General features: G+C 46.2%; 1 protein-coding gene across 1 annotated transcript; it reads left to right on the top strand.

Moving 5' to 3' along the window:
* Window positions 1-128086: 128086 nt before the first annotated feature.
* On the top strand, window positions 128087-410823 carry LZTFL1 (leucine zipper transcription factor like 1). The gene is made up of 10 exons (XM_069216332.1): window positions 128087-128222; window positions 140104-140228; window positions 142722-142916; window positions 191185-191245; window positions 210115-210186; window positions 276310-276375; window positions 279340-279417; window positions 315706-315882; window positions 352031-352134; window positions 406995-410823. Exons 1-10 carry the CDS (start codon window positions 128220-128222, stop codon window positions 407011-407013), a joined length of 900 nt encoding a protein of 299 aa, XP_069072433.1. The 5' UTR covers window positions 128087-128219; the 3' UTR covers window positions 407014-410823.
* Window positions 410824-576716: the final 165893 nt, after the last annotated feature.

The raw sequence follows: 576716 nt of genomic DNA, 5'->3' as shown, positions 1-576716 counted from the left end.
TGGTGTAGTGAAACTTAAAGGGACCCCCTGCAAAGTGCCTGTAGGTGGGCCCTCTCCGTCCTGGACCCACTCAGGGGCCTGCCACCCTTGCACTGTGTACTGTGCTGAGGGGGTCCCATGGAGCTCGGGGCCCCCCTGCACCACAGGGGCTGAGGGGGCCCTTATTATGCCACTGTCCACAGCAAATACATCCGGAAGCATGATACAACAGCTTCTGGCAGGGTGGGAGACATAGACTTAACAGGTTTGAGGTGTGGTCAGCTAGCAATGAACGTTGGGGGACTGGGGGGAGAGGGGCCGGGTATTTTAGATGGAGAACAGGGTATGGGGTAGTAGGTGGGGCAAGATTGTTTTTCTTACAACACCGCATAACTTATATTATATACCAATGCGGTCCGGATCAGCAGGCCTCAAATGGGCGTGCAATGCATATTTTGAAAATTTCAATAGAAATGTATTTGAACTTAAATTGTATGTCAAGTATTCCTGAAGAACCATATCTTATTTTAATGTGAAGGAATAGTTTGATCCACATGGCGTCTTTTCTCCCAGAACCAAATCAATAGGACAATCATAAGGAAGATGAGGTGGCAATTGATCAGCTCCTTTTTTGCTAAAGATATTGTGGAAAACCTTAAAGGTTTTGAGTATCTGTGACTGTTCCTTCTTTTTTTGAGTAGCACAACATATTAAGGGAAGCAGACCATCTAATAAGTCACTGGGCAAACCATTCTGATCGTAGTCTTGGGATGAAAAAGTGATTGTCTGTTCCTTCAAAGCAATAGCAGGATTGTGTTTTCTGAGCCCAAGGAGTACCAAATACAATGGCAAAAGAAGGAGGTACAATATCCCCTTAATGGCTTCAGGGTTCTCTTTGGGTTGCTTAGGTAAAGTTGTTGTTCATGAACTCTGAACAATAAACAACCCAGTAGCACTACAGTTAATTAGGGGTATAACTGGTAATGATTTGACAAAGAAGCTGGAGATGCTTTGCCAAACTCTTCACTTGAAGAGGCAAACCTGTGAAGAGATTGGGGACTCAACTGGGGTTTGCCATGTGAGTCCGGTTGTTTCCTGCCAGGCTTTGGCATTCCTTGACAAAATGGTTTGTCTTCCCACAATAGGTATCCAGGTTTTCTTTTCTTCTCTGATTTTTCTCTTCTATAGTTCCCACCTTGTGAATGTTCCCTAATCACACTTGAACGGTCACAGGACTCACATCATCTTTGGTCATCTCATCAGGGACCAGCACTGATATCTTTACAGGAATCCACCTTCTTTCCTCTTGCCTTCGACCCTGTTGGGTGCCAAGTTGTCTTTAAATGCAATAGTGGTAGTTGGTCTATTGACCATTAAAGAGAGCATCTCTTTTAATCCTTCATGAAGGCTGGTGCTGCAGACTCATATGCCCATGCCACGTCATAAATTAATTGCTGAACGCTGCTAGTGTAGGACATCAGGTCTTCATTCCCGTGATGATTGGTAGCCAGAGTTGCATGTGAGGTGGTTGAAGACTGCTTGTCTTTTAACAAAAATGGATGTAAACTGCTGTACAAAGATCCTATAAATGTGACAACTGAAAAAGCATAACTTTGGCTGTGTCATTATGCCCAGCAGGAGTGACATAAAAAGTGTAATCAACAACATATATCACATGCTTTAATGTTACTAATGTCAAGTGGTGCATCAAAATCATATTATTCAAGGAGCACTCATGTTTTAATAATGACTTTAATCGGCTGCAATGTAGCACATGTATGCATTTATATTCATGTATCTGGACTATGGTATTGTAATTGAAAGGTGTATCACAGTTATTCATATGTTTGTTACATCTATGAAGGGAAAGGTATACATAATTATGTGCCCTGAATGTGCATTAAATCGTCTACTAAGTCAAAAAATAATAAATAATAGAAAAGGGCAATCTAGCATAACCTTGTGGGCTTGGGTACGAAAATTGTAACAGGTAAGAGTGCCAATAAGGGATGTTATTTAGGAGTTATTATATGATTTGTGATTATTTGCTGATATATCATTTACATTCAAATTGAATTCATTACAGAAAACATAAGATGAACATATTTATAATCAATAGAACAAATCATTACAGCAGGCATATCCAAATATGTATGGATACACCTGCTCTTATGATTTGTTCTCTTGATTATAAATAGGTTATGTTTATTTTCTTCTGCAATGAATGTAAAGATGTACATCAGCAAATAATCACAAATCATATAATAACTCCTTAATAATATCCCGTGCATACTAGGTTAACTCAACTATAGGGCTGGAATATTGTTGTTCCATGTTTAATCTTCAATATGGCGTATGTATGCAACAGCATCTGGGAGATATCCAAGGATGTTCTGATGTTTGTTTAGTGGGATCAAAGTCTGATGGGAGTTGCCAATTCCAATTGCACACAGAAGATAGAAATCTACTGGTGTTGATGATGTGGATTCCTGAAGGTTCTACAAGGTATAAATTGGATTTCATTTACTTAGACAAGAGCAGACCTTTTACCCTTTGACTAGTATGGATTCCCCTGAGACTTAAAGAGGTATAGACCTCTCTATTCTTAATCTGGTTGAGTGGATTTATGCTATACACACTTCTCTATCAGAACTTCCACTAAGGTTTCTGTAAAGCTGACACTTTCTTATCATTTCCATGTTCCTACATCTAAGAGATAATTAGGATTTCCCATTTAGCTTAGTGACAAAATTTAGATTAAATTAGTTTTCAAATAATTAGACAAGGGACCCAAAACTTGTATACTGACCATCAGATTCTGTTTCTCATCTTTTGTATTGCTGCAACTAAGATTTTTGTATGCCTTGTGCTTGTACAATTTAATCTGATTCGATGCTTTACTTCACCTTTGGTGATTCAGTCAAAACCTTTGAACTTTACCCTCTGACTCTGAGATTTAATGTGTGACCAAATAGGTTACACTGTTAATTGATTAGACATGGTGACTTTGACTCCTTTTACCTCTCAGAACATCTAAAAAGGTCAATCGAAAGAAGAGAAATGTGCCTGAAGCATTCTCAGATTGTAGCAGAGGGATGATGGTTAGGATTCCAAAGTAAGGGTAGCTAGAACTCTTATTGTAAATTAGTTAGTCCCAAGAGCCCAGTCCCCAGTGTCCCGGTCCAGACTTTGGAGGATCAGCAGAATTTTGGAGAATTAAGAGAGAGTTGTATCAGCAGTGGAGGAATGAGTATCAATACAGTTGCAAATTGTTGTGCTTCATGTTTAGTTTGCAGTGTTTGTGAAGTCTGGATGATGTTTTGCAGAGATATTTTGAATGTTGTGTCAATGTGATGGTTAGTAAAAGAAGTTGAAGTTGTTATGGGGTCTCATGTGACCTGAGATCCCAGGATAGTATAGAAAGGTGTAGAAAACACCATATTCTAATTGTCTACTAAGTTTGGTGGTGCTTGCTGTGAGACACCGTCGGCACCACAACTGAGATAGGGACTTTTTTTTGTGTGAATGTGAGGCGATTGGTATAGTGGATCTTAATATGCAGGCTGAACCTATACTAATCTGGATGATACTCAGCAGGTCGAAGTTTCATTTAAAGTGTTTGATACTCTTGTGTGACTGAATATTGTCAACTCTTTAGTGTAGCAGACAAAGGTTATTGTATTATATTTTGTTATATGTATGATGTTGAGGAGTGTGATTGCGTACAGATTGTAAAGGAGGTGAGCCGATGCATGGACTGAGATTGACATAGCAGAGTGCTGCCCTATTATTAGTCGGGTGGTGTGGTGCCAGGATGGTATTGATTGTGGATATCACAAGGGAAGGCGCTGTGATGGGTTGTTGCTGTTGAACAGGAAATTGTGAATAAAAGTTATTGCCTGGTCCAGAACAAATTTACTGTTTGTGAATATTGATATTTGGTTGAAAAAAAAATGTTTTAAGGCCATACACAGTTTTTTTTAGAGGAAATGTGCCTATACCTAGTAGAGAGGGAATAGAGGCACCTCCCCAAGATACCCCAGGTCATTATATGGCAATAAATATAGGGCTCCGTACATGCGTTTGGCATGAAAAAGAAGGTGTATTGATGTTCCCACAATATGCCACATTCAATTTGAGAATTATTGAAAACTGAGGAGAGTGTTGTACGAGATTAAACCACCTCCTTGACTTGCACAATATGAGGCGCTTAATGCTTGAGAATGTGCTTCTCATGCTAGAGAGAAAGAGAAATACGAGGGTAGTGCTCGAAGAGCCATGCACACCCAGGCAAATGCTAGATGGGATGCTGAACAGAATAGATGGAGAACTGATATGATAAAGGGAGCTAGATTGTATCTAACTTTGATGAGCGAAGCATTCGAGGGAGAGAAGGAAAAGAAAAGAGACAATAAACAAAAGAAGTGAAAGTGAAAAAAAACAAATAATATGAGTGAGGTTAGTGACAGTGACTATGCCTTCTAGATGTATTATTGTCAGAACATCCACACTCATACAATCAGATTCCGGAGGAGGGTGGAAATGGCAACATTATTGGTGGAAAGGTTTTGTTAGCTACTGGTCCGGTGAATGCAACTACCGGTCCTGTGGGGGTTACTCCGGCAAATGTACAGCTGATTTTGTCATTCTAAATACTGTTGTTGCTATTACTGTTCCAGTACTATCAGTCCTGTGTTCCCTATGTACAAGCCTAATGGCACAGGAAAAACAACTTAGAATTTGACTGTTCCAGATGCATAAGTGGATCAGATAGTGTTGCACCGAATCCTGATGCAAGAGAGGGGTTGTTCTTTTAGTTCCAGCACATATAAGTGCTCCATGTGTGGCAAGTGCTGATTTGACTTTGACATTTTCAGGGTGCGGTTCAATAGGTACCTACAGAATGCTAAACTCATATAGGAGCAGCCTTTAAATTCTTCCCATGTAGATGGAAATATGACTAAAGTCACTGTGGTGACACAGTCTTAGCGCTAATGAAATAGATGAGTGGGTGAAAGTTTTTGATGCTGCTACTCTATCAAGAGAAAGTGTGACTGTAGAGGTGAGTCAGAGAACAACTCGGTCACCGAAGAGAGAGAACCTGGTGGATGTGGTCAAATTAAAATTAGAATTACACAAAATGATTAGCGGGAACCGTGCAATCACTCATTTAGATACTTATCATGAAAATGAACTTGTGTTCATGTGTAAGGATGTTACAAGATGTGCAAGACAGTTTTATGCCGAATTATCAGAGTTAGCTCAAAGATACAAGGTAGACTAGAATAAGACCAAAGCTTCGCAGAGACGCTACTATATATGCTTCAATGATGAAGACATACCTTGTTTGAGAAATTCAGGGATAAAAATACAAATTAAAGAATTGATCCGTTGGCAGAATAAGTCAGTTGTCAAGATCTTGAGGTATGCAAACTATGGCACTGATGAAACTGTGATGAAACAGAAGAAATTGAAGGAGAAGTTGATGCTTGCCCAGATGAAGGCTGCTCAGAGAAGCAGTCAGGTTCTGCCATTTATTGGAAATGTTGGTTCTATGCAAAGAGTGTATCAACAGGGAGCAGATCCAATGCAGGATAGATGTCGAGGTGTTCCTATTGACCACAGTACAGGGATGGATGTAAATAGCTTGAAGACAACAATTCCTTGTGAGTTTTTTTCACAAGTTGGGACATTGATTAGGGAATGCCATCTTAACCCAGCCAATCAGCGCCAGATTTCAGGATTTGTACAACCCCACATCTGTACATATGCAAAATGTGCAGAAGCAGAGAGTGGGGAATTTTACCACAAGCTCCAGTGATGCAGGTTCCACAACTTTGATGCCATAGTAAAATGCAAATGGTCACAGACTAAATTATAACCTGGTCCCAAACTTGAATTTGTTTCAAGACAATAATCCCTTCCAACAGTTTTCTGTGTTTGAGACAGTCGAGTCTGACGGTACCTCAGGGGGGCAGGAAGATTGTGTACTTGGCACAGTCTTGGAGGTAGACAAGAGTGGTTAATTCATAGAAGTGAATGCCCACTCCGTGCCATTTTTGGTTGACACTCCAAATCTAGCCCTCTCGGGAAAAATGATCCAAGTTCTAGGAGTAGCGAATAAACAAATAAGAACCCAAAAAGCAGCAGAAGTGCCTGTGAAAATAGGGTCCTTTGAAGAGAGTCACTGAATTTTGGTTTGTGATTCCAGCCCGGTGAGTCTTCTAGGGAGGGATCTCCTTTGCAAGTTGAACTGCGTTATCTATTGCACGCCAATAAGCATAGAGCTACAAACCCATGACGAGGATGTCTCCTTTAAGTTGACAAACAATGGATCCTACACCACATTGTTTACCCTATTAACAATTGATGATTTGCCACCAGACCTTAAAGCAACAGTCAGATCCAAGGTGTGGGATTTTTCAGGAAAGGAAATTGGGTTGCTCAAAGGTGTTGAACAAGTTCGAATCATAGTGAAACCAAAAGCTCAGTACCTGAGAACACCCCAATACAATTTCACATCTGAAACGGTTGCTGGGATAACTCCTATAACTCCAATAATCGAGTCCATGATTTAACAGAGAATTTTGAATGGTAATATAAAAAGCCCTTGAAATTCATCCATTATGGGCTTACAGAAGACAAATGGGAAGTACTGCATTGTGCAGGACCTGCAAAAGGTGAACATTGTTGATCCTTGTTTCCCCATGGTAAGGAATCAAGCTGTGATATTGTTTCAGATTCGATGTGAGGCAGAATGGCTCACAGTCATTGATTTGTGCCAGGCTTTCTTTATGATACCATTGCATGAGAACAGTCAGTTCCTCTTCACATTTCCGTTTAGAAATCATGCCTTGGCCTGGTGCAGAAGCCCACAGGGGTACACTGAGAGCCCATCCATTTTCAACCAGATTCCTAAAATGAATTTGGAGTCCCTGGTCATGTTTGTAATTCAGTCCTAATCCAGTACATCGATGACCTATTGGTGGTGTTGAACATTCAAGAAGCCTACAAGCAAGATACTACTGCATTGTTGAACCACCTGGCTGAGAATGGACATAAAGGCATTTATTCTGACCCTGGCGGTCTTCTGACCGCCAGGGCAAAGGTGGCAGTTTCACCACCAACATCCTTGCAGTGAAGACCGCCACATCATGAGTATTGTGGGTTGGCCTCTGACAACCTGCCACATCCCCACTCATACCACCAGGGCGGTCGGACCCGCTGGGCAGGAGATGAGCATCTCTGGCCTGGCAGTCCACAGAAGACCGCCGGCGGTATTAGGACCCACCTTTCCACCAGGGTTTCCCGCCACAGAAACCCTGGCGGAAGGGTCACCAGCAGATGACTCCCCCACCCCTCTAGCAAGCACAATACCCCCTCAGCCCCCCAAGCCACCTCCATGTACAGCACCCCCACCCCCTGCATACATGCACACGCACACAGACACCCACATGCACCCCGCATAAACTAATTCACCAACACTGACATGTACTCATTCACTCACATGCATCCATACACACATTCACCACAACACTCACACTCGTATTCACCACAACACTCATACACACATTCACCACAACACGCATACACACATGCATACACACACATATACACCCTTACATTCATACACACACTCACTTCTACAGTCATACACGCCCACAACCACATATACACACGTATATACACAGACACAGACAACACCCACTCACACATGCACACACAACACCCCTCACTCTTCCACCCCCCTCCCCTGTTGGGCGATCGACTTACCTGGTCCAGGGAGGAGGTCATCCGACAGGGAACGGGCGCTTCCACCTCCAGCAGCGGCCTGCCATCAGGACACGGCCATGCCATATTATTGCACATAATACGGCAGGCGGAGTCCTTGTGGTGGCGCGAGGCAGGTGATGGAACCACCCCAGCACCTCCGCCCGTCAGCACGACTACTACTGGATTTCCAGCCGTACTCGTGATATGGTGGTTGGAAGACTGCTAACACTGGCAGTCTTCTGGTGCCCGTGGCTTTGGCGGTCTTGCAATAAGACTGCCAAATTCATAATGGGGGTCCCTAGGAAAGCTGCAATAGGGTGTAATGTCGCAGTCGGACTGCCACTTAGGTGGCGGTCCGACCGCGACCTTGGTGATCTAGTCACCGCCAGGGTCATAATGAGGCCCATTGTGTTTGAATTTTATTTTGAGGTTCCTATACTGTTGGATAGATTAAGTCATTCCATTTAGGATGTTTTATCAGTGAATTTGAACTGTACATATTTAGAGACTTTGTGCTGACTTTGTTAGGGAATTAAGAAGATAACTGAGGTATAGATGAAGGAGCGTAAGGTTGTCCTTTAGAAGATCATGGAGTAGGTCTGAGGAGGACTCACAAACACTTTGCTGTTGTTCATCGCTCGAAATTTAGAATGTTGTCTATTTGAGATAGTGGGGTACAAGAGGATTTGTTGGCAAGGACAAGGAGTGCTAATGAAATGAAGAAGAAAAGGACTCCCCTGTATGCAACAGGATCTGGGAGATACCCAAGGGTGTCCTGATGTTTGTTTGGTGGGATGAAAGTCTGATGGGAGTTTCCAATTCCAACTGCACATGGAAGATTGAAATCTACTGGTGTTGATGACGTGGATTCTCAAAGGTGCTGCAAGGTCTAAATTGATATTCATTTATTTAGACAAGAGCAGAGCCTTTCACCATTTTACTAGTGCAGATTCCCCTGAGACTTAGAGAGACCTTTCCATTCTCAATCTGGTTGAGTGGCTTTATGCTACAGAGAGGTGTCTATCAGAACTTCTACTGAGTTTTCTGTTATGCTGACACTTTTCCAATTCTTTCTATGGTCCTACATTTCCTGAGAGATAATTAGGATTTCCCCTATAGGTTAGTTAGAATATATTGAATAAATTAGTTTTCAAATGATTATACAAGAGGACTGAAACTTGTATAATGGCCATCAGATTCTGTTTCCCATCCTTTGTATTGCTGCAACCAAGATTCTTGTATGCCTTACACTTGTATGATTTAATCGGATTCAACACTTTACTTCACCTTTGTTGATTCTGTATGATATAGCATGTTCTGCAGACTCATTTACATAAGGTTGGCCTTAAAATTCTAATAAACCCTCGTACTTTAATCTCTAACTCTGAGATTGAATGTGTGACCAAAAAGACTATGTTAATTGATTAGAAGTGTTGACTTTGACTCCCTTTACCCATAGGAACTTCTAAAAAGGTCTGTTGAAAACAGAGAAATCAGAAAATTGGCCTTAAGTGTTCTCACTACCACAGGCTTTGGTTTGATATTCGTGGAGTTGTCCAGGCTAATACTAAAGTAGAACAACACAAACGTTACTTTAGCTTGATCAGAAGCAAAATGTTAAGGCTTTCCTATGAAGTGCAAACTGCACTGAGCCATGAAGTCCTGGAAACAATGAGGGTCTCTGGAAAACTTTTCAGGTGGTGCCAGCACTCCCTTCCATTTCAGAGTCAATTGGATGAGTAATGGGATTCGTTCCTGCTCCTCTGAATGTACTGGGAAGGTTAATCACCTGATTCATATTTTAATAGGAAACAGTGCTTTAACCGAGAGACTTCAAGATCATCTTGGATCTTACTTAATGCTTAACCTCTGACCTCTGACTTTTTTGGGCTGGAGAATATGTAGCGATGACAGTACGGTGAACATAAGGATGTATCTATCTACTGGTGAAAGAACATGAACTAATAAACATTTAAACGGTCTAGGGGGAATGTGATACCGAATGAAAGGAATTCGGGACTGATCAGTGGCAAGCAGATGAGATGCTGTACTTGTGCCCCAGGCGTACCGTGCGTCCCATTTAGGAACTGAAATAAGATGGAAAGTCACTGCAACTCCGAGAAGGAGAAAACCTGGGGAAAATGGAGCCAAACTGACACGAGGGTAATAAGGTAGGTAGCAGGTTAACAAAATGACAAAAAAAAACAACAAAGGTAAAGAAATGGAGGAAGTCGAGTGCGAACTGTAACGAGGAGTGAGGAGGCAAAATATAATATTGAGAAGTCACAACGGCTGATTTTGCTAAACAAGGGGGTTCTATACCAGTTGCTTCGATGTCTGCCCTTCTTGAAGGGAAAGAGAGCCTGAAGATAGTGGCCCTAAAGTGGCAGAGGCGGCACACCTGACTCCGGGAAATGTAATTGTATTGATGCAATTCTGTATCTTCCACTGTCCCATGAGTCATCTCCTCCAGCTTTCCATTCCTCTTGTGCCTTAACCTGTCCTGTGATCTGACTCGTGTCTGGCCACCAGCACAGGGATGGGCACAGGGCCTGGCCAGAGATGAGTCTCAGTAGCCAACACACATTGCTTATGGCCAAAGGATTTGGGTAGCAGTTGTTTGTGCCCATAGAGGGTTGTGAGCACGGCCTGGCTAGATGCTAGGCCCTGGCACCATCTCCACCTATGAATGGATGCCATGCGCAGAAGGGGTCGGCTGCCTGTGGCCGGTTGGGCGCATGGCCTGGCCATTGGCAATAATTGGTGAACATAATTTGTTTCAAAACCATAACCAATCAAGTTTTTAGAAGAGTTTCATTAAAACCTGTTTCGTATATAAAAGATTACAGATGAACTGATGGATACTGCAGATTTTGTAAGGAGGTATTTTATGTATGCAAACATGTTTGACGTTCTTCTGAGTGTACGGCGAGGTGACATTTTTCAGACTTTTTTTACAGGCTCCTTAAATATGAGTGTGTGATATTACTTTGGGTATTGAATCATAAGGGCTGGTGCTGTTGACCTCTAAAATTTGGATTACATTAAAGTGCATGTTTTACAGATGTAATTCATCATACTGTATATTGTGCACAGTATTAATTTGTGGTCAAATGAGTTTCATGTTCATTAGGATGTATGATGGAGGTGAGATTTAAAGTTGCGGTAGTACGGCAGGCGGTAAACCACATTAAGGGAGCACCCTAATTTGGGAATTTCTGGTCATGTTAGGTTTGTATGCTCTAATTACTATAGCCTTCACTCTCAAGCTTAACTTCACTGCAACTTTAGTGTTATTATAGTTGATTTAAAACGTTATCTATTTATGTATATCTATATCAATAAACGCAATGAAAAATAATCCACAACGCTCTCTCGAGTTAGTGAAAACACACATTTTTACTGCTTACATGATGCGTTTCGCCCGACAGATGGGCTTGTTCACATAACACCACCATATTGGCAAACCCATTTAAACCCTAGTGATATCACATAGAAACATAAACATGGGACTAACTAGTCCCACTTGTGGTAGCAGACATCTTTGAATAGGTTATTGTCCTAATGTGTTTACCTCACAATCATTCATCATATTAATCAATTTATTCAGTGCAGTAGACAATTATATATATATATATATATATATATATATATATATATATATAAAAGAGACATATTATGAGTGCGTGTGCACTTGACAGTGGGTCTTGGGGTATCTGATGAGAGGAATGTGGGCATCTGATTGTTGGAGTGTGAATGTGGTGTAATGTTTGATGGCGGGTGTGTGGGTATTTGATGATCTGATGGCATAGGGGAATATCTGCTGGGGTTTGTGATTGCAATTTTTTTTATTTATATCTCTCAGTGTGTGAGATCCCTGCTTCGTTATATACAACGTAATGTGTGTCATCTCTTGCACAAGAAGGGATAGGACAGGGCCAGCTTTAGGGCAATGCAACTGGTGCCACCACACTGGGTGCCGAGCTACACGAGTGATGCCTTTTGAAATGTCCTATGGAGATAAAAACACCTGTTGCTGAGTTTGTTGATGCCCCCATCATTTTCAGGCAATAGTAAAAATGTCAAGATAATTCTGGTTTTAGAGCCGAGACAATCTGTGAAGCAGCTGTCATGCTACATATGTCCTCGAACCATTCATGTATTCTGCTGACTGATGTGCCTGCTGGGCATAAATAGTGTTTTGTCTAGTCACAGTTTTGGCTCAGCATAAAGTAGTGAGAGGGTCCATGTGCTTGATGCGAAGCATTTCTACCATGCAAATGCCAGAATTGTATTTTATGTAGATAGGTCAGTGGGTTACTGCTTTTATCACAGAGATGCTTTTGTTACTTGTACATTTATAAGGCACAATCCTAATATAGCCCAGTGATGTATCAACTGACATCGAAGAGCTGCATGCAAACTGCAAGACATAGGTTAAAAACAGTTTTTTCCCCAAACTTTTATTATCCTAGGCTTTCTTTGGGTAGAAATACACTCTTATTAGTAAAACCAACACCAACCACGGTGTTATATTTTAAGTTTTGGGTTTGTGCTTCTCCAGGCTAAGCACTCATAAAATGTATTGCCTGCCAGTATGGATGATATGTCTCCTACACCTTCTAGTCCTTGTTGTCTTATGTAACACATCTGTAACATTGATTTACACACCATGATTCATTGTCTCTGTTTGAAATGTGTAATGTAAAGGGCTCTGACACCCTACATTGGTATGAGTAGCACTATAAAAGAAAATGAATACCTGCGATAGAGGGGCCGTGAAAATATAAGGAGCACTGTTTGAGGGTGGTAGTGAAGAAATTAGTGGAGAAGGACTTTATGGGGGCGTCAACAAAGATTGTTGTACTGCACATCACCAGGACTAAAGCCATCACTGGGAGAGGGGATCTTCCCACTGATGTACCCCACAGTACCTAGGATTAGGATAGGTTATATTTCTCCTCTCAAGGCCAGGGGGTGAACTCTTTGACATTGATACCTTGCCCATGAGAGGAGCTGGGTTGTACTCCTCCCACACTATTTGCAAGAGTGCGTGGGGCTATAACATGCCCCACATCTAGTTGAAAGTTGGGGGAGTATATTCACTCTCACCTTGGCCAATGGGAGAGGAGAAAATAAGACCTTCTCCATGCCCTCTTGCCACAGGCGGGGCAGTGTGTATTTTAACCCAAACAATGTCAACCCCCTTTGTCTTGCTCACAGGTAAGACAGGCTTAAAGCCTCCCACACCTGGCCCAAGGGTGTGGGTCTCCTTTTGTTTTCATTTTTGTTGTTTTGGGTAGAAGGCAGTTTTGTTTGCTCATCTATGCCCTACCAATCATCTTGCACATTGGTGCGGGCAGCATTATGAGCATAAAGCCACTCATCTTTCCCAAGTATGAGAAGATTGTTTTCCTTTTATTAATTTCTTTTATGTTTTGTCTTCTGCCTTGCCCACTAGGGTGCTTACACCTGGAGTTGGGTTATGAATCTTTTATAGCTTCTGTCTTATTCAAGGGCCAGCTGTGTATGTTTGTTAGGAAGGATAGTGCAATGTGTCTCTCCTGATGTTGGTTAATATCAGGAGAGATTAAGGAAAATCAGTGAGTGGCCACATGATGCTGACATTTTTACCAAAATTTCTGTTTCAGTATGAAAACCTAGCTTTTGTTGTACTTACAATGTCTGCAAGAATAAAAGGTCCACTGCCTAACCTTAGGATAGAGGCTTTTTGTTACCCCCTCCAAAGGGAAAAGACTTATTTTTAATCTCTCGCAAAGTTTGTGACCATTGGGAGAAAATGTTTGCCATGAGGTTGTTTGGACACCCACAACATGTCTACGTGGGCTGGATGTACTTGGCTGGGCAGAGATTTAGGGCAGTATGCCCCCACTTCATCCAAGTGTGGAGTACTTCTTCAATTCTTTCTACATTTAATGACTGCACTGCTTTGTCCAGTGGTGGAGCGGGCATTAATATCCTTATGCCATCTCTGCCTTAATCACCTCTGCCTTCTCAAAATCAAAAGGGATAATTTAATAGGCATATGTGCATCTGATTGCTTGGGAAGACAGGACAGATGCAATTTGCCTTGTTAATATATGGCTTATAAAAATGTTGGCCACGGAGAATCGGAGCAGCTTGCATCTCTTCCAGTGTTTTGTTCCCATTAGTGAGCAGATGAACTTCCCACCTTGTCCAGGGGGGGAAGGGAGATGTAAAACAAAATTAAAACAAGCATTGTCAAAGCCAATGAGTTTCGCCTATACAAGAGTTATTGGCTTAGGCAATGTGTTTTACCATGTTGTACACCAGTGTGGCTGCTGTTCAGCACAGCTAAAAGTTAGAGGCATGGAGTGTCAGAGTTGAGTGGTGGAGTAGAGCATCATAGAGTTTAGTGGCAGAGTGTGTGACAGAGTGGGTGGAGTGGGGTGGAACAGGGTGGAGTGGGTTGGAGAGGACTGAGGTAGTGGGGATTGGATTAGATTACAGTGGGGTGGGGTGGACTGGATTGGGGTAGGGTGAAGTGGGGTGCATTGGTATGTGGTGGTTTAGATTGGAGTAGCACAGATTAGAATGGAGTGAGGTGGATTGGTTTGAGTGGATTAGATTGGATTGGGGTGGGTAGTTTGGACTGGAGTGATAAGGCTGGGTGTGGTGGATTGGATTGGGGTAGACTGGAGTGGAGTGGAGTTGATTAGATTAGACTGGAGTGGGGTGGATTGGATTCACTGATTGGATCGGGTGGATTGGAATGGAGTGGGGTGGGAAGAAATGGACTGGAGTCGGGTGGATTAGTTTGGAGTGGGTGGGCTGGATGGACTGCAGTGGGGTGGACTGAACTGGGATGGACTGGATTGGGAAAGAATGGGATGGACTGGAGTAGAAAGAGGTGGATTTAAGTGAGTGGGGTGGATTGGAGTGGGGTGTGGTACAGTGGGGTCGATTGTATTGGAGTGCAGTGGATTTTAATGAGGTGATTGGATTGGGGTGTGGTGGGCTGCAGTGGAATGGATTGGATTGGAGTGGGCTGTGTTGAACTGGATTCAGATGGATTGGCGTGGGGTGGATTGGAGTGGGGTGGATTGGACTAGGGTAAATTGCAGGGAGGTGGGGGATTGGAGTGGGATGGGGTGATGGATCGGATTGGTGTGGGGTGGGGTGGGGTGGACTGAACTGGAATAGTGTGGGGTGGATTGGAATGTAGTGTAGTCGAATGGCGTGGGGTAGATTGGATTGGCATGGGGGTGAATTGGAGTGGGGTAAAATAGATGGATTGGATTTAGGTGTGGTGAACTCAACTGGGAAAGGGCGGATTGGACTGGAGTACAGTGGGGTGGTTTGGAGTAGAATAGGGTGGATTGGAGTGGGGTGGAGGAGATTGAAATGGGGTGGGGTGGACCTGGGTGGGGTGGGTTGGACTGGGGTCGGGTAGATTTAGAGTGGCGTGGATTGGAGTTGGTGGATTGCATTGAGGTGAGGTGGATTGGATTGGCATGGGGTGAACCAGAGTGGGGTGGACTAGAGTGCAGTGAACTTTACTGGGGTAAACCAGACTGGGGTGGATCAGATTGGGGTGGATCGGATTGGGGTAGATCGGACTGGAGTGGAGTGGATTGGACTGAGTGATGCGGATTTGATTGAAAGGGGTGGATTAGGATGGGGTGGGTTGAATTCAGTGTGGTGGATGGGATTGGGGTGAGTGGGGTGGGGTGGAATGTGGTGGATTGGACTTGAGTGGGGTGGTTTGGATTGGAGTGGGTTGGATTGGATTTAAGTGCGGTGGATTGGATTGGAGTGGGTTGGATTAGTTTGGTGTGGGGTGGATTGGGTTGTGTCAAGTGGATTAATTGGAGAGTGGTGGACTGGTTGGACTTGGGTAGATTAGGGTGGTTTGGAATGGGGTAGATTGGACTAGAGTAGAGTGGATTAATGTGGACTGGATTGGACTGGAGTGGAGTGGATTAAAGTGGATTGAATTTGAGAGGGATGGATTGAGGTAGTGTGGGTGAAGTGGACTGGAGTGAGGTGGACTTGGTAGCAGTGGACCTGACTGGCGAGAGGCGGACTGGAGTGGGTGGATGAGGTTGGACTTAATTGAAGTGGAATGGGTTGAATTGGGGTAGGGTAGGTTGGATTGGAGTGTAGTGGGTTGGAATGGATTAGGGTGGGGTGGGGTGGATTGGACTAGAGTGGAGTGGATTGGATTGTACTGGAGTGGACTGGGGTGGAGTGGATTGGTATGGGGTGGACTGGATTGTAGTGGGATGAATTGTCATGAATTGGAGTGGACTGGTGTGGGGTGAATTGGGATGAAGGGTGATTGTATTGGGGTGAGGTGGATTGTATTGGAGAGGGGAAAATTGGAGTGTGGCAGATTGTTTTGGGTTGGAGTGGGGCAGGGTAGAGTTGGGCAGGTTGGAGTGGCAATTTGAAATGGATTGGAGAGGGGCAGATTGATATGGAAGGAGTGGGGCAGATGGGAATGGGGGTAGATTGTTTTAGATTGGGGTGGTTACTCTTTAACAAGGGAAAAAACGTCATGGGAATAGAAGGACCCAGGGTAGCTCAAAATGTTTTGATAAAACACAACAGTCCTTCATCTAGTACGTAAAGTAAAGCAGTTATAAATAGGAATCCAATTAGACCTATTAGTTTAATCAACAGTCATTGGTAAATGCATTACGTTTCGCATATGTGATTGATATATATTTTTTTTTGTTGTAAGATTTAGCTGTATGAGCAGTTGTGCAATATAAGTTGCTGAAACTTCATAAAAGTGTTATGACTTGTTTATTGAGAAAGCCAATATATTGTGCATTAACTGGTGGTAATATAATGTGGAGAGATTAGGTAAAAAGCGGAGGACAAAGAAAAAAAACATGCAGCAGCTAAGCATTTTTTGACAAGCGTGCCACACTTGAGCACGCTCATGAACTAAATTTGCAAAAAGCTGTAAAATGCTCTCACCTACCACACAGCAGCATAACCAGGAGAGAGAAATAGCTTTCTTTCTCCTTGTTACTTCCTCTTTCAAGGTATGATGCATTTTGCGTCACATATTGAAAGAAGAAATAGTTTTTGTATAGAAAGGTAACCCTTCCTGCACAAAAACAATCCTGCCTTAGTGTTTGCGCTGGGCAGCACCCAGTGCACCAGCCCTAGGAGTGAGCAGAAGTGCACCATATGATATTAGATATAGCAGTCTCTTCTCTCCCTTTCCTATTGTGTGGAATTTGCCCCCAAGAGTTGACAGGCATGTGATTGCCCCAAAAGCAGAAAATGTGATCCAACTGCCATGTTACCGGGGTGAAAAACAACATTGTATGAGTGACCCTGATAATTTATTAAAATATATAAAAATATATAAATAACGCATTCAGGAACTGGGTACAGGCGTTCTTGCCTGGTAAGTCTGTCTCTTGTTTACTGCACCTGAACTCCATAATGGCAGTTTTCATACATACGTTTTTTACTTATTTTTTCTTGTTCAGGTTATGTCCAGGTCCTTTGAGCCGTATTATTTATTCAGTTTTTTCTCCTTGATTCAGAACTAGTTTGACTGGGTTGGTCATTTACCTTTTATACATGTACATCACTATCTTATCTTGTTTATTGGCACCATGGGGTGGCAGACATTTCTTGCATGGACACGTGTGATGGATAATGGGCTTCACACTCATTGTGTCGGTGAATTGGTCAATCGCATGCCTGTGTTTGCTTACACTAGTATTGTTCAATTACTTCAGTAAAATAGGTTATCTGTATACACGTGTCTCCTGGCTCCTGCGCACATGCATGTATTCCGTGTAAATCCTCTGCGCCTGATTATTTATGAAAGACAATCTCTTGTGTAATTAATTTGTCTTATTTTTTCTCTTTCTTATTTTTTCCCCTCATTTATTCTCTTTTTGTTTGTTCAATTTTCTTTCTAGATTTCGCCGGCACTTGCAGAATTAATTTGAAATGTTCTTACTCTCAGACCAATCCTTGTCTCCTGATGATGATCTTTGTATTGTCTTAAGGATTGAAACGTAGTCGACTAAAGTACAAAGACTCTATAAAACATTGTGATATGCACATGAGCTTTGCTACTATACACAGTGAGGATAATTAATTTGATATGAGTTTGTCACGTATCTGAGCCAGAGCCACTGTGATCAAAATATGATTGCTATTCACTGGATAAGAATGACTATGGTTTCCAGTCTTCTTTTTGCTTTGATGTTTTTTCATTTTTGATTCTATGGCCCCTTCTTTGGATTTCTACCAAATAAATACGGATGTGTGTCTATTTGATGAAACTGACAGGTCTGACTGGATTATTATTCATATTTGTTTTACTTTATGTACTAGTTGAGGGACCGTTGGATTGGAGTGGGGCAAATTGCACTAGGGTGGATTGGAGTGGTGTGGATTGGAGAGGGGTGGATTGCGTTGGTGTGGGGTAGATTGGATGCAGTGGGGTGGATTGGATTGGAGTGTGGCGTATTGTTTTGGATTAGAGTGGGGCAGATTAGAGTGGGACAGTTTATTTTGGATTGGAGTGGGAAGGATTGTTTTGGATTGGAGTGGGGCAGACAAGAGTGGGGCAGATTGTGTTGGACTGGAGTGGAGCAGATTGGAGTGGGGCAGATTTCATTACAGTGGATTGGAGTGGGGTGTATTGGGATGTTGATGGGAGTGGACTTCATGGGATGGGAGTGGGGTGGTTTGAAGTGGTGTGAATTGGGATGGAGTGGGGTGGGTTGGATTGGAGTGGTGTGTTTTGTTTTGGATTAGAGTGTGGCAGACTGAAGTGGGAGAAACTGTTGGAGTGGAGTGGGGCAGATTGTTTTGGATTGATTGTGGAAGATTGGAGTGGGCAGATTGTTTTGGATTGGAGTGCAACAGATTGCAGTGGGGCAGATTGTTTTGGATTGGGGAAGACTCTAGTGGGGCAGATTGGTTTGGATTGGAGTGCAACAGATTGCAGTGGGGCAGATTATTTTGGATTGGGGCAGATTGGAGTGGGACAGATTGTTTTGGATTGGAGTGGGCTAGGTTGGAGTAGGACAAATTGTTTTGGATTGGCGTGCAGCATATTGCAGTGGGGCAGATTCTTTTGGAATGGGACAGACTGGAGTGGGAATATTTATTTGGATTGTAGTGGAGCAGAGTGGAGTGTGCAGATCATTTTGGAATGTAGTGGGACAGATTGTTTTGGGTGGGCATGAGGTAGATTGGAGTGGGGCATATTGTTTTGGCCTGGAGTGTGGAGAACTCGAGTGGGGTATATTAGATTGGGGTGGGTTGGGAGGATTGAAGTGGGGTAGGTTGGAGTGGATTCAGGTGAGTGGTTTAGATTGGAGCGGGGTGGATTGGTGTGGGGTGAGATAGGGCGGATTTGGGTGGATTATAGTAGGCAGAATGGGGTAGGGTTGTGTACGAGGATGGCAGATTTATGACTCGAGACGGCAGTGTTTTCGGTTTCAAAGAACTGTCTTTTATTGTTCTTGAAACAGTATAAACGGTAAGTATTGGAGACAAAGTTGTTGAGAATAGGTAGATTATGGGGTTATTTTCTTGGTTGACTTCTTAGCTCGTCTTCTTCTCTTCTTTCTTCCAGTACCTCGCGGGGAGCGTGGAAAAACAAAAGAGAATAGGTACGGTAAGTGGGGAAGAGGTTTTAGGCTTACTCTCTCTTCTTTTTCCCTTCTCTTTCCCTCTCCTTCCTTGTCCCTGTCTCGGTTGTCTTCTTTACTCCTTTATTTCTTTCCCTTGGTTTTTTCCTCTCTTCTGATTCTCCTGAGCTGCTTTTTTTTTTTTCCTGCCTTTTCCCTCTTTTGCGTCCTGAGTAGGTCTTCTTTTCTCTTGTATGTTTTTTTCCGTCTCTCTCTCTCTCTCTCTCTTAGTTGTTTTGATAATAACTCAAGTGGACTTTTCCGCTGTCTTCATTCCCTTTTCTCTTTCCTGCGTAAGCTCTATCTTCTTGGTGCCTTATTTTCTGTCTCTCTTTCCTCTTTACTCTATATACCTGAGTTTAGTGATGCTTTCTTACTCCGTTCCTGTTACCATAAACTTCCAAATCAGTGCTCCCCGTCCCCAAAGTGCCCGTTTTCCTTTTTTTTTCCCCCTCCCTTCCCCGCTCTTCTCCACCTCCCTCCTCCCTTCCCCGCTCCTTTCCCTGTTCGCGTATCCGTACCTGGGAAGGCCACGCTTCTCCTGAAGCGTGGCGGCTCAAGAGCAGGCTCCCCGGGGCCAGCGGTCTTCCGTTCCCGCTGTGGTCCTTCTGCTCCAGACTGCCCCGTAAACACACTCGTCCGGCCGGTGGTCTCCGTGATACCGGGTTCCTCGTCCTCCTGCTCCTTCCACTCCTTCCGCTCCTCCGTTGCTACCGGTTCCGGGATGTTTTGGCTCCAGCTCACGACACCCACTAACATAAGAGAAAATCCACTTTTAACCTGCGGCCGTTCCCGCGATTGCTGTAACCAACCAACCAAAGCGTCGGAGTCTCCATTCGTCTCCAGGTCATTTGTGGCAGAGTCAGCACAAGCAATGGAATTGTGTGGGTCGGGTCGGAGCGACCCATCACAGGTTGATTGGGGTGTACTGCATGATTTTGTGTTAAAGCATCATTTCAGAAATTACACATAATAAAGAAACAATGATGCTGTGCAATATTTAGAACACCATAATCGTCATCTTTTGAGAACAGGGCCCACAAGCAAAAAACAAAAGAAAACATGAGTTCAAAGTGAGAAAAGACTTGGCAAAATGAAGAAAGTTATCTATAAAAATAAAACTTTGCAATTTTGTTTGTCTTGGTGGGTGCGCACATTTTTGCCCATCCCACGTCTTGTGTTTGCAGGGCACTAGAAGTTAAAAAGAACAAAATAGTACCTCAAACACGTCGGGAGCAGCAGACTGACACTGATTATTTTGAATCAATCAGTGCTTGGTCCCTGCTAAACACAGCGGAACAAAAATGATGCTTGGCCTTCTAGGATGAATTACAAGGCTGTATAGAAAAGTGCCACACAAGTCAACACATGGTAAGTGACAGGCGGGCTCCAAGCCCTTCACTGTGCACAACAGAGTCTCACAAGCGAGACGTATGCACTCACAGGCCATGGATGATTGGGGTAGCTGCCAGCTTCCTCTATGCCATCTTCTCAACTGCAGAGTGCAGGACTGGCTGCCATCTGCCCAGCTCCTCTGCACCCCTGAGCATTTTGTGGGGCACAGAGAAGTAGGGCATGCATATTAACAAATGCCTTGTCCTGTTTTTTGCTTATTAATTGTTTTTAAAGTATTTGCTAATGTTCACCAAATGCTTTTTTGTATTTTGTGTAAAGCTCCCCTCCCCGGTCTTAATGAAGTAAGCGGTGGGGGGAATTATGGATCCCTCCCACCAACATTTCCTCTGGCAAGAAGTGTTAAGAGCCCTTAGCTCCCTCACCACCTAAGAGCCAGCTGGATTATACCAATTTAATCCTCCCAGATCAATTTAGGAAACCCCACCCACCCCAGGGGAGGGGCGCCTCAAGTTTGAAGATCACTGGTGTACAGGTATCTTTATATCTTCCAACTCCATTTTGCTCTTAAGAGCAACCCATAACTTGATCACACACCCGTAGGTACTGGAAGTAGTGGTGAAGAAGGTGCTGCATCACCCCCAAAACAATCTTGCTGCAGATCAGAAGTTGAATGTGCAATAAAAAGGCCTCTACATTTTGTTTTCGTTTTCTCACACTTACTTTATGTTCCATGTTGGAAGACAGAGGTCAAACGTCAGACAATGTCTTCTGGCAAATTGCTGCTTGTTCTTTTCATCTGGAGAATGGTTTTTACTTTTCTTTACTTTCTCTGACTGCAAAGTGAAAGGGCTTTGTAATGTGAATTATGTGATAATGTTGCTGTGTAACAAGGACTGTGAAAAGAAAGATGTAGGATATCCCATTTATTTATTTCTAACACAGCAAAATAGTAATACTTATAATAAAGCTGTTCAAATATTTCAAAATATATCACCATCAAGGAAAGCAGAAACGGGATACACTTTTATTTCATAATTCTAAAGTGTGACAGAAACAGGGATTTTGATAGGATCAAACAAATCAAGATACTTGTGTGCTAAGCAACTTATAAATGTTCGCTGAAACCTGATTTCCACACATTATTGTTTGTGCACCATTTAAGGTTTATCACTAGAACTGCTTGTCTGTTGCAAACTTAGTGACCATTTCAAGAGGTAATTTCAATAGAAATTGTGCTCTTGTAAATGACGACGAGCATATGACACCAAGCTTTAGTCATATTTTTGCAAAAATGTGGTCCGAATTTGACCACCTGCTTTATACTACACTCTTACTATTCTACTAAATGGGTGTGGCTAATTTATTTCACTTGTTTTTTGCATGACGCTTGGTTTTCACAATCACTTTGAATCCAATGATGATATTGATAGCAGCGTCGACACTGTGAAAATGTTTCCAGCACAAATGCACCCAACGAGCACCATTGTGGAAGTGCAATATTTTACCACCCCTTTCTTGCCAAATGATGGAGTAAATGTTCAAGTTTTCCCTGGGCTTTCGAATTTTGTTCAGCTTTCACCTTGCTCAAGCATGGAGAAGCGTTTCTGCCTGTCCCTTTTCCTTGTCCAAGTGAAAACAGCACTATTATTTTAACCCATAACCTATAATCCCATGAAATATACCAGTTATAGATAGATGTACAGTCATTCTTATCTCCAACGCACTGCTCATTACATCACCCCTGATGACATAGATGATATTGATGTAATAAGCCGTTCAGGTCTTGGCGGCGTAACTGTTGTTTATTTCTTGCAGCCAGTGCTTTAAATGGGCCGGTACTCTCCGGTACTGAGTACCGGCACTTTTTTATTTTGAGAGGGAGAGTACCGGCACATCTCAAGAAAAACGTAATACTTTTAATTGGAGAGTACCGGCACTTCTCAGAAACAAGCAGGTACTCTGGTACAGAGTACCTGCACTTCTATTTTTCCATTTAAAGCACTGCTTGCAGCCGGATATGCACTTTCTACATCCTACAGCCAAGCATGGCCAGAGGCAATAAATAAATGGGGGAAAGACTGCACGTGGTCTTCCACCCGAACTGCATACTGGTGTGTGTGTGTGTGCATGACTGCTGCAGCGTATTCTATGCCACAGTGCAGACCAGCCTGATCAATGGCCATGCTGATTGGGACATTACATTAGTGACGAGGATCCCCAGACCGCGCTCCTCATCTTGGAGGTGGTCAGCACCGCGGTGCATCGCCTGCGCCAAGCTGTGCAGAAGCTGCATGCCCAAGGCTCAGCTCCCCTTGCCCTAACTCCAGCGCACAACCCCGGGTGCTTCAATGCTGGGGTACCCTTCAGCTTCCCAGGCCTGCCTATGACTCTTCCCCCTCCTGCATCATGTGGCCGGCATGGCGCTCCAACAGCAAAATACAGGGCCTACCTCCAGCGCGGACTCCTGCCTACCTCCATGGACAGCCCAGTTGGCCTGCCCATGCAGATTGTCAGAATTGCGGCAGGCCCAAGGGGAGACACGCAACCCAAACCTCTGCCATCTGCCCCTATCCGGACACCCTTTTCAGTGCATTGGCTGTGATGAATGCCCCGCTGGGCCAGAGACATCTGATGTGCGCACCACTCAAGACATTTTGACTTAAGTGAATGCTTCACAGCGCACTACGTCCAGGCCATTCTGCACACCAAACCCAGTATATCAGTGTGCACATCACTGACTACACCTGCACCTCATTGAGGCATGTTTCCTGCCCGGGACCGCCCTCTGAACAGCCTGGTACCATTCCATGTGCTGTCCCACGTGCTCACTGCCACTTATGACCCAGGTTTTTGATCTGCACATGATGCCACAGCAGCCCCTCGCTGGAAGATATGGTAGGGAGACTTGAAAATTACTTCATCGCCACTCGTGAACATGACAGAGCGTGAACAAACTCTTCAGACACCTCTAGAACACTGGCACAATTGACGACTATTACGCTGCAGTGAAGGCACTCGATGCCCAATAAGACACACAACTAAATCCTGATTTTGAACCATGTAAACTTCACCAAGCGCACAAGAGAGAGGGTGAATCGAGTGATCATTTGCATGCTTGACTGAGAGAGCACACCAGCACTTGCACCACAGACAACCAACCCAAGGAGGTAAGGGTATAGATCATCCAGGGCTGCTGGAAGAAAACACTCAGGGGCCTCATCCTGAAGCAGCTGAATATCAGCCTGGATGTCATGCTGATAATGGCATGTTCTCACAACCTGTCAGCTGCCAGGGCCTCTGAGATGGACATGGCATTAACATAAGCGCCTGACAAAACCCCTAACATCAAGGTGGAACATGCCCAAGCACTACAAATGTGAAGCACAAATGGGAAGCCTAAGATACATGCCCCTGTGAAGCAAGGGGCACACTGCACGTATTGTGGGTGAGAAGAGCATGTGCCAAAAGACTACCCTGCACAAGGGCGTTATCAGACCTGGCATCCTTGGCGTGGTTTCCCCTGTCTCTTTGCCTCTACTTCCTGTGTTTTGACTGTGTGCTGGACTTTGTTTTTGCTGGTTTTGTTACTCTGGGCACTATACCCCTGCTGACCAGTGCTGAAGTGCAAGTGCTCTCCATGTAAACTGCATGTGTAATTGGCTTTTCCATGATTGGCATATTTGATTTACTAGTAAGCCCCCAGTAAAGTGCACCAGGGCCTGTAAATCAAATGCCACTAGTAGGCCTGCAGCTCTGACTGTGCCACCCACATGAGCAGCCCTGTAAACATGTCTCAGACCTGTCACTGCAGTCTTGCACTTCCAATTCGACCAGGCCAGTGTGCCAACTTGCCAGGCCCAAACCTTCCCCTTTTGTACATGTAAGGCAACCTTACGGTAGGCCCTAGGTAGCCCCAAGGGCAGGGTGCAGTGTATGTTAAAGGTAGAACATGTACTGATGTGTTTTACATGTCCTGACAGTGAAGTAGTGCCAAATTTGTTTTTCACTGTTGCAAGGCCTATGTCTCTCATAGTTTAACATGGGGAGTGCCTTTAAGTATCTTTTAAGTGCAGTTTCTCATTCATTGGGAGCAAATAGAGATATGGAGTTTTGAGTCTCAGAACTCACAATTTAAAAATACATATTTTGGTAAAGTTGGTTTTTAGATTGTCAGTTTGAAAATACCACTTTTAGAAAGTGGGCATTGTCTTGCTTAACCGTTCTGTGCCTCTGCCTACTTGTGATTTCCACGTCTGGGACAGACTGATAGTTGGGCTGTTGTGAATACCCTCCAGACAGTGACACAAAGGGAGCTGGGGTGTAGCCTGCATCCTGCATATCCTGATGAGTCTCCTTGGCTAGAGTAGAGAGGGAGGAGCTGACACTTACACCTGAAAGACTGTGCCTGTCCTAACACAATGCAGTCTCCAACCCCCTGGTGTGTGTCTGGTGCCATGCCTGGGCAAGGCAGGATCTTGTGAACAACAGATACTTTCCTTTGAAGTTTGCCTACTTCAAAGGCAGAACTGGGTAAAAGGAGTGGATTCAAAACCCCAGACTTTCTTATCACTTCTAGATCAACAGGAACCTCTGCCAAGGAGAAGAAGTGAAGAGCTGGACGAGGAATACTGCCACTTTGCCTGTGAGTGTGCTTTTGCTGGGTTGGCCTGCAGTTGCTACTTCTGCCTTTGAGAGAACAAAGACTGGACTTTGCTGTGTTTTCCTGCTTGTGAAGTGTCTCCAATGGCTTGGACTGAGCTTGCCCCTTGTTCTGAAGTCTCAGGGCCATCAAAGACTTCCTCTAAGAAAAATCAACGCAGCACCTGCTTTGTGGCTGAAATATCGATGCACCACCTGCATCACTGCTGGGAAATCAATGTAACACACATGTGTTGCTGCCAAATTCAATGCATCACCCACGCAGTGTGGCTCTTCACCACCATGCGTCGGGATTTTGCACACATCTTCACTGGGTGTCAAAACCACAGTGAACCTGTGTAGACCTGAAGTTGCCCGTCCAGAAATCAACGCATCGCTCTTAAGCGGGAGAGAAAAAATTACACATCGCCTACCCGACCGGAGAAGAAACAACGCATGGCCTCACTTACAAGTCAGGAATCAACGCATTGCTTACATTTCCGATGCACGCTCACCTGTGCAGTTTTATTTTTGATGCAACCAGGTACTGTGTGTAAAAACAACATATCCATTGATTTCTATGGATTAAGACTCTTTTTACTTTAAATATTCATAACTTTGCTTTGCTTGTGTATGTTGGATTTTTGTTGTTTTGGTCTCGTTTGATGTATAGAAATATTGGCTATTTTTCTAAACTGGTGTTGTGTCACTTTTGTGGTGTTTTCACTGTGTTGCTTTGTCTGTTGGTACAAATACTTTACACATTGCCTCTAAGATAATCCTGACTGCTTGTGCCAAGCTACAAAGGGGGTGAGCAGAGGTTATCTGAGCTGTGTATCTCCCCTACTCTGAGTAGAGTGAGTGTCCCTACTAGGACAGGGTGTACACTGACTGCCAACTAGAGACCCCATTTCTATTAGGTGGACATGCCCCAACTGCCGGAAGTTGAATCACTTCACAACAGTCTGTAAAGGAAGTCCCAGAAGGGAGACGGGCGAGAGGAAGATGCACCCCCATGAAAGCAATTAAGCAACTGTCACTGGAAGAGCCACCTTGCATCAAAGTACAGCCCTGGAGACTCATCACCTGACGAAGAAGTCTTCCTCATCTCGTTCACAAATTACCTGAAACACCAGCAGAGGCCTCAGCCGACCAGTGTGAAGTAGCAGAATCCCAAGTCCAGGCTCTTATAGACAGTGGTGCCTCAGTCAATGTGATGGGCGTGCAGCAGTACTGACGTCTACAGCCACGTCCGACACTAGTACTGTCCAACAGAAAAATCTTCAGACACGGAACCCTTACTCCCTTGCCCTTAAATGGGCGCATGACTGTCAGGGTCAATTCTGAACACAAAGAGATCCAGACCACATTCCACACTGCTGATAAGGAAGTGGACACTCTTCACGGCAGCCATTCAGCGGAGGACTTAGGACTAGTACCATTTACCAAAAGATTAAGGTGGTCATTCCAACCCTGGCGGTCGGTGTTAAAGCGGCGGCCAACCCGCCAACAGGCAGGCGGTAAAAAAAATGGAATTCTGACCCTGGCGGGAACCGCCATCACAGCCCGCCCACTTTAACACTCCGACCGCCATGGCGGGGCAAACAAACAGTGCGGCGGTCACCGCCAACAGACAGGCGGCAGACAATGTACCGCCCACCCTATCACGACCCACCAATCCGCCACCTTTTCCGGGGCGGGAGCCCCGCCGATAAAAACACGGCGGAAACAGACTACGAACGGGAAAACGCTCACCTCTATACACTCCACGAGGAATCTGGACAGCATGGAACCCGAATTAAACATCCTGCCAGCCATTGTCTACCTGCTCCTCTACCAGGAGCACGAACGTCGCCGCAGGAGACAATGGTGAGTACTGCACCTACGACACAGGGGAGGGGGAGGAGAAAAGAGTACGGGCACACACATACGCGACACCCCGCCCCCCGCCCCCAAATCGCCACACACCAATGCAGAACAACAAGTCAGATTTACACCCCCCAAACCTCTGGAATAATTCAAAGACAAAATAAAATGATCATTAAAATCGAAGTATATTAAAGCATACTTGAACTTAAGTGAAATATGAGATTTTTAAAACAAATAAATCACAACATGAACAATGTATACATAGTCCAAAAGTCCGGCACATATTGGCTACATGCCATTGTTCGTGGGCCAATGTGCATTAACACATGGGCAAAGTCCACACACGAGACCCGATTCCATTGGAGAAAACACTGCTGGGGCATCAGATAGTAAAACTACAGGCAACTCAGGGGGAAGGGAAGGAGGGACACCTCAGCCACATGAGTCCACGACGCCAGATCCACGAGGGGCCGCCATGCCCACTGTACCATCCTGGGGAGTGCTAAGCCACAGTCTCTCAAGTCTCTACAGTGGGTGGGGTGCCCACTGTACCATCCTGGGGAGTGCAAAGCCACAGTCTCTCAAGTCTCTACAGTGGGTGGGGTGCCCACTGTACCATCCTGGGGAGTGCAAAGCCACAGTCTCTCAAGTCTCTACAGTGGGTGGATTGCCCACTGTACCATCCTGGGGAGTGCAAAGCCACAGTCCATCTGGTGGATTTCAGACTCCACTGGTTATGGAGGAGGCATGGTGCCCAGAGTGCTCCGTGAAGCCCTGCCCGACACAGATCCGGCCCTGCCAATGGGCCAGCGGTGCTTGACATGAAGGGCCCAGCGGAGCGGTGCAGAGACGGCGGGGCCCAGCGGAGCGGTGCTTGAGATGAAAGGCCCAGCGGAGCGGTGCTTGAGATGAAGGGCCCAGCGGAGCGGTGCTTGACAGGAAGGGCCCAGCGGAGCGGTGCAGAGACGGCGGGGCCCAGCAGAGCGGTGCTTGAGATGAAGGGCCCAGCGGAGCGGTGCTTGAGATGAAGGGCCCAGCGGAGCGGTGCTTGAGATGAAGGGCCCAGCGGAGCGGTGCTTGAGATGAAGGGCCCAGCGGAGCTGTGCTTGAGATGAAGGGCCCAGCGGATCGGTGCTTGAGATGAAGGGCCCAGCGGAGCGGTGCAGAGACGGCGGGGCCTAGCGGAGCGGTGCTTGAGATGAAGGGCCCAGCGGAGCGGTGCGTGACAGGAAGGGCCCAGCGGAGCGGTGCTTGACAGGAAGGGCCCAGCGGAGCGGTGCAGAGACGGCGGGGCCCAGCGGAGCGGTGCTTGAGATGAAGGGCCCAGCGGAGCGGTGCTTGACAGGAAGGGCCCAGCGGAGCGGTGCTTGACAGGAAGGGCCCAGCGGAGAGGTGCAGAGACGGCGGGGCCCAGCGGAGCGGTGCTTGAGATGAAGGGCCCAGCGGAGCGGTGCTTGACAGGAAGGGCCCAGCGGAGCGGTGCAGAGACGGCGGGGCCCAGCGGAGCGGTGCTTGAGATGAAGGGCCCAGCGGAGCAGTGCGTGAAAGGAAGGGCCCAGCGGACCGGTACAGAGACGGCGGGGCCCAGCAGAGCGGTGCTTGAGATGAAGGACCCAGCGGAGCGGTGCTTGACAGGAAGGGCCCAGCGGAGCGGTGCTTGACAGGACGGGCCCAGCGGAGCGGTGCAGAGACGGCGGGGCCCAGCGGAGCGGTGCTTGAAAAGAAGGGCCCAGCAGAGCGGTGCGTGACAGGAAGGGCCCAGCGGAGCGGTGCTTGACAGGAAGGGCCCAGCGGAGCGGTGCTTGACAGGAAGGGCCCAGCAGAGCGGTGCAGAGACGGCGGGGCCCAGCGGAGCGGTGCTTGAGATGAAGGGCCCAGCGGAGCGGTGCGTGACAGGAAGGGCCCAGCGGAGCGGTGCTTGACAGGAAGGGCCCAGCGGAGCGGAGCTTGACAGGAAGGGCCCACCGGAGCGGTGCAGAGACGGCGGGGCCCAGCGGAGCGGTGCTTGAGATGAAGGGCCCAGCGGAGCGGTGCTTGACAGGAAGGGCCCAGCGGAGCGGTGCTTGACAGGAAGGGCCCAGCGGAGCGGTGCAGAGACGGCGGGGCCCAGCGGAGCGGTGCTTGAGATGAAGGGCCCAGCGGAGCGGTGCGTGACAGGAAGGGCCCAGCGGAGCGGTGCTTGACAGGAAGGGCCCAGCGGAGCGGTGCTTGACAGAAAGGGCCCAGCGGAGCGGTGCAGAGACGGCGGGGCCAAGCGGAGCGGTGCTTGAGATGAAGGGCCCAGCGGAGCGGTGCTTGACAGGAAGGGCCCAGCGGAGCGGTGCAGAGACGGCGGGGCCCAGGGGAGCGGTGCTTGAGATGAAGGGCCCAGCGGAGCGGTGCGTGACAGGAAGGGCCCAGCGGAGCGGTGCTTGACAGGAAGGGCCCAGCGGAGCGGTGTTTCTCACGGCGGGGCCCTGTTCAGCGGTGCTTCTCTTGTGTTCCTAGGGAACCAGATCTGGGCAATCATTCCCGCTCAGTCGCCATCCGACCTATCGCTTGCAGGGCCCTCCTGTGCTGGACTCCTGGGCCCGTGGGTGTCCTCCGTCACACCCCAAATGGGGCTGGTGGGGCCCTCCTGGGCAGCTCGCCTGCTGCCGGACTTCTTCGCCTTGCTGCCCTTGCCCTCCTTGGAAGAATCTCTGGGGTCCTTGCCCTCCTTGGAAGAATCTCTGGGGCCCTTGCCTCCCTTGGTGGATGGGCCAGGTGACAGTGCAAGGCTGGTGTCCTTGGGGGCAGCCGTCTCAGGCCTGTGGCACCGGCCCTTCCCTTTCTTGCTTCTTTTCCCAGGGGGTGGGCTGGCTGTCCCCTTGGTGCTGGCCGATGTTCCTGCACTAGGAGCTGGTGGACTCCAATAGCCCTGAACGATGGTCCGAGTAGGTGCAGGGCTTGTGGTGGCTGAGGTGCTGGTTGGAGTCTTACGAGATGGAGGGGGTGGGTCAGTTATTTGAAAGAGGTCAAGGTTGGAAAGGAAAATCAATTTAGAAAGACAGGGATGGGTAGTTGTAGTGGGTATGGGAGTGGAGGAAGAGGATGTGGTTGTAGGAGAGTCAAGTGTGCTGTCTTTGGGTGCAGGTGCTTGTGACGGAGGCTGTCGTGAGGTGGATGGCTGCTGGGTGGGTGGCTGCCTGCGTTTGTGTGGTTTGGAAGAGGGGGTGACAGACACACTGGGAAAGGACACAGGGGACGTGTAAATGGTAGTGGGGGTGGTGACTGCACGTGTGCAGACTGTTCTGGTGGGTGTGGTGGTGATGGACGTACTGGCTGATGGTGGTGTGCATGCAGGTGTGAGTGGAGATGTCACAGGGAGGGAGGAGGGAGACGAGGAGGAGGGGGACACAGTGGAGGCAGTGGGTGTTGCTGTGTCTGCATGTGGATGTTGCTTGGGTGAATGCTTGTGTGATCTGTGGTGCTTATGTCTGGATGAGCTGCCCTTGGGTGTTGATGTGTGTTCAGGCTGGTCTGTAGGTGTGTCTGGGATAGGCAGAGGAACTGGGGAGTGGGACTGGCTGGAGGCAGTTGGAGAGGGGAGGCTAGAGACAGGGACAATTGCTGCCGTCAGTGCTGAGGCCAGAGCGTTGAACGATCGCTGATGGGCAGCCTGACCCGAATGAATGCCCTCCAGGTATGCATTGTCCGATGCACCTCCCTTTCTACCCCCTGGATGGCATTCAAAAGGGTAGACTGCCCAACAATGAGCGTCTGGAGGAGGTCAATGATCTCCGCACTGAGGGCAGCAGGGGTAACTGGGGCAGGACCTGAGGTGCCAGGGGCGAAGGAGATGGCCGGCTTCCTGGCCGAGCGGGCACGGGGCGAAAGCTGAGGGGCTGCTGGGAGGGCGGAGCTGGTGCGCTGGGTGGCGGCTGTACCTGTTGTTGCGGTGGGCACGGATGTTGCCGCCACCACAAGGGAGCTCCCTTCCGAGGATGTGTCGGTGTCGCTGACGTCTCCACGGGTCCCCGTTGTGGAGCCCCCCTCGCCCTCCGTCTCACTGGTTAACTCGGAGTCGGTTGCAGGGCCCTCCGGGGCCATGTGAGATGCAGCTCCCTCGTGCGCCAATGCCACTTCTCCTCCGCCTGATGATGCTAATGCACACATGAACAGGAAAACCAAAAAAAGGGGGGGGAGAAGAAAGGAAGACATGTTGAGTGCATGCATTGGCGGCACCGTTGGCGGAGAGCACAGACACAGAAGCCCCCTGCACTACGCCGCGCACTCGGGGTACACTACTCAATGATAGTGACTTGGCCTACAAGTCTATGGACGACAAATGCACACATAGGTGAGCCCGAGCCATGGATAGCTGTACTTAGCACCCTACAGAGGTGGGGGGCGGGGGCACAGGGCCATGTCTAAAGGAGGGGCCTAGCCTACAGAAACCGCCCTGGCCTAGAGATAGCCACAGCCCTCCTCCCCCACTCAGACGCCTCCACTGTGTGCTAATATAGCGGAATGTGCTGGTACTCACCCCCTTGTGTCTGCTGTGATGTCCTCACGCACCCATCCAAATCGGGGTAGGCCACCGCCAGGATCCGGGACATCAGGGGGGTCAATTGACGACTGGCACCCCTCCTACGTTGGGAGGCCATCCCCAGCAGCGCCTCGGCGGTCTTTCTGCTCCCGCGGCGGATGTCCTCCCACCTCTTGCGGCAGTGGGTGCCCCGTCTGTTGTGGACCCCCAGGGCCCGGACGTCCTTGGCGATGGCACGCCAAATGTCGATCTTCTGATGGGCGCTGACCTATGTGACATGGGCAGGGTTGAAAAATAAATATCATCACTTTTCTGCATGGTCGATGTGCGCGGCCCCCCCTCCCCAACCTTGCCATGTGGCACATGCTCTCATCTGTCGTGCGTTGCACTCCTCATTCGCTCCCCTCCCCACCATCTTACATCCACCCCACTCAACACAGGCATAGCCCATACAACGTGCTCCCAGTGTACTTACCTGTTGGTCTGGAGGACCGTAGAGTAGCGCATACTGGGGGAGGACCCCATCAACAAGTTTCTCCAATTCCTCAGATGTGAAGGCAGGGGCCCTTTCCCCAGTCGCAGCAGCCATTGTCTCTTCCAGACCGAGTTCACAGCAGCACTTGCAGTATAGGTCCTCTCCTGTGGATGATCAGGTCTCGAGTGATTAAGCAAGTAGAAAATGGCGGTCACGCCCGCGGCGGTGCGTACCGCGGCGGTGCATACCGCGACCGCCGGCGCACATCGTCATTGGCTCCTGAGACCCATAGGGTTCAATGTTAACCAATGCTGCTTCGCGCCGCGGTCTTCGACCGCCTACCGCCACGGTGTGCCACGCCAGCGCATTGACCTCACATCCCATTGTCACACTTCACAGGTCAGGCAGCTGCCATTTCAAGGGACCACATGGCTTAATTTATACTGCGTCACACAGGCCTAGGCCTTGCATCGACACTCATACAAGCCATTCAATGCATAGCGAATCGTGTACTGTGCAAGCTGTGGTTACGTACCTGTGGGGTGCTTGACTCTGTGCTCCATGTTGTCCTTCCTAGGCACCGTCCGCTGGGACTTGTGAGGAGATGGAGGAATCTTCCCGTGTACAGACCGCTGGTGGACCTGTCGACAATGGAAGAACGACATGTCATACTGACATACAGACTTGACCGAGCCACTATACATGAACTGTGTGCCCAGCTGGAGCCAGACCTGATGTCCCCCATTCGCCAACCCACAGGGATTCCCCCTCTGGTGCAGGTGCTGTCAGTACTCCATTTTCTGGCAAGTGGATCATTCCAAACAACAGTGGCCATATCATCAGGGATGTCTCAGCCTATGTTTTCTAAGGTTTTGTCCAGAGTGTTGTCTGCCCTGATGAAATACATGCGGAGCTACATTGTTTTCCCTGAGGTGGGAGATTTGGCTACAGTGAAGGGTGATTTCTATGCCCTTGGACATATTCCCAACATCATTGGTGCCATTGATGGGACCCATGTGGCTTTGGTTCCCCCCAGAGAAAGTGAACAGGTGTACAGGAACCGAAAAAGTTATCATTCTATGAATGACCAGGTGGTCTGTTTGGCTGACCAGTACATCACCCATGTAAATGCCAAGTTCCCTGGGTCAGTGCATGACGCGTACATCATGCGAAATAGCAGCATCCCTTATGTGATGGAACAGCTACAGAGACACCGTGTGTGGTTAATAGGTGACTCTGGTTACCCCAACCTGTCGTGGCTACTGACCCCAGTGAGGAATCCCAGGACAAGGGCAGAGGAACGTTACAATGAGGCCCATGGGCGAACTAGGAGGATTATAGAAAGAACCTTCGGCCTCCAGAAGGCCAGGTTTAGGTGCCTGCATATGACAGGGGGATCCCTAATGTACTCACCAAAGAAGGTGTGCCATATCATCGTGGCCTGCTGTATGCTTCACAACCTGGCTTTGCGACGCCAGGTGCCTTTCCTGCAGGAGGATGGTCCAGATGGTGGTGTTGTAGCAGCTGTGGAGCCTGTGGAGAGTGAAGAGGAAGAGGACGACGGGGACGACACAGACAACAGGGACACAGTGATACAACAGTATTTTCAGTAGCACACAGGTACGAATCAACCACGGCATTTTACATTTACTTAAAGTCTCCTGCCTCTCTACTGTCTGAGTTCCCCCCCCAGTTCCTGTTAACTGAGTTGTGACTTTCCCTTCCGTTTTCAGAGCTGTGGGCCTCACTGCGTGACCTCTGCTTTGTTTGGCCATGGACTACAGCTGTGTGACAGTGGTACGTTGTCATCACAATGTAACTGAACATTTTGGCACCGTTATGTCTAATACATTTGTTAAAAATACAAGCAGACTCCAGATTTTTTTAGTGCAAGAAGTGATTTAATTCAAGTGCTAAATTTAAGGGACATGATTGTAAAAGGGGGATGGGTGATGGTGGAGTAATGTCCATGGCAGAGTCCAGTTCTCAGTCGCACAGGTGCATTGTCCATATGCCTGTGGAAGGATGGAGCAGGGGCAGTTCAAGGTTGGACAGGGTGACAATGTGGGACAGTGGGATGACATCAGGGGGTATTGTTTGCTGGCGGGGGTCTTGCAATCCTACTCTGTCTTCTTGTGAGATCTCAGGTTCCGCTTGCGAGGTGGTTATTCTTCTGCAGGAGGTGGGGTTCTGGTGGCCTGTCGTTGTGTGGGGGCCTCCTGTCCACTAGCGCCGGCGGAGGTGGTAGGCTGTTCCTGGTCCAGGCTAGTGACAGAGGCCCTTTGTGGTGTCACATGGTCCCGCAATGTGGTGACTATCTGGGTTAGGGCCAGGACAATGGGCCCCATCGCGGAACTAATTATCCTCAGTTCCTCTCTGAACCCCATGTACTGTTGCTCCTGCATGACCTGGATCTCCTGGAACCTGGCCAGTACCGTCACCATCGTCTCCTGGGAGTGGTGGTATGCTCCCATGATGGAGGAGAGGGCCTCTTGGAGAGTCGGTTCCCTGGGCCTGTCCCCCCCCGTCGCACAGCAGCCCTCCCAGTTCCCCTGTTTCCCTGGGCCTCTGTCCCCTGGACGGTGTGCCCACTACCACTGCCCCCAGGTCCCTGTTGTTGTTGGGGTGGTGGGTCAACCTGGGTGCCCTGTAGTGGTGGACACACCGCTGATTAACGTGTCCTGGAGACAGAGGCATGGGCCCGCTGGGTGGGAGCTGTGTTGGTGTTCCCAGAGGGGGTTAGGTCTGGTGTAGCCTGTGGCTGTCTGTGGGGAACCGACTGTCCCGAGGTCCCCGATGGGCCGGGCTGGTCATCAGGGTCCAGGGAGACAGAGCTGCTGTCGTCACTGGGGGCCTCTTCTGGGGGTGGGATGGACATCTCTGGACCCTCTGTGGCGGTGTGGTGGCGTTCGGGTCCTGCAGGGGTATAAGAGTATGGTTATTGCTTCTGTGTGAGGCATTTCGTGTAATGGGTGGGTGGCTGTGTCCCCCAGTGCTGGCATTCCCTTGTGGGGGCTTTTGTGACGGTGGCTTGTGGGGGTGATGGGTGTGTGCAGTGGGCATGCTTTGGGGATGGGTGTCCATGCTTTGGGGACGCACGCAGGGCTAGGTTTTGGGATGGGTGGGATGTGATGGTGAGCCATTTGCAAGGGGTTGGTGTGATGGGGGTGGGGGTGAGGGTATGATTTGGCATGCAGGTGGGGTGGGGGGAATGGAGTAGTGAAGATTTGCCTTACCAGAGTCCATTCCTCCGCCTACTCCTGCGAGGCGCTCAGGATGCAGGATGTGCAAGACTTCCTCCTCCCATGCTGTGAATTCTGGGGGAGTAGGTGGGGGTCTGCCGCCAGTCCGCTGTACCGCGATGTTGTGCCTTGATACCATGGAACGCACCTTCCCCCGTAGGTCGTTCCACCGCTTCCTGATGTCGTCCCGATTGCGTGGATGCTGTCCCACAGCGTTGACCCTGTCCACTATTCTGCTCCATAGCTCCATCTTCCTGGCAATGGTGGTGTGCTGCACCTGTGCCCCGAAGAGCTGGGGCTCTACACAAACTATTTCCTCCACCATGAGTTCTGCGTCAGAGAACCTGGGGTGTCTTTGGGGTGCCATGGGGTGGTGTGGATGAGGTGAGGGGTGGCGTATGTGTTGTAGAGTGTGGTGAGTGTGGTGGTGTATGGTGTTTTGTGCGTGGATGTGGTGTGGGTGATGTTGTGATTTGCCTCTGTGTGATGGTGTACTCTATGCTGTGCTCTCTCTCTCTGTGCTTCTTTCTCAATTGTGGTCGTAGGGGTTTGTGGGTGATGTGGGTGTGTGTTTTATATTGTATTGGGTGTGTGGGAGTGGTGTGTGTATGTGTCTCAGGTGTGTGTATTTTGAATTATCCAATGTGGTAGTGTTTTGTAAAGGTGTGTGTATTTTGAGCGAGCGGTGTGTACCGCCAATGGAATACCGCGGTTGAAAGACCGCTGTGGGGATTTGTGGGTCGGAATGGCATGGGCGTATTTCTGTTGGCGTGACGGTGGAGGTTTGGTCATCGCCGGTTTCCCGCTGACCTTTGGTGTGGCGGACTTTTGTGGATGTCGGGTTTTTGGTGGTTTGCCAGTTGCTGGTCAGAATGACCGTGGAAGTTTACCGCGGCCGCGGCGGTGTTATGGCGGACTTCTGGCCGGCGGTAAGCGACTTTTACCGCTGAGGTCAGAATGACCCCCTAAATAACTACTGAGCCAATTCCCAGAACTGTTTGTTGGCTTAGGGTGCCCAAAGGCCCCGCGGATCAAATTGCACATTGACAAATCAGTAAAATCTACCGCTCTATGGCACCGGTGCATCGCTTTCAGCCTCCGTTCCCTGGTGACACAAGAACTAGACAAGCTAGAGAGCCAGGAGGTGATAGAAAAGGAGTCAGGCCAACCCTGCGGGTGTCCCCCATAGTGACGCAGAAACAGCCAAGAAAGATACGACTGTGCACCAATATGTGTCTCGCCAATAAAATGATAAAGTGAGACACACATATAACACCTGCTATTGACAACATAATCACTGACCTAAATGGATCTCACTGGTTTTCGAAGTTAGAACTAAATTCCGGATACCATCTGTTGTGCCTGTCTGAGGAAAGCAAATACATAACTACCTTCTCAACACACCTAGGACTAAAGCGATACAAGTGTATCAGCTTTGGCATCTCCACTGCAGCGGAGGTATTTCAGGACGCCATCAGAGAGACTCTGTCAGGACTCCAAGGTGCCATGAACGTGAGTGACGACATCCTAATCCACTCAACCACTGCAGAAGAGCACCACCAATACCTGAGACCACCCTCAAGCATCTGTCACAACACAGCCTAACTTTTCATAATGAAAAGAGTTCATTTTTCCAGACATCCATCAAATTTGATACGTCTTCTGCCAAGAAGTAGTGCAAGTCGATCCGCGGAAATCCCAGGCAATGAAGCAAGCCCCAGCACTGAAGACTGTAACTGAAGCATGAAGTTTCCTAGAAATGACCACCTACTGCAGCCGATTCATACACAATCAAGCCATGCTAGCCGAGCTGTTCTGAGCTCTCACCAAAGCTGACGCACCGAGAAGAGGCCTTCCAATCCCTAAAAGAAGTGCTGCTAGGTAAGACAACAATGGCATACTTTGACCCCAAAAAGAAGACAGAGCGCATCGTAGATGCCAGCTCAGTAGGCTGGGAGCTGTACTGACACAAAAAGTGAAACCTGGCAATTGGGCACCGTTTACTTTTGCAAGCAAAGTGCTCATGCAGACAGAAAAATGCTATGCGCAAATTGAACATGAGGACCTTTCAATAAAATGGGCCTGTGGCCATTTTTGCCTCTATCTATGTGGTAGACCTTTCACAGCGGTTACCGACCACCAACCACTTGTTACGTTGTTCAGGGGCACTGCTCCGCATCCTCCACCATGCTGGGCATTCCAACTCCAACACTACCACATGGAGGTCACCTACTTTACCGGTGCCAGAAATCTGGCAGATTTCTTATCCCGACATCCACCACAACCTACTGATGAAAGCACAGTTGTTGATGAAGCAGTTGAAGAATATATGTAAGTGGTAGTACAAGGTGCCTGCCCCTGGACACTCATCCTGAAAGAGATCTCGGATGCCTCCACTGATGATGTTGTGTTGGCAAAAGGGAAGCATGCAGTAACCAGGGGTTCCTTGGCAAGACTTCCTCAAAGAAGCCAATGACGGAGAGATACCGGATAGAGAAAGACTGACTAAATTGTGGAGAGTCCGAAATGAACTCAGTGCGACTCACAATGGCCTGATTCTGAGGGGCCATCAGTTGGTGATCCCCAACAGCCAACAACCACGAGTGATGGCGCTGGCCCACGGAGGACATCAAGGCACTGCAAAGATGAAAGCACGAATGTGTGAAAAGGTATGGTTCCCCAGTATTGAAGTCACCATGGATGATTTTGTAAGATAGTGCCCTCACTTTCAGTAGACCAGTACCAGCACCATTCATGACAGAGGAACCATGCACCACGCCCTCTTCCAAATTTAGTCTTGATTTTGGGAGCTTCCTAGGTGAGAGAACTACCCTAGTCCTGATAGATGAGTACTCCAAGTATCCAATTGTGGAATTCAATGATTCTGCCACGTTCTCGAATGTCACTACCATCCTGAAAAAGGTCTTTGCAATGTTCGGACTCCCTGAAGAGATTAAGACTGACAATGGGCAGCCCTTTCAAGGGACTGAGTTCCACGACTTTCTTAAGCATCTGGGCATACAACATCGACAAATCACCCCACAGTGGCCTCAGGTGAATGGTGAGGTTGAGCGCTTCATGCGCACGCTGAACAAGGCTCTCTGGATCACCACACTGGAGGCAGCTGACCTAGAATTTTGTCTCCAGCGTTTTCTAAGGGAGCACTGTGGGACTGCACACTGTCAACCTACTGTCCGACCTATCCAGGGTGCCGGCCTCCCCCCGTACCACCCTGATAATGCCCTCGCAAGGAGACAAGAAACAAACGCTCAACCTAGCAAAGAGAGAGGTGCAACAACGAGGCATTTGAGCTCCAGTGACCAGGTGATCATCAGGGACAGGAGACCTGGGTGGAAGTTCTGATCACCTTTTGAGCCCTGACTTTCGACAGTCAGCAGTACGGCTGGTACAATGATCATTGCAAGAAAAGGAGTCGACAAGTGACAGAGAATTTTTAATAGTTCGCAAGGCAACTTTCAATGAGCCATCCGAAGACACTTCAGACCTTGATGGCACCACTTGGGAGCTGCCACAGGAGGTAATTGAACTGAGGTAACCAACACCCTGTGACTCCCCCTTCTAGACAAGCCATACAAGGACACCAGTCTGATGGCCATTCTAAGGCCTCAGAAGATGTCAGCCACTCTCGCCCTCAGTGGTGTGGCCTCCTGCCCAATTCTCCACAACGGATGAGACTAAGAGACTTTGGCCCTCATTCTGACCCTGGCGGTCGGCGGAGAGACGGCGGTCGGACCGCGAACAGACCGGCGGTATTAAAAATGGCATTCTGACCGCGGCGGTCCCCGCCGCGACCGACCGCCACTTCTCCACTCCGACCGCCGCGGCGGTCATGACCGCGGGGCTGGAGTTTGCGCACTCCGGCCCGGCGGTCGTCCCAAGACCGCCAAGGGTATTATGACCCTGCCTACCGCCGCGGTTTCTTGCGGGCGGGAACCGCCGTGCGAACCATGGCGGTAAGCACTATCGGGGCCAGGGAATTCCTTCCCTGGCACTGATAGGGGTCTCCCCCACCCCCCACTACCCACCCGAGTCCTCCCCCCACACCCTCCACCCCCCTGCCACCCCCCAGAGGTGGTACGAACCCCCTCCCCACCCCCACCCCGACATGCACATACATGCACCCCGACATGCACACACCCCCAACATGCACATATACACACCCCCTACACACACATACACAACGGGGACACATACCCGCACACATACATGCCGACATGCACACCCGCCGAACTAAACACATTGCCCATAGGCACAGCAGCACTCCCCGCCCGCATGCACGCACTCACACACCCCCTCTACACACCCCCATGCACGCACACATCACACAACACCCCCCCACCCCCTCCCCTCACGGACGATCAACTTACCTTGTGCGTTGGTCCTCCGGGAGGCGACGGGAGCCATAGGGACGTGACCGCCAACAGAAGACCGCCAACAGAAGACCGCCACACAGAAATGTGGGTCGTAATTCTGGGGGCGGTGTTCTGCTGGCGTGGCGGTGGAGGTTGACCAGTCTCCACTTTCCCGCCGACCGCCAGTGTGGCTGCTGGCGGTATTCCGGCGGAACGCTCCCAGCGGTCGGAATACGCGCAGCGGCATACCGCCGCGGTCGGCGGTCTTTACCGCGGCGGTAACTCGGCGGTCTTGCGAAAAGACCGCCAAGGTCAGAATGAGGGCCTATGTGTGTCGCAACTCCAAGTTGGGGAGGGATGTAATGAGCCCCACAGCTCTTGGCAGCATAACCCATTGTTTATATCTTGCTGCTGGATAGGCATTTTCGACATTCTCTGGCCAGGCATGACCAGAGGCTGTAAATAAATGGGGGAAAGGATGCACGTGGTCTTCCACCTGAACTGCATACTAGTGTGTGTGTGTGTGTGTGTGTGTGTATATGATTTCAGAAGCGTGTCCTATGCTGCAATGCAGCCGGCCTGATCAAAAGAAGTTATTTTGTCATGCAGACTACAGACAAGGAAGACTACAAAATTAAAACAACGCAGTCTTGAGCAATTTCAACCTTTTGATGTGATCAGTACACAAGCGAATATGGAGTGGTAATGCATTCCAATAAAGAGGGTCTAAGTAAGAAGAAGACCTGGCCCCTGATTGAGATCTTTTGATCTGTGTGGATGAGTAAGCAAAGCTTTATCACTAGATCCTAGAGATCTAACCGGATGATAGTGAGTGAACTTCAAAGTTAGATAGATGGGCCCTTTCCCGATCAGTGAGTTGTGTGTCAGAGAGATAATTTTTAAAATAATTTTCTTCTGGATTGGCAGCCAATGAAGGGTGCGTAGGAGGGGAGAAGATGCAGCCCCAGCAGGAAGATTGCAGATGAGACACACAGCAGTATTCTGAACAACTTGTAATTTAGATAATAGTGTCTCATTAGCAGAAGCCAGTAGGGCATTACCATAATCCAATCAGCCTTTAACCAGGGTTTGAACCAGAGTTTTTCTCACTGAGAGTGGAGGAATATTCATCGATAATCACCATCAGGTGATATTGTTTGTCAAGAGAACCAAAGAAATCAACAGCAATGCTCTATCATATGCTTTGGTAAATCTGAAATGCTTAAGATATCTTGAGTTATTTTGGGAGATAAGCAATCGTATAACTGATAGGCCTTCAACTTTTTTTCAACTCTCTCATCAACTCGGTCTCGGAGAGCTCGTTTAGTGGCAACAATTCCATGATGTCGTTCATGGGCTACTTCAATGACTTGTTGAAGATTCTCTGATATGACATTTCTCGAACCTTGTAAGACAATTCCTTCTTCAGTAATGGGCAGTTCGTCTTTTACATTTTTGAACTTCTGATATTTGCTGTCACATTTGAGAGGTCGAGTGTGCTGCTTCCAGGACTGATGTGCAATAATGGCTTACAGTATCAACATGTCACTGTCTTTGCTCATTGCAGTAATATAATAATTTGTTCCAAAGAAAAGAGCAGCAGGGGTGTTTGACTTTACCATAAAGTTAAAGTAGGGTTCAGACGCTTTGGAAGGGGTACCATGACAATGTACTGGCACACGTGAAAAGTAGTCAGCAGGGTTTTGATCTTTCCCTGATGGGTGCCCAATAGTTAGTCATATCCTTATAGTCGCAAATGACAACATTAAATTCTGGTAGGTATCCTGGCTTTTGGATTGACAAAGATGGTAAGCAACACTTGGTGATTGGATACAACAGTGAAAGATTCTCCATATTGGAATACATGGAAAGCCCACAAGCCCACACCACTGCTAAACTTTCTTTCTCAGATTGTGAATAGGTACGTTCAGTTTGTGCCAAACTTCTCCTTCCATATGCCACAATATACCTTCCAGCATTTGGGTGTCCATTGTGCTAGGCAAGGATCTCACCCAAGCCAAACGGACTTGCGTCAACAACCACAGCAAAGCAGGCCATTTCAGTGGCATTCTCAATCATGCTTGATTTTCCTAAAACTTTGTTCACTTTGTGTGACCAGTAAAATGGTACATTTCTTTTTGTTAAGTCTCTTAAGGGAATACTTACTGTGGCAAAGTCTCATATGCATCTAGGACAGTAACTGGCCATGTGGGAATTGGTGACTGACAAGGCTTGAACTTTCGCTGGATCTGGCGTCATACCCCCAACAGACAATATATGGCCAAAGAATTTGAGTTTTGTTTTGTGGAACTCACATTTCTCTGCATCCAAGGTTAGACCTACATGAGCAAGTAGTCGACACACTGGTGTAAGAGCTTTATCATGTTCTCTTCGTTTGGCTCCAAAAACTAATCTCATCACTGTAAATAAAAGCATTTTGGAAAGACTGTATTATACATCAAATGACATCTTGAAAAAGATCTGCAGCTGATGACACATCAAAACTCAGTCTTTTATATCAGAACAAAGTAAAGGTGAGTAGAAAAGGTAGTGATGTACCTCCAACTTTCTTCAAGTTCAGCTAAAGGTGAAAGAAGGCTTTGGCACCATTTAACTGTGTGATCATGTTGGCAATGTGCAGACCAGGATGCCTTTCTCTTTCAATTACCTTTTTTTACTTCACACATATCAACACAGATGTGTAAAACTCCTTCACTGTCTTTTTTGGGTACAACCATTATGTGAGAAACTCATGAAGTGGACCAGTAGATCGTTCAACGATATCATGCTTTAGTATTGTCTCAACCTCTTTATCAACAGCATTTTGAAAATGAAATGCAATTCATCTATGTCTTTAGCAGCATGACAAACTTTCATGGTCTTAAGTTTTCCAAATCTATGAAACAACAAAGGAAACTGACTTACTATTTTGAGATAAGAATTCATGTTGTACTTTGCAGATATCAGTCCCATTTCAGCAGCAATATTAAAATTAAGTAAACAGAGACTTGACACAGTACCTTGAAGCATGTGAATGAGTACTTTTGTTTTTTTTTGTTTCATGGTTGCTTCAAATGAACAATTACTCTTTAATGGCATCAATGCAGCATATGTATATACTCTAGTCTTCAACGGTGTTAGGCGGGGCAATGAAGATAGCTCACTGTATTTCTCATCAGGCATAATGTTTATCGCTGCACCACTATCAATAATAAAAGGGTTGGAGCAGCTGTTTATCTTTAGTGTAATTTTCAGACAATGTTTAAATGACTTTTGTGATTTGTCCTGTCAACTTTTCATTAACTCATATTTTGCTTTGAATGTGGCCAGTCCGACATGCGCATGTGTTTTTGAAGTAAACATTGACATCGCCCATCCACCGTCCTCATTGTCACTTGACAATGAAAATGAAGAACCTTTGGACCAGATGTAGTGCTTCTTTTAATTGACAGTAAGTGATTTCAGCAGCATGGGGTATTTTCTTAGCACTTTTTTTTACTCCGTCACCAATAAGATTCTTGAGGTATGTGACATTCTTTCTGTTATCTGTTTCTTCCAGTCTATTGGCAAAATCATCAAAAGTTACACAATGGTGACTCCGAACCTAGGCATGTTTGGTATCAAACATGTTGGAATCATACCTCAAAAATGTTGCCAGTATTGGAAATAAGATTTCATGCACTCTGGGGACTCTTTAGAGGACCCCCATTGTTGGTCCTACTAGCCTTCCGGGGTTTTCTAGACAGGCCAAGCTGCTGCCACTCCTCAGACAGGTTTCTGTCCTCCTGCTGCTTGAACAGCTTACGCCCAGGAAGGCAGAACAAAGGATTCCCTTTGAGAGAGGTGGGTAACACCCTCTCCTTTTGGAAATAGGTGAAACATGGTTTGGGAGGGGTAGCCTCCCCAAGCAACTGGTATGCTTTGAAGAGCACATTTGGCGCCCTCTGTGCATAAACCAGTCTCTCTCTCATGGGTGGGTCTTTATATTCGGCTTGCAGGATTCCAACAGGACTCCTCTGAAACCTCTATCTGACTTCTAGCCACTGGAACTGCGATTCGACCCTCCAGGAACTGACAATCTGCATCCACGATGAAGACTCTGCTTGCAACATTGTTTCCACAGCTCCTTCCAGCTTCTGCAACATATCCCCAGCTGTGCATCCTCTGACGGTGGCATGCCTTCAGTCTGCACAAGAAGGAAGAAGGAATCTCCCTTGGAGTGAAGGAGTCACTCCCCCGCATCTACAGGCACCAACTGCAACGATGACGGGCTGCGTGGATCTCCTCTCATCCTGAGCTGCGTGGATCCTGCATCATGGATGATGGTCCGGAGTAGTCCTCTTGGTCCTCTCTGATGGTTGTCCACAATTGGTGGAGGTAAGCCCTTGCCTTCCCACGCAGGGCAGTAGTCCTGAGCACTGCGGTTCTTGCAGTACCAAGGCTTGTTTGCATCCCTTCCAAGGGATCTTCAGGCACCATATAGTCCCAGCCCCCAGCACTCCTTTCTGTGATGCACAGCCCTCTGCGTGCTTCTCCTGCGGCATGGGACCCTTCTCCAGTTGTGCTGATTGGGCTCCTCTGTGACTCGTGGTTCCTCGTCTAGCGAGTCTCCTGTGGGGGCTGCCTCTTCTTATGTGGACTGTCTGCCTTGCTGAGGGTCCCACTTGGACTCCCGCCATGGGAGGAGTCCTTCTGAAACTTGCTGGTCCCCGGCACCTCCACTTTTGTGTCACTGCGACTTCTGCCTTTGCCAAGGCTCGTTGGTGGCTTTTCCATGTCACTGACCGACTGCAACCATCCATCCAGTATGGGACGTTGACTTCATCCTCCAGGAACTATTCACCTGCTCCAAGGCTGCATTCCTGACCTCCTTTGTCCTACAGTTGACCAACTCCTGTAACCACAGCTAGGTAGGTAGTAGCTCCGGCTCCCCCTGGAGTCTTCTGGACTTGGTTCCCTTCTTCCACAGGTCTTCCTCTTCAGGAATCCAATCCTGGTTTCTTGCAGTCTTGTCTGGGTGTTGCATTTTCTTAATTTTCCTCCTTTTGGGTGATTTGGGGAAAATCTAGTAATTTACTCCTTTCCTCCTGTTCGCTAGGGGGCACTGTGGTACTTACCTTTGTGGTATCCTAGTACCCCCAGCTTCCCTCTACACATTCCACTTACCTAGGTGGAGGTCCTGTCTTCGCATTCCATGTTTTTTAGTATATGGTTTGGGCTCCCTCTATGGTGAATATTGTCTTTTTGCATTTGCACTTTTTTGTATCACTTTTATGCCTATTACGGATCACTAGTGTACATGTTTAGTTTATTTACTTACCTCCTATTGGAGGGTTGCACAGCTAGTGTTTTGGTAATGTGTTACTGTAATAAAGACCCTTTATTTTTGTAACACTGAGTGCTTTCTTTCATTTGTGTAAGTGGTGGGTGACGACAGTGGTATTGCACGAGCTTTGCATTTCTTATAGATAAGCCTTGGCGGCTCATCCACAGCTACCTCTAGAGAGACTGGCTTATAGACACTGCCTACACTGCACTAATAGGGGATGCCAGGACCTGGTATAAGGTGTAAGTACCTTAGGTACCCATCACACACCAGGCCAGCTTCCTACACAAACCCTGTGCTTTCAATTGGGTTGTGTCACGTGGTGCTGAGGTTGGGTGGCTCTCTTTACTCAGGTTCTCAGGTTCTGGTACGCATGATTGTATTCTCCATATATCTGATTATCACCATCTCTAATGTTTCTCTGCATTTATCTTTTTCTGCTCACAGTGTTCTCTTGCACCTGTTTCACCTATCTGTTACTGCTCATTATGTTTTCTGTATCTGGTTATTGCTTCCTTTAACATTTCTTTGCACTCAACTATTGCTGCTGCCTCTAGCACTTCTCTGCACTTGGTAATTGCAGCCCTTAGCATTGTTGTTCCGTATGTCTTATAGCTCTGTGTTGTGTTGTGTTGTGACGCAGTACATCTTTCACAGCTTCACCAGCAGGTTCCTGGCCAATGATACACAAATTTATCTGAAAGACTTTTGTCTTTTTCAAAAGCTTGGCATTGACTGGAGTGGCGCTTTGACTCCAAATAGCCAAACGCCGATCTTCACTTCTAATGAGGTATGTGTGGCACACACAAGCAGTTTGCTGGACCACCGTAAACTCTATAGGAGAGCATTGCCGGGTATTCAGGTTACCTATCCCCTATCTAGTCACTAGTTGTAGTGTCCTCCCAAACCTGGGTACTTAAAAAAAAAATACACCACACACATCTTACCTGTCTTTATTCATCTGCATGCATGTGTAGGAAAGTAGCCTCTTTCTAGCATGGTTACCCCCACTTTTGGCCTGTTTATCAGTGTGTTTGACTGTGTCCACTGGGATCCTGCTAATCAGGACTCCAGTAGTTATGCTCTCTCCCTTAAATTATGATAATCCAGTATTTCACCCACAATTGGCATACTGGTACCCCCTTATAAGTCCCTAGTATATGGTACATAGGTACCCAGGGCATTGGGGTTCCAGGGGATCCCTAAGGGCTGCAGCATTTCTTTTGCCACCCATAGGTAGTGCATGCAAAGACTTCGACAGGACTGCCATTGCAGCCTGTGTTGCAGCCTGTGTTAAAAGGTGCATGCACCCTTTCAATGCCATTTATACTGCACAAGTCACTTATAAGTCACCCCTACAGTAGGCCCTCCAGCCCTGAGGGCAGGGTGCGGAGTACCTATGTGTGAGGGCAACCCTGCACTAGCAGAGGTGGCCCCACGGCCTCCAGGACCATTTTCCCGGACTTCGTGAGTGTGAGGACGCCATTTTACGCGTGTACTGGACATAGGTCACTACCTATGTCCAGCTACATAATGGTAACTCTGAACATAGGCATGTTTAGTATCAAGCATGCTGGAATCATACCCCAAAGCTTTTGCAGGCATTGGTTGTATGATCCCATGCACTCTTATGGGCTCCTTAGAGGGCCCCCAGTATTGCTATTCCAGCCTTCTGGGGTTTTCCAGGCAGCCCCATCTGCTGTCACCTCTCAGAAAGGTTTCTGCTCTCCCATTGCTTGGGCAGAGCAGCTCAAGCACAGGAAGGCAGAACAAAGGATTTCCTTTGGGAGAGCAATGTTACACCCTCCCGCTTTGGAAATAGGTGTTGCAGGCTTGGAAGCGATAACCTCCCAAAGCCACTGGCAATGCTTTGAAGGGCACAGATGGTGCCCTCCTTGCATAATCCAGCATACACCATTTCAGGGACCCCCAGTCCCTGCTCTGGCACGAAACTGAACAAAGGAAAGAGGAGTGACCACTCCCCTGTCCATCGCTACCCCAGGGGTGGTGCTCAGAGCTCCTCCAGAGGGTCCCTTGGCTTTGCCATCTTGGATTCCAAGTTGGCAGGGAACCCTGGGAGCATGTGAATGGCCTGTGCCAGCAGGTGACATCAGAGCCCTCCTCTAATAGGTGCTTACCTGTGTAGCTGACCAACCCTCCTTTCAGGGCTATTTAGGGTCTCTCTCTTGGGTGGTTCTTCAGATTCGGATTGCAAGACTCCAGCAGGAATCCTCTGCATCCTTTACTTCACCTTCTTACTGAAGAAACTGCATCTGGACCCTCCAGGAACTCTACAAACTGCAACAAAGAAGCAAAGATGACTTCTGCAACATTGTATCTGGAGCTCCTGCCAGCAACTGCAACTGTTTCCCAGTTGTGCATCCTCCGAGGACAGCCTGTCTTCAGCCTGCACCAGAAAAACGAAGGAATCTCCCTTAGAGTGAAGGAGTCACTCCCCTGCTTCAGCAGGCACCCCTCTGCAGCAACGACTGGTGGTGTGGGTCTCCTCTCTTGATGAGTTCGTGGATCCAGCATCTCGGGTGGTGGACTGAAGTGGTCCTGATGGTCCTGATGTCCTACTGTCCAACTTTGGTGGAGGTAACAGCTTGCCTCCCCACGCAAGACAGTACCCCCATGCACCACATGTTTTGCAGTTGCCACGGCTTGTTGGCATCCTTCCACAAAGTTCTTCCTGCACCGTGCAGCTCCGGCCCCCAGCACACTATCCTGTGATGCATAGCTTCCTGCGTGGTTCTCCAGCAGCGTGGAACCATTTGTTGTAGTGTTGCATGGGCTCCTTTTGCACCTCCTTTGTCCCCGTGTTGTGGGACTCCTGTGCACGCTACCTGATCTTCTGAGGGCTCTCTGAGTTGCTGAGAGCCCCCTCGGACTCCCACTCCTGGGTAGAATCTAGCAGGTCCCTCCTGGTTCCGAGCAGTGCCATTTTCTGCTAACTGCGAGCTTTGCATGTGCCAAGGCTTGTTGGTGGAATCCAGCGATTTCTTGTAACATCAAAGCCCTCAGTATGACTTCGGCGGTCTTCCGGCCAGACTGACATGCGAAATGCCGCCACCATACCGCCAGTGGTGGCGGAACAGCGACCGCCATATTACGAGTCATCAGGAACAAACCACCAAAATACGGCTACAAAGCCAACACCGCCAGGCCATCTGAGGGCGGAATGGTGACTGACCTACCACCGGGCCCTACCACCGGGCCCGCCATGCCGACCCCATTCTGACTGCCCTATTATGAGTCAGTTTTCAGCACCGCGGAACATGCACAGCGGTAAACCAATGGTGGTCTGCACAGTTGCGGTACAAAAAGGCACCGCCAATAGTAGCAAACACCACATTGGACAGTTCAAATTCCCCACACCTGAAACACACCTGAAACACATACACACATCACACACCTGCTCACACCTGCTCACAGTACCATATAACAACCAACCCCACAATCCCTTGCGACTACCATGACCAGCCACAGAGACATAAGCCACGAAGCACACCCCATACCCGACAAACACCTGCACATTGCACACTTTCCACAACCCACCAGCACCCACATTCAAACACCCCCACACCACCAATCACCCCGCACTGCACCCTACCCGCACAGGACTCCTTACCCCCCACAATATGTCACACCAGAAACACCTGCATTGCGCAGAGAATGAGTTGCGTGTCATGGTGGACGACGAGATTGTCAGAGTAGACCTACAACTGATAGGAGTCCAGGTCCAGCAAACATCCTTGTCCAGGAGAACGGACTTATGACAGAGGATCTTTGTTCATTATGCGGCCGGCAGGGTGCCGAGAGGCTGGCGGTCAGTTAAATGACCGCCAGCCTGAACACGGCGGTAACCACTGCCTTGTTCATAATGAGGCCCTAAATCTGGGTCATTCAGATGTCCAGCCGGTGTTTCTGATTGTATACAGTCATATGTTTCCCCCACAATGAGGCGGGGTTTGAGTTTCTAGCTGGCTGTAGTTGCTTCGGCTGCGCTTTCTAGTATGGCTACCACCCATACCCTTTTTTCTGAACTCCCTTCTGTGAAGCATCCTACTTCCTTGCAGCTACTCTTTTCTTTTGCAAAGGCTGTTTCAGTGGTCACAATCCTCAACCAGTCCCTCTTCCCTACTGATAGGTCTGTCCCCTGGGGGAGAAGAGGCACCTTTGCTTGACTGTGATTTCTTATCCCCACGATCAGTTAAAGAATAAGAATAACACTCATCAGAGGACTGATACCCCTCTGGAGCTCTTATTTCCATCCTATCTCTTACGTTACAACCTCCCTGTTTCTTGTCTTAGACTAAAAGTGTAGTTTCTTTTTAAGTCTGCCACATAAGCCCCCCTCACTTCTCAGGATAGTGTGGTGCAGCTTTCTTTCCTTCAGAAGATTTCATTTCTAAACCCAGTAATTAACTGGGGTGTTTGTGCTTTCAACCTTAGGGTATCTCTCCCCTCAAAGGCATAAACTTAAGAAACTCTTTTGGACAGCCCTACTTTTTTCTGATCTTGTAGAGTTGCAGCACATTTTTTTTGCATGGCCAATTGAGCTGCATCATTTTTAATACTACCCAGAAGTATCTAAATTACCATATCTATGTGTCCTTTAAGCTACACTCCCAAATCTACTGCAGGTGAAGTGCCATGTTCCTACTGTGTCTGTTTCAATATTTCCGGCAATATTGCAATAGAAAGCAAGCCATGTGTATTCAAATATAGGGTAGCAAAGACACTGGGGTGTGCCACAAACAAGAGAGAAAGAGGTAATCAACTATCATGCATCCTCCTTCGCATACATAAACCACACAAAAGAGTATGATAGCCGTTAAACGATGTCACAGACTGTAAGCTAATTAACAGATCATTGGGAAAGCTTCATAAAAGATCCAGGACTTAAAAGCCTCACTCAGACTTTTGTGGCATGCTTCTTCATAGGCTTTTTTGTTCCACCCTGGTAAGATACTACTATGAGGGTGGCCTCGACCTCAGTGGGAGGGAGCTCGAGATAAATGATGCTGGATAACTAAGATCCAGAATAGTATTAAAACTACCTCAGTGTAAATCCCAAAGAATTATTAAGGCAGGATTAAAATAATAAAGAAGTGGATGAGATTCAAGAGGTTATGTCTCAGTCATCCTATCAGATGGCAACATATTTCAGCCCTTGTAAAAGCTGTTATCAGGTCTCTGGTCTTCCTCGGGATGGATGGGATCGCTGTTAAAAATGTCTTGTGGATTGCGTGCAAAATTATGATGAGAGCAAGGCTTGCAATAGGAATATTAGTTTCTTCTACTACCTAAGGAAAAAGGGGATGAGAAGGTTAGGTACAAGGCACAGTGTCCCAACACTGTTACCATTTTCACTGGCCTTATACATACTGTAATTATGATTCATAGGCCCTTTTAAATAAAGACATGTGGAGACATGTATATGGTATAAAACAAGGTGGATAGCAGAAATATCTAAACAATTTTACATCACATAGTCCTACTCCCTTCATTACATTAGTCTAGGAGTACCTAATTTCTACATATATGTTATCAGCCTTATGGTCATTACACTGGCTGAATAGATATTATAATTCCCTATCTAATTATATGCCAAACTATGTAAGTATCCCTGCTACCTCAGAAAGCCATTGGGTCTGTAGTTGGCTACAATACTTATCGAAAACACAAATGGTCCTGAAGGGGGAAGTAGTACCATAGACTTCCAAGGCAATATTTTTAACAAATCTTCGATAGATAGGTTGCGCTTAGACAATTCTATTGATTACAAAAATGTGTTTAAAAAAAATTATTTTGCAAACTCTCTTAAACACATCAGGAACTTATATTGGTCATGAAAAGCAAACATATTTCATGTGCTCCTAAAGGTGTAATGGTGCAGCACAAGTGATCAGGTGAATAAATAGTGCATAAGTGTTATACAAAATACAAATATATACATGTGGCTGATAAGAACATTTGGCTAGACTAAACAACATCTGACTTGCGCGTGTGTAAATCCTCAATCAAATTTTAAAATCAGTCCACTGCAAAGCAGTTGTCGACGTTTCAACCAACATAACACGATGGCTTAGACAAGGGTCATCACCAGTATGACATTTATTGTAGGATAATTAGCAATGCAGGGCGAAGGCGGGAATTATAGTTACCTTATGGCATGAGTTAAAGCTTTTTGAGATAAGTATAACTATAACTGCTGAATTTCTTTGGTTTTGTGTGTGTAAAATCTAAACCTGTTAAAGTGTATTATCTCTGATCTCAGCAATTTTGGATTGCAGAAAATAATAAAATAATGCAACAGGATCTATATATTTTAAAGAAAGAGAAATAATGAGAGAAACCAGGGAAGACCTTACATCTAGAGCATGGGTACTCACAAACATTTTCCCAGGGGAGCCATCTGTGCTCGGAGGGAGGGGAAGAGTGGTCACTGACACCTGAAAGGGCTGTGCCTGCTGTCACACAATGCAGTCTCCAACCCCCTGGTGTGTGTCTGGGGCCTGGCCTGGGCAAGGCAGGACCTCACAATCAAGAGAGACTTTTATTTCAAGTAAGCCTACTTCAAAGGGCAAAATGGGTATAAGAAGGGCACCCAAAACCACAGACTTTAGATCACTTCTGGAAACCAACATGAACATCTGCCTAAAGAAGAGCTGAAGAGCTGAGGAAGAAGTGCTGCCCTGCCTGTGACTGTGCTTTGTGGAGCTATCCTGCAGTTGCTGCTTCTGCCTGTGCAAGACGACAAAGACTGGACTTTGTGTGCCTTCCTGCTTGTGAAGAACTCTCCAAGGGCTTGAAACTGAGCTTGACTCCTGTTGTTGAAGTCTCAGGGACTTCTCTCTGCCAGCACCTGGAGCCTCTGCTGAGACTTCTGCCCTGCCAAGTGGTGCCCTATCCAGTACCTGGGGCCTTGACAGGTAAAGCTGGTGGACCAAGGTTGGAAATCCACGCAACCTCTGAAAGCGGCTAAAGAAACGACGCGCTGCCAGCTCTGTGGCTGGAATCAATGCAGCGCTTGCAGCGTGGCTGTGAAATTGACGCACACGGCTGGAGAAACGACGCTCGGCATCACTGATGGAGCGTGCACATCCCTCTGTAGCTCTTGCAGCATCAAGTGCTGAAGGTGGTAATCGAGAGGGATTTTATACATCACCTTCATCAGATTCCTCTCTTGCAGGGTCAATTGAAGGTCTCTCACGCATAGCTAAATTAGGCAACATAACAAGGGTCACTTTGATTTTACAGCACATTACAGAATCATACTCTAGAGCACCCCCCTTTTGGTCCTTTTCACTTCCAGTTAAAAACCTACAGCCCCAATAACATGTCTATTTTATCCATCTGGGGCTCTTGGCTTACGAGCCTGGGAAGATATTATAAACCTTCTCTGAATAGACCAGATGGCTTTCTAAGATCAAGGTCTACTATACTCATGAGACCTTGATGTTTACCTACATACATGTATTCCTTGGCTCTCAAATATGCCATCTTCTTAGAAGTCTGGGGAAGGTATCCATGTTCGAGGTATATACCACTGAATTGAGCCACTCAGTAATAGTAGGAGAATTTCTTGATACCCTCTTCTTACAGATCCCCCTCCTCACCAGCCAAATCAAATAGAACACCTGCTTGCTATCCCTTTTATTTAGTTTCACCGCATCTTCTGCTGTCCCAAAAATTGTCAATCTAAGGATTGCCTTGAGCATCTGACTTATGCTCCTACCTATGTCATCCCAGAATTGTTGTATCTTTGGGCACTCCAGAAAAAGATGAATGTTGGCTGCCTTTTCCAGGTCACACTTCGTGCAGCATGCTAGGACCCTTTTCCCCAGTTTCAAAATCTTATTTGGGGACCAAAAGGCTCTATGGAGGAAAAAGAAATGATTCCTTCTCAGATATTCAGGTTTTACAGTAGTGTAAGGTAAGTGCATTAATACTTGCCATAAGTCTTGAGTATGTAGCTACGGCAAGCTTCTCCCCCATAGGTCTTCTGGAAGAGCGAAGTTATCATCCATAATGTCTAAAATCATCCAATACCGACATGAGACCTCTCTCTTCCTCATTTTGCGCTTCATTAGTTGTTTTTTGAGCTAATTTGAGTTGCCATTCCTGGCCCTCCGTACTTAGGCCCAACGTTTTAATTGCAAGAACTCGAACAATGTTTTTACCCTGAGGTACCCTTTCTAGCTCCTCCCCCAGGATTAACTCCTCATCCTGCAGTAACTGCCCCCAATACTGTAACTCCGTCTTGCTGATGGGAATTGCCAATTTGTCCCTCAAACACTCAGGTATACTGGAGGACTCCGAAACTGGGGCGCATCTGCTATAATATACAAACTCTGTTGCCCTCTGTATCTGTGACCAAAGGTAAACGATTGCTTGCAACGCTTTCAATCTTACTTTTTTATAAACTTTTACATCCCCGAACGTGTACAGGAAGTGGGATTTGCCCCCTCTTACATCCTTCAGCATAGCTTTAAATAGGCTCCCCGCGGTGCAGTTTCCGTAAGTAAACACTTACAGTTCTTTAACTGAAATGCCCAAGTATAAACCTGGAAGTCTGGCAATGCAATCCCTCCCTTTTCCTGTCTTCTATGAAGCTTCTTCGATGAGATTTGAGGGCCTTACGATGACCAAATAAATCAGCTTATGACACCCTACAACCTCCCCGAGCATTTTTGTAAAGTACAAAGGGATAGAATTAAAAAGGAACGTAAATTTGGGTAGAATGGTCATTTTTATCAGGTTAGCCCTACCAAAGGTGGTTAACAGTAGATGAGACCAGGTGGACAAAAGACAATGCACCTCTTTCATCACACTTTTAAAGTTGGATTCTGTGATTTTAGCTATATCCTGTGTAATTCTAATTCCAAGGTTTTTATCTCTCTCTTAGCTCCCTGATATGGCCCCTCCATGTTCCAGACCATTACCTCCGTCTTTGAGCAGTTCACAACGTATGACAATACCTTACCAAAGTCCCTCACTAGTTGCTTCAGTGCTGGTAACGATGATTGTAGATTTGCTGCATATCTAATCAAATCATCCACGTACAAGGAGATCTTCTTTTCCCATGTAACATACTTAAAAGGAGTTATCCTCTTCTCCCCCCTCAACTTACTTGTCAGTGGTTCAATATATAAGTTGCAAAGCAATGGGGAGAGAGAGCATCCCTGCCTCGTCCTTCTTGTGATTGAAAACTCTGTTGCTAGTCTACCATTTATAAGACTTTTGGCCAAAGAGCTTAAATAAATGCACTGGATCACATTCCGAAAGTTCTCTCCTAAGTTGGTAAGTTTCAGAACTAAAGTCAGTTCGTGGAGATATCTACCCTTCATAAATCCCTTCCAGTCTTTGTGCACCAAGGCCCCTGGTTCCCTCTGTGGTGCCTAACTGTATCACTGAGGCTCTGCTAACCAGAACCTCAGTGTTTATGCTCTCTCTGTTTTTAAAATTGTCACTGCAGGCTAGTGACTAATTTTACCAATTATGATTGGCACACTGGAACACCCTTGTAATCCCCTAGTATATGGTACCTAGGTACCCAGGGTATTGGGGTTCCAGGAGATCCCTATGGGCTGCAGCATTTATTTTGCCACCCATAGGGAGCTCAGACAATTCTTACACAGGACTGCCACTGCAGCCTGAGTGAAATAACGTCCATGTTATTTCACAGCCATTTTACACTGCACTTAAGTAACTTATAAGTCACCTATATGTCTAACCCTCACTTACTGAAGGTTAGGTGCAAAGTTACTTAGTGTGAGGGCACCCTGGCACTAGCCAAGGTTCCCCCACATTTTTCAGGGCGAATTCCCCGGACTTTGTGAATGCGGGGACACCATTACAGGCGTGAACTACATATAGGTCAATACCTATATGTAGCGTCCAGCATAGAGCCCGGGTACTGCCAAACTAACTCTCTGGGGTTTTCTCTCCAGCTCTTGCTGCTGCCAACCCTCAGACAGGTTTCTGCCCCCATGGGGCCTGGGCAGCCCAGTCCCAGGAAGGCAGAACAAAGGATTTCCTCTGAGAGAGGGTGTTACACCCTCTCCCTTTGGAAATAGGTGTTAAGGGCCTGAGAGGAGTAGCCTCTCCTGGCCTCTGGAAATGCTTTGAAGGGCACAGATGGTGACCTCCTTGCATAAGCCAGTCTACACCGGTTCAGGGATCCCCAGCCCTGCTCTGGTGCAAAACTGGACAAAGGTAAGGGAAGTGAACACTCCCCTGACCAGCACCTCCCAAGGGGAGGTGCCCAGAGCTCCTCCAGTGTGTCCCAGACCTCTGCCATCTTGGATGCAGAGGTGTGAGGGCACAATGGAGACCTCTGAAGTGGCCAGTGCCAGCAGGTGACGTCAGCGACCCCTCCCGATAGGTGCTTACCTCTCTCTGTAGCCAATCCTCCTCTGAGGGCTATTTAGGGTCTCTCCTTTGAGTTTCTCATCAGATAACGAATGCAAGAGCTCACCAGAGTTCCTCTGCACTTTTTCTGTTAGACTTCTGCTAAGTATTTACCGCTGACTGCTCCAGGATGCCTGCAAAACCACAACAAAGTAGCAAGAATACTACTAGCAACATTGTAGCGCCTCATCCTGCCGTCTTTCTTGACTGTTTCCTGGTTGTGCATGCTCTGAGGGCTGTCTGCCTTCACCCTGCACTGGAAGCCAAGAAGAAATCTCCTGTGGGTCGACGGAATCTTCCCCCTGCCAACGCAGGAACCAACCTTCTGCATCACCGGTCCTCTGGGCCCCCTCTGATCCTGACGAGCGTGGCCCCTGGAACACAGTCGCTGGATCCAAGTGTCCCCAACAGTCCAGTGGCCCTTCTGTCCAAATTTGGTGGAGGTAAGTCCTTGCCTCTCCACGCCAGACAGTAATCCTGTGTGCTGTGTGAACTGCAGCTGCTAGGGCTTCTGTGCACTTTTGCAAGACTTCCTTTGTGCACAGCACAGCCCAGGTCCCCAGCACTCCAACCTGCATTGCCCAACTTGCTGAGTTGGACTTCGACTTCGTGGGACCCTCTTTTGTTGTGCTGAGATGACCGCCATGCTCAGATCTTCTGAACGCCTGTTCAGGTGCTTCTGCGGGTGCTGCCTGCTTCTGTGTGGGCTCTCTGTGTTGCCGAGCGCTCGCTCTGTCTCCTCCTCCAAGGGGCGACCTCCTGGTCCTTCCTGGGCCCTGGCAGCACCCAAAACCTTCAACCGCGACTCTTGCAGCTAGCAAGGCTTGTTTGCAGTCTTTCGAAGTATTTGCGAAGAAAGAACTTTGCATCCTCCAGCACGCCGAGGGACATCTTCTGACCAAAGGAGAAATTCCTGGCACCTTCCGTTGTTGCAGAATCTTTGGCTTCTTCCACCCAGAGGCAGCACTTTTGCACCTTCATCTGGGGTTTAGTGGGCTCCTGCACCCACTGGACACTTGCGTGACTCTTGGACTTGGTCCCCTTCCTTTGCAGGTCCTCAGGTCCAGGAATCCGTCCTTAGTGCTTTGTAGTCAGTTGTTGCCTTTGCAGAATCCCCTAGCTCAACTTTACTGTCTTTCTGGGGTAGTAGGGTAACTTTACTCCTACTTTTCAGGGTCTTGGGGTGGGGTATCTTGGACACCCTTAGTGTTTTCTTACACTCCCAGAGACCCTCTACACACTACACTAGGTCTGGGGTCCATTTGTGGTTTGCATTCCACTTTTGGAGTATATGGCTTGTGTTGCCCCTAAGCCTATTGTCTCCTATTACATTCTATTGTGTTCTACAATATTTGCACTACTTTGCTAACTGTTTACTTACCTGATTTTGGTCTGTGTGTATATTTTGTGTATTTTACTTACCTCCTCAGGGAGCATATCCTCTGAGATACTTTTGGCACATTGTCACTAAAATAAAGTACCTTTATTTTTAGTAACTCTGAGTATTGTGTTTCTTATGATATAGTGCTAAGTGATATACGTGGTATAGTAGGAGCTTTGCATGTCTCCTAGCAGCCTAAGCTGCTCTGCTATAGCTACCTCTATCAGCCTAAGCTTCTAGAACACCTCTAATCTACTAATAAGGGATAACTGGACCTGGCACAAGGTGTAAGTACCACAAGCCAGGCCAGCTTCCTCATCTCTCAGTTACGTTAGTCTCACATACACAATGACAAACAGAGGCAGTATACAGGGAGTGCAGAATTATTAGGCAAATGAGTATTTTGACCACATCATCCTCTTTATGCATGTTGTCTGACTCCAAGCTGTATAGGCTCGAAAGCCTACTACCAATTAAGCATATTAGGTGATGTGCATCTCTGTAATGAGAAGGGGTGTGGTCTAATGACATCAACACCCTATATCAGGTGTGCATAATTATTAGGCAACTTCCTTTCCTTTGGCAAAATGGGTCAAAAGAAGGACTTGACAGGCTCAGAAAAGTCAAAAATAGTGAGATATCTTGCAGAGGGATGCAGCACTCTTAAAATTGCAAAGCTTCTGAAGCGTGATCATCGAACAATCAAGCGTTTCATTCAAAATAGTCAACAGGGTCGCAAGAAGCGTGTGGAAAAACCAAGGCGCAAAATAACTGCCCATGAACTGAGAAAAGTCAAGCGTGCAGCTGCCACGATGCCACTTGCCACCAGTTTGGCCATATTTCAGAGCTGCAACATCACTGGAGTGCCCAAAAGCACAAGGTGTGCAATACTCAGAGACATGGCCAAGGTAAGAAAGGCTGAAAGACGACCACCACTGAACAAGACACACAAGCTGAAACGTCAAGACTGGGCCAAGAAATATCTCAAGACTGATTTTTCTAAGGTTTTATGGACTGATGAAATGAGAGTGAGTCTTGATGGGCCAGATGGATGGGCCCGTGGCTGGATTGGTAAAGGGCAGAGAGCTCCAGTCCGACTCAGACGCCAGCAAGGTGGAGGTGGAGTACTGGTTTGGGCTGGTATCATCAAAGATGAGCTTGTGGGGCCTTTTCGGGTTGAGGATGGAGTCAAGCTCAACTCCCAGTCCTACTGCCAGTTCCTGGAAGACACCTTCTTCAAGCAGTGGTACAGGAAGAAGTCTGCATCCTTCAAGAAAAACATGATTTTCATGCAGGACAATGCTCCATCACACGCGTCCAAGTACTCCACAGCGTGGCTGGCAAGAAAGGGTATAAAAGAAGGAAATCTAATGACATGGCCTCCTTGTTCACCTGATCTGAACCCCATTGAGAACCTGTGGTCCATCATCAAATGTGAGATTTACAAGGAGGGAAAACAGTACACCTCTCTGAACAGTGTCTGGGAGGCTGTGGTTGCTGCTGCACGCAATGTTGATGGTGAACAGATCAAAACACTGACAGAATCCATGGATGGCAGGCTTTTGAGTGTCCTTGCAAAGAAAGGTGGCTATATTGGTCACTGATTTGTTTTTGTTTTGTTTTTGAATGTCAGAAATGTATATTTGTGAATGTTGAGATGTTATATTGGTTTCACTGGTAATAATAAATAATTGAAATGGGTATATATTTTTTTTTGTTAAGTTGCCTAATAATTATGCACAGTAATAGTCACCTGCACACACAGATATCCCCCTAACATAGCTAAAACTAAAAACAAACTAAAAACTACTTCCAAAAATATTCAGCTTTGATATTTATGAGTTTTTTGGGTTCATTGAGAACATGGTTGTTGTTCAATAATAAAATTAATCCTCAAAAATACAACTTGCCTAATAATTCTGCACTCCCTGTATGTTTCAATAAGGTTTTAATGAAGCGACTGCATCTTAGATAGCAAAACATGTACTGCAATAACCAGGACGATACAGCATGACAGAATTAGAATGGTGACAGGGAGAGTGAAGCATAGAAATAACGCTACGATATTGTCACTAAAGTCAATGGACTAATTCCTACCTAGGCTATGATAGAGCACAGTATGCAAAAGCTCTAGTTATGCCCTTCAGGTTCCCCTGGGAAGACATCATCCCCCATACCTGAGCACAGGCCTGAAGTCTGCATAAGCAGCTGTAGCAAAGCGTTCAGCAATCAGCATACAGTTGTGGTCCTCTGGCTGTAATCTCCCTCTAACGTGTAAGGGACAAGGACGTGTTTTTATAATAAAACAGCTGATGTTTTGAGAAAACATCCTTACATCAGGATGTGTGTTTTTCTATGAATGCCAGAGACAAAACTTTTACCACGTTCACCGGCAACCTATGTTACTACAGCCTTGAAAGAAACACAGAGTGAACAATAATGTCTTGTTTGAGAACATTGGCCCTCATTCCAACCCTGGCGGTCGGTGTTAAAGCCGCGACCATACCGCCGACAGGCTGGCGGTCCAAAAAATGGAATTCTGACCCTGGCGGTTACCGCCAACAGAGACCGCCGCTTCAACACTCCGACCGACACGGCGGTACAAACAAACAGCCTGGCGGTCACCGCCAACAGCCCGGCGGGAGACAATGTACCGCCTACCCGATAACGACCCACCAATCCGCCACCTTTTCCGGGGCGGGAGCCCCGCCGATAAAAACACGGCGGAAACAGACTACGAACGGGAAAACGCTCACCTCCACATACTCCACGCGAGATTCCGGCAGTATGGAACCCGAGTTACAGGTCATCCCCGCACTCCTATACCTGCTCCTGTACCAGGAGCACGCCCGGCGGCGCGGAAGACATCGGTGAGTACTGCACCTACGACACAGGGGAGGGAAAAGATTACCGGCACACACCCACCCACCCACACCCACTACAACACACACATCAATGCATTCCCACAGATCACTGTCACAACCCACAACCCCCCCCTCCGAAATAATGCAAAGACCAAAAGAAGAGATCTTAAACGGGCAGATATATTGAAAAATGGACAGCAGTAATCCAAATAAATAAATAAACTATGTACAAAATATATACATCTACTATATGTAGTCCAACCACTGTCCGTGGACCACAGGGGTCCTGAGCAAAGGGGCAAGGCCCAGTCCCACGACAAGAACTCCACGGAGAGAACACTGCAGGGGCATCAGAAAGAAAAAAGGACAGGCACCTCAGGGGGAAGGGAAGGGGGGGCACCTCAGCCACTTGAGTACACGACGCCAGATCCACGAGGGGACTCCATGACCACTGGCCCATCCTGGGGAGAGCAAAGCCACAGTCCATACAGTCCATACAGTGGATGGCCTGCCCACTGTGCCATCCTGGGGAGTGCAAAGCCACAGTCCATACAGTCCATACAGTGGGTGGCCTGCCCACTGGGCCATCCTGGGGAGAGCAAAGCCACAGTCCATACAGTCCATACAGTGGGTGGCCTGCCCACTGGGCCATCCTGGGGAGAGCAAAGCCACAGTCCATACAGTCCATACAGTGGGTGGCCTGCCCACTGGGCCATCCTGGGGAGTGCAAAGCCACAGTCCAAACAGTCCATAACAGACTCCACTGCCACTGGAGGAGGCATGTTGGCCAGAGGACATCCTGCAGCCCTGCCCGAGACAGATCCTGCCCTGCCACGTCTGCCAAAGGGCCAGCGGTTCTTGCCTGGAAGGGCCCAGTTCAACGGTTCTTGCCTTGAAGGGCCCAGTTCAGCGGTTCTTGCCTTGAAGGGCCCAGTTCAGCGGTTCTTGCCTGGAAGGGCCCAGTTCAGCGGTTCTTGCCTTGAAGGGCCCAGTCCAGCGGTTCTTGCCTTGAAGGGCCCAGTTCAGCGGTTCTTGCCTTGAAGGGCCCAGTTCAGCGGCTCTTGCCTTGAAGGGCCCAGTTCAGCGGTTCTTGCCTTGAATGGCCCAGTTCAGCGGTTCTTGAGACGGCGGTCCCCAGCGGAGCGGTGCTGGAGACGGCGGCCATTCTATGGCCAACTGCTCATTGCCTGGTGGTGCCCTCCTGGGCAGCGGGGATGGTGCTCCTTCAATGCCCACCTGGGCTGTGGGTTGTGGGGCCCTCCTGGCCAGCTGGGCTGGGTCCTCCCTGGGCAGCGGCTATGGGGGTGGTGGGCTCTCCCTGGGCAGCTGTGACGGTTCCTCCCTGAGCAGCGGCTATGGGGGTGGTGGGCTCTCCCTGGGCAGCTGTGACGGTTCCTCCCTGGGCAGCGGCTATGGGGGTTGTGGGCTCCTCCTGGGCAGCTGTGACGGGTCCTCCATGGGCAGCGGCTATGGGGGTGGTGGGCTCTCCCTGGGCAGCTGTGACGGTTCCTCCCTGGGCAGCGGCTATGGGGGTTGTGGGCTCCTCCTGGGCAGCTGTGACGGGTCCTCCATGGGCAGCAGGCCTGCTGCCTGACTTCTCCGCCTTGCTGCCCTTGCCCTCCTTAGTCGGGAGTCTGTGGCCCTTTCCTCCCTTTGGAGCTGTGGCTGTTGACGGTGGCTGGCTAGTGTCCTGGGGGGATATAGAACCCGGGCTCCTGCGGCGGCCCTTCCGCCTTCTGCTCCTCTTCCCAGGGAGTGGGCTGCCTGTCCCCTTGCTGCTGGGCGAAGATCCAGACATGCGGGCTGGTGGGCTCCAATACCCCTGCACCCTTGTCAAGGGGGCTGCAGGGCTGGTGGCGGCTGAGGTGCTCTTCTTACCCCGACGAGAAGGAGGGGGGGGCTCAGGGTCAGGAAAGAAGTTAGCAGTAGCGAGAAAGATTTTCTTGGGACAATGGAGAGTGGTAGGTACAGTGGGAATGGGAGTGGAGGGAGAGGATGTGGTTGTAGGTGAGTCACGTTTGCTGTCTTTGGGTGCAGGTGCAGGAGGGATAGGCTGTCGTGAGGTGGATGGCTGTTGGGTGGGTGGGTGGCTGCGTTTGTGTGGTGTGGAAGAGGGGGTGACAGACACAGTGGGAGAGGACACAGGGGACGTGTAAATGGCAGTGGGGGTGGTGACTGCACGTGTGCGGACTGTACTGGAGGGTGTGCTGGTGATGGAAACACTGGCTGATGGTGAGGTGAATGAAGGTGTGAGTGTAGACGTCACAGGGAGGGAGACGAGGAGGTGGGGGTCACAGAGGTGGTAGTGACTGTTGGCATGTCTGCATCGGAATGTTGCTTGTGTGAATGTCTGCGTGATCTGTGGTGCTTATGTTTGGATGAGCTGCTCTTGGGTGTTGAGGTGTGTGCAGGCTGGTCTGATGGTGTGGGTGGGACAGGCAGAGGAACAGGAGACTGGGAGGAGGGAGTTAGTAGAGGGAGGCAGGAGACAGGGACAATGGCTGCCGTCAGTGCTGAGGCCAGAGCCTGGAACGATCGCTGATGGGCAGCCTGACCCGAATGAATGCCCTCCAGGTACGCATTGCTGCGATGAACCTCCCTCTCCACCCCCTGGATGGCATTCAAAAGGGTAGACTGCCCAACAATGAGCGTTCGGAGGAGGTCAATGACCTCCTCACTGAGGGCAGCGGGGTAACAGGGGCAGGGCCTGAGGTGCCTGGGGCGAAGGAGATGCCCGGCTTCCTGGCAGAGCGGGCACGGGGCGAACGCTGAGGGGCTGCTGGGAGGGCGGAGATGGTGCGCTGGGTGGCGGCTGTACCTGTAATGGCGGGGGCACGGATGTTGCCACCACCGCAAGGGAGCTCCCTTCCGAGGACGTGTCCGTGTCGCTGCAGGCTCCAGTCGTCCCCGTTGTGGAGCTCCCCTCGCCCTCCGTCTCACTGGTCCAGTCAGACTCTGTGGCATGGCCCTCCTGGGCCATGTGAGATGCAGCTCCCTCCTGCCCCGATGCCACTTCTCCTCCGCCTGATGATGCTGATGCACACAAGCACAGAAAGACAAACAAAAAGGGGGGGGGGGAGAGAAATAAAGAGATTTTGAGTACATGGATCACCGGTACAGTTAGCGGACATGACAGACACAGATGCCCCCTGCACTAAGTTGTGCACTTGGGGTCCGCTACGCATTCCGTGGAACATGCCCTACACGCCTAGAGTTGACAACTGCACCCATGGATGACACGGCCCAGGGATGGCTGTACTGGCACACTACTGAGGGTGGTGGCTGGGGACACAGGGGCTTACGGGGGTGCCCAGCCTACAGATATCGCCCTGGCCTAGGGGGACCCACAGCCCTCCTCCCCACCCAGACACCTCCACTGCGCGACAACAGAGTAGATTATGCTTGTATTCACCCCCTTGTGTCTGCTGTGCTGCCCTCACGCGCCCATCCAAATCAGGGTAGGCCACCGCCAGGATCCGGAACATCAGGGGGGTCAGTTGACGGCAGGCACCCCGCCTACGTTGGGAGGCCATCCCCAGCAGAGACTCGGCGGTCTTCTTGGTCCCGCGGCGGATGTCCTCCCACCTCTTGCGGCAGTGGGTGCCCCGTCGATGGTGGACCCCCAGGGTCCGGACTTCCTTGGCGATGGCACGCCAAATCCCGATCTTCTCATGGGCGCGGACCTATGTGACACGTACAGGGAGGGAGAAATACCACGTTCAAGTTTGTCTGCATTTTCGTTGCCAGTGGCCCAACGCCCCCCATCCCCGCCAGGCCCCCCGCCAGGCCCCCCGCCAGGCCCAACATGCGCCCCATCCCCGCCAGGCCCCCCGCCATGCCCCCCCACCATGCCCAACATGCCCCCCATCCCCGCCATGCCCCCCGCCAGGCCCAACATGCCCCCCATCCCCGCCATGCCCCCCGCCAGGCCCCCCGCCAGGCCCAACATGCCCCCCATCCCCGCCAGGCCCCCCGTCATGCCCCCCCGCCAGGCCCAACATGCCCCCCATCCCCGCCATGCCCCCCGCCAGGCCCAACATGCCCCCCATCCCCGCCAGGCCCCCCGCCAGGCCCAACATGCCCCCCATCCCCGCCATGCCCCCCCCGCCAGGCCCAACATGCCCCCCATCCCCGCCATGCCCCCCGCCAGGCCCAACATGCCCCCCATCCCCGCCATGCCCCCCGCCAGGCCCCCCGCCAGGCCCAACATGCCCCCCATCCCCGCCAGGCCCCCCGCCATGCCCCCCCGCCAGGCCCAACATGCCCCCCATCCCCACCATGCCCCCCGCCAGGCCCAACATGCCCCCCATCCCCGCCAGGCCCCCCGCCAGGCCCAACATGCCCCCCATCCCCACCATGCCCCCCGCCAGGCCCCCCGCCAGGCCCAACATGCCCCCCATCCCCGCCAGGCCCCCCGCCAGGCCCAACATGCCCCCCGCCAGGCCCCCAAGCCAGCCAGTGGCCCCAAATCCATATTGAATTAAACTCACTTGTTGGTCTGGAGGACCGTAGAGTAGCGCATACTGGGGGAGGACCCCATCCACAAGTTTCTCCAACTCTTCTCCAGTGAAGGCAGGGGCCCTTTCCCCAGTCGCAGCAGCCATTGTCCCTTCCAGACCGAGGTCACAGCAACACTTGCAGTATAGGTCCTCTCCTGTGAAAGTTCAAGTCGCGAGTGAATAAGTAGATAGAAAATGGCGGTCACGCCCGCGGCGGTGCGTACCGCGGCGGGGCGTACCGCCACCGCCGCCGCACTTCGCCATTGGCTCCTGATACCCATAGGCTTCAATGTTATCCAATGCGGCTTCGCGCCGCGTTCTTCGACCGCCTACCGCCACGGTGTGCCACGCCAGCGCATTGACCTCACATCCCATTGTCACACTTCACAGGTCAGGCAGCCGCCATTTCGAGGGTCCACATGGCTCAATTTCAACTGCGTCACACAGGCCTAGGCCTTGAATAGCCACTCATACACGCCATTCACTGCATAGAGAATCGTTTACTGTGCAAGCTGTGAGTACGTACCTGTGGGTTGCTTGACTGTGTGCTCCATGTTGTCCTTCCTAGGCACCGTCCGCTGGGTTTGGCGAGGAGAAGGAGGAATCCTCCCGTGTACAGACCGCTGGTGGACCTGTCGACAATGGAAGCACGCCACATTATCCTGACCTACCGGCTTGACCGTGCCACTATACATGAACTGTGTGCCCAGCTGGAGCCCGACCTGATGTCCCCCATCCGCCAACCCACAGGGATTCCCCCTCTGGTGCAGGTCCTGTCAGTACTCCATTTCTTGGCAAGTGGGTCATTTCAGACAACAGTGGGAATTGCTTCTGGGATGTCTCAGCCCATGTTTTCGAAGGTGTTATCCAGAGTGTTGTCTGCCCTGATGAAATACATGAGGAGCTACATCCTTTTCCCTGAGGTGGGCGAATTGGCTACAGTGAAGGGTGATTTCTATGCCCTTGGACATATTCCCAACGTCATTGGTGCCATTGATGGGACCCATGTGGCTTTGGTTCCCCCCCAAGAAAGTGAGCAGGTGTACAGGAACAGGAAAAGTTACCATTCTATGAACATCCAGGTGGTGTGTTTGGCTGACCAGTACATCTCCCATGTCAATGCCAAATTCCCTGGGTCAGTGCATGACGCCTACATCCTAAGGAATAGCAGCATCCCTTACGTGATGGAACAGCTAGAGAGACACCGTGTATGGCTATTGGGGGACTCTGGGTACCCCAACCTGTCGTGGCTACTGACCCCAGTAAGGAATCCCCGGACCAGGGCAGAGGAACGGTACAATGAGGCCCATGGGCGTACTAGGAGGGTGATCGAACGCACCTTCGGCCTCCTAAAGGCCAGGTTTCGGTGCCTGCATATGACAGGTGGATCCCTAATGTACTCACCTAAGAAGGTGTGTCACATCATCGTGGCCTGCTGCATGCTTCACAACCTGGCTTTGCGCCGCCAGGTGCCTTTCCTGCAGGAGGATGGTCGAGACGGTGGTGTTGTGGCAGCTGTGGAACCTGTGGAGAGTGACGAGGAGGAAGACGACGGGGCTGAAACAGACAACAGGGACAGAATCATTGCACAGTACTTCCAATAGGACACAGGTAACAATTCAAACATAATTTAGTAAATGTAAACTACTTTCCTGCATCTCTGCTGCCTGTCTATATGCCCCAGTGTATGATGACTGAGTTGTGGCTTTTCCCTCCCTATTTCAGATCTGGGGTCCCCACTACGAGTCCTGTGCTTCGTTTCCCCATGGACTACAGCTTTGTGGCAGCGGTTTGTTGACTTCACTATGTACAAGGACATATTTGCACTGTCATGTCAATTACAATATTTTGAAATCACAGCCAGACTCCAGATAGTTTTGTGCAAAATAGGTGTTTATTTCAGTGCTCAAAATGGGATGGGTGGTTTCAAGTGGGTGGGGGCTATGGTGAAGGAATGTCCATGGCAGAGTCCAGAGTAACAGTCACACAGGTGCATTGTCCATAGGCCTGTGGAGAGATGGAGCATGGGCAGTTCAAGGATGGACAGGGTGACAATGTGGGACAGTGGGATGACATCAGGTGGTATCCTTTGCTGGCGGGGGTCTTGACATCCTACTCTGTCTTTTTGCGAGATCTCAGGGCCCTCTTGCGGGGTGGTTCTTCTCCTGCAGGAGGTGGGGGTCTGGTGGGCTGCTGTTGTGCGGGGGCCTCCTGTCCACTAGCGCCGGCGGAGGTGGTTGGCTGTTCTTGGTCCAGGCTAGTGGCAGGGGCCCTTTGTTGTTGTTGAGTGTCCGTCCTGGTGTTGATGAGTTCCTGCAGCAGCCCTACCATGGTAACCAGGGTGGAGGTGAGGGCTCTGATGTCCTCCCTGTACCCCCGATAGTGTTCCTCCTGCAGTACCTGGATCTCCTGGAACCTGGCCAGTACCGTCGCCATCGTCTCCTGGGAGCGGTTGTATGCTCCCATGATGGTGGTGAGGGCCTCGTGGAGAGTGGGTTCCCTGGGCCCGTCCCCCCCCTGTCGCACAGCTGCCCTCCCAGTTCCCCTGTTTCCCTGGGCCTCTGCCCCCTGGCCGGTGTGCCCATTACCACTGCCCCCAGGTCCCTGTTGTTGTTGGGGTGGTGGGTTATCCTGGGTGCCCTGTAGTGGTAGACACACCGCTGATTGACGCGCCCTGGAGACAGAGGCATGGGCCCGCTGGGTGGGAGCTGTGCTGGTGTTCCCAGAGGGGTTTGGGTCTGTAGTGGCCTGTGGCTGTCTGAGGGGAACCGACTGTCCAGAGGTCCCCGATGGTCCGGGCTGGTCATCAGTGTCCAGGTCGACAGAGCTGCTGTCATCGCTGACGGCCTCTTGGGTGGGGGGTGTGGAGAATTCTGGGCCCTCCGTGGCGGTGTGTTGGCGGTCGGGTCCTGCAGGGGTATAGAGGTATGGTTATAGTTTCAATGTGTGCCATATGGGTGTATCTGTGGGTTCCCGTGTCCCCAAGTGCTGGCATTCGTGTGTGGGGGCTTTGGTGAGGGTGGCTTGTGGGGGGGATGTGTATATGCATTGGGCATGCTTTGGTGATGGGTGTCCATGCTTAGTGGACGCATGCAGGCCTAGGTTTTGGGATGTGTGGGTTGTGATGGTGAGACATTGGCAGGGAATAGGTGTGCTGGGGGTGGGGGTGAGGATGGTGGTGGGGGTGAGGATGGTGGTGGGGGTGAGGATGGGGGTGGGGGTGAGGGTGGGGTTCGAGGATGGGGGTGAGGGTTGGGGTATGATTTGGCATGCAGGTGGGGGGGAAGCAGTATTGAAGCTTCAACTTACCAGAATCCATTCCTCCGCCGACTCCTGCGAGGCCGTCAGGATGCAGGATGTTCAAGACTTCCTCCTCCCATGTTGTAAATTGTGGGGGTTGAGGTGGGGGTCCTCCGCCAGTCTTCTGCACGGCGATGTTGTGCCTGGATACCATGGAACGCACCTTCCCCCGTAGGTCGTTCCATCGCTTCCTGATGTATTCCCGATTTCTGGGGTGCTGTCCCACAGCGTTGACCCTGTCGACAATCCTCTGCCATAGCTCCGTCCTCCGGGCAATGCTGGTGTATTGGACCTGTGTGCCGAAGAGCTGGGGCTCTACCCGAACGATTTCCTCCACCATGACCCTGAGTTCTTCGTCTGAGAAGCGGGGGTGTCTTTGGGTTGCCATGGAGTGGTGTGTATGATGTGTGGGGTGGAGTATGTGTAGTTAAGTGTGTTGAGTGTGGTGGTGTGTGTTGTTTTGTGTGTGGATATTGTGTGGGTGATGGTGTAGTGTGCCTCTGTGTGATGGTGTTCTATGATCGCTGCTGTGTCTCTCAGTGCTTCTTTTTGGATTTTTGTCGAAGGGGTTTGTGGGTGATGTGGGTGTGTGTTTTATATTGTATTGTGTGTGTGGGAGTGGTGTGTGTATGTGTATCAGGTGTGTGGAATTCAAATCGTCCAATGTTGCAGAGTTTTGTTCGTTTGTGTGTATTCTGACCGCGGCGGTGTGTACCGCCAATGGAAAACCGCGTTTGAAAGACCGCCGCGTGGATTCGTGGGTCAGAATGGCATGGGCGTATTTCTGTTGGCGTGACAGTGGAGGTTTGGTCACCTCCACTTTTCCGCCGACCGCTGGTCTGGCGGTCTGTTGTGGCTGTCGGATTTTCGGCGGTTTGGCTGCTGCGGGTCAGAATGACCGTGGCGGATTACCGCGACCGCGGCGGAATTATGGAGGATTTCTGACCGGCGGTAAGCGCCTTTTACCGCCGAGGTCAGAATGACCACCATAGTGCTGACCAGAAACAGCTAGATAGAGAGAAATAAAACAAGACCGCAAAAGTGACTATTGTTAAAATAATAAACGAGGCTGAATAAAATATATCTAGGTTAAAGTGCACAGCCGCAGGCCTACTGTGCTAAAATAACGTGCATGGAGCTATAATTAAAATGGCTACACAAAACCCTCCCCTTGTCGGTTGAAGATGTTTCAATGCCTAAGCATTTATAAAAGCTACTAAACTCAACCTAAGAAATATATATATAAAAACGTCAATAATTACATGTTAAAAGGACACATGAGCACATTTAAAAGGACAATTTAAAATGTGAACATGTGGCAGAAAAAAAGGGCCGAATTCCAAGAGTCAACGTCATTTTGGAGGTTGCTAATTGAGTCCAGAATAATTGAAGACAGATCTTCCACTTCGGCAGGTGTTAAAGTTGGGAATGCATTGTCAAGAAGGACCAAGGAGCATTCGTGTTCCATAGCCTGAGCCTCAGCCAAGGCAGCAGCATTTCGTGGTGTGCCCAGAAAAGAGTTCAGAGCCGCATCCTCCAGGAAGGGCAACTCATAAAAAGCTTCTCGTAGCAAACACACCCTCAACGCATATGTCCGGTAATGAACCCTCAGCGTGAACATCAAAAGATCAGCGTCCAATGAAAGCAAGTGCTGCGTAGAAAGGCAAACTTTCAGTGCATGTTCGAACGAGCACCAGAGGCACCGAAACACAGGCTGCACACAGTGCAAAACCAGTCTGAATGACAGAGACCAGTCACACTCCAATTCCTCCATGAGTGTTGCTCCAAAGTACTGCATCATGCGTTCCCGACACAGCTGCGCCTGTGGGAGCGCTATCTTTCCTTCTTGTTGTGGCGGGACAGCCATTGCACATGAAAAGTAGCAACAGCAAAATGCCACCAATTATAGCCAAAGTTATTGGAAATCCCCCCAAAATATTGGAGAATATTGAGTGGATGGCTGATGGAATTAAACCGAATATGGAGGAGACGGTGTGAACAAAAACAGAACCAACAGCCTTAAAGAAATTTGTGACTCCAGTAGTACTGGATGCATTAAATATTAGTCCCATGAGTTCACCAAAGTGTCTTGGAAAGTTGGTATTTAAAAGGGACCTTATCTCTGGTGATGACCTTGCCACCTGAATTGCATAGGTCTTGCGTGCAGATGTGAGAGCCACGTTTTTGAAACAGTAAAGCTTTGAGTCTGCTCAACTTGTCAAAATTGACCTTAGAAGTAGCAATATGGGGCCAGATGTCAGCTACCTCTTTCTGTCTTGTGGGAGTAAAAAGTAAGTTCCTGCAGCTTGTAACAATCTTAGAGACCGAAACACCAAAAACTATTCCGGCTCGCAACCCACAACAGTCTTCACTATTGAGGAGAGCATAGCTGCCGTTTGAAAACATCTGGAATGTAGGTCTAATCAAGGGGACTGGAACTCCCTTCAGATAACAAGCCAAGTTCGCTGCAGACGCGTTACACACCCCGTGCAAAGACAGCTGTTTACAAACCATTGAATGGCTGACAGAAGTCTCGCATTCACTACTGCTAAGAAAGACAGTTCATGCCACTGAGACATTTGTATGAGAAGGGCAGCTCCCACACCTCATGGACGTAACTATCTCCCAGCCTTTCATATCTGCTTACTGGAATGTGTTTCAAACAGGACGTGAATTGTAGTGTGGAAATAGGCAGATTAATGACCCCCTGTATTAACCACTCAGCAGATGGTATTTCAGCCGCAGTAAAAGGCAACTTTTCTTCGATGTTTAGAATGACAAGAGTCGCTTCTTTCTTAGCCATTAGTTGTTGTTGTCACATTAAGTTAAATGTAGAGAACATATCCCTTGCGCTAACGTGTTGCCAGTGAATGCGACCTGCCTTCAGTGTTTGAAGTGTCCAACCCAACTGCATAGTGGACCTAAGCTGACTCTGTCCATGGTGTAAGGAAGACATATCAGTTTGTATAATGTCTATAGCAAAAGAGACGATGTTATTTAAGGTGTATATCCGGTCGGAGAGGGTATTAATCCCATTACCTACAACAGCTAATGCCTTCTGTAAATTTTCCTAGTCTATTTGCCTTAACCAGGCAGCAGCTTCTTGTTGGGATAGCTTCCAAATTTAATTATCTACTTCATATAAGAAGCGCTTTCTGCATTGTTTTCTGGGGCCTAACAGAAAGTTCTGTAAATCCGTATTATTAGACAGGAGACTGAGGTGTCCTCTAACCACTCTTCAACCATTGCTGGCATAGCTTCTCTACACTGTATGTTGTTACTATACCCGCATGTTCGGATGGTATAGAGTGAGGGTCCGGCCTACTAATTCTAAAAACCCCTGTGGAGTTTATTAAACGTTGATAACACCCATTGGTATCTATTGGCCACAATAACCACCCGCCAGGACGTGACAGTGAAGCATTAAATGTGCCATCCTAGACCCATTCATCGAGCTGATCTTCAGTTGCATTGATATATTTTTGCCATTTATGAAATTTTGCAAGGGCAGGAATACTGGGCCCATTCAATTCCTTAATCTAAGCTTAGCCTAAACAACTTGTTTGTTGTACAGTTTCATTTAAAAATATTATTTGAACAGGTATCAGGCATGCTCTAAATTAAGCTTCCTTTCCTCACATTTTCCAATGTTTAGTTCCCCACACACTTTTTAAGTCAATCGACTTCAGCCAATATTCATAGCCCTCTATAGTCAACCGGGAAACAAAGGAATCCGAATAAATAAACTTCGTATTTGTCAATAATATGAGTACATTTTCTATCAATGTCAATTTAAAATATTATGACTCAGCATTTTCAACAATGTGCCCAGAAAAATATGTAAACTTTTCAGAGTATGTTTTAGAACTCCCTTGTGGTGGAGTTGGACAATGTTCCCATTGTGTGTAATGAAAAACAGTCTTTGGGGTACTTGCTCTGTGGATGAAATGGTGCCCATAACAATTATAGCAAAACATATCACCATAATTGTCTTTAGATTGGTAAACATCTTTGTTTTCAAATACAGTGTAATACTGCAATTCAGTCATCATAGAATCAACTGTTTTCATATCCCAATCATCAGAGACAACGCCGGGTATTATTACATTCTTCATTGAAAGTTTAAACATATATGGTATTTGAAATGTTACTTTATCCCAAACAATCACATCAGGAATTGGTATAGAGGAAATGTTAAAAAAAGACAAGTCTCTGCGGACCTTGTGAGAAGAAAAATGTGGTTTTAGGACCTCATCCACCAGTTGCACGGTTGATTTTTCAGGAAGAAAATGACCATTTATTAATAAAAAGAATGTTATAACAAACCCAATCCAAAGTAGGAAAGCTAGTACAGTCAAAGAAAGCCACAGATAGTTCCATGTAAGAATAAAGTAAGTTGCTTTAAGCCAATTTATCAGCGTATATGTTTTTGACAGTTCAGGTGTAGAAGGGGCTAATGAGTCCGAAACCTTGTCATTGATGTTGGCAAAGTATCCAGAAGCAGTTCATGCAAAAGCTGGAGGCGTGCTGGTAGGTGGAGAACCGGTGGGTGTTTCCCACGGTGGTTCAGAATAAATGACGCCATCCGTCTGTGTTGAAGTTGTGTCAAATTGATCGTTGGTTTCTCTATTATTTGTTGAAACAGATGTTAGTGGAACTAATGCAAGATCATTTTCAACCCTCCCCAAGCTTGGAGAGGTGTCAGAGTTGCTGCTTACAACTTGTAGAGGAACTTCTTGACCAGTAATGAGAGGGATTCGGGAACTACTGGCTGTTCCTTTTGGTCTGCTGTGCAGGATAGACCACATGGTGTAACTTGACATCGTCAATAGATACAAAGTGGTGTTCTTTAGCACCATCCAACGGTGGTAGAATGACAGTCCTGGTACCTTGTATTCCCAAGACTGGGACCGGTGCACCATAGGAAGGACCAAATCCTTTTTTCACAGCAACATTTTCAAGTACTAGATCCCCAACTTTAGGAATCCAGCCTGTAGGCGTTACTGGCACATACTTAATTCCTGTGGAGGCACCACAGGCAGAAGCGTTGTCATCACGGAACTGTTGCAATTCCTGTAAGACAGAGACACGTTCATTTATGTCAAGGGGTGTTTCTGCCACCTCCATGCCAGGACCATCAAGATCTGGAACATACATTTGAGATCCGAACAGGCACTCATATGAAGTACGACCCCCCAGGGACCTTATAGGCAGATTGTTAAGTGCTCTCTGGACTCCATACAGTTGTTTAAGCCAACTACGACCCTTACCTAAGACTCTGGCTGTTAAGGACTGCTTTAAATCACAGTTTAGTCACTTCACGACACTATTTCCCTCGGGATGAAATGGAGACGAGTACTGGAGTTGGACCCCTAACAAAGCCATGGCGTCCCTGGTCCGAGTGGAAAGCCGCAACTGCATATGTACTGCTAAAGACTTGCACATCTTTAATAACAGTCCGAGCCTCAGCCGAGTGTTGTGGCCACACCCATAGAAATCTGGAGCAACAGCGACTAAGATGTATTTGTATGCACTGTCTGGTGTTAGGGGACCACAATGGTCCAAGTACACACATTGTAATGGATTGTTTAAAATAAGGAGGGGTGTCTGCGATGGGCGTTTAGCAGAGGAAATTTAAATTTGTTGGCAGATGTCACTACAAAGGACATATTGCTTGGCCTTTTTGTATACACCTGGCCATCAAAAACGGGCTTGTAACAAAGATATTGTAGCTGCCACACCAGCATGGGCAGATGCTGCCCCTTCATGCGCTGGTTTAATCAACTCCGGTCTTATGTCTTTGTTGAGAATTTATCGAACCCGTACGCCTGGTAACTTAACCTCAGCATTTAGGCGGCCTCATACTCGGTGGAATATTTAGCAGGAAATGCTTTTGGATACGGCGTACCTTCAACAGTAGCTTTCACGGCAGCCCATATGTCCTCGCCCGGTTTGGCACCTAAGTGGGTTACTGCAGCAACATAGGCTGAATTTGCGGCTTCATCAGCCAGTGTATTTCCAGCAACCTGTATCCCAACACACTGGTGACCAAGTGTATGTACAACATGGACATTTGGTAGCGTTTCCTTCCGATCGGCTACTTTCCCCCACAGAAGTCTGTGTTTAATAGTGTTGCCTTTAGAATCTCTGAACCCATTCTGGTGCCAGTAATGCAGGTATTCATTGAAGGACTGGACACAATAGTACGAATCACAAACAATAAGTGTTAGCTGTGCAGATCCGTATGTTCCAGTGCCATCACCAGAGCCTTCAGCTCTGCTAGTTGTGCTGTGCAACCCGCTAGGGTTAGCGTGAATGTAATGTGGGGACAAAATGTATTATGTATGTAGCCACTTACGACTGCGCAAGCAGCGGAGTATTGATACTTTGTGCCAATTGCAGGTTGCGCTGAGCCATCGGTGTACATGACTGTAGGAAGTTGGCTCTGTATATACTATTTCAAAGTGAGAAATAGTGTGCACAGAGTCCAAGTGCTCCCCTTTGAGGTAAGATAGTGGCAAAAGTAGATCATTCTAATGCTCTATTTTGTGGTAGTGTGGTCGACCAGTAGGCTTATCAGAGGGTAGTGTTAAGCATTTGTTGTACACACACAGGCAATAAATGAGGAACACACACTCAAAGACTTACTCCAGGCCAATAAGTTTTTATATAGAAAAATATATTTTCTTAGTTTATTTTAAGAACCACAGGTTCAAGATTTACAGTAAACACTTTAAATGTAAGGTATTTCACTTAGATACTTTAGGAACATTGAATAAAAGCAATATCATATACAGTCTTTGTAAAAATGGCAATACGCTATTTTCAAAGTGGACACAGTGCAAAAATCAACAGTTCCTGGGGGAGGTAAGTAAAGGTTAGATTAGGAGGTAAGTAAAACACTTACAAGTCTCAGTCCTGGGGCATAAGCAGCCCACCGTTGGGGGTTCATGGCAACCCCAAACTTACCACACCAGCAGCTCAGGGCAGGTCAGGTGCAGAGGTCAAAGAGGTGCCCAAAACACGTAGGCGCCTATGGAGAACAGGGGTGCTCCGGTTGCAGTCTGCCAGCAGGTAAGTACCTGTGTCCTCGGGGGACAGACCAGGGGGGTTTTGTAGAGCACTGGGGGGACACAAGTATGCACATGAAACACACCCTCAGCAGTACAGGGGTGGCCGGGTGCAGTGTGCAAAGCAGGCGTCAGATTTAGTATTGATTTCAATAGAGGGACCCGGGGGGTCACTCTAGCGGTGCAGGCAGGCACAGGGGGGGGCTTCTCGGGACAGCCACCACCTGGGCAAAGCAAAGGGTCGCATTGGGGTCACTCCTGCGCTGAAGTTCGGTTCCTTCAGGTCCTGGGGGCTGCGGGTGCAGTGCTGGTTCCAGGCTTCGGGTCCCTTGTTATAGGCAGTCACGGTCAGGGGGAGCCTCTGGATTCTCTCTGCAGGTGTCTCTGTGGGGCTTTAGGGGGTCGTCTCTGGCTACTCACGGGCTTGCAGTCGCCGGGGAGTCCTCCCTGTGGTGTTTGTTCTCTGGATCTCGAGCCGGGGGCGTTGGGTGCAGAGTGTGAAGTGTCACGCTTCCGGCGGGAAACGTGCAGTCTTTGGAAGTTGCTTCTTTGTTGCAAAGAAGTAGCTGGTTATGAGCAGAGCCGCTGCTCACAGGAGTTTATTGGTCCTTTAGTCAAGGGCAGTCCTCTGAGGCTTCAGAGGTCGCTGGTCCCTGTCGGATGCGTCACTGGTTGCAGGTTTTCGAAGTTGGAGACAGGCCGGTAGGGATGGGGCCAAAGCAGTTGTTGTCGTCCATCTTCCCTGCAGGCTTGTAGGTCAGCAGTCCTCCTTGTTTCTTCAGGTTGCAGGAATCTGATTTCCTAGGATTTGGTGATCCCCTAAATACTGAATTTAGGGGTGTCTTTAGGTCTGGGTGGGCAGTAGCCAATGGCTACTGTCCTTGAGGGTGGCTACACCCTCTTTGTGCCTTCTTCCTGTGGGGAGGGGGGCTCATCCCTAATCCTATTGGGGGAATCCTCCAAACTCAAGATTGCGGATTTCTCAAGGCAGGGGTCACCTTAGCTCAGGACACCTTAGGGGCTGTCCTGACTGGTGGGTGACTGCTCCTTGTTTTTCTCATTATCTCCTCCAGCCTTGCCGCCAAAAGTGGGGGCAGTGGCCGGAGGGGCGGGCATCTTCACTAGCTGGGATGCCCTGGGGCACTGTAACAAAAGGGGTGAGCCTTTGAGGCTCACCGCCAGGTGTTACAGTTCCTGCAGGGGGACGTGAGAAGCACCTACACCGGGTACAGGCTTTGTTCCTGGCCACAGAGTGACAGAGGCACTCTCCCCATGTGGCCAGCAACATGTCTGGTGTGTGGCAGGCTGGCAGAAACTGGTCAGCCTACACTAGAAGTTGGGTTGGCATTCAGGGGGCATCTCTAAGATGCCCTCTAGGTGTATGTTACAATAAATTGCACACTGGCATCAGTGTGCATTTATTGTGCTGAGAAGTTTGATACCAAACTTCCCAGTTTTCAGTGTAGCCATTATGGAACAGTGGAGTTCATGTTTGACAAACTCCCAGACCATATACTCTTATGGCTACCCTGCACTTACAATGTCTAAGGATTTGCTTAGACACTGTAGGGGCATAGTGCTCATGCACATTTGCCCTCACCTGTGGTATGGTGCACCCTGCCTTAGGGCTGTAAGGCCTGCTAGAGGGGTGACTTACCTATGCCACAGGCAGTGTGAGGTTGGCATGGCACTCTGAGGGGAGTGCCATGTCGACTTAGTCATTTTTCCCCACCAGCACACACAAGCTGTGAGGCAGTGTACATGTGCTGAGTGAGGGGTCCCCAGGGTGGCATAAGACATGCTGCAGCCCTTAGAGACCTTCCCTGGCATCAGGGCCCTTGGTACCAGGGGAACCAGTTACAAGGGACTTACCTGAGTGCCAGGGCTGTGCCAATTGTGGAGACAAAGGTACAGTTTAGGGAAAGAATACTGGTGCTGGGGCCTGGTTAGCAGGGTCCCAGCACACTTTCAAATCATAACTTAGCATGAGCAAAGGCAAAAAAGCAGGGGGTAACCATGCCAAGGAGGCATTTCCTTACAATGACTCTTTGATACAGATCAATACGTAGTGTGTTTGCTGGAACTGGGTATTCTAGTTCATATTGCAAAAATTCTTGAATTTGTAATTTTGGGTCAAAAACGTAATCTACATCAGTGGCTGTCAAAGACGTTGCACATTGAATCCAACGTGGATGTAATGCTTTAGCGTTTGAAACGCTGGCTTTGGTGACAGCCTCAAGGGCTGGAATTGGAGAGACGACAATAATCCGTTTGCCTTGGGCTAGTGGTCTTTCTTTAATGACAGCCATCTGAACAGCAGTGAGAATTTTCTCAGTGGGAGCAAAGCATTGTTCTGCTGCCGACTACAAATGTGATTTATATGCAATTGGGACTGTCACCCTCATTGAAAGTTACATAGGTGAAACCAATGGCACCAGCAATTACTCTGATGACCCAATGTGTTTTGTTGTTCCTCGTGTGTAAGTTTTGTGCTACAAGCATGTCTGTTTGCAAAGCTTTGAGTATGCATGTATGTTCGACTGTCCAAAATTTACTTCAAAAGTCAGGACATATTAAGTCATATAATGGGTTTATGCGTGATGCCTAATCAGGAATGTAAGTTCTGCCAACATTCTGTAAACCCAATAGAGACTGGATTTTTTTAATGGTATTTGGACGTTGTAATTGTGTGCATTTTTTCAAGAATTGTGGCGCTAGGCTCTATCCTTCACTCAATAGCTCATATCCCAAAAACAGGACGCTAAGGAAGGCTATTTTTTTTTTTTATTTTATTAAATTTTTTGCCAAACTTGGCAAATCCCACAACAATGCGGGCTACCCATCTTAAATGTTGCAGTAATTCATCATCCATGAGATAGATATCATCTACGTAGGACAATGCTTCAGGGTCAATGTCGTGCAATATTGAAGTCACACGACCTGCGAACAATCCTGGACTGTTCTTGTACCCCTGGGGTAGATGACAGAATTTTACTGGGAGCCTAGTGCGCTGAAACTTGTTAAGTCTCTACTCTCAGGCGCTATATTTTGGCAGAAGAAACCATTGGAAATGTCTTGTGTTGTTTTGTATTTTTTGCGCACTATGTTGTTCATGAGTGCTGTGCTATGTGAGTTTTGTATAGCATATGGCGTGTATGACTGTTTAAGTGTCTGTAGTCTAAGACTATTCTGTATGAATGGTCCAGTTTAGCTACTGGGAATAAAGGATTATTCACTGGGGAGACGCAAGGTTCGATTATACCCTGGTACTCCAGTTGTGTGAGGATTTCCCTCTCTAGTGCTTTATCACCATGTTTAATAGGATGTTGGCGTTGTGGTTGGGGGTTGATTTTTAGTAGGAATTACGTGGTAGAGGGAATCTTTGTCACATCCTACGTGGTTGCGATATAACGCGGGTGCCTGCACCAATGCCCAATCAATGGCGTAGGATTCTGCGAGCTGCTGAGGAACAAGGGGCATGTACAGACAAACTCAGGTAGCCAATTTGTTCATCCAACAAAATATCGTATATGTTTACCATGCGAGCCCAAAAGAAAGCATCTATTGTGCGTTCAATGTCTCCTTCTAATTGTAACGTTACTTTGTACACCCTATCAGGCCTAAAGGCACGCATGGCCGCAGTTTCTACTTGTAGGAAGTCATCAGTTGCTTTCACCTCCAGATGCTCTAGAAGACTCCGGCGAACTATTGTGACCTCTGCTGCGCTGTCTAGTAGTGCTAGTGTCCACTCCTTGTTCTTCAAGAGAGCCCTCTTCTTGAGTCGCATGTCGAACTGCAACTCCTGCCACCGTTTTCTTTTGAAATTGGGGTTTTTGTTGAGGAGGTTTCTCTTCCTTTTCAACAGAAACCACTGTTGAGCATTGTAATTCCTGTCTCGGTTTCACGTACTCAATTCTTGGCTATGACCAGCCACCACATTCACTGCGTTTTTCCGATGAGTTCTGAAAGGAACAAGATTGGCATGTGTCAGTCTATTGATATCTATCAGGCGTTTTTATACTATCCCTATTTCTAAGATTATTTCTATTCTGCGGGGTCACCGTGCACAGAGATTCTGCCCTTTCTTTTTTAGGAGTTTGTTGTTTTTTATCCCAGAGTTTCTTATTACCCTCAGGAGCTTGCTTGGTAAAATCTTTATTAGATTTACCTGCTAGTGCTACTGCTTTCCCTTTAAGGTTACTTAAAATAATTGAGGATACTGTGGCAGAGTTGGCCATTAATTGCATCCCCAAGTCCAGGGCCGGCGCAGCCCCATATTCATCTTGAATTTATTTCAACACGTCCGGAAAATTGGCAAGTGTCGGTGTACCATGTGCGGTTGTATAGAGCATGGCAAATACCGTGCCCCATGTATTGTAGTTATCTATTGTGGGAACCATTCCAAATGGCAAGCACATTGTTAATATTCTGTGTTTATCCTGAGGTCCCATATGGGGAAATACTGCTTCCAGCGCATTTATTTTTTTAGCTAACCAAAATGGAATTTCTTCTTGTTTGGCGGATACTTTATCCATGATCGGATGTACAGTCGTAGGATTAATGCCTTGCGTTACTACATGTGGTTGCGCCGGAGCAGCACGTGCTGGGTTTGTGTTTAATGTTTGCATTACAAACTGTACTAACCGTCTGTATATTGCTGTCAGCTCAGCATATAAGCGACGGACTTCTGCTACTGTTAGGTTTGCTACAGCCTAGTTAGGTGTATAAGTGCCCAACAAAGGCCAGGTAGGACCATCATTACTTAGTGGACCTAACCTAACAGGTACAATTGTGTGGGGTAGGGCGCCATCAAGCCAATTATTATGTTCTTGATAAGATAATGGTATTTCTAAATATGCATAAGCTCAATACTGTGCAGGTACGTTTTCAAGTGTATAGTGATAAAATGTATTTGTGTTCCCATCAACTGCTAGAAATGTGACCCAAGAATAAAAGAGTTCTGTTCTGTTAGCTGTGTGTGCATCAACAACAAATGTGACTGGACCCCCCTGGGCCGTTAGGCCATGTGCCAGTAAATGTGCAGTAAGGGGTGGTCTCATATTGACTGTAATTGCTACCTGTTGCAGATTCGCCATATTAAGTGGTAAATTTGTTCAGAGATAAACACACCAACTGAGGATTATCCTTTTAGAGTTCAAGCTTGAACAACCTCCAGCATCAGATAGGTGTTCCCTACTTAGCTGAGGAGGAAATCCTCAATACCACAGACGTCTCCGTATATAATACTGAGGTGTCTTTGTATATAGTGAGACAGAGATACTCTGGAGGACCTGAAAATTAGAGCCTGACCAAACGATGGTGGCGCCATGTCGCGTAGACTCTCATTATTCTAATGATACTACTGGATTTGAGCGGCAGAATCGCCTGCGGTGTGGGAGACTGTGTCTTGACCCACTACAGGTGACACCTGTCGCCCCAATCCGGGTTTTGCTCCGGCTGACTAGCAGTGCCTCATCTCTACCCAAGAGCAGGGATGATTGGGCAGCCGAGCGCATGACACAATTGACTTCTCAAGGAAATCGTGGTGACTCAGGTCCCATCCGTTTCTCTCAGTTACGTTACTCTCACATACACAATGAAAAACAGAGGCAGTATATGTTTCAATAAGGTGTTAATGAAGCAACTGCATCTTAGAGAGCAAAACTTGTACTGCAATAACCAGGACGATACAGCATGACACAATTAGAATGGTGACAAGGAGAGTGAAGAATAGAAATAACGATACCATATTGTCACTAAAGTCAATGGACTAATTCCTACCTAGGCTATGATAGAGCACAGCATGTTAAGCTCTAGTTCTGCCCTTCAGGTTCACCTGGGAAGACATCATCCCCTATACCTTAGCAAAGGCCTGAAGTCTCCATAATGAAAATGTCCCTACAAAAGCATGTGTGTTTTTCTATGAATGCCAGAGACAAATCTTTTACCACGTTCACCGGCAACCTATCTTACTACAGCCTTGAAAGAAGCACAGAATGAACAAGAATGTCTTGTTTGAGAACAGCTAGATAGAGAGAAATAAAACAAGACCGCAAAAGTGGCTATTGTTAAAATAATAAAGCTGAATAAAATATATCTAGGTTAAAGTGCACAGCGGCAGGCCTAGTGTGCTAGGGCTATAACTAAAATGGCTACACAACAGTATAAAGTCTATTATGGAAGAATTACCATATTTTTGTTGTGAAAGGTATATCCTCTGTCCTTTCCAGATCTTACCCTCCATATAGCACACAAACCTAAGCAAATCCTCATGTTTTTAAAGTATACCTGCATTTTAGGATATGTTTTGGCTCTATTATTATTAGACCTATCCCGACTGTTATCCATGATAGTGTTAAAGTCGCTGGCCATAATAACTGGGGCAGAGAAAGACAATAATTTCTGAAATACCACCTTGAGGGGTTCAATATCCTCCATATTAGGCCCACAGTATCCCACAAGAATTTATTTTTACAATGCAATTGTGGGCTAGCAATAACCCTTTTGTCCAACTTGTCTATCTCAGTCTCTACTATAGTTGCATCAAGTTGCTATTTTACCAGAATTGCTGCCGCTTTGACATTGCAGTTCTGGTCAGTGCATACCATTTGTAGTACCCACTTCTGCTTACAAAATAGCTCTAGGCACTCTTTACTAGTAAAACGAGTCTCCTGCAAGATTATAATTTGAGCAACTTAATCCTATAGCTATTGTAACAATCTAGCTCTTCACCTATCCGTCCTAAGCCCATTGACATTCCATGAAAGAACATGAATGGTTGCTACCATACTCTCAGTACTAAGGTTTGCAAATTAACATTCTTTGATAAACCAGGCTGTACCTTGGAAAAGTATCATAAGAAATGTTTCTGAGGATTCTTTTATCATTTTGTTTGCTTTTTTCCTCTAAACTCCCCTCCCAGTGCTATCCCTACTGCACACCCCTCACTGAGAACCCTCCCTTGCCTTCTCATGGCTTATGCAAACCCTTTGAGTGCTTGTTATGGGATTTTAAAGAAAAATACATTTCAAAAATATAGTGAAAAAAGAAAAGGAGAAATATCAAGAAGGCTAACTTCTAATGACTTGCTCCATCTACCTTATGCTTTCTGAGATGTATTCCCTCCCCCTTATTGCTACAATCAATCTGTCCGCTTCATTGTGATCCCTCAAATTTTGCACTTGATTATTATACATTGCCTTCAGAAATGCGGGGAATTTCAGTTGGGCCTTAGCGCCTAGCTTAATGAACTCCTCAATTTGTTTCCCTAATTCCCATTGCTTGTTCAGGGTGGTAAGTGAGATATATGACTTGATCTCAAAGGTAAGCCCACTCCGTTTTAGGAGTTCTGTTTCAGTGCATTGTCCAAACCCTGCACTTTTATAGAGTATGTTAGAAAATTTACCAGGACCTTCCTTGGTTTGCTTCTACTGGGATGTCTGCTAAATGGGTCCCTATGTTCCCGTTGAATATCCCATGCAAGGGCACCTTCTGAGATTTCTGACAAACACACTGCTCTAAATAAAGCTGCAATGAACCTCTTAATGTCCTTGCCTTCTGCCTTGCACATTCAAGACTTATATTATTTCTCCTGGCACTATTTTCCAGTGATTCTAGTAGGGTTACTCCGTCACAAATGTGGAGAACATGACGGCCAGCTAGGTAGCCGATCATGTGAGTGCTTGTGTTGGGGAGCTAAAGGAGAGTGCAGCAGGTGGATTTAGCAGGTCTTGAACAGTGGTGGGTTCTTGGCATCAGGCTAGATGGGGTGGGGAGCCACAACTCCTGCTAATCCCCCCCACCCGCAAACAAACACAGAAAAGCTAGTGGTGCCAGGAGAGGCTGAAGCAGAGTTTTGGCAGTGGGCAGCACAGGAAGTCAGAAAGAGGCATCGGGCTGCTTTGCAGATTCCCCTCCGGGGGAAAAGAGGAAGCAGCCACACAGGTCAGCTGCCTGCACACCGGGTCGCAACAAAGAGGCAAGACGCCAATATCGGGAGCATTACGGCAGTGGCCAGAGCAAGTGAAATTAGCCCCCCAGAGTGGAAGACAGCTGCAGAGGAGGTTACAAGTTACAGTAGGGGTGTGGGGATCAGGCAGAGGAATAGATATGTATTGAGCAGTGCTTAATTTGTAAATAAAGAGGTGCCGGTGCTCAAAGCCCTTCTCTTAAACACGAGGCTGCTGTAATTAAATCTGCCAGCACTGAATACTGAGGCAACATAATCCTGAAGCCATCTCGGGCCTCTTCAATCCATTTACGGCCACTCCTGCCCCTTCAGCTCATCACGCACCTTTCTACTTTCTCCCTTTATGACGCTTTTTAGTTTTTCCTTCTTCCGTCTTTCACATATGTGTTTTTTGCTCGCAGCAAATGCTTGAAGCATAAGAATAAGCCCCGGCCCTCACAAATAAGTGCCGGTGCTCAGCACCGGAAACAACAAGCACAAATTAGGCACTGGTATTGAGGAGTACAACGAAACTCCAAGCCAGGACACCACAGGGTAATATTAAACAGTTAAAAAGTTAACTTGAAAAAATAACCAAGATCAAGTCAAGCAGTGGTGGAGGGAAAGGAGTAAGTTAGGTGAGCCAGGATAACACTCCCCTACGTATGGTCAAAACGGAGGATGGTTCATCAGTAGCTCCCAAGAACAAGGGAGACCCACTGAAAAATCAGCCAGTGAGAGTAACCCCTTCTCTGAAGATATTTTTTAAAGTTTTCCCCAGACCTACTATTGGGGGAGACTTGGAGGGACAGGAGGATGATGGTAGGGTTGGAAGGAGTGAACCTATTAGTATAAAAAGCAGTACATTCAGTGCCCCTCTCTTACATTAGCCAGAGGGGTATGATCACAATAACACCACATTTAGGAATTTAAGGATGGATGAGATGGAGCAAGAGAATAGATATCAAGTACTGGATGAGGTGATGCCCAACGAGGGGGGAAGCCTTGGAGAGTTGGCAAAAAAGGTTGGAATATGGAGTTAAGGAGGGGACTGCACACTGGTAATGGATGAGGCTGCACAGCCTATCTCCTAGGAAACTGCAAATTTAGAGCAACACTCTCTGGGAGGGGACTCATTGTAAAGAATGTTATAAACTTTAGCAGTAGAGGTCAGAAATGGATTTACCACCTCTGCAGAGAACCAGAGAAAGATTCAGGGTATGTGTGAAAGTTTGGCAGATAAACCTGATTCTCTGGCCCTGAGAACGCAGACTTTGGAGGATACTGTGGCAGAATTGAAAGTGCCAGCTACAAATGATAGAGAGATGAGAGCAATAAAACTCAGAGAGAGATAGAGAGCTTCAAGATAAACTGGAATCACTAGAAAATAGTGCAAGGAGAAATAATACAAAGGCACTCCCACTTTTGTGCAGACATGACATTCTGCCTTAAGTAAACCAAATGTCTGCTCTATAATGCACCTTCTTTGTTTATAGGCAGAAAGGTGTTTGAGAATTAAAATATGGAATCGTGATCGATGGTCTTAATGCACATGCACCGATCACCTGAAATTTAACAAACTTGTTTTACAACTATTTAAAAAAAAACTTGTCCACCAAATCTATATTAAAATAATAATTCCCTAACCACCACCCACCTCCAAACTCTAATTTTGTATGCTGCTCATATAGTTCACAGTAAATAAAGCTTCAAGAGTGCTCTCCTGGTATCGAGCAATTAGGTCTGTGATCAGGAAAGTGGCATTGCAAACTACTTGGATATTTAATGATACCCTACCAATTTTAGATGACGAATATACGAGAACATGTGTGCTATCTACACATCTAATCACTTTGGGAAAACAAGTTATTGCATACAATTGGATTTTTGGAGCTTCCTACTCGGCAGGGGTACTTGAAAATGCAATATGTGAATTCATTATAGCCAACATTGCATCAAGACAAATCCTAAAATCCTGCATAACACACTCAGGTACATCCTTCTTTCAAATGCAACAATACATTGGTAGTTACCGGATGATAAAAGATATATGCTACAAAAAACCTAAATGTGCATAGGAATAGCACCATAATACATTGTGGGCCTGCATTATACAGGGCCAAATTCATTAATAAAACTAACAATGATCTTTTCTCTAACCCTGTACCTAGAATAACCCTCTCCTTATCTGTTTGGTCAAATAGAGTCACCCTCTGTCTCAGAATCCTTTCTTTCCTCGTCCTCTGTTGAGCTCCAAGAGTCTGCAGCCTCCTCACTACATCATAGAGTGAAGCCATTCTGAAAGACTGCAATGCTTTTTGGGCCTCCTTTTTCCAAATTCCTAATCGAAATGCTTAGTACATCAAAGTAGTGATTTGCTATTTAGCAATTACAATTTGCTGGTTCAGTATTTTCTATTGCTAAAATAAGAAACCACTAATTATTCAGTGCAGTGTTCAACTATAAGAAATATACTGTTTGTAATTGTTTGCAGATCAACACCACCCATTTAGCTGCTGTGTACTAGTTTGCGACTGGCAATGTTTTCGTACATCAGACCCATGGTTCCTTGTTTAGATCTGCACATTCTGTGAAGCAAAATATTTCTATTTTAAAATATTATACATCATAGTTGGATCTGCTATTCTCTGATACTCCCAGATCCTCCTTTGGGCCAGGAGATGCTCTCTGTTCCAATAAGGCCAGCAATATTTTTTCTTTGCAGGATGGAATTTAAGACCAGTCAACTAGGTCACTCAGATTTATGAATCCACTCTAGATTCAGAAATAGGAAAAGACCAAAGGGAAAAATGACTCCTTCGTTCAATCAATTTGAATACTTTTCACAGATTTTACCTTCAGATCTCAATCCAGACATAATTAAGGATTAACACTTCAAGTATAAATAATAATAACCCTACAGAGTTCATCCTACACCTGTCTGTAATCAAGTAGCCCAAAAGCTACTTAACGCATTTACTTCAAAATTCAAAAAGGGAAAAGGGCCTAGGCTGAGTAAAGCTCTACCTTCATGTCAAATGTGTTTAATTTTGTTCAGTAGCTTTTACTGCATGGGAGATCAAAAATTCTTATTAGGCTTGAAACGGGAAGTTCTACTGTTGAATCATGCCAAATACCTTTGTCCACACTTGATTGATCTTCACAAAATGTTAAATGTAGAAATTAGGCTGGACACATCAAGCGGCTCCCAAATTGAATTCCATTTCGTCAAATGACACAAAAGTTATGAGCACATAAAAAAATACTCTTGCTTCATGGGCTGCCATTGCCAAACAAGACAGAGAGCAGCAGTTGCTTCCAAACAGTGAGTGCTTTTCTGTACTGATCACTATCCTGTGAGCTACTAGTAATGAAAAAGGTGGCTGCAAGTGACTCAGAGGGGAAACACAGATTAGAGCTGGTGGACACTGGCAAGGTTAGTGCTTGGGCTGGTGATGATCAACTCATATTTGAACAGCACCAGCTATACAACTGTATCACAGTTCCCATACTGACTCCCCGCAAATGTTTGAACTATGGTTATGTGTATCCTTTTTGTTTAGACTGGTATCAGAGTTCTGATGAAGAAAGTGCTTCTATGGAATCCATCTGTTCCTGAGGAAATAAAGCTTTGAAATACAGCCGATTCTGAGCTCCTGGATTTACCAGGTTGAGCTGCTGGGAAAGAAGATTATTGAACGTCTTCAATAATCTTTCTTTGTCTTAGGGTTAATATACTCACTGTTCAAAATGGGCTTGCCACTATGTTAGTGGCTTTTTTGTCAGGTGGCAGGTGTGGGCCCATTGCTAATTTTGGCTAGTGGTTTTTATCCCTCCCTTATACCTCTTGTTTTGGTGTTGGTTATTGTAGTGGCTATGTACTTTCCTCGTTCCTTCTTCCCTCCCATTCCCCTTTCCAAACCTATAGCATGATTGTCAATTAGAGTCTGGTTGTTATCTTTGACTTGTACTGGTTTTGCCTGCTTCAAGACGCTCCAAAGGGGCTGTACTTCCATGCTAGCTTGTATGTGAGGCATATCAAGAAAACAATGGTATTCGTATAAATGAGGTAAACTCTCCATATTTAAATAACTAGGATAATTTGCTCCATTTAATTGTTTTTATTTTCATTCTATTTATTTACTTATTAACAATGGCATGTGTACCAAATAGAACATCATCTTTTTAAAATACATTTGGGGCAACAAGTAAACTCATTCTATTGTTACAATTGTTTATTGTGCCTAAAGACCTCTATTCTTACATTTGGGGAAATCAATCGACATCACAAATAACTCAAAGATCAGGATCACAACTTTTCATTTTCAGCTATCCATTCAAACAAGCATGTACTAGGTGATTCTTGTAACCATGTATCATTTTACGTCCCTTGTGTTTTTTAAATGGACATCTGTAGATTTTCCCTTAACTGAAGCTAAAATGTTAGGTCAGCTCTGTTTCGATTATAGCCACACATTAAAATGCCAAGTTAATTGAATGTGAGCCCCATGTTTGGATTTCTGTAATCCTGTTATATTAATACCGGGAGATCTATACATTAGTCAGTAATTTATTTTTTCGTGTCTCAATGTATCGTTTCAACATCACCAATTACCATTACATTTCATTTATCCACATCTGCCCTACTTTCCTCTTCTTTTTTAACCCCTTAGCTGCTGGGCCTTTTCCCCCCCAGTGCTGAGCCCTTTTTTGGCTATTTGGGGTAGTTCGCGCTTAGGGCTTCATAACTTTTTGTCCACATAAGCTAACCACGCCAAATTTGCGTCCTTTTTTTCCAACATCCTAGGGATTCTAATGGTACCCAGAGTTGGTGGTTTCCCCTGGAGGAGACCAAGAAAATAGCCAAAATACAGTGAAAATTGTGTTTTTTCCAAACAAATGGGAAAAAAGGGCTGCCGAAGAAGGCTTGTGGTTTTTTCCCTGAAAATGCCATCAACAAAGGGTTTCTGGTGCTGAAATCACTATCTTCCCACCTTTCAGGAACGGGCAGACTTGAATCAGAAAACCAAATTTTTCAACACAAATTTGGCATTTTACTGGGACATACCCCATTTCTACTATATTTGGTGCTTTCAGCCTCCTTCCAGTTAGTGACAGGAATGGGTGTGAAACCAATGCTGGATCCCGGAATGCTAAACATTTCTGAAAACTAGACAAAATTCTGAATTCATCAAGGGGTCATTTGTGTAGATCCTACAAGGTTTTCCTACAGAAAATAACAGCTGAAATAAAAAAATATTGAAATTGAGCTGAAAACAACAGCCATTTTTCTTTATGTTTTACTCTGTAACTTTTTCCTGCGATGTCAGATTTCTGAAAGCAATATACCGTTTTGTCTGCTGGACTCTTCTGGTTGCGGGGATATAAAGGGCTTGTAGGTTCATCAAGAACCCTAGGTACCCAGAGCCAATAAATGAGCTGCACCCTGCAGTTGGTTTTCATTCTATACTGGGTATACAGCAATTCATTTGCTGAAATATGAAGAGTGAAAAAGAGGTATCAAGAAAACCTTTGCATTTCCAAAATGGGATCAAGATAAGGTTTTGAGGAGCAGTGGTTATTTGCACATCGCTGAATTCCGAGGTGCCCATACTAGCATGTGAATTGCAGGGCATTTCTCAAATAGACGTCTTTTTACACACTCTCTTATATTTGGAAGGAAAAAATGTAGAGAAAGATAAGGGGCAATAACACTTGTTTTGCTATTCTATGTTCCCCCAAGTCTCCCGATAAAAATGATACCTCACTTGTGTGGGTAGGCCTAGTGCCCGCGGCAGGAAATGCCCCAAAACACAACATGGACACATCCTATTTTTTTTATAGAAAACACAGCTGTTTTTTCCAAAGTGCCTACCTGTAGATTTTGGCCTCTAGCTCAGCCGGCACATAGGGAAACCTACCAAACCTGTGCATTTCTGAAAACTAGAGACCTAGGGGAATCCAAGGAGGGGTGACTTGCGGGGCTCGGACCAGGTTCTGTTACCCAGAATCCTGTGCAAACCTCAAAAAGTGGCTAAAAAAACAAGTTTTCCTAACATTTCGGTGACAGAAAGTTCTCGAATCTGAGAGGATCCTCAAATTTCCTTCCACCCAGCGTTCCCCCAAGTCTCCCGATAAAAATGATACCTCACTTGTGTGGGTAGGCCTAGCGCCCGCGACAGGAAACGCCCCAAAGCGCAACTTTGACACATCCAAATTTTTTGAAGAAAACAGAGGTGTTTTTTGCGAAGTGCCTACCTGTAGATTTTGGCCTCTAGCTCAGCCGGCACCTAGGGAAACCTACCAAACCTGTGCATTTCTGAAAACTAGAGACCTAGGGGAATCCAAGGAGGGGTGACTTGCGGGGCTCGGATCAGGTTCTGTTACCCAGAATCCTTTGCAAACCTCAAAAAGTGGCTAAAAAAACAAGTTTTCCTCACATTTCGGTGACAGAAAGTTCTGGAATCTGAGAGGAGCCACAAATTTCCTTCCACCCGGCGTTCCCCCAAGTCTCCCGATAAAAATGATACCTCACTTGTGTGGGTAGGCCTAGCGCCTGCGACAGGAAATGCCCCAAAACAGAACGTGGACACATCACATTTTTTCATAGAAAACAGTGCCTACCTGTGGATTTTGGCCTCTAGCTCAGCCGGCACCTGGGGAAACCTAGCAAACCAGCACATTTTTGTAAACTAGGAACCCAGGGGAATCCAAGATGAGGTGACTTGTGGGGCTCGAACCAGGTTCTGTTACCCAGAATCCTTTGCAAACCTCAAAATGTGGCTAAAATAACACGTTTTCCTCACATTTCGGTGACAGAAAGTTCTGGAATCTGAGAGGAGCCACAAATTTCCTTCCACCCAGCGTTCCCCCAAGTCTCCCGATAAATATGATACCTCACTTGTGTGGTTAGGCCTGGTGCCTGCGACAGGAATAGATCACACAACGGTCAATGTTGGTCCTTACGTGAGGCAGCTGTTGACCCTGGGGTGATCCATTCCTGACACAGGCACTAGGTGTAGGCACTCAAGTGGGGTAGTGTTTTTATCAGGACAGGTGAGGAGTCACTGGGTGGTAGGAATGTTGTGGATCCCAGCATACTCCTGTAGTTTGTGTGACAGAAATGCGAGAAAAATAGAGGTTTTTTTCAACATTTCAGCTTTGCAGGATATTCTGGGTAAGAAAACTTTGGGGAATCCACACAAGTCTCACCTCTGTGGACTCCCCCGAATGTCTAGTTTCCAGAAATGTTTGGGTTTAGTGTGTTTCTCTATATGGCCGCCGAATCCAGGACCAAAAACCAGTTTGTTTTGCCATAGACAATTTTGATGTCTCCACAATATGATTTGGGTGGTGGAATTTGGGGCTGAACTAAATTGGTGAGCTCCCAAGAGAGCACTCTCTCTCTGCTTGCCGCCGCATTCACCTGCTCTCTGGGTTGGCCTAACCCACTATTACCCAGTTGCACGAACAGCTTGCGAAGGGACAGCAGGACTGTCCTCATCACCTCCCTCATAATGTACTGGAAGAGGAGTTTTCGAATGGGACTCCTCTGACTGAAAAATCACTCCCAGAGTCTGCGCCATTATCCTATCCCTCAGATGCTGTCTCAGTATCTGATGTCTCAGTCTCTGATCCTATGTCAGAGCGGTCCTCTATAACCCGAGTGCAGGCAGCAGTCATCCATCAAGATGCCATCTCTGCTATTGGCTAAACTGTTGCTCTAAAACACTAGCCTACGTAGACAGTCACAAAATCGATGGTGTGTGTGAGATACGTGCAACAGTAGAGGCCACCTTACCTGCGCTTCTTCCCTCAATCAGCACGTACTTTCAAGACACTCAAAAAACACCTTGTCACATACCATTCGTCACAGTCTTTAGCACCTCCTGCGCCCAGTCCAACAATCATTATTGGTGCTCCCACTCCCTCCTCCTCGGATTCTCTCATTACCACCCAGCAAAAGTGCCCTTCATCTCTCCATAGACTTTACTAATGTACTCAGCTATTTACATAAAATACAGACGTGCTCTTTGCAGTAGGCATATAAACCTTCTGCGCTTCTTTATGGCACTAAAACTGCCACTAGACAAGTCGGACCCTTTTCCCCCCAGGGAAACCACACACATATTGACAAAAGTGATATATATATGACAGCCAACCACCTGAAACTCAACTCAAGCAAAACCGAAATAATCCTCTTTGGCCCACACAAAAACACCTGGGACCCCCCATGGTGGCCCACCATGCTAGGCCCAGCACCCACCCCCGCCAACCACGCACGCAACCTCAGCATCATCCTAGACTCCTCCCTCTCGATGACCCAACAAATCAACGCTCTTACCTCCTCATGCTTCAACAAACTCCGTATACTGAAAAACATTCAAATGGATCCCCACAGAGACCAGAAAAACTGTCACTCACGCACTCATCAGCAGCAGGCTTGATTACGGAAACGCCCTCTACGCCGGCACCACTCTAAAACTCAAGCGCAAACTACACGCATCCAGAACTCAGCAGCACGACTCATCCTCGACCTCCGCCGACACGAACACATCTCTCCACACCTCAAATCCCTCCACTGGCTCCCCATTGACAAAAGGATCACCTTCAAGATCCTCATCCTCGCACACAAATCACTCCACAACACAGGCCCTGCCTACCTCAACCAGAGTCACCTTCCACACCCCCACACGAAACGTCCGCTCAGCTGACCTCTCTCTCGCCTCTGTCCCCCGCATCAAACACACCACCACCGGGGGCAGATCCTACCTTGCACCCAAAACCTGGAACGCACTCACAACCCACCTTCGCAAGACCCAAAACCTACTTCTTTTCAGGAAGGGCCTCAAAACCTGGCTTTTTGAACAGTGAACCTCCCAGCCCCTTTCCCTCCCCCCGCCCCCCACCCCCCCCCAGCGCCTTGAGACCCTCACAGGTGAGTAGCGCGCTTTATAAATCTCTTTGATACAGATCTACCTCTATATATATATATATATATATCTACATAGATATATCTATAGATATATCCATGTACCTAGATATATCTATCTACATAGATATATATAGATATATACATATATTTTTTTGTAGTTGTTGTATGGTTTCCTTGGGGGCCAAAATGGCACCCGAGGATTTATTAATGCCCTTCCTGGTGTCGGCCACTGGTCGTGACCCGCACCAGGGAGGGTGTGTGGGCCAGTGGCCGACGCCCGCACCAAAGCGGTTAATTGCACATATTATGTTGTTTGAACTTAATAATTTCCTCTACATTAATTAACCAGAAAGTTTCTCTTCTTATTTCAAATCTCAATATTCTTTGGAGTCATGTACTTGTATAAGATAATTCCATATATTTTGAAAAAATGTAATTGGTGGTGTAATAGGTAACAGTGGACACACAGTGCTTATTTTTACTTCTTCCGTGAAATAATAGGCCACGTTTCCCATGAGGACAAATTTCATGGTGAGCAAGCTAAAAGACACAACAAGAATCTAGCCAGTTTAACAACTACTGAACATGCTGAGCCTTATTAGTCAGAGGTGATCCAGACCTTGAGGATGTTACAATTACCGATTCCCCCTGTAAATGACAAGAGGTTACTGAACGATGATAACTGGATTACAGAAAGTGAACTGAACACTGAAATTGGGCACAACACCTTTCTCTGAAAACATCCCTGTAAATGTCAACAAAATATGTGCTTCTAAACTGGGCTCTCCCTTGACACACTTTTTTAAATAGGTGAAAGAGGAGGGCTGTCCTTTCGTGATCCCACCACTGATATGATCCCCTGTAAGTTCACAGCTAACCATCGACCAATCCTCTTGATAAATAAGTACTGCCAAAACTTTGCTGGACTCCTGTGAGGAACCGGGAGAAAATGTCGCTGATTCTCTCTCAGCGGTGGAGGGACACCCTAAGTCCTCAGGGTATATAGTCATACATTACACAAACCAGACGGAGTCACCAACTGTAGGAGAAAAGATAAGTTTTATTAGATGGTTTACTAGCCCGAGCCAGTACAGAATCCCAGGACAGTCAAGTGACTATCCTACGGAGGCTGCCCCTTCACTCTGGGACACCTAACCTTATATACACACAAAACTGCTTAGTCAGAGGACAACTCCACCCCTAGTGTATTCAAGGTCCTCTGCGGCCTTCAGAATATTTCAGGGATACGCGTGTGGTGGGAGAAGGTACAGATGCAGCTGGCAGGAGGTGGCAACGACCTGTACGAACCTGTTCTGGCAGTTACTGATTAAGCACAAACATTCTCGGAACTACGGTTAGAACAAGTAAATTACAGCGATAAGTAGATTGCAGCCCAAGGCTGTGAACACAAGGTCAATCATAAAAGTTCAGGAGGTTTGTCGAGTACATGGCAACATAATAAAGATAAACAGATGCCTAGCAGCTATGGTGTATGATTAACTTTATGTACATTTTCTCAATCCCTCCTTTTGCCATTGTGAGGCAAGTTTGAACGTCATTCAGTGTCTATGTTAATGGACATAAGGTATTTTATTTCCTGCTCAAGGGACAGCATAGCCTTGTGTTGAGGAGGGCGAACAGGCCAGGAGGCAAGGGATGCCATACAGCAACCGCACAAAGCAGGTAGGCACTGTACACAACAGGTGAGGAATACAGCAGCGAGTACAAAAAGGAATATTAGTATCTTCCAGCCCCATTGGGAAATCAAACCCCAAAACCAGTTGGTTAAGGACCATGCTCCTTCGTCTTGGTGTATTGTGGAAGCTATCATATGCAACCTTTGAATAGCTTTATACACTGAAGGGGTATTGTCTGGTATATAAACGCAGCAGCTCGATCCGATCAAAGTACAGACTCCACCACGGTCTGCTAGTATGATGTCATGTACCATTCTGTTTTGAAGAGTAACAAGGCGGTCAGCAGCGAGTTCTGCAGTGATGTTGCTCAGGGCCCCAGCAGTCTTGTTAATTGTTGCCTCCACAACTCGTGTGAGATATCTGATATCCCTACTGTTCGTCATAGGGCCCCAAAATGGAAGGACTCCTTTAAAGTAGTCCAATGCTTCTTGTGCTGAGGTATCTTCTGCAGATATTAACCCTCTCAGAGTCCTGTGGTGTTGAGGGCCAGCTGTGTAAGTTGGTGGTAGTAACCAAGCAATGTAACACGTACCGGTCCAGGTGGGTACCAAGGAGGTGTAGGCATTATTACCACAAACAAAATACGTGTTTCGTGACGGTATCATGGTAGGCCAATCAGTTCCATTCAATATTATTGTAGCATTACAGTTGCTGGCACCTACACTTCTATTACCATTTTTCTGAAAACAAAGTGGAGCCTTGACCTGTATTACAAAAAATCTTCGGCCAATCCGGGGTGTGGTATTAAAGGATAAAAAATATATGTCAGTAGACCTATTTCGTCGGTCAGCATACTCTGACTTTTCTTCCTTTGTTCCATAGACTCTCTTTCCAGTAGGCCAACATAACCGGTATAGGTGGGTGACCAATAGTCCAGAATTAGTAGCATCCATTGAGGTAGCCCAGATGGCTGATAGTTCATACCAGGCACTGCAGGAGCCATCGAAAGAAAAAGGAAACTAAATATATGGCAACCCTTTTTGCACGGAACTTGGTAGCAAGCCACATACCCAACAATTTGTTCTATTTACAGCCAGCTGATGTTGATGTAACATAGATATGAAGGTATTTTATTTCATATTCCTTGCATCGTCCTTCCTCATTGGGTGGTAAGGAAACATGGCTGTGTTCTGGAGGCGGTGACAGAGTTGGAGAGACCTTTGAGTCAGAATCATGTATCAACCATCCAATGCAGGACAGAAGTACCAGACATAGCACTGTTATGGTGAGGCAAGCGATACGCGGACCCAATAGTCTTTTCCGATATTTTATTTTCTGCATTTTCCTCTTGTCTTCCTGTATAACGCCCATTTCTGTTTATTGCTTGTCCCACAAGCAGTTCAGTCCAACCTAGGGCTGCCCGTAACTGTTGGTTTCTTCACTGAGGGGTGATTCCAGCAGTCCTATTGACACACTCTGGTCCGCCCCAACAGACAAAATCACGGCCCTGCAGCTATTGTCAGACTTAGTACAGGGGACAAGCAATTAGTTCATGTTCTTATTTTCTAATTTTTCATAGGCGAAAATTGTATCTGGTGGAATTCGGTACGGTATGGTCAGGAAACAACTGTTCAGTGGGACCAGGATCTGGAGAGGCCCCCTGCAGGGCACTGTTGTTCTGTTCTTTATTTCTTACTGTATTTCTATTGGAACTGTCCTTCCTTGTTGGGCAGTCACCACCTTTTATGCCTTCACAGGATACAAACAGAGGTATTTTCTTGCAGTGTGAAGCATGTATCCAATTCTTGGCTCCCTCGAGTTTAACTGCTGTTCGAGTAGCAAGAAGGACCTGTCGCGGACCTTTTCAGCGGGGCTCAAGACTCTTTTTCCGTTGAAAATTCTTCGTGTGGACCCAATCACCAGGTTGCAAGTTGTGGCCTGGATCGGTGGGCACTGAGGGTAGTGCTTTGTGTACCTGCTGACGAATCAGACGTAAAGAATTAATAAATTCAGCGAGATTATCCAGCAAGACAGGATGCTCAATGTCAGAGTATTTACGAGGACGTGGAACACCCCAAACGTTCGCCGGCCTCCCCATCACTATCTCGTGTGGTGACAACCCTGACCTAGAATGGGGTGTCATCCTAACAGATAATAATTGTAGGGGCAGTGCGTCTGGCCATGTAATACCGCGATCAGCACATATTTTTTATATTTTCAACTTGAGTGTACCATTATAATTCTCTACTAAGCCTGCTGATTGGGGGTGATTGGCTGTGTGAAACTTATGGTGGAGACCTAGACCTTCGCAGACCTTCCTCATGACCTGTCCAGTAAAGTGACTTCCGTTGTCTGACCATACACATCGAGGGATCCCGAATCGGGGAAATAATTCTTTCAAGAGTATTTTAGCTGTAGTAATAGCAGTGTTGTCTTTAGTTGGGTAGGCCTCCACCCATTTACTAAACATACAAACCACGACCAGGACGTATCTCAAATTGTTAAACCTTTCCATTTCAATATAATTCATTTGTAACACTTCAAAAGGATAATCTGGGGGGCCAAAATGTCCTGGTGGGACTGGTGTACCTTTTCCTGGGTTATGTTGTAAACATATCATACATGTTCGAACCAGATGGTCTGCTGTCTCCCTGATACTATAATTAGCCCAAACAGGGTCAAGTATGTCACAGATACTTTTGGCACTTATATAGGCTGGACCAGGGGCCATCGTTACTACTGGTAAGATAAATGCATCAGGGAGCATCCATCTTTTGTTTTGCGACAGATTTGTCCAACACTGCATGTCCTCGTCAAACTCGGCCTTTCCTCCCTTCCATGAAATTAGCTCTTGTTCAGTAGCCTCTGCCTGAATCCTTTGTACACTTTTCAATGTGTTCCCAAATATCTCATGCTCAGAGACCTCCTTTCTATTTTCCACTATGTACATACATCCTATCTTTTCACGTGCTGTTTCTTTCGCTATCTGGTCAGCAAAGGCATTGCCTCGGCCGACATCATTGGTCACCTTTTTGTGTGCGCTACACTTGATGATGCCCATGGTCTGCGGAAGTGCAAGAGCGGACAAGAGGTTCAATATCAGTATCCCATGTTGAATATGGGTACTGTGTGAGGTCAGAAAACCTCTTTCTGCCCATGATCGACCAAAATTATGTACCACCCCGAATGCATACTGGCTATCTGTGTAGATGTTGACATTCAGTCCCTTACTCAGCTCACAAGTTCGCGTCAGAGCTATCAATTCTGCAGTTTGAGCCAAATTCTGTGGTATCCTAGCAGCCTCTATTATCTTTTCTATTGTGGTTACAGCATAGGCTGCAGAGGTGGTACCGTCGGGAAATTTAAGGCATAAACCATCCACATATAGTGTTCCATCAGGATCATGTAATGGAGTATCTTGCATGTCTACTCTGCCTTTTGTCTCATTTTCTGTACGAAGGATGCAGTCATGTAGATCAGTGTGGGTATCCTCAAGCTCCTCCGTGAGGGGCAGCAGGGTGGCAGGGTTGAGTGTGTTACACCTCTGAAGTGTGATATGGCTAGCCAGAAGTGTCAATTCATACGTGGTCAAACGGGCATTTGTGAGATGTTGCGTTTTTGTCTTATTCAGTAATGCATCAACAGTATGTGGAACCAGTAACATGAGCGGGGAGTCCATTACTATCCCAGCAGACTGGCGCACCGCAACTGCAGCCGCAGCTACTGCGCGCAAACATCCCGGGAGAGCACGGGCCACAGGATCTAACAGGGCCCGAAAAATAGGCACACGGGTGCTGTTTGCCCCCCATGTTCCTGGGTCAATACTGACAGGGAACATCCTTCCTTCTCACAGACATACAACTGGAAGGGCTTACGATATTCAGGTGTGCCTAGCACAGGTGCTGTACAGAGTGCGTGCTTAAGGTCATCAAAACTGGATTGGAAATCATCATTCCACTCAATGTTCTCAGAACAATCCTTACGTATGAGAGACAAAAATGGTTTGATGCGAAGGGAATATGTTGGAATCCACTGATGACAAAAGGCTCTCACATCTCTCTGAGTCCGTGGGACAGGTATGTTTCGAATGGCTTGTACTTGTTCAGCAGTCAAGGTGCGTCCCTCCTTAGACAGGAGGTGACCGAGATAGGTGACCTGCTGTCTACAATACTGCAATTTAGGGAGAGAAAGCTTGTGAATATGGTGAGCAAGGTGCTGTAGTAGGGCCACTGTGTCCACTAGAAAATTACGAGGAGTACCGTTGACTTGTACTTCAACGTGAGGGCCATTCTGTTTAACGGGGATAGAGACCGGTACCACCCCCTCTGTCCTACGCTGTCCTAATCAAAAGAGGAACCATGTCCCTCCATTGGGTCATAGTCATCATTAAAAAAATTGGCGCTGCGGAATTTTGGAGGAGGGATTGTCAAAATAGTTCTGTCGCGTTTATGTCAGGTAACAGGTTAGCAACAAATTTGTCCACAAACAATCGGAGTCCACCTTCGGTGGCCATATCTGCCCACTAAAGTCAGAGAATGTATTCTCAAACCTAGTGAAAAAGTCTGAAACACTCTCACCCTTTTTCTGCTTACAAGCTGACAACTTATCCCAATTTATTCTATGCGGCATTAACATTGTTTTCATGAAATCTACAATGCGATCTGGGAGAGCTAATATTATTGGTTCAGGTTTTGCTCCCCCTGTTCATGCACGCTCAGCTCCTTCAAATGCTGCCCGGGTACCCCCGAGTTCAGCAACATGGTCAGCACGGCGTATACGTGTCCAAATGTCGGGGGAACTACTGCAGCCATCAACATGTCAATATCGGACAATGTCATTACATAGGAGTCTAACGTCTGTTTCAACTCCTTATAATAACCTGCTGGATTCTTTCGGGGGTCGGGTAACGCTGCTTTGAATGCATAAGTTTCGGTCCTCTTCCATGGGGTATGGACCCATATTTGTTGGAAGTGGCCAGGTACTGCTGCGTTGTTCCCAACCGCCGGTACTGGTGCGTGCCAGACGGGTGGGACCTCCCTCATTGGGAACATTCTGGTGTCGGGACTGGAGTCGCATAAATACAGACGGTCCCAAAACATAAGAAGGGTGACCACATAAGAAAAAACGGTCTGTCCCGAAGGGGACTCCGCCGGAGACGCGGTTTCGGAGGGCGACCAGGCCCTCCGGGGTCGGTATTCCCGTATCTTCGTATTCAGTGATGACTAATTCACACATAAGAGAGGCCGCGTGAAATTGTACTTGGGTCCTTCACTGCCTTATGGTATGGTAAATATCCCATTTCCCCATACTCATTCCAGTTAGTCATCCATCGGCGAGTCAGCTCGTCCACCACATCCTCCTCATGAAGACTGGAGAACAACTGACTCCGTAAAGTACTCTTTCGTGGAGTGGTGGGACGCGGGGTGTCTCGAAGGAATGGAGAAACTATTGACCCAGAAGTCGTAGGGTGTTCGCGGACCATGAGACGGGTAATCTATTCAGAGGGGGAAGAATAGTAGCAGGAGGAGCAGTGGGACCCTGGGGACCATATTCCTGAGGCGTCTGTATCACGGGAGTGGTAAGGGGCTGTAGGGTGGGTGTATTAGACCCAACGGGAGGTGTGACAATAGGCGTGCCTGGCACCGGTGGTTAATTAGGTAAAACGGGGTATAACGGGGGCGTGTATATTGGTGGCTTATCTAACAACTCATTCATAAGTGGGTCTTCTTCCGTCGTTTTTTCCTGAAGTATCTGGGAAGGGTAACATTTATTAGTATTCAAGCGGTGTGTCCTGTCAAACGCCATAATGCCTTGATCACGTTCTGTCCTGTCTAATTCACCTGCTTTATCAGTCAGTGTCCTAGTCATATGTCTTTTAGCGCCCTTTTCCGCCTTTTTGCGTTTCTGGTCTGCTTCTTTCTGCCAGATCCGCAAAGAGTCGAACATGCCTGATCTACTTTTAGTTGCAAATAATTGTTCCTGTAAATAATTAAGTTTACTTTCTTCAAAGGTGCCATGAATAGGCCATTGTAGGTCTGAACTAGTTCTCGTTCTTTTCCTCCATATGTCAGACCAGACAATAGGGCCTATCCCATATTTAACATACATGTCATGATTTGGAGTCCCGGCCAGAGGAGCAGGACACGTTTCCTCCAGACGGGAGTCCTTGTTACAACAACAACAACACCATTTTCTAAAACGACTCAGTACCGGCATTATGTATATAGTACGATAAATATTGCAGAAATAAACCGTTCAATTACTTACATCAGTGGTATTCAAAACAACTCAAATGCAAATATGCTTTCTCCTACTATATCATAATATATATCAGACAACTTAGGTCCATTTTACCACCGACGTCGATTTTTGCAAAAGCGATTTTACCTTTTTAAAAGAAACAGATACAGACAGTTTTAGACAGGAATTTCAAATTCCTGTCCTTACCTGACACTCTATTTTCTCCGTCAGTCAGGGAATCCAATTATTCACAGAAGACAAAGACACCAGTCCAGACAGCGCCAGGAGGTGTCTCAGGCGGCCGAAAGACCCAGTAGTCGAAGTCCGCAGGTCCACAACACAGAACGGTGCTCAGGATCAGATGTGGGGCGCCTCTCTTGGAAATTCGTCAATGAGTCCTCCGTCACCAGGACAACCCCCTGGATGCCTGGATGGTGTCCCTGTTCGGGCGCCAACTGAGGAACCGGGAGAAAATGTTGCTGATTCTCTCTCAGCGGTGGAGGGACACCCTAAGTCCTCAGGGTATATAGTCATACATTACACAAACCAGACGGAGTCACCAACTGTAGGAGAAAAGATAAGATTTATTAGATGGTTTACTAGCCCGAGCCAGTACAGAGTCCCAGGACAGTCAATTGACTATCCTATGGAGGCTGCCCCTTCACTCTGGGGCACCCAACCTTATATACACACAAAACTGCTTAGTCAGAGGACAACTCCACCCCTAGTGTATTCAAGGTCCTCTGCGGCCTTCAGGATATTTCAGGGATACACGTGTGGTGGGAGAAGGTACAGATGCAGCTGGCAGGAGGTGGCAACGACCTGTACGAACTTGTTCTGGCAGTTACTGATTAAGCACAAACATTCTCAGAACTACGGTTAGAACAAGTAAATTACAGCGATAAGTAGATTGCAGCCCAAGGCTGTGAACACAAGGTCAATCATCAAAGTTCAGGAGGTTTGTCGAGCACATGGCAACATAATAAAGATAAACAGAAGCCTAGCAGCTATGGTGTATGATTAACCTTATGTAAATTTTCTCACCTGGTCAATCATCTTGCTACTGTCATCACTGGTTCGTTACACTGACCAAATTGGGTGTGTCCAGACCATGTCAGCTATGACCTTTGGAGTACATTACAGAGGTATTGCTCAAGCTCTGTAAAAGTAAATTAAAGCTCCATATTTCTCAAACTGATTTCCACCACTCCTTTTCAACACTTTCATGGCACGTGATATGGCTGTTCCCTGGTTTTGTTTTCTCTGTAATTATATTTGAGCCAGTACTTGTTGCCCATAAAGCATGTTATAGATTGCTAGCATTTAGATTGGCAGATATGCCACGTAGCTCTCAGTTTCTGCAGGTGATAAACTGCTGTATTTTGCAAACATCGTGCCCCCAATTCGTAGACCCGTGTGCACCATGCAGCGTATTTCAGAGTTTCTGTGTCTCTTTTAATTCGGCAAAACAGTTAATCCCCTAAAAAATCCCATATGATGGCACCATATACTGAGAGTGAGCGAAATGCAATGGGCAACGCATCCAATAAAATACTTGGACATTAGCTCAACTAACACTGCAAAAGGAACTTATTTTGTAACACCGACCGAACAATTTATCAATTTGATAAAGTGTGAAATGTGTCATAGTTCCCTTTTTCGTGTCATGGTGAGACAACAAGAAGCTTAAAAAATTGTCACTACTCCGGGGTTCTTTTGCCAATATTTCTTCCTCTACATTTTTGTTCTCCACACTTGATTTTAATAATGACCATATTTCTTTGGTAAATATCTATGGATTACATTAAATACATTTCAGGCTTCTGGGAACAGAGGTGGATGAACTGTTCTTGATTATCCATCTTATCATGTTTCATATTTGTCAAGGAGTCAAATGGCTCCAAAAATATTCTTTGAGGAGGACATGGTTGCACCATTTAATCTAGCTAGTTTAGTCACACGGGACAAAGCCCCAGATATTACGGCCTTCCTAAAGTGACTGCACACATCGACAATGAACTGGAGGGCCACAGTTTCTGTATTGTAAAATCATCCTTACAGGAAACAGGGCACCACGCTCCAACGCACCAAGCTCCGCAACCGTCTGCCGTCGAACTTCAGTGTCTCCGAACACGGAATTCCCTTATGTCATTACGATGACATAAGCATGACATAATAAACACTAAAACACATCCCTCCCTTTAATTAACAAAACCACCTAAAAACACAAAAAGAACCTTCATTACAATGACATAGTTAAATACTATAAACACTATTACTGTAACAATTACTAGACTGGACCATGAAGTACCGATGTACAACCCACAACAAAATCTTTCAACCAATTTGGGGGTACCACCCTCCGTTTACTGCCACCCAAATCCTCCTCAATAAATTCCTGTCTATTTTCACTTATACACTCTTTTCCCACACTGTCTGCACAATTACTGCTAGTTGACTCACACCTCTCATTACTGCTTGATGACTCACACCTCTCACTCCCTTCCTCGCCATCACAACTTGATGACTCACACCTCTCACTCCTTTCCACCACTTCATCTTCCTCATCCAACCAATCAGACGTCTTCCTAACGTTTATAGGCTCCTTCGTTGTACCCAGAGAACCTTCTTTTCAATGGTCATTTGAATGCAAAGCTATGCGTTTCAGATTCCATACCTTATCATTTCCAAGTTTAACTGCAGTATGCAAAACTTCTATTACCTGTTCAGGGTCAAAATATTGTCTCTCCCCTTTTCTTACCTTATAAGGTTTCTTAACCCAAACCCAATCACCTGCTTCAATACTAACCGGTTTAACACCATGTACTCTATCATAATATGCTTTAATCTTCACTTGTGATTTCTCCAAACTACCCCCACACAAGTTCTGATGACCACTGTTCCACACAGGTTTCCATCAGCCATGCAGGACAAAATTTACAACTTGGTTTCCTTCCCCTCATAATCACAAATGGGCTTGATGCTGTGGTATTGTTCTCTGCAATTATATATGCCCAAACTGCCTTCAGTACAGCTATATGCCAATCATTACATTGGGGGTTATTCCAACTTTGGAGGAGGTGGTAATCCGTCCCAAATGTGACGGATTTACCACCAGACGTATTACGAGTTCCATAGGATATAATAGACTCGTAATACGGCTGGTGGTATATCCGTCACTTTACCGTCACTTTTGGGACGGATTACCACTTCCTCCAAAGTTGGAATAACCCCCATTGTGTCATTGCACCCTGAATATCCCCTTTAATAACCCTGTTGAACCTTTCCACTGCACCATTTCCACTGGGATTATATAAGGAAGTAGTTTTATGCTTAATGCCAATCCTCTCAAAGTACGTTTTAGCTGCACTGGAAGTAAATTGAACACCATTATCACTCAGCAATGACGCAGGAAATTCCTTCCGACAAAAACATTCTATCCAAAAATTCCAGAACAGCTTCTGTATTCGCCTTCTCCATTACTTCAACAACTGGCCACTTAGAGAACAAAGCCATCTAAACTATCACGTATTCCTCTAATTCTCCAACTGGACCAAACAAATGCACAGCAACGCATTCCCAAGGTTGCTTGGGTAACATTTTCTGATCCATTGGTGGTCCAACAGTACGTAAACTCTTATCTGCCGCAGAACATACTTCACAAACTCAAACAAATCTTTCCGTAGCCTTACCAATCCCAGGCCACCAAAACAAATCCTTCACAACTGACTTTGTTCTAGTTATACCAAAATGCCCTTCATGGCAGCGTTCTAATATTGCGTTCCGCAAACCACATGGAGGAATAATCTTTCTACCTCTAACTACAACATTCTGCTCTACCGAAAGTCCAGATCTAACTTCCCAAAAATGTCTACACAATTCAGATAACTGATCCTTTTTAGGCCAAGCATTTACAACATATTGTAAAACCAATTGTAACACCATGTCCTTTTGCATTTTCCCTCATCTAACATTCCCCTTTGATGGCTAAACTACCAGAATCATGTATTAAGACCACTTTACAATCATTCCATTTGTCCTCCTCACAGCACTCTAGTAAACAAGGCAATCTGGAAAGACAATCAGCAACACAATTCTTTTTTCCAGGAACAAACACCATGCAGTACATATAGGGCCTCATTACGACCCTGGCGACCGGCGGTAAGATGGCAGTAACAAGCAAGCACTGCTGCCCTGGGGATTATGAGTCCCTGACCACCAGCCTGGCCACAGCGGTAATCACTGCCATGGAAAAGCTGGCAGTAAGGGGGGACTTGGGGTGCTCCTTGGGCCCCTGCACTGCCCATGCACTTGGCATGGGCAGTGCAGGGGCCCCCAGGCATAGCCCCATGCGCAAAATGCGTGACGGGTGCTACTGCACCCGCTGCACATCAGCATTGCCGCCGGCTCTATTACAAACCAGCAGCAATGTTGATGTGACTTTTCTGCTGGGCCAGCGGACGGTAACACTGTTACCGTCCCTGGGCCAGCGGAAAAGTCCAAATAGGGAGCCAGAAATACCACCAGCAGTGTTGTAATGAGGGCCATAGTCCTTCATTCTCAAAGACAATCTCACAATTCTCGCTGAAGCTGACACACTTCCTTTACTCGTAAGTAATTTGATTAGAGGTTTGTGATCACACTGGATGGTAACAGTTTTCCCACACACAAATGTACAAAAATGCTCTAACGCCCATGCACAGGGCAAAGCCTCCTTTTCTGTGATAGGGTACTTCTCCTCCGACAGTGACAAAGATCTAGATGCAAATACAATAATAATTTCTTTACCCTCATCATCTTTTTGCAAAAGAACGGCCCCTGGACCCTTTTTGCTAGCATCAGTTGTCAAAAAACAGTCCAACTTAGGATCAAAACTTCCTAAATGAGCAACTTTACCTAGTTCACTCTTAATTCTCACAAACTTCTCCTCACATTCTGAAGACCAAACAAATCTCACATTCTTTTTGAGCAACAAGCATATGTTATAAACCTTTTCAGCAAAACGTTTTATGAATTTCGCGCAGGACTCAGCCAGACCCAGGAATGACCTAACATCATCTTTATTGACAGGCAATGGTGCGCCAATAACGGCATCAATCAAAGACGATTTAGGTTTCACTCCTTGATCCGAGATTTCATGTCTGAGATAATTCACACACCTTTCTGCAAACTTACACTTGCTTAGTTCCACAGTTAAACCTTTATCCTCTAGCACGCTTAGCACCTTAAATAATTTCTCATCCTGTACTTTCCTGTTTTCCTCAAACACCAATACATTATCCTGAAAGAACATCACCCCCTTCTCCTTCCCAAAAAGTTGCTGCATCAAATGCTGGAACACAGCCACGGCCGATGCTAGGCCAAACGGCATCCTTCTAAATTGGAAACACCCAAATGGTGTTATGAAGGCTGTGAATTTCCTATACCTAGGGGAGAGTATAATTTGATGATATGCTGCAGATAAGTCAATGGTTGAGAACCATTTTGCTCCCTGAAGACTTGAGACCATTTCCGTGATCTTAGGTAAGGGAAAGTGATCTACCACAATTTTATTATTTAAATGGCGTAAGTCTATACATAGACACATTTTTCCATTGCTGCGTTGAGCCACCACCATAGGCGAAATCCATTCAGAACTCTCTATGGGTTTGATGACACTCATTTGGACTAGTTTGTCTAGTTCCATAGAGACTTCGGGGGTCATTCTGACCTCGGCGGTAAAAGGCGCTTACCGCTGGTCAGAAGACCGCCATAACACCGCCGCGGCCGCGGAAAGCCGCCACGGTCATTCTGACCCACAACGGCCAAACCTCCAAAAATCCGAACTCCAATGCAGGCCGCCACATCAGCGGGCAGCGATAAACTGGAGATGACCAAACCTCCACCGTCACGCCAACAGAAAAACGCCCAGGCCATTACGACCCACGAATCAACGCGGCGGGCTTTCCAACGCGGTATTCCATTGGCGGTACACACCGCCGCGGTCAAAATACACACACAGCACCAAAACACAGGCACATTGGACAATTACAAATACACACACCTGATACACATACACAACCCACTCCCACACAATCAATCAACTATAAAACACACCCCCACATCACCCACAAACCCCTACGACCACAATTACTGAGAGGAGAGAGAGACACAGCAGACAATCCATAGCAATACACACTGAGGCACACTACACCATCACACACACCACATAGTAGCACAAAGCACCACACACCAACATACTCATCATCACATACACCACCCCACACCTCACCCACACCACCCCATGGCACCCCAAAGGCACCCACGCTTTTCGGGCCAAGAACTCCGGGTCATGGTGGAGGAAATCCTAAGAGTGGAACCCCAGCTCTTCGGCTCACAGGTGCAGCACACCAGTATAGCTAGGAAGGCGGAGCTATGGCAGCGGATCGTGGACAGGGTCAACGCGGTGGGACAGCATCCCAGGAATAGGGAGGACATCCGCAAACGATGGAACGACCTACGGGGGAAGGTCCGATCGATGGTCTCCAGGCACAACATCGCGGTCCAGAAGACTGGCGGCGGACCCCCACCCACCCCTCCCGAATTTACATCATGGGAGCAAGAGGTCTTCAACATCCTGCATCCTCAGGGCCTCGCAGGAGTAGCCGGAGGAACGGACTCTGGTAAGTCCAATCTCAACTACTAGATCCCCCGCACCCCACCAGCATGCCAACCCACACCCCCACCCTCACCCCCAACCCCCCAGCACACATCCTCCCTGACAATGTCTCACCAGCACAACCCACCCATCCCAACACCAACTCCTGCATGCCAACACAATCCATGGACACCCATCACCCAAGCATGACCACCGCACTTACCCCCCCCCCCCACTAACTACCCTCACAACACCTCCCTCAAGGGAATGCCTGCACTGGGGGACGAGGGCACCCATAACACGCACGCTATTGCACACACAGAAACAATAACCAAACTCTCTTACCCCATGCAGGACCCGAACGCCAAAACACCAGCCAGGAGGGTCCAGAAATGTCCATCCCACCCCCGGAACAGGCCCACAGTGAGGACAGCAGCTCTGTCGACACTGAACCTGATGACCAGCCCGGACCATCGGGGACCTCTGGGCAGTCGGTTCCCCTCACCCAGACACAGGCCACACCAGACCCGACCCCCTCTGCCAACACCAGCACAGCTCCCACCCAGCGGGCCCATGCCTCTGTCTCTAGGACACGTCAATCAGCGGTGTGTCTGCCACTACAGGGCACCCAGGCTAACCCAACACCCCAACAACAACAGGGACCTGGGGGCAGTGGGAGCGGGCACACCGTCCAGGAGACAGAGGCCGGGGGAAACCGGGCAGCTCGGAGGGCTGCTGTGCGACAGGGGGGGGAGGAGAGGCCCAGGGAACCCACTCTCCAAGAGGCCCTCACCACCATCATGGGGGCCTACCACCACTCCCAAGAGACGATGTAGACGGTACTGGCCAGGTTCACGGAGATCCAGGCACAGCAGGAGGAACGCTACATGGGGTTCAGGGAGGAGCTGAGAATCATCGGGACCGCAATGGGGACCATCGTCCTGGCCCTCAACAGGATAGAAGACGCGTTGCGGGACCATGTGGCACCACACAGGGCCCCGGTCACTAGCCCGGACCAGGAACAGCCTACCACCTCCGCCGGCGCTAGTGGACAGGAGGCCCCAACACCACGGCAGGCCACCAGAACCCCACCTCCTGCTGAAGAACAACCACCCCGTAAGAGGAGCCTGAGATCCAAAAAAAAGACAGAGTAGGATGTCAAGACCCCCGCCAGCAGGACATACCCCCTGAACTCTTCCCACTGTCCCACATTGCCACCCTGTCCAACCATGAACTGCCTCTGCTCCATCCTTCCACAGGCAAAAGGACAATGCACCTGTGAGACTGAGAACTGGACTCTGCCATGGACATTACTCCACCCCCACCCATCACCCTTATAATCACATGTACCAATATCTAGCCCTGTAAATAAATCACATATTGCACACAAATCAGTTTGGAGTCATGCTGTATTATTAGCAAATGTATTACATATTACTGTTCAATATCTGTTCTGTCAATTAGTGATGACAACATACCAATGTCAATACGCTGTAGTTCATGGGCAAACCAAGCAGAAGTCAGGCACTGCGTCATACAGCACTGAGAAGGGAAGGGAAAATCAAAAATTACCCAAAAATATCTGGTGGGAACTACAGAAAGTACAGATGCAGGAGGCTAGAAGCAATTGTGAAATGGCGTGGGTGATTCTTACCTGGGTGTTACTGGAAATACTGTTGTATCACTCTGTCCCTATTGTCTGTGTCGTCCTCTGAGTCTTCCTCCTCTTCACTCTCCACAGGCTCCACGGCTTCTACAACACCACCATCTGGACCATCCTCCTGCAGGAAAGGCACCTGGCGTCGCAAAGCCAGGTTGTGAAGCATACAGCACGCCACGATGATATGGCACACCTTCTTTGGTGAGTACATTAGGGATCCACCTGTCATATGCAGGCACCTAAACCTGGCCTTCAGGAGGCCAAAGGTTCGCTCAATCACCCTCCTAGTACGCCCATGGGCCTCATTGTAGCGTTCCTCTGCCCTTGTCCGGGGATTCCTCACTGGGGTCAGTAGCCACGGCAGGTTGGGGTAACCAGAGTCACCTATTAGCCACACACGTTGTCTCTGTAGCTGCTCCATCACATAGGGGATGCTGCTATTTCGCATCACATACGCGTCATACACTGACCCTGGGAACTTGGCATTTACATGGGAGATGTACTGGTCAGCCAAACAGACCACCTGGACATTCATCGAATGATAATTCTTTCTGTTTCGGTACACCTGCTCATCGTCTTTTGGGGGTACCAAAGCCACATGGGTCCCATCAATGGCACCAATGATGTTGGGGATATGTCCAAGGGCATAGAAATCACCCTTCACTGTAGGCAAGTCACCCTCCTCTGGGAAAATGATGTAGCTCCGCATGAGTTTCATCAGGGCAGACAACACTCTGCTCAAAATCTTAGAAAACATAGGCTGAGACATTCCAGATGACATGGCCACTGTGGTCTGGAATGACCCACTGGCCAAAAAATGGAGGACTGACAAAACCTGCACCAGAGGGGGAATCCCTGTGGGTTGGCGGATGGGGGACATCAGGGCTGGCTCCAGCTGGGCACACAGTTCATGGATAGTGGCACGGTCAAGTCTGTATCGAAGTATTATATGGCGTTCTTCCATTGTCGACAGGTCCACCAGCGGTCGGTACACGCGAGGATTCCTCCTTCTCATCGCAAGTCCCAGCGGACGGTGCCTAGGAAGGACAACATGGAGCACAGAGTCAGCCAAACCACAGGTACGTACAGACAGCTTGCACAGTTAAAGAATGGCAATGGGTTGAAAGGCGTGTATGTGTGGCAATGCAAGGCCTAGGCCTGTGTGTTGCAGTCAAAATTAAGCCATGTAGGCCCTTGAAATGGCGGCTGCCTGACCTGTGAAGTGGGACAATGGGATGTGAGGTCAATGCGCTGGCGGGGCACACCGTGGCGGTAGGCGGTCGAAGACCGCGGCGCAAAGCCGCATTGGTTAACATTGAAGCCTATGGGTTTCAGGAGCCAATGACGAAGTGCGCCGGCGGTCGCGGTACGCACCGCCGCGGTACGCACCGCCGCGGGCGTGACCGCCATTTTCTATCTGCTTAATCACTCGAGACCTGATCATCCACAGGAGAGGACCTATACTGCAAGTGCTGCTGTGACCTCGGTCTAGAAGATACAATGGCTGCTGCGACTGGGGAAAGGGCCCCTGCCTTCACGTCTGAAGAGTTGGAGAAGCTCGTGGATGGGGTCCTCCCCCAGTATGCGCTACTCTACGGTCCTCCAGACCAACAAGTGAGTACACCGGGTGCACATGGAATGGGCTATGCCTGTGTGGATTGGGGTGGATGTAAGTTGGTGGGGTGGGGGGCGAATGAGGAGTGCAACGCCCGACAGATGAGAGCATGTGCCATATGGCAAAGTTGGTGGGGGGGGCCAATCACATCTAACATGCAGGTCATTCATGATTTCCTCCTTTCCACCCTGTACATGTCAAATAGGTCAGCGCCCATCAGAAGATCGAGATTTGGCGTGCCATCGCCAAGGAAGTCCGGAACTTGGGGGTCCACAACAGACGGGGCACCCACTGCCGCAGGAGGTGGGAGGACATCCGCCGCGGAACAAGGAAGACCGCAGAAACACTGCTGGGGATGGCCTCCCAACCTAGGAGGGGTGCCAGTCGCACCATGACCCCCCTGATGTCCCGGATCCTGGCGGTGGCCTACCCTGAATTGGATGGGCGCTTTAAGACATCACAGCAGACACAAGGGGGTGAGTATCAGCACATTCTCCTAACTTTCTGCGCAGTGGAGGCGTCTGGGTGGGGGAGGAGGGCTGTGGGTGACATTAGGCCAGGGCGCTTTCTGTAGTGTAGTCCTCTCCCTTAGGCATGGCCCTGTGCCCCCGGCCCCCACCTCGGTAGGGTGACAAGTACAGCCATTGAAGGTCCAGCATCTCCCATGTGCGCGTTTGACGTCTCTTGGCCTGTTGTCTTAGTCAGTAGTACTGAGTAGTGTACCCCGAATGCGCGGCTTAGTGCATTAGGCACCTGTGTCTGTCCTCTCCGCCAACGGTGTTGACATTGCATGCACTCAACCTGGTCTTCTTTTTTCTCCCCCCACCCTTTCTCTTCATCTTCTTGTGCATGTGTGCATTAGCATCATCAGGCGGAGGAGATTTGGCATCGGAGCACGAGGGAGCTGCAGGACACAAGGCCCCGGTGGGCCCAGGAACAGACACCAAGGGCACCAGTGATCCGGAGGGCGAGGGGAGCACCACGACGGGGACCGCTGGTGAGAGCAGCAAAAGCGACACGTCCTCGGATGGGAGCTCCCTAGGGGTGGCGGCAACATCCGTGCCCCCGCCTCTACAGGTACAGCCGCCACCCAGCGCACCAGCCCCGCCCTCCCAGCAGCCCCTCAGTCTTCGCTCCGTGCCGGTTCGCCCAGGAAGGCGCGCGTCTCCTTCGCCCCAGGCACCTCAGCCCCTGCCCCTGTTGCCCCTGCTGCCCTCAGTGCGGAGCTCATTGACCTGGTAAGGACGCTCATTGTTGGGCAGACGACCCTTTTGAATGCCATCCAGGGTGTGCAAAGGGAGGTGCAACAGAGCAATGCGTACCTGGAGGGCATTCATTCGGGTCAGGCTGCCCATCAACGAGCGTTCACTGCTCTGGCCTAAGCACTGACGGCAGCCATTGTCCCTGTTTCCAGCCTCCCTCTTCTTACTGCCTCCAGCCTTTCTCTGTCTCCTGTTCCTCAGCCTATCCCATCCACACCATCAGACCAGCCTGCACACACCTCAACACCCAAGAGCAGCTCATCCAAACACAAGCACCACAGATCCCACAAACACTCACCCAAGCAACACCCAGATGCAGACATGCCAACAGCCACTGCCACCCCTGTGTCCCCCTCCTCCTCGTCTCCCTCCTCCCTCCCTGTGACGTCTACACTCACACCTGCATGCACCCCAACATCAGCCAGTGCTTCCATCACCACCTCACCCTCCAGGACAGTCCACACTCGTGCAGTCACCACCCCCACTGCCATTTACACGTCCCCTGTGTCCTCTCCCACTGTGTCTGTCACCCCCTCTTCCAAGACACACAAACGCAGGCAGACACCCACCCAACAGCCATCCACCTCACGACAGCCTACAGCCTACAGCACCAGCACCTTCACCCAATGACAGCACACCTGACTCTCCTACAACCACCTCCTCTACCTCCACTTCCATCTCCACTTCTCCTACCCTTTACCTTGGCCCTAAAAAACTTTTCCTGGCTAACCTTAACCTCTTTCCCCCCGATGAGCTCCCCCATCCATCTTCAAAGAGTCCCAAGAGCACCGCAGCCACCACCAGCCCAGCTTCGGGTGTCACTGTTGTGCCTGGGTTCTGGAGCCCACCCTTTGCCAGCAGTGACACATCGATCAGCAGCAAGGACACGTCCAGCCCCCCCCCCCGGCAAGAGGACCCGCAAAAACAAGGGCCGCCGTGCGAGGACCGACAGGGCTGCCCCCAAGGAGCAATGTGCGGCCACTTCACCACCCACACCATCTAGGGGAGGCAAGGGCCCGAGAGCCCCATCAAAGGAGCGGAAGGGCAGCAGGAGCGCGGAGAAGGTGGACCCCACATGCCACATCCCAGCTGGGAAGGAGGACACTAAGGAGGCCAGGAGTCCGTCCCCGAAGGGTCCAGAAACGTCACGGTCCGAGGGCGACTGAGCAGGGAGTCCAGGCCAGGTCTGGCTCCCTTGACCTGCTGGATGAGCACCGCTGAACAGGGCCGCGGTGCTGAAGAGCACCGCTGAACAGGGCCCGCCGTGGAGTAGAGCACCGCTGAACAGGGCCCGCGGTGCAGAAGAGCACCACTGAACAGGGCCCGCCGTGGAGATAGGCACCGCTGAACAGGGCCCCGCCGTGGAGAAGAGCACCGCTGAACAGGGCCCGCGGTGCAGAAGAGCACCGCTGAACAGGGCCCGCCGTGGAGATAGGCACCGCTGAACAGGGCCCGCCGTGGAGTAGAGCACCGCTGAACAGGGCCCGCGGTGCAGAAGAGCACTGCTGAACAGGGCCCGCCGTGGAGATAGGCACCGCTGAACAGGGCCCGCGGTGCAGAAGAGCACCGCTGAACAGGGCCCGCCGTGGAGAAGAGCACCGCTGAACAGGGCCCCGCCGTGGAGAAGAGCACCACTGAACAGGGCCCCGCCATCTCAAGCACCGCTCCGCTGGGCCCTTCCTCTCAAGCACCGCTCCGCTGGGCCCTTCATCTCAAGCACCGCTACGCTGGGCACCGCCGTCTCAAGCACCGCTCCGCTGAGCACCGCCGTCTCAAGCACCGCTCGGCTGGGCCCTTCCTCTCAAGCACCGCTACGCTGGGCACCGCCGTCTCAAGCACCGCTCCGCTGGGCACCGCCGTCTCAAGCACCGCTCCGCTGGGCCCTTCCTCTCAAGCACCGCTACGCTGGGCACCGCCGTCTCAAGCACCGCTCCGCTGGGCCCTTCCTGTCAAGCACCGCTCCGCTGGGCCCTTCCTCTCAAGCACCGCTCCGCTGGGCCCTTCCTCTCAAGCACCGCTCCGCTGGGCACCGCCGTCTCAAGCACCGCTCCGCTGGGCACCGCCGTCTCAAGCATCGCTCCGCTGGGCCCTTCCTCTCAAGCACCGCTACGCTGGGCACCGCCGTCTCAAGCACCGCTCCGCTGGGCCCCGCCGTCTCAAGCACCGCTCCGCTGGGCCCCGCCGTCTCAAGCACCGCTCCGCTGGGCCCTTCCTCTCAAGCACCGCTCCGCTGGGCCCTTCCTGTCAAGCACCGCTCCGCTGGGCCCTTCCTCTCAAGCACCGCTACGCTGGGCACCGCCGTCTCAAGCACCGCTCCGCTGGGCACCGCCGTCTCAAGCACCGCTCCGCTGGGCCCTTCCTCTCAAGCACCGCTACGCTGGGCACCGCCATCTCAAGCACCGCTCCGCTGGGCCCTTCCTCTCAAGCACCGCTCCGCTGGGCCCTTCCTCTCAAGCACCGCTACGCTGGGCACCGCCGTCTCAAGCACCGCTCCGCTGGGCCCTTCCTCTCAAGCACCGCTCCGCTGGGCACCGCCATCTCAAGCACCGCTCCGCTGGGCACCGCCGTCTCAAGCACCGTTTATGGTTCACTGTGCCCACCATGCCTCCTCCTTGACCAGTGGAGACTGTCATCCACCTGATGGACTGTGGCTTTGCACTCCCCAGGATGGTCCAGTGGGCAGCCCACCCACTGTAGAGACATTGAGAGACTGTGGCTTTGCACTCCCCAGGATGGTCCAGTGGGCAGCCCACCCACTGTAGAGACATTGAGAGACTGTGGCTTTGCACTCCCCAGGATGGTCCAGTGGGCATGGTGGCTCCTCGTGGATCTGGCGTCGTGGACTCATGTGGCTGTGGTGCCCCCCCCCTTCCCTTCCCCCTGAGGTGCCTGTAGTTTTTACATCTGATGCCCCTGCAGTGTTCTCTCCAAAGGACTCAGGTCTCCTGTGTGGGCTTTGCCCTTATTTCTCAAGACTTTGGCCCACGGACATGCTGAATTCGTAGGATGTGCAGGACTTGGTACTTCAGTTATACACTGATGTGTATGTCATTAGTTTTGTTGTGAATATCTTTCATGGTTGTACGATAATTTTCTGGAGCTTTTTGGTACATAAATATTTATTCCAAATATGATTATGTCCTAGCATTTTTTAGGGGTGTTTGGGTGGTGTCACTGTGACTTGGTGCTCTGCATTGGTGAGTACATAGTTGGGGGGGGGGGGGGTCGCATATGTGTGTGCCCGTAACCTTTCGTCCTCCCCCTCCCGTGTGTCGTAGGTGCAGTACTCACCGTTGTCGTCTGCGCCGGACTTCGTACTCGTGGTAGATGAGAAGGTAGACGAGAGCAGGTAGGATGTTTAATTCGGGTTCCATGCTGTCCTCCTTCCTCCTGGAGTGCGTAGTGGTGAGCGTTTTCCCGTCCGTAGTCTGTTTCCGCCGTGTTTTTATCGGCGGTGCTCCCGCCCCGGAAAAGGTGGCGTATTGGTGAGTTGGAATAGTGTGGGCGGTACATTGTCTGCCGCCTGTCTGTTGGCGGTGACCGCCGCGCTGTTTGTTTGTACCGCCGTGGCGGTCGGAGTGTTAAGGTGGCTGTCTGTGTTGGCGGTTCCCGCCAGGCTCAGAATCCCATTTTTTTTACCGCCAGCCTGTTGGCGGGTTGGCCGCCACTTTAACACCGACCGCCAGGGTTAGAATCACCCCCTTCATCTCTTATCAGTATCGGAACCGTTCTCAATTTGTGTATTTTCGGAACAGCATCACCCTTTAATACAATGGCGTGTACAGATTCACTCAAGTTGCCCAATTGTTTACTGAACACTTTTGGAAACTTTTCCTCAATTTCTTTGTACAACGCAGTACCATCATTTACCACCAAAACTTTCTCATCAGTATTAGGGTCCAAAACCATATGCAAGTTCCCTTGGTCTTTCCATCCAAGAATCGATGGTCCACCCTTCACAACATACAGTTATCCTCTGGCATTCCTGTTTTTAAACGAAAATAGTAACCACCTGAAACCCAACAGGTTAATTTTCTCGCTGGTATAACTCTCCGGTTCCAACAATTGTACGCCAATTTTTTCAACGAAATCCTTCCTCCATACCTCTTCATTAATTATAGTGATAGGTGATACTGAATCAGCGTATATCAATATAGGTACACCACCAATTTCCATTTCACAAACTGGTTTGTCTTTTGCACTTTTATCATTTACATTTAACACAAACTTTCCTTTAATATTACCAGCATATTCCGAGTAGAATTGTTTTGTACTATCATGCATGTACTTGCCAGTTTTATTCTTTCTTCTGCACACTCTAGCGAAATGCCCACTGAGTCCACAATTGATACATTTTTATTTTTCAATGCTGGCACATTTTTCCTAAGCTAAATGTTCCTTGCTGTCGCACCTATAACATCTTTTCTCCGTAGAGTTGTTCCTTTCATTGTGACTTGTTCTCTGCTCCTTCATTTGTTTCTGATTTGTCACATTGTAAACAGTTTCACCTCCTTTACCTGATTGTTTTAGTTCCAAGGCACACCTTCCGGACATTTCTGCCTTCCGTACCATCACTAGGACATCCTCCAGAGGCGAATCTCCGTTAATCCACAACCTTTCTTGTATGGTTGTATTGTATGTGTGCATAACCAGTTGGTCCCTTATCAATTCTTCCTGAATTGCACCGAACGTACGATCAATAGCAAGCCTTTTCAAATCAGCCACATAGTCATCTACGGATTCCTCCTTAAATTGTTCCTGTTGAAAAAATGCATATCTGATTATACAGATGCATACCTTAAGTGCAAAATATTTATCAAGTTCTTGTAAGGAAGCACTGACCTGACTTTTTGGCATTTTGTTGTATGTTTTTAGACCAAGGGGACCCAATGAATGCAGCAGAATCCTTTTTTTTTGTTCAGAACTCATTTTATTCTCCTCATCAATTGCATGGATGCAATTTAAGAAGTAGTCTTTCCATTCCAACCATTTTAAAATTGGTTCACTTCCAGCAGACCAAAATGCTTGTCGCGGATTGATAGAGAAATTCTGTTGAGCCATGTTGCAAAAATGCTGTACACAACGTATGTATATATTCGTTCTCCAATACTACAAAAAGTATTTTCCTTAATTGTTTTTCTTACTTGGCTTTATTAACTGTAGTTAACCCTGTTTTCTGTAAGCGCTAAGATGCCTAACGTGCAGTTACACAGGCGTCTGTTTATTTACGATATTTTGCACATGAACGCGGTGTAAAAGCGTCTTCGTTGTCTTGGTAACCAGGAAAAAATAATTAATTGTGACGGCGTAACGTGAGCACGACAACACGTCTCCGTGGCCTTAGCAACCAACGCTCGATGCAACAAGATGTTGTTTTGCATGCACGCACACTCCTTCGCGCTCAGGAGATATAACGATTAAATATTGAAAAGGTGTAAAACACCTTCACTCACATCGCCACTGTCAATCTCCTTGAAGGACGACCACCACTGCTGATAACTTCCTCCAAAAACCACCAAACTCTTCGTGTGAATGAAGGAATTAAAGGAAGCTGATCTGCAGCTCTGCAGCCCGTTCTCCAGCTCGTCGCCAAAGTGAAGTGACTGCACACAACGACACTGAACTGTAGGTCCAAAATGTCTTTATTGTAAAATCATCCTTACAGGAAACAGGGCACCACGCTCCAACGCACCAAGCTCCGTAACCATCTGCCGTCGAACTTCGGTGTCTCGGAACGTGGAATTCCCTTATTTCATTACGATGACATAAGCATGACATAATAAACACAACAACAACTCCCCATTCAGATACCTGCCAGACGAGCCACAAGCAAACTGACTTACCCCAGGATGTGCAATCCACGCACTGCAGCTTCTATCTGATTCAGGGCCCAGGCTTAAAGGCAGTTAACTGGCATAGGCTAAGAAATGTATTTATACGGTCACTAGCATGGTGAGATAAGTGAGGGCTTGCCTTTCCACCTAGCTACTTTACAGAATAGGCTTGACATAGGAGGTTAGGTGTTCCTTTGCCATCATTGAAATGTCAGCTGCTTTACACCTCTTCTCTTAGATCCTCTCTGACAGGTCTCTGTTGCACTAATCCTAAACTTTAATACGGCGCCCATGTAGTCTTCAAGCACCACAAGAGCCTGGAAAAGTGCTGATTCAAAGATGTTGGTGTCCCCCTTCAGATAATTTGGATCTTGGCCACCATAGGAAAAAGGTGATCCAAACTGGGGTACTTTGTATACTGCAACCAGTATAGGTTCTTCTGTAGCTATTGTTCTGCAAACCACGGTGATGCTCCTGCACCATGGATTCAGGTCTCCTTAAAACATGCATTGGGAAAAAAAGGCTGTGTTTTAAGTGTGCTCGCGTTATGGTTATGAGGTGGTTACCCATTGTGTACTGTTGAATGACTGCCTTCTTTATGTGCCAGGTAGGAGACAAGATTATTCAGCTAACCCATTTTAACTGCTCAGTTTTCTTACACTTTTTCCTATTTAAGTAACTGAGAACATGCTACTCTTCTCACTGATGACAGAAACCTACATGATGTTTGAATAGGTTCAGTCAGCTTAGAAAAATACATTGTCTACAAGCTTACATGAGTGGTGAGAGGTCACCTGTGTCACGCGATGGACAGCCTATTTCGAAAGACATGGGTCTAATGATGGCGACCAGTCATGGAGATAGTGGCCCCTCCTGGGTGCGTTTGTGGAGAGTTCAAAACCTTACATGGCCTATATAAGTGGCTGCAAACCCACTCTGGACACGTTTTGAAGGTTCCGGCAGTTGTTTAAAAAACATGTTTTTATTTCCATTTCCACAGTTCCTCCTTTCTGGATGCATCAGTTCAGCTCTAAACAGTTACAATGTCATCATTAGATACCAAATCTCTTATGCTTATCTATCACTATAGTTAGCTGGATTTCTGATGTGCATAGAGCATCTGTATTTGAATGTAGAATGATATTGGATATTGGGATTAATTTGGGGATATTGCAAACCCAATTCAAGTGGGCGAGTGCCCCTAAACTAGAACAGTGTTACTGGTCTCCTCCTGAATAATGTTTGCTTCTAAAATATGTTTTTTTATTGGAACCCACAGATAATGCAATACCTCTTACTTTGCTGTATAAAGCAGTTGGGTCTTTGTCTTTTGATTATTTGCATTATGCTCTCTGTTCCTGATTTGCCCTTTTTTCAATAACAATATTTGAAAAACAAAATTATATACAACACTATTTACAATGCATATTTTCCTGTTCTTTTTTTTTAAGTAATATAAAAAGCATAGCAAGTAACAAGTTGTGGGTTATTGTTACACTTACTAATCATTTTACCTTTTAATTCTATTGAATTCACCAAATCTCCTCTAATAAGTTCCAACAGATAAAATGTAGACTAACTAGTATACATTTAGCTCAATAAAGTACAAATTGGGTTTGCAAATGTTAAAGTTCACCAAAGAAAGTAGATTCAGAACAAGGAAGTTGTATTTGTAGAGTATCTAATTTAAGATGTTCAATTGAGCAGACTGTGAAAGAAGTCATATTCATTCAAGAAAAATATAATGCAGCTAACAAGTGAAATTCACAGCGTAAATTTGTAAAGTAAACACAATTTGAGCGATTACCTGCTGCAGGGATCAAAACAGATAGGTAATAACTAACTCCTGCTTAGGCCTTTCACTGTTGTGAGCATTCAGTCACAAAACTCTTGGAGTGATATGAAGAAGTTAGGTTTACATCTGTTTTAGGTACATTCTCAACATACGTGGAATTGACAAAGAATTCCAGGAGTGCTCCCAGGGCCTGTCACTGTCACAAACTCCCAGAAATACTAAAATGTGGGGATGGAAGAAGACTGACACGATAGCCACTTTACATCCTGTTCATTTTCTAATTCTAAATGGCCCAATTTGTTTTCCTGTTTAGGGGATTTGTGTCATGAGTTATGTGCCCAGTGCTCTACATGTTTCTGTAACAGAATACTAGACTATCTTTAGTGACAAGGGTACACCCAATATGGTACGCTTTTTGCCATGGATAACTACCATCCCTGTGACAAAGCTATGACATGACCAAGAGTTTGGGCAGCTGATTAACAGTTGGCAGGTGCAGGCCTTTTACCTGCACCCTACTCCTGAGAGTGCCTACTGGCTCCTCAGTTAAATCTAAGTCGTCTTTCATGACTCGGCCCCTTGATTATAAGTGTTGTGAGTAGCGCTTATGCAGATAAAAAGAGGTGTACCTTAGGTCACTCAACCCATATTAGAATGTAGCCCTGAAGTTTGTAAGGTGCTCCATAAGTCTATGCCCTTGTGCTTTTCCTTCTACCCTACTCCCTGTAGAAACACTATAACAGTAAATGTAACAGGTATATGTGTCTGACTGGAAATTTCATGAACTTGAATGGACAGGAAAAATCCTAAGTGTTCACCTTACCCAGACCAAGCAAATTCCAGTCAGTCTGTGTTCTGAGAGAAGCAACACCTGTCCAAAATGATGTGGCCAATGGCATGGTCCTAACTGCATACTTACACAAGACGTAGACGCAAGCCTATACCGCACACCCTGTGCTTTGCTCTCTAAATACGCCGGGAACATCTCCTGCTTTGACAGATGTTGCTGGGCTCCAATGTACAAAATTATTGTGACAGTTAACTTGGTATCTAACTTACAGTGGAGCTGCATGACTCTCTAGGAAAATGCATTTTTTTTAATTGGCTCACTCCAGTGACTTAGAGCCAACTCTGAATCTGAGAAACCAGTTGAATTGAGCCAAAATGCTACTATTTCTGGCATAAGGTAGCCACTTTGGGTTAACCAGACTTCACCTTCTTAACATATTTGAAAATGGAGACAAGAGTGAAGCAAGGCTGAGACTAGAAGCCGGACACTAACTGTCTCCCCTGAAGGAATAGGGAACGCACTCCATCATTAAAGAAAATATGTTTGTGCAATTTGAAGCAAGGAAAAGAAGTAACTGCCTGGCCTGAGTCAGTTGTCTGATGTGATGCTCTCAGAAGTGTTTTTAACAAAACTCTCACAATTGAAGGCCTACCCTCACTGACCAACTTGGCCAAGATGGTGACACCAAGTGAGCTGTGTGACATGCAAAGAATGAGTATGCCTCTGGGTTGCACGCTTGTGAAAAGTATAATGCACCCAGTTTCTCTCCAGGTATATAAAATTAATCAGATTTTGAGCACCGGGGACTTTATTTGGCTCGTGTTACAAACAACAAAATACAGGTATAGGTTGCTTCTGACCCCTGTTTGCACAGAAGCTGAATTCATATTGTGGGAATGTTTTAATCAAAGATCTAGAGATGTGAAGACGTGGAAATATATCAGTGGTTAATCTGATTTAAATAGGTCAATGCTGAGAACACAAACATCAATGGAAACACAATGCCGCCTATCAGGATGCATTTTCTTTGTTAACTAAGTATTTTGACCATTACGGTTGGGGGAGAGGCGTAGGCTACAAATTAACCACAAGCTTTAAACGTGACTGACTCAGCCACACTGGCGTTCCAACAGGACTGGCTTACAAGTAACTACATTGAATTATGTACGCAGCTTGTCCGCCCTAAGGCCCTGAAGAGAGGTGCGTACATCTGACAAGACTAAGACACTGCAGCTGCATCCCCAAAACTCAGGCTACTGATCTGCAAAAACAGGTAAACAAATGCTGCAGATTTGTCAAGGTCAGGAATATCCGTTTATCATCTCTTGAAGGAGCTCGAGTTCAGCTTCTGTGCAAACAGGAGTGCGAGCCAAACTATACCAATAAAGCTTGGTGGGTCACTAAAGTTTGTCATTCTAAATATTGGGTTGTGGTTGTAAAGGGTCTGGGAAGCACAGTACTATTAGTTTGCAGCTCTATATATATTTAAAAATATTTCAAGGAAAATCATATGCCTTTTCAATATACACAAGCCGCAATGATGCCTGTGACAGTTTGGAAACTGTTCGCCGGAGCTGTCCCGCACTCTTTATCAAAGGGGGACCAACGGATGAGGAATAAATACAAAAGATGAAATACAGACAGGTAGAGCAAGCAATAACAAACTAAAAGGAAAGAGAACGACTGGGTGCTGAGAGACCACTGGGGAACCAGAAAAGAGAGGTATAAAGAAGCTGAACAGCAGTAAAATATATCTATCTAGGAGAGGAAGTAGCATTACGTTTTGAAACTAGGGATCCAGGTTTGAGTCTGCATCTGCTCAACAACCTGTCATTCTGGGCTAGTGGCCGAAGTGGGTGGTATCTGAGGGGTATAATGTACCCATAACTTTTTAATTCAAGAAAAACAGTTCCCCTTATTTTATTTTTTTTAATGCCCCAGGACAGTTACATCCAACATTTGAAACGAGTCAGCTGAACTTTGAGGCAGGGAGTCTCCTGTGCTGTGAAACAGAGGTGTGGTACAGACAGCTAAACACGTCTTCTTGCCATGGTGCCTGCTTGCCTGAAATTTTTTTAAATCTGGACAACTGGTTACTCTGTAAACGTAAAGGATGCTTGTAACCCGATATTGGCAATAATAAATGGAATCACTTGAAGATTCCTGATAAGACAGATTTATTATTTTTGAGTTTTATTGAAAGGGAGTTACCAGCTGAGCTGTAAAATTGCACTATTGCAGTGGGTATTACTAAAATCTATATGTTGGAAGTACATTTTATCTTAAACATTTTTGCGCATTTTGTAGGAGGCCAGCTTATACCGTGTGCAATACAAGTTTAAAGTAACAGCTTGCATATTCAGTGTTTTCTGTCACAGACAGGGACCTTGTAGCACTAAACATACACAAGTCACTATTTTTTCACTGCAATAACCAGGGATCAATTCTGTGGCTCTATGGTTACAGATGCAGACTTCTGCTGTGCATTAATTAATTGAGGTTGCTTAACGCATGATTGCGCATTTCCCACTGACTAATTTAACTTGCATTTATTTTTCATTTAAGCTGTGCCTTATTTTATATGTAGTTACCTGAAGGTGTGTTGGACCTACCATCCTTGGTGTGGTTTCCCCTTTTTGCCCCCTGACATCCTGTTTTTCTGACTCATATTTTCTGGCTTTGAGGATTCTGTGCACTTTACCACTGTTACCCAGTGCTAAAGTGCGGGCACTCTGTACTTTAATCATGGTAACACTGGCTAATCCACAACTGGAATATTTAATCTACTTGTAAATTTGTAGTAAAGTGTACAGAGTGTGCCCAGGACCAGTAAATGAAACAATGAAACGCTACTAGGGGGTCTGTAGCACTAATTGTGCCACCCACCACAGTAGCCTGTCAAACCTGTCTCAGGTCTACTGCGACAGAGCCTGTAGGTGCAGTTTTAAACAACCATTTTGCCCTGGCAAATGTATACACTTGCCAGACTCAAACTTTCCTTTTTACTACATTTAAGTCACCCTTAAGGTGGGCACGAGTTGCTCCAAGAAAAGGGTGCAGTGTATTTGAAAAGTTGGACTTGCACTTTTTACTTTAACTTGTCCAGTTAGTGAAAAACCCTTAAATTTGTTTTGCACTGCTGCAAAAGCCTCTCTCTCCCTTAGGTTAACATTGTGATTGCCTTAAACATATTCTAAGTGTAACCTCCAAATGGTAAGAGATAGAAATATGGAGTTAGGTGTCTCTGGACTCACAATCTAAAATCACACATTATGGTGCAATCGGATTCTAATTGTATGTAGTGTGTCTGGAGCCAGGGAAGGAAGGGAAGAGTCCTTATGATCTTCAAAGGCGTCTTTTGAAGTCCCCCCACTTCAAAGACACATTCTGGTTTAAGTACTGGACATCAAACCACTCCAAATCAGTTCACTTTTGGGTCCTGAGGAGACTCTGCCAAGAAGAGGAGCTGTGCTGCCAGGGGTGACTGCCACTTTGCTACTTGGCCTGCTGTGTTGGCCTACTGCCTGCTGATTTCAGTGCTGCTAGGAGGCACTGCCACTTTGCTACTTGCTCTGCTGTGTTGGCCTACTTCCTGCTTTGCTGCTAGGAGGGAATCCCATTTTGCAACCTGCTCTGCTGTGTTGGCCTGCTGCCTCTTGCAGTGAGGTCTACTTCTGCCCTACAACCTCACAGAATACCTCAAGTAACTCCAAGGGCTTGTTTGGCTTGCCCCCTGTTGGAAATCTCAGGGCCATCAAATATTTCAAATGTGCAGTACTACCAGGGGACTTTATCACCCATGAGTCCGGTAGCAGTGCACCTCTATGAGGAACCGTGTGTATGATTGCTCCGAGTGTGCAACTCGCTCCCTCTAACAAGTGAGTGTCTAACAACTCTACGTTCACTAAAGTCAGCATTTGTTCAGTGCTTCCTCATTTACCAAAGGTCAGCGCGTGTCAAGCACTTCTTCATTCACCAAATTCAGCATGTGTTGAGTGCAACTTCATTCACCAAGTCAGCATAGGTAGAGCTTCTTCATTAGCCAAGCCAGCATCTGTAGGGTGGCTCCCCTGGGGGGCAAATTGTATTTAAGGCATTTTTGCCTCCCTTGGGCAGATCGGCCTATTTTTATTAGGCCAATCTGCCCCTAATGGGGCAGAAACCTCTAAACATCAGGGATTATTTTGTTAGGTCTGTTTCACGTGAGGGGAGTGATCCCTTAGGCAAGGGTTGCTCCCCTGGGGGGGCAAAATTGTTGTAGGCCTTTTCTGCCCCCCTTGGGGGCAGATCAAAAAACCCTAGACACCAGGGATTTTTTTTGTTTATTTTAATTTTTTTATATGTAGGGAGCGATCCCTTAGGCAAGGGTTGCTCATCTGGGGGGCAAATTGTCTTTAGGCCATTTCTGCCCTCTTTAGAGGCAGATCGGCCTATTTTTATTAGGCCAGTCTGCCCTAAGGGGGGGCAGAAACCACTAGACACCAGGGATTTTTATTTTTTGCATCAATTTCAAGCAAGTGGAGCGGTCCCTTAGGCAAGGGTCGCTCCCGGGGGGGGGGGGCAAATCTATTTTAGACAATTTCTGCTCCCTTTGGGGGCAGATTGTCCCATTTTTATTAGGCCAATCTGCCCCGTGGGGGCAGAAACCACTTAGGCACCAGGGATTGGTGTGGGCAAGGGTCGCTCCCCATGTGGGCAGAAAGCCCACAAGAGACCAGGGAAGACATTTGTTTTCAAAATAAGAGGGTGGGGTATGGACATACCCCCACCCCAAATAAACGGGGCCGAGGTTGTTCTGCTCGCCAGTGGGCAGATGGGACAATTACCCCTGATCCACACCGCGGGGGGAGGCAGAAAGTCTACTAGATGCCAGGGAATTTAAAAAAAAAACTAGTGGGGTGGTGGCTACCAACTGGTATGGGTATGGTTATGCCCCCATCCCAATTGAAGGGGGTAACAGTCTTTCAGCTCTCCCCCCACACACTAAAACATCTTATCCCATAGCAAGCAAGAGGACATTTAATTATTTTGGGTTTTGGTTTTACATTTGGGCCATGAGAGCTTGGCTAACTCTCAAAATCGTCCCACTTGGAATGGTGAGGGCTGTACTTTTTGGACTTTGGGACTTTGCCATGTAGAAAAATCCACAAGACCTAGACACATCTGAAAACTAAACATGTGGGTCATTCCAGGGTGGTGTGCTTAACATGCACCCCACACCATTTTCTTACCCACAAGGCCCTGCAAACTTCCAACTTTGCAGGAAATCACACATTTTTCCCACATTTTTGTGATAGAACCTTCCGGAATCTGCAGGAATCCGCGTGCACTCTCTGCTTTTAACATTGTCAATGCAGGTTAGTGACCATTTTTACCAATTCTAATTAGCACACTGGAACACCCTTATAATTCCCTAGTATGTGGTACCTAGGTACCCAGGGTATTGGGGTTCCAGGAGATCCCTATGGGCTGCAACATTTCTTTTGTCACCCATAGGGAGCTCAGACAATTCTTACACAGGACTGCCACTGCAGCCCAAGTGAAATAACGTCCACGTTATTTCACAGCCATTTTACACTGCACTTAAGTAACTTATAACTCACCTATATGTCTAACCCTCACTTAGTGTTACTAAATGTGAGGGTACCCTGGCACTAGCCAAGGTGCCCCCACATTGTTCAGGGCAATTTTCCCGGACTTTGTGAGTGCAGGGACACCATTACATGCGTGCACTACATCGGTACCTATGTGTAGCTTCACAGTGGTGGCTCCGAATATGGCCATGTAACATGTCTAAGATCATGGAATTGTACCCCATGCCAAATCTGGTATTGCGGTGCCAATCCCATGCATCCCCGGGGCTCCAGCATGGACCCCGGGTACTGCCAAACTAGCTCTCTGGGGTTTTCACTGCAGCTACTGCCAACCCACAGACAGGCTTCTGCCCTCCTGGGGTCTGGGCAGTCAGTCCCAGGAAGGCAAAACAAAGGATTTCCTCTGAGAGAGGGTGTTACACCCTCTCCCTTTGGAAATAGGTGTTATGGGCCTGAGAGGAGTAGCCTCTCCTGGCCTCTGGAAATGCTTTGAAGGGCACAGACGGTGCCCTCCTTACATAAACCAGTCTACACCAGTTCAGGGATCCCCCAGCCCCTGCTCTGGTGCGAAACTAGACAAAGGAAAGGGGAGTGACCACTCCCCTGTCCATCACCACCCTAGGGGTGGTGCCCAGAGCTCCTCCAGTGTGTCCCAGACCTCTGCCACCTTGAATCCAGAGGTGTGAGGGCACAATGGAGGCCTCTGAGTGTCCAGTGCCAGCAGGTGACGTCAGAGACCCCTCCTGATAGGTGCTCTCCTGATTGGGTGGCCAATCCTCCTCTGAGGGCTATTTAGGGTCTCTCCTGTGGGTTTCTGTTCAGATAATGAATGCAAGAGCTCACCAGAGTTCCTCTGCATCTCCCTCTTTGACTTCTGCCAAGGATCGACCGCTGACTGCTCCAGGACACCTGCAAAACCGCAACAAAGTAGCATAGACGACTACCAGCAACATTGTAGCGCCTAATCCTGCCGGCTTTCTCAACTGTTTCTTGGGGGTGCATGCTCTGAGGGCTGTCTGCCTTCACCCTACACTGGAAGCCAAGAAGAAATCTCCTGTGGATCAACAGAATCTTCCCCTTGCCAACGCAGGCACCAAACTTCTGCATCACTGGTCCTCTGGGTCCCCTCTCATCTTGACGAGCGTGGTCTCTGGGACACAGGAGATGGATCCAAGTGACCCCGACAGTCCAGTGGTCCTTCTGTCCAAATTTGGTGGAGGTAAGTCCTTGCCTCCCCACCCCACAGAGTAATCCTGTGTACTGCGTGATCTGCAGCTGCTAGGGCTTCTGTGCACTTTTGCAAGGAATCCTTAGTGCACAGCTTAGCCCAGGTCCCCTGCACTCCGTCCTGCATTGCTCAACTCGATGAGTTGACCACCAACTTCGTGGGACCCTCTTTTGTAATGTTGAGACGACAGCCGTGCTCAGATTTCTTGAACGTGTGTTCAAGTGCTTCTGGGTGTGCTGCCTGCTTCTGTGTGGACTCCCTGTGTTGCCTCACGCCCCCTCTGTCTCCTCCTCCATGGGGCGACTTCCGGGTCCTTCCTGGGCCTGGGCAGCACCCATTTTCTTCAACTGTGACTTTTGCAGCTAGCAAGGCTTGTTTGCGGTCTTTCTGCGTGGAAACAACTCTGCATCCTCCAGCACGCCATGGGACATCTTCTGTGCAAAGGAAAAGTTCCTGGCATCTTCCGTTGTTGCAGAATTTTCAGCTTCTTCCACCCGGAGGCAGCCCTTTTGCACTTTCATCTGGGGTTTAGTGGGCTCCTGCTCCCCCGGACACTTGCGTGACTCTTGAACTTGGTCCCTTTCCTTTACAGGTCCTCAGATCCAGGAATCCGACTTCAGTGCTTGGCAGAAAGTTGTTGCCTTTGCAGAATCTCCTATCACGCCTTTAGTGTGTTTTTTGGGGTAGTAGGGTAACTTTACTCTGACTTTTCAGGGTCTTGGGGAGGGGTATCTTGGACACCCTTAGTGTTTTCTTACACTCCCAGCGACCCTCTACACACTACACTAGGCCTGGGGTCCATTCGTGGTTTGCATTCCACTTTTAGAGAATATGGTTTGTGTTGCCCCTAGGCCTATTGCATCCTATTGTATTCTACAGTGTTTGCACTACTTTTCTAACTGTTTACTTACCTGATTTTGGTTTGTGTGTATATTTTGTGTATCTTACTTATCTCCTAAGGGAGTATATCCTCTGAGATATTTCTGACACATTGTCACTAAAATAAATTACCTTTATTTTCAGTAACTATGAGTATTGTGATTCTTATGATATAGTACTATATGATATAAGTGGTATAGTAGGAGCTTTGCATGCCTCCTAGTTCAGCCTAAACTGCTCTGCTATAGCTACCTCTATCAGCCTAAGCTTCTAGAACACTACTAATCTAGTAATAAGGGATAACTGTACCTGGCACAAGGTGTAATTACCATCAGGTACCCATTATAAGCCAGGCCAGCCTTCTACAGTAGCTTATGTGGACAAAAAGTTATGATGGCCTAAGCGCGAACTGCCCCAAATAGACAAAAAAAGGCCTGGCACCTGCGGTGGGAAAAGGCCTGGCAGCGAAGGGGTTAAACACTGTGCATTTCAATACCACGCTTCAACAGTAATAACCTATTCAAATTTAATTGGATTTTTGTTGTTTGGGTCTAAGTTTAGTCAGATTCCTTATTTTTCTAAACTTGTGTGGTCTTTCTGTGGTGTTGCCATTGTATTAATGTAATGCAAGTGCAGAACAAATACTTACACATTGCCTCTTTGGTTCAGCCTGACTGGTCTGTGACAAGCTACCAGGGGGTGAGCACAGGTTAATTTAGGAAGTGTAACTGGCTTACCCTGACTAGGATTGAGGTCCCTGCTTGGACAGGGTGCATATCGCTGCCAACTAGAGACCCAATTGCTAACGAGGTGAGAGACCTAAAACAAATTAAATAACATTTTGTATTTTTTAGCCACGCCTGTGTCTCCACTTCGTTTGCACACAGCATCACAGTTTCCATTATTTTTTTAATGCGCTTCGACCACTGCTGTGGGCAAACCACTTCATATCCTCGTGCCTAAAAATAAATGACCTTGTGTAATGTGCTCATTTAAAGCGGTCCAGTATCTTGGGGTGGATTTCGCGCTCTATAAGACTTTAAAAATAAATACATAAATTGTGGTCCCACTGTTCCCGTACAGGCACGTTCATCCCTCCAGCTGCTGCTCTATTCAGCAAAATCGGCTGAGTTCTAGCGGACTACTACTCGCCTGACCCTTGTCTAGACTGCTGCGCCGGCAGAAGACACAAAAACAGCAAAAGAACACACAGATTGGAGAAGGATAGTGTATCCCCTTGGAAACCCGACGCACCTATCGCGTCATTAGAAAGCGGCTGTAACCCAACTCCGTCACTTCCGCGTGCAGGGTGGCTATGTACCAATGAAAACTCAGGAGAAGAAATCGCGAGTCTTATTCACCATGGCAACCGCAAATCTGTAATCAACCGTCTCCGCTGAGAGTCCGTGGTCTTGCTTGTCTTCGACCATGGTAAGTCTCATGGCTTCCCCACTTAGGAGGCGCGATCTAATGCACCCCTCCTTGTATAACGGGGTCGTGCTTCATTCCTCGAGCATAGAGGATTTGGCTAGGTGGTCTCAGCTAGGAGCCCTTCTTGCTGCTTATAGTTTTGTACAGTAGAGTTGGACGCGGGTTGCCGTTTCTGTACAGGGGAATTATGTCTGTGGCGTCAACCGTCACACCCGGCTGCTGCAGACGGCTCAATATCCGTGTACTAGAGATATTGCGTCGCACGCCTCTGAAATGTGTGTTTTAAACTCAAAGCGCTCTGGGAAATAGCCGAATCTGCCAGTGAAACGGGTGTCAACATTAATGAGTTCTACCTCATCTGAGAGCAGTGATTTGTGCTGTTGGTTTCATAGTCCTCCCCTAGTTTTGCTTGAGAAATCGCGACGAGGAACAGCAAAGTAACACAAACTACGACGAAGCGTGGTGCAGAAGCCCCCCCACCCCCAACCTTCCAACCCCTTTCCATCTCTTAGAGCTCGCTCTAATCGCTGACCCATCTCTACTTCAGCTGAGCTTTCAAGGGCCCCTCAGAACATTTAGGAAAGAGTGGAGTATCATTTTTAGATATTGCCTGAGACAGCGCGTGCATTGTCGCTAGCGAGACACTTTGTTAACCTGGAGAGGTTTAGTGTCCGCCGGTTGCTTACAGTTGCTTGGTTTCATTGTCACTCTTACTTTCATATTTTTGCTTGGTTAGCACGTGCTGGTTTTATTATTTTCTCGTTGTGTGTTTGTCCCTTCCATGGTGCATGACCAATGTACTGCTTCTGTTCCCACTGGGTGTCTTTCTGCTGCTCCCGCTCGATTACTGTTTTTTCCTTTTGACAGAGGCACACCATAATACTGCATCTGTATGCAGGCCACCTGTTTCTGTCCCTCTCCTGCTTCAGAGAGCCTTTACTGGGGCAGAGAAAGTTTATCTTTGGACTGCACATTTTTATTATATTTTTCTAAATGTTGTATGACAGACGTATCCTTCCGTTTTGCTTTTGCACCTTTCCTTCCACCTTTATTTCATCTGTCTGTGTTGCTTTTGCCTCCTCCTGTCCACCATGTGACTTTTGACCCCTCCTGTCCGCCATGTGACTTTTGACCCCTCTCTTCCTATCTCCGTCGTTGTCAGTGCTCCAAACAGGCTTCACCATAGTTGAGAATGTTTGTGTTGCAGACGTGATATTCCTTCTTGTTGCTTTCTCTCCATCCGTCCATGTTGCTATTAACCACTACCTCCCTCTCACCCTCCATCAGTGTCCCTTTGGCTTTCTCTTACCCACATTCCATACATCCGTGTTGTCTTTACCCCCCCCCCCCCCGTCCCACCCTTTGTCTGTGGCTTTTGACCTCTCTTTACAGATCTCTCCTTGTCAGTTCTTCAAACATGCTAGACCGTAGTTGAGGAAATGTATTTTAAGAGTGCATGTGTCACATTTTTCTGTCTCTTGTTATATTTATATTGCAGACATGTTCCTTTGTGTTGTACTCTTTCTCCCCCTGTTTGTCCGTGTTGCCTTTACCTGTTCCCTTCCTCCCACTCACCTATTTGCGTTCTTTGACTCCCTCCCTCAATCCCTCCATCCGTGTTGCCGTCCGCCGACAACCTAATCTCTGTCCCTCTGCCTTTTGAACCCCCTTGTATCTGTCTTTCTTACCGCTTCAAGCATCCTACACAAAAGTTGTGATGTTATATTTTTTCGGAGCGTGTGTGCCACTTATATTTTTCAAATTTTTGTCGTTTTAGTTGTATTGAAGACCAGCTACTCCTTTGTGTTGTCCTCTGCCTCTGTCCATGTTGCTTTTACCTGCTTACTCCCACCCACTTTCTGTCCCTGGTCCTTTGCCCCCTCCTTTCCACATTCTGTACCTGTCGCTTTTCACCCCTCTCGCCGTTACCATACCGTGCCATATAATAACAGGCCATACCATACCATACCATACAATGGCAGGTAATATCATACCATACAATGATAAGCCATACCATACTGCACGGTGACAGTACATACCATACTATGCAATGACATGTCACACCATACCATACAGTACAATGCGCTGTTGTACAACATGGCTAACATTTTTTACAGGGCAGTAGGCCTTGCATAGCCGAGGCCTTGTGGCGTTACCATTGCCTGTTTGTTTTTTTTTTTTTTTCTTCATTGTTCACAACATAAAAAATTACAATGTACCAGCCATTGCAAGAATAGGTGAATGTGGGTGGTGAATTTACTAGTCCTAATATAAATATAAGGGTTTTAGGTATCTGCTGTTTTCCATGGGAAGTAATGCAGACTGTATGTAATCTGTAGCTCAGTGCCCCAGTTATACGGCTATAAATGAAGGAACAAGTATGGAACACAGATAAAACTACTAAGATCATACAAAAAGTGTATGCATGTATTAGCGTGAGTGTATACATAATAAATTAGTTCTTTAACAATATCGATTTGTCCTTTATATGACTCAAAAGAAAAAGTTATTTTTAATGGATCACCCTGATTACTTACCAGTAGTCATTAATCATTCAGTAGTCTTTACTCTTAGTCCAACTCGTCCTTGTCACAGTCATTACTAATGAGATTGGAACTGGTAACGCGTCCTTCTATGATAATTTATTACACATCAGGACTCGTTTCAGGCCAATGAATCTTTTGACCCAGTTGAGAGACACCTTAGGACGAGATAGCTAATAAATATGTCAATCAATGTGTCAATAATGTCATCAATATTTATTACAATACATTTCACTTTAGTCAAACACATTAGCCAACTCAAGACACCACCATGACCTTGCAGTCATGAATAACCACACCAGTTTAGTAGAATTTTATGAATTTTATTCCCTATTAATTACAATTCTAAAAGCAGGTGTGTCAATCTCAAAAGCAAAACACTCAATAACATTGTCATGATTTGGCAAGTCAAATAAGACTTAATCAAAGCAACGAACGCAATTATTGGAACATAACACAGCGTCAACCTAGATCAACTTTAGCAGAGTGTCATTAACGCGTCCGTTCAACAAAGCATAGATTCAGTCATTTGTCTATTTGCGTCGGTTTAGTGAACCCCTGTCCTAACCACTGATTAGCATTAGCATGTTGGGCTTCATGCAAAACAATTTAGAACACCAATTTGGAAAACATCTAGTTATGGTCTCTGTCAAAAGTAAGCAGTTGGTACCTAGAAAGGAAAAGCAAACCGACAAATCACAATTTCATTGTCATAGTTACCCTCCAAGGTTTGGGTCAGCACTCAGGTTCGGTCTTCGTCTTCAGGACATCAGTTGATTCGCCATCAGTCAAAACTCAGCTCTGGGGCAAAAGGGGCACTTTCCTCATAAGGAGGTAAAGTGTAAAATGGGCAATCTAAGGAAAATGATGGTTTAAGTAAAACCAATAAGTCACCAAACAGAGTGACAAAGTTTCTGGATCAAATCAATAGCATTTCCCTAATCAATCTCTCCTGCTCCCTAATTCCCTCTAGTCTAATCTATTTCCTGGTGACAGGGGTTTTTATCCCCTTTTCGTTGTACATTCCCTTAAAATTTGATTGGGCAAATGTTGCACCTCACTATCTTTAGCCAATTAAAAAATAGATTATGTCATTAATCTTTCACCCCACATTAATTCTCAGATAGTTTATTGGTCCCTTTGATTGACGTCTTCAGAGGAAGCACGTCCGGTATGATTTAATCCTTCTGTAATTTCTTTGCACATCTTCGGTCAGTAGCTCCATTGTCTGTACTGGTTCGGATGACCTTGTACATTATACTAATCTACACTGTTGCATTTTGGTAATACATTTCTACAAGCAATAAGAATTTCATGAGAATGGATCTACTATAGTTACATTCAGCTTCTAGTTTGAAGAAAACAAGAGTTCATGTCCTTTTGCGAGTCAGCACACTGCACGTTTGAAAAAACACATTTAATATGAGAGCCAGGCAGCTAGGCCTCGACTCATGCTAACTAAGGCCTACAAAATTTATTTAGCAAACTTTAATAACATAATCAATAATAATTAGTATAAAACCATTCTTTAATACAAGAATTCATAAGCATTAGTCATTTTCATTAGTCCCCGTATACATTGGCGGCCACTTCCTGTGGTCACAATTCAAGCGCGCGTTTTAGCAAAATTCACTAATACAGTTTCTATGCAGCATTATTATACATTAGTTCATAAACATTTTATGTTAATATAGATTATATAAACTACGCTCTCTCACTACCAATACCAAAGGCACAACAGAAATGTTTTAATTGAACCCACCCGCCTTCAGATGGATGCTATAATTCCACCAGAACTTTCTGTAGTCCTATCAAAGGCCAGGACCTAAGGAGGGTGGGAGGGTCGTAATGACTGGGGCAAAGGTGAGTTGTTCTAAGAGTAATGAAGATTACGGGTAAGTCACCAGGGCATTGCCTCTACAGCAGATATACATATCATGTTTAACAGCTAACGTGTAGCAACCTTTCTTCATCCAAAGAGGGTTAAGTAAAGGAAGAAGAGACAATAATCTACTGAGAGGTGTGAAACTTGGAATATACTTGAGATAACAAAGAAGGGTCAGGTTTCAATAGAACATCATCCCAACATTTTTAAAAAGAGGACGGCAGAGCAGAACCATGAGCTCACTAAACCTTTGAGCAGAAGTGATTGCCATAAAAAAACATATTTGAAAAAATATTAAATTGGCAAAGTCCAGAGGTTAAAAAGGAAATAAATTCAAATCCTCGCCCTCTTTCACAGTATCATCACAATCACAAAAGGTCTGGATCACAAACCGTTGAAACTTAAGAGTAGAGATGGAAAGATTCTTATTAAACTATCCATAAAAATTGTAGTACAGCAGAAATAGCACAGACTACGGAGAATATTATGACTCAAACTCAGGTCAATTCTCAGAATAAGATTAGAATGTCTTCTGCAATCCTGAGCCACTTCAGTGAAATATGGAGATACCCCTGCTTCAAGAGATTTAATTTTTAAATCACCAGAACTGTAGAGTGGGACAAACAGCCAGAACAGGGCTACTCGTCTTTAGATGGAAAGGAAAGTAAGGGAGAACCAAAGGTTGTTGAAGCACCATCTGTTCGAGAAGAAGAAACAGAGTTCTTCTGGGCCTATTAGGAGGAAGTAAAATTATGTGAGGGCTATCCTTACAAATTCTTAACAGTAATCTCAGAATCATGAGAAATAGGGGAAAAACAAACAATAGGCTCTATGGCCATTCCAGAATCAGAGCATCCTCCCCAAGCTCCTTGCTTCAGGAAACTTGAACAGCACCCCAGAAGAAGGACATAGATTTTGGGAAGATTCATTTTGAAATGAGTCCCAAACCTTCTGCAGATTTTGAGGAAGGTTGCTTTAACCATTGTTAATTCCTGTGAGGATTCTGCAGCTATTGAGAGAAGATGACTTTTTACCCAAAGGTTCAGGAAGCATGCTGTCTGGTTCAGGGATGCAAAGTGTATGCTGACCTGATGATTGGTGCAAGCCACTGCAATAGTACTGCTGGACCATACGAACAGACTGGAGAAGAAAAGTTGTGATTTGAAATGGAGGATGGCTCTGAACACTGCTGTTAACTCTTGCTCGATGACCTCAATACTTCTGTTGGCTTTTTCCCCTTGCCGGAACTGAAAGAGATCCCAGTTTTGCACTCATCCAACAGTGGTGTGATTTGTCACTATCACCGAGGCGACTCATGTTGTACTGGAACTCCCCTGCTTACATTGCCCGAATTCGACCATCACAGGGGAGTCATTCTGATTTCTTGTGTCACCAAAATCATTGGCTTCAGATTCTGAGATGCTGGTGACCAATACTGTTAAGTTGCCAGGAAAGTGGCCTCCAGTAAAGTCTTACTCATTGCACTATGAAAACACATTCTGTGCTCCTGCACCTCTATACACTTATAGTTGATGTTTGTTTAAGAGAAATTAGAGATTCCAGCAGGTTCAGCAAATGGACAGCCCTTCCCAGAGGAAAGAAGACTATTCCCAAATAAGTGTTTTCGCAAAGATCTGTTGATGGAACCAGTTGGCATTTGGGTACATTCAGGAGAACACCATGCTGTTTTTTTATAGTAATTATGGTAGTTCTCAACCGTAGCATTCCGGTTTTATTTCCTGTCTTCAGGAACGGTAGCAACCCTCACTAGTAATGATTAGTGAAATACTACTGATCTTTAATCATGTTAGAAGCATGCTGTGGGATACTGTATTGAAAACAGCACATAAATGCTATAGGATAACGGCTGCCCAACTGCACCAGTTCACAACATAGCATAATGACTCTGTGACTAGTAACAAAGCAGATTCCTGCTCAGCAAAACTACCTGATTGTGACGAGTGAAATAAATAATTGGCTTCAATAAATTGTGTCAGTTGTCCATTCATGTCTCTTCCAATTAGTTTTGCAAGTAAAAGTAGTATGGATAAAGGCCTAAAGTTACTCAGCACTGAGGAAAATGCATCAGGTTTTTTCGGTAAAATAGTAGCCTTGCTTGTTTCTTTCCTTACTGCACTACGACTGCAGCTGAAGAGGAATTGCATATGTTGGACAACATGATTACAATTGTATTTTGCTAGAGAGTGAAGAATGAAAGCCAAGGGTCCTAGCAGGATTCAGAGTTGCTCTGCATGCAGCAGAATATTTTATTACAGAACTGTTGTACTGTATATGCATGTTTGTATGTATATATTTATATCTATTACCTAGTGGCGGTCTCCAATAATAACTTTGGCACCGCTGAGTGAATCTTCACAAAATATTTTAACACTTATACTTTGGTCAGTTCAGCTGCGTTCTAGAATGTTTCAGGGTGATCTGTCAAGCGGGGGCTGAGAAAAAAAGGGGGGGGGGGACAAAAAACATTTCCCCATTCTGTGTCAATTGGATTTTTCAACATTGTGTACACGACTACAGCCTGAACATCAGAACGGAATATCACCAAATTTGGCAGAAAGTTAGATCTGTGTCCCGAAAGCATGTTTTTTGTGATTTGGTGTTCCTGAGATATTAGAGTTTAAAAAATGTATATATATAGGGCAGTGGATTCAGATTTGGGGGAAAAGCAAGGCCCTAATTGGGTAGCCACAGTCTGACAGAAAAGTTGTGGCCACCATTTTCTTTTGTCGCATCGGCTCGGGGGTGGTAAAGGATCAGTAAAAAAAAACACAAGGGTTCAGGATACAGGTATCCTGACCCCATCAGACACATAGATGGGTCCCTTAGGAACTCTTCATGGGCAAATTATTGCCCAATTATTATATTTTTTCGCCCGCATGAAGGAGGGTTGGCCGCCGGGCCTGGCCATGTGCCAGGTCTATCGGCCAACCCCTGTGGCGTATGCCCAAAGGCTGTGCGCAGCGTGGGGTTGGGTGGTTATAGGGGTTGACCACACAGACCTTGCTGCAGGCAAGGCCCTAAAGCCAACTCCTTCTGCGCACTGCCCAAGGCCATGTGCAGCGTCTGGTTGGGGTATCTGGGTTGGCAGCAGGGCCGTGCGCAGCGGTAGTTGGATTAATTTATAGCATTGAAAATTACTTTACGTTAAAAAAAGCATAGAAATTCTCTGAAACAACCAAAGTTTACAGGGACATTATAGTTAGGAAATACAATTTTAAAAAATAACGTAGAAATTCACTTAGAAAGCCAAAGGTTACAGGGACATTATTATAGTTAGGTTCACATTTTAAACGTACAAAACCATAGAAATTCACCTGTTCTAGAGTTTTCCCAAGTAACTATGACTCGTACCCTAAGGTAACTGTAACACATGCCCCCGACATGCACAGTTATATGATCAATCATTTTACTGCAGATATTAGAGTGACATTATCACTTATGTTATCAAAGACGTGCAGTAATTTGTGGGGTAATTAGCAGTGCATGGAAGGGTGCCGAGTTATAGTTACCGTATTGGACGAATTATTGTTAAATTCAGATTCTGAAATGGGTTCTGATGAGAGATTATGAAGTTTAAAGTCTGGTAAATTGATTACATTTTTAGTTTGGAACACTGTTTTTTCCTGGTTCAATTACATCTTTCTGGATTTCAGAAGGAGCCATGGACTGCCTTTTTTATAAAAGCATCACAGCCTAAGGTCCAAATAATGGATCTGAAATGTAGCTATGTATGTATGTCTGTATGTATGTAGGTACATGTAATCTCTGTGTCTCGGCAATCTCCTCCACTCACTCCTTTTCTATGCTGCTTCTTTTACCCTTTGACACTCTTTTGTGGCTCGAAAAAGGTGTATACCACATGGTAAATTGAGAAAAAAAAATCCAATATTCTTAGCAGTGTAAGCTTCATGTAGATGTGGAAACATTGTTAGCAGAACTATGATTAAAAATGAAATCTTCTCTGTCAATCCAATTTCGCAGTGGTTAAACTGTATGCACAATTTAAGCTAGCCATAGGGTAAACATAAATCTCTTCTTGTTGGCATTTTTGCTCTATGCATATGGTCTTCCTTCCAAATACCAATCAGTAATCAGGATTCTTATTGCTAACTAGAATTGTCTCCCTAACTTACTGGGAATGACATAGTAGAGAACCTTTAAAAGTATTTTTAGATGTTAAGACAAACTAACCCGAAGTAAAAAAAATCTTGGTCTTAAACATGTGGACCAAACCAGGGGGTTGTTTTCATCTAAAGTTAAGTACATATTGTGAACCAAAACACATAGGCATAAGATGAAAAATAACTAGTCAGAGGGGGAAAGTTTTTATCATTTCTTTTTTTCAGTCTTTTCACGAAGCTAGAAATTACAGACACATTACAGAGAAGACATGTCTGTATTTGGTGTGGGGGAGAGAGAAACTGGAGGATGTCTTTATGATAAATACATTTCTTTGACCCTACCAACGACACCAGTCGGAACCTGTTGTTTTTCCTACTTTGCGCCATGATCGATGTGGTTACTATTGTGGTTTTGTTAAATGTAATATTCACAAATAAGATATTACACACCGTGTATCTCAAAAGCAGTTCTTCATTGCTATGTATTTCAGAAATTAGTAGATTTTAAACTGCCTTAATACCATTGTGCATGCATGTGATTAGTTTGTGGGGCAAGGAAAGAAAGAAAATGAGTTACGTGGGTGTGTGAAGCAACTACATTTTTATAAAAGATCGATTAGCATTTTATTGCAACTAGTAGATGACGTGCAGTCATCATTTGAAATAGGAATCTCATACTAGCCACACACTGGTTCCAGAAAAACGTTTTTCTGACTGGAGAGGAGATGAAAGGTTATTGAGAAGGCCCCCTCTAAATCTGTTTCGCTTTTGCGCTGCAAATGGGTTGATGGATTGAGATTTCCAATCGATACTTAAAGCTATTTTGTTTTACTGTACATTAATGACACAAAAAGAAAACCCTTTCAGATGTGTTATGCTTTGAGAAGGTACTCATCTGATACTCTTTTAATTCCTTTACCCTTTTCAGCAATTTATTGTGGTTTGCTCCCAGAAGTTATCTTTTTGGTTGAAAATCATTTTAGAGTATTTTTGAACGATGCATTCTTATTCAGGACCTGTTGTTTTGGGTACTGTTTTCACAGATTACACCTGATTGTGACATAATTTCAGAAAAAAATCTTTTATGGGATATTCTTCTGAAGGCGCTCAATGACAAAACTACTTTAAGAGATTGGGTGTTATGCGGTTCTGCTTTTAGAGACTGTTTCTGTTGGTGTGTCTTTGCTGAGCCTGAGTTCGGTGGAGATCTCTTTATTTCTGGTGCGGGTCTCCTTTCATGCATTGGTCCTTGTGGGGATCTCATAAGAGAATGTGTCCAATTAAGAACACTTTGTATTTGTACCTTCTGTCAAATTTATCTCTGTATTTATGTTAAACCAATAATTTAGTAATACCTTTGAGTGTCGTTAGTAATGTGGGTCGATGTCATTAAATTTACAATGTGGTGAATGGCTACATATAAATGCTACATGTTGTTTTTGGGATATAATCTCATCGCATACTATCTGGTTGTGGTGTCATTTCACAGGCTGTTTGCTTATATGTTTTTACAGTTTTCATAGTTATGAGCTTGTTTCAAACACTGTTATATAATTGTGCTAAATTATTTAAAAGCTATGCTTGGTTATGAACCGTCTTCAGGGATTGTGTCAGTTTGTTTTCAGAGCTTGTGGGCTTCAGTGTCCTTTTGCATGTTTTCTGGGTGTGATCACATTTCGTTTGACATCCTTTAATAGATCTGTGAGAGAAATATTATTGAAGGATTTTGGAGAAGCTTTTTCTGGAAGTGCCCAAGATGTAACTGTGGTCAGGTTAGAAAGCTTTTCTTATAGGGTTTTCGCTGGCAATGGAATAACAATGCAGTAATACATTAGGAAAACCCCTTTTGAGGAATATGAGAATGGGAAAACATCACTTCAATCTCCAAACACAGTTATATATGATAACACTGTATTAACATTTATTTTCTATAAATATATGTGTAGACAGAGCGCCCTTAGAAAGCCAGTTGGATGTGTCATTTGAAACGAAAAGGTAAATGTGCAAGAAGCAAAGCAGCTTTTAGAAAAACTAATCTTTAGCAGAACATCAAGTGCTGTGAAGTTCTAATTTTATCCATTATACACTGCAAGACACCTAGAAACCTAATTACATTTTTTTTATAGAATGTGCTTACCTGTAGTAATGTTCATTCACTAAGGGTAGTAGAATGTCTGCATTAACTGGTTGTTAAGTTAGCTGTCGGAAAGATGGCATACACGTCCTCTGTTACAGATGGTAGTGAGAAAAAAATTAAAGATGAACACTAGGACTAGTCATAAATTCTCTAAAGATGTCATGTTGGAGTATGGCTGGTTGCTACAGGACATGCTGACCGACTCCTGACTTGAATGGTATCTAGTCATTGTGTTTTGTTTATCTTTTTGAAGGAGCTATTTACAAAGCATGGTATTGTAAAGGAAGGTGCTATGTTGGAATATGCCCTGTTGGCGTGTATTAGATTGCTGTAGTGTTCATTAAAAATGTGTCTCTGGATGGGCACCATCGGGTAGATGAATATTCTGTCAAATTGATCTCTGCACTTCTGTTAAACCAATAATTTAGGAATAGCTTTGATCGTTAAATAGTAATACAGGTCCATGTCAGCAAATAAACAATGTGGTGAAACGTTAGCACATGGTAGATTGAGAGAGAAAAAATGTGTGCCCATCGCCAAGTCAGTAAATTCTTAGTCAGCAACAATGTGGCGATTGGGAGCTGAATGTCCAATTCAAGTTGGTTCTAATACTAGTCAATGTGGAAAAGGATAACTATTTGTCAGTAGTCTGTTTGATACAATTGCCCCTTTAACGAGATGCTTTAATGTTTAGGGTAGTTGTTGAGGCCCAGATCAACATATCTCAGTTTTGTGATCTAATAGATCTTTTTTCCAACAGCCCCCCAATTCCCTTTTTTCCCACAACCCCCCAATTCCCTGTTTCCAGATCTTGAAAGTATGTGCCGTTGTGCTTAGATGTATTTGAATGAAGTGATGTTGCAACCAAGATTATGTCATTTCTTATGTAGTGTTTCTTCTTTATGGTGGTGGACATCAGAGAAAGTGGTAATGAAACTCCTTTGGTCATTGTGTTAATTTTCCGTCCTCTTCAAAAAGTGATGTTTGGACGATGTACTACTGTTCAAGTCCATTTTTTTCTCTATGATGGTGGATTGCTTCCTGTATTATGTATGTGTGCGTTTTTTTAGTACCTTTTTTATTTTTTCCTTTAAAAAAAAATCACTTTTTTAACCTTTTTTTTTTCTTTCTTTTTTTTTTTTTAATCCATTTTCTATTTTTCTATTCCGTACAGGCTGAATTTGGTCTAAATGAGCACCACCAGAATGAAGTTGTCAGCTACATGCGCTTTGCACGTTCAAAAAGAGCTTTGCGGCTAAAAACTGTGGACTCGTGCTTCCAGGACTTGAAGGATAGCAGGTAGAGTGCTCACTTTCTCTCCTAGCGGCAAGATAAACGTTATGTTCACACTCCAGCCCTATTTTGTGGATAGCTGTTCGTTATGCCTCCTTTTTCCTTTTTAAAGTATCAGTAAGTACTTAACTTTCAACATGGCTAACCTATTTTAAACGCCGGATATGTGAATTATGGACACAATAAGACAACTTTATTGACAATATCTTAAATGCTGTCCTTAATCGAGACTAATTTAATGTTGCTGTATGATAAATGGAATAGTGCAGTTTTTTAAAAATTACCTTGACACTACCCCTTTCAAACTTGTCTAAACTGCGGTTTTTGACTACTTTGCAGTGCATCTATATTTATGCTTGCTGCTGTAAAGCCTAGTGAATTACTGCGTATTTGGACCATTGCTTTCATGGGTATAACCATTTTCTTTTTAAGAGTTAACTTTAGAGAACGCCCGAAAAGGCAATTGCCATAGCTGAATAATCACATGTAAACAGTCCAATATTCTGATGTGAATTCTTGCGGTAATCTGTGAGTAGGGACGTAGCCTAGTCAGTAATATTGGAGGGGTGTGAGCTTCAGATTTCCCAGCAATCACCCTGGCTTATAATGTTGAAATATGACAGGCAGAGCACGCAAGTGGGGCTTAAGAGATTTGGAAATGGAAATTAATGCAGATTGGTAGGTGTACTGAGTGAGAGAAAACACATTATTTTGTGAAATAACCAACATTTTTGAAGTCTTTCCAAATAGAGGGAGGGAGAGAGTGTGTGTGTGTACAAGATTTCCTGGTGAAATCCGATAGACACCTCACATACCAGTCTGAAAGCACCTGTACCCAGCTATTTATCACAAAATACATTTACTGGGTGGGGTGTAACACCCTAACCCCTCCCCACCCCCAAAGCTACGTCCCTGTCTACGGCCACGTGCAGCTATGTTCAGATGAGAGCCCCAGCCTTGGCACAAGATGCTGATGTATCACTAGTGGATCAAAAACTTTGACTTAAAAAATAAAAATGTATTCAAAACACTGTAAAGTAGAAAAATGTTCTAAAACTAAAGAATATTATCAATATATGTTTTTTTAAGTCCCCAAAGAAGAAAACAAATTGTGGGCTGAGAAATGTCAGTGCAGCAGAGAATGCTAATTTAGGTGAGTGCTGCCATGGCTGTGATCATAGTATAGGGTAGTGGAAAGAGAAAAACAGATGGGATGGTGGGAAAGGGAACTGGTGATTTGCTTCTTTTTGGGCAGGAGGAAGATGGGGTCTGTAAGTGGGTGAATTGGTAAGTGGAGCCTATTTGGAATGAAGGAAAGGTATTCTGACTAGGACATGGTGGGTGTGCATGGATATTACAGTAAGCAAGCAGATGTAGAACGATAAATAATGAGGACCACTGACCGGGGAGGAAGGAATGGGTGCTGGAATTGGAAAGAGTGAAGGAATGAAACTTACCAACAGGACTGCATCAGATATTAGAATTGTAAAATAATGTTTGCACTGCGACCTCGAACTCTTGTGGATTATCACAAGGAGGCATATTAAAGATTGTTAATACTGGAGTGAGAACGGGGCAGAGTCATTGTTAATGTTTGAAGTATTACCTGTTTTAAACTTTGCACAGCACAGTTCTAGGGAGCATCAGAGATTTCAGTGTTACATTTGTTCTACTGAATTGAGTAAATCATGAATGCTATTTTCAGCCAGATTTTAATCCAAAACTATGATCAGCATGTGAATGTTCAGTGTTGTAAACCATATAATTTATCAGTACTCCTCTGAGCTAGTATTGTGTGAAGGTGGATGTTGCCATGTTCTCAAAAACAAAGTTTATAAAAAATGTAGAGGCTAAGAAGTGCCAATACATTGTTTACCAGACTTCAAATCAAAAATGTTTGTGTGTGCTAACGTATGTAAATACCGATGCAAATTGCACAAAAGCTGAATTCACAAACATACTTGTAGGTTTTCATTTGATGATGTGCATTTACAGCTTCCCGAGTTCACTTCTGGTATCCTAAGGCAAAGAGGGCACTGTTGTGGGGTTCTACGCCTTAATCGCAGCACACCACTGCAGGGCTATTGATTATAGATGAGGCTAAGCTATTTTATAGACTCACCTTCTTAGAAGTACTACCTTTAGTGTTGGCCATCCATGTCTCAGTCCCCTCCTCTGAAGACAGTTGTGGGACCAATGCATTGGTTAGCCATCCCCTCGTTATCTTAGGATGCAAGCATTAAGATGTCCAAAAAGGCTTAAAGTAGGCAAAATGTAAATCCTCGTTGCCAGTTTGTTTATGACTACTTTTTAATCTGTAATGCTGAGTATTTCTATTGCATCTCAATAAACCTAAGTGCCATTCTGGATAATGTTTTATTCCTAAAGTCAAGGATGTTAGCAAACTCAAGCCATACTGTACTTTTCCACAGTCCCATTTTCTTTATTTGAAGGTGTTTTAAAATACTATTTCATTGCACCCTTGTCGCTTCTCCCTAGGCTTGTGGATGAGACCTTCACAGTTGACGAAGTTACCGAGATGTTGGAAGGTTTACAGGTTGTGGTTCATGGTGAAGTGGAATCAGAACTCATTAATACCACACATACCAATGTCCTTCTGCTACGTCAGCTCTTTTTCCAAGCTGAGAAATGGCACCTGAAGTTACAGACCGATATCTCGGAGCTAGAAAACCGGTAACAACTTTAATGTTTTCTTTGAAAATGTGTTATCTTACATAATTTCACTGGTGAAATTGTGTTAATGTTATTAAATACACGAAGGTCTGTGTGGCATCTGCCTTGACACTCCATTACATTAAAGTACACTTTTGAAGACATAGCCTCATTCACAAAACCTTTAAGTGTGTGCAAGTATTGTTGAATTTGTCAATATATTCTCGTGAGACATGACAACATATTTCAGCTGCCAGACATGGACTCTGGTGTCATTTTGGGGGACGCTATACCCAGCTAAATGTGAAGTTTATCAGACCCATTCCGATATGTGGAGAACAGAATGGTGAGGATTCTGTGACATACTTCTCGCTACATTATTACTCTGCCAGATAATACATAAATTGAGCCAGGCAGAAGTTAACTTTCTTCGAAATGAAATGTGTTGACTGTGACTGTTTTTATGGAACGGAAGAAATTCAAATAAAGAAGACTTCATAAGATTGGGGATTTTTGACTCTTTTGTGACTGGGTGCACCTTTCCTTACTGTTTTCTTTGATATGTCTCTACCTGGCAGCAATATCACTCAATAGATAGTATTGGGTGAGAGTGCACTGAATTTCAGTTGATGGAACATTGTGGGAGATGTGGTTACAGATGTCCGCCATTGGTTTGTGCTTACTAGTATACTGTTGAATTTGCTGTTGTAAAATTAAAGCCAATATCAATATCAATCCATCACTCTTCCAAGTTTCCTTTTATAATTCATATCCCCTCTGTCAAATTTTCCATCAAATTAGCAGAATGTCAGAAAACCCTTTCCTGGGGGGCTGCTCTAGCTATACCCAAGATTGAAGCTTGTCCCCATAGCCAGTGTTTGTAGAGCCTCCACTTGGAGATCAATACATGACTTGGCAAAGCGTACCTGTCCGAACTCTTTCTCGATTGCTCATGAATGCCTTTCTTCTGCCACTGAACTGTGTTCTAGTTTCAGCCCAACTGCCTTCAAATAAGACTCTCATTTTTGTTTTGTGTGAGAATGTGCTGGCTGCCAACCTTCCCAGTTTCTTTCAATATTTACCTTTTTATGGATTTATTGAAAAAGATATTCAGATATTTAACTGAATCAGATACCCAGGTGAAGACGACTATTGTTCAGAACCAACATTATAAGTCAGTAACGTGTTATCTACCCCCATTTCTTTAGGCAATAAAGCCTTCAATTCTTTTTTACTGTATTCCTTTGTGCATCCTTTCTCTTCATGTGCAGCTCCATCTTCGCCATAGTGGTTTCTTTCCTTCAGTTGTAATTTAATTAAAATGAAAGTTATTTAGGTGCCTGGCCCTTTGTATTCATTGTATCACTGTTATTTTCTCCGATCTCAACATTTCTAGAACTCCTCTTCGACATTCAGCTCAATAACTCACACTCCAAAGGCAGATAAATTGCACAATCGTCACAAAAACACAGATATTCATAAAATCTTTCAGGGACAGTTTCAGCGACACAAGTATGGTTTCTTGATTGACTAAGGGTCACATAACTAATGGCCAAATTTACTTCCTCTAAAAATGTATGTTTTAGGAACAAAAGTAGGTAAGCAATATCTTTATTGTTTTAGGTCACCCCGTAGCAAACTACAAATAAAATGAAAACGTTTCTCAAACAAGCATATCTCTAGAATCAAGTGCATTAACAAAGTGCCCACATTCATTGTAATATAAACAGCCATCTTAAACGACTTTTGAAATTAGTTAACTCGCATTCTTATATTAAAAAAATAGGTATTATTAAAAAAAAAAAAAAAAGATCATCCCAGTATAAATGAAGTAAAAACCCTGTTCATTGTAAATCCCAAATGTTCTACTCATTTAGGATACCCTAACTACAATTTTTATTCTGCTCTGTTTCTAGCATACCGTGCAACCAGTAATGGAAGGTTACTCCTTGCATTTTTTTGGTAGTCAGCCGTCCTACATTACAAATGTATCCCAACTGAATGGAGTGTTCTATCAAATAATTTGTTGCTTGTTGTTACTTGTGCCTTGACACTGCATTGTACCTGTAATACTATCAACTATTTTAAAGATGTAAAGACCATTTATTAGAGACGTAGTACCCACTCAGAAAGACAATTGGGTACATTGTTGGTGCATTCTCAAGCCTGTTGGACCAAAACGTTGGTAAAACATGAAAGATTTTAAACTTCACTTCATGGAAGGGATGAGATACGGGTTCTCTCTGAGACATTTACAGCCGGCCTGAAACCTCTTGATGTGAAAACGATCTCTGGTTATTTGCAACTGCAGTGCCTCATTGTTTCCATCAGGATTACATTTGTGCCTCAGAAATGAGGCTGACAGTAGAAGATAAATCAAGGGCACCAGGCCACCTGACAGCCACATTCTATTTATTTTTGTTTACATGTGTCAGTTGACTGCTGTGTGCACTCTGTGTCATGTGCTCAACAAATTGATTAGATAGTCCACTTTGTATGTTGATGCAACAAGCAAGCTACCACGTCTGATGTGAATTGTGCTGTTCCCCCACCCAGCTAAAAACTGTTACAAGGTAATGCAAAATGTTATACTTTGATAGTCCATTTTGTACCTTCGATCCCAGTGTGATCAAGGGGTGCATTTAGTGCAGTTATCACACATTGGAAGCTTTTTATGTGCACTGACCATTGGGTGTACAGTACTCTTATGCAGCTCCATTGTGCAACAAGGACATTTGCACAGTTTATTTAGGCCCTTATTCCGACCCTGGCGGTTTCAAACCGCCAGGGTGGAGGGCAGAGGAAGCACCGCCAACAGGCTGGCAGTGCTTCCGGGCCATTCTGACCGTGGCGGTAAAGCCGCGGTCAGAAAAGGGGAACCGGCGGTTTCCCGCCGGTTTTCCCCTGGCCCAGGGAATCCTCCATGCCATGGGGATTCCGACCACCTTCCCGCCAGCCTGTTCCTGGTGGTTTACACCGCCAGGAAGAGGCTGGCGGGAACGGGTGTCGTGGGGCCCCTGGCGGCCCCTGCACTGCCCATGCCACTGGCATGGGCAGTGCAGGGGCCCCCTAACAGGGCCCCATGAAGATTTTCAGTGCCTGCTTTGCAGACACTGAAAATCGCGACGGGTGCCACTGCACCCGTCGCACCCCTGCAAATCCGCCGGCTCCATTCGGAGCCGGCTTCCTCTTTGCAGGGGCTTTTCCGCTGGGCCGGCGGGCGATCTTTTGGAGATCGCCCGCCGGCCCAGCGGGAAAGTTGTAATGACCCCCGCAGTCATTTGACCGCAGTGCGGTCTTTTGGCGGTTGGCGCCCGCCGGGGTCAGAATGACCCCCTTAGTCATCACAGTCGCCCATTATTTAATTATTTAAATTCTGCCTTACACTATTGTCCTCTGCCTATACTTACAGTGTCTGTGTTGATTTAGTGTCACCTTCAGTAAGCTAGCTAGAAATGAGTACACCGGTGCCAAGTGCGGTAAATAAGTGAGAACTATTCAGTCTTTTGAAAAACTTACGTGCGATCATTGAGGCAAAGTCTAGTGGATTCCTGCGCACCTGCTTATGTATGAAAGTTAATTCTTAAATAAAAGCCCCATTCTAGCTGGAGGGCTGCATCAGATATTGTGTCTCGCCTGCCGAGTACATACTAAAGACCTGCGTTCTAGAATTTGAAGATCACTGGCTCTCACCAAACCTGCTAATTTTACTGAAAACATTCCCTTAACAGTTTGTTTGGCTTTCTCATTGGCTACGATGAAAGTACTGCCTTCAAACCTGATGGAAAGCCCCTTTATATATATATAAAGTCTAATGTCAAAGTTTGGCATGAAATCCAAACGCCACACTCCCCTATTGCTAATAGTCAATGCTTTCACTGTTCTGGTAGCTGTCCCCTCAATGCTAAAAAAAAAAAAAAAAAACACTTGAAATTGCCATGTGATAATGTATTACCCATCATGTTGTTTCGTTAGTGGATTGTTGACAACAGAAAATTGCAGAACCATCGGTCCATTATTCCTTTAAATGTCGCTTTTTAGGTTAAACAGCTGTAAGTTAACACTTGGTGCTATCATAAAGTGACAATGTATCATTTACCTCTTTTTCTCCGGAAGTGTGTCAAATAATAAATAGCAAGGAAGTTAAAATATGAAAGCTGTCAAGTTTTAACTTTCTGCCATTAAAATTAGAAAAAAAGTGATAGATGTTATATTGGACTTTGTACTGTGGCCATGAATCTCTCAATCGGAGGTCTTCACCAAAACCTACATTATTAAATGACCCTCACCACCCGTAATTAGATCATCTGCTTGTTTTTCTGTTTAAATGGAGAGTCAGTGAATCTACTGAAATTTAGTTGTGGAGAAGCCAGTATCTCCACCTTGTGTGTGTCACTAATTAAGTTCTGACCTTTGCCCAGTGACATCACCTCTGACCCAACGAGCAGATGATTTCAGGATATGCATCTGCAGAACAATGAAAAAGGACATTGATAGGCAAAGTGTGAATTCTAGAGTCTGCTGGACAAAACTGAGGAATGGTGATGGAGGCTTGCCCCCAACCACCCTACCATCATTTCGAATCCAAGCTTTGATATTATTGTTTTTTGTCAACATTTCTTTGAGATTTTCAAGGCACAGTAGCAGTTATATACATTGCAAGTGTCAGAAGTCAATAGTAGAAATAGTATATGGCTAATGAGTTCTACACTTTTTACATATTTAGGACTTCACCAACGGAATAAGCAAAGTAGTTAGACCATAATCAACGTTGTATATTCAAGTTATGAATAGTGCTGTTTCAGACCCCTCCTCGCCCAAAGGAAACTGAGACTAAAGAGAACAAAAGAAAATAAACACTGAACATATCTATCATGTGTGGGGGAAACATGCCTACCATCTGAATTTGGGGTGTAGGACTGAGCTCGAGGGGTCGCACCAACGGGGCGTGGGAGGTCAGAACGATAGCCTGTTTAAAAGTGAAAGAGATAAAGAGCTCTTGTATGGGTGGGGCAAGTGGTAAGGGGGAGACCTTCGGACAGATAATTAGCGAGCTCTCCCCAGTGATATTCAAAATTCTTATTCGTATCTCGCAAGAGCTCCCCAGTGGTATTCAAAATTCTTATTTGTGTCTTGGTGGATATCTGTCATTCTTTCCATTGTTAAACTCTGCCAGAGTCTAGCTTACCATTGCCATAACGAAGAGGCTAGAGCTTTTTTTCCAGTTGGCTGCTATTGCCTTCTTTGCTGCTCCCAGACATAGCCACATGATGGGGCGATCACTTGTGGTTTGATGTCGTCTCGTACTCCCAGAAGCATGAAGCTCAAGGTGGAAACGACGGGATAGCGCAAAATTGTTTTGGTTTGTGCTGAAATTTCAGTCCAAAATGGTCCGATAGTTGGACAATCCTACCAGAAATGTTAAAAGTCGCAGAGTAGACCATATCTCCTCCAACATATATCTGACATGCTAGGGAAGATCTTCTTCAATTCAGTGGGGTAGAGATACCACTCATACAATATTTTACAGTGTGCCTATCTGAGTCCTAAGGAGTGATTAAATCTTGGAATTTCATTCCACAATTTCTGCCTGTGTTAGTCCGCAATTGTGGTATGTTCAAGACCGTTCCAGAAGTGAACATGGCGTGGAGTGGTTGGGGGGGGAGAGTTTGAAGTAGGTAGGCATAGAAAAAGGAAATGGAGCTTTTAGTGCCCCACGTCTGCTTTTCAAATTTCTCAATAGGTGTGAGGTCTCTTGTGGCCATGAAACACATTTTGGGTGTAATGCCTGATGTTTCAGTTGGTTGTAATGTTACCTTTCAGTATCTGGCAGCCTGAAATTCCATTGACAGTTTTCAAAGGTCAATAAGTCCCAACCATGACAGAGATCTGAAATCATGAGGCATTCCCCCCCCACCTCTATTTATCAAAAGAGCCCAGTCTCAAAGCCAGGGAGAAGTGTATGGGAGCGTAAGAGGAAGGGAAAATGGTCCAACTCGGGATCTTTGTAACAGTGTTACATACTGTAAACTACTGTAAGCGTAGTGCAAGTTGGTGTGCTAAGATGTGTTGGGGGTGGGGCCTGTCAGCTTTTGGTTTCTACAGGATAGCCCACATAAATTTGCCACTTATAGGCTGCTCCCTAGGAAGCCAATGCTTATTGGATTCTCACAGTGCCCATTCCCTAATTATCTGTAGTTGTGCGTCTCTGTATTATAAATGGAAGTCCGGGAGTGCCAGTCCCCTGTCCCTTTTCAGCAGTCCTAGTTGTATGTGGGGAAGACCAGCTTTATTGCCCTACCACAGAAAGCAGAGCACCAACACATGAAGTTCTGCAAAAAAAACTCCTTGGGTACCTCCATCGGGAGGCCTTGAAATAGGTATAGTACCTGTGGTAGGACCATCATTTTATTCACATTAATCCTTCCTAGCCAAGAAAGACACATTGGTGCCCAGTGTTTAAGGTCCACCCTAATTTGCTGAAGCAAGGGGGGAAATTAGCGCGATATTGGTCATATTTGATGGGTGATATTGATCCCAAGGTACGTGATGTCTTTTTTCACCCATTTGAGGGATGTCAAGGGTGCTAGAGTACATCTCTGGTGGGGGCAGGTTGAGATTAAAAAAGAAGGATTTATGGAGATTAATTTGGTAATCCGATATAGTCTCGTTTTTTTATAATTCATGTTGTAAGGCTTCCATAGAGGTTGTAGGGGACGAAAGAGACAGCAGTAAATCGTCTGCAGAGAGAGATATTTTGTGGTTGCTGGAGCCAAAGGGGATGTCTCTGGTGTCTCTCTTATCATAGCTGCCAGGGGTTCAATGCTGATAGCAAACAGAAGTGGTGAAAGCACGTAGCCCTGACGAGTGCCCTGTTGTAATGAGAAGTAATTAGCGCCCACTCCATTGACCACTACTGGCGATCGTAGTTCGCTTGTATCATGTTTATGAATCGTTTGTAGAGGCTAAATCTACGAAGGGTATGTAACAGGAAGGACCAGTACACCTGCCCAAAGTCTTTCTGAGCATCTGGAGCCACCAGAATTGCGGGAATCTGTTTTTTTAGCTGCTTTCTGGACCAGGTGGACCAACCACCTGAGGTTGTCGTGTGTCTGCCTCCCCTGAATAAATCCCGACTGATCGGGGTGTATCAAATCGAGAAGAACTCCCTTGATTCGGATGGCTAGTATTTTAGTATAGAGTTTGGCATCTAAGGCGATAGGTCTGTAGGAGGCACAAGTTTAGGAATAACTGAAATGAGTGATTCATTCATAGTGGGGGTGGCTTGTTTAATGGTGGCCATATGTTTAAAGAGGGTTGTGAGGTGCTGAACTAATTAGTCCCTAAAGGTTTTATAGAACTGTGCTGTAATTCCATCGTGACCTGTGGTTTTGCGCAGCGGAACAGAGGAAATGGTCTCTCGAACCTCATCCTCATCTGTCCGGCTGCTTGGGTCCTCATTCTGGTCTGTGGTGACCTGAGGTAGGGTCACCCGTTCCAAATAGTCTATTTGAGCCTTCACATCTAAAGGTTGTGAGCAGTATAGGGCTTTATAGAAATCTCAGAAAGTTTGTGTTTTGTCTTGCTTGTTTGTGAGAAGCTCCCCTGAGCCTTTATGAATAAGTATGATGTAATCTTTTTCATGTTTTAGGAGCAGTTGACTTGCCAAATGGGTGCCCTCCTTATTTCCCCTGTCATATGTCAGATTTTTCAGCCTCTGCAGGGTGACTTGTGCCCTGTTGGTGTAGATCACGCCCAATTTTCATTGTAAGGCGTTAACTTTCATTTGGAGGCTGAGCTCGGACTCCATTGCTAATCAATCTATCCTGTGTTTTTTGAAGCGCGGATACAAGAGAGATACTTTTACCCTGAATCAGTGATTTGAAGGCATCCCAGGGAGTCGATACGTTAGTGTCTTGAGGTTTGTTTTCTAGGAAAAAGACTCTGATAGTTTTAAGTAGCTCATCTCTAAACAGCCGATCTCTAATGAGAGACCCTGGGAATAACTAGCAGTGTAATTTGGAGACAGGGGCCCCCATTCCAGTATGAGGTGTACTGAATCACAATTGAGCAAAATTCAGAGGCTATAATGTTATGTCCTGGGTATTGGCTGATAAATATGTGGTCCAGGTGGGAATATGTGCAATGGACGTGGGAGGAGAAAGTGTAGTGCTGATGGGTGGGGTGGAGTGTATGCAAAGCAACAAGCAGGCCCTGGGAGCGAATCGCATGTTTGAGCACTTTTGTAAAGTTTCCTGTGTCTGCTGTCTGGGGTGTGTACTGTCTTACTGCGGATTCTAGATAAGATAAAAATCTCACATGAGTGTAATATCACTGTAGGAAAGTAGGATCTTTCTGACATAGTAACCCCCACATTATGTTTGGTGTCAGTGTGTTTTGACTGTAGTACACTGGGATCCTGCTAACCAGGACCCCAGTGTCAGTGTTCTCTCCTCTAAATTTAGCTTTTACCTTCCACAGTGGGCATACTGGTGTATCCCTGTAAGTTCCTAGAATATGGTAATTAGATACCCAGGTCATTGGTACACGAAGGGTCCCCCATGGGCTGCAGCATGTATTGGGAGCCCATGCAAATGTTGACTACAGGCCTGCCATTGCAGCCTGTGTGAAATGTTGCATGCATCTTTAACTCACAATATAAGGTTAACCTTATATCATGGTGTAGGGAAATGCCTCCCTTGGCATGGTTACTCCCTAACTTTTTGCCTTTTGTTAATGCTAGTTCTGATTGAAAATGTGCTGGGACCCTGCTAACCAGGCCCCAGCACCAGTGTTATTTCCCTAAACTGTACCTTTGTTCCCACAATTGGCACAGCCCTGGCACACAGATAAGTCCCTTGTAACTGGTACCCCTAGTACCAAAGGCCCTGTGGCCAGAGAAGGCCTCTAAGGGCTGCAGCATGTATTGTGCCACCCTGGGGACCCCCTCATCCAGCACATGCACACTGCCTCACAGCTTGTGTGTGCTGGTGGAGAGAAAATGACTAAGTGTATATGGCACTCACCTCAGAGTGCCATGCCTACAAACCACTGCCTGTGGCACAGGTAAGTCACCCTTCTAGCAGGACTTACAGCCCTAAGGCAGGGTGCACTATACCACAGGTGAGGGCATAGTTGCATGAGCACTATGCCCCTACAGTGTCTAAGCCAAACCTTAGGCATTGTAAGTGCAGGGTAGCCATAAAGAGTTTATGGTCTGGGAGTTTGTCAAACATGAACTCCACAGTTCCATAATGGCTACACTGAAATCTGGGAGGTTTGTTATCAAACTTCTCAGTACAATAAATCCACACTGATGCCAGTGTGGGAATTATGGAAAAATGCACACGGAGGGCATCTTAGAGATGCCCCCTGTATAGCAGTCCAAACACCAGTGTTAGGCTGACCAGTTCCTGCCAGCCTGCCACAACCAGACGGGTTTCTGACCACATGGGGTGAGTTCCTTTGTCACTATGTGGCCAGGAACAAAGCCTGCACTGGGTGGAGGTGCTTTTCAACTCCTCCTGTACGAACTGTAACACCTGGCAGTGAGCCTCAATGGCTCATGCCTGTTGTTACAGCACCCCAGAGCATGCCAGCTAGTGGAGATGCCCGCCCCTCCGGACACAGCCCCCACTTTTGGTGGCAAGTCCGGTTGAGATAATGAGAAAAACAAGGAGTCACCCACCAGTCAGGACAGCGCCTAAGGTGCCCTGAGCTGAGGTGACCCGTGCCATAAGAAATCCTCTATCCAATAGGAATAGGGATGTGCCCCCCTCCCCTCGGGGAGGAGGCACAAAGAGGATGTAGCCACCCTCCAGGACAGTAGCCATTGGCTACTGCCCCCAGACCTAGACACACCCTTGAATTGAGTTTCTGATGGATACACCTACCTGTGGATTCCTCAAATAAAGAATTCTCCCCTCGCGCCAGCTTCGACGGAAATTTATTTTAGCTCTACACGTCAACGATGACGTCACAATAGCCCGACTCCACGCGACGCCGTATGATTTCATCTAGGCAATAAGAAGCACTCGTCAACGTGCAGACGTCAGTTTCCTTTTTTCCGTGCCTTCGAATAACGTTTTTTCTTTGAGGCTAACAGGGAGCTACAGTTGCGCATCTGTAGTTACTATGTCGCAGCCAGGAAAATCTGGGGGTCATAACAACCTCGGCGGTCTTTTTACAAGACCGCCAAGGGAGCGCCGTGCTGAAGACCGCAAGTGGTGGCGGTTTTCCGCTCGGCGTATTATGACTGTTGGCAGCTCTACGTCGTTTTTCCGACGGAGAGCCGCCAACAGCCATAGTGACGGGCTGCGGGGAAGTGGAGGTTGCTCCACCTCCACCGCCACGCCAACAGAACACCGCCCACCGAATCACGTCCTGTGATTCGGCGCGGCGGTGTTCTGTTGGCGGTGTGGTGTCGGCGGAGCTGCCCCCATGGCTCCCGTCCCCTCCCGGAGGATCGACGGAACAGGTAAGTCGATCGTCTGTTAGGGGAGGGGGGTGTTGTGTGGGTGTATGTAGAGGGGATGTGTGAGTGTGTGAGTGCGTGTATGCTTGCGGGGGTGTTGTGTGATTGGGGATGAGTGTGTGTATGTCTGTAGGTATGTCTGTATAGATGTGCGCGTGTATGTTTGAATGTGGGTGTGCGTGTCTGACTGTATGTGTGGATGTTGGCATGTATGTCGGTGTGTGTGCGTGTTGGTGGTGCCTGTGTGCGTGTCGGGTGTGTATGTGTAAGGTATTGTCGCGGTTCGGGTGTGGTGGGGGGTCCTGCCACCTTTGGCGGCAGGAGTGGTGGGGGGTGTGGGAGACCGCTATCAGTGGAATTCCCTGGCACTGATAGTGCTTACCGCCATGGATTTCATGGCGGTTTCTACCACTGGAAATCCACGGCGGTAAGCCGGGTCAAAATACCGTCAGCGGTATTGTCACGGCCGCCATGGTCATAATCCTCAAAAAAAGACCGCCAGCCTGTTGGCGGTCTTACCGCCGCTTTAACACCGTCCGCCAGGGTTGTAATGACCCCCTCTGGCTTTAAACCTTGTAACCAGTGTGGGGGTCGGATGTCGGTCACTGACCCGCATGAAAATTGATTACGCCGCCTTAGTTCCGACCATGAGTTCGAGTTATGCGGTTCCTGCCAGCGCATGAACCCAAAGGCGCTTAAAGAAAGAGAGGCTAAATTGTTCCTAGCCTGTTCCAAAAAGAGGAAGGAAAGGCGGCATCGTAGAGAGTCTTCTTCGAGGACTCATCATCACCATGGAGACTCTCGGCGTCGTCACAACTCTCCGACGTGGGAGATTAGCCCGACCATCACTCCTCCGCTTCCTACGACTCCGGCTTCTCCGTCTTCACCTTTGTCGGTGTTTGAAGTCCACCCTCTTCAAGAACCAGCGGCTTCTCCGGAGCAGGAGATGCCTGGTCCATCATCGGCTTCTATGCCGACACCGCAAGCATATCCAGCTTTCCCGGCGCCGGGTACGGATCCTGCGGCATTTTTTAATGCTATGTTCAATATCTTTTCCACCATGGCGCCTGGTGGAGGGCATGCGGGTCCGTCAGGCCCTTTGGCTTTTAATTTGGGTGCTCCAGCTCCTTACAAGCCGACACCCTTCATGCCATTTTTGCCTTCTGGAGCCGCTGCGGCGCCGATGCCCTTGGCGTCGCCCAGGAGACCTGTGACGCCTACAACGTCTGCTACTCCGGCGCCGGTGGATTCTCCACGGATCCAGTCCACAGTCAAGGTGCCTGTGGCGCCGGGGGGTCCGGCGTCGGATGGATCCGAAGAGCGGCGCCAGCGAAGATCTTCGGCGTCGGCCGATGCCTTATCGACGCTGGGACTCAAATCCAGGCTCCGGTCCAGAAGACTAGCTTTGCGCCTCCTGGAGGAGAAGGAATATAGCAGACAACATCTGGAGGAAGGCGAAATCTTGGAGCCTTCAGGTGACTTTCAGGGCCTGGAAACTGCAAGTGGTATTGCCACTTCCCCTGAATGGGATTTGGCTTCCCCTGGGGAGTATACCAATGAGGCTGCATCTTTTCATGCAGTAATAAGGAATGCTGTACACTTTTTAGATCGTCCTCTTCCGGCTGCTGAGGTGAAAAGGAAACTTCTGATGGATACAACTACCTGTGGATTCCTCACCTAATGAATACTCCCATGGCGCCAGCATTCGACGGAAATCTTCTTCCTAGTCTCTGCACGTCGACGAGGACGTCACTCTAGCCCACGCGACGCCGTCTGACGTCATACAGGCAATAGGAGGTCCTCGACGACGTGCCGACGTCAGTTCCCTTTTTTCCGTGCATTCGAAACGGTTATCTTCGAGGGAGCAACTGTTACTTTCGTGGTTACAGTGTATTTTTTGCTGCGTAGTCCTTCGCTGCAGTAATAATGTTGCCGAGAAAGTCGGGTTTTAAGCCTTGTCGTGAGTGTGGGGGCAAGATGTCAGTTACGGATCCTCACTCCGACTGTCTTTGGTGTTTAAGCTCCGACCACGACGTCTCGACTTGCGATTCATGCCAGCACATGAATCCAAAGGCCCTCAAGGAACGTGAGGCGAAGTTGTTTATGGCGAAGTCGAAGAAAGAAAAACATCATAAGAAGTCTTCTTCGCCAAGGCATCGGCGTCATCGAGACTCCCGGCGCCGTAGAGAATCACGGCGCCATTCGAGCAAGGAGACTCGTTCCAGGTCTTCGGATCGGCACCGGAGGACTTGGGAGGTCAGTCCCACGGTCACGCCGCATCCATCGACGCCGTTGCCCTCTCCGGCGTCACCGACTTCACCTGGACAGGCGTCGGTGATTGAAGTGGTGCAGCCTCTGGTGTTGTCCCCGGCGTCGCAAACGTCGAGGCCGGCGTCGGGGTCGCCTTCGATACAGGCACCCCAGTATCCGGCTTTTCCCACCCCTGGAGCCGATAGTACCGCATTCCTAAATGCGATGTATACCATCTTCCAACAGATGGCTCCAGGGGGTGCTCCGGCTGGCCCTTTGGCCTTTTCATTGGGTGATCCTGCGCCTCTACGGCCGGCACCCTTTATGCCCTTTCTCCCTTTTGGGAACGTGGGCTCGGCGCCGGTGTCGGCGCCGGTGGCCGCTCCGGTGGCTTCGGAGGGATTGGCCCTGGAGATTTCCATCCCGTCGACGTCGGGATTTCGTCCTGTGACTCCGGTGGGTCCATCCGCTCCGAGTGCTCTTTCATCGGCGCCGAAGTTACCTGTGGCGCCGGACGCGGCGTCGGTGGCTTCTGAAGATCGGCGCCGATCTTCGGCTTCGGCGGAGGCATTGTCGACTCCGCGTATCGAGCAGAGGCTTCATTCGAGGAGACGTGCTCTCCGTTTATTAGAGGAGCAGGAGTACCAACGAGTCCTGGAAGAAGGAGAACTAGAGGACTCGGTTGATGGACTGCATGGTCTAGATACAGCCAGTGGGCTGGACACTTCCCCTGAGTGGGATCTTTCGTCTCCAGGGGAATACACGGAGGAGGCTGCTTCCTTTCACGCAGTGGTACGGAAGGCAGCTAGTTTTCTGGACCTGCCTTTGCCAGTGGCAGAGACAAAACAGAACCTTCTGACAGAGGTGCTTCATCCGGCCTCAGCTGCGGCAGAGCCTCTATTGCCCTTTAATGACGCTTTGCTGGATCCGGTGCTAGAGGTGTGGAAGAGACCAGTATCTTCCCCAGCGGTTCATAGAGCCGTAGCCAGGAGGTATCGAGCTGCACCAACTGACCCTGGCTTTCTTTCTAGGCACCCTACACCGGAGAGCTTGGTGGTGCAGGCCTCCTGTTCATCCAAATCAGCGCCAGGTTCTTTCCCGACGGTGCCTGGGGACAGAGACTCGAAGAAACTGGATGCGCAGTCCAAGAAAATCTTTTCGTCCTGCAGTCTGGCGTTGAAGGCCACCAACGCAACTTGTATCCTGGGGAGATCTGTTCATGCTCTTATGGATGACATTTCCTCATCATTTACGGAGCTTCCCCAGGGTCTTTTGGATGTTGTTTCAGATGCCCAGGCTGCTGCGACCCAGATTATTCAGGCTGGGCTGGATACGACCGACTCGGTGGCCAGAGCAATGGGCACGACTGTGGTGGCAAGGAGACAGGCCTGGCTCCGTAATTCGGGGTTTTCTGCAGATGTGCAGTCAACCCTATTGGATCTCCCTTTTGATGGGGACAAGCTGTTTGGCGCCAAGGCAGATTCGGCCTTGGAACGTTTTAAGGAGGTGCAGGGCCACAGCCAAATCGCTAGGACTCCAAGCTCCTTCTTCCTCTGCCTCTTCCAGGATTTTCAGGAGGTTTCGGGGATTTGGGCGTGGCTCTTCCTCCTCTTCCTTTCGGGGGAGATTTCAGCAACCTGCCTCTTCCCATCCCTATAGATCTTTTAGAGGGAGAGGGAGGGCCCGCACCAGAGGAGCCTCTCAGCAGCACTCTGCCTCTTCCTCGTCCTCTGGAGGGGTGCAGCAGGGAAAGCAGCCTTAGGCTTCCACCATTTCCCACTCACTCCTCTCCTGTAGGGGGAAGATTACAGCATTTTCTCCGCAAGTGGAAGACTATTACAACGGACACTTGGGTTCTCAGTATTGTGGGAAAAGGCTACACCCTTCCCTTTCGGGAGTTCCCGCCCCTCATCCCGCCCCGCCCATCTTATTGTTCAGAAGAACACCTCCTGTTGCAAGAACAGGAGGTACAAGTCCTCCTTTCAAAGGGCGCAGTAGAGTTGGTCCCAGAGCAGGAAAGGGGTCGAGGTTGTTACTCAAGGTATTTCCTGATTCCCAAGAAGGATGGTCGGTTGAGACCAATCCTGGACCTGAGGATCTTGAATTGGTTCCTCAAACAGGAAAAGTTCAAGATGCTGACCCTAGCTCAGGTGCTTTGGGCGTTGAACAAGGAAGATTGGATGGTGTCTGTCGACTTGCAGGATGCTTACTTTCATATCCTGATACTCAAGTCACACAGGAAGTATCTCCGGTTTATGGTGGGATCGCAGCACTATCAGTTTGCGGTCCTTCCGTTTGGTCTTACTTCAGCACCTCGAGTCTTCACGAAGGTGATGTCGGTGGTTGCGGCAGAGCTCAGAAGGAAGGGGATAGCAGTATTCCCTTATTTGGACGACTGGTTGATCAAAGCCAAGTCGCCGGAGCTTGTGTCGCATCATCTGCAGTCAACGACTCAGTTGTTGTTCGACCTGGGTTTTTCGGTGAACGAGCCCAAATCTCACCTGGAGCCCTCTCAGCGCCTCCTGTTCATAGGGGCAGTACTGGATACAACATTGAGTCGAGCCTTTCCTCCGCCTCAGCGGATTCAAGATATTCAGGAATTGGTTCCAATGTTTCGAAATGGAGCAGTAGTTCCAGTCCTCAAGGTCCTTCGTCTGCTCGGTCTGTTTGCCTCCTGCATTCTGTTGGTCACGCATGCTCGCTGGCACATGAGGGCTCTTCAGTGGTGCCTCCGAAGGCAGTGGTCTCAACACAAAGGAGATCTAGAAGGTGCTGTCAAGATCTCCAGAGATGCTGCTGTGGACTTGAAGTGGTGGATTGCGAGCAACAATCTTTCACAAGGAAAGCCGTTCGCGCAGTCGCCACCAGTGGCCACGGTCATAACGGATGCTTCCACTCTAGGGTGGGGAGCTCATCTGGGGGATCTGGAGATCAAAGGCCTTTGGTCTCCAGAGGAGCAGATGTTTCATATCAATCTGTTAGAGTTACGGGCTGTACGTCTGGCTCTCAAGGCCTTCCTCCCTTCCCTTCGTGGTCAGTCGGTACAGGTCCTGACGGACAATACTACCACGATGTGGTACATAAACAAACAGGGAGGAGTAGGGTCGTACCTTCTCTGCAGAGAAGCTCTTCGACTATGGTCCTGGGCAAAGGACCATCAGATTTGCTTGGTAGCAAATCATCTGGCCGGGGTCTTGAATGTACGTGCGGACGGTCTCAGTCGCCAATTCTCGGCGGACCACGAGTGGCGTCTCCATCCAGATCAAGCCTGTTTGATCTTCCAAAGGTGGGGGTTTCCTCGGGTAGATCTGTTTGCCACTCTGGAGAACGCGCATTGTCTGTTATTCTGCAGCCTTCAGTATCCGATGCAGGGAGCGTTAGGGGACGCGTTTCAAATAACCTGGTGCGGCCAGTTGCTTTACGCGTTTCCTCCCATACCCTTGATTCCTCGAGTATTGAAGATTCGCCAAGACCGGGCGCTAGTCATCTTAATAGCTCCGGATTGGCCAAGGAGGGTGTGGTACTCCGACCTTCTCCAACTCTCAATGTGCCCTCCGCTCCGTCTCCCTTTCAGGGCAGACCTCCTCTCGCAGTTGCAGGGGCAGGTTTTACACCCCAACCTCCAGAGTCTGCACCTACATGCCTGGAGATTGAGCGGGCAACCTGAGTTCCTTCTCTCTCCCGCCTGATGTAGTGGATGTTATATTAGCGGCCAGGCGACACTCCACTAAATCTATCTACGCTAATAGGTGGTCTAAATTTGTTGCGTGGTGTGGAGAGAGGCAGATTGATCCCTTACATGCTCATCTATCGGACGTTTTGTCTTTTGCTCTCTCTCTAGCGCAGAAAGGTTGTGCAGTGGCTACCATTAAGGGTTATTTGTCGGCCTTGTCAGCCTTCATTTGTCTTCCAGACCAACCATCGTTATTTAAATCCCCTATTGTTATCAGATTCTTGAAAGGTTTTCTAAATAAATATCCTCCAAAACCATTCGTTATGCCGCAATGGGATTTGTCCTTGGTCCTGACTTTCCTTATGGGGTCCCCTTTTGAGCCTATGCATTCTTGCCCCTTAAGGTATTTGGTTATAAAAACAGTTTTCCTGGTAGCTATAACATCTGCAAGGAGAGTGAGTGAGTTGCAGGCCTTATCGGTAAAGCCCCCTTATACAACTTTTTATGGGGATAAGGTGGTGTTGAGGACCAAGGCTGCTTTCCTCCCGAAGGTTGTTTCACCCTTCCATTTGGCTCAGACAATTACTTTGTCCACGTTCTATCCTCCGCCTCATCCTTCTAAAGAGGAAGAAAGACTGCACCGTCTGGACCCAAAGAGGGTGTTGAGCTTCTTTATTGATAGAACAAAGGATTTCAGGCTGGAGGATCAGCTGTTCATCGGGTACGTGGGCAAGAGGAGAGGAAAGGCAGTCCACAAGAGAACACTCTCCAGGTGGGTGGTTCTTTGCATTAAAATCTGTTACTCTTTGGCAAAGAAGGACCCTCCTGAGGGCATTAGAGCTCATTCCACCAGAGCTAAGTCGGCCACTTCGGCCTTGGCCAGGGGTGTTCCTGTGGTTGACATCTGCAAGGCCGCAACTTGGTCGTCCCTTCACACTTTTGCAAAACATTACTGTTTGGACTCTGAGGTCAGAAGGGACGGCCATTTTGCACGGTCAGTGCTGCAGGATTTCTTGGTTTGACCATTTAGGCACCCGCCACTGGGCGTGGTACTGCTTTGGGACTCTATTCATTAGGTGAGGAATCCACAGGTAGTTGTATCCATCAGAAGAACGAGTTACTTACCTTCGGTAACGACTTTTCTGGTGGATACATTAGCTACCTGTGGATTCCTCACGGTCCCACCCGCCTCCCCGTTGCCTTTCTGGTCTTACCAAGTAATCCTTGAGTGCGCTCCTCTTGGTCTTCAAGGTTGCAATAGACGTTGTATATATGGATACGTGTGTATATTATCTGTATATATATATGTATATATCTTTGTGTACATACATGATTTGCATATATTTGTTCGTTATATTAAATTTACAGCTATTCATTGCAATATTGTGTATTTTACAAGGTTATGGGATGTTGCCTTGCTCTTTCATTGCATTGGGTGGTTGTTCTCATGCCCGTAAAAAATTTTGGTACTGACGTCGGCACGTCGTCGAGGACCTCTTATTGCCTGTATGACGTCAGACGGCGTCGCGTGGGCTAGAGTGACGTCCTCGTCGACGTGCAGAGACTAGGAAGAAGATTTCCGTCGAATGCTGGCGCCATGGGAGTATTCATTAGGTGAGGAATCCACAGGTAGCTAATGTATCCACCAGAAAAGTCGTTACCGAAAGTAAGTAACTCGTTCTTTTGACTGAAGTGCTGCATCCGGCTTCAGTGGTGGCGGAGCCTCTCTTGCCCTTCAATGAGGCTCTCCTGGACCCCATCAAGGACATTTGGAGAAAGCCTGTGACTTCTGCAGCTGTCAACAGGGCTGTAGCAAGGCGCAATCGTGCGGCTCCAGGTGACCCGGACTTCCTCTCCAAACATCCAACTCCGGAGAGTTTGGTTGTTCAGGCATCGTGCTCCTCCCGGTCATCCCCTGGTTCCTGCCCCGGGACCCCTGCCGACAGGAGTCAAAGAAAATGGACCACGCAGCAAAGAAGGCCTTTTCGTCATGCAGTATGGCCTTGAAGTCGACCAATGCAACCTGCATTTTGGGAAGTTATATTCATGCCCTTATGGAGGAAGCAAAAGGTCATCCTAACTTGCCACAAGAGGTGTTGCATTTGCTCACGGACGCTCAGGCAGCGGCGACCAAGGGCTATGGGTACATCCATAGTGTTGAGGCGTCGGGCTTGGCTGCGCTCATCAGGCTTCTCTTCGGATGTACAGGCAACTCTTCTGGACCTGCCTTTTGATGGGGGGAAAAACTCTTTGGGACAAAGGCAGATTCTGCTCTTGAACGTTTCGAAAAGAGCAGAACCACAGCGAGGTTGTTAGGACTTCAGGCAGCCACTTCCTCTACCTTTAGGTCATATAGGAAGTTTAGGGGTTTTGGACATGGCTCCTCCTTTCGTGGCAGGTTCCAGACACCCCAACAATCTGCAAGCTCCCTGCCTTGCAGATCCTTCAGGGGCAGGGGCAGGGGCAGAGTACGTACAAGAGGAGCCACCCAGCAGCACTCTGCCTCTTCCTCAGGAGGGGTGCAGCAGGGAAAGCAGCCTTAGTCCTCCACCACTCCCTGTTCACTTGTCTCCGGTAGGGGGGAGACTTGCCCAATTTCTTCCAATGTGGGGGTTTATAACATCAGACTCTTAGGTCATCGACATTGTGATGAGGGGGTACGCTCTTCCCTTTCGGGAGTTCCCTCCTCCCTTCCCTCCCCGCCCATACTTCTGTTCAGAAGACCATCTTCTGTTACTGCACCAGGAGGTGTTATCCCTATTGTCAAAAGGCGCAGTAGAGTTGGTTCCCGAGCAGGAGGGGGGTCAGGGCTGTTATTCAAGATACTTCCTGATCCCCAAAAAGGATGGTTGGTTGAGACCAATTCTGGACTTGAGGATTTTGAATTGGTACCTCAGGCAGGAAAAGTTCAAAATGCTGACCTTTTCAGAGGGTCTTTTGGTGTTGAACGAAGGAGATTGGATGGTGTCTGTCGATTTGCAGGATGCGTACTTCCATATTCCGATCCTCAAATTGCACAGGAAGTATCTCCGGTTTGTGGTGGGGTCGCAGCATTATCAGTTTGCGGTCCTCCCGTTTGGTCTTACTTCAGCACCTCGAGTCTTCACAAAGGTGATGGCGGTGGTAGGTGCAGAGCTCAGAAGAAGAGGGATAGCGGTGTTTCCCTATCTGGACGATTGGTTGATCAAAGCCAAGACTCCAGAGCTCGTGCGGCGTCACCTGCAGTCAACAACTCAGTTATTGTTCGACCTGGGTTTTTCAGTCAATGTGCCCAAATCTCACCTGGAGCCCTCTCAACGCCTCCTGTTCATAGGGGCAGTACTGGACACAACATTGAATCGGGCCTTTCCTCCGCCCCAGCGGGTTCAGGACATTCAGGCGTTGATTCTGATGTTTCGAAATGGAGCGGTAGTTCCAGTCCTCAAGGTCCTTCGTCTGCTCGGTCTGTTTGCTTCTTGCATACTGCTGGTCACTCATGCACGCTGGCACATGAGAGCTCTTCAGTGGTGCGTCCACAGGCAGTGGTTTCAGCTCAAAGGGGATCTCAAAGATTCGATCACGATCACCAGAGACACTGCGTGGATCTTCAGTGTTGGGCTGCGATCGGCAACCTGTCGCAAGGAAGGCCGTTCTCGCTGCCTCCGCCAGTGGCCACAGTTGTAACGGATGCTTCCACTCTAGGGTGGGGAGCTCTTCTGGGGGACCTGGAGGTCAAAGGCCTTTGGTCTCCAGTGGAACAGAGGTTTCACATCAATCTGTTGGAATTGCGGGCAGTACGTCTGGCTCTCAAGGCCTTTCTCCCTTCATTTGCGGTCAGCCAGTCCAGGTCCTGACGGACAACACTACTGCGATGTGGTTTATAAACAAGCAGGGAGGAGTGGGGTTGTACCTTCTTTGCAGAGAAGCTCTTCGACTCTGGTCCTGGCTTCAGGACCACAAGATTTGCTTGGTAGCAAATCATTTGCCCGGAGTTCTGAATGTATGTGCGGATGTTCTCAGTCGACGCAGTTCGGTCGACCACGAGTGGCGTCTTCATCCGGATCTGGTTCTTTACATCTTCCAGATGTGGGGGTGTCTGCAGATAGATCTGTTTGCTACTCAGGAGAACACGCAGTGCCCGTTATTTTGCAGCCTCCAGTATCCAATGCAAGGAGCTTTGGGGGATGCGTTTCAGATGTCCTGGAAGGGTCAGTTGCTTTACGCGTTTCCTCCCATACCCCTGATTCCTCGAGTTCTGAGGAAGATCCGCCAAGACCAGGCCCAGGTCCTCTTGATAGCCCCAGACTGGCCAAGAAGGGTGTGGTACACAGACCTCCTCCAACTCTCTCTGTGCCCTCTGCTCCGTCTTCCTTACAGGGTGGACCTCCTCTCGCAGTCGCAGGGGCAGATTCTACACCCCCACCTCCAGAGTCTGCACCTTCATGCCCAGTGATTGAACGGGGCGATCTGAGTGCTTTCTCTCTCCCATCGGAATTGGTGGATGTTATTTTATCGGCCAGGCGACACTCCACAAAATCGATCTATACAAGTCTATGGGCTAAATTTGTACGTTGGTGTGGAGAGAACCGAATTGATCCCTTAAAGGCTCACTTGTCTGATATATTATTATTTGCTCTTTCCTTGGCACAGAAGGGTTGTGCAGTTGCCACAGTTAAGGGATATTTATCAGCACTGTCGGCTTTTCTGTGGCTCCCAGATCAACCTTCCTTATTTAAATCTCCACTTGTTTTGAGGTTCGTTAAGGGGCTCACTAATAAGTTCACGCCCACACCATTTGTTATGTCTCAGTGGGACCTTAACTTGGTATAAGCATTTCTAATGGGATCGCCATTTGAACCAATGTATTCTTGTGCTTTGCGTTTGCTGGTTCTTAAGACTGTATTTCTGGTAGCCATAACATCAGCCAGAAGAGTCAGTGAGCTTCAGGCTCTTAGTATAGAATCTCCATACCTTTCCTTCTTTAGAGACAAAGTGGTGTTAAGGACCAAGGCGGCTTTCCTCCTGAAGGTTGTTACACTCTTTCACTTGGGGCAGTCTATTACTCTCTCTTCCTTTTACCCTCCGCCTCGTCCATCCAAGGAGGAAGAGAGGCTCCACCGACTGGATCCACGAAGAGCATTGAGCTTCTTTGTCGACAGGACGAGGGAGTTCAGGCAAGATGATCAGCTCTTCGTTGGATACGTGGGGAAGAGAAAAGGCCGAGCAGTCCACAAGAGAACGCTATCCAGGTGGGTCATTCTCTGTATTAAGCTTTGTTATTCCTTAGCTAAGAAAGAACCACCTGTGGGGCTTTGTGCTCATTCCACCAGAGCTAAGGCTGCTTCTTCGGCTTTATCTAGGGGTGTTCCTGTGGTTGACATCTGCAAAGCGGCAACTTGGGCTTCCCTCCATACTTTTGTCAAACATTATTGTTTGGATTCTGAGGTTAGGAGGTATGGCCATTTTGCTCGCTCAGTGCTGCAGGATTTCTTGGTTTGAACATTCAGGTACCCACCTCCGGAGGTAGTACTGCTTTGGGACTCTATTCTTTAGGTGAGGAATCCACAGGTAGGTGTATCCATCAGAAGAATAAGTTACTTACCTTCGGTAATGCTTTTTCTGGTGGATACTATAACTACCTAGGTCCTTTTTGTCCGGAATCCATCCACTGACCTGGTCCACAGGTCACAACAGCAGCTGGACAACCAAGGTCCTTATTACCTTCATCAGAAGGTTCAGACACATCTCCTCCCCTATGCAGCTGGGCTCCCTAGTGTAGGTACTCCACTTCTCTGGGTACCAACAGGTGGGGCCACTCTTGAACCTTCCTTTTCCTAATGGGTTTCTTGGGATCCTTTGGGAAGGGTCCTAAAACAATCACAAAAAAAACAACCCCAACTTTCCTGACCTGACCCAGGGTAACAACTCTGCACACAGGCACCTGGGGAATCCTAGCTACTTTACTTTGGTGTTTTAGTGCTTCCCCAGTCCTGAAGGTCCTTGGGTTGGTTTAGTATATTGTTTGCCCCCCCCTCCCCAATAGGGGCCCATGTTATTTTGTGCCTTTACTTACCTGTTTCTAAGTATATTTTTGTGTGTAGATATAATCAGTTAGGAGATATACCAAAGTTAGTTTAGTACCTGTGTTGTAATAAATCATACATTATTTTTCTAACACTGCTGTGGTTCTTTCTTGTGAGTACATCACTGACTGACGTGGTATTTGCAATTGCTTTACATCCTCCCCGATAAGCCTTAGCTGCTCTCCACAGCTACCCTTTGAGAGCTGTGGTTAGCTGGAACCACTTGCACTTTCACTAAGGGTTGCCTGTACTCAGTACAGGGTGCCTCACGTATATGTGTGCACCATATAGTGAGCCAGCCTCCTACAATCACCCTCAGCGAAGCATCCTAATAGAGTGAAGAAAGATTTAAAAAAAAAAAAAAAAAAGTGCTTTTGTGCTGAGTTTGGGGCACTTAATGTTGGCGTAGTATTCATACGGCCTTGCAATAGACATTGACTAGTTGGACCCTACCCTCCCGGTCAGATTTATGGGATTGGGGCCGAAACTGAACAAAATTGTGTAAAAGTAGCGAAATGTCATCAGGTATGCTTTGTGCTTCAGTCTGTAGTCTTCTGTGCATTTGAGATGTGTCTCCTGCAGTGCCACTATTGTGTTGTTGGGCCAAGAGGTATTTCCAACGTTTATGCCTCTTAGCGGTTGAGTTGAGGCCCTTAACGTTCCATGTTAGGATTGTTAAAATCAAGGTGTTGGTTAGGGATCAAGTATTACGTGAATCAGGGCACCACAAAGTGTTTCATTAGTTAGGTCAAGGTACCTGTTAGCTATCTCCCGCATTTCCAAGTCCTCCCTCCATCTCCAAATTACCGATTCTCTACACATGAAACAAAAAAAATTAACAAAAAGAATAACATAACCAATTATTAGCGGAAACTGGTTTCCAAGCTCCCTAGGAACATGTTGACAAGGTGTGGTGAAGTGTGTGAAAATGTTCCTATCCCACTGAAGATAATAAGTATAGGTGAGGTACCTTAAGTACTAGCTGAGTGTAAACTTCACTTCTAAGCTTTGTATAGAGTACAAGTGTCAATAGCAACATTCTGAAGAAGAAATCAGAAATATCTGTCCTCCAAGTGGGGCCTACCATACTGACTCTCGACTTGTAGTGTGGGGCCATCCAGTCAAAATAAGGAGGCAGGTAAGACTGCAATAAGAGTTACAATATTAGATAAAGCAAGGCAAGTCACCCAGTCATTTCTTGCTTCCCCCTTTTCCGGGGACACTGTTGTGACAGCCACTTGTTGCCATCTGCATCGAAGCTAGAGTTAGTGGTAGACTTCTCTATTTGGCGCATGCTATTGTTGGGTTCCTCGATTAGGAGGCCTCTCCAAGCTCAGTACAGTGACAAGATTTATGATCTGTAAATAATTCAAATGACAGTATTTAATGTTGTCATGCCTCAGTTTTTCAGTGTTTGGTTTAAGTTGGAGTCTCCAGGCTAGGGTGGCTGGCAATGTCTTGGAATATCAAACATGATACTCTCTGGAAGGTTACTTCTCTCACTTTGCGTGCGGCCTACAAAATAGCCTCTTTCGTCTTGAACGAATATGCCTTTGCCAGGACATCCCTAGGTCATTTATCTTCACCTTGATTTGGGGGACCAACTCGGTGTACTCGCTCCAACTTGACTTTAGGACCGGCGGCGTCTAGTAGTTTTAATAACAGCCCCACTACATAGGCTTCAAGATCAGGCCCCTCTACGCCTTCCTCCAGATTGCAGAGCGTTATGTTATTTTGGCAGGACCGGTTTGCCAGGACCTCGCATTTAAGGATTGTGACTTGCAGTTGGTCTTTGAGTTATATGGAGAATTGGATCAGAGCATCTACATGTTGTGCTAGTGTCTGGCAGGTATTTTCAAGATCCAGTGCTCTGGCCTGACAGAATCCAAATTTTGCTGGGAGAAGGACAGCCAAGGCATAAGGTCAGCGCCGAGCGTCTCCAGTGAGACATCCAGATTTGAGCCTCTCATTGAGCTCTTTCTTGAAGTCAATGAGCGACGACAGAAGATCTTCTTTAGTTAGTGCCTTATGGTTGTCAGGGGTTGGGGGGAGGTGCTGACTCCGTGTGTTGAAAGTAGTTCAAGACTCTGTTGGGGTGAGTCTTTTTAGGAGGCATGAAGAGGAGATTCGCCACCGCTCTGGGTGCCAAAAGGGGAACAGCATGGTGCCGGGAGACTGTATTAGAGAATTAATAGAGAGTTGGCCGACGAGGCAACTCAGGAACGTCAACATTCCAGACATGGTTCCGCAGAACGGATGCCAGGGCAGACTCACACCCTCCTCCCTTTCCGTAAGCCGGAACGACCCCTGCTCATCTTAAGTTTGATGATGCCATGCGCCTCATGTTTAAGCAGGCTGGCCCTGCCAGAAAGCACCCTCTGGCCCCATGGGTTCAGAAGAGGCCCCATCAGGTTCCACACCAGCAGTTTCAGCCTCAGCTTCGATGGAGCTTCGTGGATCCCATTCTGGATCCGGAAAGGCGCCAGCCTCACTCAGTCGACCTTCTCCACTGCCGCTCCTGATGACAGTGCTCCCTGTCTGAACATTGTCTTAAAGAGTCAGACACTGGTGGAGATTGGGAGGGGTCTTTGAACCCCCTAGATATCCCCATAGAACCATTGGACGGGTATGAGGAACTAGGAGAAGGCAGTGGACTGGACACCTCTTCAGATACTGGCATGCTCTCTCTTCCTACAGTGGCTACGGAGGAGAGTGCTTCATACACAATGGTGGTGTGTAGGAAAGCTGAAGGCCTGTACCAAGATTTGTTTATGGTGCCGGTCAGGACTAACATCCTGACAGAGGTGCTTCAGCCAGGGGTTTCCACATCGGAACAGATGTTGCCCTTTAGTGAGGCCCTCACTGATGTCCTGCTGGGGACATGATCCACACCCAACACAAGGGCTCTGTAAATAAGACAATCAGCTGCTGCCATCGCCCAGCTCTGGATGACCCTAGTTTCCTCACCCAACACCCTACCACCGAGCGCTTGGTAGCCCAGGCATCTACATACCATGGCGCCTTCCCTTCCGCACCCCTGGATATGGAATCCAAGAGGCTGGATCAGCTTGGGAAAAAGATGTTTTCTTCCAACAACCTGGCATTGAGGTTGGTAAACACCTCATGCCTACTGCGCTGATTCTCTCAGACTTTAAGGGATTTGGTGGCGCAGGTGCTGCCTCAGGTCCTGGAGGACGCATAGGACATTCTTTCCCACGTGGTTAAGGACAGGAGAGGTGCGGCAAAGTTTACCAGTAGGTGTGCTTTGGACATGGCTGACTCGCTGGGTAAAGTGATTTCGTCGACGGTGGCCCTTCCACACCACATCTGGCTTTGTACATCTGGCTTTTCAGGTAAGGTCCAGACAAACCTCATGGACATGCCCTTCGATGGGTCCTGCCTATTTGGTGAAAAGGCAGACTCGCCAAAGGAGCGCTTTAAGGTATCCCAGGCTACGGCCAAGTCCTTGGGCCTCTTGGTGACCCTTTGCCAACAGACTGTCTATCACCCCTTTTGAGGCTTTGGAAGTGGTGTGGCACCACGCCATTCACAGATCAGCCATTGTGTTCCGACAGGCCAACATCTTCTGCGGGGATGGAGTCCTGGTGCCTTCGGACTCTGAGGGTCTGGCCAGAAGTCATCAGCCACCCAGCCACCAACCTCTACAGCGTCCAAGCCCTCCTAGTGTGATTCTGCAAGATCATTTACATCCAGTTGGAGGGAGGATTCAGTTGCATCTCTCTCTGGCGCGCCATAATATTGGACAAATGGGTCTTGCAGATCATATAGAAGGGCTATTACCTCACATTCCAGCCTTTCCCTTCCCTAATGCCTCCCTCAAAAGAACAACTAATGGAGGATCACTTGGTTTTTCTCCACAAGGAAGTTACAACTCTCTTGGACAAGGTTTGCCATAGAAAGGTCCCAATGTCAGAAGTAGGCGATGTTTGTTATGCCCGCTACTTTCTGATACCCAGATAGAACAAGGGCCTTCGCCCTATTCTGGATTTGAGGGACGTCCATCTCTTCCTCAAAAAGGAGAAATTCAAGATGCTTACTCTGGCTCAGGTCTTGGTTGTCTTAGACCAAGGTGACTGGATGGTAACGTTGGACTTGCAGGATCCATATTTCAACATCCCCACCCTGCCAGCTATTCAAGGTAGGCCACGAGCACTTTCAGTTTACCGTGCTACCCTTTGGTCTTACCATTGCCCCTCGGGTGTTCACCAAGGTAATGGAGGTGGTCGCAGCTCATCTGCGCAGGTTAGGGGTTTCAGTCTTCCGCTAACTCAACAACTGGCTGTTGAACGCTACTTCACCTCAGGGAGTCATCATACACCTTCAGACTATGGCGAACCTCCCGCATTTGCTGAGGTTCACTATAAGCGTACCAAAGTCACATCTGATTCCCTCTTAGGTGCTCCCTTTTATAGGAGCTGTTCTGGACACAGTGCAGTTTCGGGCCTATCCTCCCGAGCAATGAGTCCAGGATATTCAGATTATAATGCCGATGTTTCTGCCTCTATCCTGGATTTCGGTGAGACTGATTCTGAGGATGCTGGGCCTCGTGCAGCCTGTTAGTAAAACATGCCAGATGGCATATGAGGACTCTGCAGTTGGGACCTGAAGTTCCAGTGGGCACAGCATCAGAAAAATCTCACTGACAAAGTTCAGATCTAGGAGGGAGCTGCAAAAGATCTGCAGTGGTGGTTAGTGAACTGTGATTGGGTCAGAGGCAGACTACTTTCCTTTCCCCAACCAGAGGTTACAGTAGTGACAGCAGCCACCTGGGAGAGGTGAAGATCAGAGGCCTTTGGTCTCCGGCAGAATCCAGTCTCCATATCAACTTACTGGAGCTCCGGGCGATCCGACTTACATTGAAGGCGTTTCTTCCTGTTGTCAAAGGGAAGATAGTGCAGGTGTTCACGGACAACACCACTGCAATATGGTACTGCAACAAACAGGGCGGTGTGGGGTCGTGGATCCTTTTTCAAGAGGCCTGGCATCTCTAGACACTGCTGGAACAGCAGGACATAACCCTAGTGGTTCAACACCTAGCAGGTTCTCTGAATGCCATGGCAGACAAACTCAGCTATCGATGCCTAGCAGATCACACGTGGCGTCTTCATCTGAAGGTGGCACAATGACTCTTTCAGCAGTGGGGAGAGCCTTGGTTAGATCTTTTCACCTCCTAAGAGAACGCACAGTATCAGCAGTATTGCACGTTGGAGTTTCCCACGCAGCACTCGCTTGGAGACGCTTTTCTGCGCAAGTGGGGCTCAGGCCTCCTGTACGCCTTTCCGCCCATATCACTTCTGCCCAGAGTTCTCAAGAAGATCAAGAACGACTGGGCCCAAGTAACCCGGGTGGCTCCGGACTGGGCATGGAGAGTCTGGTAGACAGAGCTTCTGAAAATGAGCATCGATCCTCCGACCAAGCTGCCCTTTTGGGAAGATCTTCTGTTACAGCAGCAGGGGAAGGTTCTCCACCCAAACCTGTCAACTCTGTGCCTTCTTATTGGAGATTGAGCGGCAACAGTTGACAGCCTTCAACCTTCCTCCCGCAGTCTGTAAAGTTATTCCAGCAGCTAGGCGTCCCTCCACCAAGACGGTACACGCCTGCCATTGGAGGCACTTTGTAAATTATGGTACAGAAAGATCTATTGATCCTCTTTCTGCTTCTGTCTCTGACATTCTTCTCTTTATCTTGTCCCTTGTCCAGCAGGGCTCTGCTTTGGGCACTTCTAAATATTACCTTTCTGCCTTATCAGTTTTTCTTCAGCTGCGCGATCAGCCTTCATTATTTAAATCTCCTATTGTAAATAGAATCCTTAAAGGGCTTGTACATATTTTTCCTCCTTCACCCTTTGTCATACCTCAGTCGGATTTAAATCTAGTTCTCACCTATCCTATGTGAGCACCCTTTGAGCCTTTACACAATTGTCCCCTCCGGCTGCTCACCATCAAGACAGCCTTCTTATTGGCTATAACATCTGCCAGGAGGATGAGTGAGATGCAGGCTCTCTCGTCAAAACCTCTGTATCTCACTATATTTTCAGACAGGGTACTGCTTCGCACTTGTGTCTCTTTCCTCCCTAAGGTGGTGACATAATTTCACCTGGGTCATAACATCACCCTGCCCACCTTCTTTGCTCTACTGCATCCCACTAAGGAAGAGGAGTGACTCCATTGACTGGACCAAAAAAGAGCATTGTTGTTCAGTCTTAACCGCACAAAAGCATTCCGGGTGTTTGACCAGCTCTTTGTGGGGTACGTGGGATCAAAGAAAGGTTGGGCAGTGCAGAAGTGAACCATTTTGCGCTGGGTCGTTCTCTGCGTAAAAATCTGCTACGCTGTGGCCAAGAAGCAACCTCCTGAGGGCTTGAGGGCTCATGCCACCAGGGGCAGTGCTGCTATCACTGCGTTAGCAAGAGATGTGGCATCTGTCAGACTGCAATGGGGGCTTCTTTGCACACCTTTGCCAAACACTACTGTCTGGACACTCAGGTCCACAGAGATGGGCATTTTGCCTGTTCGGTCCTACAGGACTTTTTAGTTTAAGGACAATTTGTCCGCAGCCCAGCACCGGAAGGTTATGGCTTTGGTATCTATTCTAAAGGTAAGGAATCTGCAGCTAGAAGTATCTATTAGATGAACAAGTTACTTAACTTCGGTAACGCATTATCTGGTAGAGAATCTAATCTAGCTGCAGATTCCTTACACCCACCCACGCCTCCCAACTCTGCGGACTCATTTCTTAGGGTAAGCGATTGTCCCTTTTAGGGCCCTAGTTTTTTTTCGCTGGACAAAACTGTTTGTTCTTTCCATGGCTCTGCGCTTCTGGCGTAGATGTTTATGGAAAAGTACTGACATCCACACGCCTGGGTGGTGCCTTTATAGGTGACCATGACATCACAGATGGCTCAAATGATGCTGCCATGTGGATCCAAACAATGCCACTGGACGGCGCGCGCAAGGGTATTTGTAGTATGTAGTATCTGTTTTAGTATGTGTTTCTTTATGCTGTGCCTTTAAATAGTTTGTTGTCACCATGTTCCAAATGTGTCATAAGTTTCCACGGAATCTTATGACGGGCAGTTGGTCACCAAGTGCTGGAAGGGATGGGAGACTTACTGTCAGCTGGTGCTTCATGTCGTGGGTTCATCTACTCTGAGAAATAAAAGACACAAACAGTCTTTAACCTTTTTACTGTCTTGTGTCTCACTGTGATCATCGCTACATTTTTGGTACCAGGAGTGGGGTTAAGTTTTTCCTGAACCCACCAACGAAAGAATACTTCCTGTTTTGAGGAAAGAAACCGGCCCTGGGAAGCATTGGCTATCGGTGAGGCTAGTTTTGTCTAAAATAGCAACGCAGCTGTGTTGTTTCCTTTTTGAAAGAAAAAAAAAGGCCTAAAAAATGCTATTGCTTATCTCTGAATAAGCCTCTGAAGGATTCCACGTTGCCTAGTATCCCACTATTGTTTCTGTCCGAGTAAGCCTCTGAAGGATTCCAGAGTTTCCTTAGCAACAAGTGACAGCAGTCTTCTTGCTGGCAAGCTTCCCTAGCAACTATTGACAGCAGCCTTACCTAACAACTACTGATGGCAGTCTTCTCATTGGAACAAAGCCTTTGAAGGGTTGTTGGAGGCTTCGTGGCAACCATTGTCAGATTGTGAAGATCCTTATTTTACACTCTGTGCTTTCACTCAATGGCTACAGTACAAGGAGCTGTACAACCACCTCCCTTTTTGCAGCAAGCTGGCAAACCTGAGATTAAATGGAAGGAATGGCTCTGGATTTTTTAGAACTATCTAGCAGCCATTGGTGCCACTAATTATTCACCTGCTAGGAAAATGGCGTTATTATTCAACCATTTAGGTGTTGCTGGACAAAGAGTATTTGACAATCTGCCAATTATCCCTAGGCCAGATGGTGATGAGGCTGCTTGGAATGTTTATTTGGAGGCAAAAACTTGTATGGGCAAACAATATACAGAAGAACCTAGTGTTCTCTTGGAAAGACACAATTTTTTCAAAGCCAAGCAAGCCAGCGATGAGTCGGTGGAGGAGTTCATTGCTACATTGAGGGTATTAGCGTCCAGATTTGAATTTGAAAATAATGTGGATATCTACATCAGGGACCAATTTGCCTTCAACTGTTATTCGAAGAAAGTCCAAGAACGTCTTTTGACCTGCAGAAACCCTACCTTATCAGAAACAATAGACATTGCTAGAGCCATAGAGCGATCTATCCTAACAACACAAGTACTTTCTGACCTGAGTGCACATGGCAGCGGTAAGCAGGAAGGTCTTTCTCCAGTCAACCTAGTGTTTGATGACTCCTCTATTTGTGCAATCAACAAAGTTTTTAAAGGGAAGAGGGGTTCTGGTTCTGTGTGCTACAGATGTGGCTCAAGGAATCATTTAGGAAATTTTCCCTCATGTCTTGCACTAGGTAAAAAAATGTTTACGATGTCGGAAAATTGGTCACTTCCAGGTAGTTTGTAAGAGTTCTTCAGGTAATGGTAATAAGATGAAGATTAGTAACGTGAATGTTAATGACAATGATGATCATCTCCAAGACTGCCTTAATAGATTTTCTAATGTCTTGTTAACCATTGACATTCATGATTTGAATCATGTCAATTTGGCTCCTGACAAAATCAAAGGGCCTTTTTGTCAAGCAAATATTGATGGGAAATCTATTACTGTTATGGCAGATTCTGGGGCCCCTGTAACGATTTTAGGTGATGTGACTTTTCGTAAGTATTGGCCTTCTGATACGTGTCTTATTTCACCTGACATAAATCCAAAAGCTTTTGGTGAACAAGATGTGGACTTATTAGGGTTTTTCATTTCAACTTTGGAATGTTTAGGGAGGAATGTCGTAACAAAAATTTACATTGCAGTTAAAGGTCGTGACATTGTTGGCTGGAAAGATTTAGCAAGACTTGGCATTCATCTGCGTCCTGAACACATTGAACCTTTTGTTCTTGGTGATATGCCTGTTTGCTATTTATCCTCAGACAGTGACATAGTGGATTCGTTATTGGGGACATTTCCAGCTGTTTTCAATGATAACATTGGCAATGTAAAGGGGTTTGAGCATGTGATTAAGTTAAAAAAAGATGCCGTACCCATCACACATAAAGTGAGGCCTGTTCCTTCAAGTGCCAGAGCTGATTTAAGAAAACTTTTAGACAAACTGGTTCAGGAGAAGGTTATTGCCCCTACTGATTCTTCGGAATGGGTTTCTCCAATTGTTTTGACCAAGAAACATTCTGGGGGTTTAAGGTTATGCGTTGACCTCAGGTCGTTGAATCAAAATATAATTGTAGACTGCCATCCATTGGCACATATACAGAAGATGGTGGCTAATGTGGGTAATGCAAAATACTTTTCCACAATAGATTTGCACTCTGCCTATCACCAGGTACCTTTGAGTGAAGAGCCTCAGGCTTTGACTATGTTTGTGACACCATTTGGTGCCTATAAGTATTTAAGGTTGCCTTTTGGTCTGGCATCTGCTGCCAGTCTGTTTCAAAGACGTATGGATTCTTTGTTTGGCCATGTGACACAAATCCAGGCTTTCCAGGATGACATTCTGGTATTCACAGAAACTATTGAGGAACATGTTGCTAAGTTAGAAAAAGTTTTTAGTACTCTGATGAAGTGCGGCATGACAGTAAAGTTGAATAAATGCAAGTTTATGCTACAGGAAGTTGAGTATTTAGGCCATACTATCACTAGTGAGGGCATCAAGCCTAAGGCCTGCAATGTGACGGCTATTAAGTTGGCACCTCCGCCCACAGACAAAGACTCTCTCAAATCATTTCTTGGGTTGTGTGACTATTATGCACGTTTTGTGACGGGTTATGCCATGTTAGTACAACCTTTGAGATCTTTGCTCAAAAAAGGGGTTACATTTGAATGGTCCACACAAATTAACAAAGCTTTCGAAGAAATAAAGGAGTTAGTTATTAATGCACCCATGTTGCAGCCTTATCATTCTCAGTATAAATCATTCATATCCGTTGATGCTTGTTTGAAGGGTCTGGGGGCTGTTTTTGGACAGTGGTTTCATAATAAAGAGAACACAGTTGCATTTGCTTCTAGGTCCCTCAGTGAAGCAGAGATGAAATACAGTACCATTGACCGAGAGGCTCTTGCATGTTCTTGTGCGGTGGAGAAATTCAAAATTTACGTTTGGGGTACATCATTTGAATTATTTACAGATCATAAGCCTCTTGTTTTTCTTTTAAGTGGTAGTGGTTTGGGAAAAGCTTCTGCGAGGTTAGTTAGACTTCTGTTCAAATTACAAGAGTACAATTTTAAGAACAAATATATACAAAGTGGAAAGAACTTCAGGGCAGACTGTTTATCCCGCTTACCTCTCAGGGAAGCTCACAGTGAGATTTGCGAAGAAAAATAATGTGTTGTAGCTGTTGTTGATGTAATATCAAGCTGTGAAGGTATTATTTCTGAACAAGAGTGGTTGGAGGCTATGGATAAGGATGAAGTATTAAAAAAGTATTACATTTCATAAATGTGGGTTGGCTTCAAGATAAGTCACTTTCAGGTGATCTCAAATGTTTTGCACAAGTGGCATCTGAATTGTGTGAAAATCAAATATGTGTACGCAAAGATTTAATTGTACCACCTACTGCAATAAGGAAACGTTTGTGTTCGATGGCACATGAGGGACACTTAGGAATTTCAGCCACTGTTAAAAAATGTAAACAACATTTTTGGTGGCCAGGTATAGACAAAGCAGTTTCTCAATTTATTGAACTTTGTCCTCAGTGTATTGCTTCGGACAAACATTGGAGAACTACACACAAACCTTTATTTCCTGTGGAGATGCCTGAATCTCCTTGGGTGAAGGTGGCTAGACTACTCTGGTCCTTTCCTTATTCTTCCTAGACAACGTTACCTTATTGTGCTAGTAGATTATTTTTCGAAATGGATCTATTACGATTTTGTTGAATCACCTAGTACGAAACAGCTATTGATTTTTTTAAAGAAGACTTTTCAAATTGACGGTTCTCCACGCTATATTGTCACAGACAATGGTATGTATTTTGTCTCAAAAGAAATGAATGAGTTTTTGACAGGTCTAGATATTTCACACATAAAAGTGGCTCTATATAGTCCATCTTCTAATGGCTTAGTAGAGCGGGCTAATTGTATACTGAAAGAAGGTATTCAGACTGCCGTTTCATTGAACATTGACGTGGAAACTTTTCTAATAGAAAAAATCTCGGCTTATGTAACAATTCCTCATTCCACAACAAATCTTTCTCGTTTCAGAGTGCTTCGAGGCAGAGATCCTAAATCTAAACTTATTCCTCAGTGGTTGAGATTAGCCCCTAATAGTAATGACATTGCTATAGATTGTGAGACTATTATGAAGAATGCACTAGTTAAACAGATCAAACAGAAGGACTATTATGATAAAAAGAATAATGTTCGCGAAGTTAAAATAGAAGTAGGTAATTGGGTTTTAATTAAAAAACCCAACAAATGTTTAAAGGGGGAAACAAAGTTCATGTCCCCTGTGAAAGTACAAAAAGTTACAAAAACTTAACTTTTGTTACAAGGGAAAGGGTGGTGGAACAGAGATAGTGTGGTTCCTATTTCTGATTTGCAGGCTCACATTTTTCAAAATGTTTGTAAAGCAAAACATCCAGAAGATTCTATGCGTTCCACTGATCTTTGTCAGGATTTTAAATGTGTTGATGATAATTCTGTTCTCTCACAACAAAATAATCAGCATCTCGCCAGTAGAGGTATTGCATGTAATCAAATGGCAGGAAAGTTACATGACACTCTGTGTTCAAGTACAAGATCCATGGGTGTCCGTTAAGTAAAGGTGCCAAACAAATTTAAAGACTTTGAATTGTATTAGCAAATTCTAAAGTTTTTGTATTACTATGTTTTAAGATTTGAATTGTGTTTTATTTTGTATTTTATCATTTTATTTTTTGGTTAGCTTTTAAAGGGGGAAGTTGATGTAGTATGTAGTATCTGTTTTAGTATGTGTTTCTTTATGCTGTGCCTTTAAATAGTTTGTTGTCACCATGTTCCAAATGTGTCATAAGATTCTATGGTCATTTTACCGAACATGGCAAACCCAGATGGTTAAATCAATAAATTTGCTTTATGTTCCAAACTCCTAATTTGGATGCTGATATTTTGGGGTCAAACCAATTTTTTTCAGTGATATTTAATCGGGGTATATAGCAGTAGGCGTTAGCTAAGTAGTACATGGCGGAAGTGGGATCTTTGTCGTTAAAGTGCTAGGTGTTGCTGGGCAGATGGTAACTGACCATACTAAATAAGAAGCGTGCAAAGTATAGCGATTCATATGCTGTTGGGCATTTGGAAATGGACATTGCCTGCAGTTGGGCAAGTTTATGCTTATGCAGTATATCGCTGGGAATCTAGGAGCTGGGCCTGTGGAGGCATGCATTGTTCACCTCTGGATTCTTGCATTAACAAGTGTATTTTTTTTTTTTTTTTTTTTTTTTTAGCCAAGAGGAAATCTTGAAAATTATATCTGGAAAAAAGAAAATCCAAACCCTGTTAAGGAGTTATTGAATTGTAACGCATCTCAGCTAATTTTACAGGAACGATTTACCAAAGGAGTGAGCATAGCAAAGCCAGTTGAGGTTCAACGTCTTGGGAGGGGGGGGAAGGAGCGGATAGTGCTTTTTTACAGGACTGTTTTCTTAATCTGCTGCTTAAAAATCTGTTTTTACAGGTAAACTGTGATGTATGAAAGCTCAGACAAAAAAGTGAGTTTCATCTGACTTCACGAAAGCACCATCAGCAATAACTGCCTCTATTTAACATGAATTGACAGTCTTCCAAGTACTAAGTAGGAATCACTGCACCATATCCATAATTTGAGGAGTTCATCAACTACACAGGCAATTTCTTTTACACTTTTTAGTAATTATAAATGGATATTTAGCAGAAAAAACCCTCCGGGAAGAGTATATAGCATAAACAGAGACCTAATTCTACGTTTATATTTGTACCTCAGGCAGCTCTTCTTCTTTATACAATTGGTGTTAGTAATTTGTAATTCTATTTCTTAAAGACAATCTGATGTGCTGTGTCATAAACTGAACGTAAAATAACAATCCATTAAGCCATATGAATCTATTCCTGTAGTTCTGCGAATACCACATGCTGATATTCTCCAGCATCTTGGCTCTTACAAACAATGTACTGTCCTTTGTCTCATCCCTTCACTTAAAAGAAACAATGACCTAGACTGCTTGTGTTCAAAAGAAGCACTGACAATCAATGAAAATGTTTTTGTTTGCCGTTGTAAAAACCATATGACCTCTACCACCTTGAAGCACACACATCTCATAGACCCAGCCCTCTAACAACATTTAGATTGTAAATGTCCATCATCGACTCATTCTGCTGCTCTGATATGTGAAGCTTTAGCTTGTCAGTGTGTGTTTGTTTTATAAGTTGTATGCCATAGCTGTGTTGTGGGGGATGCCTGAAACTTTAAAATTGAAACGAGCACCACGTGTTCTGGGAAATGTTGCATGAGGGCTGCTGTCTGCTAGGCAGCCTTACAATGGAAAGAGGGTCTTTGTAGTAGCAGTGGGTGAGGTTGCTCTGGTGACATCCCTGCTCTGAATATTGAGTGGTTCGGTAGCAGTGTCTTGTAGGTGGCTGGGTGCTCCATAGTAAGTAATCTTGTCTGTCAGTGAAAGCCACAATAGCAGTGGTGGGGTGGCTGGGTCCAGTGAAAATAGGGTGCTATATTCAGAGACGGCGCAAAGGGAAGAAATGACGGAGGCTCTGCGTGGGAACTAATCAAACACTTAGCAATAGTAGGTGCTCTGAAAATCCTCCCTTTGCAGATTCTTTTTACTACTTCATCTTTGAAATGTCGCTATGCTGGTAAAGTGGTGAAAAGCCATGCTACATGCATAACCGCTTCAACGTCTGATGATTGTGGACGGTTCATAATGTAAATAACGCAACAACCAGTGACTGAGAGGGGTTGATTTTCTGCCCCTCTATTTGTAAAGATCTTATTGTGTCTCCTGTATTATATGCTGGACAGAATATATCCTTTCTCAAAAACCAATACCTTAAATTGGGTTCGCCTTTTTTTAATGGTTATTTTTGAGGTATAGCTCTGGCCTAGACACTGCCTTAGCTGGCTCGCCATCCGTGTGTAATACATTTTTTTTAAAAATCATGAATAAAAAATACATCAGTACATGCATACGTACGTACATACATACATCTGTCCATACAAATTGGGCCATCTATCTCTTAATTGATTGGTATCTTAAGCTGTTGAAGCATTTTTCTTCTGCCCACCCCGCATACAGCCAGGGGCGCTGGGTATCCCACTTCAACTGTTGACTCTCTTACACTTTGAGTGATGCCACTTCACCTGATCACATGTACATAGTTACCTAAAAAAATGTGTACTCCAGCATCGGTGCTGGTGGGCCAATAATTTACTTTGCCAATGCGTCTTTGCCTTCCAATCTCTTATAATTAGTATATTTTTTTTAAATCACTGTGTGTTTAAACTGTTACTTCACCTTACAGTAAGTTAAAGCCAATAGTACATTTTCTTTGTACCTGTAAAAATAATTTTCCTGTGATGTGCGTTAAAACTAAAAATGGTTTCGATTCCTGTTTTAAGTGCTCCTGCCTGCTACTCCTCTATTGAAATGGTGTGATTATTATTTTTTTAGTTGTACATTTTTAGGGGCGAGCGCAAAGCGCTCTGTCCCTCTTCTGATGTCTCTTTAGGGGGACTTTAACCACACCCATGTTATGTCAGTTACTTTCATTGGTTCGTGGGCTTGCCTTTTAAAATTCGCTTGTTTCATTTGTGAAAGGCATACATAAGTCATGCCTTTTACGGTGTTGAGCCCTCCTCGAGAGTACCGGTAAAGTACTGGAAACATATGAGGCTCCATGTTTTCCGTATGGTTTCTTGACTACTTTTTCTCTTTATTCCGTGTTTTTTTTTCTTCATTTTTTTTCATTTAATGTGGCAAGAAAAGTCCGGTCAGGAATTTACAACGCTAATAGCTCTAACTCAACATAATGCGAGGCCCCTTTGCATTGCAAATGCTTGTTATTTTAAGCATAAGACCCCATATAGGCAGTAGGATGTGTTTTTTTAAAAATTATTTTTGATTATTTTTGTGGTTTATGCTTGCAAAAAAAAAAAATACATTAATAATCATCTCATCTGCTTGCCATGGGCTTGCTTTTTGGTTTTGACAGTTCTTGTTTTACTTTATCAAGAGAAATCTTGCTCTTTTGATATAACAAAAGCAATCAAGAGTGTAAAACATCTAGTACTTTTCAACCCCAATTTAGGTTTTACCATGGGTTTTGGAACACCGAATCAAAATTAAATTATTTTGCCCCATAATTTCTGGACATGTTTCCGATCTATTGGTAAACCACTGGGTAATGATGGAAAGCGAAAACCCAAATCAGACCCCTGCCTCCAATGCAACTCGTGGAACTAGGTGGAAAATGTATTTTCCCCCAAGCTGTTGAGAGTCCAACACATACCATGCCAAGTGTGCAATGAAAAAGGCCTGTAACACCGTAACATCTAGCAGTTCGACATTGCATATATGTAAGAGGACTGATCACCTTAGTGTCATTGTTGGTCGCCAGTGTTCTGTATTTTGGTGTTAGTACATGTTTTGTGCATTGGTCCTGCAAGGCATATGTGCCCTGATGGAGCTGAACAGCAGGGTGTTTTTTCGCTGATGTGGCTCAGAATGTGAGACAAAAAGGTAAAGTGAGTTAGATAGGGAGCCTGCAGGCGCTGCATTTTTGCTGTCTTAGATGACATTGACGGCAGGTGCAGTTTTTTCAGCTTGTTAAAGATCCTTTACTAAAAGAGCGACATTATTGTATTTCTAAGATGATGCTGGCCTGCTCCAACGTGCCCTTTATGTTTCGCCCTCACGCTGGTTTTCAGCAGTAGCGCTATTTTTTGCCTGTGGGTCTGTTGAAACAGATTTGCCCCAAGACAAAGTTAATCTTAATGTTAGCGTTGAGATCACCTTGAGTTGTGATTGTTATCCGCTGCAGCCTTAATCTTATTCAAGCTTGCTGACGTGGCCCTACAAACATATCTTCACATTTGAAATACAATTACACTTTGACCTTGGTTGGCACATTTTAGCGATAGTTCCTCGTGGCTGCTTGGATTGGACATTATGGACCTCGAACACAAGCACAATACGTGGTTTAATAAAGAGCCTTATTTAAAAACGTTAAATACACCGTAGAGTGTTTAATTTAATCAGGTTTTCTGTGACTTATCTTTATTAGAAGGCAGGGAATGAAAATAGCCTTTATAAACCAACACATTGCAAATGGATAATAGGCTATACATTAAGCATAGGCACTCCATGATTTTGAAAGCGTGAACTGATGAATTCTCCTGAGAATGGGAATTCACTCTGGTACACGAGTGTGCAGGAAAATATTCTACACTAACCTTAATTTATGATGAGCCACAGGGTAGTGGCCACATTCAGTCCTAAAAATGTACTACATAGTATTAACAACCTACATCCATTAAAATGTTTTTACTGAAGCTCTAGTATTTAAAGTAATGTATATATTTTTTAAACCTAGTGCCTGATTTAGAAGAAGGAGATAAGTGAATGAGGGACATAAAATTGCTGCAGTTTAACTTCCCTATATTGTGACAACCAGTGGCAGACAAGTTATACCCCGGTTACTTATGGGTAATCTTCATAAGCCTTAGTCCAAATTCTCCTCATCCTAATCATTACTTTTGAGGTATACCAAAGCTTCGTGAGACCTTGAAGAGAATTACAAAGGCTTAATGCTTTAATTCAAACTTAATATTGCACTGAGAGCATTGTGACCAAAAGAACTCACACAGACACCCGTAACTCTGTAGTGTTTACCAAAAGTATGAAAGAGAACCAAGTAGCAGCACTACGTATTTCATTCAAGGAGATCCCCTCTGAATCTCATGACGAAGAGATACTCGTTGTTGACCTCCAAATTTCCTCCTGTACAGGTATGTTAGGTAATGAATAGGCCATAGAAGTAATAGCGCAAATCCATCTGCTAACAGAAATTTAAAAGGCTTGTGTTCTTCTCCATTTAGAAACATCACAAACAAATTATCTGATTCTCTATAAGTGTTAGAGCTTTTTAGGTAAACCGAAACTTCTATTGTTACCTCTCATAAATGTCACAGTACCTTTTCTGTAGAAGACAGGCTACAAAAAAAAGTAGGTGACATGAGATCCCGTTTTCCATGAAATGTATTAGAAACTTTGGGATTTTGGGGAGGCTAAGACTTCAGTGCAGTTCCTTCTTGTACCATCTTTAAAAACAGATATTTCTACTGCAAAGCACCAAGTCTTCCAGTGCTCCTGGTAGATGTGATTTCCACAAAGAATATCACCTTCGTAGGTAAATATTTCAAATGCATAAAACTTAGAAGTTGAATGGGAACACCTTGCAACATTTTCAGTACCAAAAGTAAATTCTGGACATGCATTATAGTTTTCACAGCATCCTTAGAAATAGAAAAACTTTTTTCAAACCAATCCTCCTTTCTGGTTTGTGTCGCCACAAGGATTCCGTAAGGCTTTGACAACAGACCATTGTGCCTCCAGTGTACATACTTTTAGATTATTTTCGAATCCATCATGCAGAAGTTGAAGTATAAAAGAAATATTACAGTGCATTGAATATAACTTTAGAGCACGGCATAGGGGGCTATACCGGTCATTAATGACCCACTCCAGCGTTAAAGGCCTGAGCCAAAGGCGAGGGCTGCTAACAAGGGAGCGGGCCTTGAATTCCTGGGATAGCCCGCTACGGCAGGCTCTAACACTATTAGAACATTGTGTTCCTAAAGGGCAGAATGTTCTAATTACTAAAACAAAGGCCTCCCGGAGCTTGAGGGGGTGAAAATCCCCTCGGGCTCAGTGAGGCCTTTGTTCACAGCAACAGCTGTGAACAACATTGGAATGTTGGAGCTCTGGGCTTTTACTGGCTATTAGAAGTCCAGCGAACTCCATTGTTTTCAATGGAGCTCCCAACATTCCAATCTTCTAATAGGAATTCAAAGTTGAGGAATGGCGAATTTCTGCCAACTGTGCAAGATTTCTCCCACGTTGTAGTCCTTTCCTCTTGATTTTCAAACTGGCTGTGAGAGAGGACGAAAACAGCCCAGTGCTCAAAGAAGATAGAGATGCCATTAGAACTTTCCAGGGAGTACCCAGAGCCATGGTTTCAATCAGAGGCAACCATGACCTGAAAGGCCAAAACAGTACCACCACTATCACCTTGGCTGCTTCCTGCTGAATCTTTAAAAGCTGTTATGAGTTTGGGGGAGGAAATGCAAGGAGCAGACAACGACGTAAAGATACTGATAAAGCATCCGCCTCCCAAGCCACTGAGCAGGAAACCGAAAATCGAATCCGTTCAATTGTCTGTCCTCTGAGGAGGCAAATAGATCCAAGTACAAAGTTCTACAGTTGTGACATTCCTTCACAAATGGGTGATTAGGCAGATCCCAAGAGGGCAGAAACGTTCTGTTCAGGTGACCTGCTTCCTGGTTGTCCTTCCCCTGATGTATTTCCTATACAGATAGATGATGCTCTTCTTAAAAACCAATACTTAGAGACATCAAATTTAGAGCTATTTATTGGATCCTTCCTTGTCTGTACACATTTGATATGGCCACCATATTGTCTGTTCTTACTATTGTATGTTGTTGAAGGATTTGATCTTGAAATGTAATTGTGCATGATGACCACTGACAACTCCCTCCAGGTTGAAGACTTCCACTTCTCCTGTGTCTAGGAGCTTACCAGTTGTCGAAATGAGGAACAGTATTTCTTCTCCTTTAAAAGGTTAATGCAACTTCTTGTCAAATTCCATTCCAAATAACTTCACCCCCTTAAGAGGCATGCGTAATGCTGCTGACTTTAGTGAAATATTGGTATGACGTTCCTTCACAAACTTGTCCTGTCCTGCTGCAATATAAAGCCTACAGCCAGTACAGATCTATGAACTATATTGAAGGAACATTAGAAATATATATATTTTTTTTGTCATCTTTTGCTTCCAACAGGATAGAACATTCAGGTTATTCCATGAACTTCTCTGACTGAAACTTATACATCTGAAATTAATGATTGGCTGGTGAAGGTTCCATTAATTCCTTCTCTCATTGCTAATTGTGTGCTAGCATAACTTTTCTTCAAGGCAGACCCTATCTTCTTGTCAGTCTGGTCCCTGAGGATACTTTTCCTTACTAGACTGGCGACCAGGGAATCTACTACCAAGGAATCAGATTTTTTTTTTTCTTTCAATGTCATCCAAAAGGTACAATTTAGACATAAATCTCTGAACACTTATTTTTGAGCGTCCTTCCATTCACACATTAAGACATCCACAACATTTTGATGAATGGGTAAACCAGAACAAGGTGCTTCTAAGTATTGTTTCATAACAGGCTCTGAACATGTTGAAGGAACTTCCTCCTCTGGAAAACAGTATTTTGGCACATTCTTAATAATAATTCAGGTAGAAGCTCTTTATATATTTTCTCCCTTGATTAGGAGTAGGTACATCCAGCCCATGTTCATTAAAGTCTGACCCATATGCAGATTTATCTTGCAGTCCCTGAAGACTTGTATGAGATTGTATTATAGGCTTTGGCTAACATAAAATCATCTTGATCCTTGACTCAAAATCCCCCCGTCACCTACTGATCTTCTTAGGAGGTGGGGGTGAGTTGGAATAAGAGACATTGTAAACAGAGTTCCTCTTTTTAAGCATGTTTCCCCATTACAGCCAGAAGAACAAACACCAGCTTTATCTGGCACAACTACCCTGTGTCTGGCTACAGTGCATCCAAGCCCTGCCAGTATCTGTCTGTTTTTACAAGAAAAAGCACACGTTCAATTAGGGAGTGTACACATTTGTGCAACACCCGCTATAGTGAAGCTTCAGAATTCGACCTTCTACAAGCTATGCATCTATGCTTGTGAGAAGATAAAACATGCCTTACAGTATGTAAAAGAGAAATAGTCTTGCTATATTTCTAAGGGAATGGGAACACACAGCCCCCTGCTGCAGTTGTACTGATTCCCATCTTTTTTTTTTTTTTTAGCACTGAAGACAGCCATGTGTGCCGCTGCAGTGACATGCCCAAGCTAAGTGGGGATGCACTTTCCTTCTATTTCCACAATTGCTGTAGCACAGCCCTGGCTGTCCATGCCGGTAACAGAAAGGACTAGGTGTGACCGTTGGGAATCTATGCCCTACCGGGATCCCTACTTTCAATACTAGTCTCAGTCATGAGACATTAGTAAAAACAGGAAGTTTCTATAGGTAACTTTAGTTTTATAAAGCAGATTGGGTCAGCATAGATTAACGTTTTACTTCCTGTTCTTTCTCATGTAAGAGGTGAGTCTGCCTCCAAAATCATGAACAAGAATGTAGGGATAATTTGTTGAAAGACATAATGTGGCAGAGAGTGTTTCGACTCCTGCAAGATTTGGACTTAATTGCCCCATATGGTGACAGATAAGCCACCAATATAGGGTCCCCAGCCCTCTACCAGAGTAACATTTTAAGATACCACTATGGCTACTGCAGCAAATTTCATTAAAAAGCAAGTGGGGGATCCATAACACAATTAGAACCTCCATGTCCCATCCTGTTACGGAGATCCAGTACGCTGGCACTGTCGAGGTACCCACATGTTTTAGCTACATTTCTAGTATACAAATTTGGTAGTCTAGATTCGTCTAGGAGTGAAAGGCTTTGGGTGGTTGGTGCAGAGGGGTTTTCTTCCAAAAGTGACTCATCCAATGGCAATTACACCCACCATGGTGGTGAAAATTTTACCTCAGTGCAATACTCTAGGTATGGCATATTTTCCACCGCTTCCTTATCAGAAGTTTTAAGTCTCTTAAGCTAGGCTGACAGATATAAAGTTCACTAATAATCTTTTAGCTCCTCATGTTTCTGTCTGGCAGACCTTTGCAACTGTTTTCGGCATAGGGAAGGCAAAGGAAGATGGTGTGAAGGAGGGGAGTAGGAAGGCAAGGCGAAAGATAGTTATCGAACAAGACAAGAACAAAACATGTTGCACTCCCCTTTTCCTGGCTCTTTCTGTCTCTACACCAATTACATCTTGGTATCCCTATTCTTGTTTGCAGCTAATGTGCACATGTGGGAATGAAGAGTTAAGAGTTGGGTGAATTTCAGTAGCATATTGTGCCTTGATTTTTTTTTTTTTTTTTTTTTTTAAAGAATAACTCGTCTTAAAACGAATGGAACACTTCTTCACTGCCGTTGTAGACTTTTAAATGTTACCTGTGAGTAGACGGAATCACACAATTACCATTGGGGTCTGAGTAAACAGAAACACATCTTTATTAAATATATGATACATTAATAGCCTTGCTCTTCCCAGTTTCCATCAAGGGTTACCTAGAAGTAGGGTTATATTGCTTTCCAAAACAGTTTATTCCTGGGCCAGCTGACATGACAGATGCATTTCCCTGCATATCCAGTCATTTTGTGGTGCCCTTTCACCAATGAGTTTGCTCACCCCTAACAAATTTCCTTTTTTTCCTGATTGCTGTAGGCTGAATCTGCTTCACTTAGAGTTCATTCTAAAGGACTGCTGTTCCGTACACTTATTTCTATTATTTCTTCTTTGTATCCTTCTATGCAGCAATGCTGTTTGGGAAGTCTATCATCTGAACTGTTTTTGAATAACGTTGCAATAAAAAAATTTTAAAAATCCAGAAGTTTTCAGCCTCCCCATAAAACACTTCAGAGACAGAAAGGCAGTCATGTTTTTTCTGGTTTGTCATTTTTTTTTTCTTCTCATGCTTCTTTTGACTTTTTTCCATTTTTTTTTTTTTTTTGTGCATTTAGTGCCTTGTCTTCTTGTTTCTGGGGAATGTTAGTGTGATCATTGCCTTATGGGCTATTTGCCAGCTCTTTGACAGGAGTTATTGTATGGCGATAGGAAGTGCTGGAAGAATAAACATGATGTTTGTGTTATCTACGGTGTAAAATCTGCCTGAAAATGCGAAATAGGAAGCTCCCCCAGGAGGATGTTGGCCACTTTGCCTCATGGTCCTCCAGCCCTAAGAGTGCAGTCACCATCCTCTACTGCACTACGCATGAGCAATTCTGTTCAGACTCCATCAGTGTTCCCTATCCTGGTCCACCTTGAAGCATTTAAAATCTAGCTATTTTCGATGTAGATACTATTCATCATTATAATATGGAGTTTGGAATGCTTTGGCTCCCTTTATGAACCTGCTGCCTGCGGACGATAGAAATGACTTTGAGAACATGGTGAAGAAAGGAATGATCACCTCGGATCAAATGATCAGTGCTGCTAATGAGTGGGTTGACATGGCCACTAGAGGTCTTTTGACACGGTCTTTCAGTGTGACACCTCTCTTGGCTGAGGCTCACTTCTGCCACCTCTGACACAAAGCAGAAAACCTTTGACATTCTCTTTTCGGGATCCTATCTTTGTGACTTGTATCATTATGAAGAGATCCAACCCCTGAGGACTGGATCAAAAATGTTGAAATCCGTTGGTGTGGAGAAACAGACTCCTCTAAAGTACAGTTTAATGGTTCTGAGAGGGTTCCTGCTTTTAAAAGAGGCAACAGCACCACCTGCCACAAGATCCATGGCCACTGCAAAAAACACAAGAACCACTTTGCAAGCTTCATCAACAGCTTTCCAAACAATGACGTTTTTACTCTGTCACCATCAACCAGCTCCATGTGGGGAAGAACGTTTCCAACCATTTTCCTTCACAATATTGAATGACATAAGACAGCTGGGTGCTCAGAATTGTCAGGAATAGACACAGGGAACATTTCCAATCATTTTCCCTCATCACTGAGGGTGACTAAAGACATTTGGATGTGTGATTTTCATAATTGCCCATCTTCCACATCTGAGTGTTACATCGAAAACAGTTGGTAGCAGAAGTTAAAGTTCTCCTTCACAAGGAGACATTATAGGAGATGCCTAAGTCTCACAAAAGCAAAGGTATTTTCCTGTTACTTCTTAGTAAAGAAGAGTCCGTGCTTGGGCTATTGTCCCATCCTGAATCTAAGGTGTGCCAACAGTTTAAGTGAAGTGAGAGAAGTTTCACATGTTAGCTCTGCATCAGACTTTCATCTTCTTTGTCAAGGAGACTGGATGGCATCCATAGATCTGCAGGACACTTTTTTCTAAATTCCCATTTCCAAGAACAGTTGGAAATTCCCCAAGTTCCAGATAGTGATTTCTAACTACCAGTGCAGTGTCCTCCACTTGACCTCGAGACTGCACCAAGAGTGTTCTCCAAGTATTTGAGATGGAAGTACCTTTTCACCTACTCATACGTGGATGACTGGCCTGTGAAAACCATTTCTGCACTACAACTTCAACAGGATCTAGAGATGACTTGCATTTTTTTTCTCAGAACTCGGACTGTAAATCAGTACATTGTGTTCCTTAATCGAACTGATTCAATGAAGTCACATTCCATGGGAGCCATTTCAACCAAAAACGTGTCTGCTTTGGAAGAAAGACTGCCATCTATACTTTTGAAGATTATCTTGAGCACCATTGATCAGGAAGGTCTCTCCACTTCTGGTCAGCATGGCATCATGCATTTTTCTGGACCGGATGCCAGGAATGCGCATCAGTCATATTGTTAAGATTATTTGTTGCAGAAGATGTCAGATTTCAAAAGAAGATTTGCATGCCAGTTTTACATGCCCAGCAATGTGTCCCTCCCGTGGTGGTACATGAGAACCAACATGCTACGAAGGGTTCATTTCTAGAAACCTCCAGCTTCAATTATTTAACATGTGCCTGGTTTCTCTTGCTCCCACTTCTTCCGCTTCCTCAGCCTAAGTATGTAAAATAGGCTCATGAAATGTGGACGAGGAAAACAGATACAAGTCCTACTTTTAAATGTTTACAACAGCTACTGTCAATATTTGAGCAGCTTTTGTTGAGTAGACGAGCTCTTATTCCATTATACTGTCTCCCGAATTTTCTGGCAGAGGTAGAGCACCCAATATTGTTATGAACTTCAGAACCAGTCTCTCCACTTATTTCAGTAAGAAAAAAAGAGCTAGATTTCTCCCCACCCTGAATCTGTAAAATCTAAAACAGTTTTGTGCCATTGAGAAGGCCAACATGGTACTGGTGGCATAGATTCCAATAACTGTTAAGCCAGTCTGTGTAGAGGACTATATTTACATGTTCCCGTGAGTAAGGGCTAGAGCCAACTCTTATTTATGGGTTGGTGTAGGAGACCAATACTTCCCTAAAGATAAAAAATGTGTACCCTAATATCTTAACACAACTGCATTGGTTTGCAACAACCTGTTTGTACCTTCAAGATATTCACTATTATATTGTCTGGATAATCAGATGGAAAGGACTCCATCTTCAGTGTTGTTTGGACTTGCAATGCCCTTCCTTCCATAAGCGATACTTACTGCAATCGAGTCTGCCTACCAATAACTTCTCTAACACATTTCGATCTTAGCCATGTGGGCCAGATGCTTTTGAACATTGAAGTATCTAGAATTTGAGTCCGCCCTAATGCCAGGATGAGCATGTTTTATGCACACTTCCACCTGGTGGAGAACTGAGACTAGTTTCTGGTCTGCCAATCCTAATATTTGCAGCACTTAAGATAATGGCCTGATGTATAGGCTTTTTTACTCTTTAACTTTAATCTACCTGACCCCTACACCCCTCTCTCCTGCAACATCCCCAGCCTTCAGATACTTCAGATTTCTACTAATACCCACTGTAGAAGTATCAGCGCTATTAGGACAGATAAAATATACCCCCTCCACAGCATGCTGACGTTATAAGCAGTTTCCTTGGCCCTACAACCTTCCAGTTATCCGGCCTACGTTTGTTATTATTTACATGTACCACACATAGTGCAATTAAATCATCAAGATGGATGGTAGTCATTCCCCTCCAAGTTACCTGCAGACATTGGAGACTTGGCAGTAGGAGAGTTCTCATATGTCTTCTTTCTGGCGTTCCAGATTGCAGTGTTCTAAATGCTTCTCCAAACCCCACACATTCATTATCTGGCTGTTTGTTTGTCCTCTTTCATTGATCGCATGAGGTGTTGGATGAGTAAAATAAAGACTGAAATTCAGGAGACTTCGTTTTAAACGAATACTGACTAATTAAGAGCTTTGAAACAGCCTAGAACTTAAGCTTCTGTTGCCTCCTCTATTAAAGGTTACAAGATGAGAAGCATTATCCCTTGTGTAATTATGAATGTATTAATGTATTTAGTAGTTTTGTACAGCATCACATTAAGCCTCCTAGAAATATCCAGTGTACTTAATAATCCAGAAGTTATTGCAGAGGAAAACTTGTATTGGTAGTTGGAATCAAACTGAGTTATTCCATTCCATTCCCGAATCCAGAGTGCGACTATGGCTGTGCGCTGTACATTTGGGACTATGCATCAGGAATGACGGAGTGCAGGGTGACTGGTTGTGCACGATTAAAAAATCGGTGGCTGGCTCAAGCTGACATTTTCAGATCCAAAATATTGTTCATGCATAATGACTGATATTGAGACCTTAGCCCAGTGTTTTACTAGCAAAAACATCCAACATTGTATAGCGATTTTCTACATTACAAGAGCCTATGCTTTTCAGATCTGTCCATTAAAACCTGATGATGTGCTAACATCGTTTTCCTCTCTTCTTTCTCCTCAAGGGAATTATTAGAACAAGTTGCAGAATTTGAAAAGTCTGAGTTTAAATCGTCAGGCAAAAAGGTAGAGATATGTATTATTCTGGTTTTCAAATTTTGCTTTTTTGATTGGGGGGGGGGGGGAACTACTACAAATGTTTGTTTCTCATGTACACCATTATATGTGTGGCCTTTCTTGAGGGTGGCTACTTGATGGGTGGTATGAGTCGGGAAAATATTTCTCAAGCCTTGGACCTATTGACTAATCCGCGTACAATGTTGATCAGTGTCCTGCCAAAAATATATGGAAAGATTTTCTTTACCTTTTGTTGCTAATGAGAGGCATCAGTGAAAACTAGAAGGAAATTGAATATGTTTGTAAACCGCTTTCCTTGTAGTAAATATTAATAGGTATTGACAAAGCCAAAATACATATTTTTATAACCCGTGTGCACAGAGAATAGCCATGCATACGTTGACATAGATCACTCATAAATGCAGATATACAGACAAATTAGCACACCTACAGATGTGTATCTTGTTAAGTAAAAGCCTAGAATCAAAGCTTAGGATCTGATGTTTGTAGAACAGTCTGGTAACCTTCTTGCACATCACTTGCTTTCATTAAGTTTACCTTCTTAGTTTTCTACCCAAGCTATTCATTTAGTGTTTAAGCTGCTTTAAAACTGACTAAATGATTCCACATATTCCAAGGCTCCTCAGCCATGAACGTCCTGCTGTGGTGTAGGCTTTATCACATGTCAGCCCTGGGGGGACCTTCCAGGCCGGCCATCAAGGAAGGGCCAGAACAAACGCAGCTTTCTCTGGCTCTATTAGGTCTTTCTTCAATGGGGTAAATAGCATTTTGTACCAGGCGGTGTGGTCTATCCATCAGGACTATTGATTTCGGCCTCCTGGCCTCTAACGTTTTGATTACTTTCTGGAACTGATTTGTTTTCACTGCTATCTCGCTGATAAGGGAGAACTCTGGGGCCTGCCCTGCTGCCATTTAGTTCCTTGCAGACTGCCTGCAGGCTTTCCCTGTTGTTCCAGAACATCTCAGAAAGGCCTTTGCCGGGTCAAGCACCTGCTCCTCTCTCTGGACTTCTGGTACTTATTCTCAGGCAGTGTCGTCCTCAGCAGCACACTGGAGTCGCAAGGCAGAGTACCCTCGCTGTGCACTTCCCGGGTTCACCATCCTCTGGACACTTTCAGGGCACCTTTGTGCCCCTTAGGATGCGGAGGCTTACCTTTGCAGGTTGCCCCCACCCACAGGATTAGTCCACAGAAGCCCCAGGTCCTCCCTTTCCTCCAAAACTTCAAATGTGTTTCCAGGAGAGACTGGAGACAGTGGGTGTGGCTACTCCCTATTGTTTAACTGGGAGGGGCATGTCCAGGCTTTTCAGGCAGTGTGAATGTATTTAACATATGCAGACTTTGCGCGCTCCCTCTTCCTCTCCCAGGAACAGGCTTAATGAGCTCTGCATGTTCTTATGGTATTGGGTGAGGTATTGCTTTATATGCTGGCCAGCGGAGTAAGCAACTTGGCCCAGCAGGATAGTTGAAGCCTAACTCTAATGAATAGGTGACTCTGAGAAATATGACCTAATTAAAGCCCATGAAGAAATGCATATATATCTAAAGTAATGTCGTATTGAACTCTGGACCCTTGTTTACCTAGGGAAGTACACATTGATCTCTGTAGACCCAGCCAATCCAAAATTATAGTTTGGTGTAGCTTTCACCTTCAGTGTAAATACTATCTGATAGAAACTTCTAGTCACAGATTTTATATCTTAGAGTTATCTCCACTAAGATCCGTGCTGGTATGGAAGTGACATACGCAGAACTGATGAAGGTGCCACCTCGCCACACTGACCTCATTTCTTACCTTTCCGCGCCTGATAGCGCAGATCCGTGAAGAGCTACAATTCAGTCACTTTTTGACTAGCTTCTTTCAGCTTTTTGTTGACCGCTTTTTTCGGACATTTTCTCCTGGTGTGATAGGATGTCTCCCAAGCAACCAACTGGTTTTAGACCATGTGGTGCTTGCAGAAGTCTTAGACAAAGTAGAGGTCTGTTAGTCTGTGGCACCTTGAGAAAGACCATGACTTTAAGGCTTGCGAGGATTGTAGCGCCATACACCTGAAGGTGCTGAGTGAATGCTCCCGCAAGCTCTTCGTCACCCAATGATGGACGACCTTGTAATGATCAAGATTCCAGTTGCGTAGAAGGTCCCAGGACCGCTAGCAGAGCCTCACCAGATGGTTGTTGTCCTGGTCCAAGTCGTCATCTGGTGAGCCACACAAAAAAAAAAAATCAAAGAGGTCTTGAACTTATCTGCATTCAGCCAAATCCTTGGATGAGACGAGGGAGTGTTGGCACTCCAGGCCCTGCACCTCTGCTGAGCCCCATCCAGGGTCGACTCCACTCTTCTCAGATTTTCCCAGAGTGACCCCCATCCAATTTAGAGAATTCTCTGAGGCCCTGAATCTAATTTTTTGGCTACCCAACCTCTCTGGAGTGCCTTCAGGCCCCGTGGGTTCAGGAGGGACCCCTACTGGATTGACACCGGTGGGTACACCCTCGATGCCAGTTGGGCCCCTTTGATCCGAGCAGAGCAATCAGTAAGACGGAGACCTTTTTTGGAGCCTGCTCCTGTACTGACGCCCATGAAGCCATCCCCATCGTCCTCAACTCTGATACTGAGCAGGACCGGAGTGACACTGTGCTAGTCCTGATTCCCACTGGATCCATGCCTTCTGGGTTGGATCCGGAGTCTTTTGTCTTTGACAGGCCTGGTACAGGGGATGAATGGGAGGGTGTGGTGACCATGATGAATATTGCCTCCAATTGAATAATACTGAAAACACCTGGTATGAGGATCTTATAGATGCTAGAGGGTTAAACACTTCACCTGACACTGGCCTGGTCTCCCCTCCTATTGTGGCTGCAGACGAGAGGCCCTCTTTCGCTATGGTGGGGCATAGAGCAGCTGTGGTCTTGTATCTTCAGCTGCCCTCAGTAGCAGTCAAGACTTGCGTCTTGACAGAGGTGCTTCAGCCGGGGACTTCCCCCTCCGAACCTCTGCTATCCTTTACTGAAGCCCTCACTGACCTCCTTCTCGAGACCTGGTCCAGGCCCCTCATAGGGGCCTCTGTGCACAGGATGATTGTCCACTGCAACCACCCCACTCCAGTTGACCCTAATTTCCTCACCAACCATCCCACTCTAGAGAGCTTGGTAGACCAGGTCTCCACTTCCGGAATCATATCTAGTGTATTTGTTTCCACTCCTCCAGATAGGGAATTCAAGGGGCTGGGATACCTTTTGAATAGAATGTTCTCTTCTGCCAACCTAGCACTGCGGGTCATTATTCCCACACGATCTGAGACATGTTTGCATAAGTGCAGCTAATGTTCTCGTACAAGGCCCTAGCCATACTCTCTCAGGCTATTGCCGATGCGAGGAGTGCATCAAAGTTTGCCAATATTTGTGGTCTGGACACAAACGACTCACTGGGCAGAGGGATTTCTTTGTCGGTGGCCCTTTGTCGCCATGCCTGGCTGAGAACTACTGGTTTATCTGAGGATGTCCATGCATTGCTTATGGGCATGCCCTTTGATGGCTCTCGTCTCTTCAGAGAGAAGGCAAACTCAGGGCTAGAACGCTTTAAGGACTCCAGAGCTAAAGCCAGGTCATTGGGTCTCTCTCTGTGGCCCTTTGGCACCCCAGCCCACCTTTCCCCCCTTTTGTGGCTACAGGAGGGTTTCCAGCTACGCCAATACCCTCCCAGCCGCCACAGCCAGCAAGGTTCTGCACCTTTTCGCAGCCAAGGACATGGTTCCAACAGATCAAATGTGACAGTAAGCCAGAGTTCGGACCAGTCTACCACTCCCAACACAGCCGTAGCCTCCAAGCCCTTTAAGTTTGCCCTCCTACATACCATTGGGTACTTCCAATAGTAAAAAGGGGCTACTCCATCCCCTTTTGTGCAGTCCCTCTAACCATGCCACTCACTTATGAACGGTTGACTGAGGACCATCTTTCCTTACTCTGCAAGGAAGTGTCGGCTCGCTCGGCCACTGGAGCTATAGCAAGGGAGCTGACATCAGAAGTATGTCATGGTTGCTATTCCTGCTATTTTCTGGTGACCAAGAAGGACGGAGGGTTTCCTCCTATACTCATCCTGCACCTTCTTTATCTCTTCCTCAAACAGGAGAAATTCAAAATGCTCGCTCAAGTTCTGTCTGCCCTGGATCCAGGAGACTGGATGGTGGCATTAGACTTGAAGGGCACATATTTTCATTTACACTTCCTGCTCGCCCAAAGATGTTATCTGCAGTTCACAGAGGGCCAGGAGCATTTTTTCAATTCACTGTGCTCCTCTCTGCCCTCCCCAGCTCCCATCTGGTGTTCATTAAGGTGATGGTTATGGGTGCAGCGCACTTACAGGGGTCTGGGGATCCAGTCTTCCTGGATTGGCTGTTGAAGGCGGGCTCGCCCCAGGCAATCATCTCCGACCTCCAGACTACGGCGAACCTCCTACACTAGCTGGCATTCATTATCAATGTGCTGAAATCACACCTGACTCCCTCTCACATGCTCCCTTTTATCTGAGGTGTTCTAGACGTAATGCAGTTTCGGGCTTATCCTCCAGAACGGTTAGTCCAGGATATTCAGGCTATGATACTGATGTTCCAGTCTCTCTCCTGGGTTTTGGTGAGAGAGACTGTCAGGCCGTTGGGCCCCATAGCCTCCTGCATTCTTCTGTGAAACATGCCCACTGGAATATGTGGGCTCTGTAAGTAGGACTTGAAATTCCAGTAAGCGCAGGGTCCAATTCTCCAACAGGGTCCAATTCTCAGGTGGAACTGCAACAGATTTGCAGTGGTAGCTGATGACCTGCGATTGGGTCAGCGTTGGACCCCTTTTTTTTCCCCAGCCATAACTATATGTAGTGACAGATGTGTCACTCCTGGGTTAGGGCGGCCATCTGGGGGAAGTGGAGATGAGAGGACTCTGGTCTCTGGCAGAGTCCAGACTTCACATAAACATGTTGGAGCTTTGTGGGATCTGTTTGGTATTGAAGGCCTTTCTTTCTTTCATCAGAGGAAGGCTACTGCAGGTGATCACAGACAACACAACCACCAGCAAACGGGCGGGGTGGGGTTGTGGACCCTTTGTCAGGAGGCTTTGTATCTTTGGACACCACTACAACACCAGTGCTTCTCCCTGGTGGTTTAACACCTGACAGGCTCTCTGAATGCCACTACAGACAAACTTAGTCATCAATGCCTACTGGATTAAAAATGCTGTCTCCATCCAGAGGTGGTGCAAGATATCTTCTAGAGTAGTGAGATCCTTGGTTAGATCTGTTCGCCACCACCATGAACACGTAATGTCAGCAATTCTGTGTACTAGCATTTTCAAGTGTGTTTGCGCTCAAAGGCGATTTTAGTCTTAAGTGGAGCTCTGGCCTCCTGTAAGCATTTCTGCCAATACTGCTCCTTCCCAGAGTTCTCAGGGAAGATCAGGAACGACTTGGTTGGACTGGGGAAGGTGAGTCTGATATCACAAGCTGTTGAGCTTCGTTCTTCTGGTCAACCTGCCTCTTCAGGAGGATCTTCTGCCGCAGCAACAGGGGAGGGTCTTGCACCCAAGCCTGCACACCCTCCACCTTCATGCATAGAAATTAAGTGGCAATAGTTGACAAACTTCAACCTTCCTCCTTAAGTCTGTGATGTTATTCTGGCAGCCATGTGTCCCTCCACCAAAACAATATATGCCTGCCACTCAGACACATTTGTGGCATGGTGTGCATCCAGAAACATTGATCCCCCTCTCTTCTCTTCTTTCTCAAGTCTTATTATTTGTTCTTTCATTGGCCCAGCAGGGCTCTGCTCTGGGCACAGTTAAGGGCTATCTTCCAGCCATTTCTGCATTTTTGCAGTTGCCAGACCATCCTTCTTTATTTAAGTCACCTATTGTGACAAGATTTCTCAAAGGCTTGCAAGACCTGTTTTCCCCCAAAGCCGTTCATTATGTCCCAGTGGGATTTAAACCTGGTTCTCGCTTTAATGATGTGCATGCCTTTTGAGTCATTGCACAGCTGCTCTTTTTGGTTATTGACCATCAAGACTACTTTTCTGATGACCAGTACATTTACCAGGAGCGTCAACAACTTGCAGGCATTCTGTGTATCCTCCGTATACTACCTTCTACATTGACAAACTGGTTCTCCGGACGTGTGCCTCCTTCCTTCCTAAGATAGTCAATTCTTTTCATGCAGGCCAGACCGTCACCCTGCCTACTTTGTTCCCCTCCACTCATCCTTCTAAGGAAAAGGAGAGACTCCACCCTTTGGACCCAAAACGAGCATTGTCGTTCCACCTTGACCACACAAGACTTCTGAGTGGATGATCAACTCTTCGTTGGGTACATCACGGCTAAGAAAGAGAAGGCTGTGCCAAATGAACCATATGCATTGGCAAAGAAGCAACTAAGCAAGTGGGCTCATTCTGCCAGAGCCAAAGCTGCGGCCACTGTGTTAGCTTGCTCCCAGGACCGTTCTCGACATCTGTTGGGCTGCAACATGGGCTTACTTGCACAAGCTTACAAAGCACTTCTGCTTGAACAGTCAGGTCCTTCAGGGTGGGCTTTTTACCCGTTTGGTTCTCCAGGACTTCCTGGTCTTAATTAGGTTTGCAGACCCGCAATTGGAGAGGCATTGCTTCAGTATGAATCCTAAGGTAAGGAATCTGCAGCTAGAAGTCCCCTTTAGATGAACAATTTACTTACCTTCAGTTACTCCTTATCTAGTATGGACTATATCTAGCTGCAGATTCCTTACCGACCCTCTCGTCTACCCTGCTGTGCAACCTGATTAAAGGTCGAGGGCTTCTTATTGAACAGGGCCCTAGAAATTCACACCTGTGATCCGTATTCATCATGGCTCCATTCCCCTTGTAAAAAGTTGTGAAAATGAACTGACGTCCGCGCGCCATGGTGGCACCTATTTAAGTACAGCATATGTCATTCCAGCATGGCCGAAGCAGTGCCGAACTAGGCTCCCAACACCACCCCTCCTCCCCTTTACTGGTGTGCAAGGGTACAGCTCAAAAGCTTTGGATCCATTTTGGAGCCTGGGGATAATGCTAAGGTGTAAAATCTGCAACTATATAGAGTCTCTACGAGATAAGGTGTTACTGAAGGGAAGTAACTTGTTCATCAATTAATACAAACTTTCAGTGAAGCAATACAGACTTTACTCTATATTGAAAAAGAAAAGAAATGTTTATTTTTGACTGCCCAACTAATTTATAATGCCTTCGCCGGCTATAATCAATTTATCATAGTTTGCATTTACGACAGAGTACCTGTGTGCAGATATGAGGTTAATTAGTAGTCCTGGATGCTCACCCTGTACACTTGTGTGAACAAGATTGCATGCAACAAGCCTAGAGACTTTCACTCCAGGTCTGCAGAAGCAGACTTGATTTTAAAAGGCAGTCACTGGCAGATTGTATTCAAATCCATTTCACTAGAGCTTACAGTGAATTAGACTCAGTTTGTGAGACTAGATTTAAAAACTGATTGGTCCAAACAGCAAAAATTCTAGGGTGGCTAAAAGGGTCGGAAGCCATTCTTCGTGAAGCCCATGCGAAGAAGCAATTCAAAACTGTGGTTACATCCCAGGAGATAGAATATCCAGGTGCTTTATAAACGACAACATTAAGCCTCTAACCCTTTTGTGAGCCATAGGATAATCATCCACTTTTACCTCATTTGATGGGCAAATGCCCTACTGAAATCACCCACCTAAAGTAATTGAGTTTTGTGTTCATCAGACTCATCTCTGTCAACTCCAAGAAGAAATTCAGGACATGCAAAATGTCAGCCTCCACATAATTGAAGTGTCATCTCACACATCTATGTGTCCTTTGTTTCTAGGCTGAATGGTACGTTGTGACTGTATTATTGGACCAGGCTATCTGGATGAACGTGGCAGCCTTGGTGGATAGTCCTTGGTAGATTGCCTACTGGGCTCAGCCAGAGAAGATTTCCGGGGAGCCTAAGTTATCGGATTCCTTATCCCCTTAATTCATATCAAGAATTTCTCATGAGCCCAAAATCGTCCAGGAGCTTGTTATGGCACACCATCCATGACTGGCCATACCAGCCATCCCCTTTCTGGGGGATCTTTTATTAACTTCACCAGGAATGTGATCATCCAAGCATCAGTTTCAGGAGTGAAGGGCACTTCCCTTTTCAGAGAGGGGGCAATATCACTGTCATAAGATTTTAACTTAATTCCTTGGATTCTTCAAGGCTGTCAGTCATGATGGCCCCTCCAGAGCCAGATGGTATGAGTCTCTCTGATAATCTGTTACAATGTTCAGATACCAAGGAAGAGGGCTCAGCAAATCCCAGGAAAGTTCCAGAACTTGAAAAAACACTTAAAACCTAATTGGCAATACTAGAACCAAGTCTACTGACTGGCCCATGACCAACAAATGATGGCAAAAAGGGGGAAGAGCTAATTTGACCCCTTAAGTGTATCTTTCAGGAGAATGTTCACCTCTTCTGCCCCTGATTCAGTCTACACCTGAAAACTCTGCAGGAGCTGTTGGTTCAACTGGCAGGGAACCAGACCCACCACACACCAGCACAGTCACAGCCGATCCAGTGTCTTATATATAGAATCCTCACAATATCTACAGTTCTAATCTGCCACCAGATTCTAATCTCCCTGGCAGATACTCTGACATTGCAGAAATCTGTCTATCCAGGACCACCAGAATTTTGGATTATGGATGTGGGACCTCTCACCCTATCCCCTAATCCTCCTGTAGGTTGTTGTATTCCACCTCCGAGATGTTGTCCATTTCGTCAGAAAGCATCAGTTGAGGGGAAATTTATGTGTGTGGACTGATTCCTCTCCTAACCACGTTCCTCTGCTGGAGACATCCCTGAGGAAATCAGACTTAGGGGTGGGTGACTACCCAGCTTGGTAAACGATCGCAACTCGTCAGGGTGAATCCTCAAAGCCACTAAAGTAACCTGAGCTCAACCTCCAGGAAGCTATGGCACATGGCACATAGCAATTGGCTTATCTTGGGGAAATGCGTAAAGTATTTATGCAGTAACAAAGCAGTAATAAAGTTAAAATACAAAACAATAAAAATCCTAAATTCATGTGGAGAAATAGAGTAAAATCTAATTAGCAAAATGATATCAAAATTATACACAGGATATCCGTCACTGTTGTGACGGAGTGACCCATCTGCTGAAATCTAAATCAGGCGCTTAGTCTTTTAAATCTAATCCACCACATAATTACTAATTTAAAGACCCCCACCCCTCCCCCAGGACCTCAGAGGAGACATTTGCCATCACAAATGATGTCATTGAGGCCAACAGCAGGAACCAGCAGGAACCAGTCCAGGTCCTGTTGCCACTGGTCAGCCGGGACCTTCCAGGTAAAGGCTTTCTGTAGCTTGTTGAATCCCTATAGGTTGAAAAAGGGGGTCAGCCTTATGACCCTTGCAGTCCACTTTTTTATCATGGGTACAAGAGGGAACAGGTCCAGTCTTTCAGGGCTCCTCTCAGATCATAACTTCTATCCTCTTCTGAACCTCCAGGAAGTGTTCTGACTTGTGTGCCTTGAGACGCCACATTTATGCCTTACATCAACTGGTTTACAGGGTGTCTCCTGGAAACACCCTAACCAATGGGGTAAACATTTCCGAGGATAACCCTCCCCAATTTGGGCATTTTCAAGATGGCAAAAGGTTTTTGACACACTAAACCTGGGCTGTAAGGGCTGCGGGTGTTTGTGTGGCGTGTAATGTGGTGATCTTAATGTTGTTCCACATCTAACACTAAAGTCAAGTTTGAGGCAGCCACCATACCCACAGTAAACCCAGAGAGACGTCTGGCAAGACAGAAGCATACTGCTTCAGCAACCAGACATTGGATCAACAAGAATTGTCTTTACATCCTGTTCTCTCCCCTTTCAAGCGTGCTCTAAGGGTTATATGTAAGCCCAGTGATAGAAGTCTGGTAGGACAGTAGCAAAGCCCTTCAGCAACCAGACAGTAGATCATGAAGAATTGTCTTAATATCCTGTTCTCTCCCCTTTCAAGTATGTCCCAAGTCTGGTAAGACAAAAGCAGAATACTTCAGCAACCAGACAGTGGGTCCAAAAGAATTGTCTTGGCATCCAGCCCCCTCACCTTTTCAGTTTTGCCATGTGTGTCACTTGTGAACCCAGCACACCAGTCAAGTGGAATTTTGCTCTCCTTTTCTTGAGATACAGTATTAGTCTTTAATATTGTTTCCCAGTATTTCTGTATGGGCTGACAATGTTTCTAGTGAAAATAGCTTTTGGGTGCTAGTAACTGTAAAGACGTGTTAACATTAAATTTCTACATGTCCTACTTTTAAATACCATGCACCCTCCCTTCTTGACTACATAGGGGTGAATTACTGATATTTAAAAGGTAGTTTTGACTTGTCAAAAGTGTATACTTTGACCGGTTTAATTGCAGTTTTTACACTGCTACAGTCAGGCTACAGTGATAGGCTTGAAGCCATGTTTGCACTGCCACTGACTGTAGTGAATGACATATTAAGTGCATCAGTCCTCTAGTAGCATTTAACTTCCAAACGCCAGGTCCATTTATACCATTTACTATGGACTTCTATGCAAGTTAAATATTCTATTTAGGAGTATGCCAATGCACCCATGTTTAAAGGGGGAAATCAGGCACTTTACTACTGGTTAGCAGGGGTAAAGGGCACAGAATACTAAAGCCAGCAAAAATATAAGTTCCAGCAAAAGGAAAAAAAAATTGGGGTGACCAAACAGAAAAGGTGGACGTCCTACAATCCATTAGCCCCACCAGCTGGCATCTGCATAGATTATGAAGTACTAGGAGGGCATTGAAAATGGCTGTCCCTTTCCAGGCCTTCATATGATTCAGCCAGCTCTGGACATCTGCCCTGACTTCATCTGAGAGATGGGCCAGTTCCTTATCAGCGAGACCCTTTTGTAGTTGAACCTCCTTCAGACTTAGCAGTTCCCAGTAGTGAAACAGACCTGAGAATATTGCTTGATTCAAGTAATAAAGCAATCCTACTCCCAGTCATTTTCTTCTCTTAGAGGCGATCCATGAATAGGAATTTGTTCCTGATGTGCATCACTTCCTTCATGGGGAGCCTCAAGGTGGCTGAGTTTGGAACTATTACAAGACCTAAAAAGGTCATGGCTTAGCATCGAACCAGTTTTGTACTGTTCTATTTGCTAATAAAATTGAGATACTACAGGAGCAGTTTTTGTTTTGTATAATTTTGACGACCAGTACTGAATCTTGTATTGGTCTGTCAGCAGAATGTTATTGCAGTAAAACAGGAGCCGTAACCCATTGAATTCAGGAACTCCATCACTGGCCTCTGAAATTTGCAGAAGCCCTGTAGCTCAACGGATAGTCTGAATGGTAACATTGCAAATGTGTACACCTTATCCTCACCAGGCAATCTGTGGAAACCAGTGAGCTGCCATAAGAGGCTCCTCAAGTAGGTATTCTATGTTCAGTCTAACCATCTGGTCACCTGTCAACAGTACATACCAAAGAAGATGGATATCTCGATCTTCAAATGACGGTAGATCAAAAATTCTTGAAAGTTAATCACTGGGTGGTGACACCTTTCTTTTTCTTACACCAAAAATAATTTGCTTAATAATCTGTTGGGATAAAGAGCAGTACTTACGATATCCCTATTTCTTTCATATCTGCTACCTTTCGGAATAAAAGGACTTCTGCTCATCTGGGAAGCATTAAAGCTGTGGTCTCATCTCTTCCCGGAGAACTGTAGAACTCTGTGTGAAACCCGCTCCACACTCTGGAGAACCCACAAGTCATTTCCCTGATATTAAAAGGAGAAAAATGAATAATCTTTAACTGTACATTCTTCTGGGGCATGAGAAGGATCCTTTTGTGATGCTTCTCAAAAAGAGTGCACCGCTGGAACTGCCACTGGTTGCCTCTTTGACAACCTTTGTCTTTCTGACAACCTGTGTCTTTCTGAATGTCCTGGATGCAAAAGTAGCCATTCGAGCAGCATTTGCCTTGAATAACCCCCAGCAAAAAAGCTTGCATCTGAATATCATCTTAATAGATGCCTGTTTCATATCCGTGGAGGCTAAAGTGGACACAAATTTTGCTTTAAAGAAAGTGATCATCAAATAGACACCACTAAGCCACTCTGTCCTTTTCATATATGGGGCAGATTCCCCAACTTTGGATCCACCTTAATAAGCAGATAATGGCACTTCTGTAGACAAATCACTGTTTGCATTCGTTAGAAGACAGATTGCTTACTGCGCCCGGCCAGAGGAGGTCTCCAGAGAGCTCAAGTTACCAGAGTCCTTGGCCCCTTAAATCATATCAAGAATCTTTCTCATGGGCCCAGTAATGTCCAGGAGCTTGTCATGGCACACCATCCATGACTGGACATCTGCTTTCTGGGGAATCTTTTATTAACTTCACCAGGAATGTGGTCATCTGAGCATCAGTTGCAGAGTGAGGGTCACTTTACTTTTCAGAGAGGGGGCAATAGCACTCTATAGATGTTCCCTTCATTCCTTTGCTAAGTGTTTCCTAAGATTATTACTACCGTAAGTGGTGAGTTTTGTCACCAGGGTACAGTTCAAATCCTCCCTCGCCTCCTCCTCAACCCATGCTGCACACAGACGTTCAAGCAAGATGAGAACACAGAAAGGGAAGGCAAGGCCTTAGCAGGTGCAACAGAGGTACTGAAAGGAGTACGTAGTTGGATGGTGAACTGCAAGAAAGATGAATGCCTGCTTCCCTTCAAATTTTTATGGAAGTCCGAGAGCTGTTTCATTGGTTGTTGGTTTTCTGATGCTGAAGACTCGTGGTAAATGTAGTTGTCTAATAAATGAGAAAGTAGATGCACAATTCTCATGTCCAGTTCCAGTTCTGATATAGAATTATATACACAAAAGGGACACTTTCTGTAGGAAGCTGGGTTTTGGTTGCAGTGCCCCCACTCCCCCCCCCCCCACACACACACTATTTGTCTGTTTTTTTGTTTTATACAATCTTTGATCGGAGTGCACATGGTTCCTGCTAACCAGGTCCCCAGTGCCTTTGTTCCTTCCACAATACAAGACCTCCGGTCACTTGATCACCAAGTGGCCAGGCCTTTTAGCACCTCTCTGAGTCCCTAATAAATGGTACCACTGGTACCTAGGGCATGGTAACTGAAGAGGACCCCTCAGCGTTGCAGCACAACTTATGCCACTCTAAGGGACCCAGCACCAACCTTATGCAGTCAGCCATTGCAGGCTGCGTGACAAGGTGCTCCCAAAAAGTGAAAACAAGACATGGCACACACTTTGTGCCATGACCCCTAAAACACTGCCTGTAATATTTTATGTTGCCCCAGCAGAAGGTCTTACAGCCCTAAGGCAAGGTGCATTATAATGCATGTGTGGGCATATCTGCAAGAGCAGATATGCCTGCAGAAATCTGCAGAAATATCTGTAAGAGCAGATATGCCCCTGCTATGTCTTTGTCAATTCTTAGACATAGTATGTGCACAGTGAAGCCACTTTAAATACAGTGCTTTAAACTTATCAATACAAGTTCCCCAGCTACATGATGGCTTCACTGAAACTAGAGATGTTTGGTATCAAATATCTCATATTAATAAACCCTCAGTGATTCCAGTGATGGGTTTATTAATGTATGCACCCAGAGGGCACCTAAGAGGTGCCCCCTGAAAATCTAACAGCTGCTGGTGAGCTCACTGACCAGTTCTGATCAGTCTGCCACCAATATATGAAAGTCTGACTTCCCAGGGTGAGACCTTTGCTCTCTGGAGGTCAGAAACAAAAGCCTTTTCTGGCTGGGGCGTAGAACACCCTTCCTCCTCAGGATGACCTGCATTCCAAGGCACAAGGCTGGGAGCTTCAATAGGCCCTTGGTATGCTGATCCGGCATCTCTCACAGGGAGATGCCAACCCCCTGCCCCAGGTCCCATCAGGCACCTTGACAGATGGGAAAATTAGCTATGCGGGAGGCGTGTCACATTTCCAGACTGGGAACACCCCTACGGTGCTCAGCCTGAAGTGGGCACGGCTTAGGAAATTCCGGCATCTTGTGTGTGGTGGAATTTAGGAGCTCTGGAGAGGAGGATGCCCACTCCCCACAGATTCATCTAGGGGGTGTAGTGACCCCAAAGGTAAGTAGCCCATTTGCTACTACCCTTCACTCCCCTTAACGCCCCCTAAATTGAGTATTTAGGGGATCCCCTGATACCAGATCGTCGCTGGACTCAAAAGAAGGAGTGGACAAGAAGCCTGCCAAGAATCGAGGAGCACGACTGACTTGGCACCATCCTCTGCCAGTCTGCCTGCTGCACCCGACCCTCGATGAGCAACTGACCTGTCCTGCAGCTGCAGCCTCAAAGAAACTAGATGAGCTAACAGTGCTTCGCAAATCACCAGGGAAAGCCTGGAAACACCCTAAACAATGCAGAAGTTTCCTATGCAAGTGAAGAAGGCAGAGAGCAGTCTAGTGGATCGGGAGAGGACGTGGTAACATAAGTGGAGCTGGGGCAGGTTTGGGGGTAGTTTTTAGGGGTGGGGTGGATTTTTTTTATTTTTTTTAAGGGGTGTGGAGGGGTTTTAGGGCTTATGGTGGGCGGGGGTGTCAGGGTAGCTTAGTTTTAGGGGTTGAGGGGTCGGGTTTTTTGTTGTTAGGGCTTAGGGTGGATGGGTGGGGGGTCGGGGTAGTTTAGTTATAAGGGGTAGGGGAAGGTTTTAGAGATCAGGGCGGATGTCAGGGTAGTTTAGTTTTTAGCGGCAGGGTTGTGGGATTGGGGTAGTGTTTTTTTTTTTGTTTTTTTTTTTACGGCTTAGGGTGGGTGGGGGGTAGGGGTAGTTTAGTTAATAATGGTGGGGGTACTTTTGGGGCTCAGGGCCGGTGGGAGGGGGTTTGGGGTGTTTTTTTTAGTTTGTCTTGGTCCACCTTGACCTTCAGCAACCAGTTGTTCAGGTGGAGACCTATGAAGATTCCCTAGTATCAGATCCCTTTTCTGGGTGGATGGGTCGTGGGCACAAGAGGAGAGGAAGGAGCTACTAGGCCTTCACCTGTGGTGGTTGAGGTAATGTGCGACTGGTATCCATGCTACTATCACTCTTCAAACTCGGCCAAAGACAACCCTTTCTTCATTTGATTCTAGGGGAAGCAAGGGCAAGCAGTCTTGGCCTCTCTAGGAAGTAGTATGGGGGAACAAGAGCTCAGAACTCAACAATCAACCAGCCGACACAAAGTATTGTCCATCCTAGTGCTAGTCTTTTGAGTAAAAAAAGTAATTTCATCACACGTTACCTAATAGTTTTCGATTAGGGAAAAGTCATTTAATGTTTACATCTGATTCTTGATTTCAGGTGCTACACACTACGGTGCCCACCCATGCTAATGGAGTTCCCCAGGGTCCATGATCTCTGGCATCGAATCAGAACACATCACTGGCTAAGCTTAGGTACAGTCACTCAATCACCCAAAGGCAGATATGCGCCCAATAGTTCAGTTATTTTTTTTCCTTAATGCAACACTTTTTGGAGAAAATCTTGGTTCACGGGCGGTGGACTTCAGCCCATTTCTGTCTTTCATTCACACTCCTTTCTTCTGCTCCATTGCTTTATGCTACTGGAGTTCTGGCAGGTGTGACAGTCGCGTGCTACCGTCCTGCTTGTGCAGTAGCAGCATTGGAGCTGTTCTGGGCCATGGCAGAGATTTTTCTGAGAACTACAGGGGATCTCGATGTGGCAGCCTCCTATCTTCTGCAGTTGCAGCCTCCCTACCAGGTGCAGAAAGTACACAGGCTTGCTAGTTGCCGACTCCAGGATGATCAGGGGCACCTCAGCTTTGCTAGAGCCCAGAGCCTCTGGCATAAGCAGCATGAGTCTTTCAACCACAGCAAGTTGCAGGTCTCGCTTGATGGTTGCTTTCAGGCTTGATATGTTTCATGATGAAAACTAAGGAAATTTTGGGACCTTTTCCACTCGGGGGTTGTGGACTTGCTTCAATCAAGATTTTCAGTACCTAAACACAATCATGGATACAAGAAACAAGCATATTTGCTAGTCTGCCACCACCTTGGTCTTCGGCAGACGATTGTCCAAGTAGAGACTTATGAAGATTCCCTAGTACTTTTTGCGGGACCACAGGACAGACAAGGGTTATAGGCCTAACTGCCTCCATCTGATGTTGACATCTTGCGTAACAGCCAGGCAAGTCTTCTCGCTTCTGGGCTGCATGACTTTATGTATCTTCATAGTCTACTAACGAATGCCCGGAGGACAGATGGTCACAATGATCACGGGACAGGACTAGATTGGCTTTTGTGAATGTTGAGTCTTTTAGTCTGCCATTAATCTGTTGAAAGCATCGAATGTATAGGGGGATCACTTCCCAGCAAACTGTCAACCTTCCTCGAAACTCATAATGTGTACAGAAATTGAGTGATTTAAAAAAAAGTTAGTTTAGTGTGTACTCATTGAGAGAGTGGATATTGTGTTCGTCCACCATACCATACAGAATGGGGTTAACGGGCGACCCACTTCAGCCAGTGGCTTTGTGCCACTTTGAGTGATGGGATTTTTCCCATTACTTATGCTCGTCTGCCTGAAAAGTAGAGCGCTTCGGTGCTGTGGATGGGTCATGTATTTCTCCTTTGCGCCTGTGTTTTTTTTCTTCCCTTTTTTACAGCGCTGATCTTCCCTATTGTTTTTCCGGCAGACGGCGTATTCCATTCTCCTCTGACCCGCGTATTCCCCGTGCATCCGTACTACGAGCAGCATATCTTCACGTAATTTTCGTTCTGCCTTGCAAAGATAGCCTCTCTTAAATTCATTTAGAACTTTTATTTTGAAAAAAAAAAAAGCTTCACTATTGCATGTTACCGAATGCATTCTTTGTATTTTATGTTGCTTTTATCGCTCCAAGGACTTGGAATGGGCAGCTGGGCGAAGCCAGAAACAGTGTCACATCTTGCTCCGAAGAAGGACTCGTTTCTCTATTAGTGTATTGACTAACAATTTTTGACTGCCAGAGCCCAAACGTTTGCGTCGATTTCTGAAATATTTTCATAGCGCTGAAGCTCAGTCTCTGGTAACTAAGCGTTTCAGTCTGGCCACCGAGATGGGAAATCGAACTGCTGGGCTTTCAGTTTGTCAGACTCCTGGCATAAGCTGGTAAATCATTCCAGGGTTCATCGGCTTTTAAATAACATTGTCCCTTCCCTCCATTGTTAGGCAAAGTATCAGCAATTCATCGTGTATCACTTTATAAGCGCAAATTAAAGCTTCAGTTCGTTCAACATTTCCTTCCAGGGTTTACTTTCCACAAATTGGAGGCTGCATGTAGGAGGGAATGTACAGCAACTGACATGGTAACAAAGTGCGCTAGAGGAAGCACGCCAGACATTTATGAAACATCAAGCCTGCACTTTCTTTCTCTCGTTCAAGTATGTGGAGCTCTCCTCACTCCTGGGCGGAGTCTGACATCCTTTCAAGGATCAGTTCGTTCCCTTGTAAGGGCTACAGCAGTGCCAGGCAGGTAGTGAGGAGCATTTTCTGTCCCTTGTGTCATGACCTTTCTTACCCCATTCTAGTGCAATGCAACATGGCCTTGTAGCTGTGGTCACACCCTGACATTACACGAACAAGCCCCAACAAAAAGGATTCTAGGACGCCACTTTGTATGATGTTGACTAGTGTTTCTGTGCGTTTTCTGTTATCTTTGACTAGAAGGCCACTTTACATTTTTGAAGTATTATTGACAAAACAGACAACGCATAAACTCGTCTCGTAGTCTTCAACCGCTTAAACTGAAAGAAACGTTTTGAGTTCAGACCACACCAAAAATACTGCCCCCCCCCCCCCCATCTCCCTCTTCATATCGATGTCCCCTTTCTGGCATTTTGCCCTTCCCATATTTCTGAGGGTATTCCATGGATCAGACCCGTCATTCCTCTGGTGTGCCATACTATATTTTTTTTCTTTTTCTGGGATATCACTTGCTTGAGAGACAAAGGGTTTCCCGTTGTGGCAAAGTATCTCCCTGGATACTGTGCTCTCATTAGAATGGCTGAATAGTCCTTCCTTAGACCTCTGCCCATTATGAGAAAAAGCTCCTTATTTCAGTTGCCATTGCTGGAAATAAATTATAGCAGTCCCTGCCTTTTATTTGGCAAACGAAAAGTGCTGTAACAGGAAAAAATAAAAACGAAAAATTAGCAAAAATTGCCTATTTCTGGGTAAAACAATCAACATATAAAGTTTTTGGCAGTGGAGTGAACATTTCTTAGTGTTTTAATGAAGGTACCAGTAAGAGGCTACTGGTGCATAATTGATACTATTACTATCTTGGTAAGTACCAGATGTTCAATGACAAATGTAACCCATTCCTGAAACGGGTATTTGCAAAATCGTGTAGGATAGTGGGTTTTTTTCTACATACTTTTAGTGTAAGCATACAAACACGATGTTTAGGCAGCATCATTTTAGGCATTTCAAATTCCTTAATATATCTGTTATATGGTTGTAAAGAAAAACTTAAAATAAATAAACCCATTGCACCAGAGATGCCTCATTGACAATAACTGTGGGTTTTTGCATGTTATGCTAACAGTCAAATCTTTGGATGAAAGCTAAAAACACGGTTTTCAAAATGGTAAATGGGGTGGAAAGAGTTTTCCTTTTGTGTGACAGCTCTTATAATTATAAAATGCAGGTGTATACTTAATGTTTGAAGTGAAGATAATACGCCTGCAGGAAAGTGCTTAGGAAAGCTAGGTCAAGAAACGGAATGCAGAACACAATTTATGACTTGCTGTTTCCACTTGTATCCCCAGGCAAATGCAGAGTCTAGTAAGCCTAAACTTGCCCCATTGAATGAAGGAGGGACGACCGAGCTTCTTAACAAGGTAGGATTTCTCTCGCATGACAGATTAAAGAGATATTAATTTACTGTGCACATTTTCGTTTCATTTAACGTTAAGTATTTTAGTACTATAATTTGCAGGCACAGTACCCTTCTACATGTTAGAAAACGTACAAAAAGAAAGATTTGTTTGACTTATAAAAATGTTGTTCCAAATGTGGACTGGAATCTTTAGTTAGTACAGTGTTTCACAAAACAAAGCAATGGTAAACACATCGATTTCGTAACCTAGTTTAACCTAATGGAAAATGTCATCTGTCGAATTGTCCCCCAGAAGGTCTAGGGCTTTAGGAGCGGATATTCTAATCTAGTTATTAAACAAAAAACACTCTACAAAGACAATAGACACAAACTTGTCAAGCAAGTGCAATGGTTAATTCTTTTTATTTTTATGCAAACATGCTTAAAAGCACAGAAAAAAAATGAAAACATACCACCAGCTACTTGTGGCGGCCACATGCTTGCAATAGGTATTTTAAATGATAAAACAAAATAATAATTGGATGTAATTTTAAGAGCACATCATAGGTGTTATCCAGTATTGGATCTTTCATAAATTCACATGCTTGAATCATCCCCGTCGTCGAAGTGAGAGTCCCACTGTACATAAAATAGCAATAATTAACAAATAAATGTTTTTTCCTATAGGCTATAATGGAAATACCAGCCACTCATATAGCCTACCCAAGTCCTTTTGTGAAAAGGACACAAACCTGCCTGCTGGCCAATCAGGCACCAGCACCATCTAGAACACTCTCCAGAGAAGCTCCTTCCCTCAGATTTTTTTACCGCACGTCGTGTGAAGGGAGTCTCTCTGAGCTCTGCTCAGTTTTTCTACTTCTTCAGCAGCATTTTATCTCAGAGAACTCAAAGAAATGTCGGATTCTTCTAGAAAATGCCTTTTCTGTCCTTGCAAGACCTGTGGAAAGAAAAGGCTCCATGTGGATGATCTACATAGGACTGCTTGTATTGCCTCTACCCACAACACCAGGTGAAGGACTGCAAGATAAGTCGTACTTTCTCCACAAAAACCCTCAGAAACCGTGAGGGTAGACTCCTGACATGGTTACAGGCAAAATCCTGTACTTCAGGTGAGGGCAGTGGGTCAGAAAATCCACACTAAAGGTCCAAATCTGAGGACCTGGGCCAGGCAGAAAGATCTAGAAAGAGGCAGAAATTCCATCATGGAAAAGGCTTACATACTTCAATTTCTTCTGAGCCATCCTCTCCCAAAGAAGGAGTCGTACTGTTTTTTTCTTTTTCCTCTGAGCCTTCTACCTCTAGAAAGGTAACCATTAAAATTAAGTCGACGACACCACCTGTGACGACCGTGACGACGATGATGGTGTTTACATCTACCGTCTCCACCACCTTGTTGACGAGACCATCGTCGGTGAAGACTACCTTGACGTCAACGGTAAGGGCTCCTATTTCCTCTATCAAACCTCCGACGAGGATTACAGAACGGAGTTTGTCGTTAACAACATCAACTCCTTCGTCGACGACAACATTGTAGTTAACACCGTCAACGAAAGCCCCGTCGAATACAATACCACCAACGACAGCGTCGTCGGCTGTCTCACCGTCGACAAGGCCGTTGTCGATGAGACCACGGTCATCGACACCATAGTCGACGAGACCGTCGTCGATGGAAAAATTAGCCCTCATAACAATACCGTAGACGGCACCATCATCATTGACCCCATCTACTATGCCTTTGGTGCCTGTGAGACAGAGGCTATTCCTACCTCTTCCAGGTCTCCTGATCTTCGGGCCATGGTCAAGATCACATCTCTGCCCAGATCGGAGATTTATCCTACAGACAAGTCACCAAGCAAAGTGCCAACTTTATTACCCAGTCATCTACTGGACTTGGAGGAATCGGATGAGGGTCCATTTGGAGATGCGCACAGCCCATCACAGTTACACGTTAAATACCAGGAAGAGGACGGCGATGATGAGTATGATCAATACCAACCATATTACTCACATCAAGAACGCTATTACCAACCACCTCAGCCAAGAGACTCTAAACATGCCTGCCTCCTTAATCCAGGACTTACAATCAATGTTGCAGGATTATAGGAGGAGGTTCCCAGTTACAGCAGAAGATTAACCACCACCGCCAGCTTCTCCTGTTACACCAAGAAATGTCCCTCCACCTCCAGCTACTCCCAGGAGGACACCTCATTCCGTTTTAGCTGTCTCCCCTGGAGAAGAAGGTTCCACTTCAGGGGAAAAAGAGAAAGGAGAGATATCTACCCCGCAGCATCCCACTGAGGAATGGGATGACTACTTAGCCCCCACTCCTTCTCCACCACCTCCTCGCTCTTCAGATTCTCCACCCGAGGATATAGGTGGTTTCCACAATCTAATGGACAGGGCTGCCGCACGCTTCCACCTTCCAACATCTGTCTCTCAGTCGGAATGCTTCCATCATGATTTTAAGGAACAGTCATGGAAGTCTGTAAGGTCCATTCCCATTATTGACTTTATATGGAGCGAGGGTACCAAGATCATGCGCAACCTGGCAACTGTCCCACCAGTGCCGCAAAAGTTGGACAAGAAATACAAGGCAACTCAGGACTCTCCAGCATGTCTCACTGGTCACCCAAAGCCTGACTGTTATTTCGCAAGCGGCTCAAAGGCGTTCTAAGAACCCGTCGACGCCTATCTCTACTCCTCCAGACAGAGAAGGAAGGAGATTAGATAATGTGGGCAAAAGATTCTCCTCCATGTCAGCAATTACTGTTAGAGCAGCAAATTCCTTGGCAATCCTGGGTCGTTATGACCGGCAAATGTGGTCAGATATGCAACCTTTCATTGATCTCTTCCCTGAAAGCAAGCAAGCAGAGGCACGGAAGATCCTCCAAGAAGGTGAGCGTACGTCGGAGGAGATAATCGACTGCGCTCTAGATATAGCCTCCACCGGTTTTCGTCAGCTGGCCGGTGCCGCAGTGTTACGCCGCCAAGGTTGGCTCAAGGCCACATCTTTCAGACCGGAAGTGCAGTCCAGAATCCTCGACATGCCCTACGAAGGGGAATCTCTCTTTGGCAAGCATGTAGATGACGCGCTCCAGGCCATCAAGACCGACACAGACACTGCCAAGTCTCTAGGTACCCTGCAGCCCTTTCGGGGTGCAATAGGAAGAGGATTTACCTCATTTCAAGGTTCCTTTCACAGGCAGTACCAGCAACCCCAATATAGGCAGTCCTATCAACAACAGTATAGGCAACCATCCACGGCCTCATACGCCAGACAGGGAGGAAAGAGAAGACAGGGGTCACAAAACAGAGATCAACCCAGAAAGCAATGATCTTCACTAGGCACAGGCTATGCTTCCCAAATGTTCACACTATCAACAAATAGGAGCAAACATCTCCAACTACATCCAGGAGTGGAAGAACATAACATCAGACATATGGGTGCTGGATATAGTGACAAGAGGTCATGCCCTGAATTCATACAAAAACCACTGCATCATCCACCTAGAACATCCAGACCGTTCCATCTTTATCTGCTTAAGCAGGAAGTATTCCTTATGTTTGCCAAGGGAGCTATAGAAAGAGTTCCACTTCAGCAAAGAGGTCTTGGATTCTATTCCTGTTTCTCTTGTAGGGGATTTCCATGTATAGTCATAAGCACTGAATAGTTCCGCATGCCTGTGGGGACCCCGGAGCACTGTTCTGAAGTGTATTCTTAAGTGTAGATGTTTGCCTTTCTTGAAAAAGGCCTGTAAAGTCACTTAAAAGTATCAATGTGCAGCCTAGAGGAAAGGCTACAAAGGCCAAATTGTTCATTCTTTTGGTTGGTAAGAAAAGAAGCTGTAGTACAGATATACCTTTAAAACATATTTATTCTAGAAATGTAGTAAAAAAACATGTTTTCCGACCTTATTTACAACTTCAAATGAGGATGAAACAATGCAGGGCAGTGTAACCCATAGGCTGCCATTATACAGAATGTAAATAGAGCTGTGCCTTTAAGAAAAGAAAGTCTTCCTGTATCCCATCATGCACAGCAACAGGCAGTTGCCTCAGTTCTTTTTTCCGGCTCCTTCTGACAGGACCCTGAAGCATTGAGCTCCACCTTTCATAGCTTTTTTTGACTAAAACTCAACAAAAATCCTTTGGATTTCAGTTTCACTCGACGTTTTTAATCTAGAGTGAACATTTCCTAGCTTTTCCTGTCAAATTCTGACAGAAACTTGAGGCTTTTTTGCCACCAGAATGCCTTATCTTTTTGATAAGTGCCCTAGCTGTGGCAGGAAAAAGGGCAAATCAGACCCACATCAAGTCTGTATTATTTGCCTGCGTCTACTCATGAGCCTGATGCCTGTGACATTTGTAAAACCTTCTCCAGGTGAACCCTTCGTGACAGGGAGAAAATCTGCCTTCAGGCCAAGGAGGACAGGAGACTAAGAGGACAATCTGCCACAGAGCGAGGAGAAAGTCAGTCTTCTACCAGGGCTCTCACTGTGTCCTCTGGAGCAGCTGCCAGATCTGCTCACAAGCGTAACAGGTCCCCGACAACGTTGAGAGCATCGACGTCTAGACAAGGAACGGCGCTGACATGCTCGCCATCGAGAACCAGCTCGCTGTCGAGTAAGAGACATCGCTCGCCGTTGAGAGCTTTATCATCGTCGAGACGGCGTAGACACTCGCCGTCGAGAAGCTCCTGGTCCAGGTCACCGTCGACGCGAAGGGGGAGGATCGACGTCAGTGGACAGCACTCGTAGTCACAGATGATCGTCGTCATCCCATCGACGTCGAGGGAGATCGCCGTCGAGGGGCTCTCAACGGCGAGAGGAGTCAAGGCCGAGAGGTACTCGTCGGCGTCGTACTGCGGCGTCGAGAAGGCACTCAAAGAGACCAAGGAGGGTCTATACCACCTCAGAATCCTCGGCTTCTCTCATTCTCTTACCACCTTTGCCTCAGCCTTCTCCTCAGCAATCTCCTCTACCACTGACACCTCTGGCACCTACAGCTCCTCTGCTGGTACCTCTTTCAGAGTCCGCCCCAGTGACTCCTGCAGAATCCACAAGGCATTCTCGACATTCTTCGAGGCGCTCTTCTTCATCTCAACATCGTCATCGGCACGACTCAGATCGCAGGTCTCCTCGTTCCCACCATAGACACTCCTCATCCATAAGAGATTACTCTCCGATGTTATCTGACTCCCCGTCTCAAAGAGTTTCTCCCATAGACGATGTCAACACTTTTCAAGAGGTACTAATTCGCGGTGCTACCAAGTTGAACATCCCTCTGGCAGTACCGACTCCAACAACCTCTGTCATTTTTGAGACACTACACCAGCGTTCTTCTGCTAGACCATTACTACAGCTGGTCCCAGGATTACTTGAACCGGCAATGGACATTTTCTTAACACCGTCCACAACTAAAACTGCTCCTTCCAGACTCATAAAGAAATATCGTCCTCTGGAGCAGGACCCTTTATTTCTGAGAGCGGATCCAGTGCCCGATTCAGTGGTAATCGTGGCTGCTAAGAAATTACATTCTACATCTCCGTCTTCTTCTTCTCCACCGGACAAAGAGAGTAGAAAAAGTGATGCCCCAGGCCGCAAAGTTTGCTCCACTTCAGCCATCACTATGAAAGCGGCTAGTGCTACTGCCCTGTTAGGCAGGTATGATCGCGTCCTTTGGGATTCTGTGCTGCAATTTGCAGAATACCTCCCTAAGGAGAAAAAGGAGGATTTCTTGGAGATTGTAAGTGAAGGCGCCATGGTCTCCAATCAAGTAATAAGCGCGGCTGCAGACTCCTCTGTGTTATCCGCACATAATTATTCTCATGGAATTTCTTTGAGAAGACATGCCTGGCTACGCCTTACTTCACTTAAGCCAGAGGCGCAACAGAGGATACAAAATTTGCCTTTTTCAGGTTCCACTTTGTTTGGTTCTCATGCTGACGACGAAATGTCGAGGATGAAAACCGAACTGGACACTCTGAAGGCGGTGGGCATTGAGAAGCCAAGAGAGCAACGGAAAACATTCCGTCCCTACCACCGTAGACTTTTTGCTCAAAGGCTTCAAACACCGCAGTGGATGCCTCCAAGATCCCAGCAACATCATAGAACCTTTTCGACCCAGCGAAAACAAACAAGGGGTCGCTCTACGCCACAAACTGCCCAAACAGCTCGTCAGGCATCAGCGTCTAAGCCCTGAATCCTCGCTTCCCCCTCCTCCGTTACCCACTCCGGTAGGGGGAAGTATTTCACATCATCTGGAAGAGTGGCAACGCATAACGTCAGACGCCTGGGTGTTGAATATTGTGCGGAATGGCTACTGTCTCAGGTTCATAAGCCCTCCGCCTTCTATTCCACCCAAACCGGTGAATTACCATCTCAACGCTCTCAAAGTGGAAGTAACAACCCTATTACAAAAGAAGGCGACAAACATGAGTTCCGACCCATTCTAGATCTAAGGGTAGCCAACAAATGGGTTTGCAGAGAAAAGTTCAGGATGCTATCCTTACACCAAATTTATCCCCAACTTCGTCAAGGAGATTGGCTCTGTTCAATAGATCTCCGCAACGCTTACTTCCACATTCCTGTGAACAAAAAGCATCGGAAGTTTTTAAGATTCCTCGTCAGAAAAAGTCATTACCAATTTACAGTGCTACCTTTTGGCCTCAAATCAGCACAGAGGACGTTTTCAAAATGCATGGCGGTGGTGGCAGCCCATTTAAGGAAACATCGGATATTCGTCTATCCCTATCTAGACGATTGGCTCATAAAAGCATCCAAAAACCTAGAGGCCCAACAGCACTTCAATTGGACTCAACAGCTACTCCAGAGACTGGGCCTTCAGATCAACCTCTCCAAGTCCACGGCAACACCTGTTCAGAGGTTGCACTACTTATACGCCATCATAGACACCACTCAAGGAAAGGTGTTTCCTTCGGAGGAACGACGTTTATCAATCCTCCAAAAGTGCCAGCAGCTCGAGGAAATGCCTCAGGCCACTGCAAGAGCGATATCCTCTCTCCTGGGGTCGATGCCGTCTTGCATCTACCTCAGTCCCAACGCTCGCCTCCATATGAGACCTTTACAGGAATGTCTAGAGAATCAATGGTATCAACTAGTAGTCGATTGGGAGAACAGCATCCTTCTTTCTCCCCATGCCATTCAATCTCTCAAGTGGTGGTGTTCTCCGAACAATCTTCTGAAAGTGATGCCATTCCACCATCAGCCTCCCACTCAGACCATAGTCACGGATGCATCGCTGCTCGGATGGGGAGCGCATGTAGATCACCTCCAAATACAAGGCTCTTGGTCGCAGAGAGAACAACTGTATCACATCAATCTTTTAGTGCTTCACGCAGTCCATCTTGCACTCAAAGCCTTCCTCCCCGCACTGAAGGCGAAAACTCTGCTTCTCCAGACAGACAAGATGGCCACCATGTATTACTTGAACAAACAAGGGGGTACCAGATCCAGGAATCTGTCGACAGAAGCCCAAACAATTTGGCACTGGCTTCTAGCCAGGAACCTATCAATAGTGGCAACTCCCCTTCCGGGCATGCAGAATGTCCAGGCGGATGCCCTCAGCCGAGCAATGGACGAAAACCACGAGTGGGTTTTGCACGACGACGACGTCCGCTCTATCTTTTCCATGTGGGGTACCCCTTCTATAGACCTATTTGTAACCCCAGAAAACAAAAAATGCCAAGACTTTGCCTCCAGGTACTACCATCCAGGAACATTGGGGAATGCCCTGTGGATAAACTGGTCAGGAGCATTTCTTTACGCCTTTCCACCGCTTCCCCTGATACCGACAGTCCTCCTCAAGCTGTCCCACTCCCACACCAAGATGTTTCTTATCGCCCCAGAATGGCCACGCCAGTGGTGGTTTCCAGATCTCCTTCACCGGTCACTCAGACCACACATCCGATTACCTTGCCGCCCGACCTTCTCACGAAGTTTCTACCTCAGGACTGCATGGAGATTCTAAGGGAGGCAAAGCGCCCTTCCACAAGAACAGCCTATGCCTTCAAATGGAAAAGGTTCTGCATGTGGTGTTTGGACAAGAACGTTGACCCAATAACATGCGGAGAAGAAGCTATTCTTCCATATTTGTTAAACCTGGCGAAGTCTGGCTTACAGTTGTCATCAATCAAAGTACACCTGGCAGCTCTAACGGCATATAGGAAGAGTCCTTCCCAATCCTCTTTCTTTAGAATTCCAATCATAAAAGATTTCCTAGAAGGTTTGAAAAAGGTTTTTCCTCCCATTAGACAGCCATCTCCTCCATGGGAGCTGAATATTGTCCTTTCGCGTCTGATGCTGCACCCTTTTGACCCAATACACAAAGCATCACTCCAGCATCTTACAGGGAAAACTGCTTTTCTGGTTGCAATCACTTCAGCTTGCGGGGTCAGTGAGATCCCTTTGCGCTCAGGAACCTTATACGGTTTTTCATTCCTCAAAAGTAGTAATGAGAACAGATCCTAAATTTCTTCCTAAAGTCATTTCAGACTTTCACGTAAACCATACCATCTCCCTACCGACTTTCTTCCAAAATCCATCTACTCCTGCTGAGAGAACCCTACATTCTCTCGATGTAAAAAGGGTTTTAAAATTTTACTTGGATAGAACCAAATCCTTGCACAAATCACAGCAGCTGTTTATTAACTATGGCCCAGTTAGAACAGGTCTGGCCACCTCCTAACAACCCTTATCCAGGTGGATTGTCTCATGTATCGTATTCTGTTATCAGTTAGCAAATAAATCCCTCGATGGCAGGCAAAAAGCTCATTCTAGTAGGGGGAAGGCAGCAACTGTTGCTTTGATGAGAAACATTCCTTTGGCAGAAATATGCAAAGCGGATACCTGGAGATCTGTCCACACCTTTACTAAGCATTACTGTCTTGATTCAGATGCTCAGGTTGGACAGGCCTCTTTTAAGAATCTCTTTGCGTGATTTATTGTTTCTTTATTGTTCTGTCTACTCCACCGCAGTTATTGGGATGGGCTTGCTAATCTATTCAGTGCTTATGACTATACATGTTCCATGATAGTCATAAGCAACCCTCCCGCCTCCCCGGTGGAGCTGACATGAGGATAACCATAATAATAACGATATTGTTATTGACAGAGATATTCAGATTTCTTCATGTCATATTACAAGCCTACAAAAAGAACTGAGGCAACTGCCTGTTGCTGTGCATGATGGGATACAGGAAGACTTTCTTTTCTTAAAGGCACAGCTCTATTTACATTCTGTATAATGGCAGCCTATGGGCTACACTGCCCTGCATTGTTTCATCCTCATTTGAAGTTGTAAATAAGGTTGGAAATCATGTTTTTTACTACATTTCTAGAATAAATATGTTTTAAAGGTATATCTGTACTACAGCGTCCTTTCTTACCAACCAAAAGACTGAACAATTTGGCCTTTGTAGCCTTTCCTCTAGGCTGCACATTGATATTCTTAAGTGACTTTATAGGCCTTTTTCAAGAAAGGCAAACATCTACACTTAAGAATACACTTCAGAACAGTGCTCCGGGGTCCCCACAGGCGTGCAGAACTATTCAGTGCTTATGACTATCATGGAAATACCCCTATGTGAGAACTGGAGTTACAGGTAAGAAACCATTCCTTCTTCTTGATAAAGAAGTCAGGGGAATGGCGACCGATACTAGATCTCAGGAAACTCAACAAGTTCCTTCGGAAACAATCTTTTAGGATGATCACGCTGTCGGATATCCTGCACCTTCTCAATCCTGTAGACTTTGACAATGGATCTCCAGGATGCTTATTTCCACATACCAATACATCAGAAACCTCACAAATATCTCTGCTTTACTGTAGCCGGTGCCCATTATCAGTTCAAAGTTCTCCCATTAGGTCTGAGGTCAGCTCCACGAATCTTCACAAAATGCCTTGCCCCAGTCGCAGGTTTTCTCCGCAGCAGGGGTTTCCAGGTGTTTCCATACCTGGACGACTGGCTTATAAAAGCTCTTTCTCCACTACTAGCCACCAGGGCTACAAACGCTTGCTTGAAGTTATTCTGCAGTTTGGGGCTAACAGTAAATCTACAGAAGTCGGTCATACTTCCCTCATGCAGAAGAGTCTTCCTGGGTGTAGAATTAGACACCATCAAGAACAAAGAATACCTCACTACGGCACGGCAGCAGAAACTAATCAACTTAGCCGTCAGAATTTCCACAAAAGAGTTTGTTTCAGTGTGGCTGTTGAAATCACTTCTGGGCATGATTTCCTCAGCCATCGTCCTAGTTCAACTGGCAAGACTGAGAATGAGACAGTTACAAGAAGAATTACAGCTCCAATGGACCCAGTCGCAAGGGTCCTTCGACGACTTAATAACTGTCACGCCAAGAATTCGCCAGGCGTTGAAGTGGTGGTCTCAGACCAACCATCTCTCCCAAGGTCTTACGTTTCTAACACCAATGACAAACTTTATCATCACCACAGACTCTTCCTTGGAAGGCTGGGGAGGCCATTTACTAGACATGTGCATTCAGGGAAGATGGTTGAATCTTCAGAAAGGAATGCACATAAACCTGTTGGAATTGAAGGCTATCCACCTCACGCTCAAGGCTTTTCTTCCACGCATCGCAGGGTCCTAAGTGTTGGTCAGGACGGACAACACAACAAGTATGTTTTACATCAACAAGCAAGGAGGAACAAGATCCCTCTCCCTCTCCCTCTCAAGGGAAGCTCAGTCTCTTTGGGACTGGCTCACACTGCACAATATTCGCCTCAGGGTGGAGCACCTGCCAGGGGTCAACAACGCCCTCACGGACTCTCTCAGCAGGACTGACAACTGCCACAAGTGGGAACTCAACCAGAAGGTACTCAACAGCATCTTCCAACGCTGGGGTCAACCGATCCTAGACTTGTTTGCCACCAACCTGAACGCCAAATGCCAGTTCTACGCCAGTCGATACCCACTCCCGGGGTCACGGGGAAATGCTCTTTTGATGAGACGGACTGGGATCTTTGCCTACGCTTTTCCCTCCATCCCGTTGATCCCCAGACTCCTCAGGAAAATGAAGTCTGAATGCTGCAGGATCATTCTCCTAGCACCCAGATGGCCCAAACAGTACTAGTACACGAAGCTTCTACTCCGGTCCGTGGCCAATCCGGTCCGCCTTCCCTGCAACCACAACCTTCTCACGAAGAATCAAGGTCAAATTCTTCACCCCGATCCAACTTCTCTTCAATTGCATGCTTGGCTCCTGAGTTCAGGGTATGAACATGGATCAGGAATACAGACTGATTTTATCTAGGGCACGAGCAGAGAGCACAAATAAGACATACAAACTCAAGTGGAAGAGATTTTGTGTTTGGTGTTCTCAGAACAATTTCCACCCGTTACAAATTAAGCCTGAACAAATTCTCTCGTACCTTCTCACACTCTCAAAGGCTGGTCTTTGCCATGCATCCGTCAAGATTCACCTAGCAGCTATAGCCTCTTATAGGTGCTCTGCTGAGATGCCTTAAATCTGCTCATCCAGAATCATTAAGCAATTCATGAAAGGCCTCTTCCGCACTTTCCCTCTGGCCCATCTACCTCCGCCAGAGTGGCATCTCAATATAGTCCTGTCCTAGCTCATGAAAGCTCCTTTCGAACCTATTCACAGGGCGGAACGCAAGTACATCACATGGAAGGTGGCAACCCTGCTTGCTCTCACTTCCACCAGGAGAGTCAGTGATATACAGGCTTTTACTACTAAAGAAACGTTTCTGTTTTTTCCGGATGACTTCGTTATGCTCAGGACCAACCCCAGATACATTCCCAAGGTGCCATCTTCATTTCATCTCAATGAGCCCGTGATGCTACGAACCTTTTTTCCAAATCCAACTACAATCGCAGAAAAAACTCTGCATTCTTTGGACATCAAAAGATGCCTCAAATTTTACCTTCAAATTACCAAACAAATCAGGAAATCAGATCAGCTCTTGGTATCTTATTCTCTTGGACGACAAGGAACAGGGGTCACCAAGGCCACTATAGCCCGGTGGATTTCCTCTACAATTGTTCTGTCACACCAAAGCAGTAAAATCGTTGACTAGGCGCCCGAGAGCCCACTCCACGAGAGCAGTCTCCACATCGGCTGCTTTGATTCAGGGTATTGCCCTGGAAAAGATATGCCAAGCTGCGGCATGGAAGACTAGGCACTCCTTTATGTGTATTGTTTGGAGTCCTCGCAGAGAACTGACTCTTTAGTTGGACAAGCTGTTCTACTTCATCTCTTTCATTAAGGTGAGACCTTTCCTTGGTTGTGTAAAAACTGTTTGATATGCAAATAGTCCATAATTGCTATGCAATATACTTTGACATGCTTTTATATATGTATATAGTTTTATATGTGTGTGTGTGTGTGTGTGTGTGTATGTGTATATATATATATATATATATATATATATATATATATATATATATATATATTTTTTTTTTTTTTTCAAGTTTTCTCACCCAGTCAGACAAGAGATCAAGACACCAGACGAACAGTTCCAGAATATATTAAGGAAAAATGAAATGGTGTTCCTTCCAATATATATATATATATATATATATATATATATATATATATATATATATATATATATATAGATAGATGTCCGGTATATGTACATAGATTTATGTATATTTGTTTGAAGTTCATAATACAAGATTTATGAGCTAGCTATTTGATACAGGTTGTAAAGGATTTTTATGCTCGCACCCTCCATCCACTACGAGTATAATGTTTATCAACAGTACTGCTGGCTATTCAGATTCAAGCATGTGAATTTATGAAAGATACCAATACTGGATAAGAAAACAAGTTACTTACCTGTAACTACAGTTATCAAGTATTGGTATCTTTCATAAAATTACATGCAACCCATCCTCCTCACCTTAGACGCTCGCATTTCCTCTCAGGTTATAATCTTTTCACTCTCGTGCTAGAAAATCTAAGGGAAGGAGCTTCTCTGGAGAGTGTTCTAGAGGATGCTGGTGCCTGATTGGCCAGCAAAGGTTTGGGTCCTTTTCACAAAAGGACTTGGATAGGCTATTTGAGTGGCTGGTATTTCCATTATAGCCTATAGGAAAACATTTTTATTTGTTAATTATTGCTATTTTATATACCGTGGGACTCCACTTCGATGACGGGGATGATTCAAGCATGTGAATTTATGAAAGATATCAATACTGGATAACTGTAGTTTACAGGTAAGTAAATTGTTTTCCTTCCTAGCAGGCATACTGTAATGGGTGGAAGCAAAAATGTGAATAGTAGCATAGACTAATAAGTAATAAGGGTTGACCAAAAGCCCCTGATGGGGCCCATTTACGAAGGTAAGCGTACACATGAGTAAATCTGCATGTGTATGTTTACTCTTAGACCTTTAAGTAACTTTACTTCTTTAGGACATTCACCATTTCTGAGTGTAAAATTACTCAAAAGTGTTGGCTTGTGTGTCTCTATCCCTGAAACAAGGGGTGGAGCCTAATTTATGACAGCCAAAAAGGAGCAGTAGTAAGTCTTGTACCACACATGTCCAACCACTGATAGTGCCATACACCCCCCAGACAAAATTATGGATGCCTTAAAATAGAAACTCCTGATTTATTTATTTAGAGAGAGAGAGAGAGATTGAGTGTGTGTTCAAAACAAAACCCTTACAGGGTTAGAGTGATGCATAAATTAATAAATTATGCCAAAAAGAAGAGAGAACTCCGTGTAGTTCCCAAGTTTAGGTGGAGAGCAGCTCCTAAAAGGAGCACCCTGCAACACCAGCGACATGCTAGATTTGCTCACTTCAAATATCTGTTTATCTAGCAAAGTTTTTAAGCATATCACAGCACTATCAACGCCAAGCTAAACAGGGCCAAAGTATTTTGTCATTTGAACAGCAAAACTTTCAAGCATAGGATTGACACAGTGCCATTCTCGCCGAGCTGTAAAATGACAAAAGCCATTCACTACTCCAGGCACAGTATTACAGCTTTGGACTGGTAAATACCATCCAAGCCAATTTGGAATGAGTAAAAGCAACCCCTGACACTTATTTCACTATCATTATGGCTGTTCAGAAAAGTTTAGCTTTGTCCAGACACAAGGGAGCACCCAGTATAAGTCAAAACAAAACCCTTATAGGGTTAGAGTGATGCATAAATTATGCAAAAAGAAGAGTGAACTCTGGGTACTTCCCAAGTTTAGGTGGAGAGCAGCTCCTGAAAGGAGCACCCTGCAACTCCAGTGACACTCTAGATTTGCTCACCTTAAATGTCTGTTTATCTAGCAAAGTTTTTAAGCATAGGATTAGCACAGTGCTATCCATGCCAAGCTAAACACGGACAAAGTCTTTTGCCATTTGTACAGCAAAATCTTTAAGCATAGGATTGACACAGTGCCATCCTCATGAGCTGTAAAATGTCACCTCTCTTGGGAACTATCCAGATTTCTCTCTTCTTTATTATATGTGTGTGTGTGTGTGTGTATTCACTGACAAAATCAAAGATTACAGGGACGTTATAGTTAGGTTGACATTTTACCCACACAAACCATTGAAATTCAGTAGTTATAGTTATACTATAGCTTTATAGCCCGCTGTAGCTGGCTATACCGGCCATTAAAGGCCTGCTCCAGCGTTTAAGGCCCAAACCAAAGGCGAGGGCCTTTAACAAGGGAGCAGGCACCTATGTAGCCCATCTGCTTGGGGCTATAAAGGTATTAGAACATCCGCTCCATGAGGACAGAATGTTCTAATTAGTAAAACAAGCCTTTGTTCACAGCTGTTGCTGTGAATGTTCTAGGGCTAACAGTGTGTGCAGGGCCACAAATGTTAGCTGTGGAACATTTGCAGCAAGAGCTGTGAAAAGGGGCTGAAATCGGTCCCTAGTTCTCCTCGAATTGGCTGAACTACTTTTTGTATTTTAGCCAATCTGTGGAGACCCTGGGGCTGAGCAGCATTCAATCCTTCCTTCTTCTGAAGCCCTAGTGACAGTGAGCTACAGAAGTATGGAAGGGTGAAGGATGCCTGTGTCCTCCTGCACAGCCTCTGCCTTTCCTCTGCCTAAGTAATATGTTTTTGAGAGGCAGTAGGAAGAGAAAGGCAGATGCTCTGTATTAGGACATTAAAATGTTGGGAGCAGCGGGACCTATACGAGTTCATATAGGCCACTGATGCTCCAGTGTCTTCAGTGGAGCATGCTACATTCCAATGTTCTAATTATAGTTATACCTATGGTAAGAAACTATAACTTGTGGCCTGTAGTTACTTAACTGCACGAGTTATAGTTTCTTGAGATAAGTATAACTATAACTGCTGAATTTCTGTAGGGTTGTGGGGGTAAAACGTCAGCTTAACTATAATGGCCCTCATTACAACCCTGGCGGTCGGTGATAAAGCGGCGGTAATACCGCCAACACACCCGCGGTTATAAATATGAAATTATGACCACGGCGGAAACCGCTCAGACAGCCACTTTAACACACTGACCACGAGGGCGAAACCAACAGGCACCACGGCGGTAACCGCCAACAGCCAGGCGGAAGACAATGTACCGCCCACTGTATAATGACAGTCCAATCTGCTACCTTTTCTGGGGCGGTACCAACGACATCAAAAGCCTGGCGGAAACCCTGCGCAGAAGGGAAACGACTCACCTCTGGAGACTCAAGGAAGAACCACGCCGCCATGGACCCGAGTTGCATGTCTTTCCCATGCTCTTCTACCTTCTGCTCCATTCCGAACACCAAAGCCGGTGAAGATGACCACGGTGAGTACAGCCCCCTAGCACACAGGGGAGGGAGGTAGGAAAAAGAGTGACACACACAACTGCCCCAACACCACACACACAACCAGATGCAGTAACATGACATATACACCCTGTACCCCTCAGGAATAATGCAAGGACAACTACTACAGGGAGTGCAGAATTATTAGGCAAATGAGTATTTTGACCACATCATCCTCTTTATGCATGTTGTCTTACTCCAAGCTGTATAGGCTCGAAAGCCTACTACCAATTAAGCATATTAGGTGATGTGCATCTCTGTAATGAGAAGGGGTGTGGTCTAATGACATCAACACCCTATATCAGGTGTGCATAATTATTAGGCAACTTCCTTTCCTTTGGCAAAATGGGTCAAAAGAAGGACTTGACAGGCTCAGAAAAGTCAAAAATAGTGAGATATCTTGCAGAGGGATGCAGCACTCTTAAAATTGCAAAGCTTCTGAAGCGTGATCATCGAACAATCAAGCGTTTCATTCAAAATAGTCAACAGGGTCGCAAGAAGCGTGTGGAAAAACCAAGGCGCAAAATAACTGCCCATGAACTGAGAAAAGTCAAGCGTGCAGCTGCCACGATGCCACTTGCCACCAGTTTGGCCATATTTCAGAGCTGCAACATCACTGGAGTGCCCAAAAGCACAAGGTGTGCAATACTCAGAGACATGGCCAAGGTAAGAAAGGCTGAAAGACGACCACCACTGAACAAGACACACAAGCTGAAACGTCAAGACTGGGCCAAGAAATATCTCAAGACTGATTTTTCTAAGGTTTTATGGACTGATGAAATGAGAGTGAGTCTTGATGGGCCAGATGGATGGGCCCGTGGCTGGATTGGTAAAGGGCAGAGAGCTCCAGTCCGACTCAGACGCCAGCAAGGTGGAGGTGGAGTACTGGTTTGGGCTGGTATCATCAAAGATGAGCTTGTGGGGCCTTTTCGGGTTGAGGATGGAGTCAAGCTCAACTCCCAGTCCTACTGCCAGTTCCTGGAAGACACCTTCTTCAAGCAGTGGTACAGGAAGAATTCTGCATCCTTCAAGAAAAACATGATTTTCATGCAGGACAATGCTCCATCACACGCGTCCAAGTACTCCACAGCGTGGCTGGCAAGAAAGGGTATAAAAGAAGGAAATCTAATGACATGGCCTCCTTGTTCACCTGATCTGAACCCCATTGAGAACCTGTGGTCCATCATCAAATGTGAGATTTACAAGGAGGGAAAACAGTACACCTCTCTGAACAGTGTCTGGGAGGCTGTGGTTGCTGCTGCACGCAATGTTGATGGTGAACAGATCAAAACACTGACAGAATCCATGGATGGCAGGCTTTTGAGTGTCCTTTCAAAGAAAGGTGGCTATATTGGTCACTGATTTGTTTTTGTTTTGTTTTTGAATGTCAGAAATGTATATTTGTGAATGTTGAGATGTTATATTGGTTTCACTGGTAATAATAAATAATTGAAATGGGTATATATTTGTTTTTTGTTAAGTTGCCTAATAATTATGCACAGTAATAGTCACCTGCACACACAGATATCCCCCTAACATAGCTAAAACTAAAAACAAACTAAAAACTACTTCCAAAAATATTCAGCTTTGATATTAATGAGTTTTTTGGGTTCATTGAGAACATGGTTGTTGTTCAATAATAAAATTAATCCTCAAAAATACAACTTGCCTAATAATTCTGCACTCCCTGTATAGTATAAAAAAGGCTGTAATCAGATAAATATAGGTGAAATTCATGCATCCAAATCAAAAAGTATATACATATTTACAATGTAAGGGACACTGCCCAGTCCTCAGTGTCCGTGGGCCACAGGGCCACATCACAAAGTCCAAGGCCCAATGTTCACTCCTGCAACAACACGGAGAGAACACTGCAGGGGCATCAGGTCGAAAATAGACAGGCACCTCAGGGGCACAGGGAATGGGGGGGTACCTCAGCCGGAAGATGGAACACCACTGGTCCTGGAGGGGGCAACATGCCCATCACTCTGTCCTGGGGAGTGCAAGGCCACAGTCTCTCAAGTGGGTGATTTGCCGACATGCTCTGGAGGGGGAAACATGCCCTGTGCTTGGTCCTGGGGAGTGCAAGGCCGCAGTCTCTCTAGTGGTTGACTACTTCTACTGGTTCTGGAGGGGGCATTGTGCCCAGTGAGCTTCATCCTGGGAAGGATGGGGTGAGTGGAAGGTTTCTCCACTGGTTCTGGAAGGGGCATTATGCCCAGTGAGCTTCATCCTGTGGAGGATGGGGTGAGTGGATGGCTTTTTCCACTGGTTCTGGAGGGGGCATTGTGCCCAGTGAGCTCCATCTTGTGGTGGATGGGGTGAGTGGATGGCTGCTTCCATTGGTTCTGGAGGGGGCATTGTGCCCAGTGAGCTCCATCTTGTGGAGGATGGGGTGAGTGGATGGCTGCTTCCATTGGTTCTGGAGGGGGCATCGTGCCCATTGAGCTTCATCCTGTGCAAGATGGGGTGAGTGGATGGCTTCTTCCACTGGTTCTGGAGGGGGCATTGTGCCCAGTGAGCTTCATCCTGGGAAGGATGGGGTGAGTGGATGGCTTCTCCACTGGTTCTGGAGGGGGTATTGTGCCCAGAGAGCTTCATCCTGGGAAGGATAGGGTGAGTGGATGGCTTCTTTCACTGGTTGTCAATGGGACATTGTGTCTAGTGAGCTTAATCCTGGAAAGGAGGGGATGAGTGGATGACTTCTCCACTGGTTCTTGGGGGATCATTGTGCCCTGTGAAGCAGATCTTGGGGAGTGCAAGGTCACAGTCTCTCACCTGGCTGTCAGACCCACAGGATTTGCAAGGGCCAGGCCGCACAACAGCCCATGGACGCAGGACTACACACTGTCCGCTGGCGGTGACGGCTGCTCAGTGGTGGCAGTGGTGGTGCTGGTGTTGGTGCTGGCAGTCGAAGGGGAGGCTCCAGCCCATCCCCTGCAGCCTTGGACGGCTGCCCACTGGGACTGCTGCTGGCAGTGGTGCTTGTGGCGGTGCTAGCAGTGGTGGGGGGAGGCCCCAGCCCATCCCGTGCAGGTGCATGGGCTGGATGCTGTTGTGAGGTGGATGGCTGTGGGGTGTCTGAGTGCTTGCATTTGTGTTCTTTGGGAGGAGGGGGCACAGACACAGTGGGAGAGGACAATGGGGATGTGTGCATGGAAGTGGGTTGGTGACTGCCAATGAGGGGCGTGTGCTGCTAGGTGTGCTGGTGATGGGGGTAGTGGATGAGGATGTAGTGCATGCAGGTGTGAGTGTAGATGCAACTGGGAGGGAGGTGGTGGACGGGGAGGAAGGGGCCACTGTGGAGGCAGTGGATGTTGGTATGTCTGCATCTGGATGGTGTTTGTGTGAGTGCCTGTGGGATGAAGTGTGGTGCTTGTGTTTCCCATGTCCACTCTTGTGTGTTGTCCTGGGTGCATGCTCGTCTGCCTGTGTGCTTGGGATAGGTTGGGGTTGAGGGGAATGGGATTGGGTAGAGGAAGTTGGAGGGGGGAGGCTAGAAACGAGGACAATGGCTAGCATCAAAGAGGAGGCCAGAACCTGGATTGATCTCTGTTGGGCTGCCATGCCAGTGTGAATGCTCTGCAAGAATGCATTTGTCTGTTGCATTTGGGCTGCCAGACCCTGGATGGCATTCACAATGGTTGACTGCCCAACAGAGATGAATCGCAGGAGGTCAATAGCCTCCTCACTGGGGCAGCAGGGCTCACTGGGGCAGGGCCTGAGGTGCCTGGGGCGAAGGAGATGCCCACCCTCCTGGGAGAGTGGGCACGGGAAACACGCTGAGAGGCTGCTGGGAGGGCAGTGCTGGTACAGGGGTTGGCGGCTGTACTTGTAGCTGGGGTGGGCACAGAGGTGTCCCCACCACCAGGGTGCTTCCATCGGAGGAGGAATCCATGTCCAAACTGTCTCTGCCGTGGTGCTCCCCTCGCCCTCTGTCCCACTGCTGCCCTCACCGTCACCTGTCCTGGGCCAGGTGGGATGCAGCTCCCTCCGTCGCCAGTGCCTCAGCTCATCCGCCAGATGATGCTAATGTACATAAGGACAGGGTGACAAAACAAAAAAAAAAAAGGTGGGGGGGAGAAAAAGACTGATAGTCACCAGCCCATGGATAGGGACAACTAACGCCAATTGCAGCATACCTGAGACCCACAGACCCCTGCCCAGTACTGGATGCCTACTAACTTGGTTGGAGTTTGTTTTTCATCAGAACCCTGCCCAACATGGGACCTACTCTGCAGTGTCAGGCCTGGCCTAGGGGCACCCATAGACCCACATCCCCAACAAGGATACCAGCCCACCAGGCGCAAGTTGTATATTGGGGCACTGTATTCACCCCCCCTTGTTGCTGCTGTGATGCCCCCAAGTGCCCATCCAGCTCCGGATAGGCCACCGGACAGGCACCCCTTCCTCCTTGGGAGGCCATCCCCAACTGGGCCTCCGCCGTCTTCCGTGCCCAGCGTCTCAGGTGCTCCCACCATTTGCGACAGTGGGTGCTCTGCCTACCGTAGACCCCCAGGGTCCGCACGTCCTTGCCGATGGCATGCCATATTCCCTTTTTCTGATGGGCGCTGACCTGCAGGGAAATGGACGCAGGGAAAGGTATTAGTCCGATCGTCCTGCCTGTTACACTCATGGCCCACCATGCCCCTTCCTATCCCATTAGCACAGACATGGCCCACCCTACAATCATCACGGTGCCCAGGGCCCATCCACAAACCCACCCCCCTCCACCCCTCCCCACCTACATGAGGCCTTCACACACAGCACTCCATGCATTCACGCCCCATGCATCGTACTCACGGTGCACCCACCTGTTGGTCTGCAGGCCCATACAGCATTGGGTACTGGGCTAGAGCCCCATCCACTAGTTGCTGCAACTCTGCTGAGATGAGGGCAGGGGCCCTTTCCCCAGTGACACGAGCCATGGTTAGTTCCAGACACAGGTCACAGCAGCACTTGCAGTGTAGGTCCTCTCCTGTTGAAGGTCAGGTAGCAAGTGAGTGAACAGATAGAAAATGGCGTGGCGTACATCACCATTGGCCACTGTACCCCATGGGGCCCAATGTTAACCAATGAGGAGTTGCACTGCAGTTTTTGACTGCCTCCCGCAACGGCGCACAACGTCAGCAGTATTACCTCATTTCCACCTGTCCCTCCACACAGGCTAGGCGGACGCCATTTCAGGGGGGGGAGGGGTAAAGGCCATGGTTCCTAACTACATCACAGTACACATATGCACCATTTGGACCTCTCCAAAACAATACTGTTCCAATCACAACATGCATTGAAGTGTAGTGGTTGGAAATAAGAGATACCGGCCAGCTGCTCACCATTTTGCCCCATAGATTGCAACCGCTGCAGATGAAGATGGAGACATCCCCCCGTGTACAGTCCCCTGGTGGACCTGGCAACAATGGAGGACAGGCACATTATCCTCACCTATAGACTGGACAGGGCCACAATCACAGAGCTGTGTGCCTAATTGGAGCCTGACCTAATCTCTGCTATCCGTCACCCCACGGGAACCCACTTCTTGTGCAAGTGCTATCAGTGCTCCATTTCTTGGCAACTGGTTCCTTCCAAGTGACAGTGGGCTAGGCAGCCGGAATGTCTCAGCCAGTGTTGTCAGTAGTGCTGACCAGAGTGTTGTCTGCCCTGATTAAACACATGCGCAGCTACATCGTTTTCCCCAGGTGGAGGATTTGGCCACAGAGAAAGCTGATTTCCATGCAATGGGACATATCTCCAACATTATTGGGGCAATTGATGGTACACATAGAGCATTTGTCGTCCCTATTGTTCCCCCTGCCTGGCGAAATGAACAGGTGTTCAGAAATCAAAAGAGCTTTCACTCGATGAATGTGCAGATGGTGTGCCTGGTGGACCAGTACATCTTCCACTTCAGTGCTAAATATCCTGGGTCCGTGCATGTTGCCTTTATCCTGAGGAATAGCAGCATCCCATATGTGATGGCTCAACTCCAGAGGCACAGGGTGTGGCTAATAGGTGAGCACTTGTTCCCACTCAGTGGTTGTTGGTGTATAGGTATGGTGTGGGCCCTAAGGGTTGGTGTGTGGCTAACAGTTGTCCCTCGATATTTGCAGTTGACTCTGGTTACCCCAACCTCTCATGGCTACTGACCCCTGTCAGGAATTCCAGAACAAGGGCAGAAGAACGTTACAGTGAGGCACATGGACGAACAAGAAGAATTATACAGAGGACCTTTGGCCTCATGAAGGCCAGGGTCAGTTGTCTCCATCTAACAGGTGGGTCCCTTTACTACTCGCCCAAGAAGGTCTGCCAGATCATCTCGGCATGCTGTATGTTGCACACACTTGCCTTATGTCGCCAGGTGCCTTTTCTGCAGGAGGATGAGGCTGGAGACGGCCGTGTGGCAGCAGTGGACCCTATGGACAGTGAAATGATGAGGATGAGGACAACAGAAGTGCAATAATTAGTCAATACTTCACATTTAATTGACAGTTTTGTGTTTGACATCGTCACTGGCAGGCTGATTTTCCACTTCTGTGGCCACTCACTGTAGCCTTTGGCATCTCTATTTGCAGATATTTGTGCCCCACTATCGCTCCTGGTGTGTTGACAGCAGCCAACTGCAGGTCATTCCTATGTATACATTTCTGTACAGTTGATTTACAATGTTTCAAACTTGTTAAACAAATAAATACTTAAATCATTTGACATACTCCATACTTGTATTTTTTCAAAGGGTGTTTATTTCAGTGCTAAGAGGTAGAGGGGGATGTGCAATGGGCTGGGGGGATGATTGAGGAAAGTCCAGGTTGGAGTCCAGTCTATTTGTACCACAGGTGCATTGTCCAAGAGGGCATAGGAAGGGGAGCAATGGCAATTCAAGGTGGACAGGGTGACAGAGTGGGACACAAGGGTGACAATCAGGAGAATCTTATTTCCTGGCGGGGGTCTTGCAGTAGTCTACCGCTTCTGCCTGAATTGCAGGGAGCGTTTGCGGGGTGGTTCACCTTCTGCAGGGGGAGGAGTACTGGTGGCCTGTTGGTCCTGTGGCGGGGCCTCCTGTCCACTAGCGGCAGCGGAGGTGGAAGGCTGTTAATCTGTTTTACTAGTGGCGGAGGCCCGGCGGGATGCCACTGCCTCCCTCGTAGTGTTGGCCATGTCTGCCAGCACCCCTGCAATGTAGAACAGGGTGCTGTTGATGTCCTTCAAGTCCTCCCCGATCCTCCGGTACTGTCCCTCCTGCAGCCGCATGTTCTCCTGCAACTTGTCCAGTATCTGGCCCATCGTCTCCTGGGAATGGTGGTATGCTCCCAGGATCACGGTGAATGCCTCCTGGAGAGTCGTTCCCTGGGCTGTCCTCCCCCTGTCGTACAGCAGTCCTCCCAGCTTCCCTGTTGTCCTGTGCCTCTGTCCCCTGAACTGTGTGCCCACTGACCCCAGGTCCCTGATCGTCCAGTGTTTGTGGGGTGCCCTGGGGTCCCTGTAGTGGTGGACACACTACTGATTGACGTGTCCTGGGGACAGAGGTATGGGCCCGCTGGGTGAGTGCTGTGGTGATGTTTCCTGAGGGGGGAGGCTCTGTGGTGGTGAGAGTGTGCCTCGGTAACCGACTGTCCGGTGATCGCTGATGGGCCAGGTTGGTCATCCAGATCCAGGCGACCAGAGCTGCTGTCATCACTGTGGGCCTCTTCGGGGTGGGGCAGGACTGAATGTTGCTGGCACCTCTTCTCTGGTGACATTGGCTGGGGGACATGTGGAGATGTAAATGCAGTGTTATTGTTTCTGTGTGTGACATCATGTGCATGTGTGTGTTGGCCTCTATGGTTGTTATTGCCCTGGCAGATTTGCCTTTGAGTGAGTAGCTATTTGGTGGGCTAGGTGATTCTCTCCAGTGTGCATGCAGTGATGATTGGTGTCCATGCAGGTCTGTAAGGGGTGTCCATGTATTGGTGTTACATGCAGGGCTTGGTATTGGGATGAGTGGGTTGTGATGGTGTGGGGTATGTGGGAGGTAGTGAAGTGATGGGAGTGAGGGTACGGGTAGGGTTTTTTGATGGCATGCAGGTGGGGGGGTGATAGTAATAGAGATTTGACCTACCAGAGTCCAGTCCTCCTCATACTCCTGCCAGGCCCTCAGGATGCATGATTGCCAAGACTTGCTCCTCCCATGTTGTTAGTTGTGGAGGAGGAGGTGTGGGTCCACCGCCAGTCTTCTGTACAGCTAGTTGGTGTCTTGCTCCAGTGGAACGTACCTTTCCCCCATAGGTCATTCCACCTCTGCCTGATGTCGTCCCTTGTTCTGGTGTGCTGTCCCACGCGTTGACCCTGTCCACGATTCTCCGCCATAGCTCCATCTTCCTAGCAATGGATGTCTGCTGCACCTGTGATCCAAATAGCTGTGGCTCTACCCAGCTGATTTCCTCCACCATTACCCTCAGCTCTTCCTCAGAGAATCTGGGGTATCGTTGTGGTGCCATGGGTGTAGTGTGGGTGAGAGTGTGTGGGGTGATTTGTTGGGGTGTGATGTAAAGTGCGTTGATGGTGTATAGGTGATGTTATGTGGCTCTGGTTGTGTGTGTGTGCTCTTGCTGTCTCTGGTGGCAATTATTTCTAGTTGTAAAGGGTTGTGGGTAGTTTGGGTGTGTGTTTTATAGTGGTGTGGGTGTGGTGTGTGTATGTGTGTCAGGTGTGTGTAGTTTGAATTGAGCATTGTAGTGTTGTTTTGTTTGTGTGTGTGTGTGTGTGTGTATTTTGAGCACGGCGGTATGTACCGCCAATGATTTACCACCATTGAATGTTCGCCGTGGTGATTCGTGGGTCATAATGCGGTGGGCGTATTTCTGTTGGTGTAACGGTGTAGCTTTTACTACCGCCAGTTCATCGCTGACCTTTGGGCTGGTGGACTTGTGTGTGTGTGTGTCATAATATGGTTGGCGGTTATCCGCTGCGGCGGCGTTATGTTGGCTGCAGTCGGCATGGCGGTAAGTGCGATTTACTGCCAATGTCATGATGAGGGCCAATGTCCCTGTAACCTTTGTGTTTTTTCAGTGAATTTTCATGTTTTTTGATTTTTTTTAAAGTAAACTAATACATAAATACCTAAGGCAGTGCATGTCGGATGTTGGCCGCAGGGCCTGGCCACCCAACCCCATGCTGTGCACAGCCTTTGGCTGTGCGCGGGGTTATTCTGTAAGAGTTGTTTTTATTCCCTTTGGGCTTCAGATCCATAGCTCCATTGGGGGTCACGCTGTGCTCGGCGGTGGATCAGCCAAAAAAAGGGCGGTTTTTTTCCCCCCATGAGGTGTCCCTAGAGACCCCCTCCATGTATCCTGTGGGGTCAGAATATCTCTAATAACTCCAAAACTACTGAACAGATTCACGCCAAATCACAAAAGGGCTCTTTCTAGACCAAGATGTACCTTCCTGCAAAATTTGGTTTAACTCCATTCAGCAGCTCTGGCTGTTTTTGTCTAAAAGTGCAATACATTACATGGGGGAAAGTGTTTTGGGACCCCCCTCCCAACCCCTTTTTCTCAGACGCCCGCTTTACAAATCATCTCAAGACTATCCAGACAGCTGCTGGTGTAACTAGTACACTAATTTTGAAAGTTTTGTGATAATTCATCAAACCGCGCCAAAGTTATTAGCAAAGGAAAAAAAGCTTCGTCTATGAAAAAGGTTGGTTCAGACTATAACTACCTACTGACTATCGCCAGTATGATGGATGTATATAGACTTACAAGTCGTAGTGGGCACAGTATAATTTATTTATTCCAACAACATTAAACATATAGGGGCATATTCAAAGTAAAAGTAGGGCTGATGCGTTTCAGCAAGATGCCTTCAACTAGGTCTATTGTACATTCACAGTGATACATTCTTATAGGTTACCATTTCCCTCATCAGTTTTCATGGCCTCACAACAACTTGAAAGCTGACCATAGTTCCATATTAGCATTTTTGGCTTCCTTTTTATAATATCATTCTGTCCACTCAATTCATGTCATATGCAAAGCAATAAATCTGCTGTCCTGCAAAATTTATTTATACCACACTATAACATTAAAACATGGTAATTCTTCAATAGAAAACATGTGAATAAATGTATAGCCCACTCATTATACTGTACTCAGTGATATTGAGGTGCATTGGCCATCCCATAAAATGATTACAAATTAAATTGTTCCAATTAGTGATTGTCCCATCTTTAAATCACTCTTTGGTATCAAAGAATTATTGCACATATTACTCTGCAACAGTACCAATATCATACAATTATTGCACATAAGTATTTAAAGTGCACTGTGATCCATAATGGTGCCATTAAAAATACCTGAAATATTATCATGCTGCTTCATAAAAAATAAATACCCATACTACAATATACAATCACATTGGTAGCAGCAAATTTAAAGGAACCATATGCCACTTAAAATCAATATCTAGTGTTCTTCATTCTAAAGTGCAATATTTTAAATACTCCCAGTATGTAATGCTATCAACGTACAGATCTGTACTCAACTATTAATAAGTGAAAAGCCTAAATGCATTAAAACAAGGATTTAGGGCTAAATGACGCTCTCCATTTATTACCATAAAGTGCATGAAAATCATCTTACTCGTGCACTCGGACCTATTATTGGTCATTACCATTAATACTTTTTGGAAAATTGCTAATTCTCAATCTTACTCTAATAAATAAAAACATATATAAGTATGTGGGGCAAATATATAAGTATGTGGGGCAAAATAACCATTTTAACAAATCATAAAGTGCAGATGTACCATAACTTGACTAATATCTTACAGAATCCATCAAATACACTTTTTTAGAAAACATCATATTTAAAAAGTTAACAGGTGCACATGAAGTCCGCATCAGTATTGTGTCCCCATGTTATCTCATTTCCCGATGTAAGGATCCATTTTGATTCTTACCTTCTCAACTTCTTTTTCGTATCTCCTTCTCAGGAGTGAACTTTTATTTCTCCAGTATTCGATCTTTCATAGATTCACATGCTTGAATCATTCCCCGTCGTTGAGATGGGAATCCCCGGTAACTTAATAAAGCAGTATATATATATCACTATCATAGGCTATAATGGCAATGAAAGTCAGTTTAATAGCATATCCATGTCCTTTTTCAAAAAACTTGAACTATACCTAGTCAGGTGACAGCAACCTCTAGAACACTCCGAACAGAGGCAGAGTCCCTCATATTTTCTACCGCACATTGTGTGAGGGGAGTCTCCCTGAGCTCTGCTCAGTTCTTTAGCTTTTACTTCTTTCTGGATTCTCCAAGATTTTATTTCCTGTTTCATTTCTCTAACCTTGGCACTAATGTCAGAGTAGCAGTAAACAAGATAAAAGACTACAGAAATATGTCTAACCTTTTCCTCAAAAACTTTCGTTTTCCTAGAGATGAGGCTATTCCTGGCTGGGATTACAAAATCTTAAATCTGTCACTAATAATGAGGACAGTGAGGATTCCTTCACTTCACAGGAGAGGCCAGTGGGAGCCAGGCTCTCCAGAAGGCACGCAGAAAAGCCATAAAAAGACTTACCTTGAGTCTTTGTAAGGCATTTCTCACAGAGAGAAACTAAAAAAAAAAATGGAAAAAGACCCTCAACTCCCTCTTCAACTCTGACAATACATCAGAGAGACCCTCTTAACCTTACACTGGGGAATCTGAAAACCGCTTGTAAAATCATCATTCATAGGAGTTACTTTGAGGTGGTTGATTACAGTGTTGACTATTATTACCTCATCTACGAAGGGCCTCATCTACGGTGGTCATCTATGATGGCCTCATCTATGACGGTCGCTAACGACAGTCATCTACAGTGATTGTCTACGGCGGTCATCTACAGTGATTGTCTACGACGGTCATCTACAGTGATTGTCTATGATGGTCATCTACAGAGGTCATCGACGATGCTCGTCTACAGTGGTCGACGACGTCTGTGATGGCCTCATCTACGAAGGGCCTCATCTACGAAGGGCTTCTACGACAGTCATCTACAGTGATCGTCTACGACAGTCATCTACAGTGATCGTCTACGACAGTCATCTACAGTGCTCCGTGATGACCTCATCTGCGAAGGGCCTCATCTACGGTGACCTAATCTACGATGGTCATCTACTATGGCCTCATCTAATGACGGTCGTCTATGACAGTCACTTACATTGGTCATCTACGGCGGTCATCTACAGCGGTCTACGACGGTCATCTACAACAGTCATCTACACTGGTTGTCGACGACGCTCGTCTACGGTGACCTTCGACGACGTTCGTCTACGGTGGTCGTGGTCGACGTTCGTCTACGGTGGTCGTGGTCGACGTTCATCTACGGTGGTCGTGGTCGACGCTCGTCTACGGTGGTCGTGGACGACGCTCGTCTACGGTGGTCGTCGACGAAGGGCTCATCTACGATGGTCATCGACGAAGGGCTCATCTACGACGGCCTCATCTATGATGGTTGTCTACGACGGTCATATATGACGGCCTTTTCTATGATAGTCATCTGCGACAGCCTCTTCTGATTGTTGTCTAGTACTACGGCCTTGCCTATAATGACCTAGTCCAGTGGTTCCCAACCTTTTGACTTCTGGGGACCCCCACTTTATCATTACTGGAACCCGGGGACCCCCAATGAATCATTTGACAATCCGGGGACCCCCTTTACTGATTGCCGGGACCTAATCTGTTAATATTATTACATTTTCTAAGCAGTCGCGGACTCCTAGAGGAGGCTTTGCGGACCCCCAGGGGTCCCCGGACCACAGGTTGGGAACTACTGACCTAGTCTACGGAACTACATCTATGATGGGCTTGTCTCTGTATGCTTTGTCGACGAAGCCCTTGTCTATGACTGCATCCTCTACGAAGGCTTCGTCCGCGGCAAAGGCCTCTTCAACAACAAGCATTGTCTACATGAGCCTCGTCGTTTACATCTGCCTCCTCAAACTTGATCACAATACAAATTAAGACGAAAACACGTAATTGTCAACACAAGCAAAACACACATAATCCAGAATAATTGAGTGCCAAGAATTGAGGTACCAACATGAGCATGTCTTCAACAGTCAATATATTCAGGAGAAATATATGGAGCAATTACACCACTTCGCCTCCAACTGCAGAGCATGGGTCAGGTCCATGTATCTCATACTAGAGTTTCAGAGCATATTACAGCCGCAACTGGTGGATTTCCAGACCAGATTTATTTTGGGGGGTTTCCATACCCTTCGGAGTGAGCGAACAAACACTTTCAGTTTCCTATAGCAATCAAAAAATGTGTTTGTTTTTTCTTGATAAATTTAAATAGGAAAGCTGTAAAACGTATTCCAATTGCTGATATATCCAGGAGGAATTACATTCTTGGAAAACCCTATCATTCATAGTTTCGCCTAACCAGCAAGGACACGTTCTCATCTAGGTCCAGACTACTGTCCGGGCCTGCCAATTCACTGGTAATACTGGGCAAGTATAGCCACCAGATGTGGTCAGACATGGCCACATAAATAAAATGTGTGCCGAAAGATGGGAAAAAAAATGCTACTGTATTGGAGTGAGATGTTAGCATAGATTGTGCTATAGATAAAGCTTCAATAGTATTCCCACAACTGGCAGGGTCAGTGGTCCTTGGATATTACGGATCAAGGACACAACATTTAAAAGTTTGAGGTACAAATATATATAATATTTTATAGTACCATGCGGACGCTCTGTATGCATGTTGACTACTACTTGGAAGCAGTCAACGGTGACTCTTGACACTGCATGATCTTTGTGGGCCATTACAATTTCCAATAAAACAATCTTTAGAGGGACCCAAAAAAGACAATTATCCATTGATAAGTATCTGACTTAGCAACCCTCTCAGTAGCACCTAGGCTAGCTTACCTACAGTGCCAATGTTCTGGTGCTGATTGCACCACCCAGTGGGAAAAACCGTTCCAAAAATGTTGTCATCTATGGCAGAAAATTGCATCGGACAAATAAGTCCTGGATCTCGATTTTATATATATATATATATATATATATATATATATATATATATATATGTGTTGCAGTTCACCCAGATTCTGCTATCTACCTTCTGAAGGAAGTGCTAGCTACTCTGATTAAAGGGTCTATATAGAGAAACCCACATTCTCAGCAAGAAAGAGGCTTCTATTCTTGGTTTTGCCTCATAACCCAGAAAACAGAGGAGTGTCCATCCAGCATACACCTCCAGAAATTAACAGGTATTTCCGGAAACAATCCTTTTATATGTCTCCTTCAGCACAGGATATGTATTTTTGTTTTTGCATTCCCACTCATCAGAGTTCATCCATTTGACTTCAGATCAGCTTTTTCAGGAAGGGTTTCCCCAACTTCGACAACTCGTTGATAAAAGCACCAATGGCATTTCAAGCGTCCATGGCCACAGAGGCTTGCCTAAAGTTGTTTCACAGGCTGTCTCCTTGTGAATTATCAGAGATAATCAACTCCTCCATCAAAGAAGATACTTTCTGTTAAATTAGCTTTTGGGCGTCAGGTCCTCAGCGATCAGTAGGATCCGTCTTGTATGTCTGAAAATGAATGCCTTACAGGAGCACCTACAAAAACAATAGATTCAATCAAATCATTTCAGGGCCTGATGAATTTTCACATAGGTGATGGGAAGCTCTTCAGTCTGGTAGTCTCAGACTACAAATACTTCTCTGGAAAGCTGGGGCAGTTATCTACAGAACCTCTAATTCGAGGAAAGTGGTGTCTGCTCCAGAAGAGCATACATATCACTTACCTGGTTCTCAAAGCCAGCTGTTCTGTCTCTAAATGTTCCTGCCAATGTAGCAGAGTCTTCAGTGTTCATAAGGACAGCACTACCAGCATGCAGTACGTAATTAAACGAAGCGGCACAAGATCCTTGGCGCTGTCCAAGGAAGACCAGGAAATTTAGTGTTGGCTAATGATACACAGGATAACTCTTCGGGCTGAACATAGTCCATGGACTAGAAATCTCATAGCAGACATGCTAAACAAAACTGGAAACAGCCTCCAAGAGGAAGAATTTAATCACTCAGCTCTAAGCATGATCTTCTTGCTCTGGGCAAACTGGCTCTACATCCGTTTGCAACAAATGAAACCGGCAAATGCCAGTTCTATGCAAGTTGGCATCCACATCCAGGATCTTGGTGGAATGCCTTTCGACAGATGCTCTAGGATCCATACCTACCTTTTTCCCCAATACCTTTAATACCAAAGATTCTCACCAAGAGGAAAGCAAAGCAGTGTTCACTTGTCCTGCTAGCGCCCAGGTGGCTAGTTCAGCATTGGTTAACTGAGCTTCTCCTGCTATCAGAGTACAACCACATTCACCTACCAACATTCTGTAAACCTTTGATGATAAACTAAGGCCAGGCCCTTGATCCTGACCTGACTTCTCTCCTCTTAAGCGCACAGCTCCTAAATTCCATCAATCCAAAGGTCTCAATATTCCTCAGGACTGCAGGTGTATTCTCTCCAAGTCAAGGAGGAGGTCATGATAAGGACACATAAACGTTAATAGGAAAGTTTCTGCCTGTGGCGCCAGAAAATCAAACCTACATCCTCAACTAGCATAATCGGACAAATAACTATCCTATCTTCTATCACTTGCTCAGTCACAGTTGGTACATGCGTCTGTTAAGGTACAGCTTACAGCATTATCAAGATATAGCTGTTCATCACATTTTTACTTTCTACTCTTGTCGAAGCGTCAAACAATTCATAAAAGATTTATTCAGTGTTTTCCTACAGAAAGGGCTGATTCCTCAGACTGGCACCTGAATGTACTTCTATTTCAACTCATGAAGAGTTAATTCAAGCCCATTCTCAGAGCACACCTCATTTTTCTCGCATGGAAGGTCGTCTTGTTACTGGCGCTCACCTCGAAAAGTAGGTTAGAGAAGATGCAGGCTTTCTCAACACAAGAGCCTTCTTGCATCTCACAGGCAATTTAGTTCTTCTCTCAACCAATCCACAGATTTATTCCCATGGTTCCTTCAGATTTTGCCTCAATGAACCTATAATATTTTGGACTTTTCTCCTGAGTTCAACATCACTAGCTAAGAGGTCTATTCGTACTCTAGGTATCAAGTGATATCTAAAATGTCTACTTACATCACACTAAACAACTCATGTGAACTGCCCAACTGTTGGACTCAGATAGTCACACTCGTAAGGGTGCTCAGTCACAATTACAAATTAATTTCCGCTGCAATCCAGTTCTGCCACTCGGACTAGCAATCCCCTAACAGAGAAAAGTAGGCTGCATTCAACTTGGGCAGTTCCACTTCAACTACTTTGTTTGCCTAAGTACCTCTGGATAAGATGTGTTGTGATGCAACTTGGAAAAAGTGCATATTATTCATGCAGCATTATTACCTGGAATCGGCGCAGCACAATCATAAAGCGGTTGGATTGGTTCTTACTGTACCACTTATTTCATTAGGGGGATCCGCATTTGGTGCCATCTGTTCATGTATTCATGCTGATTTTAATGTAGGATGCGTGTATATATAGATATATATGGATTATATATATATATATATATATATATATATATAAAATTTATTATATTGCATATGACTCTTATGTATATATTTTTAACCCACCATCCACTGTTTGCGCTTATACTATAAGATATACAAATACATTAACTGCTTGCTATTCTGATTCAAGCATGTGCATCTATGAAAGATCCAATACTGGAGAAGAAAATAAGTTACTTACCTTCAGTTCTCCATTATTGGTTCTCCATTATTGGTATCTTTCACAGATTCACATGCGACCCACCCTCCTCTCCAGAGAGGCTCCCCTTATAGCTCGGGATTATCTATTCCCACTTGTGCTTGAAAATCTGAGGGACTCCGCCTCTGTTGGGAGTGTTCTAGGGGGTGCTGTCGCCTGATTGGTTATAGTTGAAATTTTGTCCTTTTTTTAAATGGACATGGAAAGGCTATTAAACTGACCTTTTTGTTGCCATTATAGCCTATGATAGTAACATATATACTGCTTTATTAAGTTACCGGGGACTCCCATCTCGATGACTGGGAATGATTCGAGCATGTGAATCTATGAAAGATGCCAATAATGGAGAACTGCAGTTACAGGTAAGTAACTTATTTTCATCTTTGATACCTCAGTATTTCAGCCCTGTCAACAGGCCTTAGTAGTGTTGCATAAAGTGGCTTGCCATTGGGTAATTGTTATCACCATTTATGGTTGCTGTTATGTGTTGAAGAATCCTCCTTCTCAACTTTTTATTTGTACTCCCCACATGTCTTCCCACAGTCACATTAGAGGACATATACTACAAACTCTGTGTTACAAATTATCCTGTTATTGCTCGCCCCTCAAAGGTTTTATATTCCATGCAATTTTGTCCATATTGACAAGCTTTACAATTATTACATTGACTAAACCCTTTCCACTCTTTGTTAGACAGTTGTCCTTCCTAAGAGGATCACAAAAACAATGTGTAAAAATCAGCCAGGGATGCAGTTTTCTGAAATGTAAATCTTAGTGGAGGGCCTATGACATAGATCAAATACTTATCATGTTTTAAAATACGCAAATTCTGTTTTAGAATCCCAATTGTATCCAATTGAGCTTGAGCAAAGTCAAAGAATATCCTACTGAAGTTTTCCTCTTTGGATGGCTCAACTCTTGTCTTTTCGATCCTGGCCATACAACAGAGTTTCTCTAGATTTACTTTTAACTCTTTGCACAGCATTATTAAGTACACTTCAGGGATAACCTCTTTGCATAAATCTCCCTATCATTTTATCAATTATCACATTGAAGCCTTCTTCCATGGAGCATATTCTTCACACCCTCACTATCTTACCATACAGAATGCTCCACTTCAATGCATTTGGGTGTCCAATATTTGGATGCAGTAAGCAATTCACAGCCGCTGCTTTTCCGTGAATGGCCGTCCTCACTTCATTGTTATTCACTTTCAATTTGATATCCCAAAAAATCAGTATGTTCCTTACTATAAGCCTTTGCAAAATGAATTTATGAATTATTTGTATTTCGTTTCAAATGAATGCATCCAACTTTGCTTCATCACCATTGCTTTGAATAAAAAGATAATCAATGTACTGTAACCAAAATATAGCATTCATCATATACATTTCATTCTCCTCTGACGAAGCAACCTCTTTCTCCTACCATCCCATGAAATAATTTGCGTAGGTGAGGGCGATTACCATTCCCTTTTGCTGCAAATAATTCTCATTATAAAAGGGAAAACGTTATGGGTGAGACAATATTGCATCATTTCCAGGATCATTTGAGTATGATCATAAAGCTCACATGATCTATCCCTCCATAGGTAGCAACATGCAGCACTCCCATCTTCATGTTTAATCTATGTGTATAAACACACCACATCCAGTGCGGACATTATATAGCTTGATTTTCATGGCATGCCATCAAATATTTTGAGGAAATCTGTGTGATCTTGCAGATACGTCACATAGGTCTGAAAGAAGAGATCCAAAAATCTTGATGTATTCTCCAGGAATTATCCTATTGAGCTTACAGTTGGTCTTCCCGGAGAAATATATACATTGAATGTAAAAAAAAATACATTCTGAAAGGATAAATTTTTAATGATGAAAATATTTTAATAACCTTTTTTAAATTTGAAAATAAATGTTTCTAACTTTTTTTTTTAACATTAAAATGAATTTCAATTAATGCTGCACATAACATTTTGTAACACACAAATACAAAAAAAAAATTTGAGGTGGAAATTTTGTTCAATAAATATTTAACAAATTATTTTAATATATTGAAACTACTGATTATGCAAAAATGAAGTTAATAGTTTAAAGTTACTCCTAGTTACATTTCACATGCAGACAGAGGTCTCCATCTCCCTGGTGGTGTTCTCCATGTGGGAAAGTATATGGAAGAGTGTACAAGGTTATTATACTTAGAAAAAATAGAAAACATTTGATTTTAAAATCTTAATAAAGTCATATATTTTAATTTTAGAGCAATCTAAAACCGTTCCAGCATAAATAACTTAATTTAAATTTAAAATGCAATTATTTTTACTATATTAAGTTAAACATATTTGTCTGAAGTTCAAATTATAAACACTTCAGACATAAAGTAAAAAAAATTAGTGAAGTATGGAATTAAATGAAAGCACTTATCTTTTAATAAAAAAATGATGTTTAGAATTAAGTTATTATATTTTCAGAAAGAGAATGTATTACTTTTGAAATGTAACAAAGGTGTCAAATCGATTTTAAATTTAAATAAAAATATTTTAGATAATTTTTAACACTAAATGAACGTGTATTTACATTTTTAACTAGTTTAAATATTGAGCTAGAGTAGGTGTTTGGGTGCTTTTCAGCTGTAGTAAATTTAGAAGTGCAGTTTGCAAACAGGAATGGGCTTACAATTTGTGGATGGGTGCATATACCTTCCTAGACCCCTCCCTAGCTCCCATGAGCACCTCCTTACTCCTCTGTTAACCCCTCCCATTTTCATTTAAGCGTTCGTCATTTCTGATCGATGTTTTTAACTGCAGATTGCTCACCTTTTGAAGATTCTCCCAGGTGTCAGATTGGATCCAGAAACTTTCAAGCAGTAGTCCTCCATGCTGACGTAGTTCTTCTCCAGAAGTGACTTGCGGAGTTGAATGTATGCGCCACCAAGCATGCTGATGTCAATTCTTTTCTTTCAACACTGCCAGATGCAGATTCTTTCAAGAGACACATTTCTATAGCATTCTTTACAATTTACCTGAGAATTTCAGTATGCAAAGGACTAGGGGCCAGATGTATGTACAAAAAAATTAGCGACTCGCAATTTGCGAGCATGTGCGACTCGCAATTTGCGTGTCGCTAACTGGAATGCAGGTAGAAAGTGCACGGACAAATTGTGACTCGGACCCGGAGTCGCACCGCTGATAGCGAGTCCGCTGTTTGCAAGGTCGCGAGTGGGTGTCGCAAATAGCGACTGTGCTGAAAATTGAAAGCAGGTGCTGCAGAACACTCCACCACTCCAGAACACTCAGGAAAACACTTCCTGGCACATGAGGATGACATCAAAGCCAGGAAGTTTACAAATACACCTGGGAGGAGGAAGGACCACACCCTTTTTTAACTGCAGCACAGCTAACAGAGCACCAGCAACCATGGCTGACACTCCCAGGAAGAGAAAGCTCAAGTTTGCAGAGAAGGTGCTGGAGGTGCTCACGGATGAGTGCTGTCAGCACCATGATGAGCTTTTTTTTGGGAAGGCAGCCCTCAATGTGCCAGACTCTGACAAAAAACGAATTTGGCAGGAAATCCAGGAGAAGGTAAACTCCCTGGGTGTCAGCCACAGGAGTGTGGATGAACTAAAGAAGAGGTGGTACGACCTCCGCTCCCGGCCCAAGGAGAGGGTGGGTGGCAGAAAGGCTCCTGGAGATGAGATGCACAGGAGGGGGGACCATCTTTCATACCACCACCCACACCCCTGGAGGAAAGGGTTGAGGAGACCCTGGAGCCGGAGGCTGTTACTGGAATTGGAGAACTGGACACCTCTGAGCCTGGAACATCAACCGGTGAGTACCATGTGATATGCCTGTACCCCCATCAATGCCATACCCCCACCCACCATGTACACAGGGGCATACACAACCAAGATAGCTCCATGTCAGAGTAGCAAACACCAGAATGATGCATTATGGGCAATGTAGTCAAGTAGGCACTTCATAGGCAAATGTTTATTAGGAAGTATTTAACAGATAGTACACACTGGCAGTGTTTTCCCCATGTCCCACAGGTCTCCCACAAGACACCCCCACCAGCGAAAGCAGCCAGGTGCCAATGGTCAGCCAGCCCCAGGAGGAGACAACAGGACCAGCCACCACTCCCACCTACACCACAAGCACCATCCCCTCTCTGGCAACACCTGTTGCAACAGTGGTCTTGGAGCCTGCACCAGGTACAATCCGGAGTGCCACAACAGACATCACAGGGCCTCCACCGCTGCGCAGGTGACGCAGGATGAGGAGAGCAGGGCAGCAGGCAGAGTCAGGGCTTCCATCCACAACACCAACGGAGGCCCAACTGCTACGGGGTCAGCGCCTGCAAAATCAACAGTTAGGGCGGATTAGTGGGGTTCTGCAGCGCTTCGAGAGGAACCATGCCAACAGCATGCAGCATGTGCATGCACAACTGGAGGTCATTGGGAACAACACTGGTGACCTAGCCCTGTCAATTCGCGAACTGGTGGCTGGACTGCTAACGCAGAGTGAGGGTGCGCGGCGCAGGAACCGCCAGCTGCTCCAAAGGCTGGACAGGATGGCCTCCTCTATTGTCAGACTGGCAGTGAACACAACTGGGCTGTCAAGGAGAACAGACAGCCTCCAGGTTGACATGGGCCACTTTGCGGGTGATGTGGCACGGGAACTGGGCCGGATCACCCATGCAATAGACCTTATGGAGGCACGGCAGGTGTCCAGGGGTACAGTTGACACCCCACAAGACAGTGAGGAGGGCTCCACTGTCAGCAGTGTCTCTGCTGGTGACACCAGGGTGCTACGGAGTGGGAGTACAAGGCAGAGCACTGCTGAGCAACCTGGTACCAGCCAGGCTGGCCGAGCCCGCCGTAGGCTGTGAGCTACACACTGTCCCTGATGTTGGGGCACATGATGGCAATGTATCCCATGCCAGGTGGTCATTTGAAGTCCCCGAACAGTATTTCCATGTATATAGTTTGGTTTTTGCACATCATTTGTTCATTACACTTAACACATGAAGTGTTTGTTCTATTGGTGAGTATGGTAGAAGTTGGCACGTACCTTCCAAAGTATTGGGTTGCAATGTGTTCCTGTCTCAGTCTGCCTTGATTTGCGATGCTCCTATCCCCATGATGGCGATGTGGTTGCTCTTGCTCTTCATCCTCAGAATCTGGGTCTACAGGGTTGAGAGGTAGGCCACGTCGGGTGGCAATGTTGTGCAGGATAGCGCATGCGACAACTATTTTGAAAACCGTTATGGGGGTATACTGGAGGGCACCTCCACTTCGGTGGAGGCATCTGAACCGTGCTTTCAGCAGTCCGAAGGTTCTTTCAATCAAGTTCCTGGTCCTCTAATGTGCACTGTTGTATCGCCTCTCACATTCATTGCTGGGTGTTAAGTACGAAGTCATTATCCATGGCCTTAGTGCATATGCACTGTCACCTGTTGGGCACAAAACGTACACTGTTAGCAAGTCATGGTTGGTTTGCACATTGATCTGTCTGCATGTCTACAAGGTGCATGCAGCTCTACCTAGGAGGTATCCGTCTCCAAACTCCCCACGTTCCAGGCATTGGTGTATCCCACTGTGCACAAAAATGTAGGAGTCATGAGTACTGCCTGGAAATTTGGCAACCATGTCAGTGATGACATAATGGGCGTCACATACCACCTGAATATTGAGTGAGTGGGTACACTTTCTATTGCGGAACAGACATTCCAGGTTTGCAGGAGGGCATATCTGAATATGTGTCCCATCTACACACCCTATGACATGGGGAAAGTTGGCAATTCGGTAAAAGTCTAACTTGGTGCTGTTAATTTGTGCCTCATTCCTGGGTAGGTATATGTATCGGGACATGTGTGTGAGTAATGCATCTAGGAATGCCCTGAGGAACCTTGATAGTGCACTTTGGGATACCCCACCTGCCACAGCAATGACCCCCTGATAGCTCCCCGAGGCCAAGAGGTGCAGTGAGCATAGCACTTGCACATGCGTAGGGATGGCGCAGCCGCACACAGTCTGGCGTTCTAGCTGTGGTTTGAGTAATTCTATTAAATCTAGTATAGCTGCGCTGCTAAGTCTGTATTTGTCATATATTTCCTCCTCAGTTTGCTGGAAAAGAGTCTGCCTTGTTCTGTAAATCTTCTCCTGTCTCTGGCTCCTCCTCCTCCTCTGCTGGGCTGCGTGGGCTCTCCTCCTCACTGCTATCAGGTATATCTCCGCCATCTTGTGTAACTCAGATGCCTTCTGGGTCCCCTTTTATACTTTGGTAATGATTACCACCTGCTCTGAGTTAGTGGTAAATTGGACATGCAAATTGGGCTTTTTGCGACTACTCGCAATTTGCGAGTTGCCATTGCAAATGGTTTGCGACTCGCAAATTGCGACTTCCTATTATCGGGTCGCAATATGGGGTCGCAAATTTTGCGAGTCGGTAACGGCTCGCATCGCATTTTGCGAGTCGGAAATGGGATTTTTGCATCCCATTTCCGATTTTGCAGAGTCTCAAATAGCGATTCGGGCCATTTGCGACTCGCAAACGTTTGCTACATCTGGCCCTAGGTCACCTCCTAATACCACATAGTTCAAATCTTGTAGAGATTGTCGCACACAGGTTGGAATCTGGTGGGGACTTCTCTGTTACTGATCCCCACCTGATTTGTCTTTGGTGCTTGGGGCTGGACCATAATTTCAAAGTCTTTAACGACTGCACCTGGTTGAATTTGAAGGCCATCCCGGACTGTGAGGTGAAGCTGTATTGGCACCATACACCCAAAGACTCCACACGATGACCATTCAAAGGGAAGGTCCTATCCCCTTTCCAAAGTTGTTATTGTGGCAGATCTTTGTTGCAGTCTACATCATTCTGTAAGTCAATAAAAGCGGGAGAAGTCCTAGCACGACTCAGCCCTTTACTGCCACTCTTGAACTTCTGATAAGGTACAAGGGTGTCAATGCGCCTCTCGGTCTTGCTCCCAAACACAATTCCCTTCTGAGCCAATTTTGACTCTTCTCTCAGGGCAACCAGAGTTTCTAGGTCTTCAGGGTTACCTCAGTAAATTCAGGAAGTCCATGATGCCATGCTGCACCTCTTTGGCACACTATCGGATCTCTTTGGCGCAGCTCGGGCCCCAAGGAACTGCTGGTTAATTCATAAAATCCATGATGCATTGCTGTGCCTCTTTGACACACTTCCAGCTCCCTCTGGCATGGCTCCAGCCCAAAGGAACTGCAAGGACCTTTGACTGGGACTCCACCAGTGGGTATGCACTTGGCACCAGTAGTAACCTCCGGGACCTTTTCTGGTCCGGCATCGGCTTTGTTGCTGACATCGGTCCTGGCACCATAACTCATGCAGGACCTCAGAACATCAACACCGATGTTGACACCCAACAATGAAGCATGTCGTAGTTTGGACTCTAGCTCTGGGCAAGACTGCTGATTAAAGGATGACAGTACTTTTGCTTGTAGGTGACTACGTCCTTCCTACAACAAGTCGCAACTGTTGTCCCAACCTTACCGGCTCACTAGCAGCACCTCACCAGAAACACAATAGTAAGACGTGATTTGTGGCAGCCTTTACGCATGGATTCGAGAGTAAGGCATCTCGGGGAATGTCGTGGTTAAACTGAAATAACCCCTTTCTCACAGATATATCATGTCTCATACAAACGCAGGCAATGACAAAGATGCAGTAAAGTTTTAATCATTTTTATTCACCATAACTGCAATTTGCGATAAGTTGCATGGGCTGCAATGATTAGGATAACGAATAATGCAAGGAAAGTCATTATTACAAAGACCCCCACCATCTTGCAATGCATAAAAAATACATACAGGATGTAATATGCCCTAATACCCTAATGTGAAAGGCCTAACCTCCTACCTAAAGGAGAGCTGGGTTTGTTAAACCTAATCTGCCAATGCCATGTCCATGAAAGGAGCCCCAACCCTCATTACCTTGGAATGAGGTCTCTATCTCAGACTCCGTAAGGACACGAAGACTGGGTCAGCGTCAAGACGACTGCAGCATCGATATCAGCGATGGTGGCGATACCCTCTGGTCGGAATCCCTCTGATTATCTGTCTAAAGTGTGATATATTTATACAGATCTTCAAGGACCCCTGACGTAGGTGTGTTTCCAAACAATAGATAACAGACATGCTTGGGACGGCAATTAATATAAACAACCCCTCGAAAGTATAGAGAGGGAAAATCCCTAAGTGTGAACCCCTACTGTTTGTTTGTCTTTGGTGCTTGTTCTTGACGCCTTAGCGCGGTGACACTGATAATGTAACTCATAACAAGTGTCCTAATTCTAAACAAGGCAGCCGTTTTAGAAGAAATAAATAATTAAATATGCTAAGACAGAGCAAGCTAAGTAGGTTAAAAGTCACTAGGTGACGGGGGCACGAGTCTGCAAGCCAAATGCTAAGCTAACTCCTGTTATCCCATTAAAATGAAGTAGGATTCACTACAAGCACAAACTGTAATGCTCTCTGAATCAGGCTGACTCTGCTTCTACTTTGATGAGGGCTGCGGCCTGTTCTATCTCGGCTATAGACACAGATACCTTGCCCTTCTCTCACAGAAGGACCCAAAGTATTCACAACCTTTTTGGGACTGACTCTTAGTCTGATCTCTGTGATGGCTCAACCATACACTGAAGACTGATGGTATGATGAGCTACAGCAGTGGTCTTCGAACTTTTTAATGCCGTGCTCCCCATTTGAAAAATAAAAATCATTGGGCCCCCCCTCAGAATTTTTCACAATTATTTTAGAAAGATGGCAATGCTTAAATAGGTCTAAACGTTTTTAAACATTGCAGTTAAGTATTGTTACCTTTTAAAAACTGCAATAACATGCTTTTGCTTAAAACAAAGGCACGTTATCTGTATAATATTTCTTTTGGCCAGAGTTTGGCGCCCCCCCTGGGATCACTTGAGGCCCCCCGTTTGAAGACCTCTGAGCTACAGTATGCCACTGGGCTGGATAATTGTCCAACACCTGGACTGGTTTCTCCACCTGGACATGTTACTGAAGGAACTGCCTCCTTTGCAGTGGTGATGCGATGGGCAGCTGAGGTCCTTGAACTTAATTGCCTACTATGGGTTTGAAAAATTAATGTACTGTCTGAACTCAGTGTACTAAGTGAAGTCCACCAACTTGGGCATACCACTACAGACTCCATATTGCCTGTTAATGAGACCCGTACTTAAACCCTTCTAGGGAGATGGGCAAGGCAATTGTCCGGGCTGCTGTTAAATAGGCAGATAGCGAGGCACCATCGCCTGCCCCAGGTGATCTGCCTTTCTTAACAAAGCACCCAAACTCTGAAAGTTTAGTGGTGCAAGGGTCCACAAGCAGTGTCAGCCTGAGTGTCTACCCCACCAGGTAGGGTGTCAAAGCACCTTGACACATTTGGGAAACACATGTTCTCTTCTACCAGTCTGGCACTTAAGTCTGTCAATGCTACCTATCTATTGGGCTAATATACTCTGGCCTTTGGGATTCTGTCACTCAGGTGCCCCACTGTTACTTAGGCCATTCAGGATGGCTGCAATGAAGAAATATTCACAATTCACTGTGGGCTAGATATCACGGGCAATAGGCACCAGTGAGACCCTTGAAGACATGTCTGGATGAGAACTACGGGCTTCTCTGGGGAAGTCTAGTCTTCCCTAATGGGCATGCTGTTTGATGGCTCTTGCCTATTCGGCGAAAACATCTGCCCTCAACGTGTCTGTTCCACCAGCTATTGTCTCCCCTTCCATAGCTACGATGAGGGCTCTCAATACTGCCATCACATGCCCCCTAGCCAGCCAGTAGACCATAATCCCTTTCGTGACTGTGGCACTCACACAGAGTGGGCCCCAAGGACAGAGAAGAGCCCAGGCAGGATGCGGCATTTTCTCTCAGGATGGCAAGGAATCTCTTTGGACAAGTAGGTCAAAGGTCCTACAAAATGTCTGTGCAGGGCTGTGCCCTTGTGCTTATTTCCACTCTGGTGCACCTTCCACCACCTTTGGGACGGCTGACTGAGGAACATCTGTCTGTCTGTTTTTACAGCAGGAAGTGCAGGCTTTTCTGGCCAAAGGAGCCGTAGAGAGGGTGCCTGCATCAGTGAATGCTGATGCTGCTATCCTAATGGCTCTAGTGGTATATGTATATATGGCTGCTGAACGAAACCTGTATCTTTTGCATGTGCATGGAGTTAAAAGGTTTTGTACTTGTTTTTGATAATAAAATAACCAATAAAAACACTAAAACTAAAAAAAGAGTGGGTTCCTGCATCAGATGTGGGAACTGGCAGTTACTCCAGCTACTTCTGGTGCCGAAGGATGATGGCTTAAGTCCTGTTTTACACCTTAGACCTCTCTTTTCTGTCCTCTATTCAGGAGACCGGATGGTAGCATTCAGCGTAAGGGATGTTTTTTTTTTTTTTCAATTTCCTCTTCTGCAGGCCTTCAGGCATTACCTGCAATTCACAGTGAGGCAAGAGCTCTTTCAGTTCTCCATGCTCCCCTTTGGCCTCACCAGTGCCCCCTGGGTGTTCACAAAAATGATAGTGGTAGTTTCAGCGCATCTTTGGAGGTCAGGTACTAGTTTTCCCCTACCTTATTTATTGGCTGTTGAAGGCAAGGTCGCCCCAGGCAGTCGTTACCCACCTCCAGACTAAGGTGAACCTCTTGACATCCTAGGGGTTTACTGTCAACGTACCAATGTCACACTTGAGTCCTTTGCGAATGCTCCCTTTCATCCAAGCTGTTATAGACACAATGCAGTTTCGTGTTCCCCCCCCCCCGGGGGGAGCACCCAGGACATTCAGGATATGATCCTGATGTTTCAGCCTCGGTCCTGGATCTCAGTGAGGATGACATTGAGTTTAGTGGGGTTAATGGCATCCTGCTAGTCAAGCATGCCAGGTGGCATATGCAGACTGTGCAGTGGGATCTCAGGTCCCACTGGGACCATCATTTGGGGTATCACTTAGACTGTGTCCAGATTGCAAACAACCTGCAGTGGTAGCTGCTGAACTGTGATTGGGTCCGTGGCAGTTCCCTCACCCTGCCCCACCAAGAGCTCACAGTAGTGAATGCTGCATTGCTTCTGTGTTGGGGTGGCCATATGGGAGAGGTGACGATCAGATGCAACTGGTCTCTGGTAGAGGCCTGAGTCCATATCAATCTCCTGGAGTTGCGGGCCAGTCGCTTGGCTTTGCAGGTCTTTCTACAGTCCTTAAAAGGGAAGCTGGTGCACGTGCGCATGGACAACTCCACCTCAATGTGGTACTGCAACAAGAAGGCCGGGGTGGGGTTGTGGACCTTGTGCCAGAAGGCTCTACACCTCTAGAAGTGTCTGGCACACTGGGGATTTTCTTGGGGGGCACACCACCCAGCAGAACCATTGGACGCCAGTTTGGGTGAACTCAGCTGCTGATACCTTTCTGTGCCCAGAGGTGTTGCATGGACTCTTTCACAAAATGAGAGAACCTTGGCTCTATCTCTTCACCACCATAGAGAACACGCAGTGTTGGCATGGTGTTCTGAAGATGCATCTCTTGAAGATGCATTCCACTTAGAGTGCAGCTCAGGGCTCCTATGTGCTTTTCCACTGCTACCTCACCTTTCCCAGATCTGTAGAAGATCAGGAGCAATCCTAGTGGCACCGAATTGGGCAAGAAGAGTGTAATGCTTGAAGTTCCTGGGCAAAAGAATCTGCCCTCTGATCAGACTGCCACTGCATGGAGGACCTTCTGTTGTAGTAGTAGGACAAGTTTGTGGCTTGATGCGATACTAGCCAGATTGACCAATTTCAAGTCAAACTGTCTAAAGTGTTGCGTTTTGAGTTGTCTTTAGCTTTGCAGTGATTTGTTTTGGACTCCGGCTCTTTCGGCTTTATTTCAATCACATGTTGCAGTGCACTTTTTTGAAACCGTTTCTGCTTATATTTTGGCCCACACCTTTCATTATGCCTCAGTGGGACCTAAACGTATTCCTCACTTTTCCCAATTGTTCCTTTTCATGGACATTTTCAAGTGTGCTCAAATCCACTTTTTGGAATATAATTTAAATGTTTCCTTAAAAGAACTAGTACAGGAAAATTTGAAAAATGCTTTGGTTTACTTTAATGTTGTGCAGCATAAACTACGCTTCTGTTTACATCATAGGTACACTTAACCATGCATCTTTAGCCATTGAAACGGAATTGTGTGAAATCTGTACTCCACAAATTTATATTTAACAGGCCTCCTTGCAGACTCTGAGTACTGGGGGGGCTTAAGTAGTGAATGTTTGAACATGCATTTTGATTATCCTTAATTTTTATACTCGGTGTCCAATTTGAAGAAAAGCAATTATATGCCATTTTATAATCATTCCAACTTTGCTGTAACTGGAGAATTTGCAATAATTGCTTTACCAGGCCCAACCGAGGGTCACTCAATAGTTGTTTGTGTATAGCTTCAATTGTTTATCCACTTAAGCAAGTTTTCCTTTTTCAGCTTCACTGAGCAGAAATATGTAATGGTAAGTTTCTTTTTTTGGAAGACTTGGGGCCTGATTTAAGGTTTGCTATGGTGGCATGGTGGAACTGCTGTTACACATTTGCTTACTGGAACTGTATCCCCAGAATGGTTTACTTTTGCACTGTCCATCTTTATAATGTACCGGACATACTGGGATTTTTTTTCTCTGTGCAGGTCAGGGTCATTCTCAGAGTTTTCTATGCAAGACCACTATGATTTACTTGATGATTTTTTTTTTTTTCTTCAAATCAACGTTTGTTGATTTTCCACATATTGTGGCACTTAAACATCAGACAACAATGCAAAAGAAAAGCATTTGGTATAGGTCTCAGACATTGTACTCAGTGTTACTGTGATATGTATGGATTCAAACAGAGTTCACCCTGTGTTTCCTCTATTAAGACTGCAACAGTCCTAATGATTCAAGATGTGTACTGGCATGTCAGCTGATGGTGGTGGGCTGATTCAGCATAAGAGAATGCCTAGTTGTGCCTCTCTGTTGCTTGATGTTCTAGGTTGTGTATTGGGCCTCTATTTATGGTCGAGGTGAGCATCTTGGGGTTTTGCATCTATTGCAGAAGTATCCTGTATCCAGTATTAGAAAGAAGGGTCTAAACGGGGAAAAAAAGAAAAAAAAAAACTGAACCCACAAAAAGGGAGTGGAGGAACTTGGAAAACTTTAGAGTGAGTGGGGTACGTGAAAGGGGATCTTAATAACCTGGTGGCAGCAGCCTGGAAGTTGGGAGAAGAGGATTTACTGCAAGAGGGGAAAAGGGCAAGGGGAGAGAGGGGAGGATGGGAGGAAAGTAGGCATTGCATTAGCAGTTGAATTGAACGTGTTGGGTGTACCATGTGTAGCCCAGGACGGGAGAGTTGTGATCTCAAGCAGAGGGGGTGAAATATAGCCCAGATGTGCTTCCCAAAAGTGTCATCCCAAAGGTGGCAATGCAGGACAAACCCCTCTGGGTCTCTTGGCACCCCATTGCCTCAGCAGGTTGATTTCTAGGATGAGGAATCTCCTGTGGTAAGATTCTTGTATTGCATCAGCATCACGTCCCAAGCAGTGGCAATGGGGCATCGCCAAATTCAACAGGTCTCCTCCCAATGCAGTGCAGAGCTTTCTGCCTCTCCCCAGCGGGGCACCACTGTTTGCCACTGGGTTAGAGTCTGGGGATGTGGGCCTTTCCAATGTAAAGTTAGGAAACGCTTGGCCATCAGGAGAGGCAGGTTAGCAAACCATACCCAGACCTTGTGTTGCTTCTGTCTGGGGAAGATACCCAGTGCTGTGGCCTTCAATGTGGTGAACTCCGTGACCATGGCTATGGTGGTGTGGACCCAGTTCCAGAAGTATGGCTGTCCAGGGCAAGACCAGAGCATTTGTTGACCGGCCACTTGAGCGCAGCACAGTGAGGTGTGCTGTGGGAATCATTCAGTTAAGTTGGGAGGGGGTGAGGTATGCCAATGTAGGATCATGTACTGAATATTCTTGAAACACGGATCCCGGTGACTATTTCAGAAAATTCCAGGACTTTGACCCATTCAAAGTTGTGCAGTGGCCTTCCAAAATCATCTTTCCATCGCTGTCTGAGTTGTCAGGGACATGTGAATTTGCTCTCTAATATACTTTTAAAGTCCGCTTATGAGGTATCACCTGTGTCCCATGAGCTAAAGGGTATGTATGACTGCGCGTCTTGGCGGTTCTTAGGTTAAAGCTTCCCATAGGTAGTGCATTGAGCCCAGTAGGCTCCCATGGGTAAGGAACTGGCCTGGGGGATAGCATAGTCTTTGTGGAGCTGGTCGAACAGCAGAAGTTGAGTATCTTGAAAGAGGTCTTCCACTGTGCTAAATCCATGTGCCTGCCATTCTGTTGGTTGATCTGCTGTGAACAGGCCTTGGGATATGGGGAGGGCCTGCAGAGGGATATTTTGGGAGTAGGGAGTGCTTTTTTCCTTTACATGGAAAATTCTGTGCAGGCATTTACAAGCTATCCACCCATGCAAGGACCAGGTATGGTGCAGTTTGATGGTGGGGTGTAGAAGCATGCCTAGTGTATGTAAGGAGAGTGGGCCATCTCCCATGCTGGTTTCATACATCTTTTAGTCTGCCAACCAACAAGCTATCCACTGATGTTGAGCCACGAAATAATAGGATTCGAAGCAGAGTGCCTCAAGACCTCCTCGCCCAATGGGCAACAGAATTTTTCATAGAGCAACCTAGTGCCTCCCATCAGCCCAGAGCAGATCTCCTAGTAATTTGTCGAAATCCTGGAAGAAACGATGGACAGGAAATATTGGCATGTTAGCAAAATAATACAGCAACCGGGGGAGGATTATCATCTTCAAGAGTGCCATGACTGCCAAAAGTGCACTTGAAATCTGAGAGCAGTATAAGCATGTCTCATATTACCATAAAATAAGTCGCCTTGGGAGTGATATAACCTTGGTACCAAGGGGCCGCAACTTGCCTGGCCAACTGGGTAGTACCTATTTGGATCGATTTCAGTGGGGCATTGCGGCAGAACGGGAAGGCACACAATTTCTCTTAGTTCACCCGGAGTCCGGCTGCCGCTTCAAAGTCCTGGAAAGTGGTTGTTAAAAGAGGAGGTATCGGCGGATGCATCTGGAATGTATGAGACACTGTCCGCATATAGGGTCACAGCATGTAAAGTGTCACCTATTGGGATCCCACAGGTTTGGCTCTTCACTCTTGAGATGATGGGCCAGTGGTTCCATAGCAATTGAAAACTGGACAGGGAAAGAGAGAGCATCCTTGCTGTGTACCGCACCCTGTTGGGAAGGGGGGGTGAGATCAAGCGCCAAACTTATACCCTGGAGAATAGGCTAGTGTAAAGGAGTTTGGTATTGGCTAATAAGTGTAGATGGAGCCCCACCGTCTGTAGAACCGCAAAAACATATTCCAAATGAATCCAAGGACATTCAATGTCGAGAATTAGGCATGCTGGGGGTGGGTAATGTAATGAGGCCTGATCCATTACATGGAATAGACGATGGATATTATTGGACATATTATGTCCTGGCACAAAGCCGTTTCAGATGGAGTAAAGCTGGCAGTATCTTCAGGTACCAGTCTGCCAAAGTCTTTGTTAGGATCTTATACTCTGTGCCTAGTATAGCCACTTGGCTGTAGGAGGGTATTCGAGCAGGGTCCCTATCCAGCTTCAAGAGATAGACCAGTAAAGACTCCTGCAAACAGTTCGGGAGGAAGCCTGTTGTAAGGGCCTCATTGTATACCTTGACCAGGCATGGGGCCAGACTAACGGCAAATCAGTCGTAACACTTTATAGGGAGCCCATCTAAATCTAGGGTCTTGGTATGTGCTAGGTCATATCTCGCCTGTTTCACCTCCGTAATGGTGATCAGCCCATCAAGATCTTCCCATTCAACTGCATTGATGGATGGTAGGGAAAGAGGGTTGAGGTGGCGCCTAATTGCAACTGGATGCGGGCAGGGGGAGGATTATACAGTTCAGAGTAATATGTATTAAATGCCTGCAGTGGGGTCGGCTGTTATCTCAGTGTCTGGCCAGTGTTCAAGGTGATTTCCATGATTGGAGGGGTTTGCATCTCCTTTCAGGCCAGCAAAGCCTGCAAAGCCAGCAAGCAGCCTGGTTTATCTCCAGAGGAGTGCAGCCTGGCCGTGCATTCTGTGTCCCTATAGCAACGGAGAGACTCCACCAGAGTAACCTGACATTTCTTGGCATCCACCAAGACGCCTCTAGATGTCTCATCTGGTAGAGGGCGGTTGTCTGATGCAGTCACTGCCTTGTCTGCATCACAAAGGGCCTCCGATATCTTCCGCTGAACACTGGCTAAGTTTTGAAGACTGTGTCCCCTGCTGACCATTTTAAAGGTGTCCCACTTGATCCCCTTGGTCATGGCTGTGGCATGGTTGTCATCAAAGTAACGGCAAATGTGAGTGAGTTGGGATTCACACAATGCCCTGTCGTGTAGGATGTCTTTGGGCAGATTCCAAGTGGGGACTGGAGGGTGAAAGGCACCCCAGTTAAGGTCCATAATGTGTGTGGTGTGATCAGAGAGGACCCTAATCTGTGTGTTGTACACATGGTATAAGGTCCAGGGAGCACATGAAGCAGTCCAGGCGAACGTATCGCTCATGGGGGACCGAGTAATGAGAGTAGAGATGGAGTTATGGGTTGTGGGTTCTCTAGGCATCTAACTATGCCCACTGCTGGGCCCAACTGGAGAACTGCTGGGAGTGATGATGAGATGGGGCACGCAAAATTGGGGTGTGGTACTGGTGAAAAGAGTAATCAAGGACATTATTATAGTCACCACCCAATATCCATGGCAAGCCTCCCCTCCCCCCCAACCTTGGGTGAGCACCTCTGACAAGGTGGCCCAGAATGTCACCTGTTGCACGTTGTCAAGAAGACCTTCAACGAAAGCGTATCTACTACCTTTGTTGTTTACAGGATCTTAAACAGTGTGCCTGGACGTATCCAGTGCAACACCCCACTGGCAAAAGCGGAATCAGTGGTATCTATCACAGAGTTTCCTAGGTGTCGGTGAAGGCGATGGAGCACCCCATCAATGAGATGTCTCCTGAAGAAAGTAGATGTGGGCTTGCTGACGTATAGAGCGTGAAGTAGCCACCTTGACATGTGAAATTGTGCTGAGAGAAGGAGAGTAAGGTGTAGGTAGGAGTCTAGCCTCCCCCACTCCCCAAGGTGTACCGGTTCCCCAGGTGTTGTTGTGTGTGTCACTCTGAAATAGGTAAAAAACATAACAAAGGGTGACCAAGAACCATATAACATCAACCAGAGCCTGAAACCAGAAGTCTCACGCCCAAGCTTTGGCTCTAGGACACTATCTGGGAAGCTGCGGTGTTGGGGGAGTTCCAGCCTACTGTAAGTCCAGTAAAGTAGGGGCCACCGAACATGCAATCTGTGAAGTGGTAATCGCTGGCTTGTGAGAGGTCTAGGTGTCACAAACAGAATCAGGATAGGCTAGGGAGTTGGAGCACTGTTCTGCTAGCAAGGCCATAGCCGGTTCTGAGAGACCTCCATTCATACCAGGTTATCTACCGACCACAGAGTCACTGTCGGGCCTACCAGGAGTCCCTCCCATTGCTCCCTTTCTGGTAACATTCGTCATCACTTGCTGTATTGCTTGTGCAGTGGTGCTCGGAGGGCGAAGCCTGACGCAAAGCAAATGCTGCTTCTATTGAAAATTGTTGGCTCTGGCCAAGATGCCAGGGGGATGGGCCCCTGTGCGTGTTACTGAGGTTGCTGCGAGGTCTACCTCTCTGGTTTTTTGCAGTGTCTGGAGTGTGACTTAGCTGCTGTTGTTGTTGGAGGGGCACTGGCTGCCCTCAAAGTGGGTTACAACCCAGTATGAAATTGCTTCTGTAAAGAAATGTGTGCCAGTTTCATGCATTCTTTTCAGTTTTGCTGGGAAGAGACGAAAGTATTGGGCGTGCAGCTCCCAGAGTCTGTGTTTCATTGCAAAAAACGTAGGGTGGTGTTGCTGAGTTTGCATTGTAAAATATGGGGATAGCAAGACCTGACAGTTTTTGTATTCCAAGGGCGCCCCCTGTCTTACCACTTGCAGGATAGCATTCTTATCTTTGTAGTGGAGCATCCATGCTACCACCAGGCGAGGAGGTGTTCCAGGCAGAGGTCTGCGAGCCGGGTTACCATGCGCCCTCTACATGTAAAAGTGGGGTAAGTGGTTGAGTTGGTGTGCAAGTCTTGAGCCACTCCTCAAGGGACTCGGTAATCAGCCTTGAGCCTTCCACACTCTCTGGGTGGCCCACTACTTGGATATTGTTGCAGTGGGCTCTCCCGTCGGCATCTTCAGTGAGAGATTCCAGTCTCTGTACTCTGTCCAGGAAGTCCCACATTCTTTGTTCCTGCGCCTTCATCTGCAATGCTATCGTCAAGATGTGATGTTCTGGGTCAGTGACCCTGGAAGCTAGTTTCCGTTGATCCTCTCAGAGAAGGTAAAGTTATATGCAAATTTCCTCTATGCGTGCTTTCACCAGCGTGTGGGAGGTTACATTGACTTGTAAGATTTCTCGACCGAGTCCTCTGACTGCCATGGGATCCTGGTTCCATGGTCATGGCCTTCCTCATTCTGGAGTGTAGGTGAGTGTGGGCAGCTCTGAGTCTTCATGGATTTCTTCCTGCCCATGACTGTCTTTGGTGAGGGCTCTCCAATCCCAGGTAGGGCAGTGCTGTATGTTTTTAGGCTGGCGGTGAGCTGGGAGAGTAGAGCTAGTAGCTATATACAAGAGGTCCCACCTCCAGGGAGCCACTCATGTCGTGATGGTCAGTATGGCTTTAGAGTCCTCCAGTCGTTAGCAGAGCACAGCCAAGTCCATTCCTGCCTTCATAGGGAAAAGATGTCTGGGAGTCCCCTAGTGTGGGACCTTATCAAGTGGGTGTCCAGGGTAGGGAGGCTGTTGTGGGGCGACATGCTGCCCCCCTCCTGTCATGTCCCATTGTCTGTGAGCCCCCCCCCGGGCTCCAGAGCTGGCCCCCCTGTCCATGTCTAACGTTCACAGTCACACACCTTCCTTACTGCGGGTCCTCCACCTTGCTCGCCTGCCTGGATCCTGGTTGCGTTCAAGCAGTGGGCCTTTCAGCTTGGGAGTGGATTTGGGTTATAGCGGCTGTGTGCTTGTGTGGGTCCTAGGAGATGAACAATGACCTCCGCTTCAAATGAGGTATGAGCAGTGAAGGGGGTCCTCGGGGTCTTGCCTCTCTGGTCCCAGAGGAGCCACCGGATTTGAGCAGTGAGGTGAGAAATTAGTCTGGGGACTCATGGTGTAGACCCCTCCAGGCCGAGCTTGGCTTACTGCTGAGGTTCGTATGTTACATCCCCTGCTGGATCCGGTAGGCTCCTGATTCCCCTGTCTGACCTGTTTAAGTAGGCCCACGCTCCAGCCACGAGGCCTAATCCTTCTGGTTTCCCTGCTCCCTGCACCTTCTGACAGCACACTATGCGGAGTGGCCCCCGCCTCTTGTGATGATCATTCTTCTCAGGTAAGGTAGCTGGGGGCGGAGGACTCATCACTTCAGGCCTGTTGATCTGGTCTGATGAGTGGATTGGTATGTGCAGTCCCAGTCAGCCTATGATTGTGGCTGAAGAAGGGAGCATCAAGAGCCGCAGCCTCCGAGCCTTTCACTTGGGCGCTGGGGGCCCGCTCACGCGGCTATGCAATCTGTCAGACATGGATTGCCACTGAAGAAAGGACGGGCGAGAGCCACAGCCTCTTATCCCTTCATTCAAGAGCAAGGAGCCTGTTCGTGCCACCGCTGCGGGGCTGGACGGTCCTCTCTGCCCGCTCAGCATCTGGTGGGTATTGCAGTGAGGATGGGAGGAGGGGCTCAGGGCCTCCCCCAGCTCATCAAGGCCTGTGTGCTTGTGGATTGTCAGCACTCTGTCGCTATTCTGATGAGGGTCTCCGTGAGACCCAGGGTGGGCAGCACTTTGCTGCCATCCGCGAGGCCCTGCCGCTGTGAGCCGGCTCCTCCACCAGCTCTGGGAAGGCACCGATAACGTGGCAGGCCTGCACTTGTGGCTGTAGGAGGTCGGGCGGCCAAGTCAGGCTGTCACTCTGTTTCTGGTGCCACATGGAGCCTCGCACCAATCCTGCGCTTCCCAGCTAAGGGAGGTGGTTTCTTGGGGGTAGCAGACGATTCTCCAAAGCACAGGCAGAAGGCAGGATTAGAGAAGATTGTGAGGTCCGGGCCCTGGAGAAGTCTCAAGGCATGTCCGCCATCTTTGGCTACTTCGCTACACCCCCTTACTTGACGGTCTTGTATACAAATTACACTGCTGGAAGTAGCAGCAAGCCAGTTACCCCAAATTCACTAGGTAGACCAGCATAATTTCTGGTGGTGTGTCTGCAACATTAGTCTTCCCTATTAGTAAGGCAGCAGTAGTTTCTCCTTGACATATTCTGTTCTCTCTTCAACAGCGAGAGTGTTAAGTGTTAAGTAAACTGTTAAAATTTGAAGTGGGGTCTTGCAAGGTAGAGGGGAGTGCTGTGTCGTATAGAAAAGTGTTGTATAGTGGAATAGTGTGTTGGCCTTTGGAGTGTAAGGGCACAGAGTGGAGTATAGAGTTGGACAGTGGAGTGTATGGTGATAGAGTGGAGTAGAATGTTGTAGAGTGCCATAAAATGTGGTAGACTTTTATAGAGTGGAGTTATATAGAGTGGAGGAGTGTCATACAGTGGAGCAGCATAGAGTGGTGTAGCATACGCTGTAGTGGCGTAGGATGGGTTACTGTAAAGTGAAGTAGCATACAGTGGAATACTGTACAGTATAGAAGAGTGGAGTGGCAAAGAGTGAAATAGCATAGAATGGAATGGTGTAGAGTGAAGTGGGGGGGACAGTGGATTAGCATGGATTTGGTGGCAGATATTGAAGAGGCGTATTGTGGAGTCAAGGATACAGTTATAAATTGGAGTGGCGTCTCATACAGTAGAGTGGAGTGCTGTGTTGTACAGTGTTGGAAACTGTTGTGGATTAGAGTAGAGAGTTGTACAATAGAATGTACGGGCATAGAGTTGAATACAACATTGGACAGTGGGGTGTGTGGGGTAGAGTGGAGTGAAATTCAGTAAAGTGGCAAAGACTGTAGTAGAGTTATGTAGAGTACAGTTATAAAGAGTGGAGGTCAGTACACTGGAGTGGCATAGAGTGGAGTAGAGGACAGTGGAGTGGCATAAAGTGAAAGAGTGTAATAGCGTATAGATCTGATGGAGACTTCTAGCTGCAGATTCCATACCTTTGAATTTCCCAGGGGTGAGACTGGATCAGTCGGATGGCTTTGTTAGGTTCTGCGCAGCGTCATTGGCGCCAGAAGTGATGTCGCGGTCACCTGTATATGCTCTACCCAGGCACTCAGTTGTCAGTTCATTTCTTTCCATGCCAGTTAGCACTTACTTGCTACAACTTTTTTTGTCGACTATTTTTGAAAGTTTGTCAAAGGATGCCTTCAAGGAAGGCAGGTTTCAAGCCATGTGGCGCCTGTCGGCGCACCATGTCGGTAACGGACTTGCACTTGATGTGCTTGTGGTGTCTCAAGCGTGACCACGATCCATGGGAGGGGTTACTGGCCTGTTTAGAATCCCCAACTTCATTGGACTGGTACGAGGAACTAGGAGATGCCAGTGGACTGGACACCTCTCCAGATAATGGCTTGCTCTCTCCACCCCCTGTGGCTAAGGAAGGGGGAGCCTCTTATGCAGTGGTGGTGAAGAGTGCAGGGAAAGTCTTTGACCCCAAAATTCCCTCAATAGAAGTCAAGACACCTCTTGACGGAAGTGCTTCAGCCTGGGGATTCCTCATCTGAACCCCTATTGTCCTTTAATGAAGCACTGACCAGTGTCCTAATGGAAACAGTCCAAGCCCAGCACAGGGGCTCCTGTGAACAGGACAATTGCCTGCCACCATCGCCCGCCAGGGGTGATCCTAGTTTCCTCAACCAACAGACAACCCCTGAGAGCTTGGTAGTCCAAGCCTCAACTTCCCATTGAGGGCTCCCTGCTGCTTACCTGAGCAGAGAATCCAATAGGCTGGATAGCTTAGGCAAGAAAATGTTTTCTTCCTCCAGCGTAGCATTGCAGTCCAGGAACACCTCATGCCTGTTGGGCTGTTATTCCCATACCTTGTGGGATACGGTTGCGCAAGGTGATAGACGGGTGTGATGCAGCAAAGTTCATCATTAGGTGTGGTTTGGTCATGACTGACTCGCTGGGCCGAGCAGTTTTCTCAACTGTGGCCTTGAGGTGCCATGCCTGGCAGAGAACATCTGGCTTTTCGGGGGCTGTCCAGGCCAACCTCATGGACACAACCTTCGACGGGACTTGTCTCTTCGGAGATCAGGCCGATTCGGTACTGGAGCACTTCAAGTCCTGGGGCCACTCAGGGACACCTCACCCCCAGTCTGCCTTTCGCTTCTTTTGTGGCTACAAGAGTGGCATGCCACAGTGCCAACTCTATGCCAGCCACTGTCGTACGTAAGCTTCCTAAAATGTGTGAGGACGTGGATGCGGTGCATTCTGACTCCATGAGTCTGATAGCCAGGAGTCGTCCTCCACCAACCCCCACCGGCAGCTGAGCTTCTAAGCCCTCCTGGTCTGATTCTCCAAGACTTCAGGTGCCCAGTTGGAGGGAGAATCCAACATCATCTCCTCCAATGGCAGTCCATAATATAGAAGAAATGGGTCTTGTGGATCAGTCAGCGGGGGCTACTCCCTCCCTTTCCATTCTTTCCCTCCCCCAACACCGCCAACACAAGAGTTACAGCTCTCTTGGCCAAGAGTGCTGTTAAAAAGGGTTTCAATATCTGAAGTAGTCAGTGATTGTTATTCCGGCTACTTTGTGATTCCCAAAAAACACAAGGGTCTTCACCCTATTCTAGACCTGTGACCCATAAATCTCTTCCTCAAAAAATAGAAATTCAGGATGCTCACTTTGGCTCAGGTCTTGTCTGCTCTTGACCAATGATTCTAACTGGTAAGTTTGGACTTACAGAATGTGTATTTTCACATCCCCATCCAGTCTGCCCACAGGTGTTACCTGCGGTTCAAGGTAGGCGATGAGCGCTTTTAGTTCACCATGCTTCCCTTTGGCCTTATCAACACCCCTCTGGTGTTCACCAAGGTGATGTGGTGATCGCAGCTCACCTGCGCAGGTTTGGAGTTTCAGCCTTCCCCTATCTCGATGATTGGCTTTTGAAGGCAGACTAGCCCCAGGCTGTCGTTTTCCACCTCCAGACTACAGCGGACATCCTGCATTCACTGGGGTTCAGTATAAATTTGTTGAAGTCACACTGACTCCCTCTCAGATGCTACCTTTCATCTAAGCTGTTCTGGATACAGTGAAGTTTCTGGCTTATCCTCCTGAGCTGCGAATCCAGGATATTCAGGTTATGATTCCGATGTTTTGGCCTCTATCTTGGATTTCAGTGAGACTGACGCTGAGGCTGCTAGGGCTCATGGCCTCCTGCATCCTGCTGGTGAATCATGCCGGATGGCATATGCAGGCTCTGCAGTGGGACCTGAAGTTCCAGTGGATGCAGCTTCAGGGAAATCTCTCCGACGTGGGCCAGATCTCGGAGGGAACTGTGAAAGACCTGTAGTGGTGGTCTACGAATTGCAATTGGGTCAAAGGCAGACTCTTCTCCCTTCCCCCAACCAAACCTGACAGCAGTGACAGATGCATCACTTCTGATGGATACAACTACCTGTGGATTCCTCACCTAATGAATACTCCCATTGCGCCAGCATTCGACGGAAATCTTCTTCCTAGCTTCTGCACGTCGACGAGGACATCACATTTGCCCACGCGACGCCCCCGATGTCATACAGGCAATAATAGGTCCTCGCTGACGTGCCGACGTCAGTTCCCTTTTTTCCGTGCCATTCGAAACAGTTATCTTCGAGGGAGCTACTGTTGCTGTTCGGCAGTTACAGTGTGTTTTTTGGCTGTGTTTTTTCTCTGAAGTTACTATGTCTCAGAGGAAGTCAGGCGACCATCTGGGAGAGGAAGGGATCAGAGGACTCTGGTCTCTGGCAGAATCTGGACTCCACATCAACCTGCTGGTGCTGAGGGCGATCTGGCTAGCATTGAAAGCATTTCTTCTCTCTGTCAAGGGGAAGTTAGTGCAAGTCTTCATGGACAATACCTCTACCATGTGGTACTACAAAAGAAGGGGGGTGGGGGGCTCGTGGTTCCTTTGTCAAGAGACCTGCTTCTGTAGACATGGCTGGAACAGCAGGGCATAACCGTGGTGGTTCAACACCCGGCAGATTTTCTAAACACTAGGGCAGATAAACTCAGCCGTCGATGCCTAGTGGATCACAAGTGGCATCTTCATTTGGAGGTGGCGCAAGGACTCTTTCAGCAGTGGGTAGAGCCTTAGTAGATCTGTTCGTCTCTGAAGAGAATGTGCAATGTCAGCAGTACTGCTCATTTGAGTTTCCAAGGTGGCAGTTGCTCGGAGACGCTTTTCATCTCAAGTAGAGTTTTGGCCCCATGTACGCTTTTCTGCCCATACCAATTCTGCCCGGAGTTCTTAAGAAGATCAGGAACGACCAGGCACAAGTAATTCTTGTGGTTCTAGACTGAGCATGGAGAGTCTGGTATCCTGAGCTTCTGAGAAGGAGCATTGAGCCTCCGATCAGGCTGCCCCTTCCGGAGGATCTTCTGTCGCAGCAGCAGAGGAGGGTCCTCTACCCAAAACTGTCCTCTCCTCACCTCCTTGTGTGGAGATTGAGCGTCAGCAGTTGATAGCTTTTGATTTTCCTCCTGGCGTCTGTAATGTTATCTTGGCAGCTAAGCGTCCCTCCACTAGAATGGTATACACCTGCAGATGGCAATTGTTTTAAAAAAATTGCACTGAAAATCTATCAATCCTCTTTCTGCATCTCTTCCTGATATTCTTCTCTTTATTCTTACCCTTGCCCTGCTATGGGCACTCATAAGGGTTCTCTCTCTGCTCTGTCCGCCTTCCTGTGACTGCCTGACCAGCCTCTTTATTTAAGTCCCCTATTGTAAATAGGTTTCTCAAAGAGCTTGTACACATGTTTCCCCATTCACTCTTCATTTTGCTCGTTGAGACCTGATCCTGGTTCTCACCTACCCTATGTGTACTCCTTTCGAGCCGCTACACAATTGTCCCCTCTGGCTGCTTACTATCAAGACAGCCTTCTTAGTAGCAATGGCATCTGCACAGAGGGTGAGTGAGTTGCAAACTTTATCATCCAGGCCTCCCTATCTTACTGTTTTCCCTGACAAAGTGGTGATTCACACCCGTGTGTCTTCCCTCCTGTGGTGACCCACTTCCATTTGGGACAGTCTGTTACCCTGCCCACCATTCATTCTCCTCTACATCTCTCTAAAGAAGAGGAGCAAATCCATTGTCTTGACCCAAAAAGAGCATTGTCGTTCTACCTTGACCAGACAAAAGAGTTCCGGGTGGACTAATAACTCTTTGTGGGCTATGTCGGAGCTAAGAAAGGTTGGGCAGTAGAGAAACAAACCATTTTGAGCTGGGTTTTTCTCTGGGTTGCATCCCTGCATAAGTTTGCTAAACAGTACTGCCTGGACAGTCAGGTCTGCTGAGACTGGCATTTTGCCTGTTAGGTCCAGCAGGACATCTTAGTCTAGATACATTTGTCCGCAGCCCACCACCAGGATGGTATGGCTTGGATATTTATTCAAAGGTAAGGAATCTGCAGTCAGAAGTCTCTATCAGATAAACAAGTTACTTACCTTCAGCAATGCATTATCTGATAGAGAGAACATCTAGCTGCAGATTACTTACAGACCCACCCATGCTTCCCTACTCTGCGGGCAGATTTCTAGAGCTAGGTTTACTCCTCTTTCAGGGCTCTAGTTTGGACACATACCTGTCAGTTCACTTCATGGCTCTGCGCTCCTGGCGTGGAAAGTTGGGAAAAGTAGCTGACGTCTGCGTGCCTGGGTGGGGCCTATATAGGTGACCGCAATGTCACTCCCGGCATCAACCATACCGGCAACGTGCGGAACTGAACAAAGCCACCCGATGGAGCCTAGGGTTTTACTACTCACACAAAAGTTTCTGGATGCAGCCTGAGGCCTGGGAAATTCAAAGATAAGCAATCTGCAGCTAGATATTGGCCATCATTACGAATTTGGTGGTCTTCTCAGAAGACCGCCAAAGCAGTGGGCGCCAGAAGAGCACCATATTGGAGTACTGCAGGATTTCCGACACATTTTGGGTGGAAATCCTGCAGTAGTTGTGCTGGCGGTCGGAGGTGCTGTGGCGGTTCCACCACCAGCCTTGCCCCACCAGTATGGCTCTACCAGCTGTATTATGTGCAATAATACGGCCTGGTGGTGTCCTGCTGGTGGGGGGCTGCGGGTGATAGAAGCACCCCTACCAGTTCCCTGCCGGATGACCTCCTCCCCGGACCAGGTAAGTTGATCATCCAACAGGGGAGGGGGTTGGAGGGCGTGGCGGGGTGTTGTGTGTGGTGTCTGCGTGTGTGCATGAATGTGTGTATGCATGGTTGTTTGTGTGTCTGAATGTTGCAGTGAGTGCGTGTATCCATGTAACTGTGTGTATGTGAGTGTGAGTGTTTTGGTGAATGCATGTTTGTCTGCATGTGAGTATGCGTGTTTGGATGGGTGTGAGTATCCGTGGTTGAATGTGTGTGAGTGCTGAGGTGAATACGAGTATGAATGCATGCAAGTGAATGTTGAAGTGAATGCGAGTATGGATTCGTGTAGGTGAATGAGTGTATGCGTGGTGTGTGTTGGTGACTGTGCGTGTGCATGTATATGGGGTGGGGGGGTACTGTCTTGGGGCCGGGGGACACTGTGTCTGGAGGGGGGAGCGGTGCTGTGTATGGAGGGGGAGTTAGTGCTTGCTGTGGGGGGAGTCGTCTACCGGTGACGGGGAAGAAATTCCCTGTCACGGTAGCCTTTCTGCCATGGGTTTCGTGGTGGTGCTATCGCCGCGGAAACCGTGGTGGAAAGGCGGATCCTAATACCGTCGGCGGTCTTCTGTGGACCGCTAGGTCGGAGATGATCATCTCCGGCCCAGCGGTCCGGACCGCCATGGCGGTATGAGTGGAGATGTGGCAAGTTGGCAGCAGCCAACCCACCACACTCATAATGTGGAGGTCTTCACTGCCAGCCTGTTGGCAGTGGGGCAGCCACCTTTACCCTGGCAGATTGTTCTTAGTGGCGAACAGTGGAGTGGTGTAAACTGTAATAGTGTAGTAATGCACAGTGGAATGGCGTGCAGTGGAGTGGGTTAGAGTGGAATCTTATACGGTAGATGGCAAAGATTGAAGTTGCATACAGTGTAATAGCGTAGAATGGAGTGGTGTACAATGGAATAGCATAGTCTGTAGTACAGTGGAGTGGCGTAGAGTGGAATAGAATAGCTTAAGGTGAAGTACAGGAGTTGTGGAGACTGGAGTAGTGTACAGTGGAGTTGGGTAGAGTGAAATAGCATACAGGGGAGTGGCATAGAGTGGAGTGGCGTCCAAAGGACTAGCATATGATGGAGTGCTGTAGAGTGAATTGGTGTAGGCTGATGTTGCGTGGAGTAGGATATAGTGGAATAGCATATAGTGGAGTAGAGTACAGTGCAGTGGCATACAGTGAAGTGATGTAGACTGGAGTGACATACACTGCAGTGGGGCAGAGTGTAAAAGCATATAGTGGAATGGCCTCCTTTGGAATAGTGTAGAATGGAGTGGCAACACTTGAGTGATGTATAGTGTAGCTTACAGTGGAATAGCATAGAGTGGAGTGGCATACACTGGAATGAAGTAGAGTGGATAAGCTTATACTGGAGTAGCATATAGCAGAGTGGCATGCAGTGAAGTGATGTACACTGAAGAGGGGTAGAGTGGAGTTGCAAACTGTAATAGTGTAGAGTGGACTGACGCAGAGTGGAGTTGTGTACAGTGTAATAGTGTTAAGTGGCATCAAGTTGAGTGCTGCACAGTGGAGTGGCATAGATTGTAATAGTGTATAGTGGAGTGGCATATAATGGATTGGTCTAGACTGGAGTGACATACAGTGGTGTAGGTAGAGTGTAATAGTGTATAGTGGAGTGCCATACATTGGAGTAGGGTCCAATCGAATAGAGTAGAATTAAGTGGTGTTGAGTGGAGTGCAAAACACTGGTATGGCGTAGAGTGTAGTAACGTACAGTAGAGTAACATACATTGGAATGGAGTAGAGTGGAGTGGCATATAGTAGACTGCCTTAAATGGAATTGCATATAGGCCATTCTGTGGCGTGGCTTACAGTGGTGTTGTGTATTATAGTGTATAGTGGAGTCTTGTACGATGGAGAGGTGTAGAATGGAATAGTGTGTAGTAGAGTGGCTACAGTGGCGTGGCATACGGATGTATATGAAATTCAACAGCATTATAGATCAGTGGTTCCCGGCCTGTGGTCCGCGGACCCCTGTGGGTCAGCGAAGCCTCCTCAGGGGGCCCGCGAATGCTTAGCAAATTATATAATATTAACAGATTAAGTCCCCAGCTTTTAGTAATGACTCATTGTGTGTCCCCGCATTTCAATAAGGACTCAGTAGTGGTTCCAGTAAGGATAAAGTGGGGGTCCACATAAGTCAGAAGGCTGGGAACAACTAGTGTAGCTTATGGTGTGTAGAGTAAAGCAAAACAGCGAATTGCGCTGCCTTGGGTTTTTCCAGATTAACCAATCAACGCAGGCCCACACGTGGTGGCCTTGATTTACTTTGTAAATCTGACTTGAGTATTGCATTTCCCATGCGACACATTGAGTGAGGCAAGGGTGTCGCAATCCGGTAATACCGTTAGTCCTTATTTATATTTTGGACCACAGTATACTGTGATAACTTTGAAGTATTCCGTTGTACATGGTGATGACAAGCCAGTATATAATTGGATAATTGCTGTTTTTTGTGACCAAACAGGCAGCAATAATGTTTTTACTACACTTTGGCTGTGCTCAGTGTTAGGACCATAGATATAGGTAAGTAGTCGGTCCCTACCTAGCACCACTTTATTAAAGTGGCATGAGGTAGGGAGATTATAGGAAGTTGGCTCTGTATATACTAGCTCAAACTGAGAGTGTGCACAGAGTCCAAGGGTTCCCCTTAGAGGTTGATAGGGGCAAAATTAGATAATACTAATGCTCTATTTTGTTGTAGTGTGGTCGAGCAGTAGGCTTATCAGAGGGTAGTGTTAAGCATTTGTTGTACACACACAGGCAACAAATGAGGAACACACACTGAAAGACATAACTCCAGGCCAATAGGTTTTTACATAGAAAAATATTATTTTCTTAACTTATTTTTAGAACCACAAGATTCAGAATTCAAGTAAGTACATAAGTTGTAAGGTACTTGGCATAGGTAAATATGGAACTTTGAATTAAAACAGTAATGTACACAGTTTTGGAAAAAATTGCAGTTAGCTATTTTAAAAGTGGACACAGTGCAAAAATCAACAGTTCCTGGGAGAGGTATGTATTGGTTAGTTTTTCAGGTAAGTAAAGCACTTACAAGTTCAGTCTCCTGGGCATAAGCAGCCCACCGTTGGGGGTTCAAGGCAACCCAAAACACCCAGCACAAGCAACACAGGGCCGGTCAACTGCAGAGGTCAAAGTAGGGCCCAAATAGCATAGGCACCTATGGAAACCAGGAGTGCTCTGGTTCCAGTCTGCAAGCAGGTAAGTACGTGAGTTCTCGGGGAGCAGACCAGGGGTGTTTTGTAGAGCACATGGGGGGGGTCACAAACAGGCACACAAAATACACCCTCAGCGGCACATGGGCAGCCGGGTGCAGTGTGTGAAGTAGGTGTCGGCATTCAGATAGAAATCAATGGAGAGACCCGGGTTTCACTCTGGCGACGCAGGCAGGGCACAGGGGGGCTTCTCGGGCCAGCCACTGACTGGGCTAGGATGAGGGCCGCCTGCTTGGTCACTCCTGCACTGATAGTTGGTTTCTCGCGGGCCTGGGGGCTGCGGGTGCAGTGCTTCTTCCAGGTGTCAGGTTTTGTTACTGAGCAGTCGCGGTCAGGGGGAGCCTCTGGATCCTCTTTGCAGGCATCGCTGTGGGGGTGCCGGAAGGTCGTCTCAGGGTGTCCACGTCGTTGGAGGCGCCTGGGGGTCCTCTCTGCAGTGCTGGTTCTTCTGGACACAAGCCGGGGGCGTCGGGTGCAGAGTGTTTGGGGACTCATGCTTCCGGAGTGAGGCTGGAGACTCTTTAAAGATGGTTTCTTTGTTGCTGTTTGGAAAGAGCCGCTGTCCACAGGAGTCTATTGGTTCTTTGGGTGCAGGTCAGTCCTAGTCCTCAGAGGTCGCTGGTCCTGCTTGATGCGTCACTGTGCAGGTTCTTTGAGTCTGGAGACAGGCCGGTAGGGCTAAGGCCAAGTCAGTTGTCGTCTCCATCGTCTCTCCAGGGCTTTCAGGGCAGCAGTCCTTGTTGCAGGTAGTCAGGAATCTGGTTACCTGGGTTCAGGGTCGCCCCTAAATGCTCAATTAAGGGGTGTGTTTAGGTCTGGGGGTCAGTAGCCAATGTCTTCTGTCCTTGAGGGTGGCTACACCCTCTTTGTGCCTCCTCCCTGTGAGGAGGGAGGCACATCCCTAATCCTATTGGGTGGGATCCTACAAAACAAGATGGAGGATTTCCTAAGGCAGGGGTCACCTCAGCTCAGGACACCTTAGGGGCTGTCCTGACTGGAGGATGACTCCTCCTTGTTTTTCTCATTATCTCCTCCGGACTTGCCGCCAAAAGTGGGGGCTGTGTCAGGGGGGCGGGCATCTCCACTAGCTCCATTAGCTGGAGTGCCCTCGGGCTCTGTAACATCAGGCTTGAGCACCTCCATCCAGTACAGGCTTTGTTCCTGGCCATAGAGTGACAAAGGCACTCACCCCATGTGGCCCGTAACCTGTCTGGATGTGGCAGGCTGGCAGAAACTGGTCAGCCTAGCACTAGTAGTTGGACTGGTATACAGGGGAATCTCTAAGATTCCCTCTGTGTGCATTTTTCTATCAATCCCACACTGGCATCAGTGTGAAATTATTGTGCTGAGACGTTTGATACCAAACTTCCCAGATTTCATTGTAGCCATTATGGAACTGTGGAGTTTGTGTTTGACAGACTCCCAGACTATATACTCTTTATGGCTATCCTGCACTTACAATGTCTAAGAATTGGCTTAGACACTGTAGGGGCATAGTACTCATGCAACTATGCCCTCACCTGTAGTATAGTGCACCCTGCCATAGTGCTGTAAGACTGCTAGAGGGGTGACTTACTATTCCAGAGGCAGTGGGTTGTGGTCATGGCACTCTGAGGGGAGTGCCATGTCGACTTAGTCTTTTTCTCCCCACCAGCACACAGAAGCTGTAAGGCAGTGTGCATGTGCTGAGTGAGGGGTCCCCAGGGTGGCATAATACATGCTGCAGCCCTTAGAGACCTACCCTGGCCACAGTCCCCTTGGTACCAGGGATACCATTTACAAGGGACTTATCTTTGTGCCAGTGCTGTGGCAATTATAGAGACAAAGTTACAGTTTAGGGAAAGAACACTGGTGCTGGGGCCTGGTTAGCAGGGTCACAGCACACTTTCAATCATAACTAGCATCAACAAAAGGCAAAATGTTAGGGGGTAACCATGCCATGAGAGGCATTTCCCTACAGAGATTTATTTATATTGTTGTAATATGTTTACGGCCATGTACAGCGGTAGTGTCACAAAACAGAGAAAATCGGTGAAAATATCACTGTGACAGATGCCACTAAGGTTAAATGACTTCAAAATGCTTACCCCACTTAACTGCAGTACTGAAAAAGCATGATACCTGCACCATAATGTATAATCCTGCCAAATTTAATGTAAATCCATCCAGCCATTTTCACACTATATCAAATACAACAGTCTGTGGAAAATGCATTGGTAGGAAAATTCATTTTAGGTCCCCCTTTTATCTTCGCCCCCCCTTAATGAATCACCACAAACATTTACATAATCTCAAAATGTAGAAAACTCTATCGGTCTTGAAGGTTTTGTGCTGATTTGTCAAACGGGTGGAAAATTATTAGGGAGGTATTCCTATCTTTGGGAATACTAACCAGAACTACAGATTGGCAATTGGACTTAAAGTGATTTCTTTCTTTTTATCAATTGTATTTGTTATGAATTTGTTTATTGGTTTACATAATCATGTGACCATAAATGTGTCTTTTATTTGTTCATGTAGTAATTCTGAAACTGTACATATGCTGTCTAGTTTATTTTTTGTGCTTCCTTTGTCCTTTTAGTAGGATTGTGCTACATATGAAGGCCAATGTGAATGAAAGGCAATCATTGTTATTGTTATAAAAGTTTAGATTATTGTGTTTTCCTAGAGAACAATTACATGTCCTGCAAAAAGTTGGTTGTGTGGCCCACTGCTACTTGAATATTTTATTTTGTTGCACAGGGGGGCATAAGAAAGATGTTTTTTTTTTGGCTTGTTGGGTCAGTTTTATATGTGAGCCAGAGAGCATGCAAAGAAAACGTATGTAGGTTAAGATGTATTATATTTGTTATGTATTTGTTCACAGGTTTCCATTAGCATGTGGCCATAGATGGGTCTTTCAGTTGTTCATGAAGTAAATCTAAAACTTTACACATGCAGTCTGCTTTATCTTTAGGGCTTCCTTTCTACTTTTAGTAGAATAGTGCTACAAGATATCACTAAGTTGAAAAACCTTCTACCTTAACATTTACTTACTCTACTTATCTGCAGTACCTCACAGAATATTGGTGTCCTCTAATGCATAATAGCTGTCACATTTCATAAAAATCCAGATGATGGTTTTTGCCCTATATGAAATAAAAAAGCCTCTGGAAAATGCATCGGATTTGAAGCCGGTTTTGGGATCTCTCTTTTTTCTTTGCATCCTTTTACCCTAGTGCCGCAGAACTTTTAGTCCTCCCAAAATGAACCAGGTGAAGGAGGTATGCAGAGTTTTATGATATTCGTCAAACGTGTACAAAGTTATAAAGGCACAAAAATCTGAAAAATCCCCATCTCTGGTCACCCTAACTACTGCTACAATGTGTCTACCACTAGGTGATTGCAGTTGTATGTACTCTGACCTTGTGTACGCATGAGATTCCAACATTCTCCCAATTCTGCTTCCTTTTTGCTTTAAATTCCTGCTGACTAATGGATTCTGTGAACTACAAAGGATGCACTTTGGGGATAACTAAAATGAATTGCTTAAAGTATAAGAAGCAACTTATTTTGATAGAGATTTACTGTGCAGCAGACATCAAGAGTATTAAGAGATTGGTAATCTGTACAATCCATATGACTCGGATTCAGATGAATGTAAAGTTTAGGCAATTTGTTCTGCAAAATATCTTCTTGGTATTCCAGAAATGGACTTCGTAAATAGATGAGGAATTAATTTTGTTCATTTAATCAAGGGAAAATTCAAGTATTTATTCATTGTTTTTTTTCATTCGAAAGGAAATTGCAAGACTTAATGAGGAAAATGAAAAGTTGAAATTGAGACTGAAGACTATAGAAACACAGGTAATTGTCCTTAGTTGCTAGATTTACTGTATATGGTGGCCTGTTTTGCACCTCTGTGTAATTGTTAACCAGAAACTGTTGCACCTGCACAATAAACCTGCTTTATTAAATCGCAGTGTTGGCAATGCTTGTTTTCTGAAAAACATACATCTTCTGCTGCATGACTATAACCACTTGCACTTAATTTAGTAATTCTTCTTAATTCTGTCTGATGCACAAACACTTTTTATTTGATAGGCCAAATGAGAGGACATTTGAGTACTGTATATACAGATAGCTCTAAAACATTTTGATTTTCTTTTATTTTTGTCTACAGTAACCCTTGTCCAGTTATCTCATTGTTGTCCTTCGTCAAGGGCTGGATGTGGTGACCTTTCGGGCTACTTGGTTTTTGCACCTCCAAAAACAGGCTATGCCCTTCAGCAGCCACATTGACCCCACGCTATGACATGTTAAGAGGCCCCATGCCTTCAGAGAAGCTCACCTGTCTTTAGGAGAAAAACGCTTTTGGCATAAAAAAAAATTCCCTCTGAGTGGAGAACTGAATAAAGATCCGGTTCTAAGAAGACCGGCACTGCAGACATGAAGGTAACGGGACTGGAGCACTGGCTGTCTGAAGCAAGGACTGATCCAGATTAGACAAAGAAACGTCAACTGCATTGTAATGCAGTGACCAGAACTTAACAGCTTTCTCATTCCTATGAAAACCGTTACTGCCAGATTTTCCCAACAATAAGGAAGACTTCCCATCCCTCAAGCCAGACAGTGTCTGCTCATGCCCAACCATTCAGGAACTGTGCCGTATTCTTCCCTGTGTCTTCATTGATGTTGTATAGAAAGAGGAGGAAAGCATTGAATAAGCCTGGAGATAAAAGGAGGATTTCTGCGTCTTTTACTTTACCTTGAACCCTCACTCACTCCCACCTAAAAGAAAATGTAGGCGCAGAGATGTTCACCTGAGCCATAAGTAAAAACATTCACAAATAGAGGTAGAACAAGTAGGAAATCTGCAGGGTTGGATTAAGGATGTGTAGAACAGGGGACTCAAGACATGCAGCAGAGGAAATGGAGCAAGGGCCATAGGCTGGGAGAAGGAGCACACAGCAGTGGGCTCACTCCAAGCAGTAAGGCAGCGAAAGATACGACTGCCAAGCAGATATTCAGTGAGGAAGGGAAAGCCGCCTCCAAGACTTCATGCTTGTTCTTCTAGAGCCAAGGCAGCATCAAAGGCTTTTCATCTGCATGCACCCACTCCTAGCCTCATTCTGGTTTACTCCTTGAATTTAGGAGTATTACAAGAGAATGTCGCAGCAAAATCTTTTTGACTCTGTCCCTGTATGTTTCTATATTATGTAAGCTGTACCCTGTTGTTGTACTGGTATGAACCAATCTTGTATTTAAAATTTCAATGCAGCTTGGTGAACTAGAAATGTAGAAAAAGATACCAAATATTTCTGCTCCAAAATGAGTTTACAAGTTCACATTTTATTTTATATTTTTACCTCTTCAATTAGAAGAGCCAGCTAGTGAGGATTGGAAACCATTACTCCTCTCCAGTGATTCTACCACATTTTTCCTCCTTCCCTGTGATGGTTGGAAGTGTCCGCCCAAGGATTGCCCCACTTCCTCCAATCCAAGAATGAAGTGAGGTTATTTGATTTGTTGTACCTGCTCATATTTTTATTACTTTCTCTTATTCGAGACAAAAATTCTATATTTGCCATGTGCTGTATGTGTTTTGATAGCTTGTGAGTTTGAAGTAAGTTTGAATTTGGAAAGCTATAGCTCAGTAGCCGTTAGCTAAGCTGATTCTACTAAATATGTGTATTGTATTGCACAGCATAGATGCTGGCCAAAGTAAAGTAATCAATATGGTGTGTTTAGCGATCACAAAACCTGTAACCTGGTGGCTAATTCTTGTTAAGCCACTGCAGATGTAATCTTACTTAGAGTAAAACCTGATGTATGGGCATATCTGAGAAGTATGTCCTTCAAACCTAAAGTAGTAATTAGTGCATAATGTAATCCCTTTACATGTACGTTTTTTTTAAATTGTCATCTCAAAACACCAACTGAGGAATCCAAAAAACTGTATCTTCACAAATTCTTACATAAAGGGCCTAGCGTCTAACAAGGTGCTAGCTATATAAGGTGGAGCCTGGAAAATATCTCACAAGTGCTAACTTTTCTCTATGGCTAATGTCAGATTTCCTTACTTGAAACAAAAATGAAACATTGGAGGTCCCTGGCATCCCATGAGTCCCTGGAGCAATTATCTGGATGTGTAAGAACTGTCTACCACACTGGATGATGATTCTAATACAATTCCAGTTGGAGGGCATGGCATCTTCATTGTACTGACGCTTGTATTGGGATCATGTCAAGAGACTAAACATGATTTTCCTTTCTGGTCATGTATGTTTGCATGTTCTCTGTATCAGTTTCTGGCATCTCATTAGTCTTAAGAACAATTTATGTTGAACAAAAACATTTTCTTTACCATGCTGAATGATTCTTCTGATAAAATCTGAGTTGCAGAGCAGCAAGGCATCTTCATTGTAATGACACTAGTAGTGAGATCATCTCAGAGACCAAACAAGATTTTCCTGTTAGACCACATGCGGTTGCATGATCTCTGTATCAAGTCGTTGACCGCGTTAGTCCAGTTCACAATTATTTGCCCTGAATAAGATCAAAATCCACATCATCATGCATTTAAGCCAACTATTATATATGCACTTCTCATAAATATTTGTACTGGAGTCAATTCGGGGATGCCAGGAACTTCCTCAAATTAAAGGCATACCTCGATGTTATTGTATTTGATTGCTTTTTATGATGAAACAAGATGATGTTATTTACCATTTTACGGAAGGGTATGTGGCTGCATTGCTTCTAACTATGAACTGCGTGGCTGTACTGTACAATCTGCGCCATTATTTTCTGTGTTCTCTTTTTTCACAGGCTACAGGCGCATTGGATGAAAAAGTGAAATTGGAGAGAACTCTGAAAGAGCTCCAGAAAGTACAAGGAGATCAAAAGGTGGGGATACAATTTTTCTTTTTATTTATGTCATGACATTCATACTTCATGCTTCTGTCTAATTTTATGCAGTTAGCAACAACGAGTAGCACATTATACAGTTTAATGCACTAAGAGGATACAATTACATAATTGCTTATTAATGAAATGACAGCGCATTTCATTCAGCAAAACAGAAATGGGTTAAATGAGAAAAAGGAATATAGGACTGTATGTATATAGAGACCGGTCACAAGTAGTTGTTGCAAATGGAGCACGATTTGGAACCTTCTCTCATTCTGCAGTGCAACCTATCAACTAATAGGTCATGTCACAACTACCTGGCTAATAAATGTTAATAACCGAGTTTTCCATTTGCAACCAACTCTGATTGACCACAAACATAGGGATGGTGACCTGCAAAGAACAGTAGTGCAGCATTTACATGTTTGCATTTCCATTTTTGAAACAGTTTATGTTCCTTAAAGTAACTATTGCTGCTTCAAATACAAGTTTAGTTTCCAGTATGAAAAAGACATCTGGCAGTGGTCCCCTAGTATATCTCGCAATTCATTGTTAGGAGGGGGCTTTGCTTTGTAATTGAGGTTTGGAATAAGTCGCAAAAAACGAAAATGTTATTTTGGTGTCACAAACCCTGCGAAACCCTGCGCCAATCCACCGAGTTTGCGACTGGAAAATACCGTAGTACATTTTGCCCAAACCTCTCAACTGAAGACATCATTTGCTCATTGTTTATTTGGTATCAGAATGAAGCTGTACTTTAGAAACCAAACCAAGAGACTAAAGTTACCAGTTCATGACAATAGCACTCTGATGTTCCCCCTGTTTGACCTTCAAGTGTGATTAAAAATTAACTTGGGAATAAAAGAACTGTATAGGTGGTGGAGCAGGTAATCGGGGACAACAGATTTGATTAGCTCATTATTTTGCTTCATACTGAACTGAAAATTAGTACAAAGTAGAAAACGCTTGTGAGCTAAAGAAATCATTCCTTACAACTGCATGTTATTGTTGAACGCTTAGGTGTATTGACCCTCAAATGATCATTTACAATTCAGGATGTTTTTTACCTTAGGATCGTAAACTGCTTGGTAGCGGATCAAAGGAGGTGCCCCACACCCTTCGATTTGTTAAAGTGTTTCTAAGTTTCTTCTTAATTAGAATAATTCCCTGCAGCAGGCAGCCCAAAACACTAACATTAAATATACAGATTTGTGAGAATGTTTAGAGTCCATCATAATGTATTGCAGCAAGTATCCCCCAGAAGATATTTTATTAATTTTTAGATTATACAAAACGTCATTAAACCAGGATGACATCCCAAATACTACTTTGCAGTACATCGGAGGAGAACCTGCTGCCTAATAAGAGAGTAAAGAGGACCCTGAAAGGCTTGCATTAGGAGAGTCAAATAAACACATTGCCACTTGAAGTATGCAGGGCCTTCTTTATCTCATTATGCCTTGTACTGGCAGTTGCCTCAGTCACTTCTCTTTTTTCTGACTTGTGTGAGATGGATCCTGGATCACTTTAGGTGTTTTCACACCAAATTTGTTGCTCAAAAATATTCTCAGACTCTGCAAACCCCTTTACTTCATAGACTCCTTTTAGTGTTAGATCAAAAAGGTGTTTTTTTTTCCATTTTTTATTTCCATCAGTTTTCAAGCACTAGATCTTCACTTTTTGTGAAGTGTCCTTAATATGGAAGGAAGAAGGCTGCCATAGACCATTTCATGGTCTGTCACGCGGCTTCACATTTGAACAAGGTGTGTGAAGCTCCAAAGAGAGAAAATTACTAAACAAAGCGAAAAAGGCAACCTCACTCTCAGCAACATTCCTGTTTGATGTCGAGGGTGTCCATAATGTCACCAACTAGTTTGCCATCGAGAACGGGGTCATTGTCAACGTCAGTGACCTGTCACGATCGTCACTCGCCACCAGGCAAGTCTGCAGACTCAAATTTCTGAACTCCATCACATTCATATTTAGTCATCTTGATGTCACCAGAACAGTCAGCTGTACTCCATTCAACGTCAAAACTAGACTTGCTATTGAAGCACAATTAACGATTGAGCCACCACTTGACATCACTTCACCATGTGACTTCATTGCCACACTTGACTTCACAAGACAACTCAACGTCAAAGAGATAGACATTGATATCGTACTCACTGTCCTTCACATGATGTTGCCTCTAAAAGAGGTTAGCACTTTCTGCAACCCCTGCAAAGTTGGAGTTCTCCAAGGACTCAGCGCTTCACTATACCATGGGGATACCAATTACGGGAACATCTCTCATTCTTCCCCTCCACCGAGGCCCGCACAAGTAGAAAGACACCTGTCTATATCTTCTATACAAAAGACAGCAGTAACACCTAGGTACTTTCCTGTTACAGTTCCTATGTGTTACCATCCGAGAATGTAGAGCTTGAGCAGCCCTTGCGTAAGTGTAGGAATAGAAGATGTTGTATATCTCTATCCATGTCCTCCCATTCTGATGTGGAAACTTCTTCATCATACACTCTCACTTCTCTGACAGTTTTTCTAGGATTTCAGCTGTTGACTGCTGCTACTGTGTTCATAACGCCAAGAGCAGTCTCTGTTGGGCCAACGTGAACCATTGTACAGCATGCAGAGGTTTGCTGAAGACTTACTTACTCTAGGACTACTGTCATCACTTTGAAGGAGTCATTCAGAAAGAGCTACTGCTGTCCTATTAAGTCATCAGGGCTGCTGTAGAATCTGAGATAGCGGCTGCCAGCTATTGCAGTGGGATTACTTTACAGCAGTCTTCTTGGCTATCCCTTATAGTGGTGCTGGAACAATTTTCAGAGCGGGGGTGCTGCCATTAATGTTATATCCCAAAAGGCATAGGGACTGTGCAAAATCCAAGCCTCATACAAAAAAGACAAGTGTGGCAAATGAGCATACCCATTCATCAGGGCAGTTGTAAAAGTATGGTATCTAGCCTTTTGGTGCATTTTGGAGCACTGCTGACGTAGCACTTTGTCTTATACAGACAGTATATTTCCTGTTGAAATGGCCACTAAATTTGCATCGACATGCATTTTTACTGGTAAAACTATGTACCGCAAAAATGATAATATTTCAAACTAGAATTTATAGTTAATATTTATCCATTGTGCATCACCAAGTAAAGTGTCTTGATATGTTTTGATACTACTAAAATCTTTGTTTCCATAGCACTCCAGAATTAGAAAAAAGTGCTTCATTTGTGCTTTCCTAATTGCTGATATAATTTCAAATATGTGTATAGTTCATGTACTAATATTTAAATGTGTGTTAGAAAAAAACTGGCATTCTGCAGTCTTTCTATTTGTTTCCTGTACCCCAGCATGATTGTCACCTAGGTCACTTTTACAAAATCCTCTCACTTTGCAGTCAAAGAAATAAAAATACACACCAGTTTCTAAGTAACCAGGAATTTGACTGAAGACAAGATAAACCCTTAATTTAAAGACATCCTTATTGCTAATTCACCTCCTGAACTCCAGCGTGATTATTTGTGGGGGTGCTGCAGCACTCTTTCTTCCAGTGCCTATAAACCTTTATTTCTCTGGAGCAAGTTACACAACTTAGTATCTCAAATCTACAGTTCAGAGGCTCTTTTCTGTGGTCAGCACACTGAGAACGAGATCCAATGAATGCAAAATGAGGCTGAATCTCTTAAAACCATTGGTTTGAGGGAGAGGCACAGATTTTACAGATTTAACTGAGACAGATTGTAGGTGCTACTCTCGTCGGAGGGTTAAGTCTCTTTGTTGGCGCTTAAAGCAGCAGCAAGATCAGCAGCAACAAAGAGGCCCATTGTTCCCATACCACTGGAGACGAAGATCATGAAACAAGTTGATTTAGAACCAGCCCTTCCACTCATCAGGGCGACTACTTTCAAATAATAAACAATGATTTCTTCTCCCTCCGTTAACCACTCCAGTGGAACAGATGCTGTATCACAGCTTTTAGAAGAGTGGCAAATGCCCAATGGTTTCCAAGAACAATCCTTGACACAGCACCAGGAAAAGTGTTGCTTTCACAGGAGACTCCTAAAATAAACTTCTCTTCGCAAGGGCAGCAAAGCAGCCCCTTATTTGGTGCAAACAAACCTCATCTCCAACAAGGTTTGTCGTTTTAGCTACATCCTACTTTTCAGACAGTAGTTACGGATGTGTCCCTAGCCATCTGGAAACCCCACCTAGGTCACCTTTTAAATTATAGCCACTGTTTGAGACGGGAGAGCTTGAAACTCATCATCTACTAAGGTGTCAGAGCCGTCCACCTAGCTCTCGAGGCTTTCATACCATTTCTGATGACGCACAACATTCTCATTCAATCAGGCAACACAGTGGCCATTCAATACTTGAACAAACAGGGATGAACCAGTTCAAGAACATTTTCTCTGTTGGTTTAACAGATCTGACCTGGGGCCCGAGACCGAAATTTAACATTAAAGGCAATTTGTCTGCTAGTAGAACAGCATTGTCGAGCACACTTTCTCAGATGTTTTAACAAAGAAAACCGCAAGTGGGTTTTAAAATGAAACATTTTTCAGAATGCCGGCAGCCAAAAGATATTTTTGCAGCTTCACTAAACAAAAAAGGCCAAGATTTTTCGTCCAGGCATGAGAACAATGCTCTCTGGGCAATAGACTTCTGCTACAGTGGACAAAATTACTCTGTCTTTCCACAAATAACACTAATACCTGCAGCCATTTTGAAGCTTTGAGTCTCCGGAGCAACTATGATCCTGATTGCTCAGAGTGGCCTAGACATTGAGGGTTCCTGGATCTTCTATGGGTATTCATAAAGTCACACAAGAGGTTGGCCCACAAACTTGTCTCCTGACCAGTAATTCGGCAGCATTGCTCCTGACATCAAACAATATGGAAAATGGATTTGCCTCAAGCATCTATAGACATTTTAAGGGAGCCACAAGCACAATTTATTAGTTCAAATGAAAAATATTTTGTTTGTGTTGTTAACAGCAGTGTTTCCCAAACTGTGAGTCGCAACCTATTGATGGGTCGCAAATTGATTTTTGGTGGATGACAAAAGTCTTGGTGTGTATTTTGGAGCATCAGAGACTTTCTTTGGCTTATGTTACAGGCATTATATATGGGTATAGTTTACTTCTTACTCCGTTTACGTGAGTGCTGAATTTGTGTAGTGAAAATGTTGTTGTTGAAGATGGAGAGATGTGAAGCTGTGGAGATATGTCATTGGTCAATCTAATTTAAATAAGACATTGCCGAGAACACACACATCACTGGGAACACAAACATACCTATCTGCTGGTGTTATGTTGCATTTCTTTTGTAAACAAAGTATTTTGACCATTGAGACTGGAGGAAAAGAGTGAGTTACAAATTAAGCACAAAGCTTTAAATTTGACTGACTCCATCCTAATGGGCTCCCAACAGGACTGGTCTCCAAGTAATTACATTAAATTGTCTATGTAGCCTGGTCCCCTTCTGGCCCCCTGAATAGAGGTTGCATCCTATGGACAATACCAAGACACCGCAGGCTGCGGCCCCAAGCTCAGGCCGCAGCTATTTCTGTGCAAAACAAAAGAAAAACAGAAGCAAATGAGTCAAAGTCAGGAATATCCATTTATCATCTCTTGAAGGAGCTCGATTTCAGCTTCTGAGGGTTAGAAGCAAACTGTACTCCTAAAGCTAGATGGGCTGCAAAAGCTTGTCATTCTAAAGAGTTTTAGAAGCACTGGTCAACAGAAATGTCAGGATCCAATTACTTGCCAAAAAGAAGTGATTCTACCCCATTTGCTACATTTGGTTCAAATAAAGTCCATCTTTTGGCTATCACAGCCTACAGAAAAGGTCCTCTGCAGATGTCCTTTTAAAAAATTCCTGTAATTAAAGACTTCCTAGAAGGCATGATTATTTTCTGCTACTTTTCTTCAACTCATTGAGAGCTTAATTTAGTGTTGGCAAAAGGTATGGACTAACCTTTTGAGCCAATTCATGCCTCATTACAGCGTATGTCTTGGAAGGCCTTTTTTGTGCCTATTTATTCAGCCAATCTGGTTATTGAGGATCAGTACCACTCTGCGATAGGACCCTTAACCATATTTAACTGTAATATGGTGTCATGAGGACTATTCCTTCATTCCGTACAAAATTGTATTGGATTTTCATATTGAAAAGACCATTCTAGTTTTCTTTAGTAATCCAACTAATCCCACTGAACTTTCTTTACATTTTCTTGATGTCAGGAGAGTTTTAGGTTTTTACTTAGACAAAACACATGAATGCAAATACAATCGGTTGTTTGTTTGCTACTGTCAAAAATGCACTTCTCTTGCCTCTTCTAAGCAATCTGTGTTAAAATGTATTTATTTTCACGTGGTATCGGTTCACAAATAAATCACTACCAAGAAAGCCAAAAGCTACTAAAGGGGAAGTGGCATGCCTGAGAAAAAACTTTCTGATGGATACAGCTACCTGTGGATTCCTCACCTTATGAATTCTCCCAATGCGCTAGCATTCAACTGAAATTTTCTTCCTAGCTCTTCACGTCGACGAGGACGTCACAATTGCACGGCTCCACGCGGCTCCGTCTGATGTCATCGTGGCAATAAGAGGTCCCAGCCAGCGTGCTGACGTCAGTTCCCTTTTTTCCGTGCCTTCGATAATGGTTATTTCTCCAGCTCTTGTGTCGATTGCTGATGAAAGGGATACTTTGTATTTTCGGAAATGTCTGCTCCGAAGAAGTCAGGGTTCAAGCCTTGCAGAGAATGTGGAGGTCATATGTAAGTTACTGACCCGCATAATGACTGCGTCTGGTGTTTAAGCTCGGACCACGACGTTCAGGAGTGTGGTTCTTGCCAGAAAATGAATCCCAAGGCTCTTAAGGAGCGTGAAGCCAAGTTGTTTTTAGCGAAGGCTAAAAAGGAGATCTTCGTCAGTTAAGTCGGCGAAGAGTCATAGGAAACGGTGGCATCACGATTCCCGGCGTCGTTCCAGAGGAAGCCGTTGGAGGTTGAGGTCTCCATCTGCTCGGCGCCATAAGTCATGGGAGGTCAGCCCGACGGTGACTCCTCAGCCTTCGACTCCGCAGACTTCTCCGGCGCCGTCGGTCTTTGAGGTGGTGGAACCTCGGAGTCCTAGTTTTTCTCCTGCGCATCCAGATATCCAGGGTCCGGCTGTGACTCCACAGGAGTATCCTGTCTTCCCTACTCTGGGATCGGATCCAGCGGCTTTCTTTAATGCCATGTTTGCCATGTTTCAGAACATGGCGCCGGCTGGCCCCACTGGTCCCTTGGCATTTAATTTAGGCGTTCCGGCTCCTTATAGACTGGCACCGTTAATGCCATTCTGTACGGCAGGGGGCGCTAGTCCAGCGCCGGTGGAAAGGCCTTCGGCGCCGGTGTCTATCCAGATGGAGTCGTCCCGAATCCGGATGGCGTCGGTTGTTAGAGATCGGCTGTCCACGGCGCCGATGGATCCATCTCCGGCGTCGGATGGGTCCGCAGATCGAGTGGTGACACCTACTCGACACCGTTCTTTGACGTCGGTCAACACTGTCGACCCCGGGGCTGGAGGCAAAGTTTCATTCCCGAAGAAAGGCCCTGAGATTGTTGGAGGAAGGAGAGTATCGGAGACAGCTTTCTTAGATCTCCCGCTTTCTGTTACCCAGGTCATGACAAATATCCTGACGGAGGTGCTACATCCTGCCACTGCTGTTGCGGATCCATTGCTGCCTTTTAATGAAGCTCTTAAAGATCCCATTGTCGAGGTATGAAGAAAGCCTGCTTCTTCATCAGCGGAGAACAGGTTGGTGGCCAGAAGATATAGATCAGCTCCAGGGGACCCTGGGTTCTTTTCGAAACACCCGTCTCCGGAGAGTCTGGTGGTCCAGGCGTCTTGTTCATCGTGGTCTGCTCCTGGCTCCTTCCCTGGTGTGCCATCCGAAAGGGAGTCCAAAAGGATGGAACAGTCTGCAAAGAAGGTTTTCTCGTCCTGCAGCATGGCGCTTAAGTCAGCAAATGCCACGTGTATCCTGGGGAGATACATTCATGCTGTTATGGATGTGGCTAAAACTGCGTTGCCTGATATACCCCAGGACTTGCAAGGACTCCTTACGGATGCGCAGACTGCAGCAACACAAGTCATACAGTCAGGACTGGACACCACGGACTCAGTTGCTAGAGCAATGGGAACATTCATCGCTACCAGACGCCATGCTTGGTTACGTATGTCTGGGTTCTCTTCAGATGTCCAATCCCCTCTGTTAGATTTGCCCTTTGATGGCGATAAGTTATTTGTCACTAAGGCTGACTCTGCGTTGGAGCGCTTCAAAGAGTGTAGGGCAACGGCGAAGTCCTTGGGCCTGCAAGCTGCTTCAACCCCTTTTAGGTTGTTCAGACATTTTAGGGTGTTTGGACAAGGGGCGTCCTTTTGTGGAAGATCGCAGCAGACAGGCCAGCAGCCCTCAAGTCTCCCTTACAGATCTTTTAGGGGGCGGGGTAGAGTCCGCACTAGGGGGGCCACCCAACAGCAGCACCCTGCCTCCCCCTCTTCCTCAGGGGGGGTGCAACAGGTGAAGCAACCCTAGTCCTCTAACCATTGCGTCACATGTATCTCCTGTAGGGGGAAGGTTGTCTCTTTTTCTTCCCATGTGGGAGTCGATCACATCAGACTCCTGGGTCATCAGTGTGGTAAGGAAAGGCTATGCCCTTCCCTTTTGGGAGATTCCTCCTCCCTTCCCTCCCCATCTTTCCTTTTGTTCAGAAGACCATCTCCTGTTGTTAGAACAGGAAGTTCTATCCCTATTGTCAAAAGGTGCAGTGGAGTTGGTTCCCGAGCAGGAGAGGGTCAGGGATGTTATTCAAGGTATTTTCTGATCCCCAAAAAGGATGGACGTTTGAGACCTATCCTGGACCTGAGGATTTTGAATTGGTTCCTCAAACAGGAGAAATTCAAAATGTTGACTCTAGCACAGGTGCTTATGGCGTTGAGCAAGGAGGATTGGATGGTGTCTGTCGACTTGCAGGATGCTTATTTCCATATTCCCATTCTCAAGTCACACAGGAAGTATCTCCGGTTTGTGGTGGGGTCGCAACACTACCAGTTTGCGGTCCTTCCTTTTGGTCTTACTTCCGCGCCTCGAGTCTTCACGAAGGTGATGGCAGTGGTTGCAACAAATCTAAGGATGAAGGGAATAGCAGTATTCCCTTACCTGAACGATTGGTTGATCAAAGCCAAGTCTCCGGAGCTTGTGCTGCATCACCTGCAGATGACAACCCAGTTGTTGTTCAGTCTGGGCTTTTCGATAAACGTGCCCATGTCTCACCTAGAGCCCTCTCAACGCCTCCTGTTCATAGGGGCAGTATTGGACACAACATTGAATCGAGCCTTTCCTCCGCCACAGCAGATTCAGGACATTCAGGCGTTGATTCCAATGTTTCGAGAGGGAGCGGTTGTTCCAGTCCTCAAGGTCCTTTGTCTGCTCGGTCTGTTCGCTTCATGCATTCTGTTGGTCACTCATGCACGCTGGCACATGAGGGCTCTTCAGTGGTGCCTCCGCAGGCAGTGGTTTCAGCACAAAGGGGATCTCGCCGAGTCGATAAAGATCTCCAGAGACACTGTACGGGATCTACGATGGTGGTCTGTGGATGGCAACCTTTCTCAAGGAAGGCCTTTTTCACTACCACCTTCAGTGGCCACGGTGATAACGGATGCTTCCACTCGGGGTTGGGGAGCTCATCTGGGGGACCTGGAGATCAAAGGTCATTGGTCTCCAGTGGAGCAGTGTTTCATATCAATCTGCTGGAATTGCAGGCGATACGTTTGGCTCTCAAGGCCTTCCTGTAGGAAGTTGGCTCTGTATGTACTATTTCAAAGTAAGAAATAGCGTGTAAAGAGTCCAAGGGTTCCCCTTAGAGGTAAGATAGTGGCAAAAAGAGATCATTCTAATGCTCTATTTTGTGGTAGTGCAGTTGAGCAGTAGGCTTATCAGAGGGTAGTGATAAGCATTTGTTGTACACACACAGGCAATAAATGAGGAACACACACTGAATGACAATTCGAGGCCAATAGGTTTTTGTACAGAAAAATATATTTTCTTAGTTTATTTTAAGAACCACAGGTTCAAGATTTACAAGTAATACTTCAAATGAAAGGTATTTCACTTAGGTACTTTAGGAACTTTGAATTAGCAAAATAGCATGTACAGTTGTCACAAAAATGGCAAAAAGCTATTTTAAAACTAGACAGTGCAATTTTCAACAGTTCCTGGGGGAGGTAAGTGTTTGTTCGTTTTGCAGGTAAGTAAACAACCTACAGGGTTCAAAGTTGGGTCCAAGGTAGCCCACCGTTGGGGGTTCAGGGCAACCCCAAAGTTACCACACCAGCAGCTCCGGGCCGGTCAGGTGCAGAGGTCAAAGTGGTGCCCAAAACGCAGAGGCTTCAATGGAGAAGGGGGTGCCCCGGTTCCAGTCTGCCCACTGGTATGTACCCGCGTCTTTGGAGGGCAGACCAGTGGGGTTTTGTAGGGCACCGGGGAGGACACAAGTCAGCACAAAAAGTACACCCTCAGCGGCACGGGGGCGGCCGGGTGCAGAGTGCAAACAGGCGTCGGGTTTGCAATGGAGTTCAATGGGAGACCTAGGGGTCTCTTCATTGAAGCAGGCAGGCCAAGGGGGGGCTCCTCGGGGTAGCCACCACCTGGGCAAGGGAGAGGGCCACCTGGGGGTCGCTTCTGCACTGGAGGTCGGATCCTTCAGGTCCTGTGGTCTGCGGGTGCAGTGTCTACCAGGCGTCGGGTTCTTTGAAGCAGACAGTCGCGGTCAGGGGGAGCCTCTGGATTCCCTCTGCAGGCGTCGCTGGGGGGGGTATCAGGGGGGTCAACTCTGGCTACTCACAGGGTCGCAGTCGCCGGGGAGTCCTCCCTGTAGTGTTGTTTCTCCGCAGGTCGAGCTGGGGGCGTCGGGTGCAGAGTGCAAAGTCTCACGCTTCTGGCGGGAAACGTGTGGTCTTTAAAAGTTGCTTCTTTGTTGCAAAGATGTTTCTTCTTTGGAGCAGAGCCGCTGTCCTCGGGAGTTCTTGGTCCTTTTAGATGCAGGGTAGTCCTCTGAGGCTTCAGAGGTCGCTGGACCCTGTGGAACGCGTTGCTGTTGCAGTTTTTCTTGAAGTGGGGAGACAGGCCGGTAGAGCTGGGGCCAAAGCAGTTGGTGTCTCCGTCTTCTCTTTCAGGTCAGCAGTCCTTCTTCGTCTTAGGTTGCAGGAATCTATCTTGCTTGGTTCTGGAGCCCCTAAATACTCAATTTAGGGGTGTGTTTAGGTCTGGGGGGTTAGTAGCCAATGGCTACTAGCCCTGAGGGTGGCTACACCCCACCCTCTTTGTGCCTCCTCCCTGAGGGGAGGGGGGGGCACATCCCTAATCCTATTGGGGGAATCCTCCATCTGCAAGATGGAGGATTTCTAAAAGTCAGAGTCATCTCAGCTCAGGACACCTTAGGGGCTGTCCTGACTGGCCAGTGACTCCTCCTTTTTTTCTCACTGTCTCCTCCGGCCTTGCTGCCAAATGTGGGGCCGTGGAAGGAGGGGGCGGGCATCTCCACTAGCTGGAGTGCCCTGGGGTGCTGTAACAAAGGGGGTGAGCCTTTGAGGCTCACCGCCAGGTGTTACAGTTCCTGCAGGGGGAGGTGAGAAGCACCTCCACCCAGTACAGGCTTTGTTACTAGCCACAGAGTGACAAAGGCACTCTCCCCATGTGGCCAGCAACATGTCTGGTGTGTGGCAGGCTGGTAAAACTAGTCAGCCCACACTGGAAGTCGGGTATGTTTTCAGGGGGCATCTCTAAGATGCCCTCTGGGGTGTATTTCACAATAAAATGTACACTGGCATCAGTGTGCATTTATTGTGCTGAGAAGTTTATACCAAACTTCCCAGTTTTCAGTGTAGCCATTATGGTGCTGTGGAGTTCATGTACGACAGACTCCCAGACCATATACTCTTATGGCTACCCTGCACTTACAATGTCTAAGGTTTTGCTTAGACACTATAGGAGCATAGTGCTCATGCACCTATGCCCTCACCTATGGTATAGTGCACCCTGCCTTTGGGCTGTTAGGCCTGCTAGAGGGGTGACTTATCTATGCCACAGGCAGTGTGAGGTTGGCATGGCACCCTGAGGGGAGTGCCATTTCGACTTAGTCATTTTCTCCTCACCAGCACACACAAGCTGACAAGCAGTGTGTCTGTGCTGAGTGAGGGGTCTCCAGGGTGGCATAAGACATGCTGCAGCCCTTAGAGACCTTCCCTGGCATCAGGGCCCTTGGTACCAGGGGTACCAGTTACAAGGGACTTACCTGGATGCCAGGGTGTGCCAATTGTGGAAACAAAGGTACAGGTTAGGGAAAGAAAACTGGTGCTAGGGCCTGGTTAGCAGGCCTCAGCACACTTTCAAATCATAACTTGGCATCAGCAAAGGCAAAAAGTCAGGGGGTAACCATGCCAAGGAGGCATTTCCTTACAGGAGTCCAATCCATGAGGCTCTCCACACGGTCAGCCCGACTAGGCCCGAGTTGGGCGCGCGCGCCCCAAAGGGCAAACAAAGTTGTTTCCCGATGGTACTGCTGTGTCGATGGAAGATTATTAACCCGATTGATACAATACCGTCGAAACTAAAGTTTTTTACGTTTCCCGAATTGAAATCTCAGAGCGAGAAGGAAACACATCCGAACCAGACGGCGGAAAGAAAACAATCTAACAACGGAGTCAATGCCCATGCGCAATGGAACCGAAGAGGGGGAGTCACTGGGTCAAGTGACTCAAAAAGACTTCTTAGAAGAAAAACAACACACCGAGCCCAACACTAGATGTTGGAATCCGTATGCACAGAATGTGTGCAGCTACACATGCCATCGAACATATATAGATATACACAACATATATTTAACAAGTACTCAGGGGTCCCTACATGTAGGCGTGAATATTCAGTGCTTATGACTATTGATGAGGATCACCTGAAAGAGAAATATATAAACACACACACATACACAATAGGTAAAACACATAAAAGTTAGTAAAGTGCTGTATTAGAAAGTAAAATAAAAAAATAAAAGTATACTTAAACTAAAGGACTACCTACGTAGATAAATTAAAAGAAATACAAGGAGAGCACAACCAGTGCTAGATGGCAGAGGGGACCATACCTTGAGGTTCTCTGGTTCTAGATCTTGTGTTGGCAAGAAGAGCAAGTTACTTACCTTCGGTAACGCTTTTTCTGGTGGATACACTAGCTACCTGTGGATTCCTCACCTAATGAATTCTCCCCATTGCACAGCATTCAACAGAAACTTCTTTCCAGAAGGCATTTATTGCCTGTGTGTGTATACAACAAATGCTTAACACTATCCTCTGATAAGCCTACTGCTCGACCACACTATCACAAAATAGAGCATTAGAATTATCTCTTTTTGCCACTATCTTATCTCTAAGGGGAACCCTTGGACTCTGTCACACTATTTCTTATGAACAAACTTCCTACAACTCCATTCCGATTTTTCCCTCGGTGCCAAGGGAAGTACCCATCTACAGACCAGCATCTGGTTTGCAACCTCTGCCTTTCTCCAGACCATCGGGAGGAAAATTGCGAGGCCTTTCGATCGAAAAATACTTTAAGAGACAGAAGAGCAGGAAGGCTCGAAATGGCATCGTAGAGCGGGGAACATTTTGACGTAGAAGAGGAAGAATTAATGCACACAGCAGTCTCAGTCCGAGATTCTGAGTCGGAGCAGGAATCGGAGGAAGACAGACCTGTCACAGCCGGACAACATGTGAGTACGTCTGCCCCTGCACCATCACAAAAGAAAAAACAAAAGGCCTTAGGTATGCCACTGCCGGAAGGCCATGACTAAACCCAAAAAAAGAGTGTTGGTGACCAACCCCCCCAGTTAGGCACTGAAAAAGGCCACTCTTCAGAAAACCTCGGAGACAACAAAAAGCTCTGTCTTAGACTCCGGAAAACACCACTTTTCGGAGTCGAAAATAAGAAACCTTCCTCGTCCTCATCTTTTTGGATCCCGAAAAAACACGCTTCGGAGCCGAAAAGACCAACATATACAGAAGAACATGGACTTTCTAAAAGACATAAAGCCACAAAACCTCTGAAGAGGAGTCAGAGGTCGAACCAATACTGCAAATTATGGATGAAAGGCAAACCAGGATCCACATCCATAAAGAAACAGGGAGAATTCTTACTGCTTCTCCTTTAAAAACAAAGAGGAAGCTAGCATTTCAGGAGGAATTGGACACTATGCCGCGTCCAGCTAAAGTGCCAGAACAGAAGGAGAAACCACCACCTTCTTAGTCTCCTCCTCCTCATTCTCCGCACTTACCTACCTCTCCTCCCACTAGCCCTTCACCAATGCCTTCGCCCACTCATTCATATGATTCACAACAGGACACTGTTGATCCATGGGATCTTTATGACCCTGATCCCATCCCAAGCAATGACCCAGACAGCTACACCTCTAAACCATCACCACCTGAGGCTAGTACTGTATATAACCAGGTCATATCTAGGGCTGCAGCCTATCATGGGGTTACCATGCATACAGAACCACTAGAAGAGGATTCTTTTATTCAACACATTATCCTCAACTCATTCTAGGTACCAATGCCTCCCAGTGCTCCCAGGCATGGTAAAACATGCGGATCAGATTTTTAAAGAACCAGTAAAGGCATGCATTATAGCACCTAGAATAGAGAAAAAGTACAAACCTGCACCTTCTGACCCTGATTAAATCACCCATCAGGTACCACCTGATTCTAATGTAGTTAGTGCTGCCAGGAAGAGGGCAAATAGTCAGTCCTCAAGAGATACACCCCCTCCTGATAAAGAAAGCAGGAAATTCGATGCTGCGGGGAAAAGAGTTGCGTCCCAAGTAGCAAACCAGTGGAGGATAACGAACTCACAAGCGCTACTAGCTCCTTATAATAGAGCCCATTGGGATGAGATGCAAGATATTATACAGCATCTCCCCAAAGAGCACCAAAAAAGGGCTCAACAAGTAGTGGAGGAAGGGCAAGCTATCACAAACAACCAAATAAGGTCTGCCCTAGATGCAGCAGATACAGCTGCTAGGAGTGTCAACACAGCAGTCACTATACGTAGACATGCATGGCTCCGATCTTCTGGATTCAAGCCAGAAATACAACAGGCTGTGGTAAACATGCCTTTCGATAAAAAACATCTTTTTGGCCCAGAGGTAGACTCAGTAATAGAGAAGCTACGAAAGTACTCAGACCCAGCAAAAGCAATGGGTGCACTCTATTTTACAGCATATAGGGGGTCATTTCGTAAACCTCAGTTTCGAGGTGGTTTCAAACCACAGACTTCAGAAGCATCCCCTCTCAAACAAAACCAGCCTACCAAACTCAGTACCAACGTGGTAGTTTAAGAGGCACATATAGAGGACAATACTCCAGGAATAGAGGAAAATTCCCGACCTCTAAGCAGCCTGCAACACGCCCAAAACAGTGACTTCCCTCACTCCCTTTCACTCCACACCTCTCATGTGGGGTGAAGACTACAGCAGTTTCACACACATTGGAAAAATATTTCCCCAGACAACTGGGTGCTATCAATTATCCGCAATGGTTATTGCCTAGAATTGATAAACACTCCTCCAACTATTCCACCAAAGTTTCACAAACTAACCACAGAACACACAATTCTGTTACAAGAAGAGGTCCAATCTCTACTACTGAAACAAGCAATAGAATTAGTTAAATAGTCTCAGATAGGAACAGGAGTTTATTCACTATACTTACTAATTCCCCAAAAAGATGGCACCGAGAGGCCAATATTAGACCTCAGGCCCCTCAATCTTTACATCCTGTCAGAACATTTTCACATGGTAACGTTATAGGATATCATCCCTCTATACAAAAACAAGTTTTTGTGACAGCCTTAGACCTCAAAGATGTGTATTTTCACATACCCATCCAGCCTGCCCACAGAAAATACCTCAGGTTTGTGATTCAGGGAAAACACTATCAATTCAAAGTGTTACCCTTTGGAATAACAACAATGCCAAGGGTATTCACAAAGTGCTTGGCAGTAGTGGCAACCTACCTAAGAAGACAACATATTCATGTCTTTCCATATCTAGACGATTGGCTAATAAAATCAAGCAGTCATACACAGTGCCAAAATCATACGCCTTATGTAATACAAACCTTATACACACTAAGTTTCTTAATAAACTACCAAAACTCACACCTTCAACCAGCACAAATACAACTGTATTTAGGTGCAATACTAAATACTCAACAAGCTCTAGCATATTCAAATATACAAAGGATACAAGCTTTCCAAAATCTAATCTCACAAATACAACCAAATCAACAATACACTGTCAGATTTGTCATGAAAATTCTTGGGATGATGGCATCCTGTATTGCAATTGTTCCACACGCAAGACTAAACGTGCGGCCCCTACAACAGTGCCTTGCACAACAATGGTCACAGGCACACGGTCAACTCCAAGATCTAGTGTTGATAGACCGCCAAACATATATGTCCCTTCAGTGGTGGAATTCCACAAATCTAATCAAGGGGTGGTCATTTCAAGACGCTGTGCCTCAGACCATATTACAACAGATGCATCCATGATTGGTTGGAGAGCTCACCTAAACGATCACAACATTAAAGGACAATGGGATGTCAAACAGAAACAGCTACACATAAACCACTTGGAGTTATTAGCTGTCTTTCTGGCACTCAAAGCTTTCCTACCTCCCCTCACACAAAAGATTGTTCTTATCAAAACAGACAACATGACAACCATGCATTATCTCAACAAACAGGGAGGGACACATTCATCCCAACTGTCCCTTCTAGCCCCAAAAATTTGGAAATGGGCAATCCACAACCAAATTCATCTATTAGCACAGTGCATCCCAGCGATAGACAATCAGTTGGCAAATATCCTCAGCAAAAATCACCATCAAACTCACGAATGGGAGATCCATCCTCAAGTACTTCAAAACTACTTTCAAAAGTGGGGAACACCAAACATAGACCTGTTTGCAACAAGCGAAAACACAAAATGCCAAAACGTTGTGTCCAGACCCCCACATGCCCCCTATCCAAGGGCAATGCTCTATGGATCAATTGGTCAGGGATATTTGCGTTTGCTTTTCCCCCTCTCCCACTACTTCCCTCTCTGGTCAACAAACTACGGCAGACCTCTCTCACTATAATACTTATAGCCCCAATGTGGGCACGACAACATTGGTACACAACACTCCTAGACCTGTCAGTAGTACCTCACTCCAAACTTCCAGATTTGTTAACACAAAACAAAGGACAAATCAGACATCCAAATCCCAGTGCTCTCAACTTAGTGATTTGGCCTGTGAAGTCATAGAATTTGGATACTTAAAACTTCCATTAGAATGCATGGAAGTTCTCAAACAAGCATGTAAGCCTACAACTAGGCAATGCTATGCTAACAAATGGAAAAGATTTGTTTACTACTGTCAATCTAAAAATACTGATCCACTTACAGCATCAATACAAGATATTGTATGCTATATACTTCATTTGCAGAAGTCAAATCTAGCTTTCTCATCCATTAAAATCCATCTTAACTGCAATATCAGCATACATGCAAACTATTCAACATACCTCTCTCTTTAGAGTCCCAGTTATAAAAGCCTTCATGGAAGGACTAAAATGTATTATTCTCCTTAGAACACCACCTGTTCCTACTTGGAATCTAAATATTGTACTCACCAGACTGATGAGCCCACCTTTTGAACCCATGCATTCTTGTGAGATTCAATTCTTAACCTGGAAAGTTGCGTTCCTAGTGGCCATTACATAATTGCGACGAGTTAGTGAAATACAAACATTCACTCTTGAAGATCCTTTTTTCAAAGTGCACAAACATAAAGTTGTACTTAGAAGAAATCTCAAATGTATGCCAAAAGTGGGATCACCTTTTCACATAAACCAAACAGTGGAATTGCCAGTCTTCTTTCCACAGCCAGATTCAATTGCAGAAAGAGCCCTTCATACTCTTGACCATAAAAGAGCTTTAATGTACTATGTAGATAGAACCAAAGCATTCAGAAAAACAGAACAGCTTTTTGTTGTCTTTCAACATCCACATAAAGGGAATCCTATCTCTAAGCAAGGGTTGGCAAGATGGATTGTTAAATGTATGCAAACGTGTTACATTAGGGCAAAAAGACAACTTTTAATCACACCTAAAGCACATTCCACTAGAAAGAAAGGTGCATCTATGGCATTCTTAGGAAACATACCAATGGCAGACATGTGAAGCTGCCACATGGCCTACGCCACATATATTTACAAAACATTATTGTGTAGATGTATTTCCAAAGCAACAGGCCAATGTTAGTTAAGCTGTCTTAAGAACATTATTTCAAACAACTCCAACTCCTACAGGCTTTCCACTACAATCTTTGGGGAGAATAACTGCTTTGTGGTCTATGTATAGCATGTGTATCTTCAGCTACACATGCCATAGAACAGAAAATGTCACTTACCCAGTGTACATCTGTTCGTGGCATGTAGTGCTGCAGATTTACATACACCCTCCCTCCTCCCCGGAAGCCTGTAGTCATTGCAGTTTTTTTCTCTTTTGTACATATGTAGATAAATTTACATTTGCATGCATATCTATTCTTACTTACTATTTCTATACAACATTTATATTATTACACTCTATCACTCCTTCCTACACCCTTTTGCGGGAAAACAATCTAACAACGGAGTCGATGCACATGCGCAGTATGACCGAGAGGAGGAGTCACTCGAAGTAAAACAACTTGTAACACTCCCAACACTAGATAGCGGAATAATGCATAGCATGTGTATCTGTAGCACTACATGCCACGAACAGATGTACACTGGGTGACATTTTCCATATATATATATACACAGCCTATATTAAAGGCTAAAAATGCACAATTTACTTTTTTTAAATAATATTAATAACAGTATATTAATTATTTTAATTATTAATATAATTAATTGGTTATATATAATTATATTGTTTTTAATAATATTTTCTTGAATAATAATAATTTAATTTTCTTTAATAAACATCTCACCAGATTCAAGCACTTCTGTATATCAGAAAAGAGAGAGCATAAAATGCAAACACACCCCTTATTGAACAGAAAACTGCAATGCACTGGCATTGTTAGCTTAATAGGCTGCATTATTTTTCTGACTGAATAGTATTTTTTAATCAGTCACATTATGCCATCTCTTTTCATCATGTGCCCTTTGTGCCATCTTTTTGCCACACAATCTGATACGCACTCAGTGTGCATTGTTTGTCTGTCTTCTTCTCATCTCCCAGAAACGTGTTACTAATGTCAGAAGTTTTCTAAAAGAACTCTGAAAACCAGGGAGGGGATCAAGCTGCATGCCCTTCAGGAGAGAGGGAAGGTATTACCTTAAAGTGGTCTTGGGAAGTCTCAGTTTTCCTTCAAAAGCCCCTCTCTCAAGAAAAATCCTCACACAAAGGAAGATAAGAGAAACTACAAGAAAAACAACATTCTCCATTGTCGTCAGCAGATAGGAAATCGACTTCAGGGGAAATATCTGTGTGTTCGCCATCAGCAGGATTACTGTTATTGTCGAAGCACACTACGTCAGAAAGAACATTGGTGAGGCATTTGCTGACAGCCCCGTCTGCCAGATCTCTTTAGGACTCTTTGTCTAGGTTTAAAAACAAGTTGCCGAAAGAGGACAGACAGAATTTTGTGAAAATCTTACATGAAGGCGGTTTGGTTGCAAACTAGGTGATTAGTGCAGCTGCGGTTGCTTCTGACCTTGCGGCTCATGGTTACTCCCATGAGATTTGTTCCCAGTGCTCCTTATGGCTCCAACATGTAGGTCTAAAACCTGAATCCCAACAAAGAATACTGAACCTGCCTCTCACAGGGAATTCGCTATTCGCACACATGTGGATGATGAAATGGCCAACGTGAAATCTGAGCTAGATACACTCAGGGCAGTCTGCCTAGACAAAAGAAAGGAATTCCGTCACAAGTTCAGGCCTTACGATAAGCGACCTTACCATCAGAGGGTTCAAACCACAACAGCAGCAAGCCAGATCACATTATCATCCACGCCCCCCAGCTCGAGGAAGAGGAGCTTCTCATCCATCAGCATCGTCTTCCAAAACACCTGCAAAGCAATGAGCTGTCACTTCCCCTTCTCCATTCCCCACTCCGGTGACAGGACGTATTGTCAAACACCTGGAAGAGTGGTGCAAGATAAAAAACAACAAGTGGTTCTTGAATATTGTTCAAAATGGTTACTCACTCAAAATCAAGTCCCCTCACCCCCATTGCCATACCACCAAGGGAAACATTATGTCATCAATGAGCCTTGTTGCAAAACGAAGTAAACATTCTACCCCAAAAGGAAGCCATAGAAGGAGTTCCATCCTCTTAAAAAGGGCTGGCAAAATACTGTTATTTCCTGGTAAGGAAATAAGGCCCAAATCGAGACTACAGACCCACTCTAGACTTACGACTTCTCAAAAAGTCTTGCCATTGTTTATTGGTGCTACCTAAAATAAACCTGTATTCCTTTTGCTGTGTCACACAACATCATTGTGAGTTAGATTTTAGGATTAAATGTAGGGTGGTATTATAATGTGGCAGTTATTAGCATTTTAGTTAATATTGTTTTTCTGTAAAGTGTTGGTTGGTAATGCTTCATTGTATTATGCACAAAGCACTGAGCATTGTTGTTATACCTAGACGCTATGCCCCTGCACCCACATTGGTGTGACTATTTGTAACTGCTGCATAATAATCTCAATACTTTTTAGTACCATCTAATCCTTCATTTACTGTCAAGGTATGTTCTGTGATTGAGATTGAATTTGCAAATTGACAAAAAAGCAACAATAAACAGATCAACACAAAAAAAAGACTTTGTTACAAGTTTATACACAAAGAGAAGTTCAGGATATTAGCCCTTCACCAGATCTATCCCTAGCTCCATCAGAGGGGGGGGCTGGATGTGTGCCATAGATCTCCAAGATGCATATTTACATATTCCGATCAGGAAACATCAGAAATTTCTCCGCTTCAAAGAAGTATCTAATCACTTCCAAAACAAGGTACTGCCCTTCAGGCTCAAGTCAGCACATCGCACATTCTTGAAATGCATGGCAGTAGTTGTAGCATTCCTGCAGAGGAAGAAAATATTTGTCTACCCATACTAAGATGACTGGCTCATCAAAAGCTCCCCTGCTCCCGGCGCTTGCACAAGAATTATTTCAGATCTACCTCAAAACTTTGCAAAACTTGGGCTTACAAGTCAACTTTAAAAAGTCCACACAAATACTGACTCAAAAACTACACTACCTCGGAGCAACTCTGGACACAAAACACACAATAGTGTATCCTTCAGAGGAGAGGTTATTCTCAGTCAACTCAAAATGTCGCACTCTCACATACACTCCTCACCCATCGGCCAGGCAAGTGGCGTCACTGCAGGGGTTGGTGGCCTCTTGCATATTCATTGTCCCCAATGCACATTACACATGAGGCTGCTGTAACAAGCTCTGAAAGATCATTGGTCTCAGTATTTGAACCTCTATGATGACACATTAGTCCTATCAAATGATGCCAGACAGTTGCTCAAGTGGTGGATGAACAGTCAGTACCTTCTGGTAGGAGTCCCCTTTCACTAGGAACTTCCCACACAGACTCTTGTCACGGATGCTTCCCTCCAGGGTTGGGAGCTCATATTGGCTCTCTACAAATTCAAGGCTTGTGGTTGGAGAAGGAGCAGCTGTATCACATGACCATGCTGGAACTCACAGCAGTCCATGTAGCCCTGAAGTCCTTTTCTCCATCCATAAAGGCAAATTATTTCCTCAAACAAACAGCCAACACTACCACAATGCATTATTTAAACAAGCAAGGAGGAACTCACTCCCATCCTCTATCGCTGGAAGTACAAGCCATCTGGAAGTGGCTACTGGCCAGGGGCCTAACAATCTCTGCCATTCACCTGCCAGGGACATAAAACACCCATCAAGTCTTTCTAAGTCACAACTTTGAAGAAGCTCACAACTGGATTCTAAACGAGGACGCCGCTCAAGACCTCTTTGGGGAATGGGGGCAACCACAATCGACCTGGAAAAAAGGAGAATGTCCTTTTGATAGACTAGTCCAGGGCATTTCTTTACACCTTTCCACCCATTCCATTGATCCCAGCAGTCATCTTCAAACTGTACAGAGCCAGGACCAGAATGATCCTGATAACCCCAGAATGGCCCTGCCAGTGGTGGTACAAGGATCACCTCCACCTGTTGGCAACACCACACAAGAGGTGGCAGTGCAGGCCAGATCTTCTCTACAAGTTCAGAGGGAAGATTTTACATCTCAACCCTGCTGAGCTTGACAGCATGGCTCCTGAATTCCTCCAGTATGGACATTTAGATCTCTCACAGGAGTGCATGAACATGCCTATGGAGTCCAGAACACAGTCAACCAGGTGTTTAAATGGGAAAGATTTTACATGTGGTATGTTCACGATGGTTTCTATCCCATCCTAGGTCAGGAAAAAGTAATATTACCTTATCTCCTCCATTTAGCTAAATCTGAACTACAATTTACCTCTATTGGGGTACAGTTAGCAGCAATTGCTAATTACAGAAAGTCCCCTACACAAAGATCATTCTTCCAGATACCTGCAGTAAAGGAATATTTAAGGGGCTGGAAAAGGTGTTTCCACCCTTCTCCAAACCTTCTCCTCCTTTGGAATTGAATGTGGTGTTTTCTAAACTAATGGGTCCACCTTTCGAACCAATACACAAAGCATCCTTGCAAAACCTTACCTGGAAAACTGCTTTCCTGGTAGCCATCAGTTTGGCACTCAGAGTGATTGAGATTCAAGCTCTCTGTTCCAAAGAGCCTTACACCTTGCTCCATGCCAACAGGGTGGAGATAAGAACTCATCCGAGTTTTCTTCTCAAGGGGGTGTCCGATTTCCACAGTACCCAGACAATTTCACTTCCTACATTTTCCCCAATCCCTCCACACTAGTGGAAAGAGTGTTACACGCTTTAGATCTCAAGAGAGTACTGAAATTCTATCTGGACAAGACCAAAGATATCAGACAATCTGATCGCCTGTTTGTTAACTATGCCCCTTTGGGGATAGGCATTGCTGCATCTAAGCATACTATTTCTAGATGGATAGTTTCTTGTATTCTGTTCACCTACCAGTTCGCCAACAAGCAGTTACCTGTCAGGCACAAAGCTCACTCTACACTGAGCAAGATGGCAACACAGCCCTACTAAAGATTGATCCCATCTCCGAAATCTGCAAAGTTGCTACTTGGAGATTGGTACACACTTTCACAAGGCATTACTGTCTAGAGTCCGACACCAAGACAGACACCCAAGTAGGGCAGGCCTCCTTAAGAAATCTATTTTGATTATAATGATAGTTGTTTGTGTTTTCTTTTGATTCGTCCTCGTGTGTGGGATGGGCTTGCTACTATATTCAGTGCTTATGACTATTGATGAGGGTTCCCTGGAAGAGAAGGATAAGTTACTTACCTGTAATACTAGTTCTTTTCTAGGGGAATCCTCATCAAAGTAATAAGCAAGCCGCCCACCTCCCTGGATGAATCTTGCATGCAGCAGTTCATACATCGCTGTGTTCTCTTCTTCGTATCACCGTAAAAAAGTACTGATCATACTGTCACCTTTGAGGCATGATGGGATAGAGGAGGTCCTGGAGTTCTTATGCTTTTAATGCAGCCTTTTGGCTAACAATGCAAGCACATTTCATTGCTGTTTACTCTTCAGTTTAGGCTGTGTTTGCATTTTATGCTCTCTTTTCCCTCACTTACCGAAAGTATGTAAATGCACGTGTTTTAAAAAACAAATTATAAATATATATTTAATTCTAGGTCATTTTTTCCATGCTATACTTATGTGTAAATATATAATACATATTTAATATGTACTCGGGGTCCCCGAACGTAGGTGGGAATATTTAGTGCTTATGACTTTGATGAGGATTTCCCTGGAAGAGAACTAGGATTACAGGTAAGTACCTTAACCATATATATGTATATGCATTATGATTTAGGTTAACAACAGAAATACATTTTTAAATGGTAATACCTACCTATACTTGCATGTGGTGTGACTTGTGATAAAATGTAACACTTGAATGATCTTGCACTGTCTCGGGACCTGGAGCACTGTACCATAAATATGTTGTTCATTGAAATATAGCACGTTGTGCCGAACTCCATTTGTCCATAGAGAAAGGTGCACCCTGTAACAGTCTTATTGGAAGTGTTAATTTTCTGGAATGGCTTTCTGGAATAGACAATCAGGTTCACTCTGGCAACATTTTAAAATTACATAGCAACATTTTAGATGTAAACACAGGTTAAACATTTGAAAAGAGCAAGAAAAAATGTAACTTGACAGATTTGACTGCAATCAGTGTGTCCCTTTAAGACCTCCAGGAGATTCCTCTACTTATAATTTATTGTACTGGCAGTTTGCATCACCCACTCAGTTCTTTCTTTACCACTCTTGTGAGAAAGAAATCTGAGCAAGTTAGGTTATATAGCTCAGTTTTTTCTTTAAAAATCTAGTCTTTTAGACAACCTTTAATTTTCACCCAACTTCTTCAACAACCTTCTGCAGAGGATGATAATTTATTACCATATTTGGATATCTTTACTTCTCAAAATGCCTTCTCTTTTTGAGAAGTGTCCCTTCTATGGTAGAAAAAAAGCAGTCTCAGATCCTTACACAATTTGTGTAGTATGCCCTCCCCCATCCCATCTATACTGCTAAAGACTGTATCTGACAAAAGATGTCCAAAAGAACTCTTCAGGACAAGAGGACCATCAAACTTCGAGGGGTGCTTCAAAATATGAAGGCTGAAGAAGAAAAAAACACCTGGAGGACATAATTTCTCAAGCATCTCTGCCTAAGAAATCACGCTCTGATAAGGGATCGCTAAGAGGGAGATCCTTGGAGAAAAGGTGAAGATGCTCACAATTGATGTAGTTACTGTAGAGCTAAGTCATCAAGACTATTGCCATTGACATTGAGTGTCTCAGCACCTACATTTTGTCATCATAAGGTGGGTTCTACACCTTCCCACTACAGGCAGAGAAACGAGGATTATCAGTCTCCACACAGTGCCACACCATTGATGTCAAAGATAAGGGCATCAGAGATGAGAAGATTGATGCCAATGTCAACTCATCATCGCTGATCCCTTTCACCATCAGGGCATCAGCGTTGCCAAAACATTGGCACTTATTGTCGACAAAGCTGTTGAGATCCGCAAAACACTGATCCTTCCCATAGAAATCACCATTATTGATGTTGATGTTGAGGAAAAAACATTGACAGTGTTCCCCAGATGTCACATTGAATTATTCTCTGACAACTGCAAAGATATCACACACTCCATCACAATCTCCATGTTTTTTTCTATCACTTAATCATTCTTTTCAAGGCAATCCGATAGCAGGGTTGTCACCATCTCCACCTTCATCCTTGATGACAAAATCAAGTACTAAGCAGTAGTCTGCAACCAGGCCTTCTTTAACACAAGGCCCTCATCTACTGACATTCAGACCGATCAGACCTGGTATACTCAGGTCTCCCTCATCTCCTAAACGTACTTACAAAAAAAGAAGAGATGGTGTAGCTCTATAAAGATCCTTCTTTTTTCGTCACTGATGATACATATTCATCATATACTTCAACTTTGCATGCAGCTTCTCCTACTTAAGCACCTCTTGTGGATGACATTAACACCTTTCATTAGATTTTAGCTAGGGGTGCATCAAATAAAATATACCAGTGGAAACTTTGTAACCAGTTCTCACAGTCTTCCTTGAAACGTTTCAGTCAAAAGCATCTCCAAAACCCAGCTCCCTTTGGTCCTAGGACTTCTGGATATAGTTCTGCTATGATTAAGTCAGCTACCCCGAGGCAATTGAACTATAAAGCCATCAACGAAGAGCCAGACCTTCTTAAAAATGACCCAAAGCCAGACTTAATCTTTATCTCATAGGTCCAAAAAAGGAAATAAAAAAATTGAATCTAGCAGGAAAAAAGAATGTGATACAACTGCAGTCCATCTTAGATATGCTAGTGCCAATGTCCTTTGGTCAATACCAAAGAGCAATAATGGACTGTATGAAGTCATTTGAACATGAGTTGCCAAAACACCGACATCAAGATTACTTGGGACAGTTGAAGAGCTGAATTCCAACTACATAATTAGTGCAGCAGCAGGCTCTACAGATCTGGCCTCCACTTCTTATCGCCATGGTGTGGCTATCAGAAGATCATCGTGGCTTTGCTTTACATTGTTAAAACCAGGTGCTTAATTTAAGGTTGGTAATTCACCATTCACAGGTTTGTTGTTATTTAGCCAGTAGGCAGACTATGAAATGCTGAAAATGAAAAATGAGGTAGGAACCTTGCGTGCAGCTGGCTTAGAAACAAAATCTTCTAACAATTCAAGCCCAATGAAAGACGATCTTAGCAATGTAGGGTCCAATCCCCTCGATGGCCCTGCCAGCCTTACCAACACTCTCAACAAGGGCAAAAATGTCAATATCCAAAGTCTTAACTCCCAGAAGGCGAAGACATTCAACAGGGAGACAATGGCAACCTTTCATCACTTTCCCCAGCCTCCCCTCTTTGTTTGACACTCCAGTATGGGGAGTGGTGCCTCATCACCTGGAAGAGCTGTATGCCATCATAAAGGATAAGTGGGTTCTAACCATTGTATCTCATGGATAATTTCTTCATTTCAAACCCTTTTTCTATGCATCCATATCATAAAAGGTAACAAAAAAACACAAACTAAACTGCTTAGAAAAGAAACTTCGGCACTATTTTAAATATAAAAGCCATATAAAACGTACCACACAACCGGATAGATCAAGTCATGTACCCAAGATATTTCTTAACTCAAAAAATGGTCCAAAGCAGGATTCAGATCTGTTTTAGACTTGAGTCTGTTAATGAAATACATCAAAAAAGAAAAAAACATGTGTAATGCTATTAATTGTGTTTGACCAATGACTTTGTGTTTCACCACTGCGCATATTAGTTGCTCAATGTTCACCAGTAGCACATTATGGGGGTCATTACAACCTCAGCGGTCTTTTTACAAGACCGCCGAGGGACCGCCGTGCTGAAGACCGCCAGTGGTGGCGGTTTTCCGCTCGGCGTATTATGACTGTTGGCAGCTCTAAGTCATTTTTCTGACGGAGAGCCGCCAACAGCCATATTGACGGGCGGCGGGGAGGTGGAGGTTGCTCCACCTCCACCGCCACGCCAACAGAACACCGCCCAGCGAATCACGTCCTTTGATTCGGTGCGGCGGTGTTCTGTTTGCGGTGTGGTGTCGGCGGAGCTGCCCCCATGGCTCCCGTCCCCTCCCGGAGGATCGACGGAACAGGTAAGTCGATCGTCCGTTAGGGGAGGGGGCTAGGGAGGGTGTTGTATGTTGTGTGGGTGCATGGGGGTGTGCGTGGGTGTATGTAGAGGGGGTGTGTGAGTGCATGTATGCTTGCGGGGTGTTGCGTGTTTTGGAAATGAGTGCGTGTATGTCTGTAGGTATGTCTATGGATGTGCGCGTGTATGCTTGAATGTGGGTGTGCGTGTCTGACTGTGTGTGTGGATGTTGGCATGTATGTCGGTGTGTGTGCGCGTGTATGTGTGTTGGTGGTGCCTGCGTGCTTGTCGGGTGTGTATGTGTAAGGTAATGTCGGGGTGGGGAGAGGGGTCCTGCCACCTTTGGGGGGTGGCAGGAGTGGTGGGGGGTGTAGGGGAGGGAGTTGGGGTGGGGGAGACCCCTATCAGTGCCAGGGAAGGAATTCCCTGGCACTGATTGTGCTTACCGCCATGGATTTAATGGCGGTTCCTACCGCTGGAAATCCACGGCGGTAAGCCGGGTCAAAATACCGGTGGCGTTATTGTCACGGCCGCCGGGCTGGAGACCCAGGTCTCCAGCCCAGCGGTCATCTCTACCCTGGCGGGCGGAACGGAGAAGCAGCGGATGACCATGGCGGTAACCGCCATGGTCATAATCCTCATAAAAAGACCGCCAGCCTGTTGGCGGTCTTACCGCCGCTTTAACACCGTCCGCCAGGGTTGTAATGACCCCCTATATGTTTTGTTCAGTTTAGCTGCCTATTGGCTTTGACATGGCATTAGCCATTACATTCTGTATTCAGTTTAGCTGCCTGTTGGCTTTAACGTGGGGTTAGACATTGCAGTTGAGACATTGCAGATGAGCTGTGTTTTTCCAAATGATAGACCAAGCTTTGTTTTTTCACCAGACTATAGCTGATAAGAAAGAGTACATTTGGTGTTTTCCTTTAAGCTCAGCCTTGGGAAGAGGAGGGGTCTAGGAGATCTGGCCAGTCTCCAAAGGCTTGCGTAGTTTTCCCGAGTCTGAGAGGAGGGGGCACGTTTTTGGAACGATGGCTCTGGGCAATGGCAGAGTTAGTTAGATTGAATCTGCTTTGACTTCAGACAGGAACTAGACGTCAGTTGCCTGTCTCCTGTTTGGGTAGAAAATCTCTTTCTTGCAGTTGAACGGAGTCATCAACTTGAAGCCCCAGAAAGATGAAGCTGAATATAGGCCTTACAGCCTTGCCCTACGGTGATGAATTTTGACTTTTATGCTTTGCTTTGAAGTTATGCTATGATCTAATCACATGTATTTGCTATGTACATTGCAACTGAGAAGTACTTTGATATATTTTGCTTTCATTGCTGTAACTACTTTTGAACGTGTGCTTCCAGTCTACTAATTTCGTCTCTCAGGAACCTTGTGGTGAAATAATAATAACAATAAATGTCTTCTTTAAACTCAGAAGTGCATTCCAGAGAGGTTCTGTAAGCTCGGTTATGAGATAAGTGCAGGAAAGCAGAACAACATACCTGCTTGCATTGCATATAATGATTACTAAAATCTATAAATGATTCACTTTATGTGTTTAGTATACGTTCAAGATGCATACTTCCCCCATTGCAATAAACCCACATCACAAACCATTTCTCAGGTTTGTAGTAGGGTCATCAGCATTCCCAATATACAGTCCTCTGTATGGCCAAAAGTCAGAACCACAATTTTTTCAGAACACATGACAATTGTTACAGAAGTTACACCTGACCCCGGTACAAAGACTAATCTATCAGGAGCCAATCTGGATACATTAAAAGAAAAATAGATGTCCTTGAGAGGAGAAAGTATTCTCAACCTGGAACAAATGCAATACAGTGAAAAAAGTATTCAAACCAACTCTAAGGGCAATAACACTGCATCTAGATTCTATGGCCATGTAGCTACATTGCCTCTATTAAAAATAAGATTATTCCAGCAATGCCTAGAGGATCAATATAGTCAGAAATAAAACCGCAAAACAAACTCTAAGCCTGGGGAGGGGGAGAGAGTTGTCAGAAGCAATCTGTTGCCAAGAGTTCCTTTTCTAAAAGAGAAAACAAAACAATTGTAACAAATGCTTCCCTAGTCAGATGGGGAGCTCAATCATATCATCTCCCCATCTGGATCACTACCATCTAACGTCAATGAACAAGAAAGGGACCAAATTATCATGTAAATCTGTTGGAATTGAGAACCACTCATCTAGTTCTCAAATCTATCTTTCCTTCTCTGAAAATCTACACTATAATCAAGATTACAGTGGACAATATGACCAGCATGTTTTACATCAACAATCAGGGAAGCAACAGGTCAAGAACACAATCAATGGAAGCACAAACAATCTGGCACTGGACACTTAAGATGAAACTATTTTTAACACAAATACATATTCGAGGAACAATGAATTCTCAAGCAGATACACTGAAGAAAGTCACAAATGGGTGCTAAATGACACAGCTTTCTATGACATCTTAGAAGAGTGGGGGCGCACCTCCTGTAGACCTTTTCACAGTGGCAAAAATAAACAGCAATAACAAGACCTTACCTCTTGATGATCAGAACATCAACTGAAAGCAGTGCCCTTTTAATAAACTGGTCCCAAGTATTTCTGTTTGCTTTTCATTCTCTTCCTCTAATACCATTGGTAATGCAGAAATAAACATGGAAATGCTCCAGAATCACCAATGTAGTGATGGTTTAGGGATCTTCCGCAAATACCACACAGGAGACTTCTGCTCAAACCCAACCTATTTTGGAAACGTCAAGGCCAGGTTCTACATCCGGAATGTTGGAGCAGAAAGCTTATACCAGCCATTATAAGTCCATAGCTACTCCATTGTCTACAGTGGAGCGCTCAACATTCCAGTGTTCTACCACAGCTTGATATTCTATTCACGCTTTAATGACTTTCAATGAAGATCCCACACAGAAGAAAAGGTTGCGAGACAAACTGCCAGTTCAATGCATCATGGGTAGATGAAGCTCTTGAATTTCTTAAAGGGACAGGACTTTTTTCTCTCTGTTTGCAGTAGAAGCCTATCAGAATAATCTTTTCTTGCTCTTTTCACGTTTTCAACCTGTCTTTGCATCTAATGAATTTGCAATGGAGTTGTAAAATGTTGCCAGGGTGAACCTTATTGTTTTTTCTAGGAAAAAAAACACTTTTCATAGACTGTTACAGAATGTTCTTTGCCCTTTAGACAAGTGGGCTTTGCTATGTTTCTATGAACACCATATCTTTGTACAGTGCCTCAGCTCCATACAAACAGTGGCAGATCATTCAAATGTGTGACTTCAATGATGATTCCTACCTTGCAGAACTAGGACTACAAGTAAGTAACATTTTCTTATCTGCCCAGTGTATTGGCTGTGATGTAATGATGTATTCAATCCTGAAGTAGAGTCCTCGATGTACTGGTGATATACCAAGAGCCTAAGTGTTTTTTGCTTTTTTTTTTTACTTCTAGTATTGAGGCGTGATTCGTTTTTTTTATTTACTCATCTCTTTGTACAGTTTTGCTTAACCACCTTTATAATGCGTTGAAATGGGTCAAGTGACAATATTTTTTTGAATTCATGTAAAAAAACTTTATCAGAGGAAGTAGGCAATGGTTTTTGTTTGTAAATATTATCTTTGTTGTACTGCTGTTCGTAAAATGTTGATGTGAGTTCTGATTTTGATTTTAATTGCATTTTCTTTCTTTTCACTTTCTACATGGTTTTATGGTACGTGGTTTATCTTATTTAGATGCTATGTTGTCTCAAATTGTGGAGAATTGTAAGATGAGAAGCACTCTACCTGAGAAGCCTCCCATCATAAGTATAAGGGTTTTGTTTCCTTTAACATGCTCAAAATATCAAGGTTACTTAATTATAACACGAGTGACCTGTAATGGATATTTTGAAGATTATGAAGGTTTACGTGAGGGAAACCTAATCGCTAACTTTCAGACAGAACATGGACATTTTATATTAAATGTGGTAAAACATACTAATGCGAACATACAAAGTTTAAAATAATGTCAAAGAGAAATATGATATTCATGGCCAGTACTTAACAAATACATGGTGCTTGCTGAATGTGTTCAGGAAATATTATGCTGTTCTTTATACAGCTGATAAAGATTGCTGTTTGGGTCGCACTAATGAACACCCTATATATAATGCATCATCCTGCAGGTTTCTACATTCATCTCAAAATCTTGAGGTTACATGATGAATAGAAGTTTTGTTACAATAGGGGATAAAATAAAGGCTTCATTCCATTCTTTTGGTTTGAGTGTTTGAATCACATCATAGTCAACATTATTTGGCGCCACTTATATTTCTGCTTTAGCACTTATTTTCTTAAAGAAAAGAAAATTGAAAAACATAGAAACTTGCTTTCAAAAATAGACAAGGGCACAGAGGAATTCAGCAGCTATTGCTGCTTTAAGCTTAATGTGACCAAAACCATGATAGTGGCCTCTATAACCACGGCGTTTCATACTGGATTCTCTTCTGGTCAAGATGAATCATTGTACTTGAAAACTAAAAGCCCTAGTCCCCTGTTTGAAGTTAACCGCAAACCCTTGCACAAAATATCTCTTCATTATGTCAGATAGCAGCAGAACCTGATATTGTCTCATATTGGGCATTGTGATGTGGTGAAAATAGTCACCAGCACAATGTTTTTGCCCTTGTGAAATTGAATGTCATTTCTGTTTTTTATTCTTCTAAATTCTTCGATCAACTCCATTGAACTACTGACATCTGTACATAAGCTTAAAGGAATGTCGGCAGAGTAGTGGCATTTCACAGATGCAGGATGCTCAAAGGCTGTTGCTCGACTTCATCAGACAAGCAAGGAAGAAGCCTTGATAACACTGGTAAACACTAAGATCAGGCATATTAGGTCAGACCAGTAAGCCTTTATTGAATATTTGCCTGAAGAAAAGTGAGACCACAGCAGTAATCCAAGAATGAGAAAAAACAACTGCAGAAATAAGTCACTGGTAGGGATGTGGCTACAGCAGGTTTCCATCTACTTGCAGGGGCATCAGACATAAAGACTGCAAGGTTGTTAGGTGTTCCATAGCTGTAGTGTTATCAGCCCTTTCAAGGTGCAAGAGGAAGGGGACTTTTATTGTCCAGAGGAAATTACCATTCATACCTAAATTAGCCTTACTCACACCATCTACAGAGGCATCAACAAATATTCCCACAACAGCCATACCGACAAGTACCATCTGCAGCTTACTCCAGAGAGGCTACTAAAAAATAACCTGCACAATCAGGTAGAGGAGAAGAAACTGCTAGACAAGAGTGATAATGTTTTGGCATCAGTCATATTTAAACACCCATACAAAGAGGGGTGTAAGACTTCATCTGCTTAACTGGAGGTCTATTACATCAGATCAGTGCCCCCACATTTAGAATTCATTCAAAAACCTCATCAAAGTGCATTGCGGAGTAGGTCACACCAACAAGTTTGTCTATTAAATTTGGAAATTAATTCGCTCTCTCACAGTCAGCAAATCTTTAAAGGCATGCTTTCAGTTGTTCGAAAATCTAAGACTGACATGAAACAGAGAAATATCAAATCTCCTTTCCAGCAGGAGAATACCATTTTTAGGGTAATTCTGGGTAACATAAGGTACAAGACCTTAAACTACAGAGGAGTGAATTAAAAGGATTATAAAATTAGCTTTTGTGCTGTAGGAAGGAAAATCAGTTTCAGTTCCAAAATTATGGGAATTATGTCCTCTTTAATTTCCCTCATTCCCAGCTGTCAACTTCATATGTTGATGTTTTAAGCAGAGATAGAAAAACAATGGATTTGGACTCAATAGTCTTTGAAGGGCGTCATTCCAATTACTCCCAGAATGAAATAAGCCATGCCATGGTGGATGACACAAAACATATCTTTGGGCCTAATGTTCCTAAGTCATCTTCCACAATTAAGTTCAGTCACCTTAGCGCCTGAATCCTTTCTACAGAGAATAAGGAATTCAGCAGCTCTTGTGCGCACAGACAACACTACAACAATGTTTTATTTAAAGCAGTAAGGTTGAAGAAGGTGACACCTGTTGTGAAAAGATGCTCAGAATATGTGGAAATGGGTATTACAGCATCAGATAACCTTGAAGGTAGAACATGTTACCGCAGTGAATAATCAGTGGGGAGACTCTGACCAGAAGAACCAGGGACTACCAAAAACAGGAATTATAACCAAGCCAGTTTAGATTCAGCTCTTCCATTTGAGGCTCACCGGCGATTGGATTTGTTTGCAACAGGCCACAATCACAAACACCAATTTTTGTTTAGCCGATACCCTCAAAAAGGGTTATGGGGAAATGCTTTCCAGATGACTTGGAGTTGTATACATATGCATTTGCATTCCCTTCACTTCCTCTGATTCCGAAAATAATAAAGAAGATGAAGGCGGAACCATGCCACATCATTTTGGTAGCTCCAGCTTGGTAAAGACACTATTTATTCACAGCTACTTCTCCTGTCAGAGCAAAGACACATTCTGTTCAGACCAGTACCAAACCTACTGACCATGAACAAAGGCCAGATTATCCATCTATCGCCGGCCTCTTAATGTAGTGTTCTGGCTCCTGAATACAAGAGGTTCAGTCAACTTGATATTTCTGATGATGAGGATTTCAGAAGCATTTTGGCTAAGGCTAGGGCGGCAACTACAAACTTTACTTATAAGGGAACATGGACTAGATTCTTCATATTGTGCTCTGAAGCTGCATATATCCTTTTTCATGTGAACCTGAACCAATATTTCCATATTTATTAAATCTTGCATGTTCAGGCCTATATCACAGTTCAGTTAAGGTTCACTTGATGGCAATCTTGTACTTTAGGAGAGCCACTGGAGACTCTTTCAGGCAACTCTTCGATAAGGGAATGACCCGTCTCTCAGCATCTGAATACGGTTTTCTCCTAACTGATGATGATGATGACTCTGGAGCTTATTCATAAATCAGATCTCAAATATCTCCCTGGAAGAAAACTTTATAATTAGCCTTGATGTCATTAGAAGGGTTAATGAAATACAAGCCTTCACTGTAAACAAACCATATTGGCAGTTTAAAGCGAGTCATACTGAGAACAAAGCCTCATTTTATTCCCAAGGTTGCAACAGACTTTCCACTTAATGAACCAGTTGCTCTTAAGACTTACTTTCAAAATTCCTCAAATGCAGCGGAAAAAACATTGCGTACATTGGATGTAAAATGTTGCTTAAAGTTCTATCTGCAGCAAACAAAAAAATGCAAAACGTTTGATCAAGTTACTTAGATGTACACTGTAGTTCTCCAGTATTGATATATTAAAAAGATTCACAATGGACCCACCCTCCTTTCTTTGATAGGAGCTCACCTTCTGTCCAACCTCTGAAGTGTTACCTTGGCTGACAATGCCACTTGTTTAAGCTATAGTGTGCAATGCTTTTCTTTTTGCTTGTTAAAATTACTGTTGGACTCACACCTGGGCTACGAGTAACTTTCAAGCATCCAAATTTATGAAACAGATCATTACTGGAGGAAAACATTGTACAGCTAACTTTTTTTCATGCACATTGCCTATTTGTGGTATACATTTATCACTTTGGGGTAGCTGATGCTTTGTAGAGGGAAACCCTTACAAACTTGTGTGGTACGCTCGGAACCCACTTTCAGTCAGTAAAATTAACCGATGAGAGTCTCTGTCCTCTGCTCCTTGACACATCGTTTCAATAAATGCCTATTAACATCTTCATTTTGCTTCTGAAAACAAAATAACTAAAGCTGGTTTTAAGAATCTTTTCTCATTGCTTAGAATTAATAAGGAATGAGAGGTTTAATCCCCAACTCATGACCACTGGCATTTTCTAAATGGGGCTAGGAGTGCATTAATGACATGTATTTAACTGATTCTGTGGCTGTGATGATACCTTCTGTTGTGGACAAATGCAAATATGCCATTTTGAATGTATTTGTTTAGCAATATTTTAACTGTTTCCTAAGGACAGTTGTTTCTAGACTCAAATCTTAATTTACCCTCATGCATCAATTTGCCAAATTGCTTACTAGTGTAATATAGTTCACATGTGTAACAGTTGTGATACCATCTTTTGTTGTACTGCCTGAAGAGTCTAGCTGAGTGGTTCCCAACCTGTGGTCTGCAAAGCCTTCTCAGGGGGTCCGCAGCTGCTTAGAAAATGAAATAATATTAACAGATTAATAAAGTGTATATAAAAAAAGCAGCTAGGTGTGCAACTGACATTTTTAAAACCTACTGTAAATGTCAAGGAATGTGAAATTGGAGGCTAAAAATTAAATTAGTATCCTCAGACTGGTTTTTGGGAACAGTGCAGGCGCATGAAACAGAATGTAGTATGGGTGATGTAATTTCTATCTTTTGTATTTATATTTGTTTGCAGATTAAATAACATGTTATCATTTGTGTATGTGTTTGAATGATTGTTTATGCATTTTGTGCATATTATTTTGCAGTTGAGATCATCAACATTGTTTAGGCCGGGGTCCCCGCCTTCTAAAAATGCCTTAGTGGAGGGTCCATGGATTCCAGTAATAAGGTGGGGGTCCACAGAAGTCAAACGTTTGAGAACCACTGGTTTAGCTGTTTGAAGATAAAGCTGCATGATGTCTCATGCTCTTATTTCCCATTTGCCTTGAGAAGATTGAAATGTCTAAATCCATTTAAGTTGAAATTATGTTGAAGCAGTGATGAAATGTGTTCATAACTGGTCATGCTTCTGTTTATTTCTCTCAAAGGTTTCACACACCACACAGGAAATAAATAATTTGGAAAAGACAGTGGCAACTCTGAAATCTGATTTTGAAAAGTCTATGAATGACAATACGGCAAACCAGAAGTACTTGGAAGAGAGCTTGGTGTCAACAAAGCATAATCTTTTACAAGTTCAGGAACAGCTTGTCATGGCTGAGAAGGTCAGTTTGCTTTTGCCTACTAAAAAATATTCCCTCAGCATCTGATATCCAAGTATCGGCTATAGCTGGAAGGAGATTACTGAAGCACTTGTATATCTATTTTGTAAAGGCTTTGCATCAATGTGGTTACCACTCTTTATGATTCTGATCAAAGTACTAAACCAGCTGTGTTACTGCTTTCAGAGTTTTATTTCGGGACACCAGTAGTTTGCCATCTACATTTACTTAAAAGGTTGAATGTGCTGTTTCTCTCCATTTTGAATATTTAGAGTTTTATTTTCGGTACTATTATTTTCTATAGCTCTGGACTGGACTTGATCTCAAAGAAGCACCTGTTTGGCATAAGTAGTGTCCTTAACACCTTCATGCCTAATGGTTGACCCACAGAACTTGTGCTAGTGGCACACAGGGTCTCTGTCAACAAGTCACAAACTGGATGGACTTCTCACTCAAGGCTTGTGGCTCATAGCACAAAGACAGAGAAAGATGCTGATTTCAAGACAATACTTACACAAGAGTTGGCCCTTGACAACTCGGCCACACAGCCATACTCAGGTGTGCAGTCATGCAGATTGTCTTGATTGGAATACTTCTGGATATAGAGCAACCCATACACTAAATTGTTTTTGGTCTGCATTTCTGCTCGATCCAGTCTCAAGCGAACAAAAATCAAGCAAAATTTCACGTTATGCAGAATGACAAAAATATCATGCATCCAAATTCAGAAAATATGTGAGGTTACACTAGCAGGTCAGAGAAGTTTTTCTCAGAAAAATATATGTTGAAGCTAGTCCAAAAGGTGTGAATAAAGATCAGAGCTCTGAGGAGACTCCCTAGCACGACGTGCAGTAGATAATCTGAGGTGCTGGAGCTTCTCTCAGGAGGATTCTAGAGGGTGGTGTTGCCTGATTGGTGGATGCTCAAGTTTGGTCCTTTTCCTAAAATGACTCTGATAGACTGTTAAATTGAAGAGTCCTAGGGCCCTTTTATTAATATATTTTAACACTACTTGTGTAATTTGTACCGGGGGCTCCCATCTCGACGACGGGGAATGATTCAAGCATGTGAATCTATGAAAGATTCCAATACTGGAGAACCACAGTTACAGGTAAGTAACTAATTTTCCTGCCTACCCTGACTCACTTTTTCTGACCTGTTTTGTTGACTCCAGGACTCTGGGCACTGTACCACTGCTAACCAGTGCTAAAGTGGACATGCTCACTACGCTCAAACATGGTGTATCCACAAATGGCATATTTAATTTACCTATAAGTCCCTAGTAATGTGCACATTATGTGCCCAGGGTCTGTAAAGGAAATGCTACTGATTGTGCCACCCACTTAAGGTGCAATGTAAGTAAAGGGCAGGACATATATGGTTTAGTATTACGTGTTTTGGTAGTGAAAAACTCAGATTCATTTTTCACCAGTGTGAGGCCCACCCTTCTCTTTGGGTAGCATTGAGGATTGCTTAATACAATAATCAAGCTTAAATAGCTTGAAAAGGAGTATGACTGTGATGTTTCGTACCTATGGACTTGTAATAATAAATCCTCTCTAATGGTTAAGTTGGATTTATGATTACAAAGTTAAAAATGCCATTTTTAGAAAGTTGGCTTTTTTCTGCTCTTAATCCCTGTGCGCCTGCTGCCTACCTCCAATACACATTTGGGCTGGGTGACAGCTGGGCATTGTACATTCCCTCTAGACAGTCATACACAAAGGGAGCTGAGGTGTGCACATTACATCATGTTTGCCCATCACCAGGCGGATGGGACTTGCACCTGAATGCTAGCTCCAGACCCTTCTTTGCCTTTTCAGACATAGTAAAGTTGTAACTAGTTTCCTGAGAGAAAAAACAATCTTCAGTCAGAAAATAGGAAAAAAACTGAGCAGAGCTCAGGGAGACTCCCTTCACACGACGTGCGGTAGAAAATCTGAGGGAATTCAGCCTCTGTTGGGAGTGTTTGGGAGGGGCTGAATCCTGATTGGTTGATACTCAAGTTTGGGTCTTTTCACAAAACAAAGTGGATAGACTGTAAAATACCTTATGAGGCCTACTTGGGCCTACTGGTTTTATTTTTACTGACTTACTGCTTTTTATATATTTAAATTTACCGTGAGGCTCCCACCTCGACGACGGGGATGATTCAAGCATGTGAATCTATGAAAGATACCAATACTGGAGAACTGCAGTTACAGGTAAGTAACTAATTTTCCGCGGCCCCAACAACGCAACCCTGGACTGCGCGGTTCGGAACAAACTCATTACATTTGCATCGCCCCCTCTGCTCCTTGCATCGGATTATCAACATCGACGCAAACCTTCATCCAGTGTACTGTTTTAGTGGGACGAGGCTGGTCCCTGTATCAGGCCCGTACTCCAACACGGTCGGGCTGAGCTTTCAGTTTACCCTGGTCTAGTTGACCGGATAGCTCTGGGTGGCACTTTAAGTTTCTAAGAACTACAGTTGCAGATATATTTTCAAAATTCATATCTTGACTTATTGGATTTTTGTCGTTTTGGTCTTGTTTTGTTTGTCAATTTATGATCTATTTTTCTAACCTGGTGTGCATTATTTTTGTGAGTTTTACTTCAAACATTGCCTCTTAAGTTCAGCCTGACAACTCTGTGCCAAGCTGCCAGAGGCTGCACGCAGGCTAACTTAAGGGGCTTAATTGACATACCCTGGCAAATATTGTGGTCCCTTCTTGGACCTGGTGCATACCTCTACCACCTAGGGGCCCAGTTTCTAACACTGCTCTACCCAGATTTTCTTGTACTGGCAGTTGTCCCTCTCACTCACTTCTTTTTTCTGAACCATTAGAAAAGGATGCCAGGAACACTGCTGAGGTTTTTACCTTAAAATGACCATTGTTTTCTTCAAGAAAAGATTATTCTTTATTTTTCATGTGACGTATTTTTCCATTGTTTGTCGAGTAAGCCTATTTTCCATTATTTTCTGAATGGATTTTAGTCAGAATGCATCACTATTCTCCAGATGGTCTTTGAGGGAGAAAGCAAACAATTACAGATGCCCAAAAAGTCAGATTGGTATGTTTATCTTCCTCCCACTTAATGAGGGCGACATCTGCAGAAAAAAAATCAAAAAGCACGTTAAAAGAAAGAGAAGACATACACATGATTGAAGACATGAGGGCTAAAGGGTAGAGAAAGAAGACCGAGACTAAAAAGCTAACTTTATGAACCATCTTCCTTTCCCAAAAACACCACAAATGAAGATCAAGAGAAACAAGACAACATCAAGCAAACCATCAGCACTGACCTGTTTACTGTCAGGTGAGGAACGTGTAAGAGTCAGAAGCATCAGCTACACCATTTACCCCTGTTGAGACACCACTGGTTGGCGGCAAGAACGATCCTGATGTCGAGGACACACACTTTGTCATTGGTACAGTTGAAATCGAAAAGGCTTTGTTCACCAATGTTGCCACTAATGTCGAAAAAACAGAGACTGTCTACATCAATATTTTAAGTCTCCAAAGCTTGGTCGATCTCATAATCTACGGTCCAAACTGTAGATTCTTCTGCTTTCTTCTGCCTTTCAATCTTAGATTGTCTGATGAACAACGTAATCCCAAAAAAAGACATAGAAAGGAAACAGCATCTAATTCTCCAAAGACATCTCAACAAGCATCATCTCCAGGACTGTATCTGTTACCATCTCGATCCATCACTCCTCTTATACCACTTGAAGATCCATTTAACACTAAGGTTTATCTAACATTACCTATTTTTTTACCTCCAAGGAAAGCATCAAGAGCTACTTCCATGTCTCCAATTAAAAAATTGGAACCTTCCATCTCCAGTCAGGTCTCAACAATTGTGGAGAAGTGTGGCACAATGGTTAGAGTGGCAGACCCTGATGCAGACATCTGGCCTGGGATCAGGGTTCAATTCCCGCCTCGGCGGGTCTTGGGCTCAATTCCCTTGGACCAGATAATTCTCGCCTCGGTGCCTAATCTAATTAATGGGTACCACTTTGTAACTCTGGGCAATAGCTTGCTTATTCTCCACAACGGCCCTGACAGCCTTGGATGCCTTGCTTCACCCTGGGGGTTGCCCAGGAGTGGGCGCCTCACAGGGAAAAGCCAGGAGGGGTTCCACAGCGGTATGCGTACAGCACCTTGAGACCCTAACGGGTGAGTAGTGTGCTATACAAGTGCGAAGTTTAACAGTTGCAGAGGATGAGACTCCCTTCCCCGTTTTCCACAAAGGAGAACAATGTCACAATCTAACTGTCCATATACAGATACTGATGCTAATGTCACATCATACTTGCCTACTTCACCGGCTCATTCACTGACTTGAGTTTCACCTATTGATATCACATCACCACTTTTCAAGACGTATTAGCTAGTGGGGCAGCAAAGTTAAATATTCCTCTTTACATTTCTGAACCATCACTGTCCATCATCTTGGAAACTTTACAACCTTTGGCAGCACCTAGACAATTGTGACCTTCAGTACCAGGTCTTTTTTTAGATAACAGAAGAAAAGTTTTTAACACCTACTGCAGTAAAGACAGTAACACCACGATTACTGAAAATGTACAGGCGACCTGACCAGGACCTTAAAACATTTCCATAATTGGATTCGGTCATACTGGCAGCCGTCGGGAAAAGACATGCTTCTGCACCAGAATCAACTAATAAACCTGAAACAGAAAGCAAACGTATTGATGCTGTGGGTAGAAAGATGTGTGGGGAACTGTTTTAATACAGATAGAAAATGGAAGTTCCTCTGCAGTACTTAAAACATACTACAACGAAATCTAGAATGGCTTGAAATCCTGTGTGGATGATTTGCTGAAACATTGCCAACAGTATTCTTTGGAAATGGTGAAGGTGTGCTCACTATCGGCAAATTAAATAATTAGTGCTGCCGTGGCCTCTTTAGAACTTTCTGCTACTGGTTATTGTCATGAACGGTATAGCTCTTCAAATATCCTCTCTTTTTTTAGATTATGATCCTGGAAGCCAGAAGCTCAATTAAAAATAGCAAATCTCCCCTTTTTGGGTACTTCCCTATTCGCCCAACTTAACAAAGAAGAAATGCTTGGAATGAAAAATGACGTTAAAGCACTAAAATCATTTGGGCTAGAGGAACAAAGGAGGTTTTATAAACAAAATAAGCCAAAGGAGTGGTGTTTTTTTCCAGCAGAGGGTTCCACTCTCAAAATGGCCTCATCAACAGAAACAAAATAAAAGCAGTTTAAAAAAAAAGATGTAAGGAGAGAAAAACAACACTTCCAAAGATTTTTAATTCAAGATGAAGACATTCCCCAGGAAGCAAGTATTGAAGTTTGAACCGTTTCTTTCCAAATACCTACTCCTGTAGGGGCAGCAGTAAAGTAACACCTGGAAGAGTGGAGATTAAGTACATCTGATAAATGGGTACTAAAATTCATACAAAAGGGATAACACAAGTTTCAGAGCATTACCACATTGTGTTCCAAAACCAACATTGAAATCTTAGGTTATCATCCTACGGGAGGAAACCCAACTTCTATTAGACAAAAAAGTTATATAGAATGTTCCCTCTCATCAAGAAAATATGGGAGTATTCTCGAGAAATTTCATGGTAAAGAAAAAGAGCCAACCCATAAAATATGGCCTAATTTTAGACCTGCATCTTCTGAATAAATGTATTTTAAAGGGAAAAGTTCAGGATGCTGTCACATCATTAAGTTTTTCCCTCACATCAGAAACAGAGTGTTTGGCTCTGTCCAATAGCTCTTCTAGATGCATATGTTAACTTTCCAATTACAACTCAGCACTGAAGAAATCTGAGATTTCTGGTAGAAAATCACCACTAACAATACACTGTTCTACCATTTGCACTAAAATCCACTCCAAGCACGTTTTCTAAATGTAAGATAGTAATTTCAGCTTATCTAAGAAGAAACGAGATTTCTGTCTCCCATATTTAGAGGACTGGCTCATAACAGCCAGTATGCATGTAGAAGCAAAAAGACTTCTGATTCACTCTAAAGCTTCTGAAACGCCTAAATCTCACTCTCAATATGCAGAAGTCACTCGAGAAACTAGTGCAAGCTCACGTGTTTGGGAGCATTCATAAACACAAAAACTGAAATAATGTATTGTTCTGTGTAGAGAGTCTTATCTGTCCGTCAGAAATGCCTCGATCTCAAACAAACCAACAATCCCACAGTACATTAAATTGAGTCTCTCCTAGGCTCCATTGCATAATGCACCTATTTAGTCCTAAATGCAAGGCTATTTATGCGACCTCTAAAATAATGCTAACAAACAATAGGCAAATGGGAAGATCATTCGTAATTAATAAAGTCTCTAACATAGTGGAACAATAGTTTAAATCTCTTGAAAGGAGTACGCATCCTCCTCCCCAGATGGGATAGTAACAGATGCATCATCCACAGACTGGGGAGCCCACCTTGGTCAACTCAAATCACAAGACTTTCGGTCTCCCAAAGAGCAAACATATCACATCAATCTACAAGACTGAAGGCAGTACATCTAGCCCTGAAATGTTTCCTTCCCTCCCTAGACTCCTCTAATGTGTTGACACAGATGACACCAGGACCATGCATTAGTTAAACTAATAAGTAGGGACATGATCAATATCTCTGTCTCTTAAAGCACAAAGTTGGACTTGGCATTATCCACTGGACTCAATCTGACTGCAGTAGACGTTCCAGGGAAGTTTAGCCAGGAAGATTTTCTCGGCAGGAACGAGAAAATCACAAATGTGTCTTAAACAATGTTGTTCTTTCAGCTGTATTCCAAGAATGGGGACTCTCAACATTAGACTTATTCACAACAGCAGATAACAGAAATTGTAAAGACTTGGCATCAAGGGCACCAGAGTGCAACTCGCTGTGCAATGCTCTTTTGTTCGATTGGTTGACTCCATTTGTTTACGTTTTTTTCACCAATCCACTGATCCCAACAGTAAGTATCACATCTGCAAATCCAGAACCATATGATTTTCTTAGCCCCAGACTTAGAGATAAAAGTTGCATCCAGACCTTCTCCACCTCTCAATTGTGAAACAGAAGAAAATACCTTGCAGGCCAGACTATAGGGTCAGATTCATCACCCGAAACTTCAATCCTTCTATTTGGCTGCATGGCTTCTGAAATAAGACTAAACATTGATACTTAAATCTTTCCCAGGAATGTATGGACATTTTAAAGAAAGCAAAAAGACCATCAATCAACAAGAACATGCTGTGCATTAAAATGGAAAACATTTGGTATGTTGTGCTGGTCTAGATGTATCGACCCTCTTATGTTTCAAGAGGTAGTACTACTCCCATATTTGCTACATTTAGCAACTCCAGTTCTTTTCTGTAAAAGTGCAATTAGCATAGGTTACAACTTACAGAAAAACTCCCCATCAAGATTCATTTTCAAACATTGCAGTGATTAAAGACTTCCCAGAAGGACTTAACGTTTTTCCACCTATCACCATCAAGGGAATTATATTTGGTCCTCACTAGACTAATGAGTTCTGCTTTTGAACCTAGTTATAGAGCCACATTACAGCACCTTTCATATAAAACTGTCATTTTAATTGCGGTAACATCAGCTATGAGAGTTTGCAAACTTCAGGCTCTGCCCTTGATTGAACTTTTCACAGTTTTTCACAGTTTTTCATGCTAATAGAGTTGCTTTATGATTTAATTCCTCTTTCTTACCTAAAGAATTGTCGGACTTTCCACATAAATCAGACTTGCACATTACGTATGTTGTTTCCCAATCCTTCTACATCTGTGGAAATGTCTCTACATTCTCTTGACATTAAAAAGAGTTTTACGTTTGTACTTAGAACAAAGTACATTAGGAAGACCTAAACTTTTTATAAATTATGGTCATGTAATATAAGGTCTAGCTACTTCAAAGCAATCCACTGCTAGATGGATAGTGGATTGTATTCACCAACTTGCAAACCTTCAACAGCAGACCTAAAGCTTATTCCACAGGAGGGAACGTTGCCACTACTGCACGGATTAGAAATGTTCCTATCGCAGAGATCTGTAAAGCAGCAATGCTGAAGTCAATTCACACGTTCATGAAGCATTATTGTTTAGACACTGATACTCAAGATGAAGCTAGGGAGGGACAGGATACTCTACAAAATCTTTTTAGGAAATGAGTATATTTACATATTTTCAACAGCCACTTTAAAAGTTATCTCTAAAGCGTGCTACACTATTCAAGCATTTGACTATCAATGAAGATCCTACAATGCAAAACAAAATATTACTTAGCTGTAATCCTGGTTCTCATAAAGATAACAAAATACATATTTCCTATGCCTCCTTAAAAAAAAGAACTGAGTGAGAGAGGCAACTGCCAGTACAATGCATTCTGGATAGCGATGCTCTTAAAAGTATAGCCTCCTTTTCTTTTCTGTCTCTGTCAAATGAAAGCCAACAAGTGTTGAATGAGTAAAACACTTATGTATCATAGTGTTTCCTTTTAAAAGATGCTGCAATATTGTATTATAAATACAATTGGTAGGTTTATAATTGTAGAACATCCCCAAAAAAATGACACCTTCTTGAGCTTCCATTCAACAGATGTATGCCGATTTTTTCTGATTCAGAGACAATAGTTCCATGTGGTCTTCATGGGATTCAGCTATGTATTTATGTTCTGGGTTTCGCGAAAACAGACCTATCATTCAGGTGTTTATGACTTCAAAGAAAATTCCTCAGAGGAATAATCAGCTGTGTTATGATACCAGACAATACCAATAATAAAAAAAGTCATTAGTTGCTTCTTATCACATATTCTAAAGAAATAGTAAATTCCCATCTGGACCAGCATGTGCGGCAGTAGAGAGGTTGCACGTCAGACGATCAGCTTACTACATCATCTCACATAGGAAGAGGCAGCAGCCACGGTGGCCCACAAGCATCCAGGCAGCTGCCTTGCCTCTCAAGGCTAGTGTTGAGATGCCCTAAGACTCTGGGACAGCTGCATTATGTGTCATTTCAGGTCAGGAGAAACCAGCGGATTCTGGAGCTGCAGTCTCCCTATGCCCTCTTTTAATGCAGCCTGCATTTGTTAGACTTAATTGCGAAAACAGGTGGCTTCATGTGAAGTCCACTTATGTTTCTCACTCTGAAACACCAAGTCAGGTTTGAATCAACTCTCTTAAACTTGCTCATAGTTGATTGTTTCTCAGCTTAAGTTTCCTAGTCCGCTAAATTGTAGTGCTTCGCTCTAGACCAGTGGTCTTCAAACCTTTTATTGCCGTGCCCCCCGAGTGAATAAAATCTCATCTTTGGGGCCCCTCCTCTGAATTTTTCACAATTATTCTAATAAATTGGCAATGGTTCAATATGTCTACACTTACGTAAACATTACAGTTAAGTTAGGTTACTGTTCTTAAAATGCAATCAAACACATGGTGCCAAACATAACATTCTGGTCAGACAGGCCTTACTAACGTGTAAAAGTATTCACAGTGTGATTATTAAAAGTGGGGTAGGGGTCTTGAAGAGTATTTGGAGTCCTTTTACTTTTGACACATACTCCCAGCTTGGATATAAATGACAAAACGTGTTAGTTATGGCCCGTTACAGAGTAGTTTACTGCTGCATGTTTTTTCAAGTTTGAAACGAATCCCTGTTATTAGCATAAGGCCTCTTTTGGCCAGAGCCTGGAGCCCCTCCTGTGATCACTTGAGGCCTCCCCCATTAGGGGAGTCCCCCCCATCCCCCTCACCTCCCAGTTTGGAGACCTCTGCTCTAGACTGTACCGTGACCCTCATTCCCCTCATCAGTAAGATTGCTCAATCCATCAACATGTATCCTAACTCATTAAAAAAAAAAAGTTGAAAATTGTAAACTTCACTCAGTTGAAATCTGCAGCCCGTACCTTAATTATCCTGTGTCCGGACTTTAGCAGCGTCATTCTGGCAGGAGTACCTCACTTATAGATAGCCCCTCTGAAAGGCATTTTACACTCAGCAGCAAAGCTAATCACCTACACTGGCAAATTTGACAATTCGTCTCCAAAATGGAGGCTATTTCACTGACATTCCATTGAAACACAGATCAAATTTAAAATCTTCTCCATCATCTTAAAGCATTCCATCTAAAGAAACCTCCTATTTCGTAGAATGTGTGGCTGTAGATACATATGCTCTGCACACTCCTGCCATCTAGTGTTAAGCTCACACGTTGCTTGTTATTTTTGTTCAAAGTCTTTGAGTCAAGAAGGTATCCTGATTCCTCCCTTAGTTTACTGTGCTTATGGGCACAGACTCCATTGTTTAATTGTTTTTCTCTGCCATTGGGTTCAGATGGGTACCGACGAGTCTACTGGACTCAGTGTTCCATGTTTGTTGCTTTAGGTCTGCACAGTAAAATTCCTGCCCCGAAAGACTTCCTCTGCACCTTACCCAGTTTCCCTGTTTTCTTGGATGCTTCGTAGACTGTAGTAGAAGCCCGGGTTCTGGCCCCTCGGGTGACTACACCCCTTCGGGGCTTCACTTCCCTGCCTTTAATCGATTCCAGAGAATGAAGGGGCATAAAGGATGATGGAACACAGACCCTTCAAAAATGCCACACCAAATACCCCTGGATCGACCTTCACAGGATGTGTATTCTAAGTCTGTCTGGAACACAAAAACACTGACTGCACCTTGTTGCTAGCCTTACAGTGCAAGGATATACTCTAGCTGATTAGAGACGGGTGGTGGATGCATATCAACATGCAGCAGCAGTCAGCAGGTGTCACCCCCAACATCTTCAGTGAACTGGATCCTCTTAGCACTAAGGAGGAAGGAGGAGGAGGACGTTGAAATCCAAGGCCTTCCTGCATTCCAGCCGAGAGGTAATCAACTCTTGTGTCTCTCAGCCAGAGGAACAGGAAAATTATATCACCACCACCAGCCCTCGAGACAGTGAGTAAGGCTTAAACCTGACACTATAAGCCTTAGCTATGGCTACACACCACAGCTGGGCATCACAAGGTTGTCATGCATACCATCCCTGAGGATGATGACGTCCTAGTAGAAATACTTATGAAGTTAAAATGCACTATGCAGTCCCTTCCAGTACTTAAAGGGATGATTAAGTCTGCCACAACATCTTCATAGAGGCCCCAGGCCCTAGGTGGTTACTCCCAGAGTGGAGAAAAAGTATAAACCTTCTCCCTCAGACCCTATGTACATTAAAGGACACGTTCCTTCGTACTTTTCTAGTGCACACCACCTGTAAATTGCTCCCCCACAACAGACTAAGGAGAGTAAAAGCATTTATGTTACAGGCAAAAGGGTTGCAGTGGGGCTGCCAAAACACCAGAGGATTGCTAACTCTGTGAGTCTTCTTTCATGGTACGGTAGGGTACAGTGGGAGTAGATGGAAACTTTTCTACAAACTCCCCCCACCCCTCACCCCAGAATAACTTAGGAAGAGGTGAGGTTAAACTGCATCAGAGGGCAAAATCATCTCCAGTGCTACCATTGTATCCAGTGTCTAGGGAGATGAACACCACCATCATCCTATGAGAAGATTCATAGCTCCATATCTCTGCTTTTATAATAGAGGTTCAAAAGCACCTCCTTAATCTACCTTTTGGTGCAATCATCTCTTCAGCCACCCAGGCAGAACAAGGGTTGGAAAAAATAAAAAAGATACTACGACAGCTAAGAGTACGAGGGCTCTTCAAATACCATCTACTACAGGCTCTTTCATAGGCAGCAATATAGAGGTGCATCAAAGACCACTTTCCCGAAGCAGCTTGCCACCAACAAGGAAGCAGGGGTTATGCATTTGGAAGATAGGGCGGCAACAAATCCAACAGGGGCAAAGGTAGGGGTACTCCCTCTAAGGAAGCCTCCACCTCAAAACACTAACTTGCCTCAGTCTCCCCCTCCCAGCCCTGATGGGAAGAAGTGCCCTCAGATTGTTAGGTCATAACGTTAGTCCAACATTGGTGTAGTTTATAGATCCTCTCAATCCCACCAAACATTCTACACAGTGCACCCTCCTTCAGCATGGACCATGTCCGCCATCTCCAACAAGGGGCCCATAAAGTCAGTGCCCTTACTACACCAATGCAGAGGCATTTATTCCCTGTGTTTTCTAATTTAACAATATAGGAAGCTCCCTCAGACGAGTCATGAACTTCATGGCTCTCAGAAATTTCATCCTATCAGAACATTTCCATATGACAACTCTACAGAATGTTATCCACCTGCTGCAGCAAGGTTGTTATTTCATGACCGCTCTGAAGGGTGCCTCCTTCCACATACACATCCATTCCACTCATGGTAAGTGGGCTGCACTACCAATTGAAGGTGCTACCCTTTGGGGTTACCATAGCCCCAAGAGTTTTTACAAAATACCTAGCACGCACAGTCACCCATCACAGAAGGGAAGGCACACAAGCCTTCCCATAGCTAGACAATTAACTGATTAATAGTGGGTGTAGGCAGCAGTGTCTACAACACACCAAGGCTGCCATTTCCCTGATCCACAGCTTGGGGTTTACATTAAACACCACCAAATCCCACTTCTAGCCCCTACAAATTCAGCCTTTTCTGATGGATACAACTACCTGTGGATTCCTCACCTAATGAATACTCCCATGGCGCCAGCATTCAACGGAAATCTTCTTCCTAGCTTCTGCATGTCGACGAGGACGTCATATTTGCCCACGCGACGCCGTCTGACGTCATATAGACAATAAGAAGTCCTCGCCGATGTGCCGACGTCAGTTCCCTTTTTTCCGTGCCATTCGAAACTGTTATCTTCGAGGGAGCTACTATTGCCTTTCGGTTACAGTGTGTTTTTTCTGCTGCGTGTCTTTTTCTCTGAGGTTACTATGTCTCAGAGGAAGTCTGGTTTCAAGCCCTGTCGGGAGTGTGGGGGCAAGATGTCAGTTACTGACCCACATTCGGACTGCTTGTGGTGCTTAAGTTCAAACCACGACGTGGCCACGTGTGAGTCATGTCAACACATGAATCCGAAAGCCCTGAAGGAGAGAGAAGCCAAACTCTTTATGCCGAAGTCGAAAAGAAAGGAGAAGAAACATCATAAAAAATCCTCCTCGCCGAAGTCGCATCGACGTCATTGAGACTCCCGGTGCCGTCGGGACTCACGGCGCCATTCGAGCAATGAGAGGTCTCGATCGAGGTTGCCATTGGCTCGGCGTCGGAAGACTTGGGAGGTCAGTCCCACAGTCACTCCTCATCCATCGATGCCGTTGCCCTCTCCGGCTTCGCCGACTTCACCTGGGCAGACGTCTTCAGTGACTGAGATGCCACAGCCTCAGGTGTTCTCTCCGACATCGCAGACGTCGAGGCCGGCATCGGGGTCGCCTTCGATCCAGGCACCCCAGTATCCGGCTTTCCCGGATCCTGGAGCCGATAATACCGCATTTTTAAATGCGATGTTTACCATATTCCAGCAGATGGCTCCAGGCAGTGCTCCGACTGGTCCTTCGGGCCCGTTGGCTTTCAGCTCGGGTGCTCCGGCGCCGATACGGCCAGCACCCTTCATGCCCTTTCTCCCCTTGGGGAATGTGGGCTCAGCTCCGGTGTCGGCTCCGGTGTCGGCTCCGGTGGCTCCAGGGGTTTCGGCCAGTGACCCCAGCAGGACCATCTGAGACTCCGAGATGCACCTCTCTTCGTCCGGCGCCTGGCTCGGCGTCGAAGCTTCCCGTGGCGCCTGACATGGCGTCGGACGGATCCGGTGATCGGTGTCGTTCCTCGACTTCTGCAGACGCCATGTCGACGCCGCGTATTGAGGAGAGGTTACATTCGAGGAGACGTGCTCTCCGCCTCTTGGAGGAACAGGAATATCAACGAGTCCTGGAGGAAGGGGAAATTGAAGATTCTAGCGACGGTCTTCATGGACTGGATACAGCTAGTGGCCTTGATACTTCCCCTGAGTGGGACTTGTCATCTCCAGGGGAGTATACTGAGGAGGCAGCCACTTTTCATGCTGTAATAAGGAAGGTGGCTAACTTCCTCGAACTGCCTTTGCCGGTGGCTGAGGCGAAACAGAATTTACTAACTGAGGTCTTACATCCGGCCTCTACATCGGCAGAGCCTCTTTTGCCATTTAACAAGGCTCTGCTTGAACCAGTATTGGAGGTCTGGAAGAAGCCAGTATCTTCCTCGGCTGTTAATAGGTCTGTGGCCAGGAGGTATCGGGCTGCACCATCTGACCCTGGCTTTCTTTCCAGACACCCTACGCCGGAGAGCTTGGTGGTCCAGGCTTCCTGTTCTGCTAGATCTGCGCCTGGATCTTTTCCAACAGTGCCGGGGGACAGAGACTCCAAAAAGTTGGACTCACAGTCGAAGAAAGTGTTTTCGTCCTGTAGCATGGCGTTAAAGTCCACCAACGCTACGTGTATCTTTGGGCGGTACATCTATGCTCTTATGGACGAGATAACATCATCGCATACAGAGCTTCCTCAAGGACTCTTGAATCTCGTGTCTGATGCTCAGGCTGCTGCAACCCAGGTTATCCAATCTGGGTTGGATACAACTGACTTGGTGGCTAGAGCGATGGGCACGGCGGTGGTTGCGAGGAGACAGGCTTGGCTTCGCAACTCAGGGTTCTTTTCGGATGTGCAGTCGACCCTGTTGAACCTCCCGTTTGATGGGGACAAACTTTTTGGTGCCAAAGCAGATTCGGCCTTGGAGAGATTTAAAGAGAGTAGGGCCACGGCCAAGTCGTTAGGACTGCAAGCCGCTTCTTCTGCCTCCTCCAGGTTTTTTAGGAGGTTTCGAGGATTTGGTCGTGGCTCATCCTCCTCTTCCTTTCGGGGGAGATTCCAACAACCTACCTCCTCTCTCACATTTAGATCATTTAGAGGGAGGGGTAGGGTCCGTACCAGAGGAGCCTCTCAGCAGCACTCTGCCTCTTCCTCGTCCTCTGGAGTGCAGCAGGGGAAGCAGCCTTAGGCTTCCACCAATTCCCACTCACTCCTCTCCTGTAGGGGGACGGTTACCGCATTTTCTTCACAAGTGGGGGGTCATCACATCAGACACCTGGGTTCCAGCATTGTGGGAAAAGGCTACACCCTTCCCTTTCAGGAGTTTCCTCCCCCTATCCCACCCCGCCCATCTTATTGTTCAGAAGAACACCTCCTGTTGTTAGAACAGGAGGTTCAAGTCCTCCTTTCAAAGGGCGCGGTGGAGCTGGTTCCAGAGCAGGAGAAGGGTCAAGGTTGTTATTCCAGGTACTTCCTGATTCCCAAAAATGATGGTCGGTTGAGACCAATCCTGGACCTGAGGATTTTGAATTGGTTCCTCAAACAGGAAAAGTTCAAGATGCTGACCCTAGCTCAGGTGCTTTTGGCGTTGAACAAGGGAGACTGGATGGTGTCGGTCGACTTGCAGGATGCTTATTTTCATATCCCGATTCTCAAGTCGCACAGGAAGTATCTCCGGTTTGTGGTGGGGTCGCAGCACTATCAGTTTGCGGTCCTCCCGTTTGGTCTTACTTCAGCACCTCGAGTCTTCACGAAGGTGATGTCGGTGGTTGCGGCAGAGCTCAGAAGGAAGGGGATAGCAGTATTCCCTTACTTGGATGACTGGTTAATAAAAGCCAAGACTCCGGAGCTTGCGCTGCATCATCTGCAGTCGACGACTCAGTTGTTGTTCTACCTGGGCTTTTCGGTGAACGTGCCCAAATCTCACCTAGAGCCCTCTCAACTCCTCCTGTTCATAGGGGCAGTACTGGATACAACATTGGATCGAGCCTTTCCTCCGCCACAGCAGATTCAAGATATTCAGGAGTTGGTTCCAATGTTTCGAAGTGGAGCGGTCATTCCAGTCCTCAAGGTCCTTCGTCTGCTCGGTCTGTTTGCCTCCTGCATACTGTTGGTCATGCATGCTCGCTGGCACATGAGGGCTCTTCAGTGGTGCCTCCGAAGTCAGTGGTCTCAACACAGAGGGGATCTCGAAAGTTCTGTCAGGATCTCCAGTGATGCTGCCACGGATTTGAAGTGGTGGATTGCGGACGACAATCTTTCCCGGGGAAGGCCGTTCATGCAGCCTCCACCAGTGACCACGGTCATAACGGATGCTTCCACTCTAGGGTGGGGAGCTCATCTGGGGGACCTGGAGATCAAAGGGCTTTGGTCTCCAGAGGAACAGATGTTTCATATCAATCTGTTAGAGTTACGGGCTGTACGTCTGGCTCTCAAGGCCTTTCTCCCATCCCTTCGCGGTCAGTCGGTTCAGGTCCTGACGGACAATACTACCGCGATGTGGTATATAAACAAACAGGGAGGAGTGGGGTCGTACCTTCTCTGCAGAGAAGCTCTTCGACTATGGTCCTGGGCAATGGACCATCAGATTTGCTTGGTAGCAAATCATCTGGCCGGAGTCTTGAATGTACGTGCGGACAGTCTCAGTCGCCATTTCTCGGCCGACCACGAGTGGCGTCTCCATCCAGATCAAGTCCGTCTAATCTTCCAGTTGTGGGGATTTCCTCGGATAGATCTGTTTGCCACCCGGGAGAACTCGCACTGTCCGTTATTCTGCAGCCTCCAGTATCCGGTGCAGGGAGCTTTGGGGGATGTGTTTCAGAGAACCTGGTGCAACCAGTTGCTTTACGCGTTTCCTCCAAACTCTTGATTCCTCGAGTGTTCAGGAAAATTCGCCAAGACCGGGCCCAAATAATCTTAATAGCTCCGGATTGGCCAAGGAGGGTGTGGTACTCTGACCTTCTCCAACTCTCACTGTGCCCTCTGCTCCGTCTCCCTCTCAGGGCAGACCTCCTCTCGCAGGGGCAGGTTTTACACCCCAACCTCCAGAGTCTGCACCTACATGCCTGGAGATTGAGCGGGGCAACCTGAGTTCCTTCTCTCTCCCGCCTGATGTAGTGGATGTTATCTTAGCGGCCAGGCGACACTGCACTAAATCTATCTACGCTAATAGGTGGTCTAAATTTGTGGTATGGTGTGGAGAGAGACAGATTGATCCCTTACGTGCTCATTTGTCAGATGTTTTATCATTTGCTTTGTCTTTAGCACAGAGGGGTTGTGCAGTGGCTACTATTAAAGGTTACTTGTCTGCCTAGTCAGCCTTCATTTGTCTTCCAGACCAACCTTCATTATTTAAATCTCCTATAGTACTTAGATTCTTGAAGGGCCTTATGAATAAATATCCTCCAAATCCTTTCGTTATGCCTCAATGGGATTTGTCCTTGGTCTTAACTTTCCTTATGGGGTCTCCTTTTGAACCTATGCATTCTTGCCCCTTAAGATTGTTAGTTCTTAAGACAGTCTTCCTGGTTGCTATAACATCTGCAAGGAGAGTGAGTGAGTTGCAGGCTTTGTCAGTGAAACCCCCTTATACAACTTTTTACGGGGATAAGGTGGTGTTGAGGACCAAGGCTGCTTTCCTTCCGAAGGTTGTTTCACCCTTTCATTTGGCCCAGGCAATTACTCTGTCCACGTTCTATCCTCCGCCTCATCCTTCAAAGGAAGAAGAGAGACTACATCGCTTGGACCCAAAAAGGGCGTTAAGCTTCTACATAGACAGAACGAAGGATTTCAGGCTGGAGGATCAGCTTTTCATCGGATACGTGGGCAAGAGGAGAGGAAAGGCAGTCCACAAGAGAACACTCTCCAAGTGGGTTGTTCTTTGCATTAAAATGTGTTACTCTTTAGCAAAGAAGGATCCTCCTGATGGTATTAGAGCTCATTTCACCAGGGCTAAGTCGGCCACTTCGGCCTTGGCTAGAGGTGTTCCTGTGGTTGACATCTGCAAGGCCGCAACTTGGTCGTCCCTTCACACTTTTGCAAGGCATTACTGCTTGGACTCGGAGGTCAGAAGGGACGGCCATTTTGCACGGTCAGTGCTGCAGGATTTCTTGGTTTGACCATATAGGCACCCACCACCGAGAGCGGTACTGCTTTGGGACTCTATTCATTAGGTGAGGAATCCACAGGTAGTTGTATCCATCAGAAGAACGAGTTACTTACCTTCGGTAACGACTTTTCTGGTGGATACATTAGCTACCTGTGGATTCCTCACGGTCCCACCCGCCTTCCCGTTGCCTCTCTGGTCTCACCAAGTAATTCTTGAGTGTGCTCCTTTTGGTCCTGAGGGCTACAATAGATTATGTATATATGGGCATATGTATATGTTTATATGTGTATATATTTATATATATATATATATTTACTGTACATATTTATTTATTTTAAAGAAAAAATGTATATATTAAATTTATAGCCATCTTCTTGCAATGATGTGTGGTTTACAATGTTATGAGATGTTGCTATTGTCTTTCATCACATTAGATTATTGTTCTCAGGCACGTACAAAATGTTGGTACTGACGTCGGCACGTCGGCGAGGACTTCTTATTGCCTATATGACGTCAGACGGCGTCGCGTGGGCAAATGTGACGTCCTCGTCGACGTGCAGAAGCTAGGAAGAAGATTTCCGTAGAATGCTGGCGCCATGGGAGTATTCATTAGGTGAGGAATCCACAGGTAGCTAATGTATCCACCAGAAAAGTCGTTACCGAAGGTAAGTAACTCGTTCTTCTAGGATCAATCCCTAGTGCCATCACTTGCAAAGCTTATCCCATCCCTCAAAGAGTGCTAGCAGCTTCTGCTTCTTTTTTCAGTCAACCTCGAATAGTGATTCACTTCTTAGGGGTGATGGCCTCTAGCATTGCGACAGTTCTGCACATCAGATTACACATTCACCTATTGCAGGAATGCCTCTCAGCACACTGGTGACAAGCCTAGGGTCAGCTACAGAATCTAGTGGTTATACGAGCCAATACTAATCACCCTGTCCAGAAGTGGAACAGCAACATTCTGTTGTAGGGCAGGACCTTTATGGACCACATTCTGTGAGTAACCATCACCACTGATGCCTCTCTTCTATGGTTGAGGGGTCGGGGGTAGGTGCACATCTTCACTGCATGACATCAGTTACACATCAGCTAACCCAAGCTCCTTGCCATTCACCTGGTCCTGAAACCCTTCTTGCAGAACATTCGGGGTAAGGTGGTATTGACACAAACAGACAACACAATCGCCATGTTTTACCTACAGAAGCATGGCAGCACTCACTCACCACAGTTTGCAGCGATGACTCAGAAGAATTGGCATTTCATGATTCATCATTAGATAGACCTCCTAGCAGAGTACTTCCCTCTATTCTGTACACATGCAGAATAGTATACATTGTTCTTTCTTTAGAATCCCAGCCTTTAAAGCATTCAGGTAAGGCCTTTAACAGATAATACATCCCAGATTTCCACCTGTCGCTCAATGGAACCTTAAAATAGTACTTTAAAGACTCAAGGGTTCATTCAAGCCACTGCATTCCTGTCCCTTGCAGTTCCTCTCTTGAAAAGTAATGTTCCTCATACCAATTACTGCATTAAGACATGTAATTGAGCTACAGACCCCTACGGTCATTCAGGTTCACATGGCTAGGGCTGTCCTTAGGACTGACCCTAAATTCCTTCCTAGGGTGGCTTCTTTTCACCCCAACCAAACTTTTGAACTGCCAGTCTCTCATTCTGAATCAGTAATAGAAAGGGCCCTTCATACCCTAGGTGTGAGCCTCAGTACACTACATCGACAGAACAAAACTGTTTTTTAAAATCTACAACTTATTGTCTCTTTTGCTAAACCGTGCAACCAAAATTGCACATGGGAGATAAAATGGGAAATGCATCAATATCAAAAGCTGGCATAGCTAAATGTATATTACTCCAGTATTGGAACTTTCAGAGATTCACATGCTTGAATCATTCCCCGTCGTCGAGATGGGAGTCCCCGGTGTAATACAAAAAGCCATGCTCAATTGCATATAAAGCTGTAGAGGCACTAGGCCTCTTAATTTAGTACATCTCATAGTCGTTTTATAAAAAAGGACCAAACTTAAAAGACAACCAATCAACTTACACCACCCTCTACAACCCTCCTGTGAGGAGCTGATTTCCCTCAGATTTTTCACCACTGCACGTTGTGCTAAGGAGTCTCCTTTGAGCTAGGCTCAGTTTTTCAAGGTGGGTCAACCTGGCTACCATGTCAGAGACACCTAAAAAAAGGGAATTTTAGAGTCTGTGCTACCTGCATGAAGAAAAGGCTGCATGTGGATGACCAGCATAAAGACTGCATATATTGTCTCTATCCTAACCATAAAACTAGAGACTGTAAGGTATGTAGAACCTTTTCTACTAAGACAGTTAAGGACAGAGAGGGTTGTCTTCTCATCTGGCTACAAAAATTGAAATTCAGAGACAATCCAGTTTCTGATGAGGACAGTGTCTCTTCTTCCGTTTCTATGGTGAAAACAGCTGTAAAACATCAATCTTAAGTTTCTTTAGAGGAAAGACCTAGGAAAGCATTTAAAAAATCTACCAAGGTATCCTCAAAATTTGTAGCCCTTCAAGGATGAAGACTAAAGCTTCAGACTTAAAGTAAAAAAAGAAGCCTGTCTCTGAGCCGTCAACACCACCATTCAAGGTAAAACATACCTTCAAGAAACCACCTTATGCGCCGTCGACAGGATCATTGTCTACGATTGCTCCGTCGACGGCGCAGGTCCTGACGACTACTTCCACCTTCGCCACACTGTCTGTGTCTATGGCAAAAACCAGCTCTTCTTCAACGGTATGCTCATCCTTGTCGACGGCACGTCCTATTTATTCACCGTCGGCGTTGATACCGTTGACGCTTACAGCAGCGACCCCGCCGGCGACGGCCTTGTTGACGCTGCTTCCTTTGACGACGGCTTTGTCGACGCTGCTTCCACTGACAACGGCATCGTCAACGACAATCTCACTGTCGACGACACTCCAACTGTCGACGTCTCAACCACGATGCCCCTGTCGACACCACCACCTTCGGTAGCACATCTCTCGTCGACGATGAAGACTGCAGCAAAAGTGCAGAGACCATGTTCCTTGCCTCTGTTTTCGTCAGCGGACCAGGATGCACACAGGAGGGTGAAGGAGTATCATCTGACGTTCTCAGTCACGTCCCCTAGCAAGGTTTCCAGCCCTTTTACTCTCACATCTCTTAGATGACGATGACTGATGAGGAGGGTATTTTTGGAGTCGCCAGCAACCCTTCCCAGTTAAGGGTTAAATGCCAAGAATACTCAGATGACGATGCTTCATACTATATGCAAAGCTATTATGAGCTGCTGAGGCTGATAGGTCTTCCCCCTGGGCTTGTTTCAGACTTACAAGCAATGTTGGCGGACTATCAGGAATGTTTTCCAGCAAAGCCTTCACCGGTTCAAAAACCAATACTTCCTTGCAGCAGCCGCATCATACACCTCAGCCAAGAACACAGCATTCTGTTCTTTCCACACCAAAGCATCAGGTCTCCTTTGATGACGATGCGGAGGAAGGTGAAATACAGCCTGGGAATGATGAGTGGGATGATTACATTATACCGGCACCTGCTTCTCCTACAGCACCCGTGGTAGAGTCCCCACCTTAGGACATAGGTGGATTCCATCATCTGCTGGAGTGTGCCGCCACGCGGTTTGATCTTTCAATGCCCGCAACTCATCAGGATTGCTTCCTCTACGATTTTAAAGAACCCCACAGGAAGATGGTCAGAGCTATACCCATCATAGACCATGTTTAGAGCCCGGGCCTGAAGATTATGCAGAATCCGGCAATGGTCCCTGCAGTGCTGCCGAGGCTGGACAAAAAATATAAACCCACAGAGAATGCTCCAGCTTGCCGCTCAGGCCACCCGAAGCCGGACTCCATGATTTCACAAGCCGACCCACGTTGCTCCAGGAACCCTGTACGCCATTGACATCACCGCCGGATAAAGAAGGGAGACACTTAGATAACATCGGCAAGCGTTTCTCCTCCATGTCAGCTATTGTAGTAAGGGCAGCCAATTCCCTACTTGGCAGATATGATCGACAGCTCTGGTCAGACATGTCTCAATTGTTGGAAGAGCTTTCGGACGCTTCCAAAACAGAAGCCAGAAAAGTACTCATAGAGGGCCAACGATCTTCAGCAGAGATCATCGACTGTGCACTTGATATAGCAGCATTGGGCTTCAGACTACTCGCGGGGTCAGCTGTGTTGAGGCGTCAAGGTTGGCTCAAAGCCACCAACTTTTGTCCCGAGGTACAGACAAAGATTCTGGATCTTCCATATGACGGGGAAGCACTGTTTGGGAAGCACGTCGACGATGCTCTTCAAACCATTAAATCTGATACGGAGACTGCCAAATCCTTCGGCATCCTGCAATACAGGAAAGTGCCCTTTTGTGGTGCTAGGGGCAGAGGTCAACCTTGCTTTCGCAGAGGATACCAGCAATATAGGCAGCAACCGCCTCCCGCAGCCTATACCAGGCCCTACTACAAGAACAAGTGGGGCTACAATCTAAGGAGTCTGCACGTAGGCAGTGACTGCCTAACAACACTTCCTCTACACTCTTCTACAATTTTTCACAGAATCGTAAAAAATCATACCCAATGCTGACGACAAATAACGAAAGACAAGTGGGTGCTGGATGTCGTCCGATTCGGACACCTGTTGGAATTCATCCAGATTCCCCCTTCAATGCCTCCATGCCTCCACCAGACAAAAACATCTTCGTCTGCTCCACTTGGAGGTAATGACCATGCTGAAGAAAGGGGCTATACCGTCTGTTCAGTATTCCCAGAGAGGGAAGGGTTGCTACTCCGGCTTCTTTCTCATCCGAAAGAAATCTCGCTTATGGAGGCCAATTCTGGATTTACAGGAGCTGAACAAGTACCTCAAGAAACAAACATTTCAGATGGTCACCCTACAAGACATCCTCCAGCTTCTGAACTGAGCAAACTACATGGCTTCTCTAGACTTTCAGGACGCTTATTTTCACATTTCCATTCTTCCGCTACACAGAAAGTACTTGAGGTTTGTGGTCAATGGCAAACACTTCCAGTTCAAGGTCCTCCCCTTTGGGCTACGTTCAGCACCACGAATCTTCACCAAATGTCTAGCGCCAGTGGCGGCCTACCTAAGGAGAAACAAACACCAGGTTTTTCCCTAGCTCGAAGACTGGCTAGTGAAAGTTCCAGATGTCGAGTCAGCAAAAAACTCAGTCAAGGCAACTCTGCGCCTTTTCAAGGAATTAGGCCTGTTATTTAATTGAGATGTTAATTAGAAATTATTAATAAATGTTTATATGTTTTGATTAACAAAAAAGTTTATAGAGAAATTAATCTTAGAGAAATTAATGTGCACGTTTAAAAATGTGCCCACGAAGAAAGGGCCCTCCATTCACTCGACCTTAAAAGGTGCATAGAATTCTATCTGGACAGAACAAAATCATTCCGACAGTCCACTCTATTATTTATTTATAGCTTTCAGTGCCGCTAGAAAAGGTCACCATGTAATGAAACCGACTATATCCCGATAGATTAAAGACGCAATCATCTCCTGCCATCTGAAAGCAGTTCAACCATTGCAAACAAGTGTGAGAGCGCACTCTACTAGAGCTATGTCTGCGTCCTGTGCGCTGTTTGCTGGTGTGTCAATTAAAGACATCTGTGGGGCTGCGACATGGAGGGCAACTCACAACTTCACACAGCATTACTTCTTGGTCACGGAGTCACTTCGGGATGTAGCCGTTGGGCAAGCGGTCCTTTGAAACCTGTCTCAATGAAGGTGAGCTCAATAATTCCTTCCCTCCATCCGCTTGTTTTCTGTTATCTCACATTTTCTTTAAAATAATGCTGTAGATCGTAGAAAGAAGTGTATGTACGTATTGTCATGCCAGTTCTCATTCCAGAGTGCTATGTTGCTATCTGTAGGTCAAAAATGTTATTCACTGCTTACTATTCGGATTCAAGCATGTGAATCTATGAAAGTTCCAATACTGGAGTAAGAAACCAATTACTTACCTGTAACTGTAGTTCTCCAGTATTAGAAACTTTAATAGATTCGCATGTGATCCATGCTCCCCTCCTGAGGAGCTCACCTTCATTTTCCTCAGTCTTAGATGTATTATTGCACTTGTGCTTGGAAAATCTGTGGGAAATCAGCTCCTCACAGGAGAGTTCTAGAGCATAGGTTTTCAAACTGGGGGGCGGGCCCCCCTTGGGGGGCCTCAAGTGATCCTGGGGGGGGCGCCAGACTCTGGCCAAAAGCAACCTTACACAGATAGCAGGCCTTTGTTTTAAGCAGAAGCATGTTATTACATTTTTTAAAGGTAGCAGTACTGAACTGCAATGTGTAAATAGGTCTAGACATATTTAAACATTGCCATCTTTATAAAATAATTATGAAAAATCCTGAAGGGGGCCCAATGATTTTTATTTTTGCAACGGGGTGGGGGGGCAGCATTAGAACGTTTGGAGACCACTGTTCTAGAGGGTGGTGTGAGCTGACTGGTTGTCTTTTAAGTTTGGTCCTTTTTTTTTTAATAGAACAACTGAGATGTTACTAAATAAAGAGGCCTAGTGCCTCTACAGCTTTATATGCAATTGAGCATGGCTTTTTGTATTATACCGGGGACACCCATCGCAATGACGGGGAATGATTCACGCATGTGAATCTTTGAAAATTTCCAATACTGAAGAACTACAGTTACAGGTAAGTAACTTGATTCTTTAAATGTATTCACACATGCTACCTCAAAGTCAAAAAGGTTCTTCCTGAACCCTCCACCCAACCCCTTCCAAAGCCACACTTTACCAATAAGAATGAGGCAACTGTCATTTTTATGAAATATTCCTGAAGCTAACATCTGTAAAGCAGCTCCACAAAGCTTTACTGAGCCCTACTGTATGGAAATTCTAGCTCTTCAACAGGCTGAAGTTGACCACATAGTATTAGCTGCTGGGCCTTTCCCCCCTCTCCCCCCCACCCCCCCCAGTGCTGAGCCCTTTTTTGTCTATTTGGGGTAGTTCGCGCTTAGGCCTTCATAACTTTTTGTCCACATAAGCTATCCACGTCAAATTTGCGTCCTTTTTTTCCAACATCCTAGGGATTCTAATGGTACCCAGAGTTTGTGGTTTCCCTGGAGGAGACCAAGAAATTAGCCAAAATACAGTGAAAATTCGTTTTTTCCCAAAAAATGGGGAAAAAAGGGCTGCCGAAGAAGGCTTGTGGTTTTTTCCCTGAAAATGCCATCAACAAAGGGTTTCTGGTGCTGAAATCACCATCTTCCCACCTTTCAGGAACGGGCAGACTTGAATCAGAAAACCACATTTTTCAACACAAATTTGGCATTTTACTGGGACATACCCCATTTTGACTATTTTTGGTGCTTTCAGCCTCCTTCCAGTTAGTGAGAGGAATGGGTGTGAAACCAATGCTGGATCCCGGAAAGCTAAACATTTCTGAAAACTAGACAAAATTCTGAATTCAGCAAGGGGTAATTTGTGTAGATCCTACAAGGATTTCCTTCAGAAAATAACAGCTGAAATAAAAACATATTGAAATTGAGCTGAAAACAACAGCCATTTTTCTTTGTTTTACTCTGTAACTTTTTCCTGCGATGTCAGATTTTTTAAAGCAATATACCGTTATGTCTGCTGGACTCTTCTGGTTGCGGGGATATAAAGGGCTTGTAGGTTCATCAAGAACCCTAGGTACCCAGAGCTAATAAATGAGCTGCACCCTGCAGTTGGTTTTCATTCTATACTGGGTATACAGCAATTCATTTGCTGAAATATGAAGAGTGAAAAATAGGTATCAAGAAAACCTTTGCATTTCCAAATTGGGCTAAAGATAAGGTTTTGAGGAGCATTGGTTATTTGCACATCTCTGAATTCCGGGAAGCCCATACTAGCATGTGAATTGCAGGGCATTTCTCAAATAGACGTCTTTTTTTACACACCCTCTTATATTTGGAAGGAAAAAATTTAGAGAAAGATAAGGGGCAATAACACTTGTTTTGCTATTCTATGTTCCCCCAAGTCTCCTGATAAAAATGACACCTCACTTGTGTGGGTAGGCCTCGCGCCTGCGACAGGAAATGCCCCAAAACACAACGTGGACACATCCCATTTTTTTGACAGAAAACAGAGCTGTTTTTTGCAAAGTGCCTACCTGTAGGTTTTGGCCTCTAGCTCAGCCGGCACATAGGGAAACCTACCAAACCTGTGCATTTCTGAAAACTAGAGACCTAGGGGAATCCAAGATGGGGTGACTTGTGGGGCTCTGACCAGGTTCTGTTACCCAGAATCCTTTGCAAATCTCCAAACGTAGCAAAAAAAACACGTTTTCCTCACATTTCAGTCACAGAAAGTTCTGGAATCTGAGAGGAGCCACAAATTTCCTTCCACCCAGCGTTCCCCCAAGTCTCCCGATAAAAATGATACCTCACTTGTGTGGGTAGGCCTAGCGCCCGCGACAGGAAATGCCCCAAAACACAACGTGGACACATCACATTTTTTCATAGAAAATAGTGCCTACCTGTGGATTTTGGCCTCTAGCTCAGCCGGCACCTGGGGAAACCTAGCAAACCAGCGCATTTTTGAAAACTAGAAACCCAGGGGAATCCAAGATGGGGTGACTTGTGGGGGCTCTGACCAGGTTCTGTAACCCATAATCCTTTGCAAACATAAAAATTTGGCCAAAAAAACACTTTTTCCTTTCATTTCGGTGACTGAAAGTTCTGGAATCTGAGAGGAGCCACAAATTTCTATCCACCCAGCATTCCCCCAAGTCTCCCGATAAAAATGGTACCTCACTTGTATGGGTAGGCCTGGTGCCCGTGGCAGGAATAGATCACACAACGGTCAATGTTGGTCCTTGCATGAGGCAGCTGTTGACCCTGGGGTGATCCATTCCTGACCCAGGCACTAGGTGTAGGCACTCAAGTGGGGTAGTGTTTTTATCAGGACAGGTGAGGAATCACTGGGTGGTAGGAATTTTGTGGTTCCCAGCATATTCCTGTAGTTTGTGTGACAGAAATGCGAGAAAAATAGAGTTTTTATTCAACATTTCAGCTTTGCAGGGTATTCTGGGTAAGAAAACTTTGGGGAATCCACACAAGTCACACCTCTGTGGACTCCCCCGAATGTCTAGTTTCCAGAAATGTTTGGGTTTAGTGTGTTTCTCTATATGGCCGCCGAACCCAGGACCAAAAACACAAGTGCCTGCCTTACGAAACCAGTTTGTTTTGCGATAGATAATTTTGATGTCTCCACAATAAGATTTGGGCGGTGGAATTTGGGGCTGAACTAAATTGGGGAGCTCCTGAGAGAGAGAGATATATATATATATATATATATATATATATATATATATATATATATATATATATATATATATATATCTCTCTCTCTCTCTCTCTCTCTCTCTCTCTCTCTCTCTCTCTCTCTCTCTCTCTCTCTCTCTCTCTCTCTCTCTCTCTCTCTCTCTCTCTCTCTCTCTCTCTCTCTCTCTCTCTCTCTCTCTCTCTCTCTCTCTCTCTCTCTCTCTCTCTCTCTCTCTCTCTCTCTCTCCTTGCGAAGGGACAGCAGGACTGTCTTCATCACCTCCCTCATAATGTACTGGAGGAGGAGTTATCGAATGGGACTCCTCCGACTGAAAAATCACTCCCACAGTCTGCACCATTGTCCTATCCCTCAGATGCTCTCTCAGTCTCTGATCCTATGTCAGAGCTGTCCTCTATAACCCGAGTGCCGACAGCAGTCATCCATCAAGATGCCATCTCTGCTATTGGCTAAACTGTTGCTCTAAAACACTAGCCTACGTAGACAGTCACTAAATCGATGGTGTGTGTGAGATACGTGCAACAGTAGAGGCCACCTTACCTGCGCTTCTTCCCTCAATCAGCACGTTCTTTCAAGACACTCAAAAAACACCTTGTCACATACCATTCGTCAGTCTTTAGCACCTCCTGCGCCCAGTCCAACAATCATTATTGGTGCTCCCACTCCCTCCTCCTCGGATTCCCTCATTACCACCCACCAAAAGTACCCTTCATCTCTCCATAGCCGCCCTGCACATGCATTTCATTTGTATTATAGCGCAGGTAATGGCTGATTTTACTAATGTACTCAGCTATTGACATAAAATACAGATTTGCTCTTTGCAGTAGGCATATAAACGTTCTGCGCTTCTTTATGGCACTAAAACTGCCACTAGACAAAAGTCTGATCCTTTCGTAGCAGAAACATATTTACAATACTTACTTGACTTTTTTATTGCTGCCTAAAAGCTACAGGTGAAATGCGTCAGTTGAAGTATGTGTATTGCTTTGAAGACGCAAGCTGCAACTGCAAGACAACTGGTGGCAAATCTATTTATATATATATATATATATATATATATATCACTTTTATATGTGAGTCTGGTTTTCCTGGGGGCCGATCACAGCCCCCAGGGAAACCACACACATATTGACCTACCTTTTCCGAGGGGGCCGACCCCCCCAAGTGAAATCCCCCAAGTGAAATCCCTGGCGTCTAGTGGTGTTTCCTGGCCCCCGATCGCAGCTGTGCTGCGATCGGGGGCCAGGAAACACTTTCAGGAAGGCCTCGTAAGAAAGGGGAGACTCACCACTTTCTTACGAGGCCTTCCCGAACGTGGGGAAGGCAGTTTTCCCCATCGGAGCAGGAAGTGGCCGCAAGGCTGCTTCCTGCTCCGGTGGGGAAATCAACGAGCGCGCTGACGTCACAAAGGGGGGGGGGGGTGGGGGTGAGACACGGAAGCTTCCGTGTCTCCCTGGGATACAAAAACAAAATCCTCGGGTGCGACGCACCCGAGGATTTATTAACCCCCTCCCTGGTGTCGGCCACTGGTCGTGACCCGCACCAGGGAGGTAGTGCGGGCGTCAGCCAATTTTGCGTTCTTGCATTACTCTTATCTCCCTGTTAAACCTCATGTTTCTTACTTCACACTGTTGCCATTACTGCAGCATGATAGTATATGAAATTTGTGCAGCTGTTTTTCTTTGTTCCCTGTAAGGCGTGGCAATGCCTTTTTGCAAGGTAGCAAGCACTATAGAAAACTTGCAAATATATTACGTAGGTACTTTTTCAGGATATGACAACTCACTTTTGATTTCCATGTCCTTTTAAAGGCTTTTGGAGGGTGTATACTTTTATATCCTTATGGAGCTCCTAAGTGATTCTCAGTGTCCTTAAAATGGGCAGTTGAGTGCTTAACCTTATCCTTTGTAATACTTGAATACGTATATAAAAACACGTTCCTGATTTTCACAAATCACCCGTAATAAAAAAGAAATTGAAAAGGCCGTTCCACAAGCAGAAGTGAAGCAGTAAGTTATGGTTCTGATGGATACAACTACCTGTGGATTCCTCACCTCATGAATACTCCCATGGCGCCAGCATTCGACGGAAATCTTCTTACTAGTCTCTGCACGTCGACGAGGACGTCACTGTCTCGCACGCGACGCCGTCTGACGTCATACAGGCAATAAGAGGTCCTCGACGACGTGCGGACGTCAGTTCCCTTTTTTCCGTGCATTCGAAACGGTTATCTTCGAGGGAGCAACTGTTACTCTTGCGGTTACAGTGTATATCTTGCTGCGTACTCTTTCTCTGTGGAAATAATGTCGCAGAGAAAGTCTGGATTTAAGCCTTGTCGTGAGTGTGGAGGCAAGATGTCGGTGACGGATCCTCATTCCGATTGCCTTTGGTGTTTGAGCTCCGACCACGACGTCTCGACTTGTGATTCGTGTCAGCACATGAATCCGAAGGCCATTAAAGAACGCGAGGCGAAGCTGTTTATGGCCAAGTCAAAGGAGAAGCATCACAAGAAAAAGTCTTCTCCAAGACATCGGCGTCATCGAGACTCCCGGCGCCGTAGAGAATCTCGGCGTCATTCAAGGGAGGCTCGTTCCAGGTCTCCGGATCGGCGCCGGAGGACATGGGAGGTCAGCCCCACGGTGACGCCGCATCCTTCGACGCCGTTGCTCTCTCCGACGTCTCCAACTTCGCCTGGACAGGCGTCGGTGATTGAGGTATTGGAGCCTCAGGTGTTTTCTCCGGCGCAGACGCCGAGGCCGGCGTCGGGGTCGCCTCCGAGTCAGGCACCCCAGTATCCGGCTTTTCCCACCCCTGGAGCCGATAGTTCCGCATTCTTGAATGCGATGTATGCCATCTTCCAACAGATGGCTCCAGGGGGTTCTCCGGCTGGGCCTTTGGCCTTTTCTTTGGGTGATCCTGCGCCTCTTCGGCCGGCACCCTTTATGCCCTTTCTCCCGTTTGGGAACGTGGGCTCGGCGCCAGTGTCGGCGCCGGTGGCCGCTCCGATGGCTTCGGAGGGATTGGCCCCAGGGATTTCCATCCCGTCGACTTCGAGATTTCGGCCTGTGACTCCGGTGGGTCCATCCGTTTCATCTGCTCTTCAGTCGGCGCCGAAGTTACCTGTGGCGCCGGATGCGGCGTCGGTGGCTTCGGAAGATCGGCGCCGATCTCCGACTTCGGCGGAGGTGTTGTCGACTCCGCGGATTGAGCAACGACTGCATTCAAGGAGGCGTGCTCTCCGGTTACTAGAGGAGCAGGAGTACCAACGAGCCCTAGAGGAAGGAGAGCTAGAGGACTCGGGTGATGGGCTGCGTGGACTGGAGTCGGCCAGTGGGCTGGACACTTCCCCTGAGTGGGACCTTTCGTCCCCGGGGGAATATACCGAGGAAGCTGCTTCCTTTCATACAGTGGTACGGAAGGCAGCTAGTTTTTTGGACCTGCCTTTGCCGGTGGTGGAGGCGAAACAAAACCTTTTGACAGAGGTGTTGCATCCGGCCTCAGCCGCGGCGGAGCCTCTATTACCTTTTAATGACGCTCTGCTGGATCCGGTTTTAGAGGTGTGGAAGAAGCCGGCATCTTCCCCAGCAGTTCACAGAGCCGTGGCCAGGAGGTATCGGACGGCTCCAACTGATCCTGGTTTCCTATCTAGGCACCCTACGCCGGAGAGCTTGGTTGTGCAGGCCTCCTGTTCGTCCAAATCAGCGCCTGGTTCTTTCCCGACGGTGCCTGGGGACAGAGACTCAAAAAAGCTAGAGGCGCAGTCGAAGAAGATTTTTTCGTCCTGCAGTCTGGCGTTAAAAGCCACTAATGCGACCTGTATCCTGGGGAGGTATATTCATGCTCTGATGGATGACATCTCCTCTTCGTTTACAGAGCTTCCCCAGGGTCTTTTGGATCTTGTCTCTGATGCCCAGGCTGCTGCGACCCAAATTATCCAGACGGGACTGGATACCACCGACTCGGTAGCCAGAGCAATGGGCACAACTGTGGTGGAAAGGAGACAGGCCTGGCTACGTAACTCGGGCTTTTCGGCAGATGTACAGTCCACATTGTTGGATCTCCCGTTTGATGGGGACAAACTGTTTGGGGCTAAGGCTGATTCGGCCTTGGAACGTTTTAAGGAGAGCAGGGCCACGGCTAAGTCGTTGGGACTCCAAGCTCCTTCTTCCACGGCCTCTTCCAGATTCTTCAGGAGGTTTCGTGGATTTGGGCGTGGCTCTTCCTCCTCTTCCTTTCGGGGAAGATATCAGCAACCTGCCTCTTCCCATCCCTATAGACCTTTTAGGGGGAGGGGTAGGGTCCGCACCAGGGGAGCCTCTCAGCAGCACTCTGCCTCTTCCTCATCCTCTGGCGGGGTGCAGCAGGGGAAGCAGCCTTAGGCTTCCACCATTTCCCACTCACTCCTCTCCTGTAGGGGGAAGATTACAGCATTTTCTCACCAAATGGGAGACTGTTACGTCGGACACTTGGGTTCTCAGTGTTGTGGGAAAAGGCTACACCCTTCCCTTTCGGGAGTTTCCGCCCCTCATCCCGCCCCGCCCTTCGTATTGTTCACAAGAACACCTCCTGTTGCTAGAACAGGAGGTAGAAGTCCTCCTTTTAAAGGGCGCGGTGGAGTTGGTCCCGGAGCAGGAAAGGGGTCAAGGAGTTTACTCAAGGTATTTCCTGATTCCCAAGAAGGATGGTCGTTTGAGACCAATTCTGGACCTGAGGATCTTGAATTGGTTCCTCAAGCAGGAAAAGTTCAAGATGCTGACCCTAGCACAGGTGCTTTTGGCGTTGAACATGGAAGACTGGATGGTGTCTGTCGACTTGCAGGATGCTTACTTTCATATCCCGATACTCAAGTCACACAGGAAGTATCTCCGGTTTGTGGTGGGATCGCAACACTACCAGTTTGCGGTCCTTCCGTTTGGTCTTACTTCAGCACCTCGAGTCTTCACGAAGGTGATGTCGGTGGTTGCGGCAGAGCTCAGAAGGAAGGGGATAGCAGTATTCCCTTACTTGGACGATTGGTTGATCAAAGCCAAGTCCCCGGAGCTTGTGTTGCGTCATCTGCAGTCAACAACCCAGTTGTTGTTCGACCTGGGCTTTTCGGTGAACGAGCCCAAATCTCACCTGGAGCCCTCTCAGCGCCTCCTGTTCATAGGGGCAGTACTGGATACGACATTGGGTCGGGCCTTTCCTCCGCCTCAGCGGATTCAAGATATTCAGGATTTGGTTCCAATGTTTCGAAATGGAGCGGTAGTTCCAGTCCTCAAGGTCCTTCGTCTGCTCGGTCTTTTTGCCTCCTGCATTCTGTTGGTCACGCATGCTCGCTGGCACATGAGGGCTCTTCAGTGGTGCCTCCGAAGGCAGTGGTCTCAACACAGAGGGGATCTAGAGGGTACTGTCAAGATCTCCAGAGATGCTGCTGTGGATTTGAAGTGGTGGATTGCAAGCAACAATCTTTCACAAGGAAAACCGTTCCAGCAGTCGCCACCAGTGGCCACAGTCATAACGGATGCTTCCACTCTAGGGTGGGGAGCTCATCTGGGGGATCTGGAGATCAAAGGTCTTTGGTCTCCAGAGGAACAGATTTTTCACATCAATCTGTTAGAGTTACGGGCTGTACGTCTGGCTCTCAAGGCCTTCCTCCCTTCCCTTCGTGGTCAGTCGGTACAGGTCCTAACGGACAATACTACCACGATGTGGTACATAAACAAGCAGGGAGGAGTGGGGTCGTACCTTCTCTGCAGAGAAGCTCTTCGACTATGGTCCTGGGCAAAGGACCATCGGATTTGCTTGATAGCAAACCATCTGGCCGGAGTCTTGAACGTGCGTGCGGACAGTCTCAGTCGCCACTTCTCGGCAGACCACGAGTGGCGTCTCCATCCGGATCAAGTCCGTTTAATCTTCCAGAAGTGGGGGTTTCCTCGGGTAGATCTGTTTGCCACTCGAGAGAACGCGCATTGTCCGTTGTTCTGCAGCCTTCAGTATCCGATGCAGGAAGCGTTGGGGGACGCGTTTCAAATGACCTGGTGCGGCCAGTTGCTTTACGCGTTTCCTCCCATACCCTTGATTCCTCGAGTATTGAGGAAGATTCGCCAAGACCGGGCTCTAGTAATCGTAATAGCTCCGGATTGGCCAAGGAGGGTGTGGTACTCCGACCTTCTCCAACTCTCAACGTGCCCGCCGCTCCGTCTCCCTTTCAGGGCAGACCTCCTCTCGCAGTCGCAGGGGCAGGTTCTACACCCCAACCTCCAGAGTCTGCACCTACATGCCTGGAGATTGAACGGGGCAACCTGAGTTCCTTCTCTCTCCCGCCTGAGGTAGTGGATGTTATATTAGCGGCCAGGCGACACTCCACTAAATCTATCTACGCTAATAGGTGGTCTAAATTTGTTGCGTGGTGTGGAGAGAGGCAGATTGATCCTTTACAAGCTCATCTATCGGACGTTTTGTCTTTTGCTCTATCTCTGGCGCAGAAAGGTTGTGCAGTGGCTACCATTAAAGGTTATTTATCGGCCTTGTCAGCCTTCATATGTCTTCCAGACCAACCATCTTTATTTAAATCCCCTATTGTTATCAGATTCTTGAAAGGTCTTCTAAATCAATATCCTCCAAAGCCATTCGTTATGCCGCAATGGGATTTGTCCTTAGTCCTGACTTTCCTTATGGGGTCCCCTTTTGAACCTATGCATTCTTGCCCCTTGAGGTATTTGTTTTTAAAAACAGTCTTCCTGATAGCTATAACATCAGCAAGGAGAGTGAGTGAGTTGCAGGCCTTATCAGTAAAACCCCCTTATACAACTTTTTATGGGGATAAGGTGGTGTTGAGGACCAAGGCTGCTTTCCTCCCGAAGGTTGTTTCACCCTTCCATTTGGCTCAGGCAATTACTTTGTCCACGTTCTATCCTCCGCCTCATCCTTCCAAAGAGGAAGAAAGACTGCACCGTCTGGATCCAAAGAGAGCGTTGAGCTTCTTTATCGATAGAACAAAGGATTTCAGGCTGGAGGATCAGCTGTTTATTGGATACGTGGGCAAGAGGAGAGGAAAGGCAGTCCACAAGAGAACACTATCCAGGTGGGTTGTTCTTTGCATTAAAATATGTTACTCTTTGGCAAAGAAGGATCCTCCTGAGGGCATTAGAGCTCATTCCACCAGAGCTAAGTCGGCCACTTCGGCCTTAGCCAGAGGTGTTCCTGTGGTCGACATCTGCAAGGCCGCAACTTGGTCGTCCCTTCACACTTTTGCAAAACATTACTGTTTAGATTCTGAGGTTAGAAGGGACGGCCATTTTGCACGGTCAGTGCTGCAGGATTTCTTGGTTTGACCATTTAGGCACCCACCGCCGGGCGTGGTACTGCTTTGGGACTCTATTCATGAGGTGAGGAATCCACAGGTAGTTGTATCCATCAGAAGAACGAGTTACTTACCTTCGGTAACGACTTTTCTGGTGGATACATTAGCTACCTGTGGATTCCTCACGGTCCCACCCGCCTCCCCGTTGCCTTTATGGTCTTGCCAAGTAATCCTTGAGTGCGCTCCTCTTGATCTTTGAGGGTGCAATAGATGTATATATATAATATATTTATATATATATATAGGTATAGGTGTATATATCTTTATGTATATACTTGGTGTGTGTATATATTTTAAAAGAAAGAGTTTTATATATATATATATATGTACATAAAAAAGATTTACAGTTATTCATACAATGTGGTGTATTTTTACAATATAATGGATGTTGCTTTGTTCTTTCATTGCATTGCCTGGTTGTTCTCTTGCACGTAAAAAAATGATTGGTACTGACGTCCGCACGTCGTCGAGGACCTCTTATTGCCTGTATGACGTCAGACGGCGTCGCGTGCGAGACAGTGACGTCCTCGTCGACGTGCAGAGACTAGTAAGAAGATTTCCGTCGAATGCTGGCGCCATGGGAGTATTCATGAGGTGAGGAATCCACAGGTAGCTAATGTATCCACCAGAAAAGTCGTTACCGAAGGTAAGTAACTCGTTCATCTGGCAGCAACTGCAAACTTGAGAACCCTCAGAAAGAACACAGAACTGAAATGCTCTCCTGCACTCCATTCCAACACTCCACATTCCTACTAAATTTCCAAGGCAGACCCCAACAAAAATGGCGTTGCAGTTCTACGGTAATAAGTTATTGCTGTTGATCTGTGACGCCACAATACCTGCTATCAGAGTCATTGGGCATTGTGAAAGGTAGGCCACTGAGCACAATTAAACCTGCTGTTCATCAGTGAAAGAAATAACTAGCTTTCTGTAAGAGTGTGTATTTATTATACTGGTGAAGCTCACTGCATGCGATACAGAATCTCTACTTCATCATACTGCACATTCTGGACTTTTAACTACTTTAATTATGTTTTCCCTCCAAAACTATGCTGCGCATTGGCACTTTTATTTTTACAGTGCAGATTTCCATAATATCTCAGGGGAAGGAGTAAGAAAGCAAGGGTTTAAGAACTTTTTTCAGGGTTACCGAATGGCGTGACCATGATTTATAAAGCATACAATTTCTTCTATCGGTACGTTTTGTTCTTCAGCATGGACCACAGAAACCATCGGTGACTTGCAGCATACTTAAAGTGTAGGGTGAGGTTCTTTATCCCATACAAAAAGTGGTTTAACTATATTGCATTGCTCCGAGGCTTAAAAATGTGGCAGGGTTTTGATAGCAGCATGTTAACAATTTGCCATTGAAAAAATGCAAATAAAAGTACACTGCACACCCAACCTGTGCATTCTTGCTAAACTTACCTGTTAATCGAAACTAAGATCAATAACGATAAACAATGAAAACGAAACTGATATTAGTACATTTAAAGTAAAAACTCGGATTTGCCTGATGTAAATGAATTTGGAATACATGTTTTAACACGAGAGCTGTTTTAAATGTGTGAACAATGTGTTGTGATTCTTTTGAGCAGGAGCTGGAAAAGAAGTTTCAACAGACAGCTGCTTACCGCAACATGAAGGACATTCTCACCAAGAAAAATGACCAAATAAAGGAGTTGCGGAGAAACCTTTTAAAGTAAGTTCTGGTGTTTTTAGGAGTACTCCCAATTTCATTCTTGTCATGGTTTTATTAAAAATGCTTTCTTAACTTATGCGTTTTGTTATATTTTGAATATACTCTTCGCTGGCGAAAGTTTTAGTGAAAAACTAAAAGATTGCTTGTAATTTGCTATACAGTCTCATCAGGTTCAGTGTCGCGGAACTAGATATCCGAAAAATATCCAGTGACTCCCAGTATTCTCATTATATTAGCCAACTGCATAAAACAGCAATGTTTCCTCACTAGTTCAATTTTTTCGATTGTGTAATGGCTTACATGTTTTTTTTTTATTGATTGTTGTTGACAGCAAGGCCTTTTTGTTTAAATTGGCATTTAATGCATGCGTTCTTCAGAGATTTGACTCGAGCATATATTTGGTTTGTTAGGCTTGTCAGAAGGCTGAAACGGCGGACTTCTACGCATCCTGCATTGGGACATGAATACCAGGCCAATCCAGACCCCAGAATTCATTCTAAGATCAGAATGAAAGCGTGTTCCTTTACTTCCCTGGCATTCTTTTGTTCTGTGTTCGTAATTCAGAACAGTTAGCCACCCACTACATTAAATATTCTCATGTTTTGAACACTTTCCCACCCCTCTAGACACCAGTCTACTCCCATTGTGCCAGTGATTGATTATTTTTACATTGCACAAAACTCGTAAGGGTGGCTGAATATATGAACTGAAAGACTGCAGGAAAAATATTTCAAGTCCTTTTTCATCCAGTCACATTTCATGAAAAAGTCAAATATGATTGCCAGAAATCACAAGTTTCATGCTGACGAGTTTAACGGACAAGAAATCTGTAAACGTTAACACTTCGAACATTACCTGATACCCTTTTATATATATCTCAAATTACTTAACAGATTTACACTAATTGTGTAATATCTTCAGCTGTTTTGCTGTGCCAGAGAACGAAATTGTACACGGGAAATAAAATGGGAAATGTACCATTTCTTAACTCCTCCTCCCCAATTTATATTTATTTCCGTGACATAGAGCTGCACAAAACATGGCATGCTGAAAGGTAGTCGGGGGTGCTAGGCGAGTGGCAGAATATTTAGTGCGAATTCATCAAACCGTGCTAAAGATATAGACAACTAAAAAAATCGTTTGTCATTGGAAATGATTTAGTGGGTAAACCTGTAATGTTTTTTTTTTGTTTTTTTTTAACCTGTGAGTAAATTATATCCTCTGATATGCAAATGCAACAAATGTGTGACAATTTACAAGGTTTCATAAGTTCTCTTTTTCACCTTTATCAAAAAATATAATCTGGAAATTAAATAAACATGAATAATGTGATTGTGTGTATACACTGCTGTTTCGAGATTGTGTCCTTTGGGTACATCTGTCCTCCTGCTTCTGAGGGAGTACTGCAGAAGTGGCTTACAGGGAGTGGGAAGGTTTTTCTGGTGCTTTTCTTTTCACAGTTCCAGCATGTTGTTGAATAGATCAGAGATGCATGCTTTGGGCTGCACCCATGTGACGGTTCTCCTGATGGGTGCTCTATATGATAGTTATATGTTACCTAGCACAAGGGTGCTAAACTGTTGGTTGATTAGCATCCACTCAAAGTAGAAACCCGTTTAATATGGGCTTTTACCACCCCTTGACTAGGTCAGTACACTACAGGGTTTTTACTTGCTGTTTTTACTTGCAACCCCCGATTGTATGTGGTGTGCCTGAGAGTGCTTGGGTACACTAGGTGAGGTACCCCTGGATTGGTGGTCCTACCACCCCAGATTGCATGCAGCTCCTAGGAAGGGGACAGCAATGATTATGGTGTTTATTAATAGCCACTACAGTCACCTCCTCCTCCTTTCTGCATCTCCTCCTTTGCCCTGCTTTCCTAATTTTCCTTCCCCCGTATAGAGTTGTTTGCATAGACAAGTCCATCTGGTAAATTTTCAGGAGCTTTAGTGCAATCGGCGTTTACTGTGCTCGAACTGGAAAAAAGAGAGCATTTTACCGCTGGTGTCTTCGGGCCTACCATATTATTGAGCCAAAAGGTGAGGACTATATACATTCCTTTAGTACTTGATTGTCAGGTTAGCAGACTCAAGCACTGCCAAGGTTACTCAGAGAAGTAAAGTGTATTAGAAACTGGAATTCAAAGCATCATAATAACAAACAATGCCTTATTGCCCAGCTAATGTTTTTACTTAAAAGAAGCACTTTACTTTCACCGGGCAGGGCATTACTGGTGATAAAAAGTCATAGGGCAATATTCTGGTGCACAATTATCAAAGGAGAAACCACTGTGCACAGGAATCAAATGACTGTTACTATTGTTAAGATATCATTCATACACAGTCAGTGGAATATAGGACACATTGCTTCTTTTGAAAAGTGGTGCATAAGGATCCGCTGAAACTCCACTGGACTAAACATTATTGTGTTCTTAGAAGAAGGTGAACTGCCCAAAAGCACTCCTCCTTTGATTCGTTTTTGGTGATGGTGGGCAGGGTCAGTTTCTGCTGACAGAGGCTGGAGGAGTTATTGGGGTAGTGAGGAGGGAGGTTTTGGCCACTACATGTGGCGTGTAATCCCCCAGGTGCTTTCGCTTCTAGCCTTGCTGCTGTGGCATCAGGGACTCGAGGTCCCACCACACTTCCTAACGGTGCAGATACTAGCTTGTGGTCCATTGTACTGTTGAGTGCTATTTTCCCCAGTTCCTTGCACTCCGAAGTTTCTAGGCTGCCTCTGCATTGTGCAGGGATACTGTTGGCACCCTTTCTCAATAGTCAGTCAGCTTCTTCCCTCAAGAGAGTCTCAAGGCAGCTCTTCCTAACAGATAGCAGAACTCCCAGGTTCATGTTCATAAAACTGTTAGAGGAATTAGTAGGCACCAAACCCCAAGCCTGAAGCTTGAGTGTTTCCTGGTCTTCACTGGTGTTGGAGCAAGTATACTGGTTGATGAAAGATTCTGGCACTCTAACTGGTGGTTTCTTTCCCTTTCTTATAGTAAATTGGCAGACAGAATTTCTGTATGCCACAGTGCAGCGCTGGGCCTGGTTTCAGGCTTTTCTCATCCAGGGGATCCCCTTCAATAGTCATAAACACTGAATAGTCCCATCTATGTGCAAGGACTCCGAAGCACTTATAAAATACATGTATGTATACATACATCAGTCTAAAATATGGATTACTCTCACAACAATTGCAGCCTATAAACAGGCTTAAAAATCCTAATTTTATTTTCATTTTAACAAAGAAAACATTTCATTTTATATAGGCCACTGTAAAGTATAAGTGAACATAATAAATGTTTCACAAACCTTTCTTTAAAAGGAAAAAGAAATGAAGGACAGAATTAGCCAGTAAGCTGCAAGGAATACATTCCTCTAATACAACTGGTACAGTGCCTTTAAGAATCTCACAGTACCCTCTGTATCCCCTTATGTCCCACAGGGTGACCGTTGGGTCAGTTCATTTTTCTGGATCCTGGAACCAGGTTCCTGGATCACTTGCATTTTTGGCAAATATCCAGAGATAAGCTTTACTAAAACTTGTTTTGAGGTTGACTCTGCGTCCTTCTAGAACTTGAGTGATTTAACACCTTTTTTCTGACGAAAAGAGGTGATTTTTCTGCCAGATTCCATTGACTTTTTGTGAAGTGCCTTTCCTATTTAAAGAAAATGGCTTAAACAATTCCACACAGGGTCTGTACCCACTACCTCCCTGAAGATCATCATCTTAGTTCATGCAGACACTGTAAACAAACTTTCCAGAAGAACATTGAGAGACATAGAGAAAAATCAGACTGCATGGAGAAACAGCAAGGAGCCATTGTGAAGGTTTGTCTTCCACCAGGGCACTTTCCTCCCACTCCAAAGACTCTAGAGGCAGATCCAAAGAGAGAAGGGATCAAGGGGAGAGACATTGTTCCAGATTGACGTCAAAGAGTATGACGTCAAGGAATCTACCCGCCTGTTCGCCATTGATGGGTACACCATCAAAGTTAACCTTGAGCGAAACCCCTCTGATGGCAAGATCACTGCCATAGATGTTGAGTCCCCCTCCGTCAACATCAAAGACTTCACTGTCAGTGTTGCATGAAACCTAGTTTTGGTCAAGACGAACATCTGTGATATCAAGATGTAGATCTCTATCACTCCACTTATCACCAAGATGTCGCTAGACTTAAGTAAGCAAAGAAGGGGGTACTCCTGATTCGGATTATTCTCAAAACTATTCACGTTCAAGGAAAACGTCGGAGACAGTCCATTACATCTTTATGTCTCCTGAGCCAATCTCATCTCAAAGGCTGTTAGGAGGAGCCATTTCTGCTCCATCACTAGTCAGACAGACATCGACTCCAAGTAGACCAAGATCAGAGGAGAGGGGCATCAGACTTCCTCTAGATCTAGAAGGCCATTTACTGCAAGATCTGCCTTCTCTCACTCAAAACAATTAGGTAGAAGATAGGCAAGTTCTCAGTCTCACTATAGGAGTTATTCAACTTCAGCTACCTTGTGATCTTCTATGAGGGATTACTTGCAAATCTTACTGGACACTCCTCCACCTAGGATCTCCCCAATAGATGATCTCTCCACTTCTAATAATTCCTTTTGTGAGAGGGGCTACAAAATTGTACATCACGATGCCCACCACAGCAACTTTGGCTTCAGTCATCTTCTAGACTTCTCCTGCCTTTGGTCCCAGGTCTTTTAGAACCAGCATTGCAGCTATTCCTGATGCCTGCATTGATTAGGTCCTTTTCTTCTAGACTTCTAAAGAAGTACAAACTGATTGTAGCTGCAGTTATAAAATAATCAAATACAGTTGCTCATACTTCTACTGCCCCCCCCCATACCCACCATATAATGAGAGCAAAAGGATGGACTCCTTGGGCAGAAAAATGTGCAGAACATCTGCAGCAATCATGAAAGCCACAAGTGCAACAGCTCTCTTGGGAAGGTATGGTCGTTCCCTGTGGGACTCTTTACAAAACATACTCTGATAACCTCCCCAAGGAAGAGAGACAAGTCTTCCAAGAAGTCCTCAATGAAGGAATGCTAATTTTGAATCAAATCATTGGGGCAGCGGCAGATATGTCAGAGTTGTCAGCGCCTGGGTATTGCTGTGGCGTCTCCACTAGACGCAACACTTGGCTGGGGCTGACTGACTTAAAACTAGAAGAGGAATACTAATTTACCATTCTCGTGCTCAACATTATTTGGCTCATATACGGATGACGAAATGTCAAGAATGAAGTCTGAAATGTCACTTCAAAAACAGTTGGCCTGGAAAAGAGGAAGGAGTTCAGAAGGGAACACAGTCCTTTTGAGAGGTGTTTCTCAAAGGGTTCAAACCCCTCATGGGTTGCACCAACAGCATTAACAATCAAGACAACCATACCACCACATATGTATGCAGAAAGAAAAGTTCAGGATGCTGGCACTGCCAAATAAATCCCCAGCTACAATAAGGGGGTTGGATGTGTGCTGTAGACCTTCAAGATGCCTGTTAACTCATACCGATTGTACAGGAACATTCCCAAGAAGAAATCTCTGCAGATGGTAGTGGGAGGTCCAGAAAATCTGCTGCCTTCCTTACCACAGTATGAAAAGAGGCTGCCTCCTCTAAATTCCCCAGGAGAGGCTAGATCCCACTCAGGGGAAGTGTCTAGTCCACTTGCCGAGTCCAAACCCTGATAGTCCCTGAGGGGCTCAGCAATTTCTCCTTCCTCCAGGAGTTGCCTCTGATACTCTTGTTCCTCTATAAGCCTGAGAGCCTTTCTCCTTGACCTTAATCTGGCCTCTATTCTTGGCGCCTACATGGAATTCACTGACGTCGGACATCTCGGCTGATGCGGACCAGCAGACACACCCCGCTCCACGGATCCATCCGACGCAGGAACCGAATCCATCGGCACAGAGGACACGCGGGCCTGCTTCACCGGCGTCGAATGAGCATGGGGCGACATCATCTGCACCATTGGTCTCGCAGGTATAGTCACCAGTGTCGAAGGTCTTCCGGGCGACACCAATGGTATCGGTGCCGGCGCCGGACCAACACCCTCCACAGGGCAAAAGGGCATAAATGGCGCCGGTCTATATGGAGCCACAGTGCCTACTGAAAAAGGCAAAGGACCTGTGGGACCAGCTGGTGCCCCACCAGGGGCCATAGAGATTAAGATGTTGAACATGGCATTTAAGAATGCTGCTGGATCCGCACCTGGAGCCGGGAAACCAGGATACCCCTGTTCCTCCTGTGGCATCTGCGCCGGAACGTCAGATTGCGCTCCAGGTGAGAAGTGAGGAATCTCCTGAGGCCCAACCACCTCGAAGACGGAAGGCGCCGGAGAAGCTTGAGGACTCTGAGGTGATGGAGTCGCAGTCAGACTAACCTCCCACGTCGCCGACTGGATGGAGACCTCGATCAGGACCGACCTCTATCCGAACGACACCGGGAATCATGCAGATGCAGTTTCTTGTGCGACCTCGAGGATTTTCCGGAAGAAGACCTCCGATGACTCCTATGCTTCTTCTTCTTCGCCTTGGCCAATAAGAGTTTGGCCTCCATTGTGCGCCTTCGGGTTCATTCTCTGGCATGAACCACACTCCTCTACATCGTGCCCAGAACTCAAGCACCACAAGCAGTCATTGTGTGGGTCAGTCACTGACATGTGCCCCCGCACTCCTGACAAGGCTTGAATCCGGATTTCTGAGGATGAGACATTGTAACCTACAATTAAACACCTTCAACAACAGGAGATCCCAAGAGCTAGGAAAAAAACGTTATGCTTCGAAGGCACGAAAAAAGGGAACTGATGTCAGCACACCGGCGAGGACCTCTTATTGCCACGATGACGTCAGACGGAGTCGCATGGGCGTCGGGCAATTGTGACGTCCTCGTCGATGTGGAGAGCTGGGAAGAAAAATTTCCGTCGAATGCTGGCGCATTGGGAGAATTCATAAGGTGAGGAATCCACAGGTAGCTAGTGTTTCCACCAGAAAAAGCGTTACCGAAGGTAAGTAACTTGTTCTTCTTCACCTCTCTGAGCGCAAGAGGTTGCCGTGCCGGCAGGATCTCCTTTACAAATAGAGAGGTAAAATCCTTCACCCCAATCTTCCATCATTGAAAGAGACCTCTTCATTCCTACAATATGGTCATCTAAAGCTGCCACAAGACTGTATGGACATTTTGAGAGTCCAAGTATTCTTCCAAAAGAATATCCTAAGTTTCTAAATGGAAGAGGTTTTGTATTTGGTGTATTAAAAATAGTTTTGTTCCATTCAGTTGTTATTATGAAGTGTTATTACCTAACCTGCTTCTCCTAGCAAAGCCTAATTTACAGTACTCTTCTATTAAAGTACACCTCATGGCCATAACCACCTACAGGAAAGCTCCTTCACAGACTCATTTTTTAAAATTCCTATAGTTAATAATATTAAGAAGGTTTCCCCTCTAGTTAGATCTTCTCCCCCATGGGAGTTTAACACTGTTTTATCTAAATTTATGGGGCCTCCTTCTGATCCTACCCACAAGGCTTCTTCACAGCACCTCACATGGAAAACTGCCTTCTTAGTCTGTTACTTTATTGCTTAAAGTAAGTCAAATCCAAGCCCTTTGTGGAAACAAACTATATACAGAATTTCACAATTATAGAGTTGTAATGAGAATTCATCTTGATTTTCTCTCTAAAGTAGTCTCTGATTTCCACATTATAGAAACTGTTTCTTTGCCTACTTTTTTTTCCAAATCCTTCAGCTCTGGTAGAGAGATCTTTCCACTCCCTTGATGTGTCAAGGGTGCTGAGATTCTATTTAGACAAAACTAGAGACATAGGAAAATCAGAAAGGCTTTTCATAAATTACAGACCACTAAGAGCTGGTTTGCCTTCTGCAAAACAATCCCATCAAGATGGATAGTTTGCTGTATAATTTTTGCATATCAATTAGCAAAGACACCCTTACCTGGTAGGCCAAAAGGTAATTCTACTCGAGATAAAGTGGCTACTATAGCTTATACTGTAGCTACTTAGAAATATTCCCACTGAAGAGATTTGCAAAACTAGGACCTGGAGGTCCATCCATACTCTTACTAGACATTATTGTCTAGATGGCTAGAGTCTGACTCCAGGAAAGCTAATCAAGTAGGGCAGGCATCATTGAGGAATCTTTTTTGGTAATTGCGTTGTCTGTGGTTCTTGTCCACTCTCTGAGGGATGGACTTGCTATTCTATTTAGTTCCTGTGTCTATTGGTGAGGATCCCCTGAGAAGGAAACATTACTTACCTGTAATTTAGATCTCCTCCAGGGGTATCCTCATCTTAGTCATAAGCAACCATACCTCCTCCCTGGATAATAAATGCTACAGCCCTCATTACGTTTTAACCAAGGTTCCCTTATTCAGTAAAATGACATGCTCTGTCACCCGTGAGACGATGGGATACTGAGGGTGCTGTGTGTTCTTCAAGGCATAGTACCAGTTGTACTAGCTGAATACATTCCTAGCAGCTTACTGGCTAATTCGGTCTTTCATTTCTTTTTCCTTTTAAAGAAAGGTTTGTGAAACATGTTGATTTATACTTTACAGTGGCTTATATGAAGGTAAATGTTTTCTTTCTTGAAATAAAATTAGGGTTTTTAGCCTGTCTATAGACTGCATTTATCAGAATAATTCCTTTTTTAGACTGACGTATGTATACATACATTTATTTTGTAAGTGCTTTGCGGTCTCTGCGAGTGGACGGGAGTATTCATGACTTATGACTATTGATGTGGATCCCCTGGAAGAGAAAAGCATGAAACCAGTGCTCTACTGTGGCACACACAAATTCGGTCTATTAATTTAGTATAAGAATCGGAACGAAATCACCAGTTACACTGCCAGAATCTTTCATCAAACAGTCTCCATGGTCCAATTCTAGGACTATTCAGTGCTTATCACTTTGATGAAGACACCCCTGGAAGAGAGATAGGATTACAGGTAAGTAACGTTTGCTTCTGGACTTTTACATGCTCCTCCCAGACTGGTAAAGCTGCAGTCTTTTTCATTTGATGTAAGTAGGAAAGATCCTCTCTTTCCTATCCTCCACACTAGTCTAGTCTTCTACAAAGGACCCGAGGAGTGCTTTGGAGGAACTCAGACATTGCAGACTCTTTGACCTCCTTCCTCCCATGTGCAGTAAAGCAAAATGGATTCCTGGGTACAAATGTACCCCATACACATCCTACTATTGGTAGAGAAGGCAAACATACATTATGTCATCTATCTACTACATAGTTGGAGGGAAGGACCTGGCTGCAGGAGACTAATAGAACAATCTAATACAGAAAAGGCCACTAGGCAACATTCTTTGGCAGGCAACAGGTAAGAAGACCTGTCTGTCCGCAATAATCGTTTGCTGCCACCACTGTCAATACTCCACAGCCAAGCAGATCTAGCAGTATTCCCTCCTAGTACTGGAAAGTGTGCATTGTGGTCTGAAGGGATACATGCTGCACCCCTTCAGACCAAAGTGCTTTCTCTGGGTCACATTCTGAGTCATAGTAGGCCTTAAGCATACACAGATGTGCTACGGCAAAAGTCAAAATTCACCACAGTATTGGTACCTCCGTAACACCGGAAATGGTGGCACATTCTCGCAAATCCTGTTTTTCTGATTTAGACAAGACCATTGCCACAGCACTTGGTGCTCGAACGGTGTGTCAGACTCCAACGCAAACCAAAGACGGGCCGTTCTACAAAAAACGTGTTTCTTTGGAGCTGGGAACATTGGCTTGAAAAAGTATTTTGTCATGGTTTAGCCCCAAAATGCCTAAAAAAGACCACGCATCCTGCTTCTCTTTTCCTAATCTCACAGTAGCCCCTATTCCAGTAACTTTTTGTATGTGGCATTCTGGTGTCCTTGACATCTCCAGATTGCCTTTCCATGCTCTCGACCTCCCTTCTGTGCATTCAACTCTTTCTATGATCAAGTGGAAAATCAGGTACCATTCTGTCTGTGATCCGTTATGTCTTCTGCTCTGTACAAGTCCTCAGGTGGTAGAAAAGAGGGTTGATAATAACTGCACAGTAAGTATCACCCTTGATTCACCCACCTAACTTGCGTCTACGGGGACGCCGATGATTTTTTTAAGTGCCCATCGACTGCCTCTTTCTAGATCTATAGATATGGGAGATGTGGAGGATCGGCATTCACCCTTCTATCACTTCTTTCAGATTTTTAGAGTCCTAAGGATGGTTGGGGGGATATGGCCACTTCATTGCTCCTATGTTAGAGCAGTGAAAGTTTGTGAGAAACTGTCCATTTTTGCATGGTCACCCCAGTTTTAATTCTGATGGGTATTTCTAACTGCAGATTTCTCACCTTGTCACTATTCCCAAGGTATCAGACTGGATTTGAAAGCTTAAAATTAGTGGTCCTATGTCCCAGTAAATAGCTTAGTGAGACTCCGCTCTGTTGGCGTTCCAATCTGGAAGTGACGAGAGGAACCACAAGTAAGTGCTACCCGTGCACACTGACATCATTTCCTTTCTTTCCTGTACACCCTCCCTTTTTTTCTACTCAGTCGCACTTTCAACGAACACCAGTATGGCTGACAAAGACCACATGTAATATTTGCAGCAGCAAGTGCAGGCCTTCTTGGCTAAAAGGGCCAGAGAGGGTTCTCACCCCGGAAGTAGGAACTCACTGTTATTCCAGCTACGTCCTAGTGCCGAAGAAGGAAGGAAGCCTTCACCATATAGATCTTCACCTTCTTGACTCCTTCCTGCTAAAGGACAAATTCAAGATACTCATGTGAGACAAGGTTCTGTTTGCCCTGGACCCTGGAGACTTGAACCTGCAGTACACATATTTCCATATCCCTGTCCTGTAGGCCCACAGGCGCTATCTGCGGTTCATCGTAAGACAGGAGCATTTTCAGTTTGAGTTTGAAATTCCACATCAACTTATTTGAATTGTGGATAATTCATTAAGGCCCTCATTATGACATTGGCGGTGAGTGATAAAGGGGCGATAATACTGCTAACAGGCTGGCGGTAATTGCTGACAAATTATGATCATGGTGGTGATAACTCCCATAGAGAGCCAATGTACCACACCAACCACCAGGGCATTAACACCACTGACCACGGCGATAGCCGTCAACAGCCAGGCGGAAGACAAAGTACCGCCCACAATATTATGACCCTGCAATCCGCCAGGATTTCCAGGGCGGGACCAATGCCATCAAAAGCCTGGCGGAAACAGAACACAGAAGATCAAAGACTCACCATCGGAGACACAGGAAAGAACAACACTGCCATGGAACCAGAACTGCAAGTCTTCCAGGTGGAGCATGACTTAGATGAGCATCGGGAACACCAACGCCGACGAAGACGACGACGGTGAGTACAGCCACCTAACACACAAGGGAGGTAGGGAGGGAGAAAAATGAGTGATACACACATGCACGACATACACCAGACACACAACCAGCTGCAGACGAAAAACGATGGCACACAGCAGAATAATGCAAGGACAACAAGAATGCAGTAATGCGAATGTATTGATTGTTAACAGCTACCAGAAGAACCAATTGTACGAAAAACAGATATGTACAAATGTACACAAAGAGCCAGTGCCCAGTCCAGAGTAATAAGGGCCCACATGGCCACAGTCCAAGGCCCTACTCAAATCCTGACTTCATCCGGATAGAACTCTGCAGGGGCATCAGTTTGCAAATGGGTAGGCAGGTCAGGGGGATGAAGGATGAGGGAGGGGCACCTCAGCTGAACACAGGAACAAACCCACTGGTTCTGGAGGGGCTCCATGCCCATTTCTCTTTGCTGGGGAGTGCAAGGCCACAGTCTCTGGAGTGGGTGACTTTCCCACTGGTTCTGGAGGGGGCTCCGTGCCCATTTCTCTTTGCTGGGGAGTGCAAGGCCAAAGTCTCTGGGGTGGGTGACTTTCCCACTGGTTCTGGAGGGAGCTCCATGCCCATTTCTCTTTGCTGCGGAGTACAAGTCCACAGTCTTTCAGGTGGGTGACTTGCCCACTGCTTCTGGAAGGGGGTCCTTTGTACAGCAGTCCCTGAAGGGTGGCCTACATGGCTTCCGCTATGGTGATGGCTGCACTGTGTCATCTGGAGGTGAGGTCTGCACGTGTCAGCAGATGAAGGAGCCTCCTGGGCAGCCTCTGCTGGAGGTGAGAGCTGCACTGTCTCAGCAGGTGAAGGTGCAGCCTCTGCATGAGGAGAGGGCTCACTACATCAGCTGGAGGTGGGGGGGGGGTCCGTGACCGGTGGTGGTGGTGTCATCCTGCCAGCCTCTGCTGGAGGTGATGGCTCCATGACCACTGGTGGTGGTGGTGTCACGCTGACAGCCTCCGCTAGAGTTCAGGGCTTCTTCCCCTTCATGGCAGGAAGCGTCGGATCTTTACCCTTCCTGGCATAGGGTTGAGGGCTTCTTCCCCTTCATGGAAGGATGTGCGGGCTCCTTAGCCTTCCTGGCATGAGTCAAGGGTTTCTTCCCCTTCATGACAGGAGGTGCAGACTCCTTCCCCTTCATGGCAGGAGATGCAGGCTCCTTCCCCTTCATGGCAGGAGGTGTGGGATCTTTAACCTTCCTGACTGGTGGAGCGGGATCCTTCACTGACTTGCCACCACGACTAGGTGGTGCCACCACTGTCCGCGTGGACTGTTTGGCTGAGGTGTTGGGCAGGGTCGTTGGGACCCTGCTCTTACGGGCAGGATTTGGGGAGGGGGAGAGGGAGGGAAGAGGTCAAGTTGAGCAAGGAAAGCTTCTTAGGGATGGTGGGGCGGGAGGAGGGATAGGAGTGGAGGTGGAGGGAGTGGTTGTAGGAGGGGTATGTCTGCTGGATTTGGGTGCAGGTGCATGGGCAGTGTGCTGATGTGAGGTGGGTGGCTGTTGGGTGTCTGAGTGCTTGCGTTTGTGTGCTTTAGGAGGGGGGGACAGAGAGAATTGGAGAGGACACAGGGCACCCGTGCAGGGATATTGTGGAGGTATCTGCTGATGAGGGGGGGGGGGGGTGGGTGTGTGTGTGTGTGATGCTTGGTGTGGTGGTGGTGGTGGTGGATGTTGATGCAGTGCATTATGTGTGAGTGTGGATGTGACTGAGGGAGGTGGCGAAGCAGGAGGGGGAGACAGTGGAGACAGTGTATGTGGTTGTGTCTGATGTTTGCGTGAGTGCTTGTGGGATGAAGTGTGGTGCCTGTGTTTGACTGTGCCACTCTTGTGTGTTGTCTTGTGTTCATGCACATCTGGATGTGTGAATAGGATGGGTTGGTGTTGAGGAGACTGGGAAGTGGTAGTTGGAGGGGGGTGGTATTAACAGGGACAATGGTTGCCATCAGCGAGGAGGCCAGAGCCTGAATCGATCTCTGTTGGGCCGGCAGTCCATCGTGGATGCCCTCAAGGAATGAATTGCATTGCGGCATCTGGGATGCAAGCCCCTGGATGGCATTCACAATGGTTGACTGCCCTACAGAGATGGATCTCAGGATGTCAATAGCCTCCTCACTCAGGGCAGCAGGGCTCACTGGGACAGGGCCTGAGGTGCCTGGGGTGAAGGAGATGCCCACCCTCCTGAGTGAGCGGGCACAGGCAATTCGCTGAGGGGCTACTGGGAGGGCGGTGCTGGTCCGGGGGTGGCGGCTGTACCTGCAGCTGGGGTGGTCACAGAGGTGTCCGCCTCCACCAGGGAGCTTCCATCAGAGGAGGTACCTGAGTCTGTGTTGTCTCCTCCTGTCTCCGCCGTGCTGCTCCCCTCGCCCTCCGTCCCATTGGTTCCCTCAGCGTCTGTGGACTCTGCCTCCAGGGTCCTGTGAGATGCAGCTCCCTCCGTCACCAGTGCCCCTGCTCCTCCACCAGATGATGCTAATGCACACATGGACAGGATGACAGAAGAAAAAAGGGGGAGAGAGAGAAAGGAAACACTGGGTCAATTACCTCACCAACACCATAGTTGGCATACACAGCACCGTCACACACAGGGATCAGAATTGAGCACTATGCATTGCATTGCATTGCCAGTGATTTGGCTAGATGCCACGGCAAGATGAGGGCCACACATGGCCAACTGCACCCCTCCTGGGACCAACAAACCCCTGACTGACATGGAATGCTAACAAGCTAGGTTACGTGCATTTACCATACACCTATTACCCTTGAGCTGGGTCACGCTGCAATGCCTGGCCTGGCATTATTGGGCACCCACTAACATATACCCACCACCCGGATCCCATGCCACCTACCAATTATTGTAGTAAATGCCCACTGTACTCACCCCCTTGTGGCTACTGTGATGTCCTCAAGCACCCATCCAGCTCTGGTTAGGCCACTGCCAATATGCGGGCCATCAGGGGGGTCAGGTTCCGCCGGCACCCCTTCCTCATTGGGAGGCCATCCCCAGCTGGGCCTCCGCGGTCTTCCGTGACCAGCGTCTCCGGTCCTCCCACTGTTCTCGACAGTGGGTGCTCCGCCTGCCATAGACCCCCAGGGTCCGCATGTCCTTGGCGATGGCTTGCCATAATCTCTTCTTTTGATGGGTGCTGACCGGCAGAGGTAATACAAACAGGAGGACACCATTACACATACAATTCAGCCTGTCGCACATATGGCCCACCAATCCCGTTTCCGTCACCATTGGCACACACATCGGCCGGCGCACACCATGTACACCACCACATTACATCCCCCTCCCCACTCCCCTTGATAACACAGTGCTTGCACACACATCTCCATGCATCCTTCCCACATGCATCGTGCCCAAGGTGTACTCACCTGTTGGTTTGGAGGCCCATACAGCAGTCCGTACTGGGGTAGAACCCCATCCACCAACTGCGCCAACTCCTCAAAAGTGAAGGCAGGGGCCCTTTCACCAGTTACACAGGCCATGGTAGGTTCCAGACACAGGTCACAGCAGCACACGCAGTGTAGGTGTTCTCCTGTTGAAGGTCAGGAAACAAGTGAGGAATCAGATAGAAAATGGCGGTCATGTCCGCAGCGGTGTACACTGTAGGAAGTTGCCTCTGTATATACTATCTCAAAGTAAGAGATAGTGTGCACAGAGTTCAAGGGTTCCCCTTAGAGGTAAGATAGTGGCAAAAGTAGATAATTATAATGCTCTATTTTGTGTTAGTGTGGTCGAGCAGTAGGCTTATCAGAGGGTAGTGTTAAGCATTTGTTGTACACACACAGGCAATAAATGAGGAACACACACTCAAAGACTTACTCCAGGCCAATATGTTTTTATATAGAAAAATATATTTTCTTAGTTTGTTTTAAGAACCACAGGTTAAAGATTTGCAGTAAACACTTTAAATGCTAGGTACTTCACTTAGATAACTTAGGAACTTTGAATAAAAGCAATTTAATATACAGTCTTTGTAAAAATGTCAATAAGCTATTTACAAAGTGGTGGAGGTAAGTAAAGGTTAGTTTGTGAGGGAAGTAAAACACAAGTCTTAGTTCTGGGGCATAGGCAGCCCACCATTGGGGGTTTAAGGCAACCCCAAAGTTACCACATCAGCAGCTCAGGGCCGGTCAGGTGCAGAGGTCAAATAGGTACCCAAAACACATAGGCGCCAGTGGAGAACAGGGGTGCTCTGGTTCCAGTCTGCCAGCCGGTAAGTACCTGCGTCCTCGGGGGCAGACCAGGGGGGTTTTGTTGAGCACTGGGGGGGGGGGGGCACACAAAACACACCCTCAGCGGCACAGGGGTTGCCGGGTGCAGTGTGCAAAGCAGGCGTCGGGTTTCAGATAGGAATCAATGGAGGGACCGGGGGTCACTCTAGCGGTGCAGGCAGGCACGGGGGGCTTCTCGGGACAGCCACTACCTGGACTAGGCAGAGGGTCGTTTGAGGGTCACTCCTACGCTGAGGTTTGGTTCCTTCAGCTCCTGGGGGCTGCGGGTGCAGTGCTGGTTCCAGGCGTCGGGCCCTTGTTACAAGCAGTTGCGGTCAGGGGGAGACTCTGGATTCTCTCTGCAGCGCGCCGTGGGGACTCACGGGCTCGCAGTCGCCAGGTAGTCCTCCCTGTAGTGTTTGTTCTCTGGATCTCGAGCCGGGGGCGTCGGGTGCAGAGTGTGAAGTCTCATGCTTCCGGCGGGAAACGTGCAGTCTTTGAAAGTGGCTTCTTTGTTGCAAAGAAGTTGCTGGTTTTGAGCAGGGCCGCTGCTCACGGGAGTTTATTGGTCCTTTAGTTCAGGGCAGTCCTCTGAGGCTTCAGAGGTCGCTGGTCCCTGTTGAATGCATCGCTGGTTGCAGGTTTTCGAAGTTGGAGACAGGCCGGTAGGGCTGGGGGCCAAAGCAGTTGTCGTCGTCTGTCTTCTCTGCAGGCTTGTAGGTCAGCAGTCCTTCTTCTTTCTTCAGGTTGCAGGAATCTGATTTCCTGGGTCGCCCCTAAATACTAAATTTAGGGGTGTGTTTAGGTCTGGGGGACGGTAGCCAATGGCTACTGTCGTTAAGGGTGGCTACACCCTCTTTGTGCCTCCTCCCTGAGGGGAGGGGGGCACATCCCTAATCCTATTGGGGGAATCCTCCAAAATCAAGATGAAGGATTTCTTGAGGCAGGGGTCACCTCAACTCAGGACACCTTAGGGGCTTTCCTGACTGGTGGGTGACTCCTCCTTGTTTTTCTCATTATCCCCCCAGGACTTGCCACCAAAAGTGGGGGCTGTGTCCAGGTGGGGGGCATCTCCAGTAGCTGGAGTGCCCTGGGCCACTGTAACACGTAGCCTGAGCCTTTAGGACTCACTGCTAGGTGTTACAGTTCCTGCAAGGGGGGGTGTGAAGCACCTACACCCAGAGCAGGCTTTGTTTCTGGCCTCAGAGGGCACAAAGGCCCTCACCCCAGGGGGTCAGAAACTCATCTCTCAGCAGCAGGCTGGCACAGACCAGTCAGTCCTGCACTGAAGGAGTGGGTAAATACAGGGGCATCTCCAAGATGCCCTCTGTGTGCATTTGTTTAATAAATCCAACACTGGCATCAATGTGGGTTTATTATTCTGAGAAGTTTGATACCAAACTTCCCAGTATTCAGTGTAGCCATTATGGAGCTGTGGAGATCGTTTTGACAAACAGCATCTCTCTTGGAAAATGGCTTTCTTCCTAGCCATCACATCAGCTCTTCGTATTAGCGAAATCCAAGCGTTGTGTTAATGAACCTTATACAATTTCCCACTCTAATAAAGTTGTTCTAAGAACTCGCCCGAAATTTCTTCCCAAGGTTATTTCGGATTTTCATGTCATTCAGACACTATCTTTGCGGCCTTTCTTTCAGAATCCTTCAACACAGAATCCTTCAACACCGGCTGAGCGAACTCTTCAATCACTGGATGTTAGAAGGGTTTTGAAATTTTACATAGGTAAAACATGCCACATGCTCAGATTGGACCAACTTTTTATCAATTATGACCTAGTCCAGACAGGTTTAGCCTAGTCCAGACAGGTTTAGCCACTTCCAAACAATCGATTTCCCACTGGATAGTCTCCTCCATACTTTTATGTTATTAAAAGGCCAACAACACTTTGTTGGCTAGACCTAAGGCACATTCTACGAGATACACCTACTTTGATGAAAAATGTCCCTATTGCCAACATTTGTAAAGCGGCCACATGGAGATCTATTCACACATTCACCAAGCATTACTGTTTGGACTCGGATGCTAGGGCAGCTGTTCAAGTGGATCAAGCCTCCTTCACAATTGTATTTGCCTAATCCAGTCTTATCTTCTCTCCTCTGGTCTTTCCATTATTAGGGACCGGCTTACCATTCTATTCAAATGCTTATGACTATCAATGGAGATCTCCTGCGAGAGAATTAATAGTTTCTGACCTGTAACTCCAGTTCTCTCATAGGGGAATCTCCATTAAAGTCATAAGCAACCCTCCCTCCTCCCCGGTGGACAGAGCAGAGGAAAGTATTGGACTTGCCTATCACTGTCACTTATCGTCAAAAAGAGCTGAAGCAACTTCCACCTGCTGAGCATGATGGGATACTGACGGTCTCTGCAGTCTTAAAGGCTTCGTCACTGTTTTTAACTCACATAATAGCAGCCTATTAGGCTACACTGTCCTTTTATTCTTCATCTCCTACTTTTCCAGAAAAGGGTTTGTGAAGGAGATTTGAGCTGCTTTGTAAAAAATAAAAATGTACCTCAAACTAGACATATATATGGGTGTTTGACCCTTTTCTAAGTACAAGCATAAGAATTGCACCACTGTAGCCTTTTTATCGAGGCTGCATATTATGTTCTTTTTAAAGTGTTTTTACAGGCCTTCCTGAAGTAAGGTGAATGTCTACACTTAAGAAGATTTCATATAAAAAAGTGCTCAGGGATACCCGCACATTGGCAGAACAATTCAAATGCTTATGACTTCAATGGAGATTCCCCTAAGGGAGAGCTGGAGTTGTAAGAAACTATTCCTTTCCTCCAAAGTCCTTTGTGATGCCAGAGTTGGACTTGAATTTGGTATTTGGTTCTTACTTTAATCTGTACACCTTTGAGCCAATGCATAGTTGGCCATTTATTCTTTTGACTTTGAAAACAGTCTTCTCAATTTCCATAATATTAGCACCATATGTGAGCGAGCTTGAGGCAGTCTTGGTGCAGCTGCCTATACACGTTTTTCTCAAACTGGTGTTGATATGCATTCCTGCTTAAAGTTGTAAGAACTTTTAATGTCAGGAAAATTAGCACACTTCTGGAGTTCTTTGCCCCTCCTTACCACGTGAAGGATGAAGAGTGGCTGCATCGCGTGGACCCCAGGAGTGCTTTGAGCTTTTACATTGATCATACCAGGGACCGCCTGCTAGACGACCAGGTTTTTGTGAGTTTGTTGGGAATAAAGAGAAGCAAAGCCGTTTTGAAAATAACTATCTCGATGTCGATAGTCCTCTGCCATAAAATGGACTACACTTTCGCTAAAAAGCAGCCCGCGAAACAACGGTGCTGGCGTGGGCAGCGACAGGTTTCTCCTCTTATGCCAGGGGGGCACTTATCTGGTTTAGCACCCCATTTGTAGTTGACGATTATACTGTAGATGACCGGGGGCGTTACGTGCTGTTGCACAGATGCCTTGCTGGTCGTGCTGTCCTGTTAGGATCTATATATGCCCGAATACCGACCAAGCCTCTTTCTTTCACGCACTCTCTCTCCTCCTGGCACGCTGGAGCGACCTCCCCTGGTTGTTGGGGGGCGACTTTAATTGTGTTCTGGACCCCTCACTGGATCGTTCCTTCCTGCCATTGCCCACTGCTCCCACAGTTACAGCTTCACTGGCATTGCATGACTGGCTTGGCCACTGGTGGATGTGTGGCATCAACGTCATCCCACTACCAGGATATACTTGTTCTACTCAGCACCGCATCGATTGCATGTCCGCCTTGACAAGTTGGTGTGCACTGCTAATTTATATACTGCGGTACAATGGTCTGACTATCTGGGCCGTACCCCCTCGGACCATAATCCACAACTACTGCATCTGGGATGGGACTCACTCTGCCCCAACATCCCCACTTGGAGATTCCGTCCGGAACTCCTGGAGGATGCACCATTTAGGACCTCGCTGAACAAGGCAATCCCGAATACTTTAATCACAATATGGGCACAGCGTCCTCTGAATTAGTTGAATGGGAGGCATTTATGACATTTATCAGGGGCCACTGCATGGGCACGCAATGGAACCTGCGGAAGTCTATTGAGAGTGACTTGGCTAGAGTGGAGAGGTCCCTGATGGGATATGAATGCAGGCAATCTCATTCTGCGCACGACTCGCAGCATTAACTGAGGCCAGAGCAGAACTCAACTCCTTATTAGAGAGACTGCGCTGCCTAAACTACGCAGCTCACTTGGTTCGCACACATGCTCTGGCAGACCGTTCGGGCAAATTGCTGGCCTGGCTTATCGTCAAGATCACGATCGATGCCCATTATGGCGATCCGTTCGATAACTGGGGATATGCTTCATACCCCCCAGGAGATTCACTCTGAATTCACTGAGTACTATCGGTCACTCTAACGGTCTGCGGTGGTAGATGACCTGGAGATGAGGGCTGATTTTTTTTGGGGGGTGGACTCACCCTACCCCAATTGTCAGATGATCAATGGGCAGACTAGAAGCACCCCTGACATTGGAAGAGGTGTGCGAGGGAACACAAGCCCTATCAGCCGGCAAACCCCCGGCCCGGATGGACTTCCGTCTGAGTTCTACAAGTCTTTCTGTGCCATCTTCTCTCTCTTAATGAGCGGGCAGTGCAAGGGGTGATATTGCCGGCTTCGCAGTGCGAGGCACTGTTGGTGTCGCTCTCTAAGCCGGGCAGGGATCCATCTGAGCTGGGCTCCTATAGGCCATTAGCGATGCTTAATACGGACTAGAAAATTCTGGCCAAGACTCTAGCAACGCGTTTGGCGCCCTTGGTCCCACAGGTGGTTCACTCAGACCAAAACGGTTTTGTACCTGCACGGGACACCTCGAGCAATATCCTGCGCCTCTTTAGAGTTATGCAATATTCAATGTGAGATTGTCCTCATGCAGGATGCCTGGTCCTTGACGCGGAGAAGGCCTTTGATTCCTTGGAATGGTCCTACCTATTTGAATCGTTGCGTCACTTTGGGATAGGCTTGTACTTCCCATGCTTGACCCGCCTGTTATATACTCGGCCACGCGCAAGGGTTAAAGTCGGCACATATATATCTAAACCGATCAAGGTGGGTAGGGATACCAGACAGGGCTGCCCCCTCTCCCCATTGCTGTTTTCTCTGGCGATGGAGCCTCTGGCTGTAGAGTTCCTTAGGGCCGGGCGAACCTGGGGTATCCCATTGGGCTGCAGACGACCTCCTTTTGTGCGTCCGTGATTTTGACAATGTCCCTCCCTCCTGATATTGCAGACATCCTGCGCTGCTTTGCTGCATTTTTCTGGCCTCCATGTTAACTGGGCGAAATCATGCCTCTTCCCTTTTGACCTGCGGCGGTCAGACCCGAAACTAAGAATCTCTGGCACAAATGTCCCCTGGCAGCCGAGCTTGCTCCGCTATCTGGGCATACAGATATTCCACACGGAGAGGGACTTTAGAAAGTTGGCTCTGTATGTACTATTTCAAAGTAAGCAATAGCATGCACAGAGTCCAAGGGTTCCCCTTTGAGGTAAGATAGTGGCAAAGAGAGATCATTCTAATGCTCTATTTTGTGGTAGTGTGATCGAGCAGTAGGCTTATCAGAGGGTAGTGTTAAGCATTTGTTGTACACACACAGGCAATAAATGAGGAACACACACTCAGAGACAATTCCAGGCCAATAGGTTTTTGTATAGAAAAATATATTTTCTTAGTTGATTTTAAGAACCACAGGTTCAAGATTTACAATCAATACTTCAAATGAAAGGTACTTCACTTAGGTATCATAGGAACTTTGAATCAGCAAAATAGCATGTACAGTTTTGGCAAAAATGGCAATAAGCTATTTTAAAACTAGACAGTGCAAATTTCAACAGTTCCTGGGGGAGGTAAGTGTTTGTTAGTTTTGCAGGTAAGTAAACCACCTACAGGTTCAAAGTTGGGTCCAGGGTAGCCCACCGTTGGGGATTCAGGGCAACCCCAAAGTTACCACACCAGCAGCTCAGGGCCGGTCAGGTGCAGAGATCAAAGTGGTGCCCAAAACACATAGGTGGTCATTCTGACCCCGGCGGTAAAATGCACTTACCGCCGGTCAGAAGACCGCCATAACCCCGCCGCTGCCGCGGAAACCCGCCACGGTCATTCTGACCCGCAGAAGGCAAACCTCCGAAAATCCGACAGCCACAACCGACCGCCAGACCAGCGGTCGGCGGAAAGGTGGAGGTGACAAAACCTCCACCGCCACGCCAACAGAAATACGCCCATGCCATTACGACCCACGAATCCACGCGGCGGTCATTCAAACGCGGTATTCCATTGGCGGGACACACCGCCGCGGTCAGAATACACACAAACGAACAAAACTCAGCCACATTGGACGATTTGAATCCCACACACCTGATACACATACACACACCACTCCCACACACACAATACAATATAAAACACCCACCCACATCACCCACAAACCCCTACGCAAAAAAATTCTGAAAGAAGGCCAGAGCGAGACACCAGCATCCACAAACTAACAGCCACAGCCACTCAACACCATCACCCACACACTATCCACACACAAAACAACACACACCACCACACTCAACACACTTAACTACACATACTCCACCCCACACATCATACACACCACCCCATGGCACCCCAAAGACAACCCTGCTTCACAGACGAAGAACTCAGGGTCATGGTGGAGGAAATCGTTCGGGTAGAGCCCCAGCTGTTCGGCACACAGATACAATACACCAGCATTGCCCGGAGGACGGAGCTATGGCAGAGGATTGTCGACAGGGTCAACGCTGTGGGACAGCACCCCAGAAATCGGGAAGACATCAGGAAGCGATGGAACGACCTACGGGGGAAGGTGCGATCCATGGTATCCAGGCACAACATCGCCGTGCAGAAGACTGGCGGAGGACCCCCACCTCAACCCCCACAATTCACATCATGGGAGGAGGAAGTCTTGAACATCCTGCATCCTGACGGCCTCGCAGGAGTCGGCGGAGGAATGGATACTGGTAAGTTGAAGCTTCACTACTGCTTCCCCCCCACCTGCATGCCAAATCATACCCCAACCCTCACCCCCATCCTCGAACCCCACCCTCACCCCCACCCCCACCACCATCCTCACCCCCACCACCATCCTCACCCCCACCCCCAGCACACCTATTCCCCGACAATGTCTCACCATCACAACCCACACATCCCAAAACCTAGGCCTGCATGCGTCCACTAAGCATGGACACCCATCACCAAAGCATGCCCAATGCATATACACATCCCCCCCACAAGCCACCCTCACCAAAGCCCCCACACACGAATGCCAGCACTTGGGGACACGAGAACCCATAGATACACCCATATGCCACACATTGAAACTATAACCATACCTCTATACCCCTGCAGGACCCGACCGTCAACACACCGCGGCGGAGGGGCCAGAATTCTCCACACCCCCCACCCAAGAGGCCGTCAGCGATGACAGCAGCTCTGTCGACCTGGACACCGATGACCAGCCCGGACCATCGGGGACCTCTGGACAGTCGGTTCCCCTCACACAGGCCCAGGCCATTACAGACCCAAACCCCTCTGGGAACACCAGCACAGCTCCCACCCAGCGGGCCCATGCCTCTGTCTCCAGGGCGCGTCAATCTGCGGTGTGTCTACCACTACAGGGCACCCAGGATAACCCACCACCCCAACAACAACAGGGACCTGGGGGCAGTGGTAGTGGGCACACCGGCCAGGGGGCAGAGGCCCAGGGAAACAGGGCAACTCGGAGGGCAGCTGTGCGACAGGGGGGGGACGGGCCCAGGGAACCCACTCTCCACGAGGTCCTCACCACCATCATGGGAGCATACAACCGCTCCCAGGAGACGATGGCGACGGTACTGGCCCGGTTCCAGGAGATCCAGGTACTGCAGGAGGAACACTATCGGGGGTACAGGGAGGACATCAGAGCCATCAACACCACCCTGGTTACCATGGTAGGGCTGCTGCAGGACCTCGTCAACACCAGGGTGGACACTCAACAACACCCAAGGGCCCCTGCCACTAGCCTGGACCAAGAACAGCCAACCACCTCCGCCGGCGCTAGTGGACAGGAGGCCCCCGCACAGCAGCAGCCCACCAGACCCCCACCTCCTGCAGGAGAAGAACCACCCCGCAAGAGGGCCCTGAGATCTCGCAAGAAGACAGAGTAGGATGTCAAGACCCCCGCCAGCAAAGGATACCACCTGATGTCATCCCACTGTCCCACATTGTCACCCTGTCCATCCTTGAACTGCCCATGCTCCATCTCTCCACAGGCCTCTGGACAATGCACCTGTGTGACTGTTACTCTGGACTCTGCCATGGACATTCCTTCACCATAGCCACCACCCACTTGAAACCACCCATCCCATTTTGAGCACTTAAATAAACACCTATTTTGCACAAAACTATCTGGAGTCTGGCTGTGATTTCAATATATTGTAATTGACATGACAGTGCAAATATGTCCTTGTACATGGTGAAGTCAACAAACAGCTGCCACAAAGCTGTAGTCCATGGGGAAACGAAGCACAGGACTCGTAGTGGGGACCCCAGATCTGAAATAGGGAGGGAAAAGCCACAACTCAGTCATCATACACTGGGGCAAATAGACAGGCAGCAGAGATGCAGGAGAGTAGTTCACATTTACTAAATTATCTTTGAAATGTTACCTGTGTCCTATTGGAAGTACTGTTCAATGATTCTGTCCCTGTTGTCTGTTTCAGCCCCGTCGTCTTCCTCCTCGTCACTCTCCTCAGGTTCCACCGCTGCCACAACACCACCGTCTTGACCATCCTCCTGCAGGAAAGGCACCTGGCGGCGCAAAGCCAGGTTGTGAAGCATGCAGCAGGCCACGATGATGTGACACACCTTCTTAGGTGAGTACATTAGGGATCCACCTGTCATATGCAGGCACCTAAACCTGGCCTTTAGGAGGCCAAAGGTGCGTTCGATCACCCTCCTAGTACGCCCATGGGCCTCATTGTACCGTTCCTCTGCCCTGGTCCGGGGATTCCTTACTGGGGTCAGTAGCCACGACAGGTTGGGGTACCCAGAGTCCCCCACTAGCCATACACGGTGTCTCTGTAGCTGTTCCATCACGTAAGGGATGCTGCTATTCCTTAGGATGTAGGCGTCATGCACTGACCCTGGGAATTTGGCATTTACATGCGAGATGTACTGGTCAGCCAAACACACCACCTGGATGTTCATTGAATGGTAATTTTTTCTGTTCCTGTACACCTGCTCCCTGTCTCTTGGGGGAACCAAAGCCACATGGGTCCCATCAATGGCACCAATGACGTTGGGAATATGTCCAAGGGCGTAGAAATCACCCTTCACTGTAGCCAATTCGCCCACCTCAGGGAAAATGATGTAGCTCCTCACGGATTTCATCAGGGCAGACAACACTCTGGATAACACCTTCGAAAACATGGGCTGAGACATCCCAGAAGCAATTCCCACTGTTGTCTGAAATGACCCACTTGCCAAGAAATGGAGTACTGACATGACCTGCACCAGAGGGGGAATCCCTGTGGGTTGGCGGATGGGGGACATCAGGTCGGGCTCCAGCTGGGCACACAGTTCATGGATAGTGGCACGGTTAAGACGGTAGGTCAGGATAATGTGGCGTTCTTCCATTGTCGACAGGTCCACCAGCGGTCGGTACACGGGAGGATTCATCCGTCTCCTCGCCCAACCCAGCGGACGGTGCCTAGGAAGGACAACATGGAGCACACAGTCAAGCAACCCACAGGTACGTACTCACAGCTAGCACAGTAAACGATTCTCTATGCAGTGAATGGCGTGTCTGAGTGGCTATGCAAGGCCTAGGCCTGTGTGACGCAGTTGAAATTGAGCCATGTGGGCCCTGGAAATGGCGGCTGCCTGACCTGTGAAGTGTGACAATGGGATGTGAGGTCAATGCGCTGGCGTGGCACACCGCGGCGGGCGGCGGGCGGCGGGCGAAGACCGCGGCGCGAAGCCGCATTGGTTAACATTGAAGCCTATGGGTTTCAGGAGCCAATGGCGAAGGGCGCCGGCGGTGGCGGGACGCACCGCCGCGGACGTGACCGCCATTTTCTATCTACTTATCCACTTGCGACTTGAACTTTCACAGGAGAGGACCTATACTGCAAGTGTTGCTGTGACCTCGGTCTGGAAGGGACAATGGCTGCTGCGCCTGGGGAAAGGGCCCCTGCCTTCACTGGAGAGGAGTTGGAGAAACTTGTGGATGGGGTCCTCCCCCAGTATGCGCTACTCTACGGTCCTCCAGACCAACAAGTGAGTTTAATTCAATCTGGATTTGGGGCCACTGGCTGGCTTGGGGGCCTGGCGGGGGGCCTGGCGGGGATGGGGGGCATGTTGGGCCTGGCGGGGGGCCTGGCGGGGATGGGGGGCATGTTGGGCCTGGCGGGGGGCATGGCGGGGGGCCTGGCGGGGATGGGGGGCATGTTGGGCCTGGCGGGGGGCATGGCGGGGGGCATGGCGGGGGGCCTGGCGGGGATGGGGGGCATGTTGGGCCTGGCGGGGGGCATGGCGGGGATGGGGGGCATGTTGGGCCTGGCGGGGGGCATGGCGGGGGGCCTGGCGGGGATGGGGGGCATGTTGGGCCTGGCGGGGGGCATGGCGGGGATGGGGGGCATGTTGGGCCTGGCGGGGGGCATGGCGGGGGGCCTGGCGGGGATGGGGGGCATGTTGGGCCTGGCGGGGGGCCTGGCGGGGATGGGGGGCATGTTGGGCCTGGCGGGGGGCATGGCGGGGGGCCTGGCGGGGATGGGGGGCATGTTGGGCCTGGCGGGGGGCATGGCGGGGGCATGGCGGGGATGGGGGGCATGTTGGGCCTGGCGGGGGGCATGGCGGGGGCCTGGCGGGGATGGGGGGCGTTGGGCCACTGGCAAGGAAAATGCTGACAAACTTGAACGTGGTATTTCTCCCTCCCTGTACGTGTCACATAGGTCCGCGCCCATGAGAAGATCGGGATTTGGCGTGCCATCGCCAAGGAAGTCCGGACCCTGGGGGTCCACCATCGACGGGGCACCCACTGCCGCAAGAGGTGGGAGGACATCCGCCGCGGGACCAAGAAGACCGCCGAGTCTCTGCTGGGGATGGCCTCCCAACGTAGGCGGGGTGCCTGCCGTCAACTGAGCCCCCTGATGTTCCGGATCCTGGCGGTGGCCTACCCTGATTTGGATGGGCGCGTGAGGGCAGCACAGCAGACACAAGGGGGTGAGTACAAGCATTATCTACTCTGTTGTCGCGCAGTGGAGGTGTCTGGGTGGGGGAGGAGGGCTGGGGGTCCCCCTAGGCCAGGGCGATATCTGTAGGCTGGGCACCCCCGTAAGCCCCTGTGTCCCCAGCCACCACCCTCAGTAGTTTGTCAGTACAGCCATCCCTGGGCCGTGTCATCCATGGGTGCAGTTGTCAACTCTAGGCGTGTAGGGCATGTTCCACGGAATGCGTAGCGGACCCCAAGTGCGCAACTTAGTGCAGGGGGCATCTGTGTCTGTCATGTCCGCTAACTGTACCGGAGATCCATGTACTCAATATCCCTTTATTTCTCTCTCCCCCCCTTTTTGTTTGTCTTTCTGTGCTTGTGTGCATCAGCATCAGCATCATCAGGCGGAGGAGAAGTGGCATCGGGGCAGGAGGGAGCTGCATCTCACATGGCCCAGGAGGGCCATGCCACAGAGTCAGACTGGACCAGTGAGACGGAGGGCGAGGGGAGCTCCACGACGGGGACGACTGGACCCTGCAGCGACACGGACACGTCCTCGGAAGGGGGCTCCCTTGCGGGGGTGGCACCATCCGTGCCCCCCGCCATTACAGGTACAGCCGCCACCCAGCGCACCATCTCCGCCCTCCCAGCAGCTCCTCAGCGTTCGCCCCGTGCCCGCTCTGCCAGGAAGCCGGGCATCTCCTTCGCCCCAGGCACCTCAGGCCCTGCCCCTGTTACCCCCGCTGCTCTCAGTGAGGAGGTCATTGACCTCCTCCGAACGCTCATTGTTGGGCAGACTACCCTTTTGAATGCCATCCAGGGGGTGGAGAGGGAGGTTCATCGCAGCAATGCGTACCTGGAGGGCATTCATTCGGGTCAGGCTGCCCATCAGCGATCGTTCCAGGCTCTGGCCTCAGCACTGACGGCAGCCATTGTCCCTGTCTCCTGCCTCCCTCTACTAACTCCCTCCTCCCAGTCTCCTGTTCCTCTGCCTGTCCCACCCACACCATCAGACCAGCCTGCACACACCTCAACACCCAAGAGAAGCTCATCCAAACATAAGCACCACAGATCACGCAGACATTCACACACGCATCATTCCGATGCAGACATGCCAACAGTCACTACCACCTCTGTGACCCCCACCTCCTCGTCTCCCTCCTCCCTCCCTGTGACGTCTACACTCACACCTCCATTCACCTCACCATCAGCCAGTGTTTCCATCACCAGCACACCCTCCACTCCAGTCCGCACACGTGCAGTCACCACCCCCACTGCCATTTACACGTCCCCTGTGTCCTCTCCCACTGTGTCTGTCACCCCCTCTTCCACACCACACAAACGCAGCCACCCACCCACCCAACAGCCATCCACCTCACGACAGCCTATCCCTCCTGCACCTGCACCCAAAGACAGCAAACGTGACTCACCTACAACCACATCCTCTCCCTCCACTCCCATTCCCACTGTACCTACCACTCTCCATTGTCCCAAGAAACTCTTCCTCGCCACTACTAACTTCTTTCCTGACCCTGAGCCCCCCCCTCCTTCTCGTCGGGGTAAGAAGAGCACCTCAGCCACCACCAGCCCTGCAGCACCCTTGACAAGGGTGCAGGGGTATTGGAGCCCGCCAGCCCGCATGTCTGGATCTTCGCCCAGCAGCAAGGGGACAGCCAGCCCACCCCCTGGGAAGAGGAGCAGAAGGCGGAAGGGGCGCCGCAGGAGCCCGCCTTCTACATCCCCCCCGGACACCACCCAGAGACAGTCACCAGCCACAGCTCCAAAGGGAGGAAAGGGCCACAGGCCCACGACTAAGGAGGGCAAGGGCAGCAAGTCGGAGAGGTCAGGCAGCAGGCCTGCTGCCCAGGAGGAGCCCACAACCCCCATAGCCGCTGCCCCGGGAGGAACCGGCACAGCTGCCCCGGGAGAGCCCACCACCCCCATAGCCGCTGCCCAGGGAGGACCCAGCCCAGCTGGCCAGGAGGGCCCCACCACCCACAGCCCAGGTGGGCATTGAAGGAGCACCATCCCCGCTGCCCAGGAGGGCACCACCAGGCAATGAGCAGTTGGCCATAGACCGGCCGCCGTCTCCAGAACCGCTGAACTGGGCCCCGCCGTCTCAAGCACCGCTCCGCTGGGCCCCGCCGTCTCAAGAACCGCTGAACTGGGCCCTTCAAGGCAAGGAGCGCTGAACTGGGCCCCGCCGTCTCAAGAACCGCTGAACTGGGCCCCGCTGTCTCAAGCACCGCTCCACTGGGCCCCGCCGTCTCAAGAACCGCTGAACTGGGCCCTTCAAGGCAAGGAGCGCTGAACTGGGCCCCGCCGTCTCAAGAACCGCTCCGCTGGGCCCCGCCGTCTCAAGCACCGCTCCGCCCCGCCGTCTCAAGAACCGCTGAACTGGGCCCTTCAAGGCAAGGAGCGCTGAACTGGGCCCCGCCGTCTCAAGCACCGCTGAACTGGGCCCCGCCGTCTCAAGCACCGCTGAACTGGGCCCCGCCGTCTCAAGCACCGCTCCGCTGGGCCCCGCCGTCTCAAGAACCGCTGAACTGGGCCCTTCAAGGCAAGGAGCGCTGAACTGGGCCCCGCCGTCTCAAGAACCGCTGAACTGGGCCCCGCCGTCTCAAGAACCGCTGAATTGGGCCCCGCCGTCTCAAGAACCGCTGAACTGGGCCCCGCCGTCTCAAGAACCGCTGAACTGGGCCCCGCCGTCTCAAGAACCGCTGAACTGGGCCCCGCCGTCTCAAGCACCGCTCCGCTGGGCCCCGCCGTCTCAAGAACCGCTGAACTGGGCCCTTCAAGGCAAGGAGCGCTGAACTGGGCCCCGCCGTCTCAAGAACCGCTGAACTGGGCCCCGCCGTCTCAAGAACCGCTGAACTGGGCCCCGCCGTCTCAAGCACCGCTCCGCTGGGCCCCGCCGTCTCAAGCACCGCTGAACTGGGCCCTTCAAGGCAAGAACCGCTGGCCCTTTGGCAGACGTGGCAGGGCAGGATCTATCTCGGGCAGGGCTGCAGGATGTCCTCTGGCCAACTTGCCTCCTCCAGTGGCAGTGGGGTCTGTTATGGACTGTATGGACCGTGGCTTTGCACTCCCCAGGATGGCCCAGTGGGCAGGCCACCCACTGTATGGACTGTTTGGACTGTGGCTTTGCTCTCCCCAGGATGGCCCAGTGGGCAGGCCACCCACTGTATGGACTGTATGGACAGTGGCTTTGCACTCCCCAGGATGGCCCAGTGGGCAGGCCACCCACTGTATGGACTGTATGGACTGTGGCTTTGCACTCCCCAGAATGGCCCAGTGGGCAGGCCACCCACTGTATGGACTGTTTGGACTGTGGCTTTGCTCTCCCCAGGATGGCCCAGTGGGCAGGCCACCCACTGTATGGACTGTATGGACAGTGGCTTTGCACTCCCCAGGATGGCCCAGTGGGCAGGCCACCCACTGTATGGACTGTATGGACTGTGGCTTTGCACTCCCCAGAATGGCCCAGTGGGCAGGCCACCCACTGTATGGACTGTTTGGACTGTGGCTTTGCTCTCCCCAGGATGGCCCAGTGGGTAGGCCACCCACTGTATGGACTGTATGGACTGTGGCTTTGCACTCCCCAGAATGGCCCAGTGGGCAGGCCACCCACTGTATGGACTGTTTGGACTGTGGCTTTGCTCTCCCCAGGATGGCCCAGTGGGCAGGCCACCCACTGTATGGACTGTATGAACAGTGGCTTTGCACTCCCCAGGATGGCCCAGTGGGCAGGCCACCCACTGTATGGACTGTATGGACTGTGGCTTTGCACTCCCCAGAATGGCCCAGTGGGCAGGCCACCCACTGTATGGACTGTATGGACTGTGGCTTTGCACTCCCCAGGATGGCCCAGTGGGCAGGCCACCCACTGTATGGACTGTTTGGACTGTGGCTTAGCACTCCCCAGGATGGCCCAGTGGTCATGGAGTCCCCTCGTGGATCTGGCGTCGTGTACTGGCTGAGGTGCCCCCCTTCCCTTCCCCCTGAGGTGCCTGTCCTATTTTCTTTCTGATGCCCCTGCAGTGTTCTCTCCGTGGAGTTCTTGTCGTGGGACTGGGCCTTGCCCCTTTGCACAGGACCCCTGTGATCCACGGACAGTGGTTGGACTACATTTAGTAGCTGTGTATATTTTGTACATAGTTTATTTATTTATTGGGATTACTGGTGTACATATTTCAATATATCTGCCCGTTTATGATCTCTTCTTTTGGTCTTTGCATTATTTCGGAGGGGGGTGGTTTGTGGGTTGTGACAGTGATCTGTGGGAATGCATTGATGTGTGTGTTGTAGTGGGTGTGGGTGGGTGGGTGTGTGCCGGTAATCTTTTCCCTCCCCTGTGTCGTAGGTGCAGTACTCACCGATGTCTTCCGCGCCGCCGGGCGTGCTCCTGGTATATGAGCAGGTATAGGAGTGCGGGGATGACCTGCAACTCTGGTTCCATACTGCCGGAATCTCGCGTGGAGTGCGTAGAGGTGAGCGTTTTCCCGTTCGTAGTCTGTTTCCGCCGTGTTCTTATCGGCGGTGCTCCCGCCCCGGAAAAGGTGGCGGATTGGTGGGTCGTGATAGGGTGGGCGGTACATTGTCTGCCGCCTGGCTGTTGGCGGGGACCGCCGCGCTGTTTGTTTGTACCGCCGTGGCGGGCGGAGTGTTAATACGGCGGGCTGTGTTGGCGGTTCCCGCCAGGGTCAGAATTGCATATTTTAGACCGCCGGCCTGTTGGCGGCTTGGCCGCCGCTTTATCACCGACCGCCAGGGTCAGAATGAGGGCCATAGGCTTCAATGGAGAAGGGGGTGCCCCGGTTCCAGTCTGCCAGCAGGTAGGTACCCGCGACTTCGGAGGGCAGATCAGGGGGGTTTTGTAGGGCACCGGGGGGACACAAGTCAGCACAAAAAGTACACCCTCAGCGGCCAGGTGCAGAGTGCAAACAGGCGTCGGGTTTGCAATGGAGTTCAATGGGAGACCCAGGGGTCTCTTCAACGAAGCAGGCAGGCAAGAGGGGGCTCCTCGGGGTAGCCACCACCTGGGTAAGGGAGAGGGCCACCTGGGGGTCGCTTCTGCACTGAAGGTCGGATCCTTCAGGTCCTGGGGGCTGCGAGTGCAGTGTCTTTACCAGGCGTCGGGTTCTTAGAAGCAGGCAGTCGCGGTCAGGGGGAGCCTCTGGATTCCCTCTGCAGGCGTCGCTGGAGGGGACTCAGGGGGGTCAACTCTGGCTACTCACAGGTTCGCAGTCGCCGGGGAGTCCTCCCTGTAGTGTTGTTTCTCCGCAGGTCGAGCCGGGGGCGTCCGGTGCAGAGTGGAAAGTCTCACGCTTCCAGCGGGAAACGTGCAGTCCTTTAAAAGTTGTTTCTTTGTTGGAAAGTTGTTTCTTCTTTGGAGCAGAGCCGCTGTCCTCGGGAGTTCTTGGTCCTTATAGACACAGGGTAGTCCTCTGAGGCTTCAGAGGTCCCTGGACCCTGTAGAACGGGTCGCTGTTTTTCTTGAAGTGGGGAGACAGGCCGGTAGGGCTGGGGCCAAAGCAGTTGGTGTCTCCGTCTTCTCTGCAGGGCTTTCAGGTCAGCAGTCCTTCTTCGTCTTCAGGTTGCAGGAATCTATCTTCCTAGGTTCTGGGGGCCCCTAAATACTCAATTTAGGGGTGTGTTTAGGTCTGGGGGGTTAGTAGCCAGTAGCTACTAGCCCTGAGGGTGGCTACACACCCTCTTTGTGCCTCCTCCCTGAGGGGAGGGGGGAACATCCCTAATCCTATTGGGGGAATCCTCCATCTGCAAGATGGAGGATTTCTAAAAGTCAGAGTCACCTCAGGACACCTTATTGGTTGTCCTGACTGGCCAGTGACTCCTCCTTGTTTTTCTCATTATCTCCTCTGGCCTTGCAGCCAAAAGTGGGGCTGTGACCAGAGGGGGCAGGCATCTCCACTAGCTGGAATGCCCTGTGGCGCTGTAACAAAGGGGGTGAGCCTTTGAGGCTCACCGCCAGGTGTTACAGTTCCTGCAGGGGGAGGTGAGAAGCACCTCCACCCAGTACAGGCTTTGTTACTAGCCACAGAGTGACAAAGACACACTCCCCATGTGGCCAGCAACATGTCTGGTATGTGGCAGGCTGGTAAAACTAGTCGGCCCACACTGGAAGTCGGGTATGTTTTCAGACGGCATCTCTAAGATGCCCTCTGGGGTGTATTTCACAATAAAATGTACACTGGCATCAGTGTGCATTTATTGTGCTGAGAAGTTTGATACCAAACTTCCCAGTTTTCAGTGTAGCCATTATGGTGCTGTGGAGTTTGTGTTTGACAGACTCCCAGACCATATACTCTTATGGCTACCCTGCACTTACAATGTCTAAGGTTTTGCTTAGACACTGTAGGGGCACAGTGCTCATGCACCTATGCCCTCACCTTTGGTATAGTGCACCCTGCCTTAGGGCTGTAAGGCCTGCTAGAGGGGTGACTTATCTATGCCATAGGTAGTGTGAGGTTGGCATGGCACTCTGAGGGGAGTGCCATGTTGACTTAGTCATTTTCTCCCCACCAGCACACACAAGCTGGCAAGCAGTGTGTCTGTGCTGAGTGAGGGGTCCCCAGGGTGGCATAAGACATGCTGCAGCCCTTAGAGACCTTACCTGGCATCAGGGCCCTTGGTACCAGGGGTACCAGTTACAAGGGACTTACCTGGATGCCAGGGTGTGCCAATTGTGGAAACAAAGGTACAGTTTTAGGGAAAGAACACTGGTGCTGGGGCCTGGTTAGCAGGCCTCAGCACACTTTCAAATCATAACTTGGCATCAGCAAAGGCAAAAAGTCAGGGGGTAACCATGCCAAGGAGGCATTTCCTTACAGGGACCTACATGATGGCAATCTCCGCAGAGCAGTTTCCTCCGTCTGATCACAGATCACCTTCTGGCAGACTCTGCGCTCTCGGTGGCTGGTAGGATCACCCTCTTGAAAATGGTAGTCCTCCCTCGCCTTCTATACTACTTCTCCAATTTGCCTCATTATGTTCCAGCTGGTTTCTTTGGTGATTTGGAGCCTAGAATATGGGAGTTTGTTTGGCATCAGGGCCGCAGTAGGGTGGCGTTGAAAAAGCTCTATTTAACCCTTTCCCAAGGTGGCCTCTCTGTTACGAATATGGAACATTATTACCTGGCCTCCCAGCTTCAGTGGGTGGCACATTGGCTAGCGAACTTTCAGCTGGCTGATACTGCAACCAATTCCCCGCCCTGGACACTAACCCGGATTTTACATCCCTCTCACCTCCTCACTAAACCCTGCCCCCCTGCGGAGCTCCTGCTGAATGTAGCTCACCACTGTTACTGCAGGACCCTACACCTCACAAGTGACACTGTTCCCTACGCTCCAGCACTGGCGTTGCTGGGTACACAACGCAGCAAGCGACTCACGACCACTGCGGAATTGGGTCCTTGGCATGCGGCTGACATACACACTTTGGGTGATCTATACAGTGAGGGTGGTCTGACTTGGTTTACAGAGCTTTCGCTGAAGACGGGACTGCGCCAGGGCAATTTATTTTGTACAATATGTTGCTGCATGCACTATCGCGCGGATGGGGAGTTATGTCCTCTGAGCCCCCTATGCACCTATTGGTGCAATACTTACAAGTTATGGGGCAGGGTAGACATTTGATTTGATGGTTCACTGATGCGCTTAAAGCACTTACAGTGGGGGCCCTCACTGCCTTGCAAACGACTTGGGAGGGTGATCTAGAGGGACCCTTCACTGAGTCCACTTGGTCGGGAGCACTGTCCAGCCATACTAATGTCCCCCGTAATGCCATATTCCGTCTCATTCAATTTTACATACTCCACAGAGCTTACCTCACACCAGCCCACATTAACAGGTATTTTAATCTAATTGACTTCACTGGCCCTCGCTGCAGTGAAATTGGGGCGGACTTCCTCCACATGTTCTGGGCTTGTCCCTCTTTAAACGCTTATTGGCACGGAGTTCCAACATCCCTATCCAAGTTTACATCGCGTCCACGGCTATTAGATAGCGGCTCCTGCCTCTTAGGTCTTTTCCCGAGAGCCAAAAAGCACAAAGCATCTACAAGATTCCTGGACTTGGGTCTTTTGACAGATAAGCGTCTCATTACTAAAAGATGGAAGGACACTGTGCCCCCATCAGTACTAGCTTGGAGGCGCTCCTTTATGGTATGCGCTGAGGCGGAGGGGGCTGCACTGCGGCGTGAGGATGCTATGGGCTTGCGCACGTATCCCCTTTCGACTAGTTGGGATGAGATGTTGACCTAGTTGCAGGGGGAGGATCAAGTCGTAATCGATGGTGATCCAATGGCACCCGACAACGTGCGGGCGCCCGATTAGCTACACTGTGACACGCCTCTATTACAAAGTCATCTATTTGTATGTTTTCTCCTCTAAGTTTCTGCTGCTTCTGCATGCTCCTTATTTAACAGATGTTCATGTATTGCTCTACCCGCAAGGGTGGCTGTGGGAATACTATCATGTGTTGGGTCCCCTGGCCTCTGGAGGCATGGAAGGTTGTGGATGGGCTCCAACGTTTTATCACCTGTTCTATTTGTATTATGCAATCATTTTTCTCTCACGATTGTTGCTCCTGTATACGTATTAATATCTGCTTTCATGTAGGACCTCATTTATATTAGAGTTGAGCTGACTCAAGACGTACTGGAGATGGTTTCTGATGCGTATGCCGCCACCTCTGGCCTGTTGGGATTATCCGGTGCATTCTTGGTTTTTGGTCATTTCATGGCACCTCTGTGTGTCAATTTTGTTATTATCAATCTATTCTGCTGTAAGCATTTTCTTGGTCTATTCACATGGAATTTGAATATGTACATTGTAAGACTGTGATATGTATCTGACTGGTGGCAATGCTACTACAAAACTGTATAGTAGTAACTGGAGCTCTGTTAAATGGATAAAATCAATAGAAAGATTTGCAAAAAAAAACAAAAGAGCCCTCGAAGGGTTACAGGCTCATTCCGTTCTAGTTCCTGCAAGACTTTTTGATCTGAACCATTCCACATACCTACCACTTGGGAAGGTATGGCTTTGGTATCTGTTCATAGAGACCTGCAGTTAGAAGTATCCTTCATAGATCAAATTACTTACCTTTTTTTAACAGTCTTTCTGGTGTAAGCTCTATCTAACTGCTGCTTCCTCACCACCCTCCCACCCACCGTTCCGTAAACAAGGAGTTTTCCATCTAAAAACGTCATTTTTATAGAGATATGTACAGTGGTTATGCCAATTTGATAATAGTATCAGTGTCTGAGGGCATGGACAAGACTGCGAAAGCAATTGACGTCCGTCCACACGGTTGGTGCATATACACTGCTCCACTCGTCACATCTGTGAGGGAGCAATGTTGTCATGTAGCTGCACAACGCCTGGTAAATATCAACAGTGTGAGGAGCATGCAGTTAGACATAGTATTTGCTAGAAATAACATGACCAAAGGTAAGTAACTTGTTCTGCTGGCTGTTTGACACTCTGCATACTGGACACACTGGGACACTGCTGTCCAGTCCATTGCCCAGTGCGTGCTCTGGCTCCTAAAACATGCATAAATTATCTAATGCCTGATTAGTATATTTAACTCTCCTATAAGCCCAAAGTATATGGTGTAAAAACTGCAAAACTACACCAATGGCACGAAAAGTTAAATATCACCTATGGACTCTGCAGCACTTACTTTGGCATCTACTTGGCTTATTGACTACTGTGGTTTCAACCTGTAGTTACCTCTATGGGGACCTTGTAGCCCAAAAGCTAGGTTGTGTGGTATTCAAGGTGATAAGGCCTTAAAAGCTATGTTAACAGTGGCAGGCTTACCTGGACTATGTAGAAAAGTACAGATTAAAAAACTAATTTTATATCTTGGTGATGGAACCAGCTAAAATTACAAATATATCAATGCTTATTAAAAATGCAATCCAATGTTTAAGTCACATTTATAATAAATATTGAGGACAAGTAACTTTACGAAACGTTATCCCTTGCCTGCCTCAGCTTTCAGGAGGCTGATAGACATTAGCTGTCCAGCTACTCCCAGCCAAAACTCAGCCTTGAATGAAGATTGAAATTCATCCCACGAGCACACAATAGGAAAAGATGACTCCTGAGTTCAAGAGAATATGCAGGGAGGCGGCAGAGGGCATTCTGTTAACACCACCATGTCAAATGCTGCTTGAAAAGCCTGTTGAGCCACATGTAACACTTAAGGCACGCTTGAAAGTGAGAGAACAGGATACCAAGACAGTTCTTGTGGATCTCCTGTCTGGTTGCTGAAAGACTGTGCTTCTGTCCTGCCAGATTCTGCCTCTGGATGCCTGCTTCAAACTGGATTTTAGTATAGATTTGTGAGGACACTAGGATTACCATAATGCTGTCCTCACTCACACCTTCAGCCTATGAGCCCAGGTTTAGTCTGCCCAAAGATTTTCACCATCTTGAATTTGCCCTGGCACATTACATTTTGGCCCTGTTTGAAATAAAGCAAACAAATTACGGCAAACGTAGTTGGAGCAGAGCCTGTGAACCTTTATTCCCTTGGTCGGAGAGGAACTGGGAATGTCTTAGATCCCCACGCACAAGCTGGTGAGCCCTACAAAACTAGGTCCTCATACAGCCTTCTTGGACTTTTGAAAGTATACCAGGTGGACTGAACCTTCCTCACTTGGCATCTGTTACAAGGACCTGATGAGGTTGGACCCTCTTTCACTTGAAATCCAAGGACAGAAAGATCCCCAAGGAAAATAAAGCTGATCCCCCTCTAGCTCCAGGAACTAAAAAAGACTGAGGACATTCCTGTGAATAATAGCAGCTGACAAGTGGCAACTGGACCGGGACTGGACTCTGCTGTTGCCTTCAGCCTGACACCCTGAGTTTCCAAGTGCTCCCTTGAGGGTCCTGGGGGTCTTGGAAGTGTACTCTTGGTTGTTTCGTCACTAAAAGAAGTTTGTGAACTTCTTCAGAACTTTTGTTGCAAACATGAGTTCCACCCATATAATAGTCTCACTACATGTCTCACCCACGATAATCATGTAGCAATTGAACTTCATGTGTTTGCAGCCAGTGTCCCCTTTTAACATAAGGCAAGTGCTCCACAACTAGGGTAAGGGGTAGTTGGCTGGTCACACGTGTGCAGACTGCACATGTAAGACTACTGTTGTGCTCAGCCCAATAACTGCGTACAGGTAGCCTGGCGTAAGGGGGCTCTACCAGGGTTAGAGCTTGACCTCGGGATTTGCCTTATAATGTTAGTGGGCACTAATAAGTAAAGTCGATGTGATCTACTGTTTTGTCTGCAGTGACACTGTATTATATACGGGGGAAATCTGCCTTAAAATGCAATTTTGCTTCCCTAAGGCCTTCAAAGTCCCATGAGGTATGAAAAGGTGCGCCCAGTTCATATTTTCAGGTCCCAAGACCATATGTCTTTATGGATCATCCAGGATTGTCATATTTCTCTGGCTTAGCTCAGGATCAGAGCCCAGGCCTTTTATCACACGGTGGGCCAAGTTAATTACTCTGCTCTCCAGCAGCAGGAACAAAGGTCACTTCTTACAAAAGTGCTTCCCTACGCTCCTGAGGAAGGGTGAGTGAGGATAAAAAATGCATCTGTTAATGACCTGTCACACTGTTCTAGGGCTGGGGACAGCCAAGGCCCACTGAACAAAGGAGGAACCCCAGACAGTCGGAGCCAACACAGGAGAGGGCTCCTCTTTTACGTTTTGGTGGGAAAGACCCTGACAGTGATGTCAGTGAGGGGCAAAGCTGAGACTCCAAGAGCAGATATGAGCATTAGATAAACTGTCCCAGCATGCTGTATAGGAGGGTTGGGACGGGGTGTAGGTGATGTGGCACTCTAGGATTGGCCCTGGGTGCCTGGCTTATAGAACTTTCCACCTCTTTTTAAAAACTCTTGCACAAGGGAGAGAAAGGGTTGTTACTGTGTTTGTGCTTTTTGTTGCTTGGTTTCGAGACTGTGACAGACTTATACAACTAGAAGGGGAAACCTCTTGATGCCCAAAAGGAGCAAGGACTTTTTCCCCCAGTTGAAAGCAGGACCAGTAGGTCTCTCCAAAAGCCACTGAGCCCGGTTCCCTTACACACCCTGAGGACCATTTGGGGTAAAGATGTGGACTTCTGAGCACAGAGACAAAGACCAGGAAGAAACCGGTTTAGGAATCCTGTGGAACCAGCTCCCTACTGAGTACACCTCATTGGAGGCCAGGAGGACTGCTGGATCTGCCACTATTGGCAAGAGCTCGCTTCCAGGAGTACAATAAGTCCAGGATCGTCCAGAGCAGCCCAACGTCGCCCATGCTGTGGCCGTTTCAAGGTTGGCGATCTTTCACCCCCAACAAAGATTGAGAATATCAAGCAGCCCACCCAGTGAGAAATTACCCTTGGGGTGAGCCAGGGTCTGGGGCCTGGCGCACAATTTATCTATATATTTCAGAGAGGGGACATGCTTGGGACCCCCTTCCTGTTTCTACAGACAGAGACAGGTGGGGGTGTGACTGACCAAGGGAGTACCTTCATGTACCAAGCAAAGACAAAAAGGGCACAGGGCCATATCTCTGAGCCCTCACTGGTGGTTGGCTCTCTCTGTGTATCTGGGGGGAGCAGGGAAGCCACTGCATCATAAACTCCCTGCCCCCATGGAGCGGGTAAGAGAAAATAAAATAGCTGCCGGTTACCACTGCAGCAAGCCAGAGGCAGCCAGGGGTTGAGCTCCCCTGCCCTCAACAAATGAAGGCATGTAAGGTGTGACTCCCCCCCCAAAAAATGTAAAAACACAAAGCTACTTGGCTCTCTCCGGCATAGCGGGAGAGTTGGTACTAAAATATTCACTACTCCAGGCTGGGGCACCCCATAATGCACTGCTGGCCTTGCTAATTTGTATCTTTTTCCTGCCCTGTGGTCTCCCCAGGAGGACAGAGGCACCACCAACAAATCTGGAAAGTGTGGTAGGGCCTGTAGGAGTTCCAGCAGCCCTCCAGAAGTAATCTTTGTAAACTAACCCTACATTTGCAGGGTCCAGGGGTCTGGGAAACCATGATCCTTAGGGATTTTCACATCATTGTTTAAAGCACTCCCTAGGCTGGAGCTTTTGCTCCACAGCTGGGAGTACAGCACTCTCTAAGGGCTGGTTGTACGGTTGCATTTTATGCGATCTAAAGATGTTTTAGGAAGATTCATGTTGTTCATCGCCCTCTAGGGACTGGTTCTATGACTGCATTTTCTGTGGCTTGAGGTTGGCACCCTCTAGGGGTTGTTTTTATGGTTGCATTTTATGTGGCTTGAACGTTTATAAAAACACACCAACATGTTAAGTTCATTGTAAAATGTTTTATTGAAATAATGTTCCCAGTGATTCCTGCTGAAGGTGGATCTGCTTTATGGACACTAATATTTGCATTTATCCATGGTTACTAGGGATTATTGCATTTACTTACAAAATGATGGTGTTTTGAATATTAAGTTTGTTATTCTTGTGGCGCATGGTCTGGCCTGCCGGCAAGATGGCCGTCACTATGTGAGGCTCTGCCGGGCTTAGGGCCTAATCTCGACATTTCTCCTGGCAGAGGAGCGGATCGAGCGCTAGCGTGGCGCTGCTGGGGTGCTTTTGCCCCGGTGAGGACATCGGTGCTGATGGCGGGCCCGGGGCGGGCGGCTGGAGGAGATTTTTCCCCACCTGGAGAAGCGCGGCCTGGTGACGCGGTGCGGCCTGCTGGTGGGCGTCCTTCCTTTTTGGTTCGGGCGCCTACTGGGGGGTCCAGCGGTCGTGGAGTTGGCTGGTGGTGCGGAGCGGCTAGGAGGGGGACTGCCATCCTCCTGGCTGTGCTTTATCGGCGGCCGTATCGGGCCGCGGCGGGGTAACGGTCCTGGAGCTGGAGTGCCGGTCAGGAGGCTGGCGGTAGGTGAGGCCTAGTTTTCTGCGGGCCGGCTGCCTGGAACACATCGGGCGGTAGTCCTGGGTCGGCCCGTGCTGCTGGAGTGCTCGGATTGCTGCCGGCTATCTGGTGGTGGTCGCTGGTGATCTGGGGGTGTTCTGGCCACCCCGGGCGGACTAGTGGATGTGCTGTGGGCCCCTGGGAACAGTTTGGCCCCTAGCTTTCTGGAGATTTTTGGAGTCAGTCGCCAGCTAGGTCGGGCCGGAGGAGGAGGAGGAGGAGGAGGGACTGCCAATTTGCTCCAGATGTGCAGTGCGCTTTGGCCCTGTTTGCTCACAAGGTAGATATGCCCGAGGAAGGAGTGGCCGGTCTCGTGGATGGTGGGTCTGGCCTGCCCTGAATTTTCACTCTCCCTTTCTTATGCTACATTTGGGCTTGAGTATACACCCTTGCCGGGGAGCCCTGCACCACATTTGGACTCTTTTGATTGGCGCCTCGTGAGTGTTGGTGTGTGCGATTTGGTGCCTCATTTTTGCTGTGTCTGGGGGGTGCGGACAGGCCCTCTGGTCCCTCTGCTCCGGCATTTGGTGGTGTAGGCACCTCGGATTGCTGCTTCGTCGCTCTGTTGGTGGTGGATTTTTGGTGGCTGACGTAGACGAAGAATGGGCAAGTCTGAGCAAAAACAATCCAGACTCACCTTTGATGGTGGAAAGAAGAGAGGGGGCTCCTCCTCCTCTCTGCCTGGCGGTGAGAACTCTGTGGCTGGGAGCTCAGATGCCTCGGTCAAGGTGATGTTTCTTCACCTTAAAAACAGCCTTGTAAGCATAGATGCTAAACTTGACCACATGACAGAGCAGCTTGACCGCATCAGGGCCCGGGTGGATGATCATGACTCCAGGTTTGAACAGCTGGAGGCGTGGGCGTTGGATCTGGAAGATGGTCGACAAGGTGATCGTGACCAGTTGCTGCAGATGGAAGAGAGTCTTAGAGGTTATTTGCAATAAGAATGAGGATTTGGAGGCGCGTTTGCCCCGCAAAAACATTCGCATAATAGGCCTGCCGGAGTCTACTGCTATGGGCCGGATGGAGGACTTTGTGGAGGGCATGCTTTCTGATCTCTTCCTGGGTGAGCTTTCTCGGCTGTTGGTGGTTGAGAGGGCTCATAGGTCCCTGGGACCTCGGCCTCCGTCTGGGACTCCTCCGCGCCCTATTATTGCTCGCTTGATGAACTATCGAGATAGAGATGTCATACTTAGGCTGGCCCAGGAATGACGACCTTTGATTTATAAGAACTCTGAACTAACTTTTTTCCCCGACTGCACTCCGGGTATCCAGGCTGCGTGGCGTGCCATTTTACCAGTCAAGCGCACCTTGAGCCAAACAAAGGCGAAGTTTTCGCTATTATACCCCGCTAAACTCAGGGTGCAGCATGATGGGAAACTGCTGTTCTTAACCAACCCGAAGCAAGCAGCTAAATTTGCTAAATCGGTGCCAAGGCAGTTGGAGGATTCCAGCCCGGAGGGCCCTCGGGCTGAGAGAGCTGCCTTGAGTGACAATGACTGATTTGTGCGAGATTGGTGGCTGGGGTTTCCGTGTTGTGACCGCCGGAGTTCTGTATGATGAGCTCCTTTCCTGTTATGGCTGCTCTGCCGCTTTTTGCTTTGCTGTTCGGCCCTTTTGCCCTTCCCCCGCATTCCTGATGGGATGGCAGGTTGGATGGCCGGTCTACGCCCGTGGGATGACTCCTGATTTCAGTATTTGAATTGTGAAAGGTTTTTTGGATGTTGGGGGGGTTGGGATTATGTTTCAGCCCATTTGGGGGTCTGTGTGGGTGAGGGTTTGGGAAGTTTACTACCTGTGATGTTTCTGTCTCTTTTTTTCCTTTTTTGTCTCTTTTTTTATGTGTAAGGCTGGCGGGCGGATTGGGGCGCTACAGAGGTGACACTGCTGAGAGATTGCAATGGGCTCCAGTAGGGTGGCAGCTGTTCGCTGTCTAACCTGGAATGTACGTGGGTTGAATGATCGGCGTAAGGCGTGCCTTGTGTCTTCCTATGTTAAGCGCCACAAAATAGATATTTGCATGCTTCAGGAGACGCATTTGGTTGCTGCCACTAGGGACCGGCTGAGGGCTGGCTGGGTCAGGGAATTCCACTGCTCTGTTTTCGCTCTATGCGCGTGGGGTGGCGATCTTGCTGCGTAAGGAATTGCAGTGGCGCACACAGAAAGTGGTTCTGGATCCGAATGGTCGCTATGTGGTGCTGAGTGGTACGTTACTCGACAGATCTTGTAGACTTGTTTCTGTATATGGCCCTAACACGGATGATCCTGTGTTCTTTCACGAGCTGTGGCGCTTGGTGGAGTCAGTGGGCGGGGGTGCGGTGATCTGGGGCGGCGATTTTAATGTGATTCTGGACCCTGCAGTGGACCGCTAGAGCATGACCAGGGTGCAGCATGTTGCGGCCGCCAGGGCGCTACAGTCTGTGATGGAGGATGGGGCCTTGGTGGACTTGTGGAGGGGGAGGCATGGTAATGATAGAGAAGGCACGTGTTTGAACTACGCACATAGTAGCTGGTCGCGTATCGACCGCTGGTTTGGCATGAGAGATGTGGAGCTCTGGACTTGTTCGGTGGACCACCTGCCTCGTACCTTATCGGATCACTCACTAGTCAGGCTGGTGCTAGAGGTGCCTTGTGGACTGGTGCGAGCTTTTCTGTGGCGATTGTCGCATGGGGCGCTTCGGGATCGTGTATTCTGGGAAGAAATTTGTGAGGCCATACTCCATTTCTTTGCAGACAACTGTGGGTGGGTGAACTCGGCTGGCACCATATGGGAGACGTTTAAGGTGGTTATCCGTGGGGTGTGCCTCTCTAAACAGCACGGGGTATTGTGGGTGCTGCCTCGTGAGCTGACGGATCTGGAGGGGCGGATAGTGGATCTGGATCGCAGGTTGGTGACAAACTGGTCAGGCGCGGTCCTTGCAGAACTGCAGATTGAAATGTCTAAGTATGAAGAGGCCGTGCTTCTGGAGCTTTGGTTTTTGGGGCGGGCGCCCGGGCGTGGCAATATGGTGAGGGAGAGAGGGCTGGTCGGACATTGGCGAACATGCTGTGCAGACCATGGGCCAGTTGTTATGTTACTGAGATTGATGGCCCTAGTGGCGAGCGTGTTGTAGGGACGCAAGCTGTGATTCAGGCTTTCACCCAGTTTTTTGCTAGTTAGTATGCCGAACCAGTGGATTTAGACGCTTCTGCTGCTCAGGCTTATTTTTCTGACATTGCTCTCATCTGGTTCGATGACGCTCATCGTGCTTACTTTGACAACCCTTTCTCGGTAGAGGAGGTTGTTGCGGCAATTCGTAGTCTGCCAAGTGGCCAGTCACCTGGGCTGGATGGTTTAACTCCTGCGTTTTACAAGGAATACTCAGATATTCTCTCACCTTACCTCTTGGAGGTGTATGCGGAGTCCATGGAGGCTGGGATCCTTCCTGCCTCTCTCCGTGAGGCTCTCATTGTCACGATACCCAAACCTGGCAAGGACCCGCACAGCTGTGATTCGTATCGTCAACTTTCCATGATCAACATCGATACTAAAATTCTGGCCAAAATGATTGCGGCGCAGTTGCAGCCGCTGCTTCCGAAGCTGGTGTTCCGGATCAGTCTGGGTTTGTGCCGGGTAGATCCACGTCTCATCATCTGCGCACGCTCTTTGCGGTGGTCGGCAAGCGGGGGATCGGGGAGGAAGCAGCTGTGGTGTTTTTTGGATGCTACCAAGGCTTTCGACTCTCTGGCGTGGGAATATATGTTTGCGCTGCTGGCTAGAGTGGGACTGAGTGCTCGTTTTGTGAAATTGATCAGACTGTTATATTCTCTCGTAGGGGATTTCCATGTATAGTCATAAGCACTGAATAGTTCCGCGCGCCTGCGGGGACCCCGGAGCACTGTTGTGTAGTATATTCTTAAGTGCAATCATCAGCTCCTTGACAAAAAAGGTCTGTGAAAAACACTGAAGAATAACAATGTGCAGCCTATGTGAACAGCTACACAAGCCAAAATTGTTAGAAGAAAAAACAGTTGTAGTGTAAATTTCATGTTTAAACCTCTATTTATTCTATAAATACATAAATAAATACATTCTCATATTTTATTTACACCTCTCATGAGAATAAAACAATGTAGGGCAGTGTAGCCCATAGGCTGCCATTATACAGAATGAAAATAGAGCTGTGCCTTTAAGAAAGTAAAGTCTTCCTGTTTCCCATCATGCACAGCAAAAGGCAGTTGCCTCAGTTCTTTTTTTCCGGCTCCTGCTGACAGGACCCTGAAGCATTGAGCTCTACCTCACAAAAGCTTTTGTGACAGAAATTCATTGAAATATCTTCTGAATTTCATTTTCACTCGACGTTTTTTCCTTTGAGTGATCATTTTCTACTGATTTCTGTTAAATTCTGACAGAATTTGGAGGTTTTTTCTAGTTAGAAATGCCTTCACTTTTTGATAAATGTCCTTCTTGTGGAAGAAAGAAGGCTAAAACAGATCCACATAGGGTCTGTATAATTTGTCTTCCATCCAGCCACAAACCGGAGTCGTGTGACATTTGTAAAACCTTCTCTAGAAGAACCCTTCGTGATAGAGAGAAGATCCGACTTCAGGCGAGAGAGGACAGGAGAAAAAGTGGCCATTCCACTACAGAGCGAGGAGAAGGTCAGACTTCTACCAGGGCTCAACCTGTTTCCTCCATGACTCCTTCCAGACCTGCTGAAAAACGACATAGATCTCCGACGACGTCGAGAGCGTCGACGTCGAAGCAGGGAACGGCGCCAACATGTTCGCCGTCGAGGAGTGCTTCGCCGGCGAGAAAAAGGCATCGTTCGCCGTCGACAGCTATTTCGCCGTCGAGGCGGCGAAGACACCCGACGTCGAGAGGATCTGGGTCGCCGTCGACACGGCGAACACAGTCAACGTCAAGGAGATCCGAGTCGGGCTCGCCGTCGACACGGCGAGGGAGATCGCCGTCGAGAGAGAGTGTTCGCCGTCGGAGGCGTTCACCATCACTGCACCGACGTCGAGGTTCGTCGTCGAGAGGTTCTCAGCGGCGAGACGAGTCGACATCTAGAGGCACTCGCCGTCACCGCAGTTCGACGTCGAGGAGTGCTTCGACGTCGAGAAGACCATCTAAGAGGCCTAGAAGGGTTTATACAACCTCGGAATCCTCGGCCTCGCTTATCCTACTTCCAGCATCGCCACAGCTCTCGCAAAGGCAGTCGCCGTTACCACAGACGCCGGTAACACCTACGGCTCTTCTTCCGGCGCCTCCTCCAGAACCTGTTCCGAGGACTCCAACGCGATCTGCAGGGCGTTCTGGTTATTCCTCGAGGCGTACATCTACCTCTAGGCACCGTCGTCAGGAATCACATCATGGACATTCTTCATCGTCCACACGAGACTACTCTCCAACCTTATCGGACTCACCGTCCCCAAGAGTGTCTCCCATAGATGATGTCAACACTTTTCAGGAGGTCTTAGTAAGAGGGGCAACCAAGCTGAATATCCCGCTAGCAGCTCCGGCCCCATCGACATCAGTGATCTTTGAGACCTTGCATCAAAGGACATCTTCACGACCTTTACTTCCACTGGTTCCGGGTCTTATTGAGCCAGCAATGGACATTTTTCTCACGCCGGCTACAACAAAGTCTGCTCCTTCCAGACTCATTAAAAAGTACCGTCCACCAGAGCAAGATCCTCTATTCTTGAGGTCGGACCCAGTACCAGACTCGGTAGTTATAGTGGCAGCGAAGAAATCGCATTCAACGTCACCGTCTTCCTCTGCTCCCCCAGACAAAGAGAGCAGAAAGATCGATGCTGCAGGAAGAAAAGTATGCTCGACGGCATCCATCACCATGAAAGCAGCCAGTGCCACTGCTTTATTAGAGAGATATGATCGATCCCTCTGGGACTCTATACTGCAGTTCGCGGAGCATCTCCCTAGGGACAAAAGGGAAGATTTCCTAGAGGTCGTGAGCGAGGGAGCTATGGTTTCTAACCAGATTATAAGTGCTGCGGCGGATTCTTCAACACTATCCGCACATAACTATGCTCATGGTATAGCGCTCAGGAGACATGCATGGCTGCGGCTTACATCGCTTAAACCCGAAGCACAGCAGAGGATACAGAACCTGCCTTTCTCAGGCTCCACTTTGTTCGGCTCTCATGCCGATGATGAGATGGCCAGAATGAAGTCGGAGCTGGATACCCTGAAAGCGGTAGGCATGGAGCGACCTAAGGAACAGCGAAAAGGATTCCGCCCATATCAAAGAAGACTGTTCACCCACAGGTATCAGGCTCCACATTGGACGTCTTCACGCCCTCAGCAACAGCAACAGCAGCAACATCAGAGGGGCTTCTCCAGAAGGTCGACAAGGGGTCGTTCAACACCTCAGACCCAGACACCTCGACAAGCTCCCACGTCTAAGCCCTGAATCTTTGATTCCCCCTCCTACTCTATTCAGTGCTTATGACTATACATGGAAATCCCCTACGAGAGAAGGAATGGTTTCTTACCTGTAACTCCAGTTCTCTCGTAGGGGTATTTCCATGATAGTCATAAGCAACCCTCCCTCCTCCCCGGTGGAGTTGACATAGAATATGAATATTATGGAGGTTGGTACTCCAACAAATGTTTTGTTTTTCTTCATGTCAGGTTAATAGCCTCCAAAAAAGAACTGAGGCAACTGCCTTTTGCTGTGCATGATGGGAAACAGGAAGACTTTACTTTCTTAAAGGCACAGCTCTATTTTCATTCTGTATAATGGCAGCCTATGGGCTACACTGCCCTACATTGTTTTATTCTCATGAGAGGTGTAAATAAAATATGAGAATGTATTTATTTATGTATTTATAGAATAAATAGAGGTTTAAACGTGAAATTTACACTACAACTGTTTTTTCTTCTAACAATTTTGGCTTGTGTAGCTGTTCACATAGGCTGCACATTGTTATTCTTAAGTGTTTTTCACAGACCTTTTTTGTCAAGGAGCTGATGATTGCACTTAAGAATATACTACACAACAGTGCTCCGGGGTCCCCGCAGGCGCGCGGAACTATTCAGTGCTTATGACTATCATGGAAATACCCCTACGAGAGAACTGGAGTTACAGGTAAGAAACCATTCCTTCTTCTCCCACTGCTAGACTGCGACTAAGTGGGTCTATTTCTGACTCCTTTCCGGTGGCCTGCGGAACTCGCCAGGGGTGTCCTTTGTCCCCATTGCTCTTTGCTGTGGCGATGGAGCCTCTTCGGCGTGGTTGCGGCAGCATCATGGGGATAGGGGTTTGCCTTACAGGCAGTGGTCGAGTCTGATATCCATGTATGCGGACGATATTGCGCTGTACATTCGGGAGCCGCGTGAAAATCTGGATGTTCTGTTAGATGAAATAGCTCATTTCGGTTCCTTTTCAGGGATCAAGATTATTTGGTCCAAGTCGGTGGTGCTGCCGCTATCCACGGGATGATGAGATTCCCCTCCAAGTACCCAATTGAATGGGCGGATGGGCCATTTCGATATTTGGGAATCTGGCTGAGCTGTGATGTGGATGCCCTCTGGTTGGCCAATTATGGCAAGGCGCTGTCATGGCTTGAGGAGAAAGTTGAGGCGTGGCGCACCTTACCGCTCTCGCTGATTGCACGCATTGCGATTGTGAAAATGGTGATCCTGCCAAAATTTCTATATCTGTTTGTTAACCTCACGCTCTCGTTCCTGGCCAGTTTTCTCCGTCGGCTTCGTTCGGCTCTGATACGCTTGGTTTGGGCCGGGGGCAACCTCGTATTTCCTGGGAGAAGCTGATGCTGCCTTTTGAGCTGGGTGGCCTTGCTGCCCCGGATCTGGAGCTCTACTATTTTTGTGCTCAGGCGCACTTCGAGTACTACTGGCTGCGGCCAATCCGATACTTGCCGCATCTTGCACCTGAGAGCGGCTCAGTGTGGCCAGACGATTTGACTCGATTCCGGGCCGGTTCTTCTCGCCCTCGTGGGATTGATACGGTGGCATGCACCACTCGGGCCTGGACGGTACTGCTGCGTCGCTCCGGGGCGAGCGCTGCCTTTGCATCTTCGCTGTCAGTTCTTTCAGTCGCGGATCTTGAGATGTTCTGAGATAGGCCACTGTGCGACTTTCTTCGGGATTCTGGGTTGGTTACCTTGGGGGATTGGTTTGAGAATGGGCGATTGATCTCCATTGGGAATGTGTTAGAGGGTTGATGCTCTACTGCGCTGCAGCAGCTGTACGTGCTCCGTGTCCGCGCAATGTTGCGGGCGCGATTTTCTGGACTTACCGACCCTCCATTAGAGTGTCGGGCCTTGGAGGCCCTGTACGGAGCTCAGTCGCCGTGTAAACTTATTACTAAATTGTACAACTGTATGCAGGAGCAGCGAGGTGATCTTGGTTCGTCTGCTGGAGTGAGTTGTGAGGTGGATGTGGGTGAGCCTATATCTGAGCAGATGTGGCGAGGATGCTGTGCGCATATGAGAACACTATCCCCTAATTACAGGCTCTGCCTGATTCACTTTAAATTCCTGCACCGCTCATATTATACCCCTAAAGGCCTTTATTCGATGGGCTTGCATGCTGATGCCAGTTATGAGCGGTGTCGGGTGCCCGAAACTGGTTTCTTGCATCTAGCGTGGGAGTGCCCCGAGGTGCGTGTCTTCTGGATGGAGGTCATGAGGATAATTGAGGAAATGACCGGACTGGAGTTGCCCTTTTCTCCTAGACTAGCGTTGCTGGGATGTGTGGACGAGGTGCGGCGGCCTCACAGACAGTTGGTGAGCCTTCTTTTGTTGCAAGCTAAGCGCAGAGTTGCGATGTGCTGGGGTCGGGGTCGGGCCCCTCGGGGCTCTGATTGGCTGCCCGACGCCTCCTTTTGTCAAGAGCAGCTGATGATTTTTTTGGGAGCTGACCCCGGAGGGTTCTCGACCTAGAGATATTTGGGCTCCACTGTGTGCTTATCTGTATGCCTTGAAGGATGGCTGAGATGGTATTTTGTAACTAAATGCACAGCTAGGAGTTTGGTGTGCCTTAGCTGTCTCGCAGGGGGTGTGGGAAATGTGACATTGATTTGGTATAGGCACTTCTGTGCTCTTCTTCTGCCTGCCTTCTTTCCTGTTTCTCTCTTTTTCTTTTTATTTGCGAGTTTGGTAGTTGTTATAGCCTGATAGATACCTGGTGTGTCGCTTTGAGACTGTTTAGTGGCAGTTGTGCCAATTCTGCGGAGACTGGGGCCACTAATGATCTGTGGGGAGCCTTGTTATGGCTCATGAACCTATGACTAAATTGCTATTCCTTTTTCTAGGTGGTGCCCAGGAATTGTGCAAAACTTGGACTTAGACATGTTTTTGCGCCTAGATATTCAGGCTGTCTTGTTTTGTTTTGTCATATGTTGTCTTGTTCTATGCACAATAAATCATAAATAAACATTAAAAAAAAAGTTTGTTATTCTTGTAATATGGTGAACCCTTGATAAAGCCAATAGGCCTGTTTATCTAAAGTGATTCTCCCTTATATTGTTATTTGCTATTTTGTATAGGTGAGGGGGATACTGTGATTTTGTTGGTCCTGACCTTTTGGGTTCAAAAGGGATTTTGGTGTCATATAAGGTATTTTCAATCTGCTGTATATATATATTCTTATAAATTAATGTGTAGTATTTAGTAGTATGTGTATAATAAATGTACCTTCCTTTTTCTAAAAATTTTTTACTGGAAAATCATTTTTTTGTGTTATTGCGTGCCAGCAAATGGTGATTACTAACCCACAATACCTTTCCTGAGTAAACCTTAGACTGCTGTGCATTGCTACACTGAGACAATCAAGTGCTAAAATGGGTGCTTGGTTTCCAGTAATGCAAAATTGTGGACCTCTGACTTGTGCAGGCCCGACATTGCTCCCAACTTTTTACCTAATTTCCTACAGGGTCCACAGGGTCTGATTGAATTTCAGGTTTGCCTCACATGGAGAAGAGTTTTTCCTCAGAAAAGACAGTCCTTTTTCAGGTTGTGAATTAGAAACTTTTTCGAACTTCCCTACTTCCGGGCCCTATTGGGGCTAATTTTTCAGCTGTATCCAACCCACGCTCCATTGCCTTCAGCCTCATATCACGACCATTGACTAGCATTGGTGCTTTGCACTTTTTGCCAAATTTTCCACTTAAATCTTTAGGAAATCATATGTCCAGTTCCACTTATTGCACTTTGGTTTTCATTTTGTTGATTACATTTTACTGGCTTGTTCTAAATTGGTGTGGGATTGTGTTGTGTTTTTGACTTTTTAACTGATTTGGTACTTCTAAATGCCTTACGCTTTTTCTCTAAGTTGAGCCTGTCTGCACAGAGCCATAGCTATAAGGGATTGAGCTCAGGTTTAAATTGACGTTATTACTTATGCTTGACACAGGTCCATCCCAACTAATAAGCCACTGTCTCACAAAGTGAATTTTGTTTTTTTTGCGCTTGTATCTGAGCAGACAGGAATCCAGTCCTGTGTGTTGTGTAATGGCTTCCATTGGAAACCATCTGCAGCAAAGATTTAATGCAGGTAAATGTAAGCAAAGGCTGACTGAAACACTTGATTGCCCAACAGGATGAAAGAATTGAAAAATATGCACATAGCAGGCTTATTTGTGTTTAAATGTATTCAGTTCCTTAGAAAGCAAGTAGCGAAAATATGCAAAATTGTCAACGCCATATACTCAAAATACATGTTTTGTGGAGAATATGGAAACTTTCTCTTCAAAAGCCAACTCACTTCATGTTTCCTCCATCTCTCTAGGTGTATTTCCGTGTGGGTCTAGCGGTTGTGGTTCCATGTGAAAATATAGACTGCAAACAATTATTTTATAATATTTAGTCTCCAAACTATACATTTGCAACATTTACACTGTGCTGGATACCTGCCTAAAATGGTTGGCTGAATTTAGGAACTAAATACAGATAAAAACTTATGTTATATTTTAATTTGGCTAATTTATTATTCCTACTCCATTTCCAGCATACTTGGGGAGGGTTGGAAAATGTCCCTCTCTGAAAGGTCACCCCAAAATGTTTGCCTTCCTCCTCCTTGTTTTCTGACCTCATTTGTATTGGCTTTAGGACTCTGGGTACTTTACCACTGCTAACCAGTGCTAAAGTGCATGTGTTCTCTCCCTAAAACATGGTAACATTAACTCATACCCAATTGGCATATTTAATGTACCTGTAAGTCCATAGTAAAATGCACTAGATGTGCCAAGGGCCTGTAAGTTAAATGGTGCTAGTGGGCCTGCAGCACTGATTGTGCCACCAACATAAGTAGCCCCTTAACCATGTCTCAGGCCTGCCATTGCAAAGCCTGTGTGTGCAGTTTCACTGCCACTTCGATTTGGCATTTCAAACTACATGTCAAGCCTTAAACTCCTCTTTTTCTACATATAAGTCACCCCTAAGGTAGGCCCTAGGTAACCCATAGGGCAGGGTGCTATGTAAGTAAAACGCAGGACATGTACTTATGTGTTTTACATGTCCTGGTACCAATTAACTCACAAATCTGTTTCTCACTACTGTCATTGACCAGCATTAGAACTGCCCTGCCCTTCCCTTTCATACTTTTAAGTGATTAATTTTGGTCTGAAAGGAGTAACCCTGTCATGTTTACTATGGCCAGAATGGTAAAAGAAAATCCTGCTTACTGGTGACGTTGGATTTAATATTACTATTTTAGAGATGTCACTTCTAGAAAGTGTATATTACAAACCACACAGGGTAACCCATAAAGAACCCAAAGGATCTGGGTAAATCATTTTACAAGACAACATTGAGCCATCAGGAAAAGCGAAAACTTTATAAAAAAATAAAAATTACAAAAATTGTTTTGCACTTCTCCTGTGCTTCTTTTCTTTTGTGTTGATATGGTAGGGGATTTTTATGAATTCTGAGTATGATTATAGAATATATTTTGCATATAAAATAAAAGATGGGTTTCAAATGATTGTTTATATCTATGCTAGGTGATAGGAATAAGGGTTTTTGTAATTTTTCTTTTATGTAAAATGTTCTCTTTTCCTGATGGATCAATGTTGTCTTGTAAAAAAAAACAACTTTTAGAAAGTAGGCTTTTCTCTGCATTTACTACTATCGCTGCCTTACAGCCTGTCTCCAATACACGTCTGGTCTGTGCTGGTTGACAGCTCCCTTTGTGCATTCCATCCAGACAGCCATAAATACAGGACACTCAGGCACATCTGCATTAATTTGCATACTGAAAGGGTCTCCTTGGGCAGGAAGAATGGAGGGGCTCTCTCTTGCACTTCAAAGGCCAGTGGCCTGCCCTCAAACAAAGGACTGATAACCCCCCACAGGGATCCTGGCAGACAGGGCTCGGTTTAAAGGGGGAACTTGTACTTCAAAACCACTCTTTGAAGTTTACCCCCACTTCAAAGGCATTTTTGGGTGTGTATATATAATGGGTCTTTGACCCCCACCAAATCAGACATTCTCAACCTGCAACTGGACTATGTCAGAGGGACTGCCTAGCTGCCCATAGGCCTCATCTGGACTGATTTGCTGAGAAGGACTGCTGCTCTGCTTGTTGCCCTGCTGCCTGCTGGCCCCTGACTCTGCTGGAAGGACTCTGCCTTCCCCACAAGTGCTCTCCAAGGGCTTTAAGTCAGCTTGCCTCCTGTTCTCAAGTCTCAGGGTCACAAATACTTTACCCAAGAGAAGAAAATTCCTGTGCATCTGAAAATCGACACAACGCCTGCGGAACTCGACACAGCACCTGCCCCGTGGCTGAAAAATCACCACATTGCCTAACAGATCACTGCAGCGCCTGCTCCTTCATACCAGCGCGTCAAGGAATTTCAATGCATCATCCCTAGCCGTCAAAATATCCCCACACCGCAGCGAGAAACCAAGGCTGCACCCCTGGAAATTGACTCATCACCTTGCAGCGTGAAAAGAAATAACGCGCCATCTGTGCAGCGCCAGAAAATCTGACGCAACACCTTATTTTTCAACACATTTCTTCGTCTGTGACCCCGTGCGGCGTTATTTTTGACACATCCCAGGTACTGTGTGTTACAAGGATATAACCACTGATTCTTGAGGATTGAAACTCATTGAATGCTTTTAAATGTGATATCTTGACTTGTGCATATTGGATTTGTGTCGTTTTGATTTTTGTATTCATATAAATATCTATTTTCTTAGAGTGGAGTACCTTTGTGGTGTTTTCACTGAGTTATTGCACAAATACTTTACACATTGCCTTCTAAGTTAAGCCTGTCTGTCCTGTGCCAAGCCACCAGAGGGTGAGCACACGATAATTTGGATTGTGTTGTGACTTACCCTGTCTAGGATTGTGGTCCCTACTTGGACAAGGGTGTATACCTCTGCCAACTATAGACCCAATTTCCAACAGAGAGTAAGTACTTAATGTTGGAGCTGGTAAACATTTTGTGGCTGCATTGATACAAATTATTTGGTAGTCTGTGTGGGTTGGTGTATATTTCGGCAAAACAAACTTTTTTAGTTATCATTTTCACGTTGTTTGTGGCTGTGAAATCTTTTATGTCAATCTTTAACTTCTGGGAGTTTTTTTTTTTTTTTTTTAACGAATTTCTGAGACTTGTAGTTTTGCTTTTATCTTTGGTTAAAAATTGTATTTGGTTAAAAATCCCAGCATGCAGAATACTTTTGTGCAAAAACCTACACTGAGTGAAGGTGCCACAAGTGACACGTGAACACTTGGTAGCTATGTGAACATTTTATCGTGCCTGCATTTGCGTGACTAAGTTTTTTGTGAATTGGTTTATCTTGTGTGTAGGCCTGTAACAGCCTCGTTGTATTTGCTTGTCCATGTGTGTTGCGTGTATGCGCTGTACAAAAATCAAACCTATTGGCTGCCTCAGTTCTTCCATAAATAATGTATTGCCCATAGTTAACAGTAGATGAACTAAATTGTGTCTAATACGCGCCAGGGCAGCAGGTCACTTTAATATTTTTGAAGTCGTAACATTTGCCACCCAGTTTTGCTTATTTGACTTTTGCTTTTTTGTAGATATGAGCCTGAGGATTGAAGTAAAGGAAGGTACATGTTTGAAGAAAGCTGCCATATAAAGGATCCCAAGACTGCTGAATTATCGGGCGGCACACTTTATGGGATTCTGTTTTCTTTTATATTTCTATTATTCAAACCTTAAAGCCTACCTTATGTTAATGAAAATATACTTTTTATTCAACCTTACAACAAAAGTGTGAAGCACGATTTGATAATTCTATAAAACCTCAAAATTATGAGCGCGGGATTAAAAAAATGCACCTGAGAATATTTATTTTTGCTAACAAAAACTGAAACTTATCGGAAAAAAATGTTTTGACATGTGTAGTACTGAAAATGCGAGGTGTCATATTCATTGCTTTGTATGGAGAGTTTCCTAGTGACAATTTTGTTTCAGAATGTGCACCTAAGCAAATGTTTTTTACAGTACGCATGTCTTTTGGGTGCTCCATGCACGCTGTGAAGCCAAGGCGTTGTGAAAACTAGCTACTCTTTATTCTGAAACTCCATGGTGCATTTACAAACAACATTATCGCCCTTCGGATAGCAATAACGGAGTTTAAAATATTTATTCATTTTAGAATATTTAGTAAATCAAACATTATCGGGTGTTTATCTAAAAGAGTACGAATTATTTTACTTACTACCATATCTTTTCAAATACGTTGGTGGGGGTGGCGGGTTTTGTTTGACCAACATAAATTAATTGAAACCTTTCTTGGTCTCAGAGGTTTGATCCACTCGTTTGCAGAGATATGTTGAGAAAGTAAGCCCTGGAAAGTAAAATGGTGTTTACTGCAACCACAAAGAAGGTCCCTGGGTTTTGGTCTCTTTAATGTATTAGTAAAATAGAATCGTGCGAGAGTTTAAATGTTACAGTTCACTCGCTTTGTTAGTGTCGACGCGAATTGTTAGGGGGACATTTAGAATGGCGTCTCATCCATTACTCGCCTTACTGTATACAAATAATATACAAAGTTGTGTCACTGAAGCGTCACGTTTGCTGCGGAGGTGCGATAAGTTGCAAAAGTTTATCCCAAAAAACCATTGTGAACTCCGCAGTGCTTGCAGAGTAGAAGCATTAGTGGGAGAAGACTTCACTTGTAGGGGACGACGTATTGTGCCGAAAAACGTCTCAGAAAAAGCTCTTTCACGCAAGCTTCTATTTATGCTGAAAACTCCTTCTGGGGACAGAGTTGGCAGAAGCTCGCAAACGTCAAACTCAGCGAGGTGCCAAGTCTGGATATTTCAAACTTGAGGTTCAGAGCTTCACCCTCGTTTGGGGCCTGCTGTTGTGTGCAAGAACGCATGCAAGAGTTTGCATAGTCTGTTCTGAGACTTGGAACAGCGTATATTGAATGTTAGACTCAGTTGTTGTGTATGCTCGTCACAAGCTCGATCAGCCAAACCCGTCCTAGACGTGCAACGGCCGCAGTGTATTGTACCTTACAATATCATCACGTGGTTCATCGCACATTCCACAAGTGGTCATACCTATGACCCATGTTGTCTAACCATTTCTAAGCTAGCTAATTATCAAGTCCCTTCCTTCCTTCTTGGTCTGCTGTTCATCCGTTAAGTTGCACAGCCGCTTATGTATCATGACTCTCTAGGGCAGAGGTCTTCAAACTGGGGGGCGACCTCAAGTGATCCCAGGGGGGGGGCGCCAGACTCTGGCCAAAAGAAGCATTATACAGATAACAGGCCTTTGTTTAAAGCAGAAGCATGTTATTGCGTTTTTAACAAGGCAATAGTACTTAACTGTAATGTTTAAATAGGTCTAGACATATTTAAACATTGCCATCTTTATAAAATAATTTTGAAAAATTCTGGGTGGGGGGCAATGATTTTTATTTTCAACTAGGGGGAGCGCAGCATTAAAATGTTTGGAGACTCCTGCTCTAGGGTCTTCAGCTATGTCGGCGGCTCAGCTTCTCTTGCTGCCAAGTCCCTTTGGGTGCCATATGGCTTTACCTGGGCTGCAAGTGCCGTGCCCAACCGCCTTAGCTGGTCATTGTTGCGCTCCTCCCTCCCCTGCCATTGGGCAGAGTGACTTTTCCTCTTGTTTCACTGTGCTTTTATGGGTTGACTGATTGGCCCCCCACCCATTCCCAAATATGGCAATGGTGGGTTGCTGCTGCAGTCCAGTTCTTGGTGGCTCGGTAACCACCGGGCCTTTTGTTAAAACGTTCTGGAGCACAGCAATTGGCCAACCGCTGCTGCGCCCCGTTCCCAGGCTTTTACTCCTGCCTGGCTTTTCCTGCTGCCTCGCCAGCCCCCTCACTTCGGGAGTCGTTTGGCTCTGCCTTTCCTGCCCGCGTTTTTTCTCTGCACATGGGGGACCTTCTCATAATGCACACAGCATAGAAAACCTACTAGCTTAAGGCAGCGGATTGTATTTTTACAGGTGTCCCGTAACAATTATAGGGAGCAGAGCCATTTATAATCCCAAAGAAGACTCTTTAAAAGCAGATCCGTGGGACCTTGTATACTGGCACAGCTGATACTATACTAGAAGTGCCTGCTCAGGAAGGGTCTGTGCTCAGTGTTTGGGGATTACTGCCCAAAGACGTTGATGTTTTCGTTTGAATCGCAGGTAATCGTTGCATAATCTCTTTCCGGTATTGCCACTGGGCCAAAATGTTATGTCAAGCGGGGAGGTGTTTTTTTGGGGGGGGGGGGGGGGGGCGGCAGTGTTTCCTGAACATAGGCCTGATGAGAGCTCATTCTAATGGTTCTCATGTTTTACATTATACGTTTCGCCCTTGATTGCTGGATAAATGCTCGATAAATGCCGATGCGTGTCACATGCAGTGAGTGAAGAGTCTGATCCTTTGTCTCTACACGCTTGCTGTTTAATGAGCAGACTTGTAGCTGCACGTTACTGTGACCAGAAATACAACCATCAGGCAATTTCTGTGGCACGTTATATGTCACATCCATCCATTTTAAAAAAAAAAATCACTTTCTGTGCTTCTGCCAATTATTTACTGAAAGATGTGGCATAAAGTTTTTCTACCATACAAGTCAATCGAACCCATTGCCAGAAAATGTTTTTATACAGCTCTAGAAAAGGGGAAATAATTTTATTACTTTTCCTGGTGATTTTGTTTTGGTTACTGTTTGTGTATCTTTTTAGGTTTGCTTCAGAAGGCTCATGAAACCATAAGAGTTTGGTTACAACGCGCATGGGGCCCAAATGGTGGAAGGTCTTTGAACAAGAGTATAGTGATTGTCTTAAATGTCATAGAGAAAAGTCAGAAAAGCTCGTTATGCAGCACCGTTGGGGCTCACCATCATTGTCTTCTGTGACAAATGCACAGTGTGAAATCCATCCTCTAAAATTGCTCAAGCCTCGGGTTATATCAGAGCCATACGAACGGAATATGGAGCACTGGACTAGAAGATCGTCACCATTGTAATCATTTGCTCCATATTTTGGAACTTGATTTAGGGTGGAGTTGAGTCTTAAGCATTTTATTTTATATAAAAATGCCAATTTTCGTTTTTTTAATGTAGAGCATATGTTATAAGTGAGAGTCTCCGAAAGGGCTCTTCCCCTCTGGCTGCATTTGTCATTCATTTATTTTATGTTGTATGGAAACAATGCAGCGCTCCACAGTAGTCTTAATGGACTTCGGTTACCCATTAGTCATTAGATAGAAGATGCCACAGTGTAGCCTGGGGACTAGTTATAGCCATTACTATAGTAGGCTTTACTGAAGTGGGAGCATTCATAGTGGGTGACGAGGAAAATAACCTTTTTACTTGTTTGTTGTATTCTTATGTTGCAGAACTTTGAATGTTATTAAATGTGATAATTTATGAAGCTTGATATTGAATGTTATGAAACGGGATCTGGTTATGTACAGCGCTCTGCAACCCATGGGTTAGGTTCACGCTTTATAAAACTCAAAATAATAAAATAACTGTCCTTAGAAAAAGAGCACATGCATCATAGATGGGAATGGCTGGTTCAGTGTCATACAGTATTATTATCTGACACTACAGGTAACCTTTCAAGAGCTCTCCAAGATAGGAGACTTTGAAGGCGCAGGAAAAAATGTGATTCAGCTTAGTGATGGATTTAGATTGCTTAACCCCTTCGCTGCCAGGCCTTTTCCCCCCTCCTGTGCCAGGCCTTTTTTTGCCTATTTGGGGCAGTTCGCGCTTAGGCCCGCATAACTTTTTGTCCACATAAGCTAACCAAGCCAAATTTGCGTCCTTTTTTTCCAACATCCTAGGGATTCTGGAGGTACCCAGACTTTGTGGGTTCCCCTGAAAGAGGCCAAGAAATTGGCCAAAATACAGGGAAAATTTTGTTTTTTTCAAAAAAATTGGAAAAAGTGGCTGCAGAAGAAGGCTTGTGGTTTTTCCCCTGAAAATGGCATCAACAAAGGGTTTGCGGTGCTAAACTCAGCAGCTTCCCAGCTTTCAGGAACAGGCAGACTTGAATCAGAAAACCCAATTTTTCAACACAATTTTGGCATTTTTCTGGGACATACCCCATTTTTGCAATTTTTTGTGCTTTCAGCCTCCTTCCAGTCAATGACAGAAATGGGCATGAAACCAATGCTGGATCCCAGAAACCTAAACATTTCTGAAACGTAGACAAAATTCTGAATTCAGCAAGGGGTCATTTGTGTAGATCCTACAAGGGTTTCCAACAGAAAATAACAACTGAAAAAGAAAAATATTGAAATTTAGGTGAAAAAAACATAAATGTTTCTCTACGTTTTACTCTGTAACTTTTTCCTGCAATGTCAGATTATCGAAAGCAATATACCGTTACGTCTGCTGGACTCCTCTGGTTGCGGGGATATATAGGGCTTGTAGGTTCATCAAGAACCCGAGGAACCCAGAGCCAATAAATGAGCTGCACCCTGACGTGCGTTTTCATTCTATACCAGGTATACAGCAATTCATTTGCTGAAATATAAAGAGTAAAAAATTGCTATCAAGAAAACCTTTGTATTTCCAAAAAGGGCACAAGATAAGGTGTTGAGGAGCAGTGGTTATTTGCACATCTCTGAATTCCGGGGTGACCATACTAGCATGTGAATTACAGGGCTTTTCTCAAATAGATGTCTTTTTTACACACTCTCCTATATTTGGAAGGAAAAAATGTAGAGAAAGACAAGGGGCAATAACACTTGTTTTGCTAATCTATGTTCCCCCAAGTCTCCCGATAAAAATGATACCTCACTTGTGTGGGTAGGCCTAGCGCCCGCGACAGAAAACGCCCCAAAGCGCAACGTGGACACATCCAAATTTTTGGAAGACAACAGAGGTGTTTTTTGCGAAGTGCCTACCTGTAGATTTTGGCCTCTAGCTCAGCCGGCACCTAGGGAAACCTACCAAACCTGTGCATTTCTGAAAACTAGAGACCTAGGGGAATCCAAGGAGGGGTGACTTGCGGGGCTCGGACCAGGTTCTGTTACCCAGAATCCTTTGCAAACCTCAAAATTTGGCTAAAAAAACACATGTTCCTCACATTTCTGTGGCAGAAAGATCTGGAATCTGAGAGGAGCTACAAATTTCCTTCCACCCAGCGTTCCCCCAAGTCTCCCGATAAAAATGATACCTCACTTGCGTGGGTAGGCCTAGTGCCGGCGACAGGAAACACCCCAAAGCGCAACGTGGACACATCCTAAATTTTGGAAAAAAACAGAGGTGTTTTTTGCGAAGTGCCTACCTGTAGATTTTGGCCTCTAGCTCAGCCGGCACCTAGGGAAACCTACCAAACCTGTGCATTTCTGAAAACTAGAGACCTAGGGGAATCCAAGGAGGGGTGACTTGCGGGGCTCGGACCAGGTTCTGTTACCCAGAATCCTTTGCAAACCTCAAAATTTGGCTAAAAAAACACATGTTCCTCACATTTCTGTGCCCGAAAGTTCTGGAATCTGAGAGGAGCCACAAATTTCCTTCCACCCAGCGTTCCCCCAAGTCTCCCGATAAAAATGATACCTCACTTGTGTGGGTAGGCCTAGTGCCGGCGACAGGAAACACCCCAAAGCGCAACGTGGACACATCCTAAATTTTGGAAAAAAACAGAGGTGTTTTTTGCGAAGTGCCTACCTGTAGATTTTGGCCTCTAGCTCAGCCGGCACCTAGGGAAACCTACCAAACCTGTGCATTTCTGAAAACTAGAGACCTAGGGGAATCCAACGAGGGGTGACTTGCGGGGCTCGGACCAGGTTCTGTTACCCAGAATCCTTTGCAAACCTCAAAATTTAGCTAAAAAAACACATGTTCCTCACATTTCGGTGACAGAAAGTTCTGGAATCTAAGAGGAGCCACAAATTTCCTTCCACCCAGCGTTCCCCCAAGTCTCCCGATAAAAATGATACCTCACTTGTGTGGGTAGGCCTAGCGCCCGCGACAGGAAATGGCCCAAAACACAACCTGGACACATCACATTTTTTCATAGAAAACAGGGCCTACCTGTGGATTTTGGCCTCTAGCTCAGCCGGCACCTGGGGAAACCTAGCAAACCAGCGCATTTTTGAAAACTAGAAACCCAGGGGAATCCAAGATGGGGTGAATTGTGGGGCTCTGACCAGGTTCTGTTACCCAGAATCCTTTGCAAACCTCAAATGTTGGCTAAAAAAACATGTTTTCCTCACATTTCAGTGACAGAAAGTTCTGGAATCTGAGAGGAGCCACAAATTTCCTTCCACCTAGCGTTCCCCCAAGTCTCCCGATAAAAATGATACCTCACTGGTGTGGGTAGGCCTAGCGCCCGCGACAGGAAATGGCCCAAAACACAACGTGGACACATCACATTTTTTCATAGAAAACAGTGCCTACCTGTGGATTTTGGCCTCTAGCTCAGCCGGGCCCAGTGGGGGCAGAAATGGCCTAAAATAAATTTGTCCCCCAACCCCCCTGCCCCCCCGGGAGCGACCCTTGCCTATGGGGTCGCCCCCCCCTTGCGTGACATTGGTGCCAAAAAAAAAATCCCCGGTACCAAGGGGGGCAGAAATGGTCTAAATACAATTTGCCCCCCAGGGGAGCGACCCTTGCCTAATGGGTCGCTCCCCATCTCTACAAAAACAAACAAACAAAAAAAAAACACAAAAAAAAACAATTTGCCCTGGCGCCTAGAGGTTTCTGCCCCCCCCGGGGGCAGATCGGCCTAATACCAATAGGCCGATCTGCCCCCAGGGGGGGCAGAAATGGCCTAAAATAAATTTGCTCCCCCAACCCCCCCCGGGGAGCGACCCTTGCCTGCAAGGTCGCTCCCCTTGCGTGACAGCGCAAAAAAAAGATCCCTGGTGCCTAGTGGTTTCTGCCCCCCTTGGGGGCAGATTGACCTACAATCGGCCAATCTGCCTCCAAGGGGGGCAGAAATGGTCTAAATACAATTTGCCCCCCAGGGGAGCGACCCTTGCCTAATGCGTCGCTCCCCATCTCTAAAAAAACAAACAAACAAAAAAAAAAACCCCACAAAAAAAAATGTGCCCTTGCGCCTAAAGGTTTCTGCCCCCGCCGGGGGCAGATCGGCCTAATACCAATAGGCCGATCGGCCCCAGGGGGGCAGAAATGGCCTAAAATAAATTTGCCCCCCCACCCCCCCCCGGGGAGCGACCCTTGCCTACAAGGTCGCTCCCCTTGTATGACGGCGCAAAAAAAAGATCTACATTGACCTACAATCGGCCAATCTGCCCCCAAGGGGGGCAGAAATGGTCTAAATACAATTTGCCCCCAGGGGAGCGACCCTTGCCTAATGCGTCGCTCCCCATCTCTAAAAAAAACAAACAAGCAAAAAAAAAACACAAAAAAACTATTTGCCCAGGCGCCTAGAGGTTTCTGCCCCCCCTGTGGGCAGATCGGCCTAATACTAATAGGCCGATCTGCCCCCAGGGGGGGCAGAAATGGCCTAAAATAAATTTGCCCCCTCACCCCCCCCCCCCCCCCCCCCCCCCCCCAGGGAGCGACCCTTGCCTACAAGGTCGCTCCCCTTGCGTGACGGCGCAAAAAAAAGATCCCTGGTGCCTAGTGGTTTCTGCCCCCCTTGGGGGCAGATTGACCTAAAATCGGCCGATCTGCCCCCAAAGCGGGCAGAAATGGCCTAAATACAATTTGCCCCTCCAGGGGAGCGACCCTTGCCTAAGGGGACGCTCCCCATCTGTAAAACACAACAACAACAAAAATCCCTGGTGCCTAGTGGTTTCTGCCCCCCGTGGGGGCAGATCGGCCTAATAAAAATAGGCTGATCTGCCCCCATGGGGGGCAGAAATGGCCTAAAATAAATTTGCCCCCCAAGGGAACGACCCTTGCCTAAGGGGTCGCTCCCCTTACGTGAAAAACAAACAAACAAAAAAAACTCCCTGGTGTCTAGTGGTTTCTGCCCCCCTTGGGGGCAGATTGGCCTCATAAAAATAAGCCAATCTGCCCCCAAAGGGGGCAGAAATGGCCTAAATATAATTTCCCCCTATGGGAGCGACCCTTGCCTAAGGGGTCGCATCCCACACCTAAAAAACAAAAGAAAACAAATAAAAAAAATAAAAAAAAAAAGTATCCCTGGTGTCTAGAGGTTTCTGCCCCCACTGGGGGCAGAAAAGGCCTTAAAAAAAAATGACCCCCTGGGAGCGACCCTTGCCCAAGGGGTCGCTCCCTTCTGTCAATTTCATATAAAAAAAACAAAATCCCTGGTGTCTAGTGGGGTTTCAAAAGCCGGATTGCAAGCAATCCGGCTTTTGAAACCCTCGGAGAGACTTCAAAGGGAAGGAAATACATTTCCTTCCCTTTGAAGCCCCTCCGGGCCTCCCCCACGTGATCGAAAGAGAAATGCTGAGCATTTCTCTTTCGATCGCGCTGGAAGCTCTGCTTCTAGCGCGATGGGGGAGGTTGTGTGATTGTCAGCGCGAGCTCGCGCGCTGACGTCACAGGGGGGGGTGAGGGGGGGTCGGGGGTTGAAGAGGAAGGGATTCCCCTGTCAGCCCTGACCTAGGGGGGTGGGGGGGCGGCCCTCGGGAGGAGCGCTAGCGCTTCTCCCGAGGGCAGCATTCAGGACGTAATGGTTACGTCCATGGCGCCACACGGGCGCTGCCATGGACGTAACCATTACGTCCGTGGCGGGGAAGGGGTTAAAGCAGCAAACTGGTGTTGGGGAGAGGGATGTCTGGAGTAATAGGGTCCTAGGTGAATGTGGCCTTTTACCTGAGCTTCCACAGCTTAACAGAGTGTATCCCGATGCCTTTCATGACCTTCTGCCCATGAATGTGGGAAAACCACCTGAGATCACTCTCCTTTGCTTCTTCTGCTAGGCCTAGTCCACTGCTTTTCCTTTTGTTGGAAAGTCAGATCCTGTCTGGAGCAGCTTAGCAAGGTGCATCCTGTGGATGGGTTGGGCACCAACATAGGTTAGCACAGGTGGACTCAGTACCAGGAGCTGCACATTTCTCGGATACTTAAACAAGTCTTTGTCCTAGTGCAGACTCATGGTCTCGTTTCAGGTTCCGTTTTGCAATGTTCCAGGCCTGCTCTATTGTAATAATGGCACATTGTCACATATTTGATTAGGCCGTCATCACGCTTCCGTAATAGTCTTAAGAAAATATTTTAGCCAATGACTTGCACATTTGTCATGTTACTCAACAATACACCTGAAGCAAAACAAATAAGGTTGATTTGTTTGTAATAAGGATCTAAAGGAACTAATGTATAAAATAGCAGAATACCATGCACGAAGACATCTTTGCATTACTGGAGAATTTCCAGTTATGAATTTCCAGCATGTTTGTTCAGTTGCCTGTGGAAAATCTTTTGCATATTTCCATGTTATGTAGGTGCATTGAGACTTAGTTACAAGAGTAAGTATATTAAAGTTGAACTATTTGACTAGATAGAAATCTGTTTTACATCACACACTTATAGAAAACATTGTTACACTATCCTCTGAAAAAATGATACCGAATCTTGATATTTGGTAATGTTTGACATCCTCCTTCATATGTTTCCGTACGTATGTACAAGCCTAATTGGTCTTGCCATTCATTAGAGATTTGTTGCTTTCTGTGAGTTATTGCATCAGTAGTTACTTTTGAGAAAAATAACAGATTTACTCCTTCATGCTTGGCCATTAAACAATCAGCTGAACATTTAGGGCAATAATAAAATGCTTCATCAAAGTCTTCCTTGCTTCCCCACATTGAATAGTGTGTTTATTCAATTTCTGTCCCTAAGCGCATCTCTTCTGCTCTCACTTTTAGGTTGATTAGCAACATGCTTAAGCAGTCACTCTTTATCTTCCCCTGTTACTACGCCGCTGCCAATCCCCCTCCCCCCTCCCCCGTCTGTTGTCAAATGCAGCTCACTGTGTCTCTATATGGTTTTGTTACTCATCTTGAATTGAGTCAGTAATATCCAAATAAAATGTTTTATTTAAGCATTGTTTCTTGTTATATTTGTAGACTTAGAGTGGGCACAAAGATTCAATTATATTCTTATGTTTCTCATCAGTTTTCAAAATAGATAAACTTCTTAGCTGCCGGCAACTAAAGAGGATGAGGAACTACATTTACACATCTTTAAAAAAATAACATAATAATAAGCCATGGGACTGCCCATTTTGTTAAATGCAGCACCAAACCAGTACTTGTTTCATCTCCACTATACTCGCTTAGTTCCTTCCTTCTCCAGTATTAGATCTTTCATAGATTCACATGCTTCAGTTTCCCCATCACCTAAGTGGGAGTCTCACAGTCCAGAACATTAGAAAAGAACCAAACCTCAGCCAGTAATAGCACAGAAGTCTAACACCTCTCTGTTAGAAATGGGGTTTCTGGTTGGCTAGGGCATGCACGTAAGCCAGGCAGAACCCACCCACTCTAGTCAGGGCAAGAGAGTTACACATCCAAGGTGACCCCTGCTCATCCCCTTGGTAGCTTGCACAAGGAGCCAGGCCTAACTCGGAGGCAATGTGTAAAGCGTTTGCACAACACACGCAACACATGTGATGCAATAAATACACCACAAAGGGAGCACAACACCAAGTTATATAAAAATAAACTATATTGTACACAACATCATTAGACCTAACATAACATGTCAGTAATAACCTGCTACCCAAGTAGTGGTCAGAACATTACATAATACTGTTACTCTGCAGAAATCAGTAGCCGTCACACATAACATACAGGTTACTTATTATTCTGTAACACAAGCAGTAGTCACGAAACCATTACTAAACCAATGTACTTGGCATCATTACCAAACAGATGGATGTCATAGGAAACACATTAGCATGAATGCAAGGCTACCCCTCTGTAGGCACATATCATGGAATAACCCTACTAGACATTACAATAAAACCATTTACGCTTATATAAGCATATCTGATAGAGACTTCTAGTTACAGATTCCTTACCTTTGATATCCCTGGCACCAGCTTCTAATCCGGAATATTTTTTGCTGAACAATACCCTGCACGCGCCGTCGGGTGGCATCGTTCAGATCCGCATGTGTCGTCCGGTTCCGCGTGGCTTAGTCAGCATCTTTGGAGCCGTCTGTGACGTCACGGTTGCCTATAAAGGCACCACCCCAGTGTGAGTATGTCAGTTCTTTTCCTTCCGCGCCGGTTAACCACAGGTCCGTGATCGAGCTACCCTTTGCCTTTTTTGGCAAGCCTTTTTCAACCGTTTTGTGGAAGTTTTTTTGTGTCTGTGCGAGGAATGTCATCTAGAAAGACTGGGTTTAAGCCATGTGATGCCTGCCATTGTGCCATGTTGGTGACAGACCCCCACCAGGTATGTCTGGTGCCTTGACAGGGACCACGACTCGAAGTCATGCTGCGACTGCCGGGCCATGGCCCGAAGGCTTTGAGAGAGAGGTCTCTTAAGCTCATGGCGGCCCGGCTGTCAACTTAGGTGGGCGCAACTCCTCGGAGGTCACGGTCCCGCTCAAGGAGGAGGTTGCGAGATCGCTCCAGGAGCCTCAAGTCCTCTTCGTCCCACTCGAGGTCCTCAGGGAAGAGGCACAAGAAGAAGAAGTCCAAGCAGACTTTGGTATGCCCGTCGGCCGACGAGGCGTCACAGGAACATCAACATTCCGAGCACGGTTCCACGGAGCCGATGCCAGGGCCGAGTTCACGTCTCCCCCCTTATCCTGGAGCCAGAGCGACCCCTGCTCAAATTAAAGACTTCTACGAAGCCTTGTTTTTGAGCAGGCTGCCCACGTGGGTGGGCCCTCGAATCCCCGCGGGGACAGTAGGGGCCCCATTGGGTTCAACACCGGCGGCTTCCACACCATTGGACACCCCAGCGCGCGCGCGCGCGCGCACACACACACACACACACACACACACACACACACACACACACACACACACACACACACACACACACACACACACACACACACACACACACACACACACACACACACACACACACACACACACACACACACACACACACACACACACACACACACACACACACACACACACACACACACACACACACACACACACACACACACACACACACACACACACACACCCCATCATCCTCATTCCAGATGATATGGAGCCGAAACGACGTCGCACAAGGCCGATTCCAACTTCGATGGCTCTGACTTGACCCAGATCAGTGCCTGAGGCTTATTTTGATCAGCCAGGCACAGGTGAGGAATGGGAGGGGTAGGAGGACCTTTTAGAATGTGGATTAGAGGAGCAGGACTAGTATGAGGAACTAGGGGAAGCTGGCAGACTAGATACTCCTCCAGATACTGGTATGCTCTTCTGTGGCTATGGAGGAGGGAGCATCATATGCCATGGTGGTGCGTAGAGTGGCTGAGGTCTTGGACCAGGAGTTGCCTACGGTGCTGGTCAGGACTAACATCCTGACAGAGGTGCTTCTGCCATGGGCTGCTACATCGGAGCCAATGTTATCTTTTAATGAAGCCCTTACTGATGTCCTGCTGGGGACCAGGTCCACACCTAGCACAGGGGCTCCTGTAAATGGGACAATCGGCCACCGCATTCGACCAGCTCCTACTGACCCTGGTTTCCTCACCCCACCCCTGAGAGCTTGGTGGTCCAAGCCTCCACTTCCTGTGATGCTTTCCTTCCGCTTCCCTAGATAGGGAATCCAAGAGGCTGGACCACCTTGGGAAGATGTTTTCTTCCTCCAGCCTGGCATTGAGGCAGTTTTTTCCCCCATACTTTATGGGATACACTGGCACATAGGTGCTGCCCCAGGTCTTGGAGGGCATACGGGACACTCACACTCAAGCTGTCAAAGATGGGAGAGATGCAGCCAAGGTTACCATTCGGTGTGGTTTGAACACGACTGACTCGGTGGGCCGGGTGATTTCCTCGACAGTGGCTCTTCGTTGCCATGCCTGCCTGCGTACCACTGGCCTTTTGGAGGATGTGCAGGCAGATCTGATGGACATGCCCTTCCATGGCTGGCGCCTTTTTGTAGAGAAGGCAGACTCTGCGCTTAAGTGGTTCAAGGACTCGAGCCACGGCCAGATCATTGGGCCTCTCGGCACCCGCCCGCCAGCAGTCTGCCTATTCCCCCTTTCGAGACTTCGGGAGGGGCGGGGTACCATGCCAGCCATGGGTCAGCCACCATCCTCCAGCTTCGCAGCATCTACTGCAAGGACGAGGTTGTAGTACCTTCAGACCCTCAGGGTCTAGCCAAAGCTCGGCCAATACCCAGCCCCACTCTTCCACAACACCCAAGCCCTCCTACTATGGTTCTGCAAGACCATGCTCATCCAGTTGAAGGGAGGATTCGATTTAATCTCCCTCACTGGCGGTCCATAACATCGGACAAATGGGTCTTGCAGATCATACAGAAAGGCTATTCCCTTCCATTCTTTCCCTCACTGTATCCCTCCATTGAAAGAATGACTGAATTTAATCTTGCTCTGCGAGGAAGTTATGGCTTTCTTGGCCAAGGGAGCCATAGAAAGGGTCCCGATGTCAGAAGTAAGCGGTTGTTATTCCCACTACTTTCTGATTCCAAAGAAGAACAAGGGCCTTCGCCCTATCTTGGATTTAGAGGATGTCCATCTCTTCCCCAAAAAGGAGAAATTCAAGATGCTCACTCTGGCTCAGGTCTTGTCTGCCCAAGACCAAGGAGACTGGATGGTAGCGTTGGACTTGCATGATGCGTATTTTCACATCCTAATCCAGCCCGCCCACAGGCGTTACTTGCGGTTCAAGGTGGGCAACGAGCACTTTTAATTTACCATGCACCCCTTTGGTCTCACCAGTGCCCCTCAGGTGTTCACCAACGTGATGGCGGTGGCAGTAGCTCATCTGCACGTTAGGGATTTCATTTTTCACTCTACCTCGATGACTGGCTGTTGAAGGCACCTACCCCCCAGGCTTTGTCACCCACCTTCAGGCTACAGCAGACCTCCTGCATTCGCTGGGGTTCATTGTAAATGTGCCAAAGTCACACCTGACTCCTTCTCAGAAGCTTTCTTTCATCTGGGCTGTCCTGGACACAGCACATTTTCCGGTTTTCCTCCCGAACTGCGAGTCCAGGATATTCAGGTTATGGTACCAATGTTTCGGCCTCTATCCTGGAGTTCAGTGAGACAGACTCTGAGCCTGTTGGGACTCATGGCTTCCTGCATCCTGTTAGTCAAACATGCCAGATGGGATATGAGAGCTCTGCAATGGGACCTGAAGTTCCAGTAGGCGCAGCATCAGGGAAATCTTACCAACACGGCTCATTTCTCAGAGGGAACTGCAAAAGACCTGCAGTGGTAGTTAGTGAACTGCGATTGGGTCAGAGGCCTCTCCCTTCCCTGGCCCTTCCCTGGCCAGTGACAGATATGTCACTTCTGGGATGGGGTGGCCATCTGGGAGAGGCAGATATCAGAGGCCTCTGGTCTCCGGTGGGAATCTGGACTCCTTGTCAACTTGCTGGAGCTCCAGGAGATCCGACTTGCATTCAAAGCATTTCTTCCTGTTGTGAAAGGGAAGATTGTGCAGATGTTCACGGACAACACCACCGCAATGTGGTACTGCAACAAGCAGGGCGCTGTGGGGTCGTGGACCCTTTGTCAAGAGGCTCCGCGTCTCTGGACATGGCTGGAACTGAAGGGCATAACCCTGGTGGTTCAATACCTGGCAGGTTCTCTGAACACCAGGGCAGATGAGCTCAGCCGCCGATGCCTAGCAGGTCACGAATGGTATCTCCATCCGGAGGTGGAGCTAGGACTCTTTCAGCAGTCAGGAGAGCCTTGATTAGATCGGTTCGCCAAAGCAGAGAATGCGCAATGTCAGCAGTATTGCGCATTGGAGTTTCCACGGCGGCAATTGCTCAGCAACGCATTTCGTTGCGAGTGGAGTTCAGGACTCCTGCACGCTTTTCCACCCATACCACTCCTGCCCAGAGTTCTCAAGAAGATCAAGAACAACTGGGCCCAAGTCATCCTAGTGGTCCCAGTTCAGGCACGGAGAGTCTGGTATCCTGAGATTCTCAAAATGAGCATCAATCCTCCAATCAGGCTGCCCATTTGGGAGGATCTTCTGTCTCAGCAGTAGGGGAGGGTTCTCCACCCAAACCTGTCAACTCTGCACCTTCATGCGTGAGATTGAGTGGTGGCAGTTGATGGCTTTTTGACCTTCCTCCCAAAGTCTGTAAAGTTATTTTGGCAGCCAGGCGTCCCTCCACTAAAATGGTATACACCTGCCTTTGGACATGCTTTGAATATTATTGTACAGAAAGGTCTATTGATCCTCTTTCTGCATCTCTTTTTGATATTCTTCTCTTCATTATTTCCCTTGCCCAGCAGGGTTCTGCCTTGGGGACTCTCAAGGGCTATCTTTCTGCCTTATCGGCATTTCTTCGGCTGCCTGATCAGCCTTCTCTGTTTAAATCCTCCATTGTACATAGATTCCTCAAAGGGCTTGTACATATGTTTTCCCCCGACGTCCTTTGTTATGCCCCAATGGGATTTAAATCTGGTCCTCACATTTCTGATGTGTGCTCCCTTCGCGCCTTTGCACAACTGTCCCTCTGGCTGCTCACCATCAAGACAGCCTTCTTAGTGGCAATAACATCTGCCAGGAGGGTGAGTGAGATGCACGCTCTGTCATCAAAGCCACCATATCTTACTATCTATCCAGACAAGGTGGTTCTCGGGACCCATGCCTCTTTCCTCCCCAAGGCGGTGACCCCTTTTCATCTAGGTCAGAACCTCACCCTGCCCACCTTCTTTGCTCCACCCCATCCCTCTAAAGAAGAGGAGCGACTCCTCCGGCTGGACCCAGAAAGAGCCTTGTTGTTCTACCTTCACCGCACAAAAAAGTTCTGGGTAGATGACCAACTCTTTGTGGGGTATGTTGGAGCAAAGAAGGATCGGCAGTGCAGAAGCAAACCATTTCACGCTTGGTCATTCTCTGCAACAAGATCTGCTATGCATTGGCCAAGAAGCAGCCTCCTGAGGGCTTGAGGGCTCATTCTGCCAGGGGCAAGGCTGCTACCACTGCGTTAGCTTAAGGTATTCCAGTCCTGAAGATTTGTCAGGCGGCAACGTGGGCATCTTTGCACACGTCTGCAAAGCATTACTGCCTGTACAGTCAGGTACGAAGCGACGGGTACTTTACCCGTTCAGTCCTACAGGACTTTTTTGTGTAAATAGAAATATCTGCAGCCCACCGCCAGGAGGTTATGGCTCGGGTATCTATTCAAAGGTAAGAAATCTGCAGCTAGAAGTCTCTATCAGATGAACAAGTTACTTACCTTCGGTAACACCTTATCTGGTAGAAGCTCTATATAGTTGCAGATTTCTTACACCTACCCATGCCTCCCCGCTCTGCGGATATTTCTAGTAGGGTTAGCGTTTATCCCTTTCAGGGCCCTAGTTTTGCACAGACAAGATGTTGGTTCTATCAATGACTCTCTGCTTCTGGTGCGGAAGTGTTGTGGATAAAAGAATTGACGTACGCACGCTGGGGTGGCAGCTTTATAGGCGACTGTGATGTCACAGACTGCTCCAACAATGCTGACTGAGCCACGCGGAGCTGGAAGATATACGCAGATTCAAACAACGCCACCCGACAGAGCATGTAGGGTATTGCTCAGCAAAAAGATTCCGGATTCGAAGCTGACACCAAGGAATTCAAAGGTAAGGAATCGGCAGCTAGATAGAGTGTCTACCAGATAATGCATTACCGAAGGTAAGTAACTTGTTTGTTAGTGGCAAATAGTTGGTACAGGAGTTCCTGCACTACTGAAAAGGTAATTGCGGTATCCCAGGCACCCCTGTCCCAGTAGAGGAGCTCCTGCACCCCAATTACAAAAAGTATGGTGCTCCTATTATGGAGTATATGGTGCTCCCACGAAGGCGACCCCGCTCCTCTCATGGAGGTCACCTCAGGACATAAAGTTCGAGTGGGTGGGGAATCAGCCTTCACCCTTGCCCACCACACCAACGAAGCCCCTGTTGCCCTGGGTACTCCTGCTGCGGGGGGGGGGGTGGGGGCGAGGTCTGCACACTAGTTGGGCACCACAACAAAAGGAGTCGGAGGTGGTAGCTGGTAAGCCTCCTGGCTCCCCCGCCTGAGGGGACGATGCAGAAACAGCCGCCAGGGCTGCTGCAGACTCTTTGGCCCACAGGCTGGGACGTTCCGCTTTCATACTGCGGCACGCCCCTGACTCAGAGCGATGCCTGCACTGGCCAAAGGAACTCCTGGGGCATAGGCACATCGGAGGCCCCCCTTTACTAGTGAAAGCCAGCTCACTGGCTCACACTTCTCATCCAACTTGGGTTGTGGCTGTGATGTCTTCAAGGAGCCGTTCCCGCTGGTGCCCCGGGGGTGCTACTGTAAGTGCTCTGGTGCCCTTGGGGCGCCGATTACAGCACACGCTTTATGTGTGTTGAGATTTCTCCTCCGGTGGCCAAACTGAGCTAAGCAGAAATTAGCACTCTTCCAGCACTACAAGGAAAAGAGGGCAAAGCGCTCCTGATGCTCTGTGGAGATTGAGGCAAACAAAAGTGGTCCTTCCTGCACTTTAGAGATTAGAGAAAAAAGCTCATCCTAGGAAAACAATGGTAAAGGCGCTCCTTTGCTGTGAAACAACGAGATATAAGGGACAGGAGCCACAGCACCTAGCCCCTGGAGACAGAAAGGGGGAGCACAGGGCTGCAGGGGCCCACAAACAGGCCAGCACAGGGGTTGCAGATAGTGGCAGATCCGCCTAGTGGCCTTGCAGGTCACAGGTCAGCACAGCAGCAGCAGTTCAAGGCGGTTCCTGGTGAGTCCATCCAGCAGCGTTCTGTGTCCAGTCCCAAGTATGTTTCCTGTCTGTTTTAATGGGGAGAAATCCCCTGTACTTATACTCCGTTTTGCAAAGCATTTCAATGAGGGGGAAGAGGAGGTTTCAAGCAGTTACAACTGGTTCTGGGAGTGTCCCCTCTCTCCTCCAGCACATGCTCCAAACATCAGTTGGGGTAAACGAGCCCTTTGTGCGAGGCCAAGGCACGGCCTTTACAGATGCAACTGTGCCCCGCCTCCCCTTCTTAGACCAGGAGGACCATTCAATATGCAGATGCACTTCTGTGACCCCTCCACCCTCCCTGTCTACGGGCTGTCTGAAAAGTAGGCACAAAGCCCAACTGTCACTCTGCCCAGACGTGGATTGAAGTCAAGCTGTAAAACACCAGAGTCATAAGCAGGAAGAAATGCTCACTTTCTAGAAGTGTTATTTCTATAATGATAAAAAAAATCCACCTACACTAGTAAGCAGCATTTCTCACTGCCATTACAACCATACCAAACATGCCTACGTTACCCCTCATAAATTAGGCAATACCCCCTAGACATAAGGCAGGGCATTTCCAATGCAATCCTATGAGAAGGCAGCACTCACAGCAGTGAGAAACCAAATAGGCTGTTTGTCACTACCAGGGCAGGCCATGCTACTAGGCACATGTCCTGCCTTCTCCATACATAACACCCTACCCATAGGGCTAGCTAGGGCCTACCTTAGGGGTGACTTACATGTAGTAAAAGGGGAGTTCTGGGCAAATAGAGTTAGATGCCAGGTCCCTGTGGCAGCAAACTGCGCACACAGGTCCTGCGCTAGCAGGCCTGAGACATGTTTGAAAGGTTACTTCAGTGGGTGGCACAAGCAGCGGTGCAGGCCCACTAGTTTCATTTAATTTACAGGCCCTGGATATAGGGATACCAGTGTACCAGGGACTTAAAGGTGAATTAAATGTGTCAATCAGGTATAAGCCAATCATACCATGTTTACATGGGAGAGCACTTTCACTTTAGTACTGATTAGCAGTGATAAACTGACCAGTGTCATAATGTCAGCCAAAAAGGATCGGAACAATTAGGAGGAGAAGGCGAAAGGTGTGGGGAATGACCCTGTAGAAAGGGCCAGGTCCAACACTCTCCCTTTAAGAGCCACCATACCTCAACTGGATACTTCTACCTGCAGGTTCCTGACCTGCAGAACAATCCCCAGGCATCAGACTGGTTCCAAAAACTTAAAAGACACAATGATGCCGGTAGAGGGCGTTGGACTCAGTCGGCTCCGGAAGTGACATCAGGTGACGCCTCTGAGGCCATAAAGCACTAACCCTGGTGCATCCACATCTGTTCTCTTTTTTTTCCAAACCATAGATAAGGCGCTTCTATCTCTGAGGAAAGGCCTCTAACAAAACACTAAAAAAGTGTGTTTTAAACCCTTTCAGGATTACGAGAGACAGATATCCATCATGGAGCCACATTTTATTTGTGGTAGTTGGGGTCTGACCATGAGTCCAAGGCCTGCTCCTTATGCCTCAACATGAACCCCAAGGCCATCAAGAAGTAGGAGAACAAGCTCTTTATGGCGAGAATGAAGGATGACTGCTGGTGCCAGAAGCATTCCAGACATTGTTCCCACTCCCTGTCCTCCTCATCCACTAAACAATGGAAACACAACAAGAAGTACAAGAAACCTTCAAAAGTTAAGTCGCCAAGGCGTTCTCTGACTCCCGCAGGACCTTTTCCCTCAGAGCTGGAGTTAGTTGAGATTACGCCTGAGACTCCTCTGCGCAGCCCTGCTCCTACTTCGAGCCTGGCCCTGGATCGACCCCCACAAATGCCTGTGCCCTCAACACTAGCCTTACCTCTTCCTCTGACACCACAAATTCCTGACTTCCTGGCTCCAATCTGGTGGCTTCCCCTAACCCAATGTATTACTTTTTTGCAAAGGTGTCAATGCCCTATAGCGATCCTGCAGGCCCATGAACTTCACCACAGCTTCCAGTGTTGCTGCACTTTCATTTGATGGTGGTCGGCACCATGCCTTCTGACTCGACTTTGATACTTCCCTGCTTCGACTCAGTGCTCCGGTTAGACCACAATCGACTCCATGGACGACCCTGCATTTGCTTCCACCACTGCCTCCACCTTCTCCGCCTTTCCCACCACCTTCGGATGTGAAGCTACCAGTTCTAAAGGCTAGCGTCAATCAAATGTTCCTTTCCTGTATGGAAGCCCAAGGCTTACTAGAATAGGAAGGGTTTAGAACTCTCCTCCATGAAATTTGTGCACAGACTCTGACCCTGTGGAGTACCTACTCTACAATGACCCGGACCAGGAACCCCCTTCAAGAGGTTCAAGTCAGCAAGAGGCCTGGATACCTCACCAGACCTCGACATGGAGTTTCCAACTAGGTCCCCAATACCTGAGGCATTTATAAAGAACTGCTGCACCAATTCACAGTTTCTTCTTGTTTATTTGTTAGTACATTTCTCAGTACAGATATACAACAAACCCTGGGAGATCCCAGCCCACAACTCCCAAAGCATCTTTCAATCCAGCTTAACATTCCAGTTCTGTTCTAGCTGTAAGGTTGCTAAGATACCACCAGGTTCTACCACTTCTCAATACTATCACAACACTAAGCCTGGCGGTGGCACCGTGGCGGCTCCGCCATGTTCATAATGTTGCGGTCAGACCGCCACAACCATGGCGATCTGACTGCCAGACTCCTAATGAGGCCCTATATCTATTCAACTTCCCCACCCGTTTGGGTAAGGACCACCTAGACATTCCTTTCCTCATACTACCCAACAGCCTGGTTCATACAAAATCTGTGCACACCTACTCCTACTTGTCTCACCCTCTAATTCCTTGCTATATCCATATTGCTTTTTCTGCACTCTTTTCAACATACCCCCTCTCATTCGCTTTCTTCCATCCCATTTTTTCCACCCAACCCTTATACAGCTTTTGTACATAGTTTACTTCCTTTCAACAACACGAAATGTGTTTCTAATGTAGTAGAGTGTGAAGTGGTACGATAACTCCATAACAATTTCTAAATCTCTTCCTTCCAATCCAGCCTGCACAGGTAGTTGTACAGGGAGTGCAGAATTATTAGGCAAGTTGTATTTTTGAGGATTAATTTTATTATTGAACAACAACCATGTTCTCAATGAACCCAAAAAACTCATTAATATCAAAGCTGAATATTTTTGGAAGTAGTTTTTAGTTTGTTTTTAGTTTTAGCTATGTTAGGGGGATATCTGTGTGTGCAGGTGACTATTACTGTGCATAATTATTAGGCAACTTAACAAAAAAAAATATATACCCATTTCAATTATTTATTATTACCAGTGAAACCAATATAACATCTCAACATTCACAAATATACATTTCTGACATTCAAAAACAAAACAAAAACAAATCAGTGACCAATATAGCTACCTTTCTTTGCAAGGACACTCAAAAGCCTGCCATCCATGGATTCTGTCAGTGTTTTGATCGGTTCACCATCAACATTGCGTGCAGCAGCAACCACAGCCTCCCAGACACTGTTCAGAGAGGTGTACTGTTTTCCCTCCTTGTAAATCTCACATTTGATGATGGACCACAGGTTCTCAATGGGGTTCAGATCAGGTGAACAAGGAGGCCATGTCATTAGATTTCCTTCTTTTATACCCTTTCTTGCCAGCCACGCTGTGGAGTACTTGGACGCGTGTGATGGAGCATTGTCCTGCATGAAAATCATGTTTTTCTTGAAGGATGCAGACTTCTTCCTGTACCACTGCTTGAAGAAGGTGTCTTCCAGGAACTGGCAGTAGGACTGGGAGTTGAGCTTGACTCCATCCTCAACCCGAAAAGGCCCCACAAGCTCATCTTTGATGATACCAGCCCAAACCAGTACTCCACCTCCACCTTGCTGGCGTTTGAGTCGGACTGGAGCTCTCTGCCCTTTACCAATCCAGCCACAGGCCCATCCATCTGGCCCATCAAGACTCACTCTCATTTCATCAGTCCATAAAACCTTAGAAAAATCAGTCTTGAGATATTTCTTGGCCCAGTCTTGACGTTTCAGCTTGTGTGTCTTGTTCAGTGGTGGTCGTCTTTCAGCCTTTCTTACCTTGGCCATGTCTCTGAGTATTGCACACCTTGTGCTTTTGGGCACTCCAGTGATGTTGCAGCTCTGAAATATGGCCAAACTGGTGGCAAGTGGCATCGTGGCAGCTGCACGCTTGACTTTTCTCAGTTCATGGGCAGTTATTTTGCGCCTTGGTTTTTCCACACGCTTCTTGCGACCCTGTTGACTATTTTGAATGAAACGCTTGATTGTTCGATGATCACGCTTCAGAAGCTTTGCAATTTTAAGAGTGCTGCATCCCTCTGCAAGATATCTCACTATTTTTTACTTTTCTGAGCCTGTCAAGTCCTTCTTTTGACCCATTTTGCCAAAGGAAAGGAAGTTGCCTAATAATTATGCACACCTGATATAGGGTGTTGATGTCATTAGACCACACCCCTTCTCATTACAGAGATGCACATCACCTAATATGCTTAATTGGTAGTAGGCTTTCGAGCCTATACAGCTTGGAGTAAGACAACATGCATAAAGAGGATGATGTGGTCAAAATACTCATTTGCCTAATAATTCTGCACTCCCTGTATATTCTCATCTAAAACGGTATTAATCTGCTCCACTAAGGCATTTTCACCGGGAAGTCCATCTGCTGCTCTTAAATGCTTAACCCCACAGCATGTCAAATAACTCTCAAACTCCTCTGATTTGAATGAGGACCATTATTTATCACTAATTCTTCAGTATAACCTTCCCTTCTTCATATTTCTTCACAAAACTCCATAATAATGCGAGATCTGACATCACCTACAAAACTGACTTCGGGGCACCTGGAATAATATGTCATATTTTCTTGCACTACCTTACAATGCATATGGTCCACATAAATCCATTACCACACTTTTCCACAGAGATGGCACAGGAATAACAGGTGTTTCTTTCACAACATGCGTGTTAGCACTGCACGCACTATTCACGCAACCTCTTACAAACTTTTCCATTTCTCATTCTACTCCTGGCCACCAAAAATCTTCCCTCACTTCTCATTACAGACATTCCTCCAGCACCTTCATCTAAAATTTCCAGTATCCTTCCTCTTAATTCATGTGACAACAAATTTATCTACTCTTCATATAATATCATCTTTCTCTGGGAGTTCCGACCAAACGTTTTTGTAATTCATTAGGATTTTCATCCCGTCCCCCAACTTTGATTATCCTTCAGGTATACCTCTCTCAAGCATCTGCATTTCATCATCCTTCATCACAGCTTTCCATTCACTTTCAGTAATAACTTTGATTTTCAAATCCATAATATTTGCTATCATCCATTCCTCATCCTCTGCATTATCAGTCTCTTGCACTAGTAGTCTCCACAAACAGTCAGCGTTAACATTTAACTGTACATACTTCGGTGTAAATATATAGGGGGTGATTCTGACCGCCGGGGGCCAGGTTCGGCGGGAGCACCGCCAACAGGCTGGCGGTGCCCCGCAGGGCATTCTGACCGCGGCGGTTTGGCCGCGGTCAGAACAGGAAAACCGGCGGTCTCCCGCCGGTTTTCCGCTGCCCTATGGAATCCTCCATGGCGGCGCAGCTTGCTGCACCGCCATGGGGATTCTGACACCCCATACCGCCATCCTGTTCCTGGCGGTTCGCCTGCCAGGAACAGGATGGCGGTATGAGGTGTCGTGGGGCCCCTGGGCCCCTGCAGTGCCCATGCCAATGGCCAATGGCATGGGCACTGCAGGGGCCCCCGTAAGAGGGCCCCACAAAGAATTTCAGTGTCTGCGTAGCAGACACTGAAATTCGCGACGGGTGCAACTGCACCCGTCGCACCTTCCCACTCCGCCGGCTCCATTCGGAGCCGGCTTCCTCGTGGGAAGGGGTTTCCTGCTGGGCTGGCGGGCGGCCTTCTGGCGGTCGCCTGCCAGCCCAGCGGGAAACACAGAATCACTGCAGCGGTCTTTAGACCGCGGAGCGGTGTTCTGTCGGGGGAACTCTGGCAGGCGGCCTCCGCCGCCCGCCAGAGTTAGAATGACCCCCATACTCTTGTAACCTGTAAATCCATTTTGCAATTCTCTGAGATGTTTGGCCAGCACTTTTTTTGTAAATGCATCCCCCAGTGATTTGGGATCTGTCCGCAGTTCAAATGTCCTTCCCCACATGTAATTCCTGAAATAATGTAGCCCCCCTTTAACAAGTAATTGCCTCTTCTGCCACAATAGAATACCTTATCTCTGCCCCCTTGATGTCCTGGAAGCAAATGCCACCACTCTTTCTTTCCCGTCACACACTTGCATCAAAACTGCCCTAGACCATGCACTCTAGCATCTATGGATCTAATGGTATGGCCATGAATATCAAATGGTTTTAATTCAACCGTAATTATAACGCTTTTCTTAATCTCTTCAAACGCATCCTGGCACTCATTTGTCCATTCATATCTATGTCTGTTTTTCATCAACACCCATTATGATTGTGCGTTATCTGCAAAATTCTTTACAAACTTTGCGTACTGTTCCGCCAGTCCTAAAAAGGATCTTAGTTGATGTTTATTTTCCAGACATGACGCCTTCTCAGTGGCCTCTGTTACCTTAATCTTGAGCTTTATCCCTTCATAAGATATTGTGTGTCCCAAGAATTCAGCACTTTGTTGCACAAATTTGCACTTGCTGATTTCAACAGTGAGCCCTGCCTTTTCCAATATTTCACATATTCTTCTCAACAATTTTCATGCATTACATGGTTAACGCCCACACCAAGATATTGCCTTGGAAGAATCTTACCTCCTCCAAATCTCCAGGTAAGTTCTGCATAACCCTTTGAAACACTGCCGAAGCAGACATGAGACCAAAGGGCATGTGTGCAAACATAAATGCTCCTTCGTGTGTTATAAATGAAGTTAGATGCCTCGAGTGAGGTTGCAGTAAAATGTGATGGTACGCTCTTGTTAAATCAGGTGTAGAGTTCACTCCCCCCCCCTTGACCCCAGCTAGTAACTTGTTTGTTAGGTATAGAATGTTGGTTTACCACACACAGTTGTTTAGTTCTCTCAGATCAATACACATCCTAATTTTCCCATTAGGTTTGTGGGCTACAACTACCTGACTTAACCAACTGTATCAATTTCCAGACGTTTTGTCAATTCTGCCTCCAATGCCTCCCTCAATACCATAGATACATTTCTCACTTTGAGCTTTTGTAATAGCTCCATCCTTTAATACAGTTTTGTGAACAAAAACCCTAATTTGTTTCAAAACAAATTTGGCAACTCCTTGCTCCATTTCCGAGCATGTTTATGTAACACAGTTAATACCTGTTCTTCGACATTCTAATTCATTATGTTGAATGCTCTGTGTTCCTCCCAACCCAATATCCCACATATACCCAGCATGTGGTCTCCCTTTGTTTGAAAACTACATTTGTCTGGAAACATCCAATAATTGGCAATTTACTGCCATCATACCCAACCACTTACGCCATAGTTGTATGCAATTTCTTCTTTCCTATTTTATGCCATGTCTCTTGGTCAATCAATGTATATGGTGAACAAGAAACCGCCCACATTTATACCGTAAAACCATCCTTTGACACCATACATTTAGGAGGTTTGTACTGATCAATCTGATAGAGACTTCTAGTTGCAGATTCCTTACCTTTGAATTTCCCCAGGTGTCAGACTGGATCCATAGATTTTTCTCTTAGAGCAGTACCCCTGTGCGTCGTCGGCATCGTGATGATGTGGTGGTCGTATATAGGTGCCACCCCGGCGTGCTGATGTCAGTTCTTTTCTTTCCGCACCAGTGTATGCGCCGATCCAGAGAAAAGCCACCCCAGTCATTTTTTGATTAGCTGCGACATTTTGTTGAATTAATTTCTGACGAGTTTTGGTGCGTCGAGGGATGTCCTGTAAGACCGGATTCAAGCCCTGTGACTCCTGTCACTGCATGATGTCGGTGACAGATCTGCACCTCGTGTCTCTCTGGTGTTTGGAGTGTGACGACGACCCAAAGTCGTTCTCTGAGTGTACTTCTCGAAGACAAAATCTCCAGATCCAGTCTGACGTCTGGGGAAATTTAAAGATAAGGAATCTGCAACTAGAATATGTCTCTACCAGATATATTGTTACCGAAGGTAAGTAACTTGTACTTGTGTAACATATTCACGTCAGTGTCACCACACTCAAGATGTGCTATATCGTTATGTGATTCTTCCACATCACACAACATTTACCCTTCAATGCCACCTTCTGATGAACTTTCACCATCCCTCTCACAGTTATTTTGCACCAAATTTGCACGTGACAATTATCCAATTTTATTGCATTTGAAACATTTGGCCTTCATTGAAGGGCAGTTCCCTGATGACACAAAATGTTTGCTACTACCACATGTATAACATGATTTCTTAGGTCCATCATTGATCTTTTCAGACTTATTCCCTACTTTTTTTTGTTGTACTTACCCACTCTGTTTACAACTTATACCGTTGATTCATCCACTCCTTTTCAGTTCTGTAACATAAGGTGTAATATCCTCTATTCATTTAGCAACCATTATAGCTCTATCAAGTAGTGGGTCTTTTAAACTTAATAGCTTTTCCTGTATTTGTACAATCCTAGTATGATTAATCAATTGATCCCTTATAATCTCCTCATGTAATTCTCTAAAATTACATGTCCCTGCCACTGTTCACCTTGTACTTACATAATGATCGATGGATTTGTTTGGATGCCTGTGCCTGTGAAAATAATTTGTGACTTTTCACTACCACACTCACTTTCTTGCCATATTGTTCTTCCAGTGCTTTGATTGCCATTATACATGCATCCTCTTCTTCATTCTACTCATCCGATCCCTCTTCACCTTCAGTATTTTTACTCACAAATGGCAATGGTTTTAAAACTTTTCCTCCCTCTACCCCCAAATTGTGTTTTAATAGAGCTAACTTCCTTTTAGCCAAAAAATAAATAAATCTCCTCCTGAGGCCTCTAAATATGTCTCAAAAGCTTCTTGCCAATCTTCCCATGACATAATTGGATCCCCAGACGTGGCTAGAAACACAGGTGGACGAGTGATGGATTGCACGACTACTCCTTCAACTAGCTATAAATTAGCAACACAACAATAAAGGATAACACAAAACATTAATACAACAAATGTAGTCACCATCTATCGAAAAACACAACACAATAAATTAATATAACAGAAGTGGTCACTTTGTTTGTACCTCTGTATAGTAGTACTTCAATATAACCAGTTCCACTTCACTTACCCAAGTTAGGGGATCTTGGTGTGCCCATCACCATAGTTTTTATCGTCAGAAATGCCACTGTTGCTTCCAAGTGCTGATTTTTTTCATCCCCGGTGTGCCAATAGCCAACATCATCCTCTTCGCAGGCACGATTCTTGAATAATTGGAAATACCAATACACCCTCTTCGAGAATGTCGGACTTAAAGCAATTGTCAATGAAATTCTTCCCAACATGTAAAAATGGCCGAAATGACTTCACACGTGTCACTTTTTGTTCCTGCAGTAAGTTCTGCTTCTTTTCCTCTGTTCTCACATTCTTTAGGACGTACAGTGTCATCATTTGGAGATATATCCCTTACAGCCCGCATTAGAAACACAGGAGGCTGCACGGTCCATCAGCACGCAAATCAACTGACTACAGCAATGGAGACAGCAGTAAAAGATGGGCACTCGACGATTTTCAAAAAAATACATTCCATCTCCCCTCCATGATCACCTCTGTTCATCGACGGCCTCTCCCTTACTGCCCACCACAGCCCCTTGAGACACTAGTGGGTGACCAGTTGCGCTTTACATGTATTATGATTGATTGATCTTATTGGATTTCAACAGTTTGGTTTCACTTACAGTTAACTACGCTCAACTATTCAATCTTCACAGCTCCCAGATCACTCGCCAATATGCAATATACCCAGTGATTGTATGAAAGCACCACACAATCACTAGGGGAACCACTCCTCTTCCTTAATCTCCCTTTTTTTCCTGCAGTCAGTAATGCGAGGTGGGCATGCGCAGACTCTGAAATTAATATCATTACCCTCCCAAGGTACGCTGCCTCACCACTCCTTTTATTTTCAATAGCTGATCCAGTACAGATAGTCAATTCCTTGCTCGTAGTTAATAAAATAACCCTTCGCTCCTCATCACATAACACTTTTTTTTTTAATAAGGACAATATATGTCACACCACAAGAAGTGCCAGTAATCAGGTGTAAGCTAACCTTAATGTCCATTTTCCTTGACATGCCAGCCACCAATTTTCTATTCAAGATATCTGTCAGCAATTAGTTAGGGTTGGTCCTCTGATATGTGCATCCCACCCTCATCGCCACTTTAAAAAAAATGCCTCACCAATTCACAGTTTCTTCTAATTTATTTCTCAGTACAGATATACGACCAACCCTGGCAGATCCCAGCCCACAACTCCAATGGCATGCTTCAACCCAGCTTAACATTCCAGTTCTTTTGTAGCTGTAAAGTTGCTAGGATACCACCAGGTTCTAGCACTTCTCAATGCTGTTCCACAATACAGCATAATTTCTCCATAAAGCTATGCTGAAGGCTGTGTAGGCCTTGGATTTACAGCTCCCTTCAGCAGAGACAACAACCAAAGCCCTTACTGAAGTCCTCTTGCCATCTTCAGCATCAACAGAACCCTTGCTGTCTTTGAGTGAGGCATTATTGTCACCTGTCCTGGTGGCTGGGGAGAAGCCCTCAATTGTGCTGGTGGTAGGCAGGCTTGTGGACCACTGGCACCGATCAGCACCAGGTGGCCCACCATTCCTTTCAGCTCACCCATCGCCAGAGAGACTAGTTATTCAGTCTTATTGCTCCAGTACTCGGTTGGGTGGCGAATTTTCCCACTGTGCCTTCAGACAGGCAGTCTAAGGGACTGGAGGCTTGAGGCAAGAAGGCGCTCTCTGCAGGGAAAATGGTGTTGAAATGCTAACTGCCTTGTGGATTGTTACACCCATGTCTTATGGGACATGGCCCAGAGGATGCTGCCTCACATCCCTTCGGACATGAAGGGAGCATTTTCAGGATTTGACCACTGACTGCCAGAATGCTTCTCATCACATAGTTAAATGTGGGCCCGACACAGCTGATTCCATCGCCCTTGCTATGGGGAGTTGTATTTCTGTATGTCGCCAGGCCTGGCTGCAGGCGTCCAACTTCTCTGCTGTCCAATACAATCTGATTGGACCTTCCCTTTGAAGGAGTGCGCCTCTTTGGTGATAAGGCAGATTCTGTGCTGGAGAAATTTAAGACTTCAAAAGCCATGGCGCGTTTACTTGGTCTTCAGCTTTGCCACCATCCAGGGACTTTCAATCCTTTTGCTGTTTTTGTGGATTCAACAGATGTTCCTCCTTTCATCTCAGACAATACTAAACACTCTAGCAGCACCCTAGCCCCTCATCTTCCAGTACAGGGGTTGCTCCAGAAGACGAGGCTGTGAATCTACATTGCAGTCTTGCTCCTCCTCCTCCCCCCCTGCACATCCAGGAAAACAGGCCTTGTTTATTTCTCCAACAGCACACTGAGCCTGTAAGAGGGCAGGTGTCCCATTTTCTTCCAGCCGGGAAGGACGTTTCCTTCCGGTCACTTGACCATCTTACAGCAGGAAGTGTTCGCCCTTCTTCTGAAAGGGGCAGTGGAGTTGGTGCCAGCCAAGGAAATAGGCACAGTATGCTGTCCATTCCTAGTGCCCAAGAAGGACAGTGGTCTGTCTCATTCTAGACCTCAGGAGCCTGAACTTCCACATCAGAAAGCAACAATTCAGGATTCTAGCTCAAGTCTTACTGGCATTGTAGCTTGGAGACTGGGTGGTGCACTGGACCTGACGTTTACCTATTTCCATATTTCTATCCTGCAGTCCCATCAGAAGTACTTGTGGTTTGTAGTGGGCTCTACTCACCACCAATTTGTGTTACTACCATTTGGATTGACATTGACACCTCTAGTTTTCAAGTAGATGATGATGGTGGTGGTGGTGGTGGTGGTGGTGGCTTATCTCTGCAGATCTGATGTCCCCCTTCTCCTGTACCTGTAGATGATGTTGCATAATCTGCAGTCAGCTGCATCTCTGCTCTTCGACCTGGGCACAAATCTCAACTGTGGCCCTTCCAGCGGCTCCAGTTTAGAGGTGGGGTATTGGACACCACCCTCCTTCGCCCATTTCCTCCTCCACTGAGATTTGCAGACATCCAGGAAATGATTCAGTATTTTCAACCTGGCACAAGGATTCCAATCCTGGGAGTCTTACAATTCCTGGATCTGCTAGCTTCCAGCATTGTCGTAGTCAAGCATGCACATTGGCACATAAGGGCCCTGCAGTGGTGCCTCCGCAGGCAGTGGCATCAGTACGAGGGGATCTGTCAGACTCCATCACCATCTCCAGCAGCTCTGGTTTGGTGGTAAACAAGGCAAACCTGATGTAGGGAATGGCCTTCACTTCCTCTCCTGCCGCGACCATGGTAGTGGTGGATGCCTCTTCTCTAGGGTGGGAAGCGCACCTGGAGGATCTGAAATTCAGAGGCCTCTGGTCTCTGGAAAAGCAGGTTCTTCACCTCAACCTAGTGAACATGCAGGTAATTTGGCTGGTGCTCAAGACTTTCCTCCCTCCATCATGGGTCGGTCTGTCAAGATCTTGATGGACAAGACAACTATGATGTGGTATGTGAACAAGCAAGGGGAGTAGGATCTCACCTCCTTTGTCTGAAAGCATTGAGACTGTGGTCTTGGCACACTCCCAACGGGCCTGGCTCACCACTAGTCCCCTAGCAAGATCTCTGAATGTCAGTCGGCAGCCTGAGCCTGCATTATCTTGCCAATCATGAGTGGTGTCTGCCCCCTTAAGTAATCCGGGACATCTTCGCTCAGTGCCCCCAACCCCCAGGTGGATTTATTCACCTCCTTGGAAAATGCTCAGTGTCAGCAGTTCTGTGCCCTCCAGTGTCCATTGAGAGAAGATCTGGGGGATGTGTTTCAGTTGAGATGGAACTTTCAGCTCCACTATGCTTCTCTCCCACCTGCACCCACCCTTGCCCCTCCCGCCACCCTTGATTCCTTAATTTCTGGGGAATATTCACCAAAACTGGGCTGGGCCCAAGTCATTCTTATAGTCTCAGATTGGCCAAAAATGGTGTTGCATGCAGACCTTTTGTGCTTTTCCCTGTGTCAGCCGCTTCACCTGCCATTCAAGCTATATTATTCTCTCCCATTCGGGGGGAATGGTCCTGCTCCCCAATCTCTGAGGCCCACCCTACATGCTTGAAGATTAAGCAGGGACAACTGAGCTCCCTTCAGCTGCCACTGGAGGTGGTAGACATAATTTTATCTGCATGTCATTCCTCCACTAAGTGAGCTTACTCTGGCAGATGGAGCATCTTTATTGCATGGTGTGCAGATAATGGTGTGTAGCCCTTGCAAGCCAAGCTATCCCATATGTTCCAGATCAGCCATCCCTGTTTAAGTTCCCTGCTGTCATGTGTTTTCTTAAGAGCCTGACTAAACTCTTTCCTCCCACTCCCTTTGTGATGCCTCAAAGAGACCTGAATCTAGTTCTTATGTTTTTGTCAGTTTGAACCCCTGCACAGTTGTGCTCTTTGTATGTTGACTCTAAAAACTGTGTTTTTGGTTGCCATCACCTCTACTAGAAGGGTCACTGTGCTGCAGGCCCTTAGATTTCACCCCCATTCACTACCTTCTTACCTGACAAGTTGGTGTTGCAAACCAGGACTGCTTTTCTTCCTAAGGTGGTCACTCCTTTCCACCTTGCTCAATCCATTACCCTCCCGACCTTTTACCCTCCACCTAATCCAATGAAGGAGGAGGAACAGCTGCATGGATTGGATCCTCAGAAGGTGGTCAGTTATTACCTGGACCAACCACACCAAGGAATACCAGTCCGAAGATCAACTCTTTGTGGGCTGTTGTGGAGACAAGAAGGCAAAGGCAGTTCAGAAGAGGACATTATCCTGTTGGCTCATCCTCTGCATTAAGACCTGATATACACCTTAACCAAGGAGAAGTCACCTGAAGGGAACAGGAAATCAGGACCCATTCTACCAGGGCCAATTACACAACTTCTCTAGCTTGGTGGTCCTGATTGCGAAGATTTATAAAGCGACCATGTGGGCTTCCTTGCATACCTTTGCTAAGCATTATTGTCTTGATGCAGCGATAGACATTTAGCTCAATCCGTCTTGCAAGATTCTTTGGTCTAAATCATCTCTCAAACCTCCTCCTGGGAAGGGTACTGTTGCTATTCTGTTCTGCAGGTGAAGAATCTGAAGGTAGAAGTATCTACCAGTAGAACAAGTTATTTACCTGCAGTAACGATCTTTCTGGTGGCACTCTACCTGCAGATTCCTCACCGCCCACCTCCACAATTGATAGACGACTTATAGGAAAAGTTAATAAGATCCCAGTTACAATTTTATTGGTAGTGCAGTTTTTCACAATTTTAATTTCCTTGTAGGCTTGGGAAAAATAGTGGGAAACTGATGTCAGTGTGCCAGAGTGGGTGTTTTATGGCCACGCAGGCTTCTCCTGATGTCACTTCTGGTGCCGGCTGAGTCCAGTGCTCTCTACAGGTGACATTGTGTCTGAAGATTTCTGGATGCAATCTGACTCCTGGTGACTATTCTACAGGTGAGAGATCTGCCGGTAGAGTATCCACCAGAAAGATTGTTACCCAGGTTAGTTACTTTTTCTTTTTTACTACACATCAAGTGAAGGGGGTCTCCATGAGCCCTGCTCAGTTTTATTTTCTCCGAAAAAAAAACTTTTGTCACCATTTTAACCGGCTTCTGTTCTTCAACAGCCTACAGCAACAAGCTGCCTCGCCTGTAGGTGAACCTTGCTGTCAGAAGTCATGACAGCCTGTGCTAAAAAAGGTATTTTCTGAGGGTCTCCCACAAGGAGTGTATTTGTCTACCCTTTCCACAAACTAAAGGAGTGCAGGATTTGTCACACTTCCTCTGCCAAGACACTTAAAGACAGAGAAACAGGGTTACTTTTACGGGTTAAAAAAATCCCAAGACATTCCCTTTTCAGATGAAAAGGATGATTCTTCAAAAAGGCCCATTAAAGAGACCCTTCAGAAGAGTATTCTCCTAAATGTTCTTCTCAAGGTGAATTTTCTGGTGAATCAGATAGAAAAAGACAGAAGAGCACTGAGCTGTTATCTCCTAGACCTCAAATCTCTACATCTGAGGTCTCAGGAGAATGCCTCAGGAAAAAATCAAATCTCCAGAAAACTAAGTGAGGACCTTCAACTAAATTTGTAAAGGTTAAATCAAAGGATAAACTGGGGTCTAAGATGCAGTTGAGAGATACATTGACCCTAGTAGACAAAGAAAACTCCAGTGAAGCATGAATCCACAACGTTGCCAACAGCCTTGACTGCAACACGTCAACAATGGGAGACTAATGGAGAGGTCAACAATGATGCACATCTTCATCTACGCTCAAGCCACTGTGGACGCCTATCTCAGTGACAAGACTTTCAAATGTCATTTTCATTTCAGATAAAGGAATTTCAGTGCTGATTGTCCAGAGACAAACATTGTCTAGTAAAGTTCCACTTTACCCACCTATGTATTTATTACCTATGCATTTATTAGAGTCAGAATACTCTGATGGTGGGAGTACCATGGGGCCCCTTAAAGCCCAATGCAATTAAACGTCAAATACCAGGAGGATGATAATAATGGCTACCAATGTATGGAAATGGAATAGTCATTCACAGAACAACCCCTGCCTGGGCCAGGCAAACAATTGAGAGGCACAGAATCCTTTCAGGAACATTGTGGGTACGGCCCTGTAGAAGAAGGATACCATTATCATGATGAAACTCTGATTCAGGCACCCAGAGCTCTGGTTAGGAACTTATGCTTAATGTTAACAAATCATTATAAGCAATTCCCTGAACAACCCAGATTGCCATGGGCACAGACCCATACTTGCCCTCCAGCATCCCATACACCAAAGGCCATTTCATCTTCTACTATTCCAAGGTTACCTATTCAGACAGTAAAACCTCCACCTAAAATACCTATCATACCACCCACAGAGGAGGACATGTACACTGTTGAATTCCAGGGGAGTCTCCAGCTGATAGAGAAACCTAATGGGATAAGTAGGGAACTTCCTGATCTGCTCCGCACACTCCACCTCTGGCTAACTCACCACAAGATGTTATAGGCAGACTCCATGTATTGCTTGAGGCAAAATCAAAAATAGTTGACCTCCACTTTCCTGTCAAACTAATTGAATGTTTTGTATATGACTTCAAATAAACAACTAGGAAGCTCTATCCCTCTCCTCAGCTATGTCTGGGCAGAGGATGTAAAGATTATGAAGAACCCAGCAACAGTTGCAGATATTATTCCCTGCCTAAATAGGAAATATGAGGCCCCTGAAGACTCAGAGGCTGTCCAAGATCTGACTCTGTGGTCATTTAGACAGCCCAGAGAAGATAAAGGAACCCTTCTATCCTTTGCTCTGCACCCCCTATGAAAGAGGGAAAGAGACTAGCCAACGTGGGAAAATGTTTATTGGTAATGACAGCATTGCCATGCTGGTAAGATATGGCAGACAGATGTGGTCAGACTTGAGCTTTATTCTAGCACTCCTTCCAGAACATTAAACAAATGAGGCAAAGTTGATTATCCAAGAGGGAGAAACACCATCCTCTGAGATCGACACAGCAGTGGTTGTAGCCTCCTTGGGCTTCAGGCAATTAGCAGCAGCATCCGTTCTTCGGTGTCAGAGATTACTCAAGGCAACATCTTTCCACCTTGTAGTCCAGACCAAGATTATCGTCATGCCTTACCATGGAGAGGGTTAGTTTGGAAAACATGTTGACAATGCGTTATGAGCTATCAAAATAGATACAGACACAGCAAGATTCTCAGGCCTCCAGTTAAGAACCCAGCCCTTATTGGACGCTAGAGGGAGAGGTCAATTCCCTTATAGAGGCAGATAGTAGCCTTATTGTTACCAACCATATCAAACAATTCAGCAGGGCTACAGCCAACAATTCCACCATCAAACTCCACCCTCAGCGTACTCCAGACAGGTGCTTCAGAGAAAAACAGTGACACAATGATCACAACATCTTCTAGACACCAGTGGTACTATCTTTCTACCAGCCACAGATCCCTTTCAACCCATGGGTGGACAAATATCCAACTTTAAAGTAAATTGGAGGTCTATCACATCACGCTGCTGGTTCCTGGATCTACTTCAAAGACGGCACACCATATAACTTCTCATCATGCCAGCTACCCACCCATCTAAAGAGAGCAATCCAACATCTTCCATAATTAAATTCTGAGATAAGACAATTTCTTCAACAAGAAGCAATAGAGAGCATGCCCTGCTCCCAGCGAAATGTAAGTTTCTGATGGATACAACTACCTGTGGATTCCTCACCTAAAGAATTTTCCCCACGCGCCAGCTTTCAACGGAAATTTTCTTCTAGCTCTGCACGTCAACGATGACGTCACAATTGCCCGACTCCCACGCGACGCCGTATGATGTCATCCAGGCAACAAGAGGTCCTCGTTGACGTGCAGACGTCAGTTCCCTTTTTTCCGTGCCTTCGAGTAATGTTTTTTTCTTCGAGGCTACCAGGGAGGTACAGTTTCACTTCGGTGTAACAATGTTGCAGCCAAGGATTTTAAACCCTGTAGGGAGTGCGGAGGTCTGATGTCGGTCACGGACCCAGATGAAAATTTCTTGTGGTGTCTCAGTTCTGACCACGAAGTCGAGGCGTGTGGTTTATGTCAATGCATGAATCCAAAGGTCCTGAGGGAGCGGGAGGCCAAGTTGTTCCTGGCACGGTCCAAGAAAAAGAAGGAGAAACATCATCACCGGGAATCTTCTAAGTCATCGAGATCTCATTGGCGTCATCGAGACTCTCAGCGCCGGCATGGATCACAGTGCCGGTCGAGCAAGGACCGCTCCCGTTCGAGGTCGCCATCGGCTCGATGTCGACCGACTTGGGAGGTCAGCCCAACTGTTCCGCCTCCAACGACTCCAGCTTCACCGACGTCTCCACTGTCGGTTTATGAGGTAGATCCGCATCAGGAGCCGAGGGCTTCTCCGGCGCAGATGGAGATCCCTGAGCCGACGCCGGCTTCACCTCAAGCACCGGCTCCACAAAGTTATCCAGCATTCCCGGCGCCGGGCACGGACCCGGCTGCAATCCTCAATGCAATGTTTAACATCTTCGCCACCATGGCGCCGGGAGGTGTGCATGCAGGGCCGTCATGTCCATTGGCCTTCGACATGGGTGTTCCGGCTTCTTATAGACTGACGCCCTTCATGCCCTTTCTTCCTTCAGGAAGTGCTGGTTCGGCACCGGTACCTATGGCGTCACCTAGAAGACCGGTGACGCAGACGACGTCAACCGCCCCGGTGCCCATGAGTTCGCCACAGCTCCAATTGACCTTAAAGAAGCCTATGGCGCAGAGGGATCCGGTGTCGGATGACTCCAAGGATCGGCGCCGGCTGACGCCTTATCGACGCCGGGGATCGAATCCAGGCTCCGCTCCAGAAGGTTGGCTCTGAGGCTGCTGGAGGAGCAGGAGTATGAGAAGCAGCTCTTGGAGGAGGGAGAGATTATGGAGCTGTCAGGGGACCTGCAAGGATTGGACACGGCAAGTGGTTTAGACACTTCCCCGGAGTGGGACTTGGCTTATCCAGGGAAGTATACAGAGGAGGCTGCCTCTTTTTATGCCATGGTGCGGAAGGCAGCAGACTTTTTGGACCTTCCTCTTCCAGCTGCGGATGTCAAGACCAACATCCTTACTGAGGTGTTACATCCGTCATCAGCTGTGGCGGAGCCACTTCTTCCATTCAATGAGGCGCTTATGGACCCTATTAGGGAGGTGTGGAAGAAGCCTGTGACTTCGACTGCCGTGAACAGGTCGGTGGCAAGAAGATATTGTGTGGCTCCAGGTGATCCGGCGTTTTTATCCAAGCACCTGACTCCGGAGAGTTTGGTTGTGCAGGCTTCATGTTCCTCTCGCTCTGCTCCGGGATCTTTTCCAGGAGTTCCCGCAGACAGGGAGTCTAAGAGAATGGACCAGTCGGCTAAGAAGGCGTTCACTTCATGTAGCATGGCTCTGAAATCTACAAATGCTACTTGTATTTTAGGGCGATATATTTATGCTCTTATGGACGAGGCCAAGGGGCACCCTGGATTGTCTCAAGAGGTGCATAACCTTTTGTCGGACGCTCAGGTAGCGGCTACCCAGGTGATTCGATCTGGACTAGACACCTCGGGCTCGGTGGCCAGGGCTATTGGCACGTCCATAGCGACAAGGCGGTAAGCCTGGCTACGATCGTCAGGGTTCTCTCCTGATGTACAGACAACACTGCTTGACCTGCCATTTGATGGAGACAAACTATTTGGAGCGAAAGCCGACTCTGCCTTGGAGCGGTTTAAGGAGAGTAGGGCCACGGCAAGATCTTTGGGACTGCAAGCAGCCACCTCCTCTTTCTTAAGATCATTTAGGAGGTTTACTGGGTTTGGGCGTGGCTCTTCCTTTCGTGGCAGGCTCCAGGCAGCAGGACAGCAATCTTCAGGAGCTCTTCCTTATAGATCCTTCAGGGGCAGGGGTAGGGTTCGCACTAGAGGGGCCGCCCAGCAGCACTCTGCCTCTACCTCCGGAGGGGTGCAGCAGGGAAAGCAACCTTAGTTCTCCATCACTCCCTGTTCACACATCTCCTGTAGGGGGGAGACTGTCTCACTTTCTTCACATGTGGGAGTGAATAACATCGGACTCTTGGGTCACCGACATTGTGGGGAAAGGTTATAGTCTTCCCTTTCGGGAGTTTCCGCCTCCCATCCCTCCCCGCCCATCCTTCTGTTCGGAAGACCATCTTCTGTTACTGCAACAGGAAGTGCTAACCCTTTTGTCGAAAGGCGCAGTGGAGTTGGTTCCAGAGCAGGAGAGGGGTCAGGGCTGCTATTCAAGATACTTCCTGATCCCCAAAAAGGATGGTCGGTTGAGGCCTTTCCTGAACCTGAGGATTTTGAATTGGTTCCTCAAGCAGGAAAAGTTCAAGATGATGACCCTGTCACAGGTTCTTTTGGCGTTGAACGAGGGAGATTGGATGTTGTCTGTCGACTTGCAGGATGCTAACTTCCATATTCCGATTCTCAAGTCACACAGGAAGTATCTCCGGTTTGTGGTGGGGTCACAACACTATCAGTTATCGGTCCTTCCATTTGGTCTTACTTCGGCACCTCGAGTCTTCACAAAGGTGATGGCGGTGGTTGCAGCAGAGCTCAGAAGAAGGGGGATAGTGGTATTTCCTTATCTGGACGATTGGTTGATCAAAGCCAAGTCTCCGGAGCTCTTGCTGCATCACTTGCAGTCGACAACTCAGTTGTTGTTCAATCTGGGCTTTTCGGTGAACGTGCCCAAATCTCACCTAGAGCCCTCTCAACGCCTCCTGTTCATAGGGGCAGTACTGGACACGACATTGAATCGGGCCTTTCCTCCGCCGCAGCGGATTCAGGACATTCAGGCGTTGATTCCAGTGTTTCAGAATGGAGCGGTTGTTCCAGTTCTCAAGGTCCTTCGTCTCCTTGGTCTGTTCGCTTCTTGCATTCTGCTGGTCACTCATGCACGCTGGCACATGAGGGCTGTTCAGTGGTGCGTCCGCAGGCAGTGGTTTCAACACAAAGGAGATCTTGAAGAATCGATCAGGATCTCCAGAGACGCTGCAGTGGATCTTCGATGGTGAGCTGCGGTCGGCAACCTTTCTCAAGGAAGGCCGTTCTGGATGCCTCCACTCTAGGGTGGGGAGCTCATCTGGGGGACCTGTAGGTCAAAGGTTGTTGGTCTCCAGTGGAACAGAGGTTTCACATCCATCTGTGCGGGCGATACGTCTGGCTCTCAAGGCCTTCCTCCCTTCCCTTTGCGGTCAGTCGGTTCAGGTCCTGACGGACAACACTACCGCGATGTGGTATATAAACAAGCAGGGAGGAGTGGGGTCGTACCTTCTCTGCAGAGAAGCTCTTCGGCTCTGGTCCGGGGTTCAGGACCATTGGATTTGCTTGGTAGCAAATCATTTGGCCGGAGTTCTGAACGTGCGTGCGGACGATCTCAGTCGGCGTATCTCGACCAATCACGAGTGGCGTCTTCATCCAGATCTGGCCCTTCACATCTTCCAGAGTTGGGGATATCCACAGATAGATCTGTTTGCCTCTCGGGAGAACGCGCACTGCCCGTCGTTCTGCAGCCTCCAGTATCCGATGCAAGGAGCTTTAGGGGACGCGTTTCAGATGTCCTGGAAGGGTCAGTTGCTTTACGTGTTTCCTCCCATACCCTTAATTCCTCAGGTTCTGAGGAAGATCCACCAAGACCGGGCCCAAGTCATCTTAATAGCCCCGGATTGGCCAAGAAGGGTGTGGTATTCAGACCTTCTCCAACTCTCTCAGTGCCCTCCGCTCTGTCTCCCTTACAGGACAGACCTCCTCTCGCAGTCGCAGGGGCAGGTTCTACACCCCCACCTCCAGAGCCTGCGCCTTCATGCCTGGAGATTGAACGGGGAAATCTGAGTTCCTTTTCTCTCCCGCCTGAGATGGTGGAAGTTATTTTATCGGCCAGGCGACACTCCACCAAATCTATCTATGCAAGCAGGTGGGCCAGATTTGTGAGTTGGTGTGGAGAGAACCAAATTGATCCCTTGAGGGCCCACTTATCTGACATCTTATTGTTTGCTTTATCCTTGGCACAAAGGGGTTGTGTAGTGCCACTGTTAAGGGTTGTTTATCCACGCTGTCGGCTTTTCTGTGCCTTCCAGACCAACCCTCCTTGTTTAAGTCGCCTATTGTGTTGAGGTTCATTAAGGGTCTCACTAATAAGTTTCCGCCCATTCCGTTTGTTATGCCACTGTGGGATCTTAACTTAGTATTGACCTTTCTTATGGGTTCACCGTTTGAACCTACGCACTCTTGTCCATTGAGGCTTTTGGTTTTGAAGACTGTTTTTCTGGTGGCTATAACATCAGCTAGAAGAGTGAGTGAGCCCCAGGCTCTTAGTGTAGAACCCCCATATACTTCCTTTTACAGAGACAAAGTGGTGTTAAGGACCAAGGCAGCTTTCCTTCCGAAGGTTTTTACACCCTTTCATTTGGGACAGTCCATTACTCTCTCTTCCTTCTATCCTACACCTCATCCATCCAAGGAGGAAGAGAGGCTTCGCCGACTTGATCCAAGAAGAGCGTTGAGCTTCTTCGTCGACAGGACGAGGGAGTTCAGACAAGACGATCAGCTCTTCGTTGGTTACGTGGGGAATAGGAGAGGCAAAGCTGTCCATAAGAGAACGCTTTCCAGGTGGGTCATTCTTTCCATCAAGTTATGTTATTCTTTAGCAAATAAAGAACCTCCTGTGGGTCTCCGAGCCCATTCCACCAGGGCTAAGACTGCTTCATCGGCCTTGGCTAGAGGTGTTCCTGTGGTTGACATCTGCAAAGCGGCAACATGGGCATCCCTCCACACTTTTGCCAAGCATTATTGTTTAGACTCTGAAGTTAGGAGGGATGGCCATTTTGCACGCTCAGTGCTGCAGGATTTCTTGGTTTGACCATTCAGGCACCCACCTCCGAGGGCGGTACTGCTTTGGGACTCTTTTCTTTACATGAGGAATCCACAGGTAGTTGTATCCATCAGAAGAACAAGTTAGTTACCTTCGGTAACGCCTTTTCTGGTGGATACACTAGCTACCTGGTGCTTGGGGAAAATTCTTTAGGTGAGGAATCCACAGGTAGCTAGTGTATCCACCAGAAAAGGCGTTACCGAAGGTAAGTAACTTGTTCTTCTACTCAAATGTTTTTTCTTTTAAGAAAGAAATCACGTGAATGAAGACCAATACTAGATCTAAAACAATACCTAAAGAAGCAATCATTTCAGGTGGTCACTCTTCGGGACATTCTATAGCTTTTAAACAAGGGAGATTACATGACATCCCTAGACCTCAAAGATACTTATTCTCACATGCATCCAGCTCACAGAAGCTATTTAAGCGTCAAAGTGTCTGGTGGCCAATACCAGTTCAGAGTCCGCTTTTTCAGCCTGAAGGCTGCCCCTTGCATTTTTACGAAATGCACGGCCACAATGGCAGCTCATTTCAGGAGATTGAGCCACCACATTTCCCCTTACGAGGGAAAATTACAAAGGATTCAGCTTTTCAAGGCCCAATCCTTTTAAAAGCAAAGAGACTCTATTATTGTTCGTCTTCAACTATTCAACACTCTAGGTTTAAACCTGAGCAGGGCAAAATCTTTCTGAACACCAAGAAAAATATTAACTTTTCTGGGAGCTATTTTATATGCAGACTACAGCAAGTCATTTCCTACAAAGAGTACAGAGAATATCTACTGTTTCTCACATACTACTAAAAAAAAAAGAATCTACTTCAGTATCCATGTACTAATCCTTCCTCTGCATGGTGTCTTCCTGCATCCCTTTGATTCCAAATTGCTAGGTATGAATGAGAGTATCCAGGAAAAAGTAGACAATCAATAGTCACAAGACCAAGGATCCTGCGTGGGCATTGTCGAGATCACAAAGAAAATGAATACAGCAATCCCCTGTAGAAAACAATGTATTTACAGGATTGACCATTCTCCATTCACCCCCTCTATTTTTAATGACCACAGATGCCTCCCAAGCAGGTTGGGAAGCTCACATTCAAGACTTACGGGGGTCCATAGAAAATGGTAATTTCAAGAATCTCATATGCTTCTCAATTTCTTGGAACTGCGAGGCATGTCTTTCAGACTCTGGGCCTTCCTCTAGTGGATTTCAAGATCCTCCGTACTGGTACATAGTAACAATACAACGACCATGTACTACAAAAACTAACAGGGAGGAGCAAAGTCAAAGACTGTCCAGAGAAGCACAAACATTTTGAAAGTTAACCATTAACCACAAGATACTTTTGAAAGTGGAACATGTTCCAGGTATCAGCAACTGATAGGCTGACACCTTAAGTGGAATTTACAAGGAGTGTCACGAATGGGAACTGGACGATAGTCAATTGAAAATCATGTTTCAAAGATGGAGGAACTCCAAACCTTGATCTCTTTGTGAACAACCACAAACGCTGTTTCTATGACAGCAGCTTCCCACAAAACAGATCATGGGGAAATGCGTTTCACATAACATGGGTGGGCATCTTTGCCTATGATTTTCCTCCTGTTCCTGTGGTGCAAAAGCAGTAAGCAAGATGAAACTCTAACCATGCTGTCTCATTCTGATAACTCCAACACAGCTTAAACAGAACTGGTGCCCAGAGCTACTTCTCCTTCCAGAGTGTACTGACACTCCTGTCAAACCAATAACAGCCCTCTTAATGATCTACAAGTGCCATGTGTTACATCTGAACTTGAAGTTGTGCAATTCATTGCCGTGGTTCCTGAGCACATTGAATACCGTCTTGTAGACATTTCAGAAGATTGCAAAGACGTACTTGTAAAAGTCAAGCAGATTCCACAAATAAAACTTGCAAAGCCAAATGGAAATGATGTTGCATTTGGGTCTTCGCTCAGAATGTCCACCCTATATTCTCATCTCCGGAACATATTTTTCCTTTTCTGCTTCATATGGCACGGTCAGCACTAAGTTACTCTTCATTCAAGAGCTACGTGGCAGCAATCTCTTGATTCAGAACAGCAAACAAAAGATCGTCCCTATGGTCACAAAGACTTATCAAGGAATTAATTAAAGGTCTTTTTAGAGCTTTTCTTTATGTAAAAAAAACCTCACATTCTTTGGCAGGCTAATATCTTTTTAACACAGCTAACAAAACATCCCTTTGAAACAATTCATAAGACAGATTTAAAATATCTGTCTTGGAAAACATCTTTGCTAATTACTCTAACATCAGCAAGGTGTATAGGAGGGATGCAAGCATTCACTATAAAATAGTTATATTTGCAGTTTACAAACGGCATGGTCATCCTAAGAACAATTCCTAATTTTATTCCTAAGGTGTCTTCAGAATTGCACCTTTATGAACCAGTGGTACTCTGGACCTTTCCCAAAGATCCTAAGGACGCAGCAGAAAGAATTCTCCATACTCTGAACTTATGTTGTCTCAAAATCTACATTGAAAGAACTCAGAATTTTAGAAAATCTGATCAGCTTCAAGTTCTATACTATCCTCAGAGAAAGGGGTATGCTATTTCCAAACAGTAGCACAATGGGTTTCACCGACAATAGTTTTCTGTCATCTGAAAGCAGATTTTACTGAAGAGTTACTGAAAGAGCTTATTCCCGAAAGACCATGGCAACTTCTACTACATTATTTGTGGTGTCTTTCAGTCACAAATTTGCAGAGCAGCTACATGAACACCCATGCGTTTCCTCATCACTGCTGTCTTGATTTAAGGATTTACAAAGATGCTGCAGTAAAGCAAGAGATCACTCGCCAAATTTTCTTGTAAATTGAGCTGATTAGCAAATGTAAATGTTTTCACCTGATACCCTCTAAGCACTGACATTGTTTATGTAAAACTAACATTTTCTACAATACTTATATGTATGTGCAAGTTTTATTTATTGGTTGCTATTCTGATTCAAACACGTGAATCCGATACTGGAGAAAACACCAATTACTGACCTGTATATTGTGGTCCTTCAGTATTGGTATCTTTCATAGATTTACATGCGATCCACTCTCCTCCCTTGTATTGGCTCTTCTCAGCCAAGATAGAAACACACTTGCGTAAGAAGTCTGAGGTTTGGTGGCCTTTGAGGAGAGAGAGGGTAGCCTTCCTGTGCTCTGATTGACTGAAGTTTGGTTCTTGTCTAATGTTGTGGATAGGCTAACAATGTGGCTTCTCCAAGCTATTGAAGCTTAGCTTTTGAACTGATTAACTATTATAATACCATGTGAGACTTCTGGTTTGACAATGGGGATGGTTCAAGCATGTAAATCTAGGAAAGATACTAATACTGAAGAACTACCATTATAGGTAAGCAACTTATTTTTTTCCTTCATCTTTGATAAAAAATTATTGCAAAATGTGTTTCTTTCCTAATTCCCCCCTTGCTAGTACCTGACAAATCTGCTTTTGGTTCTTTCTTCTCATATTTTCTCCTTCAGATTCATTTTCATCTGGAGCTGGAGTTTTTCCCTTACTAGTAGCTATTGCTTCAAATGTGGGGAAAAAAGTGTGGGTGTCTAGAGATGAGCGAGAGATGGCAAAAAATAAAAATGTTGATTCTCTATTATTAGATTTTTGTAATTTTATGTCTATTGGGTTATTCCTGCAGGTCCTGCTGGATACAAAAACAGTTTATAACCAACACTTATAAACATTACATAGTATGCTAAAGCATATATTTTTTCAAAAATAAAACTTAAATCTGAGGATGCACACACCATTGGACAATTTAGCTTATGACCCCTTTATTGCTTTGGTTAGCATACTGGGGGCATGAGCGTGCATGGAGCCCAAGCAACAAATCCAATCCTCATGAGTATCCCTAATCAACATCTGCTTGTCAAAGGTGTGACAGAGCTTGAAACCTGACCCCTCAGGAAGGGACATATTTTTCTAACACTGCACTGTGTGAAAGAACAATCTTGAGGAAACTTCAGGGAAAATCTTTCGAAGGGAGGGGAGCTCCGAATCCACATTGAAAGGTGTGGAAAAAAGGAACTGACATTTGTGTGCTAGAGCACACCACCTGCGAGGAGATTTCTGGGGAGTAGAGGGGAGTCAATGGACCCCCTATAACCTTTATAGTGGGCTTCCCTCGGGAGAAGTGCTCTATCAGTGCCGCCCCTAAGGGCATGTTTGACTTTGTGCCTGAATCAGATATACAATGCCCCATGCAACGGTTTCAGATACCCCAGTTCCTCTGCACTACAACCAATGCCCAACACCCGCTGTTGGTTTGCCCCATGTTTCCAGCTCCATGAGAAGCTCCAACTTCCCTCTTGCAGGCAATACATTACATGTTTCAGTGGGCACAGACCCGATCTGGTGTTCCTGTTGGCCTACAGCCTGCAGTCCTCCTCTGGTGTTAATTTTCGTTTGTTACAGAAAGTGCCTCATCTGGCCCTCAATGATGTCATCCAGGCTGCAAGATCCTCGACAGCAACTCCATAATCAGCACAGATGCTGAATCTGCTGCTACTGATTGCAGTGGCTCCCCCTCTACTTTCACCTCCATTGGTGTCTCGGGTCCTCTGGTACCAGACGTTTAATGCTCTAAATGTGATGCCCAGAGACTTATTATAGAGGAAGAGCATTAGGGCTGGCACAGATTCCCGGCAGGCCTTTGTTCAATGAATGTGGAATCTCTCTGGGACGGATCCAGACCTGGTCCTGGTCCAAATAAGAGACGCCGTTCACACAGATACGGATGATGAGGAAGATATTATTCACCTGTTTGCACCTCATTCTAGAGAGACCACAGATCTCATGGTGTCGCGTGGGCTCTCATTATCCTAAATGAGACTACTGGATTTCTAGGCAGCAGGATCGATCACGGTGTGGGGGGGACTGAGTCGGACCCACGTGTAAGGAACTCTGTCACCCTAAATCCGGTTTTTGCTCCAGCTAACTAGCAGTGCCTCATTTCTCCCAAGGGGAAGGGATGATTGGGCAGCCGAGCGCATGACATCTTTGGAACTTCTCAGGGAAGTCGTGGTCACTCAGATCCAAACCAACTCTGTCATTTACAGTATGATCTCATATACAAATGACAAAGGCAGTATACGTTTTATATAATGTTTTAATAAAACGACTGTATTTTAGATAATAAGGCGTGAGCTGCAATAACCAGAACCATACAACACAGTAGGATTGAAATAGTCACCAGGAGAGTAAAACATAAGAACAAAGCTATCATGGTGTCTAATAGTTTCTACTCTCCCTCTGCCTGGTCTATTTCGAGCACAGCATGTTAAGCTTCTAACTTGCCTTTCTGAATCCCTGGGGAGACATCAGCCCTCATACCTGAGCAAAGGCCTGTGATCTTGGTTCAGCATCTGCAACAAGGCAGTCAGCGTCTAGTTGTGGTTCCCTGGTCGGAATCTCCCTCTTGCGTGTATTGGGACAAGGAAGTGATTTTATAACTAACATGTCAGCGTGATCTCAAAATGTCCCTACGCAGGAATGCCAAAGACTAAACTCCTACCACGTCTATCGGCAATGTACCAGACTGTATCCTTGACTGAAGCACAGAGTGAACAGGAATGTGTTATGGAGAACTCCAGTGCTGAAGTAGGCTAAACAGTGTGATATGAAAAAAAAAACAAGACCGTAGAACTGGCTATTTGAAAAATAACAGTACGAAGCCTAATAAAAAGCATTTAGAGCAAAGTGCACAGAGGCTCTAAGCTGCAAGCAAATGAATAAAATACATCCAGGGCAAAGTGCACAAAGGCCTAAAGCCTGAAGCTAATGCGCAAAGGATACGTAAAACTAACCACACTACACCCTCCCCTTGTCGGTAGCAAGTGGTTCCAATAATATAAAAGTATGCCCCAAATATAAACAATACATAAAACTATATATATTTCGACAAGGTCAGAAGACAACAAAGTCATAAATTTAGGAAACGTGACGATAAAGGCAAATTCAATATAGTGTCAATTTTGTAGGAGAGAAAAAAAAATCAAATTGTCAGACAGAAGCAATAGAACGTAGGAGCTCCTCCACCTCGATATATGTCAATATCGGAAGATCCACCCCACAAAGTACCATGGAGCAGGTGTGTTCCAAAGCCCCAAAACCATTCATGGCGGCACCCCGTGCAGGGCCTATGAATGAGACAATACCATCTTCCTCCAGGAAGGGAATCTCATAAACTGCCTCACGAAGCAAACACAACCGTAGTGCACAAGTCTGGGAATCAACCCTAATCGGGAACATCAACAGATCAGTTTTGACCACCAGAGGGCGCTGCAGTGAGAGACAGAAAGCAAGTGCATGTTCAAACAAGCACCAAAGGCACCGAAACACTGGTTGCACACAATCCAAAACTGGTCGGAATGACAGAGACCAGTCACACTCCAAATGTCCCAGGAGTGTCGCTCCAAAATGCTGCATCATGCGTTCACGACACAGCTGCACTGACGGGAGCAGCAACACAGGATCTCGTCGTGGCGGGACAGACATTGTGAAAAAATAGCAACAATAGCAAGACTCCAGCCAACAAAGCCAAAGTAATCGGGAAACCCCCAAAAATGCTTTCGAAAATAGAGTGTATAGCCAAAGGTATCAAACCGAATATGGAAGAGAAGGTGTGAGCAAAACCAACACCAACAGCTTTGAAAAAATGTGCAATTCCAGCAGTGCTGGACGCATTAAATATACGTCCCACAAGTTCACCAAAGTGACTCGGAAAGTTAGTATTCAAAAGGGACTGTATTTCCACTGATGACCTTGTCACTTGTAGTGCGTAGGTCTCGCTAGCAGATGTAAGGGCCACATGCTTTTGAAACAATAAAGCCTTCAGTCTACTCAACTTGTCGAAATTAACCTTGGAAGTAGCAATATGAGGCCAGATGTCCGCTACCTACCTAATTTGAGTGGGGGGAAACAACACATTCCCGAAGCACGTAACGGCCTTGGTGACAATGACAACATAAACTATTCCGGCACGCATGCCACAGCAGCGTTCGCTGTTAAGAACAATGTAACTGCCGTTAGAAAGCACCTGGAAAGTGTTTTTAATAACCGGGACTGGAACTCCCTTCAGATAACAAGCTAAGTTAGCAATCGAGGCGTTAGACGCTCCGTGCAAGGACAGCTGTTTACAAACCATGGAATGGCTGACAGAAGTTTCGCATTCACTACCGCTAAGAAAAACCTCCCTCAAACCATTAATACATCTGTATAAAAAGGGAAGCTCCCACACCTCGTGTATGTAACTGTCTCCCAACCGTTCATATCTACCCACCGGAATGTGCTTCAAACAAGAAGTAAATTGCAGAGTGGAGATAGCCATATTAATTACCCCATGAATCAACCACTCAGCTGACGGAATCTCAGCAACCGTGAAAGGCAGATTTTCCAATTTTTCAATATTCAAGATGACATACGTCGCTTCCTTTTTAGCCATCAGCTGTTGTTGACGAGTTAAATTAAAGGAGACAAAGATCTCTCTGGCACGAATGTGCTGCCACGGAACGCAACCTGCCTTCAAGGTCTGAAGAGTCCAACCCAGCTGCACGATGGACCGCGTCTGACTCTGCCGATGATATAAAGAAGACATATCTGATTTAATAATGTCTATAGCAGAGGAAACAATGCTGTCAATTGTGTAAACACGGTCAGAAAGGGTATGCATGCCATTATCTACAACAGACAAAGCCTGCATCAGGTTTTCCTGATCAATTTGCCTCAACCGGGCCGCTGCCTCCTGCTGTGAAAGCTTCCAAATCTCATTATATACGTATAAAAATCGTTTCTTCCGTGGTACCTTGGGTCCTGACAAAAATTCTTGTAAGTCAGTATCATTAGACAGTAACGTGAGATGTGATTTAACTGCATCCAGCGTGGACGACTTCAACCATTGCTGACAAAGCTTTCCCACGCTGTATGTAGTTATAATATCAGCATGTTCTGGTGAAATGTAACGAGGGTCTGCCCTACTAGTCCTGAACCCCCCTGAAGAGGTGACCAAATCTTGATGACACTTATTAGTGTCTACAGGCCATAATAACCACCCGCCCGGATGTACCAATGAAGTGTTAAGCGTACCATTCTGGACCCAGTGTGTAAACTCACTAAACGTAGCATTTACATATCGCTGCCAAGGGACAGGTTTACTAGGCAAATTCAACTCTCTAATCGTTGCCAAGCCCAAACAGCTAGTCTGTTGTACTGTGTCATTGAGGAAAATCATCTGCACAGGGATAATACATGCTCTAAATAATGTGTCCCTGCCCTGCATTTGCCAATTTTTCGTTCCCCAGACACTTTTCAAATCAACAGTCTTAAACCAATATTCATACCCCTCAACCGAAAGTTTAGACACAAACAAATTTGAATACAGTAATTTAGTATCGGTCAATAACATTTGCTTATTAGCATACGGAGTAACTTTAAAATAGTAAGACTTAGCATCACGTTGATTATGCCCAGAAAAATATGCAAATTTATCATAATACGTCTTTGAACTCCCTTGTGGAGGAGTTGGGCAATGTTCCCATTGCACATAATCAAATATGGACTTAGGGCTACTTGCTTTATGAATAAAGTGGTGTCCATATTAGTTGTAGCAAAACATGTCACCATGATTATCTCTAAATAGGTAAGCATCTTCATCGTCATAGACAGTATAATATTGCAAGTCTGTCAGCATAGAATCTACTGTCGTCACATCCCAATCATCAGAAACAAAGCCTGGTATAACAATATCATTCATTGATAACTTGAGGACATACGGTATTTGAATCAATTCAGTGTGACCATATATATCAAACATTACTTTATCCCACACAATCCCATCCGGAATCGGTCTTGCAGAAATGTTTACATTGGACAAGTCTCTTCGAACCATATGAGACGAAAAATGTGGTTTCAACACAGTCTCCACGTGCTCAATGTCAGATCGTTCATGAAGAAAATGACCATGTATTACTAGAAAAAAAGTAACCACAAATCCCAACCACAAAAACACAGTCACAACAGCCATAAAAAGCCATAAATAGTTCTAAGGAAAAACAAAATATGCACGTGTAAGCCAACACAGCAGCTTATGTGGACCTCGGACCGAAGACATTGAGGACGAGGAGCCGGACACTGCATCATCAGTGTCGTTGAAGCAGCCAGAGGCAGTTCTTGCAAAAGGGGCAACTGTGAACAAAGAAGCAGATGGAGGCTCTCGCCTTGGCACACTATAAACCACATGTTCAGAAACATCAGTAGAACGTACAGCAACTTGATCAAAAGATTCCAAATTAATCACTGTCTGTGGAACAATCGCAAGATCATCTTCCACCCTCCCCAAGCTCTGAGAGGAAAGAGCGTCGGTGTAAATCACCTGCAGCGGGACTTCTTCCCCAGTAGTGAGAGGGATTCCGGAACTACTGGGTGTCCCTCTTGGTCTGCTGTGCAGAATCGGCCACATGTTGTAACTTGACATTATCAATGGAAACAAAGCGATTTCCTTTGGCCCCTTGCAGCGGCGGTAAAATCACAGTTCTCGTGCCGCTAACCCCTAACACAGGGACAGGTGCTCGATAAGAAGGACCAAATTCTTTCTTTACTGTGACCTTTTCACGCACTAGATCCCCAATCCTGGGTATCCAACCAGTAGGAGTTACTGGTGCATCCTTAATTCCTGAGGAGGCAGCACTTGCAGAAGAATTATCGTCACGGAATTGTTGTAAATCCTGCAAAACAGTGACACGATCATTTATGTCAAAGGGCGTATCTGCCGCCTCCACACCAGGACCATCTAGATCAGGAACATACATTTGTGTTCCAAACAGGCACTCATATAAAGTACGACCCCCCAGTGACCTTCTAGGCAAGTTATTAAGTGCTCTCTGTACTCCATACAGGTGGGCTAGCCAACTACGACCCGTACCTATAACTCTGTCCGTTAAGGATTGCTTTAAATCACGATTTAAACGTTCCACGACAGAATTTCCCTCGGGATGAAATGGAGACGAGAATTGGAGTTGGACCCCCAACAAAGCCATGGTGTCCCTGAATGCCTTAGAGGCAAAAGCAGGGCCCTGGTCCGAATGAAAAGCCGCAACTGCAAATGTATCGACAAAGATGCGCAAATCTTTAATAACAGTCCGAGCGTCAGCCTACCCACACAAATCTGGAGCATGAATCTACAGCAACCAAGATATATTTGTATGCACTGTCTGGGGTCAATGGACCACAATGATCCAAGTACACACACTGTAAAGGTTTGTTTGAAATTAGAAGGGGCGTCTGCTGCGGGCGTCTAGCCGAAGAAGCTTTAATTTGTTGACAAACATCACAACAAAGGACATATTGCTTTGCCTCTTTATAGAGACCGGGCCACCAGTAACAAGCCTGTAAAAGCGAAATAGTGGCAGCCACACCACCATGTGCAGATGCCGCCCCCTCATGTGCTGCAGAAATGAATCGAGGTCTCTCAATTTTATTTGGTAAATCATGTACACCAATGCCTGGAATATTAACAACAGCATTGAACGCACTACTCAAGCAGTAACGATACTTAGAAGGAAATCCTTTAGGAAATGGCGTGTCATCAGCCGTAGCTTTTATGGCAGCCGAAATCTCTGTGTCTGGTTTGGAACTCGAACGAGTCACTGCGGCCACAGTGGCAAAAACCACTGCCGACTTTGCGGCTTCATCAGCCAAAGTATTCCCAGCAACGTGTATCCCAACACGCTGGTGTCCAAGTGTATGCACAACATGGACCTTAGGAAGCGTCTCTTTCAGATCCGCAACCTTACCCCTCAACAATTTGTGTTTAATGGTGTTGCCCTTAGAATCTCTGAACCCATTCAACTTCCAATAGTGTAGATATTCATTGAAAGACTGAACACAGTAGTAGGAGTCACAGACCAGCAATGTTAAAATCGCCGGATCCGCGTGCTCCAACGCTAACAATAGAGCTTTGAGCTCAGCCAGCTGTGCCGTGCAATCTCCCAAGGTTTTTGTATAAGTATGTCGGGGGCAGAACACTTCCCCCTCCATAGTGCCGCTCACCACCGCACATGCAGCAGAATACTGTTGTTTAGTCCCAACCGCTGGTTGCGCAGAGCCATCGGTATACATGACCACCTGATATTGGTCAATAGGCAATGTGCCAGCAGGAACTGGGTACTCCATTTCATATTGAAGAAATTCTTGAGTCTGCAGTTTAGGGTCAAAGATGTAATCTACATCAGTGGCTGTCAAAGACGTAGCCCATTGTATCCATCGCGGGTGTAAAGCTTTCGAATTAGGGACACTCGCTTTTGTAACAGCCTCTAAGGCTGGAATCGGGGAAGAGGTCTCTCTTTAATCACAGCCATCTGTACGGCAGTGAGCATTTTCTCAGTTTGCGCAAATCGTTGTTCTGCAGCAGAATACAAGTGGGACTTGTATGCAATCGGGACTGTCTCACCCTCATTAAAGGTGACATATGTAAACCCAACAGCCCCAGGTATCACCCTGATGACTAAATGTGTCTTATTGTCCCGTGTGTGTAAGTGTTTAATTGCTAAGAGATCAGTGTGCAAATCTCGTAGGATATGTGTATGCTCAATCGTCCAAAATCTACTCGAAAAATTTGGGCGAATCAACTCGTATAAGGTTTTATACCCGTAGCATAATCAGGAATGTAAGTTCTGCCAAAATTCAGAAACCCCAACAATGACTGGAGCTTCCGAACCATATTAGGAGGCTGCAATAAAGCACATTTCTCCAAAAAATGTGGCGCTAAGCTCTTGCCCTCACTCGACAACTCATATCCCAGGAAAATGACGCTGAGGAAGGCAATCTTCGATTTCTTAAAATTAAACTTATAGCCAATTTCAGCAAACCCCACAACAATGCGCGATACACGCCTTAGATGTTGCAGAATCTCATCGTCTGTCAGATATATGTCATCAACATATGATAACGCTTCAGGGTCCAACTCGTGCAGAATTTCAGTCACACGAGCCGAAAACAGTCCTGGGCTATTCTTATACCCCTGAGGCAAACGACAAAACTTTTTCTGAGAGCCAAACGCACTGAAACTGGTATAGTCCCGACTTTCGGGCGCTATATTTTGGCAGAAAAATCCATTCGAGATATCTAACGTTGTTTTGTATTTTTTACGCACTATATTATTCATAAGCGCTGCGCTATGTGAATTCTGTATTGCATATGTGCGTGTATGACCATTTAAATGTCTGTAATCCACCACTATCCTATATGAATGGTCCGGTTTAGCAACCGGAAATAAGGGATTATTCATCGGCGAGACACAGGGCTCAATTACACCCTGGTACTCCAATTGTGTAAGAATATTCCTAACCGATGCCCTTGCTTCAAATTTGATAGGATACTGCGGCTGCGGCTGAGGTTCGCCCTTTATTGGAATTACATGATAAGGTGATTGTGATCACACCCCACATTATTTCTATATAGAGCGGGGCCTGTGCAAGAGCCCATAATTTACTATAGGACTCCGCTAGTTCTCTCGGAACAAGTGGTGAGAAGGAAGGTGCAATAACCTCTTCCCCCACTGGACAGTCGCGAACAAAGTCAGGCGGCCAATCTTGTTCGGCCAGCAGAACATCATATGATTTTACCACATAGTCCCAAAAGATGGCGTGTACAATGCGGTCAATGTCCCCTTCTAACTGCATAGTCACTTGATATACTCTATCAGGATCAGAGACTCGCATATCCGCCGTTTCGACTTGTATGAAGTCATCAGTTGCTTTCACCTCCAGATGCTCTAGAAGACTCCGGCGAACTATTGTGACCTCTGCCGCGCTGTCTAACAGTGCCAACGCCCATGTCTTGTTTGTCAAGAGAACTCTCTTTGTGAGCGGCATGTCTAACTGAGACTGCTGCCACTTTCTTCTTTTAAAATTGCTGTTTTTGTTGCAGCGGTTTCTCTTCTTGTTTAATAGAAACCTCCGTTGAGCGTTGTGAATCCTATCTTGGTTTCACGTACTCCGTTCTCCGCTCTGATCGCCCACCTCTCTCACTTCTCTTCTCTGAGGGGTCCTGAAAGGAACGAGATTGGCGTGTATCAGTATATTGATATCTTTCAGGCGTCTTCAAATTATCCCTATTCCTGATATTATACCTATTCTGCGGGGTCTCCGGTTGCGGAGACTGTCCCCCATCTTTCGTAGGTGTTTGCTGTTTCTTTTCCCAGCGCTTTTTAGTACCCTCAGGTTGCTGTTGTTTAGCATTGTCTTTATTATTTTTTACCCTGTAATTGGGGTTTTTGCGGTCTAGCCCCTAGGCTATCGCAACCAATACTGGAATATGTCTCTGCTATTATTCTCGGAAGTTCCCGCTCCTGATTATTCTGCGGAACGTCCCGAAGACGCATTCGCACTGCTAGTGCTACTGCCTCTCCCTTGAGATTACTCAAAATAATAGAAGAAACTGCGGCAAAATTGCCCATTAACTGCATGCCCAAATCTAAGGCAGGGGCAGCCCCATATTCATCTTGAATTTGTTTAAGCACTTCTGGTAAATTAGCTAATGTCGGTGTACCGTGTGCCGTAGTGTAGAGCGCGGCAAACACCGTGCCCCAGGTATTACAAAGGTCCACTGGAGGAACCATCCCATACGGCAAACACATCGTCAATATTCTATGTTTATCCTGAGGTCCCGTATGGGGAAATACTGCTTCCAGCGTATTAATTTTTTGCGCCAGCCAAAATGGAGTTTCCTCACGTTTAGCCGGTACCTTACCCATAACTGAGTGTACAGTGGCCGGATTGATACCCGGAACCACCGCCTGTGGGTGCGCCGGAGCAGCACGCACTGCGTTCGTATTTAGTGTCTGCATTACAAACTGAACTAATCGTCTATATGTAGCCGTTAAGTCTGTATATAAACGACGAACTTCAACCACTGTCAATTGAGCAGCCGCAGGATGAGGTGTATATGTAGCCAGTAAAGGCCAGGTAGGACCATCATTACTCAGTGGACCTAACCTAACTTGTGCTACTGTGTGTGGGAGGGTGCCATCAAGCCAAATATAGTGTTCTTGATAAGATAAAGGTATCTCTAAATATGCATAAGCCCTGTATTGTCCAGGGCCATTCGCAACAGTGAATTCGTGAAAACTGTTTGTTCCCCCATCAACTGCTGGAAATACGACCCAAGAATAAAAAAGTTCTGTTCTATAGGCTGCATGGGCGTCCACCACAAAAGTGACCGGACCCCCCTGGACCGTCAGGCCATGTGCCACCAGATGTCCTGTGAGCGGTTGTCGCATATTGATTGCTATATTCACTACATTAGGATTCACCATTTGTAAAAAATAGCACTAGGTCAGAGAAGGCACACCAATATCAGGGTTTTCCTTTTAAAGTTCAAGCTTGAACAACCAACCACTAAGTAACAGGATGTACCTATACAGTGGTGGCGGAAACCCTCAGCCCCACGGACGTCTCCGCTTACGGAACCGAGGAGTCAAAACATATATGAGACCGAGAGAGTCAGCCGGACCTAAATATTAGAGCCAGACCAATCGTTGGCGGTGCCATGTCGCGTGGGCTCTCATTATCCTAAATGAGACTACTGGATTTCTAGGCAGCAGGATCGATCACGGTGTGGGGGACTGAGTCGGACCCACGTGTAAGGAACTCTGTCACCCTAAATCCGGTTTTTGCTCCGGCTAACTAGCAGTGCCTCATTTCTCCCAAGGGGAAGAGATGATTGGGCAGCCGAGCGCATGACATCTTTGGAACTTCTCAAGGAAGTCGTGGTCACTCAGATCCAAACCAACACTCTAATTTACAGTATGATCTCATATACAAATGACAAAGGCAGTATAAGTTTTATATAATGTTTTAATAAAACGACTGTATTTTCGATAATAAGGCATGAGCCGCAATAACCAGAACCATACAACACAGTAGGATTTAAATAGTCACCAGGAGAGTAAAACATAAGAACAAAGCTATCATGGTGTCTAATAGTTTCTACTCTCCCTCTGCCTGGTCTGTTTCGAGCACAGCATGTTAAGCTTCTAACTTGCCTTTCTGAATCCCTGGGGAGACATCAGCCCTCATACCTGAGCAAAGGCTTGTGATCTTGGTTCAGCATCTGCAACAAGGCAGTCAGCGTCTAGTTGTGGTTCCCTGATCGGAATCTCCCTCTTGCGTGTATTGGGACAAGGAAGTGATTTTATAACTAACATGTCAGCGTGATCACAAAATGTCCCTACGCAGGAATGCCAAAGACTAAACTCCTACCACGTCTATCGGCAATGTACCAGACTGTATCCTTGACTGAAGCACAGAGTGAACAGGAATGTGTTATGGAAAACTCCAGTGCTGAAGTAGGCTAAACAGTGTGATATGAAAAAAAAAACAAGACCGTAGAACTGGCTATTTGAAAAATAACAGTACGAAGCCTAATAAAAAGCATTTAGAGCAAAGTGCACAGAGGCTCTAAGCTGCAAGCAAATGAATAAAATACATCCAGGGCAAAGTGCACAAAGGCCTAAAGCCTGAAGCTAATGCGCAAAGGATACGTAAAACTAACCACACTACAATGGCTTTGCAAATTGAATGATTGCTGAAAAATGGATATAGACCCTCCAGCAGGTTCAGTCCTTGCAAAGATGGCATACTTTCATGCTCTTATCAAGAAAGCGGCCAACCTTCTAGAGTTGCCTTTACCATTTGTGGAGTCATCATCAAATATACTGACAGTGATTGGGACAGTATCAGAGAAGCACTTCCGCATTTTAATGAGGCGTCACATACCCTATAAAAGAGGCAAGGTCCAAAACGTGCTCTTAGATATCCACCATCCCAGTACTTACAACCCTTCCCTCCAGGTTTGGTGGTTTAATCTTCGTCTGGGTAGTAAAAGCATGATTTTTTTTCCCACTCACCCACTGGACTGGGAATCTACGTAATTGGAGGTGATCCTTAAAAACGCTCTTTCCACTGGAAGGTTGGCCTTAAGATCTCTGAATTCCTCTTGTTATTTAGCCTGGTACACCTACGCCCTGTGGGACATAGCAGCCTTAGTAATACTTAACCTATCAGACCATCTAAAAAACAATTCTCTGAAGACTTCAGAGTTGGCCATGGCACCTCAGGACACATAAGTAAGGCTGGTCTCAACACAGCAGATTCGCTGGCCTGAGTGATGGGCTATTTCCTTTCATTAGGACAACATGCCTGATCCTGATTCCCAGGGTTCTCTGGCAAACTCGTGGCCACTTTTTAATGGACATGCCTTTGAGCGATCAGTGCCTTTTTTGGGATAAGGCTGATGCTTGCCTTAAGCCCTTTAAAGCTGATCATGCAACAGCCAGATCCCTGAACCTTCAAACTCCTCAGAAGAATTTTCGTCAGTTCCCAAAAAAATGGAGGCTTTTCCAAAAGGTTCCAGTTTAGACAGTGTCACGTTGCAGGCCATCCAACAACAGAAATCCTAGATCATGCAATACTGGGGCAGAGAAAAAAGTTAAGGCTGTCAGTCAATGTAGTGCTCTTCACCCTCCTGATCTTAATTTCCTGTATCACCTGGGAATCGCCTTTAACTTGTCCGTGAAGGCACATGTGCGTGCCATGAGAAGCCGGGTTTCACTCTTTCCAGTGGGTCCTCCAAATGTTACACTTCCTTCCGGAACTTAATTTGGTTCCAGAGCAGAAAACTGATCAAGAGTGCTACTCTTTGTACTTCTGTGTTCCTAACAAGGACTGCGTTCTATGTCCAATCCTAAATCTCATGCTCTTGAATGTTTTCCTTCAGAGACAAAATTTTAACAGCCAGTAAAAAGTCCAATATATGAAGCCTGCTGACCAAACGCCCCTCTACGTATGTATGTTATGTATGAACCTTATGGAAAAACTATATTAAAAGGCCAAACCTAAAAAGTGAAAAATAAAGTGCAAATTAGCTAGGCTGAGAGTTTTTAAATGTATTTACTACGTTTTTAGTATGCAAGTAAGCACAATACAACAAAGCAAAGCTTAGCGAAGTGTCCAGTGTTACATAGATGGCTTGGTTAGGTACATTGAAAGGCAGTAGCATGCAGCCAATGACTAACCGATGAGATGGGGCCCACAGGTGATGAGGACAGTGCAGTGGGCAGTAAGGTCGCAGAGTCATGGGCTGGGGATGAGAGTTGTGGAGCAGTCCGGGTAGCCAGATTAAGTGCTGAAAGGGCTCCAAATGTCCTCTCGGGCATTAGCTCCCAGTAATCCTCAAGGCGTTCTTGACAATAGACCGCATCCGTAAGACATTTGAACAGTTTGGGGCGGCCTATGCGACCCCAATGTCCTGCAGCTCTTCTTTTGGTGATTAGGAACAACATTGCTGTCAAATGGTGAGCGCCTCCTGGGTAATTTCTGACAAACAAATAGGGCGACGAGCGAGCACAGAGTACAGATTCTGCTGTCAACAAGTCAATGCAAGCTAGTATAGTTGTCGGGCTGAGAACGATAGCTATCAAAAGGAGAGTAGCAATCCACTGGTTACAACCTTAGGGTTACACTATGTTGTGTCCAATAGTACACCACACAACAGTGTCTTTTGAAAATGTATTCTTGTAACTCAAATCCCTGGTATCAGTTCTTCCCTTACTTACACCCGTCTGCGCAGACGTACCAGTAGCAATGCTCTTACTCTGAGCTCATTACATTCTAGAGCTCAAGCACACTTGCACTCTCACATTGCATGCCACTCAGAAGGTGTAAAGGCAAGATGCTGCCATTCATGCAGTGTCATGTTAAGATGCATAAACACAACACCCCCCTTAAAACTTTTAATTAAAATATACATTTTTCCATGATAATATTAATGATAATACATAAGAGAAACAATTTTAAATACATAAGGGATAATAAATATGGGGAAAGTATACACCCTGGAGGAGTATAAAGAACACTTGAATAAGATACAATAAAATATGAAAATATGTTACATACATAGTAAATTCAAATAAGCTTTATTCGACAGACGTTTGTCATAAAAGTATACATACAGAAAACAAAGTCAATACATTAACCACAAACCAAACATATAAGTAGAGCATTAAGACTTGGGTAGAATGGATGGTGTTGAGACAAAATAAAACTGGAAAATACAGGGTATTGTCATTAAAAACTGTGCAGAAATATTAAAAGGAAAATAAAATATATATATATACATTAACTGTTCAGAATAATATCATTTAAAAGCAAGGAATAAAACAGTAAAAATGATTAAGACCACCCAGCAGGTTGCATGTGGCAATAGTTATGGAATTTACTTCAGTCGCTAGCAAAATATATTATTTTTCTGTGTCTAAGGATAGCCCATAGACATTTAGACATGATGTTACAGATGTATATAGTTGGCAAAGACTTTAGGAACACATAATCTGGTCGACATTGTCTCAAGTTCATGGATCTCAGTAATGGCAGCAATAGTATCTTTCTTGGCGTGTGGAAAAAACTTTGCTCAGTGGCCGTGTCACACGGGCATTTGGCCATAGGCCTCGACCAGTCATTTATGGTTGGAAAACGCACCAAATTATGGAAAAGATCTAGCCTAAACCTGGTCAAAATGAATCTGTGCTGTTCGTTGCTCACCTCCTTTAGCTATAGCCGCATCCCAGGTGAGGTTCAGATCAGCTGTTTTTTAAGAACACTTGGCTTAAGAAATTCAGCAGTTAGACTTTGTTCCTCTAGATGTGACAAGCAGTCTTTCTTTAGGTTTTTTCTAGTAACAGCTCGCGCTGTTTCTGGTTTATAGTAGTAGTCTGGGTGTCCTAGATTGCTCATAATTTTTTTTTTACATAGCCCAACCATTTTACTTTTCCTACATTAGAGGACCTAAGGCAATCCCGTATAATCTCTTGGTTCAGCTTTGTATACTCAGAAGTCCATATCTTGTGCCATAGCAAGATTGGTTGGGTTTTGACTAGGTTTAATTTTAGCAGGACCCCTAGTTCTGAGTGGCATACGTGTGATGGACTACTCTGTGGGAGAGAAAGAAGATACTTCAGGAAGGCATTCTCTATCAGCTGTGCAGAGACATTGTTTACATGCCCCCAAAGGCCAGCCCCGTACATGGCTGTTGACATACATTTGGCCTTACACGCTGCTAGTATCTCTCTTGGGGTTTCTTACCAACCTTGCAAAGAAAAGTGCGTAAGGCTGCAATAGTTTTCTGGAAGTGTAGCCCTCTGGTTCTAATTGCCACTTGCCATTTCCCTTTTATGTCAAACATGATCCCCAGGTAGGAAAAGGACAGAACATAATCTATTCTGGTGTCTTTTATCATGAGACTGGGTGTGTTTGGTAACACTTTCCACACTTCATAGCAAATGTCTTGCTTTTGTTAACTTGTAGCCCCAGTTCCTCCATATAGCACACAAAACATGTTAGTAACTGTTGCAGTGCAAGGGGGGGTTCGGGCCATTAGGACCGCATCATCAGCATATACTGTATAAGGGTGGGGACGGACGGGAACCTATTTGGGGAGGTTGTTACAATTGACAGATAATACGCTACCCAGACTATTAATGAATAGGGAGAAGAGAAAGGCTGCCAGAACACAATCCTGCCTAACACCCCTCTCTATTCCAAATGGCTGGGTACATTCGCCCTTGAGTCCGTATCGCACTCTGGCGCTGCATCCATTATATGAAATTGTATAATCGGAAGTTCCACACCTATGTTCCCCATGATGGCCCACAATTTGCTATGAATTCTGCAGTCAAAGGCAGCAGTTAAATCAACATAAACTAGGTGCAATCTCCCTTGTTTGATAGTGGTGTATTTCTCGATCAGCATGCTTAGGTTTAGACTTCGTTCCACAGTGCCTACTCCCTCCCGGAGACCATACTGTAAGTCCAATAAAACATTCTTGTCCTGGGCCCATTCCCGTATTCTGTTCGAGATAACGCGGCCTGCCACTTTTACCATTGAGTCTAAGAGAGAGATAGGATGGTAGCAAGTTGGACTATGTCTATCTCCCTTTTTGAAGATTGAATCCCTTCAGGATTTCAATAGGCCAACTTGACAGCACACATTCAGGACTTGAGTAAGCAGTGCCCCCCCATAGGGTCATGTTGGCGTTAAACAGATCTACAGGGATGAAGTCCGGTCCCGGCACCTTGCCGGCTTTGCTAGCATTCAAGGCAGCCATGATCTCATCCAAGGTGAATGCCAGCTTGATAGGGAAGGTAACGGGGGAGCACTATCGGACACCGCATCTACTGTCAGCCCTGGCCTGTTAGTAGGTTTGGAATAAAAATTAGAAAAGTGGCTAATCCAGTCTCCCTCACTAATGGCTGTTTCAATGCGTGGACCGGTATCAGACTGGAGGTAGGGTGAATTAATTGCCCGCCAAAAAGCTGCACGGTCTTCACTCATGCTTGCTTTCGGCAGTTTCTCCCATAGATCTTCTTTTGAAGCTGTTTTCCTCTGTGTTAAAACAATCTTGTAGTGCTTCCTAGCCGCCCTGACTTCATTTGCATAGTGTGGTCGTTTTTGTAGTGCTAGTTTCAGTGTTCTATGGGCCTTGGTACAATGTTTATCAATCCACCCTCCCATCCTGTTGTTGCTGCTGTCCCTACCTGTAATTAGTAGTCCCTCCTTAAAGTACCCTGCAATCTTTTGGAAATTCTCAATGATACCCTCGGGGTCAGATCCCAGGTCTAGACAGCATTCAAAAGCCTGCAAACCACCATAGAGCAATTATTTTAGAAACTCTTGGGGATCAATCTTTGACCAACGCCAGGTGTACCCGTTGGGCCTGTTAAAGTCCATAGCTCCCACCGTACAATAGTTAGGAAGTGGCGCTTGGGATAAAAAATCTCTTGATACCATATCCAAGTATATGCTCTGGGGTAAATGGTCACTGCATGCAGTAGTGTGGGTAGTGAAATTTCCAACCCTTGCAGCGTGTCTGTGACCAATATGTAATCTATCACTGAGTTTTTCCCCATGCCCATTGAATGCAGGTGTTACTGCGATTGGGAGGCAGCAAATCTTGTTATAGAATGCAAGGTCAATATTGAATATAAGATCATTCAGTTGTTCCCCACAGGTAGAGTGTGTAAAGTGTGAGTGCCCAGCGTTTCCCCTATCGCTTAAACCACAGACCTTTTCCGAAGCCCTAGTGCAAACTTCCGTATTGAAATCTCACCCCCATAGAAATACCAAATCCTGGCATTTTCTACTCCTGAGAGCTTCAATATCCCTTTTTAATAGATTCAAGATGGTTTTTAACTCAGATTTTGGGTTGCTGTTATAGAAGTTAATTCATTCATAGTATACATACAAATATTATGATTCAAAATATACATTGTTATATAATTCTCATTGTACTGAATAAATGCACAGTTCACTAACACCTCTTTATTCTGATTAGTATTTCGTGCCCTTCTTGATAGTGTTAGTTGCTACAACTCATTAAAGCGCCTAGGTTTCATAATGGTTCTCCCTGACCTAGTAACACTGTGTGCTGTTACACAACTTTCTTCTTCCCTGATTACATTCCCATTCCTCCCAATATTATCCAATACCTAGTTACCTTGTAGGCTAGTGTGCAAATGGCGAGGATATTCAAGTTTGGAGAGTGTATAATCTACCTAGTCATACTCTGGTTTTGCATTAATTTTATCACTTTGGAATAATGACAATCTTTTTGCATGCCAGATCTTTCCATCACTCATCAACGCTGAGTTGCATACAGTTTTATCAACTCGCAAAAGTTTTGAATATCTACTCTCTATTATTCTAGCTAATCCCTTTTACCAAACCTCCAACTTTGAGGTTGACTTTCTTTACTCGGTGTAATGAATCATATTTATTTTTATATTTTTCTGGATTCATTTTCATCCGGTCTCTTATTTCCGTGGCAGACCAATCAATTTTCTTAGTTTTAGTTAACCATCCCATGTTGTCCTTAGTGCAAGGTGTTCTCCCTCTCATCAACACAAAGGGCTGTGGTCAGTGGCTTCACACTGCATCAGTCTGTAAGCTCCTACTGTTTTCAATAACTTGTTTTCCCACTCGATGTTGTTACTGTTGGATAATTCAATGATCCCTTTTATAAATCTCTCAAAACACTCAGCACTTCCTTTCCCTTCAGGGTGGTAAAGACATGTTGTTTTGTGTTTTACTCCAGTTTTTTCTTTGAATTTTCTGAAAATATCTGTAAAAATGACTCTCTATTGTCACTACTTTGGGTAAACCCTCTCTACAGAATTTTATTTCCAAACGTTTCACTACTGCCCAGACATCTGGTTTTTGCACAACTTTGGTTTCTGGCTTTGTAGAATAATGGTCTACAGCCACCAAGATGAGTTTGGATACCCCATACGTATCTTTTACAGGACTAAAGATGTCCACCCCTAATCCTCTCCCAAGTCATTTGCGGTACTTTTGTGGGATGTAGGAGAGATTTGAATGTAATCATTGCTTTTATCTGAGTTTATACATATCTGATAGGGACTTTTAGCTGCAGATTCCTTACCTTTAAATTCCCTGGCATCAGCTGCGAATCTGGATTTTTTTGCTGAGCAATACCCTGTGCCTGCTTTCGGGTGGTGTCGTTCGGATCAGCGTGGCATCGTCAGTGTTGTTGGCACCGTCTGTGATGTCGCAGTCACCTATAAAGGCACCACCCCGGTGCGCGAATATCAGTTCTTTTACCCACGAACTTCCACACCATAAGTTTGTGCAAAACTAGGGCCCTGAAAGGGATAAACCCTAACCTTACTAGACATATCCGCAGAGCGGGGAGGCATGGGTGGGTGTAAGGCATCTGCAGCTAGATAGAGTCTCTACCAGATAATGCGTTACCGAAGGTAAGTAACTTGTTCATTGACAGAGTCTTCTAGCTGCAGGTTTCTTATCTTTGAATAGATACTCAAGCCACAACCTCCTGGCGGTGGGCTGTGGATAAATCTCCTTTACACTGAAAAGTCCTGTAGGACTGAACGGGCAAAGTGTCTGTCCCTCTGGACCTGATTGTCCAGGCAGTAATGTTTTGCAAACATTGGTGCCTGACAGATATCCAGGACTGGTACGCTCTGAGCTAACGCAGAGGTACCTGCTTTGTTCCTGGTAGAATGAGCCCTCAGGAGGTTGCTTCTTGGCCAGTGTGTAGCAGATCTTAATGCAGAGAAAGACACAGTGCGAAATGGTTCCCTTCTGCGCTGCCCAACCCTTCTTTGCTTCTACGTACCCCACAAAGAGTTCGTCATCCACCCAGGACTCTTTTGTGTGGTCAAGGTAGAAGGACAACCCTCTTTTTGGGTCGAGCCGTTGGAGTCGCTCCTCTTCTTTAGAAGGATGTGGTGGAGCAAAGAAGGTGCGCAGGGTGATGTTCTGACCCAGATGAAATGGGTTTACCATCTTGGGGAGGTAAAAGGCACGAGTTCTGAGAACCACCTTATCTGAAAATATGGTGAGATACTGTGGCTTGGATGAAAGAGCTTGCATCTCACTCACCCTCCTGACAGATGTTATTGCCACTAAGAAGGCTGTCTTGATGATGGGCAGCCGGAGGGGACAGTTGTGAAAGGGCTCGAAGGGAGTAGACATAAGAAATGTGAGGACCAAATTTAAGTCCCCTTGGGGCATAACAAAGGGCCTAGGGCAAAAGATATGTACAAGCCCTTTGAGGAATCTATGTAGAATGGTAGATTTGAAAAGTGAAGGCAGATCAGGCAGCTGAAGGAACGCCAATAAGGCAGAAAGTTAGACCTTGAGCCTACCCAAGGCAGAATCCTGCTGGGCAAGGGCTGGTATAAAGAGAAGGGTATCAGAAAGAGAAGCAGAAATAGGATCAATAGACAACATGCGTATACTTTTTTAGTGGAGGGACACCTGGCTGCCAAAATAACTTTACAGACTTTATGAGGAAGGTCAAAAGCCATCAACTGTCACCGCTCAAACTCCACGCATGTAGAGGCAGAGTTGACAGATTCAGGTGTAGAACCTTCCCCTGCTGCTGCGACATAAGATTCTCACGAAGGGGCAACCTGATTGGAGGATTGATGCTCATTTTCAGAAGCTTGGGATACCAGTCTCTCCGTGCCCAATCTGGAGCCACTAGGATTACTTGGGCCAGGTCGTTCTTGATCTTCTTGAGAACTCTGGGCAGAAGTGGTATGGGCGGAAAGGCATATAGGAGGCCTGAACTCCACTTGCGATGAAAAGCGTCGCCGAGCGACTGCCGCCTTGGAAACTCCAACGCGCAATACTGCTCACATTGCGCATTCTCTGCGAGGCAAATAGATCTAACCAAGGCTCTCCCCACTGCTGAAAGAGTCCTTGCGGCACCTCCGGGTGGAGATACCATACGTGATCCGCTAGGCACTGATGGCTGCGTTCGTCCATCCTGCCGTTCAGAGAACATGCCAGGTTTTGAACCACCAGGGTTATGCTCTGCTATTCCAACCATGTCCAGAGATGCAGAGCCTCGACTAAGGATCCAAGACCCCACACCGCCCTGCTTGTTGCAAAGCACCCTTTTTTAACATCTGTCTGAATTGGTACATCTTCCAGAAAATTTGTATAGGAATTTGGAATATAATTTTGCTAATCCTAGAAAGAATCTTACATCATCTTCATTCTGTGGGGTGGAAGCCTGTCTTCAACCAGTTCCGTTTTAGGGGTGATGCCTTAGGAGCTAATCTCGTATCCCTAATACATCACTTTTTTACTTGCAGATTTGCATTTGGTTACCTCACCGGTCAAGCCATAGTCTTCAAGAATTTTTATCCACTCACCTAACTCCTCATCATGTTCCACCTTGTTTTTACCCATTATTAAATGTCAACTTGAAAAAAATGACCTTTCCCTTCTCTGAAACAGCTGGTACATGACACACTGGAACATTGCAGCAGCTGATGCTAGGCCAAAAGGCACTCTCTTGAAGTAGCAACACCATATGGGTGTTACGAAAAGCAGTAAGATGCTTAGGGCCAGATGTAGGTAGCCGTTTGCATGGTACAAACAGCGAAAATCGTAGCTTGTGCCATGCAAACGGCCTAACGCGATGCACATTCACAAATTGCGAGTCGGTAACGACTCGCAATTTGTGAATGCGACTCGCAAATAGGAAGGGGTGTTCCCTTCCTATTTGCGACTCGCATCGCAATTCAGAATTGCTTTGTGACCGCGAATGCGGTCACAAAGCAACTCACAGTTACCACCAGTGTCACACTGGTGGTAACTCATTCGCAAAAGGGAAGGGGTCCCCAGGGGACACCTTCCCCTTTGTGAATGTTGCCCTGAATGTTTTTTGAGAGCAGGCAGTGGTCCAATGGACCACTGCCTACACTGAAAAAACGAAACCAAATGGTTTCGGTATTTTTTTCATTTTGCAACTCGTTTTCCTTTAAGGAAAACGGGCTGCAAAATGAAAAAAAAACTGCTTTATTTAAAAAGCAGTCACATACATGGAGGTCTGCTGACTTCAGCAGGCCACCATCCCTGTGAGTGCAGGGACTCGCTATGGGGTCGCAAAATGCGACCCTCCTCATTAATATTGACGAGGTGGGTCTTTGCGACCCCATAGCGAGTCGCAATCTCGGAGTTGGCTACATGTGGCCCTTAATGTCTTGATGTTAAAGTACCTTGTGGTACACCATGATGATGTCTATTGTCGGGAACTACGTCATCCTCTTTGTTACAGACAGAAGTTCCCCTTGTACGGGGTAAGGGAAACATATCTACAAAAAGGTTTTTATTTAATCCCCTTAAATCTACAAATCTTAAATCTACACAAAGTCAAATACATCCATTTGCCTTCCATGCTACGACCTGAGGGACCACTCAATCAGAGGATTCTAGCCGCTTGAATACCTGAATCCACCAATTTTTACAATTCCTGAATCATCTTCTCTTTAACACTTAGTGGGACATTTTTTATTCACAGGTGGTTGTTCATCTTTCTTTAATAGAAGTTTGTGGATGAAACCTTTCAAGTCTCCAACTTTACCTGGGTCTGAGCTATTGGGATCAAGTAACCAAGTAAAATGTCCAATTCTTTCTGATCCCAGAATCTGCTCCCAGCTACATGCATCTTATACTCAGCTTCCCTGACTTTAAACTCAAATAATAGTTTATGTAATCCTAGGAGATTGATGGTTTCACCCGTGAAACTCTGTGAATTAATGTCTGTTTTCTCTGACATGGAACCTATCCTATGGCTAAAACGTTTTGTCCAAATCTCTTTATTAATTATAGTATATGGTGACCTTGAGTCAGCCACCAATTCTACATGAACGCCGCCTGCCATCAAATCACAAATTTTGTTTTTCCTGTCACACTAATTTCCATTACACTGTCTTGCACACATAACACCTGTGGACTTTGCTTGTCAGACCTAGGCTGATCTTCATCCAGATCCCATTCATCTACACCACACTTGCCTACTTTAGACTTGCGGCAGACCCTGGCAAAGTGTCCTTTCATTCCACACTTAGAACAATTTTGACCAAGTGGAAGACATTTCTTATCATTTGCTAGATGAGTAGAGCTGCCACAGTGATAACATTTGCCCCTGAAGTCTTCCATTCGTTTATTGAAACTCTGTTTCCCTAAGTTTTTCACCCCTTTCTTGTTACGCTCTTGTTCACTTTTCATGTAAACTTTTTTCTTTAGTATTTTAACTATATCTTCGCCACCTTCCTTATTACCTGCAGACACAACTGCTTTTGAACCCCTGGAGGTGACCTCTGCTTTATTAATGATAGAAATTACTTCTTGCAGGGTAGGATTACAATGGACCCATAATCCGTCTGGTAAATTAGGATTATTACAGTGCATTATCACTTGGGCCCTAACTAGCTCATCTTCCACATCCACACAAAAGTGCTAACTTTCTCATTGTGGCAACATAACTTTCTTTTTTCACATTCACCTTGTTTTCTATGATAGAAATTATAACGATCTATTGCTTTGCACACAGATAGTGAAAAATATGCATCAAGATCTGCCAACCTATGTGTGAAAACATCCCCTGAACGCATTTGTTTTTGCATGTGATTATATACTTTTAGTCTTCCTGGGCCTAGACAATGCAATAAGATTTTCTTTTTCCTCCCTGGTGTAAGGTCTTCATTGTCAAATGTGGAAATATAGTTGACAAAATGTTCTTTCTATTCCTCCCATTAGAGATTAGTTTCACTTTCTGTTATCATGAACGGTTGGGGTGATGGTAAATTAATTGTAGCTATATTTCCTAAACAGAGAGAGACTCAAAAGTATGCACAATTAGAAGAAGTGGATTGTAGAAATAATGGAGAAGTTTATCTCTTTATAGGTGTGAATGCAGGTTAGCAGACTAATAAAATATTATGTTCCAAAAATGATGTACGTGATTCAGTGTCGCTCTTCACTGTATCTTCATGTGTGCATATCACCACTGAAATGATATGAGCCACAGAGCAGACTGATAAAATATTATCAAGATAAGGGTATTTAGGAGAACAGGTGCTCACTTATGGTGTACACACAAATTATCAATGTTCACTTATTAGTTGCGGTGCAAAAAGGGAGGACACCCACCCTACATCCTCAACAAACCAGAAGGTTACAACAGGAAATCAAAGCTTTAAGCACACACAGGTAATTTGCCAATACATAGATTTCTCAATCGAATATCCGAGTCCATTATAGTCTGGAGTCCAATTGTTATTTAGTTCCTTCGCCCTCTGCATACATGTGTTTTGCCGATTGGGTGCCTTGCCCTCCAACTTCATCAGGCTATAAGCTCCATTTAAAAAGCTGTACGGTGCCCTTATGTATTATGAAGGTCAAAAAGGCCCCTTATTCAGCACAAATCGACGCAACGCTGGGATCGGAGACACGCTACCTACTAGAGCTCGGATGGAGTGCTGTTACTTGATAAGGTCATACTGCGAATGCCGACGTGCTTGTCTTAATATAACTGGTGCGTGCTGTTTGTGCTCTTAGGTTAGGATCAACTGACACTTGAAGCACTGATCTTGTGCTGAAAATCAGCACATTCCTCACAATGCACTCACAAAACATGGTGGCTATACTGCATTTATTCAAGCACACTGCTCACACGTAGGCTCAGTGCCCACTAGGAAGGAACCGAGTCTGGACATATCATAGCATAGGAAACAGGCTGAGTGTCTGGTGCATTGGTCCACTTATGTAATTTAAAGCTCTTGAAGTAAGCTACACTGAAGCCAGAATGTCCACTGATGTGACCTAATCTCCCATGTTTGGTTCTGCCTAGTAGATAACTGCTGGTCTTAAGGATGTCAGGTAGTCTAATTTACATTATTTTGCCTGCTTACTCTTCTTATGAGAAATGTGGATGCTGCCTATTATCTTTATAACATGAATATCAATATGGGTACTCTCTTGTAATAACCTGAGTTATTCTGGTCTTTTCAATTTGGTTTACAAATTACCCCTGATGAGACATTGTTGCAGATAAGCTAATCTCCCATAGGCATACTTGGACTGGTACTACCGACCATGTGAGTCTGATTTTTGTGGACGGAAAGTGCTGTGGCATAAAAAAAAAAAAGTCTGACTTGCCTTCTAAAAAAAGAAAGTGATGGTTTTTCATCTTAGTGCAAACTTGTAGTAAAATTCATAAAAAGGAAAAAAAGAAAACCAAAAGAAAAAATATGCCAAATAAATGTGGAGCACGTGCTTCTAAAAGAAAATAAAAGTAAAGTTTAGCATTGGTCTTCCATCTTGGAACAGTTAAGAAGGATACAGTATGCAGAATACAGTTTCAATGAGGTGGAATGGTTTTGAACCTTGCAGTGTGATGCCCGCGGTCTGCATAAGAAAGTTATGGTCCAGTTGCAATGGCAGCGGAGCTGCTGGTTCTCTCATTACTCAATTAACACTAGTCTTCATTTACAGGTGAGCTGCTGGGGTTAGGAATGATATAAAGGAAATATTTCATGAGGTCAGACTTCTTTGGATGCAGAGTAAGACAGAGTAAGCAGGCAGAATAATGTAAATTAAACTACCTGACACCCTGAAGACCAGCTGTTATGTACTAGGCAGATTCAAACATTAACAACAAAGCCAATGTCTAAAGAGGGCTGATCCACTGCCCAGTTGTATGAATGCTATTCTGAAGGGCTAACCTTAATTGTGAAAAACACTTTGACTGATGAATAACTGAAGTGGGCATTCCTGGACCCCAGTTTCTCTATGCAAGTTTATGTTTTGTTTTTTTAAGGAAAACATGAGGAGGGTGAGACAGCTAAAGCATTCTTTGGTCAGACCTAAAGCACACAGAAATTGAGCACAGGGAGCAGGACCCAGGGCTTGTTGGTGCACACGTTGGTGAAGGGCATCACAGTCTTCCCTGAAAGACATGGAACAAGTGTGATACTGTAGGAACAGTACGTTTACTTAAAAATAATTAAACAAGTATGGTGCTGCAGTGCCAGCCACCTTTCTTCAAAGTGTGCTACCGTAGGGCCAGTCAGTTCAAGCTTCCTTCAAAGACTTGAAACAAATGTGGGACTGCAGGGCCATTGCAATCCTCATTTAAAGATACGGAACAAGTATGGCACTGCAGGGCTGGTGCAAACTTCCTTCAAAGACGTGGACTAAGTGTTGTACTCGGGCCGGTGGAAGCTTACTTCAAAGGCATGTGTCAAGTGTGGTACTGCAGGACCAGCCCTTGTAAGCTTCCTTCATAGACATGGAACAAGTGTGGCACTGGGCAGCACCATTTAATGCTTCTATTAGATACAATGAGCAAGCAGCATTTAGATTTGATACAAGTTGTAGGAAACTGGCACTTGTTGCAGTTACCCCCCACTTTTTGCCTGATATTGATGTTGACTTGACTGAGTGTGTGCTGGGATCCTGCTACCCAGGCCTCAGCACCAGTGTTCTTTCACAAAAAATGTACCATTTTGTTCACAATTGGCACGCCTCTGGCACACAGATAAGTTGCTTGTAAAAGGTACCATTGGTACCAAGAGCCCTGTGGCCAGGGAAGGTCCCTAAGGGCTGCAGCATGTGTTGTGCCATCCTAAGGGACCTCTCACCAAACACATGCACACTGCCATTGCAGATTGTCTGTGTTGGTGGGGAGTAAACTGCAAAGTTGACATGGCATCCCCCTCAGGGTGTCAGACCCACAAAACACCGCCTGTGGCATAGGTAAATCATCCCTTTAGCAGGCCTTACAGCCCTAAGGCAGGGTGCACTATACCACAGGTGAGGGCATATCTGCCTGAACACTATGCCCCTACAGTGTCTAAGTCCATTCTTAGACATTGTAAGTGCAGTATGACCATATTATGTTTATGGTCAGGGAGTTTGTCACTACAAACTTTACAGTTCCATAATGGCTTCACTGAATACTGTGAAGTTTGGTATCAAACTTTCCAGCACAATAAGCCCACACTGATGCCAGTGTTGGATTTATTCTAAAAAGCACACAGAGGGCATCTTAGAGATGCCCCCTGAATTTTACCCCATCATCTAGTGTAGGACTGACTGGTCTGTGCCAGCCTGCCACTAGCAGACAAGTTTCTGACCTGATGGGGGTGAGGGCCTTTGTGCTCTCTCAGGCCAGAAACAAAGCCTGCTCTGGGTGTAAGTGCTTCACACCTCCCCCCTAAAGGAACTTTAACACCTGGCAGTGAGCCTCAAAGGCTCAGACCTCACATTACAGTGCCCAGTGCCCCAGGGCACTCTAGCTGGTGGAGATGCCTGCCTACTGGACAAAGCTCCACTTTTGGCGGCAGGTTTGGCAGGAAACTTAGGAAAAACAAGGAGGAGTGACTACTTCAGCTGGGACCACCCCTCGGATGTCCAGAGCTGAAGTGACCCCCCTCCTTGCAGAATCCTCCATCTTGGTTTGGAGGACAGGGACCAGTAAGCATAGGAATGTGCCCCCTCCCCAAAGAGAGTGGACACAAGGTGGGTGTAGCCACCCTCAGGGACAGTAGCCCTTGGCTACTGCCCTCTGACCCCTGAAAAGCCCCTAAATCTTGTATTTAAGGGCTTTCCTGAACCCAACTCACCAGATTCCTGGTGACCTAACAAGAAGAAGAAGGACTGCTAAGCTGAAACCCCCAGCAGAGAAGGAGGAAGACGTCAACTGCTTCGAGCCCAGCCCTACCAGCCTGTCTCCTGCTTCAAAGAACCTGCAAAAGCACAGTGACGCGTCAAGCAGGACCAGCGACTTCTGCCAAGCTCCAGAGGACACCCCTGTACCCAAAAGGACCAAGAACTCCAGAGGACAGCGGCTCTGTCTAAGAAAAACCAACAACTAAGTACTCCCACCGTGAGCCCTGACCACTTGGCACCTGACGCCCACAGCACGTGTCCAGGTGGTTCAACCAATTAGAGAGGATCCCCAGGTGGTGCTGAGCCAGTGCCTACCCTCGGTTGACCTCTCTACCCCTCCACGACGGTGCCTTCAGAGGGAATCCCAAGGTCCCTCTTGACCACGAAGCTCAGGACGAAGATATCTAACACCTAAAGACACACTGCACCCGTAGCCCCCAGGCCGTGAAGAAACCAACACCTGGTGCAGCTACTTTCAGCAGGCAGCCCTCCTCCCTGTCCAACCGGTGGTATGCTCAAGACACCCCCACCCCGGACCTCGCCTGCAGCCTCTGAGTGACCCCTGGGGTCCACTCATAGACCAGCATTGAAAGCCCGACGTCCTGTTTGCACCCTGCACCCGGCCGCCCCTGTGCCGCTGAGGGTGTGTGTTTGGTGCCTACTTGTGACCCCTTCAGTTCTCCTTCAATCCCCCCTGGTCTGCCCTCCGAGCCACGTATACTTACCTGCATGCAAGCCTGATTCCGAGTACCACCTGTCTCCATAGGAGCTCACATTACATTTGCTCATCTTTGACCTCTGCACCCGCCCGGTACCGTGTTGCTGGTAGGTGTTTGGGGTTAACTTGAACCCCAACCGGTGGACTTCCTAAAACCCGGAGACTGAAACTGTAAGTGTGTTACTTACCTGAAAAACAAGCTAACATTTCTTACCCATAGGAACTGTTTCTGAAAATTGCAGTGTGTCCATTTTTAAAATAGATAATTGGCAATAATTAAAAAATTGTATAACTTATTGATTTCAAACAAAGTACTGTTGATACATGTATGAAATATGAATCTATTGAAATAATTACCTGCAACTTGAACCTTGTGGTTCTAAAGATAAATTAAGAAAATATATTTTTGCTATATAAAAAACCATTGGTCTGGAGTTAAGTTATTAAGTGTGTGCTGCTTCTATTGTCTGTGTGTGTACAACACATGCTTTGCACTACTCTCTGATAAGCCTCACTGCTCGACCACACTACCACAAAAGAGAGTTAGTATTATCTACTTAAGCCTCTGTTAAGCCTCTGGGGAACCCCTAGACCATGGATACTCAAAGTACGGCCCGCAGGCCTCATGCGGCCCCTCTGACCTTTACATGCGGCCCTTCGAGCAACAGGAGCACTGGTCAGCTGTTTGCTCGACTCTGCACTAACAATAAAAATATGAAATACAAGCACAATCATTTATTTCAAGCTCAATTGGTGTTAAAGAAAGGAAGTAACTAGGGACTCCTGCACTTAACTTTAGAAACGCCTTCATTTTTAAAGACATCTTGCAATACAAGTGTAAAACTAAGACAGCCTCTTTAAAATTAAAAAAGTGTATTTAGTTAACATGCAGAACCTTTTTGCCTTAGTACAATTTATTTTATCAGTGCATTGAGATGTAGCCATTGAAAAGTGATAGTTTTCAAACATAAATTTGGAAACATGAATTATTTCCCTTACCCTGAGAACACCACCAATAGTAAATTAAAGAGACAAGTCACATGGTATGTGCACTTTATGGGTGGCCTGGGTTCCTATCATACATGAACAACATTACACTTTAATAAATCAAACATAGAAACAGGTTTTGTGCAGCGCACACCATGAATCATGTATTTCGAGGTCATCTTAAATTTGATAATGCAGAAAAAGGAGGGAAAGTGAGATTAAACAATTGCCTAGGATCACACAATTTGGAAAAGTGGGTAAGCTGGGATTAGTTCCAGGTTTTCTGGTTACTCATTGTTTATTTCAGCCACTAGATGTATATAATTTGCTTCTCCTACACCTACCTTGCCACCAATCCCCCCAGCCACCCCACCCGACCGCCACTGCCCTGGCTTCAATGCGGCCCCCAGGCACGTCACAGACCAAACTCTTTGGCCCCTGGGAAAATGTTTGCAAGTACCCATGCCCTAGACTCTGTGCACACTGTATCTCATTTTAATATAGAATATACAGAGCCAGCTTCCTACATTGGTGGCAGCGGTGGGATCTATGACTTTGCATTTGCTAGACTACTCAGCCAGTACCTGATCACACAACTAAATTCCTAAATTGCCTTTAGAAACGGATTTTTTTAATTTGACAAATGTTTCTACATTTTTAAAGTCCTCCTAGGGCCTTGGTTAAATCCCTTTGGCATTTCTTTTTAGATTTAAAAGTTATTGTAAGTTAGGGATTTAGTAACTAGAAGTAGTTCTAGTTCTAAAAGTAATCCCCAACTTTAGTAACAAAATGAGTAGCACAGAGGACATGATGGTTGAAATCAACCTCACCCCTTACCTCTATCTTGGGATGAGAGAGTTAAGGAATCTCTGCAGACTCAAGAAAATCAAAACAGGTTCCAACCCTACCAAGGTCAAGCTCCAGGAGCTCTTGGCAGAGTGTGCAAGGGATCACCCTACTGAGGAAGAAGACCTCCCCTCAGATGGGGAAGACACTAGGGATCAGGAGGATGAACTAACCCCTCCTAACCTAACTAGGGAGACAAGGGTTCCAAGATCCCGGTCTCCAAAGACAGTACTCACAGGATCTGGATCTTCCACAGGGGAGTCCAGCTCCTCTGTGAACATTGAGGGCAAGCTCAATGAAGAGGACATCCTTTTAGCAAGGATGGCCAAAAGATTACCCTTGGAGAAACAGTCCTGGCTATAGAAAGGGAGAGAACAGAAATGGGTTGAGCACCCATTAATGGTGGCAGCAACAAACTAGGGACAGACATTATTCTTACACCCCTAAAATCCCCAAAATGATTGTCCCCAAATATGAGGATGGTGATGATATCACCAAGTGGTTCACAGCCTTTGAGAGGGCCTATGGAACCAGAGGATTAAAAAAGTCTGATTGGGGGAGCTTTTCTTTGGGAACTGTTTACTGGTAAGTGTAGAGATAGGCTCCTCACGCTCACTGGTGCAGATGCTGAATCCTATGAGCGCATGAAGACTACCCTGTTTGAGGGCTTTGGATTCACCACTGAGGAGTATAGAAAATTAGGCTCAGGAGGGGCTCACAAAACATCGAGCCAGTCCTGGGTTGATTTTATAGACTATTCATTGAAAACACTGGATGGTTGGGTAACTGGAAATCAAGTGCATAACTATGATGGGCTTTATAACTTGTTTATGAAAGAACACATTTTAAGTAACTGCTTCAATGAAAAGTTGCATCAATATCTGGTAGACCTAGGTCCAATTTCTCCCCAAGAATTGGGAAAGAAGGCAGACCACTGCGTCAAGACTAGGGTAACCAAGACCTCCACTGGGGGTGACCAATAGAAAGGGGTTACAAAGCCTCCCCGGGAGGAAGTGGGTGACACTAGAAATAAAGAAAAAGAGTCCTCTGTAGGCCCCCAAAAACCTGTCCAGGTGGGTGGGCCCAAGACACAACACAAAACAAAGGTGGGTACCAGGGTAAGAACTGGGATGCCACTAAGGCATGGTGCCACAACTGTAGACAGACAGGGCACCACACCAAGAACATTTCTTGTCCCAAAAACAAACCCCCCAGCAAAACCCTAGGGGTGACCAGTGTAGCAATTGGGGATGACTCCTCAGATGAGGAGGTCCTCATAGCCTTCAACTGGAAAATGGGCCCAACAGGTGAGTTGAACATCCCAGAGGGGAGTAGACACTTTCACCACCTACTGGTGAATGGAATCCCAGCCACCGCCCTGAGAGTCACCTGTGCTAGTCACACTATTATGCATGACATGCTGGTGCTCTCTAACCAGTACATCCCAGGTGAGACTGCCAGAGCAAGGGTTAGCCCAGAAAAAGGTCACTAATAGGCCTGTGGCTTTAGTGACCCTAGAGGAGGGTGGGACTTTTAGCTGGAGAAGGGTGGTAGCCAGTACAGACCTCCCCCTTGATTATCTCCTTGGAAATCACTACCCAGAGGTTAGTCAGAGCCCAAAAGAGGAGCTGGTCCAGTACCAGCCCTCTTCCAAGGATTCTGGAGGTACTGCATCTGCAGTGTCTAAAGGTAGGCCCCAGAAGAGAAAACAGTCCAGGAAAGGTAGACAATCTTTAGCCAAGGTTCCAGTACGCCAAGGAGATTCTGCTCCAGTAGGGGGGAACTGCAAAAGTGGCACTTGTGGACTCCAACCTGACCCACAAGAAGTCCTGACTAGTCAGGCAACTGTTGAGCATGAGTGGGTGGCTCCTCAGCTAACAGAAGAAAGAGTGGAAGGAGGGTGTTTACCACAAAATGTAGCAACCCCCCCCCCACTCTACCATAGCAAACAGGCACCCTGAACCCAAAGAAGCCTGTAACTTTGCCCCTTCTCTTGTTGGCGAAGAGCTAAAGGTGTTGTTCTGGGCACTGACAGCTGTCAGTGACCTCTGCTGGGTGTTAGCCTTTATGGCTGCACTGTCCTTGGCATGGTGGTCTGACCCCATGCCAAATAGCAAGAACGGAGCCCTGAACCTGTTGGTCATGGTGGGGTTACTCCAGCTGTTGGTAACCTCTTTGGATAAGCTGGGGGTGACCCTGGCTAAGGTAGGATTGGCAGAGGTGGATACCTCTAGCCCCAAGATAAAAAAGGATGGGTGAAAGCACTAAAAACAAAGACAAGAAGCAATTCAGATTGGGTCCTGTCACTGTTGAGGTAGGTTAGTTCCCCAGAGGGAATGACCTAGACAGGAGGATTTAAGGGAGACTAGGCCCTCAACCAACAGCCTGTTTCCCCTACTCTTCCTCACCTGACAGACTAGGAAGACTCTCCCAGGTTCGGCTGAATCTCCTTGCCTGTGGGCTGGGGGGCTTGTGTAAGAAACTGGCACTTGTTGCAGTTACCTTCTCCCTCCCCCCCACACTTTTTGCCTGATTTTGATGCTGACTTGACTGAGAGTGTGCTGGGATCCTGCTAACCAGGCCCCAGCACCAGTTTTCTTTTCCTAAAAATGTACCATGTTTTCCACTGGCACACAGATAAGCACCTTGTAAAAGGTACCTGTGGTACTAAGAGCCCTGTGGTCAGGGAAGGTCCCTAAGGGCTGCAGCATGTGTTGTGCCACCCTAAGGGACCCCTCACCAAACACATGCACACTGCCATTGCAGATTGTGTGTGTTGGTGGGCAGAAAAAGGCAAAGTCAACATGGCATCCCACTCAGGGTGCCATGCCCACAAAACACTGCCTGTGGCATAGGTTAGTCACCCCTCTAGCAGGCCTTACAGCCCTAAGGCAGGGTACACTATACCACAGGTGAGGGCATACCTCCCTGAGCACTATGACTCTACATTGTCTAAGTCCATTCTTAGACATTATAAGTGCAGTGTGGCCATATTAAGTATATGGTCTGGGAGTTTGTCACTACGAACTCCACAGTTCCATAATGGCTTCAATGAATACTGTGAAGTTTGGTATCAAACCTTCCAGCACAATAAGCCCACACTGATGCCAGTGTTGGATTTATTCTAAAAATCATGCAGAGGTCATCTTAGAGATGCCCCCTGAATTTTACCCCATCCTCTAGTGTAGGACTGACTGGTCTGTGCCAGCTGGCCACCAGCAGACAAGTTTCTGACCCCATGGGATGAGGGCCTTTGTGCTCTCTGAGGCCAGAAACAAAGCCTGCTCTGGGTGGAGGTGCTTCACATCTCCCCCCTGAACAAACTGTAACACCTGGCGGCGAGCCTTAAAGGCTCAGGCCTCATGTTACAGTGTCCCAGGACACTCTAGCTAGTGGAGATGCACGCCCCCTAGACAAAGCCCCACTTTTGGCAGCAAGTTCATCAGGAAACCTAGGAAAAAAAAGGAGGAGTGACCACTTCAGCTGAGACCACCCCTCGGGTGTCCAGAGCTGAAGTGACCCCCACTCTCCAGAATCCTCCACCTTGGTTTGGAGGACAGGGAGCAATAGGGATAGGAATAGGCCCCTTCCCTAAAGGGAGTGGACACAAGGAGGGTGTAGCCACCCTCAGGGACAGTAGCCATTGGCTACTGGCCTCTGGCCCCTGAAACGCCCCTAAATCTTGTATTTAAGGGTTTCCCTGTACCCAGGTCACCAGATTCCTGGCGACCTAACAGGAAGAAGAAGGGCTGCTAAGCTGAAACCCCCAGAAGACAAGGAGGAAGACGACAAATGCTTGGCCCCAGCCCTACCGGCCTGTCACCTGCAAAAGCACAGCGACGCGTCCAGTGGGACCAGCGATCTCTACCAAGCTCCAGAGGACTGCCCTGCACCCAAAAGGACCAAGAACTCCAGAGGACAGCAGCTTTTTCCAAGAAAAACCAACAACTAAGCACTCCCACCTCACTCCTGATGCGTGAGTCCTGACCCCTGTGCACACGACGCCCATGGCCCATGTCCAGGTGGTTCAACCAACTAGAGAGGATCTACAGGTGGTGCTGAGCAAGTGCCCACCTTGGGTTGACCTCTCCACTCCTCCATGACAACGCCTGCAGAGGGAATCCTGAGGACCCCCCTCACTGCCAAGATCCAGATGAAGATATCTGACACCTAAAGACACACTGCACTGCAGCCCCCACGCCTTGGAGAAACCAACACCTGGTGCAGCTACATTCAGTAGGCATCCCTCCTCCCTGTCCAACCGGTGGTGTGCCCGAGACAACCCCCCTGGACCTCACCTGCAGCCTCTGAGTGACCCCCGGGGTTCCCTCATAAACCAGCATTGTAAGCCTGACGTCCTTTTTGCACCCGGCTGCCCCTGTGCCTCTGAGGGTGTGTGTTTGGTGCCTACTTGTGGCTCATCCAGTGCTCCTTCAATCCCCCCCTGGTCTGCCCTCCAGGCCTGATTCTGAGTATCCCCTGTCTCACGTTAAATGTGCTCATCTTTGACCTCTGCACCCGGGCCGGCCCCATTTTGTGGTGGTGGGTGTTTGGGGTTAACTTGAACCCCAACCGGTAGACTTCCAAAAACCCAGAGACTGAAACTGTAAGTGTTGTATTTACCTGTAAAATGACCTAACATTTCTTCCCCTCAGGACCTGTTTCTGAAAATTGCACTGTGTCCATTTTTTAAACAGATTATTGTGAATAATACAAAAACTGTATAACTTATCGATTTCAAACAAAGTACTGTTGATACATGTGTGAAATATGAATCTATTGTAGTACTTACCTGCAACTTGAATCTTGTGGTTCTAAAAATAAATTAAGAAAATATATTTTTGCTAGGTAAAAAAACATTGGCCTGGAATTGTCATTGAGAGTGTGCTGCTTCTATTGTCTGTGTATGTGTACAACAAATGCTTTGCACTACCCTCTGATAAGCCTAACTGCTGGAACACACAACCACAAAAGAGAGCCCTAGCATTATCTACTTTAGCCTCTGGTAAGCCTCTGGGGAACCTTTGGACTCTGTGCACGCTATATCTCATTTTGATATAGTATATACAGAGCCAGCTTCCTACATAAGTGTAAGGAACAGCATTGTGGTGTATGAGTGCTTGTTTGACTAACGCATAGTAAGATTTCCACACACAAAACAGGTAGAGCTCTAGGCAGAAGTATGTTTCCCTCACACCCCTAGAACACATACTGATTTGGTCAGAAACAGTACAAGTTTTCCTCGCATGCATAGAACATGGACAGCATCTGCATCAACAATCCAAACCTGTGTGTACACACCCCCACACAATGTGCAGCATTTAGCAGCAGTGTAAGTTTTCCTCACACACGTCACAGGTACAAGATGGTCATCAACAATGGAAGCTATGATATCCTCACAAGCAGAACAGGTTTCAAACTGTCAGCAGCATCGAAGCGTATTTCAGGCACAAAATTCCCAGAGTAAAAGAGTATAGAAGGTGGGTGAGCCACTGAAGGCTCAAGCCAAATGCTAAACTCTGGTTCAGCTTGAGGTCCTTTTGAACCCCCAGCCCAAAATAAGCTGTGATATCTGAAGGAGACTTTTAGCTGCAGATTCCTTACATTAGAATTTCTTGGCGTCAGCTTGGAATTCGGAATTTTTTGCTGAGCTGTACCCTGCGTGCGCCGTCAGGTCGCGTCGTCCGGATCCACGTGGAGTCATTGTAGCTGTCTGTGATGTCAAGGTCACCTATAAAGGCACCACCCCGACACGTGTACATCAGTTCTTTTTCTTCCAAGCCGGTTAAGCACAGGCCCGGAATTGTGATACCCTCTGCCTTTTTTGGCAGGTCTTTTTGAACTCTGTGCAAGGGTGACATCGAGGAAGATGGGGTTTAAGCTGTGTGGTGCCTGCCATCATGCCATGTCGGTGACGGCCCCCCATCAGGTATGTCTCTGGTGCCTCAACAGAGACTATGACTCGAAGTTGTGTTCAGACTGCCGGGCCATGGCCCCGAAAGCTTTGATAGAGCGGTCTCCAAAGCTCATGGTGGCCCGGTAGTCGACTTCGGTTGGCGCGACTCCTAGGATGTCACGGTCCCAATCAATGAGATCGTGGGATGGCTCCAGGAGCTCTAAGTCCTCTTCTTCGCACTCGAGTCTTCCAGGCACTCGGGGAAGAGGCACAAAAAGAAGAAGTCCAAGCGGACTTCGACTTCGCCGCGTCCATCGACTGACGAGGTGTTTCAGGAACGTCAATGTTCCAGGCACAGTCTGCGGAACCGATGCCTGGGCCAACTTCAAGCCACCCCTCCTTTTCAGGAGCTGGAGCGACCCCTGCTCAGCTCAGAGAGTTTTACGATGCCATGCACCTCATATTTGAGCAGGCTGGTGCACTTTCGGGCTCTGAGGGGTCAGCAGGGGCCCCATCGGATTCCACGTCGGCCGATTTGGCCTCAGCACCCTTGAGGACTCCCGGATCTGATACAGGATCCAAAATGAGGCCGAGTGCACACAGTCGGCCTCCTCTGGCGTCATTGCCAACATTGATGCTCCCTGCTCTGCGGTGCCCACAAGTGGTGTGAGCCCCATCCTCATTCCAGATGGTCCGGAGCCGAAACAACGTCGTACGATACCAATTCCGACTTCAACAGCGCCGACAGAGGCCAGGTCAGTGCCTGATGCTTATTATGATCAGCCAAGTACAGGTGAGGAATGGGAGGTGTCTCAGGACCCTTTAGAATATGGTTTGGAGCATATGCACTTGTATGAGGAATTAGGGGATGCCAGTGGACTGGATATTTCTCCACATATTGGCATGCTGTCACCTCCTACTGTGGCTACAGAGGAAGGAGCTTCATATGCTATGGTGGTGTGTAGGGCAGCTGGGGTCTTGTACCTAGATGTGCCTACGGTGCCAGTCAGGACTAAACGTCTGACTGAGGTGCTTCAGCCTGGCGTTTCCACATCAGAACTGATGTTACCCTTTAATAAAGCCCTCACTGATGTCCTGCTGGGGATGTGGTCCAAACCCAGCACAGGGGCTCCTGTAAATAGGACAATCAGCCACCGCCATCGACCAGCTCCTAATGATCCTAGTTTCTTCACCCAACACCCCACCCCGAAGAGGTTGGTGGTCCAGGCCTCCACTTCCCATGGTGCCTTCCCTTCCGCTCCCCCAGATATGTAATCCAAGAGTCTGGATCAGCTTGGTAAAAAAATGTTTTCTTCCTCAGACTGGCATTGAGGTCTGTAAACATCTCATTCCTATTGGGCTGTTTTTCCCATACTTTATGGGATAAGGTGGCACAGGTGCTGCCCCAGGTCCTGGAGGGCATGCAGGACACTCTCTCACAAGCTGTTAAAGATGGGAGAGATGCAGCAAAGTTTACAATAGGGTGTGGTTTGGACACGACTGACTCGCTGGTTAGGGCGATTTAATTGACGGTGGCCCTTCGTCGCCATGCCTGGCTCCGTACGTCTGGCTTTTTAGGGGATGTCCAGACACACCATATGGACATGCCTTTCGATGGCTCGCGCCTATTTGGAGAAAAGGCACACTCAGCACCTGAGCGGTTCAAGGACTCTCAGGCTACGGCCCGATCCTTGGGCCTCTCGGCACCTGCTCACCAGCAGTCTGCCTTTTGCCCCTTTCGAGGCTTCGGAAGGAGTGTAGTACCACGCCATCCACAAATCAGCCACCTTCTTCCGTCAACTCAACATCCAGTACAAGGATGAGGTACCTTTAGACCCAGATGATCTAGCCAGACGTCGGCCACCACCCAGCCCCCCTCCTCCACAGTGCCCAAGTCCTCCTAGTAGGATTCTGCAAGACCACTCGTGTCCAGTTGGAGGGAGGATTGAATTTCATCTCCCTCACTGGCAGTCCATAACATCGGACAAATGGGTCTTGCAGATCATACCTAAGGGCTAATCCCTCCTCTTCCAGTCTTTCCCTCCATCTTTTCCTCCATTAAAAGAACGGCTGATGGAGAATCGTTTAGTCTTGCTCCGTGAGGAAGCTATGGGTCTCTTGGCCAAGGGAGCAATATAAAGGGTCCCAATGTCAGCTGTAGGCAGTGGTTGTTATTTGTTTCTGATTCCCAAAAAGAACAAGGGTCTTTGCCCCATTCTGGATTTATGGGAAGTCAATCTCTTCCTCAAAAAGGAGGAATTCAAGATACTAGCTCTTGCTCAGGTCTTATCTGCCCTAGACCAAGGAGACTGGATGGTAGGGCTGGACTTGCAGGATGTGTATTTTCACATCCCCATCCTGCCTGCCCACAGGCATTACTTGTGGTTCAAGGTGGGCCTCAAGCACTTGTTTACTGTGCTTCCCTTCAGTCTCACCAATGCCCCTCGGGTGTTCACAAAAATGATGGTGGTGGTAGCAGCTTATCTGTGCAGGTTAGGGATTTCAGTCTTTCCCTATCTCGATGGCTGGAGGTTGAAGGCTCCTATGCCCCAGGCTCTCGGCAACCACCTTCGGACTACATTCGCTGGGGTTCACTATAAACGTGCCGAAGTCACACCTGACGTCCTCTCAGAAGTTCCCTTTCATCAGGGCTGTTCTGGATACAGTGTAGTTACGGGTTTATCCTCCTGAGCAGCGAATCCAGGATATTCAGGTTATGATACCGATGTTTCGGCCTCTATCCTGAATTTTGGTGAGACAGACTATGAGGCTGCTGGGCCTCATGGCCTCCTGCATCCTGTTAGTCAAACATGTCAGATGGCATATGAGAGCTCTGCAGTGGGACCTGAAGTTCCAGTGGACACAGCATCAGGGGAACCTCACCGACATGGTTCAGATCTCGGAGGGAACTGCAAAAGACCTGCAGTGGTGGTTAGTGAACTGTGATTGGGTCAGAGTCAGGCTACTCTCCCTTCCTCATCCAAATCTCACAGTAGTGACAGATGTGTCACTTCTGAGATGGGGCGGCCATCTGGGGGTGGTGGAGATCAGAGGCCTCTGGTCTCTGGCGGAATCCGGGACTCCATGTCAACTTGCTGGAGCTTCGGGTGATCCTACTGGCATTGAAAGCATTTCTTCGTGTTGTAAAAGGGAAGATGGTGCAGGTGTTCACGGACAACACTACCGCAATGTGGTACTGCAACTAGCAGGGTGATGTGGGGTCGTGGTCCCTTTTAGCAAGAGGTCTTGCATCTCTGGACATGGCTGGAACAGCAGGGCATAACCCTGGTGGTTCAACACCTGGTGGTTCTCTGAACACCAGTGCTGATGAACTCAGCCATCAATGCCTAGTGGATCACGAATGGTGTCTCCACCCGGAGGTGGTGCAAGGACACTTTCCGCAGTGGGGAGAGCCTTGGTTAGATCTGTTAGCCTCCGCAGAGAACGTGCAATGTCAGCAGTATTGCACGCTGGAGTTTCCAAGGTAGCAATCGCTCGGAGACGCTTTTTGTCACGAGTGGAGTTCAGGCCTCTTGTACGCTTTTCTGCCCATTCTGTGCCCATTTTGTGCCCAGAGTTCTCAAGAAAATCAGGAACGACCGGGCTGAACTAATCCTATTGGCTCCGAACTGGGAACAGAGACTTTGGTATCCCGAGCTTCTGAAAATGAGCATCGATCCTCCGATCAGGCTGCCCCTTCGGGAGCAACTTCTGTCATAGCAGCAGGGGAAGGTTCTTCACCCAAACCTGTCAACTCTGCACCTTCATGCGGAGATTGAGTGGAAGCAGTTGATGGCTTTTGACGTTCCTCCCAAAGTCTTCAGTTATTTTGGCAGCCAGGCGTCCCTCCACTAAAACTGTATACGCCTGCCGTTGGAACTGTTTTGTATATTATTGTGCAGTAAGATCTATTCATTCTCTTTCTGATATCCTTCTCTTTATACTGTTCGTTGCCCAGCAGGGTTCTGCCTTGGGTACTCTCAAGGGCTATCTTTCCGCCTTATTGGCATTCTTTCGGCTGCCTGATCAGCCTTCACTTTTCAAGTCTCCTATTGGACATAGATTTCCTAAAAGGCTTGTACATATGTTTCTGCTACGCCCTTTGTTATGCCTCAACTGTCCCCTCCGGCTGCTCACCATCAAGACAGCCTTCTTAGTGGCAATAACATCTCCCTGGAGGGTGAGTGAGATGCAAGCAATTTCATCTAAGCCACCATACCTCACCATGTTCCCGGGCAAGGTGTTTCTCAGAATACGTGCCTCTTTCCTTCCCAAGGTGCTGACCCCATTTAAGCCTGGTCAGAATATCACCCTGCCCACCTTCATTGCTCCACACCATCCCTCCAAGGAAGATGAGCGACTCCACCGACTGGACCCAAAAAGAGCATTATCGTTCTACCTTGACCACACAAAAGAGTTCCGGGGGGGGTTGACCAACTGTTTGTGGGGTACGTGGAAGCAAAGAAGGATCAGACAATGCAGAAATGAACCATTTCGCGCTGGGTCATTCTCTGCATTAAGATCTTCTATGCACTGGCCAAGAAGCAGTCTCCTGAGGGCTTGAGGGCTCATTCCACCAGGGGCCAGGCTGCTGCCACTGCGCTAGTTTGAGGTGTTCCAGTCCTGGATATGTGTCAGGCCACAATGTGGGCATCTTTGCACACATTTGCTAAACATTACTGCCTGGACAATCAGGTCCGGAGAGACAGACACTTTGTCCGTTCGGTCCTACAGGACTTTCTAGTGTGAGAAAATGTATCCACAGCCTGAAGGTTATGGCTTGGGTATCTATTCTAAGGTAAGGAATCTGCAGCTAGAAGTCTCTATCAGTTTAACAAGTTACTTACCTTCGGTAACACATTATCTGGTAGAGACTCTATCTAGCTGCAGATTCCTTACACCCACCCATGCCTCACCGCTCTGTGGATATGTCTGATAAGGGGTTAAGGTTTATCCCTTCCCTGGCCCTAGTTTTTGCACCGACGAACTGTTGGTTCTATCCATGACTCTGCGCTTCTGTCGTGAAAGTTTGTGGGGAAAAAGAACTGACCTATATGCGCCGGGGTGGTGCCTTTATAGGCGAACATGATGTCACAGACGGCTCCAGCGATGCCAACGATGCCATGCAGATCCTAACGATGCCACCCGATGGCGCTTGCAGGGTACTGCTCAGCAAAACATTCTAGATTCCAAGCTGATGCCAGGAAATTCTAAGGTTAGGAATCTGCAGCTAGATAGAGTCTCTACCAGATAATGCATTATCGAACGCAAGTAACTTGTTCTTTAAGGCCCTATGTACTAGACTGTGCATGCACTGCCTGCTGTGAGACATCTTGTTGATTTGAATGGTTGTTATCTGCCTGTGTGCTTCTCCTCACCCTAAGTGTGCTTTTACACCCTCATTGCTTTGTTGACCATGTGTTTCTCCACTCAACCTCCGCGTTGTGCTCTTTCTCATCTATTTATTTCCCCCGCTCCAAGTTCTTGTGTCCTCATTTGCTTTTCATCTTGTGACCTACTTCTTGTCTGCCCCCACTCATGCCCCAATATTGCTTCTGCATGCCTTCCCGTGCTGTTTCCCGCCCTCCTTGTTTCCCAGCCTCCATAAATCCAATCACGCCACTTCCCCCAACCCACGTTACTTTCTTCCATCAGTTCACACTTTTTTTTCATTTCTTGATCCAACTTGAATCGGTAAACAGAAAGAAAAAAATTGTGTCAATTTGTAGACATGTGAAATTACTTTTTTTCCTCTTGCTTTAGCTATGATTTGTTAGGTCAAAGCCTACCATCAGACAGCAAAGCTGTCTGGTTTGCTAAAGACATCTTGGGGACATTGAGAAAGCTTCCCTGGAAATGCATTCCACCCGTTGCTTACCATTGGCTTTGCAGTTTGTAAATCACATTTTCTGGCTTTCTGTTTGCTAGCTTTATTTGTTTTAGGCTGTCCAGGGTGAGTTAGTCCCTCTCACGGAGCAAAGCCTTTTCACACTAACTCCCCTTATATTCTTCCATGAGTGCTCCTATCTGTAAAGAGGCCGGTAAATCTTATTCTTATCTTATCACTTTTGTTGTGCATTCAAAGAAGGAGGTCAAATGACAGACTCTGTCTTTCAAGGGAGCTTAGGGCCAGATGTAGGTAAGTTTGGGTTTGCGACTCGCAATTTGCGAGTCGCAAACCCATATGCAGGATGGTGTCCCTAACACCATCTGTGAATCGCAAGGGGGTCGCAAAGACCCACCTCATTAATATTAATGAGGTGGGTCGCAATTTGCAACCCCCTTGCGATTCGCTGCACTCACAGGGATGGTGGCCTGCTGGAGACAGCAGACCACCATGTCTGTGACTGCTTTTTAATAAAGTAGTTTTTTTGTTGTTGTATCACAGCCTGTTTTCCTTAAAGGAAAATGAGTTGCAATACTCCCAAGAAAATGAAAAAAAATGTGTTTCATTTTTTCAGAGCCATTCACAAAGGGGAAGGTGTCCCATGGGGACCCCTTCCCTTTTGCGAATGGGTTAGCACCCATTTGTAATGGGTGCTAACTGTGAATTGCTTTGCGGCCGCGTTCGCGGTCACAAAGCAATTCTGCATTGCGAGGCGAATCGCAAATAGGAAGGGGAACACCCCTTCCTATTTGCTAGTCACTTTCCCATTTTGCGAGTCGGTAACCAGGTTACCGACTCGCAAAATGGGAATGAGCATCGTGATGCGCGTTTTGCATGGCGCAAACAGCGAATTTCGCTGTTTGCACCATGCAAAACACTTTGTACATCTGGCCCGTATTGTTTACTTTTCTTTCTCAGACTTTAAAGTAAGAGGATTTCTGTGACAATCGTGCTGGATACTAGGGGTAGGAAAGGTTTTTTTTCTAGCACATATTTAAATGAGCTGTGCCAATATTTCAGAATATATCAGAATTATAAACGCATCAATGAATGACATTATGTGTTAGTGACAATTGAGTTTCTGAAGTGTGTTGGAAACAAATACTTGAATAGGATCAAGACAAATCAATACACTAGGTGATGCTATTTACACACATCATCGTTTGTGCACTGTAAAGTTGTATTAGTAAAAAATGTAATGGTAATTTAAACTGAAATGTGTTGTCTGTAATGGCAGTGTGCTACCACACCATGCATACTCCACTGCACTCTACTTTTCACCACTTCACACTATGCTTTTCCACTCTAATCTGCACCACTCCACACTGTGCCACTCCAGTCCACACTGTGCCACTGCACTGTACTCCACACCACTTCACTCTACGCCATGTCATTCTAGGCTTCTATACTCCAGACCACTGTACTCTATGCCAATGTACTCTACCTCATACTACTCTACAATGCACCACTACACTTTACACCACTCCATGTCACTGCTCAACTGCACTGTACTTCACTCTGCACCACTGCACTCTACGCCACTTCACTCTACTTTTCTCTGCTCCAAGCTAATGCACTCTATGCCACTTTATACCACTGCACTCTTTGCCACTGCACTCTAAACCACTCCAGTCTATGCCATTCCAATCTACTCTACACAACTCCACTTACCGCCACTCCACTCTAAGACACTCTGCAACACTGCACCCTACTGCACTATATGCTAATACACTCTACACCAATGCAGTTTACTCTGTTACACTCAACTCTACTCTCCTGCACTCTATGCTGATCCCCTGTATGCCACTCTAATCTACTCTGCACCACTGCACTCTGCGACACTCCACTCTGTATCACGCACTCTTTGCCACTTCACTGTATGCCACTGCACTCCACTCTGTATCACTGTACTCCACACCAATGCACTGTACACCACTGCACTCTATAACACACTACTCTGCAACACTGCACTCTCCGCCACTGAACTATACACCACTCTATTCAGCACTACCACACTCTATGCCAATGCAATCTGTGCTACTCTTCATCACTGCCCTCTACGCCGGTGGTTCCCAACCTTTTGTCTTCTGTGGACCTCCAATTTAACATTACTGGAACCCTGGGACCCCCACTGAATCATTATTGGAAACCAGGGACCCCTCCCCCGCCACTGAGTTATTATTTGAAGCTATGGACCCCGGCCTAAACATTATCAATGATTTAAAACACAAAACAATATACAGAAAATACAGATACAAGCATTCATCAAGCACATACACAAATAACACATTTTATTTAACTTTATTTTAATAGGAAGGTTGGAGCTTTTCTAAATTCAATTGAAGCCACACTGTCCATACTATATTCTGTTTGATGCACTTGCACTCCTCCCATGAGTCAATCTGAGGATTCTAATTTCATTTTTAACCTCTAATTTCAAATTCCTTTACATTTACACTATATTTTAAAAATTTCAGTTGTACATTTAGCAACTTTATTTATATACACTTTATTAATATGTGAATTTTATTTCATTTTCTAAGCAGCTGTGGCCTCCCTAAGAAGGCGTTGCGGATTCCCAGGGGTCCCTGGACCATAGGTTGAGAACCACTGCTCTACGCCACTGCACTCTAGATCACTGCATGCTACACCATCATTGCACCGTATGCCACTTCTCTCTGCATGACTGCATTCTCGGCAACTCTCCTGTATGCCACTCTACTCCACTGCACTTCATGCCACTGCATTGTTTGCCGCAGAATTCTATACCACTGCACTCTATGTCACTATACTCTGCAACACTCTATGCCAATGCACTGCACACTAATCCACTCTAGGACACTCCACTGCACCCTATGCCACTCTACATCACTCTGACCCACTGAACTCTACACCACTCTACTTTGCACTACTGCAGTGTATGCCAATGAACTCTATGCCACTCTACTCAGCATCACTCCACTCAGCGCCACTGCAATCTACAGTACTATATTGTACTCTGCACCACTTTACGCCACTCTACTCTATGCCATTCTACTCTGTGCCACTCTGCTCTGCACCACTGCACTCTACACCACTGCACTTTACAATGCACAGTTACTTGCACCACTGCATTCTATGACACTGCATTGTACGACAATTCACTCAATGCCACTGCACGCTACAACAGTCCACTCTACACCAGTCCACTCTACGCCACACCCCTTTATGCCACTGCAATACATGACACTGTGTGACTCCACTCTACAACACTATTCCACTCTTCGCCATTCTACTCTATGACACTTCACACCATTAACATTCAGTTATGCTAACAGCAGCCACCAGTGGCGGCCAGCAAATTTAGGGGGAGGGAGGGGCAGGCGGGAAGCACACTCACACATTCTTTCACACACTCACATCCATTAACAACACTCATCAACATTCAAACATACACGCACATACCAAACATTCATTTAAAAAGATCACACACTCACACACACACACTTACCTTCAGCCTCGGAGGTCCCAGGAGGGTTGGGACTGGTGCCTTCCCTCAGGAGGGAAGGCACCAGTCCCAACTTCATCACAGAGTGGGATGGGGTCAGTGAGACTGCTGATCCCACCCCACTCTGTGACGAGGTGTCACTGATTGACACTCGCCCTGGGCGCTTCAGGGCTTAAACCTGAAGCGCCCAGGTCGAAGTCAATGGGTGACGCATCCCTTGTCACCCGGGGAGGGCCTCGTGGCACCTTTGCTGAACCGAGGAGGTCACCCCACAGGAGCTGTGACCTCTTCAGCCCAGCAAACTTTAGCTCAGGCAGCCAGGAGTCTGCGCAAATCGCGCTTGTCTGCTCCTGGCTGCCTGACCTGAACATGAAGAGTGTCTGTCAGGCTGACCTTTGTTCAGCCTGACCGGCACTCTTCATGTGGTGCAAAAGGTGGGGGGGCGTGGCCCCGCCGCCCTAAAGGACGGGTCACGCCTGGCAGCCACGCTGGTATACTACTGCTAAAAAAAACATTGGCAAAGCCAATTGCTCTCGTGTAGGCAAGACCGATTGGCTTTTTCAACGCTAGTTAGCATCAGGGATGCTGTATAGCGTAGCTAAAATAATTAGCAAACCCAATAGGCCACAAAGGCGAGACTTATTGACTTTGCCAACGCTTGTTCAATTAATGTCTGTAGATTTAGAGGCTGTGGAGCTTAAACTACGGGTGGGGGAGTATCAGCAAATTCCCTAAACAGTGAACGAGTTTAGATGGAAAATGGCACGATTTGTGTATTCTCAAAGACAGATTGCACCGTATCCCCAGTGCCTTTCGCGAGGTCACTTCCCCAGCACATGCACTCTGTTGTTCCAGTACCACTGAGGCAGTGTTTGATTGCCCAGGTCTCGGTTATAGTGCTTCTGTTTTGAGAGCGCCTTGAACACGAGGTGGATTTTGTTTCTTTATTAACTTTTCATTGAGCTGACAGTGAAAAAACAATGTATTCGGACATTCCGTTTTACCTCTAGTTACTTCTCTCTCTGAATAAAGCCACAATATTTGCTTTTCAGTTTTTCTTCCGCTAGTAAAACGAAAAAGCAGAGCCCCAGACACGATGTCCTCTTCAGGCTGGAAATCCTGTAAGGAGCCCACCTAAGGAGCCCACCTACTTACTTTCAGTATTTTTCGATTCTACAATACGATAATATTTTTTATTTCGAATACGGTCGTCCTACGGGGGCAGGGAAGTCATTGCCAACTTCAATGGCTTGCTGTGCACTGCCCTCCGGTGTCTGAAGTATGCTAGCACAGTTTAAATAGAAATGTCTGGCAGGTTCCTCCTACGGGGAGTATATACAGTAAACCAAAATCCGCTAGACAATCGGGATCTGTCACCAGCACCGCAGGACTCATTCCTCAAATATGCTGCAGTTAATGTCACATGTTTCTCATGGAAGCGTACAACTGTACTGGCAACATGTCCCACTTCCAATTTCCAAAAGCTGGGGTTTTTCTTTTATTGTTATCGACAGCATGCAAAGTCCTATTGAAAAAAAAAACAAGACTGACTGAAGTTGTCACTTAAGATATAATGTCACGTAACTGCTCCATGATAGATTAAGAGTGTCGGAGGCACATGTAGTGTTTGGGGCCATAGGCCCTCATACTACTAAACTGAGGTGTCGCAGACACAGTGGTACGGTTCTGGTAACTGGCCCTGGGCACGTGCGACCTGCCCTTTTTATTGGCAGGGTGACCTGATTAGTGACGCCTGTGTTGGATGGGTGTGGTGTGTGTGTGTAAAGCCAGCCCTCAGCCGAGTGGCTGGTGAAACACTAGAACGAGTCTAGCCTGACTCTACAGCACACATAAACAGATAATCACAGGAATCGGTGTTATTCAGCACTGTAAGAATGATGTGGAAGGCTGATGAGATCAAGTGGACCACCTGCCTGACCATGCAACGTGCATGTAACAAGCAGTCACCTGCTGCCAAGCAAGTGGCAAACCAATAGCTATTAAGACAATTACATGTAGTTACATATAATGCAAACGAGTTTTAAGTACGGATTTGCGAAATTTGCATAAACTGAATTTTGTACAATTAAGCAAAATTTTGAAAATAATGAGAAATAACCTATAACATGAAATATAAACTCTGTTTTTGACACTCTATGTAAGTGCGAAATGTGTTGATGGAAGGATACCATTTCATACAAAAAAAATAAAAAACAGAAGTAATGCAACCAGCTGCTGCTTGTGTTCTGGTCATTTTGTTATTCCTGTGCATGCGTACTAAATATTTGTCTCGAGTTGAGCACAGAGACGTAGCAAAACTTGAGGGGACCTCCCTATTTTGCCAAGGGTCCCTCTTGGAGCTCGGGCTCCTTCTGTACCGCCGAGGTTGTGGGGGCTTTTTGTTACGTCACTGGTGGAGTATAATTACGCAACTTGGCATAATAACAGGATTTTGTGTAACACATCTTTCTGAAATTGTGCTAAATTACTCTGGCATAACAGAAATGTGACCAATTTCTAGTATTTAGATGATATACTATGCTACTTGCAACTGCGAGGCAGTACCTCTGGGTTAAAAACATAGGGACATATTTGCAACAAAAGTGCGGTGGGGCAGCACAGCAAGTGACCTTGCTGCACTGCCCTGTGCCACAGGGAAAGGGCAGAAATGCATTGTATTTATCAAATGTTTTGCTGGTGCACGAATGGCTGGCTAGCGCCAATTCAGACACTCTGGCACCATGGTGCAAGTGTGTCTGCCTTGCATGCAGGATTTCTTTGTGCAGAAAGGGATACCCTTCTTGCACAAAAACAATTCATTGAGGCATTTTCTTTTTTCTGCAAGGATAAATAAATATATTTCTTCTCCTTGCACCTGCCTTGGGGAGGCATGGGATTTTGATTAATTCCCAGGTTTACATTGCCTTGTAAATATGGAAATATGTCAAAACCAATGGGTTTTGCGTGGAAAAAAACATTGCAATGCCAATGGAACGCCCACTGATGCAGTGTAAGGCAACGCAGTTACATGCAATGTGTTGCATTACACCATGTCTTTGAGGCCATGAAAAGCCAAGTAAAGTGGCTTTGTGTGGCCGTGTAGTTATGGGTCTGCACTCTGCACCACTGGAGAGTCAAAACAAGTGATGCACCAGCAACACTAAGGGCTTGTAAATATGCCCCATAGTTTGTGAATTTTCACTCTCAATGTTTCTCTGTTATGCCTTTTTAGCACCACTGAGGAGATAAAAACAAATTACTGTCTTCTGTAAGATTTTATATCTGCCACACTTCTGCTGGAGACAGGCACCCAGTTCCTCACCATGGAAAATTATTGAACATCCATGCTCACAGCCATGGAAAAGCAGAGATAATGAGAATTTCAGTAGTGAAAATGCAGACCGTCAAATGTTAAAGAGCCTGTTCACAAAGGTAAATATACAGATGTATTAACTCACATGTATGTTTACTACTACACGTAGGTGTAAGTTTACAGTTTTTTATTATTCATCATTTCAAAATGTAGAGTTACACCTAAATGTAGACTTAGCTGTCTTCGCCCCGTCAATTTAGGAGGTAGAGATAGCTAAGTGTGAATTTGGGTGTAAAGTTACTACTAGTAATATTTTACATGTAGGTGGAGAATACCCACCACTGTGGAGAAAGTGTAAGGACAATTAATAACGTTTATTAATATTTGAAAAATATTACAAATATTCCAATGTAAAATATAAATGAAAATAATTATTTGTAATGTAGAACTGATAAAATAAAATGCTAGATCACATTAACTCTTCAAAATAGATGTTTACATATTTCTAATACATTACTTTATTTTATAAATCTTAATTTTTAAACAAAATAAAAAACATACTATCTAGCATTTTATTTTTGAATATATTTTGGTACATTTAATTAAACGCTGTGTTTAATGTAACTTCATTTTTAATGAAAGCTTAAGCATGTTTTTTAATGTGTCTTGATATAAGATAACTATAACTCTTAAATTAAGATACTTATTAATTTTCTTTATTTGTTTTAGACTAAAACGTTATAATATAAAATCTAAAGCTCACAATACTTTAATAATATTCACATGTGGGAAAATGAAAAATTATGTAATTTGCAAAGTAAAAAGAAGTAAAATGCATGAAAACATGAAGTGAAAAAGAAGAGGAAAAGCGATGGAAAGAAAGGGAGCCGGATCAAAAGTAGGGTTAAAAGAGAATGAAAGTAACATCAAGGAGGAAGTATAGAAGAAAAACACATAGAAGAAAAGTGTTAACATAAATGAAAGGTATAAAGAAACGTTTAAAGCCAAAGGAAAGAAGGAAAAGAAAGAAGGAAAACAAGAATGTTGAAAGAAGTAAAGTAAAAAAAAAAAAAGTAATATACGAAGAAGGAATGAGAGAACAAGGGAAGAAGGCAGGAAAAAAGGTAGGAAGGAAAAAAAGTTGATCAAAGGAAGGAAACAACAGAAAGATGGAAAGAATTAAAGGAAAGGGATAAGAAAGAAAGGAAGAACAACTTATTAAGAAGAAATTAAAAAAGATTGAAAGAAGAATAGACAGAAGTATGGAAAGGAAAGCTGGAAAGAAAGAAGCAAAGGAGGGTAAATAATACATGAAAAGATAGAAGCAGGTAATGAATGAAAGAGGGAACTATTTTCACCAGGTTTCATTGGGATTGGTCACTTTGCTCGATCACTCATTGCCATTTGGCTCAAAGTTGGGGTACTTATTTTCTTTCTGGTTACTCCTCTAATGCCACACACAATGTGACAACCAGCAGTATTGTTGCTCTCCTGCTCAGGCTGGGCTGCATAGTCTCTTGGTTCTCATCTCACACCTCGGCTATAAAGTGGGGTAGCTGCAACATGCAAATCCCTTACACTGTGGGACCCAGGAAACGAAATAGCAATTGCTGCTGTCTGCATGGGCTGCGTGCTGTACATAGCAGGGGTGAAGAGCTATTTGGCTACAAGCCTGCGATATGATATGATGCAGGAGTGCCCTGATGCAGGCATATGTCACACTACTAAATCAATATTATATTTATATCAGCCCTAGAAACATAAATTATTATGGCCACTACAAGTTTTTGTGTATTACCAAAGCTGTAAAACTAATGGGTAACGGTGGCAGCATTATGTATGACATGCAAAGTATAGCCAAGGTTCTGCTGGCTGCCACATTGTTGAAATCATCCAATCCATATACATTTGATTTACTTCTTTTGGCCAGTCCTGGAAATGAAAGGAAATACTCTGGGATCTTGTAAATTTGAGGTCAACGGGTGGCAGCAGAAAATGGGTGATGTTACAAGTATACAAGCAGAGTCTGACAGTTAAATTAGACATTTTGGGGCATATTTATGAGCGGTTTGCGCCATGCTTGTACCACGCAACGTGTTACATGTGTGGTGGAAACCACTGACATATTTTTGAAGCCAAGCAATGCCACTTCACATGGATTTGAATGGCTTCAAAAATATGAAGTAAAGCAAGGCAGCACAAATCTCTACATTGCCTTACTCTGTGCAAGGAAGGTGTTCCCCCGCAAGTCCCATGGTTTTTGCTGCATTTCCAGATTTACGGAACCCGGTAAACCTGGCAATGCTCCAAAAAGATCCGCCTCCCCAGGAGAGACGTAATGAGGAGAAGTATGTTTATTTCTTCTCGATTTTCTTTTCCTCTTTCTGTGTGTGCTGCATATTGCAGCACACACAGAAAGAGGAATAAACCTCTCAGGATTTCTTTTTGTGCAGGAAGGTGTCCCAGCACAAAAATATTCTTGCATGCGACTCTGGCACCCTTGCATCATAGTGCAAGGGTGCCTGCGTTGGCGCTAGGCATCCCATTGTGCTCCAGCACAGAGGGAAAGGGCAGAAATGTGCCTCATTTGATAAATATAGCACATTCCTGCCCTTTCCCTGTGACGCATGGCAGTGCAGCAAGGTATTTGCTGCGCTGCCTTGCTCCACAAAACCCATAAATATGGGCCTTATGGTCCTATTTACAAAGGTAAATTTACATGTGAGTAAATCTTCAACTGTACATTTAATATTATACTTTATAGTGAATAATTACTTTGGTGAGTCTCCATTTCTGAGTGTAAAATTGCTACAAAGTGTAGACGTACATGGGTGTGGCCAAATTTATGAGTCTAAAGTTATTGCAAGTAATGTTTCACATGTAGGTGGAGTTTTCTGCCACCGGGGAGAGATCTCCCAGTGATAAAGGATAGAGAAAAATTGAAAAGTTTATTGAGCTTTAAAAAATGAGTAAAATGTTGATGTGTTAATGTAAATTAATTATACATATTTATTTTAAACTGTAAAGCAACCTAAAAATGCTACAGCATTATTAACTCAATTTCGAATTAAATAATTAATTTATGCATATGAAATTACATTGAAATTGTTTCTCTCAGTATTATTGAAAAAATCCCAATAACTTGAATTTAATGTAACATTCTCTCCAGTGGGGTTTGAGTTTACGTCTCTGCTTCCATTATTTTGTTCGGGAGGGTGTTGCATTACCAGTGGTTGGCAATCTGTGGTGCTGGGCGTAATTCAGGTCTGCGCTGGAGTATATTTACTACCATTTTCGGGCCTTTTTTTGGCTGCAGTAACTTTAGAAATGCAGTTTGTGAGCAGTAATAGGTTTACATTTTTTTGAGTGGGTGCATGTCCCTCCCTAACACCCTCCACGCCTCTCCCTAAACCCCTCCCTACTCCTTTCTAAACCCCTCCCATTTAGTAGCAAGTATTCAATATTTTCCAGCCACTATCCCAGCCTCTCCCAAATTTGCTACAATGTACTAAATTTGCATGTGTGAGGATCTCCCCAAACAAAATATAGGAGAGATGGAAGTAGAGATTTCCATTCTTTCGGGGCTATTTACAAAGTTAACTTACACGTGTGAGTAAGTTACATGTATAAGTTTACTCTTACTTTTGAGTAACTTTACTGCTTTTGGATATCCTCAATGCACAGGTGTAACATTAATCAAAAGTGTAGGCTTACATTTCTCCACCCCCTGAAACAGGAGGTGTGGCCAAATTTACCAGCGTATTGCAAAAAGGATCAGTAGTACATTTAGTGCTACACATGGCATACCAATGATACTGCAACACCCTCCCATAGAAAATAATGAAGGGAGGGACTTAAAATAGAATCCCATCGGAAATAATGTTAAACCAAATTAATTTATTTTGACTTTTTAAATATAGTTATCCAATTAATGTATTGTTAAAAATGTATATTTAATCAAAACATACACATTATTTTCATGCTAAAATATTTTAATAACTTTTTAAAATTAAATAAGTGACAATTTTTTTTTTAAACAATTGATTTGTTTTAAATTAAATCTATACATAATTGTTAGAAATGGGGTCTTTGTTTGGCAGTCAGGTTACCCCCTGTCCAAGCAAGGGCCTTCACTCTAGCCAGGGTAAGTCACACACAATCCAAATTATCCTGTGCCCACCCGCTGGTAGCTTGGCACTGAGCAGTTAGGGTTAACTTAGAAGGCAATGTGTATTTGTGCAATAAATCATGCAATAACACAGTAGAACACCACAGAAATACACCACAGTGTTTAGAAAAATATATAATATGTATCTGATAGGATGCAGGTCAAAACGATAGAAATGCAAGGAGTATATTTTGAGATATCACTGTAAAAATTATATAAAGTGACTTTAGTCTCTTAAAAGCAATAAATGTCTCTTGCAAGCACAAAGTACCTGGTTTGTGTTCAAAATCTCTGCAAAGAACCGCAGAGGAGGAAATGCGTGGAAAACAGGGAGGTGTGCGTCGATTTCTCGGGCCACAAACGGCGATGCATTGTTTATTTTTTATGCAAGGAAGGCTTTATGTCTATTTCAGGCACTCGGTCTTGGATCCTCTTCGGGTTGCATGGTTTTCGGACGCTCTGGGGACGATGCGTTGAAATCCGCGCTCACAGGATGAAGTCACAGGGTCTACGTCGGTTCGGTGGGTGTTGTGTGGAAATTTCTACTGCACGGCAGGCGCTGTGTTGATTCCTCTCAGGATGTCAGGCTGCGTTGTTCCAGTGGGCTGTGCGTCGAATTTCCAGTCGCTACGCTGGCGCTATATCGATCTTCTTGTTGCGAAGTTGGGCTGCATCGTTCCAGTTCGGCATGCAGTGAATTTTTCACCGCAATGCAGGCTGTGTGTCGTTTCTGTCAGGCTGTGCGTCGATTTGTGCCACACAGGGAGTTCTTCTTGCAGAGATGAAGTCTTTTTGGTCCTCGTTCGTTTTTGCACTGCTGTGAGGCCTGCTCCTTTCATAGGCTAACATTAGGGCTACCCTCATATACTGTTTGAGTGGTAGCTGCTGATCTGAAAGGCGTAGGAAGGTCATATTTAGTATGGCCAGAATGGTAATACAAAATCCTGCTGACTGGTGAAGTTGGATTTAATATTACTATTTTAGAAATGCCACTTTTGGAAAGTGAGCATTTCTCTGCACTTAAATCCTTCTGTGCCTTACAATCCACGTCTGGCTAGGTTCAGTTGACAGCTCCCTTGTGCATTCACTCAGAGAAATCCCAAACACAGGATGCTCAGCCTCACTTGCATACATCTGTATTTTGAATGGGCCTTCCTGGGCTGGGAGGGTGGAAGGCCTGACACTTACATGTTAAAGGACAGTAGCCTGCCCTCACACAAAGGACTGCCAAGGCAGACAGGATTGAACTGAAATGGGACCATGTGCACTTCTAAGCCACTCTTTGAAGTCAAAGGCACATTTGGGTATTTAAACAGGGCCTCTGCCCCTACCAACTCAGACACTTCCCGGAGAAGAGAACCTGAACCAGAACCTGCAACCTGCCAAGAAAAACTGCCTGGCTGCCCAAAGGACTCACTTGACTGCTTTCTGTGAAGGACTGCTGCCTTGCTATTGCCCTGCTGCCTTGCTGCTCTCTGGCTGTGCTGAGAAGTGCTCTCCAAGGGCTTGGATAGAGCTTACCTCCTGTTCCCTGAAGTTTCAGAACCAAAAGACTTCATCTCTACAAAAAGGACTCCTTGTGTGGTGAAAATCGACGCACAGCCTGCACCGCAGTGAAAATTACACCGCACCCGAACCGGAACGACACAGCCTGATTTTGCAACGAAAAGATCGACGCAGCGCCAGCATAGCAACCGGAAATTCGGCGCCCGACCGGATCGACGCACAGCTGAGCCAGAACGAGGCAGCCCGACATCCAGAGAGGAATCGATGCAGCGCCTGCTGTGCAGTAGAAAATTTGACACAACGCCTACTGGATCGACGCAGCTCCTGTGACTTCATCCTATTAGCACCAGAAATCCACGCATCATCCCCAGGGTGTCTGAAAACCCTGCAACCCCAAGACGATCCATGCCCGAGTGCCGGAAATCGACGCACATCCGTCCCTGTGTGAAAACTAAACGACGCATCGCCGTGTGCGGCCCAAGAAATCGACGCACACCCTTTTGTTTCCACGCATCTCCTCCTCTGCGGCCCTTTGCGGAGATTTTTCACACAAACCAGGTACTTGGTGCTTGAAAGGGACTTTGTTTGCTTTAAAAAGACGTAAGACACTTTATATCACTTTTCAGTGATATCGCAACATAAACTTATTGCATTTTAATCGTTTTGACCTGCATTTATCCAGATAAATATTATATATTTTTCTAAACACTGTGTGGTGTATTTTTGTGGTGCTATATTGTGTTATTGTATGATTTATTGCACAAATACTTTACACATTGCCTTCTAAGTTAAGCCTGACTGCTCAGTACCAAGCTACCAGAGGGTGGGCACAGGATAATTTGGTTTGTGTGTGACTTACCCTGACTAGAGTGAGGGTCCTTGCTTGGACAGGGAGTAACCTGACTGCCAACCAAAGACCCCATTTCTAACACAGACCATATGAGAAGGAAGGGGGTGCTAGGGCAACACTCTGTATTTTTATGTGAGTGTGCGTGTCAGTGTAAGACACTCACACATGCACAGCACACACACAGCAGCCACCACACACACACACGCCATACGTCAAGAAAACACACTTACACACAGCAATACAGCACAGGCCCAGTCTCACACAAGACCACACACCATAACAATACATCACAACACCACCACAACCGCAACATCTCAAACACATTGGCAAGCACTCACAGCCGACGCTAGCCAGGGACACATCACACATACAACATAATGGACAACCAACAGACAACGAGCAAACACAATTACAAAATCATGCAACTTACCAGTCCATACTCACATCACACACAGCACATCATACCTATCAAAACATCCGCAATATACACACACACACACTCACACAGTTAAAGCACACAAAGCCACACACCAAAACAACAAACACATGTTAACACAAATACCACACAATACCATCACTACAACATGTCTGCTACCTACACATGCCCATCACACAACACACACCCCATCCCTAGGGGACAAAAGCACTGCGCACACCCTCACATACTGCCCACACAAAACATAAAGCACAAGCACCACACACACACAAAAATACTCGCACACAACCAACGTCAGCCAGGAACAACTCAAATATGGGATATAAAATGCAGGACAAAGATGTAACCAGATAACGAACAACTGGTTGTCAGAATATATATTTTAAAAAAAATAAGAAAGTCAAAGGCCATAGCCCAGTCCATAGTGCCCAGATTGTGCACAAAAGGCACATAATAGTGTCCCAACTGGACTCCTGACTGCCCTGTAACCTCCACAGGTAGGGTCATCAAGGGGGCTTGCAGGCACCTGAGGGAAGATCTGGGAGGGTAGAGGGGGTGCTTGGGCTTAGGCTTGGAAGGGGAAGGTTTGGGCTTTGGCTTGGGGGCAAGTTTAGGTTTGAGAGAGGGTTACCTCTTCTTGGGAGGCGTCAACTTCTTGGCTGGGGGATGGGGGAGGCTTTGGAGGTGGAAGGGATTGCCTTGGGGAGGAAAACTGAAAGTTTAGGGATGTCACAGGGGAGTAAATAAAAGGTCAAACTCCGAGAGGAAAAGCTTTCTTAGACACACGGGGACAGTCATAACAAAAGGGTCTGGGTGTGGAGGAAGAGGGAGTGCTTGTATGAGGTGTTGGTGTGGATGTCTTGAGTGCATGTTTGTGGGAGGTATGCTTGTGGGTGGTGGGTGTCTGTTGGGTGGGTGAGTGGAAGCATTTATGTGTCTTGGGCTAAGAGGTGTGGAAGTGAAGGGGATGCCGCGGTTCTGTCTGTTGGGGTGGTGACTGCAGGTATGGTGAATGTTCTGCATGTAGGTCAGTGGTTGTGGTGTCTGCTTGTGTGGATATCTGTGGGTCTGCTGGGGTGCTCCCTGGGTAGGATGGGTGTGGTGGCTGGATCTGTGAATGTTGATGTGGTGTCTGCAGGTGTGTCAGGTGTGGTGTCTGTGATGCTAGGGGTAGTGGGGATAGTTGGGGTGTCAAGGCACATTGCTGTGAATGCATGTGTATTTTGCTTGTGTGTATGCCGGTGGTGTGTCTTGTGGTGCTTTGATTTGTCTGCGGTACCCTCGGCTGTTGAGGTGGATGCATGCCTGTCTTTTTGTGTGCTTTGCCTGGGTCGGGGAAGGGGGGATTGGGATTAGGGAGGTGGAGGGGGATGGTGGACAAAGGGTGACTGGCTGCCATCAGTGTGGAGGCCAGAGCCTGAAATGATCGCTGTAGGCTAGCCAGTGCACTGTGAATGTCCTCCAGGAATGTATTACTCTTATGTTTATGAGTTGCCAGTCCCTTGATGGCATTCACGATGGTCAACTGACCCTTAGCGATAGACCTCCGTATGTGAATAGCCTTCTCACTGAGGGCTGCAGGGCTGAAAGGGGCTGGGGCGGAGGTGCCTGCAGCAAAGAGAAGCCCACCCTCTTGGGTGAGTGGGCACGACCAACTGGGTGAGGAGCTACAGGGAGGGCGGCAATAGAAAGGGGGTGGCAGACAGAAATGGTGCTAGGGTGGTCCCAGATGGGTCCGCCCGCCAGGCAGTGTCCACTGGGGGAGGATTCCGAAGATGAAGAACTGGATCCAGGTTCCCCCTATGCACTCCCCTCGCCCTCCATCCCACTGGGTCCCTCGCTGTCGGTGACACATGACTGGAGGTCCCGTGTTTAGCAGCTTCCCCACTCAGTTGTGCCTCTTCTCTTTCGCCTGCCGATGCTGGACCAAAGAAAGTGAGGTAGGTTCATCAAATTATTTACTTACCACGTACATCACACTGCACAGCTCAGCAAAATCACATCTAGTTGTACAACACCCCTAGGTAGTACCAGTTTAATACCAACATCATGTCACAACAAGTTACTATGTATAGCCCTCAATAAAACCTTGTCATACAGCAGCTAAACTACCTATATCACACCTACAATACCTTGATATTAGTAGATATTTCACACGAACCAGTCCATGACAAGGTGACTTGCCCACATGATACTGGGTCCCTACATTTAACAATATAGTCAGCCAACGACCAAGCTATTGGAAATATAGGCAACATACATTTCCACATATCACACACACAAACTAAAACATGCTAACGTTATGACCTGATGTCATGTACCAGGCAAGGGACCTCATTGTATAGTAAACACAAGACAGCAAATTGTATACAAGCTATACCCACTTCATGTCACTGAGTATGCAACCTTCACAAAGGAAATGCAACTATTCTAATTGCCATATAAAAAATTTGATTATGATGGAGTCAGAACATCAAGAGCCCAATGACTGAGTGGCATCATCACTATCCATACATCAGACATGACTAGCCCTAGAACTGTTTGGGGAAAAAAACGGGGACACAAACCACATCTGAGGCTAGCATGACAGGGACATACACCTTGATGCAAGCCAAATGCCCGACTACACATACCATTCCACTCATGTGTATATGAAGTTCCCCCGCTATACAACAATGTAGTCAGTGCAAACAATAGGTTTCCATACAACAAGGACTCAAAACATATCCATTATAGCACTACAAATTATGTTTAATATTCAGTTAAATATGGATTGAAGACTGAACCTTACAATGCACACATGATGTTGACAATAACCAGTTAAGATTGGAACTGTGTACATGATTTCGTGGCCTATTTATCATGCCGACAAATCAATGTCTAAGGAAATAGTTGTGTAACCATTTCATACCTACAGAACATGAGCATGTTACTAACATTCATAGCTGCGACAACAATGTATGTGATCCAATAGGAGTCTAACAATACGTTCATGGTTACCCACATGTAGGATATCCACTCAGATGACGCATTCCAGTGGCCCATGTACACCCCTCATTTACCAAAGAGGTACACCTTGTAACAGGTCTGAAAATATTTTGCAAGTATGGCATGTGAAATGTCAGATGGACATCACAGCCTCACATGATGATGTCACTCATCAGAAACCTATGCAAAGTAGTAAATCATTTAAGTTAGACTCTATGTTGCACATTGACATGGATCAAGGGACATTGGACTGGACAGAGGGCAAAGACCTAGACAACATACCATCATGATATTGGAAGTATTGGTCTGTTGGTGGGAAGGAACAACCAGCAGGGTATGAAAAGCTGTATAGTTGTACACATATGACACAGTCACATGTTCATTTTCATATGCTTCTGTACAGAGGGGACAACATAGTTGAGTAATATCTCCCTATACACAATAGAATGTGCACATCTGTGTACCAAGTTTATGGACTGTACATCTATGTGTCCCTTGGAGATATTTGGCCCTTTGTACTTACCACATTGTCAGAGCTTAGTATCTTGCACATCATACACAAACCGGGTAAATGGATGAAAATGTACTTACCTGCTTGTGGCTGCTGTGCTGCCCCCAAACGCCAATCCAGCTCCGGGTAGGCCACTGCCAATGTGCGAGCCATTATGGGGCTCTGGGAGGCAAGGTCCGACGGGCACCCCTCCCTCCTTGGGAGGACATCCCTAGCTGGGCCTCTGGGATCTTCCGGGCCCAGCGTCCCTGGTCCTCCCACCGCTTCCTATACTGTGTGCTCCACCGGCTGTGGACCCCCACGATCCACACTTTCTTGGCATGGCATGCCATGTCCTTTTTTTCTGATAGGCGTTGACCTGCATGGATGACACAGACAAGAGGTTGTCATGTCCACATGAACTATACCAAAGCAAGCAAGGTGAAAATACAAGTTAGTGCAAGTAGGCCAACAACATCCCCTTCAATGAGGAATGACCATCTGCAGTCAGTCCATGTGTGACATTGAGACAGGCATACAACATGCATATCCAGTACCAGGTGTCAGCGTGAAATATATGACCAGACCACCAGCAAATCTGTAAACATGGTATATCTGTCCAAATATTTATAACACCATTGTCAATTATCTTGTAATACTGTATGTAGTTCAGTCATGGTATATACATCACACACTCTCTACTATGTCTCAGGATTCAGAATCTATATAATCACATGTGCACATATCCATCTACCCACACATATTACCTCAATTATTCATTCAACCACATTTCCTGAACATCATCATGCACTCAACAATTATAACATTGGTGCTGCATTGCACTTACCTGTTCCTCTAGTGTACCTTTAGAGCTGATCATACAGGGGTAGGACCTCCTCCACAAGCTTGTACCAGCTCTTCCACCAAGAAGGCAGGGGTCCTACCACCTGCAGAACGTGGCATGATTGCTCCCAGAGGCAGTACACAGCAGCTCAGGTCGTGAAGGTCTTGCTGGCAGCAGTGTCAGGAATCAAGTGAAAGATGAAGGATGAGATGGTGGCTACAACCGCCAAGTACAAGACCGTGACCCCTGTTGGACATCACCATTGGCTCAAGACCGGCAAAGGCAGAAATGTCTTCTAATGGCAATGTCCACCACAGTTGTATCCGCCTACTGCCATGACGACATCCCCTGGTGGAGTTAGGTCACTTCCTAATGTCCAGTACAGTAGGTCAGGCAGCTGCCATTTTAAGGCTCCTATCTGAATGAAAAAGTTTTTAAAGTTGCGTCACAAGCTGTGAAACATATCTGCAATATTGTGTTCACTGCTGGCTTTAAGCCAACATGTTGAAATGCACGTGTATCATGTACAGGATGTAAAATTGATGTATCCTGAATCACGTACATGCAATAGTATTGTCAGCAGAGTGATGAAAATCTGAAAATGGTATAGGTGTACCAAATATGTGCAACATGTACAGAAAATTAATGTCACATAGACTGTCAGTGACATGTTTCTCCATTTTAAAATCATGATATAGATTAGAGGATGTGAATGCAGTTATAAGCCATTATTTGTCTAGGTATGTGCTGTGTACAACTTATGTACAGTTTCATGTTTAAATATTTACGATCATATGTGCCATAGGTGTGACCATACTTATGCTGTACAGATTGAGTGATATACACATACATACTGTTTTTCTCCCACATAGTTACCCTGACATGAGAAGAGCAGGACAATCCCACTGTATCATTTACTAGCAGACCTGCAGAGCATTGAGGATCAATAGATCTATCGCTTGGATAGGTATGCAATCATGGATCTCCGTTGTCAGTTGGAGCCAGATCTGATGCCTGCCATTCATAATCCCTATAGCATACCTCCCATTGTACAAGTAATGTCAGAGCTGGACTTCTGGCCACAGGCTCCTTTCAAAACTGCAGGGATGTCTCAGCCTATGTTCAGTCTGGCCTTGAAGGCTGTACTGTCTGCATTGTTGAAACACCTTCACAGCTACATCCGATTTCCACAACGTGAAGATTTGACCCATGTAAAGGCTGCTTTCTATGCTTTGGGACACATTCCACATGTGGTTGGAGCTATGGATGGCACCCATGTAGCCTTGGTTCCCCCTAATGCCAATGAACAGATGTATAGGAACAGGAAAAACTTCCACTCCATTAATGTCCAAGTGGTCTGTTTGGCTAGCCTGTACATTTCAAAGTTTGTGCAAGATGCACTGGGTCAGTCCACGATTTATTCATCACGAGGAACAGCAATATCCCACAATACACAGAGAGGGCCTGGCTGGTTGGTAAGCCACATATGGCATATGTGTCTGTAACTTATATCTGATACCAGATATGTGGATGTCCAAGATTTATGTTTGGCTTGTTGTAAGCATTCCTTTCAGGGGATTCAAACCGTCCTTGGTTGTTGACACCAGTGAGGTACCCAACCACGCCAAAGCAAGTTTGCTTCACTGAGGCACACGGAAGGACAAGGTATGTCGTGGAGTGGACTTTTGGGCTCCTGAAGGCAAGATTCTGCTGCATTGATAAGTCTAGAGGAGCCCTCCTCTACTCACCTACCAAAGTATGTCAGATTATTGTTGAATGCTCCACAACCTCGCCCTGAGATGTCAAATCCCATTTATACCAGATGGGGCTGATCTAGTCAACCAGAACTTTACCTGATATAGGTATGTGATGTGATGTAATTACTGTTAAAAAGTGGGGAATTTGGTGATGCTTGATAAGGGTCTTAGTATGAACATCAGAGAAGTCATCAGTAGCTCCGAAGCACACAACTTAGTTGTGCATGCAGATTGTTACATGGTCTATTTGTCATATTTGTATGTATGAATTGGTTGTGTAATGTTTATGAATCAATGTGGCCTATACCTTATGTTTGTCATTTATATATTGCAGATTAAGTGAACAGGCTTATCCTCATTTGGCAATATCAGACAGTGTCACAGGCAGATGGGATTTGCAGACTGACAAATGAGATGGTCATGGATTAAACCAGGTACTGTCAGCCTTGTGATTTTTTGTGTGAGAGCTCTATGCCCAGACTGTCAGGACAGTGGGATGGTCGTGTCCTATCTACACCTGTTTGGCCTTTGATGTGGGCCCAATAGTGCCATGTGTGTTCATTTGTTTCAGACATGTGATCATGTGCTAACCATACCCTCTAACGTCAGAATGGTTTGTGTTGATAAAACAAACCTGTATATAGCTGTCAGTGTTTCCTCATTGCAGACAAATGTGGGGGAGTTCTTCAGCTACAGAAGTAGGGGTGTCTAAGGCTTACCCTTCCGCTGGCAGGGCCTCCATTCCACTAGCTGCCACAGATGTAGAAGGGCCTGATGTTTCATTGCTAGTGGAAGAGGCCAGATGTTGTGTGCAAAACCTACTCAGGTTGGTATTCATGTCTCTCAGCACCCCCGCAATGGAAGCTAAGTGGGCGTTTTGGGTCTGCCATTGCTGCATGACTTCCTGGTGGTTGTCCCTCTACAGCTGTCTGATCTCCCCCATCATGGTAAATACCAGGCCCATCATGCCCTGGGATAGTTGGTAAGCTCCCAAGGCTTGGGTGATGGTGTCCTGGCCAGTTGTGTCCCTAGGCGCCTCAATCCTCTGGCCCACACCATCCCTCCCACACTCCCTACCCTCACGTGCCTGTGCTACTGGCACAGTTTGCCCACTCCCACTGGTGGCAGGTCTATAATTGTCTGGGTTCCCAACAGGAGACTCGGGTATCTGTATTGGGGGAAGGGGCACAAGATGGAAGATACTGGCCTTGCGACACAGGTTTGGGGGCAAATGGTTGCTTTGATGTTGATCCAACAGGGATGGGACGAGTCGATGTGGGCAGGGTGATGCTCACAGTTTTTGACTGACCAGGTGACCAAGATGGGCCAGCTTCATCCTCAATGTCCATACATCCAGGGGTGTTTTCCTCACTGGGACCTTCATCCAGAGGGGTAGTGGCAGTTTCTGGTGTCTTCTTCATGGTGACAATGGCAAGGTTACCTGTAGGAGAAGTGGGGCACACAGTTTTTGAAAGTAATGCAATAGGTGTTATCAAAGATTGACTGCTAGACATGCTATGTGACCTTCACACAAAGCCTTTGCATGATCCCCTGATATGACAATCACACCTGCTTCCAAATCTGGGTTAGAGCTATGTGGGACACAGAGATTTCCAACTGCACACACCATGCTTCAAGATCTTGGAGTATCTTGGTGGTTAGATGACTGTTCATTGACACATATCTTGTCTGAGTAAAGACCTAACAATGTAAAGTTATCTCCTCATTTAACAGCTGCAAAATGTACTATGGTGACAGAGCTGGGCAACAGTATGACAGATAACATTTAACCTGGGCCTCTGTGTGGGTGTACCGCAAGTACATCGAGTCTCTTTTATAGTTTTCCCCAACAGGTGAGTACATGACATTATTTGATGGTAATTTTCATGAGCTAGTTTAGTAGGGAACACAGCTGTAGCTGTGTGTTGATTCTAATAGTATGGGTAGTAGGCCATAGCTTTGACCACACTACCACAAAATAGAGCATTAGAATGATCTACGTTTGCCACTATCTTACCTCTAAGGGGAACCCTTGGGCTCTGGGCACACTATTTCTTAGTTTGAAATAGTATATACTGAGCCAACTTCCTACACTATACAATAGTGGTGCATTCTCATGTGTTAAATTGATTGTTAGTTTCACATGCAACGCTATTTTATTTGTAGTACATTGTTCTGTTTTTCTTAAACGTGAACATTGCCTGCTGGGAGTTGTAGTGCTGTCAGACCCTGTACTCCCCATGCCATACAATGTGCCTCCAGATGAGTTAAGTTGACATGAGGCATGCCAGAGAGGGGTATTTGGGCATTTGGACACAGGGGTGGTGGGTGGGTTGATTGTTGAGGTGGCTAGAAGTGATCAGTGAGCATGCAAAGACAAAACTCTTTGGTGACATTAATTGTGTTGTGACTTACCAAACTCCACTCCCACAGGTATTCCCTTCAGGCCTCAGGATGCAGGATGTCCAAGACCTTCTCCTCCCATGTTGTAAAAGTTGGGGAGGAGGTGGGGCCCAACGCTAGTCTTGAGGACCGCCAGCTGGTGCCTCGCGGCCATGGATTGGACCTTCACCCTGAGGTCGTGCCACCTCTTCCTGATGGCATCCCTTGTGCGTGGATGGCTGCCTACAGAATTTACCCTGTCGACTATCTTTTGCCATAGCTCCATTTTCCTGGCAATAAATGTTTGCAGGACTTGTGCTCCAAATAGGTGTGGCTCTACTCTGATAATTTCGGCCACCATGACATTCAACTCCTCATCAGTGAAACGTGGATGTTTTTGTGGGGACATGGTAGTGGTGGATGCGATGGTGAGGTAGAAGAAATGGTAAGGAAAATACATTTGTGGTGAGATGTGAGTACTGTAATGTGAGTGGGTTACGGTTCGTATCTATTGGGTAGGCTACTAATTTGTGTGTTGTGTTTGTTGTGCAGGCGTGGGATGAGTGCTAGGGTAAATGTGTAGGGGTGCCTATTGCATGCTTTGTAATTTTTTTAAAAAGGTTTCTATCTGGCTGTGTTTGGCATTTTTGCTGCAAAGGATTGTGGGGTCTGAAGAGGTATGTTTTATAGTGCATTGTGTAGGTGTGCCAGGGGTGTGGATGTGTGTCAGGTGTGGGATTTTCAAACTATGCAACACAGCAAGGTGTTTTACTGATGTGGCCACCTCGAATCGCACCGCCATTGGTTTTCCACCATGGAAGAAACGCTCTTGTGATTTGTGGAACGTAATGTGATTGTAGGTTTTTTGGCAGGCTGGTGGTGGGACTGCCTTTTTCTCGCCCTCCAGTGTTCTGGCGGTGTCCGAAATGTGGCTGGATTTTGGCGGGCTTTGCTGTGCGACTCAATTCAGTGGTCGGATTACTACCAACATGGCGGTCTTTTGGCAGCCGCCACCGCGGCGGTCTTGACAAAAGACTGTCAAACTCAGAATGAGGCCCTTAATATGTGAGGGAGACTTCTAGTTGCAGATTCCTTCCCTTAGAATTTTCCCCAGGTGTCGGACTGGATCCAGAGATTTTCTTTGAGCAGTACCCTTGCACGCCATCAGGTGGTGTTGGTCAACTTCGCGTCATATTTAGACGCCACCCCGATGTGCTGACGTCACTTATTTTCTTTCAGCGCCACCCTATGAGCAGATCCAGAGAAGAGCTACCCTCAGACATTTTTTGACTGACTTTTCAACCTTTTTGTCAATGTTTTTGACCACTTGGTGTACAAGACCGGATTCAAGCCGTGTGACTCTTGTCACGGCATGATGTCGGTGACTACCCCCACCTTGTATGCTTGTGGTGCCTGGAGTGCGACCATGACCCAAAGTCATGCTCCCTTGTGCCAGGCCATAAACTCGAAGGCTTTGAGGGAGTGGTCCCTAAAGCTCATGGTGGTCCATTGCTCGGCTCCACTTCGCTCCCGTTCTCGTTCGAGAGGAAGGTCACAAGATCGCTTGCGGAAACATCAGCCCCCACCCTCATCCCACAACAAATTGTCTTTGGCATTTGAGTCACAAGAAGAAGAAGAAGTCAAAGAAGAATCACGGTTCTTTGACTTCACCCCGTCACTCGGAGGATGCGACATGTGTGGAGCGCCAATGCTCTAGGCCTCTGTCCCCGGAGCCTGCTTCTGGGCCGGCTCCGCGCCACCCCGTTTTTCTGGGAGCTGGAGCCACCCCTGCCCAACTGAAAAGTTTTATGAGGCCATGCGCCTCATTTTTTAGTAGACCAACCCTCCTGTGATGCCTTCGGGCCCTGTAGCGTCAGAGGGGGCCAATCAGGATCCGTGCCGGTGGCTTTGGCCTCGGCTCTGGAGGGCTTCCCAGGATCATGCTATTGCGACCTTCCCTGGAGCCGGTAAAGATGTTAATGCTTCCGACACCAGTCGGGCCCACTATAGACTCCATACTTATTCCCGACACTGATCCATGGCTGGAACAATGTCGTTTGACGCAGATTCCATCTTTGACGGGTATTATGTGCCCCAGATTTGATCACAACCCTTATACCTATGGGTACGGTGAGAGTGTGGATGGGTCGCTGGACCTTTAGTGTTCTAGCTAGAAGACCCTGAAATGGACTGGGCTCGGGAATTGTTGCTGGCATTCTTTTCCCCCTACTGTGGCTACAGAGGAGGGAGCCTCATTTTCAATGGCAATGAAAAGAGCAGCCGAGGCCCTGAGCCTTGAGCTGCCTTGAAGTTTGTCAGGACTAACCTCCTGACTGAGGTGATTCAGGCAGGGGCTCCCACGTCAGAACCCCTTTTGTCCTTTAATGAAGCCCTCACTGATGGCCTGCTGTGGACATGGTCTAAACCCAAGGGGCTCCTATCAACAGGACAATCGCCCGCTGCCATAGGCCTGTGCCTAACGACCCTAAATTCCTGACCCAAATTCCTGCACCTGATAGTTTGGTCATCCAGGCTTCTTCCTCTTCGGGCACATTCCCATCCGCACCCCCGGCTATGGAATCAAAGTGACTGGACCAACTTGGAAAGAAGTAGCTCTTTTCCTCCAGTTTGGCGTTGTGGTCCGTAAACACTGCATGCCTTTTGGGCCGCTATTCCCATGCTTTATGGGATATGGTCGCACAGGTGCTGCCACAGCTCCCAGGGGAGGTCCAGGCCATTCTCTCCCAAGCTGTTGCTGACGGGAGAGATGCAGCCAAGTTCATGATTCATTGTGGGCTGGACACAACCGACTCTCTAGGCATACCGGTTGCGTCGACTGTGGCTTTGAGGCAACATGCTTGGTTGAGGACACCTGGCTTTTCGGGGGATGTCCAGCAGTAGTATATGGGCATGCTCTCCGACGGCACTCGTCTCTTCAGAGACAAAGTGGACTCAGCGCTTGAGTGCTTTAAGGTGGCACAAGATCCCTTTCAGCAATTGGGAGAGCCTTGGTTAGATCTGTTTGTCTCCACAGAGAACGCACAATGTCAGCCGTTCTGTGAGCTGGGGTGTCCAAGGCGACACTCGCTCAGCAATGCTTTTCACGTCCTAGTTGCCTTTCCGCCAATACCACTTCTGCCTAGAGTTCTCAAGAAGATCAAGAATGACTGGACCCAAGTAATCCTTGTGGCTCCAGACTGGGCACAAAGATTATGGCATCCAGAGCTTCAAAGCAATGCCACCAATTCTCCATTCAGACTGCCTCTTTGGTAGGATCTTCTGTTGCAGCAGGAGGGGACCTTTCTCCACCCAAACTTGTCCAGTCTCTGCTTCTTGCATGGAGACTGAGTGGCAGCAGTTGATAGCTTTCGACCTTCCGCCCGAAGTCTGTGATGTTATCTTGTCAGCCAGGCATCCCTACACCAAAACGGTATATGCCTGTTGTTGGAACAAATTTGTGGCATGGTGTACTAACAAGTCTATTGACCCCCTTTCTTCGCCTTTGTCTGAGGTTCTTTTGTTTGTACGCTCTCTCTTACCCAGGAGGGCTCTGCTTTGGGCACCCTTAAAGGTTATCTGTCTGCCATCTCTGCTTTCCTCAGACTACCATATCAACACTCCTTGTTTAAATCTCCATTGTTGGGAGGTTCTTCAAGGGGCTTAGCCACATGTTTCGGCCTACCCAGTTCATAATGCCCCAGTGGGATATGAACTTGGTACTCACTTACCTCATGTGTGCTCCATTTGAGCCTCTTCATAATTGTCCTTTTCGGCTTCTCACTTTAAAGACAACCTTTCTTGTAGCCATCACCTCTGCTCATAGAGTGAGTGAGCTGCAAACTCTTTCTTCGAAGCCACCCTTTATCTCTGTCCATCCTGAGAAAGTGGTGCTTCGTACCAGGGCCTCTTTCCTCCCTAAAGTGGTCATGCCCTTTCATGTAGGACAATCCATCACCTTGCCTACATTTTTCACCCCCCCACATCCTTCTCTTGAAGGGGAGAGACTGCACTGTCTTGATCCAAAAAGAGCATTGGCGTTCTATCTCAATCATACCAAAGACTTCTGGGTGGATGATCAACTCTTTGTTGGTTATGTGGGTGCGAAGAAAGGCTGGGCAATGCAGAAAAGGACCACCTCTCGATGGGTTGTTCTCTGCATCAAAATTTGCTTCCTTTGGCTAAGAAACAACCCCCTGAGGGTTTGCGTGCTCACTCTACTAGAGCAACTGCTACAACCACTGCGTTAGCACGCGGAGTTCCAGTCCTGGGCATCTGCCAGGCAGCAACATGGGCATCCCTGCACACATTCACTAAACACTACTGCCTGGACAGTCAAGTCTGCAGGGATGGCTATTTTGGCCGTTTGATCTTGGTTCGCGAGATGGTATAGCATGGGTATCTATTCTAAGGTAAGAAATCTGCAACTAGAAGTCTCTATCAGATGAACAAGTTATTAACCTATGGGAACGAATTACCTGGTAGGGACAAATTCTATTTGCAGATTCCTTACCAACCCACCCATCCTCCCTGCTCTGCGAACTGATTTCTAGAGACGGGGACTCCCTTTCACGGCCCTAGTTCTGGGACACCAGTCTGAGTGTTCTTCATGGCACCGCGCTTCTGCCATGGAAAGTTGTGAAAAGAAACTGACGTCAGCATGCGGGGGTGGCGCCTATATAGGACAGTGACGTTATCATGGTAACCACAACACCAACATAGGACGCAGAGTCGACCAACGCCACCTGATGGCGTGCAAGGGTAGTGCTTGAAGAAAAATCTCCAGATTCAGTTTGACGCCTGGAGGAAGTTCTAGGGTAAGGAATCTGCAACTAGAATATGTGTCTACCAAATAATTTGTATCCAAAGGTAAGTAACTTGTTCTTTAATGTCGCCTTAAAATATTTTGAATATTTTAATATAAAGATAATTTAAAAAGAATATTAAAATATTTTGAACTAAAATAACACACATACTTTATTTTTAGATTTTCTAACATTACATTAAATGTTCTTATATTTTTAGCCAGCTCAAACAATGCAATTTAATTTAACATTATTTTATTGGATTTTACTTTAAGTCCCTTCCTCCCTTATTTTCTATGGAAGGATGTTGCAGTACCAGTGTTTGACCATGTGTAGTGTTAGACTTACTCAACTCTGAGCTGGAGTACCTTGACTATTGCTTTTTGTCCATTTTGTCTGTAGTAACGTTAGAATTACAGTTTGTAAATAACAAAGGGCTTTCTCTTCTATGGTTTGGTGAATGTTCCTCCCAATACCCCTCTCTATTTCTCCCTCCTACTTTATGTATAGCACAAAACTTAGTATGTAAATGAGGCCCATTTAAAAAAAACTCTGCCCCAAATATATTGGCAACATGGACAGATGCGGTAGTAAGTTATTTCTGACTTAATTGGTCAAAACGAGATTGCTTTATAAGATGTCTTACATCTTACGGCACCTACTACAGCAACCTTTGAACACCCAACAATTGCCAGCCTATGATAACAGTAAAACGACGCAATGATTAATGGACTTGCTGGAAAAATCTGAGTGTGGTCTAGCAACAGGTTTCATTCATGAAATAGCTCAGAGTTTTAATGTGCCTGCTGCAAATCACAGCAGGTAACATGCAGGCCAAAGATTTGTATTTTATGTAGACAGCTCGGTGAGTTACTGTTTTTGTGCTTTTTTTTTTTATAAAAAAGGAACCTACATTTCCTGATTGCCTCAATAGGAAGTTAGAGTCAGACAGATCCTGTAGTCAAACTATGTCCATGTGGGGGAAAACAAACACCATGCTCTGTTAGCAAAGATTTTGCTGCTGAGTGATCTCATGAGGAACTCCCCAACAGGGTCTGTCTGACTTTAGCGCCCTCAGGGGGAAAGTAGGAGATACCAGTTATTTAGGTTCCTTGTTTATCACATTTGCATGCCTGTCTACCAAATGTATTTTCATGAAGGCTATTCTAAGAACAATCACCAACCTTTGAATGCTACTGGAGAGGACAATGAGTGGCACCATTTGAGCCTCGCTAGTTATACTTATCTGTTCTTGTAATGAATGTCCATGTTTTTCACTAACAGTGGACAATGCGCTTGAAAATTAAAGCTAGTTGCAGTACTTAAACTCTCCTTTTTCTACTTGCATATGAAAGGGAAGTTCTCTTGCACAGATTTGCATGAATTGCATGTGAATGAGTGGGCTCAAATACATAAATAAGTAGATATCAGAGAAAACTAGGGCAATAGAGGGACCTTATTTGGTCCTGGAGAAAGCCACACACCCGGTGTGGGCAATAAGGAGCTGAAACATGTAGACCCTATTCTGATCCTAGAACTACTTATTGTCTCCATATGCATCACATCCATTTTTAATCATGCCAGGAGACCTTTGAGTAAAGGGAATCAATAGAGGTACTCACTAGGCAATTTTAACCTATATACCCTTTCCCTTACCAAACGTGTTCCCTTGCTTCTCAAAGTTTAGCTCATCCAGACACAGTGAGTATCTGGACAAGGGCTCTATGATTAAATATGCCACCAGAGTATTTGGTGGATGAGAGTCCTTTAAAAAACAAAGGGACTCCGTGGGCCAATCCTATGAAAAATCAGAGACACTTTGGGGGTTGTCTTGCCTTGTTTTATGTTATTGTATATTTGGAAGTGGAGACATTGCTTCTGGAACACTTCTGCCCTCCGTTTTCTGGTTTGTAGGATTTGAGCAGCGCACAGATGTGGGAAGACTATGAATTCCCCTTTCTGATTCAAAAAGATTGGGAATAGGTTGAAAAAATATTCTATGACTGACCTCGAGAAATTAAGAAAAGGTATAATAAGTATAGCCACCTACACCACCTCCCTTTAACAATAGCAGAACATTTAGACTTTGATACACTGATGAGGATGTAAGTTCCATCCTAACAGGACCCCTCCTTTTAATTGACAAGTATAGCACAAACTCTGGAGCAAACAGGGAATTGAGATTATCTGTCAGAACTCAAGCCTAACCAGGTTAAGACCATTCTGCATGGGGTGATCATGACAGAACATTTAACAAAGAAATTCATCCCCCCAGGGGCTTTATAGTAAATCATGAGCCTTGCATTTTCCTTGAAGATCAAATGTTCAGAAAAGATTGGTCACTTATCACGTGGCATTGCACAAATGACTGGTTGATTCTGATTTTGAAGAAAAAAAAACTTCAAACAGATGATCAGAGAAGCTTCTATATAAAATAAAGGTGAGAGAAAATCATTTGAAAATGATGATGTAAACCACAATCTTCCAAAAAAGACTCAAGGAAATAAATAAATAAAGAGCTGGAAAAATTGAAGGACTTTCTCACACACTCGAAATTACAAAAAGATGTGAATCAATTTTCACATGCAGAAGTGTATTTCTACTCAAAATCTGACTATACAGTCCCACCAATTTAACATACTTGAGAGAGACAATCAATGATCATAGGACTCAGAGGGGTGGACCTGTGGAAAAGAGGTCTGGTGCAATAGGCAACAAGGATGGTCAAGGGGCAAACAAAGAGGGCATTCATGACACACCTTCAGTATACAACAAACAATCTTTCCTTACCCAGCCTTAAAACCACAACAAGCACAACCTTTTTCTGTTAGGTGAACCAATACAACCCATACATTGTGTTGTAATTTACATAGTTTATGTGATATGATTTTTTAATAATTCTTAAGTATAAGTTAATTAGTAATTACTCTTTTCCCTGAGTTATTAACCGGTAGTCATGGTTTGTTCCCTTCCCTCGCTTCCACACTCCCAATGGAATGCCCGGGCATCTAATTTAGAATGTTGACAAGGGAACTGTCATTTTGATGTGTGTAGACTTGGAGGTGTTGTTGAGATAATAAACGTCTACTGGACAATCTTCATATGTCTTTCACTTTAATTATGACACTGGCGACAAGGGTGGGATATATATTTTTGGTAATTATGCAATTTGTTCCTACTTGAAATATGTATTTCTCCTTAGTATATTCCTCAGCGCCACCCATCTCCTGTATTTGCTTAACCTCATTGTTTCTACAAACTCTAGCATAGTATCCCATCTTATTGCATTTCCTACATGTACTTTGGTGAACCGGGCAGTTAGGACTATTAGCTAAATGATTATTGTTTCCACATCTATAGTCTTTATATTTGGTACTTATTTGTGCACTTTTCTGTTTATATCTAGTGTCTATATGTTTTTCTTTGATCTCTAGTACTTTGTGTTTGTTCTCTACACTATCCTGTAGCACTTGCACCTCCTCATTTTGATTTGCTAGATTTATTTATTTTATACATTCAGCTGTATGTTCAAGAAATTTATTATCTCAATGAATTCCCAGAGTTGTTTGAGAACAAACTAGGACTCCTCAATAAGTACCAACACGAAATCAAATAAAAAAATAATGCCCGTCCTTCTGTACACAAATCAAGGGTCATACCTTACCTCATGGAAGAACCTCTAAAAAAGAAGTTAAAAGACTAGAAGAACTTGGAGTAATTGAACCAATCAGTAGTTCTGAATTGCTAGCACCCATTGTGGTGGTTAACAAAGGGAAAGGAAAATGTATAAGATTATGTGTTGACTTAAGAGATCTTAATGCAAACATATGGGTAGATAGATTTCCTTTGCCTAGAATACATGAGATCCTAAGTATGGTTGGCAAGTCCTTCTACTTCAGAGTAATAGACCTATTGTCAGCTTACCAACAGGTTGAACATCATGTGGATTCCAGATCATACACTTGCTTCATAACCCCATTTGGAGCCTACAGATACTGCAGAATGCCGTTTGGACTAGCGTCTGCTGCTGCAGTTTTCCAAAGAATCATACAACAAAAAAACATACAAAATGCCTGCAGCTACCAAGATTACATTCTATTCTATGGTGAATCTGAAGCTGAACATAATAAATCCCTGAGGTCAGTGTTTATGGCTCTACGTGATGCAGGGCTAACCTTAAAATTTGAAAAATGCCAGATAGGTCTGGGGGTCAGTGAACTACTTAGGGCACACCATATCAAGAGTTAGACCTAATTGAAGCAGTAAAAGATGCACCTCTCCATCCAACAAGGATAAATTAAAATCATTCTTGGGGCTTGTTGAATACATGTCACGATTTTTAAGAAACTTTCCAGATCTTGTTGCACCCCTAAGAGGGCTTACAAAAAAAGGTGCCCACTTTGATTGGAATGAGTTAATGCAGCAAAGTTTTGAAATTATAAAACACGCTATAATCAAGGAACCCACATTAGGGAACTTTAATGTGAATCGGAAAACAATACTTACCATGGATGCAAGAACAAAAGGGCTAGGAGCAATTCTTACACAGATAGTAAACAATAAGGAATAAGTAATTGCCTTTGCATCTCAAAGTCTGAAGAGTGCAGAACTGAACTACTCAATCGTTGAAAGAGAAGCCCTTGCCTGTTATTGCGCGATACTGCATTTTAAGTATTTCCTATGGGGCCTTCCTTTCACTTTAAAAACAGAACACAAACCATTAAAATGTCTTTTAAAAACTAAAGATTTAGGCAGTTCTACACCACACATTGATAAATGGCTTCTGGGACTAGATGGGTATAACTACAAAGTAGAATATGTCATAGGAGAGAAAAACAAGGCAGCACATTGCCTTTCCCGGCTACCTCTTGATAAACATATAAATGAAGTGCAAGAAGAATCTGTCCAAGCACATGAAGGTAATCCAGGTAGAAGTCTCACAAAAAAGCAAGGTGCGTGCTCACTATTGAGTCCCAGGCATGTATATGTTAATTGAGATGAAAGTTAAAGATTGCATGAAGTGTGACAAACTGAAAATAACGAAGGGTTCTCCAATTTCCCTGGTAGTAATACCATGCAAGCCCTGGGACAAGTTAGCCCTAGATATATTAGGACCCATTAAGTTTTCAACTTGGAGTGTAAAATACATGTTTGTATTAGTGGGCTACCATACACAGTGGATTGTGACAAGAGTGGTGCAATCTATAACTACAAAAGTACTGATAGACTTCTTACTAGATACATTCTACACAGAAGAGATTCCTACTACTCTTGTTACAGACAATGGGGTACAATTCACATCAGAGGAAATGGCTGATTTTCTTAAACAATTGTCTTTTAAACACTTCAAGGCTGCATTATATTGCCCTAGAGCAAATGGATTGGTTGAAAGAGTCAATAGAATGATCAAAGAATGCCTTCTGTTGGGTGCTGTTTTGGGTGATCCCTTAGAAGAATCCTTACACAATTATGCTGTGGTCTTATCACACCACTCCCAAAAGTACCACAGGTGTTGCTACATTCACATCCTTGAAAGGGAGAATACTTGAAACAAAATTATCCCAAGCTGGATAAGAGGAAATCTACCAGTGTGGGTACACAGGGAAGAAATCGATACAAGTGTAAGATGTCAACAAGCTAAGTACAGGGACCGTTAAATCATGAGGTATAACACCCCTCAAAGATATTGGGAGATTGGTGATCTAGTGGTAGTTAAGCTTCCTTCTTTCTGAAGAAATACCATTAGTAAATTTTCAACCACAAAGAATGTGGTTGTGCTAAGTGATGGCAAGACATGGAGTACAGATAAGATAGCAAGACTGTACCCGGCGATGAACGTTGTTAAGTTGAATCCAATGAAATGTGAAAAATCAGCTAGGACAAAAAAGTAAGCTCTCTGACTCAGAGACTTCATCACTAAGTGATTGCGCCTGGCACCATATGGCCAATACATTCACGTTGTAAACCTTAGCCCACTATAGCTGTGTCCTTCAAATGGGTGATTTTTTGTTAAAAAAAAAAAAATGATTTATTTCCTTTTATAAATAAGGGACCTGTGTGTAATGTACATAGTTCATGTGATATGAGTTTAATAATTATTAAGTATAAGTTAATAAGTAATAAGTAGTTACTCCTTTCCCTGAGTTATTAACCTGTGGTCATTTTTTGTTCCCTTCCCCCCGCTTCCATCCTCCCAATGGAATGCCCGGGCATCTAACTTAGAATGTAGACAAGGGAACTGTAATTTTGATGTGTGTGGACTTGGAAATGTCATTGAGATAATAAACTTCTACTGGACAATCTTCATATGTCTTTCACTTTAATTATGACACATTCCACCTCATCACCCACTTAACAACAGGCCTACTTTTTTAGAAAGAGGCTGAACACCTCAATGAGGAAAAAAGAAAACGCAGACACACATCCCCTGAGAGAGCAATCTACATCAAGTCCAAACAAAAAATCAAGGAGCATTACAAAGGAGGCCACTCCAGGGTCAAACACCACCCCAACATATTGATAAATTTGATTGATAGAAGTTAATAGACATCCAAATGAGGGTCCTCATCAAGGGCCTGATATTCATACCTACCATGACATTAAACAAGTTTAGACTCCACTGCGAAGTAGCAGAATCTTTTTAGAAGAATACAACACAAGTGGTATTGTGATGCAGCTTGTGTGGTATTCAAGCTACTGATCTTCTACCAACTTTCTTGTCTCTAGAATCTTGGATTGAAATGTGATTGGTTGAATCTGTGATGAGGGCCAGTTGCTGGAGAGCTTGCACAGCATGGGAAGTAGATGGAGTTTCTTTAATGACCATAAGCTGGAATTTATTGTGAAATCTCATTCACCTCTGTTGTGTAGTAGTTCAATGAAGAGATTTTAAAGCCTACGTTTCAGATTTCACAGTACAGAGCAAAAACAGAAGGTGCACAGGTTTACACAAGAAATCTACCTTGTATGCTGTACCAATCTAGGTATTATCCTTTCAGCAAGTGATAATTAATGAGATAGAAAAAAATCAAATAGACACTAGGAAGGTTTTGCAGAGCATGTATTGTGCAGAAGGAGAGGCCTTAGAGGACTTGAGGTCCAACAGAACAATCACAATCAAGCCAGTGGACACAGGGGAAGAAATAGTGATACAAACAACTGAAACATACAGACATGCATGTTCACACTTCTTAAAACATGAGAAAAACTACAGGGCCACAGAATCTGATCCCATGCCCCTATTATCAAGAGAAATAGACTACATGATCCAAGAAGCACTGCCTGGGGGGTGAATCCCCACAAAGGAGGATGAAGATTTGAAGAACAATGAACCTGGGGCAGCACAAAGTACTAAATTCATTAAATACCTCGGCCGCTTTGGGCCCTTTGAGCGATAGACCTTAGGAATGTAGAACAGAGATAATAGATGCAATATAGACTCTTTATTATACATATATTCTATCTCTGTAGGAGTCTATGAGAGTTTAGGTTGCAGTTTTAAATTTTATTAAAAACAATAATTAGTCCTGTTTTATTGACCAAATGCACTTTACAGAACATTGCGTAAAGCGTGGTCCTGAAATCTATCCCTATTCTAACATTCAAACACTTCAGTCTAGTCAGAAAAATATATCAGTACTCATAAAGAATACAGGAAAAGGCCTTGATAGAAATAGTCTTGCCAGCTGAACAATGGGCCAAGAATGATATTTCTCAAAAGAAAATAGGATGTTTATCCTCTACACTACATTCCTCTCACTCAGTAATACAATCTAACAGCTCGACAGCCTCCTCTATTCTCTCTCTAGGAACCCTTGCTAGAAGTTAGAAGCTAAGATGTAGTCTCCATATTCCCTCTCGTCTCTGCTTACTCTCTTCTCCGCACCACCTCTCCTTTACCGAGGACACATTTAAAACATGATTCAAAAAGGAAACATTTTTAATGCAAAGTAGAACATTCCTGTTCTGCAACTTCTTGATATCGGAAGGCATTCAGTCGATGTATTTTTCCACAAACAAAGAACTGTGCTGAAAAACAAAATACTTATGTACTATTTTAAGTCTATTTACTCTCGACATCTCCTTTTCACACATTTCCACACATTAAGCCTATTCATAAAGATGCAAACTGTATAGATTACGTTAGCTGATTCATGAATTCCAAAGCAGGTAAGTAAGTGTTAGAAATGGGGTTTCTGGTTGGCTAGGATAGGCTCCTAAACCAGGCAGGAACTGCCACTTTAGTCAGTGCAAGGGACCTACACACCTAAGATAACCCCGGCTCACCCTCTTGGTAGCTTGGCACTAGCAGTCAGGCTTATTCCAGAGGCAATCTGTAAAGTGTTTGCACAACACACACAAAACCCAGTGAAACAATATATACACCACAAAAGAGACTCCACAATAAGTTATATAAAAATAAACTGTATTGCATAAGCACAAAACATCATAGACCAAAAACAACATATACCAGTAATACTCTGCTAAGCAAACCGTGGTTAGGTCATCACATAAATCAGAAACACTCTACTAAAAAAGTAGTTTTCAGGTCATCAGCAGTATGAGCGCACATGTCACATAAAACATCCTGTGAGAGCCCATAAAAAGGAAACATCTCCTTACAGCCCAAAAATATCATAGAAGAGACATTATTGTGCACACCGCAGTGTTTCCTGAACAGCTTTCTGTGTCCCTGTCTGCAGCAAGCAAGACCTACATCAGCATGGGAACATCAATATGCAGTATGTCGTAAAGAAGAACATGAGCATATAGGCCCAGCTCTCCTGGGCTCTTATTATAGATTATACGGTGGATCCCAGTCCACCACGCTCACCACAGGATCTTGTGCTCCTAATACCCCAATTATCGTAAGGGACAATTTCATCAAGAACTGGCCCTCCGATGAAGATTCCCTTCCCGTCCTGCCAGCCATACTGTGAGTGCCCCCAAAGAAATGCCATCAAAAGAAGGGGGGGCACACACACATGGATCTCGTTGGCGGGGAGATCTCTCTTAGTCTCCTCGCATATACTCCCAGACAAGTCAGCTGTCAGCATCCATGTGGTGCAGTTTCTATTCTCCACGGCTCCTCTCGGTGGGGGGGGGGGGGGAAGGGAGCACACCTGGCTCCCTCAATGGCGGGACAACCTCTCAGGGTCCCCTGCAGGTGCCAGAAACCAATGTGACTGCTTCAGGCTCTCTTACTAGGAGAATTATGACAAATGGATATGAGTCTCCTGGCTCTGAGACGCGAAGCCCCGCACTCCAGCCCAACTGGCATGAGTCTCCTCACTTCTCGACTCTGGTCACGGTGCTCCTCCTGGGGGTCGTCATCCTTCTCCACCAGGGCTCTCTCCCTCACACCCGCAGTGATAGACACACTCACAAAGCGGCTCATGCTGTGGCGGTGATTGCACCAAAGTAGGTGTCTGCTAGATCCCTGGGGACACCAGAGAGTGCGCACTTCGAGTGCACTGTGTAAAATGTGGTAGCTGCACTCCTCCTTTCCTTCTGCCCCTCCAGGGAAGAAAAACCCAGCACCAAACAACCAAGCCAAAATCATGAAGTGCTCACCAGGCACTTCTCCTTTGGCTGCAGCCCTCACTTCACACTATGACTAAAAGATGGTGCTCTTCAGACACTATGGGGCATATTTACAAGCCCCTAGTGCCACCGGAGCATCACTTTTTGTGATGCTCCAGTAGCACTGGGCCATGCGCCATATTTACTTATTTATAAGCCACTTCTTATGGCTTAACACCACCTTGTAAACATGGGTCCCTGACACAGTTTTCTGCGGCAGAGGGGCGTGTAATGGGTGTTGCTGTGGGTGTACCCACGTAACACCCATTGTTTTTTGACATGTAACATAAATATGAGGCACCGCCCAGGGGTGGCGTTAGCATGGTGCAACAAGGAGAAAGACTTTTATTCCTCCACGTTTTTGCTTTCTCTATGTGTGCTGCATTCTGCAAAAGGCCAGTAATGACTGTCAATGTGCAGGAAGGTGTCCCACCATGCACTTAAACAATCTGTAAATAATGACGATTTTCTACTTATATGTGTGCTGCATTCAGCAGCGCACATAGGAGTAACAAATTGCCATGATTGATTGTTTACCTGCAGGAAGGGACACCTTCCTGCACATAGACAACCATCCATGCAACGCAAGGCTGCCTGCAGTGGCGCTATGCAGCTAAATTTAGCAACACAGGGATGCACTGTATTTGTAAATACGGTGCATCCCTACGTTGCTAAAGTGACAGAGCACTGCCAATTTTGGCACAGCACCACGCTGCGGCACTTCCTTGTAAATATGTCCCCATAGCAGCAGGGCCAGGGGCAGCTTGTGGTAACTGGGCAATCCTATTCTGGCCCCTGGGAGATCACTGGGGCCCGATAGTAGGGTGTGGACAGACCAGTGCAATAAGGTCCTGGCAATCCAGTGGCAGTTCTTCCGGTGACCATGCAGGCCATAGATCAGCACAACAAGCAGGTCAGTCCTAATGGTGATCACAGTCCCTTCCAGCAGCATTTGGGTACAAGTCCATGCAGTGTCCATCAGTGTTTCCAAAACATAGGTAACAATCCCTGTACTTTTACTAATTTTGCCCAGCTTCTAGAGTTAGGCGAAGGTTCAAACCAGCTCTAACCAGTTCCAGGAATGCCCCTTCACCTCCACACTGCAGACATCAGTAGGGGTAAATGAACCCTTTGTGTCAGGGCAAGAAACAGCCTACACAAATGTAAGTGTGCCCCGCCTGTACCTCTACCGGCCCAGGAAGACCACTCAGTGTGCAGATGTGCTCCTATTACACTTCCACCCTCCCTGTGTGATGGCTGTCTGGAAAATATGCACAAAGCCCAGCTGTCACCCTAGCCCAGACATGGATTGGAGTCAAGCGGCAAAGCACAAGAGTCATAATCACAGAGAAATGCCCACTTTCTAAAAGTGGCTTTTTTACAATGGTAATAAAAAAATCCACCTATACCAGTAAGCACGATTTTTCACTACCATTCCAAACATGCCTACGCTGTTCCTTATAGATCAATACATACCACTTAGACATATGCAAGGGCATTCCTAATGGAAGCCTATGAGAGGGGCAGCACTAACAGCAGTGAGAAACCAAATAAGCTGTTTGTCACAGACACACAATAAGGCTCATGTCCCACCTCTTACCTACACAGCACCCTGCCTATAGGACTACCTAGGGCCTACCTTAGGGCTGACCTATATGTAGTAAAAGGGGAGTTCTAGTCCTGGCAAATAAATGTAGATGCCAAGCCACTGTGGCAGTAAAATGTGCATGGAGACCCTTCATGGCAGCCTGAGACAGGTTTGAAAGGCTATTTTTGTGGGTGGTGCAAGCTGTGCTGCAGGCCAACTAGTAGCATTTAATTTACAGGCCCTGGGTATAAGAGGTACCACTGTACAAGGGACTTACAGGTAAATTAAACATGCCAATCAGGTGTAAGCCAATCATACCAAGTTTAGAAGGTAGAGCACATGCAATTTAGCACTAAGCAGCAGTGATAAAGTGCCCGGAGTCCTAGAACCAACAAAAAGTGATCAGAAAAACAGGAGGAGGAAGGCAGGCAAAAAGGTCCCACAGTAAGACAGAAAAGAAAAAAATAATACTGTTTTCTTTGTTATAACAGGAAGAATTTGTATCATGCGTAGGCCATGCAAACCATAGGACAGAAATATTTATGTTAAGTTGAGTTTTGAAGAATGTGTTATTGTTGGCAATTTAGCAAGTCAAGCAACATAGGTCATGCAAAGTTTAAAATGAATGCACATTTCCAAGAGGCAGCTTTTGGTCAGGCCTACTTTTCACTCATTCAGGTTAATAAGTATATTTATTTTTATATTTTTAATGAAAGATTTCGTAACCTCATACTCCCATACTTCTACTCCATCTCTAAAGTCCATACAATAGAATCCCACCACCAGAATGTCAAATTGTTTCAGGGATACAATTAATTTTAGAAATCCTGTTGCAACTCAGTGACTTGTTCTTAAGCCAAGTAGTGCAGATGGCACCCACATGCACGAGGGACACACAAGAATTATTACAGATATTGCAAGATGTACAGTTTGATCCCAACAAAATCTTACTGACATTGAGAGCCTTTGCACTAAATTGCCACAAGAAAAAACACTTCAGGTCTTGGAACAGACACTTTACCAATAAACCTGGCAGCACATGGCACCACACCATTTCATACTAGAATGTATTAAGCCTGACACAAACTAAGATTTATTTATAAAAATATTATTCGATGGAGCACTACCTAGAAATACATGGTGCATCCATTGGAGAACTTTTGCTCCAAGTGTAGCAGGTTTTTTTGTCCATAACTTTGAAGCAACATGTATCCTGTCAGAGGGGAATCTGTTTAAGGATACTCTAAATGTTGTAGCACATAAACAATATCCTCTTAGTTTGGGAAGGCGAAGAGGAGTCTGCTGCTGCTTTATTCCCATGGCTGAAGTCTAGATGAACATTTACGCTTCACCAATTTCATAAGGAACCCAGAACTGTTTTTTTGAGACATTAGAATCACTACCAGAGGATGAATCTTGAATAAAAAAGACTTACGAGAAAGCAGTATCCAAAAATAACCTTGTGAAATGTTATAGTTTTCACCCAAGACCATTAACTAAGAATAGAATCATTATTAAACATGCCAAGAATCTGGCAAACAAATTGAGACAGTGAGATTTACCTAGAGGGCATAATAAAAAGGACTAGCAATGCAAACAGAGAAGCTGTCCTTGAGATGACTCCCAAACTATCGGAAGACAACAGACTCATTTGTGAGACCACATTTGACCGCCAGGGGCATCATCCTCTTTCTAAAAGGAAAAATCGAGAAGAAATATAAATATTTCTCCTCGTTACTCCTCACCTGGGGAGGTGTAGCATTTTGCCACATTCCCAGGTCTACCACTAATGATAAATATGGGAATGCACCAACATCCTTGGGTGGATGCGTGGGAACATCCACGCTTCACCTATGGAATACCTCCCGGGGACAGAGTAATGCAATGCAGCAATTTGCACTGGGTTACTCTAGATTTAGTAAGTCACACGGCCTTGCTTGGCTTGAGAAATCTTACTTAGTAGTTGCATTGCCTTTGCGCACCATTGCGTCGCCCAAGGGTGACACAAATCTATGATAAATATGCCCTTAAGTTTGGATATATGGGGAATTCTTGAAAGAGATCTCTTTTTAGCAATGTCTTTGCTAATAATGGTGTTTGTGTTTTATTTCCCCACATAAACACAGAGTTTGACAACAGGGTCCACCTGACTCTAGCACCCTATAGTGACAAGTAAGAAACACCAGTCATATAGGATCCTTTTTACCACATTTGCATACCTGGGTACCATAAAGACTATTCTAAGAACAATCCCCAACTATTGAATATTACAGGAGTGAAGAACGAGTGGCCACACTTGAGCTTATCTGTTCTTGCAGTGAATGTGTGGTTTTCACTAATGATGGACAATGAAAAATTAAGTGAATTGCAGTAACTATACGCTCTTATTTTTCTGCTCTGAGATTAAAAAAATAAGTTCTTTTAGACTGGTTGTATGAATTGCACATGTGTGAGTGTTCACAAATACCCAAATAAATACATCGATATCAATGAAATCTAGATCAATAGAGGGACCTTATTTGGTCCTGAAGAAAGCCAGACAACCGTATGGGCAACTCAGAACCTGAAACATGAAGCCCCTGTTCTGACTTTGGAGCTAATTATTGTCTCCACATGCATCACATCTGTTTTTAATCATGCCAGGGCTCCTTCTAATAAATAGAATCAATAGGTGTTCTTGCTAGGCATTTTTAACCTATAGGTCATGTCCCTCACCAAAAGTGGTTCCTTGTTCCTCAAGGTTGAGCCTGCCCAGAATAAGGGCCTCATTTACAAGGTCCTAGCAGCACACTGTGCCACCGGAGCATCATTTGTTTTACGCTGTCGCAGTGTGCCAGCCCATATTTGCAAGGTCACGCAAAGCCATCTTGCATGGCTTTTCATGGTCTTGTAAGTATGGACCACTATCACCCATAACACTACGTGAAAGGGATGTCCCATGGGTGTTGCTTGGGATGTTCCCACGCATCACCCATGGAATCCAAAGGAATCTGACGCATTCCCAGATTTACAAGTCCGGAAATGCGTCAGATTCTTATGTCACCTCAGGGGTGGCGTAAGAAAGACGCAACGGGGAGAAATATCTTTTTTTTTTGCCCGTTCTTTCCTTTCTATACGTGCTGCATTTTGCAGCACACATAGAAAGAGGAAAACGCCTTTTGTGATTGTTTTTGTGCAGTAAGGTGTCATTTCCTGCACAAAAACATTCATCCCGCAATGCAGGTATACTTGCACCTTGGTGCAAGGATGCCTGTGTTGTGGGGCTTGTCAGAAATGTGTGTGCCAGTGCAGGGGGAGAAGACAGAAGTGCACCGTATCTTGGCAATACAGCACTTTTCTGCCCTTTTCCGGTGGTGCAGGGTGGCACAGAAAGGCACTTGCTGCCCTGTGTCATGGGCCTCATAAATGAGGACCTAAGTATTTCGAAGACTCCTTAAATAAGCATGAATTTAGCGTATATGGTGGGTGATGGTCCTTTAAAACACAAAGGGCTCCTCCTTCCAGTTCTAGGTAGAATCAGAAACAGAGCAGATTGTGTCTCTCTTTGTTTAGAAGATTCTTTTGGGTCTGCAGAATTCTAAAATATAGGGTTTTGCTATGCTTCTATTTGGGTTGATATCTGCCTTTATTTGGCACCTATCCTAGCCTTCCTCCTATAAGTGCTATACTTGGTTGCTCTACAAACCTAATTCAAATATGTACAGGCCTGGTAACTATAAACTCAAAAGAATTAGGGAAAACATTCTAAAAATTGAACAGTCTTCTTTAGTGCCGATCAGAGCAAGCCGAGGCCTGTCTCTAGCCACTTACACCTTCGAAAATGCACTTTATGGGGCATATTTAAGAGCCCCTAGTGCCACCTTAGTACCGCCATAGCATAATTTTTGTGAAGTTAACGCAGTGCTAAAGTGGCTTTTCTGCCGCGCCATATTTGCAAAGTGGCGCAGTGCATGCACTGTGCCACTTTGTAACCCCTTGCGCCACATTATGCCTGCGCCAGGCATAATGTATGCAAGGGGGGTGTTTTGGCACTAGTAGGCCTGCAAAAATGGCAGAGTGAAGTTTAACATTTTTTACTGCACCATTTTTTACGTCATTTTTAACTCCTGCTCAGACCAGGCATTAAAATGACACTCCCATGGAAACCTATGGGCCTCTTTGCACTTTGCCTCACGAGCATCAACATTTTTGACGCTGGTGTAGCAAAGGGCCACAATAGCGTCAACAATTTTGATTAATTTCAGCTAATTTATGAATATCCACAAACTTGTGAGTTTTTTGTTGATCTCTTTATTGGATCTGTTGTAGAGTCACATGCTTGAATTTTTTCCAATATAAGGTTGGTAACCCTTGGTAGTCAATGTTAACAAAGCAACTAACATTGAAAACAAACTGAAAGCAACCATGATCTATCAATAAAGCATCCACCTCATTTTATGACCTAAAGTCCAGCTAATCTTGCGGGTGGATCCTGCAGCACTAGATTTATTGTAGAGCCAAATGCTTGAAGTTGAGTAGACAGCAGAATCTCACTAAAGCAACTAACATTGAAAACAACCATAGACTACCAGCAGCCAATCCACCTCATTTAATGACTCGAGCCTGAGACAATCAAGTGGATGGGTGCAATGCTACAACCCCCTTTACAAGCACCAACGGTTAGATTTTCTTTTGCACAACTAGAGAATGAATGGGTGGAACTGATCTCTGCTTGTAGCTGACACACTTTCTAGTAGATTTCCAAATTCCTTTGTCTGAAGCAGAAGGTTAGTCTTGTACTTCTCTTTGTGGTTTGGAGGCTGATGCAGAGGTATATATTTTCAACTATAGCAGATTCCACAAAGAAGAAATGCCTCTTCAACCCTTGTGACATGTGCCAATCAAAAAAGTGTTTTGAGGATAATCACCATACAAAGCATTTATGTTCTTTCCACAAAGATGGATATTTTCTGTAAAGACATGTAAGATGTCAGTGCCAAGACACCTCAAGATAGAGAGGGATAGCTTCTTTTGGCATTAAAATCATCTTCGCCTAGTGAGTCCACTACTTAATTGAGATAAAGAAATACAGTAGTTCACTTAGTTTATCTGATTACATAGAATTATGAATCAGCAGAGTTTTATTCAGAGCATTCATTAAATGCAAAGTAAGAAAACACCTCACCCAATTTTTTTGTGGTTTTATATTTAACTGAAGATAGGTGTAGTCCTTAAGAAAACAGAAGACATATGAATTCATATATACAAACAGCCATTGTATAAAGAAAATACTGTCAACATATAAGCTAAAGTGCACAGTGTCCCGGTGAGGAGGAAATACATTGAATTAAATGGAGCACACTATTAAACACTATTAAAAACAGCCATCTTTCAAAAATGTATCTCCAAAACACACACATATCAGCAAATTAAATAGTGGCAATTCACTGTAGCTCTTGTAAATTGTTGTGTTATTTTGTTGACGATGTTTCAAACTCGTTTGAAGTATTGAGTTCTCTTCAGGACCGTTGACCATACACAATACACCTTGTCACACATATCAAAATACTGGTATGTCGCCAACACAACCTGCTGAATCCTAGTCAGAAACCATGATGGAGACCAAAAAGTAGGAAATAACAATTTTAATAAGACTAATATCACCCCCGCCAAAACCACCCAAAAAAGCCCCTTAAACAACCCACCCCCAATAAAAACCACTATGTCCTACAACTAAACTCCACTATACTCCCTTATCTAACATGAACTATCTGAAATCCCCAACAATAAAACCAGCTATATACAAGGGGAAGGGAGGTAAGTCTAAATTGGGCCTGCCAGCTCCTCAGGGCTTGCAGACAGCTGCCTTGATTTCACAGAGCATCCCCATCATTTGCTCCTGTCTATGTTCCATGTTGGCCGTAATTAGTTTTAGGACTGCCTTCTCCTGGTGCATGTCCCGGTCAAAATCTGTCCACTGGACCTGTGGTGGGGACTTTTCTGGGGCTCGAGCGGTTGGTGGTGCGGTGGAGGCTAACTGACCTGCCCCTGCAGGCCCAACCCTGTCGGTGGCCCAAGCCTTGCTGGTATTGGATGGAGGTGTCTGATTCTCTTGTGGGTGCCCATTGGGGAAAGGCACTCCATGACCGAGATGCATGTTACCTCTCATACATCTTGCCCATCTTTCTAAATGTCTTCTTCACCTGGCGGATGTTGGTGTATTGGTCCTTACATTTTTCAAAGGCATTCCTCTGGGATGGGCTTGATACCTGAGTGAACAGTAAGAATACATGTCAGGCAAAGTTTAATTTGGCAGATGAATCCAGGTCATGTAAACACAATCAGCAGTCATCATATGATTCACATCACATATTGCAAGTACATCTGGAAGGGAAAAACAGACATGCATCTGCTCAATACCCTTCTTCTCTATAACAATTATGGTCAAAGTACCAAGCTTAAGCTATTGTCAAACACTAGCAAGGCCACATCTTAAGAAATCTGTGAATTACCATGTCTTCATTCATTATGGTTATGAAAAATGTTGTATTGTGACCATGGCATGGCACATCCATCATGTTGCATTGCTCATTAATGTCCCTTCTGCATACTCCAGTGCCTTGGATCCATTGTTATTTATCAAAGTTATCTGAGCAAGGACTGTGATTCATATGGCATGTCTAACAACATTATGGGCCTGATATGGAAAGGAAACATATCTGGACACATTGCTACATGGAATCTACATGTGCCAGGTATCATGGGTAAGTATGGTGGGTTGATAGTATACTTATATCACCCAGAGATGCATGAACCTACTCCCATATCCAGTCATCTGAGTACATGGTGGGCCGTGCCATGACTCCTAGCATACTCCCCAAGTAACTGGATGGGTCCCACTATGCAGCCCACTGCCTCTACCTATGTGTTCAAGATTCATGTCACCTTGCTGCACACCATCCCTTAGCACTTAACACAGCCATGTGATCGGTGGGTGCATGCATGCCCTACATTACATCTGCACAGGGACCTAGCTTTGCTTTTCAGGACCTTGTCAATATGACCTCTTTTATGTATGAAACAGCATGAAAGGGGTGTTCCATGGGTGTGGCTGTGTGAGTTCCCATGGAAAACCCAAGGAATGTCAAAGAATCGGATGCAATTCCCAGAGTTCCCAAGTCTGGGAATGCGTCACATTCCTACACAACCCCTGAGGTGGTGTAGCAGGGATACAACGTGGAGAAATATGTTTACTTTTCCCCATTTTTCCCGCCTTTTATGTGTGCTGCAAAATGCAGCACACTTAGTAAGAGGAAGACACCTCTTGTGATAGTTTCTGTGCAGGAAGGAGCCTATTCTTGCACAAAACAACCATTCCCACAACTCAGGCATCCTTGCACCATGGTGGAAGAGTGCCTGCATTGGCGCCAATTCGCAAGCACAGGGGAAAAGGAAAGAAACGCCCTGTATAGATACACAGAATTTCTGCCCTTTCCCAGTAACTCAAGGTGGCGCATCAAGACACTTGCTGCACTGGACTGCTCCACAGGGCTTGTAAATAAGCCCCCATGTGTGGGGTAGCCAGAGACATCAGACATGGATTGCACCTTGAGTAACAACAGCCTATCTGTGCATCTGAAAATCTTTTCTCAGATACTCATGAGTCCACTACTACATATGTTCACAGGTCTTGGCACTGTGGTCATTTCTCTTTGCCCATACCAGCAAATGTGTGGGCTCTCAGTGATAACAATCGGAACCTCCTTGACATTAGTCAAATGTAAATGCACATCCAGGGGTGAATCTTGCCCTTACCGTCCATAAACATGCATAGCCTATGGACTTTGACATTGTATAAAGGCACTTTGTACATGGTATTGCACACAGCATACAATATCACACACAATCCTTGCACTAGCCGTTACACATACAGGATGACACTAACTGGAAGCTGTCCACCTCTCCTCTGGTGTATGGCTCAGGCCCACCTGCAAGAAATAACGTGACATAGTACTGTGAATGTTATACAATGAACACTGTGGTCAGATATTGCACATTACGCATGACTTGCAAATGCCTATAAAAGCATGATGGTTCTGACAACTCAATTAGGCCATTGCACATGTCCCAATGTCATACATTGGTAGGCCAGGCTGACATGTATACACACATGTGATGTTACCATACATATATCTCTCAGGTACATTGTTTACAGCTTTAAAATGACTTACTAGCTCAAACGTTTTCAGGAAAAGCTGAGTGTAATGGCACTCATCACTTACATGATTCATAGCACACACTCAGGTATGACTCCCAATACTCCAAACTCACTCTTATCATCACATGTCCATGGCTATGCAACATAGAACAGTATTTAGACATTCTTGTCCCCTCATTTGAAAGACATCCTTAGATGTCATTGATGCATGGCCAAAGACAATGCACATACATGTTTTCTCCATCAGCAAAACACCACATTCTTGTTTTCAGGTACAAACATTTGTGTGACTTATACATGTGTTTGTGATTCCAAGTTATTACTATGAACAGAATCAAAAAGATCCGGCCTCATCTACATGAGACATGATCCACTAAAGTGTCCCAAAATTGTATCCCTAATGCTAAGGGACATCACCCAGGGCAACACATGTTGACGTGCATGGGCAGCAGGCCATGTTTTGGAAATGTGCCCACATCCCCAGGCTGCACACAGCACATGAGCTGACATGTGCACCGTTGTGCTAACAGAAAAGGGTCCGACAGGTAAGCTAGGGACACTGCACAGTGTGGGTGGAGGACCACCCAGTATTCTGATACTTTTGTGTCGTGCCTTGTCTCCGACATGCCTTATTTGGAGTGTGATGGCATGTGAGACCTGACATTTGTCACCCACTGACACAATGGGCCACAATTAGCAGGCCAAGCGTCATCCTGCACCACCAGAGCAACATTTGGTGAGTTTCTGTGGCACAGTGTGCCTGGCCACGAGCACAAGGCTGGTAGTGCACCAAAGTCATACGTCACCTCAGGGGGTGCGTCACAGTGGTACAATGGAATTGAAATAGCTTATGTATCCAGGTGTTTGCACTTCCTATGTGTGCTGCTGTCTACAGCACACATAGACAAAGGACAACACCATTGAAGATTGTATATGGTCACGAAGGTATCCCTGGCAACCATGTACCCTTGCGCCATGACACAATGGTGCCTGCATTGTTGACCATCAGCATTTTGTTGGTTGGCACAGGGGACAAGGACAGGAATGTGCCCTATGTCATGATAACGGCGCATTGCTGCACTTGTCAATGATGTTGTTTGGCGCAGCAACATGACTTGCTGCCCTGTGTCCTAACTTAGTAAAGGAAGCTGTATGGGCACCAGAGATCTAATTTCAAATACAATACAGGAATCACTCACAAAGACTGTGTACTTACCAAAAATTCCACCTACCTCATCCCTGAGGTAGTCCAGTAAGTCACGCTCTTGTGCCACAATGTCTGCCCACTGATGCTTCAGCTGGTGGGATGTCCGGTCAAGCTCAAAGATGTGCAGAATGTGAAACTGGACCTTCCCCCAGCTCTGCTTCCGTGCCTCTGTTCGGTAGCCCTGGATCATGTGGCTACGTGTGGCCAGTATGTTAGGGAGGTAGTGGGTGATCAACCAGATAAACCCACCCAACCCCTCCATACTTATCCCATGGACCCTTCTCTTCGCAGACATGTCTGCACCCAAACCCAAAATGATCCCAATAACACAAAAAACTGCCCCCAACTACCCTAACAACTAAACTAACCCAAGGACAAATACCTAACAATACACACCTAAAACAATGCAGTAGGCAGGACAAAACAGACATCAGGGACACACCAGAGACAGAAGACAGCACAAAAGATTCATCCACCAACACTCCTCACCACAGCTCCAACAACACACAGCCTCTCTCAACCACCGACAAAAAGACTGTGATTGTAAGAGAAAGTGAAAGTAACTTTGCAGTTCCTGGTTTGCAACATGGCTGGGCCATTGCATCATTTCCTGGGCTGCAGGCGCACATTTTCGGCCAATGCGTCATGTTTTTTTTGCTGCTCCACACATATGCGTATTTTGCAGGACGCATGACGAAGCACCATGAGAAAGTTCTGACGCGCACATGGCGTGCATCAATTTTTGGCATACACGATGGCTGGACAATACACACATTGGGACAAAGAGTTGATTTTTTTGACACAGTGACTTAGATATGTATATGTGTATGGTGTCATGTGGAAATCATTCTTCTAGTAATATGGGTTGCTGTGTTGCCTGTGAATAGTTGTGTTTCACACTTTTCCCATGTGTCCAATGTATGCATAGAAAGTGTACATGAATGAAAGTACATGCATTAAAAGGATCAGACCACGCATATGCCACATTTCCTATGCTTCATGGACACAATACCTTCAGACTATGGGTTGGCACCTGAGTCCATTGCTTAGTAACTCCCAGGAATGCCATGGACTAGCCATGAAATGTGGGCTGCGCATTAGGATATCCAGATGTCGGACAATATGTGCTGCATTCCAAAGTGCAGACAGCAGGCCGTCAAGTAACGGAAGAGGGAGGGTACAGTGTCTGGTGAAGGCAAGTGTTGTGATAGTACGCATGGGTATGCATATGTGAATGGTGCAATGTGCTCATGTTCCCCCCCACCCAGGGGCCTCCCATCAGGGAACAAACTGCCAGTTTGCCACAGGATATTGTATCTGCACCTGGATCACATTTGACATACAGCGGACAGTCGAACCTTCCCTGCACCTAATATCTACTGGGGACTTAGAGGTAGTTGGATTCAACCTTGCCCTATTATTTACTAGGTACTTATAGGTAGTTTGATTCAGCCTTGCCCTATTATCTAGTAAGGATTTATAGGTAGTTGGATTCAACCTTGCCCCTTAACTGCTAGGGACGTATAGGTAGTTGGATTCAACATTGCCCTATTATCTACTAGGGACTTAGATGTAGTTGGATTCAACCTCTCCCTATTATCTCCTAGGGACTTATAGGTAGTTGAATACAACCTTGCCCTATTATGTACTAGGGACTTTTAAGTAGTTGGATACAACCTTGCCCTATTGTCTACTAGGGACTTACAGGAGTCTGCCATTGGCAATTTTGCTTGTGCCAATATAGCATATGCCTTTTATTCAGAGTAGTGGCCCTAGGCCTGGTTAGCAGATCCAGGGTACAGCCAGGGTCAGTCAACACAATTTTCAGTGACCACACACTGGTTGTGATGCTATATGTTATCTTACATTGGTACACTCTTTATTGTTATCACACTTTTCTGATATTGTGTAAATCACTCATGCATGTGTCACACACATGACTAGTTTTTGTTAACTCAGCAATGTTGCTGCTATTGATGTTACATTTTGTGCTTGCTCCCCATTTTCCACATACTTATCATCCAGCTGTTCTTTCTCTTCATTGTCATTGGGTCATTGGAGATTATGGCCTGCACATGTGTTTGGCAATATGCAGCACAGTAGTATTGTTTTAGTGGCAATTGCTGGGAATTAGGGTAAATTGTCCCAAAACATATTCTGACTCCATGATTAATATTGATATACTCTGGGATTCCCCTCCACAATGTAGGAGGTCCTGTTTAGGCCATGATTTGAACCCTGCTGGGCTTCCATGAGGGCATGATTGTGAGTAGTCACCCACAGCTACAGACTCCATCCCTTGTTATCTGCACAGTGTGTAGGTATGGTTTGGGGTAATGGTCTTTACAGTTAATGGTCCCACATACACATACAAGTCATTCTGGGCCTGATTCTAACTTTGGAGGACGGTGTTAAACCGTCCCAAAAGTGGCGGATATACCACCTACCGTATTACGAGTTCCATAGGATATAATGGACTCGTAATACGGTAGGTGGTATATCCGCCACTTTTGGGACGGTTTAACACCGTCCTCCAAAGTTAGAATCAGGCCCTCTATGTCCTGATAAACTCAGATCTCTTGCCAGCAGTATGGGACATGCTATGTCATTGATTGGCATACAGGGAAGATGATCAGGGATTTGTAGGACATTATGCTACACAAACAGATGTACTGTCCTCTGTGATACACTTACTAATTGTCATACATGTGAGTACAAAAGATGTGGATGTTGTGAGTCGTCAGCAGTGTTATGAATATTTCACCCATTTTTTTGCCACATATCTCACACTGATCAACTGCTGCAGTTCCTGACTACTATTTACCGACCTTGGCATACAGTGTTGCCCTGATGCATCACATAGTGATTCCTGTCTATCTCATTTCCTTTTGGAACAACAGTTAAATGGCAGATCTGACTGTTTTCCGTAAAACACGTTTGTTTGGCAGACAAAACAAACATTACACACCACACCGTGCACCGGCAGCAGTGTTCTGTATGTCTGGATTCTTATCCTCTTCCCGGGGAGCCTCCTGCTCCTCATTCCAGGGGACATTGGTTTTTAGACAGATATTGTGCAAAATGCCACATGCCAGAATCATTTTGCAGACCTTGAGTGGGGAATACAACAGTCACCCACTTGATACATCAAGGCAGCAAAAGCGGGCTTTTAGCAAACCAAAGGTCTGCTCCACAATGTTCCTGATCTGAACATGTGCCTGGGTATAGGCCCTGTATGCGTGTGTGAATTTGCAAAAGGTGTCATTACCCATGGCTGGATGCCGTAACCTTGGTCAGCTGAAATGTCAAAGGAAACATGCACCTCTCCCAATTATGAACACATGATATGTAAATCATGCCAGTGTAATGTCGTTTCCAGGAGCCTATTCACTCACTGTACATGAGGTCAAATGCATGGCAGATACATCAAACAAATCAGCTCCCTTACTGGCATATTTGTGTAGCAGGTTTGGATGGTGTCTGATTTCCATCACTCTAGTCCACTCTATGTTTTGGGTTGCCGCCACATGTGTGGAGGGACAGAATGTGGCTGTGAATCTTTTTTGTATGTCCAGCCTAGGTTGTTGGTGACATGCCAGACATGGCTGACACAAACATATGTTGGGGTCCATGCTCCTCCCCAGATGTTGGTATTGCTCTACATTACATTTGTCCATGCCTTTGATTGTCCTACATTGTCCATGACAGTTGACATAATGCCATCCACACAGTATGACCTCACACATCCCAACTGAGTGACATGATGCGGCAATTGCCATTTCCCAATCCATATGGGGCACACTCATCTACAGGCTGCCTGGACCCTGAGCCCAGTTCTGCAAAGACATCGCCGACCTCTACACCCCCAAGTGCTCACCTCATCTGACTACATCCTATTCGGCAACCTCAACTTCCACCTTGATACCCACAATGATCCCAACACCACAAACCTACTGGACAGCCTCTCAACTCGCGGCCTCAAACAACTCGTCAACGTACTTTCTCAGCAGGGGACAACATCAAAATCTTTCACACCTCCGAGCACCACTGGACCGACTACAAGTGCGTCTACTTTACCTACACAAAGAACACCGCATGCCACTATGCTCCCTGTCCCCCCAGCAGACGCTGGGGCAAAGTCACGGAAGCACAACTCACCAACGCTCTCAACCACTCCCTCCCACCAGACACAGCAGATGCCAATGAAGCCACATGCAATCTACACCACTGGCTAACGAACTGCGTCGACAACGTAGCCCCTCTAAGGAAAACAGCAGGGAATCAACAGACCAAAACACATAAATGGTTTACGGTAGACCTACAGGAAGCCAAGCACTCCTGCAGACCACTGGAACGGAAATGGAGGATCAGCAAATCAACCAAAGACCGCATAGTCTACAAGAATGCAGACACCACACAACACCAGAACATCAGAGCCACCAAACAAGCTGCCTTTCAAGCACGCCTCAATACCAGCACTCACAACAGCAAAGAGCTCTTCACCATTGCAAACAGTTCATGAACCCGGGGACAGACACCTCATCCATCCCTCCCTCCGAAGACCTCTGCAACAACCTCGCCACCTTCATTCACTGAAAAATCCAGGACATCTATGAAGGCTTCAGGAACCAAAACCCACCAGCATCGCTCGCTACCAAGGACCTAGCACCTCACCAAATACTGAACTCCTGGACCCCCATCACCAAAGAGGACACCTAAAGACTGATGAACTCCATCCACTCGGATCTGTGCTCTCACCATGTCTTCAACCTAACCAGCACCTCCATAGCACTGGAGCTCTGCTGAGCTATCAACCAATCCTTCAAAACCGCCACCTTCTCCTCAGACTGGAAGCACGCCAAAATCAACCAGCTACTCAAGAACCCCACCACTGACCCTAGGGAGCTGAAGGACTACAGAACAATCTCTCTGCTCTCTTTCCCAGCCAAGATAACAGAGAAGGCATCAACCAGCAACTCACTGAATTCCTTGAGAGACACTGTATCTTGGACCCAGCCCAATCCGGATTCAGAAGCAACCACATCACTGAAGCCACACTCTTAGAAGCCACCAATGACATACGCATCATATTGGACTGCGGAGGCACCGCCGCACTCATCCACCTCGACCACTCCTCTGCATTTGACACCGTCTCCCACTCCACCCTCTGCGATAGACTACACAACGCTGGCATCTGAGATAAGCACTGGATTGGATCAGGCCCTTCCGCACTGGAAGAACACAGAGGGTCAGACTACCACCATTCACGTAAGAACCCAAAGACACATACTGCGGAGTTCCCCAAGGATCATCACTCAGCCCAACGCTTATCAACATCTACATGGCCCGCTTGCCAAGATCATCAAACAACACAGGCTAAACATGGTCTCCTATGCTGACGACACCCAACTGATCCTCTCCCTGTCCAAGGACTCTGCAAAGCTCAAGAGAAATTTCTATAACGGGATGAGAGCAGTCACTGCCTGGATGGAGGCCAGCTGCCTCAAACTCAAATTGGACAAGACAGAGATTCTCTTAATCGGTTCCACCTCTTCTGCCTGGAAAAATTCCTGGCAGGCCATTTCTCTAGGAAACAACCCCACCCCCTGCACCACGCACGCCACCTGAGCATCATCCTAGATGTCTCTCCAAACATGACCCGTCAAGTCAACGCTGTCTCCATCATGCTTTCACACTCTCCGACTCCTGCTGAAGATTTTCAATTGGATTCCCTTCGACAGTCACCCACGCACTCGTCACCAGCAAACTGGACTACAGCAACACACTCTATGCCGGCATTAACTAGAAACTTCAATCAAGACTACAAAGAGCCCAGAATGCAGCAGCCAGACTCATACTGGACATCCCCCAACACAGCCAGATCTCCTCCCACCTCAGAGACCTATACTAGCTCCCAGTCAACAAGCACATTACATACAAGCTCCTGATCCACACCTACAAGGCACTGCATAACATAGGACTGGCATACCTCAACCACTGCCTCGTCTTCTACGTACCCAAAGGCCATCTCCAGCCTCCCAGCTCACCGTTGCAGCCGTCCCCAATTTCTGGAAAAGCACAGAAGGGGGAAGATCCTTCTCCTACCTGGCAGCCTGACCATGGAACATGCTGCCTCTCAAGCTCAGGCAGACCGCATCACTAAAGCAGATCAGGAAGGACCTCAAGACCTGGCTCTTCGACTGAGCAGCAAACCTACAAACAGAGCTTTGAGACCCTATAGGGGATTAGCCGCGCTCTACAAATCTACGATTGATTGATGGGTGGATGCACAGGAACGCCCAGGCACCGCCCATGTCACATGCACCACCCATGTAACACCTACTTTACTTAAAGTAAAACAAGAAAGCCCTATGTGCTGCTTTGCATTACATTTTTAATAAAGTCACACAGAGCCTTGCAAATCAGGAATTGCATGGCTTTGTAAATCCCCAAATGGATTTTGCGTTGGGATTGCACCAAAGAAGTGACACAACCTTGATGCAAAAGTTTTATTAAATCTGGGCTTGGGAATACCATGAGACTGTAGTTGATGACTTGAACTTCACTGTGAGATGAAGACAGGTAAAACACTAATGCCATTTTGAGACAATAGTCAATGTACTGTAGTTGTTTTGTGATCAGCACCTTTGCATAAACAAGTTCTTTTGTTCTTGAGAAAACTGGTGCCTGTTAAAAGGAAGGATCCCGGTAGGAATGAGAAGCAGCAGTTTTACTTGTAATGCTAAGGATGAATTTGCGCCACTAGAAAGCTTAAGAAAGTTAGGACTAACTTGAAAGTAAATGTTTTCTTAGAGAAGGTATGACAATGGAAGTCCTTAGAGAATCATAGAGACCCAAGATTTAAGCTCCAAGGAAAGAGAGAAGTATTAGGTGAATAATAAAACTTGTGTGAATCAGAGTAATTGTCAGCAACCATTAAAAAGGTTTTTCTTCAGCCAGTCTAGCATGAATCTGGTGGCATATTGAGCACGGGACCCATGTCTGGGCATATTCTTCCCACTTGGGCGACAAATGCAAAAAGAACAGTTGATGGACAGAATGTAGACCAAATCAAACACTCACCCCCAGTCACAGATCTGGGTTTAATCCATCAGTTGTATTTGCTCACCATGCCATTCGAGTTTGGACCCAACCATATGCAACTCAGTCTTGACCCTGTTCCCCAATATGCATTTGTGGCATAAGATCAGTTTCTGAATAAACTTCTGGAGGATTGCTGGGCCCAGGCAAAACCTATTTTAAAGAAGGGAAAACTCACATCTAATGCCAATAATGCCTCCCTTAATGCACTAAACAATGCTTTCCATTAACTGTCCACATCTACACTCCTCAGGTGACATGGATGGTTCTCACACCAGAGGTGCAATCTAGAGTATTGAATATGCCATTTAATGGTGAGCACTTGTTTGACAAGCACTCAGATGAGGAGTTAAATGCAGTTAAAACAGACTGGAACACAGGTCATCCTTTAGTCTTTAAACGTGAAAAATACCAATAATAAAAGACAATGTTATTGGCAAAGGGGCATATAATAGCCAGCTAACTTTCACTAATACAAGAAGGATTAATACCAACAAAGTGATTATAATTGTCAATTCAGAAAACACTAGCAGCTCTCAAACAAGCAGCCCAGGAAAGAAGGAATCTCTCCTACCAAGACCAATTTAATCAGACTTGGCCCTTTGGTATGCCCTCCACTATTAGCATCCACAGGGGGTGAAATGTAAACAATTTTTCCAACCCCCTTTAGAGCGCTGTGCTTTGGATATTATCCAATATGGACATTGACTTCAAAACCACTGCCCGGCTTCCAAAGAAAGAAAACCATATTCATTCGAAGGCACTTAAAAAAAATATCCTAAAGCTCCTCCTCAAAAACGCAGTTGAATATGTCCTAAGAGCATTAGGAACTGAAAGATTCAATTCAAGGCTCTTCATCAAACTTATCAAAAGCAGATTGCATGGCATCCATAGACCTGGATCCTGCATACTTCCACACACTAATCCAAGCTGTCCAGTGGAAGTACTTAATATTCATGGTCAGTGGTAAACATTAGCATTTAGCCACAAATCTGCCCTGCAGGTCTTTACAAAATACCTGGCCCTAGTGGCAGCTCATCTGTGTTTGCTCGCTCTATCGCTCTTCCCATATTTTGAACACTGGCTGATAAAAGCAATGCTTTTTAAGGAACATTCAACCTCTTCCAACATCTAGGATTAACTCTAAATGTGGAAAAATCAAATCTCTCACATACAAAACAGATGTTATTCCTAGGCACACAGATATGTTCGAACACTCTCAAAGCACTCCCCTTACAAAGATGTGGCAAAAAAAACTCCTAACTCTAGATCAAGTCTAGATTCAAGAAATCAGATTACAGGTCAACACAAGTACTGCTAGGCATGATGTAATTTTGCATCCCCCTGGGGCCCCTGTGCCATTTGTAAATGCATCCTTTGAAGAACCAATTTGACCTTCATGGCAGCAGCTCAACAATTATAAAAAACGCACTTTTGTGGTGATGTTGGATGGCTATATCTTTGTAGGACAAGACCAACCCACTCAAAAATCCTCAGCTTCACTTAAAAATGGATGCATCCCTAAAGGGCTGGGACACTAATGTTCAGGAGCTGGCAATAACTGTGCTCTGGAACCAACAGGCGCAGACACTCCACATAATTTTTTTTGGAATTGAGAGTAGTAAGACCCATGCTAAGAACCTTCCTACCACGTGTCCAGAAATAATGGGCCATATTTATACTCTGGTTGCGCCAAATTTGCGTCGTTTTTTTCGACGCAAATTCGACGCAGAACTAACGCCAACTAACGCCATATTTATACTGTGGCGTTAGACGCTTCGGGCGCCAAAGTGCCCGGAGTGTGCGTCATTTTTTAGCGTGAACCCCTTCCTTGCGTTAATGATATGCAAGGGAGGCGTTCCCGTCTTAAAAAATGACTCCCAGGCCTTTACGTGGTATTTATACTCCCGGGCAAAAGAGACGCCCGGGAGTGGGCGTGGCCAAAAACGGCGCATTTGCGCCGCTTTTTAACGCCTGGGTCAGGGATGGCGTTAAGGGACAAGTGGGCTCAAAATGAGCCCAGAGTGCCCTCCCCTGCCCCCAGGGACCCCCCCTGCCACCCTTGCCCACCCCAGGAGGACACCCAAGGACGGAGGGACCCATCCCATGGACATTAAGGTAAGTTCAGGTAAGTATTTTTTTTTTTTTTTTTTGTGGCATAGGGGGGCCTGATTTGTGCCCCCCTACATGCCACTATGCCCAATGACCATGCCCAGGGGACAGAAGTCCCCTGGGCATGGCCATTGGGCAAGGGGGCATGACTCCTATCTTTACAATGATAGGAGTCATGTTGATGGGGGATGGGCGTCGAAAAAAAATGGCGCAAGTCGGGTTACGACGATTTTTTCGACGTAACCTGACTTGCCCCATTTTAAGACGCCCATACGCCATTTTCCCCCTACGCCGGCGCTGTCTGGTGTACGTGGTTTTTTTCCACGCAAACCAGGCAGCGCCGGTCTGCTTGCGCCGGCTAACGCCATTCCATAAATACGGCGCCGGCATGGCGCTTCAGAATGGCGTTAGACGGCGCAAAATTTTTTGACGCTAAACTGCGTTAGCGCAGTTTAGCGTCAAAAAGTATAAATATGGGCCAATATGTTTTAATAAGAATAGTAAGACCGAATGCCAAGTTTACATTTCTCCATCAAGAAAGAAGGAACAATATCTCAAATCCTGTGACAGTAAACTCAACCACACTATATGTGTGGGTAGATGTTGTAAGCAGAAAGGATGCACATTGGCAAGAATGAGAGACACACTCCAGACCACTGCAATCGTTTTTCAAAGAAGGGAACTCCAGAGTTAGAACTTTTAGCACACTGGAGAACACAAAATACCCACTCTGCAAGTGAAGATGGTGGAATTCATGAACCAAACGAGAAAGCACTTTTAATACCTTAGTCATGGATACTGGCCTTTCCACAAATCTCATTAATCCCCAGAATCCTGCAGGAGACTCGCTGCTTCATTCTTGTGGCTCCAGTGCAGAGCAGACTGTTGTGCTGCATGGATCTAAGTGACCTATTAGTGAACAGTCCAATTCATTTTAATGTCAAAAGACAACAGCCAAATACTATAGCACAAACCAGCCTTCCTCTGCTTGTCTACTTCACACACAAAGGGCCTCATTATGACTTCAGCGGCCTTTGCAGCAGACCACTGAAGCCACAGGCGCCAGAAGACCACCAGTGCTGGCGGTCTTCCGACCACCATATCACTAGTACTGAAGGATTTCTGCCACATTTTGGGGGAAAATCCTCCAGTAGTCATGATGGCGGTCAGAGGCGCATGGACAGTTCCACCACCGGCCCCACCCAGCCAAAATGACTCTACCAGCCTTATTACGACCTGTAATATGGCCTGGCAGTGTCCTGATGGCGGGGCGCTGCTTGCAGTGGATGCGCCTGCTCCCATTCCCTGCTGGACGACGTCTTCGCTGGACAAGGTAAGTCGATCGTCCGACAGGGGAGAGGGGTGGGAGGATGGCGGGTGTTGTGTGTGTGAGTGGGTGTTGTCTGTGTGTGTGCATGCAAGTGTGTGTGTTTGCGTGTGTATGCATGTTTGAATGTGTGTGTGTATGCGTGTTTGAATGCTTGTGTGTATGCATGTTTGAATGCTTGTGTGTATGCGTGTATGATTGTTAAAGTGAGTGTGTGTATGGATGCTTGTGAGGTAGAGTTTGTATGGATGCTTGTGAGTGAGTGCGTGTATGGATACTTGTGAGTGAGTGCGTGTATGGATGCTTGTGAGTGAATGCGTGTATGTAAGTATGTAAATGTTGGCAAATGAGTGTATGCGGGGTGCGTGAATAAGTGTATGCCGGGTGTGAATGGGTGTACGCGTGGTGCGTGAATGAGTGTACGCGGGGTGCATGTGGGTGTCTGTGTGCGTGTTTGCGGGGAGGGGGATGGGTATCAGGGTACGGGGTGCTGTACTACAAGAGGGGGCAGGGGAGGGGGGTTCTGGTATTGAGGGAGGGTGGGGGTATTGGGATTGCAGGTGGGGTGGGGGAGTCATCTGCCAGTGACAGGAAATAAATTTATTGTGACTGGTAGCCTTCCCGCGAGGGTTTTCATGGCAGTGCTACCGCCGTGGAAAGCCGACTCTTGATACCGCCGGTGATCTTCACTGGACCGCCAGGTTGGAGATGCTAATCTCTGGCCTAGGTGTCCAACCGCCCTGGCGGTACAAGTGGGGTTGTGGTGGGTTGGAAGAGGCCAACCCGCCACACTCATAATGTGGCGGTCTTCACCACCGGCCCGTTGGCAATGAGACCGCCACCTTGGCCCTAGCGGTCTTCACAGCTGGCCTGTTGTGGGTGAGACAGCCACCGGGGCGCTGGCAGTCTTTGGACTGCCACAGTCATAATGAGGCCCCAAATTTGGAAATTTCATTTTGCCTCCAAAATGCCTGTGTGTACTTTGGAGAGCAAGTGCTGATTACAAGAATAAAGCCTACACTGCCAAGTGAAGGAGGATTATCATTTGGGAAAGACAACATTATTTAAACCCACATCAAATGGATCCAAAAATATCTTTAACATACTTCCTTCTTTTCACCCAATCAGGCATCTGAATTCCTTAAATATGAGTACATTGGTTGTCATGACCACATCTTATATTTCCCTTCCAAACCATCACTGTTCTCTGTGACAATCACTTAGGACAGTGGTTCCCAACCTGTGGGCCGGGGATCCCTGGGGGTCAGCGAAGCCTTCTCAGGGGGTCCGCGAGAGCCTAGAAAATGAAAAAATATTAACAAATATTGACAAATTAGGTCCCCAGCTTCCAGTAATGACTCAGGCGGGGGTCCCCGGATTCCCATGATGATTCAGTGGGGGTCCCTGGGTTCCATTAATGTTAAAGTGGGGGTCCACAGAAATCAAAAGGTTGGGAACCACTGACTTAGGAATTAATGAGCAGCTAATTTAGACACTACCCTTCATGTTATCAAAAAAAACAACTGCTTAGGAGTTGATCCCAATTTTGAAAGCCCTCATGAGAGATCTATTTGAGCCTATTCATAAGTCATCCATGCAAATGCCTTCTTGGAAGGTTGCTTTCCTTCTGATAATAACCTCCACCAGACGAATCAATAGGATGCATGATTTCTGAGTTGAAGCACCTTTCCTTACGTTTTCCAAGAAAAAAGTCACTTTAGCAACAGACCCACACTGTATTCCAAAGATGCCTTCTCCACTCCATTCAAATGAAAAAGTCAATTAGTCACTATTCTTTGCTCAGCCATCAACTCAGGGAGAAAGAGTATTGCACACTTTGCATATAATGCTTATGGATAGAATAAGTGCTGTAAAGAAGAGAGATCTAGTGTTTGTTTCTTTAGCAATAAATCTATGGGTGAATCTGTTTCAAACCCAAAGTATTTCAAAAGGATTTCTTCATGTGTTACTTTCTGCCATTCAAAGGTTTGGCAGACAACTTCAGTGGAAAATAGAGGCTCATTCGCCAAGATATATGGCTGCTACAGCGGCTCTGTTTACGGGATTGCCACTCGTACATATGCAAAGCTGCAACACGAGATTCGACTCACAGCATTACAAAACACTACTGCCTTGATATTCAGTCAAGAGATAGTGATGGGACAGTTGCCGCTACACAACCTATTTTGTTAAGGGGAGCCTCATTCCCACCTCTGTGTTGTTTTTAAACAATATACTACTTTGGTAATTTTAATTTAAGCATGTGAAGCTATAAATCAGTCAATGCTGGAGAGTAAGAAAGTTACTTAGATCTTCAGTATTGGTATCTTTCACAGGTTCACATGCACCCACCGCCTTCCTGTTCAAAAGACTACCCATGTTTCTAAAAGATGAGCTACAAAAATCTAACAGTTGGTACCTCTGAGGAGGATTAGAGCTCTGAGTCCATCCGCCTTATTGGCTTGACTTCGAGTTACACAATGAGGTGCACTGGCCACTGGTAATCTACGGTTCTTTTCAATTTGTTTTCAACATTAGTTGCTGTAATATGTATTGGAATATTTTTATATTGGCTACCAAAGGTTTGCAGCCTAATGTAGAGGGATAATTCATGAGTGTGAATCGATGAAAGATACCAATGCTGAAGTACTTTTGGTATAAAAAAGTAGCCTTTTTCTTTGTATCCTTGTGTAGGTGCTGCTGATGAAAGGCTCCCTCATCCCAAGATCTATCCACAACCAGAGACATACTCGTGCTTTAAATACACAGTACTGGTGTAACTTTCTGCATAGGTCTGTTTAATCAGTACAAGTTCACATTTTGCACATCACAACATTGGATTCAGCATTGTAGATGGTGTCTGACTTTGCTTTGTCTCCATTACTTTGTCTAACATTTACTTCCCTACACTTACTTCAACAACTCGACTTTACTTTGTCTGCATTTACTAAATACTCCATCAGGTCACCTAAAGCACCAGGAAAACAAATGTTAAAGTAAGTATAAATATGTTTAAGGACATCACTATTTTATCAGTAACTACTTTATGTTCATGTGCATATGTCTAACTTGTAGTTAATTACAATAACGTTATGTTGCACTCATGTCATTTTTGTAAATTTTCATAAAAAACTAGCATATTCAGAGGTCAGCAAAAGAAGAGACAGCAATGAATCAAATAATAAGTAAATAAAAGAAATAAGTTGCAGTCCGACGTGGCACTATTGAAACAAGAAGCTCCTCTTACTGTGATAGCGTTGAAGAGAAAATAAGACTTACAAGCAATTCATACCTCAGAGTTAGTTACGTATGATGGTTCATGTTTTTTGTGATGTTTCATTACAGATTGCGAAGGATCTTACATACCTGTTACTGGCAGTATTATTATTTTTATAAATGAACCCACTTTAACCTGCAACTGACTTTTGCATTTTTGAGACTGATTTTCCACTCTGCTTTAAAATATGACATATGACAAGTAGAAACCTTTCCAGGCGACAGAAGCTGTGCTTTCTTTCTACCAAATTATAGCTTAAGCTCACATAAATTTGCCAGTAAAAAAGATGATCCGATTCACAAAAAGATTTATGAGTAGGTAAAATATTGCTACAAGAGCAGTGCGTTGAATGGGCAGGCACTGTCCTGTACTCAGTACCTGTACTTTTTCAATTTGGAATGGATAGTGCCGTCACTTCTGAGCACTGCAGCAATACATTTAATGGGAGAGTACCAGCATTTCGCCGCAGCAAACAGGTACTCCAGTTACTGAGTACCTGCACTTCTATGTTTCCATTTAAAGCACTGTACACGAGTGTTACAGGAGTATTCTTTTACACACTTGTACATGTCTTTTTTGAATCGGCCTTGAAACCTCAACTCTCTTTTGGTAAGTGGGCAAAGAGCGTACATTCCTTTCTATTTGTACTAATTAGATATAAAATCAATCATTGGCAAAGCAAATAGGTCTCACCCGTGGGTTAGCTATTGGCTTGGGCAATCAGGTGGGGGTGGCAAGCGGGGGTAGAGAAAAAACACAAAGAAAGCAGGGGTGAGAGGGAGAAGAGACAGAGACAGGCGGGTAGGAGAACAAACATTGGAGGGGGAAAAGAAACAGGGACATGGGAAGGAACAAGGAGGGGTGGTGATACGTTGGTGATGTTATCACAGCTGTATAGGAAGTCCCTTTCTTGCGCTGGCTCCAGGGCACAAGTCCTACAAAAAGAAGTGGGGGGGGCGAACCAAGTTAGACTGTTCACAAGTAACATCACGAATCTGATCTTAAGAACTCCCACATATTTTTAGCAGGTCTATAAGAGTACTTTTGAGTGAATTACCAGATTTAACAAATGAGATTCTGCATCAGGGTTGTGCCAAAAAAGTTACACAAATTTATGCAAAATCTGGGCTTCAGTTTCAAACCTTTAGGCCCTCATTATGACATTGGCAGTAAGTCCTGCTTACCGCCATGCTGACTGCGAACCAACATACCGTTGGTGCAGCAGATTACCGCTATCCATATTATGACACACATACCAATCTGTCACTATACAGCCACACACACAAATCTGCCAGCCCACAGGTCAGTGATAAACTGCTGGTTCCAAAACCCACACTGTTACGCCAACAGAACTACACCCACAGCATTATAACCCACGAATCACCGCGGACATTCAACTGCGGTAAGCCATTGGCAGTACATACCACTGTGCTCAAAATACACATACTCAAACAAAACAACATTACATTGGACAGTTTAAACTACACACACCTGACACCCATACACACACCACACCCACACCACTATAAAACACACACACACACTACCCCCAACCCTTTTTGACAAAACATTTTTCCAACTGAGAGAGAATGAGACACCAAGAGAAACCCACAGAACCAGAGCAACATAACACCATCATCCACACACCACCCACGCACCTTACAGCACACACCCCAACACATCACCCCACTCACCCTCACACACACCACTCACACTGCATCCATGGCATCACAAAGAAACCCCAGGTTCTCAGAGGAGAAGCTAATGGTTATGGTGAAGGAAATCATCCGGGTAGAGCCACAGCTATTCAGATCACAGGTGCAGCAGACATCCATTACTAGGAAGATGGAGCTATGGAGGAGATTTGTGGACAGGGTCAACGCTGTGGGACAGTACCCAAGAACAAGGGATGACATCAGGAAGAGGTGGAATGACCTACGGGGGAAGGTGCGTTCCACAGCAGCAAGACACCAACTAGCTGTACAGAGGACTGGCGGTGGGTCCCCACCTCCTCCCCCACAACTAACAACATGGGAGGAGCAAGTCTTGGCAATCATGCATCCGGAGGGCCTGACAGGAGTAGCAGGGCTGGACTCTGATAAGTCAAATCTCTATTACTATCACCCCCCCTACCTGTATGCCATCACATACCCTCACCCCTACCCTCACCCCATCACTTCACCTCCTCACACACACTGCACCATCACACCCCACCCCTCCCAATACCAAGCTGTGCATGTAACACCAATGCACGGACCCCCATCACAGACCTGCATCGATACCCATCACTAAAGCATGCACACTAGAGACAATCACCTAGCCCACAAAATGACTACGCACACAAGTCAAAACTGAAAGGGCAATTACAACCATAGAGGGCAATCACAACCATAGAGAGCAACACATCCATGCACAAGATGTCACACGCAGGAATAATAACACTGCATTTACATCCCCACAGGTACCCCACCCAACGTCACCGGAGAGGAGGTGCCAGCAACATCCAGTCCCCTCCCAGAAGAGGCCCACAGTGATGACAGCAGGTCTAGATGCCTGGATCTGGATGTCCAACCTGGCCCATCAGGGATCTCCGGACTGTTTGTTACCCAGGCACAGTCCCATACCACCACAGAGCCTCGCCTCTCAGGAAACACCATCACAGCACCCACCCAGTGCGCCCATACCTCTGACACGTCAATCAGCAGTGTGTCCACCACTACAGGGACCCTAGGACACCCCACAAACACAGGACAATCAGAGACCTGGGGTCAGTGGCAATGGGCACACGGTTCAGGGGACAGAGGCACAGGACAACAGGGAAGCTGGGAGGACTGTAGTGCGACAGGGGGAGGACAGGCCTAGGGAACCGACTCTCCAGGAGGCACTCATCAACATCCTGGGAGCATACCACCATTTCCAGGAGACGATGGGCCAGATACTGGCCAAGTTGCAGGAGACCCAGCGGCTGCAGGAGGGACAGTACCTGGGGACAAGGGAGGACCTGAAGGACATTAACACCACCCTGGTCACCATTGCAGGGGTGCTGGAAGATGTGGCCAACACCAACAGGGAGGCAGTGACACACCGCCAGGGCACCTGACACTAGCCACACCGATGAACAGCCCTCCACCTCCACTGACACTAGTGGACAGGAGGCCCTGCCACTGGAACAACAGGCCACCAGCACCCCTCCCCCTGCAGAAGGAGAACCACCCTGAAAACGGTCCCTGCGATCCAGGCAGAAGCCAGAGAACATTGCCAAGACCCCCGCCAGGAAATAAGACTCCCCTGATTGTCACCCTTATGTCCCACTCTGTCACCCTGTCCAATATGAACTGCCATTGCTCCACTTCCTATGCCCCCTTGAACAATGCACCTGTGATACAAATAGACTGGACTCTATCCTGGGCTTTCCTCCACCATAACCCCAGCCCATTGCACATACCCCTCTACATATTGGCTCTTAAATAAACACCATTTAAAAAAATACAAGTATGAGGTTTGTCAAATGATTGAACTATGTATTAGTTTAACAAGCTTTAAACACTGCAAAACAACTGTACATGAATGTATAGATAGGAATGACCTGTAGCAGGCTGCAGTCAACACACCAGGTGCCAGAGTGGGGCATAGATATCTGAAAATAGAGATGCCAAAGGGTACAGTAAATGGCCATAGATTTGGAGAATCTGCCTGCCATGTACAATGTCCAACACAAAACTGTCAATGTAAAGTGAAGTTACAGTGTCTTAACTGTGTGTCACTGGAAGTACTGTCGTATTATTGCTGTTCTGTTGTCCTCATCCTCATCCTCTGCCTCCTCATCTTCACTGTCCTCAAGGTCCACTGCTGCCACACGCACATCTCCAGCCTCCTCCTCCTGCAGAAAAGGCACCTTGTGTCTCAATGCAAGGTTATGCAACATGCAGCATGCCACGATTATCTGGCAGACCTTCTTGGGTGAGTAGTACAGGGATCCACCAGTTAGATGGAGGCAACGAAACCTGGCCTTCAGGAGGCCAAAGGTCCTCTCAATAATCCTTCTTGTCCGCCCATGTGCCTCATTGTAACATTCCTCTGCCCTTGTCCTGGCATTCTTCGCAGGGGTCAGTAGCCATGAGAGGTTGGGGTAACCAGAGTCACCTGCAAATATCGAGGGACACCTGTTAGACACACACTAACCCTATGGCCAACACCATACCCATACACCAACATGCACTGGGTGGGAACCAGGGCTCACCTTTTAGCCACATCCGGTGCCTCTGGAGTTGAGCCATCACATTTGGGATGCTGCTATTCCGCAGGATAAATGCATCATGCACAGACCCAGGATACTTTGCATTGACATGGGAGATGTACTGGTCTGCCAGAGACACTATCTACACATTCATGGAGTGAAAGCTCTTTCGATTTCTGAACACCTGTTCATTTCTATGGGGGGGAACAAATGCAATATGTGTACCATCAATAGCCCTAATAATGTTGGGGATATGTCCCATTGCATAGAAGTCAGCTTTCACTATGGCCAAATCCTCCACCTGGGGGAAAACGATGTAGCTGCACATGTGTTTAATCAGGACAGACAACACTCTGGTCAGCACTATTGAGAACATTGGCTGTGACATTCCTGCTGCCAAGCCCACTGTCACTTGGAAGGAGCCATTTCCAAAGAAATGGAGCACAGATAGGACTTGCACAAGAGGGGGGATTCCGGTGGGGTGATGGATAGCAGATATCAGGTCAGGCTCCATTTGGGCACACAGCTCTGTGATTGTGGCCCTGTCCAGTCTATAGGTGAGGATAATGTGCCTGTCCTCCATTGTTGCCAAGTCCACCAGGGGTCTGTACATGGTGAGATGTCTCCATCTCCTATTGTCAACATCAGGGCAGTGCGTGCTCTATGGGCGACTAGAATGCAAAAACCTAACAATTTCAAGCTAACATAATTTATGCATTGTGCTGATATGATGTTGTTTAACCTTTGGCATTGCAGAGTTTAATCCTGAAGACTTATGTTCAGCATGCATATAAATACTGTTCACATGTAATGTACTGCTGCAGGCTTTCAGACTGTGTCAGGGTGTGGTCCCCTTCCAGGGCCTTCTAGAAGCTTTCCCTGCAGCATGCCTGGGTGTGGTTGGTGGGCTGGGATAAGACTCTATAAAAGGGAGCCAGCCCAGCTCCACGTGCTCACTATTCAGAGGTCCTGGTGCAGAGCAGCAGCAACTTCCTGAGCTCCTGTTCCGGTGGCCTACTTTGATCTTCAAGGCCTTTGCCCTTCATTTACATTGGTGATCCTTGATCAGGACGGTAAGACGGAGGTCGGGCTGGGCCCCCGATCCCGTTTTCAATGGCATTCAAGTTCTTGGGCCTAATTTTCATGTTGAGAGATTTTACCTTGTGTGTGTGAATGTGCTCTGGGTTTTCCTGGCATTTACATGTTAATATTCGAATCGGCAAGACGCACAATTCGTTCCTCGTGCTTTAACCCTTGATATTCATTGTGCGCTACCATTCCTTGGCAGTTACATGGTGGCATTTGAATCGGCAAGACGCGCAAATCATTTCTCGTGCTTTAACCCTTGATATTCATTGTGTGCTACCATTTCTTGGCAGTTACATGGTGGCATTGGAATCGGCAAGACGCGCAAATCATTTCTCGTGCTTTAACCCTTGATATTCATTGTGTGCTACCATTTCTTGGCAGTTACATGGTGGCATTGGAATCGGCAAGACGCGCAATTCATTTCTCGTGCTTTAACCCTTGATATTCATTGTGCGCTACCATTTCTTGGCAGTTACATGGTGGCATTCGAATCAGCAAGACGCACAATTTGTTCCTCTTGCTTTAACCCTTGATATTCATTGTGCGCTACCATTTCTTGGAAGTTACATGGTGGCATTCGAATCGGCAAGACGCGCGATTCGTTCCTCGTGCTTTAACCCTTGATATTCATTGTGCGCTACCATTTCTCGGCAGTTACAAGGTGGCATTCGAATCGGCAAGACGTGCGATTCATTTCTTGTGTGTAATTTATGTTATTCATTGTACGCTACCATTTCCTGACATTCATATGGTGACATTCGAATCGGCAAGCCACGCAATTCCTTTTCTTGTGTCTAATTCATGATATTCATTGTGTGTTACCATTTCATTACATTTATTGGCTGTCTTTCGAATCGGCAGAACGCGCGATTCATTACTTGTGTTGAATTCATGCTATTCAGCGAGCGTTACCATTTCATGGCATTTACTTGGGGGTACTCGAATCGGCAATATGCACGATTCATTTCCTGTGTTTAAAATCGCTGTGTTCATTACGCGTTACCACTTTAAGGCATTTACTTGGTGGTTTTCGAGTTGGCAAGACGCGTGATTTATTTCTCTAGTCTAATTTATGTTATTCATGGCGCACAATCATTCCATGGTATTTACAACCTTTGTAAAAATCTGCAATGTGCGCTATTCATGTTCCGGCAATTTTGAGAAAACAAAAAAGATAGAGTTCTAGATATAATGTTGTATGTACATAATAAGTTTCTCAAACACGATTCATATGATGGTTTAGAAATCATTCAGATTATTTCCTGATCCTCATGCAAAAGATAATACTTGAATTTGAAAGTTGCATTTAACCTTTCTTGATTCCCTCACAGGTATCCAGTCATCTTGAAGCCTAGTTATTTAAGTCTATGCTTAGGTTGTCCATGTTTTCAGAATGACAATGCTTAGAGTCAAAGCCTAGTATTGATTAATATGATATAATCTTGATATTGTGTGTTTTAACGTTTTTGCTTCCTACAGGTCTCCTTCCCAGCTGTTCCCTTCCTAATCCCCTTTTCCCCAGTTGGACTCTCTTAGACTCTGTGACAATTCTAATCAGAGTATTGGAGCTGTCTTGTGGTGGAAGTGTTGGGAATGTGCGCAGACCCCGAGGATCTGGTGACTCTGACACCTATTTATCCGCTTCAGTTGTAATCTAGGGGGCAAAACTGGGAGCAGCTGGTCAGTATTCCACATTTCCAAACAATACACTGCATTGCATGTTGTGGGTGTAACACAATATTGTTGTATAGGCCCAAATGGTGCCTATGTGTACTGTGACAAAGTTAGGTGCCAGGGCCTGCCCCCCCCTGAAATGGCGTCTGCCTGTCCTGTGTGGAAGGACATGTGGAAATGAGGTAATTCCGCTGACGTTGTGCGCCGTTGCGGGAGGCGGTCGAGCACCGCCGTGAAACTCCTCATTGGTTGTCATTGCCCCCTATGGGTTACAGTGGCCAATGGTGATGTACGCCGGTGGTGACGGTACGCACTGCTGCGGACATGACTGCCATTTTCTATCTGTTCGCTCACTTGCTACCTGACCTTCAACAGAAGAGGACCTACACTGCAAGTGCTGCTGTGACCTGTGTCTGGAACCGACCATGGCTCATGTCACTGGGGAAAGGGCCCCTGCCTTCACCGCTGCGGAGTTGGAGAGACTGGTGGATGGGGTCCTACCCCAGTACTGAATGCTGTATGGGCCTCCAGACCAACAGGTGAGTACACTGTGAGCACGATGCATGGGGCATGAAAGCATGGAGTTCTGTGTGTGAGGGCATCGTGTAGGGGTGGGGGTTGGTGGAAGAGTCCTGGGCAGCGTTCTGCATGTATTCTGGGCAATGTCTGTGCGTAAGTGGATATGAGGGCTATGGTAGGCCATGAGTGTAACAGGCCGGACGGTCTGACTGATACCTTTTTCTAAGTGTACTTTTCTGCATGTCAGCGCCCATCAGGGTATATGGTGCGCCATCGCCAATGACGTGAGGACCCTGGGGGTCTACGGCAGGTGGAGCACCCACTGACGCAAATGGTGGGAGGACCTGAGACGCTGGGCAAGGAATACGGCGGAGGCCCAGCTGGGGATGACCTCCCAACGAGGAAGGGGTGCCAGTCAAACCCTGATCCCCCCTGATGGCCTGCATACTGGCGGTGGCCTATCCAGAGCTGGATGGGTGTTTGAGGGCATCACAGCAGCCACAAGGGGTGAGTACAGTTTCCCAATATACTACTTGCACGTGGTGGGATGGTCTCAGGGTGGGGAACGTGGGCCTGTGGGTGCCCGTAGGCCAGGCCAGACATTGCAGGGTAGGTCCCATGTTGGGCAGGGGCTGATGAACACCACCTCCTACCAAGCTAGTAGGTATCCACTACTGGGCAGGGGTCTGTGGGCATCAGGTATGCTGCTATTGGCGTTAGGTATTTCTGTCCATGGCCTGGTGATTAGCATTGTGACTGGTAGTGCATTGCCTAGTGCGTAGGGCTGTTTCCTGTGTGTCGTGTACGCCAACGCTGGTGTTGGAGCAGCCATTGACCAAGTGTATCCTTTGTCACCCTGTCCTTCTGTGCATTAGCATCATCTGGCGGTGGAGCATAGGCACCGGTGACGGAGGGAGCTGCATCCCACAGGGCCCATGAGGCTGAATCCACCGACAGTGAGGGCACCAGTGGGACGGAGGGGGAGGGGAGCACCACAGCGGAGACAGGAGGGGACAGTTCAGACAGTGCTACCTCCTCTGATGGAAGCTCCCTGGTGGTGGCGGACACCTCTGTGGCCACCCCAACTACAGGTACAGCCACCACCCCCCTGTACCAGCACCACCCTCCCAGTGTGTTTCCTGTGCCCGCTCACCCAGGAGGGTGGGCATCTTCTTCGCCCCAGGCACCTCAGGCCCTGCCCCAGTTAGCCCTGCTGCCCTGAGTGAGGAGGCTATTGACCTCCTGCGATCCATCTCTGTTGGGCAGTCAACCATAGTGAATGCCATCCAGGGGCCGGCCGGCCATTTGCAACAAACAAATGCATTCCTGGAGGGCTTTCACTCTGGCATGGCGGCCCAACAGAGATCAATCCAGGCTCTGGCCTCCTCTCTGATGGCAGCCATTGACCCTGTTTCCACCATCTCCCCTCCAAATTCCTCTGCCCACTCCCATTCCCCTCAACTCCAACCTATCCCAAGAACACAGGCAGACCATCATGCACACACGACAACACACAGGAGTGGCTCAGGCAAACACAAGCACCACACATCATCCCACAGGCACTCACACAAACACCATCCAGATGCAGACATACCAACATCCACTGCCTCCACTGTGTCCTCCTCCTCCTCCTCGTCCAACTCCATCCCAGTTGCGTTTACACTCACACCTGCATGCACTACATCCTCATCCACTCTGACCATCACGCCTATCACTACACGCCCCTCAGTGGCAGTCACTACCCATGCACACGTCCCCTGTGTCCTCTCCCACTGTGTCTGTGCCCCCTCCTCCCAAAGTACACAAACGCAAGCACTCAGACACCCAACAGCCATCCACCTTACAACAGCATCCAGCCCATGCACCTGCACCCAAACACAGCAGACAGGCACCTCCTATAACCACTTCCTCTTCCTCCACTCCCAAACCTTCACCCTCATACTGCCCCAATGTCCCTAAGAAGCTTTTCCTCTCCACTGTTGACCTCTTCCCTACCCCTCCCCCGTCCTTCACTTTGGGCCAGGGTGGTCAGAACCCAGTAGTGTTGACAACTACTGCAGATGGGAGAGGCTCCAGGGAACCAGGCAGCAGCACTGAAAGTGTACCTGCACCAGGTGCATCAAGGAAGGGCAAGGAGGCACCACCAGCTGCCAAAAGGGAAGGGCAAGGAGGCACCACCAGCTGCCAAAGGGAAGGGCAGGGAGGCACCACCAGCTGCCAAAGGGAAGGACAAGGAGGCACCACCACCTGCCAAAGGGAAGGGCAAGGGGCTTGCACCAGCAGGCAGGAAGGACAAGAGGCCTGGTGCTGGGACTCATTCAGAGACCCCACCACCAACCATGGCGGTTCAGCCGTCCGAGGCTGCATGGGAAGGGCTGGAGCCTCCCCCCACTACTGCCAGCACCGCCACCAGTACCTCCACCAGCACCACTGCCAGCAGCAACAGCCCCAGTGGGCAGCCGTCTGAGGCTGCAGGGGAAGGCTGGAACCTCCCCCCACCACTGCCAGCACCGCCACCAGCACCACTGCCAGCAGCAGCAGCAGCCCCAGTGGGCAGCCATCCGAGGCTGCAGGGGAAGGGCTGGAGTCTCCCCCCACCAATGCCAGCAGCAGCAGCCACAGTGGGCAGCCATCTGAGGGCTGGAGCCTTCCCCCACCACGGCCAGCCCTGCCACTGCCACCACTGAGCAGCCTTTACCACCGGTGGGCAGTGTGTAGTCCTGCCTCCATGGGCTGCAGTGCATCCTGGACCCTGAAAAACCTGTAGGAGTGACACCCAGGTGAGAGACTGTGACCTTGCACTTCCCAAGATCTGCATCACAGGGCAAAAGAACCCCTCCATAACCAGTGGAAGAAGCCGTCCACTCACCCCATCCTTGCCAGGATGGAGCACACTGGGCACAAGGCCCCCTCCAGAACCAGTGGAGGAGAAGCCATCCACTAGAGAGACTGTGGCCTTGCACTCCCCAGGACCAAGAAGTGGGCAAACCATCCACTAGAGAGACTGCGGCCTTGCACTCCCCAGGACCAAGCAGTGGGCAAACCACCCACTAGAGAGACTGTGGCTTTGCATTCCCCAGGACCAAGCAGTGGGCAAACCACCCACTAGAGAGAATGTGGCCTTGCACTCCCCAGGACATCGCACAGGGCATGTAGCCCCCTCCAGGACCAGTGGCGTTTTACCATCTTCCGGCTGAGGTGTCCCTCCATTCCCCGTCCCCCTGAGGTGCCTGTGTATTTTCGACCTGATGCCCCTGCAGTATTCTCTCCATGTTGTTGCAGGAGTAAGGTGGGGCCTTGGCCTATGTGTTGTGGCCCACGGACATTGAGAACTGGGCAGTGTCTCTCTATTTGTAAATATGTATATACTTTTTGATTTTGAAGCACGCATTTATACTATTTTATCTTATTACACTCACTTTAATCAATTCCTATTGTCCTTGCATTATTCCTGAGGGGTACGGGGTGAATATGTAATGTTAGTTCATCTGGTTGTGTCTATGGTGTTGGGGGTGGGGGTGTTGCATGTGTGTGTGTCACTCTTTTTCCTCCCCCCCTCCCTTGTGTACTAGGCGGCAGTACTCACCGTGGTCATCTTCGCCGGCGTTGATGTTCGTAATGTAGGAAAAGGAGGACAAGCATGGAGAAGATGTGCAACTCGGGCTCCATGACGTCGTGGTTCTTCCTTGAGTCTAAAGAGGTGAGTCCTTTGACTTCTGTGTTCTGTTTCCACCGTGCTTTTGATGTTGTTGGTACCGCCTCGGGAAAGGTGGCAGATAGGCCTGTCTTAATACAGAGGGCGGTACATTGTCTTCCGTCTGGCTGTTGGCGGTTACCACTGTGGTGCTTGTTGCTCCCACCCTGGTGGTCGGTGTGTTAAAGTGGCTGTCTGTGTGAGCGGTTTCCACTGTGGTCACAGTTCCATTTTTGTTACCGCCGGCCTGTTGGCGGTATTACCGCCACATTATCACTGATCACCAGGGTTGTAATGAGGGCCTTAATTTTTCAAATCTCTGCCACAAAGAAATTGAAACAAGGAGAAACTCAACAATACATCTATTCTGCTTAGTTGGTTGCAAAGACCGCATTTAAAAAAAACCTTATGGGGTTAAGTCACCTGCTGCAGAAAGCTTTGTATACCCCGTAAATCTCAGGGAATAGTAACAATGGTAAGATAACTCCGGTGGTTAACACATATGGTGGAGAGATGTGTGTCGTGTCTAGTCCCAGTTTTGAATCAAAGTACCATAGAGAATTTACGTGTCTCCTGCAAAGCACATCATGACAGATTTTTATTTTATGTAGATAGATAAGTGGGCTATTGCTTTTAACACAGAGATTGTTTTGTTACTTGCAGTTTATAAATTGTAATCCTTCTAATATGGCACAGTGATCTATGAAGGACATGTGACTCCTACAACTTGTTACCCTCACTATCCTATGTCGTACATCCTGTACATAGATTTACACGTATATGATTTGTTATCGATATATAATGTGTATATATGATGTGAAGCTCTCTCACACTCTGCTTTGAGATAAGTAGTGCCATAAAAGAAATAAAACATAACAGTGATGTTTAAATTGCTATTTGTGTAAATACAGGAACAGACCAGCATATCTGACAATCCTACAATGCATGTATATCTCTTATTATCAGGGTCCGTCCAAAGTCAAAATAATGCCTCTCAAATTTTTGTGAAGTTACAACAAGATGTGAGCCTTTGTTTCCTCTCCATTGCATTTGCAGGAATGTGTGAGTCTCCAGATTGCTCCAGCAAGAATAAAAGGAGGCCTGACGGCCACTTACCTTCAGCCTTTGTTGTGGCCCCAGATCTAAATTAAAATAAAAAGGCTCCCTCACTGCTGCTTGCACATTGCTGCTCAGAAGGAAAGCAGACAATGTGCAGGCGCTGCTAAATGCGTTGCGTTCTTAAAACATCACACCAGGACTAGTTCAGCATATCACAGTGCGGCACAACTACTTAGCAGGGTGGACGGCGTCCACCTTGTGAAGATAGTGGGTGGACACCGTACAGCCACCTCTACCCCCCCACTTGTGCCCTGGTTGGCTCTCTTGGTGTGGCATCTGGTTGGCATCAAGTTATCTCTCAATCTCTCATTCCTCCAGCCTTGCCGCAATCTGCCTTTGTGAAAGAGTAAGTGATCCTTCAAAGTCGATGTCTACTCTTGAGGCCTCCCTGTTGGATTTTTTGCTTATGCATGGTCATCCTCAATCTTTTTGCCTCCTGCCTCCTTTTTTTTCTGACCTGTTGCTGTTGGCTTTTGAACTCTGAGCACTTTACCACTGCTAAGTCAATGTCTACTCTTGATGCCTCCCAGAAACATGAACTGCTGAAAAATCTATGCTTCAACAGACTTTGTGATAGACAATCTGTTGGGGGCTGGCTTGCCAGGAGGGGCGACTGACAGTCAGCAAGTGGGGTGGCAGAGTCATTTTTAGGTCTTTGCTCTAGATGGCCCAGTTTGGGGGCTTCAGCCTGCCCACAAGCTTGCAATTGCCAGCTCCATCATCACTCACCCATTGTTTTTTTACCATTTGTCCTGGGTGTGCATTTGTCATGCCTTTTGCTTTCTTGAGCCATCCCCGAGCGCATCGACCGACTACTATATAAACACACTGGTCACCATTTATGTCCTCTATTCAGGAACTACTTTAGATTTTCATCTGGAGCACTTAAGAGGAGTGCTTGTGGTTCACAGAGTGCTCACAGTTCACTGAGTGTTAGCTGGTCACATTTGCAGTGCATTAAAAGACTGAGAACAAATGTCAGACCCTGTTTTCTGAGAGTGCCTTTTTTCTTGTCTGGCTTGAAAGTTATCGATTAAATGTTATTGTGACCAGCGGTCGGGCTGCATGGCTGCTTAGTTTACATTCTTCCAGCAGCCCAGAAATATCCTTCTGCCTTCCTTCTTGTCTAAGCTCGTCAATGTTTTCATGAATTGCTTTGTTGCTGGGTTAACTACTTTTGGGAAATTTCAGTTTCTTTGCATATTTAAAGATTTCTGTGCATTTGAAAGCAGCATCGGTATTGTTATATGAACCCCACCCCACCCCACCCATGCAAGTGTTGCTTCCATGGATTTGTACAGAGATGCATTGTGAGTACTGAAACACAGAATTTGGGACTTGGCGAGGCGGGCTAATCCGGCCGTGTTTATCGCATTATCTGTTTGCTCACAGCGGAGATATGCCCATGATGCTGTTCCATAGATTCGATTACGTATTAAGTGGCTTTGGTATGTTTTTTTTTTCAGTTGGTTTTCTGAAGCACAAACTTAGAGACGGCCCAGAAAGGAGAAGCCTTGCATATAAATAAACCAATTAGCCACCAATTCTCTCTCTCCTTAGTTGTTTACCTCTCTTCCACCCCCTCCCACCTCCTGTTGATGTTCCCTGCAGGCAGCTTCTTCGTCTCTCCCACACCAAGAAATTACTTTGCCTATGCTGCTGTGCACATGGTTATGCTATTTAACCCCTTCCCCGCCAAGAATGTAATGGTTACGTCCTTGGCTGCTGCGCTGAGGCGCCAAGGACATAACTGTTACGTTATGAGACTGCCTCATGGGCGAGCACTAGCGCTCCCCCAGTGAGCCTCCCACCCACCCCGTCAGGGCAGGGATGGAAGGGAACCACTAGACACCAGGGATATATTTGTTTTACATAAACTATGAAGGGGAGCGACCCCTTGAGTACGTGTCACTCCCCTGGGGGGCAATTTTTTTATTAGGTGTTTTCTACCTCCCCTGAGGGCAGATCGGCCTATTTTAATTAGGCCAATCTACCTCCAGGGAGGGCAGGAGCCACTAGGCACAAAGGTTTTTTATTTATTTTTTTATTTTACAGATGGGGAGCGACCCCTTAGGCATGGGTCGCTCCCCTGGGGGGCAACTTCTTTTTAGACCATTTCTGCCCCCCTTTGGGGCAGATTGGCCTATCATATTAGGCCAAACTGCCCCTAACGGGGGCAGAAAACACTAGACGCCAGGGATGTGTTTTTTTACGTGAGTTTCACGCAAGGGGAGGGACCCCTTAAGCAAGACTGCTCCCTGGGGGGCAAATTCATTTTAAGCCATTTCTGGGGTAGATCGGCCCATTTCTATTAGGCTGTACTGCCCCTGGGGGGGGGCAGAAGCCACTAGACACCAGGGATATATTTGTTTTACATAAACTATGAAGGGGAGCGACCCCTTGAGCATGGGTCACTCCCCTGGTGGGCAATTTTTTTATTAGGTGTTTTCTACCTCCCCTGAGGGCAGATCGGCCTATTTTAATTAGGCCAATCTACCTCCAGGGAGAGCAGGAGCCACTAGGCACAAGGGTTTTTTTATTTTTTTTATTTTACAGATTGGGAGCGACCCCTTAGGCATGGGTCGCTCCCCTGGGGGGCAAATTCTTTTTAGACCATTTCTGCCCCCCTTAGGGGCAGATTGGCCTATCATATTAGGCCAAACTGCCCCTAAGGGGGGCAGGAAACAGTAGACGCCAGGGATGTTTTTTTTACGTGAGTTTCACGCAAGGGGAGCGACCCCTTAAGCAAGACTACTCCCTGGGGGGCAAATTTATTTTAAGCCATTTCGGGGGTAGATCGGCCTATTTCTATTAGGCTGTACTGCCCCTGGGGGGAGCAGAAACCACTTAGGCTCCAGGGATTGGTGTGTGTGTGTTTTGTTAGGAGGGGGCAGCCCCTTGGGCAAGGGTCTCTCCCCATGGGGCACATTACTGTTGGCCATTTCTGCCCTGCTTGGGGGCAGATCGGCCTATTTTTGTAAGGACCATCTGCCCCCAAAAGGGTCAGAAAGCCCAGCAGAGAGCAGGAAAGATTTTTTTTCAAAAAAAGAGGGTGGGGGTATGGCCACACCCCCACCCCAAATAAATGGGGACAAAGTTGTTCTGCCCACCGTTGGGCAGATGGGGCAATTACCTCCGATCCACTCCCCGGGGGGGGGCAGAAAGCCTACTAGATGCCAGGTAATTAAAAAACAAAATAGTGGGGTGTTGGCTACCAACAAGTATGGACACGGTTATGCTCCCACCCCAACTAAGGGGGGTAACAGTCTTTCAGCTCTCCCCCAGCACACTAAAACATCTTATCTAACAGCAAGCAAGAGGACATTTGATTATTTTGTGTTTTGGTTTTACATTTGGGGCATGAGAGCATGTCTAACTCTCAAAATCGTCCCACTTGGAATGGTGAGGGCTGCACTTTTTGGACACTGCCATGTAGAAAAATCTACAAGATCTAGACACATCTGAAAGCTAAACATCTGGGTGATTCCAGGGTGGTGTGCTTTACATGCACCCACACCATTTTCTTACCCACAGTGCTCTGCAAACCTCCAACTTTGCTTGCAATCACACATTTTTCCCACATTTGTGTGATGGAACCTTCCAGAATCTGCAGGAATCCCACAAAATTCCTACCACCCACCATTGTTGCATATATGCCGATAAAACTTCTGCCCCACTTGTCAGCCTAAAACCTTTTTTTTTCAAACTGCCCTTTTAGACCTGCTTTGGTTTGCCCTCAATTTCAACATGTTTTTGGCTCTTGCCTTTCAGAGGCACTTGGCCCACATACACACGTGAGGTATCATTTTTATTGGGAGACTGAGGGGAACGTTGGGTGGTAGGAAATTTGTGCCGGTCCAGTGATCCCACATAGAAATGTGGGAAAAATTAGATTATTTTTTAGCTACATTTGCTGAGGATTCTGGGTAAGAAAACACTGGGGGATCGATGCAAGTCACACCTCCCTGGACTCCCTCTGGTGTCTAATTTTCAGAAATGTCTGGGTTTGGTTGGTTCCCCTAGATAGCTGCTGAGACCAGGACCAAAGGCACAGGTGCACCCCGCCGCAAAAACAGGTAGTTTTGTATTTGACAATTTTTATGTGTCCACGTAGTGTTTTGGGGGCATTTCCTGTTGCGGGCACTAGGCCTATCCACATAAGTGAAGCACCGTTTTTATCAGGAGACCTGTGGGAATGCTGGGTCGAAGGAAGTTTGTGGCTCCCCTCAGATTCCAGTACTTTGCAGCTCCAAAATGTGAGGAAAAAGCGTTTTTTGCAAATTGTGAGGTTTGCTAAGGATTCTGGGTAACAGAACCTGGTGAGAGCGCCACAAGTGACCCAATCCTGGGTTCCCCTAGGTGTCTAGTTTTCAGAAATGTCCAGGTTTGCTAGATTTTCCAAGTGCCGGATGAGCCAGAGGCTAAAATCCAAAGCTAGGCACTTTGCAAAAAACAGGTCAGTTTTCTTTGGGAAAATGTGATGTGTCCATGTTGCGTTCCTGTTGTGGGCATTAGGCCTACCCATGCAAGTGAGGTACCATTTTTATTGGGAGACATGGAGGAACACAGAATAGAAGAACAAGTGCTATTGCCCCTTGTCTTTCTCTACATTTCTTCCTCCCAAATGTAAGACAGTGTGTAAAAAAGATGGCTATTTAAGAAATGCCCTGTAATTCACATGCTAGTATGGGGACTCCAGAATTCATAGATGTGCAAATAACCACTGCTTCTCAACACCTTATCTTGTGCCCATTTTGGAAATACAAAAGTTTCCTTGATACCTATTTTTCACTCTTTATATTCACCAAATGAATTGCTGTATACCCGGTATACAATGAAAACCCATTGCAAGGTTCTGCTCATTTATTGGCTCTGGGTACCTAGGGTTCTTGATGAACCTACATCCCTGCAACCAGTAGAGTCCAGCTGACATAACAGTATATTGCTTTTGAAAATCTGACATTGCAGGAAAAAGTTACAGAGTAAAACGTGGAGAGAAATGGCTGTTTTTAAATCTCCATTTCAATATTTATTTGCTTTTATTTTCTGTAGGAAAACATTGTAGGATCTACACAAATGACCCCTTGCTGAATTCAGAATTTTGTCTACTTTTCAGAAATGTTTATCTGTCCGGGATCCAGCATTGGTTTCACACCCATGTCTGTCACTAACTGAAAGGAGGCTAAAAGCACAAAAAATAGTAAAAATGGGGTATGTGCCAGTAAAATGCCAGAATTATGTTGAAAATGTGGTTTTCTGATTCAAGTCTGCCTGTTCCTGAAAGCTGGGAACATGGTGATTCTAGCACTGTAAACCCTTTGTTGATGTCGTTTTCAGGGAAAAAAACACAAGCTTTCTTCTGCAGCCATTTTTTCCATTTAAAAAAAAAAAAAAAAATAATTTTAGCTGTATTTTGGCTAATTTCTTGGTCTCCTCCAGGGGGACCCACAAACTCTGGGTACCTCTGGAATCCCTAGGATGTTGGGAAAAAAGACACAAATTTGGCGTGGGTAGCTTATGTGGACTAATAGTTATGAGGGCCTAAGCGTGAACAGCCTCACATAGCCAAAACAAGCATTTGCAATGCAACGGGTCTCGCGTTTGCTCATATTAGAGCTGATAGCGTTATAAACTCCTAACCCGACTTTTCACCTATCGGCAAAAGTGCATTTATGTACGTAACCTGAAAAAGTGCAATTAACTGTGTAAAGCGCTCGACTTGTGCCAAGCGAAATTGCGCTAGGAAAATAGAGAAAAAGTAGTCCACTGACCGGACAGAAAACAGCGAGCCTTGCATGTTTTCTGTACTTGGTCAATGCGCTCGAGGAGGGCTAGCCACTGGAAAAGGCATGACGTATGCATGCCTTCGACTAATGAAAGCAAGCAGATTTTAATAGGCAAGCCCACGAACCAATGAAAAACACTGACGTGACGTTGACAGGGCTCCGAGCCCTTTTCTAATACCTAAAGCGTCTTGCTGCGATACGCATGCGCGAGCGCATGCGACGCAGGCTCGACCCTAAAAAGGCCTGGCACCTGAGTGGGAAAAGGTCTGGTAGGGAAGGGGTTAACAGCTTGCAATCCTTGCTTTTTTAATTTAAACAGGATGGCAGAGCAGAGCCAGGGGCAGCTGTGTTTATGAGATGTAGCTGGTAAGCTATCTCTGCTGGAGGATCGTGTGAGGCAAGCTGTTTGCTCAAGAACTGAGGCCACCATGTATAATGCTGTAATGATTTATCACCCAGAGCTAAAACACAATCTGATCTAGGCTTTCTTTCTCAATCAGCGAAAATGCAAGACAATGCTTCTTAATATTTAAGTATTCATTGGGAGTTTTCCTTGAGTGCGCAAAAAGCAAAGGAGCGCAAAAAGCAAAAGAGCGCTAGGAAGCTTTCAGGTAAGCTACACATTTGTGATGCATGTCAATTATTTTACTCAATGAATTTTTTTATGCAAACTACAATGTTTTGTTTCGCAATTGCTTGTGCTGCTGGGAATTTATGCTGCGGTTTGTTGATTTGCACTCAAATTATTCTTCGTTGCACTGCGCGTCTGCACGCACTTAGCGCTTCTTAATGGCTAAGGATGGGTGGTCATAAGGTAAATAATTTTGTATGAACCCCTCCCTTATCGCTGCTTGCTCCCTCCATCTATCATTACTTATTTCCTTTAAAATGGATGCTTATTTGGACAACATATCTCGGCTGCTTCTAAATGTATTTTCTGATACGTCACCCTAATGTGTGCAGTAGAGCATGGCTCCTGTCCTGTTGAAATCTTAGGGTGCGGATACCGTGACTTGAACTGATCCCAATTTCTCTAAAAGCACTTTAGCACACATGGACACTTTTTGTACTATATTTATAGCGCACAGAACTGCACTCAACGCAAATGCACTCAATGCAACTGGACTCCACTCTATGCCACACCACTCCATTCTATGCCACACCACTCCAATCTATGCAATGCCACTCCTCTCTATGCAACAACACTCTGCTCTATGCAATGCTAATCGGCACTAATGCCACTCTGTGCAGTGCCACTCTATGCAACGCCTCTTGGTTCACACAAGGCCACTCAGGTCATGCAGCATCACTCCACACTACACAAGGCCACTAAATACCACACCCCTCCATGCTACTCTGCTCTTTGCAATGCCACTGCGCTTCACGCAACACCACTCTGCTCCATGCAGTGCCACTCCATTCTATGCAATGCCACTCCACACAACTGCACTCCACTCTATGCCATGACACTAAGATTTACGCAACGCTACTCAACGCAACTGCACTCCACTATACAGCACTCCGATCTACACCACGCAATGCCATGCAAAGCCACGTGACACCACGCCACTCCACGCAGCTTCATTCTATACTACGCATGGCTAAAACATATTGACAGGTCCAAAAGCTCAGAACTTGTACATTGCCGAGACCTATTGGCTTTGCCAATGCTTGTTAAAGTTAGGCACTGCTATAGCGCATGCTAAATATATTGCCTTTCCCTGAAACAGGACAGCACAAAAGCACACGACCAAACCTGCAGGACTAGCGGAGGCCCATGACAGCAGCTTAGAAAGAAACATCTACAACCTTTCGAAGACCAAACAGCTCTCTGCACGTGCAGCAATGCTTATCAGACAGGAAATCAGACCATAGCCAAACAGCTATGAATCACAGCGCAAGCAGCAGATGGCCAGCGGAGGGGCTCTAATCAAAGCAACTTAATCTGAACTTCATCCGTGCACCATGAAACGAAAATTAAGTGATGCAAGCCAAGCGCTGCCCAATGACAAGGCAGCAAAGAAGAGTGACAAGGATAACAAGGAATGATAAGTTATGGAATGGTTCCAAGCCCATTATGGACACAAAAGTCCTGCAAGTGAGTGGCCATGATGTAGGGTATGCTCTTGCAGGCTCGACCTAATTACCTGAATATTACCATTTTGGATGTTTATGGGGCCTATTCACAAAGCCATGTAACAGTATGTAGAAAGGTGCTACAGAAGTACAACTTTATGTACTCCAAAATGCCTTTCTGAATAGGCCCCTATGTGCATTGAGTCCCCCGTGTACATACATATATAAGTAATAATTTGAAGAAGTAATTTGATAGGTAACCCCAGCCTTTTGAGGGATGAAACTCTAATTGGCTAATGTGTCTTCTGTTTATAAGAAGCCTACTTACTTGGAATAATTATAATTACAAACAATATAAGACTTCTTTACATCAAAATGATGGGGGTATTTAATCCGAAAGTTAAGCACTCTTTCCCCTACCACTACAGAAGTTATCAAAAGTTCAGGTACAGAGGCCAATCTCGGTGATAAAATCCAAAAGCATGATGTGCGATCTTGAGAACGCTTATTCGGATACGGATAGTTAAACACCAGAGGTTGTGTCCTTATGTCTTGTCTTTTTAATGGACAGAAAGGCTATGTGCAAAGCAGTGAAAGGCCCTGGAGAAGAAAATACCCCCAAAGATAGCGAGGACTTGATTAGAGCTGTCCTGTTAAATTTCAACCACTTTGCAAATCCCTGTTTACACAGGTGTCAGAATTTCAGGTTCTGTGGACTTTGTCTCACCCCGTAATCACCACGACAGAAAAAGTCTGTGGCCCATATTTATACTTTTTGACGCTAAACTGCGCTAACGCAGTTTAGCGTCAAAAAGTTTTGCGCCGGCTAACGACATTCTGAAGCGCCATGCGGGCGCCGTATTTATTGAATGGCGTTAGCCGGCGCAAGCAGACCGGCGCTGCCTGGTGTGCGCGAGAAAAACCACGTACACCAGGCAGCGCCGGCGTAGGGGGAAAATGGCGCATGGGCGTCTTAAAATGGGGCAAGTCAGGTTACGTCGAAAAAATCGTCGTAACCCGACTTGCGCCATTTATTTTCGACGCCCATCCCCCATCAACATGACTCCTATCATTGTAAAGATAGGAGTCATGCCCCCTTGCCCAATGGCCATGCCCAGGGGACTTCTGTCCCCTGGGCATGGTCATTGGGCATAGTGGCATGTAGGGGGGCACAAATCAGGCCCCCCTATGCCACAAAAAATTATTTAAAAAAAATAAAAAAAATACTTACCTGAATGTCCCTGGGGTGGGTCCCTCCAGCCTTGGGTGTCCTCCTGGGGTGGGCAAGGGTGGCAGGGGGGGTCCCTGGGGGCAGGGGAGGGCTCTCTGGGCTCATTTTGAGCCCACTTGTCCCTTAACGCCATGCCTGACCCAGGCGTTAAAAAGCGGCGCAAATGCGCCGTTTTTAGCCACGCCCACTCCCGGGCGTCTCTTTTGCCCGGGAGTATAAATACCACGTAAAGGCCTGGGAGTCATTTTTTAGACGGGAACGCCTCCCTTGCATATCATTAACGCAAGGAAGGGGTTCACGCTAAAAAATGACGCACATTCCGGGAACTTTGGCGCTATTCGCCTCTAACGCCATAGTATAAATATGGCGTTAGTTGGCGTTAGTTTTGCGTCGAAATTGCGTCAAAAAAAACGACGCAATTTCGGCGCAAACGGAGTATAAATATGGCCCTGTATCTCTTCATACATGTC

This window comes from Pleurodeles waltl, chromosome 2_1 (genome assembly GCF_031143425.1).
Source record: "Pleurodeles waltl isolate 20211129_DDA chromosome 2_1, aPleWal1.hap1.20221129, whole genome shotgun sequence".
Lineage (NCBI taxonomy): Eukaryota > Metazoa > Chordata > Amphibia > Caudata > Salamandridae > Pleurodeles > Pleurodeles waltl.
This window is presented reverse-complemented; position numbering and strand designations above follow the sequence as displayed.

What these genes read in the sequence shown, in the direction of transcription:
- LZTFL1 (XM_069216332.1), top strand. An exon ending in TTAAATCGTCAGGCAAAAAG is followed by an intron (nt 191,246 to 210,114) that starts GTAGAGATATGT and finishes TTGTATCCCCAG; the next exon opens with GCAAATGCAGAGTCTAGTAA. An exon ending in CGACCGAGCTTCTTAACAAG is followed by an intron (nt 210,187 to 276,309) that starts GTAGGATTTCTC and finishes TTCATTCGAAAG; the next exon opens with GAAATTGCAAGACTTAATGA.